This window comes from Colletotrichum scovillei, assembly GCF_011075155.1.
Source record: "Colletotrichum scovillei strain TJNH1 chromosome Unknown Contig00002, whole genome shotgun sequence".
In the NCBI taxonomy this organism is placed as follows: domain Eukaryota; kingdom Fungi; phylum Ascomycota; class Sordariomycetes; order Glomerellales; family Glomerellaceae; genus Colletotrichum; species Colletotrichum scovillei.
The window spans coordinates 224904-686892 of NW_023336260.1; the positions used below are offsets into that span (position 1 = coordinate 224904).

General features: G+C 47.4%; 111 protein-coding genes across 111 annotated transcripts; 55 read left to right on the top strand and 56 right to left on the bottom strand.

Moving 5' to 3' along the window:
• Window positions 1-14795: 14795 nt before the first annotated feature.
• Window positions 14796-17251, top strand: HER10_EVM0008330 (major facilitator superfamily transporter; the record flags this gene model as incomplete). Its single annotated transcript, XM_035477857.1, has 11 exons — window positions 14796-15181; window positions 15245-15304; window positions 15369-15382; window positions 15440-15476; window positions 15548-15567; window positions 15622-15695; window positions 15767-15856; window positions 15935-16203; window positions 16254-16446; window positions 16498-17044; window positions 17099-17251. The coding sequence occupies exons 1-11, from the start codon at window positions 15115-15117 to the stop codon at window positions 17249-17251; spliced, it is 1524 nt and encodes a 507-aa protein (XP_035337435.1). The 5' UTR covers window positions 14796-15114.
• A 2703-nt stretch (window positions 17252-19954) lies between these two features.
• HER10_EVM0004873 (uncharacterized protein) lies at window positions 19955-23130 on the top strand. Its single transcript, XM_035474502.1, has 3 exons — window positions 19955-21077; window positions 21165-21444; window positions 21507-23130. The coding sequence occupies exons 1-3, from the start codon at window positions 20204-20206 to the stop codon at window positions 21643-21645; spliced, it is 1293 nt and encodes a 430-aa protein (XP_035337164.1). The 5' UTR covers window positions 19955-20203; the 3' UTR covers window positions 21646-23130.
• Window positions 23131-24568: 1438 nt separating this feature from the next.
• HER10_EVM0002283 (uncharacterized protein) lies at window positions 24569-26599 on the top strand. The gene is made up of 6 exons (XM_035472002.1): window positions 24569-24755; window positions 24830-25004; window positions 25063-25163; window positions 25228-25431; window positions 25491-25953; window positions 26063-26599. The coding sequence occupies exons 1-6, from the start codon at window positions 24713-24715 to the stop codon at window positions 26592-26594; spliced, it is 1518 nt and encodes a 505-aa protein (XP_035336967.1). The 5' UTR covers window positions 24569-24712; the 3' UTR covers window positions 26595-26599.
• A 619-nt stretch (window positions 26600-27218) lies between these two features.
• Window positions 27219-27746, bottom strand: HER10_EVM0000444 (ricin B lectin; the record flags this gene model as incomplete). The annotated part of the gene is made up of 1 exon (XM_035470227.1): window positions 27219-27746. One exon carries the CDS (start codon window positions 27744-27746, stop codon window positions 27219-27221), a length of 528 nt encoding a protein of 175 aa, XP_035336808.1.
• A 1212-nt stretch (window positions 27747-28958) lies between these two features.
• HER10_EVM0011470 (uncharacterized protein) lies at window positions 28959-31394 on the bottom strand. The gene is made up of 2 exons (XM_035483146.1): window positions 30611-31394; window positions 28959-30495 (listed from the first exon to the last, which is right to left on the bottom strand). The coding sequence occupies exons 1-2, from the start codon at window positions 31111-31113 to the stop codon at window positions 29322-29324; spliced, it is 1677 nt and encodes a 558-aa protein (XP_035337711.1). The 5' UTR covers window positions 31114-31394; the 3' UTR covers window positions 28959-29321.
• A 9240-nt stretch (window positions 31395-40634) lies between these two features.
• Window positions 40635-41577, bottom strand: HER10_EVM0001942 (uncharacterized protein; the record flags this gene model as incomplete). The annotated part of the gene is made up of 4 exons (XM_035471674.1): window positions 41218-41577; window positions 41023-41138; window positions 40841-40972; window positions 40635-40783 (listed from the first exon to the last, which is right to left on the bottom strand). The coding sequence occupies exons 1-4, from the start codon at window positions 41373-41375 to the stop codon at window positions 40635-40637; spliced, it is 555 nt and encodes a 184-aa protein (XP_035336934.1). The 5' UTR covers window positions 41376-41577.
• A 64590-nt stretch (window positions 41578-106167) lies between these two features.
• HER10_EVM0004483 (uncharacterized protein) lies at window positions 106168-108411 on the top strand (the record flags this gene model as incomplete). Its single annotated transcript, XM_035474125.1, has 1 exon — window positions 106168-108411. One exon carries the CDS (start codon window positions 106168-106170, stop codon window positions 108409-108411), a length of 2244 nt encoding a protein of 747 aa, XP_035337131.1.
• A 397-nt stretch (window positions 108412-108808) lies between these two features.
• HER10_EVM0002716 (calcium/proton exchanger) lies at window positions 108809-110530 on the bottom strand (the record flags this gene model as incomplete). The annotated part of the gene is made up of 6 exons (XM_035472418.1): window positions 108809-108919; window positions 108969-109185; window positions 109252-109315; window positions 109511-109630; window positions 109666-109847; window positions 109905-110530. The coding sequence occupies 6 exons, from the start codon at window positions 110528-110530 to the stop codon at window positions 108809-108811; spliced, it is 1320 nt and encodes a 439-aa protein (XP_035336993.1).
• A 1292-nt stretch (window positions 110531-111822) lies between these two features.
• Window positions 111823-112922, top strand: HER10_EVM0003537 (uncharacterized protein; the record flags this gene model as incomplete). Its single annotated transcript, XM_035473211.1, has 1 exon — window positions 111823-112922. Exon 1 carries the CDS (start codon window positions 112314-112316, stop codon window positions 112920-112922), a length of 609 nt encoding a protein of 202 aa, XP_035337065.1. The 5' UTR covers window positions 111823-112313.
• A 4126-nt stretch (window positions 112923-117048) lies between these two features.
• Window positions 117049-117885, top strand: HER10_EVM0012470 (uncharacterized protein; the record flags this gene model as incomplete). The annotated part of the gene is made up of 2 exons (XM_035481864.1): window positions 117049-117137; window positions 117192-117885. The coding sequence occupies 2 exons, from the start codon at window positions 117049-117051 to the stop codon at window positions 117883-117885; spliced, it is 783 nt and encodes a 260-aa protein (XP_035337796.1).
• Window positions 117886-118775: 890 nt separating this feature from the next.
• HER10_EVM0003011 (endo-alpha-1,5-arabinanase) lies at window positions 118776-120884 on the bottom strand. Its single transcript, XM_035482915.1, has 3 exons — window positions 119863-120884; window positions 119079-119691; window positions 118776-119029 (listed from the first exon to the last, which is right to left on the bottom strand). The coding sequence occupies exons 1-3, from the start codon at window positions 120127-120129 to the stop codon at window positions 118944-118946; spliced, it is 966 nt and encodes a 321-aa protein (XP_035337016.1). The 5' UTR covers window positions 120130-120884; the 3' UTR covers window positions 118776-118943.
• A 6345-nt stretch (window positions 120885-127229) lies between these two features.
• HER10_EVM0005686 (uncharacterized protein) lies at window positions 127230-132500 on the top strand. Its single transcript, XM_035475292.1, has one exon. The coding sequence runs from the start codon at window positions 129087-129089 to the stop codon at window positions 132141-132143; it is 3057 nt and encodes a 1018-aa protein (XP_035337228.1). The 5' UTR covers window positions 127230-129086; the 3' UTR covers window positions 132144-132500.
• Window positions 132501-134688: 2188 nt separating this feature from the next.
• HER10_EVM0001414 (uncharacterized protein) lies at window positions 134689-136757 on the top strand. Its single transcript, XM_035471162.1, has 2 exons — window positions 134689-135826; window positions 135943-136757. The coding sequence occupies exons 1-2, from the start codon at window positions 135773-135775 to the stop codon at window positions 136492-136494; spliced, it is 606 nt and encodes a 201-aa protein (XP_035336895.1). The 5' UTR covers window positions 134689-135772; the 3' UTR covers window positions 136495-136757.
• A 285-nt stretch (window positions 136758-137042) lies between these two features.
• On the bottom strand, window positions 137043-138581 carry HER10_EVM0011798 (diphthamide biosynthesis protein 2; the record flags this gene model as incomplete). Its single annotated transcript, XM_035481217.1, has 1 exon — window positions 137043-138581. One exon carries the CDS (start codon window positions 138579-138581, stop codon window positions 137043-137045), a length of 1539 nt encoding a protein of 512 aa, XP_035337742.1.
• A 534-nt stretch (window positions 138582-139115) lies between these two features.
• HER10_EVM0002979 (glycerophosphoryl diester phosphodiesterase) lies at window positions 139116-140366 on the bottom strand (the record flags this gene model as incomplete). The annotated part of the gene is made up of 1 exon (XM_035472670.1): window positions 139116-140366. The coding sequence occupies one exon, from the start codon at window positions 140364-140366 to the stop codon at window positions 139116-139118; it is 1251 nt and encodes a 416-aa protein (XP_035337013.1).
• A 1612-nt stretch (window positions 140367-141978) lies between these two features.
• Window positions 141979-143663, bottom strand: HER10_EVM0009858 (uncharacterized protein). The gene is made up of 2 exons (XM_035479330.1): window positions 143298-143663; window positions 141979-143233 (listed from the first exon to the last, which is right to left on the bottom strand). The coding sequence occupies exons 1-2, from the start codon at window positions 143371-143373 to the stop codon at window positions 142833-142835; spliced, it is 477 nt and encodes a 158-aa protein (XP_035337576.1). The 5' UTR covers window positions 143374-143663; the 3' UTR covers window positions 141979-142832.
• Window positions 143664-146107: 2444 nt separating this feature from the next.
• Window positions 146108-148027, bottom strand: HER10_EVM0012098 (glycosyl hydrolase family 18). The gene is made up of 4 exons (XM_035481501.1): window positions 147640-148027; window positions 147240-147548; window positions 146372-147157; window positions 146108-146279 (listed from the first exon to the last, which is right to left on the bottom strand). The coding sequence occupies exons 1-4, from the start codon at window positions 147762-147764 to the stop codon at window positions 146261-146263; spliced, it is 1239 nt and encodes a 412-aa protein (XP_035337762.1). The 5' UTR covers window positions 147765-148027; the 3' UTR covers window positions 146108-146260.
• Window positions 148028-149022: 995 nt separating this feature from the next.
• Window positions 149023-150515, top strand: HER10_EVM0011287 (WD repeat domain-containing protein jip5). Its single transcript, XM_035480723.1, has 2 exons — window positions 149023-149412; window positions 149501-150515. The coding sequence occupies exons 1-2, from the start codon at window positions 149145-149147 to the stop codon at window positions 150493-150495; spliced, it is 1263 nt and encodes a 420-aa protein (XP_035337702.1). The 5' UTR covers window positions 149023-149144; the 3' UTR covers window positions 150496-150515.
• Window positions 150516-150913: 398 nt separating this feature from the next.
• HER10_EVM0007355 (iron-containing alcohol dehydrogenase) lies at window positions 150914-152116 on the top strand (the record flags this gene model as incomplete). The annotated part of the gene is made up of 2 exons (XM_035476914.1): window positions 150914-151499; window positions 151554-152116. The coding sequence occupies exons 1-2, from the start codon at window positions 150962-150964 to the stop codon at window positions 152114-152116; spliced, it is 1101 nt and encodes a 366-aa protein (XP_035337357.1). The 5' UTR covers window positions 150914-150961.
• Window positions 152049-153677, bottom strand: HER10_EVM0000246 (inositol monophosphatase). Its single transcript, XM_035470037.1, has 6 exons — window positions 153308-153677; window positions 153166-153217; window positions 152654-153097; window positions 152520-152591; window positions 152334-152459; window positions 152049-152284 (listed from the first exon to the last, which is right to left on the bottom strand). Exons 1-6 carry the CDS (start codon window positions 153483-153485, stop codon window positions 152176-152178), a joined length of 981 nt encoding a protein of 326 aa, XP_035336789.1. The 5' UTR covers window positions 153486-153677; the 3' UTR covers window positions 152049-152175.
• A 990-nt stretch (window positions 153678-154667) lies between these two features.
• Window positions 154668-155723, bottom strand: HER10_EVM0001007 (3-dehydroshikimate dehydratase; the record flags this gene model as incomplete). Its single annotated transcript, XM_035470771.1, has 1 exon — window positions 154668-155723. One exon carries the CDS (start codon window positions 155721-155723, stop codon window positions 154668-154670), a length of 1056 nt encoding a protein of 351 aa, XP_035336851.1.
• A 1211-nt stretch (window positions 155724-156934) lies between these two features.
• On the top strand, window positions 156935-158042 carry HER10_EVM0004117 (quinate dehydrogenase; the record flags this gene model as incomplete). The annotated part of the gene is made up of 2 exons (XM_035473770.1): window positions 156935-157888; window positions 157947-158042. The coding sequence occupies exons 1-2, from the start codon at window positions 157025-157027 to the stop codon at window positions 158040-158042; spliced, it is 960 nt and encodes a 319-aa protein (XP_035337101.1). The 5' UTR covers window positions 156935-157024.
• A 1699-nt stretch (window positions 158043-159741) lies between these two features.
• On the bottom strand, window positions 159742-162010 carry HER10_EVM0000615 (quinate permease; the record flags this gene model as incomplete). Its single annotated transcript, XM_035470389.1, has 5 exons — window positions 161060-162010; window positions 160838-160996; window positions 160379-160777; window positions 159997-160321; window positions 159742-159756 (listed from the first exon to the last, which is right to left on the bottom strand). Exons 1-5 carry the CDS (start codon window positions 161770-161772, stop codon window positions 159742-159744), a joined length of 1611 nt encoding a protein of 536 aa, XP_035336825.1. The 5' UTR covers window positions 161773-162010.
• A 1722-nt stretch (window positions 162011-163732) lies between these two features.
• Window positions 163733-166665, bottom strand: HER10_EVM0004253 (uncharacterized protein; the record flags this gene model as incomplete). Its single annotated transcript, XM_035473904.1, has 2 exons — window positions 166114-166665; window positions 163733-165848 (listed from the first exon to the last, which is right to left on the bottom strand). The coding sequence occupies exons 1-2, from the start codon at window positions 166212-166214 to the stop codon at window positions 163733-163735; spliced, it is 2217 nt and encodes a 738-aa protein (XP_035337110.1). The 5' UTR covers window positions 166215-166665.
• Window positions 166666-167191: 526 nt separating this feature from the next.
• Window positions 167192-170131, top strand: HER10_EVM0011816 (shikimate dehydrogenase substrate binding domain-containing protein; the record flags this gene model as incomplete). Its single annotated transcript, XM_035481235.1, has 1 exon — window positions 167192-170131. Exon 1 carries the CDS (start codon window positions 167468-167470, stop codon window positions 170129-170131), a length of 2664 nt encoding a protein of 887 aa, XP_035337743.1. The 5' UTR covers window positions 167192-167467.
• Window positions 170132-170500: 369 nt separating this feature from the next.
• HER10_EVM0002453 (NCS1 nucleoside transporter) lies at window positions 170501-172460 on the bottom strand (the record flags this gene model as incomplete). Its single annotated transcript, XM_035472164.1, has 5 exons — window positions 170501-170892; window positions 170955-171715; window positions 171772-171887; window positions 171949-172003; window positions 172084-172460. The coding sequence occupies 5 exons, from the start codon at window positions 172458-172460 to the stop codon at window positions 170501-170503; spliced, it is 1701 nt and encodes a 566-aa protein (XP_035336976.1).
• Window positions 172461-173458: 998 nt separating this feature from the next.
• HER10_EVM0007679 (uracil-xanthine permease) lies at window positions 173459-175658 on the bottom strand (the record flags this gene model as incomplete). Its single annotated transcript, XM_035477228.1, has 8 exons — window positions 173459-173975; window positions 174028-174092; window positions 174141-174324; window positions 174387-174504; window positions 174566-174814; window positions 174869-174976; window positions 175031-175182; window positions 175243-175658. The coding sequence occupies 8 exons, from the start codon at window positions 175656-175658 to the stop codon at window positions 173459-173461; spliced, it is 1809 nt and encodes a 602-aa protein (XP_035337383.1).
• A 2105-nt stretch (window positions 175659-177763) lies between these two features.
• Window positions 177764-182088, bottom strand: HER10_EVM0000553 (uncharacterized protein). Its single transcript, XM_035470329.1, has 7 exons — window positions 181180-182088; window positions 180625-180973; window positions 180139-180577; window positions 179928-180085; window positions 179724-179860; window positions 179478-179673; window positions 177764-179422 (listed from the first exon to the last, which is right to left on the bottom strand). Exons 1-7 carry the CDS (start codon window positions 181271-181273, stop codon window positions 178219-178221), a joined length of 2577 nt encoding a protein of 858 aa, XP_035336822.1. The 5' UTR covers window positions 181274-182088; the 3' UTR covers window positions 177764-178218.
• Window positions 182089-183273: 1185 nt separating this feature from the next.
• On the top strand, window positions 183274-185963 carry HER10_EVM0000772 (high-affinity methionine permease). The gene is made up of 5 exons (XM_035470540.1): window positions 183274-183554; window positions 183833-184599; window positions 184683-184838; window positions 184902-184943; window positions 185000-185963. The coding sequence occupies exons 1-5, from the start codon at window positions 183362-183364 to the stop codon at window positions 185894-185896; spliced, it is 2055 nt and encodes a 684-aa protein (XP_035336836.1). The 5' UTR covers window positions 183274-183361; the 3' UTR covers window positions 185897-185963.
• A 6-nt stretch (window positions 185964-185969) lies between these two features.
• HER10_EVM0004894 (transaldolase) lies at window positions 185970-187634 on the bottom strand. The gene is made up of 5 exons (XM_035474522.1): window positions 187286-187634; window positions 187038-187231; window positions 186870-186978; window positions 186579-186810; window positions 185970-186500 (listed from the first exon to the last, which is right to left on the bottom strand). Exons 1-5 carry the CDS (start codon window positions 187359-187361, stop codon window positions 186098-186100), a joined length of 1014 nt encoding a protein of 337 aa, XP_035337165.1. The 5' UTR covers window positions 187362-187634; the 3' UTR covers window positions 185970-186097.
• A 664-nt stretch (window positions 187635-188298) lies between these two features.
• Window positions 188299-192404, bottom strand: HER10_EVM0007171 (proteasome/cyclosome). The gene is made up of 3 exons (XM_035476736.1): window positions 191940-192404; window positions 188964-191865; window positions 188299-188910 (listed from the first exon to the last, which is right to left on the bottom strand). The coding sequence occupies exons 1-3, from the start codon at window positions 192077-192079 to the stop codon at window positions 188506-188508; spliced, it is 3447 nt and encodes a 1148-aa protein (XP_035337337.1). The 5' UTR covers window positions 192080-192404; the 3' UTR covers window positions 188299-188505.
• Window positions 192405-194914: 2510 nt separating this feature from the next.
• HER10_EVM0012248 (uncharacterized protein) lies at window positions 194915-195254 on the top strand (the record flags this gene model as incomplete). Its single annotated transcript, XM_035481646.1, is given in 2 exon segments — window positions 194915-195155; window positions 195169-195254. 2 exon segments carry the CDS (start codon window positions 194915-194917, stop codon window positions 195252-195254), a joined length of 327 nt encoding a protein of 108 aa, XP_035337778.1.
• Window positions 195255-195660: 406 nt separating this feature from the next.
• HER10_EVM0012223 (mRNA-capping enzyme subunit beta) lies at window positions 195661-197599 on the top strand (the record flags this gene model as incomplete). Its single annotated transcript, XM_035481621.1, has 3 exons — window positions 195661-196827; window positions 196890-197369; window positions 197426-197599. 3 exons carry the CDS (start codon window positions 195661-195663, stop codon window positions 197597-197599), a joined length of 1821 nt encoding a protein of 606 aa, XP_035337773.1.
• Window positions 197600-198894: 1295 nt separating this feature from the next.
• Window positions 198895-204518, top strand: HER10_EVM0009340 (uncharacterized protein; the record flags this gene model as incomplete). The annotated part of the gene is made up of 5 exons (XM_035478830.1): window positions 198895-199366; window positions 199417-199532; window positions 199584-201153; window positions 201215-203706; window positions 203757-204518. The coding sequence occupies 5 exons, from the start codon at window positions 198895-198897 to the stop codon at window positions 204516-204518; spliced, it is 5412 nt and encodes a 1803-aa protein (XP_035337526.1).
• A 743-nt stretch (window positions 204519-205261) lies between these two features.
• HER10_EVM0009991 (oxidoreductase molybdopterin binding domain-containing protein) lies at window positions 205262-207919 on the top strand. Its single transcript, XM_035479461.1, has one exon. The coding sequence runs from the start codon at window positions 205655-205657 to the stop codon at window positions 207599-207601; it is 1947 nt and encodes a 648-aa protein (XP_035337591.1). The 5' UTR covers window positions 205262-205654; the 3' UTR covers window positions 207602-207919.
• Window positions 207920-208223: 304 nt separating this feature from the next.
• On the bottom strand, window positions 208224-212408 carry HER10_EVM0010026 (uncharacterized protein). The gene is made up of 3 exons (XM_035479496.1): window positions 211654-212408; window positions 209276-211511; window positions 208224-209219 (listed from the first exon to the last, which is right to left on the bottom strand). Exons 1-3 carry the CDS (start codon window positions 211912-211914, stop codon window positions 208591-208593), a joined length of 3126 nt encoding a protein of 1041 aa, XP_035337593.1. The 5' UTR covers window positions 211915-212408; the 3' UTR covers window positions 208224-208590.
• A 438-nt stretch (window positions 212409-212846) lies between these two features.
• HER10_EVM0008636 (zeta-crystallin) lies at window positions 212847-214201 on the top strand (the record flags this gene model as incomplete). Its single annotated transcript, XM_035478151.1, has 4 exons — window positions 212847-213006; window positions 213071-213178; window positions 213252-213905; window positions 214028-214201. The coding sequence occupies exons 1-4, from the start codon at window positions 212950-212952 to the stop codon at window positions 214199-214201; spliced, it is 993 nt and encodes a 330-aa protein (XP_035337462.1). The 5' UTR covers window positions 212847-212949.
• A 111-nt stretch (window positions 214202-214312) lies between these two features.
• On the bottom strand, window positions 214313-218663 carry HER10_EVM0000223 (WD repeat domain-containing protein). Its single transcript, XM_035470016.1, has 3 exons — window positions 215874-218663; window positions 215213-215810; window positions 214313-215151 (listed from the first exon to the last, which is right to left on the bottom strand). Exons 1-3 carry the CDS (start codon window positions 217980-217982, stop codon window positions 214655-214657), a joined length of 3204 nt encoding a protein of 1067 aa, XP_035336783.1. The 5' UTR covers window positions 217983-218663; the 3' UTR covers window positions 214313-214654.
• Window positions 218664-219145: 482 nt separating this feature from the next.
• On the top strand, window positions 219146-221707 carry HER10_EVM0000625 (uncharacterized protein). The gene has a single exon (XM_035470398.1). It carries the CDS (start codon window positions 219474-219476, stop codon window positions 221421-221423), a length of 1950 nt encoding a protein of 649 aa, XP_035336826.1. The 5' UTR covers window positions 219146-219473; the 3' UTR covers window positions 221424-221707.
• A 71-nt stretch (window positions 221708-221778) lies between these two features.
• Window positions 221779-225145, bottom strand: HER10_EVM0005222 (uncharacterized protein). Its single transcript, XM_035474844.1, has 4 exons — window positions 222944-225145; window positions 222761-222836; window positions 222624-222666; window positions 221779-222507 (listed from the first exon to the last, which is right to left on the bottom strand). The coding sequence occupies exons 1-4, from the start codon at window positions 222944-222946 to the stop codon at window positions 222369-222371; spliced, it is 261 nt and encodes an 86-aa protein (XP_035337189.1). The 5' UTR covers window positions 222947-225145; the 3' UTR covers window positions 221779-222368.
• A 21-nt stretch (window positions 225146-225166) lies between these two features.
• Window positions 225167-228195, top strand: HER10_EVM0011120 (pyruvate kinase). Its single transcript, XM_035480558.1, has 3 exons — window positions 225167-226498; window positions 226585-226802; window positions 226867-228195. The coding sequence occupies exons 1-3, from the start codon at window positions 226301-226303 to the stop codon at window positions 228032-228034; spliced, it is 1584 nt and encodes a 527-aa protein (XP_035337683.1). The 5' UTR covers window positions 225167-226300; the 3' UTR covers window positions 228035-228195.
• A 61-nt stretch (window positions 228196-228256) lies between these two features.
• HER10_EVM0005959 (cycloheximide resistance protein) lies at window positions 228257-231146 on the bottom strand. Its single transcript, XM_035482996.1, has 3 exons — window positions 230105-231146; window positions 229444-230017; window positions 228257-229372 (listed from the first exon to the last, which is right to left on the bottom strand). The coding sequence occupies exons 1-3, from the start codon at window positions 230643-230645 to the stop codon at window positions 228727-228729; spliced, it is 1761 nt and encodes a 586-aa protein (XP_035337246.1). The 5' UTR covers window positions 230646-231146; the 3' UTR covers window positions 228257-228726.
• Window positions 231147-232681: 1535 nt separating this feature from the next.
• HER10_EVM0003343 (uncharacterized protein) lies at window positions 232682-234363 on the top strand (the record flags this gene model as incomplete). The annotated part of the gene is made up of 1 exon (XM_035473023.1): window positions 232682-234363. One exon carries the CDS (start codon window positions 232682-232684, stop codon window positions 234200-234202), a length of 1521 nt encoding a protein of 506 aa, XP_035337050.1. The 3' UTR covers window positions 234203-234363.
• A 319-nt stretch (window positions 234364-234682) lies between these two features.
• On the top strand, window positions 234683-235373 carry HER10_EVM0009773 (uncharacterized protein; the record flags this gene model as incomplete). Its single annotated transcript, XM_035479248.1, has 4 exons — window positions 234683-234739; window positions 234806-234830; window positions 234902-235186; window positions 235276-235373. The coding sequence occupies 4 exons, from the start codon at window positions 234683-234685 to the stop codon at window positions 235371-235373; spliced, it is 465 nt and encodes a 154-aa protein (XP_035337570.1).
• A 2162-nt stretch (window positions 235374-237535) lies between these two features.
• Window positions 237536-238381, top strand: HER10_EVM0012608 (uncharacterized protein; the record flags this gene model as incomplete). Its single annotated transcript, XM_035482001.1, has 2 exons — window positions 237536-237677; window positions 237753-238381. 2 exons carry the CDS (start codon window positions 237536-237538, stop codon window positions 238379-238381), a joined length of 771 nt encoding a protein of 256 aa, XP_035337803.1.
• A 1873-nt stretch (window positions 238382-240254) lies between these two features.
• Window positions 240255-242399, top strand: HER10_EVM0013296 (major facilitator superfamily transporter). Its single transcript, XM_035482659.1, has 2 exons — window positions 240255-242265; window positions 242322-242399. The coding sequence occupies exons 1-2, from the start codon at window positions 240424-240426 to the stop codon at window positions 242340-242342; spliced, it is 1863 nt and encodes a 620-aa protein (XP_035337861.1). The 5' UTR covers window positions 240255-240423; the 3' UTR covers window positions 242343-242399.
• A 181-nt stretch (window positions 242400-242580) lies between these two features.
• Window positions 242581-246833, bottom strand: HER10_EVM0012890 (MutS domain V). The gene is made up of 4 exons (XM_035482269.1): window positions 246107-246833; window positions 245874-246048; window positions 243422-245820; window positions 242581-243367 (listed from the first exon to the last, which is right to left on the bottom strand). The coding sequence occupies exons 1-4, from the start codon at window positions 246518-246520 to the stop codon at window positions 242693-242695; spliced, it is 3663 nt and encodes a 1220-aa protein (XP_035337828.1). The 5' UTR covers window positions 246521-246833; the 3' UTR covers window positions 242581-242692.
• Window positions 246834-254512: 7679 nt separating this feature from the next.
• Window positions 254513-256871, top strand: HER10_EVM0006016 (major facilitator superfamily transporter). The gene is made up of 6 exons (XM_035475614.1): window positions 254513-255518; window positions 255580-255764; window positions 255834-256009; window positions 256073-256281; window positions 256338-256507; window positions 256567-256871. The coding sequence occupies exons 1-6, from the start codon at window positions 255043-255045 to the stop codon at window positions 256824-256826; spliced, it is 1476 nt and encodes a 491-aa protein (XP_035337253.1). The 5' UTR covers window positions 254513-255042; the 3' UTR covers window positions 256827-256871.
• Window positions 256872-259809: 2938 nt separating this feature from the next.
• On the top strand, window positions 259810-260454 carry HER10_EVM0009644 (uncharacterized protein; the record flags this gene model as incomplete). The annotated part of the gene is made up of 2 exons (XM_035479126.1): window positions 259810-260148; window positions 260215-260454. The coding sequence occupies 2 exons, from the start codon at window positions 259810-259812 to the stop codon at window positions 260452-260454; spliced, it is 579 nt and encodes a 192-aa protein (XP_035337555.1).
• A 159-nt stretch (window positions 260455-260613) lies between these two features.
• HER10_EVM0003251 (uncharacterized protein) lies at window positions 260614-262734 on the bottom strand. Its single transcript, XM_035472935.1, has 2 exons — window positions 261540-262734; window positions 260614-261468 (listed from the first exon to the last, which is right to left on the bottom strand). The coding sequence occupies exons 1-2, from the start codon at window positions 262158-262160 to the stop codon at window positions 261214-261216; spliced, it is 876 nt and encodes a 291-aa protein (XP_035337038.1). The 5' UTR covers window positions 262161-262734; the 3' UTR covers window positions 260614-261213.
• Window positions 262735-263411: 677 nt separating this feature from the next.
• Window positions 263412-264705, top strand: HER10_EVM0001051 (methyltransferase domain-containing protein; the record flags this gene model as incomplete). Its single annotated transcript, XM_035470812.1, has 4 exons — window positions 263412-263557; window positions 263736-264301; window positions 264357-264474; window positions 264534-264705. 4 exons carry the CDS (start codon window positions 263412-263414, stop codon window positions 264703-264705), a joined length of 1002 nt encoding a protein of 333 aa, XP_035336853.1.
• Window positions 264706-265115: 410 nt separating this feature from the next.
• On the bottom strand, window positions 265116-266939 carry HER10_EVM0003230 (F-box domain-containing protein; the record flags this gene model as incomplete). Its single annotated transcript, XM_035472914.1, has 3 exons — window positions 265116-265237; window positions 265293-266624; window positions 266687-266939. The coding sequence occupies 3 exons, from the start codon at window positions 266937-266939 to the stop codon at window positions 265116-265118; spliced, it is 1707 nt and encodes a 568-aa protein (XP_035337034.1).
• Window positions 266940-270392: 3453 nt separating this feature from the next.
• Window positions 270393-271263, top strand: HER10_EVM0013451 (cupin domain-containing protein; the record flags this gene model as incomplete). The annotated part of the gene is made up of 3 exons (XM_035482807.1): window positions 270393-270561; window positions 270874-270927; window positions 271031-271263. 3 exons carry the CDS (start codon window positions 270393-270395, stop codon window positions 271261-271263), a joined length of 456 nt encoding a protein of 151 aa, XP_035337877.1.
• Window positions 271264-271462: 199 nt separating this feature from the next.
• Window positions 271463-273094, bottom strand: HER10_EVM0012520 (uncharacterized protein; the record flags this gene model as incomplete). The annotated part of the gene is made up of 1 exon (XM_035481914.1): window positions 271463-273094. One exon carries the CDS (start codon window positions 273092-273094, stop codon window positions 271463-271465), a length of 1632 nt encoding a protein of 543 aa, XP_035337800.1.
• Window positions 273095-274030: 936 nt separating this feature from the next.
• Window positions 274031-275703, bottom strand: HER10_EVM0011952 (Cip2). Its single transcript, XM_035481360.1, has one exon. It carries the CDS (start codon window positions 275347-275349, stop codon window positions 274162-274164), a length of 1188 nt encoding a protein of 395 aa, XP_035337752.1. The 5' UTR covers window positions 275350-275703; the 3' UTR covers window positions 274031-274161.
• A 424-nt stretch (window positions 275704-276127) lies between these two features.
• Window positions 276128-278176, top strand: HER10_EVM0003066 (protoheme IX farnesyltransferase). Its single transcript, XM_035472752.1, has one exon. It carries the CDS (start codon window positions 276423-276425, stop codon window positions 277974-277976), a length of 1554 nt encoding a protein of 517 aa, XP_035337021.1. The 5' UTR covers window positions 276128-276422; the 3' UTR covers window positions 277977-278176.
• A 3-nt stretch (window positions 278177-278179) lies between these two features.
• Window positions 278180-280860, bottom strand: HER10_EVM0010775 (myb family transcription factor). The gene is made up of 2 exons (XM_035480224.1): window positions 279247-280860; window positions 278180-279172 (listed from the first exon to the last, which is right to left on the bottom strand). Exons 1-2 carry the CDS (start codon window positions 279772-279774, stop codon window positions 278687-278689), a joined length of 1014 nt encoding a protein of 337 aa, XP_035337655.1. The 5' UTR covers window positions 279775-280860; the 3' UTR covers window positions 278180-278686.
• A 2157-nt stretch (window positions 280861-283017) lies between these two features.
• On the top strand, window positions 283018-291868 carry HER10_EVM0000756 (uncharacterized protein). Its single transcript, XM_035470524.1, has 5 exons — window positions 283018-284314; window positions 284383-284459; window positions 284538-284567; window positions 284632-285108; window positions 285193-291868. Exons 1-5 carry the CDS (start codon window positions 284003-284005, stop codon window positions 285581-285583), a joined length of 1287 nt encoding a protein of 428 aa, XP_035336835.1. The 5' UTR covers window positions 283018-284002; the 3' UTR covers window positions 285584-291868.
• On the bottom strand, window positions 286039-291868 carry HER10_EVM0010487 (kelch domain-containing protein; the record flags this gene model as incomplete). Its single annotated transcript, XM_035479944.1, has 1 exon — window positions 286039-291868. Exon 1 carries the CDS (start codon window positions 288799-288801, stop codon window positions 286039-286041), a length of 2763 nt encoding a protein of 920 aa, XP_035337631.1. The 5' UTR covers window positions 288802-291868.
• Window positions 291869-295237: 3369 nt separating this feature from the next.
• Window positions 295238-296612, bottom strand: HER10_EVM0012254 (AhpC/TSA family protein). Its single transcript, XM_035481652.1, has 2 exons — window positions 296429-296612; window positions 295238-296317 (listed from the first exon to the last, which is right to left on the bottom strand). The coding sequence occupies exons 1-2, from the start codon at window positions 296449-296451 to the stop codon at window positions 295654-295656; spliced, it is 687 nt and encodes a 228-aa protein (XP_035337781.1). The 5' UTR covers window positions 296452-296612; the 3' UTR covers window positions 295238-295653.
• A 938-nt stretch (window positions 296613-297550) lies between these two features.
• Window positions 297551-299623, top strand: HER10_EVM0005496 (uncharacterized protein; the record flags this gene model as incomplete). The annotated part of the gene is made up of 1 exon (XM_035475110.1): window positions 297551-299623. The coding sequence occupies exon 1, from the start codon at window positions 298637-298639 to the stop codon at window positions 299621-299623; it is 987 nt and encodes a 328-aa protein (XP_035337210.1). The 5' UTR covers window positions 297551-298636.
• A 964-nt stretch (window positions 299624-300587) lies between these two features.
• HER10_EVM0005672 (AMP-binding enzyme) lies at window positions 300588-303357 on the bottom strand. Its single transcript, XM_035475278.1, has 3 exons — window positions 302894-303357; window positions 301894-302648; window positions 300588-301843 (listed from the first exon to the last, which is right to left on the bottom strand). The coding sequence occupies exons 1-3, from the start codon at window positions 302898-302900 to the stop codon at window positions 300710-300712; spliced, it is 1896 nt and encodes a 631-aa protein (XP_035337226.1). The 5' UTR covers window positions 302901-303357; the 3' UTR covers window positions 300588-300709.
• Window positions 303358-305630: 2273 nt separating this feature from the next.
• Window positions 305631-307962, top strand: HER10_EVM0013048 (phosphatidylinositol-glycan biosynthesis class S protein). The gene is made up of 2 exons (XM_035482420.1): window positions 305631-306180; window positions 306247-307962. The coding sequence occupies exons 1-2, from the start codon at window positions 305911-305913 to the stop codon at window positions 307621-307623; spliced, it is 1647 nt and encodes a 548-aa protein (XP_035337838.1). The 5' UTR covers window positions 305631-305910; the 3' UTR covers window positions 307624-307962.
• Window positions 307963-308187: 225 nt separating this feature from the next.
• On the top strand, window positions 308188-310170 carry HER10_EVM0012329 (uncharacterized protein). Its single transcript, XM_035481726.1, has 2 exons — window positions 308188-308741; window positions 308811-310170. Exons 1-2 carry the CDS (start codon window positions 308494-308496, stop codon window positions 309892-309894), a joined length of 1332 nt encoding a protein of 443 aa, XP_035337788.1. The 5' UTR covers window positions 308188-308493; the 3' UTR covers window positions 309895-310170.
• Window positions 310171-314312: 4142 nt separating this feature from the next.
• Window positions 314313-316961, top strand: HER10_EVM0007304 (patatin-like phospholipase; the record flags this gene model as incomplete). The annotated part of the gene is made up of 3 exons (XM_035476863.1): window positions 314313-314597; window positions 314674-315438; window positions 315513-316961. 3 exons carry the CDS (start codon window positions 314313-314315, stop codon window positions 316959-316961), a joined length of 2499 nt encoding a protein of 832 aa, XP_035337351.1.
• Window positions 316962-317529: 568 nt separating this feature from the next.
• On the bottom strand, window positions 317530-320026 carry HER10_EVM0005095 (uncharacterized protein; the record flags this gene model as incomplete). Its single annotated transcript, XM_035474720.1, has 7 exons — window positions 317530-318095; window positions 318150-318286; window positions 318420-318673; window positions 318853-318990; window positions 319059-319188; window positions 319254-319405; window positions 319673-320026. 7 exons carry the CDS (start codon window positions 320024-320026, stop codon window positions 317530-317532), a joined length of 1731 nt encoding a protein of 576 aa, XP_035337180.1.
• Window positions 320027-321621: 1595 nt separating this feature from the next.
• HER10_EVM0009269 (uncharacterized protein) lies at window positions 321622-323592 on the bottom strand. The gene is made up of 2 exons (XM_035478760.1): window positions 322307-323592; window positions 321622-322071 (listed from the first exon to the last, which is right to left on the bottom strand). The coding sequence occupies exons 1-2, from the start codon at window positions 323059-323061 to the stop codon at window positions 321786-321788; spliced, it is 1041 nt and encodes a 346-aa protein (XP_035337521.1). The 5' UTR covers window positions 323062-323592; the 3' UTR covers window positions 321622-321785.
• A 271-nt stretch (window positions 323593-323863) lies between these two features.
• On the bottom strand, window positions 323864-325588 carry HER10_EVM0011675 (uncharacterized protein; the record flags this gene model as incomplete). The annotated part of the gene is made up of 5 exons (XM_035481099.1): window positions 323864-324450; window positions 324517-324584; window positions 324637-324922; window positions 324982-325349; window positions 325449-325588. The coding sequence occupies 5 exons, from the start codon at window positions 325586-325588 to the stop codon at window positions 323864-323866; spliced, it is 1449 nt and encodes a 482-aa protein (XP_035337730.1).
• A 1266-nt stretch (window positions 325589-326854) lies between these two features.
• Window positions 326855-327749, bottom strand: HER10_EVM0007952 (fungal cellulose binding domain-containing protein; the record flags this gene model as incomplete). The annotated part of the gene is made up of 4 exons (XM_035477490.1): window positions 326855-327138; window positions 327212-327382; window positions 327452-327637; window positions 327698-327749. The coding sequence occupies 4 exons, from the start codon at window positions 327747-327749 to the stop codon at window positions 326855-326857; spliced, it is 693 nt and encodes a 230-aa protein (XP_035337404.1).
• A 559-nt stretch (window positions 327750-328308) lies between these two features.
• On the bottom strand, window positions 328309-329698 carry HER10_EVM0006855 (uncharacterized protein). The gene has a single exon (XM_035476428.1). The coding sequence runs from the start codon at window positions 329477-329479 to the stop codon at window positions 328400-328402; it is 1080 nt and encodes a 359-aa protein (XP_035337313.1). The 5' UTR covers window positions 329480-329698; the 3' UTR covers window positions 328309-328399.
• A 1258-nt stretch (window positions 329699-330956) lies between these two features.
• HER10_EVM0005776 (uncharacterized protein) lies at window positions 330957-333547 on the top strand. The gene is made up of 2 exons (XM_035475380.1): window positions 330957-332355; window positions 332426-333547. The coding sequence occupies exons 1-2, from the start codon at window positions 332100-332102 to the stop codon at window positions 333289-333291; spliced, it is 1122 nt and encodes a 373-aa protein (XP_035337236.1). The 5' UTR covers window positions 330957-332099; the 3' UTR covers window positions 333292-333547.
• Window positions 333548-335367: 1820 nt separating this feature from the next.
• On the top strand, window positions 335368-338561 carry HER10_EVM0006088 (uncharacterized protein). Its single transcript, XM_035475683.1, has 5 exons — window positions 335368-335741; window positions 335810-336270; window positions 336322-336378; window positions 336436-337365; window positions 337424-338561. The coding sequence occupies exons 1-5, from the start codon at window positions 335695-335697 to the stop codon at window positions 338098-338100; spliced, it is 2172 nt and encodes a 723-aa protein (XP_035337259.1). The 5' UTR covers window positions 335368-335694; the 3' UTR covers window positions 338101-338561.
• Window positions 338562-339148: 587 nt separating this feature from the next.
• HER10_EVM0006237 (short-chain dehydrogenase) lies at window positions 339149-340370 on the top strand (the record flags this gene model as incomplete). The annotated part of the gene is made up of 6 exons (XM_035475828.1): window positions 339149-339197; window positions 339326-339686; window positions 339772-339884; window positions 339988-340052; window positions 340104-340179; window positions 340288-340370. 6 exons carry the CDS (start codon window positions 339149-339151, stop codon window positions 340368-340370), a joined length of 747 nt encoding a protein of 248 aa, XP_035337270.1.
• Window positions 340371-340719: 349 nt separating this feature from the next.
• HER10_EVM0007225 (fungal specific transcription factor domain-containing protein) lies at window positions 340720-343758 on the bottom strand (the record flags this gene model as incomplete). Its single annotated transcript, XM_035476787.1, has 2 exons — window positions 342650-343758; window positions 340720-342596 (listed from the first exon to the last, which is right to left on the bottom strand). The coding sequence occupies exons 1-2, from the start codon at window positions 343503-343505 to the stop codon at window positions 340720-340722; spliced, it is 2733 nt and encodes a 910-aa protein (XP_035337343.1). The 5' UTR covers window positions 343506-343758.
• Window positions 343759-345326: 1568 nt separating this feature from the next.
• On the top strand, window positions 345327-347028 carry HER10_EVM0011246 (cytidylyltransferase). The gene has a single exon (XM_035480683.1). It carries the CDS (start codon window positions 345493-345495, stop codon window positions 346747-346749), a length of 1257 nt encoding a protein of 418 aa, XP_035337697.1. The 5' UTR covers window positions 345327-345492; the 3' UTR covers window positions 346750-347028.
• An 805-nt stretch (window positions 347029-347833) lies between these two features.
• HER10_EVM0005764 (F-box domain-containing protein) lies at window positions 347834-349491 on the bottom strand. Its single transcript, XM_035475368.1, has one exon. It carries the CDS (start codon window positions 349189-349191, stop codon window positions 347986-347988), a length of 1206 nt encoding a protein of 401 aa, XP_035337235.1. The 5' UTR covers window positions 349192-349491; the 3' UTR covers window positions 347834-347985.
• Window positions 349492-349749: 258 nt separating this feature from the next.
• On the bottom strand, window positions 349750-351066 carry HER10_EVM0010642 (SirQ; the record flags this gene model as incomplete). The annotated part of the gene is made up of 3 exons (XM_035480095.1): window positions 349750-350666; window positions 350724-350978; window positions 351030-351066. The coding sequence occupies 3 exons, from the start codon at window positions 351064-351066 to the stop codon at window positions 349750-349752; spliced, it is 1209 nt and encodes a 402-aa protein (XP_035337640.1).
• Window positions 351067-352452: 1386 nt separating this feature from the next.
• Window positions 352453-353963, top strand: HER10_EVM0012674 (acyl-CoA dehydrogenase family member 10; the record flags this gene model as incomplete). Its single annotated transcript, XM_035482064.1, has 4 exons — window positions 352453-352465; window positions 352618-352667; window positions 352698-352889; window positions 352950-353963. The coding sequence occupies 4 exons, from the start codon at window positions 352453-352455 to the stop codon at window positions 353961-353963; spliced, it is 1269 nt and encodes a 422-aa protein (XP_035337807.1).
• An 822-nt stretch (window positions 353964-354785) lies between these two features.
• Window positions 354786-356526, top strand: HER10_EVM0012851 (aldehyde dehydrogenase; the record flags this gene model as incomplete). The annotated part of the gene is made up of 5 exons (XM_035482231.1): window positions 354786-354890; window positions 354943-355300; window positions 355354-355442; window positions 355503-356102; window positions 356164-356526. The coding sequence occupies 5 exons, from the start codon at window positions 354786-354788 to the stop codon at window positions 356524-356526; spliced, it is 1515 nt and encodes a 504-aa protein (XP_035337825.1).
• A 191-nt stretch (window positions 356527-356717) lies between these two features.
• Window positions 356718-357743, bottom strand: HER10_EVM0007366 (rhamnolipids biosynthesis 3-oxoacyl-(acyl-carrier-protein) reductase; the record flags this gene model as incomplete). Its single annotated transcript, XM_035476924.1, has 5 exons — window positions 356718-356784; window positions 356837-357054; window positions 357116-357257; window positions 357319-357628; window positions 357662-357743. The coding sequence occupies 5 exons, from the start codon at window positions 357741-357743 to the stop codon at window positions 356718-356720; spliced, it is 819 nt and encodes a 272-aa protein (XP_035337359.1).
• A 555-nt stretch (window positions 357744-358298) lies between these two features.
• On the top strand, window positions 358299-360141 carry HER10_EVM0001190 (4-coumarate-CoA ligase 2; the record flags this gene model as incomplete). The annotated part of the gene is made up of 4 exons (XM_035470945.1): window positions 358299-358614; window positions 358665-359662; window positions 359720-359823; window positions 359886-360141. 4 exons carry the CDS (start codon window positions 358299-358301, stop codon window positions 360139-360141), a joined length of 1674 nt encoding a protein of 557 aa, XP_035336868.1.
• Window positions 360142-361535: 1394 nt separating this feature from the next.
• On the top strand, window positions 361536-363406 carry HER10_EVM0000834 (monooxygenase; the record flags this gene model as incomplete). The annotated part of the gene is made up of 2 exons (XM_035470601.1): window positions 361536-361768; window positions 361840-363406. 2 exons carry the CDS (start codon window positions 361536-361538, stop codon window positions 363404-363406), a joined length of 1800 nt encoding a protein of 599 aa, XP_035336841.1.
• A 1274-nt stretch (window positions 363407-364680) lies between these two features.
• Window positions 364681-365949, bottom strand: HER10_EVM0000221 (uncharacterized protein; the record flags this gene model as incomplete). The annotated part of the gene is made up of 2 exons (XM_035470014.1): window positions 364871-365949; window positions 364681-364802 (listed from the first exon to the last, which is right to left on the bottom strand). The coding sequence occupies exons 1-2, from the start codon at window positions 365676-365678 to the stop codon at window positions 364681-364683; spliced, it is 930 nt and encodes a 309-aa protein (XP_035336782.1). The 5' UTR covers window positions 365679-365949.
• Window positions 365950-368218: 2269 nt separating this feature from the next.
• Window positions 368219-371708, bottom strand: HER10_EVM0005111 (LysM domain-containing protein; the record flags this gene model as incomplete). The annotated part of the gene is made up of 2 exons (XM_035474736.1): window positions 368219-368615; window positions 371140-371708. 2 exons carry the CDS (start codon window positions 371706-371708, stop codon window positions 368219-368221), a joined length of 966 nt encoding a protein of 321 aa, XP_035337181.1.
• Window positions 371709-373827: 2119 nt separating this feature from the next.
• HER10_EVM0001096 (fungal cellulose binding domain-containing protein) lies at window positions 373828-375504 on the top strand (the record flags this gene model as incomplete). The annotated part of the gene is made up of 7 exons (XM_035470856.1): window positions 373828-373990; window positions 374050-374370; window positions 374431-374560; window positions 374613-374972; window positions 375041-375075; window positions 375130-375219; window positions 375302-375504. The coding sequence occupies 7 exons, from the start codon at window positions 373828-373830 to the stop codon at window positions 375502-375504; spliced, it is 1302 nt and encodes a 433-aa protein (XP_035336859.1).
• Window positions 375505-375844: 340 nt separating this feature from the next.
• HER10_EVM0000152 (short-chain dehydrogenase) lies at window positions 375845-376747 on the bottom strand (the record flags this gene model as incomplete). Its single annotated transcript, XM_035469946.1, has 1 exon — window positions 375845-376747. The coding sequence occupies one exon, from the start codon at window positions 376745-376747 to the stop codon at window positions 375845-375847; it is 903 nt and encodes a 300-aa protein (XP_035336778.1).
• Window positions 376748-377432: 685 nt separating this feature from the next.
• Window positions 377433-379314, bottom strand: HER10_EVM0005652 (beta-xylosidase; the record flags this gene model as incomplete). Its single annotated transcript, XM_035475258.1, has 5 exons — window positions 377433-377705; window positions 377757-378070; window positions 378121-378763; window positions 378814-378918; window positions 378973-379314. 5 exons carry the CDS (start codon window positions 379312-379314, stop codon window positions 377433-377435), a joined length of 1677 nt encoding a protein of 558 aa, XP_035337223.1.
• Window positions 379315-379840: 526 nt separating this feature from the next.
• HER10_EVM0007367 (glutathione-dependent formaldehyde-activating enzyme) lies at window positions 379841-380358 on the bottom strand (the record flags this gene model as incomplete). The annotated part of the gene is made up of 2 exons (XM_035476925.1): window positions 379841-380128; window positions 380197-380358. 2 exons carry the CDS (start codon window positions 380356-380358, stop codon window positions 379841-379843), a joined length of 450 nt encoding a protein of 149 aa, XP_035337360.1.
• Window positions 380359-380998: 640 nt separating this feature from the next.
• Window positions 380999-384780, top strand: HER10_EVM0002059 (uncharacterized protein; the record flags this gene model as incomplete). Its single annotated transcript, XM_035471785.1, has 6 exons — window positions 380999-381091; window positions 381295-381751; window positions 381811-382103; window positions 382177-382295; window positions 382359-383160; window positions 384727-384780. The coding sequence occupies 6 exons, from the start codon at window positions 380999-381001 to the stop codon at window positions 384778-384780; spliced, it is 1818 nt and encodes a 605-aa protein (XP_035336945.1).
• A 544-nt stretch (window positions 384781-385324) lies between these two features.
• On the top strand, window positions 385325-386810 carry HER10_EVM0010678 (short-chain dehydrogenase; the record flags this gene model as incomplete). Its single annotated transcript, XM_035480130.1, has 4 exons — window positions 385325-385631; window positions 385698-385930; window positions 386059-386440; window positions 386513-386810. Exons 1-4 carry the CDS (start codon window positions 385588-385590, stop codon window positions 386808-386810), a joined length of 957 nt encoding a protein of 318 aa, XP_035337644.1. The 5' UTR covers window positions 385325-385587.
• Window positions 386811-386913: 103 nt separating this feature from the next.
• Window positions 386914-387800, bottom strand: HER10_EVM0000789 (uncharacterized protein). The gene is made up of 2 exons (XM_035470557.1): window positions 387541-387800; window positions 386914-387470 (listed from the first exon to the last, which is right to left on the bottom strand). The coding sequence occupies exons 1-2, from the start codon at window positions 387710-387712 to the stop codon at window positions 387019-387021; spliced, it is 624 nt and encodes a 207-aa protein (XP_035336839.1). The 5' UTR covers window positions 387713-387800; the 3' UTR covers window positions 386914-387018.
• Window positions 387801-388120: 320 nt separating this feature from the next.
• On the bottom strand, window positions 388121-390191 carry HER10_EVM0004039 (choline transporter; the record flags this gene model as incomplete). Its single annotated transcript, XM_035473698.1, has 7 exons — window positions 389944-390191; window positions 389793-389875; window positions 389128-389704; window positions 388872-389077; window positions 388704-388815; window positions 388403-388639; window positions 388121-388350 (listed from the first exon to the last, which is right to left on the bottom strand). Exons 1-7 carry the CDS (start codon window positions 390155-390157, stop codon window positions 388121-388123), a joined length of 1659 nt encoding a protein of 552 aa, XP_035337096.1. The 5' UTR covers window positions 390158-390191.
• A 2889-nt stretch (window positions 390192-393080) lies between these two features.
• On the top strand, window positions 393081-394199 carry HER10_EVM0009828 (uncharacterized protein; the record flags this gene model as incomplete). Its single annotated transcript, XM_035479301.1, has 2 exons — window positions 393081-393268; window positions 393323-394199. The coding sequence occupies 2 exons, from the start codon at window positions 393081-393083 to the stop codon at window positions 394197-394199; spliced, it is 1065 nt and encodes a 354-aa protein (XP_035337573.1).
• A 384-nt stretch (window positions 394200-394583) lies between these two features.
• On the top strand, window positions 394584-396875 carry HER10_EVM0005140 (HET domain-containing protein; the record flags this gene model as incomplete). The annotated part of the gene is made up of 1 exon (XM_035474764.1): window positions 394584-396875. The coding sequence occupies one exon, from the start codon at window positions 394584-394586 to the stop codon at window positions 396873-396875; it is 2292 nt and encodes a 763-aa protein (XP_035337183.1).
• Window positions 396876-397818: 943 nt separating this feature from the next.
• HER10_EVM0009616 (uncharacterized protein) lies at window positions 397819-399646 on the top strand (the record flags this gene model as incomplete). Its single annotated transcript, XM_035479100.1, has 6 exons — window positions 397819-398143; window positions 398348-398431; window positions 398488-398586; window positions 398661-399094; window positions 399194-399337; window positions 399380-399646. The coding sequence occupies 6 exons, from the start codon at window positions 397819-397821 to the stop codon at window positions 399644-399646; spliced, it is 1353 nt and encodes a 450-aa protein (XP_035337551.1).
• A 349-nt stretch (window positions 399647-399995) lies between these two features.
• On the bottom strand, window positions 399996-400590 carry HER10_EVM0002321 (PAP2 superfamily protein; the record flags this gene model as incomplete). Its single annotated transcript, XM_035472037.1, has 2 exons — window positions 399996-400387; window positions 400452-400590. The coding sequence occupies 2 exons, from the start codon at window positions 400588-400590 to the stop codon at window positions 399996-399998; spliced, it is 531 nt and encodes a 176-aa protein (XP_035336968.1).
• A 2222-nt stretch (window positions 400591-402812) lies between these two features.
• On the bottom strand, window positions 402813-405689 carry HER10_EVM0007861 (NGP1NT domain-containing protein). The gene is made up of 4 exons (XM_035477402.1): window positions 405454-405689; window positions 404655-405387; window positions 404041-404317; window positions 402813-403983 (listed from the first exon to the last, which is right to left on the bottom strand). Exons 1-4 carry the CDS (start codon window positions 405549-405551, stop codon window positions 403253-403255), a joined length of 1839 nt encoding a protein of 612 aa, XP_035337396.1. The 5' UTR covers window positions 405552-405689; the 3' UTR covers window positions 402813-403252.
• Window positions 405690-405988: 299 nt separating this feature from the next.
• On the top strand, window positions 405989-407292 carry HER10_EVM0005376 (uncharacterized protein). Its single transcript, XM_035474997.1, has one exon. The coding sequence runs from the start codon at window positions 406159-406161 to the stop codon at window positions 407095-407097; it is 939 nt and encodes a 312-aa protein (XP_035337202.1). The 5' UTR covers window positions 405989-406158; the 3' UTR covers window positions 407098-407292.
• Window positions 407293-407385: 93 nt separating this feature from the next.
• Window positions 407386-411301, bottom strand: HER10_EVM0002625 (ABC-2 type transporter). The gene is made up of 4 exons (XM_035472331.1): window positions 410887-411301; window positions 410678-410790; window positions 410313-410609; window positions 407386-410260 (listed from the first exon to the last, which is right to left on the bottom strand). The coding sequence occupies exons 1-4, from the start codon at window positions 411036-411038 to the stop codon at window positions 407577-407579; spliced, it is 3246 nt and encodes a 1081-aa protein (XP_035336990.1). The 5' UTR covers window positions 411039-411301; the 3' UTR covers window positions 407386-407576.
• A 1899-nt stretch (window positions 411302-413200) lies between these two features.
• On the top strand, window positions 413201-415150 carry HER10_EVM0010779 (aminotransferase class I and II; the record flags this gene model as incomplete). The annotated part of the gene is made up of 3 exons (XM_035480228.1): window positions 413201-413704; window positions 413762-414415; window positions 415094-415150. The coding sequence occupies 3 exons, from the start codon at window positions 413201-413203 to the stop codon at window positions 415148-415150; spliced, it is 1215 nt and encodes a 404-aa protein (XP_035337656.1).
• Window positions 415151-415690: 540 nt separating this feature from the next.
• HER10_EVM0002000 (uncharacterized protein) lies at window positions 415691-418828 on the bottom strand. The gene is made up of 2 exons (XM_035471731.1): window positions 417531-418828; window positions 415691-417451 (listed from the first exon to the last, which is right to left on the bottom strand). Exons 1-2 carry the CDS (start codon window positions 417639-417641, stop codon window positions 416183-416185), a joined length of 1380 nt encoding a protein of 459 aa, XP_035336938.1. The 5' UTR covers window positions 417642-418828; the 3' UTR covers window positions 415691-416182.
• A 4059-nt stretch (window positions 418829-422887) lies between these two features.
• HER10_EVM0011546 (uncharacterized protein) lies at window positions 422888-425593 on the bottom strand. The gene is made up of 3 exons (XM_035483150.1): window positions 424828-425593; window positions 424415-424581; window positions 422888-424289 (listed from the first exon to the last, which is right to left on the bottom strand). The coding sequence occupies exons 1-3, from the start codon at window positions 424863-424865 to the stop codon at window positions 423034-423036; spliced, it is 1461 nt and encodes a 486-aa protein (XP_035337720.1). The 5' UTR covers window positions 424866-425593; the 3' UTR covers window positions 422888-423033.
• Window positions 425594-426040: 447 nt separating this feature from the next.
• HER10_EVM0000406 (uncharacterized protein) lies at window positions 426041-427053 on the top strand. Its single transcript, XM_035470189.1, has one exon. The coding sequence runs from the start codon at window positions 426325-426327 to the stop codon at window positions 426814-426816; it is 492 nt and encodes a 163-aa protein (XP_035336800.1). The 5' UTR covers window positions 426041-426324; the 3' UTR covers window positions 426817-427053.
• Window positions 427054-427243: 190 nt separating this feature from the next.
• On the bottom strand, window positions 427244-430092 carry HER10_EVM0002826 (uncharacterized protein). The gene is made up of 2 exons (XM_035472520.1): window positions 429260-430092; window positions 427244-429093 (listed from the first exon to the last, which is right to left on the bottom strand). The coding sequence occupies exons 1-2, from the start codon at window positions 429348-429350 to the stop codon at window positions 427424-427426; spliced, it is 1761 nt and encodes a 586-aa protein (XP_035337000.1). The 5' UTR covers window positions 429351-430092; the 3' UTR covers window positions 427244-427423.
• Window positions 430093-433013: 2921 nt separating this feature from the next.
• HER10_EVM0001522 (homoisocitrate dehydrogenase) lies at window positions 433014-434277 on the top strand. The gene is made up of 2 exons (XM_035471267.1): window positions 433014-433103; window positions 433176-434277. The coding sequence occupies exons 1-2, from the start codon at window positions 433079-433081 to the stop codon at window positions 434222-434224; spliced, it is 1074 nt and encodes a 357-aa protein (XP_035336906.1). The 5' UTR covers window positions 433014-433078; the 3' UTR covers window positions 434225-434277.
• Window positions 434278-435032: 755 nt separating this feature from the next.
• HER10_EVM0003456 (uncharacterized protein) lies at window positions 435033-436247 on the bottom strand (the record flags this gene model as incomplete). The annotated part of the gene is made up of 4 exons (XM_035473131.1): window positions 435033-435318; window positions 435378-435728; window positions 435777-435994; window positions 436053-436247. 4 exons carry the CDS (start codon window positions 436245-436247, stop codon window positions 435033-435035), a joined length of 1050 nt encoding a protein of 349 aa, XP_035337058.1.
• Window positions 436248-441301: 5054 nt separating this feature from the next.
• On the bottom strand, window positions 441302-441928 carry HER10_EVM0010599 (uncharacterized protein; the record flags this gene model as incomplete). The annotated part of the gene is given in 2 exon segments (XM_035480053.1): window positions 441302-441732; window positions 441745-441928. The coding sequence occupies 2 exon segments, from the start codon at window positions 441926-441928 to the stop codon at window positions 441302-441304; spliced, it is 615 nt and encodes a 204-aa protein (XP_035337636.1).
• Window positions 441929-448773: 6845 nt separating this feature from the next.
• Window positions 448774-451618, top strand: HER10_EVM0002355 (major facilitator superfamily transporter; the record flags this gene model as incomplete). The annotated part of the gene is made up of 2 exons (XM_035472070.1): window positions 448774-450596; window positions 450655-451618. Exons 1-2 carry the CDS (start codon window positions 449908-449910, stop codon window positions 451616-451618), a joined length of 1653 nt encoding a protein of 550 aa, XP_035336971.1. The 5' UTR covers window positions 448774-449907.
• Window positions 451619-453469: 1851 nt separating this feature from the next.
• HER10_EVM0001090 (uncharacterized protein) lies at window positions 453470-454438 on the top strand (the record flags this gene model as incomplete). Its single annotated transcript, XM_035470850.1, has 1 exon — window positions 453470-454438. One exon carries the CDS (start codon window positions 453470-453472, stop codon window positions 454436-454438), a length of 969 nt encoding a protein of 322 aa, XP_035336858.1.
• A 1421-nt stretch (window positions 454439-455859) lies between these two features.
• HER10_EVM0009092 (uncharacterized protein) lies at window positions 455860-457956 on the top strand. Its single transcript, XM_035478591.1, has 4 exons — window positions 455860-456872; window positions 456978-457192; window positions 457270-457471; window positions 457525-457956. The coding sequence occupies exons 1-4, from the start codon at window positions 456601-456603 to the stop codon at window positions 457841-457843; spliced, it is 1008 nt and encodes a 335-aa protein (XP_035337510.1). The 5' UTR covers window positions 455860-456600; the 3' UTR covers window positions 457844-457956.
• Window positions 457957-458654: 698 nt separating this feature from the next.
• Window positions 458655-460525, bottom strand: HER10_EVM0011784 (minor allergen Alt a 7). Its single transcript, XM_035483158.1, has 3 exons — window positions 460022-460525; window positions 459544-459848; window positions 458655-459452 (listed from the first exon to the last, which is right to left on the bottom strand). Exons 1-3 carry the CDS (start codon window positions 460046-460048, stop codon window positions 458951-458953), a joined length of 834 nt encoding a protein of 277 aa, XP_035337739.1. The 5' UTR covers window positions 460049-460525; the 3' UTR covers window positions 458655-458950.
• Between the last annotated feature and the right edge of the window lie 1464 nt (window positions 460526-461989).

Genomic DNA, 461989 nt, shown 5'->3' on the forward strand with positions numbered 1-461989 from the left:
CGTAAAAGATCGATCTTAACGGGATTACGTTTTTAAAGGAAATTATATAATACGGTATACTTTTTAATTATATAATATACGTAATATACCCTAAGTACGTACTTAATATAATATAATAATTTTAATACGAAAATTATTATTTAATTTAGATAGGTAAGTTATATTTTTAGTAGTGGCGCTAGTTAAAAAGGTTAATAATAGAGGTTAGTTATAAAGGTTAGAGGTGGCCCTTAATTATAAAGGTTCTAAACTTTAATAATAATATAAAAGTTTCTAAAAGGGCTAAAAGGGCTAATATTTATTACTTAGAGCTCAAAGATTCTTTTATATCCTTATTCTAATATTACCTAAAGCTCTATTTAAACTAAATAAATCTATTAAATAAACCTACTAAATAAACCTATTAATATATATAAACTACTATTTTAAAAATGCCCTTTAATAAGTCCCCCCCTCTAGGGCTTAATAAATTTTTAAGCCCCCTCGACGCCCTAGCTATTATAACTAATATAAATATACTTAAAGAGTAATATAGTACTTTTTAATAATACGGAATTTAATTAAGTAATAATATAAATACTATAAATAGCTAGGCTAATATAAATATTAAGATTTAATATATTAATACTAGTTTAAAAATTATATTTTATAGGGCTAGAAATTTTTTAATATAGGCTATATTATAAATATAAGGGATTATATAAGGGTTTTAACCCTTAATAAAAAGAGTATATAATATAGGATCTAGTTACTTATATAGGCTAGTACTAGGAGGTCTTATATATATTAAAGTAAGTAAAGTTTGCCCTATAAATAGGTAGTAGAAGGTTAGGAGTTTTAGTTAGTAATTAAGTACGGAGCATAATATACCCAGTTTTCTTTAATACGTAATATACGCAGTACATTGCGGATTACTCTATCGGGGGTAATTTATAATATATAATAAAGCCTTATTAAGTTATTTTATTAAGGGCTAAAATAATATTATTTTATTATTAACCTCTAACTATTATAATGGTTTATTAACAATAATTATTAATTAAAGTATAATTATGTTTTAATAGCGTCCCGCCTTTATTATTATTTTATTTATAACTTTTTAAAGTTATATATTATTTATTATAAGGATTATAATAAAAAAGATATTATTATTAAATTAAATTAGTTTAAAGTCAAGTCTAAAGTATTAGCGTTATATATTAAATAAAAACGGCTTATTAGCTTAGGATTAAGGGTACTAATAGCTATGTTATTTAAAATAAATAATTATAGAAACTTAAATAGTAAAATACCTAATACTAAATAATATAATTATTATAAAAAATAAGAAATCGGCTATAATTATATAATTTTAAAAAGTATTAATAAAATAATAATTAGCGGGTAAGCTATTATAAATTAATAACTATATTTTTATTAATAATTACTCTTAATACGTTATTAAAATAACTAGTAAATATTATAATAATTTAAATTTAAAAAACTTAAAAATATAAAAACATATAAAAAATATAAAAAGTATAATAAAATATAATAAATAATAAAATATTAAAAATATAAAGAAATATAAAAGAGTATAAAAATATATAAAAAATATATAAAAATTAAAAAAATATAAAAATAAAAAAATATTAAAAACTATATAAAAATATTATAGACTATAAAACCTAATAGAAAATTATTAAAAAAAGATTTATTTATTATTTAATAAATTAATAGATTTTTAAATTTATTTTAAAAAACTTAAGGGTTTATATAATTCTTTATAAAATATATATACAATATATTAATTACATTATAACTTAATATATAATAAGTTAAAAAGTTCAAAAATTATATTAATAAAAATCTAAATAGTTTTAACGTTAATAATATTATTATTATAATTAAGTAAATAATTTTTATAAACTATTTATTTATTTAAGTATTATATTTTATAGTTTTTAAAATAAAAGTTAATAATACGAATAGATATATAACTTATAAAAGTACTTTTTAATAAAAGTTCTATATATATTATAAAGTATTATTATACTTTTAATTAATAATATATATATATATATATATATATATATATATATAGCCTCTAGCTATTATAATAATTTATTAGGAGCGATTATTAATAAAAGTATAGCTATCTTTTATAATAACCCGCTTATTTACTACTACTTTATTAATAACTTTTAAAGTTATATATTATAACTAACTTTTAACTTTTTAATTTTTAAATAATAATTATATTATTATTAACTAAGTACTAAGTACTTTATTACTCGACTTTTAATAATCGTTTTTATTAATACCCTCCGCCCTAAGTTAATAAGCCGTCGTTATTTAATATATTATACTACTATTTTATACTTTATTTCTAACTAACCTAATTTAATAATACCTTCCTCTCGTTCCCTATTTATTATTAATATAGTTTAGCCTCGATAATAATTATAATAGCTTAACTACGTATTATATATTAATTATAATTCTATTATTATAAGTAGTATTAAATACCTAGGGCCTTTATAAAATAAATAGATTAATAAAAAGGCGATATTATTATTAATAAAATAGCCCTTAATTTAAATAAAGTTCGTACTTAATAATAATATATTTAAGAATATTTTAAAAAATAATATTATAACCGTTTAATTTTAATATATTTATAGTAAATAATAAAAAGCCCGTTTTAAAAAATATAAAAATAAAAATAAAATATTATTAAATATAAAATACTTCTAAATTTATAATAAAAGCTTAGGATAATAGCTTTTTTAAAAATAATAATAAGCTAAATTTAAAATATAAAACTTAATAAGTAAAACTAAGTTTATTAAGTTAAATAAAGTAATTTATATCGTAATTAAATAATAAAATTATTTAAAAATAAATAATTTAAAAATTTAAAAACTTAAGGATATAAAAATATAGGAGAATATAAAAAGGAATTTGTTTATTATTTAATAGCTTAATAAATTTCTTATATTTATTTTAAGGGTATTAAGGTTTTATAAATAAGGATATTTATAATACGTTAATTACGCTATAAATAATTTAATATAATACGAGTTAAGAAATTTAAAAACTATAATAATGTAATTTTAAATAGCTCCGATTTTAATAATATTACTATTATAACTAAATAAACGACTTACTATTTATCTACCTAGGTATTATATTATATAATTATAATTTAGGATAAGTAGCTAGTAATACGGCTAGACGTCCTATAAAAGTACCTTTTAATAAAAGCTCTATACGTATTATAAAATATTATTATACTTTTAACTTAATAAAATACGTATATATTAATATATATTATTAAAAGGAAACTATATACAGAGATATATTTATATAGGGTGAGCTTTTTATATATATAGTATATAAAATAAATTAAAACTAAATATAACGTATATAATAAGTAAGTAAAATAGATAAGCGAGTAAAATATAGAACCGCGATTATATTACTTTTATATAATTAGGCGCTTTTCTTTATAACTTATTATAACCCTTTAATATAAAGAATTTAATATTTAGCTTATTTTCTAAGCTATTTAAATTAATTAAAAACTAAGTACTTAGATTATAACTAAGATCTATTTAATTAGCTATATTATACTAACTTAGTAATTAAAGGAATACTATTATAACGTAATATTATACCGAACTTATATAATTTAGCGCTTTTAAAAAAAAAAAAAAGGTAGTTAAATATATATTTAATTTAAATTCTTAATTATTTTTTCCCGGTTTTATAATATTAAAAAATAGTAAATCGATTATTTATTAATTATAATACGCCTTATATTAAGAAATAATAAGTTTTAAACTTTATAAAACGATAATTATAATTATAAACGTATCGTTTTTATAAATACGATTATAAAGGGCTTAATATAAAAATCTAATTATAATAAATACGTAGTTCTTATTTATAATAAATATAATTACGAAGTATAGTATTATAAACTTAGATATTTATAATTTTAATAAAACTAGTTTTATAATAAACTAGATTTTAACTAGTATAGTTATAATTAATATTAAAAAGCGTTTAAATATAAAAATAATATAGCTTAATAACTATAAATAGGTTATAATTATTTAAGCTATTAATTTATTAAGTTATAGCGTTCTATTATATATTATTATTATAAGTTAATATTACTTTTCTATTTAATATACGAATTCAATCTTTTATGTAATTAGATTATTATAACGTTAAAAATAAATAAATAATAAATAAAAAAAGTTTGAATTAGGCTTAATATTTTAAATAGTATATAAAACTATATAAAAAGGTTAATATTATTTTTTTTAATAATGAATATAAAAGTTATTATTTTATAAATTTTAAGCTTTTTATAAAAAAATAATATTATTATTTTATATATAGCTTATTTGTTTTATTTATTCTAGCCCTTAAATATTAAATATTTTAAGTTTTTAAAACGGTATATAATTAAAAGTTAAAAATAAGATATATTAAAATAATATATATATTACTAAAGAGGACTTTTTTAGTATTTTATAAGGCTTTTATATTTTTATATAAATAATTATAAAAAAATATTTAAAAGGATTTAAAAAGTAGGGCTTATAGTTTTAAATATAAAAGTATATTTTTAAAATTTAATATAAAATTACGTACTCGATACTTTTAAAATCCTTTTAATAATACCCTTAGTATAGATTTTTAAATATTAAATAACTTAATTAAAGCGTTTTTATAATCATAATTTATTAAAAATAAAATCACCCGTTATTAAAATAGCTCCTAATTTTAATTATTAAAATTATAAAATATCTATTTAAAGGGGCTCGTAAATTTATATACTAAATTACTTTATCAAAATCTAAAAATTAAATTCTTTAAAAAAGAATAATTTATTTAATTAATATTAAAAGTTAAAAAGTTTTTAATAAGAGAAGTTTTATTATAGCTAAAAAAAAAAAAAAAAGGACTTCTAATTATAAAAGAAGTTATAATTTAAATAAAAAATATACTAGAGTAATAATTACTAACTAAGGATTAAAATAAGTTAATAATAATATAGTATTTATAAAAATATTAGTTATAATATGCGAATATATTAATTTAATAAAAAATATCCGAGGATAAGGATTCTAAATAGTTTTAATAAATTAATAAAATAAGCATTAAGATTTACTACTTTATATAATATAATCGCAGTTCTATATTTTACTTACTTATTTATTTTACTTACTTATTATATACGTTATATATATATATTAATATATATTATAAAAAGAAACTATATATAAAGATATATTTATATAAAATAAACTATTTTATATAAAATAAAATAAAACTAAATAATTTTATTTTTATTTTATTTATGTTAAATACTTTAGTTTTTATTTAAGTTATAAATATACTTAATAATATATAGACTCTAAATATAAGCGTTAGTTTAAACTATTATAATACGAATTAATATATAGAAAAGCTTACAGGAATAGTATTAAGCTATTATTTATTATATAAATAGCCCTGGGGCGCGATTCCCTTCCCTTGATATGCTCGGCCTTATTTCCGTATTCATACTGATCCATGCAACTGTCGAGCAAGCTGAGACTAACTATCAATTCTTGTCAAAGAACGCTATGGTATTGTCTCGCATTCGCTGTGCGTCTCTATTCTTGTACGCGTGTTGCCCTGTCAAAGGGAAAGACGGCATCTGTGGTGGGACTATCGAAAGGGAAGCGGCGTGATCATATAATCGCACACTCAGAGCTCTCGGTGACTCTACGTGCGTAAAGCATCGCTTAGTTTTCTCCCTCCCGTTTCCAGACTGGACCGGTCCTCACAAACCATTGCGTGAGGCTATAGCAAGCGGGGGATGGGGTTGATTGTAGCTCGATTGGGACGACCTGCCAGGAATGATTCGGCACTAACTGTCGAGTCGGCGTCTACACGCGTATTGAATGGCGAAAAAAATGTGATGATGGCGTGACGATGTATTAAAAGAGCGAAACTTTCAATAAGGTGCCCATCACCTTATTCGCTCCCCATCCTACAAGCATTGCCCAGTAGCCAGTCATAAATCATATAAAGTATCGTAGTCATTGTAGAGCAATGAGATTTTGGAAACACACACTTCAATATCAGTATTTCAGAATGCGTCTGGCACTTCATTTTGCAGCGCAGGCAGCTGCCCTGGCATGCCGCGTCCATAAAGCTTCGCCATCTGTGAGCATCCCGAGTAACTATTCTCATTTTGGAGTTTTTCTTTTTTATTTTAACATGTTTCCAGCAGCAGACATACTCGCTTGCATCAACTGAACCGCCTCCGGTTCAACTTGAGGGCTCTCAAACTGACAACTCAACTGCATTCGCCGGAGCTTCTTCAACATTGCTTTCACTCCGGAACAAAATCCGCTATCAACCTGGTATTGTCTCTATGCACAACGACGGGGGGAATACTGGTAGCACCGACTTTATTGGCCCTCGGGGCCAGCGAAACCTTGCTATAGCCCTTAACCAGCCTCTTAGCATCATGCTGTGGGGCTCAGGCGGCACGCTTACATACGTATTCAGTGATTCTAACTCGGGGAAACTTGTCGTTGGATCATTCGATCCGGAAACGCTTGAGATTTTGGGGTCTTGGAAGCCCTCGGGAGCTCAAGCACTCAATGGTGCGTACATGAGTCTCATTCCCGGAGAAAAGGGGGGCCAGATCATTGTTGGGACCTCACAGGGCAATATACTGGTACTTGAAAGAAACCACTGCAAGGCTGCCCCATCCTTTGAACTTGTCCGCCATATTACTATTGCAAAAGAGCTGGGCCCTGGTGAATCGCTCTTCAACAACATGATTGACATTCATGGCAATATCTGGTTCACAATTGGGGCATTTCTCGGTACGACTAATTCAACTACGGTTGGATATGTCACGCCGAGGGGTGACATATTTAAGACGCCAATCCTCAACCAGGTTGTCGAGAATGGTATCTCGGTCAATCGCGAGACAATATTCGTCCTGACTGGTCCTCCCACAGCGAGACAAACCAAAGAAGACGGACTCTTGTCTGCATACACAGCTTCTTCGAATGGTATTAGCACCACTCCGGAGCTCTTATGGCAACTTTCATACAACGCAGGCTCTGAAGTCAAGCCTGGAGGTTTCGCCCGGGGTTCTGAGACAACCCCTTCGCTGCTTGGAGATGACTTCATTGCCATCACCGACAATGATGACGATCAGCTTCACTTGATGATTACGCGTCAGAAGCAATTCTCCACTCTTCAGGTATGCAAGGTCCCAATCTTTGCGCCAGGTGCTGGTGCCGCCGACATTCGTCCGACTGTCCATTTCGATGGTGTTTCATACAAAGTTGCCATACTTAACACTTACAACGCAACTGCTGTTACTTCCCTCCTTTCCCCAAGCTTTGAAATCAACGGTGATTGGAATAACAAGGTCGGCATGCCTGGCGGTATTGCTACAGTTGAAGTTAGCCCGGATGGAAGCGATTGCCAAATCGTGTGGATGTCCGACTTGAGAGTGACGATGGTTCCCATCCTGTCAACTTGATCTGGCTTGTTCTATTGCTACGTTCAGGAACCCCTTCTGGCGACTTCAGGGACATATGTTTGGTATTTGGTTGCTCTTGATTGGCGATCAGGCGAGGAAGTCTACAGAATAAAGGCGAGGGCGAGTGGGGTTTTTAACGACAATTTTGTTGCCTCTTCTATTGGACCTAACGGCGGGTTCTATCAACCTGTTATTCGGGGTGTCTTCATAGTGAAAGACAGACAAGAAGGTAAGCATGAGGTGCCACAGCAAATAAATCACAATGGCCCTTCTGTTAGTCCCGACTGAAACTACTCGTCTCCTTAAGAGCTCATTCATAGACGTAAGTTGCGGTTATTACTTTCGGATAGGTAGCTCTTAACAGCAGCACATACTCACAGCGAAATGGGTCTTATCTAACCACAGAACAGACTAAAAAAGCTAGCACAATGTGAAGACTGGTTCTTCGTGCGCAAGATAAGCTTTGCTAATACTAAGACGATCGTCTCATCTCATTGGCGATCCTCCACATCACGACGTAAACTTAACATCAAACATGCTAGACCAAGCAATTTTTGTGAATTAATAGGATGCCATGTAGCCTGTTTGTATATTGTTCTAGCGTAATTTAAACAAAACACATGTTAGAAATCATAGCGCCCTAAGAGAAGCGATGTGCTTTCCGTGGAACAGCCCCCCCCCCCCCCTCCCTGCCACCTCCGCGGAATGATGAGTCGTGCCAGAGACGTACTGAGGTGTCGGTTTGGAGGAGACCATGTGCAAATGGCGAGCTAGATACCTGATTCCCCGCCGATTATGAAAGTCCAGAATCAGCATCAGTGATATGCTACCAATTGAATAATTTTTGTGACAAAAATGGCGAAATACTGATGAGTTCGCACAATGTTTCCCAGTATGTAATGCACTAGTGGTATGTATTTTCAATCAGCCAGGGTTACCAGACCATTAACGCTGTTGCATTTCGGTAGAAACAAGAGGCATCGTTCTTGGATTCTCTACATTTTAGGCCACCGTATGAAGCCAAGAGATTTTTGTTGTGACTCGTTTTCCAAAAGCTAGGAGCGGTCGCCCCATTCACACATCCTGTTTCCGCCGTTCCGTCTGAAATGTTGTGGTGTTGCCAGCAGTACGGTATTTCTCTTGCTGCTTTCAGCCAAGGTTCTCGGTAGGGTTTCGCGGAATTACTGCTAGGAACTTTAGAAAAATACACCTTAGGCAGCCATGAGTACATGGCGTCGATTGTAGGATCCAAAAGAGAGAGCCGCTGGAATTGATGATACAATCTCTGATAGCCTATGGATCTTCCTACAAGTCGTGTCCATTATTACTTGTAACTAACTAAATACGATGGATTCCTCAAGACTGCATTCCATGCCAGCAACGAGGTTGTTGTAAAGGATATCCTTGGTGACATCCGGGCGAGTGCTTGTTGATCGGGAATGAGCGGACCAGCCCCAAGCACTCGTCTTCCGTACCCATGTCCGCCAAAGGTAAAGCATCAAATATGCCTTCATCCCGCCACGCGGGCCGTCACGGGTACTGATTGACGGTCTCATAGCCTTAGTGCGGATCGAGCAAGCAAGGAGCCGTCTTCTGCGTCCCACTAGAGCGATTTCGCACAACGTGAAGTCTACGTATAAATTGGCATCTTGACTGCCCTGATGGTTCTTAATGCTGGTTCTGCATTCCACCGTTCGTAGTAGCACACCATCTCTCTCAGCTTTCGATACCAAGCTCGAGCGTCGCCCACTAGTTGCCACTTCGTTCTTTCAAGCATGAAGCTCTCAGTCTATCTCACCATTGTCGCAGCGACATCTAGTCTTGCCAATGCCCAGTGCAATGCGGTAAGTTTCGATTCCTCGGTTCTATCTGAGGACGCTACTAGCCCCAAGTATAGAACAACTGCGCTCGAGCCGTCACAGGAAGTCGTCTTGGTCCCGCAACTCAAGCGGTCCGTCGAACCGACTGCTCCTCATACCAGAGGACTACCATCATCCGCTACGAACAGACCGCATCTCTTAACGTCACCTCTCCCGCCACTCTTGAAATCACCCTGAATTAGCGTTCTTGACAGTAACCATCACGAGCAACGTCTCGCCAATGTTCTTGTTGGCCCTGTCCAGCCTTCGTTCTCTATCAATGTAGGAACCTTGGCTCCCATTCAGGCATATGCTTCTGCATGCAACAGTGCGTCAGCCTACCGAAGTACCTGTTCATGTTGGGGTAGCACGCCTAGCTTCGTGACACCCAGCCTTGCGGGTACCACGACTTTGGCCTTCACTAAACTCGATATTGCTACCATCACCGCAGTTGGGACTTATGCCACCACTACGACTGTCCGCGTTACGTCTTCGCCCTCTTTTCGAGTTCCTACATCTTCTCAGCTGCTACAAGTACTCCCAACGAGACATCTTTGACCCAGTAGCCATCTATTTCCGAAATTGGTGGGATTCCGTCCGGCACAATGGTAGAGCCCTCAGTCCACCCTACCAATGAGCTACCTGCCACGACTACAGGTGAGCCATCTGTCACAGTGACAGAGGAACCTTTCACATCGTCTACAGATGAGTCTTCCGTCACCACCACCGACGAGCCCACCGCCACTGGAACCGACCAACCTTCTTTCTCTTCTAGTGATGAGACATCTGCAACCTCCAGCAATAAACTCTCTGCGACATCCGACGTATCGTCCACCGCCTCTACTATTGGGTCTTCTCCGGCCTCTATCGAAGAATCGTCAACCCAATTCCACGGTAGGCAAGACTTCAGTTGGGGTCTCGCTAAAGACCTTCGCCTCGTTATTGACGCTAACGACCCTCCTTTGATTCAGTCCTCCGTTGTCCAGCCCTCTTCCACCTCCTGTCCTAGTATTTGCACCACCTTCGGATCCAGATTTCCGTACTCTCCTTTGACTCTCTTTACCTGCTGTGCCTGCAGCTACGAAGGACCCGTCTATGCTCAGGGCTTCGTTAATACCAATCAACACTCGCTGCCTCTCATTCTCACGATCGAGTTGTGCGCCAGTTTTTGCGATCTATCTTCCAACTGCGTCGGCTTCTCCTACAACGCAGTTCATTTGAATTGTCTACTTCTCGATGCCTACAGCTTTAGAGCAACAGCTGGATCCAGCAATTGGGTCTTAGTAGGCCGCCGAAGCGGTTCTTGCGGCAGATCAGTGTGCGACCCTGTCACTTCCTCGACAGACTTCTAGTATCTCGATTCTGAATCGGCATCTTGTCTTATGTTCAAAGAATAATCAGCATTTGATTGAAAGTGATTGATCCCAATATGAAGATAGAGGTGATATAACGAAAGATCTTGGACTAAACCTTTATGATGCAATTTACACTCTACTCTACTATCCCTTGCACGTATATCTTGCACGATAAGTCAAACCCCCCACTTCCTGGCACCCCCCTGTTTCTGGCACCCACAAAAACGATGGGATCACAACCCAACCTCCTCATTACTATTAACTATTGATCCTCAACCACACCCACTACAATACAACTGCCAGCCTCACTAGGGCATTCAGAGTCGCTGGATTCAGCCGTAATAACCTCCTTTTCACCCGCTTCGATTTGAGCCCGATGGATATCCCTGATGTTCGCAAACTTCGTGTTGGGATCGATCTGAACAGTCTTCCTCTTCCTAACTGCAGCGTTGGTAACTTGAGCCCTCAGGTGAGCCAGCTGCTGCTGGGCAGCTGCCAGTTGCCAGGCCTGCTCTGTGAAGCCTTTTTTCACCTTCCTGAACAGCAGCCGTTGAGTGCTGGTATCATTGTCGAGTTGGGTGTATAAGTGCAGTTGACCGCTGAGCTCTGCCAGCTTCCTGGGTGTCGACCAGACCACTGCAGAGGAAGCAGAATCCCATGGCTCAACAGGGGTAGTTTGTTGACCATTATGGCATCGCTTTTGCCCCGACTGGTTGGTTTGGGTGTGGTGGGCTTAGCAGAAGGCTCAGGTAATACCATAGGGTTCATCAGGGGCTTAACCATCGCTACAGGGTGTAGACCAGTCCACTTCCAACCACTTCTGATGTTCGAGACTGATAGACCAGCAAGTCGAGCCTTCTGGTAACAGTCCAGGAAGTTCCTTTACCTATAATGGTAGAGTCGTTCCATTGAGACAAGTAACCGAGCTCCTTCCGATAGGCTGACTTAACAGGGCTGAAGACAGACTGGTCAAGTGGCTGGAGGACATGAGAGGAGTGTGGTGGTAAGAACAGTAAATGGATATTGTTAATATAGCAATTCCACATGAAGTCTGTCGTCGTATGACTCCCATGCCCATCCACAATCAACAGTCGAGCCTCGCCCTCAGCCTCGGGCATAGTCTGTGGGATAAACACCTTCTCTAACCATTCAATGGCAGTTAAGTCTGTAGTCCAGCCATTATCTGTTGCTGTAAACTCCCACCCATCGTATGGAACCAGATGTAATGGAAACCACTGTTGTTGGACCGTCTTCCCTTGAAAATGATAAGAGGACGAAGTGCCCTACCCAAGGCTGAGATACACTCAATGATAGAGACCCATGCCCTCGACCCAGGTTGTTTCTTGCGAACAGACGTCGTCTCAGCCATGCCCAGCACTAACCCATTAGCTCCTGACCCTCGAGGATGCCAGTCTCATCCATATTATATCTGTTGGCTGGTTTGATGTCCTTGATCTCAGGGATAGCAAGGAACTTAAACCAGTTCCTAATGACCTCAGTAGATGCCCCATTAACGCGTCTAGAATCGATGGAACGACTTCTCTGAACCTTAATGATAGGGTTCCTTCTCACGAAGGCATAGATCCAGCCTTTTCCTAATGGTTTGGTATCCCCAGCAGCAGCCAGAACTCGCTCTGCGAATTCCTTCACCTGTTGGTGCGTTGGTGCGAGGCCCAGCGAAGCCTGAATGCGAACCCATTGTGCCAGCTTACTCTCCTGGTCAGGAGACAGCCTCTGCCAGTCAGCAAAGCCACTTTCCTAGTCTGACCACCTTGGAGACGTAGTTGGAGGGTTGATCGTGGTATCCCATACTCCAATGAGGCTCTCTTTGACTCTTGCCGTTTGAGATGTCCTCGAGAGCCTGACGAAGCTGATCTTCGGTATATTGAGGCATTAGATATAGAAGAAGGTATGTGCAAAAAATGAGCCCATTTGGACTCGAATTGAAAATGTTGTGATAAAAGGAGGTTGGGGGTGGGCATTGCGTTGTGGTGGATTTTCGCGTTTTTGTGGGTGCCAGAAACAGGGGGGTGCCGGGAAGTGGGGGGTTTGACTTAACCTTCGTTGGTAAAGTAGTGGGGAAAATGCATTGAAGTGAAGTGGCTCGAATCGCCACACATGCTGAGAACCTCCAAAGGGGGTCTGGGTACAACCATGCAATATATTGAACAGTCTGTTGAATTGACCTTATAGATTGACCTTGTGAGGCGTTTGCCGAATTCTCATAGCCCGTCTCAAGCAGCTTAACGTGGAACATTTGTTGATGGGATACATTATCTCGCCGTTGCACAGCTTGGGGCCGTTTTGTCACTCTGCCTTGCGGATTATTGCTTAATCTTCTCATCGGGACTGTAGAACTAAGACGGTAATATGAACTCGGTTTGACCTTCCCTCTAAGTATATTCATGCTCAATGCGTCGCGATGATTGACGGCGGTTCGCTGTAAATACGCAACTCGCTGACGAAGGCTGAGAGTGGGGCGCCTGAGTAAGAGCATTCCCAAGGAACATGACAGCGTCGACTGTGTTTGTATGCTTCAAAGTCACGGGGCAAAGCAAGATATAGCAGGTGATCGTACTGTAAAAAAAAACCCCGTATACCCTGATTTATACTCTTTCCCAGCTAACCTAACCCAAATATGGCGAGACTCGAAGAGAGAAGAGCCATATTGATACAAGTGCATCTGACCTTGTCTATGTCTTTCTCAAACTTCGATTCAAGTTGCCAGAAAGGACAGCTGCAGGGCTAGAAAAAGATACATCAAACCAATGCAACTTGCATGCATCTTTCAACGTGGTTCCAACAGTCCGTGTTGAAATCATCATAATCTAGGTAGCGATCTGGCTTGTCTGCGCGCCAGATTAATTTAAGTTGCAGCTTGTGGACCATCACTTCCCTATACCCCCAACCACGAAAGTTTGTGGACTTGACTAAGTCTGCAGATGGTATCAGGATGCACGATGTTAAGGTACACATATTGGCATTCAGCTGATGTTCTTGCGAAAGCAGCGATGCCATTCATAGAACACTCACGTTAGGGGTGCCTGAGTATTAGTAAAATCCCTGTGGAGTCGAAGAAACGCCGACCCGCACTATGAGAAAGGAAGGCAAACGAAATTAGGGCGGACTACCGAGCCAAGGATCTATCAGTGATGGTTTGTCTCGTTGTTTAACGCCGTTTGCGGCCTTCTGTCGGTGATTGCAACAGCCCGGCGCGACTCGGCCGGTTGGGTCGTTTGGTTCATACGGTTCCACCTACTAAGCCCATGATCAAGCTTCCCCGTAACATAGCTGTGGCACCAACTCATACCTACCTAGTACATTGATCACTCAGGCTTCACTGCAGAGGAAACGAATGAGCAATAATGTAGTATGAGTGGCGAATACAACGCAGAGGATAGTCACGTACTGCAGTAGTAGCTGCATCGCCTTACCTGACGAAATATATTCCCCAAAGAATTTTTTTTCGAAGAAATACAAGCTACAGAGTATATGTGTTGGTGCATTTGAAGAGACCCCGACACAAACCAAAGACATTGCTCATGTTCGATGAGGGAGCAGCAGGGAGCAGCTATCGGTCAAGTTCGTCGACTCGCCAGTGCTCGGCTCGGAGGCTCGGAGATTCGGATGACACTCCACACAGTTAGATTTTAGGTTCGGAAGGTGTGGAGATACTCAACGAGCTTATAGTGAACACAGGGAAAAGGTGGCAGCTTTCACACCAACGATTATATTGCTCTTGGTGTCAATTCGACTGGAGGCATACACCACTGACCAAACAATTAGCAATAGCAAGACAGGGTGAGGATGTCCAATTATCATACATGGTACGTACTTTCTGTCAACCTATTCCTATAATTTACACAGGGTAGTAGTGTTTATGACTCGATGACCAACAAGTTTGGGCCGCGAAGCTCGTCTGCATGGTCTCCGCTGAGCACGAAGATGGCAACCTCGTGTTCCCGGCCATCTCTCCGATAAGTCAAAACAGCTGGTGGAAACCGTGGATCTGACTCAACTTTATCCCGACTCGACTGTGATTACAAGGATTTGATGCTCGGTAAAGGTCGCTTATACGACAAGTTCTCCAGATTAGGAAGTCAACCATCACTACCTGAACAAGATTTTCTGTTAGCTTGCGAATCGAGTTCTTGGCAAGGATATTTCGGAGGAAACCCCAGCGAGCATGCTTCCGGGGCGAATTATCAGATTTTCAAGATAATCGCCAATATAGCGGGGACGCGATTAATCATATGATTCCCACGCAAGTCGTGTTATGATGTGGTCGACTCCCTTTTCATTCTTCACTCACGTCAACGCGACAGAGGAAAAGTATTGAAGTGTAGCAATGCAGAAAATGAAGACCTCCAAGATCATGTCGACCAACAAGAGATCCGTCGGAGAGAAAGTTAGAAGTGAGTTGTGTTGCGCTGCGGTACAGAGCTTACCTTGGAATCAGTCTGACCGCAGTCTTGCAGCTTTCTTCCTTGGAGAAGGGGCCAAAACTAAGGAAGAAAGACGACTCGTACAAAAAATTGGTAAGTCAGATCTCGCGATCCATGCGTTCTCTGGCTGCTACTTTGTATCTGACTGATTTATCAGACTTTTTTATCTTGGTATTTGCTAGAAAGCTTGCCTGCTTGCCTTCGATTGCCTGCTGATCTTCCGAACAGACATACTGTTGTCTAAGTTATTTTTTCAACTTTCTAGGTACGTTCGCTTGTCGAGTCAACCATTCTTGGAGATAATCTTCCGTTTTACTTACTTGCCTACGGATCGAGCCGCCTTTGCCAATGCCTATGTAAGTCAAAGACGTCTGTTCAATCTCTCCAAGGTGTACTTAATTGTATGATAGGTTGCCGGGCTGCGCGAGGCTCTTCACATGTCAGGACATGATTACAACACTGTTCTTTCGGTCACAACTGCTGGGTGTGTGACTTCATAAATCATCACAACGTGGCATTGGCAATAGCACCTGACAGCAACTAACAATATGGAAGCATGGCGATTGGTCAAATCCCTCACGGGCTGATTATCCAAAAGGTCCCGCCAAGAATCTGGCTTCCGTCAATGGTTGTAGTTTGGGCTGCGTAAGTAACAACCTGAAGCATCCCACTCAAATTTTACATATGGAACTTCAAAGATTAGAAGCTGATGTCAATAAAAAGGTTGACCATGATCAGCGCTACAGTCAAGACCGTAACACAACTGTGTGTCGTTCGGTTTTTCCTTGGATTAGCTGAAGCTAGCACATATGCAGGGACTATTTACATCATTGGATCATGGTATACCCCTAGCGAAATTGCAAAGAGAACGGCCATTTTCACTGCTTCTGGTCAAGTCGGTACCATGTTCGCTGGAGTTATGATGGCGGCCATCTACAAGGGCATGGGTGGTCTAGGTGGCCTCGGAGGCTGGCAGTGGGTGTTTCTCATCGGTAAGATACTTCTATCAAAGTCAAAGTGAAGCTCGCTAATTAGCTCCAAGATGGCATTATCACTCTCCCAGTCGCATTCTTCGGTTTTTACTACTTCCCTGATATTCCAGAGAACACCAAGGCATTGTACTTGAGCGACTCAGAGAAGAAGCTGGCGGTCAGCCGCCTCCCGCCTATTAAAGAAGGAGGGCATAGTATCAGTCCCTTATCACTGATGAAACGATTGGTTATGTCACCCACTTTGTAAGCTTTGTAAGCGCCGTTGCAATTTGAATTCAGCTGACACTGCATAAGCTGGATTCTCTTATTTTGGTCTCCAGTGTGCGCCACCTTGGAAGCTTGGGCAGTTCAAAACAACTTTCTCATTTGGCTCAAGTATCAATCGTCCCATTTCTCACAGAGCCAGATCAACACGTATCCTCTCGGAGTTCAAGCTGTTGGAATTGTTTCGAACATGTTTGCTGCTTGGCATATGGATGTAACTGGCACCCGCATTCCCATGGCTACTCTGGCCATCGTTCTACAGCTAGTCTGTGCCATCCTACTTATTATACCCAATATTCCTTTTGCTGGCACATTCTTTGCTTTTTATCTTTCCGGTACTGCTTATATGGTCAACCCTCTCATTTTTGGGTGGGCAAGTATCATCCTTCAGAGGAGTGGCGATGACGCTGTGCGCAGCGTCACGGTTTATTGCATGAATGTTGGGAGCTTGACTCTCTATACGTTCTGGGGCATCGTGTTCTATTCTGCCGATGAAGCACCATACTGGCGGAAAGGGTGCATAGTCATGATAGTTTGCTGCTTCGTCATGCTTGGCTACATGTGGGCAGTTTGGAAAGTGAGTCAGACTACAAAAGGCCAGAAATCTCGGTACATGCTAACATATGTCTAGCTTGACAAACACACTCTGGAAAAGTTCGCCCAGCCAGTATCACAAGACGCAGAGGCTGGGACCCTTGTGTCGGAACTTGTGTCTGGGGTTCCAATGAGTGAAAGCAAGGAACTCCAGAAGAGAATTGCCCCAGAAAAGGTGCTGAGCATTTGACAAAAGCGGCGGCATACTGTACGTGACATCATAGCTAGCCTAGTGAAGGAACTGCGGCTTTGGTGAAGATCAATCCTCGCATATGCCAGAAGGGTGGCGTATAAAATGTAATCCTCTCTCCCTTTTCAGAGCTATCTTTGGCTCAGAACGCTCAATCACATGACGTTGCTTTTCTCTACGACACTTTGTTTTAGCTGCATTGAACCCAGTCTCGTCTACTATTTGTACTTATAGGTGGACTGTAGTTGTTGCGATCTCAGCATGAATTGTCGGCCATTAAGAAGGACTCTGATTCACTCAAGTATTCTTCTACTTAGACGTGGGAAACCTGACTCTGAACGCTGCTTTGCGGAGTTCTGGCTCTTGCGTGGCTGATGAGTCAAAAGTTAGTCGACATCGAGTAGATGAGAATCTCAGAAACCCATATCGTTGACGAGTCGTGTCCTGTAGGCATGAGTTCTGAGTCAAAGTTCCGTTCATTGGTAAGGACATCGAAGGAGTAATACTATTTGATGGCAGTCTCGAACAACCTTACATTTGTCACACTATCCCAGCTGTGGCACGGGAAGCAAAACCTAGCGCATATCTCGATGTAATGTAGCAGAAAGTGGTTGGAAATGGTATCTAAATGCACGTCATTGACAGCGTGAGTGTTGGTGAAAAACATGCAATCATAACCAAAAGCGAGGGCGGCAGCTGCACAACTGTAAGCCTCAAGGCCGCCACTGGCATTCGGCTTTAAGGACCAAAAATCTCTTACATTCCGCTGTCTCACTTCACTCAGGTAGGTACTACCTAAGTTTATGCTTTCAATCGCGGATTCTGGATACCGTTGCTAGCGATAGGTATGTGCCTTAACCAGCGGATCACGGCGTAGTAGACCCGCATGAGAATCAGGAGGCAAAGTGTCAAGAGGTTCTTCCATCAGGTAACCATGATGCGAACACGCGGGGCTCCCCTGTGGTTGTGTCAAAGGGGGGGGCAGGCAGGATTTAACCTTAAAAGCGACCATGCCCGTTGGTCTCAATCAAGTGAGAATAGGTACATGGTTGGATGCAAGGGGCATGCAGAGCAGTCCCTTGATTCTGGTTCAGAGACGGGGTCAAGGAGATAACGCCCATGCGAGAAGGATGAAGTTTCATCCACTATTCGTAGAGAGCGAACTAAAAACCCCATGGGCAAGAATCATCCTTTGGAAGAGAAGGCTGGGCTTTCTTTCAAAAAGATGTTCACGTGTCTTTGTGCCAAGTTACTTCACCAAACAACTGCGATCTGGCCTTTGTGGGCTGAAAGGAGGGGGCCAGTACGGGGTATCCATTCCCAGGACTGTATATAATCACGTGACTGAAAGTTCTGCGTCTTGAGGGAAACGAGGAGACAGAGGAGAGGGGGCCGAATGATACAGAGAAGGGAAAGAGCAACAAGCACAAGGTGAGATGGGTATTGCCAGGACTGCATAGGCGGGACTGGAGTGGAGAGTGAGATTTGAGAGTGAGATTTGAGAGTGAGACTTGAGAGTGAGACTGACAGGAACAAGAAGAGCAGGAACCGGTACGTCTACTGTACCTAAGGCACCCCCCAGCTACGTACCTACCGCCACAAAGCAGAACGGTATGGTACCTAGGTACCTAAGGAAGGCACGGAGCACATGCCTACTCCGTACATACTTACGGTAGGTAGGAACGGTGCCACGGTGCCTCGAGGCTTCTCATCAGGCTGCACCGTGTGACAACGGCAGGAAGCCGCAAATTAGCCGTTGAGCGGACCTGGCCGAAATGGACCGAATCAGGGGAGCCAATGAGGAGTCGTTTTCGTCAGCAGGATGGGTGGCTTGTAACCGCCCGGGCTTTGATTGGGGGAAATCCCTGACGTTAGGACCGAGAGTGGGTCTTTCTGCTGTACGTACCTCGTGTAGGGGAGCAGACAGATGGAGAAGGACGCGTCCAGACCGCCGTGAGCCGTCATGCCACGCTGCATCATCCCTCCCCATCACCCATGTCATTTCTTCTTGTCCAGCTTCAGCTACCTACGGAGTACTCACGCCATTACTAACTATGGTAGCCGCCAAACAAGGCACAAGAGTCAAAACTGCTTTATTTGTACGGAGAGCCAGTAGTGAATGGTACGTACAGATACAGACTGGAGTCTCGGGGCTCACAGGTTACGGAAACTGAAGCACATCTTGGAAAGATGCCCATAGCCCAGGGTTTTCACCGTCTCTGATCTATTCGAAAGAGCACTGGCCCATATCCAAGGTAACTGCCAACTGGCGGTGGTGGTAGTGGTGGTGTTGGTGATTGATGGTGCTCCGCCCCTCGTCACAGTCTCCGGCCCTAGCCTATCCTCGAGCCCACATTCGACAAGCCCATGTCTCCGTCTATTGCTCCAGTCCAGTCCAGCCCAGTCCAATCCAATTCAGTCCAGTCCAGTCCAGTCCAGTCCTGGCAACTGGTTACCGCTGAGGAAAGACACATGGAGAGGAGAGAGAGAGAGAGGGAGAGAGAGAGAGAGAGAGAGAGAGAAGGAACAAGAGAGAAGAGGAGAGGAGACTGGACTTGGAGAGGAGGCGAGGCGAGGCGAAGCCAAGCGAGCGCAGCCAGGCTCATGCGAAAGGAGTGAGTGGGCGCTTAGCTTACGGATGCCTTAGCTTAATTACTGTACGGAGTACGTACGGGTACGAATATAGCAAGGTAATTATGGTTGCTTTGCTCTGCTTTGCTCTGCTCTGCTTTGCTTTGCTCTGCTCTGCTTTGCTCTGCTCTGCTCTGCTCTGCCTTTGCTTCGCCTTGCTTGGAAGAGGCTGAAAGTTGGAGCCTCCTCCACGTGTCAAACGCCATCCCGTCTCGTCTCCGCCTCCTTGGGTTTTCCCCTTACTCGCCCGCTCGCGCACCCGGCGGAAGTGTGCAGTGTGTGGACGCGGACGTGGACTGTTGGAACTGGAAGTGAGACACGATGCGGATGCCCGCCAACACCAACGCCAACGCCGTCGCCGTCGCCGTCACCGTCGCAGCCGACAACCGGCCGGTCGTTGCCGCGGCTGGTGCTGCTGGTGCTGCTGTTGTTTCTTCGCCCTCAGAGACTCTTCAGCCTCCTCCTGCTCATCCGCCTCCACTTCCTCCGCCCTCAGTCCCGTCCATGTCGTTGTCGCTGGCTCGCCCGTCGCGCCATGACACCGCCCATGCTACCGGCCGCCTCGAACCTTATTCCTTCTCTGTCAACCATCCGCCGCCGCCAACCTACTACCGCCGCTTGGCTGCCGGTCCAGCTCCGGCTCCGCCGCCGGGTGTGTCTTCGGTTCCCACGCCGGGTCCTCCCGCTGCAGCCGCTGCAGCCTCCCGTCATGACGCGCTCAGATTTCCTCCATCGCCCTCGCCAACACCCTCGCATCCCGCCACCTTCGGCGTCCTCGGCGGCAGCAACCACGACAGAAATCACAGTAATTCAAGCTTCATTAGCAACGCCAGCCATGGCTATGCCACTCTTACCCCGCGTTCCGATCCCAAGCCCAGCCGCTGTTCCGTCATGGACCTTCAGAATGTGCTGTGCGACCCGGATGACGATGTGAACATGTCCTCGTCGCGCTCGAGTCACCCCCCTACGCCCCCCCATCTTGCTGATGTACTTAACCCTCCCGCCTCGAATTCCATGCCCGCCTCTCCAACGTCGGATTCCATGGAGCCCCTGACATTTGTCGCTCGCCCGAATCCTTCTCACGTCGTCATGACTACGAGGCCTCAATTGCAAACCTCTCAACCCCAGCACGCGGAGCCCGGCTGCAAGACCTGTCAAATTCGTAAGATGCCTTGTGATGAGGGGCGTCCCTCATGTAAGTTTGTACCTCGCTGAATTAGTCGCGTCTATTTGTCGATCAATGGCTTTCGTGGTCCGAGTCTCCGTCTGACAAGTTCGACAGGCCAAAACTGCTCACGCATGGGCATCCATTGCTTGGGCTATATTTCTCCGAGTCATGCCAGCACCCAACAGGCGTCGGACCGTTCCGTGCCCAGCGTTAGTGCCAACGCCAGACGCCAGGATCAGGAAGAGTATCTCTTCTTCCTCCTTGATCATTACCGACACACCAAACGCCATTGCATGTGGGAACTCATCACCCTCGATTTCAATGAGCATTTTTCGTGTAACATGCGTAAGGAGGCTCTGCAGATGATCAAACGCCGAAGATTGAAGGATAAGGAGTAAGTCGTTCGCGATACATGTTTCTGTCCGGGCGCCTACATGTAGCTAATATGATTCTTAGTACTCGGGAAGCTTCACCAAATGATGCCTTGGGGAATGCGCAACGTCCCAAGGTTAAGAGAGGCCGCCGACCGAAATCTAACGTCCCCTCTCTCCAGTCAAATGGGGATGGGCACGGCAGCGAGTCTGCCGCCGGGTGAGACAGCAAGACAACTCATTCTCGTGACGTCATCTACATTGAAAGGCCTTTCTTGCCTCTTCTCTTGGCCTCTACCTTCTCTGGGCCAGTCGGTCAACGCGCACATTTGAGTGGCGTATCTGGCGGTCGTCGGCCAGTCAGCTAGAACGCCCACTTAGCGGATCTAGATGGGGTCTATTCCGGCATGATCTATCGTAAGCCGAGCGTTTCCGAAAGACGGCTTTCAACACCTGGAGACTGGTCTTAGCTGGATCCAAGATCAAGTTAGCAGCCTAATACGGTTATCCGGTCTCTGCAAGTTCTTGTCCGGCGATCTCCGGCAACCTGACTATAAGGACTCGGTCAGGGCAGCATGAGTGACAGGTCTTGCCACCCCGTCGACTCTATTATTCGTTATCCTCCATCATCCACTTGGCTCATAAGGCGTCCCACGACGCTGGCTCTTTGAGGGTGCACTGGCAGAAACATTCAGGCGGTGGCCAATTGCAGGATCAAAGAAACTCTCGAGACTGCCATGGGTGCATCGAATCCAGTTCTGTATTCATACGCCGAACATTTGCAATGTACGAGAGGTGTCACGGAGACCCGAAGCCAATGTCTGCCCGTAGCTAGCTATAGGGTCTGGTCCCCATGGCCTCAGAGATCTACCCGGATACTCCGCATCTAGAGGATAGCAGAAGACATGATGCAGACTTGGCTTGGCATTTCTTCATCCCAAGCCAGTGTGTGTTGATATGCGCCAAGGTTCGGAGGCGACGAGTTTGATACCGAACTCGACCGGTCACCGTATTTCACTGTCAATTCTCATGCGGTGCCTGCGTAGATCACGGATGGCTACGGAGAGCACATGAGCTCGGCTGTTTGGGGTTCTGAATGTTCATATGACATACCAACACTCGGAAGACCTCTCACACGCGAATCCAGCCAGCCTTGAGTCGATTACGAGGCATACAGAGACAACTCGTATCCTACCTTCTTTCTCTGTACATCCCTGTGAGAAAACAGTTCTTCGAACATCGCAGCCGGGTTGGTGGGCCGTCGTTCCTGCTGGCTACTGACGGGAGACGGCAGCCTACGATTTTGAACACCTCTATAGTCACAGCACTCATGTATAAGGTCGACAATATGTTCTCGAGTTTCTCAAGCGGAGCTACTTTCGCCCCCAAGACCTCTTGCACAGGGCAGGGGCCAATGGCATCGACAGTAATACCTTACTTTAGTAAACGATGGTCTCCTTCCCACCTTAGCGCAAGTTTAACGCATAGGATTTCGGGCAACAGTAGAACCTCACACATAGAGCATGGATAAGTAGTAATGCGATTGTACCTGGGTACCAAAGTCATCATTATAGCAGGCTAGATTAACAATTTAAATTAGCAGCTTAGATGAGCAGATCACACATTAGTGTGCGCATTAATAAGCTTAGCTTTTGATGCGGCCATCAGGTGGTCACCCCAGAGAAATATTACTAAACCAGAGATCATGCCGCTGTCTGCCTGTGCCGCATGCACTTTGTTTTGCATTTTGTCAATTTTCTTGAGCAAATAATCCAAACACTCCTCTCTCTTGCTCTCTATCACAAGTGGATCTTAGTAGATAATACCTAGACAAGGGTGGCCGTTGAGAAGCACTTAATCACTTCACTTCGTCTCTTTTCTTCTTTTTATTTTAGACTTTACCGTTCCCCCAGTTCTATTACCAACTGAACCCATACATACTGACGAGAGATTTCGTTATTTTAGGGTCAATAAAAATGGCGTATTCACTTAGTCTCGCGTGCTGTAGGAGCACAATAAGCTGTTGTGTTCGCACTGTTGAATATGCCGTAGCGCCTCGATCAGCCTTTCGAATTACGCCAGGCAATACCATCATTGCTTCAGCCAGAAGCCATGTACGCTATGATACACCTTGCACTTGATGCGGCTGTCATGTTGGGAAATGGCTAGAATTTAGCTGAGACTTTTATGTAATGTTTCGCCAAAGGGGACATGCAGTCAGTTTCCAACAGCGACATGAATGGGGAAGCACGCCAGCTGAATCTCTGATCATTTCACCTTCCACTCGTAACGAATACGACCAATCAAATTATGGGTTCGAAAAGCGCGTGAACCATTGCACATGAGCGTCGCTTTCGATTTACTAGCGATAGTGCTATGTCTAACAGATCTCATAAGTCTTTTTTCAGTCTCATCCCCGAACGTCAGATTTGACATGATGATCTAGGATCATAATAAACGCTTGGCTACACAGGGAATCGACTTGATACGATATCACCGCGTACGGCTCTTATCAATATAGCCACTGATAGTGGGTGACATTGGCCCAGTGTACCTAGAACACGGAACCGCTCATCTCATCTCATCTCATGCAATTTTCTGGCACTCACATTTATAGGGTTCTGCTTCCGTCTATCGCCTGGTGCAGAGACATGTAGTCTCGACAAGAGGGGAAATCGGGACACCCAGCACACCGATCAACCAAGTAGGCACCCATAGTCTGACTATTGGAATAAGCACTTGATCTCCTACCGTTGATTTATAGCCCGACTAAATTGTGGCCATCGCTCAGGAGATATACCTAGCGGCATAAGGCGACATGCAAAATGCTACTTAGCCATCTACAGTCGTGGTGAAGGATCTCATACAGATCTTTAGGTCGTCTCGTGGACCTAAACTGGCATGTTTCCGGCGTCCTTCGACTAGGAAAATCTCCTAAAGTTCGGTTATGAGAAGGTGCGGGGTAATTATTACGGAATCGATTCTCATGCGGGCGGGTGGGTTCCCTTTGATTCCTAACGTTGGTCTCACTTAACCTCCTTTTTTAGGACTAGCCTGTGATCTCGGGTCTCGTTGAATCGGGCGAGTGGCGTTGAGTCCCAAGAAACATCGGACATGAAGCCGCCCAACACAGTCCCCCCCCCCAAACAACTGATTTCGAGAGAAGAAATTGCCACTTCGGCAACACTTAATGAGACTATTCATGTCTAAGATTCTACGAATGATTTATTTCTATCTCGCCTCTGCATGACTTAGCCTCAACAATGCTTTAGTTGAGCAACCTAATCCAGAATGGTGTCCCGCAAGCCCCGGCCCTATCGACCTAAGATAAGAGGTCGGTACTTCTTCCAGATTCGCCGTCTTATGATGCCCATCTAGCTTCTCGAAACTGATCGATATCGGCGGCAGGTTGCTACGAATGCTCGAAGCGTCGGATCAGCTGCGATCGCGCGGAGCCTGAATGTGAGAAGTGCTCCAGGAAAGGGTTAAAGTGCAGTGGTCTAGGGGTTCGATATCGATTCAGCGATGGGGCGGCTTCGCGAGGTTTTTGGAGAGGCAAAACCGTTCAGCAAGCCTACGAACAGTAAGTGTAAATACGAAATGCCGTTGGCTAAGAATATTGGGAAGTAACCACTCAAAAGACCAAGAGACCATGAACGGGGTTGCCATAGTGTACAAATTTGGCGCACAACAAGAAAAAGGCACTTCCCACCGACTTCAGGTCCGCTCGGCATGGCACAAGGTCTGGGAACATCTACCGTCTACTCTGGATTATTTCCACCAGCTAATGATGTGCACAAATTCAGCTGGGCCAGAGCACATAGAGTCCGACGGTGCTACTATTGTGCCCTCCGTACGGCATGAAACCACCGTTTGTAATATCATCCTCGAGAGTTTAAATAGGCCTGCTACCTTATGGTCCGAGATGGTAGTCGCTGCCACCCACTGTTTCACTTATCAACCAACCTCAAGCAACTTGACCCCTTGGGAGACTCACTTGCTTTCGTATTGTAATGACAAGATATTCTTTCTGCACACTATAACGCGCTGCTAACAATCACATCTTCAGTCTCAGCCCACATTGCGGTAGAAATGGTGGCCGCGGATGGTCACCATAACGGCTGGCGCCACCTTGTTCTGCCTATCGCTCATATGGATCCCTTAGTCTTGAAATCCGTGCTCGCCGTTTCTTTGTTTCATTTAAGTAATCAAAGACAAAGTGCCGAGTCTGGGGGTAAGACGCATCAGGTCACAAGGTCAAGGCTACACAACACGTCGGTGGTTCCGATGCAGCTATACGCAACAACGATTCATGATCTAGGAAGACGACGTGACCTCGAAGCCCACGATCGTTCAAGTAAGATTCGCACATTAGTCGTCATACTTGTCCTACTTGTTTCCGCCATGGTGACAGGATCGGATGACTTCCCAATGTTGTTCCGTCTGCTAGAATCTGCACTGGCAACTATTGGTGGAGAAGACAGTCTGGGAGACGACGAGCTTTCAGCCTTTATAATGCGCCAGGTTTACAAGTAAGTGACTTAGATTCGATTATCTCGTGGTAGGGTGAGGAGACCAGGTGCTCAGTGGCACAGCCGGAAGTTCCCCTTTTGAACGGTGAACTAATCTGTGGCCTGGCAGATTACGCGTATACTCAGCTCCTCTTCTGAGCGAGAATAGTGGCATTCTGACTTTATCTTCCCAAAAGCAAGTCACCAGAGCATTCGAATGCATGAAATACTGCTCGCAGCAGCAACCAGAGCATTCGGATACAGTGTCGCGCATTATGAATCTAGTGCAGCAGTCGCACGATATCTATCTCCACAGAGCAGGTACTAATGTGATGATATCACAATCTGCAGTTATCAGTCTTGATAATCACATGAAGAAATCTGTCGAGAGAGTACAGTTGTTCATCGAAACTTTCCAATCATTCCCCGCTAACTCACCAGGAAGAGAAGTGTTGATTTGGGCATTCTTTGTGGCAGCTTCAGGGTGCGCGACGGATGAGCACAAGGACTTTTTTAGAATCACTCTACGTGAATGTCACCAGAAGAGTCGTTTTGAGAACATCTTAAAGGCTCTTAATCATTTAGAAAGAATCTGGGATCGTCAGCTCTTTGGACTTAGCTGGGCTTCTCAGCTCCCTGAAGCTCGTTTGCTCATCATGTAAGTAGGACATTTGACTGTCTGGGGTCTGGGACGAGGCAGAAGATTGCATAACATGAGGTATTTCGGAGGAAGTGTACATGATGGTTAGAACTTACACTCTAAATGGGGTTTACGGCCTAGTAATCTGCACACCATACACGGTGATGGATCTGAATAGTGATTTGTTGGAGTATATCGATGGCTTTTTTGTACACTTTTCTCATGTCGCGATAGGCAAAGCAAATGTTGGAACTAGAAAAGCTAGAAGTATACATTAGGTTCAAGGGCTGATGCAGCTTATTCCCGTTATCCATGGGAGACTTCTCTCTTATTCTACTTTTGTTCGTGACTAGGTGATTTGAAAAATGCTAATACAGAGAATGAAGACTTCATTGATCTACTTTTCAGTGCCTTGGAACGCTTGATTGCACTTATTAAATGCTGCTAACCCATAGCCATAGCTCATTTTCAATCGAGTAAATAATTGGAATATTCGGTCATTTGATTCTAATATCACTTGGGTCTCATACCAAGCCCCAGAGAAGTCCAGTGATACAAGATGCGTCGGCGAAGAAGACGATAGCTGCAGACAAGAATGTCTTCAACAGCTTATACCAAACTCCTTCGTCAAATGCGCTAACACCAGCTACATGCCATCCCGTATCATAGCATTTATGAGTTGGACATGGCGGTTGGCGTTTGTCTCACTCCACTCAGTATCGTAGTTTAGCCCATAAGGCCAGATGTGCGAACCGCCACAATTGATAATTGCTCCTGAGCCATCCCACGACCGTAGCAGTGGCAGCGCAGTGGCCCAATCTCCAGCAGCGCACTTCCTATCGAACGCAGCAGTTTGGCCAACTCCCAGAGTATGAGAGACCTCATGGAGTGCCGTTCTCTCATTCATATATGCTCGGTTTGAGCCGAATCTGACGTCGCCGTTGTAATTTGCCTCCGCAGTTGGTACGCCAGGAGTATAGTAAACGCGCAAATTCTTTGTTGCGCTTCCGAGGCGAGAATGACGGGCAACAGCAAGACGCATTGCAGCTTCGATTTTGTTATAGGCGTCTGTCTGATCCGCCGTAGGGCTTGCGGCCTTCTCGAGGCTCCAAGTGATTGCGCTCTGCACAGCTGCAGCGTAAGTTGCAGCTGTTATGAGAAAAGACAGCTTCATGGCGGGAAGTTTATAAGAAAGGCCCCCTCCAATGATCGGCAGTATATGTTGACCTATGCTCTACAAGAAGGAGGGGTGACTCGTAAGTTCTGTGGTTATGAACGCCACTCGAAGGAATGGAAATGACATCTTCTTATACCTCTTCGGTTTCGCGGGCTCGGCTCTCATCTCGGACTTGATTGCAAGAGTCCCAGCTAGTTTTTCGTAGGGAAACGCTGGCTTGCAGATTTCGGAGCCGTGGACTGGCGACAATGCTAGCATCGCTTCGCATCCCTGGATGGTGTGATTCGACGCATATGGAAAAGGTCCCGGATCTGAAATATCCGGCAAGTATGACACCGAGCGCCTAATAAAGATACTTGGCCCGAGAAAGGCCCCTCTATTTTGACATATTCAAAACATTTCCCCGCAGGCGTCGAGCTCAACTGCCGTTCCAAGACTGTATTTCCGGGGAGCCATCTAGGATCGCCGCCAGGCTATAATATAACCTTATCTTCCACCAACCTGCTCTCTAAAGTCGACATGGCGCTAAAACAATTCTGGCCAGCCTATATAACAAATCGAGTATCTTGCGTAGCAGTTCGGGGACGGAAACGGAAGGTCATAAAGCCAATGTGATCCACAGACTAGCACTGATCAAACCGCGGAAATTAAGAAGATAGACCCCTTGACAGCTGGCGAACAGGCTTGTTTTGTGACCATGTACTTCTTGTCGATTGGTCTTTCTGATATCCCCAAGGGTCCAGCCCCCCAACTCCACTTTGTTTATCCCGCCTGGGGCCGTCTAGGTGCGTATACAGTCTAGGAGTGTGCAAGCTTTACTCAGCGCCGGCTGCGTGTTCACTTACGCAGTAGATGCCGTCATCGATGAACGATACCTTATATGTAGAGAACGATTCTCCACTAGTTTTTTCTCATCTCAATTCAGCTTTCTAATTATAATCGTTGCGGCGCAGAGTCTCGATGCTTGTTTTGCAGCAAGTCACAGCGCACGCCGTGCTACAGCAAGCCTGGAAATGTGGGTGTGACTCTCAAGATAGACATCATTTACATCGGGGTTTGGAAGGATTCAGATAGGGGAGTCTCGAATCGCAGCTACGTTGCGCATTCTTCAAATCTGCTTGGGATATCTACTGGCTTTTAACAACAGATAAAGATTGTTATACAGTTCATCACGGCCACGTAAAGTGGGACTCTCCGGCCAGCGCTCTGCTGTGTCCTTAAGAACTGCAATGATCACTCTTTGTATGCCAATTCTCTTTCTTAGATTCCAGTCATTTTTCTGTGGATCTTGCGTTCTCTGGGTTGTGCTCCATCTGAGCAATATCCCCTGCCATCCTCTTTTCCAGACTCGCGGCCGATCAGGCCTTGCAGGCCAGTAGCGCAAATTCATGCGCATAGTGAACAGGACAATCACTATGAGTTTAGAGTGCTACAAGCTTTTCCACGCCGGTGGCAGAAGCATGAATGAATGAATATATGGGATCTTAATATCTTAAGGTATCTTGTATGAGATTTGCTGTAAAAGAGAGTTATTGAACCTAACAAGGTCAGCTTCTCTTGGCCATAGAGGGATTAACGAAAGTCTACCTTGTTTCTTCGGAGTCCAACCATTTGCGCCATTTCAGTCCAAAAGCCAACTGGTGGATCAACTAGGGAGTCTTCATAGGCTTCGATCAAAGGCCGCTCCCAAACAAGATCGACCTCGTGAGGTCTTATGTATCTAGTCTTCTTAAAAAGCTTCCATCCACAAAACAGAACGACAGCTAGGATCTGCATAGTGTAGCTCTGGAAGAACAGCTCTACTGACCACGGACGGAACGCGTAGTAACCGTACACCAAGAGAATGAGTAGTTGGAATCCCAAAGCAATATATGCACCGTAAGGCTGGAAATATCCATAGTAGGGTCGGGTTTTGCGGTCAACTCCCTGAGTGACACAAGCCTTGTGATAGTTGATAAACGTGATCGACATGATGATGAAGCTGATCAGCCCGCCTCCCGTGATAAGCGCAGTTAGCCACGTAATAACAACGGCAGAACTGCTGCTAACTTGGAGGAAAGATAGCATCGGGAATAGCATGACAATGGCAAAACAGTAGATGGGAGTTCCATTCTTGTTACAGCGGCGAAGGAAACGAGGCGCTCGTCCTTCGAGGGATAGCGAGTAGAGCGCTCTAGTGGCACAGTAGGTGTAGGTATTGCCAGCCGAGAAGATAGACGTAAGGATGAGTGCATTGACGATGTGAGGAAGCACACCAATACCGAGGGTCTCCATGGCAATCACATACGGAGAAGCCGCAGCAGTGCCGCCACCACCGTCCCCAAAGTAGAGATTGACCAAGGTCGGGTGATTGTACGGAACTACGATGCCAACAGCCAGTGCGCCAATGACGAAGAAGATACAGAACCGGTAGTAGACGGTAATGAATGCCGATTTGATATAGATGCTTGGGCGTTGGGCTTCAGCAGATACCATGGAGATGTATTCAGGACCGACGACGGTGAAGGAGGCACTGAAAAGTGCGGCAAGAAACCCTTCGAAGCGACCCAGGTCGCCGCCCGATAGGTACGTTGCAAACGAGCCAGGGTTCGTAAAGTGACGGAAGCCGTATGCATCACGTTGAGGGTTGCCGCCGACCATAGTCACAAATGTGAAAGCGAAAAGCATGAAGATCAATATCAGCTTGCCTCCGGAAAGCCAAAATTCAGCTTCGCCATAACCCCGTACCGCGAGGACGTTGATCAATCTGTGCACATTTGTTAGTGTCACATTGCAATTTCACTTTCAGTAGGTGCCCCCGTCAGAAACGGGAGATAAGAGACAGAAGCAGAGGAGCCTGAGAGTCAGGATGATCTTCTTACCCATAAAGAATGATCACGGCAGCACAAATCCCCGCTGTCGGTCCTGGTTTAACTACCTCGTCACTCCAAAATGAAATGACGATGTTGAGAGCAGTAATCTCAAAAGGGATCAAGATGGCTTCGTAGAGGAAAAAGTTCCATCCGGCGAGAAACCCAAGTGCGTCATCAACCCAATACCCAGCGAGACGGACAAAGCCACCTGCGACGGGCATATAGGTGTTCATCTCAGCAACAGAGTTATTGACGAGGGCGAGAATTAGGGTATAGACGGTATAAGCAATCAGCAAACTGCCGGGGCCACCTTTGGCGAGACCACCGCCGATGCTGATGAAGAGTGCCGTTCCAATGGAGCCACCTGCTGCGATGAGCTGAATTTGGCGATTGTTGAGCCTCCGATGCAGGTGACCCATCTTATCTTCGGAGTCAACATTCCGGATGCTACCGAGCTCGGCGGTCATCGCGTCGCCGGAGCTCGGGTGCTTCTCTGTATGCGATTCCTTCATTGTGGTAGCGTCGGATGAGAAAAGGAATGGCCGCAGCCGTTAAGAGGAACCACGAGAAGGGACCAAGGACCGGTGAGATTAGAAAGATTTAATCACAGCAGCATGTAAAGGTTGCGACACGTGACGTCTGGCAGCCTTCTCGGAACGAAGGAGAAAGGAGTGAGGGAGAAGACCAGCGAAAGGATGAGGGGGGAAAGAAGTCGATTTTGTTAAACAACTAGCAACAACAGGCTTGTCGACTGTTATCGGGCTGAGTGATTGGTATCTCCAGAAACCGCGTCCAGACTTCCAGAGACAGATTAGCTCCACGCCGGCCAAGCATGCCTGTAAAGCGAAGGGAAGCACGGCAAAGTAGTTTGGCAACGGCACCAACACCGACGTTGCCTGGCACATAACACGGAATCCCCTTGCATGTCGTATCGCGACAGAGCCGACACAATGATAAGAGAACAGGGACCAAGATTCTTGGCCCCGTACTAGTTGAATTTGAGCCTGTGTAATTGGTTGCACCCCGCGTCCGGCGTTCATTTCTTGATTCATCCTAGCACTTGGCACGCCTCCAAATAGAGTGCTACGTCAGCCCAGCTGTCTAACCCTTGTCACTCTGGGTGGTTCACATTTAGTGTAGATCTTCATCCTTTAATAAGATATATTATTACTTAAACTAAATCTATATAGTTTTATTTTACTTTATATATTATATATATAAAAAAGCTTATTTTATATAAATATACCTCTATATATAGTTTTTAATAATAATATATATTAGTATATATAAATCTTATTGAATTAAAAATATAATAATACTTTATAATATATATAGAGCTTTTATAAAAAACACGTTTATATATATTATTTTACCTTCTTAATAAAGTAATTTACTAAGGCCATACTATATATTACGTATTAGAGAAAACTAAGTATATTACGCTGTACTTAATTACTAATTAAAATTATAATAATAGTTAACTAATTTAACTATTATTTCCCTTTATTAATAGCTCCTAACCTTTTATTATACGAAATCCTCATAAGTTTTAGCTATTTATAGGGCGAGCTTTACTTACTTTAATGTATATAATACTTATTAATACTAACTTATATAAATAACTAAATTTTATATTATATACTTCTTTTACTAAAAGTTAAAGGACTTTTATATAATCTTTTATATTTATAATATAGCTTATATTAAAAGATTTTTAGTTCTATAAAATATAATTTTTAAACTAACATTAATATATTAAATTTTAATATTTATATTAACCTAGTTATTTATAATATTGATATTATTATTTAGCTAAATTCTATATTATTAAATAATATTATATTATTTTTAAATATATTTATGTTAATTAAAGTAATTAAAATATTAAAAGACTTAAAAATTTATTAAGTCCTAAAGGGGACTTATTGAGGGTATTTTTAATAAAATAGTAGTTAATATATTAGTAAGTTTATTTAATAAGTTTATCTAGTAAATTTATTTAATTTAAATAGAGAGTAATTTTAAATAATAATATTAAAAACAGTAAAAATAAAATTTTTATAAGTTTTAATATAATAAAAAGTAATAAATATTAACTTTTCAAGCTCTTTTTAAAAACCTCTATATTATTATTAAAGTTTAGAACCTCTATAGTTAAAGGCCGCTTTTAATTTTTATAACTAACCTTTATTATTAATCTTTTTAGTTAATATTACTATAGGGTAGCTTACTTATTTTAAATTAAATAATAGTTTTCATATTAAAGTTATTATATTATATTAAGCGTATACTTGAAGTATATTATATATATTATATAATTAAAAATATATTATATTATATAATTTCTTTTAAGAATATAATCCCGTTAAAGTGAAATTTTTATACTTATAAAGCCGAAAAAACTATTATATATATTATTTTATTATTAGCTATTTATTTTTAAAAATTATATTTTATAATATTTAGATAGGTAAATAGTTTATAAAAGTTATTTGTTATTTACTTAATTATAATTATAAGTAATATATTAAAGTAACTAATTACGATTATAATAATAATATAATTAAAATCAAAGCTATTTAAGCTTATATTATCGTAGTTTTTAAACCTTTTAGCTTACGTTATATTAAATTATAATATAACTAACTTATTATACGTAGCTTAAATAAAATAAGCCCTTATTCTTTAATAAATTAGTATAAAATATATAATTAAGCTATTATTATAATATCAAGGTTAAGTTACATTAATAATAAACAGAACTAAAATAAAAATAAAGAATTATTATTAAATTAGATTAATTAAAAGTAAAGTTTATAAATAATAATAGCTCTTTAGATTTAATTAAAAACTATTAATAAAAGTAATTACTAAAAATTAAGTTATAAAGTACTTAATACTTAATAATAATATAATTATTATTTAAAAGTTAAAAGTTAGCTATTATTAATATATAATTTTAAAAGTTCTTTATAAAATAGTAATAAATAAGCGGGCTATTATAAAAATTAGTTATATTTTTATTAATAATAACTCTTAATAAATTATTATAATAACTAAGAGCCCTTAGTTATATTATTTTATTATTATTTTTAAATTAAATAATAGTTTTTATATTAAAACTACTATATTATATTAAACGTATACTTAGAATATCTTATTTGTTTTGTATTTCTATCTTTGCTAGCTGCTCGGGCGGTTCTTAATATCGGTTATATAGTATTAATATATAGTATTAGTAGATACTCCTACTATTTTATTAGACTATTTTTTATGATTTTCTTTTACCTTTTGAACTTTCCCTCTTATAAAGTTTATAACTACGGCTGGATATATTAACGGCAATATTAGGCGCGCGGCTACCTTGTGAGCCCTCGCATTAGAATATCTTATATATTATATAATTAAGGTCTCTAGCTATTATAATAATTTACTAAGAGTAATTATTAATAAAAGCGTAATTATTTTCTTATAATAGCTTACTTACTTATTATTATTTCATTAATAATATTTTAAAGTTATATATTAATAATAGCTAATTTTTTAATTTTTTAAATAGAGTTTTGCTATTAGAGTAGTACTATTTAGTTATTAGGGTAATAATCTACTTTTCTAATTAATTAAAACGCTTAAGCAGAGCTTTAAATTTAATAGCTCTATTATGCCTACTTATAGGCTACTAGGCGCACGTACTTATTACTAATTCCGTACTTATATAAGGCACGCACTACTTAATTACTTACGGTTATAATTACCTACGGTCGTAATTACTTAATTATTATAATTATATAATATAAAACCGGGCGCTATTAATAATTAATTATGCTTATAAGTAGGTATAGCTAGAAATAAATACGACCTTTTATAAGTAATTATAACTATAAGTAATTATAACTATAAGTAATTATAACTATAAGTAATTATAACTATAAGTAATTATAACTATTTATTTTATATTTTACTTTTACTAGCTACTTAGGTAGTTCTTAATATTAGTTATATAATATTAATATATAATATTAATAAATACTCTTATTATCTCGTTAAACTATTTTTTATAATTTTTTTATTTTTTTAGTTTTTCTTTTATAAAGTTTATAATTATAAATTAATAGTAATATTAAGCGCGCGGTTATTTTATAAGCCCTTATTTATTTTGTATTTCTACTTTTACTAGCTGCTCGGGCGGTTCTTAATATTAGTTATATAGTATTAATATATAGTAGTTTTTTTTCGGCTTTATAGGTATAAAAAATCGACTTTAACGGGATTACGTTTTTAAAGGAAATTATATAATACGGTATACTTTTTAATTATATAATATATATAATATATTCTAAATACGTACTTAACGTAATATAGTAATTTTAATACGAAAACTATTATTTAATTTAGGATAAGTAAGCTATACCTTTTAGTTACTTATTAACGATAAGCTAAGTAATATATTTACGTAGCGGTACTAGTTAAAAAGGTTAATAATAAAAGTTAGTTATAAAGATTAGAGGTAACCTTTAGCTATAGAGGTTCTAAACTTTAATAATAACGTAGAGGTTTTTAAAGAAAAGGCTAAAAAAGCTAATATTTATTACTTTTTAGAGCTCGTAAAAATTCTTTTTATTTTTATTATTTTTAATATTACTTAAAGCTCTATTTAAACTAAATAAATTTACTAAATAAACTTATTAAATAAACCTATTAATATATATAAACTACTACTCTCCTAGTATATAATTAATAGCTAGCGGGCTAGGACTAAAGATGCCCTTTAATAGGTCCCCCCTTTTAGGGCTTAATAGATTTTTAGGCCCCCTCGATACCCTAGCTATTATAGTTAACGTAAATATACTTAAAAAGTAGTATAATACTTTTTAATAATATAAAATTTAATTAAGTAATAATATAAATATTATAAATAACTAGGCTAATACGGATATTAAAATTTAGTATATTAACGCTAGTTTAAAAATTATATTTTACGGGCTAAAAATCCTTTTAATACGGGCTATATTATAAATATAAGGGACTATATAAGGGGTCCCTTAACCCTTAATAAAAAGGAGTATATAATACGGGATTTAGTTACTTATATAGGCTAGTACTAAGAGGTCCTATGCGCGTTAGAATAAGTAAAGCTTATCCTATAAATAAGTAATAAAAAGTTAGGAGTTTTAGTTAATAATTAAGTACGGAGCGCAATATACTTAGTTTTCTTTAATACATAATATATAGTACGGCCCTAGTAAATTACTCTATCGAGGGAATACGGTATTAATATATAATATTAGTAAATACTCCTACTATCTCGTTAGACTTACAAGCCTTATACTTAGTTAAGTTTATTATTTTTTAAATAATAGTAATTTATAATAGTAGTATTAGAGATACCCTTATTATTATTATTAATAATAATACTAACCTTATTAACGTATATTTTATTATATATATATATATATTATATATTCGTTACTTCGTTTTTATTAAAATTAAAAACCGCTTCCTTTATTATTTATTATTACTACTATCGCTATTACTATTATTATTATTATTATTATTAAACTATCTACTTATTTAAGCTTATTTTATTAAAATACTAAGATATTAATAACTTATTAACCCCTAGGGTTTCCTTAATAATTAAAAATTCGATCTTATAGCTATTATACTAAATAACTGAGCTATAAAAACTATTTTAATAAGTACTATTTTTATAATATTAATTTATAAATATATATATATATATATATATATATAATAAGTACTACCCTATTAATACCTTTTTAATATAGTATAATAATATAAATAAGCCTAGATTTAATAATATAATTAAGAGTTTAAAAGAGTATAAGCAGAGTATATTAAATAAGAATATTAAAAAAAGTTATTATTAAATAAAATAAGAGGAGAAAATAAGGGTAGTATTTAGTTATTTAAAAGCGATTAATATATTATATTATTAATAATAGTTTAAGCTATATAGTATAGCTAGTTATTATTAATTATAAAGTTTATTAAGTAATATATATAATAAAAACTCGATATTAACCCTTATAAATTAGCTTATTTATAGAGCGAAGTTAGTTCTTAATAAGGCGGGCCGGACCCTAAAGGGATAATTATAACTATATATACTAAAAGTAAGTAGCTAAGTACGGAGTACGATTATTATTTCTTAAAATAACGTAGCTAATAAATATATAAAGAAAGTGGCCCGCGCGTAAGCTCAAAGCCTCCTATTAACTAGAAAAGTAGATTACTACCCTAATAGCTAAATAGTACTGCCCTAATAGCGAAACTCTTTAAATAATAATTATATTATTACTAAATAATAAGTGCTTTATTACTCAATTTTTAGTAATTATTCTAAACTTTATTTTTAATTAACCCAATTTAATAATAATCCTTTCTTTTCGTTTTAGCCTATTTATTATAAATATAGTTTAGCTTTAATAATATAATAGCTTAACTATGCACTATATAGCGGTTTATTAAATACTTAGGTATTTATAAAGCGAGTAATTATTATTATAATATTAATAAAAAATTATTATTAATAGCTTAATTTCTAATTAAAATAAAACCTTTATTAATTTTAATTTATTTAAATATATTTTAAAATACTTAATATAAATATTATTTATTTTCAATATAATTAGAGTAAATAATAAAAGGGTCTATTTTTAAAAAATATAAAGAGAAGGATCGAGTTTTTAAATAAAATACGCCTTTAAAAATATAATTAAAATTAAAATTAATAATAAAGCTATTTAAATATAAATAAATTAGAATAATAATATTAAATTTAAGAATTATAAATAAGTTTATTAAACTATTTATTATATATTAAACAATAATATTATTTAAAATAAGTAATTTAAGAATTTAAAAATATAAAGAAAAGGGATTTATTTATTATTTAATAGCTTAATAAGTCTTTTATATTTATTTTAAAAGTATTAAGCTTTTATAAAGTATATTAATATATCAGGGTATTTAATATTATCTTTAAGGCTATTTATAATATATTAATTATATTATAACTTAGTATAATACGGGTAAAAGATTTAAAAACTATAATAGAGTAACTTTAAGTAGCTCTAATTCTAATTTTAATAATATCGTTACGTACTATTTATAACTATAATTAAATAAATAACTTACTATCTACTTACCTAGGTATTACGCTATATAATTAATAAATAATTAGTAATACGGCTAGATATATAGCCTATAAGTACTTTTAATAAAAGCTTTATATATATTATAAAATACTTTTATACTTTTAACTTAATAAAATACGTATATATTAATATATACTATTAAAAGAAACTATATATAAAAATATATTTATATAGAGTTAGCTTTTTACGTATATAGTATATAAAATAAAATAAAATCAAATATTATATAATTAAAAGTATCTTATATTATATAACTTTTTTAAAACTTAATTTTATTAAAGTCGATTTTTAATATTTATAAAGCCGGAAAAAACTATTATATATTATTTTATTATAAATTAAAATACTCTTAAATATTTTTAATATTAATAATTAAATTTATAAAAATATATTCTTAGTTATAAAAGTTAATTTTATTAAAAAGTAAATTTATTTACTTTATTATTTGCCTTATTCTTTATATTACGTAAGTATATAATATATTATACTAATTTATACTTATTATAAATTAATATATATATTAATTACGTAATTAATATTACTATATAAGCTATAAAAGTACTAGAAAGTATTAAAATACGCTAGAATTTACTTAAAGTAGTATTACGTATTACGATTACGTATATACTTATATATATACTTATTAATTATATTATAATCAATAAATAGTAGAATATTTTAATAGGAGGTTTTATACTTATATATAGGTATCTTTTAGTTAAACCTTTTATTAAATAAGTAACTTCTTATATAATAATTTGATTATATTACTCTTTTATTACCTAAACCTTTTTATGTATACTTATTTTCCCTATATTTATATATTCTTACCTTTATATAAATATTTACTTATTATATTCTTTTATAAAAATATTCCTTATTACTTCTTTATAGCTACTATACTAGAAATTTAACTACTTAAAACTGTTTTCTTTTAATAAATATTATTATTATTATTATTTAATTAATTATATAAAATATTATAAGATTAATACTTTTATATAAAATATATCTAAAAATAAAATTTAAATATTAAAATACTATTTTTAATAAGTAATTAATTTTAAAAATTAAACGTTAATAATAATTTTATTTTTAAATATAAGTTTAAATATTATTATTTTTAATTTGAAAAATTAAGAGAACTATTATTTATTAAAGTTAATAAAACTAAAATTGTTAATTTTTAAATTAAAATTAGCTTACTTATCCTTAATTAAATAATAGTTTTTATATAAAAATTATTATATTATATTAAATACGTGCTTAAGATATATTATATATATTATATATATTAAAGATGTATTATATTATATAATTTTTTTTAAAAGCTTAATCTTATTAAGGTCGATTTTTTATGCTTATAAAGCTGGGAAAACCTTATTATATAGTTTTTAAATTATTATTATAAGTATTTACAAGAGAGTAACTTACGTGGTTTAAAAACTATAAGGTTAATTCAACACTTTTTAAGGGCGGGGCAGTACTTACTTTTTTCTGACCCTTGTCGAGACGCATTGACAATCAGTCGCTGTCGGACTAGGTATGTACATTACCTAGGTACCTTAGTATGTATGGATGTAAAGGTCAGACTGAGCATCTGGGGCTGGTTTTGATCAGATGGCTTGCGCCCACGGCGATGGGAGTAGGACCACTCCACGAGTCAGTCTCCACATCTACCAACGGGCGGAGTTACGAACGAACGCCTGGAGTACCCGGGCGAACCGCGCGGTCGCGACAGGTCACTTTGCCCTTTGCGACGGCGGAACGGCCGCCATGGGTACACATTCGAAGCCGACCTAAGTATCCGTATCCGTACCCCGTACGGAGTACCGTAGCAGGAACTGAGTATCTTGGCATGTGCTTGGCCCGGTCCAGTCTAAGTGTCTGGGGAAAGTATTTTCCGCACGGGGGAGTAGCTCAGGTAAGCAAGGCAATGTAGTGTACCTAGGTCGACGGACTATCCAGAGTCTTGGGTTAATCACGTGAGCAGCTAAGCCCGTCTTCTTCACCCACCAATGGCCGAGAAGGAAAAGTGAATGGAAGCGTCGCAATGTTGCTAGCAGGCCTATATGAACGCGCCGTCACAAAGCCTCCGGAGTCGATTCATGCACAAAGACCAACGTGCAATGGTTGTCTTCATAAGGTGAGATGGAGGATCTTATGCAGATACTATTAGCTTTCGACTTATCCTACGCGACGAAAGTAGGTTTGCTAGCTATCACGACTACCTATTCATGTGGGCGTCCCCTTGACAGCAGTAGGTATCTTTCATGGTTGTATAAGCGTTATTCAATCGGAATGCTGCCACTGGCGACGGTGACATATATACCAACACTTTTATCTCTTATTGGGCATCTTTGTGGCCATGGTCGATGAGCATTAGGTGTTTCTTGGCTAAGACCCCTTGCACCAAGCTCCTCGAAGCTCTGGACTAGTCAAATAGGAAGAACGCGAAGTTGCTTTGAATAAACCATGCTCTCTTCTGGTGATTCTAAATGCTCCAAGAAAATCTGGAACAGGTCAACAGCCCAAATTTAGCGGATTGTGATACGAGAGGTTCTGATGTCGCAAATACATTGATGACCATCGATGCAATGTTGCTCAATTTGAAGTTTGGGTGGTGATGACCCGGTCTGCCGCCGGGAAATTTACATTGACTGGAGGATTTGTCGATGTAACATCAAGATGCTACTCATGATCCACAGTGAAAAATGAGGTTATCATCAGACGATCTCTCAGACAGCATCACCCACTTAAGTCTCCTACTACTAAGCTGACGGAGAGCAGGCACGACAACGGATCGCAATACCCTTTAATTCTAGTGAGTGACGAAAACATCAGATGGTGGGTCATGAACCTACCAGATCAGTTCCGTTGGTGTTTGAGCATTCTGCAGAGAGAGGATAGTATTGTTGAATTGCCCAGAGGGACGTGACTGGCGAATAATTGAACAAGATCCTAGCCTGGGGCACTTCATCCCGATAAAGTTGCACAGCGTCTGTAGGTATGGCAGGTTAGTGCATGGCACAATGCTCAGCCCGGGGGTGAAGCAAACCCATGAGACGGCGTGTGATCACTGGCGTCGGATTCCCCCGAACGCCGAAACCAACACCTGTTCCGGTCCAGTCTACACCCTTCAACTCTTCTGAGAGGAAGTCCAAGCCATCTTCAGGGCCAAGAAGAACAGCTATGATCATATCAGTGTACGATCACATAGTTATGGAAAAGGTAGCACACCCTTGATGTTATAGCCAGCCTTTATAATTGCTGCCATGTCTGCCCGAATGCCGGCCTCCACCTGTTTGGGAGTGAATCCACTTGCTGCGATAGCAGGATGATTCCAGGGCAGACCTCTGTAGAGCGACTGTGTCAGTGTTCGTATGAAAGGAATGGGGGCTACAGCGTCTGTTGTTCCAGAACTAAGATGCCTACGTGAAAACAAAATTTCGTTTGACGCAACCCGGTGAGCATTTACCGGTCTTAGCAGAACCGGATCTTGGGGCAAGCAAGGTCGCCGCGTCGGAACTAATTGGCGAAGCTGCAATCATAGACCAGAGTGCACAAGCAATAAGTGCCCAGGAATAAACCATGGTGTTGTTTAGTTGAGGACAGTAGCTGGACGATGGAGTGTTGAAGGGATGGCCATGAATGATGAAGACGGCGGTTGGGGTGCCAAAACCAACGGTAGAGACATGACTGCTGTGGCTTTAAAGCTTTCAAAATAAGGTTGAATCTCTCGCTCATTTTCACGGCGAAAAAGGCTTGTGAAGCCCTCCATCCCTGGTGACTTTGCACGGATGATTAAGACGAGGCGGCTGGCTTTAGTTTGGTTCGAAACCCCGCATCCAACAGCACCTGTTAACTACTTTCCGAGCCTAACCTAATTGAGTTCTTCTTGACGTGGCGATCTGGCGGGTATTGTGATATCCGCTGACTTGGCTTGCTCAGCTATCTACTTAGCCTTGTGAATTCTTCCCATCAAGTGGGCACTTCCGCGCTTACACTCGCTAGGCTGCATCTGAGTACGTCTTGGGGCGAGGTCTATACTATTAGCTCCTACCTACTACACTTAGTAGCCGCCTAGGCTTATGATAGTCTAGATTCCTTAAACAAAATATAATTAAGCTAACTACTAACTTATGCTCTAAAACTAGATTTTATAAGGCTCGTAATAGAGTTTAAAATAAAAGTACTTATTAATTTTTCTTTTTAATAATAATATTAAGCACGTAATTACTTTATAAACCCTCATATAGCCTCTAGCTATTATAATAATTTACTAAGGGCAATTATTAATAAAAGCGTAACTATTTTCTTATAACGGCCCACTTACTTACTATTACTTTATTAATAACTTTTTAAAATTATATACTACTAACTTTTTAACTTTTAACTTTTTAAACTTTTAAATAATAATTATATTATTATTAAATACTAAGTACTTTATTACTTAATTTTTAATAATCGTTTTTATTAATACTCTTTACTCTAAGCTAATAAGCTATTATTATTTATAAACTTTATTTTTAATTAACTTAATTTAATAATAATACTTTTTTATTCCTCTAGTTATTATTAATATAGTTTAATTTTACTTTTTAAGGTTTAGCCCGTTATTAAAGGCTAATTTTACCCTATAAATAAGCTAGTTTATAAGGGTTAATATCGAGTTTTTATTATATATATTACTTAATAAACTTTATAATTAATAATAATTAGTTATAATTATTAATATTAATATAGTTTAAATTATTACTAATAATATAATATATTAATTGCTTTTAAATAACTAAAAACTATTTTTATTTTAACCTATTTAATAACTTTAAAGTTTTTTTATCTTTTTAATTTATTTTTATATTATAATTTCAAAATATAAATAATACTTTAAAATCCGTTAAATATTTTAAAATTCTAATTATAATATATAAATTAAGTATTAATAAGAGTAATACTTATATTAATATATTTATTTTAAATTAATAGTATTTAGTTTATATTTTTAAAACGACCTTATTATACTTCGGGGTTTTTAAAATAATACTTATAAAATCGAACTTTTAATTATTAAAAAGCCCTAGGGGTTAATAAGTTCTAAGTACTTTAGTATTTTAATAATATATATTTAAAAATAAGTAAATAATTTAATAATAATAGTAATTAATAATAAGGAAAGCGTTTTTAATTTTAATAAAAGAAACGAGGTAACGAATATATATATATAAGAGTTAATATATATTAAATATTAGTACTTATAGAGGTTAGTATTATTAACAGTAATAAGGGTATTTTAATATTATTATTATAAGCTATTATTACTTAAAGGGGCTATAAACTTACCTAAATAGGTTTATAAAATAATAATATCCTACGCTTAATATTATTATTAATCCGTGATTATAAACTTTATTATAAGAGGAAAATTAAAAAAAAAATAAAAAATTATAAAAAATAGTTTGATAAGATAGTAAGAATATTTACTAATATTATACATTAATACTATATAACCGATATTAAGAACTACTCGAGTAGTTAATAAAAATAGAAGTATAAAATAAATAGTTTAATTTTAATAATATAATAGCTTAATTACGTATTACGTATTAGTTTATTAAATATTAAAGGCCCTTATAAAACGAATAATTATTATTATAATATTAATGAAAAATAATATTATTATTATTATTAATAAACTAGGCCTTAATCTAAATAAAGTTCGTACTTAGGAATAACGTACTTAGGAATATTTTAAAAATATAATATCGAAAGACTTTTGCTATTAGGGCAGTACTATTTGGCTATTAGGGTAGTAATTTACTTTTTTAACTAATTAAAGTGTATAGATTAGTAGAGTTTTTTTAGCCCGCATCTTATATTAGTTATAATTAATATAATTACCTATATTTTACTTAAATACTTAGATTATTTCTAATTACTTATATAAAGTAATATAATTTAAAAATTATTTTAGTTTTTATTATAATAATCAAAAGATCTCGTTAAATCTTAATTTTTTTAAAATTATTAAAACTATTTTTAATTACGGCCTCTTATTAATTAATTAATTAAATTAGAGATTCTTTAGTACTATAAATACTAGCGGCTACTTAGTATAACGTTTATTACGTTTTATTAATATTAAAATATTTTTTTAATTATAATATAGTTTTAAATAATCTCTTACAATAGCTTAGTTATTAATTCGTCCTTTATATTATATTTAAATACTAAATATTTATAATAAATACTTATTTTACTAGCTATAGGGCTAAGTTTATAATTTTATAAAGCTATTTAAACTATTTATTTAATAATAATAAGCTATTTAATAAGAGGCTATTTAATAGGAGGTTACTTAATAATAAGATATTATTTATAAATATAAATATTAAATTTAGAATTTTTGATTATATAATTACTTATATAAACTAGTTATAATACAGGGATTTTTAATTTATATTAGGTATTATTAAGATCTTAAGGAAGTTAATATATATTTTATAAATAAAATAGATTAATATATTAAGGGCTATTTAAGCTATTAATATAAATAAATATTATACTTTATTAACTAACTTCTAAACGTTTTTAAAATTTCGAGGATCTTATAGCTATAAAATAGATTATATTAGTTTATAAAACGCTTATAGTAAAATTAAAGACCGGGTAAGTTCTTATTATTAAGTAATAATATTATAATAAAAATAATTTAGTATTAATAAACTATAAAATTTAGAGCTTTATATTTTATTTATTTAATTATATTACTTAATTATAACTAGTAGAGATATTTATAATAAGTATAAAATTCTATAATAATAATATAACGTACCCTCTTTTTTATTAGTTAGTATTTCGTTAATTATTTAGAGAATAGTAGAGAGGTTTATATAATTAGTAATAATATAAAACTTTAGGTTTTTATAAGTAGTCTTAGTAAATAAGTTCGTATATATACTAAAGTTCTTATATTTATTAATAAAATATTAGGCTTATTAATAATAAAGGGATATACGTATTAGCTAAGTATAAAAACTAAAATCTAGTTAATAAAATCCGCTATAACTTTCCTTAAGTAATATTAAAATTAACTTCTAAATTTACGTAAAATACGTATACTTATAGCTAATAAAAGCCTATAAATATATACTTAAACTTAATAACTTCGAGCTATTAAGTAATAAATAATTTATTAATATATAAAATCTTATTAAGTATTATAATTTATAAGTTATAAAGGAGGGTAATAATAACTTTTTACTTTTATAAGCTAATATAAAAGCTTTAATAAATTCTTTATCCTTATTAATATTAAACTTATCTTAAACTTTTATAGTACTATTACTTAGCTATTTATATTTAATATTCAGGTTTATATTTATATTAATATAAAAATATAAAGTTAGAGTAGAGTCAGATAGTAAGTAGGATTTTAAGTAGGCTAGTATAGGGTATTTTCGAAGTTAATAATAGTTATATATAGTACTTTAGCTCTTATTTTTATATAATTATATTAAATAATTATATAAAAAGTTATATAATTCGTAGCGTTCTAATAAAATAATAATAAAAGTATAATTAAATAATAAGCTAGTATTTATAATACTAATAATTTAAAAAAGGTATTTTAAACTTATTAATTTTATATATATTATTAAAGCTAACTATTTATAAAAAGTACTTTTATATTTATTTATATTATAAATAAGTTTATAATATAGCTTTAAATAAGTTTAAGTTTTTTTATTTTATAAAACGTAATAATAAAAGCTACGGGTTTAAATATTATAAAAATTATTTAAATAGGGTCTTATTAATAAAATAGTTAAAGTACTATTTTTATTACTTATTATAAACGTTTTTTATTTAAAATATAATAATATATTAAGTATATAATTGCGGACTATTATAAAGATTTTGCGAAGTTTAATAATATTATATTTAAATAAGCTATTAATAAGGGCGGTTTAGTTAGAAAAAGTTAATAATAAATAAAATAAATTAATAAATAAAGGGATAAGTTATAATTATAATCTCTATTTTAATTCTAAACGTTTATTTTTTTCGTTTTAAATATAAATAATAATTATATTTTATTAAAGGTAGCTAACTTTTATATTTTTAATTAATAAAGGCCGATAATACGGGTCTAATAAATAATATTATAATTATATTATAAAATATAATAAGTAACTATACTATTAATATAATTAGATTTATTATAATGAATAATTATAAAGCCGTAGTTATAAATAAATAATTAGAGGTTAATTGTAAAGCGATTAATTAAATTAATAAGCGCGCAGTTTTAATAAGTTCTTAATATATAGAAAAATATTAGTAATATTATAAGAGTTTTTAAATTAATTACTAATATTAAAAGTTATAATAAATTTATTATTAATTAACTACGTAGTAGCGATAATATAGTAATTAAAGTTAAAAATAAAAGTAGTAATTACGTTATAAATAAAAGTAAGTTAAAAAGTAAGTAAGTAATTAAGTAAGAAGTAGAAGTAGGTAGGTAAAAATATAATTAGTAGTAGTACGTATTAATAATGTATTAAGTTAAAGTAGGTATTTTAAGCTTAGGCCCGTACGGTAAGTATAAGAGGTAGGCTAGGGAAGGTATATTAAAAATTAGTAGCCTCTAATTAGCTATACGGGCTAGATAAAAATAGATTACTACCCTAATAGCTAAATAGAACTACCTAATAGCAAAACTCTATTGAAATTATTTAATTTTAATATATTTATAATAAATAATAAAAGGCTTATTTTTTTAAAATATAAAAATAAAAAGGTATTTAGTTATTATAGTAATTTATCGAGACGATTATTGATGAAAGCGTAGCTATTTTTTTATAATAACCCGCCCGCCTATTATTATTTTATTAATAACTTTTTGAAATTATATACTATAACTAACTTTTAATTTTTAATTTTTAATTTTTAATTTTTAATTTTTAATTTTTAATTTTTAATTTTTAATTTTTAATTTTTAATTTTTAATTTTTAATTTTTAATTTTTAATTTTTAATTTTTAATTTTTAATTTTTAATTTTTAATTTTTAATTTTTAATTTTTAATTTTTAATTTTTAATTTTTAATTTTTAATTTTTAATTTTTAATTTTTAATTTTTAATTTTTAATTTTTAATTAATAATTATATTATTACTAAGTACTAAGTACTTTATTACTTAATTTCTAGTAGTCCTATTAGTACTCTCTACTTTAAGTTAACGAGTTATTATCGTTTATAAACTTTATTTCTAACTAACCCGATTTAATAATAATACCTTTTTCTTATTTATTACGATCCTCGTTCTAGCCCTATTTATTATTAGTATAATTTAGCCTTAATAATACTTAACTACGCACTACGTACTAATTATAATCGTTATATAGTGGTTTTTTTCTAGCTTTATAGGTACAAAAGATCGACCTTAATGGAATTACGCTTTTAAAGGAAATTATATAATACGGTATACTTTTTAACTATATAATATACATAATATACCCTAAGTACGTACTTAACATAATATAGTAATTTTAATATAAAAACTGTTATTTAATTTAGGATAGGTAAGCTACTCTCTTTAGCTACTTACTAACGATAAGCTAAATAATATACTTACGCAATAGCGCTAACTAAAAAGGTTAATAGTAGAGGTTAGTTATAATAGTTAGTTATAATAGTTAGCTATAAAGGTTAGAAGCGGCCTTTTTTAATTATAAAGGTTCTAAACTTTAATAATAACGTAGGTATTTTTAAAAAAAAGGGCTAAAAGGGCTAATATTTATTATTTTTTAGAGCTTATAAAGATCTTTTCTATTTTTATTACTTTTAATATTACCTAAAGCTACTCTCTATTCTAATTAAATAAATTTATTAAATAAATTTACTAAATAAACCTATTAAATAAACCTATTAATATATAAACTACTACTACTTTAACGAGAACCTACTCTAAGATGCTTATTAATAAGTCTACCCCTCTCGGGCTAGGTACCCTCTTTAGCTAGCTCGATACTTTAGTTATTATAGCTAATATAAGTATACTCAAGGAGTAGTATAGTGCTTTTTAATAATACGGAATCTAGCTAAGTAATAGTACGAACATTATTAATAATTAAGCTAATACGGATATTAAGATTTAGTAAATTAATACTAAGCTAGAAATTATACTCTATAAAGTTAATAACTAAGAAGTAACGATAATTAGGAACTAGAGATATTATTTAAGAGGTTTATAGATAACTAAAGAGAAAGAGCGTATTATATAGGATCTAGCCGCCTACGTAGGCTAGTACTAAGAGGTATTATATACGTTAGAGTGGGTATAGCTCGCCCTCTAAATAGCTAAATATAGCGGAAGGTCGGGAGCTATTTTAGTTAGTAATTAGGTATAGAGCGTAATATACCTAGTTTTCCTTAATACGTAATATATAGTATAGCCCCGGCGGATTGCTCTGTCGGGGGGATTATAATTATTATAAGTAGTACTAAATATTAAGAGCCTTTATAAAACGAGTAATTATTATTATAATATTAATAAAAATATTATTATTTATAAACTAGCCTTTAATTTAAATAAAGTTTATATTTAATAATTACGAATTAAAAATATTTTAAAAAATATAATAATAATTACTTAATTTTAATATATTTATAATAAATAATAAAAGGGCTTATTTTTTAAAGAGTATAAAAATAAGAAATAAGATATTATTAAATATAAACTACCGCTAAGTTTATAATAAAGCCTAAGGTAATAGCTTTTTTAAAATAATAATAAGATTTAGAATATAGAACTTAGTAAATAAAGTTAATTTTTAAATTAAATAAAGTAGTTTATATTATAATTAGAATTATATATAAAAAAATAATTTAAGGATTTAAAACTCGAGGATATAAGAGGATATAAAAGATATAAAAAAAGGGATTTACTTATTATTTAATAGCTTAATTTTATTAATAAACGGATCTCTTATATTTACCCGAGATTAATTCTTTTAATTAACGTAACGCGGGCTAGAAAGTTTAAAAGCTATAGTAATATAACCTTAAGTAGCTCCGACCTTAATAGTATTATCATTATAACTAAGTAAACGACTTACTATTTACCCGCCTAGGTATTACGCTATATAACTTTTAAAATAAGTAGTTAGTAATGCAGCTAGACGTAAGTACTTTTTTAATAAAAGCTCTATATATATTATAAAGTACTATTATATTTTTAACTTAACGAGATATATATATATTAATATATATTATTAAAAAAACTATATAAAGATATACTTATATAAAGTAAGCTTTTTATGTACGTAATATAACATAAAATAGAACTAAATAATTAATAAAATTATTATAATAAAGAACTTAAGAATTTAAAAGTTTAAAGATATAAAAGATATAAGAAGATATAAAAAAGGGATCTATTTATTATTTAATAGCTTAATAAATCTCTTATATTTATTTTAAAAGTATTAGGTTTTATAAATAAGGATATTTATAATATATTAATTATACCGTAAGTAATTTAATATAATATAGGCTAAAAGGTTTAAAAATTATAATAGTATAACTTAAAGAGCTCTGACCTTGATAGTATTACTAGCTATTTACTTACCCGGTATTATACTATATAATTTTTAAAATAAATAATTAATAATATAGCTAGATATATAGTTTATAAAAGTACCTGTTTTAATAAGAGCTCTATATATATTATAAAATACTATTATACTTTTTAATTTAATAAGATATATATATATATTAGTATATACCCCTGACGGAGTAATCTACTAGGGCCGTATTATATATTACGTATTAAAAAAAACTAAGTATATTACGCTCCGTACTTGATTACTAACTAAAATAGTAGTTAACTAACTTAACTATTATCTCCCTTTTATTAATAGCTCCCGACCTTCTATTACTTTTAACTATTTATAGGGCGAGCTTTACCCACTCTAACGCGTATAAAACCTCCTAGTACTAACCTATATAAATAGCTAAGTCTAATATAATCTCTTTTTTTATATAAGTATTATCGTTACTTAGGGGGGCCCGTAGGAACTATCTAAAGTACTAGCTTATTACCCTAACCCTATACTCCTCTAGCTTATTTATTATAATTATTATAACTAAACTAGTATTAATATACTAGATCCTAGTATCCGTACTAGGTTAGCTATTTATAGCGCTTATAATATTACTTAACCAAATTCTATACTATTAAAAAGTACTTTATTACTTCTTAAGTATACCTATATTAACTATAATAACTATAGCGTTAAGTTAATTAAAGTAGGTACTTAGCCCGAGAGGGGTAAACTTATTAACGGGCATCTTTAAAGAGTTCTAGCCCACTAATTACTAACTATATACTAGGAGGTTCTTATCGAGGTAGTAATTTATATATTAATAAGTTTATTTAATAAGTTTATTTAGTAAATTTATTTAGTTTAAATAGAGCTTTAGGTAATATTAGAAGTAATAAGGATAAAAAGAATCTTTATAAGCTCTAGTACGAAGAGTAGTAGATATTAGCCTTTTTAGCCCTTTCTTTAAAAACCTCTATATTATTATTAAAATTCAGAACTTTTATAGTTAAGGCTATCTCTAACTTTTATAGCTAACTATTATAACTAATTATTATAGCTAAGCTCTACTATTAACCTTTTAATTAGCACTACTATATAATAAAAGTAAGTAACTTACCTATCCTAAATTAAATAGCGGTTTTTATATTAAAATTACTATATTACATTAAGTACGTACTTAGGGTATATTACGTATATTATATAATTAAAAAGTATACTATATTATATAATTTTTTTAAAAGCGTAATCCCGTTAAGGTTAATCTTTTGCGCTTATAAAGCTAGAAAAACCACTATATATTAGTATATACTATTAAATAGAAACTATATATAGAGATATATTTATATAGGTGTTTTTTTATATACGTAGTATATAAAATAAAATAAAACTAAATAAACCCTCGTACTTAGCTAAATTTACTACCCTTTTAAATAATAATAGCTAATAATAATAAAAATACCTTTATTATTATTATTATTATTACTATTTAATTATTTACTTATTTAAATATACTTTATTAAAATAATAAAACGTTAATTTATTAACCCCTATAGCTTTTTAATAAGTAAAAGTTCGATTTTATAAATATTATATTAAATAACCCCGAGTTTTAAAAAAAAACCGTTTTAATATAGTAGTTTTTTTCCGGCTTTATAGGCGCAAAAGATCGACCTTAATAAGATTACGCTTTTAAAAGAAATTATATAATATAATATATTTTTAATTATATAATATATATAATATACCCTAAGTATATACTTAATATAATATAATAATTTTAATATAAAAACTATTATTTTTGATAAGTAAGCTACCCTATTACTTAATAATAAACTAAGTAATATAATTACGTAGTAACGCTAATTAAAAAATTAATAATAAAGGTCGGCTATAATAATTAGTTATAATAATTAGTTATAAAAGTTAAAAGTGCCCTTAACTATAAAGGTTCTAAACTTTAATAATAATATAAAGGTTTTTTTTAAAAAAGGGCTAAAAGGGCTAATATTTATTACTTTTTAAAGCTTATAAAGATTTTTTTATTCTTATTATTTTTAATATTACCTAAAGCTCTATTTAAACTAAATAAACCTATTAAATAAACCTATTAATATATAAACCACTACCTTAATAAGAACCTACTCTACTCTTAGTATATAGTTAATGATTAATAAGCTAGAATTAAAAATACTTATTAATAAATCTACCCCTCTCGGGCTAAGTACCTACGGCTAGCTTAACGCTATAGCTATTATAACTAATATAAATATACTTTAAAAATAATAAAGTACTTTTTAATAATATAAAACTTAATTAAATAATATTATTTGTTTTTTATTCTACCTCTATTACTCGCTCGGGCGGTTCTCGATATCGGTTATACGGTATTAATATATAGTATTAGTGGATACCCCCACTATCTCGTTAAACTTAAATAACATTATAAGTACTATAAATAGCTAAGTTAATATAAATATTAAGATTTAATATATCGATATTAACTTTATATTAATTATAATAAATAAGTTAAAAAGTATAAAATTATAATAATAAGCTAGTATTTTAAATAGCTCTTATAGGCCCTAAGTAATAATAATATTTTTATAAAAAAAGATTATACTAGACCTAATTACTTATATAAGCTAATATTAAAAGGTTTTATACGTATTAAAGTAAATAAAGCTAGCCCTATAAACGGGTAATAAAAAGTTAGAGCTATTTTAATTAATAATTAAGTACGGAATATAATATACCTAGTTTTCCTTAATATATAATATACGGTACGGCCCCGGTAAATTACTCTATTAGGGGATTTTATACTTAATAATACCTTATTTTTTATTTTATACCTTTTAAAAACGGGCTTTTTATTATTTATTATAAATATATTAAAATTAAGTAATTATAACGTTATATAGTGGTTTTTTTTTAGCTTTATAGGTATAAAAATCGACCTTAACGGGATTACGCTTTTAAAGGAAATTATATAATATAGTATATTTTTTAATTATATAATATACGTAATAATAGTCTAACGAGACAGTGGGGGTATCCACTGATATTGTTTATTAATACCGTGTAACCGATATCGAGAACCGCCCGAGCGATTCGTAGAGGTAGAATTAAAAAAACAAATAATATACGTAATATACCCTAAATACGCGCTTAATATAATATAATAATTTTAATATAAAAACCGCTATTTAATTCGGAATAAGTAGGCTACTTAGTAGTAGTACTAGCTAAAAAGTTAATAATAGAAGTTAGTTATAATAATTAGCTATAATAGTTAGCTATAAAGGTTAGAAGCGGCCTTCTTTAACTATGAAAGTTCTAAATTTTAATAATAATATAGAGGTTTTTAAAAAAGGCTAAAAGGGCTAATATTTATTATTCTTTATATTAGAGCTTATAAAAATTTTTTATCCTTATTATTTCTAATATTATTTAAAGCTATTCTCTATTTAAACTAAATAAATTTACTAAATAAACTTATTAAATAAACTTATTAAACGAACTTATTAATATATAAACTACTACTTAAATAATTAATTAAATAACTAATTAAGAGGTTTACTAATTAAAATACTACTTTAATAAGAACCTACTCTAAAGATACCCCTTAATAGGTCCCCCCCTCTAGGGCTTAATAAATTAGGCCCCCTCGATACCCTAGCTATCGTAATTAACGTAAGTATACTTAAGGAGTAGTATAATACCTTTTAATAATACGGAATTTAACTAAATAATAATATAAATATTATAAATAGCTAGGCTAGTACGGATACTAAGATCTAATATATTAATATTAGCCTAAAAATTATATTTTATAAAACTAAAAATCCTTTTAATATAGGCTATATTATAAATATAAGGGATTATATAAGGGGTCCTCTAATTTTTAATAAAAAGAGTATATAATATAGGATTTAACTACTTATATAAGCTAGTATTAAGAAGTATTATATATATTAAAATAAGTATAGTTCGCCCTATAAATAGCTAGAACTTAAGAAGACTTTACGTAATAAAAAGTTAAGAGTTATTTTAGTTAATAATTAGGTACGGAGCGCAATATACTTAGTTTTCCTTAATACGTAATATATAATACGGCCCCGGCGGATTGCTCTATTAGGGGGGGATTATAATATTATATTTTTTAAAATATTTTTAAATACGTTATTATTAAATATAAATTTTATTTAAATGAGGGCTAATTTATTAATAATAATAATATTCTTTAAATTAATATTATAATAATAGTTACTTATTTTATAAGGGCCCTTAGTATTTAATATTATTTATAATAATAGAATTATAATTAATATATAATACATAATTAAGCTATTATATTATTAGAATTAAACTATATTAATAATAAATAGGGCTAGAGAGAAAGCGTTATTATTAAATAAGATTAATTAAAAATAAAGTTTATAAATAATAACAGCTTATTAGCCTAGGGTAGAGGGTATTAATAGAGATAATTATTAAAGATTAAGTAGTAAAATACTTAGTACTTAATAATAATATAATTATCATTTAAAAAGTTAAAAGTTAATTATAATATATAATTTTAAAAGGTTATTAATAAAGTAGTAATAAGTAGGTAAGCTATTATAAAAAAGCGGCTATACTTTTATTTATAATCGCTTTTAATAAATTACTATAATAGTTAGAGGCTTTTAAATATAACATAATAATATAAATCCCTTAAGGGTCCGGCCCGCCTCATTAAGGGCCAACTTTACCTTATAGGTAAGCTAGTTTTATTAAAATTAATATCGAGTTTTTATTATATATATTACTTAATAAACTTTATAATTTATAATAACTAGTCATAATTACTATATTAACTTAGTAAATACGTCGAACTATATTAATTACCCTTTAAATAACCAAAACTACCCTTAAATTTATCTTTTTTAAATCCTCTAACTTTTTAAATAATTAATTCTTAGCTTAAATTTAATTATATAATTCCTAAACTATATTAAGAAGTTGATTTTTATTTTAATATTAGTATTATTAAAACTTATTTATAAAATTAATACTTTAATAATAATAACGGCGATCTATTCTTTTCTTAACTAATTTAGTTTTTTAAATTTAGTTATATAAAACCATACTTATAAATTCTTTCTTTAAAAAGTAATATTAATAAATATTATAACTTTAAAATTAAACCTTTTATTATAGAGGTAATACTATAAATTAATAATAACTTATTTAAATATTTTAAGTATTAATTATATATATTTAAGAAAGATCAATAATAATAGCTTATAGCAATTTTAATTTTAATAAAAGAAATAAGATAATAAATATATAATATATATATACGAGTAAGAGTTAAAAGCATATTAATATTATTTTTAATAACGGTAATAAGGGCATCTCTAATACTACCGTTATAAACTAGTATTACTTAAAAGAGTAACGAACTTAGCTAAGTGCGAGGGCTTATAAAAAGGCCGCGCGCTTAATATTATTATTAATTTATAATTATAAATTTTATAAAAAAGAAAGTTAAAAAAGTAAAAAAAAATAAAAAAGAATAATCTAACGAAATAATAAAAGTATTTACTAATATTATATATTAATATTATATAATTAATATTAAATTAAGAACTGCCTGACGATTTATAAAAATAGAATAAATAAATAAATAATAATATAATAAGCTTAGCCCTTTAAGATTAGCCCGCTTTATTAAGAGCTATCTTTACTTTATAAATAAGCTAGTCTTATAAAAGTTAAAATTAAGCTTTTATTATATATTTAATAAACTTTATAATTAATAATAACTAACTATAACTATTAATACTAAACTAACTTAAAATATTAATAGCCCATCTATAATATATTTATTACTTTTAAATAATTAAGAACTATTTCTTATGTTTTCTTTTAATAACTCTAGACTTTTCTTTTTAATCTCTCTAAACTTCTTATTTTATTATTATAATACTAAGGTATTAATTATACTATAAGTAAATAAATATTTTATTAAAACTATATTATATAAATTTAGTATTAATAATAGTAATATTTATAAAAGCATTTACGTTTTTTTAAGTTTTTTAGATTAATAATAACTAGTTTGTTTTATATTTCTACCTTTACTAGCTACTCGGGCAGTTCTCAATATCGGTTACACAGTATTAATACACAGTATCAGTAGATACTCCCACTATCTCGTTAGACTATTTTTTATAATTTTCTTCCACCTTTTAAACTTTCCCTCCTACAAAGTTCACAACCACGGATTAACGGCAATATAATAACTAGTTTATTTAGTTTTATTTTATTTAGTTTTATTTTATTTAGTTTTATTTTATTTAGTTTTATTTTATTTAGTTTTATTTTATTGAGCTTTATTTTATTCTATATACTATATATAAAGAAGCTTCTCCTGACGGAGTAATCTATTAGGGCCGTATTATATATTACGTATTAAAGAAAACTAAGTATATTATACTCCGTACAATTACTAACTAAAATAATAATTAACTAACTAATTATTATTTCCTTTTTATTAATAACTCCTAACCTTCCGCTACTTATTTATAAAATAAGCTTTACTTATATTAACGTATATAAGACCTCTTAATACTAGCTTATATACTAAATCTAATATAATTTCTTTTTATAAAAATATTATTATTATTTAGGGGGGCTTATAAGAGCTATTTAAAGCGCTAATTTATTATTCTAATTTTATACTTTTTTAATTTACTTATTTTAATTATTATAACTAAGTTAATATTAGTCTAACGAGACAGTGGGAGTATCCACTGATACTGTGTATTAATACCGTGTAACCGATATCGAGAACCGCCCGAGCGAGTAGCAGAGGTAGAATAAAAAACAAACAAATATACTAATAGATTAAGAGGACGAGGAATTACTTTTATTAATAATAAGGGAAAGGCTTTTTAATATTAACTATTTATTAAATTTAATACTTTTATATTAACTTTTTTAAAAACGACCCCGAACTAGTTATAATAAAGGTATTTAAATCCAGTACAAGTTTTATTATAGTACTTTTTATAATAAATATAAGCCTTATTACGTAGTATTTTTAATTACCTAAATAACGGCGTATAAGTCAGGTTATTATTAATAATATACGATTTAAAGTTTTTATAAGTAATTTTTATAGAATTATTAATTTTAATATTAAAGTTCTAATATTAAGAAATAAAGTAATTAGCTTATTAATATTATAATAGAATATAAGTATTTAAAATATATTTTAAAACGGTATTTTAATTAATAAAATCACCCTATAAGTGGGCCTAAGTAATATTAAAATTATTTTTATTTTTAATATAAATAATATAAACATAACTAATAGAACTTAATTAGAATATAAAGGATTTCTTTTAATTATTACCCATAATTAAGGGTTTTATTAGTATAAGCTCGGTTATTAAAGTTTTAAACAGCCTTATTTTTATAACTTCTTTATTATAAATAATATTAAGCTCGTTATTTAGCCCTCTAGGCCCTTTTTATTTTCTCTTAATATTAAAAGACGTTCTAGTTAATATAAAAATATAAAGTTAAAATTAAGTATTAGGCTAGGTTTTTATTATTACTAATTTTATTATTTCTTTAGAATTAATATAATAACCTTTAGATATTTTATATAAATCTTAGCTTAAATAAACTTAATAAGTTTAATTAAAAAGCCGTAACCCTTGCGGCGTTTTACTAAAATAAAACCGAAAATATAGTTATATAAAGAACTAATATTAGTAATTTTAATAATTTAAGAAGTATTAAAATACGTCCTAAAGAAAGAAATAGAGTTTAGGATTATTTAAAAGAAATAAGGAGGTTTCTTTAACTTTACTTATTTTTTTAAATTCTATTTTATTAATCGCTCAGGTAGTTCTTAATATTAGTTACGCAGTATTAATATATAATATTAATAAATACTTTTACTATCTTATTAAACTATTTTTATAATTCTTTTTACATTTTAACTTTTTCTTTTATAAAGTTTATAATTACGGAAAAATAGAATATTAAGTACGATATTATTACTTTATAAGCCCTCGTACCTAGCTAAGTTCGCTACCCTTTTAAGTAATAGTAGTTTATAATAATATAGTACTAAAATATACCGTTACTATTATTAAGAATAATATTAATTACTAATATTTAGTAAACGTTAACTCTTATATACTATATATTTATTACCTTATTTCTTTTATTAAAATTAAAAATATTATTTCTTTTACTATTTATTACTATTACGCTATTATTATTACTATTATTATTATATTATTACTATTACTATTAAATTATTTATTTTAAATATATATTATTAAAATACTAAAATACTTAGAGATTATTAACCCCTAGGGCTTTTTAATAAATTAGAAGTTCGATCTTATAAGTATTATACTAAAAGACCCAGAACTATAATAAAGGCGTTTTAAAAAATACGGCCTAAATATTATTAACTTAAAGATCTAAAATAAATATTTATTTTTTTTAATTCTACTTTTACAAATCGCTCGGGCAGTTCTTAATATCGGTTATACAGTATTTATACATAGTATTAGTAAATACCCCCACTATCTCGTTAGACTATTTTTTATAGTTTTCTTTTACCTTTTTAACTTTCCCTCTTGTAAAGTTCATAACTACGGAACCAAAATAAATATATTAATATAAATATTACTATTATTAATACTTAATTTATATAATACGATTAAAACCTCTAAATATTTAATTAACTCTAAAATATTATTAATACTCTAAAATCGTAATATAAAAATAAATTAAAAAAATTAAAAAAATCTAAAGTTATTAAAGAAAGTAGAATATAAAAGGTAGTTTTAGTTATTTAGAAAATAATTAATATATTATATTATTAATAATAATTTAAGCTATATTAATACGATAGTTATGCCTAGTTATTATTAGTTATAAAGTTTATTAAGTAATATACGTAATAAAAACTCGATATTAACCCTTAGAAACTAGCTTACTTATAGAGCAAAAATAGCCCCTAATAAGGCAGGCCGACCCCAAAGGGTCTTTAACTTTATAACTTACTTAAAATAGTAATATTTTAAATTAATTTATTTTATATATATTATTAAGTTTAATAACTTTTAAAAAGCGTTTTTATATAGTTTTATATTTTAAATAAATCTAAATAAATCCCGTAAGTTAATTAGGGTCTTTAAGGGCTTATTAAATATAGTATTTATATCTATACTTATAAAAATACTTATAAACTATTAAATAGTAGAGTAATTATTTAATTAAATAAAATAAAAGTATTAATAAGTATTATTAATATTCTTTTATTTAAGTAATAAACTAGAAATAGTATTATAAATAATAAAAATTATGTTACGTAATTTAATAGCTTTATATTTAGAAACGGTTTTAAAGAGGTTTTATTATGTTAAGTTAAGATAGTAATAGAGTATAAATAAAAGGATTTATTAAGGCTTATATTTAAGGTATTTAAAAATAAAAGATTATAACTAATTATTACTTATCTAAATAAGAATAATATTATACTAAAAATAATAATTTTTAAATAAACGTTTTATAAGTACCAAGTTTTTAATTAAGTAAGTAGTATTATAGTTATAAGTAATTTTAAAATATATAAGTAATTAGAGCTCTTTATAATAATTATTAATATTATATTAAATTATAATAAAGCTATTATTTGTTTTATATTTTTACCTTTATTAGCTACTTAGGTAGTTCTTAATATTAATTATTTATTTTATATTTTTACTTTTGCTAGCTACTTGGGCGGTTCTTAATATTAGTTATACGGTATTAATATATAGTATTAGTAAATATTCTTATTATTTTATTAAACTATTTTTAATAATTTTTTTTTACTTTTTGAACTTTTTCTTTTATAAAGTTTATAATTACGGATTAATAGTGATATTAGGCGCGACGCTACCACCTTATGAGCTACCTACTTGGCTAAGTTTACTGCCCTCTAGGTAACGGTAGCTTATAATGGTAGTATTAGAGATGCCTTCGTTACTATTATTAAGAATGATACTAACCTTACTAATGTTTAGTATATATTAACTCTTATATACTATATATTTGTTACCTCGTTTTTTTTATTAAAGTTAAAAACGCTTTCCTTACTATCTATTGTTATTACTATTATTATTACTATCGAACCGTTTACCTTAAGAATACTCGAAATACTAAGATACTAATAACTTATTAACCTATAAGGATACCTTAGGGAGTATACCCAGTAGTTTAATCCCACTAGTATTATACTTAACAATCCCGATCTATAGAAAGATCGCTTAGAGGAGTATAAGCTAGCTACTATTAACTTAAAAATTTAAAACGTAGATACCCTTATAGCTATTGCTATTATTAGTACCGAACTTATATAATATAGCCTTAACGAAATGCTTAATCGATTTTAAAATATAATTAATACCCTAGTATCGTAGTAGTAAAATAGGAGGTTTAGAGAGACTAAAAGGAGAAATTTAGAGTTATTAAAAAGGCTAGAAAGTAAAAGGTAGTTTTTGGTTATTCAAAAGGTAATTAATATGTTATGTTATTAGTAATAGTTTAAGCTATGTTAATAGCTACGGCTAGCTATTATTAGTTATAAAGTTTGTTAAGTAATGTATGTAATAAAAACTCGATATTAACCCTTATAGACTAGTTTACCCATAGGGCGAAGATAGCCCCTAATGAGGCGGGCCGACCCTAAAGGGTTAATATTAATTATATAATATTAATATATAGTATTAATAAATACTCCTACTATCTTATTAAACTATTTTTAATAATTTTCTTCTACTTTTTAAACTTTCCTTTTTATAAAGTTTATAATTATAAATTAATAATAATATTAAGTATAACGCTATTACTTTATAAACCGCTTACTTAGCTAAGTTTATTACTTTCTAAGTAATAATAGCTTATAATAATAGTATTAAAATACCTTATTACCATTATTAAGAATAATACTAACTTTATATTTAGTATACGTTAACTTTTATATACTATATATTTATTACCTCGTTTCTTTTATTAAAATTAAAAACGCTACTTCCTTATTATTTATTATTATTATTATTATTATTGCTATTATTATCGACCGTTTACTTTAAGAATACTTAAAATATTAAGATATTAATAACTTATTAACTTATAAAGATATTTTAGGAGTATACTTAGTAATTTAATCTTATTAATATTATACTTAATAATCCTGATTTATAAAATTACCTAGAAGAGCATAAACTAATTACTATTAATTTAAAAATCTAAAATATAAATACCTTTATAATTATTACTATTGTTAGTACTAAACTTATATAATATAGCCTTAATAAAATACTTAATTAACTTTAAAATATAATTAATACTTTAATATTGTAATAATAAAATAAAAAGTTTAAAAAAACTAAAAGAAATCTAAAATTATTAAAAAATTAAAAATAAAAAGTAGTTTTTAGCTATTTAAAAAGTAATTAATATATTATGTTATTAATAATAATTTAAGTTATATTAATAACTACGGCTAGCTATTATTAATTATAAAGTTTATTAAGTAATATACGTAATAAAAACTCAATATTAACCCTCGTAAACTAGCTTACCTATAGGGTAAAGATAGCCCTTAATAAGGCGGGCCGACCCTAAAGAGAATAAAGCCGTTATTCTAAGTATAATTTTAGAATAGCTCGTAAAGCTTATTAATTATTATAATAAATAGAAATTATAATAAGTTAAGTAAATCGAACTTAAGTATAATCAATAACTTAATAACTTTAGGCTTAATTAATACTTTTATTAAGATTTTATAATAATTTTATTTTTTATTATTTATAATAATAAGATAACGAGATAAATAGGTAAATAAATATATTACGAAAGGGAACTCGAGGTAGGTTAGAACGCTACTATATTAACTTAATAAACGTAACTTAATATAAAAAGGGAAAAAATAAATTAATAAGTAGAATTTAGGGTACTAGGTTTTTAAGTTTAGCGGTCTAATAGTTACGTAACTTATAGGGGGTCCGCTTAGTACTTAAAGCTCGAGTATATAAGGGCCTAGTACTTAATATTATAATATTACCCCCCCCTCTTAGTATAAAAAGTATTATTTATAATACTTAATTATCTACTTAAATCCTCTAAATTATCTCTTTATAAAGTATTAAAATCTTATTAAATATTTATTATTTTTTATTTTATTATTAACTAATAAGGCTTAATATTTAACTTTTTATAAGTATTAATAAAATAAAGGTTAGTACTAATATAAGTTTAATTTATTAAGTACTAAATAATAAAATTATTATAGACTAAGGCCTATTTTTAAAAATATATTATAAGCCTTATAATTTATAATCTAAGTATTATTATTAACGTTTTTATATTATTATTATAAATAAAGAAGTACTAATTTTATTAAGTATTTTTAATTATTATTGCGGCCTAGGTATACTAATCTTTTATTATACCTTTTAATTATTATCTTCTAAAAACTTTTTAACTTAGTTCTTAAATAGGGCGTTAAATAGCGCAATTTTATAGTTATTAATAATTAAAGCTGAGAGGAAAGTAATAAAAATATTATAGTTATTAACGTTAATTAGGTAATTATAATACGAATTACGGATCTTATTATTAATAAATAATACTTTTAATAATAAATATAGGGCCTCCATTATACTAAAGGGCTTTAAAGTAGTTAAATATATTTAATATTAATAATAATAAATTATAAGCTACGGTAGCTATAATTAATTACTAAAATAAAAGAATTCTTTATTAATTCTAGGACTAGTTAAATTATTAGCGGAATATATAATATTATAGAGTAAAAATTAGTTTTTAAATAGTAATTTTAAATTTATTAACAATAGCTTTTTTAATAAAGTTATGAAAAAAGTTTAGTAGGTCCCTTAATTATTTATATTTATTAATAAATTTATTATAATAAGGGCTGCTATAACATTATTAGCCTATAGTATAGCTAGGCTATTATTAGCTGTTACTTTTATTTATAATAAGAGGCTCTATAGCAGTCCCGTAGCTATAAAATATTATTTATAAAAGGCTTATAGTATTATAGGAGCGTAATAAAAGCTCTTTATATTATATTACGTTGAGTTATTATTATACCCTTTTAGTTAGTTTAATATTATAGCTTATTATACTATATTTATTTGTTTTATAGTTCTACCTCTACGAATCGCTCAGGCAGTTCTTAATATCGGTTATATAATATTAATATATATTATTAGTAAATACTCCTACTATCTTATTAAACTATTTTTATAATTTTCTTTTACCTTTTAAACTTTCCTCTTATAAAGCTCATAACTACGGATTATTAATAGTAATATTAAGTACTTAATACTACTACTTTATAAGCCTACTTTATACCTAGTTAAGTTCATGAGCCCTTCTAAATAATAATAACTTATAATAATAATATTAAAAATACCCTCGTTATTATTATTAAAAATAATACTAACCTCGCTAATATCTAATATACGTTAACTTATACCTACACTATATATTCGTTACCTCGTTTCTTTTATTATTATTATTATTATGCTATTATTATTAAACTATCTATTTTAAGAATATAATATTAAGATACTAATTCGTCGACCTATAGGGCTACTTTAAAGGTTATACTTAGTAATTTAATCCTATTAGTATTATACTTAATAATCCCGATTTTTAAAAGATTACTTAAAAGAGTATAAACTAATTATTATTAACTTAAAGATCTAAAATAAAAATATTATATAAAGATTATATTAATACTAAACTTATATATATTAATATAACCTAAAATACCTAGTTAACTCTAAAATATAATTAATACCCTAATATTATAATAGTAAAATAGGAGGTTTAAAAAACTAAAAGGAGAAATCTAGAGTTATTAAAAAAATAAAAAATAAAAAGTAAATTTTAGCTATTTAGAAAGTAATAAATATATTATATTATTAATAATAGTTTAAACTATATACTACGGCTAGCTATTATTAGTTATAAAGTTTATTAAATATATAATAAAAACTTAATATTAACTCTCGTAAACTAGCTTACTTATAGGGCGAAGTTAGCTCCTAATAAGGCGGGCCGACCCTAAAAGGATATTATATTTATAATTAAAATAATTATAAGACTTTATACTTAGGTTTATTAATATTATAATAAACTAATAGCGGGGGTTTTAATACTATTTAAGTAGGGGTCTTTTATAGCCTTTTATAATTTATTTAAATAAAAACTAAATAGGTTTTATTCTCCATAAGTAATTTTACAATTTATATATGACTTAAGTTAGTATTTATAATAAACTACGAACTAGCTTAAGGCTATTATAACTTATTAATATTATTAATCTTTTAATAAAATATATTTATAAAAACCTTATTACTAATTTTTAAGTCGTTAAGCCGTTAATAATAATTAACATATTTTTAATATTTTATTTAAGTAACTTTTATATTACCCTAGTAATTTTTAAATTTCGTAAATACCTTAGGTTATTTACTAAGTTTTAATATAATTAAGCTTTTTTAATTAAATTAAAGTATTAAGTTCTAATAGCTTAATTATAAAATAATCGAGGCTAGCGGCTAAATTCGATCTTAAAAGTAATAACTTAGTAATCTTACTAAATTAGGCTATATAAATAAAGTTTATTACAAGTAATATATTATTTTAGTTATTTTAATAATAATTAATTAAGGGTTATAGTTATTAAAGAATATATTAATTTAAAATCTTAGTTTAACTATCTATTTATAAATAATTTATTATTAATAATTATAACTTAATATTATAGAATATATAGAGCTTTTTTAAAAGTTTAATATAAATTAAAGGCCGTAATTAAAAATAATAGTTTTAAATAGCTTAAAATTAATAATACCTATTTATAAAATATTTAGTTTATATTTTGTACTATAATAGTTTTATAATAAGGTACTAAGATTACTTTTTATTTAGCTTATTAATAATTATATATATTATATTATAGCCTTTTAATTAGGGGTATTATTATAAAATTTATTAAAATATATTATTATAAATAATTAAGTATAAATAAAGCCTTAGCTCCCAGGGACTTATTATAGGGTTTCTAAGAGTAATAATATATATAATAGTTTTTAATATACTAATATATATTTATTATAAAACTAGGCTAATAGTACTATTATTTAATTATTTTAATTACTTTATTATACCTTAAGTACGTAAAGAGCTTTTATTTTTATAAATTATTATAATATATAAATTATTTTTTAAAATATAATAAACTTACTATTTATTTTAAATAATCCGTTATTTTAAATCTTTTAGTTTTCGACTTTTAATTATTAATATCCGTAATAATATTAATAATATTATTACGAGGTCGTAATTAAGCTTTAATACTTTTTAATTAATAAGTACCCTTAGAGCTCTTTTTTTAATATAAGGGACCTAATAATAAGCTCGGGCTATTATATTATATTTTTAATAATATTCGTAGTTCAGTAATAATAATTAGTAATAATAGTTTTAATAATAATAAGACCTAAGTCCGGTTAGCCTCTTAGTACTTATTAAGTTTTAATATCCTCGTTCTTTTTAATAATATATTAATAAATATATTTTTATTTTAAGTAATATTAAATTTAAAAATTAAAATTAGCTAAAGTACTAACTTAATAAGCCTATTATAAATTAAATAAGTACTTCTTTATAAAAAATAAAAGTGGTTAATAATTTATAATAATATTAAACTTTTAATAATAATTAACGAGCTTAGTACGCTATTTTCTAAATAAATAATTATTATTAATATCTTTTATTATATAGCGTAGTTAAGTTTAATACTATTTATTATTTTAAATAAAATATTATTAAATATTATAAGCTATTATTTACTTATTATTAAATTAGGGCTTAAATATATATTAAATATAATACGTTAATTTCTAAATATATAAGTAGTTTAAGCCTAAAATAATATAATATAAACGCCGTTATAAAAGATAACTTTAGTATTTTAAATATATTATTATAATTAATATTAAATTAAAAGGTGCCCTTATTAATTAGCTTTATTAGTAATTTAGCTAAGTATTTATAATCCTTTATAAACTTCTTATAAAAATTATAAAAACTAAGGAATAATTAAATACTCTTAAGTAATATAAGTAGTTTTTAGTTCTATATAATAAAGACTTTATTTTATTAAGTTATATATTATTAATATTAATTACGAAGCTTAAGTATTTTATAATAACACTAAATTCGTATTTTTAATATTAACTTATAATCTAGCTTTTTATAAATAATTTAATACTTTTATAACGTACTAGTATTATAAGAGGTTATTTGAAAAAATTAAAATATTATTTATATACGTAGTATAAAATTATTCAAATATTTTATTAATACGTCGTTTATATATTATTAATACGTAATTAGCTTATTATAAAGGCTAAAAGGTAATATTTTATATTTATATACCTATAATAAGTATAAAATATTATAAAGTCCTTTAAAATAAAGTTAAAATAGATATAATAAAAAGCTTATTTAATATTAAGTTTAGTAAATATTTTAGTTCGGCTTAGCCATATTAGTATTTTATTAATTAAAAATAAAAGTACTAGTTTTTATAATCTTATTTAGTTTTAAAATTAATATAAAACTATAAGCTATTATTATACTTCTTAATAAATAGTATAAATAATATAAAGGGGCTTTACTAAGCTTAATAAATTTTTATAAAAATATTTTAAAAAGTAGGCTTTAGTTATTTTTAGTTTAGGTACTAATTATTTATAAAGGGGTAATAAATATTTTTATCTCTTTTAACGAGCTTTATTTTATAATTATAATTATAATATAATACTAATATATTACTAACTACTTTACTAAATACGTTTATCTAGGGCCTTAATATTTCTAAAAACTTTATAATAATAAAGTTATAGGTTTTTAATTATTACTCTCTAAGGTCTTTTTATTTTTAATTATAGTTTAGCTTATATAATAATATAGAGCTTAGTTCTATATAGTTTTTTCTAGCTTTATAAGCACAAAAATCAACCTTAATAGGATCACACTTTTAAAAGAAATTATATAATATAGTATATTTTTAACTATATAATACGCATAATATACCTAAGTACGCGCTTAACATAATATAATAATTTTAATACGAAAACTATTATTTAATTTAAGATAGGTAAGCTACCCTCTTTAGCTATTTACTAATAATAGGCTAAGTAATATACTTACGCAGCGGCGCTAACCAGAAAGGTTAATAATAAAAGTTAACTATAATAGTTAGCTATAAAAGTTAGAGGTAGCCCTTAACTATAGAGGTTCTAAACTTTAATAATAATATAGAGGTTTTTAGAAAAAGGGCTAAAAGGGCTAATATTTACTACTTTTTAGAGCTTATAAAAATTTTTTTATCCTTATTACTTTTAATATTACTTAAAGCTCTATTTAAACTAAATAAATCTATTAAATAAACTTATTAAATAAACTTATTAATATATAAACTACTATTTTACTAAAATATTCGTTAATAAGTTTACCTTTCGGGCAAGTACTTATAACTAGCTTAATATTATAACTATCGTAGTTAATATAAGTATACTTAAAAAATAATAAAATATTTTTAATAATATAAATTTAGCTAGGTAATATTATAAGCGCTATAAATAGCTAGGCTAATATAAATACTAAAATTTAATATATTAATATTAACTTAGTTATAATAATTATAATAAGCGGGTTAAAAAGTATAGGGTTAAGATAATAAACTAGTACTTTAAATAGCTCTTACGGGCCCCCCTAAGTAATAATAATACCTATATAAAAAAAGAGATCGTATTAGACCTAGCTGCTTATATAAGTTAGTATTAGGAGGTCCTATACGCGTTAGAGTAAGTAAAGCTCGCCCTATAGATAAGTAGTAGAAGGTCAGGAGTTTTAGTTAGTAATTAAGTATAGAGCGTAATATATTTAGTTTTTTTTAATATATAATATATAGTACGGCCCCGGCAAATTACTTCGTCAGGGGGGAGCTTAGTTTTATATCCTTATATTTTAAGTTAATTTTAAATATAAATATATTAATAAAAATAATATTTAAAATACTATTATTTTTTTATTAAATAAAGGTTTATATAAGTCTTATTTTTTTATAAATATCAATATAATACTAGAGCGCATCGTTTATTTTTAATTATTTTTAGTATCATTAAACTACTATATATATTAATTTTATAAGTTTTCTAATTAATAAAATATTTTAATAAGTTTAAGTATTACCTACTTTTTATAGCTATTTATTATATTATATTATATTTATTTTAAATATTTCTTAATATTATTCGGTCTTAATTCAATATTATATATTAATAATTTTAGGGGTATATAGTAGTTTTATAAGTATAAAAATCAACCTTAACGGGATTACGCTTTTAAAAGAAATTATATAATATAATATACTTTTAATTATATAATATGCGCAATATACCCTAAGTACGCACTTAACGTAATATAATAATTTTAATATAAAACCGCTATTTAATTTAGGATAAGTAAGCTACTTTTTATACAATAGCGCTAGCTAAAAGGTTAATAATAAAGGTTAGCTATAATAATTAGCTATAATAATTAACTATAAAGGTTAGAAATAGCCCTTAACTATAAAGGTTTTAAACTTTAATAATATAAAAGTTTCTAAAAAAGGGCTAAAAGGGCTAATATTTACTACTCTTTAGAGTTTATAAAAATTCTTTTATTCTTATTATTTCTAATATTACCTAAAGCTACTCTCTATTTAAATTAAATAAATTTATTAAATAAACTTACTAAATAAACCTATTAATATATAAACTACTACTTAAAAATACCCGTTAATAAGTCTACTCTTAGGCTAAGTACCTACTTTAGCTAGCTTAATATTATAACTATTATAGTTAACGTAAATATACTTAAAAGTAATAAAATACTTTTTAATAATATAGAATTTAGCTAAGTAATATTATAAGCACTATAAATAATTAGGTTAATATAAATACTAAGATCTAATATATTAACGCTAATTTAATTATAATAATTATAATAAATAAACTAGAAAAGTATAGGGTTAAAATAATAAGCCGGTACTTTAAATAGCTTTTATGGGCCCCCCCGGGTAATAATAATACCTATATAAAAAAAGAGATTATACTAAACTTAGCTATTTACGTAAACTAGTACTAAGAGGTCCTATGCGTATTAGAATAGGTAAAGCTTGCCCTATAAACGGGCAATAAAAAGTTAGGAACTATTAATAAAAAAGAGATAATAGTTAAATTAATTAACTATTATTTTAGTTAATAATTAGGTACGGAGCGTAATATACCTAGTTTTCTTTAATACGTAATATACGGTACGGCCCCGGCGGATTGCTCCGTCAGGGGGTAATTTTAGGAGTATATAAGTCTTTTATATTTTTAATAATAATAAAGAGTATATTTTATAATAATAAATCCTCGGGCTATATTAAGTGCTTATAATATACGTTTAGGTTAACTTTATAATATTTAAACTACTTCTATTTAAGGATTAAATTATAGCGCCTTATATTAAGTTAGAATAGGGATATTTTTAAAAATTTAGTAATTAATATATAAATTAGTAATCTATATATACTAATATTTTTAATTACTCACTATTAAATCTAATAATAAAAATAAAGTATAATAATTTATTAAATAAGACTATATAAAAATCTCGTAATAATAGGGTTATGTAGTTATTTATAAATCCGTACTTATTAGCTCTTATATTAAATAAGGTTTTTAAGTAAATTTTATATTTATTAAATATTATTATAAGCTCGATTTTAAAATTTACCCTCTTATAAAGTTTTATAAGTTTATTAAATAAATCGCTAATTTTTATTTTTATATTTCTCTCTAGTTAAGAGGTTATTTATATTAAGGGCTTAGTTTTTAAGTTTAAAATATATTACTTATTAATAATATTTATAATAGCTATAATAATAACTAGCTTTTAAAAATAATCTTAGAAAATATAACTAAACTTATTATAAATAAAATAAGTATTACTATCCTTAAGCTTTTAGTATAGGGCTTTAGGAATAATCTCATAATTAATAATTCGGCTACGAATATATTATTTAATAATATTAACTTTTTATTTTTATTTTTAATAAAATAATACGATAAATATAATATTTTTTAAACTTTATTACTAATTATTAAAGGCTATATAGTATTAATAAGCTAAATAATATACTTAATATATTTTTAAAAAGTAGCGTCCTTATTTAAGTATTTAGAAATAGCTTAGTTTTAAAAATATATAAGGAGCTTATTATAAAAGTAGTGTTTTTATTAGGATTTAAAAAGCTTATTAATATAAATAAACTTAATAAATATAAAGCGCTTTTAGTAAATATTTTTAAAAATAATAATAAGGGTATTTAGTTTTTAATTAGTATTATTTATAATAATCAGGCTAATATAAACCAACTTTAACTTATATAATAACTAATTAGTAATCCAAATCTTATTAATAATTAGTATAAAATAAATAAATTCAATACACTATTATTAATTTTATTAATAATATACTTTAAATAATAATTATTAATATTATAATTCGTATTTTTAAAACCTTTATAATATACTAAAGCTAGTAAAAAACTGGGCCTTATTATTATTATTATTAAGAAAAGTAAAAACGTTAAGTATTTTATTTAATTTAATAAAAGTTAGTAAACTAAGGCTAAAATAACTTCGTAATTACCTTATATTTTGAAATAAATAAAGTATTACTTAAGTACGTAATAAGCCTTATTATTATTATTAAGCTTATTATTAATATTAAATACGGAGCTATTTTCTAGTTATTAAATACGCTTATTAAATATAGCGTTAATATAAAGGGCCTTTTAATTATTTTTAAATATTTTAAAGCTCTATACTAGTTTTATTAAAGACTTTAATATTTTCTTTAGTTATTTTATAAAACCGCTTAGTATTATTACTTAGTTAGCTAATTATAAAACTAATACTTATTTAAATTAATATTAAGTAATACGTATTTTTAGTTAGTTCTTAATCTAAGTATAAAGGGCGACGCCGTTATTTTTTATATAAGTCCTAAATAAACTTAAAATTAATAAAATATTATTTAGTATTATTAAAAGTCCTTTATTATAAATTTAAATAGGTTTACGTACTTATTAATAATATAATAAAAGAAATTAAGGTAATTATTTTATATAATAAAAGTAAGAACTACTTAATAAGCTAGTTAATAAGGTTAATTTTAAAATTAAATATAAAAAGCTTAGTAATTTTATTAGTACTTATTATATTTTAAGACTACTTATATAAGTAATAACCTTATTAAAAATTATTAATACGAAGGGATATTTATTTTCCTAGTTTTATTTTAAATTATAATATTTAATAAAAGGGTATATATATATTTAGGGGTATTAATTATTTATATAGTTAATTAGTTAGTTATTATTTAGTATTACGTTTCTTTTTAATAAGGGTAACTATTTATTATAGTGGGTTTAATAAATTAAGATATTATTATTTCGTTTTTAAAGAATAAGAGTTATAAATAACGTTAAGTAGTATTATAAAGGAACTTAAAGTAAATTAGAACGCTATTATATTAACTTAATAAATATAATTTAATATAAAGAAAGAAAAAGTAAATTAATAAGCAGAATTTAGGGTACTAGGTTTTTAAGCTTAGCGGTTTAGTAGTTACGTAATTTATAAGGGGTCCGCTTAGTACTTAAGGCTCGAGCGTATAGGGGCCTAGCGCTTAGTACCGTAATAAATAGGTAAATAAGTAAAACTTAAAAGTTAAAAATAGAAATAAAAGTAGTAATCATAGTTCTAAAATAAAAAAAAATAGGGTAATTAAAAATAACTAAAAATCGATTCTAGTTAACGAATTAATTTTTATAATCTTATTAGCCGAGTTATTTTTAGATAAGTAGGGTATAGCCCCGATCGCTATTTAGCATAGCCCCCCTAATAGAACTTTATTATAAATACTAACTCGTTATTTAACTATACTTTTATTATTATCTAGTTAAAATACTACGAATTATATAACTTCTTTATATAATTATTTAATATAATTTAATAAAAGTAAGAGCCGAAGTACTATATATTACTATTATTAATTTTAAAAATATTTATACTCAGCCTACTTAGGTCCTACTTATAATTTAACTCTAACTTTATATTTTTATATTAATATAAATATAAACCTTAATATTAAATATAAATAACTAAGTAGTAGTACTATAGAAATCTAAAATAAGTTTAATATTAATAAAAATAAAAATCTATTGAAACTTTATATCAATTTATTTATTTTTAATTCTACTTTACTAATCGCTCGGGCAGTTCTTAATATTAGCTATATAATATTAATATATAGTATTAATAAATAGTCTTATTATTTTAGTAAATTATTTTTATAAGTTTTCTTTTATTTTTTAAACTTTCTTTTTATAAAGTTTATAATTTACGGATTATTAATAATAATATTAAGCGCTCGATATTATTACTTTATAAGTTTATTTTATACTTAGTTAAGTTCGGTTACCCTCTAAGTTAATAATATTTATAATAATATAGTATTAGAAATACCCTCGTTACTATTATTAAAAATAATACTAACCTTTATAAATATTAATATTTAGTATATATTAATTTATATATTATATATTCGTTACTTCGTTTCCTTTATTAAAGTTAAAACGCTTCTCTTACTATCTATTATATTATTATTATTATTATTATTATTATTATTATTATTATTATTATTATTATTATTATTATTATTATTATTATTATTATTATTATTATTATTATTATTATTATTATTATTATTATTATTATTATTATTAAACTGTTTATTTAAGTACTTAAAAGTACTTAAAATATTAAAATACTAAGACGCTTAGAGATTATTAACCCTTAGGCTTCTTTAATAATTAGAAGTTCGATTTTATAAGTATTATACTAAAAGACCCCGAACTATAATAAAGTTATTTTAAAGAATATAAACTAAATACTATTAATTTAAAGATCTAAAATATATATATTAATATAAGTATTACCTTTATTAGTACTTAATTTATATAATATAGCTTGAAATACTTAACTAATTTTAAAGTATTATTTATATTTTAAAATTATAATATAAGAATAAATTAAGAAAAATAAAAAGGATATTCTAGAGTTATTATATAGAATAAAAATAAGAGGTAGTTTTTAGTTATTTAAAAATAATTAATATTTGTTTTATATTCTACCTTTACTAGCTACTCGGGCAGTTCTTGATATCGTTTACACGGTATTAATATATAGTATTAGTAAATACTCTTACTATCTCGTTAGACTATTTTTATAATTTTCTCCTACCTTTTTAACTTTCCTCCTATAAAGTTCATAATTATAGAAAAGTAATTAATATATTACGTTATTAGTAATAGTTTAAGCTATATACTATAGCTAGGTATTATTAGTTATAAAGTTTATTAAGTAATATAAGTAATAAAAACTCTATATTAACTCTTATAAACTAGCTTATTTATAACCCCTAATAAGGTAAGCCGGACCTAAAGGGTAAAGCTAAATTATATTAATAATAAATAGAGCTATTACGAGGATTATAATAAATAAGGGAAGGTATTATTACTAGATCGGGTTAATTAAGAAGGAAGTTTAATAAAATAATAATATAATATATTAAATAATAATAGCTTATTAGCTTAAAGTAGAGGTATTAATAAAAATAATTATTAAAAGTTAAGTAATAAAGTACTTAATACTTAGTTTTAATAATAATATAATTATTATTTAAAAATTCAAAAGTTAAAAAGTCGGCTATTATTTATATATAACCTAAAAGTTATTAATAAAATAGTAATAAGCGAGCGTACTATTGAAAAAACCGCTACGCTTTTATTAATAATCGCTCTTAATAAATTATTATACTAACTAGAGGTTATTATTTTAATTATATATGTTTTTAATTTACTTATTATAATGATTATAATTAAGTTAATCCCTTAATAAAGTAATCCGCCGGGGCTATATTATATATTACGTATTAGGAAAACTAAATATATTACGCTCCGTACTTAATTATTAACTAAAACTCCTAACTTTTTATTACTTATTTATAAAGCGAGTTATACTTATTTTAATATATATAATACCTCTTAATACTAACTTATATAAATAACTAAATCTTATATTATATACTCTTTTTATTAAAAGTTAAAAGACTCTTATATAACACTTTTTATTTATAATATAGTTTATATTAAAAAATTTCTAGCTCTATAAAATATAATTTCTAAATTAATATTAATATATTAAATTTTAATATTTATATTAACTTAGCTATTTATAATATTTATATTATTATTTAGTTAAATCTTATATTATTAAAAAGTATTATATTATTCTTTAAATATATTTATATTAGTTATAATAATTAGGGCGTTAAAGGGGCTTAATATATCGAGCCCTAAAGGGAGGGACTGACACAGTCTCCCTGGCAGAGGGCACTCTGACAGAGGGGGTAAGACTGTGGCCTGGTCGGGTAGTTACACGACCAGGACGTGTTGCATGAAATGAGACTACGATTGAAGAGCAATACGGAAAGTAATGCGGAAGTAAAAGATAGGTAACGTAAAACGTGTATTCTCATAGTTGTCCCTCCCTATGGGGAGGGACACGGTCAAGCCGTTTAAATACACGAGGGTCACGTGTCATACGTGACTACTATGGAACAACTAAGGGAAATGTCACAGGGACGTATTAAAGAATATTTTTAAAGTCCTAGCCCGCTAGTTATTAACTATATATTAAAAAGTTCTTATTAAAGTAATAGTTTAAATATTAGTAAATTCATTTTATAAATTTATTTAATAAATTCATTTAGTTTAAATAGAGCTTTAAGTAATATTGATAATAATAGACATAAAAAGATTTTTTGAGCTCTAATACATAAATATTAGCCCTTTTAGCCCTTTTTTTTTAAGAACTTTTATATTATTATTAAAGTTTAAAACCTTTATAGTTAAGGGCCTTTTAACTTTTATAACTTACTTTTATTATTAACCTTTTTAATTAATATTACTATAAAATAGCTTATAAATCTTAGTTTAAATAATAGTTTTCGTATTAAAATTATTATATTATATTAACTATATACTTAGTATATATTATATATATTATATAATTAAAAATATATTATATTATATAACTTCTTTAATATCGTTATTAATCCGTAGTTATGAACTTTATAAGAGGAAAGTTAAAAAGGTAAAAGAAAATTAAAAAATAATCTAACGAGATAGTGGGGTATCTACTAATACTATGTATTAATATTGTATAACTAATATCGAGAACTACCGAGCGATTAGTAGAGGTAGAATTAAAAATAAATAATTATATTTTTATATATAGTTTCCCTTTAATAGTATATATTAATATATACGTATTTTATTAAGTTAAAAAGTATAATAGTACCCTATAATATACATAGAGCTTTTACTAAAAAAGGTACCTTTATAGGACGTTTAGTTATACTACTAGTTACTTATTTTATAGTTATATAGTATAATACCCGGGCGGGTAGACGGCCGGTGATATTATTAAAGTCGGAGCTATTTAAGGTTATACTACCGTAGTTTTTAAACCTTCTGGTTTATATTATACTAAATTATTTACGGCGTGATTAACGTACTATAAATATTTTTATAATAAATTTATAGAACTTTAATACCCTCGAAGTAGATATAAAGATCCGTTAAGCTATTAAATAATAAGTAGATCTTTTTTATATCCTTAACTCCTTAAATTATTTAAATAACTCTAATATAATAAATAACTTAATAAACTTATTCGTAGCTCCTAGGTTTAATATTATCACCCTAGCCTACCCGTATTTAAATAGCTTTATTATTAACCTCGATTTTTATTATATTTTTAAAAACGCGTTTTATTTAATAATACCTTATTTCCCTTTTTATACTTTTTTAAAAAAAGCTTTTTATTATTCATTTTAATTATATTAAAAATAAGTAATATTTATATTAGATATTTTAAAATATATTTAAATAAATTAAAATTAGCTAAGGTTTTATTTTAATTAGAGGTTAAGTTATTAATAATAATATTACTTTTTTATTAATATTATAATAATAGCTACTCGTTTTATAAGGGCCTAAGTATTTAATAAATTAGTACGTAGTATATAGTTAAGCTATTATAATTATTATCAAAGCTGAACTATACTAATAGTAAATAGGGCTAGAACGAGAGGAAGGCGTTATTACTAGATTAGGTTAGTTAGAAATAAACTTAGATAACGACGGCTCATTAGCTTAGGGCGGAGGGTACGAACAGGACTACTAGAAATCGAGTAGTAAAGTACCTAATACTTAGTTTAGTAATATAATTATTATTTAAAAAGTTAAAAAGTTAGTTAATATTTTATAAAAGAGTTATTAATAGAGAAAGTCTTATATATACCTATATTTTTATTATAGAGAGTAAGGATAATAATAAAAAAGACGTTAATAAAGAGGATATTAATTAAAAATAGTATATTAGTAATAGCCCTTAATAGTATATAACCCTGAAAGGTTATTAATAAAGTAGTAGTGGGCGGGCGGGCCGCTATAAGAAGATAGCTATGCTTTTACTAATAATTGCTCTTGATAAATTACTATAATAACTAGAGGCTAAGGTAAAAGTATAAAATAAAATATTTAGCTTCAATAATAATTATTTAACTTTATATTACGTACTAATTATAATACTAAATACTAAGGGCCTTTATAAAATAAGTAGTTATGATTATAATATTAATAAAAAAGTGATATTATTATTAATAGCTTAATTTTTAGTTAAAGTAAAGACTTTTATTAATTTTAACTTATTTAGATATGTTTTAAAGTATTTAATATAAATATTATTTTCCCTTTAGGGTTGGCCCGCCCTATTAAGGGCCATCTTCGCCCTATAAGTAAGCTAGTCTTATTAAAGTTAATACTAAGTTTTTATTATATATATAATGAATTTTATAACTAATAATAGCTAGTTATAATTATTAATATTAACTAAACTTAAAACGCTAATTACTCTATTATAACATATTAATCGCTTTTAATTAACTAAAAACTATTTTTATTTTCTAACTTTTTAATAACTCTAGATTCCTTTTTAATCTCCCCAAACTTCTTATTTTATTATTATAATATTAAAATATTAATTATATTTTAAAATTAACTAAGTATTTTATTAAAGTTATATTATATAAGTTCGGTATTAATAATAACATTTATAAACGTATTTATATTTTAGATTTTTAATTAATAATAATTAGCTCATACTCCTTTAAGTAATTTTTTATAAATTGGGATTATTAAGTATAATATTAATAAAATCGAATTATTAAGTATACTCCTAAGGTATTTTTATAGGTTAACGAATTATTAGCGTTTTAATATTTTAAGTATTTTTAAAATAAATAGTTCGTAATAAAAGAATAAGGTAATAAATATATAGTATAAGTATAAGTTAACGTAGATTAAATATTAATAATTAGTATTATTTTTAATAATAATAACGAGGGTATTTTTAATACTACTATTATAAATTATTATTATTTAAAAAGGCCATGAACTTAACTAAGTATAAGGTAAGTTTATAAAGTAGCCGCGCACTTAATATTACTATTAATTTATAATTATAAACTTTATAAGAGGAAATTTAAAAAAATAAAAACGAATTATAAGAGATAATTTAATAAGATAGTAAGAATATTTATTAATATTATATATTAATACTATATAGTCGATATTAAGAACTACCAGTAATTAGTAAAGGTCGAATTAAAAACAAATAAATATTATTTTATTTAATATAGTTAAAATAAAGAATAAAGGGCTTATTTTTAAAAATATAAAGAGGAAATAGAATCTTATTAAATAAAATATACACTTAAAAATATAATTAAAATCGAAATTAATGATAGGGTTATCTAAATATAAACAAGCTAAAATGATAATATTAAACTTAAGAACTATAAATAGGTTTATTAAATTATTTATAATAATTAAATAATAGAGTTATCATAATAAAAATAAATAATTTAAAAACTCGAGAATAAAAAAAGGGATCTAGTTATTATTTAATAGCTTAATAAATCTTTTATATTTATTTGAAAGTATTAAGGTTTCATATAATATATTACAAAGATATTTATAATACGTTAATTATATGATAAGTAATTTAATATAACGCGGGCTAAAAAGTTTAAAAGCTATAGTAGTATAACTCTAAGTAGCTCTAACTTTAATAGTATTATTACGTATTATTTATAATTATAACTAAGTAAACGACTTTTATAAGCTGTTTTTCTACTTAGGTATTACGTTATATAATTTTTAAAATAGGTGATTAATAATATAGCTAAACGTTTTATACAAGTACCTTTTCAATAAAAGCTCTATATATATTATAAAATATTGTTATATTTTTAAATTTAATAAAATACGTATATACTAATATATATTATTAAAAGGAACTACATTTAGAGATGTTCTAGAGATGTTCTTATATATAGTAGTTTTTTCTAGCTTTAAAGTATAAAAATCGACTTTAACGGGATTATATTTTTAAAAGAAATTATATAGTACGGTATATTCTTAACTATATAATACGTATAATATACCCTAAGTATATGCTTAACGTAGTATAGAATTTTAATATAAAAACTACTATTTAATTTAAAATAAATAAGCTACTCTCTTTAGTTATAGTACTAGTAAAAGGTTAATAATAAAATGGGTCATAATAATTAGTTATAATAATTAGTTACCCTTTAGGTCGGCTACCTCAATAGGGCCTATCTTTACCCTATAAGTAAGCTAGTTTATAGGGTTAATATTGAGTTTCTATTATATATATTACTTAATAAACTTTATGATTAATAATAGCTAGTTATAGCTTAATTATCATTATAATATAATATATTAATTACTTTTAAATAGCTTAAACCTACTTCTTATATTCCCTTTTTTTAATGACTCTAAGTTTTTTTTTTTTTAATTTCTTTAAGTTTTTATATTACTATTACGAACTTAGAGTATGAATTATATTTTAAAATTAACTAACTATCTTAGGGCTATATTAATATTATATAAGTTAAATATTCATAATAGTAATACTTATATTAATATACTTATTTTAGGCCTCTAGCTATTATAATAATATATTAAGAGCAATTATTAATAAAAACATAACTATCTTTTTATAATAGCCTGCCCGCTTATGATTATTTTATTAATAACTTTTAAGATTATATATTAATAGAGGCCTCTGGCTATTATAGTGATTTATTGGGAGTAATTATTAGTAAAAACGTAGCCGTCTTTTTATAATAGCCCACCCGCTTATTACTACTTTACTAATAACCTTTTAGAATTATATATTAATAATAACTAACATTTTAACTTTTAATTTTTAAATAATAATTATATTATTACTAAGCACTAAGTACTTTACTACTCAACTTCTAGTAATTTTCTTTTATTTCTAACTAACCTAATTTAATAAGGTTTCTTCTTACTACGATTTTTATAATAGCCTATTTAATATTAATATAATTTAGCTTTAATAATATAATAACTTAATTACGTACTGTACCGGTTCGTTAAATACCTAGGCCCTTATAGAGCGGATAATTATTATTTTAATATTAATAAAAAAGTAATATTATTATTAATAACCTAGTTTTTAATTAAAATAAAAACCTTTACTAATTTTAATTTATTTAAATATATTTTAAAATACTTAATATAAACGCTATTTATTTTTAATATAATTAAAATAAATAATAAAAAATATTTTAGGAAATATAAAAAAAGAAATAAAGTATTATTAAATAAAACGCGCCCTAAGAATATAATGAAGGTTAAGGTTAATAATAAGGCTATTTAAGTATAAGTGAGCTAAGGTAATAATATTAAACTTAAAGTTATAAATAAGTTAATTAAGTTATTTATTATATATTAAATAATAAAGTTATTTAAATAATTCGAGAACTTAGGGATATAAAAAGGATTTACTTACTATTTAATAACTTAATTATAAATAGATTTCTTATATTTATTTTAAGAGTATTAGAGTTTTATAAATAAGAGTACTTATAATACGTTAATTATATTATAATTTAGTATAATACGGGTTAAAAAGTTTAAAAACTATAGTAATATAATTTTAAATAGCTTTAATTTTAATAATTTTATTATAATAATTATAGCTAATTACTAATATACTATTTATAGCCCCTTTAGGGTCGGCCCGCCTTATTAAGGGTTATTTTTACCCTATAAGTAAGCTAGTTTACGAGGGTTAATATTAAGTTTTTATTACGTATATAGTGGTTTTTTTCTAGCTTTATAAGTATAAAAAATTAACTTTAACGGGATTATGCTTTTAAAAATTATACGATATAATACACTTTTAACTATATAATATATATAATATACCCTAAGTACACGCTTAACGTAATATAATAATTTAATACGAAAACTGCTATTTAATTCGGGATAAATAAGCTATACCTTTTGTTATATAGTAGTACTAGCTAAAAAGTTAATAATAAAGGTTAGTTATAAAGGTTAGAAGTAGCTTTCCTTAACTGTAGAAGTTCTAAATTTTAATAATAATATAAAGGTTTCTAAAGAAAAGGCTAAAGGGGCTAATATTTACTACTCTTTTATTATACTAGAGCTCATAAAAATTCTTTTATCCTTATTACTTTTAATATTACTTAAAGCTCTATTTAAACTAGATAAATTTATTAAATAAACCTACTAAATAAACTTACTAAATAAACTTATTAATATATATAAACTATTACCTTAACGAGAACCTTATTACGGCTAGCTAGTTATAATAAGTATATTAGCAAAAGTTAAGGCTCGAATACTAAATAAATAATATCGTAATTATAAATAGCTTCCTAAAACTATATTTATAAGTTATAAAATAAGTAAGGCTTTAATAATTAATTATAATCTTATTAAAAGGAGTCCTTAGTAAAAATAGCTAAAAACGATTATAAAATCTAATACTAAATTAATTATTAAAAAGCTATAAAAGTCTATCTTCGAGCTTAATTCGAGTCTATATTATATATAAGTCCCGTTTTTAACTAAATAAAGTTAAATAGTCTTTTATTTAGATATATTAAATATTTAGTATATTTTATATATCCTTAGCTCAGTTAGATATATTATATATTTAAAATATTTTTATTTCTTATTATTACGTAACTTATATTATAGTTTTTATTTTTAAAGTTTTTAATATTCTATCCTATTTTATATATATAATATGCTATAATTACTAAATACTAATAGGGCACGCCCTAGTCTTATATTAAGTTATAATATTAACTTTTCCCTTAAAAATCTTATCCTTAAAACTAATATAAATAATAAGTTATTCCTAAGTTAGAATTTATAAGTTTACTTTTTAATTTATATTAACTTAAAATATTAAGTCGTATTTAAAAATAAAAAGCTAACTTATTACCTAAAGCTCGTTTATTAAAAAAACTAAATAATAAAATTCTTTCTTAAGTCTTATTCTAAATAATTAAGTTATTATACTTATTTATTTTATTTATAAAATGTATAGCTTTTCTTTATATAAGGCCTACTATTTAATTTTTTAGTATATTAAATACGTTTATAGCGGAAAATTTTATTACGATTTTTAAAGTTATTTACTTAATAATTTTATTAAATTAATAATTAATACTAGAAGCTAGAGGACGCTTTAAAATAAGCTAAGGAAAAGCGTTATATACTAAATATTAAAATAAAATATTTTTAAAAATAAAAAAGATATAGTTTAAAAATAATACGTATAATACGTTATAATATTAATAATATAAAAAGCTAGAGCATATTAAAAAGAAGAGGTAAAAATAAAATAGTATTAATAAAAAGGGGCTCGCCCTTTTTTATTAATTTTAATTATTTTTATAGATTTTATTAAGGAATAGGATACGGTTTATCTTAATATCGTTTTATTTCTATTCTTATTAATTAACTTTAGTTTATTAAATTCGATATTAATTAAAAGTTATAGTATAGCTAGAGTAACTCCTAAGAATACTAGAAGTTTATAATTAGTTCTTATATATTTTTTATATCTATAATCCTTTTATTTTGAAATACTTATAACTACTGTTCTAACTTTATAATTAATAATCCGTTCGACTTCATATTCTAGTTTATTAGGTTTTATAATAATATAATTTTTATATATAAACCTTTAGGTACTAGTTTAAGAAGTAAAATATAAACTAAATAATACTTTATTATATCTAGAGTCTTAACTTATAATTAACGTTTAAGACTTTTTAAATAATTTTAAAAAGTCTAAGTTTTTATAATCTAATTTATTATTTAGTTATTTTATTTTAATATTATAGTAAAAAAATAAGTACTATCTCTTTTTTTAAGTTAGTCCTTTAATCCTTAATCTATCCATGTTTTTATATACTAGTATATAAACTTAAAATTTAAAAATACTTTTTTAAATTTTTTAAGTTTTATTATACTAGCTACTATTTTAATAGCTTATAATTTTATTATACTTCTTTATATATTATTAACTAATATTTATAGTTTAAATAGAACAGGGATTCTCTTATACTTTTATTAACTATACTATTATATATAAATTAGGCTATTAATAATAATATAACTTAGTTATTCTAATTATAGTTTATATAATAATAGAGGTATATTTCTAAAATCTAATTAATTTTTTTATTTAGTTATTAGTTTATAGGTAAAAAAGTTAATAGTTTATAGTTTATACTAAGTTATAAGATTAGGATTTTTAAACTTTAAAATAAATAAAGAGCTTCTATTAAAAATAATTTCTTTTAGTTTATTATAATTAGTAATAATAATTTTAAAGAAGATATATACTAACTCTTTTATACTATTAATTTTTTATAAAATATAAAATAAGCGAACTTAGTAAGTTAATTAATTATAACTAAGATATTATTATATTATATGTTTATAAATAGTTCTTTAGATTTTAGTAATTTAATAATAAAGTTTTATAAAATTAATTATTATATTTTTATAAGTAGTTATAATAATTATAGCTTATTATAAGGCTTATATGGGTTATTTTATTTTTTATAAGTTGCGTAGTCTTTAATTACTTTTATAATTTTTATACGTATAATAAATTTATTATAATACTAATAAATCCGTTTTTACGTTTTAATAACTCTTTAGTAACTATATACGGGTATATTATGAATTTTTATAATAAGTTTAAGTTATTTTTCTAATCGAGCTAGTATTAATCCTTTTAGTTATTATAAAAGCTTTATAATTAGTATAAAGTTATTATCCTTTTTTAAAAATAACTTATGTTTTTTAAGGACTATAACGTAATTAAGTCTTTTACTAAGAGCGTTTATTTTACTATTTTTAAACCTTTTTAATAAATAATTCGGAAATTATATTTAGATAGGAATTCGCTTTATTTAACTTATTATTTATTTAGATTTTTATTTATTATAAAGTTTATAAAATTCTTATAGTTTATATAAATTATAACTTCGTACTTAGTTCTAGATAGTTATAGTCTATATTCTTAAAATACTTTAATAATAGCTATTAGCTCTTTATTATAGATTTATTAATTTAATTCTATTTTATAAAATGCTTTAGAATAAAAATAATATAAATAAAACTTTCTTTACTTATTTTGTTATCCTAAAACCGCTCTTATAGTAAAATCGAGGTATTAATTTTAATTTTAAAAAGTTTTTAGGGGTTTAGAATTATAATAACTAGTTTAAAAATAACTATATTTTTAATTTTAGTAAATATTTCTTTATACTTTAGATCTTAAATAAATAAAATATCTTTTTATATTAAGTTATTAAGAGGTCTAATAATATTAGTATAGTCCTTAAAGAATTATTAATAAATTAACGAATCTTAAGAATCCTTATACGTCCTTAATATTTTATAATATAAGCTAGTTCTAACTACTTTTACTTTTAATATTTATATATAAATTTATCTTAGTATAATAGTATATTTAAAAGTCTACTTTTTATATATAGAACTCGTATTTAGAGGGTTTAGTATATAGTTTAGTATCCTAGAATTTTTAGAATATTATATAAATATACTTTTATAAGTTTTAAAGTCGGAAGAGAAAATAAGAATATTATTAATATAAATAATAATAAAGATATTAATAAACTCTCGGAGTATATAGTTAACTATTATTTAAAAAGTTACTAGAGTATTAATAAGTCCGAAGGGTATAATAAAATACTTAAAGAGTCCTTTATAAATCTAGAATACTATTTTCTATTTATCTCCTTCTTTAATTCAAATCTAATTAAATACTTTTAAAATTTATTATAATAAACTAGTTAGCTCTATATAATAAATCTCTAAACTTAATAATAAGTAGTAGGGTAGTAATTCTTCTTTATAATTTTATTAAGTTTTTATAATTAATAATAAGTCTCGATTTTCTTCTTTTTTTAGTATAAAAATAAGGGAATTTATAAAAAAATTTAATAATTAAATATATCCTTTTCGAGCTTCTTATTAATATATTCGTTAAGGTATTCTTATTCCTCTTAGTTTATTAGGTATATTAAATAGAACCAGGTTATATCCCTTTTTAAGTTCGATTTTTATATTCTAATTACTATATTTTAATAATTTTATTTCTTTAGGTTTTATAAATAATTTTAAGTATATATAGTACTCCTTAGGTATAATTTAAAGTTATTACGATCCTAATTATTATTACTACGTATAAACGTCCTATAGCTTTCTATTATTTTAATAAAAACTATATATCGTATTTATTTTCGTTTTTAGGGTTACTAAAAATCTATTTAAACCCTTTTTTTTTAAATTGTTTAGTAATTAGATTTTCTTATAGGACCTAATTAGTAATCTAATCTATTTATAAGTTATGTTTTTATAACTACGAAATTCTTAGGATAATGTCGAGGTCTCTAATCTCTATAATATTATATTATAGTTATTTTTACTAATTATTAATATATATTAAAAAATATAGTCTCTTGATTAATATATTTATTATTATAGTTAACTCTTTCTCCTTTTATTATTTATAGTTTATATAAGTTACTTTATACTTATAATAGATCGAGTTTATTTATTATTCTTAGTAATATAAAACTTTTTTATATACTATTATTAATTATAATACGTAGTTTATATCCGTATATTTTAAGTTTAATCTATAGGTATACGTTATTATATTACCTAGTTATGTATAAGAACTTATTCTTAGTTTTTGCTTTTATCGTTCTTTTATAATTAGTTTAATTAGTTTTTAAAAGTCTATTTTTAATTATACTTTTTATTTAATTTATTCCTTTCATTCCTCTAAGCTCGTAATTTAGGAATATAATAAATTTAATAATAGTTATATTTATATTCGTCCTATTTTATATAGTCACTATTCTAGTATTATATAAGAAAATATAAGTCTAGTTTAAATATTATTTTATTAAGTCCGTTAAAGTATATAAGTATTTAGTTTAGTAACTAATCGTTAATATAAATATCTTTAATAAGTTAGTTATTACGTTTTAGGGGTAAAACTAACTATCCTTTTTAAATAAGAAATACTAAAAGTACTTATTATTAAGGTATTCTATTTAAAACAATTCTTTATAAAATACGTCCTTAGTATTAAATAAGGAGCTATCTCTTTTAATTAGTAATATTATAAGTACTTTTTAAGTTAATTAGTTTTATAAAATTATATTATTTAGTTATTTTTATATAAATTAACGTTCTTATACCGTAGTTTTTAAGTTCTTTATTAGAACTAATATTATTTATATTAAAATAAAATCTATAATTAATCTCTACCTAAGTACGTTATTAAATAATATTACGAGGTTTATCCGAGTTATAGGGTAATTCTTTATTAAAAATATAATTACTAAAGCTAATTTTAAGTTTATCTTTTTTAAATTAGAAATTTATTTTTCTATTTTTAATTTTAAAATTAAAATTAAGCCTCTTAATTATTTTAATTTTATTTTTGCGTTCTAAGTCCTTAAATTATTCTTTAACTTTATAAATAAATTTCTTATTTCTATTATCTTATTATATTATATAAATAGACTTAGTTAGGATATTATTTAATTAAGGTCCTTTTTTTAAAAGATTATTTTTATTATCTCGTCGTACTATATAAACGAGGTTATTTATAATTTTTCTGTATTAGGTCCTCTTTTTTAAATTTAAAAGTTATTCTTTTATACTTACTTAAAACCTCTATATAATTCTTTTTAAGAAAATAAAAAGTATTTTTTATAATAGGGTCTATTTTAGTCTTTTTTTATATTTTTATAAATCTATGAAAATAATAATATATTTAATATTATTATTTTAAAAATAATAGGTTAGTACGTAAGTATTTTTTTCTCTTAGTTACTATTATTAAAGTTCTAATATATAAAATAGTATCTAATTATTTATAGTTCTTAAGTTTTTTTAGATAGTATCTTATTTATTTTTATTATTTTAGTAAATAAGGTAGTTATTATTATAATAAGCTATTTATAAAAGTTATGTATAGGGGACTTTTTATTTATAACGTTAACTCGTTTTTTAAAATAGGTTAGTATTAGATATACTTAGGTTATTAATAATTTTTAATTATATATCTTAGCTTATTATAGTTATAGTATTTAAAGTCCTTTTTAAGCTATTTTCTTTTAATAATACTAAGGTTTATAGGGCTATTATATTATTTATAAGTAATATTTTATTAATTATTATTTTAGTTATTACGGGGTCGTTAGTTTACTTAAAAATTTTATTAAAATTATTATTAATATTTATATTTAGTATTAAGTCGTTTTTTTTTACGTTTATAAAGTTAGTTATTAATTTTAATAATAAGTTCGCTATACTAAAAGAAGTTTTTAATTTATTAAGCAACTAGTTTGTTTTTAATTTTATCTTTTAATTTTTAATAAAATATAAATATCTTAGTATTATTAATAAGGTCTAGTTAAGTACTAAGATGTTTAAATTTAGTAAAATATTTTTTACTAATTTAGTTTATTATAACTATATTAAGTTGCGTTTAGTTTATCGTTTTTATTAAAATCTTAAAATAAGGACTTAAGAACTTCTTCGAATTTATTAAAATTATAATAAATATTACGTACTTTAATAAAATACTTATTAAAAGTCTTTTTACTAAGGTATTTTTCTTAAATAAGTTTAAACTATTTAAGGGCTCGTTCCTAAAAAGTTAATAGTATATATAATTTTCTTAGTTTTATTAATAAAGTCTCCGTAATAAAAATTTTAATAATTCTTAACTTAAATTAAAAATCTTTTAAGAATACTTAGGGTATTATTATAAGTAATAAGTATATTAAGTTTAAGTTTTATTATCCTCCCTAAATAGGAGTACTAATAATATTAGTAGTAGCTTAAAAGTATTAATTTCTCCTTAAAAGCCTAAATATTAATACTTATTTTTATTCCTTAAGTTAAATAACTTTATTTTTAAATCCTAGATACGCTAAGGGTTATTCCCGAACTATTAAATTATAATTTTAAAGTTTTAAAACTTATTTATGGTTTTATTATATATAGTTTATATTTTAGTAATATTTACGTCCTCTTTTTAACTTTTTATAAAGTTATTTATAAACGTCCTTTTTAAGGGTAACTTTATTATTAAAGTTAATGTTTATTAAAGCTATTTCTATTTTTAACTAAGCTTTAAATAAGTTACTTAAAAAAATAAAAAGCCCGAATAAGTAATTTAGCTAAAGTATAAGAAGATATTATTTATATTATTTAGTTAGTTTTTATAAAATAAACTTATTAAATAAGAGTAATTAAAATATTATGGCTAGCTAATTATAATAAATATATTAGTAAAAATTAAGGCTACGAATATTAAATAAATAATATTATAATTATAAATAGCTTCCTAAAGCTATATTTATAAATTGTAAAATAAATAAAGCTTTAGTAATTAATTATAATCTTATTAAAAAGGTCCTTAATAAAAATAGCTAAAAATAATCGTAAAATCTAATACTAAGTTAATTATTAAAAAGTTATAAAGTCTATCCTCGAACCTAGTTCGAGTTTATATTATATATAAATCCTATTCTTTAACTAAATAAAGTTAAATAATCTTTTATTTAAATATATTAGATATTTAATATATTTTATATATCCTTAGTTTAGTTAAATATATTATATATCTAAGATATCCTTATTTTTTATTATTACGTAACTTATATTATAGTTCTTTTATTCCTAGGGTTTTTTTAATATTCTATCCCGTCTTATATATATAATGCGCTATAGCCGCTAGGTGCTAGTAGGGCACGCCCTAGTCTTATATTAGGTCGTAACAAACCTACTCTAAAAATACTCCTTAATAAGTCCCCTTTTTTAAGGCTCAATAGATTTTTAGGCCCTCTTAATACCCTAGCTATTATAGCTAACGTAAGCACGCTTAAAAAGTAGTATAGTACTTTTTAATAATATAGAATCTAGCTAAGTAATAATATAAATATTATAAATAGCTAAGCTAGTACGGATATTAAAATCTAATATATTAATACTAGCCTAAAAATTATATTTTACGGGGTTAGAAATTCCTCTAATATGGGTTATATTATAAATATAAAGGATTATATAAGGGGTCCCCTAATTTTTAATAAAAAAGAGTACGTAATATAGGATCTAGCTACTTATACAAGCTAGTATTAGGAGGTCCTATGCGTATTAAAGTAAGTAAAACTCGCCCTATAAACGGGTAGCGGAAAGTCGGGAGTTATTTTAATTAGTAATTAAGTACGGAGCGCAATATACCTAATTTTCCTTAATACGTAATATATAGTACGGCCCCGGCGGATTACTCCGTTAGGGGGGTTTTTATTACGTATATTACTTAATAAACTTTATAACTAATAATAACCGGCTATAATTATTAATATAACTTAAACTATTACTAATAATATAATATATTAATCACTTTTTAAATTATTAAAAATTACTTTTTATTTTTTAACTTATTTAATAACTTTAAAATATCTCTTTTTATTTTTCTTAATTTATTCTTATATTATAATTTTAAAATATTAATAATATTTTAAAGTCAATTAAATATTTCGAGGCTATATTATATAAGTTAATTATTAATAAGAATAATACTTATATTAATATATTTATTTTAAATTTTTAAATTAATAATATTTAGGCCGTATTTTTAAAATAACCTTATTATAATTCGGGTCTTTTAATATAATACTTATAAAATCGAACTTTTAATTATTAAAAAGCCCTAAGAGTCGATAAGTTTTAGTATATTAATAGTATATATTTAAAAATAAGTAGACGATTTAATAATATAATAATAATAATAAAAATCTTAATATAAAAAAACGAGGTAACGAATATATAGTATATAAGTTAACGTTAAATATAAATATTTATAAAAGTCGGTATTATTCTTAATAATAATAATAAGGTATTCTTAGTATTATATTATTATAAACTATTATTAACTTAAAAAATAATAAACTTAACTAAGTACGAAATAAGCTTATAAAATAATAGTATTAAATACTTAATATTATTATTAATAATTTAAAATTATAAACTTTATAAAAGAGAAAGTTTAAAAATATAAAAATAATAAAAATAATTTACTAAAATAGTAAGAGTATTTACTAATACTATGTATTAATATTATATAACTAATATTAAAAACTACCTGAGCGATTAGTAGAGGTAGAATTAAAAATAAATATTATTTATAGTTATAACTAAGTAGACGATTTTTATAAGCCGTTTACTTACCGGTATTATATTATATAACTTTTAAAATAAGTAGCTAGTAGTACGGCTAGACGTAAGTACCTTTTAATAAAATATATATTATAAATAATTATTATACTTTTAACTTAACGAGATATATATATATACTAATATATATTATTAAAGGAAACTATATATAGAGATATATTTATATAAAATAAGTTTTTTTATAAAATAAAATAAAACTAAATATTTAGTTATATTTATTTTTAATTTATTTTTAATTCTACCTTTACTAATCGCTCGAATAGTTCTTAATATCGGTTATATAATAATAATATATAGTATTAGTAAATACTCTTACTATCTTAGTAGATTATTTTTATAATTTTATTTTTAAACTTTCTTTCTATAAAGTTTATAATTACGGATTATTAATAATAATATTAGCACTTAATACTATTACTTTATAAGCCCTTATACCTAGCTAAGTTCGCTCCTCTAAATTAATAATAGTTTATAATAATATAATACTAAAAATATTACTATTATAAAGAATAATACTAACTTTTATAAGTATTAATATTCAATATATATTAACTTATATATTATATATTTATTACTTCGTTTCTTTTATTAAAATTCAAAATACTATTTCCTTATTATATTATTATTATACTATTATTATTATTATTATTATAATTAAATCGTCTACTTATTTTTAAATATATATTATTAAAATACTAAAATATTTAGAAATAATTAACCCCTAGGGCTTCTTTAATAACTAGAAGTTCGATCTTATAAATATTATATTAAAAACCCGAACTATAATAAGGTTATTTTAAAAATATAAATTAAATATTATTAATTTAAAAATCTAAAATACATATATTAATATAAATATTACTTTTATTAGTACTTAATTTATATAATACGGCCTCGAAATACTTAACTAACTTTAGAGTATTATTTGTATTTTAAAATCGTAGTATAAAAGTTAACTAAGAAAAATAAAAAGGATATTTTAAAATTATTATATAAAATAGAAAATAAGAAGTAGTTTTTAACTATTTAAAAGCGATTAATATATTATATTATTAATAATAATTTAAATTATATACTACGGCTAGCTATTATTAATTATATAATTTATTAAGTAATATATATAATAAAAACTTAATATTACCCTTATAAACTAGCTTACCTATAAAGCGAAGTTAGCCTTAATAAAATAGACCAGACCTTAAAAGATCTAGCCATATTATTAACTATTTATTAGTTATATAATATAATACTTAAGCAAATAAATAGCTTATAATAATAATATTATTAAAATTAGAGCTACTAAAAATTATATTATTATAGCTTTTAACTTTTAACCTGCCTTATATTAAATTATAGTATAATTAATATATTATAACTATTTTTATAGCCTCTAGCTATTAAAATAATTTATTAAGAGTAATTATTCATAAAAGTATAGCCGTCTTTTATAGCGGCCCGCCTATTTACTACTACTTTATTAATAACTTTTTAGGGTTATATATTACTAACTTTTTAACTTTTTAACTTTTTAAATAATAATTATATTATTATTAACTAAGCACTAGGTACTTTACTACTCGACTTCTAGTAGTCCTACTTTATTTCTAACTAACCCGATCTAATAATAATACTTTCTTCTCGTTCCCCTACTTATTATTAGCATAGTTCAGCTTTAATAATATTTAATTACGCGCTACGTACTAGTTATAATTCTATTATTATAAGTAGTATTAAATACTAAGGGCCCTTATAAAGTAAGTAGCTATTACTATAATATTAATAAAAAAGTAATATTATTATTAATAAATTAGCCCCTAATCTAAATAAAGTTTATACTTAATAATAATATATTTAAGAATATTTTAAAAATATAATATTATAATTACTTAATTTTAATATATTTATAATAAATAAAAAAGACCTATTTTTAAGGAGTATAAAAATAAAAATAGGGTATTATAGTACGAGTTACCCCTAAGCTTATAAAAAACTTAGAATAATAGTTTTTCTTAAATAGTAATAAGCTAGATTTAGGTATAAAACTTAATAAGTAGAACTAAGCTTATTAAGTTTAGTAAAGTAGTTTATATTATAATAAATATTACTTATAGTTAGAGTTATTTAAATAATCTAAGTATTTAAGGACTTAAGGATATAGGAGGATATAAGAGGATATAAAAAAAGGGATTTACCCGCTATTTAATAGCTTAATCTCGTTAATAAATAGATCTTTTATATCTACTTCGAGGGCATTAGGGTTCTATAAGGTATATTATAAGGATATTTATAGTATATTAGTTATGCTATAAGTAATCCGGTATAACGCAGGCTAGAAAGTTTAAAAGCTATAGCGGCGCAACCTTAAGTAGCTCTAACCTTAATAACATTACCGCTATAACTAAGTAGACGACTTGCCGTCTGCCCGCCCGGGTATTACGCTACATAACTACAAGATAGGTAGCTAGTAGTGCGGCTAGACGTAGGTACCTTTTTTAGTAAAAGCTCTGCGCGTATTATAGGGTATTATTATACTTTTTAACTTAACGAGATATATATATACTAATATATACTATTAAAAGAAACTATATATAGAAATATACTTATATAGGGTAAGCTTATGTACGTAGTATATAAAATAAAATAAAACTAAATAAATATTTTTATAGTTAGTAAGTTTATTTAGTAAATTTATTTAATTTAAATAGAGCTTTAGGTAATATTAAAAATAATAAAGATAAAAAAATCTTTATAAGCTTTAATATAAGTAATAAATACTAACCCTTTTAGCCCTTTAAAAACTTTTATATTGCTATTAAAGTTTAGAACCTCTATAGTTAAGGGCTATTTCTAACCTTTATAACTAATTATTATAATTAACCTCTATTATTAACCTTTCTAGTTAGCGCTATTATAAAATAGCTTACTTATTTTAAATTAGATAGTAGTTTTTATATTAAAATTATTATATTATACTAAATACATACTTAGAGTATATTATATATTTTATATAATTAAAAGTATATTATATTATATAATTTCTTTTAAAAGCGTAATCCCGTGAAAGTTGATCTTTTGTACTTATAAAGCGGAAAAAACTATTTTATAAACATTTTTATTTATAAAACCCTAATACTCTTAAAATAAATATAAGTAGTTTATAAAGCTATTAAATAGTAAGTAAATCCCTTTTTTATATTTTCAAACTTTTGAATTATTTATTTTTAAATAACCTTATTATTTAATATTATAAATAATATATATATAATAAATCACTTAATAAACTTACTTATAGCTTTTAAGTTTAATATTATTACTCTAGTTTATTTATATTTAAATAGTTTTATTATTAAGGTTTATTCTTATTATATTTTAAGGCATATTTTATTTAATAATACTTTACTTATTTTATATATATTTTTTTGAAACAATAAGCTTTTTATTATTTATTCTAATTATATTAAAATATATAGCGTTTATATTAAGTATTTTAAAGCGTATTTTAACGAGTTAGAATTAAAAGTTTTTATTTTAATTTAAAATTAGGTTATTAATAATAATATTACTTTTTTATTAATATTATAATAATAGTTACCTACTTTATAAGGCCCTAGGTATTTAATACTAAACTAGTACGTAATACGTAATTAAGTAATTATTATACTATACTAATGATAAATAAGGAACGATAAGAAAGTATTATTATTAAATTAAGTTAGTTAGAAATAAAGTAGAGATAATTATTAAAAGTTAGTAGTAAAGTACTTAGTACTTAATTTAATAATATAATCATTATATAAAAGTTAGAAAAATTAGTTATAGTATATAACTTTAAAAGGATATTAATAAAATAGTAATAAGTAGGCGGGCGTTATAAAAGAATAGCTACGCTTTTATTAATAATGACTCTTAATAAATTATTATAATAGCTAGAGGCTATTAAATAAAATATAGCCCTAAAAATATAATAAAGATTAAGGTTAATAATAAGGCTATTTAAATATAAATAAGCTAGGTAATAATATTAAACTTAAGACCTATAAGTAAGTTTATTAAGTTATTTATTATATTAAAATTATTATAATAAACGATTTAAGGATTTAAAAATATAGAAAAAGGGATTTATTTATTATTTAATAGCTTAGTTATAAATAGATCTCTTATATTTACCTCGAGGGTATTAGGGTTTTATAAATAAAAATATTTATAATATATTAATTATACTATAATCTAGCGTAATAATACGGGCTAAAAGTTTAAAAACTATAGTATTATAACTTTAAATAGCTCTAATTTTAATGATATTACTATTATAATTAAGTAAATAATTTGCTATTTGTTTACCTAAGTATTATATTATATAACTTTTAGGATAAGTAGCTAGTAGTATAGCTAGATATATAACTTATAGGGTGCTTTTTTAATAAAAGCTCTATACGTATTATAAAGTATTATTATTTTTTGACTTAGCTAGATATATATATTAATATATATTATTAAAAAGGAACTATTTATAGAGATATACTTATATAGAGTGAGCCTTTTATATATACGTAGTATAAAAAAATAAAACTAAATAACTAATTAAACTACTAGTTAAAAAGTTAGTGATCTGAAATACTACTTTAATAAAAACCTATTTTTTAAAAATACCCTTAATAAGTCTACCCCTTTCGGACTAGGCGCCCTCTTTAACTAGCTTAATATTATAGTTATTATAATTAACATAAATATGCTTAAAAATAATAAAATACTTTTAATAATATAGAATTTAGTTAAATAATATTATAAATATTATAAATAGCCGGGCTAATGTAAATATTAAGATTTAATATATTAATATTAACTCAGTTATTTATTCTATATTTTACCTTTATTAGTTACTCAGTCGGTCCTTAATATTAGTTATATAGTATTAATATATAATATTAATAAATACTCCTACTATTTTATTAAACTATTTTTTCAATTTTCTTTTACTTTTTAACCTTCTATCTTATAAAGTTTATAATTATAAATTAACTTAGTTATAATAATTATAATAAATAGGTTGAAAAAGTATAGAGTTAGGTAATAAGTTAGTATTTTAAATAGTTTTTATAAACCCCTTAAATAATAATAATACTTATATAAAAAAATATTATATTAAACCTAGTTATTTATATAAGCTATTAAAAAGTTTTATATATATTAAATTAAGTAAAGCTCGTTTTATATAGTGGTTTTTTCTAGCTTTATAAGTATAAAAATTTACTTTAATAGAATTACGCTTTAAAAGAAATTATATAATATAGTATATTTTTTAATTATAAAATACGCATAATATACCCTAAATACATACTTGATATAATATAATAATTTCGATATAAAAACCACTATTTAATTTAGGATAGGTCAGCTACTCTTTATATAGTAATATTAATTAGAAAGGTTAATAATAGAGGTCGGTTATAAAGGTCAGAGGTAGCCTAGTAAAAAAGTTACTTACCCTTAACTACAGAGGTTCTAAATAGCTAAACTAATACGGATATTAAAATTTAATATATTAATATTAATTTAAAAATTATATTTTATAAAATTAAAAATTAAGTACGGAGTATAATATACTTAGTTTTCCTAATATGTAATATATAATACGGCCCTGGCAAATTACTATTAAGTAAATAATTAGAACTTAAAAGACTTTATATAATAAAAATTAAGAGTTAATAAAGAGAAATAATAATCGAATTAATTAACTATTTTTCGATTAATAATTAAGTATAGAGCATAATATACTTAGTTTCTTTTAACATATAATATATAGTACGGCCCTAATAAATTGCTTTATTAAGGGGAAATATACTTATATAAAGTAAACTTTTTATATACGTAATATATAAAATAAAATAAAACTAAATAATTAATTATTATAATTGATTTTTGATCAACTTTTCTAATTAATACTATTATATAATAAAATAAATAGTTTATTTACTTTTAATTAAATAATAAGCTTTATATTAAAATTATTATTTGTTTTAATTTGTTTTTATATTCTACCTCTGCTAATCGCTCAGGCGGTTCTCGATATTAAGTATATATATTAATATATAATATTAATAAATACTCTACTATCTCGTTAGACTATTTTTATAATTCTTTTTTTTTTTTTAAAACTTTCCTCCTATAAAGTTTATAACTATGAATTATTATATTATATTAAATATATACTTAGAGTATTAATATATATTATATAATTTAAAATCAAAATATATTATATAATCTTTTTAAAAATATATTATATTATATAATTTATTTAAAAATTTAAATTTTTAATATTGATTTTATATATTTACAAACTTAAAAAGGCCTTTAGTTATTATAATAACTTACTAAAAGTAATTATTAATAAAGGTATAGCCGTCTTCTTATAATAACCTACTTATTTATTACTACTTTATTAATAACTTTTGGGTTATATATTAATAATAATTAACTCTTTAACTTTTTAATTTTTAAATAATAATTATATTACTAAACTAAGTACTAAGTACTTTATTATTTGAGTTTTAATAATCGTTTTATTAATATCCTCTACCCTAAGTTAACGAGCCGTTATTATTTAGTATATTATATTACTATTTTATTAAATTTTATTTCTAACTAACCTAATTTAATAATAATACCTTCCTAATTTAATAATAATACCTTTCTCTTTAGCTCTATTTATTATTAATATAATTTAACTTTAATAATATAATAGCTCGACTATATATAGTGATTTCTTTTAGTTTTATAAGTATAAAAATCGACTTTAATAGGATTATGCTTTTAAAGAAAATTATATAATATAATATACTTTTAATTATATAATACGTATAATATGCCCTAAGTATACGCTTAACGTAATATAGTAATTTTAATACGAAAACTATTATTTAATTTAGGATAAATAGGCTACTTAGTTACTAATTAATAATAAGCTAAGTAATATATTTATATAGGCGCTAATTAAAAAAATTAATAATAGAGGTTAGTTATAATAATTAGTTATAATAATTAGTTATAAAGATTAGAGGCGGCCCTTAACTATAAAAGTTCTAAACTTTAATAATAATATAAAGGTTTTTAAAAAAGGCTAAAAAGGCTAATATTTATTATTCTTTATATTAGAGCTTATAAATTTTTTTTATTTTTATTATTTTTAATATTATTTAAAGCTCTATTTAAATTAAATAAATTTATTAAATAAACTTATTAAATAAACTTATTAAACGAACTTATTAATATATAAACTACTATTTTAATAAGAACTTATTCTAAGTTAGTAGCTAGTAGGCTAGGACTTTAAAGATACCCCTTAATAGGTCCCTCTCTCTAAGGCTCGATAAATTCTTAGGCCCTTTTAATACTTTAGTTATTATAGTTAATATAAGTATACTTAAGGAATAATATAATACTTTTTAATAATATAGAATTTAGCTAAGTAATAATATAAATACTATAAATAGCTAGACTAGTACGGATATTAAAATTTAATATATTAATATTAGCTTAGAAATTATATTTTATAGAGCTAAAAATCTTTTAATATAAGTTATATTATAAATATAAAGGATTATATAAAGGGTTCTTTAATTTTTAATAAAAAAGTATATAATATAGGATTTAATTACTTATATAGGCTAGTACTAGGAGGTATTATATATTATATTAGAGTAGGTATAGTTCGTTTTATAAATAATTATTTATTTTTAATTCTACCTCTGCAAATCGCTCCAGCGGTTCTCGATATCAGTTACATAGTATTAATACATAGTATCAATAGATACTCCCACTATCTCGTTAGACTATTTTTTATAATTTTCTTCTACCTTTTTAACTTTCCCTCCTATAAAGTTCACAACCACGGATTAACAGCGATTATAAATAGTTATATAATAGAAAATTAAGAGCTATTAATAAAAGGAGATAATAATTAAATTAGTTAATTACTATTTTAATTAGTAATTAAGTACGGATCGTAATATACTTAGTTTTCTTTAATACGTAATATATAATACGGCTCTAGCGGATTATTCTATTAGGGATAGCTTAACTATATATTACGTACTAATTTAATATTAAATACTAAGGGCTATATATAAATAGTTATTATTATAATATTAATAAAAATATATTATTATTAATAAACTAGTTTTAAATCTAAATAAATCGTATAATAATATACTTAAGAATATTTTAAAAATATAATATTATAACTACTTAATTTTAATATATTTATAATAAAGAATAAAAGGTCCATTTTTTAGGGGTATAAAAATAAAAATAGGTATTATTAAGTATAAAGCGCCCTAAGTTTATAATAAAAATCTAAAATAATAGCTTTTTTTAAATAATAATAAATTAAATTTAGGGTATAAAACTTAGTAAATAAAGCTAAGTTTATTAAGTTAAGTAAGGTAATTTATATTATAATATATATTATTTATAATTAGAATTATTATAATAAAAGTAAATAATTTAAGGATTTAAAAATTTAAAAATATAAGAAGATATAAGAGGATATAAAAGAAGGCATTTATTTACTACTTAATAATTTATAAATAGATTTTTATATCTATTTTAAGGGTATTAAGGTTTTATAAGTAAGGATATTTATAATATATTAATTATATTATAATCTAGTATAATATGGTTAAAAGGTTTAAAAGTTATAATAGTACTATTTCAAGTAGTTCCGACTTTAATAGTATTATTAGCTATTTACCCGCCCGGGCATTACGCTATATAACTTTAAAATAAGTAGTTAATAATATAATTAGACGTAAGTACCTTTTTAACAAAAGCTCTATACGTATATATAAGGTACTATTATACTTTTTAACTTAATAAAAATATATATATTAATAATTAAAGGAAACTATATATAGAGATATACTTATATATAGTGAGCTTTTTTACATAATATATAAATTAAACTAAAAATAAATAAAACTAAAAAAACTAATATATGAGTTATATTATAAATCTTTTTAAAAATAAATTAAAACGCTAATATATTATTTTAATAAATATAATTTAATATAAAGAAAATACTAAATAAAAGCCTCTAGCTATTATAATAATTTACTAAGAGTAATTACTAGTAAAAGCGTAGTTATTTTCTTATAATGGCCTGCCTACCTACTATTACTTTATTAATAACAGGTTATATACTATAGCCGACTTTTAACTTTTTAACTTTTAAATAATACTTATATTACTAAACTAGGTACTAAGTACTTTATTATTTAACTTTTAGTAATTATTTTATTTTTAACTAACCTAATTTAATAATAATACTTTTTTCGTTCTAACCCTATTTATTATTAATTTAGTTTAGCTTTAATAAAACTTAATTATATATTATATATTATATTACTATGCCCTTATAAAAGTAGTTATTATTATAATATTAACAAAAAAAGTATTATTATTAATAAACTAGTTTTTAATTCAAATAAAATCTATATTTAATAATAACGTATTTAAAGATATTTTAAAAATATAATATTATAATTATTTAAATTTAATATATTTATAATAAATAATAAAGAGCCGTTTTTTTAAAAAAATAAAAACAAAATAGGTATTATTAAGTAAAAGCGTCCTTAAATTTATAATATAAGCTTAGGTAATTTTTTATTTAAATAATAGAAAGCTTAATAAATAAAAAAATTAAATTTATTAAATTAAATATAATCGTTCGTATTATATATATATTATTTATAATATTAAATAATAAAGTTATTATGATAAAAATAAATAATTTAAAAATTTAAAACCTAAAAATATAAGAGAATATAAGAGGATATAAAAAAATCTATTTATTATTTAATAATTTAATAGATCTTTTATATTTTTCGAGGGTATTAGGGTTTTATAAAATATATTAATACGTTAGGTATTTAATATTATATTTAAAAATATTTATAATATATTAGTTATACTTCTAGCGTAATATTAATCAAAAGTTTAAAAGCTATAATAATATAACTTTAAATAGCTTTAACCTTAATAATATTACTATTATAAGCTATTTACTTATTTAAATATTATATTACGTAATTATAATTTAGAATAAATAGTTAATAATATAGCTAAATATCCTATTTATTTTATATTTTTACTTTTACTAGTTACTCAGGTAGTTCTTAATATTAAGCATATAGTATTAATATATAGTATTAGTAAATACTATTATTTTCTTAGATTATTTTTAATTTTTTTATTTTTTTAATTTTCCTTCTTATAAAGTTTATAATTACGGATTAATAATAATATTAAGTACGATATTATTATTTTATAAGCCCTCGTACTTAGCTAAGTTCGCTATTTTTTAAGTAATAATAGTTTATAATAATATAGTACTAGAGATACTTTTATTATTATTATTAAGAATAATACTAATTACTAATATATACTTTTAATTTTTATTTATATATATATATATATATATATATTTATTACTTCGTTTTTATTAAAATTAAAAATTATTATTATAACCTATTATTATTAATTCCTTTTAAAAATATATAATCAATATTTAAAATACTAAAATAAGCTATTATCGATTTATAGTGCCGCCTCTATAATAAGTTCGACCCTAAAGTTATAATACTAATTAATTCTATTTTTTAAAAGAAAAATCTATAAGTATAGCTTTAAATAACTAAACTTAAAAAAACCTAATTAATTAAAGAGTAGATTAGTATTATTATTCTTAAAGTATTAGTTTTATAAAAGAACTTTAATATTAATACTAAAATAAAAATTAACTTTTAATATAGTTAAAGAACTATATAATAAGGCTAAGGAGTAAGTATTTATATAAGTTAAAAATTTAGAAAAATAAATTTAAAGTATAGTTTCTAGTTATATAAAAAGTATTTAGTATATAAAAGTATTTAGTATAATTTAATATATTTATTAAAATTAGTTAGTATAGTAATATATGTTTTTTCCGGCTTTATAGGCATAAAAATCGACCTTAACGGGATTACGCTTTTAAAAGAAATTATGTAATACGGTATATTTTTAATTATATAATATACGTAATATACCCTAAGTATATACTTAACGTAATATAATAATTTTAATATAAAAACTGCTATTTAATTAGGGATAGGTAAGCTACCCTTTTTATATAGTAGCGCTAATTAGAAAAATTAATAGTAGAGGTCGGCTATAATAATTAGTTATAATAGTTAGCTATAAAAGTTAAAAATAGCTTTTTTAACTATAAAGGTTTTAAACTTTAATAATAACGTAGAGGTTTTTAAAAAAGGGCTAAAAGGGCTAATATTTACTACTTTTTAAAACTTATAAAGATCTTTTCTATCCTTATTATTTCTAATATTACCTAAAGCTCTATTCTAACTAAATAAATTTACTAAATAAATCCACTAAATAAACCTACTAAATAAACTTATTAATATATAAACTATTACTTTACTAAGATACTCGTTAATAAATTTACCCCTCTCGGGCTAAGTACCCTCGGCTAGCTCGATACCCTAGTTATTATAGCTAATATAGGTACGCTTAAAGAGTAATATAATACCTTTTAATAATACAAAATCTAACTAAGTAATAATACGAATACTATTATTAACCAGGCTAATATAAATATTAAGATTTAATAAATTAACACTAAACTAGAAATTATATTTTATAAAGCTAATAATTAAAAAATAATAATAATTAAGAACTAAAAGTATTACTTAAGAAGTCTATAGATAATTAAAAAAAAAGAACGTATTATATAAGATCTAGTTACTTACGCGGGCTAGTACTAAGAAGTATTATATATATTAAAATAGGTATAACTCGCCCTCTAAATAGCTAGATTTTAAAAGATTTTATATAGCAGAAGGTTAGGAGTTTTAGTTAGTAATTAAGTACGGAGCGCAATAAACCTAGTTTTCTTTAATACGTAATACATAGTACGGCCCTAGCGGATTACTCCGTTAGGGGGGTATAGTAGCTATAGTTAATTATTATTAATTATAAAGTTTATTAAATAATATACGTAATAAAAACTTAATATTAATCCTCGTAAATTAGCTTCTTTATAGGGCGAAAATAGCCCCTAATAAGGCAGGCCGACCCTAAAGGGTTAAATATTCTATAAAAGTACCTTTTTAAATAAAAACTCTATACGTATTATAAAGTATTATTATACTTTTTAATTTAATAAAATACGTATATACTAATATATATTATAAAAAATATATATATATATAAAAATATTTAGTTTTATTTTATTTTATATACTACGTATATAAAAAGCACCCTATATAAATATATCTTTATATATAATTTCTTTTAATGATATATACTAATATATACATATCTTATTAAGTTAAAAAGTATAATAGTACCTTATAATATGCGCAGAGCTTTATTAAAAAAGTAACCCTATAAGCTATATATCTAATTATATTACTAACTACTTATTTTATAATTATATAACGTAATACTGTAAGTAAATAGTTTATAAAAATCATTTATTTAGTTATAATAATAATATTATTAAAATTAGAGTTATTTAAAGTTATATTATTATAATTTTTAAACTTTTTAACTTATATTATATTAGATTACTTATAATATAATTAATATATTATAAATAGTTTTATCTAGGTAGTAGTTTATATATTAATAGGTTCGTTTAATAAGTTTATTTTTTATTTAATAGATTTATTTAATTTAAATAGAGTTTAAATAATATTAAAATAATAAAAATAAAAAGAATTTTACGAGTTTTAATATAAAGAATAGTAAATATTAACCCTTTTAGCTTTTTAAAAAAATTTATATTATTAAAGTCTAAATCCTCTATAGTTAAAGAAGGCTACTTCTAATTTTACGCAACTATTATAGTTAACTATTATAATTAACTTTTATTATTAACTTTTTAACTAGTACTATTATATAATAAAATAAATAGCCTACTTATCCTAAATTAAATAATAGTTTTATATTAAAATTATTATATTATATTAAGTACGTACTTAGAGTATATTATGTATATTATATAATTAAAAAATATACTATATTATATAATTTCTTTTCAAAACGTAATCTTATTAAAATTAACTTTTTTATATAAAGCTAAAAAAACTACTATATAAATAGTTTTATTTATAAAACCTAATACTTTTAAAATAAATATAAGAAATTTATTAAGTTATTAAATAATAAATAGATCCCTTTTATATTTCCTTATATCCTCTTATATCTTTTAATCCTTAAAATTTTAAATTATTTATTTTTATTATAATTAATTTATTATTTAATTATAATATAAATTACCTTATTTAACTTAATAAACCTAGTATTATTTACTAAGTTTTATACTTTAAATTTAATTTATTATTATTTTAAAAAAAGCCGTTACCCTAAGCTTTTATTATAAACTTAGGGGTATTTCGTATTTAATAATACCCTATTTTTATTTTTATATTTTTTTAAAAAAGCCCTTTTATTATTTATTATAAATATATTAAAACTAAGTAATTATAATATTATATATTTTAAAATATTTTTAAATACGTTATTATTAAGTACGAATTTTATTTAAATGAAGGGCTAGTTTATTAATAGTAATATTATTTTCTTTATTAATTTTATAATAATAATTACTTACTTTATAAAAGCTCTTAATATTTAATATTATTTATAATAATAACGGAATTATAATTAATACGTAGTACGTAATTAAGTATTATTAAAGCTAAACTATATTAATAATAAATAGGGTTAAAATAAGAAAAAGCGTTACTATTAAATTAGATTAATTAAAAATAAAGTTAAATAACGACAGCTTATTAGCTTAAAATAAAGAGTATTAATAAAAATAATTATTAAAAATTAAGTAATAAAGTACTTAGTACTTAATAATAATATAATTATTACTTAAAAATTAAAAGTTAAAAATTAGTTATAATATATAACTTTAAAAACTTATTAATAAAGTAATAATAAGTAAGCGGGCTATTATAAAAAAATAGCTACGCTTTTATTAATAATCGCTCTTAGTAAATTACTATAATAATTAGAGGCTATATATAAAAATATATTGATACAAAGTAAGCTTTTATATACGTAGTATATAAAATAAAATAAAACTAAATAGAATTTAAAATACTTAGATTATAAGCTTAGTAATTTAATAATTACGTAACTTATAAAGGGTTTACTTAATACTTAAAGTATAAGTATATTTATTTTATATTTCTATTTCTACGAATCGCTCAGGTAGTTCTTAATATTAGTTATACGGTATTAATATATAATATTAGTAAATACTCTTATTATCTTGTTAAACTATTTTTATAGTTTTTTTACCTTTTTTAAATTTTCCTTTTATAAAATTTATAATTACGGATTAATAGTAATATTAAACGCGTAACTACTTTATAAGCCCTTATACTTAGCTAAGTTCGTAGCCCTTCTAAGTAACGGCCTTATAATAATAGTATCTAAAATACCCTCGTCGCTATTATTAAGAATAATACTAACTATTAATATATACTTTAATTTATATATATATATTATATATTCGTTTTTATTTCTTTTATTAAAATTAAAAAATACTACTTTTTACTATTTATTACTACTACTATTACTATTATTATTACTATTATTATTTAATTATTTATTTTAAATATATTTTATTGATATTAATAACTCGTTAACCCCTAGGGCTTCTTTAATAACTAATAGAAGTTCGATTTTATAGCTATTATATTAAATAACCCTGAGCTATAGAAATACCGTCTTAATAAGTATTATATTTATAATATTAACTTATAAAAATAGATAAATATATTATAATAGGTATTACCCTTATTGGTACCTTTTTAATATAATATAGTAGTATAGATAAGTTTAAATTTAATAATATAATTAGGAGCTTAGAACGAGTATAAGCGAGTATATTAAATAGGAATCCCTTTGGGGTCTAGCCCGCCTCATTAGGGGCTAACTTCGCCCTCACGAGTAAGCTAGTTTTATTAGGGCTAATATCGAGTTTTTATTACGTATATTACTTAACAAATTTTATAATTAATAATAATTAGCTATAGCTTAACTATTATTAATAATATAATATATTAATCGCTTTTTAAATAACTAAATACTACCCCTTACTTTCTCCCCTTATCTTATCTAATAATAACCTCTCCCTAATATTCCTATTTAATACGCTCGCTTATACTCTTTTTAAGCTCCTAATTATACTATTAAGTCTAGGCTTATCTATACCTCTATATTATATTAAAAAGTATTAATAAGGGTAACGCTTATTATAATATATTTATTTATTTTTATAAGTTAATATTATAAAAATAATATTTATTAAAACGGTCTCTTTATAACTCGGGTTATTTAATATAATAATTATAAAATCGAACTTTTATTAATTATTAAAAAGCCTAGGTTAATAAGTTATTAATATCTTAGTATTTTAATAAAATATATTTAAATAAATAAATAATTAAATAATAATAATAATAATAATAATAAATAATAAAAAAATAACGTTTTTAATTTTAATAAAAGAAATAAAGTAATAAATATATAATATATATATATATATAAATTAAAATATATATTAACGGTTAGTATTATTCTTAATAATAATAACGAGTATCTTAAATACTACTATTATAAAACTATTATCTAAAAAGTAGCGAACTATTATCTAAAAAAGTAGCGAACTTAGCTAAGTACGAAACAAGCTTATAAAATAACCGTACGCCTAACATCGCTATTAATCTATAATTATAAACTTTATAAAAAAATTAAAAATAAAAAAATTATAAAAATAATTTAATAAGATAATAAGGGTATTTACTAATACTATATATAAATACTATATAACTAATATTAAAAACTACCCGAGCGATTCGTAAAAATAGAATTAAAAAATAAATTAAATAAGAATATTAGGGAGAGGCTATTATTAAATAAGATAAGGGGAAAAGTAAGGGGTAGTATTCGGCTATTTAAAAAGCGATTAATATATTACGTCGTTAGTAATAATTTAAGCTACGGTTAGTTATTATTAGTTATAAAGTTTATTAAGTAATGTACGTAATAAAAACTCGATATTAACCCTTATAAACTAGCTTGCCCGTAGGGCAAAGATAGCCCCTAATGGGGCGGGCCGACCCCAAAGGGAAGTATAAGTATATAAAGGCCTAATATTTAGTATTATAATATATATATAAAATTATATATATATAAAATTATATATATATATAATTATATAAAATAAAATTAAAACTGAATATATTTAAATTTTTAATATACTTTTAATTTAACATAGCTCTGGGCGCTAAGTAGGTCTATAATTAAAAGTTTAACTTTTAAATTTTTAACGGAGTGGGCGTTGTAGGCTGCCGTAATTACTAACGAGGGTAAAAAATGTGGCTGCGCTAATTTACAAGGGTCAAGCTTGCTACTCAGGTTGAACTTCTCACCGGCTTCTCAATCGCTTCTTCTGCCCACTGAGTCAACCAGCAAGCTTGACTCCGCTGTGCCCACCTATGAACTTCTTGCATAAACGGGCTGCGTTTGATTCGGACCTTATCCTGTGCCTGACATCTGATTGAAAACCACTCAGCAGCCTGACGAAATTGGGACTCTAGGCCCGTGCGACGACCATGGTGGCGACAATGCGAATACGATCAAGCATTGCTTGCGTGAGATGCAGACGATCTAAGATAAAATGCGACAACACTGGCCAGCTGGATTCTCCCTGCGAGAACTGCAAGAAGAGCGGTAGCAATTGTTCCTGGCCCGCCCCAGTTCCGTTGCCATCTAAAAGGCCCATGTCCCCGCTTGACAATAAGCAAGATGCCAGCGTCACGGGCTTTGGGCGGAAACGACCGCGAATGGCTGGCAAGGCCAAGGTGCCAAGAAATAATTGCCACGAGGTCTTGCAGGCTATTCGGTGCGTCGATAGAGGGCGGTGGGATAAGATACTGGCTACTTTTCAACAGCATTTTGCGGTTGAACTCCCATTCATTCACGCGCCGACAATCAAAAGGACGATTTATGGCTTAACCACTGGGCAAGACCAGATGTCTTTTGATACAAGTCTGGTCCTTCTCGGGATCTTGGCATTGGCAGGAAGATACCATCCAGACCTATTACCGCTCGCAGAGCGCATGCTAGACGTCGAACCCGACTCCCGCTACGACGAGAACACACCTCACGACCAACTGGAAGGTCACGCTACTTCTGACTCATTTGCGAGGCTGTTGGATAATTCGCTTGGCTCTTTCCTGAAGGCAACATCTATTGGATCGGTTGAACGCGTCCAGGCCCTCCTCATGCTTGCGCTCTATGAATGGATCTCGCCAGACCACGAAGGCCTTTCAGCCTGGATGCTTATTGGAGCAGCGGGGCGCATGGCGCAAGCACTCGGGCTCGGACACGAGAGCAAGCCAAATCCTACAAGCGAAGAGGCAGCTGGCGAACGAGAGATCAGACGCAGAACGATGTTCAGTTGTTTTATCTTCGATCGTCTCATTTCGTGCGGCAAAGAGAGACCCTTCTTCATACGCTCTGAAGACATGCACATTCATTTGCCATGTGCCAAAGAAGACTTTGATTTGAGCCGTCAAAATCAACAACCATTTCTCTCTAGAAATCTGTCCGAACCCGAGACGCTCCGCGAATGCAGTCTTCTCGGGTGTTTTATTCAACTGACGGACATATGGGGTCGAATTTCCCAGTACACGAACGCAGGAGGTCGTTTTTTCGAGAAGAGTGTCCCGCCTTGGAGTCATGCTTCTTCGTTTTACAAATTGCGGCGAGAATTGGAGACTTTCGGTCAAGGGCTCGATAGCCCGGGCATGTTCTTAACGATGAACACTGCCAACTACTTCCGCCACGAGAACAGTTCAAGCACTTTTGTCCTCTTACACCTCCTGTATTCCCTCTGTACGATAATGATCCATCGCCAGTATCTTCCATTCGTCCCCATCAATTGCCAGAAGCCGAGCGGTCCACTAGACGAGCCAACATTTCCGCAAAACGCGGTCCCTTTTGGATTCTGGGAGGAGAGTGCCAGCGAAGTATTCGGAGCAGCAGAGACTGTTGTTTCTTTGATCCGCTTGTCAGGTGGAAATCTTCCGCACTCGCCTCTCGTCGCATTTGTTATCTATACGGCGTCATTTGTGGCTATCTATGCTAAATACTTTCCGCACATGGATGCCCGGGGCTCCTTGTCCGGTAACCTAGAGCTGTTCAGCCAGGATTCCGGGATTGCATCGAATAGTGCGTGTCGCAGTAAAACTGCCATCATGCTTGACGCCCTGAAAAACATGGCAAAGAAATCCGGAGTGGCAGCAGCGTTCGTCGCAAGATCTGCTGAAGTGGATCAGTACTTTTCCGCTATGGTCCAAGATCACCATCATAATCTCAGGTATCGTACTTCACCTCAGCTGCCAATAGACGGGCAGCTTGGTGTCCGCATGGGAGGTAATACTGGAGGGCTAGAAGAATGGGTGGAAAATTCCGACAGAATGGTTAGCAATAGCTCGATCATCAGGGACGGCTATTCTAATCGAGATCTCAACCAGATGCGCCTCGAAAATCCGACTCGAGAAAAAAACACACAACAAGATGTCTCCGCTCCTCCCGGCGTAATTACGACGCTACTCGAAGTTCCTCCTCCAACGGCCTCAGAGTCACAAAATCAACAATCTACACCGGCCAACGAGAAAGTGTTGGGCGTCGAGGACCATATGCAACCTCCCCCATTGACTTTGGTACCCACGCATGTTACGAGCGAGGACCAGTCCGCATTATTAGGAAGCACATATGCCGACGACTGGAGCTGGGCGTTCCTTCACGACATGTACCTGGGAAGTGTTTCGTTCGATCCGGAGGATGTTTAGCTTAGATCAAGTTTATTACATGGAGCATCCAGAGCACGCACGTTCGGTGATCCATACGAACCTCCAAACATCCATATGTGCTGGAACCATTGCTGGGTACTTAACTAGCTTTTGATCACAAATTCACAATCAATTTGTAGAGAATGGAAGGCCAAAAGCGTGAGCTCGCCTTCAAGATTGTGCCTGACTGTCACATTACCCGATACCACCACTTGCTGGCAAAGACATACATTTGTGGCAAGACTTCCGTAAGCTAGTTTAACATGATTTCAAGGTCAATGCCAAAACTTCTATAGTGTTTCTACTATTACTAACCAATGCAGGTGGAATCATTCGTCAATCCTCAAGAAACATCAATTCGAAGTACATGGCTTTGCCGCAGTAGCTGTTTCAGTTCTTAAAGCACCTCGATGCTAATTGTGGTGTTGATAGCATCCATACCATTGGATGTTGCTACGTCAAGGCTGGGATAACACCAGCATGCGATGGCAATGATTGTATACACAACCTAAAACGTTTTAAGCGATCGCTCACTTTCACCTAAGAAGTAAACTTACTACAAGCAAAGTACCTTCGAGCAAGTTTGATTCTCCATCCCGCAGAAAATTTCCCACGACGAGAATCGATAGGACGAGAAGAGCTATCATGAAGATCTCAAAGTTGAGATCCGTTGGTTTCCCCAGTGCCCATCCAACCAAAATGACCAATAGCCCATCGAAGAGAGCCGGATGGATGGAAGAAGCTAGGCAATGATAGAGTGCAAAGTTGATGACCCTACCTATAAGTAGCTGACAGTCTTAGGTAGTATGATTCCTGGTTGTCCTGCGTGAACTTTGTTACCAAGCTTCATCAATAGCTGCCAAATGCTCCGCTGCTTTCTCCACCAAAGGAGGTAATAGAAGTCCTAAGAATCAGTCCGGGACAGCGCTCTGAATGACATGTTCAATGCCTCGGACTAGGAAGATCAGAAGAAGCGTCACTAGTACTAGTGATATGAGCAGACTTTGTTACCAAGCTTCATCAATAGCTGCCAAATGCTCCGCTGCTTTCTCCACCAAAGGAGGTAATAGAAGTCCTAAGAATCAGTCCGGGACAGCGCTCTGAATGACATGTTCAATGCCTCGGACTAGGAAGATCAGAAGAAGCGTCACTAGTACTAGTGATATGAGCAGAGCGATTATAGATTCGGTCAAGGTGAACTTGGACTTCTCCACATCCGCTTTACGATCAGCGTCGCGTTGCTGTTCAATATACTGTGTTGACTATTGGCCTGATACCAGACGTAAAGTAGAAAGGCAACAACGAGAGCACTCGAGATTGCCTGACTAATGCGAAGGACGTCGGCCTGAAGAGTGCCCACAGTGAAATCCTCGTGCCTCACCCATATTCTAGGGAGATTGGAAATTGTCTCGGACTTTAGGGCAGAGTACAAGGCACTGGGGATTAAAAGTCCGAAGGCAGCAACTTAAAGTAGTCCGATGCCAATCTCAGACACAATAGCATGGAACTTTTGGCTCCCATGGCGGATTCCCCCGAAAACAAAGCACAAACCAAGACAAAGTAATAAGTTGGTCAAGATGCTCCCAAGGATTGCGGCTTGGATGAGGGGGACGCGATCATTTTCAACACCGCTCTGTTGAGACGCGGATGTCTCGTGCTTCAGAATAAGCACAATGAAGAGAAGAATCTCGGTAATGGATACAAATGTCGTCTCGATTAATATACCAGCGACCTTGAGCATCTTCCGGGCGAATTCCTGTCCGGAAACCCCCAGGACATTCGCTGACGGCACGACAGCCACATAGGCAGTCGTAAACTTGGAAAGATGCAACCCAGGCAAGAGCTGAAACACGACGGCAATATCTACAATGGGCCAGAGTACGTTAACCAACATTGAGGCAGTACATGAGCTTCGCCAAAGCACACAGAGGAACTGGCGGATGTGGAATTCGCTGCGTGCACTTTTGCCCTCATGTGCAACGCGTCTTGAGATTGAGCGGTGTGCGACACGAAACGCATTCATTAGAAGAAGCGGGGTTGATTCATGGCTGTGCTCCACGACACCTTGGATACCTTGAGCAGGCAATGCCGAGGAGTTGATTCTGTGATTGCCCGCCATCTATGGGAGGGGTTTCCAAGGGAACCAATTATGTCTTGTGAAAATCAACAGCGAGGTGGAGCGAACTATGTGTTGATTGGCGATAGAAGATACCCAAAGCCGTAGTTGCAGAAGCAGCCTCAGAGGTGAAGAACAAGAAAGAGATGTCACGAAGAGGAGCCCTAGCTCAAGGAGCAGATAGGAACCAATATATAAAAATCTTGGCATGGCAAATGCTTGGCACCACTTGTAGAATCCAAAATGTTGCTCACGACCCTTGCTTGTCATGCACTGCCACGGGACGCCAGTGCGTGACTAATTTCCAATGCCTCCTTGCACATCACAATCCTCATGAACCATCCGTTAAATTACAGAGGGACGAATTCACCGCGTTTAGCAGAAAGGACTCTTTTGAAACAGACCTGTACTTATAATAGATGGCCACATTGTTGGGTAGCTAATCGTACCATAACTCGGTTTGTTCTACGACCACAAAAAGCGCAGGGTGTCTGTTCCAACAGGCTACTTATCCGCATGTAGCGCTGTACTGTTCTTGTTTCTTCGGCATGGTCTACTTACTGATTGATATCCGGGTAAGCAAGTGGTATAGTGGTTTCGATACATGTGGCACTTAACAGCTCACTCGATCTATGCCCTCTGTCGCTCTTGGGAGACATAAAACGAGGAAAGAAAATGCAAAAACGCATAGCTTCTGGCCTTGCTCGCTCAGACAGTGGTGTAGTTAACTATATCATAAGTTCAAATACAATGTCGTGATAGTCGCGATATGCATCGTTCACTTAGAGATGACGGGCTCTCACGGGGAACGCTCTTGTCTGCAGTGACTATAAATTCATCATGACTGGACTTAAACCATAAGTAAAGACCAGGCATGGCACACCACATACCCGAGCGTTCACCTCGTTAGCTTTGGTCCTCTTTACGGTAGAATCGGCTGAAAGGCCGGATATTTACGCATGGCCAAATAGGTTACAGGAGGCTTGTTAATTCCCATGGTCTTTGCACTGACTCGAGAGCTGAGCGCCGCTCTCTGACCCCACCTGATGCCGGCAGTTGTGGACGCCCGCAAGCCGGGGTTCTGGCGTTTCCCCGCAGTCCAACCGCCGTGGAGCAGAAAGTCTCCTTCCCCCGCGAGTATTGCGCAGCCCAATTCTCCAAGAGATTGTGCCTCGCTGTGCCATGCAAAGACAGGGTAGGCTTCTCTTGACCCTGACAATGTGACCAAATGTTGCTAGATGGACCAAGAAGTAGTCACCGGTCAGCCGCCATGAGTCAACACCTACCTGCGAATCATGCTCTGCATCGAACGTTTAGGCTACTCCTCCATGTTTCTAATAACGGAGATAAATGCTCTCGTTTTACGCTCGGAACCTTAAAGGGAACCAGGGAAGCGTCAATGTGGCGGCTACACGCGGAATCAACTTCTGTCAACATCAGACGATGTTTGATGAGGAGACAGACGCGAAACTCTGAATGAAGCCTGGTCTTGTGACCAACTGTCCCTTCACCAGCTGTCCTATTTCTTCCATCTCCATCCCAAGTGGTGTGGCGAAATTACCCTCATCGCTTTCCAAACCTCCCTTCGGCCCCAACACAGCTGCGCCTTCAGTACTCGGCCCAGGCAGGTACCTCATCGAACCATCACAGGCAAGTAATCATCCTAGTCGGTAGCTTTGACTGCTTTCTGGGCGTCGCATCGATAGCTGACTCACCTCTCAGAAGCCATTTAGAAGCAACACAATCACGAGACGATTACCACGTTCGTTTGAGTCAACACTGCAAGATGTCAGAAAGTCCCACCACTGCTTCGCGCAACCAAAGAGACCCTGGTAGTCCAACTATCACGGGCATTCCGTCCATTTTAACAGTTCTTCGCGAGCCTGAGTCCTTCTCAACGATCGACGACAGACGAGGGCAACAGTACCGTCAACAGTCTCCAGAGACTGCCTCCAAGTTAGCGCGTGAGACCCTCATCAGCATGTGTAAGACAATTGGCCTGGTCGGGGCACAGCTTAACAATGGGACGAATGACTCCGACTTCCAGCTCAGGCAGCTCATTCATTTAGCACGCAATATAACCAAGCGGCTTGACAGTCCTGATCCAACCTCATCGCTTTCCAAGCCTCCCTTCAGCTGTTTTTATGTGCTTGGTCTGAGTGTCGGAAAACAGCAGAGTATTCATCACCATCATGTCAGAAAGCCAGCAGCTGGAAGGATCGCTGACGTTTCAGGAAGGCCTGCGACATGTTCCGGCACAGTCATCCATGGAGAATTGGCTTGCAAACTGGACAGGGAATCGTATAGCGGCAGCCAAGACTCCAAAAGAAACGACATTATATCTACATTTCGAAACCTTGAGAAATCTTTGTCTCGACAGATGAGTTATCAGTAAATCGTACAGTCGTGAACATGTCTCGCTGACGTCCCGTTGATATGTCGAGTGCTCACGCATATAAACACTGACTCGTATACTGGGTTAGCCAACTTCGTGAATGTAGACTCGGGCTCGTTGCCCAAATATTCCTCTTTTTGCTCAGCTGCTTGTTGCTCAAAGACCCTGCTCCGTTTAGCCTTAATTACTTGGTAATCGAAGACTTCGACCGTCCAGGAATGCAACATGTTATGTTGCTATAACGGAGTCAAGAATTCAGCGTCGTCGTTGATGTATCGCCAGCTAACTTGAGTCTAAGAGGAGCGTAATGTCTTTAGTGTCTTGCGAAGATGAACGGCACTAGATTTACGAAACGACGCCATCAAGCGAGCTGAATTGTCGATGCGCTTTGCGTGACTATCAGCAAGCGCATAGATTTATTGTGCTTCGTGATCTCCTTCTACTCGAGTTCTAACATCTGCTACATAACTCATTTTGCTCTGACCTCCATTTGAAGAATCAGTGTATCCAACCAAGAGCTTGAATGCTTAAACTTATTAACGTACGCGAGGTCGCCGGATCTTAAACGGGCCTACAGTGTATAGTCTTGGAAGTATTGCATAATGCATTGAATCTATATCTGACGGACTCTTCAATGCCATCTACTTCAGGATGTTTACATTCGGAATGGCTCAGCCATAGACGCTGTGTATCACATCTGGTTCTTTGATGCTGTAACATATGTGTGTTGGCTATTTCAGACTGTTTCTCTCTCAAGCTTCCAATAGATATTATAGACAGGTCACGAGGAACGTTCAGTGATGTGTAGGAAGCGTATTCCGAGGAGGTGAAGCTTGGAAGGCCCCAGCACGTCTGATGAATGCCTCGAACGTCTTTCACCATGATTGAACATCATAGTCCAGGCCTCTAAATCAGCAATGGGGCTCAAAGTGCACGGTACTCCATCCCTTCAGTTGTGTTCCGAATGTTTCTTGCAAATATATCCTGAGAACTGACAGACTTGAGTTGATTGGTTGTACCTGGTCGTTGATTTTTTTTTGAATACCAAAATGACCCATTGTCTGAGACTTCGGTCCTTGTATGGCAGTTGTCCGGGTAAAGGAGCTGTATGTCTAATATGACAGGTATGTTGGCTATCCTACTTGCATTCTACTTAAGCCCAGGGAATCTGGTTTAGCAGGTGATTATAAACGAGAGCTGTAATAATTTCACAGTATTTGTTGCGACCCTACTGTTCTATGGTTTACATGATGCCTCTTTGCTCCACGATTCTCACGGCGACTGTCTGTCTGACAATGTTTTAGAGCCGTTGTATACTTCCATCATAGTCCTGACTCTTTCTGGGCCAGAGATTCGCGACTACTAGCTGAGGACAGCTAGGAAGTTGCATTTCATATCATGGTGAGTAGAATTTTGTACCCAAATCTCAGCCATTTCGCGAGTGCAGCAGAATGCTTTTCTTAACATGCGTAGACTGTCAATGCAACTCGCAAAGCACCGCCAGCGTGCAGGCTGTCAATATTACTCGCCTAGGAGCCTAAGCCGCGAGAGTAAGGCTGCCCAGAATATGGAGATAGAAGCCATGTACATGCCAATAATCACACGTGTCTAGTCCATCCATGGGTGCTGGTAGGAGCGTGGGACATCTACGCGGCTACAAGATGCAAGTTTGACGGTGTTGCAAAATAAAGCTGTCAAAGCGGGCTTCATCTCAGAAAAACAGAATATCGAAAGAAGAGGAGATTTATGCATTATGCCGGAACTGACAAAGTGAGGCGAAGAGTCAAAGCATTTGGGAAAGACAAGAGCGACGCCGCGCCATCGAAGCTGAAAGCTTTGACGTTCGCTCAGCCATTCGCCCTTCGTTCCAGTAGGACCTTCCAGCACTGAAGTTTAATTAAGGACGAAACAAATACAGAAACAAACGCTCTTCTATCACGTTGATGTAACTAAATATGGTCGAATAATGGCCCGTGTATCCATAACCATCTGGGGCCGCTGTCATAGCTTGAGCTACGTCTCGGAGAGAAGCCAGGGGCAGCAGGGAGTTCCTAACTTCATCCTCTGTCGATGAAGACATTATAAGACTTCCTAACGGTAACGTCGGGCAAGCAAGCATAAAGATATGCGAGCCAGTTTTTAAATTCCAACTTACTTATGACACGCTACTTATCCGAAGCCCGCACATAGCATTTCAGTCACCTGAACATTGATTTATGCAAACTCATGCTAGCAACGTTCCTCAATTTCCCTGCCTCGATGATGTGCAGTTCCCGTGTCTGCATGGCTTTTGAGGCTACAGAGCAAGTAAGAAGCCAAAAGTGCGCACTGGTCGTCTAGTGCCCTTTCAGACTGATGAAGACGGGGCGTGTCTGGCAGTGACTCCGGGTACCTGGCATTAAAACAAGAGCAATGATTCTACCAAACAACGATTGCCGGCGTGAAAGAAATACTTGCCGTAGCTGGTTGTTTGTTGTCCACCATTCACACCGAGATTAGGCTGCATTGCATGTCGATCTCATGCTTAACCGCCGCGTTTTAGATGCCTCTTTAACGCTCGACTTGGTTAGTGGAAGACACATCACTCAACCACATCTTGCCCATCAAGGACATACTTCAGCTTGGATGAATAAGAAAGCTCAGATAGCTTTGGAATAACGAGTTCAGAGTTCAGTCAGCATCACTCAGAACAAGAATGGAAGAGACTGGCCCCGGACGCCTGAAAGATGGCTGACGCTGAGAAGAATGGATAAAACTGGGACGAGCTGCATGAACTTGACGTAGAAGTCTTGTTGGCGCACGACAAGCCCCAAGAACGGTCAGAAAGTCATAACTCATCCTCGAAATCTCGTACGTGAGCACATCCGATTTCTCCGCAGCAGGCCTATCTTTGCGCAGTTGTGGCTGTCGTGGGACCGGTAAGTTCTGTCGGACTCTATCAAGCGCGGTCTCGAGTTAAGTTTTCTTCCACCGTCCATAAGCCAGTAAGTCTGTACATGAAATGGTGTGCGACATGACCAAGCTGCGGCATGCACCTTAAGATGATGGTGGTGATCGTAATATTTGGAGGAAACTGGTGGGGAAATCTGCGAAGTTTGGACTGACAGCTGACGTTTACCCCTATGCCGCCAGAGGCTTAAGATACGGCATCAATCAGCCAGCGCTGATGCGACGAAGTCAGCCTCCTTGAATTGCAAAGTTCACTCAACGTGAGATACTTTCAATCTAGAGTCTGGAATTCCAGTGCAGTGAGAGTGTAAGTCAAGATCTAAGCTGAGTAACGAAATAGAGATTCACTCGAGCGGCCGCCAAGTCTTGAGAGCTAGCGTTCCCTCAATTGGCCATAAGGCAGCGTACGACGGGCATTAACAAGCATGAAATCACTTGATTCAACCAAAGAAAAAAGGATCTGATATCATTTAGAAAGTTTTCTACTGAAGCAGCGAGTATCCCAGTCGCACCAACAGCTGATAGAGTGGACCGGTGATGTAGGTAAGGAGTTACCGGGCTAGCTGCTCTGCTTCGGGGAACGACTTTGAAACTCGTACACATGAAGAAGTTCAGACGGTCCCCGTTGGAGAATTTGATCAAGGTTGCCTTGATTTCTTTGCCAGCCGCTTTCAGGCCCTGTCGAGCCGCGCACATCAGGATGGGCGGCGGTGCCAACAACCGGTCTCCGCCACCGGACTGTGCATCCAGACACTCACCTCATTGGTTGAAGTCTCTACATAAATTGCCTTTTGAGGAGGCAGATAGCATAATATACTTTGGGTAGCACGAACTGCTCATGCTAAACATCCTCGATGAACGAACTATTGGAGACGGAGCACCGGAATGATGCGATCCATTGGGGAAGGACAAAAGTAGTAGGTAGAGTGTGAAGAAATTGGTCAAGCAACGGACCATCGCTGTCGAAGGTATGCAGAGACGACTACTTAAAGGATGTTCTCTTCGACCTTTATCAATGAATTTTCTTTTTCATTCATCACCATCACTCATATTTCGCCCTTGGTCTTTTCTCGATCTAATACCTCTCACTTGCAAAAACGGCTCACAACAACATATTATACACCACAAGTAAAACATCACTGAGAAACCTCGCTCTAGTAATATTGTTAGCTACACAATGCGCTTCTCCAAGTCTCTTATCATCATGGTCGCCGCGACCATGGGGGCGAATGGCGCGCCGTCTAGCATGGACTCACGCGAGCAAAGGTGCGTGGCGATAATGAACCCGTCGGCCTAGGATATGAAGCTAAAATGACATAGCGCTTTAAGCCAGCCAGCCCTTGTGTCTCGACAGGCTCCCCCAGCTATTCCAGCTGCCGCTCCTCCTGCTTCTGCTCCCGCCCTACAGGCAGAAGGCGGCAAAAACGGAGAAGACAAGAAGAAGGGCGATGGCGACGGAGATCGCAATGGGGGGGACCGTGACGGAGATCGTAACGGTGGTGACCGTGGTGGACGTGACGGAGATCGCGATGGCAATCGAGACTGCCGTGAAGAAGATCGTGGACGTGACAGAGACGGAAGATCGTGCTGTGTGCGAGGAGGACGTGGAGGAGGGCGTGATGGTGACCGCGACGGCGATCGCAAGATTGCTCGCGAGGACCGCGATGGAGACCGCGATGGAGACCGCGATGGAGACCGCGATGGTGATCGCAACGGCGGTGGTCGGGGCGGACGGGATGGCGACCGCGACGGTGACCGTGAGTGCTTCCGGGATGGTGATCGCGGTGGTCGCGGTGGCGATGGCGAAAGACGCCCTCCCCCTCCCCCGGCCGGACCTCCGGGCTTCCCCGCCCCGTTCCCCGCCCCGGTCCAGCCCCGCCCCGGTTTCCCCGGCGCTTACCCCCCTGGCTTCCCTGGCGCATTCCCTCCCGGCCCTCCTCCTCGTGGCCCTGATGGAGATCGAGATGAGGACAAGAAGAAGCCTGCCGAGGACAAGAAGCCCACCCCAGCATAAATTATTATCCCTTGTGGTTGTCCACTGGCTGGGCACACCCACTTCCCGGCTTAAGGATACTTGGGATCTTGAAGGAAGACGTTGGCAGCACACAGAAGGCCTCGTCCATTGAATGCAAACTCAATGCACAACAGTGTGCAACTGGAATGGAGGAATACAGAGACAGTAATTAATCATTGCTAAGTTGTTTGGTTCGATATGAAATACGATGCGTACAAGCTGTTTGAAGAGACACTGCTTTAGTCATTTTTACTTATTGAACTTTTGCGTAGACACACTATTAAGTTCAAGCGCGATAAATTCAAGTCCCGTAGTATTTCGGCCCGTTCGTATGAGGGAACATGTCCCTATCCGAAGGCTCTGAAATGGGGAGGAGGACCTAGGTGTGAGGTAATACTCAATAAGATGTCATGCTCCCAGGTTATCGTTTGGCAGATAGTAAACATCACCAGATTGTTGGCGAATTGTTCCAGGCGACAAATGATCTAACGAGGTACCTCCTCGGCTCCATCAACGAATGGTGGCCGATAGCATTCGGTGCAACCCTAGCCACCCTCGGAGAAAGGGCCAAGCAATCGCTCCCTGAGACAAGGGCTAATCATTCATCTTGACTCTAGGTCAGTGAGGTTCAGGCTCGGCAAGCGCGACATTTGGTAATTGTTGGTATACACGTCAGCAGGGCAGCCTTTCGGCCGGTACGAGGCCAATAATCGTATATTGACTTCGTATGGGGTGGTATGTATAGGAGGAAGTCGGTGGGCAGAGCCCACGAATCCTCCGTGGGTGTAAGTAGGTGGAAGGGTCGTTGGTACGGGCCCAGACAGCCTACCTACCTAATCCTCCTTTTCTGCCTGACATTTCAACAGTAATGAATAGAGATACACAGGAGGGGGTTTGATAAGTATCCAGCATCACACACTCCCATCGGTATAAAGGTGACATTCTGGGGCGCAAAGTATATACATGCCCCTAAACACATGCGGAGCTACAATATGAACAAGAATGTAACATCACTCATCTACCTCGACCGGTAGTTCCTTCCGTGTCTTGGAATCTACCTAGACAGAAGGCCAGCCGCCGGACCACGAAATGACATTCCAGCCAAATAGAGTCTGAGAATCGGCATAGCCAACGTCGGTATTCACTAAGATAGTTAGCCTTGATAGGTGTTGAGGCCAAGATTGACCACTCACAATAATGATAATAGAGGACCGCACCACGCTTGGGATCAACCAAGACGCCTTGGCCACCAGGAGCATAGATTTTGTTATGAGAAGGAAGAAGAAGAGTGCCGCCGCCGGCCAGGCAGCTCTTGCCGCTTTTGTCGGTATAGGGACCATTGACAGAAGAGGCACGACACACGAAAATCTTGTACTCGTTTCCGGGGGTCGGGCGGTTGGCGTCGAGGCCGCAGCAGGAGCCTGAGCTGAAGAAGGCCCAGAAGGTGCCGCTGCGCTCGTAGACGAAGGCACCCTCGACGGGCTGAGGAGCAGTGGTGTTCAGAACGATGTTGTATGGGTTGCCGTTGGCCTTGGTTGCAGCCGCATTCAGAGGCACTTGGAAAATGTCCTGCCAAAAGGAGCCGAAATTCAGGAAGTAGTTGCTACCAGACTTGACGAGCTGAGCATCGATGGCATTGTAACGGCTGCCGGCTGAAGAAGCAACCCCGGTGGCGCCATGGTCAGTCCAGGAGCCAAACTCCATGGTGGTGGAGGTAGCATAACCGATGGCTGAGTTTTGGACGCCAAAAGAGGAGACGGTGTAGTACAGAATGTACTGATCGCCAACTTTGTTCACATCGGGAGCCTATCAAAGACAAGAACAAAGTAAGTATGTACTCTGAAAGGCAGCCATTTTGTCCAGTCTCATTCTGACACCATCCATTGATGGCTATGAGGGAGGTTCAGACCCTTCAATTGGAAGGCTGAGAAAAGTGAAGATACGTAAGAGGGACAAGGAAGGCTGAACCGGACATACCCAGAGATCATCATTGCCCTTTAGGTTGATCTTACTACCCGATGGCAAAGCAGCTCCTTGGTAGGTCCAGGGGCCTACCAAATCGGGAGCCTTCCAAATGCCGATCTTGCTGCCAGTTTCAAAACGAAAATAGGTGCCATCATCGCGACGGACAACGGAAGGGTCGTGACTCCAGCACTGGCCAGAACAGGCTCCCGGATTACCGTAGGCTTGAACGGTGGCACTCAGCAGCCCAGCTGCGAGTGAAAAGATGGAACCGAAGCGCATGATGAAGAGTAACTTGATCGACAGAGGTAAAGAAATAGGCAATGCTATGTAGTGTTAGAAGAGAGTGACTAGCAAAGAGATAGCTTGGAAACTCTTGGAGAAAAGAGGTTCGCGAAGAATTTAACAAAAGAAACTTTAAGGTCAGACGGGGACCGGGAAACGGCTACCACCTCTGGAAGGAACCGAGATCTCGTCATCCGAACTCCATCAGGGAAAGTAGTACACAAAAGTGTACTCCGTTCCAGGCCTGAGGAGCTCAATTGGACCTGGGTTACGATATACACTTCGGCTTGATTGGCGGAATTCAAGCTCGCTGGCTGGGACAGGCCCTTGTGGATGATGGGAGGACGAAGATGGGCAATATACATGGAGCAGAGCCTAGGGTTGACTCGGCCAACGAGATGAAGGACTGGTTCAAGTGGTGCGGTGGACCGATCTTGCATGCCCGGATGATGCCTTGGGCGGGCTGACCGCTGACCTAAGTCACCAAGCAAGCTGCTTACGAACATACGAAGTGTCCGTATCTGACGGGACCTTGGCAAATGAAAGGATAATTGGGCTATGGCGGCTCTAAGCGAGTAAGAAACTGCCGTGCATGCCGTCGTCTGTGGGCAAGAGATAACAAAGTTCAGATTCACAAAACTTTCGAAGTGGGAAGAGATTGTGAAGAGCCGGCCGGACAATGTAAAGTATTGTCTGAACGGAAAGGAGTCGAAAGCCTGGCTGTCCGAATGGTGCGCATGGGAGGATGAGACTGCTCGACAGGGGAATTTGGAGTCATGAAGGGGAAAATTGGGGCTGGTGAGTGCCGGCCGTATGTAGCCTGCAACTCTCTGCATGAGAAGGGGCATCTCAAGAGCAGACGTACCCCGCGACTCAAGTCCCGCCACGACTAACTTCGCACGGAGTATTCGCTCTATTGTGTTCAAGTATCCGTACGGATAGGCTCTATGTGTTGAAGAGTCTAGTACTACAGAGTACCCGAACATCCACATACTGCGTTCGTGAACAGGTATCTGTAGACGACCGCAACAAGCGCGCTCAAACTAAACGGAAGTATTCGCCTCAGGGAGGGGGATTGATAGTGATGAAGTCAATGGAAATTGGAAGGGTTGAATTTTGTGCATTGAAACTTCTCCCAGAACATTCATTACCCTTGAGAGGGTTTGTTGTCCGAAGCTCTCTGGCCAAGACCTTGTCTTTATGCAGGGATGAGACGGAATTCGCCATCCTTGAGCAAATGGGCGAAGGAAATAGGGTAGTCCTGCCCGCCACGGTGGCATCACATTTGGAGCCGAAGGGGGTCCGAAGCGAGCGGCCCAGAGAAAAGGGGGCTGGATTGTGGCCAAGTACACCAGGTTCAGTTCGCCTACCTCTCTTGTGTTGTTTCCTTTGTGATTTGCACTCCCCTTTCATCCTAAGTCTGGTCGTATGGGCCTGTCTGTAAAGATTAAGCTTCATTCTGGTGCTTGATACTCATGTGCAACGATCCATCCATATCCATAGGTTTAAGCTGTAGCCTGTACTCCGTACACGCATTCACCGCCAGCTCCATGTCTCGGTTGTTCGTCCGGATCAACGTGATCAACGCGATCAGCGGTGTCTGTGTGGGCGAGGGAAACAACAAGCCGTGCAAGCTTGACCTGACTACATACCTGTGTACGGAGTAAGTACGCTATTCAGTGGAGTTTGGTAACGTGATGGGCAGAACCCCAGTTCACACGGGCCATGGCAGGGAGCGAGAAAATCCCCGTGGGCCGTCGTCACCTTGGCCTTTGTCAGCGGCTCGGAGGCTTCTGTCTCAAGGTGATGAGGGCCTACTCGACCACGCATGAGGGCGACTTGTGGCGGCAGTCCTGACCTTTGGGAACGGTGCTAATGTGTTGATCAGTTACTGATACCGCCAGTCTCATCATCTGGCTTTCGCATCTAACTCAGACTCGGGAGGATCGGGAGATAGTTTTGGGTTGTGAACTTTGGGTCGTGGGTAGGCGAAACTGTGGGCGACAAGTGGGAATAACGTGGACAGGGCGTGGGTTCAAGGGAGGGAATATTCCGAGCGTCTCTCATAAGATGACAACTCCACTCCACTCGTTGTCGATAGTGTACGGATACGGATACGCTTACGGATAATTCCATATCTATTCCTAGTAAAGGCAGTATCACGCCGAAGCCATTTTGAGCGCCGTGCATAGGCCTGCCCGCTTCCCCTTTCTGCTAAATCTTCGCCGGGTTGTACGGGAATAAGCTAAGGAGGAGAGGAACAGGATGTGGAGGGGACAGTCGGGTGCCAGAACCGGAGACCTCAAGCGGACTGCGCTGGAGGGTTCCGCTCAATCGGCGGACAACCCATGGCTGTCCATTATGGATGTCACCAGCCATTCCCGAATTTACCGGAACTTGCGGCGTGCCAGCCGGGGCTTGACGGAAAAGGGGTCGGCGTCTAGCCACCATTGTCCATTTCGGCCCCCCTCATGTTAGCTCAAGAAAACACATACAGTTCGAAGCTGCGATGCCTCGGCCGCAAGGGGATCATCATTGCATGGCGGCGTTTACCTTATTATGCATTTGTATCTTCCATCTCTACGGACATAAGGTCGTCCTTTTTGCGAGCCCAGTGAACCTACAACGGACATGTCTTTTGAGGCATGATTGTGCTGTCAAAGAAGCCCCCAATCCCAGGGTTCACTCTCGACTCCTCCAGTTCGGACCCTCGATAAGTAGGTGGATGGATTTGAGCGTGAGGGCGAGGCTTGAGGGATTGAACGAGCTGATGGCAACGAGCTTCCTGTTGCGGGCATACCGGGGCCTTGGTGCCTCGTTGGTCTGACGAATCCCTGGCTGCAGTAGGGTTCAAGCGCCCGTACGAAGCTCTCTGAACAGCCGCAAAGAAAGGGCCTCCATGGCGTCGTAGGAATGTGATTCGGAGTGCAGCCTGGTAGAGGTAAAGATATGAGACCCGCCCGGTGGCCGGATTCGCATGTTGGTACGAATACAGCGTCGCAATCACAGGCTTGCAGTGGTGTTGATTCCGTATCTGTGCCAAGTTCTATCCCAGCTTGACTGCGCGGACAATTTACAAAATGCACATGCACCAGTGCCACCAGTGACCGAGCCGTGTATCGAAAGACATGTCTGTCAGGAACGCGTGAGTCGTGGCACAAACTCTACTCCGTACACAGAATACTCCGCACCCGTCCGGTGAGAAGTGTTCACGGCTCACCGGGAGCAGGGCCCATACCTACGCCGGGCCCACTGGTTCGAGGTGGCAGGGCTGTTACTGTCGATGAATGCCATGTGGCCATGGCTGATCGGCATGGACGACGAGAGTCACGGACGTTCTGTGTAGTCAAGGGTCCAAGACTCCAAGGGCCCAGGGCCCGGGGGTGCGGGGAGGTTTTGGGAACCTGGGACACGAGGAGCCCGGCGCACTGGATCTGTTACGTTACCAAAGCTGTCAAAGCTAACATCTGCAAACTAATCGTATAATACAGAGTATCTGTACACATATCTCTCGACTCAGAGTGCATTCAGTCGTCAGTGAGAGTCTCGCCTGTCCCTCTCACACCAGCTATATCAACTTCAGTAGACCATCTGTATCCGTACAACAAGATCGCAATCTGAACCATGCTTACGCAGCTGGTATCGCCGACATGCACTCCTTCCTCCTCCATTATGGAGTCGCTGGTTCCTGAGGCTGCTGCACCATACCGACAGCCCATCCATGATCCTTGGGGTTTCAACTTTCGGTAATCCTTCGAAACTATTTCTGCTTGGACTCGTTCCTGGCGCTGTCCAACCCAGGAGCCATGGGCCGTACGTTAGGGTGAATGTTCTGACGAAATACGCCCGTCTCTTTCGCGCGACGGCGTTCGGAGGGTGTTTTGGGCTTGCTTCATTAGTGCTGACCATGACGTGCCATCTAATGATGGCTGGGACGAAAGCATGGCACAAAGAAACCTTCGTCGACACGTGAGCGGAGGAGCAGACTTTCAAGACCATGAGTCTACATAGGAGCAACTTGGTCAACCATAAGGTATTGCGTTTACCATGGGGTTTCTAGCTTTGCAGCCTCTCCAGTTCATCTTGGAAGAACAACCAGGGTGACAGCCTGGCAGTCTCCTGCGAACTGACAACCACAGGTTTCCCGTCGAGAGTTGGAGTTGGAGTGCAGCTCGCGAACCACCTTATGGGCATGGTGAAATGGTGTAGTGCAGCTAATACGGAGACTACAAATCTGAACGATGCTGCTTTAGGAGCGTCGTTCCGCCGACCTTTGCCTATGTTTTTTGATGCGACCTTTGAGGTCTGTAGGCTTGTCGACACGACGTCTGCGCCTTGAGCACAGTCAATAAACAATGGGGGCGCCAGTCTCCTCTGGATGAGGTGATGGTAGCTAAGGTCATCTGATGTTGCGTTGTACGGATAGAACAGGAAGACTGACACCCCATGTGCAACCCCAACCGACGCGACCAACGCATCGATCAACCAACGCAGCCATCTGGGCCGAGTACATACCGGAAGTGGGATCGACAGCCTCGAGGTGCGGACAAAGAAGCGATGCGGTGGAAAGTCCTAGAATGAGAAACGCCATTACCTAGCGGTCTATACCTACGACCTACCCCGTACACTTATAGCCTACCGGTCTTTGGATCCGGAAGGACTGAGCACCAACTTATCAAGACAATTCAGCCGTGGAAAGTTGACCCGTCACGGTTTTCCACGGTTCACATCAGGAAGCCGAGCAGCGACTCTGTATCCGTACTCCGTACTCCATCCACGCAAGATGAAATCCTAGCAGGATGGCCAAATTGGCCTGCATTAGTGCGACTGCATCTGCAAGGGGCATGACCTTTGTGATCGCTGATAAGGGGCCAAGGGCGTTGGGCTTGCAACGGGTTACTGTTAATGAAGACCTTCAGACTTCTCTGCAGCGTTGGTAGTTTTAACTTTTTTGGTTGTTTTTATTTCTTTTATTTCCACGGGAGATGGGGGAAAAGGGGTCCAAGAATGAGGCATAGCGCATGTGGGCAATACAACCTAGAAACATCACGCCAAGCTTAGGTATGTGGGACCGTAAGTACTGGCTCGCTAGGTAGGGCATCTAGATTATGATGCCCGTTGCAATTCTCACCAGCCCTCTTGTGTTCGCTGTTTGCCTGCACCGGCATCGTGATTGCTCTTCGGCTGATCATCTGGATGGGCAACAATCTTTATTGGGTCTCAGTGTCTTGTGCCCTGCGTATCCGTGGTGCGCCGTACATTTCTCGGTACAACCACGACGACGAATGCCTACACTGTGAAGCAAAGTGGACAAAATAGCTCGCCGCGGGTCGACGACAAGGGTGTGACCCGCCATGTTGCATCTTCGGCGACGGCAACACAGTCCTTGGAGGAATCAGGATACGACCCAAAAGTCTGGGTTTGATGGACTTTAGGCGAATTCCTGGAGTGCTGCCCTCGAGGAACTATTCCTATTGAAACATTGCAGTATCAACTCGGGGTTAGGTAGGCATGAAGGTGGATGGCCCATCCGACGGGAACCTCGGATGGACGGATGCATCGCAGTTGGGGGCCAATCTCGGACCAAAAGAAGGAGTCGACGAGCAATTGTCTCTGTCCAAATGTACTTCGGATTCCGTACGGAGTACATTGTCCTTTATACAGAGTATTCGTCCATGCATTGGATGCCTCGATAACTTCTTTCCTGAGGGCGAGACTCCAGCGAGTCCAGTCAGCAGAGTTCACGGTGATATTGACATGTAATCTCCAGTGCGCGATAGTTGTCACCTACATGGCAAAGTTAAAAAACGAGACGCGACGATCCATGCCATGCCATGCCCATAGGTCCATGCCATGCCATGCGAAGAGCCCATGTCATGATGATCTGGACTCTGGAGTGACAATCTAGCGTTGTTCATGCCTACGGATACTGATAGGCACGACAAGCTGCGCCTCTGTCAGAACTTTTCAGAGTTTCTCCTTCCCAATCTCAAATGTCATATCGTTCAGTCAATCGAATCAATCAGCGAGGCACAATCAATCGGACTGGGAGACCAGGGTCTGGATCCTTCTGGTCGCCAAGCGTGGTGCACTCTCTGCATGTTGCGCGGTCTTACTGCAGCGCCGGGCTCTTGGCCGCCACTACCCTTGTTCCTGAGCTTTACCAGGGCCCCTTGTAGGGCAAAATCACCAATGGTTCCAATCCATATCCAAGAAGACTGACTGTCAGTATCAGTGTGTCATCTCGGGCTCATGAAGGGTTGACGGTAGTTTTGGACAGTCTGCCGAACCTCCATGGCATCATTGAAGGCACTCGTTTCTTGTTGTGAGGTGATGCAAGGATGTAGGTACAATTACACCCTATGATCCCTACTCTGTAGACCGCCCGAATGAGCTCTTCCCTATTCTGACTACCTTCTGGAGCACGGGGTATATACTACAGAGTCACAGAGTGTAAGGAGTGAAGCTGGCAAAGACTCCTGGAGTTGGCTGCTGGCGTTGACGCTTTGTCCTAGCTGGGGTATCCCCCATGAATCTACCTTGCAGCTGCCAATCCCTCTTCCCTGGGGACGCGACATTGGGACAAAGAAACCTTTGGTAAGATGGGGGCACGAAAGCTGCTCATTTGGACTGGGTACGATTAAGCGCAGACGAAGACGAGCTGAGCCAACGTTGAGCAGCAGATCCCTCCCGAGTCCCAAGTCACGGATAAGCATGACATTCTGTGAATATATACTGTGCATGGCGGCACCCGGACACGCAAGGTGATCGGTTAGGCCAAATGGGCTGCAGCTCTCGAGTTTGCAGCACTGCAGACGCGGACGGACGTGACGGAGGACGAGGGTAAGGACGGCGTAGGATACTTGGTTCAGTAAGGGCTGTGTCCGTATGGCCGGCTCCTAGCCAAGGCGAGCAAGGCCATGTAAGGTCAGGCAGGGCAAGGTACATGCCAACGGGCGTTTCTCAGGTTGGTCCAGCCGCAGAGGAGACAAGCCGCGAAGGAAAGACGCGGAGTCTGGAGTCTGGAGCAGGTGTGATTTGAATATCTGGGGGAAATGCCCCCTTCATTGTGGTCTTGCGAGTTCATCTCAATGATAGTGCCAGTGTCAGCTTACCTTGGTCCGCGTGTGACCCGGTGTCTGGCTTTGGTTTCTGCTGCTTTGTCTCTGGTTCGTTATTGTGTTTCCCTCTTTGCAGGTTCTCCATCTTACCTCACGACTGGATCAGCCACGCGCGGACTTGACGAAGCTGTCCGAGAACCGAGTGATTCCCATACTTCACCGGCCGACCGAACGACAGCTAGCTGCGTACAAACGGGCGCTCTCCACGCAATCGCCACGACACTACGGATGTTAAGGGATCCTTCGAGCAGAATCCGAAACTTGAGCGGCGGCGCGACTCCCATCCGGGAACGACGATAATCTGTTGGCTCTCGATCTTTTCTGTCGGCTATCACTTATAAATCGAGTACGCACCACATCGTCTTGGCATCGTTCGGTCGTCGAAAAATGAATTGAACGGGTGCTGCTGCAAAGAGGTCTTATTTGTGATCTTGGCATGTTATCCTTCTTTTCACCTACGGATTACATCGCTCTCATCCCACAATTCTCATCTCACCAGAACGCATTTGAGTACCTATCTGGCTGGGGTGTTTAAGGATCAACAATTTGTTTTTTCGTTGGTTTTTCTATTTGTTTTTTTCGTTAACGTGAGGAATCTCTTCTCTTTGCTGCCCGAAGCCACTCTCCTCTTACCACCCTGCCTTCTGCATCATGCTGATGAGTGACTGCGTTTTAGTCCCGTCATCCGAGATCCCATTCATTCATCTGAAGGGCAATACATTGAGAGAAGGAAGACGACCCATTCCTGGATACACAAGCTGCGGCAGAAAGAAGACATTCAACGGGCAGATCAAAACAAAACGCAACAGACGCAAAAGAGGAGAGGGGATACCGGTAGACGAGGAGGGAAAAAGAACAAAAGGAGGGAAAACTCGGCCGCATCCGCCCACCTCAGCGGGCGCAACAGACGCACCACAACCGCTCAAGACACCCTAAAAGGAACCGTCATTTAGGGAACGACACGCCACAGGAGCAGCGCCATTGGCCCTCCCCGGAACCTTCTACCCCAAATCGGCTGGGTTCCCCCGCTGCCCGCACCTCCTCACCTCAGTGCTCACCAACTCACTCTCACTCTCACTCTCACACTCACACTCACTCTCACCCTCACATTCGCCCACCCCAACGCTTACACTCACCCCTTCACCTTCCTTACCGGGCTGCAACGAATCCTTACCTTGCCTTCCCTTCACTTTCCTGCGCGGTACCGTACGGAGTATTCACGTTGGTTACCTTACCTTAGCTTATCGGAGTGAGCCCCCCTTACTGCTCATTTCGACTACGTACCGGGGCCCCCAAAGGTACCTTACCTTACCTTACCTTATCTGCCCAGCACCTTGCCCAATTAGGGCAATCTGTATTTGAGGTACACTGTACCAAGTACATCCCGTACCTTCCCTACCTTTAAGGTACCTTACTCTGCAGCAGTGCACCCTAGGGCCTAAGGAACGGTAAGGCAAGCACCTGCCAGGTTCTTTTAGGGGACTTTTGAGTCGCCTTATCTTATCTCGACTCTGGGAGGTGGGCTGCCATTCAGTCACGTCTGTTTGTCTGTCTGTCTGTCTGTCTCCGTCTCCGCCTACGCCTCCTTCTCCTTCTCTCTCTCTTCCTCTCCCAATTTCAATACTTCCTCTCACCCTACGAACGTCCTTTGTGCAGCCATTCTCACGTCTTGGACATCGACATCTGCGGCAGCTGCAGTCGCTACGGCGTTCTTCCCACCCCAAGCACATCCCGGGATACCTGTAATTCGTCCAGACCGGGACTGGCCCATCCACAGCGCGTGAGCGGCTCCTCGTGAGCAAGGCCTCTTTCCCGGCAGATTCACCCGCCGACATGTCCGGCCGAAGCGCCTATGTGCGCAAGAAGATCACTCAGGCCGAGAAGGAAAAGGCGAGGGCAAGATCAAATACCGGCGGCATAATAGGAGAGTATGAAGACCTCACCATTCCCGAGTTTCCGCTTCCCCAGACCGGCGCTTCTTTACCCGTTGGCACCGGCATCGGGACCACAAATGCACGCTTCCTCAAGTTCTCAGAGCCTCCCCGCGACATCAAGCCAGGAACACCAAGCATAGGCAGTGGCAGTGGAAGCAGTGAGGGCGGCCGTCGTGACGGGAGCTCCGGCCCCCTCGATGACTTCGCCTATGCCCGCGCCCGGAGACCCACCATCAAGACGGAAGACGTCTCGGGCATCGAAAAGTCGGGTTTGCGAAGCAGGCTGGACAAGAAGAGCGAAGATGTACGGAGAGGTCTGGCCAAGACTTTCACCTTTAAGCGCAAAGACAAGGAGCCCGACTTCCGTCCCGAATCCGTTGCCACTGTACGCCCGGGTCAACATCAGAACCCAACCCCAATGTCGCCCACCGAGCTCGACTACACCTACGAACAGTTCAACATGGATACGATGCAGCAGATGCACATGCAGCGGCAGATGCACATGCAACATCAACAGCAGCAGCAGCATCAACAACACCACATGCAGCACATGAACCAACAAATGCGACATCAGGATATGGATCTGCCTACATCGCCACCCCCAGCATCGAAGTTGCCTCCTGTCCCGACCACGCCGCCCATCAAGCGATGGATCGGCGCCGGAAGACCTGTTCAGAGATGGAATAAGCTGCGCAAAGACCCCGAATTGTGGGATCCGAATGGAGATGTTCTCGTCTTCTTCGGGCACAAGGGCCAAGCCCCGCGGCCGAACCCATCCTTTAGGCTCTCCTCACATATAATCGAAGCGACCGAATCGAGGTATCTCATCACGTTGCTTCGGGAGGGTACAACCGAGGAGGACATCTACATGCCGCCATCTCCACAGGGCGCACCACCCATGCTTCGGCCACACATGCGCGGTGGGCAACCGACACCGCCCATCTCGGAGGATCTCGGCGAAGCTGATGGACAAATTTCGTACGAAATGTACTTCCCAACTCCCGCAAACATGACCAAGACGGAACAGCTCAGGAGCCAAATTACAACAAGAAACGTCTTTGCCTTGCTTTACCACGCATCTCTGGTCGGGTTGATGCTTCACCAGGCTCTCTCCGACCTCCACATGCGATTGGATGCCTATATGCCACCGGACGCGGACAACGTCGGTATGATCCTGAATTATCTGTCAGCACGGGGAATCGACGATGTTCGTAACGACCCGGAAACGGCTGTCAGCTTGCTGGCATGGTCCGAAGGGTCAGCTGTGCGGTGGGAGGAGGGCTGGCGGGAGAGTTTCCTACACTGCGCCGGCATGTACAGCCAGCTGGAGACATGCGCCGACTTCAAAGACCTCACGCCCATCACCCGCGCGCTCCTGGAGCGAGCATGCCTGGAGACGCAGCTCCGCGTACAGGCGGCCGAAGAGAGACTCGCAGAGTTCCAGTATGGCGACATGTGGCCAGCAGGTGTTGGTGGTCAGGCAAAGGCTGCTGCAGACCGTTTACAAAAGTTCTTCTTGAATCACTATCTGCACTCACAGGGAGCGTGGCCGCCGGCGCAGACAACCGGTCTTCCAGACTCCGACGGCGAGGACATGTGGCTAACAAGGAACGTGGCACAATCATTGCAAAAGGACTTTGGGGCGCTGTACGACTACCTTGTCAACCGCGATATTGTCTGGGACATGTCTGAGGCGCGATCAGGGCGCAAATGGATGATGCAGAGTGAAAAGGACAAGGGATTTGACGCCGACATCGACATTCCCATCACAGACATTCTCGTCGAGTTCGATAACAAGTTGCGGTTTCCACACATCCCTCACCCATACCCCATGGTACCCGAATCCATCCCGCCCGCGCCGTCAAAGGAGAGCTCTATGTTCAAGAAGAAGACTGGCGCAGGTGCCAACAACGGTGGCCGAGCGGGTGCCATGGAACGACGAGTTCAGTTGGCGTACACCGAGGCCACAAACATTTATATCCTCGGTTCCGATTTTACACAATCGGATCTAATCGACGCCTTTGTGAAATTCGAAAAGAGCGACAGCGTCACTGAGGTTGACCCGGCCGTAGCCCGACGGGGACGTTGGGTTCTGATCTACGGTATTCTTCAGACGCTGGCGAGCGTGTCAGTGGACGCCCCCAACGTGCGATACCGCGAGGGGGTGCCGTATCATCTGTCTCCGCGCCTCAGAGGCACAAGGGTCCCTCCGTGGAAGGGCTCCAGCACGACAGACGAGGCATCGCACGAGCTGTCTCACTGTTGGATGGTACAGCACAGCTGGAACACGCCGAACAACAGCGGCGCCGAGAGTTCGGGCGGATCAGGCAACACCAGCCCCGTGCATAATCTCGCTCGCCCTTTTGCGTATCCACGCGCCCCGGCTTCGACAACATCGCGGGGGTCTGGGTATCAGACGACCGGGACCCGTTCTATTCACTCGACGGGTTCAGCACCTCACTTCAGCTCAGCGTACAGCGTCGTTAGCGAAAGCGACACCGCCAGCAGCATCCGTACACCTGCATCCAGTCGGCCAGGTACAAATATGAAGAGAGCGCAGTCGCGAGATAATGTCAAGGGACTGGGCGGCGGGCCGGGAAGCATGCGCAGTGCCACCACCTTTGGCGGCACCGGCGCCGGCGGCGTGGATCGAGGAGAGGCAATGGAATTACCTATTCGAAGACGTGATTTTAGCGCCTTTTTGGATGCCAACGGCTCGCACGGCAGTTATGCGCGCTCCAGCGGCGCCTCGCAGCACGAGCAGCAATCGCTTCCCTTGTCGAGCAACATCACGGGGTCAGGAGGCTTCCTCGCACTCGACGACACGTTGGATAGGAAGAGCGCGCGGGGTGGGTATAATCAGGGTCGAGTGAAGCGCGAGGGGTCTGAGACGGACAGCATGGCGCCGCGAATTCGGGACTTTGATTTGGATGTGATTGATGATCATGAGCCGTGAGGTGGACGAGACCTGGCCAGCCAAGCCATTTTGGTGATGGAGCTGGCGTGATGGGACGGATAAAATTTTGTATATATTCCTGGGCTAGACCACGTCATGGCTTGGAGAGGGGAAGCGTTGAAGAGAACTAGAGCGGGACGAGGGCATGATGCAGCAAGCGAGATATGTCATCAGGTAGCCAGCTGTAGATTTTTTGGGTTGGCTTTGAGTTTTCTCTTTTGGGGGGCGGGGGGATGGACATAAAAGTTGAAGATAGGATAGTTTAGTTCGTACCTTTTGTGTTGATTGAGTGATACCCGCTAATTTTACTTGTATTATTTTTGGTCGACTGAGACACGAATCACTCTCTAATCAATACACCAGTGGGATCTACCTATGTTGAACAGATACATAGTGAGAGCATTAGAAAGTTAGGTGTGGCTGAGGTGTGATGTTGAATAGACTGTAGGCTGTCTGGACGCTCCTCAAGATGGTCTGTCCCAAATTGGTTAATGGGTTGGAGGTCAGAAGAGGGATGATTGGGATCACGGGGACTGTGGCACAAGGGAAAGGCGCAATTCAGAAGTATTTGTTGGTCATCAGAATCGGCGGCGGCAGCGGTGACGTGGTTTTACCTAGGTAGGTGCTTTACTTAAGGTAGATAGGTATCTACACTGCGAGGTGACCAAGGTTGCAATTCCCATGGGAAAGTAAGGTTAGTACGTAAGTAAACAAAGTGAGACGGGATGAAGAGGACGGCTCGGGTCAGATAGGCCGGACTCGGTAGCTTCTCGTACCAATTCTCTTGTTATCGTAGTCTTGAGACTACTCCACGTCGGGCCTGGGGCCGTGTTGCTGCCGTGATGGTGAGGCCGTGGCCGGCGATACTCCGTACACTACGAGTCTACTGTGCACGCAGGAAGGCGCGAGGGTGCCGGTAGCTGAGAGACAATGCCACGATGGGGCTTTTTGAGTGGGATGAGTCGAGGCCAGCGCAAGCCCAGCCCCATGCCTCATGCCGCATGCCCCATAGGTAAGGCACCCCAGCCACCTCATCATCTCCACTCTTGATGTTTTTCTTTTCCTTGATGTTCTCTCTTCAATAAATCGCTAGGGAGTACGGATACCTGTCGGTATGCTTCACTGGCGGTCAAGGGGCACATTGGTCACTCACGAGAGCAAGGCAACGAACGTATCAGGGTGGATGAAATGGTTTCGTTATTGGGCTATGTCTATGAGTGCTCGGTACGGAGTATGTGTTCTGTATCTTGTGAGATGGCAAAAGGGAAAGAGAGGAACAAGGCTGGAAACAAGCTAAGAGTGGATGTTGATGACCAGCCCCGCCGATTTTAGGTTGGAGTGGTTCCTTATGCAAAAGTGCCGGGGGTTTTGAAAAGACACAGGATTGGCTGAAAACATGGCAAAACTCCACGTTGGATGAGTTGTTTACCGTTGGACGGTTGGGGGCTCCCATGGAGTCGGGAGTCTGGACCATGAGTCTGTCTACAAGGACCTTACCTACGTACTACTAAGGTACACCGTACGGGGTGTGTCGCTGCTGGCCGGGAAACCAAGGCCTTGCATCGGTAGGTATTCCCTCGACAGAGATATCGGCTTCAATCTTACGGATATTCCCGAATCGAATGAGCGAATACCGTGATGATGGTTTTGACAGGGCAAGAACTCAGTCATCAATGAGCGCATCGCATGGCCGGCCGTTGGTTCAACTCCATTCTGCAGCAGCCATGATTGAATTTGAAGGGACAAGGGAAGGCAGCCTCATCTGTAAGATGACGACCATGTACGACTACAGACGCCGCGAGAGACGAGAGTCGCGCGTGACGGAAGATGGTGTTTTTGAGTTCTCCTATCCGTGCCTTTCCTCCATTACCTAAGGTAGGTAGGTATGGATGCTGCGTAAAGTTGGTAGGCAGGCACGGCAGACAAAGGAAAGTACAGATCTATGGAACGGTGTAAGGCAGGTACTGTAGGTATCGTGGTATCCCAACTTTTCAAGCAAGTGCAAGTGTAGGTGGACAGCGCAAGGGAAGGAACTGGGCAGGTGGCAGACGTCTGCCAAAAGGGGATACTGAGGATGCCGATCGCCGACGTCATTGCTGGTGCCCTGACGCACCTCCCATCACCTACCTTACCCTACTACGTAGGTAGGTACCTACCTCCCCAGGCTCACATCATCTCAGGCTTCAGCAAACACCTCTCACCTCACAGTTATCGAGTGTACGGATAGAGTAGGTACGGAGTAAGGAACCTTACCTTTCGTGAGGACTGAGGAGGGAATCAAGGCGCTCGGGCTCCCGCTCTGCGACATGCTTGGCTGCAGTCCGTGTCATTGTTTGACGGCCGTTTGCTCGTCCCTGGCCCTTGGAGACAGCCATCAGGCAAGGCCGTGCCATCGACATCCATACCCATCTACGTCTGCGTACAACTAAGGTACCTACCTTAGGTACCTACCTGAGGTAGAGAGAGCGCGCCCGCGAACCGTTGCACCGAGCTGCGCAGCCGGAAGTTGGAACCCTCCTTTTTCCTCTACCTACCTTACTCCGTACCACTGTGGTCCTCGCATCAATGTGAAGCTTGCGTGAGCTTACTTACTTTAAGGTACCGTGGGTACTTACCGTTGGTGAGGCCTTCATCCCCGTTCATGGCTATTCCATCCCATCTCACATCCGCTTGTCCATCCTATGGATTTACCTTGTCCAACCCACACCAATCCACACGAGTCCAATGCAAGACTGGAAATCGACGGGCGAGAGCGAGACTGAGAGAGAAAGAGAGAGAGAGCGTGAAATTGAAATCAAGCAGGAAATGGCAAAACGGCAGGAAACGGGCTGGGCACCCGGCATCTTGGATGCTACCTTGCCTTTTGCTGCTTCACCCATTCACCTCTCATCATCCTTGGCCCATGCATCCTTGACTGGTAACCCGCGATCCAGCCCAACCTCCCCCATTTGAGTACCGTACGGTGTACGGAGTACCACACACACCACACACCAACGAATTGCGCCAGTTCACCACCACGACGAAATGAACCTGGCCTTGCCTTGCTTTTTTCCCTTTTTTCCCTCTCTCACTCTCTCTTGCGCGCACGCACACACACATCCTCGCCCGCCCACCCCCCGGTCCCATCTGCTCTTGCTGCCCACTCCGGATGGGCTTGTCCCAACTTGCAACTTGCAAGACTCGCTGACCCAAACCCAAACCCGACCTGCATTGGCTCTGTTTCTGGCTCACACCTCTCTCTTACACACAAGTCGCACCTTTGTTTATTTAACCGCCCTTCCCACCCCATCCCAACCTCCCACCCGTTCATCTGAAGGAGCTCTAGAAACAAAACACGAGCGACAGAAGAGACAGAGAAAAAACTGAGTCTGCGAGGCTTTGCTCGTCTGCTTTTCTCACTGCTTACTCTACCTACCTTGGTAGCTCCCCTTCTTCGGCCGCCGTTGTCTTTGTCCATCTCAAGACTCGATCGATCCGTCGTCGCCTGTCGCCTGTCGCAAGCGCAGTAATAACAACGAAAACAACACCACCGCTACCGCAGGCGCATCTTGTCGCATCTTGTCGCATCATTTAACCACGCAGCAATCAATAGCTCATTGCCCGGCCGTTCAGCCTTCCGACCGCCCACCATGTTGTTCGCCGTCATGTTTGCGGCGACGCGATTCCTCCAAATCGTCACCTTGGTACGTTTTCACACCCCCACAGAGATACATTACCCCGACTACCCAACGTTGTTCTCCTTTATTCTACAAAAACAACATACATAATTAAAATATAAGAACTAACAAAAATGCCACAGATACCCACCATGGGCATGCTTGCCTGGTTCGTCGATGGCTTCGTAAAGCGCAACGTAATCGTTCCCGACTCCATCCTTGTCCTCTTCATCGTCTCCGTCCTCGCCCTCGCCTGGGCTATCTTCACCCTCTTCAGCTACCACCGCAGCAGCACAAATGCACTCTTCGTCGCAGTCATCGACCTCGGCTTCGTTGGTGCCTTCATTGCCGCCGTCTGGTACCTTCGCGGCATCAACTACGTCGACTGCACGAATCTCGCTCGCGACGGACGCTGGTCTGCGAACTTCCCCGGCCTCGTCACCATCTCTGGGCCCCGATTCAACCTCTTCACCGACAAGCCCTGTGCCATGCTCAAGGCATCCTGGGTCTTTGGCATCATCAACACCATTCTCTTCTTCTTCACCGCTGTTCTCGCCTGGATGCACGGTGACCGCCTGTCCTCCAGCTACGAGCGCAAGTCCTACCACCACGGCCGTCACCGCCGCCACCGCTCCCACAGCCACCGCTCCCACAGCCGTCGCAGCTCCCACTCTCACCGTCGCGTCTACGTTTGAGACCTATCCAGTCGAGATTTATGACAATCGCACTGACTTTATTACTTTTTGGAGAGGGAGGGAAATTTGACGACTTGTACAAGAACGAGAGTAACAAGAAGACGAGATGAGATACCATGATGTGATACGATAGCATGTGTAGAGCTTGAGACCGATGCTCAGGAATGGTTCATGTAATTCCAGCGACCTGGCGCGTAGTGGACGGCATATCCGTTCATGATGACGAATCTAATGACTTTGATTCACGACATCTTCTTTCTGCCGTGCTCTGCCTTTACACAGGCCATTATTATGTGCCTGTTTCTGAATTGGTGACCGTACTGTACTTTCTCTTCCTCCTTTCAACACCCAGCACGACTGACTGTCAGGTGCTCTGCAGTGAGCCCAGGCCGAATCGCGCTTCAGACCACAGTAGCAATGAAATGTCAAATCATGGTAGAAAAAATTGGTATCTTGAGGTCCTTACCAGTACCTATAAATGTATATGTTCTTTTTTTGGTACCATACCTTGCGCCGATTCAAAATAACCCGTCAGTCGTCACTTTTGTTCAGGCCCTGCCAGCATCTTCGCCTACCGTATAACCCCGCGCGACACCGCTTCGGCCCTCCTCGACGACGGTGCTACTCTCCTCGTCGTAGTCCGTTCCGAGGCCCTGCCACGTCCGTTGCGATCGCAAGTACTCGGCACCGGGGCTCAGCACGCCGTTGATGGTGGCCATCTCACCCATCTCTCGTGTCACCAATGCCGACTGGCCAGGCTTCTCGCTGCTATCCTCCCCATTGTCGTTGCCGGTCTTGGATCGGCCATTGGCCGACCGTACCGGCATTCTCATCGGCCGACTGGCCACAAGCTTGCCAGTGCGCAAGTCGTATTCCGGCGGTGCCGACTCGTCCTCGTCCAGCTCCTCCTCCTGCCTTACCGCGTCGTGGTCCATCTTCTCGATACCACCCCACCACTCGAGACCCCATACGCGCTCGCTCTCGGGCTTCAGCGCCACCTCCATCTCAAAGGGCGTGATGACGGGCTTGAAGAACCCGGCGTCCTCCTCCACCAGGCCGCTCTCCCAGCATCCTACAACGACCCAGCCGTCAACTTCGGCAAAGTTGGCCAGCTTCGCGGCGTTCAGCTTGCCCACCACGACCGTGTAGCTCTTTTTTCCGGCTTCGGCGATACGCCGGCGCAAGAGGTCAATGCTTCCGAGATAGTTGGACACGGAGAGCGTGTTGACGAGGATGCCCACTACACCGGCCGTCGCCAGGGTCAGCACGCGGGCGAAGCGCCGACGGAGGAGGGCATTCGTTGTCCGTGTTGGATCGTCGGTCGACAGGCTCGGCGTCGAGAGAACATGGAGAGAGGCCATGCGGGTCTGGAGCGCGAGGAGGAGCGCCGGGGGCGGTGTCGAGATGTGGAAGAGGGCGTGCTCGGACAGGTCGGCAGTCGGTGGGGCGTCTGATGAGGAAGAGTCGATAATCTTGCGATTCGGGATCGTGCCGGTCGGGTCGTGTGTCACTTCGGTATGCAGCAACGCTGTGTATCCCGCGGAGCGCAGTTTCGTCGTGAGGGGGGCGACGTGGTCCTGATATGTGACGTCGGCCACCACAACCACCTTGTGCTGCTTGTCGGGGAATTCTTTGGAAAAAGCCTCGACTGCCTGGTCAATGTCGAGGACATGCCGCGTAAATACATAGATAACGGGCAGCCTCGACGTCGGCGAGAGGCATGAACGGCCATAGTGTACGACAATCTGGGCATCAGCGTGCTCGGCCGCGATCTCATCGACGCAACAGGCGCTGTAGGACGTGTCGGCGAGGATGTACACGCGATGGGTTTCGTTACCGCCCAGAGCTTCCGTCAGCGCCTCGGCGACCCACGAAGCGTCACGCAGCATGGCATCGGGGAACTGGAGGGCCACGCGGTTCCAGCCGCCCTCTTTGATCTCGCGCGCCGTGCGCTCGATCTCGTAGACGGAAGCGAGCTCATCTTGGGTGCGGTCGGCGGTCGGCGGAGGTGGAGGTGTCGGCGTCGGGTCTTCAAAGGTGTGTTCGGCGGGCGTCGAGAGGACGGGCGCCGCTGAGAGTTCTGTCATGGCCGCCGGCTTTTTGCAAAGACCAAGGAGAAAAAACTTTTTTTTTTTCTCCTCTGGTACACGGATTAAGGAAGAGGAATCAGTCAATGGCGGGGTTGCGCTAATGGCGGGGTACAAAAAATCGAGGTCAGGCCCTGACTCACCTTGTCGGTGAGCTCGGTGTAGTTGTATTGGTTGAGTGATACCCACTTTGAATTGGAAACTCTTGTAAGTCGATTGGTTAACTATCTTTCTCTACTGGTTACACAGTCCACTGCGGGAAGCAGTGGATGGCTCTCGTCGTTCACCGGTGAACCGCACAACTCTACTGTTCCAATATTCATTAGACTTGTTTTTTTTTATAAAAGGAAATAACATGATTGCTTATGTGGAAGTCATAGTGGATCTCATAAGAGACTTTGCTGCTTCTAAGCTGGTGTTGATGCTTCAACACATGTTCTTCCTCCGTGTTGATCATTATCGTCAGAAATGGCATTAGTTTTGATTCCATTCGCTCATCCTATGATATCTCCCCATTTCAGAGCTTACAGCCACCTAGAACAGGCCAAAACAGTTGGCGTAATAGGTTACAGTGGCACTCCAGTCTGAAAAGATGCTCAAGACACCAACGTCTTGAGCAAGCACGTGGAGAAGGTTATAGACATCGCCGTCATTGTTCGTGACGTTGGCGATGGAGGTATAGTAATAACCGCCCTTGGTGTCGTCTCCGAGGAAGCCAGAACGCTCCAAAGACCATGAAATGATCTTGAGACCCAGCTCCTTGGCCCTGGTCGCATACGAACTGGGCACAATCTTGCCATCTTCGACGGTGACGAGGTAGTACAAAGGAGGGGCCATGATCTTGACACCAGCAGCAGCAAACTGGGTCAGGTTGGCAACGGCTCCCGGGTAGGTCTCGGGGGTATCTCCACTCTCGTCCAAGAGAACGCCCTGCTTGCCGAACTCGGGCTCGGCCTCGAGCCAGTAGAGGATATCAGGGTAGTAGAACGACTGAGGCCAGACCCTCTCAGGGGCAATGCCAGCTTCCTTGTACTCGTCAATTAGCTGTTGCGCGTACTGTTCCTGCGTGTAGTCTCCCTCGAACGGCATCTTAACCTCGGGGACCTTGAGCTCGGGAGTGAACTGCAGACCAAGGTCATTGGTCATGGCAATGTGCTCCTTATGGGTCATAACGGTACCGCAGGTGGAGTAGAGGTCGGTGCGGTATCTCGGGGTACCGAGCAAGAAGTCTTTGGGGTTGACGGCCGAGGCATTGAAGCCATCCATCTTGCTGCAGAGAGTCTTGAACTCGGCGACGGTGATGTCCGAGGTGCAACATTTGGCGGTCGCGGCCGTACCGTTGCCGGCGGGAGTGAAGGGCGTGGTGCACTTGGCGTTGAGCTCGGGTATGGTCACGATGTTGGTTGTCGTGTGAAGATCACACTGGGAGTGACGGCAGACTAGTTGACGGTCCTTGGTGAAGGCAACATCGCACTCGAGAACGCCAGCACCCATACGCGCACCGGCGAGGTTTGACTCGACTGACTCCTCGGGGATCATCATGGTACCGCCGCCACGATGACCAATGCTCCAGCTGGAGGGCTTGATGGGCTGTTCTGAGCACGATTGCAGTTTTTCCTTCAGAGGGCCCTCGTCCATGTCGTTGACCAACCAGTAGGGTCTTGGGCCCAATTGAATGCTGGTGATGGGCTTGTAGACAGGGGCAGGCTTGGGACAAGGAACAGCATTGACCTGGCGTGAAGCGACAGCCACCAGGCCCGAGACGACGATGGAGTTGAAATGCATCTTGACCGGCGGTCGATAGTGACTGGTCGATGTCTTGCGCTACGAAGGGACACGACGATCAAGAGAGGACTCGCCGGGAGGGAGGCCGAGGGAAGAAGGACCGCGGGAGCTGGAGCTGGAGCGGGAGCTGGAGGTGGGAGAGCCGAGGGTAGGAAACCGGTCGACTAGTTGAAGTTGGCGAGTCGAGGTGTCCCCGTCTTATGTAGGTCTCTCTTCTGGAGCCCGGAGGGCGTGGTGGTTGTTCTGCCAAGGCGACCAGCAGCTGCAATGACGGGTGGTTCTGAGGAGGGTTCCCGGTGTGGAATACGTGGTTTACGATAGCCAATGCATTACTAGTCTCGCAATATGATGCTGAGCAGTTCGTGGAGGGCTGCAGATTGGACAGGCCCTGGGACTATGTCGGGCCACATGCTTGCATTCGGTATAGCCGTCTGATGTCTTCCCTGCGATGATTTAGCAGCGTATGTGTATGTTTCCGTCCCGTGTATGGAGTTGGTCGGCACTAGAGGAACAGGGACAAGGTTAGCACCACCCACAGCATCCGCAGCTCGGAATAAGATGGATGGAGAATTGGAGGGCCAGCCGGCCGTTGATTGCGCTGGTTATCAGCACGTGTCAATGAAAGGATCATGTCCCTGTGAACAAGACATGGCGCAGTAGAAGAGTAAGGGTACGTAGGTATCCGTAGTTTATTTAGGGAGTAGATACGATGGATGAAGCAATACCTAGGTAGGTACTACTCCGTACCGAACAAGCAGGAGCAGGCAAGCCGGGCAAGGTAGGATGGACAGCTTCAGGTTGTTTCCCAGCGCAACTTACGCAGTAGGTACAGAGTAAGCTACCTACTGTGAATGTGAAAGTCGTACTGCCAGTGTACGCAGTACTCCGTAAGTAGGTAAGGTACCTTAAGGTCGGGTAGGTAAGAGTGAGGGGTCAACGGCGGCACGGCTCCACCAAAGGTTCTTGGCGGCCCCGCAGCTGCTGTGGAGTAGAGCTGCGTGCCGAAAGGACGTCCCCTGATTCGCCAATTGGGTCATCTCAAGCTCCGGTCCCACCCACCTCACCTCCAGGGCTGGGCTGATAAGGAAGGTTGGCATCCCACGCCTTCCATCCTACTGAGGACTGACTGCCTTACACTACCCGAGGTACCTTACTCCGTACTGCATACCTACCATACAAGTAAGGTAGGTGCCGAAGTTCCCTCCATTGATTGCATCGTGAACCTCACTGGTTACTCCCGATGCACGTGCCCGACCTGCAGATGGGCACACCGAGATGATTTCTTGACCGAAGATACCAGACTCTTGGCCGACCGGACAGTCCCCCGGCGGAGGGCTTACCAGCAGATTGTAGCTGGTCCTCACCTCACCGTCCCAACCCGACAGCTCTCCGTTTCCGCCGAGCCCGTAACCGGCGGCCGGCGTCTCCGGTGCCAAAAAAACGCGTCGCCGCCTGTCGCAATCTAACTAAGTACCTTACCTGGTTGTCTCCCGGACCACGGTATCGCAACCAGAGCGGATCACTGCCAAGACGCCATTGTCAACCCCACGAGTCATTGGCAACGAGCGACCCTATCCCCGGGACCAAGATAAGGTTTGAAAGCTTCGAATGTCTTGCTCATCTGCACAAATTCTTAATTTGGATGCCGGTAGGCCGGAATATTGTGACTATTGCAAAATACATAAGGATACGCATCTCCTTACTACTCCGTAGACGTGGCACTTCCAGACTACGACATGGAATCTTCTTATTTGAGTCTTGTTCTCCCATCATCGGTGGTATATGCAGAATGCCAAAGTCATGAGGACCTGCCCTTCGACCCTAGGAATGGGAACGAAAATAATCCGCAGCTTCAATTTTGTAGTTCTGATGGTTGATGGCATGAATCAAGTGGCACCTGGCGCTCCGTGAAAGCTTCTGGGCCATCATCTTATTCTCGATGGCCTTGACCTGGCCAGACACATCCTATCCATGAGAGTTGATGTATTTCAAGATGGCAAGCATCGTTCGACGCATGGGACATTAGTCTCAGGATCGTACTTTGGCGAACTTCAAGGTCAAAAAGTATGGTGCTCGAAGGCTTCACATTTCGTCGTATTCCTGAATTTCTTAATCAGAGATTATTCTGAGACCCAATGATACTGTGCATTCAATTCATTTCCTGAACGTGATATTGTGCGTCAAGGGATCTTAATCAATCTTCACGGTTTGTACATACGTGTCTTTAAACTTTGCGCATGGCACAAATGGTATCATTAAGGTATAGATCAAGTCTCATGTTCCCTTGGAACCTCGTACATCCATATTACAAACACAAACCAGAACACCAGCTAGGTATGGTGGCTAGACATACCAAAAACAATAAGCCCATAACTCCGTTTCATACTTTGGGGTATTTCCACGTCATTCCAAAGGCCGTTGAAAATCAAGCCAAACTGTATCGCATCCGTTGCGGATCTTGGTCGTTTAAGCGCCAGGGTAGGCGTGGTTGTGCTTGGTGGCATGGCCACGAGAGCGCATAGCGTCGAGGGTATCGAGAACAGTAAGGAACATGAAGATGGCCCAGATGAAGAAGGCAAAGGCAACGGCAGCCTGGGCGGAGCCGCAGTACGTGTTGGCGCCGCAGTGAGGGGCTCCGACGAAGACGGCAAGGGCGATGGCGCCGGCGAACCAGAAGATGGTAGTGATGACAAGTAGTGCGAGGGAAACGAGCTTGTGGAAGAGGCGGGTCATGTACAGAGGGGTCAGGCCGACGTAGGCAAGGACGAGCAGCGACCAGACGGAGTTGAAAATGAGGAAGTTGACGATATCGGGAGAGCGAGACCACCAACCGCTCCAGCCGTTGTAGCCATTGTAGCCGCTGGCAACTGTGATAGTGTGAGTCATGTGTGTTGATGCAACGGCGGGGCGGGTAGAGAAGAGAGAACATACCATATGAAGTGAGGCCGAGCTCAATGATGGAAAAGACGGCGGCCACGATGTGGGCAATGGGTACGAGAGAGACCATGTTGAGCGTGTAGATGCTACCTCTGGTATTGTATCTTTGACAGGAGTGGTGTAGACTGCTGGAGTTATCGCAGGTCTGCGAGATAGGGCTGAGTTGATGGGGTTGGATGAATGGATGGAGAGGTAGACGATTCACAGATAGCAGGCTGGTAGAGGCAATGGCGTTGAATAAGTAGTGGGCGAGAGGTGACGGAAGCTGGGCAAGTTTTCCCTTTCTGAGTATGAATTACTAGTATGTAGAATGGCGTCAGATGGGGGGGGGGGGGGGCGTGGAGGAATAGCAACAAAAGGAAAGAGGCATCACATAGGAAATCCGATGGCTGCCGCGGCTTTCACTTGCCGTGCAAATGCAGACAGACCGCCCATTGGGCTGGGCTTGGTTAAAGTCACCACTACGTAAGTAGTCATCAGGCGAGAAATGTGTAAATACCTACCGGTAAGGCAGTAAAAGTTGACGATGCGTAATGGGAGGGGTGTGAGCCTGTGAGGTGATGAGGTGGAAGGAGGGGCGTGTGGTGATGTGGAGGGCCGAGAATGACGTGGTTCCAGCCGTTGGCATGACCTCATTGTCGACCTTGGGATGCCTCCACCAGGGCTGACAGGCCATTCTCGCCAATGGAACACAGGCGCTAGCAGTCAAGTTGTCGCTAATCCTCAGCCACTTCAGGCCACTCATCGTGGGGGATGACACTCGCTTAGCTGGTGGTCTCCGCTATGGCATCCGGACTTTAGGTAAGCGTCACCATAAGGTAGGTCCCTACTCTGTACACAAGGTAAGGCACCTAAGATACCTCAGGGTAAGTACTGCGTACTGTACCTTAGGCATCTTGCTGAATTTGTGTTCCTTACCTAAGGTACCTTAAGTACTTACAGTACGTTGGACGAGCTTCCTCGCGCACCCTCCATCATCTGCAATCCCAGTGAAAATCTTGTCTACCTGCCTGGAACCAAACAAACATCGAGTGGAGAAGGAGAACATGAAAGAGTCTCAGACTCGAGCGTGCCATGTCATATTCTAGTCACGTCAGGTCTCTCTGCAATCTCCAGGGTCTTTCCAAACTCCCATCTAGCTACCTTGGGCACCTACATTTAGCATGCAGATTTATCTCGCCTAGACAGCATAACGCATTCCCCAGCTTGACTCGCCTGGAGAGACAAACGGTGAAACCATTAATCAAGTCCCCAATCAAAAACATCCTGACGCTGCCCAAGCCCGAGAGCAGCCACTGAAAACCTCACGGTTCACCGCACCTCTACTTGTATGCGACCCTGCATTCCCGTCTGGAGTCTTTGGCCCGTGATGCAGAGGTATGGATGACGGACCCGTACGCCCTTTCCGCACTCCCACGTCCCAACCAACTACCGGTGCTAGCCTACCTAAGGTAGCCAAGCCCAAAAGTAACACCAGCGCATCCATCTTCCCAAGGTAAGCTGCACGAGCACACAAGCGTGACAAGCTCGAAGCTCGACGACCGCTCGAAACTAGAGGTCAACTGCCGCCAGCCTCAATCGAGGCAGGCGCATATGGAGCCAACGTCGGCAAAGAGCGGGCCCCCCCACCCGGTCTCGGCTCCGGCACGACGATATCCGTCACCCGCCGTACGGACTACCTTACAAGTAGGTACTATATGTAATAGGTACTGGATCGTCCAAGGATTACGTTCCAAGGACCCAGAGTCGAGGTTGGGAAGACTTTGATCCCTGATGACGTGAGTCCACCGTCTTCCTACCTAGCTAGGTAGTACCCCAGCACCCCAGGTAGGTATCCAACTGCCAACCTCCCACCCAGTGTCAGTGCCACCCTGCAGTGCCAACAGCCTCTCAGACCGCCAGGTGCCCTTCATCGTCCTCCGCTCTCGCTTACCTCGCCTCGCCGTCTACTTCAAGCTTCATTCAGCTCCTCGCCTCAGCCAGCCCGTTACGGATACTTACGCGTCCTTTGACCCTCGCCCTCTCGCCTCTCGCTCGACCCCCTTTTGCAACGACGAGTCAATGACAGACAGCTTTAACCCTCGTCTTCCAAGCCTCTGATGGTGGACCCTATTAGATCCCGTGAACCCTGTGAGCCCTGAGACTCACTCTGTCGTTTCTTTCGACCCGCTGCCTCTTTTCTATCCGCGCTCGAATCCCATACTTGGTCTCAATAATGTACTTCACAGACCATACCATTTTTCACGGCTGAGCACCAAACGACGATGCCTCTTCTCCGGATTCGCGGCGCCAACCACTCCCCATGGCACAGCTGATAGCCATTACGTCGAGACAGTCTTTTCCAAGACATGTGGATGAGACATGCTTTTCGTAAGATCGTAGAGCAACTCTGAGTGTTGCCCGCTACACCCACCTTGCCACCTTGCCAGCCCTCTGCGCGAATGCTGGTAGATGGAACTAGCGTCTGATTAGAGACAATACAAAAAGTATGTCGAACGTCAGCTCCAGAGATGTCAGTCCGTGTTCAGATCACCCACCAACCACGCCTACCTACCGTAGGTACCTAGTAGACAGGTACTTACTATTGTACGTATCTACCCAAACCACCTCAAAACCTTAGTACCGAATCTGGGCACCTAGCTTTAGACGCCATTGTCAGCCTCGGCAACCACAGACTGGCGCCTGTCAACCTAACACGAGGTAATTGTCCGAGCCATCCCACATTCATTCTATGCATACGGTACCGCACGCAGGGCACATCACAAAACAGCCAAGCTTGCCAGTCGCAGATTCTTGAACCAGCTGTGCTTTCATTGCGTCTCGCTGCAGTGGGCAAGAGAAGGCCACTAGTCGACTTCGTCATTTTAACATTCTTATCGTCAACCACACTGCAATAACCTCATCCAAGCCCAGAGTCACAGACTCAGATCCATCAGTCGGCGTCCTCAGTTCACGTGCTACGGTGCACGATTGGCACTATGCGCAACCCGGCAATGAGTCTGATTGTTCACAGAATGAAACGAAAAGTAACGGCAAAGCTTTACGGGCTCTGTCTAGGGGTCACCTACAGCTCATCAGCCTCGTGAGGGCCAGGGCCCCAAGGCAAGCTTCCTCTGCCCCTGCGCTCCGCCAGGCCTTTGTTGACCGCCTTGAGATTGTTGTACTCGGGGCCGTCCTCGCCCAGGCCCCAAGCGAATACGCCACCGAGTCTCTTGTCGTCGACAAGGGCGGGGAATTTGCGCAGGATCGCATCGGGGGTATCGTATGTCCAGAACCGCCTCTCGGCCCTGTCAAGGTAGTAGTAGCCTCCGCCCTCCTTATCATACTTGCCCTCTTTTTGAGCTCTCTCGAACGAAGCTTTTACGTCCTCTTGGACCCCGTCGTTCCAGCTGAAGCCTCCCGTCTGACCCAGATCTCCACCCGTAACGGGATCCTCCATGAGGGGCGTTGGGCATCCAACCTCTTTACCCTCTGGACAATCCGTCGTCTTGAACCACTTGGTATAAAAGGCAAAACCGAGATTAATCTTGTGAGCCGGGACTCCTCGGGCCATGTAATTGTCGACGGCAATTCTGGACAGTTCCATGCCTGTGTGATGTTTGGTCACATTATCGCGGCGGTTCATCATGTCGTAGGTCATGACATTGACAAAGTCGAGGCTGCGGATGATACGAGGGACCGTTTCCTTGGTGAAGGCGATCATGTCGCGCTCGAGACCCGGAGTCGCAGCGGAGATGAGTTTGCCCTTGGGGAGCTGTCTGCGGACCTCCTCAAGCAGTAAGGGGTATGCCTCAATCTCCCACTTCTTATCCTCGTTGGTGCTGTTCTTGACCTTGTAGTCCTCGCCATTGCCACTGGTCTGGGGGTTAGTAACTGTCTCTGCTGTGGCTCTTTGAAGTGGCCGCAGTCCCAGGTAGTCGGGTGATTGAAGCTCACCCAGGATATTCCCAATCCATATCAATGCCGTCAGCACCTGTTGCCTTGACCATGTCGGCAACATTCTGGGCCCACTTCCTCCGCGACTCGGGGGTACGGGCGGCGGTGTCGAAGCCCTTGGTGTCGCTCCAGCCGCCAATGGCGACCATGACTTTTGTGCCAGGCATGAACTGTGTGCGGACCTTATCCACGGTGGTGAAGAGGGGCCACTCGGCCACGTCCTTGTTGAAGGTGTCCGAGTTCATGAAAGCCAGCTCCACGTGGGTGATGTGAGACACAAGCTCTCTGGAGGGGACATTGGGGTGTTGGCTGTGGCTTGCGTTAGCGGTTCATGTCCGTTTACCTTGGCCACCTACCGGAGCCGCCTTGTGACGAGCTTTAGCGGAAGCAACTCACTCACCCGGTGAGATACATGACGCATTTGAGATCGGACGCAGCCTTTTCGGTGGTCTCCTGGGCGAAGGCCATTGCGGCAGACTGCAGAGGTATGAGCAGGCCGCCCAGGGCGGTGAACAGTAGCCTCATGTCGGTGTCAATGTGGTAAGGGAGGATGGCTTCGAGGTGTGGAAGCTCTCGCAGAGCGCGGGCATGAGCTTGGAGATGAAGGATGGGAGCGAAATGTACAACAGGGCGTCAAAGCCAGAAAGGGACAGTCAAATGACGGGCATCAGACTTAATTAAACCCAAAGAAACAGGCCAAAGGTAAAGACGGGCGAAACCGAAGAGATCGGGAAGGAGAAACGACAGGTGAAGCAGCTGCCGAGTGTCCGATGTTTCCTCGACTTCCTCTTTTCGCCGGGATCTTCTCGGTGCAGGAACCCCGCTGTGGCGGATGCATTGTATAAGGTATCACCTTACTACAATAGTTAGGGTGAGGTACCTTAGGGTCCTGCCTTACATAGCAGTAGCGGGGAGGTACCTTACCCCAAGGCGGTGCTCCCGTGGTGTTTGGCGGCATTGATGCGCCTGCTTGCTTGCTGGGGGGGGAAGGACCCCGCAGCAATTAACCTTAAGGCAACGGGACGTTGTTTCCAGGGCAAGCAGATAAGGTAGGTACGAATATTCGCAAACACCTCAACCTAGGTACCTAGATACCTTCGGTGTTTGTTCATCCAAGGCCGGAAACGTCGAGTACCTTAAGGTGAGAGACGGGATTCTCAAATTTGGAAAGAGGTGCTGCAATTGAGAAACAAAATCTGCCAACAATCCTCATTGTACCCTGCGCCCGAGGTGTCTGCTCCGGATCAATTGGCAACTCTGCCGGTGGGACAGTCTTCAAGTCGGCGGCTAGCGGAGTATCCGTACATACCTTACGATGCTCCGTTCACAAGGCATTGGCCGACTGCCGGGCTGGTGTGTAGCAGCAAAGGGAACCCTACCATGAAGTTTGAATGTAACCTTGGTGCAGAGGGACGAACCTATTCGTGAGTCTGTGAGATAGTGCAATTACTTGCTGGTACGGAATACCTCATGCCAGGAAAGGTAAGGAAGGCATCTCAACGGTTCAGTCCCTTGTTCTCTTTGGGACCGGCAAACAAAGAGAGACGAAACCGAGCGCTCGGGTCTTCTGTTCTGCGTTTTGTGGCTTCCAAACCAAACATTGCGCACTGGGTGCATGTCGACCATGTCCTGCCCCCCCCCCCCCGGGGCTCATTCTTCACCTTGTCCAAAAATTGCCTAGTCGGAGGAGTGCGCTTCGGTGGAAGCTCTGGTGGGGTCCCCCCCAACTCTCGGTGAGTCCTTCACCTCGAAAATTTCATCCCGCCTGCGTGTGTCTAAGTCAATCAGCTTTCTTCCTGTTTCGACCTGCAACCCGCCTCGACTCAGTTCCCCTCAAACTCCTTCTCACACTGTCTAGACTGATTGGTTCTCTAGAGTCGTTTCTTCTCAATTGATGCAACGATCATGTTCGAGAACCTCTGCACCCTCCCCCTCTCCGCTGAGGTCTTCACCCAGGTCCTCCACCCTACCGAGCCGTTACTGACCGTTGGCTTGTCTACCGGCCATGTCGAGACCTTCCGCCTCCCTTCCTCGGGCGACAACGAATCTGAAGCTTCCGATGATCCGGATACGAGTATAACATCAACAGGGCGGGGGGCTATCGACAGCGTCTGGCGCACAAGGCGTCACAAGGGAAGCTGTAGAGCCCTGGCCTACAGCCACGATGGTTCTGGTAAGTAGCCAAGCCCCAAATACGCTGCACACATCAATGGAGTTTCCTCCCCGAAGCCGTGGCTGACTTGAGTCTTTGCAATCGCTAGCCCTCTACTCTGCCGGTACCGATGGCTTGATCAAGCATTTCTCCCCGACGACTGGCAAGGTCATCTCCAAGGTCATCATTCCCTCCTCGAACAAGCAGATCGACGCTCCGACTCTCATGCACGTTCTGAGCCCCCAAAGCCTCCTTCTCGGCTGCGACTCTGGAGCCATGCACATCTTTGACTTGCGAGACGGCGTCCCCTCGGCCAAGCCTGCCCAGACACACTTTCCTCACTCCGACTATGTCTCTGCCATCGTCCCGCTGCCTCCGTCCGCCGAGAGCACCTCTGGCTTCTCCAAGCAATGGGTCTCTATTGGCGGCACGACACTCGCTGTGACAGATGTGCGCAGAGGCGTTCTTGTCCGCTCCGATGACCAAGAAGACGAGCTACTATCTGCTGCCTACGTCCCCGGTCTCGGCCCCAAGAACAACAGAAACAACGGTATCGTCGCCGTCGGCTCCGGTTCTGGAGTGGTCACGGTCTGGGACAAGGGTGCATGGGATGACCAGCAAGAGCGCATCATCGTTGACGGTGGAAAGAGTGGCGGCGAGAGTCTCGACGCCTTGGCATTGGTCCCTGAAGAGCTTGGGCTGGGGAAGAAGCTCGTCGTTGGCCTCGGTGACGGAAGCCTCCGGGTGGTCGACTTGGTCATCAGGGAGGTCGACAAGTCCTTGAATCTTCGACATGATGACGTTGAAGGTGTTATTTCTGTTGCCTTCGACTCCCAGAACCGCCTGATAACAGCCGGTGGCAAGACGGTGAAGGTGTGGGAGGAGCTGTCAGAGCTTCAGGGCGAGGCCGAAGGCAGTGACGAGGGTAACGACAGCGGCAGCGATGACGAAACTTCTGGCAAGCGTCGAGCAGACAGTGACAGCGACGATGATAGCGACAGCGACGACGACTCAAAGCCGCGAAACAAGCGTCAGAACACGGGAGCCGACAAACTTGGTCCCATGGGTGCACATGGCATTCTAGGCTTTGACGGTTTGGACTAGTTTGACATCTTCCATCTATTTAATGATACCCTCCAGTGCCATCTGTAGTGAAGGATGAGCCACTCACTAATGGAACCAATTTGACTCTGTTGCATCTTGATGAAGCCGTGACTTCTATTCTCGGCGTTTGGGTGTCCCAGGAGATACATGCCTCTCGGGGGAAAAGAAAATAACCGAGCATATCCTGGCGGCAGTGACGGCTTAACCGCAACAACCGGAGGGCTTGGAGACGTTTGACGAAATAGTTTTCCGTCCTCCCTCCGGCACATCTGTCGATTGCCGATCTTCAACGCCGGGCCCGGGACTTGAGTAACCTCCGCAGCGATCAGACCCCGCTCCCCGCCGATGACAAACAACTGACAGAACAAACGGCAAGCTTCCTACATAAACGCACTTGTATCTTCCATCACGACCTTCACCAGTCATCATTTCTTTAAAGACAGGCACTAATTAGCTACCGTATGCCATGGACGCCGTGAATTCCTTCATATTTGGCATCACCACCCCCAAAGTCTTGTTCGGACCGGGTACCGTCAATGAGCTGCCCGGCGAACTCCAGTCCCGCAAGCTTTCAAAACCACTCATCATCTGCTCCCCGTCTCGGACTTCTCTGGCCAAGACGATTCAAAATAAATTGAGAGAAGCAGGGTTCTCAGACATTGGTGTTCTCGATACTGCCATTGTTCATAACCCGAGCGACATCATCGGACCCGCGGTTGACCGAGCACAGGGCCGCGATGTTCTCGTATCAGTCGGAGGCGGCAGTGCCATCGGTCTAGGAAAGGCAATCGCGCTTCGCACCAACATGCCTCAAGTAGCCATTCCGACGACGTACTCAGGCTCCGAGATGACCCCCATCATTGGAGAGACAAAAGATGGCAAGAAGACGTCGACCATGGACCCCAAGATCTTGCCCAAGGTAGTCATCTACGACGTTGACCTAACCATGGATCTGCCGGTCAAGGTCAGCGGCCCGAGTGGTCTCAACGCCATGGCACACTCATGTAGTCCACCCGTTCCAAGTGTCAACCTCAAGCTGGAACTAACATATGACCCAGTTGAAGCATTGTATTCCCGCCAGGCTAGCCCGCTGACGGACCATTTTGCTTTAGAGTCCATCAAGGCACTGTCGAGAGCCCTACCAGTAATCGCGTCAGACCCTTCCTCGGTCGAGGCACGCACCTCGGCTCTGTACGGCGCATTCCTGGCCGGCTTGCTGGCAGCAGCAACCGGCATTGCCCTGCAGCATAAGCTGGCTCACGCGGCCGGCGGCACTCTGAACCTCCCTCACGCCGAGACACATTCGATCTTCCTGCCCCATAGTATGGCGTTCAACGCGCAGGCCTTTCCCGAGGCCACTAGAACCAGGCTCTCCTTCGCTCTTGCGCAGAGTACTGAAGATTCCCCTGCGGGCATTGTAGCCGGTCTAAATCAGTTACTTCGAGTCTTGAATATACCCATGGGCCTCCAGGACATTGGTATGCAGGAGAAAGACATTGATCGCGTTGCTGACGTAGCATGTGACAAGCCATATTGGAACCCCCGTCCTTTGGAGAAGGCTACGATCCGTGAAATTATTCGCAGAGCATGGGCTGGGGAGGAGGCAAAGACAGATCTCTAGATCAGATTGGATCGGATACCTTGTATTTGTCTTTCTTCTGCTTCTGCCATTTATATGATCTACGCGCCGGGTCTCGAGTAGTCCAATGTTCTCACTCGCTTCCACGTCTCCCGCACCACTCTCTCCTGTGCCTGTCGTGCCGTCTCGGACTCGGTCGATCCTGCAGGTCTGTGTAGTGTCAGCAATGTCCAGGATCTCGTCCGAGGGCTGGACGAACCGGATGGCGAGGTACAGCCTTCCGCCCAGCTTGGCTTCCGGCACTACGCTCGTGTCTTCGGGAGGGTTTGCTATAGTCACGAGACCACCGGCCTCCTCGAGGATCGCGAAGCCTGCAGCAACGTCCCTAAAGCAGCGATGTCAGTCTTGGTACCTTACTGAGTCCGTGATAGTCGCAATAGCTCACCATTCCCAGCATCCGCCCTCCCACCAAATGTCGAACGACCCCATTGCTGTATATGCCAAATCCAGAGTAGCACTGTATCGTCAGTACGCTTGCCCACCTAAGCAATGCTACGCGGCAGACATGATCGGACTCACCTTCCCAAGCTCCTCATGCCATGTACCATGCCACCCTTGCCGCCTCGTCCCTTGCGCTCAGCAGCCATGTTCATGAAACTCTCGACCTTGCGGTGCATGTTGCCGTCGGGCGTGTCTCGACGGTCCTTGCCCCACTCGCAGGAGAAGACGCAGCCGCTGGGCGCATTGGCGGGCAGTGGGTTCAGAACCAGCGGCAGCCTCTGTGTCTCGTTCATCCATGCACCATGTCCCTTGAGCGACGAGAAAGTTTGGTTCAAGAAGGGGGCATTGATGACGCCAATGACGGGTTTTCCCTTGACAGCGAAACCGATTGAGACGCAGAACATTGGGAAAAGGTGGGTGAAGTTCACGGTGCCATCGAGGGGGTCAACGATCCATGTCGGCCGTTCGTCGACGAGGTAATCACGCGATGCGCCGGCCGAATATGTCTCTTCGCCGAGAAAACTGCAAGTCTGTCAATACAGACTGTCCGAGATGTTGCAAAGTCGAAGCTAGCGGGTGAGTCAACTCACTTGTGGCTGGGATACTTCTTTGCGACGGATGTGTGGATGAAAGCTTCGACTTCTAGCAGTGGGCAAACGTGCTGTCAGCAAGAGGCAAGTTGCCTCGACGAACATTGGGACATGGGCAAATTCAGAGTCAACGGAAACGAACCTGTGTCTGTCTTGGTCACCAAATCGACCGAGTTATCCTTTTCCGTGAATGCCTGCGTCTCTCCTCCGGATCCCCATCTTGACTTGGCTGCCGTCATGAGCATTTCTCCCGCCTCTTTGCCCAATTGGACGGCAAAGTCGTAGATTTCGCGGAGCTCGGCGTCGCTGATGTCGGCCATTTTGAAGGTTTCTAGGACTCGTAGGATCTATGACTGGAAGATTTGATTGAACAAGCTGTACGGGAAAGCTTGCTTATGGAGGAAGCACGCCAAACACCGGAAGAGTCAGAAAGAAAAGAGTTGTGTGAAACTGCGAGAAAAGAGCACGAGGCAACGAGACAAGCTGTCCGCAGTCGGCACCGGGTTCATCACCTTGAGGTAAGGTACCTTGAGGTAAGGTAAGGCAAGGTAAGGTAAGGTAGACGGCGTTATCAGAGCACCTGCTAAGCTGCAAATCGGTGGTGACTCGACGGCTGGGCCGCCGCCAACCGAAGAATGAGCCACTGCGGAAGCACTGCGGATGACGTCCGGTGCTCTATCAGCGGGGCATCCCCGCACAGGACCCCGCCTGTAGAGCCCAAAAATGGTCCCCTAGGCCGCTATCCGGACGGATAAGGTACCTCAGGATATCCTCAGCGGCGAAGGAATACTGCCAAAAGGCCCATTACTAAGGCTGGTGCGTGGTGGACTTCCGAGAAAGGAGGGGCACTGGGCTCACTCACCATCTCCCGTCTGCACCATTGTTGCCTCAAGGGTTCCAGGATGAGTGAAGACGGAGTGAAACACAAGAGAGGGTTGATCGGGTTCTTGTGTGAAATGACTCGGTGGTTCCCTTGCAATCTGGTAAGCATCGGTGAAGCTCTCACGTAAGAGCATCCTGCGAAGGTAACGAGTTGTTAAGTCAGAGACTCACTCAGTGTACCTCAGATCTAAGTGTGGAATTTCATCCAAGTGAACTGGCTTCAATTTTGTCAAAAGAAACCTTCCCACCAATTTACCAGGCTCACTCCAAGACTCAGACTAATGCATGACAGGGGCGATTTGTCTAGTAACCTATATCGATACTGACTGGAGTGACAACTCTTTTACAATTCGAGAATTTGAGAAAAGACACCTTTCTATGATCAAAGGTCGATAAGTAGTTATACACATCATATCTCTGTAAGCCTGAGATCTCGACCGCTTTCGAGGTGGATAAGTTTCATGAGGTCACGCACACGGAGTGCAAAAACCGGGAGTCAAGACTGATCTGAAGACTTCAATAAGATTATTGGTTTCATCAAAAGGAAAGAAAGAAACAGTAACGTAAATACTATACAATCGCTATGCAAAATGTTCATTCTTCATGCCGCCTTATTCCCCTCATAGTGACGCTGTAACCTGTGCTGATGGCTCTTCTACTCTCAGCTTCATGTCTCTCACCAGTTTAGACCAAGCGACAGCTCCTCTCTTTGCCAACTCCTCAGGCACACCGTGGTCCTCCTCTGACATCCTCCTGTTAAACAGCTCAAAGCTGACCCAGCCCTCGAAACCGAGGCCCTGAAAGATGGCGGCGCAAAGTTCCCGGACGGGAAGATACGCGCCTCTTGAATACTCGCCATAGAATAGACGACAGTTTCTTGACCAAGACATGCGGTGCGGCTGTTCGGCGTTGTAGTAGGGATGCGTTTCGCAGATGGGCTCAGCAAGACGCTCAGCGTCGACGACCTGCACGTAGATGATCTTGGAGACATCGACAGTCGTAAGCAACCGCTGAATAGAGTCCTTGACAGCTTGCTCGGCATCGACAACCTTTCCGGAAGCTGCTGTGGGGTCCGCAAAGATGCGGCCAGCAATGTTGAACGTATCGAGGCACATGCCAAAGTTGGGCCTGTCGACCCGTTGGATTACCTCCCAGCAGGTCTCCCAAACATCCACCCGAGTTCCCCAGGAGAGAGACTCGTACGAGAACTGGATAGGGGGGTTGGACGCAGCACCAATGTCTGCCACTTCGGCAAGGTCGGCAATGTGGAGTTCAAGATCCTCAGAGACTTGCTCTGCGGGCAAGACGTTGCTGGGAATCTGGATCAAGTCTGTGCCGAGAACGTGGGCAAGCTGGATCCAAACGCGCAACTCCTCGATGCGGCGGGCGTGCTGCTCCCGGTCGATGAGCCCCTCGAAATGTTGGAAAGGCTGAAGGCAAATAATCTCGATGTTGCGGACGTCGCACATTCTCTTGACAATGCCAGCAGCGGCGAGCTGGTTGTCGATCAAGGCAGCACCACCGGGCAACTGCTCGGCAACGTCCATGAGATCCTCGTGCCAGAGCTCAATGCCCTGGTACCCATACTTGGCGGCCATGTCCATCTTGTGCTCAAAGCTGTGGCCAGCCCAGCATCGGCCGAGCGACATTGTGCTGATTCCTAACCGGGAAGGCATTGTGATTGTGTGTGAGGCGTAAGGTTATTGACGATAGAACAGCAAGGGTATCTAGTGCGGATGGAGTGCGAAGACAATACAGAGACAATCCAGAGTAAGATGTTATGTGTCTTTCTGGTATAGAGGAGTAGCAAGATAGACTTAGAAGAAGGATGGAGGGAGTACCTGGGCCTAAAGAGGTGGACGTCTACTGGTATACATTTGCCCTCGGCAACAGGGGATCGGGAAGATTATTTGCAGCTCTCGATTCCCGTATCTAAGCAGCATGGCAATGGGAGACCCATACGGCAACTCTCTCGCAGAGAACGGTAGGTAGCTTTACCCAATGATCTCGTCTCCTGCCATGCTGTATCCGGGTCACACCGGACGCCCGAGGGGCGATGGAGGGAGGAGGAGGAGGAGGAGGAAAGTCATTCACCCGCCAGCTACCCCATCTTATCGGCGTCAGATGTTTGCAAGCATATCGATCTGGGGATTTCTGGGGCGCCCGAGGGTAGCCGGGCCAGTCTGAATGACGCGCTGCCGCACGTCTTCACACCCCGAACCTGTGGTAGCGGCATGTACGATGCCCATCACTGAGTGTGGCAGTTGATGGGAGGCATAGCAAGCTAGACTGACGGCTGGTGACGTTGAACTTGTCAGGCGCTGCCGGTTGTCAGGAAGAACGCTTCTCCATTGCAGGGGATAAACGTTCTCCAGAATGACACTCGGATGAGTGGGAGCACCAAGCGAACAGGGGGGGCGGGTATCTTTTGTGTCGTATGCCATGCCCACCATTCCGAGGCCCAGACTGTCCGGCACTTCTCACTGGCTGCTGGCTGGAGAGTTCTTTGCCGGAAGTCCCCCTCTGAAATCGCAGCGAGATGCCGATGGGAAAAGCCCTGATGCGGATTCCACGCGATCTCGAGAAGCCCGTCCCAGTGCCCCGGACTTTTCCCCGTATTCCGCAAGAATGATTAATTCGATACAGCTACCATTGGACCGATGAAGCTCCGTTTGGAGACAAGAAGAAGGGAACAAGAGCGAGGCACAAAAAGTGGCTTCCATCAGACCCCATTTCCCCCCCATTTTCTGCGGTTGACAATTCCCACCGTATTTTAGACTAAAAAGAGCCCTGGTTTTCTCCATTTGTTGCATCTTGCCATAACGCCATTCCTACCATTCTTCAGTCAGTTGCACAGAAGAGCCTTGCAGATATCATTCGAAACTATCAACCAAGAGAGAAAGAGAGACAGACAATCCTTGATCTCATCCCAGTATCACTCACTTTCTTAAACCCAACCAACTCACATCAAGCAACAATGGCCAGTGCTGCTCCCATCGACCAGGTGGAAGACACTATTGCGGTCAAGATTGAGCAGCTTGATCGCCACGGTTACCTGTTTGGCCAAAAAATCACACATTCCCTGTCACCACTCCTGCACACCACCATCTACGAGGGTATTGGCCTGAAATGGGAGCAAATGAGACTGGACTCGGCAGACTTGTCGCTGTTTCTGGAACTCATCAAGCACCCCAAATTCTACGGCAGCTCAGTAACCATGCCCAATAAGGTTGCCATCATTCCTCACCTCGATGAGCTGACGGATGAGTGCCGCGATGTTGGCGCCTGCAACACACTCTTCATCAGAGAACGCGACGGCAAGCGGATATACTGTGGCACCAACACGGACGTAATCGGCGTCCGTGAGTCTTTTGTCCAGAACGTCACCGACCCTGATACCGTCTACCACAACAAGCCGGCTCTTGTTATCGGAGGCGGCGGTGCGGCCAGAAGTGCCGTCTACGCTCTGCGCAAGTGGATGAAGGCCACCGATATCTACCTCGTCAACCGTGACAAGAGCGAAGTCGATGCAGTCATCGAAGAGTGCTCCGCGCGGGGATATGGAGACAATCTGTATCACGTCTCCACCGTCGAGGAGGCGAGAGACCTCGACGCCCCCGGCGCTATTGTGGCGTGCGTGCCCAACTTCACTCCCAAGACAGCAGAGGAGATTGTGGCGCGTGAGATTATCGTCGAGTTCCTAAACAAGGATCGCAAGGGTGCTATCCTCGAGATGTGCTACAACCCCACGCCCTACACAGAAATCGGTGCCCTCGCAGAGGATGCCGGCTGGCAAGTGATCCTGGGCACTGAGGCCATGATCTACCAAGGTCTTGAACAGGTCAGTCAGCACATAATCTGAACTCCATCTACCATACACATTTCTAACATCTTGATAGGACCGATACTGGACTGGCAAGGAGGTTGACGAACTTACCGTTCAAAAAGTAAAGGATGTGATTGCCGCAAAGCTGTCACAACACTCAAAATTGTAAAATGATAATGACCACCATAGACGCCTTGCATAGCTAGATCCTCAGCGACTGTTTCAACAGAAGACGATGACTTTGATGAAGATTCATAAAGTCTGGATAAATGCATGATGCTATTCCTATCTTAACTGAGTGAATGGTGCCTTGCATCCGAATCACGTACCGCATCGACCTCCCGCACGAGTTCGACGGTATTTCCAGGCCATTTTTTTGCACAATGTTTTCACAATTTCTTGGTCAATTTGAGCTGGACATGTGCACCATTTTTAGGTAGACAAGTAGGCCAGGTGTTTGGATGGTCTTTGTCCTTTCCATGCAAATTGGTAAACCATACACCAAACAGGGACTGGTGACCTGCCGGATAAAGACTCTCCCATAAGCTGGCACATACTAAGAAGATCCTTACAATTCTCCACATTACCTCTGTCCGCGTGATCTATCTAACCTAAGTGGCGGATTAGCATAGCTACGAGCCTAGAGCCCCAGATAGTATTGCCCACGAGCAACGATTTCGACGCTGGAGAATGACAGCCACCAAACTCATCTAGGTCTAGTGATTTTCCCATTCGAAGATCTGTTATCTTGTGTCCACGTTCAAGGTGCAGCGAGCACTGAGGCGGGTGAAATGAATTCGACCTAAAATGAAAGAGAGGTAGGGATATACACGTCCAAATAATCCCATTTGCTGCACCTACATTGATTCTATTCCTTTTCATGCTTGGTCCAATGAAGTGATCGTAGGGTTAGACAACGAGATAGAGTATTTGCTTCTCGTTTGATTGGATTAAAATCGATTCTTTGTGTGAGGTGGATCGAAACAACGTACTGAGTAAGGTAGGTAAGGTAGTTATTCTTTAGACAACCGACACCTGTTCTCAGTGTAAAGTGCTTCCATATCATTTCTTAGAATGAACAGCAGTCTTCACCCAACGCAATCGTTCATATTCCTCGCAATGATTTTCCGATCTAAGCAAAAATTCTGCCAGATTTCGAGTCCAGGAAGATTGATTGTGCATGGCCCTAGACGAAGACAGTGAGACATATCGTAGGTAGGCACCAGGAAGAAAACATTACGGGTGGCCCTGGGTTGCTCTAGGAAATACGTTTCCACCTCTGCCCGAGATCACGGTGGCCAGACAGTTTTTGTCCCCAGAGAATGGACCAAGGGCGAATCGTAACCCTTTGGTCTGTAACTGTACCGTGCATATACATTGCGAGTTTCAGTAACATTTACCCGGCGTGCGTTTTTATTTTCGTGAGCCGCAAAATACCCCTGCACTGACCGTCTTCTCGTACCACAATTGAGCCTTAGAGGGCCCAGATGGGATCATTCCCTCCACGCTGTGCTTACGAAACACGATCAGGTCTTGCGAAGTACATGTACAAAACGCCTCGCGTATTGCAAGGCCCATTATTGATCTGTAACTGTAGAAGTATTTGAAGTCGTCTTTTCCAGCTGTGGTTTGCCTTGTTTCTTCGACCTTAAGTAACTCTTCTCTCGCGCCAAAGAGAACAAGCAGATACAGACACACAACCACCAAGACGGGTGGCCAAACGACTAGCCGCCACCATCGAAACTATCCGTCCTACCACGACAGCCAAGAGCGGGACATTGTTAGCTTGGCTTAATATTACACCTCGTGCAGGACCTCGGCTTGGCATCGGTATCACCCCTGGTTCGCCTACATTCCTCCCGTCCTTATTAACCCTCGACACCCTCGCTCGCTCGCTTTACCCCCGCTCGTGCGTAGACTTGGGACTTGTACTTGTGTCTCGGGTGTGACTCGCTGATTCGCTTTATGGGTCACTGGGGGAATCGGCTCGGGATGGAAGCTTGTGAATTCCTAGAGACTGGAATCTTGGAATATCCACCTAGCTGCTCTAACCATTCAAACGTCCTTCATATCATATTAGTAAACCGTGAACCCATTCATTAAACGCTGTCCTTCCTCTCTACCTGGTTGATTTCCGCATCATCAGACTTCTCTCCGGATCCATCGTCGGAGTATTGTCTGAAGCCCTGCTCCTCCGCCAATTCGGCCATAATGGTCTTGTTTGCCCTCCAAACAGGCTTAATGGTGAAGAGACGATCCATGGTCTCCAAAGGAATGGACTTAGTCTCAGGCATCAGGAAGAAGATAAAGATTGCGGAGCAAATCATGAGCGAGGCGAAGAAGAAGTAGACTCCATAGCCCCACGCATTGAACATTTGCGGGGTGAAGCGAGAGATGATGAAGTTCCAGAACCAGTTGTTGGCGGCTGCGCTAGCTTGACCAAGGGACCTGAGAGCACATGTTAATGATATGGCCACTAATGACATGACGCAGATTTCGGCGTACCTAGTGTTCTGGTCGAACATCTCAGAGTTGATGACCCAAGGGGTACCGTTCCACGAGGGCGTGTAGAACACTGTCCAGAGGTAGAAGAAAACCATGGCGGAGATACCGCCGCTGGAAAGGCCGCCACCGGTTCCGGATGCCGGGTTGAGAGCGAGGTAACCACCAATGTACCACATGCACAAAGAGCCGCCAATGGCACCAATCATCAGCAGGTTGCGGCGACCGAGGTGGTCAATGAGCCACAGAAGCCACACGAAGGTCACAATCGTCTTGACGACACCGAAAATGCCAGTTGTGAGGAAGCTGGTGTTGGTACCGGTGATGCCAATGCTCTTGAAGACCGTGGGGCTGTAGTAGTTGATGGCGTTGATGCTGTTGAAGATTGTGTTAGAGACTCGGCTACTTGTTGGCGTACATGGAGGATTGCTCGCTTACCCAGAGCCGTTTTGCCACAAGAACAGCATGCCGCCAAGGAAGAAGCGCCACTGGACCTTGCTCTGCTTGAGAGAAGCGAACGGCTTCCAGAAACCGGCGCCAACTTCCTGGCGGTAGCGCTCGAGGTCGGCATCAATGTATTGAACCTCTTCAATAATGTACTTGTCTTCAGGGGACAGGTTTCTGTGAAAAAGCGGTGGTTAGCCTGAGGGTCATGGGCGAAATAATGGGTTGTTGGGCACATACCGCATCCAGCAAAGAGCCTTCATCGCCTCCTCTCTCTTGTATTTGGAGAATAGCCAACGGGGGGACTCGGGGATGAAGAGAGCTCCAATGAGTAAGAGGCCAGCAGGAATCAGCTGGACGGCGAAAGGAATGAGCCACTGGCTGTGGCTGGGAGCCATGGTAGAGTCGACACCGTAGTTGATCCAGAAGCCGACGAGGCCACCGATTTGCCATCCGAGTTCGTAGATACCGACGAGACGTCCACGCACAGCGGGAGGAGAGAGCTCCGAAATGTAAATGGGAGTCATGTTGGAGCAGCCTCCCACACCGATACCCGCAAGTACTCTGCCGGCAAGGATGAGACCGAGGCCGCGCGCGCGGTTGGCGCCGAGCATCATACCGGCACCGAGAAGGAAGACCGTAGTGAACAGCATCAGACTCTTCTTGCGGCCAAGGAAGTAACTGCTGACGTAGGCGAACAGACTTCCGAAGAAGGCACCAGCCTGGTAAACAGAAACGATGTTGGACTTGAGCAGAGCCAGACCGTCCTTGCTGTAGGAGGCAAACTGGAACTCCTCCATGAAGGAGGGCAGGGCGAGAGTGGTTCCGATGAAGGCAGAGTCATAACCGATGGTGCAACTGGCGAAGGACGCGATGATTGCACAAAAGTAGACGCGCCAGTTGTAAACCGCCTTGGGCGTCGGGCGGTCCTCTACGAGAGTGAGGAGAGCCATGGTGATGATTTGATTGGAGGTGTCTGGCGGTTGCTGGTGTTCGAGGCGAAGTTGAGACCGTCTGAACTCCAAGTCTTAGAGGTTGGGGTTGAAGAGTCAAGAGTCTTAAGGAGAGACGGGGAAAAAAATCAGATTACGACGGTCCAGGGTTGCCTTTGTTATATGGATGCGTCAGGGCTCTCTGGCTCTCCAACAACTTGGTAAAGACTGACTGACAGGTGGCGCGCGTATCGGTTCGTCTGGGGTAAAGTCTGGGGGTCTGGAGCAGCGGAGTTTGGGTCATCCCACGGGGAGGGAATCGAGCGGCTGGACCGTGGACGAATGGGATCTGGGGTACGCTACACGAACAAACTCGCTCATGCGTATGGAGATTCCGGAATGTTGACTCTGGGGTGAACGCTTCTCCCTCCAACTAGATGGTTGTTGGACTGGCGCGCCGTCTCCGAACCGGAGCAAAATCTGCAACCTATGACTGACTCGTTCTCCATAACGCGTGGAGCCCGGCAGACATGTTCTTCTCCGCACCAACTATCTGCTTCCGAACTAGATCCAATCTCATAGACCCCCAAATGCTGGAGAACCCCTGTCCAGACCGGGGCTGTGGGTTGAATGTTTATCCTGTCAGCGCTTCTCTATTGCCATTCGACTGTCTCGCATTGCACGTGGACGTCGTCCCAACGTGTGCCAATCCCAACCGAACGGAATGACAGCAATGCGGGTGAAGAAGCTGTTCCCCAGCTTTCTCTGCCTGTAACCCTTACGCAGATATGGGGAAGATGCCTGGCCTACGGGGTGCATGCTGTGTCTGTCAAGTCGGCAGGGGCTCAAATCAGGTTATTGGCGTGTGAGAGAGAGATACGCCAAGGTGGAGTTGAGAATATCCGGTCGAAATACGCCAACCAAGCCACCGGGACACTCTCCAAGGTCTGGCCACATGATCATCGGCCACGAGTCCACGACAACTCACCTCACTCGGACTGTACGATTGAGTTGTTCTGGAAGTTGCTAGCGGAGACAACTTCTCGACTCTACCATCACCGCCCGGATGATCATTCTTTGCCGCCAAGGACTGTGATTGCTTGGTGTTGAGTTTGTCCCACCTGTGATGAAGCAAAAAGAGAAAGAAAAAGGGAAAAAAAGGGAAGGGGGGGGGGGGGGTTGTTACCCAAGATACACGACTTGATTATGATGGCAACAGGGGCAAATAAATCTCTCTGCATGACTCTGATGTGTTCACAGGCCGCGAATCCAGACCAAACCTCACATGCATCATCTTAACCTTAAGTCTCCGCATTGAATAACCCCACGTGAATAGTTTCGTCGCCACAAAAATGGTTCGCGTTGGTATCCATAGACTTGGTACGTGCCATCAAACAAACAATGAAAGTGGAGGCAAGCCGGGGCACATTCTTAGGTTGTGCTTCATAATCACCTCCTGGCCACGGCCTCGACAGCCAAATCAGGGTACGGACAGCCTGGTGATTCCAAATTGCTCTGGTAAAACGTTGTGCTTCTGTTGGATGGTTGGATGCGGCACTTGGCGTCCAGTTCTGTTCCTGATGATTGTAATTCCGTTGTGGGCTGCTCTTTACTCTGCCGGGGCTAAGTTCTTAAAGTCGTCGTAACTTCGTAAGTACATGTAAGAAGAAGCGAGACCCCTTAGTCTTGTCGGCGGTGCAGGAGGGTCAACAAATAAGAGAGATGAGCCAGCTGGCATTCTTCAAGGAAAGGGACGAAAAAGGCTAGACAGTCCGAATGCACAAATCACTGCCCTTGGCGAAGCCCGCCCTGGATGAACACTTCTTCGTCACACCGCAAGACTTGTTTGCTAGCACTGCAGCATTGATCCGTTAGAACAGAGAGAACAAGGAAGGAAATAATAGTGACGTGCAGATAGTATTTCCAGAGACTGGAATCAATGTTCATTTTCTACTAAAGGTCATAATACATTATACTCAACTCACATTCCTCCATACTCTCCCCGAAGCATGTCAGTCAAGTCTGACCCTGGGGCAAAGCCGAGATTGGCCATAAACTGCGGGTCGGCTTCCATACTATCTGTGCAGTCGATAGAAGCAAGCTCGTCCATAATGGCGTCGTAATCCACGCCGTGAGCGCCTTGCCCCATAAGATAGGGTGCCTGAGCTGACGACAAATGTCCCATGAAGCCGGAAGGAAATGCATCCAGTTGGCTCCCTGGCGTAAATGGCATGGTTCTTGCCGTTGATGGGCTGACGGATGATGCTGTTGGTAAAAACCCGTTGCCGTTAGGATGATGATAGGAGTCCGCAGGCATCGAGAAGTGCGGAAATTGCGAGTTTCTGCGAGCGGATGATGGGTGATGCGAGAACTGATTAACAGCTGGCTCGGCCTGAGCTGGTGTTTGCTCGCTCGGATCCGCTTCCATAGGAGAAGAATCCACGTTCGTCGTCCGATCTTGCCAGACAGACATGAGATTACCCATCAGTGAGTTCCATCGCGTCTTATCATCGTCTCGGAGAGCTTTGACGCAGCTTTTGGTATTTGCGATGCTCATATATGTGACCAGGAGGGGCGAGACGCCGGCTGCGCCACAGTGGGAAATCGAACTCTCCAAAACTTCCATCAGACTCCAGATCAGAGACACTCGAGGGTCGGCCATCAAAGTCAAGGTCGCGCCGAGGAAGGTGGCCTGGATGAGGAAAGCCGATGGGAGAATGGGTATCGTCGACGCTCCAAACACTACTGAGTTGCAAAATGAGAAACGAGGATCAAGCACTTGAACAAGGTTCGCGGCACCAATCTTTGGCCCCGCGCCCCCAGACTCAACACTCTGGTTCAGTGTGCGGAAGAATTGGTAGAGCTGATTGAAGGAGCTCAAAGACTGTGCGGGCTGTACAGCAGCTTCAACGTCCTCCAATCCGAATCCAGCTCTGGGTGTCCATGGCGCCCATTCCTCTGATCCGTTCTCCTCTGTCGGCCTATCCTTCATGTCGTTCGTCCTCATGTGCGGCGTCTGACCAAGCCTTAGGGAAACGATGGTGTCGAGCATGAGACAGGTCATCAAGACCCGGTCCAAAGCTGTCGAGTATGCTTCTTGAGTCGAAGAAGCCGACAGGCCCGAGATTGATTCTCTTCCACCGTTTCGTGACCGTCCATCTGTCAGAGCCATGGCGCCCCGGACGGCTAGACCGATCAATAGAGAAGCTGCTCCGGCGTTGTCCTGCCCCAGCTTCACCAAGGACAGTACTAGAAGTGCTTTCACATGGCCCAGTGCCATGTCAGTCTCTACTGGTATGAGACTACGGGCTGCTGCTGTTATCATACTGGGCCGGTCAGGTGGTTCTGAACCTCCTGGAGGCTGTGATGATGCCGCATCCTGGAATGCCCCGACAGCAAGAGCGCACCAGAGCTCAGCATGAGCAGCACTATTATTTGAGTCTTCCGGGTCGATATCGAGACCGTCTGGAGGATACGAGGCCGCAGCGCTATCGAGAGTCTCTTTAGAGTTTAATAATGGAAGCCAACTGTGGGTGTACGAATAGTACACCTCTAATAATCGAGGAAAATTTCTTGGTAACTTGAACCTTCGCCGAGACCTGGAGCCATGCCGTTGCCTCGACACTGGTTCCTTTTGGGCGTCTGGTTTGCGGTCAACGGCGTTAGGTTGCGGAGAGATGCCAGGACCATCCAACGGAGTCTCCCCGTTCCGTTTGTTGCGGCCATCCCCTTCAGCATCCGATTCGTCTCCGGAAGTATCCTGGCGTGGGCTTATGCCGTCCTTACCAGATAGAAGCCGGTCAATATCCTTATGGACGCGGCATCTCCTCCATCTTTTGTGAAGGCGATTGCCTGCCTCGCTGTCTTTGTCGAGGAGGAGAGATTGGCCGCCACCCCCCTCCTGCGTGAGTAGACCCGCCAGCTTCTCTTCTGTTCCAGGAACCTGGTCGAAGAGCCATACGAGGGCAAGCTCGAGAGTTCGGATCAAGCCGGTCTGAACGCCGCGCTTCTTCGGTGCGACATTGTATGTACATGGCCGCGACAAGGTAACACAGGAGAAGCATTGAGGTTGGACACCATCACACTTCTCTCGGGCACTGTCCGCATAATTAGCACAAGTTCGGTTTGCACATGTAGTAAGCTGGCGATAGTGGCACTGAGACCAGCACCAGAGCCGATATCGCAACCAATGCGCGGAATATAATCGACATAGCATTGGCTACGCCGAAACGCTTGCCACGGAGAAGCATCCGGGCTTGTGGTTCCCTGGATATCTAGTCGCTTGGAGGAAAGGCTCGGCAAGAAGGCAATGAGGATAAGAGAAGGGGAGAATGGGAAATAATGGTGCTGGATTCTGCTTGCCTTCTGCATTGGTCGCATGCACGAGATACCCTCTGGCGCTTTGGGACAGAGGTCGAGGTGACACTGTTCTCGGCATCTTGAGCCTTTCTCTTGGATGGCATCCTTCAGTCGTAGCCGCAAGCGGCAGGGCAGCTCCAATGGCTCACGCCGCGGAGGACGGCATAGAGGGCGCGGCACGAGAAGCGGTGATGTCGACGAGGAAGCTGCGAGGGCAAAAGAGCGCGCGCTGCGAGCGATGATTGAAGCGAAGTGAGCAGCGACTGGGGTTGTGATTTGCGAGTGGATGTTGCGTTGCGTTGCGTTGCGGCGAGCGGGACGAGCAAGGTATGATAGCACACGGTTGAGCAGCAGAAGCAGCAACTCCAGCCAGCAGTACGGATAGTAGCAGCAGTAGTATCAGACTCAGCAACGACCGTAGCAAACAGCAAGCAATGATGAGATTGACGTCGTCTTTGCTTCTTCTCCAAGATTTCCCGCGCGCTGTGCTGGACAGAGAGTGGGGAAATCCTGGGGTAACCTCACAGGCCGACGCTCGCGGTGCCGCCCTCAAAGGTTGTTGCTAGATCTCGGACCTCATGGGACAAAGGTCAGGCTCGAGAGGCTGGTCAGCTGGCATTTCTGTGGCATTAATTGGTTGCGAGATGGTGAGTACGGACGACTCGGCATGCGGGGTGTTAAGGAGATACTTTGAGTCTCCATATGGTATCCAGATCGAAGAGACAAGACCAGGGGGTTGGCGATGGCAACTCTTCGACTCTACGGAGTAGCTGGTAGGTACTTGCCAACGCACCATAGACTCAAGGGGCATTGACGAGGATCTCGTAGGCTACAACCCATTCAGTTCCACGCTCATCTCAAGTTATCCCGCCGCAAACCTCAAACAGCCGAGTTTCCTCTCCTCAACTCACATGAGAACATCCCCCCACGCCCAGAAGTCACTCGCTAACTCCAAGCCCATGGCTAAACATTTATCAGAGTATCCCACCTTAGCGCCGAGCAAGGGAGAGGGGCACCAATTTAGCACCGAGGGTCGGAACTGGGGAACGGCTTTGAAGTTGCTCCCACATAGTGACCTAACAATTCTGCCGCGGTGTGTTCGTACTACGGAGGACTTGGGGCGCGACTCAACGTGGACTGACTGACTGACTTGACTCTTCTCCAGAGAGAGCTTGACCTTGTTGGATTGCAGCTGAACGGCTTTGCACGAAACATAGCAAACGACAAAGATATTCGCGCGCCTCGCTTTCAGAGTCCCAACTCGACACCGGCGCGTGCGCATGCATCCTGGGCTTTTCCCTCCTCCTCATCAACCTACCTGCGTCTGCACTGCTACAGCTAGGTAGGCTGAGGAGCCATGGCGACAGCCGGAGTGAAGCGGTCCTACGTGGCCACCGCCATGAGCGATGAGGAGGACCATCACCACCACCAACTCGAGAATCCCGCAAAGTTCATCCGCGTCGACGGTCGCAATGGCCACTCTGCGTCGCCTAGCCAGCCCCAGAGCCCGAGGACCAACAGCAGCAGCAGATATTCCATGGCTGCTTGTTCACGACCGGGGACGCCAATCACGAGACCAGCAACACCCGTGGCCCATCTTCCTGGCGAGGTTCCGCCATTCCCTGCCGATGCCTCCATTGTCCTTGCCGGCATTCGCGGCGCAGGCAAATCAACGCTCGCCATCATTGCCTCGACCGCCATGGAACGGAGAGCTGTCGACTGCGAAAAGGCCTTCCAACAAGTCACTGGCCTGACCAGCTTCGCATACAAGAGGGCCCATGGCCCCGCTGAATGTCACCGCCGGCAGACAGATGTCCTTCGAGACCTCCTCGACCAGAATTCCAAGAGCACTTTGATTGTGTGCAGTTGGATGGAACGCGGGGTTCAGACACTCTTGAGGGAGTTTTGTCGTACACATCCCGTCGTCCATATCGTGCGGGACGTCAAGGCTATTCAAGAGCACCTAAAGATCGAGGATGAAGATAAGGCGAGAAACTTGCTGGCGGCCAGCAGCACCATTTTCCGGACATGCAGCAATCTTGAGTTCTTTAACGTCTCCGAGACGGCCGACCCATGGATCGAAACCGATGCCGCAAGAATTGAGGCCCAAGCTGGTGGTCAAAAGCCACCCGCTCCTTACCTGACTTTGAAGCGGGCAGAGAGGCATTTCTTAAAGTTCCTCAGTCTTATCATGCCCAAGGGCTCCATTCCCTTCATCGAGTCGGCTTTCCCGTTGGCTTCCATACCTACCGAGGACAGACGGTTCACTTACGCCATCTCGGTATCTCTTTCAAGTCTGCTGAACAATGAACTCGCCATTCAAGAGCTCGAGACCGGAGCAGATGCTATTGAGATCGTCCTCGACGGAATCGCTGGTGCACAGTCACTAGACTCGGAACGAGCCGCCGACATTGCCAGAATCATAGGGTCCATAAGGAGGAGCACCGTGATACCTTTGATGTACCACGTTGTTCTTCCAGATTCTTCAGAGTCGGTGTACACCGATTACATACTACACGGCCTGCGACTCTGCCCTGAATACCTCACTGTCGACCTTCGCCTAAACGACTTTCAACTGTTGCACATCATCTCTATGAAGAGGCGCTCGAAGATAATTGGACATTTGACACCTGCGGCCGACTCCCCACCGTGGTCAGACCCTTTCTGGATGTCACAATATCATAGAGCACGGCGTCTAGGATGTGATCTGGTCCGGCTTGTCAAGCCAGTGACCTCGATTAAGGATAACTTTGATATCAGCCACCTCAAGGCTCTTGTTGAGGCTTCTACCGGCCACAAGATACCCCTCATCGCTTACAACTCTGGACCTCGTGGCAGACACTCGGCGGCTATGAACCACGTCCTGACCAGTGTTGTGCCAGAGAAGCCCGTATCATCGACTTACAACCCTAATCAGCCATGCTTGACAGCAGCTCAGGCGACGCAGGCACTCTACAACTCGTTCCTGTTCGACCCTATGAAGATCTACGTCTTTGGTGCCCACGTCTCTTACAGTTTGTCACCAGCCATGCACAATGCCGCTCTGAAGGCTTGCGGCATTCCGCACCTCTACCGACCGTTCTCGACGCCTTCCCTGAATGGGCTACGAGAGCTCATTGAGGATCCTTACTTCGCGGGTGCCAGTGTTGGCTTGCCCTTCAAAGTCGAAATCATCACTCTCACACACTCTCTAAGCCGACACGCGCAGGCGATAGGCGCAGTCAACACACTTGTTCCTGTTCGTCGACTAAATCCCGACGGCACTATTCCAGAGGACGAGAAGCTCTTCAACTGCCGTAATCGCGCCGGTCCGGTCAGGGCGCTCTACGGAGAAAACACGGACTGGATCGGCATTCGGGCTTGCATTCGCAGAGGGCTCTCTCCCGCCAATGCTGTACGAACGTCGAGCTGCGGTCTCATCATCGGAGCTGGTGGTATGGCTCGCGCGGCTACCTACAGCATGCTGCAGCTAGGAGTCAAGAATATTGTGGTCTACAACCGGACAATTACGAATGCGGAAAAGATGGTTAATCATTTCGCGCGCCTGTTAAAACGGCACGACCTACCGCTCCTCAGCGCAACCTCGGACGTGGAAACGAAATTTCACATTATCCGAAACCTGGATGAGCCATGGCCCGAAGACTTCCGTCTGCCGACAATGATTGTTTCTTGCATCCCGACGCATAGCATTGGTGATGTCCCCGCACCCAACTTCGAGGCGCCACAGGCATGGCTGGGAAGTCCAACTGGCGGTTGTCTGGTTGAGCTGGGCTACAAGACATTGGATACACCGATCTTGAACCAAGCGAGGAAAGTATCGCACCGAGGTTGGGTTACTATGGACGGTCTTGATCTGTTGCCCGAGCAGGGTTTCGCTCAGTTTGAGTTGTTCACAGGCAGACGAGCACCACGTAGGTTGATGCGAGGAGAGGTCTTCCGTGCCTATCCCGACGGGCACGATCGCTCGGCACTTGCACAGCTGCAGCCGCGCTTGAATAATATTGTCGAGCAGGAGCCATGAGATTTCTTTCCTATGGGCATGGAGTAATGATAACAGGAGACTATGATGAGAGAGCAGTGCATTCTATACTGCTAGCCAAGATACCACAGCAACGTACACGACTAATAAATGAGTAAAAATAATTGACCCCAGGTCTCACATTCTCCTCTGACACCCGCATCCTTCCTAATTGCGAAATTCTCTACTCGCTCTACAGGCGTAGGCTTCATGTGCTTTACTGATTTCTTTCTGCCCTCAGTAAAGCAAGTGGATATGTTGGATGTTGTTACCGTCGTAGTGGCCGAGATGAGGGGAATCAGTCAATCAAGTACGTTGCTCCGGATCGGCACTACCTCTAGTTTCCATTCTTGAATTCGCCCAGTTCCTCCGTTAAAGGCCTTTCGATTCAGGAATGTGACGACCATCTCCCGCTGTGGTCAACACCTTCTCGGGCACCTTTGGGTTCTCGATGTCACTACCGTCTCGCGTTCCCTCAATCTCGATTCCGTCTTCCCTGGTCAAGATTATTTGCTCAACCAAGGTCTCCTTTGCAGGTACAACCCAGCTCAGTGTGGTATACAGGGATATCGAGACGACGAATCCAAAAAGCCAATCAAAGCTGTAGAGATTCTGAGCACCCTCGGAGATCTGGACGGCAGGGTAGCCACTGATTGCCAAGGCCATCCCGGGCAAGTTGGGGGCAACAGGCACAATGAAAGCAACAAATGCCCTCCAGTTACAGCCTGCGATGTATCTATAGCGACCATGGGGGTCGTATAAGTCTAGAAAGAAAACAGGGTGTTAGTATGAGGTGGTTCAGATAGGGAATCGTCACTGGACATACCGGGCAGATCGTATCGTTGTTTTTTAACGAGCCAAAAGTCAGCAGCCATGATACCACTCAGAGGAGCGAGGAAGACAGCGTATGCCCCCATAAAGTTCAAGAACGTAGCGGCGCTGGCAAGAATCTTCCACGGAACAATAACCCAGGCACCTATCACAGCAGCGACTATACTGCCCCTCCTAATGTTGATGTAGCGCGGGAACATGACAGTCAGATCGTTGGCTGCGCTGATGCTGTTTGCCGTAACGTTGGTGCCGATCGTTGCAATAAGCCATGCCAGAGCCCCGAAGAAGGCAGCACAGCGTCCTCCTGAGCCATTTCCCAGCCAAAGACTGACTATATCGAGCGGGTTCCAAAGATAATCGCCGTCTCCTTGGAAGACTTTCGTGGCCGAAGTGGTGATAATACCCATGGTTCCACACAAGGTGAATACGATGGGGACAAATATGAGCTGAACGTTTTGAGCGTTCCGGGACTTGCTGTAGCGCAAGAAGTCCGGGATATTGATTGCCATCGTGCTCCACTGTCCCGAGACCGACGACATGCAGCTCAGCCAAAGCCAGGCATACTTGGAAGTCCCTGGAGAGAACTCAGGTTGCAACCTGAAGATATCACCCCCGCCACCGGCTTGTTTGACAGCCCATCCCAAGGTGCCTAAAACCACAGCTGGAGTAGCAAGTAACTTGACGTAGAAGAGCGGTCGAAGTTTAGTTGGGTGAATGAGTAACAACGGCAGTTGAATGATCCAGAAGAGAAAGAATCTGGGTCACTTATCAGTACTCTGATATACAACCATTGCCTCCATGAACAGACTCACGAGCACATTCCCATGGAGGTGATACCCGCCGATTCTGGTAGGGCATTCGGAATCCGTCCGTAAGAGGGAGCCCACGCACTCAGCATGATCGTCACACATACACTCCCGTTGACGCACTGTCATTGAAGACTGATATTAGCATTGGAGTCAGTTGAAGTGATGCGTACGAGTCAATACCTGTACACCCAGCCAGAACATAGCAAGGATAGCTCTGCTGACAATGGCAAAGTATCTGAGATGAAAGTCAGCTTCGTTCCAAGCCCTGAGTATACTACGCGATCACTCAAGTATACTTCAACCAAGAGTACATACCTCAAGTAGAACCCAAAGCTACCCGTAGCAATGACACTGAAGGGGACATGTAGACGACTTCCTATGGCTCCATTGAGGACCATTGCTATTGCGATACACGTTGTTCCGACGAACATGATGGGAATCGCCTCTCGCCAGCTGAGTCCGACAGCAAGTATAGATCCGGCGGTCTGTAGAGTTGAGAGGTTCATAAGGTCGGTACTCCAGTACGCCAGGATAGTCCACAGCGACCAAGTCCGCATCGGCACCGGTACAGGGTCCATGTCCGGGTTGGTTCGTACGCCTTCTGGCGCAATGGCGCTGGGGTGCTTGGGAAGCTCCCATGCCTCCATCGACGTAAATCGCCGCCTCGCTTCCTGCATATTCATGCCCTTCATCCTGTCGTTGAAGCTGTCCGAGTCCTCACGCAGACCAGAAATACCGTCGCCCTCACAATCCTCGATTGAAGTTGTGGTCAAAAACGGCCTTCCGAGAAAATTGATGTGTGCCAACAACCTTGTGGGTGCACAATTACAGAAGACCAAGCCACGCCGAGGAGGAGTGAGACATGGCCACACCTATGTAGTCCGAAAGCATCCAACTTTATGCAAAGCAACTCGTCTATGGATGTGACCTTTCGACCTGTATACGACCTGCATTTGCGGGATTCGCTCCGGCCAGCTCCGCATCCTGCAGCCCAAAGAAAACAAGGCCATGTCGCCAACGATTACTAGGTCGGGGTTGGCTATTCAGTCATGCTCTCGAACGATTATCTTGGGCAAGCAAGTCGACCGAGTAAGCCTGATGGCCTGGTCTTTGGGGAAAGGCAGATAACAAGGCGACATGGAGGGATGCCAGGCACTCGATCAACAGCGCAGGGGGTAGACGCACCAGAGTGGGATTCGTGTGACCAATTGCCGTCGGCCTTCTTATCAACCCTCGATGTTACTATTCCGCCTGTGCAAAAGAAGACCAATTGTTAACCGAAACCACCCAGTGTGGCGTTGTTGAGGCGACGATGCAGCATTCGCGTGAGACGTCAGTCATCCGAAGCGTAGCTTTCTGTGGCGTCAAATCGGTTGTCACTAATCTACCTTGATGATCTGCTTTATGACACTGAAGTCTTCAAAACGCGATCTTCCCGTCCATACTCGGTGTCAAGTGCTAGTAGTCAGACATAATGCCACCAGATGCTCCAAGCAAGGGCTCAGTAAAGTCTCGTTGCGGTAAGATAAGTAGCTTGCACAACAATGGCTCAGAGTGAATTCGAGACAGTGAGGACGGGTATTCATACTTCGTACATGATCAAAAACACATTCAAACACACGAAACCCCCAGCTTTTCATGCAAAATAGCACAACCATCCACGCCATTGGAATCAACACAGCTTTCGGCCTCAAGACAGCTTCTCATCACGCTTGCCGGTGGTGTTATGCCCAACAGGCTGGATATCCTCTGAATCAGCTCCCCGCGCACTCTCCCCACCATTGACGTCCTTTGGAGTAACGATTCCAGTGGTGGGGATGACATCATGGCCCTCTGTGTCCTCAATCTCCTCGTCGAGCACAAAGTTGAGGAACATGCAGACGAAGGCTGTGATAGCGAAGCCCGTCTCCATGATGAGTACGATGGCGTCGAGGAACCCCCTCAGACCGCGGTTGTCACCAGCATACGTAAAGACGTTGTCAAAATACGTAGGAACGAGAGTGGCGCCATAGCCGAGCGTGAGACCAGCGGTCAGGATGAAGCGGTTTCGTCGGTTGAAAGGCACACCCTTCGTGATGATGGCCATACCGGAGACGGCGACAGCCGTAAAGAGGAACGAGGTCATGCCTCCAAGCACGGAGGAAGGGATGGCGACGAGCGATGCGGCGAATTTGGCAAAGATGCCCATAATGATGAGGAAGAAGCAACTAGACAACTGTTAGCCGGGAGGTTCTTGAGAACTGGAATCAGAAAATATACCAGCAGTAGCCGGCGCTGCGGTTAGCGCAGCGGGTGAGAGCGATGACTCCGTTGTTTTGAGCAAACTTTCTTCAGTCAGTTTCAAGTTGTTCAGAGCTGGGCAGACTCCTTACGGTTGTCATAGGTGTGATGGTCATTAGGGCCGCAAGAACGCCGTTGATACCATCCGCGAGGACGCCACCCTGGATACGGGACTCGAAAAGACGGCCCTCAACCTCAAGGCGAGAGACATCACAAGTAGCAGTAATGTCACCAATGGCCTCGGTGGCACAGATGATATAGACAGCTAACAAAGGCCTGTCGATATGTTTAGCTTCGGTTTTCACATGCTCGCTTATGACTCGGAGTTGGAGGCTTACAAGATGAGCGGCCCGTAAAGGGTGAGTTTAAAGGTGTGCACCCAGATGAAAGAGGCAGCAGGGGCACTATCGATTCCGGAGCGGTCAAAGTAACCAGTCGCAGCGGCGATGATGCATCCTAGGAGCAGGTCAGCAACAGAGCATGTGGGCATGGCGAAAGACGCAGGATTGCTACTCACCAACGAGGAGACCAATAACAACGGATGTTGACTTCATGATGGGCGCGCCAAATCGCTCGCAGAGAATGATGGTCACGAAGACGGAGAAACCCAAGCCCAAGTACTCGGCGGAGCCCCAAGGGAGGGCATGAGGCGCGGAGATGTTGGGGCACCGGGCGAAGAAGTCAGAAGTCGGGTTGGCACAAGGACCGGAGCCACCCATCCAGTTCTGGAAACCGGTCTCGATCAAGTGGATGCCGATGAGCATGACTGAGCACACGTCAGACGCCGACTCTCACGGGTTTTCACGTTTCGGGGGCTTACCTGTCGGGCCAGTCACGATGGGCGGGAAGATGCGAAGCATCACCTTTGGGGGCATAAAGGAGATGGCAATTTCAATCAGAGCGCAAAGGGCACTGGAGCCGATGATGGCTTCACTCTGTCAGTTGAACAAGTAATGCTTAAAGGTTCAAGGGTAAGACTCACCGCCGTATCCGTCAGGGCACGGGAGCTTGTTTCCCTCCCCATCCATCGGACAGAATCCGTTGGCATACATTTGAGAGAGGGCTCCCTGAGCGACCGGGATAATGGCAAAGGAGATACCGACCACAGAGATCAAGCCAGTTCCGATATAATAGCTACATGGAGATGTAAGTTGGAATGTCTCACAGCAGGTGTGCATTTCTTCTTCTTCTTACGGAGTCTTCAGAATGTGGAATCTGGTGATTTGGATCATGGACAACAAGCCGGAGACAATCAAAGCTGTGGAAACAAGATATTGTTGCATCTCCCCAGTGAGATTAGCACCTGCAGCGCCGCTCAGCAGGATAGGCGGCGTGATGATGCCAGCCAACATGGCAAGGGCGTGCTGGAATCCTAGCAACAGGGCCAAGAGCGTAGGCATCCGGTCGTTCAAGCCAAAGAAGGGAGCGGCTTTGCGACTCTTCCTCATAAACGGCAAGTTCGGGGTGAAGAGGAAAGCATAGTCGTAGTCGCCAATCAGGCCGTCCTTGGTGAAGAATCTGTTCTTGGTGCTGCGAAGGCGGTCTCCCATTGTCCGCTTGGGAGCTGTCCCAGGGACGATTTGGCTTGGGCCCTGATCTTCATCCATCATGTCGCCGACGTTTTGCGTCGTGCAATCGGCACTTGGTGCTAGCGGTGACTGCAATTGACCAAGACCACGTCGGTTTTGCGATTAGAAGAGGAGTCAGACTTGTCGACGATGCAGACAAGACAAGACAAGACAAGGTAAGGCGAAAGAATTTGACCCGACGGTATCCACGGAATCACCATCCAGAGGCAGGGTTGTGGATCTCTCTTTATATATCAATCTGACTCGATCATTGTTTGCATGGGTGAGATCTTCTTAGTTGATGGTATCGAGCAATTAGCTTCAGCCGCTATCAGTGGGATAAGCGGCTCGGAACGATGTGAATGGCTAGCGATAGTAGGAAAAAAAATGTGTATCCCCAGAGGAGCGGGCCCGGTTCTGGAGTAGGGTGCCACGGGTGTGTAGCTGCGTAGCTGAGAGACTTGAGAGGGTGCCGTGTCCGGCCGGGGTACCGGGCGAGCAGAAGATTGATGGTCGAGTCCAGGAATCCAGAGTAGCACCGGCTGTTTCCAGACACGGGCCTGGAATACCTGAGATGGATGGGGGTTTGGAGGGAGAGAACGTGGGTTGCCGGTAACAAGGGGTGACGAGAGAGAAAGAGAGTCTGAAGATACATGTTTCCGCTACTGAACTCACAGCTCGTCATCATGTAGATGACCTGTCAAGTCTTGAGAAGCAGAGAGAGCAAACAACTAGGTAGAACGCAACTTGGTATCTTGCAAGTGACATGTTCCATCATGCCTGATACAGCGACCCAACAGCAGCAATTGCGCTACTGCAAAGTATCCGGAACCAACGTCGACAACTTCTTTGGGGGGTGTGTGGGAGGGCCTGAGTGTGGGGGAACTCCCCGGCATCGCTCCCGCGTGGCACACCAGGAGAATCCCGCCTTCATCCTCTGAGTGCTCGTTCGGGCACGTCCTACATGGGCCCGGGGAGATCAAGCTACAGAGTAATAGAGAGATGCGGCGAGCTGCGAAGTTCGAAGTGCGACATGCGGCACCAGGGAGCGGGATGATGGATCAACTGCCAGCGGCTCGCCTTGTGTGATCTCCGCGGGGGTCCCGACTCTCAGGGCTCTCAGCATAGTTTGTCTTGTCAGTGTCTCATTCATTATCCAATTTTCTCGGCGGCCGATGAACTCTGTAGGTTCCATCCTGCCGCGAACTTCCCCGACGTAATGCCATGACCGCTGCTTGCCGCCGGCCAGATCGAGTTCACGTTTCTAGATTCATCCTTCTTGGCTCCAAACGGTGGCGGAACAAACACGATCGTGTGGTGCTGTAGAGAAATGCATCATGCCATTGAGAAATTGGCAACTTGGGTGTACCTTGATAACAGTCGTTCGTGGGTAAAGTTGGAGATGGTTCGTGCGCGAATAATGGCCTCCCCCCTGGTTTATGGATAGTATCAACTCAACACCTTTGACTCTGACTCTTCAACACGTCAAGAAGCACACGATGATGCTTTGCCTCAGCTTCAGATACATCGTCTGATGCCTCTTACCCGGGCTTGACCACTGCCCACCGAAAGGTTGTGGGCAGACTTTCTTTTACGCGACACACCTTCTAACGGATGCCAATCCAGAGCCCCCCAAAGAGCCCCAAAGAAGCAAACCAACTGCTTAGATCCGGACTGGCGTGAAGATAAGAGCTGACCAGGCCACCCAGGCACCCCAGAGAAGCGCACACCAAGTCTCCGTAGAGATAAGAAAGCACCCCAATCGAGTCAAGGAGGGAATCCCGGGAGATAGAGGCGTCGACACCCACGACACAGCGCCTATCTCATTGGCTTAGTCTGCTGCCGAGACTCGGAGATGCAGCTCTTCGGCACGGCTGGGCGGGATGAAGCATTGCAATAAACGCGTCGCTCTCTGCTAGAAACAGCAAAGACACCAGAGAGCTTTTGTCTGCCATCGGCGGGCTCCGACAGCAAGGGAGAGCCCCCATAAAGGGTCTCGCCGAAGAGACCTCAGGAAGCTCACCAGTCAGTCTGAGGTTATCTCCGGTTCGGAAAGCTGAAGCAGCAGTAATTCCCGGCTCTCCTGATCCATGATCTACCCGACTTTACCTAACTGTCGCCTTCGATAACAAAAAGCCTAATTTAGTTTGGTTTATTCAAGCAAGTTGAAGGGATAATTAGCTATCAAAGTGGTTCAGACATCTGACTAGAAAGAGGCCATTCTTGCAAACGCGCGTGGAGTCATTCAATACTAGTTGTTGACGAAAAGTAGTGATGGTCTCCTGGCTCACGAAAGCCTGAGCACGTCCTCCTCCTGATCATCTCCTCAAGATACAGCGCCATGAGGTGCCCTCTGTCTTGTTTTCTCTCTATGACTTGGCGAACATTCTCTTCCAGATCCCCCTAGTCTTATCTTTCGACTAGAAACACGCGGGCACATCGTTCGCTTCATCATCGCCGCCGACGCCGTAACACCAAAGAACGAGATCGCGATCCAAAGATGCCGCGATAAAAACTGCTCAACTTAGGCACCTCCTCAACCCAGTCGCACATGCACAGCTCAACCGCATTATCCTTTGATCGAAATTTCTTCCAGCAGCTGTCATCGATAGTCGTCTCTCATCCCACGAACCACGTCCTGCTGCGATTCGAATCGCACCCGGTGATATTCGTTCAACTGCTGCCGGCCAGATTCCCGGACAAACCCCAGCAGCCCCTTGTGTTTATCCTTGAGACACTTGCTCAGTTCGGCTTCTGTTTTCGCGCTGCACTGGCATATACTCGGTGTGCCTCCAAACTTTGCCCTATCTTGGGAAGTCGGGAACATGATGCTGATGCGTCGGACGTCCTTCCAGACAGCAGCAGCATAGTCCTTCTCCCCTCGCCGCCCCAGTGCCAACTTAGCCAGATTCCAGTCCATGTCGTCGTCTCGGCTTTCATATCTTCGCACTGATAGCTCGGTGTTGCCTCGGTTCTGCTCAATGGCAGCAATCTGGCACGACGATCCGTCTCTTCCTGACCGGCGGCAGTTGCACCGGTCTGGGTTGACATCGGTGTCTTCGTCAATATCTATGGTTACCAATGCTCGTTTTCCTGTCTGCATGTTCTGCGTGAACAGTACCAGCATTGGCTTGGGAGGGCGCCTGTGGACAGTTCCAGTCGTGTGCCCCCCTATCGTTACAGTCACGGTGTGCGCGTCGCTTCCACTAGAACTATTGTTCGACGGTGATGTCGCCGCTGAGTAGTTGCTTGAAACGCTGAAGGTCCGGTCCGGTCGGCTGTAGGCTGTTGATACGGATGGTGTTCTTGACTGCCATGAACCCGGAAGCAGGGATGAAGACCGAGGGCTCGCAGGTGATGTCGATAACGTCGCCTGCCGATTAGCATTGGGTGGCGATGCTGTTGTTGTTTGTGTGCTACCCGATCCTACTGGCCGTCTCGGTATCATCATGGGAGACCGAACTCCCAACGGGCCGGTGATTGATGGCGGTGATGGCATCGAACGACTCCGTGATGCGCCTACGGCCGGTGGACCGCTATTACCCCACATAGACACAGTCTCGGTAGGACTGGTGGTGAATGGGTTTGCGGTGTTCCATACGCTGCGGAGGGTACTCTGTCTTGATGCTGTGCTAGATGGCGAAAACACCCCTGACTGGGATGGTGACGTGCTCTGCTCGAGCGTCGCCTCGTTATTCGTAACAAGCTGTCCATCGAGTTGCTTTGGAACCCACAACTGTACACATGCTCCCTCGACAATCGGATCTCCTCTCCCAGACACAACAAAGCTAACCATAGCCTTGTATCTATCGGTGTTGTTAGCTGTTGGCGTCCTTTGGTGTGTGGGTCTGTGATGCTTACTGGCTATAACTATCAAACGCCTTGAAACCAGTCACAGCTTGTTGGAACTTGGCAGCATCTTTCAACTGCGTAAAAGCCAGCTTGGCAATCCGTTCATCCTTGCGCAAGATCATGTCCCATGCGCCGAAAGAGTTAGATGGCACTGCATAAAGAGGATTTAGTATGACAGTCGTGATGTCGAAATCGATGGTCTCGGCTATTCATTGTTAACAACTCGACGATGCCATCTGGCTGCAGTATCCATACCTTGACGACGTGCAGTCCTGCTCGACACCCCTAGTTCAACGCCAGATATGTTTATCCTGAAGCGTTTGCCATCGGCGCCAATTCGGCGAAGCAGCTGAAGCTTCCTCTCAACGTTGGAAGTGGCGCCCTGTAATGGTCTGACGTAAAACTAATATTAGTTACCGCCCGCATTGTGTCAAGGCCTGGTCTTAGGACAGAACTTACGCATCCATGACCTCCTCCATGAGAGCATCCCTCGTCACCACGTCCACGAGCTGAGGAAGCTCTTTTTCAGGCCATATGTCAAACATCTCAGGTATTAAACCTGCTAGACTTGGTGGCATGAGCTCTTGCTTAAATCGATCGCATTGCGACGCAAGACCCTAGCACATGTCAGTACTATTCAAGCTAGCATGAGATTAAAGGCTCGACTTACGTCTTCCAGCTCCTGGATGTAGGAGGGCCAATGGGATAAGGTCCGGCCCTGCTGAGTGAGTTCGTTCGAACGACGAATCCGTCTCATCAGCCAGACACACTTCAAAAGGCTGATATATTGCCCCAACTCGGGAACCTTATTCTCCACCAGGATACCGGCAGTAAACCCGATGGTGGACTTGTGGTAATGAATAACGAACGCATCTGCAATCTCCTGCAGACTTGGTTCGAAAGCGTCATCCGGTCTGTCAGCCGCCCACGATCGCAGAAATCCATCCTCGATATCTGGAGGTACATCAAAGTGAAAAGATTCCCGGTGAACCTGTTGAGCGAGGGCCTGTTCCATATCAGGCACGAGAACTCCCATGAAGCGACGTAAGTCAAGGTGCATAGCATTCATACGACCGGCGAGGTCTTCATGGATCCGACAAAGAAGGTCACTGGCTCTGTTAGTGCTCTGAGACGGATGGGATCAGGTAGAACTGACATTTCAAAAGGCTTCAGCACATGAAGAACCTTGGAATTGTGTAAGGCTATGCGCGCTCGCAGACGATCTGCCGCCGGCGCCACGAGAACATTCCATTCGATATTTCTCAGTGGGCCGCTGCTGAGGCGGTAGCGATGGTTGTTCTCTATCAGAGTGCAGCATTCTGTCAAGGTCTCGTGATAGTCGCCTATGATCTCGTTGAGTGACGGTCGATCCCAGCGCAATGGCTCAAGCTTGGATGCCGTTTCCTGATGAAATGACTGGCCGGCTTTGTCTACTACGCGGCCGAGAATGTCGAGGTTCTCGGCCAATCCCCTAACATCGCGACCAAACTCTGCGTATTGTCGGGCTGCGATCACCGTAAGTCAGTGCTGACTTCTGGATTTATAGGTTTTTTTGAGTTGAGCTATGGCTTGTGTTTCAAGGGCGCCAGCAGTCTCCAGAGAAATGTCAGAAACATAAGGTATTTTCAAACAGAGCTCTACATGTTGTGGATTGCATGGCGATGAGAGTGGCAGGCCTAGAAAGTGATTTTCATTGCGCCGAGGAACTCACTGGCGTTGAAGTCATTATCCCAACCGAATTTGTACACGTCCCACGCGAGCTTGCTGAAGTTGATGACATCTCCCAGCTGGATTGGCCCTGCCATTGGGTGTAACGAGGCAAGGGGCAGGTAGTTCTTCTGTGAAATGCGCCTTATAAGATGATTGGCATTGAAAGGGCGATGGTGTCAATACGTCCGAGGAAGACGACTAATGGAAATTCCCCAAACCAGGCTTCACCAAGAGGGCTGAGATGCGAAGCAGATGAGGGGAACGAAGGCAGATTTGAAGTAAAGCCTAATCGCAGGGTGGGAGCACACGACAGAGTAACCTAAGACGCCACCGAGCTGCAGACATGTCACAGAGATGAAAGCGAGCCGCCCCAAGGAACGCAGGGGTGGGCAGTAGGACAAGGAACGAGCATATGGAATAAGCACAAGTGGAAGCAGCGACAACCCCCAGCTGGACAGCGAAGGAGGCACGGGAGGCGGGCGTGGAAGAAGATAGTGAGGCTAGTAGCGACGACATGCCGAGTCTGTGTTCGCCGGCCCAGACAGCTCTACCTAAATTGACACCGAGAGAAAGAAAGGATGGTGTGGGCATCCATGCAGGCAGCAGGGGAGAATGACCTCCTCTGCCCTGCTCGTGTGGCTCTCTCAACTGGTCTTGCTTGGCCTCCAAGTTGGCTGTCTCTCGTCCTTGAAGTGTGACTGCGCGCGTCGACCGTGGCAGTATCGAGCACAAACTTGGGTTGTCGCCTCCTAGCAGCCCTATCTACCTAATCAAGCGATAGCAGCTCGAGTCAAATCCACCCCCTAGTGAGCGAAAGAGACTCTCGGATGGCCTGGAAGCGATGTACGTCTCACCTCCTACGCATCCATTACGAGCAAGCCCAACCTATTCTCGTGCGCGGATTTTCTCCGCACATGGAAACCGGGGTCTTATTCAGAAAGGGAGGGGAAGAAAAGGCTGTCACGCGGTCTCAGTTACCCGAGACACCCCTACGATGATATCCAATCCCGTCAATCTGGGCTGGACCCTCAGCTGCTGGGAGATATGCATGTCTGCGGCGGAAGAGGAAGATTGCGAGATAAGCTATTGAACTGTGCGGCTGTGCCACTCACATCTCGAAGTAATTGGGATGAACTAATCGGACAGAACCTTATCCTTGATAAAGTCATCAACCCCGCAAACTTGGGGGTCTTCACAGTCGTCTGCTCCCCTCTTGGTGATGAACCAGTTATTCGGTTCCGGACACTCTTGATTACTCTGGGCATGACAGCAAGTAGAGTGCAATGAGACATTCCTGTATCCGGGCTTGGTCACTGGTCATGCCCAGAGTAAAACGGAAGCAACCTGAACTTGCTGAGTGAGCATCAGTCAGGCCAGTATTTGGCTATGCTCAAGGGAATTTCGGGCGGGGCTTTTGAGTGAATACGCTTATATACCCTTGACTGAGAACGATGATCGACACTCAGCCCATACGTGCAATGCATGTGGCGGTGGCAGTGAGCTAGGCATACAGATTGATGGCTTCGAGGTAGGCTTGGTAGGATAACTTCCCGACGTGCCAACCTCGGTGTAAGACTCAGAAGGGGGTGTCACCTTGAGTTTTCCCGGGACACTTCCCATTCGTGCTCGCTTCCCTAGACCTATCAACGCTCGAATACTGAGACTAAATCAACCACTAGATCGGACATAACTTGGCAGCTGTGTAGTCGCCAGAGTCTTGGTAATAAGGTAACACGTTGTTGAGACCCCATGTGTCTAAGTTGCCAAGATGGGCGCAAAGGAAGACCCCAGGCATGCCTTGCGAGGCATATTTCTGGACGAGGCTGTCGTGGCACGAGTGACTCGACCAGCCGTCGTCCCAGGTAGTGGCTGCCTCGGCATGCATGCGAGCCGCCATCAACCCATGGCCAAGTCTGCCTGTTTGTCTTTCTGTGGTGCGCGCCCCAGCTGCGTGCTGTTTCTAGATTACGCCCGACATGCATGCCAGCAGCTCGTCACACACACGCACCTACGAGCCGAGAGAAGTGTGCCATACATAATGTGAAGACACCCATGGCGGGCCTACCTGTCATGTATCTTGTGAAAGCGAGAGATACGGACATTGCGTTGATCTCCTACTGCGGAGCGACCGCAAGGCTCGGACTCGAAACTTGCATTCTTTTCAAATCAACACGTTTTCGAAGATGAACGACTTTCCCAGCTCCATTGGTTTCTACCAAGAGCCACGGGGTGCTGAAGAGGCTTCAGTTCACAGTGATATTGACGACGTGATTGACCCTATCAGTGACGGCAATGGCATCGTCACGCATGCTCCAAAGGAGGGCTTCCGACTAGGATACTTCGACGTAGCCTGTCTAGTCATCAACCGTATGATTGGTAAGTAGTTTGAATCTTTACCTGTGGATGTAAGGGTTTCTCAATACCGATATGATTGATTCGCTCCGGCCCTTGGCCCTCTCAAGCGGCGCATGTGTTGATATTTTTGTACGTGTGGGAAATTCTGGTCGCTGTGCTTCCCCCTTTTCCCTCATTACTTTTACGGTTTCATGTCTTCATTACCAGAAACACCATGAAGAGGTAATCATTGTAAACAACAACTCATCTTCAACTTCCCTTCCAGAGCAATGGATCGCTAAATTAGATGGTTAATCTAGGAACTGGTATCTTCATGTCCCCGCAAAGAGTAATGCGAGGCACACGAAGTGTTGGTGCAACGCTACTCTTCTGGTTGGCCGGGATAATCTATTGTCTTTGCGGAACCCATGTGTACATTGAGTATGGCTTGAACGTGCCCAGATATTTGATCAATGGGCATGATCACAGCGTTCCGCGAAGCGGTGGTGACCTCGTTTACCTACAATACGTTTTCCGCAAGCCAGCCTACCGGAAGAACACTTTGCTCTTGTCGACTTGTATATTTGGCATCAGCTTTATCATTCTGGGTAACATGGCGGGCAACAGCATTCACTTTGCCATGCGACTTCTCGAAGCCGCCGGCATATCGGAACCAGGAAACGGCTCTGTTCGCGGCATCGCCCTTGCCGTAGCTACATTCTCTTGTGGAATTCATGCTTTCTCTAGACGCGGGGGAATCTTGCTCAACAACATCCTTGCAGTCGTCAAAATCATGATCATGCTTCTCATCATTGTAGCAACGATTGTCGTTGGCGCAGGAGGATTTCCAGGTGCCAAGAACGTCTTTGGTGAAAACACTTCACCCAAGAATTCTTTCAAAAACGCGTCAAACGACGCCAACAGCTACGCTCAAGCGTTTCTCGCCATTATATTCAGCTTCTCCGGCTTCGAGCAACCCAACTATGTCCTTGGGGAGATTAGTAGGCCGAAGAAAAAGTTTCCTATCGCCATGGGTGCCGGTGTTGGCACCGTTGTGACGCTTTACCTTGCGGTGAATATTTGCTATGTGAGTTCCTTTGCTTGGCTCTTGGCTCCGTCCTACAGTCGGGACCGTATGCGGGGAAGAAGGTTTTGCTGACTTCGAGATAGATGGTCGTTGTCCCAAAAGAGGACCAAATCAACGAAAATGTTGCACAAAAGTTCTTCGAACTAACATTTGGGACACTTGGCTCAGCTAGCGATACCGGGGCCCGGATCTTCAACGCCTTCCTTGCCATCTCATCTTTGGGTAACATCATCGTCATGGTCAGTCAATTGTCTCCCTGGGCCTCCACGCCATGTACGTCCGCTAATATGACGTTTTCACAGACATACACAGCCGCCAGAGTTAAACAGGAGATTGCGAAAGAAGTGAGTGAAGCCTTGATATTGGATGTACGAGAGGGGCCAAAACTTACACCGACCAGGGAATGCTTCCGTGGCCCAAGTTCTTTGCACAAAACACGGATATGAGTATCGGCCGTGTGCTGCGCTGGTTCCAGAGGAAGGGATGGTTCTCATCGATTCTTCGACTGAAGTGGCTTTCGCCAGAGCATCACAGCGAGAAGACCCCCGTCGGAGCCTTGCTCCTCCATTTCGTCAGCTGCACTATCCTCATATTCGCGACCTACAATATGAGACCGAAAGATGCCTACACACTGCTTACATCCCTGAGCGCCTATGTCATCAATGCCTTCATCGGGACATTCCTGGGGCTGGGCATTCTCATCTTGCGGTTCCGCGGACCTCCGACTACCCTCAGCGACGACGACGCTTCGACATTTGGGAAAGACCCGCCGCCGTTGCCGCGTACTTGGGCCGAGATGACTGGAAAGCGTTTCCGTCCCTTTCTGTCCGTCTTTTGCGCATTCGTATACATGTGCGGTGGGCTTTACCCGGTGATCACCAACTGGGTTCCTCCTTCAAAGTACCTATCCACGCAGCTAAATCCCTGGTGGGTGATTCCCACGGTCTCATGGATCATCATCGGTCTAGGTGTTGCTTGGTTCATCGGCTTCGTTCTTGTCGCTCGTTATATCGAGAGGAAGGACCATAGAGTATTTGTGGTGGAGAAGAAGCCAGAATTCGAGCAGGCAGATAGAAGCGGCCGGGGCTCTACGGAACTTGGGCCCGATCTCATACAGGTCCACGAGACTGTCTATCTTAGCTGGGTTGGGAGGGAAGCGCTTCGTGCCCGGCGTCCGGTGTTTGACGACTCCAGACAAACTAATGCCGACATGAGGGAAACACCAGGGTCCCCTTTCGCCGGTACTGACTTTGCTGCATTCATGCAGCAATCACCAGGAAGAGAAGGGCATTGGTGATGGCGTAGAAAGGGTGGTGTTTGGTATCCTGGCCTTGGAGCAAGACTGAGGGAGAAAAGAGAACGGAGGTTTATTGGGTTCATACTAATGATAGACGGGATGTCTATGTAGCATCAATTTACCCAGGTCCTTTGATTAATGATCGTTGTGTCTACGCTTTGAAATTGCAAGCAGTGACTCTATATTGTAGCAGGCCTTCATCTACAAATAGCTTCGCGCCAGCTCCTCTAGACTCTGTTGCTTCTCGGAGAAGATATTGATGGCCTGGATAAGCTTCTCCTCATACCTGCCGTTGCCGCTACGAGTAAAAGCGAAACGCCACTCGCTCTCGTCTATCAAGGCAGCCTGAAAGCCCTTGATCCAGCGCTCGTCTGGCCCGTCCGCGAAATAGCCACCGACCTTCTCCGTCCAAGTTGAGGACGGCGCTGCCGCAAGAGCTCGGAGGAGCGGCGGCGAGACGGTGACGTGCTGGATGCCGGCCAGCTGCATCACCTCAGGAACGGTGGTCAGACTAGCTGCCAGGACCTGGGTCTTGGCCTTTGTCTCAATATAGTAAGCCTGCGCCTGTCTGCAGAAGTTGAAAGCCTTGTTCTCGTCTACATAACTAAGGGCGCCCAAAGGGTCAGTCATTCGACCCTGCTCAGGTCGCCGTGTCTAAGGCCGTATTTGAGATGGTTCTTACCCAGGGACAAAGTGAACTTTCAGTTCGTTCACATACGGCGCAATGTAGGTGCAGCCGGCATGAGCAGCCAGGGCCGCTTGCTCCATGCAAAACATGGTCGTCGCCAATGTTGAAATTCCCTTATTCTCGAGGATTCTGCAAGCAGCAATGCCCTCGTAGGTGGACGGAATCTTAATACAGACGCGGTTCACGTCGAAGGTGGGCTCCAACTTCTTGAAGGTCTCGACGATTCCTATGAAGCAGGGCAGCGCGATTAGCTTTGATCGTTGCAGGCCCTATATGGCAACATACTCTCGGCATTCTTGACCGTTTTCTCGACCGAATAGGACCAGTCTGTGTTGGTCTGGATGTGGAAATATCCTGTCAAATACGGGATGAACTTGAGTGATAGTCTGACCATCTACAAATGTGTCAGTGATGGTGGATGCTGTTGTCAAGAGCTTCGCCGAGTCAAGGTACCATGATCTCAACTGCGAGAAGAATCGGGTCAATGTCTGGCCAGGCCGCGTGGGCCCAGCCCTGAGCATCCTGTACGGAGTCCCGGATGAGTTGCTCGTGGTACAGCTTGCCATCTGCGGTGGTTTTGGTGAGCTCGCCGTAGGCGATTGCCTGGTTGGAGGTGTGATCGACAAAGGGACCCAACTCTTTGGCAACTAAAGCAGGGTCAGAACCGAGCACGTTGGGGTGTCATGATGGAAGGTTCTTGCCTTCAACGTCAAGAGTATCACAGTCGACTCGGCTCACGGACCTCAGCGTGTCTAACAGGGAGTTAGATTGTGCCATGACGGGTGGTAATAGCTGTGTGTGGGCAATATCAATGCAAGGCAATGTTCGGCGGTAATGCAGAGGCAGCAAATCGGAAGAAGCTATCAAAGCTAGAAGAGAATTTAGGATGCCGACTTGATTTAACACGAGGCAGCCAGCTGGCTTGAAAGGATGTGTTCCCAAAGAGACGAAGTGTTGAGAAGGAATCGTAGGGGAAGCAGAAGGTGTGTTGAGGATTTATTCAGTCACGGCGAGATCTCTCTTCTCCCGCCGGCTTCAGCTACGGACGGGGACCACTTGCGTTGCCGGCTAGAACACGCGGAAGAGTGCCTCGAGGTGGGAGGGTCTAGGTATTGGTCTCTCTTAGCTAACGTAAGGGGAGTTCGGAGGAAGACCGGACACCCCGCATTGCTCTCCCCACGGTGTTGCGGGAGTGAGGAGCTTTAGTATGGTCCACGAAGCTCGAACCCCGAACAAGGGGCCGGGGCCAGTGTACATGCCACTAGAAGAGATCGTGAGGAAGCGTTCCGTATACCGCTCCTGATCTCATGATACGGGGAAGCGCAAGCGGGCCTAAAACACGTCTCCCTGCGTAAACCGGAAGGGAAACGTACCAAGCAGAGGAGTGTGTCACTGTCAAGTACCTAGGGTAACTAACTAACTACCTTAATTATTCCCAGCTTGACGATGTAAGAGGGGAAACGTGGGGTTCCCCACAAGGTTTCCGCGAGTCGTCTGCGTTGCTGCTGTCTGCATCTAGGTACTGTGCAGACAAAATAGCTTGCAGGTGTTGCTTTAGGAAACCCGAAGCGCCATGTGGGAAGACATTAGCTACACCTCGACAGCTTACTGTCACCATAGGAGACTGGCTACAATCATTTGTTGATCCTCATATTCTATACGTCAAGTCATTCCAATATTCGCTGCGATCCTTTACACTGTCGCATGGAGCGTTCACGGATCTACACGCATATAAGAAGCAACCTTTACGAATGACTCGATTGTTACACTATTGTACAGCCTGGCAAAGTCTCTTTGCCCCCGACTGTCCTTGGCAGAATGGCAGTCGACTAGCTCTACGCCGCCCCCATTCTATTCTCTAAACACCGTTATGGTCTCAAACCCAGAGTCACAAATACTGGTGGTTCGCTTGCGAGAATGGCTACTCCTCGTCATCTTCCTCCTCATTGTCCGTGAAGTATTCAAACTCTCGTGGGACGTCCGCCTCTTCGTCTCCCTCGCCATCCTCGTCCACTGCCGTGAGCACTCCTGCTGCTGCAGCCGCCCCTCCCTCATCAGTCGCGCCTACGAGGTCACCTCTTCTTTGCCGACCCAGGAGCTCGCTAAGCTCATTCAGCGAGCGAAGATCGCCACCAGCACCTGCTCTGAGGGCCTGCGAGATTATGTTCTGCTGTTGGCGCGGCGTCAAGCCCGCAGATGATCCGCCTGCGTTGCTTTGGCCGGCCACTGGGGCCTTTTCTGTCGTCACCTTCTTCAACTTCTCTTCGATGAGCGTCTTCTCCTCGTCAGGCTGCGTGTCCTGTAGAAGCAGAGGTCCTCCGGTAGGCTAACGAGAGTTAGTAAAATACTTTGCAGTCGAGGGGTTTAGAACTGCTCTACCTTCTTGACCGGCTTGTAACGTCCGGCGGGGAAGCTGATGAACTTGAGCTGACCCGGAAGCACGCGCGACAGGTTCTCCATGTCGTAACCGACCTTCTCCTTCTCTGCCTTCTTCTTGGTATCGACGGGAGCAACAGATGCCTCCTTCTCTCCACCGTCACCATCCTTCTTTTCCTTGGTCTCTTCCTTCTTTTCGTCCACGTCCATCTTGTCGGACACCGTTGGCTTGGCAGAGTCAATGTCCATGCTCTCACGACGCTGAGCACGCTCCTTCTTCTGAGCTCTGCGCTTGGCCTGGGCAGTTGTCGACAGAACGGCTGTGGCGACCATGGTAGGGCCCTCCTCAGCCTTGACCTCTTGCTCCGGCGGGTAATCGAAGAGGCTGGGACGGGTGGCGCAATGGAACTTGAAGTTGGGAATCTCGAGTTCGTGGTCGAGACCGATGATGGAGGTGGGTGAGAAAGCGAGCGAAAGGAAGTGGGTGAACGGGAACCAGTACCAGTACTGGGTGAAGACGGCCATACCAACGATGCCGGCCATGTTGAGGTTCCCAGTCTGGGTCTGGAGGCCAATCGTACAGTTGCGACCACCCGCATCAATAATACCCAGCGCAAGCGACGCGCCGAACTTGGTCATGGCGTCCTCATGGCGATCGCCGACAACCTTCTTCAGAGTCTTGCGAATGGAAGCGACCTTGGGATTCATGACCTCGTTCTGCTGAATCATGATCATGGCCAGAGAGATGAGCGCACCCTGACGGACAAAGTCGGTGGGATCCTTCATCATAGGCTCGAGCAAGTCGATGGCCTCGTCCAGGCCGGTGCCAGCACAAGAAATGCCCAGCGCCATGGCAGATCCGTAACGCACGTGAGGGTTGTACGACTCGGAGAGCAACTCGACCATGCGAGGGACGCTGCCGGGCTTACGGAAGAGAATGAAGCCCAAGCTCATGACGGCGACACGGCGTACATCATCGTTGACGTCACTAACGGCAGTATGAAGCAGCTTGCGAATAGCCTTGTTGCTGCCAGTACCGCAGTAGGCGAGAGCAACAGTCATAATACCGCCATATCTTAAGGTAGGATCAGGATCGTTGAGTAGGCCCTCTATCATGGCGTCGGCACCTTCTTGGCGGCCAAACATGATCAACGCCATGCCAATAGCGAGACCACGAACAATCTTCTCGTGTGTCGTCTCGTGGGCGTAGGTAATCATGTCTTCCAAGGCTCGCACGTTGCCAGTGCCGAGCATAATGAGACCCATGGCAAGGCCAACGGCCTCGCCGTTGAGAGCAGAGTCGGTGAAAAGAACCGTGCGCAAGTTGTCGAAAATCTCCTCAGAGCCAGTTGCCATGCCTGCAATACCCAGACCCAAGGCACCACCGTGCTGAATAACTTCCTCCTCGGCGGATGTGAACTGGGTCTTGAGGTAGTCAAGAGCGTCGGCGCCGTGGTTGGCGTGAATCAGACCGTAGGCGTAGAGAGCACCACCTTGGCTAAAAATGGAGCCGCTGCTCAAGCCGCTCTGGCGAGGGAGGTAGGGCTCGAGAAGCTTGCGGGATTGCGTAAGGTTGCCGCGGTGGATGACACCCAAAGCCGCAGTCGCGGTGAACTTGGACCAGTTGACAGCCTTGCCAAGCCATTCGAGGTTGTCGCGGAAGAACTTGTCGTTGGTGGTGCCCTGGTTCATGAAAGCGTTGCAGAAGGTGACGGCTGTGTGGAAGATGGAGTTGCGACCCTCCAAGCTATCACGGACCTTGTTCAGAATGCTCAGGTCGGTGCGGTTGTTGCGGTAAAGGAATTCGAGGTTCAGCTGAATGGTCTTGCTGCCGTCCAAAATTGACCGAATGTTTTTGTAAACCTTGGAAAGCTCCTCCGACAGCTCCTCCTCTGAGGACTCTTGGTTCTCGATCAATGGCTCTTGCTCAGTGGCGTCGCTCTCTGCAGCCTTCACAGGCTCTCCTGACGGCAGCGAGCTGATGATCTTGCCCAAAAACTCCTGAGTGCCATTGTCGTACAAGTCAAAAGCGATCTGGTAGGCACTGGCGATCGAATTCCGGTCGCCGCTCGTGATGAGCTGCTTCAGCATGCGCGAGGCCTCCTCGTTGGAGCTCAGGTAAACAACACACTTGGCGATGGCGAAGTAGTCTGGGTTCGGAATGTCGTTAAGAAGATCGAGGATCAAACGCAGAATCTCAGTGCGGAAGCTTCGCTCCTGAACAACATCCATGCAGATGCCCAATGCATACTCCATGAGCTCCTCGGCGGGGCCTTGGCCATCCGACGACTTGGACTTTGAATGCTTCTCGTCATCGGCGGCGCGCTTGATGACTCGGCGCAGAACCTCCAAGTTCTTGGCTTCGACGGCAATACCAATGACCTGGCGATATCTGCCATCCTTAAGGCAAGCCTCGAACAGACGCTCGATAATACGTTGCAGAGCAGTCTGAGTCGCCTGATCATTGATTGGGGCGATGGATGCGGAGCGGCCTTCCTTGACGGGTTGAAATGTGGGATCGAGGATGGTGTTGTCGGTCGAAACTCGGGAGAGGAGAGACTTGGAGGGGAGGGTCGTCTGGGAGAAGGGAGTCGTAGGGGAGATCAAGGCAGACCCATCAGCAGCACCGCTAGCGAACGTAGTAGCCAGAGCGGGAAGTGAGGTATCGTTTTGGGGTGACTCGGGAGCAGTGTGCTTTGCGGAAGAGGCAGCAATGTACTGGTCGATGCACTTTGAAATGATGGTATCCTCGAATTCGCCGGGAGCGTCAAGCTTAAAGAGGTCGCCAGCGGCGAGAGCAAATGTCATACTCTCATTATAGGCCTGGAGGTGGTAGTAGACCTTTGCGAGAACGAGGGCGGCGAGCTGTCGTTGAGGGAAGGAGTCGTCTTCGTAGAGAGCCTCACTGTATCGAGGTGATTAGCTGGATCGAAACAAGGCGAGTAGACGGAGCGTGGCGAGGAAAGGAATCGAGCTCACATTTGACTCAGGGCACCAGCGACCTCGGTCCAGACAGTGTCGATGTCATCATTGAGAGTCTGGAGGGCGAAGACCTTGAGATCATGCTCCTCGTCGGCTAGGAAGCCCAGGACTCCGGTAGCTGAGACCAGGCCAGGCATTGCGAGAGGTGGCCTGGAAGACGGAGCTGAAGAGAGCTGCGGGGTACGATGATGGACGACAGAGATGGGTTCGAATAAAGTGCGGCCGGAATGGATAGGATGGTATCGCACGGAGCGGTTTGGTGGGATGGAATTGGATTTGGGGTTGGTGGTGATGGGAGCTTCGAAGGAAGCGTTGATGATGGAGAGAAGGACGTCGAAAGCAAAGGCGCGAATGCAGCCAGAGTCTCAGGGCACGACACTACGCACTGCTAAGGTAAGGCAAGGGAACGCATCCACGTCAGGCAAGTCTGCCTACCAGTACCTTACGGATACCTCCTCGCCTTGCCGACTCAGGTTCCAGGTACGTACCTTCCTTTGGAGAGCAGGGCAGGCGTGCCAGGTAAAGATGGGTCAGCAAGCTTTATGGTGCCTTAGCTAAGCGAGCATAAGGTCAAAGCCGCACCCGGATTTCTCTGTCTGTTTGCGTGCGCCGTGCACCGAGTTCCTCTGCAGACCGGAGCTATGATGCTGAGGTAAGCTGGCCGGGTACCTTGTGTGCTAACTAACCCTTTTCTAGGTGCTTAGGTAAGGTGAGGTGAGATAGCCCCCAGCTTAATTCGGATCATCACTTTTTCCCGTGGCGGTCACCTCATACCGTACCTAAGGTACCTTAAGGTAGGTAGGTCTCCTCTGGGCATCGTTCCAACTTTCAGCAAGACAGAAAGGTGGAGCCGGGGCACGGGAGTGCGACACCGTACCAGCCGGCCAAAAGACCTGAACAGGGGGGGAAGGACAAGTGTGTCATTTCCAGATTGGAGGAAGGACAGAAAATAAAATAAAAATCCCCGACAGGTCGACACGTCGATGGCCCAGGGCCGCCGGGCCAGGTTGTGAGGCCGGGCTCAAGCAGCGCACCGTGGCCGTGGCTTTGCCTTGTAAGTAAGTACCTTACTGCGTATGTACGATTACCTACTCCGTACACCATCTACTAAGGTAGCTGCCCTGTCCTTCTAACGACATTGCTCCGTACTCGTGCCGATGTGAGGTCCGGGCCGGGTTTCTGACGAGGCAGACATGTCTGTCCACTTGCTCGCCCAGCTTTTGCTAGGTTTGCTCAAGGTTTGCTCCAATAGCTCACCTGTCAGCTTGAGCTTGAAGCTCTCTGTTGGGAAGCTCACAGCTATGCCAGGTTGCTTACACTGCTTGTTTGCAGTACATCTGTACTGGTTGTAGCTCACCACCAACCTACCTAAGGTAGATAGATACCTTACTACGTAGTATTCAATTACATTGATACCTTGTACCTACCAGTAGCAGCATCTCGCGGATAGTTGCAATATGCTACAGCTTCAGATGCTACCTTGAACCAGGCTGCATCCACCACTACCACTCACTCATCCATCAATGCTTGTCTACCTACCTTGTCCAAGGTGCCTTGAGCAAGCTACGGGAAGTGAGCCCGTTCTCAGTGAGTGCTAAGGTAGGTAGAGCAGAGCAGAGCAGTGCAGTGCAGAGCAGAGAGCCAGACCACCTCACTGGGGCCCAGCCTGACCTGCGATCGGCGCGCGACCAATCCATTTTCATCCTTTCTTTCTCGTCTCCAAATTTCCCACACGCCTGTCGCCTTCTGTCTCACGCACACGCTTCGTCTCTCTGACCCCTTCTCTCTTTCTCTCTCTCCCTCTCTCTCTCTTGCTTGCTCTTGCCTGCCAGAGCACACTACACCGGTACCTCACCTTTACCTCACTTTACACCTTACCACGGGGTACATTGCCGACCTGCCTTACTGCATTCCTTGGGTAGGTACCTCAAGGCTCAAAGTCCTGTTACAATCGGGCCCTTAGGTACCTACTTCTCTGAGCCAGTGCCGCAACGCCAAGTTCCAACCCAACAGCAGAGGACAAGATGTTTTCTTGCTGCTGAGATATCTTTCCCCATCTTCAATCCGCCCGCTTCGTCTCTGCACACCACCACCTCCACCAACACCAACCCAGAGCGCATCGAAGCAACGAGGCTGCACCTGCACACGCACCCGTACCCGGCCACACAAAACACCAGAGCTTCCATTCGTACTTTGCGACGCTCTCTTCAACCCACTACCAAGCGCGCATCTTCAATCGCATCCACCCATATAGCTCGTCTCAGCTCCCTCCAACCACGTGCCGTCCACGTCGTCCAAATCCTCCGCCCGATTCCTTGCGATTACGACGACAGACTCGCGACGACGTTTTCTACCGCACCACCAGCCCGCCGTCCTCGATAATTGCCACATATCACATACCCACGCCCATTCAAGCAAACGACAAACGACCCCTCTTCCTCCAACCTCGCCCCAGCCTTCAAACTCGATCTCGAACGAGCCGCCTTTGCGCTCCTATGTCCCTCCTTGGACATTGAACAGCGCCGCTCTATACGTTCAGCGCATGTCTTGCTGCCCTTGGTGGAAGCTATCTCTGACCTCCAGTCCTTCCCGTCTCTCCGAATCCCGAAATACACGACGAACCCGAAACCGATCTCTGCCATCTTCTCAACCTGACTCACCACTGTACTACGACGGCGTGATGAATGCCTCTTGCGCATCCATCCCGTCTCGTTAGAATCGCGCTGAACTCGCAAATATCATCCGATTAACATCACATCTCTCCTTTTTTTCCAACTGTTTTCCTCGTCGCACACATGAACCGCCGTGTTTGAGAGGCCGAAGCCGAATCTTGTGCATCTGAGCTGAAGCTGGGCGGAGTGCTGGTCCAGACAAAGGAACGCGAGCAAGGGATTATAGCTCACAAGACGCGCGGCACGCCTTGCCTTCGCTGCACACAATGGATTTGAGGAGTTTGATGAACACGTCCGATGATGGAGGAGAGAGGCCGCGTGCTGCTGCTGCTGCTGCTGCTGCTGCTGCTGCCGCTGCCGCCGCCGCTGGTGGCCCTCCTCCGGGCCATCCTGCTCATGCTCACGCCCATGGTCATCAGCATCCACCTCCTCAGCATCTCGCGCCGAAGCATCAGCATCATCTGCAACAGCAGCAGCAGCACCACCACCACCAACAACAGCAGCAGCAGCAGCAACAGCAACAACCGCCGCCACAGCCACCGTACCAGCAACAGGCCCCCACGACGCCTTCTCAGGCTACGACGGCCTATGCCTTCAGAGAATCGGCGTACAGTCACGCATTGCATTCATCACCCGGTAAACCGCCAGCACCTCAGGAATATGCCGTACATCCTCAGGCCTCGACCCCGTCGTATCCTCCGCAGTCGCCTTATCAGACTCCAGGCCCATATCCCGGCCGGCCAGCGCCGCCGCCTCTCCAAGCTGGTGCTCCTGCCCCTTATGCCGATGCGCGATCACCCCAGAGTGCATCCATGCCAGGCCCGTCTCCGTATCGTCATACGCCGACATCTTCCGTCAGCGGTCCCAGTGGAGGTTACCCCTTCCCGCCGACCGGTCCGCCTCAGGAAGCTGCCAGCCCTGTGCAACGACACCAACAATATCCGCCATCCAACGCGTTCCCCCCGAGAGACGGCTATCCTCACCCATCTGGTGCAACCGCGCCTCAGTACGCTCAACAGCAGCAACCGCCGCCACCGCAGCAGCATATGCCTCAAACACCGCCCATTGGGACCCCTGTTAGCGGACACCCATATCTCCATCAACGCTCACAATCAAACCATTCAACTCCCACACCTACATCTGCTCATAGTCAGCATCCGCAGCATCCTGGACAGCCATATCCTCTTCACGGCAGTCCTGTGGCGACGACGCATCCGCCGCCCGATTTCAACCGGCAGCTCTCGCAGCCTCCGACCCCACTGGGCCCGCCCCAGACCGGGCCTCGACAATCTTCCACTGCACCAAGCTTTACACAACCACAAAGCCCGTATCAACAGAGACTATCCGCCTCACACCTCGCTCAAGCCACACCTCCACCACCACCTCCACCAGTTCGCATGCCCAGTTCCTCCCACAGCACCCACGAACGAAGATCATTATCACATAGTGAACGCGACCGAAGCATTAGCGTCAGTCCCAAGACCAGAATACCGAGTTTGCCGAGCAGTATTGGCGGGCAGACAGAACCGGAAGTGCGACCACACCCAAGCGTCACCAACATGGTGGAACCCGAACGCGAACGCGCTGCGACACCCGCCAAGAGAAAACTTGCCGACAGAGACTTGAGTCCCAGGGAATTGGAACGGAAGGAGCCACGGCCCCCGCCTGCCGAGCTCAATGGCGGACCCGCCGTCTCTAGGTCACCCGTGATGCAACGAAAGAGAAAGATCCACGCGACACCCCCAATTTGGGCTCAGACTTGGAATGCTCGAGAAAACAAGAGGCTCAAGCTGGCCAATTTCGAGCTCCAGAAACGAGGGCCGCCGCACATTAATGGCAAGTCCGAGTCTGTCAAGCAGGATAGCACCAGCCGCCATACCTCACCAGAGGCAGCGCGATCCACCGCTCCTCCAGTTCAAGAACCGCCGCCGCCGCCCAAGGCCGAAAGCCTACTTGGTCCTTGGGAGGAGAGCATCCTCGGTACTCGACCTTACGAAGAGCTGTCTAAGACGATCGCCGATTTCTTATTCAAGAATGTCACGCTCCATCCTGATAGTGGGGAGATAATAGGACGTGGCGTGCAGTTCGAAATCGAGGCCAAGATGGGACAGCTCATCGACAGAGACACCAATGATCGTGTCGAGAGAGCGATAGGTTCGGAATGTGTTCTGCACGATACTGGGCGTCTGGCTTTCAGAAGCAGCATGACCGAGGTTTGTTTACCGATCTTTATGAGGAAAGAATCACAAGAGCTAATCCCATCGTTTCTCTGCAGGCTCAGCACAAAGGTCTCAACGAATTCCTCAACACCATGGTTGTGCAGACCGATCCCCGAAACCCCAACGCACGCGGCCGAGTACAAGTACAATACAAACACCGACGAGAGATCGATAAGTTCTACGAGCTGCCAAATGCTCTGCAGGCACGTCTGCCTGGTTGCGTCCGTTCCCTACTAGGTAACAGGCGTTCAATCAAGGTTCGAGTCACATATGACCAAAAAACGCAGCAGGTCCTGGCCAAGATTGTCAAGGCCCGCGTGGCAGATATCCACCTACATCTTCCCACATGCCCACTCGACTGCCGCCTTAGCATCAATCTCGAAATGGCATGGGATGGTTCCGTTGAGGAATTGGAAAGCGTGTCTGTCGGTCATGCAGACAAGTTCCCTGACCGGAACAAGGACCGTCTCAGCTACAAGCAAAATCACTACCAAATCGACTTGACCCAAGTGACGCAAATGATGCCTGGTCCTGGAGTAAGTGAACGCTTGCTTTGATTTGTAGCCCATGGACTTTGCTAACAAGACAAAAGAACACCTCGCAGATGAGCAAGGAACACGAATTGGAAATAGAGCTCTCACCCGAAATCGTTATCGATCAACAACGCCGCGCCATGAGGAACGAGCCGCATCAATACCAGCAACTTGTTGAGGCATTCGTCGACAACGTCCGCGTCCTCGCGCGCAAAAGCCGCGAGTTTGTGTAATATTTATTTGTACGGACGTATCATAAAAACTTGCTTTTTTCGTTTTTCCTTTCCTACAAGTAGCTAGGGTGGTTTGATACCAAAAAACAGAGTGGCTGCGTTTGGGAGTCAAGGACTGAGGCGATGCGTGTTTTGGAGAGTCGTTTCTTCATAGCTGGCTTGGGGTGCTTCGATTTGAACTTCTGGACTTGTTACCCGATTGACATCTCGTTCACTCGTGGGGTTGGTCAACACTGAAATATTGGTTGCCGCGGCCGTTTGCTGTCTGGCACTCTCTACAACGCATCACTGCTTCTACTTGTGACAGAATGCCTGTGAGAGATCTATTCCTACTCACGTTGTCTTCTTACTTTACTTGAGCAGTCATTAGTGAGAAGAATACAGGGTTCCGTGTGACCAATGCGGTCTTTTCCTGCTTCCCGCTGCTGTAGACGTTCCCATATCGCCTCAGAGGTACAAGAAGGCAAGGGAGACTATAGAAGACGGAGGAAGGCAAGTCCAGAGACCTCAAACTTAGCCATATCAATATCGAAATCAGACCTGAGGCAGAAGAGGTTCTTACAGCCCAACGTCCGTAATCCGATGCGGGTAGTTTCCCCGACATTCGATGTCTCTATTTTTTTTTTTTTGGGAGAGCCAGCTCTTCAAAGTTTCGTTGCCCGTGTTGAAATCGATGGGAAGAACAATAGCATCATTGAATTTCAGGCCTCAGTGTCGTTTTCGAAGCTTCTAGAAGTGGTCCAGGGTGATCCCATTCACTTTGATATCTTTGTCCAGGTGCCTACATACATACATCGGGAATAATTGACGTACATCATGCCTCGCCTGCCGGGTCAAGGCATAAGAAACCTGAAAAAGTTTGCTTCCTACCTCTCCTGGCCCATGTACGTTCACAAGGGATGTCCAGTGCAAACAAAGATGTCTCGCTTCGATCTCTCATCAGTGACCTTGACCCTGACGAAGCTTTGATAGACAATGAACAATGGGTATCAGTTTGCCAAATTTACCAATGCAGACGTTTTGATCTTGTCAAAGGGTTGAACTATTTCGGAATGCCATTCACACCTTGAGTCCAGCAATGGTGGAACATGCTTCATCTCCTTGAATAAACTCGCTCGTTGATATTTGAGACGTCTTTTTGCAAAGCTTTTTGGTCGACACAAGACACTTCTCTTCTCAACCTTTGCAAAACCCACCACTCTTTTTCTTCCTTCTCTGCTCTGCCTTTGACTCGTACACTATCTATTATCTCGTACTTTAGGCTTGTAAACCTCCATCTTCCCGTCCATCTCGGCATGTCTGAACCGACCAAAAAGATATCCGAGCCGCAGCAAAGGTACAATCCTCTCATTAGACCAACTGATGAGCACTGGAAGACCATCTATGGCCACTTCAAGGATCTTCTCAGCTTGCCCACCACGCGCATGGGACAAGTCTTGGAGGATTACTTTACATCGCATGAGCGGAAGCTTTTCATGCCAGCTACGGAGCCTCGCAGTTTAAGGAATTGTCAAGAAGACAACGCCCGACGATACCAAAGCTTGATTGGCAACAGATTCAAAGAATGTCGCCCCTCCCTGGCAACAAAATTCACAATGCTCTACTTCGGACTGCCTGTCGAGCCAGTTTTGTCTGAGCTGACGCGCTTTTCGAAGCCGGATTTTGATGTGGACGACTGGGATGAACTCTGCACTGCCGAGGTCCGCCCTCCGCTGCACTTTCTGACAGCCTACGACCAGAGGAATTTCGGATACGACTACATGAGAGGTTAGTAACTGCTATCCAAGCACAATTAGTCAAGCTAAGACGAAGGAAAGGAAAAGAGGACCAATACAGCACGATCCCTGTGGCAGCTTCTCAAATGCCAGACGCCACTGGTGAGGAACTAAGCCTTCGAGGAGGGGGCGACGATGACGATGCCTTTATGGCAGATGTGGACTATCCACCAGATCATGGTGAAGAAGAAAGCCTTGGCCCATCACAGACTGCCATGATTTTGGAAAACGAAGATGACGATTCATTGGATGACGGCTCCAGCAGTGGGATCGTGATGATGCCTGCGTCGGGCATATCAAATAAAGTCATCTCAGGAAGAGGGACCGCCACGCCTGACCCGAGGCGACATCAAAAGCAGTCGGCGATAACCTCTAAAATCGGGCACCCATCACCAGAATCGGACAAAGTACACGGCTGGGTTCCTCTGTTTGGATTCCAAGGCAGAATCATGTTCGATACGGACGACATGTCCACGTTTCAGGAGGCTGCGAGAAAGCTCTTGTCCCTGCGCCAACGGGAGCAAGGCGACATCGTGCTCGTTGAATTTGATTTCAAGACGGCGAAAGTCCTCCGGCAATTCGATGACAATATTCCGCTCAACCCTGTTAGTGATCTTGCGGAACACCTGGGTCAGGCAACCAAGTCCGCATCCAGCTCGGCCTGGTTCGTGCTCCGCATAGGCGAAGACATTCCCTCAGAATGGGAGCCTCCAGAATCCTTCTTCTTGACCACGCTGATCAAGTTGACTCATTTTGACGACGACGGGCGAGAAAACCTCTCGTATCTCAAAGTGCCAGATGACAAAAGCTTCTTTGGCCCCAAGCAAGTGGGCTACATCTACCCTGCCAATAAACCCTGGGGTTCTAATCAATACATGCCCTTTATCACGACGGCACAAGAAGTGCTGGTGGGAAGACCGGATCACCCAGGGGGAAGTCACTGTGATCTTGTCATTTCACGTGATGATGAAGATCCAGAGGGATCATCAGCACCGTGGTATGGTGGTCTGGAAATCCACCGCGAACTCTGGGATAGCATGCATCCTCTGATCAGCAAGGGTCAAGCGTTCCGAGTTCAAACTCGCCCCGTGGCCAACGATACCGTTGTGTTCTACCTGCCGGGATACTCGAACAACGCCAGAACTCTCAAGAACCGAGAGTGCCTTCGGCGAACAGGCTCTGGAGACCCCTATCCAGACGCCCTGCACAAGGTTGGCCTAATGACGAAAAGCGTCGGAATTCCCATGGAAGCCTCTCACTACCTGATTTGGCGCGGGGTCGACTATTTCAACCCATTAATCAGTCGCCCCGTTGGAGCCTACAGTCCAGTTCGGTGGAATTATCGGGACAAAGATTCTTCGAAACAAGCCCAGAAGGCGCTATCAAAGCTCATTATCCGTTCTGTCGACGACAAGAATGAGCCCTGTCACTTCTTCGTGATCCAGCCAATGGATGGGGCTGAAGATCCATGCACAATTGAGGCGGTCGAAGGACTGACAGGTCAGGCAGACTTCAGCATGGAGCCTCTTACTATGAAAGCGTTGAAATCCACGCTGGAAATGCTCTATGCTGGAGACGAAGAGATCACTTACGACGCTGAAAAGGACAGCATTGTCATGGAGCCTCTTTTCAACGAAGAAACAATTGGAAGGAGTTGGAGCCCGGCCAGCTTCGTTCTTCGGCCGGACGCCACCGACTCCGAGGCAGCCATGGCCCGGCGCTTCATCCTAGCTCAAATGGTGCGAGCAGACGTCTTGCAAGATGACGAGTTGGACTTTGGTGAGAAAAGAATGCTCCCTGCATATTCCCTGAGATCGCAGCTAATTTGAGACACGTGTAGTCAAAACACTGGCTAAAGCAACGGAGGCAAATAATTATTGGGGTCCTCGGTATGGCGAAGTGGCACCCTTTCGAAAGGAGTTCTCCCTGCCAGCAATCGTTCCCCCTGGCAAGCTCCATCCCGTGGTCTTCCATGAACCGAAGACGCCGCCTCCTGCTCCTCGGAAATCAGCTCACCCTATGCCGAGAGAGCCTGACCAGACACCCCGTGAAGGAAGCTATGTGCGGCAGCCAAGCATCTTTGACAGGGGCGTCTGGAACCCATCCTTTCCGATCAACGCGCCGCCCGTGGAGGCCATTCTGAGGACCGGGGCAGGCCGAGTCCCTATGGTCACCAAGAACGTTCTAACGCCTAGTGAGCAGCGGGAACTACAGGATAAAGTCTGGAGCCTCTCCAAAGTGAACCTGGCTCGGCTGGCCGCCTGTCCGTACCAGAAATGCCGGTTCACATATCGCCAAGATGAGGACGAGACGCTTCTGGTGCATCTAGAGAAGACTCATGCCGAAGAGAAATGCCCGTGGTGTGATACCCAGCTCCTCAAGCACTGGTCCTATAAGCAGAAGGAGGAGCACTATAGAAACTCCCATGCAGACCAGCTGCGAAAGGTGCTTCGGCTTCCTGAGAAACCCAAATCGCATCCGCCTCACAACCAAACGACCACCCCCGAAAAGCCACGCAATAGCCCTTCAGAGGCCACTACATCTCTTTCAACCTTTATAATTACCGACCAAGCCAGACCTCCAGTTGGCCCGTTGCCCCAGCCAATACAGCCAGCGAAGGCCAGCGACAGGGAGAAAGGCTATCGATACTGTGATCGTTGCGGTCGTGACCACAAAGAACTCAAGAGCTATGAGGACCGAAACCATCATGATCGTGTTTGCGTGCCCTTGGCTGAGGGAGCCGGGCGATGTACATTCTGTAAACTTTGCGGAGATCGTGAGTGGAAGACTGAAAAAGATGCCACAGATTTTGGACCTTTCGACACTTATCCTCACAAGTGCCACGGCACTCTCCACGAAAACAAGCCGCATTGCACCAAGTGCGGATTCTCGATGAAGAAACTCTCCGACGAGAAAGTCGACAGGCATCGCAAGTTCTGCGGGGGCTTCTATGGTACCCTGGGTTGTTTCTGTCCGTACTGCCAGAAATCCTTTGTAAGCGACGGAACCCAGAAGCCTATTGATGAAATCAAAAATCACATCACGGCTTGCCCCCAAGAAGAGGGCCCCAAGCCAACGCCGTGGGACATCTATTCAGAGGTCTTCTGGAAAGATACTGACAAGTCAATCGACCCTCTCTTCGTGGGGGCCGCGGAGACCTCCGCGGCCTTGTTCAAACAACAACGTCGTCCTCGCGCTTCTAGTCGCTATCTCAGTCTCCCTCTCATGTGGCATGATAAGCCAGGACCAATTCCTACGTCAGACCCGCCTTCTGAGTGTCCTGCTGCCGGGTGTCGAGAACCTCTTTTCGGCCTGATGCCATCCGAGGTTCTAGGACACTTTGAGAAGAAACATTTTGAGGAGCCCCTGAAACAGTGTCCGCTCTGCCATCTGTCGTTCAAGAGGCCTAAGGAAGATCGCGAGAAGCAACCGGAGCTCGGGGAGTGGGAGGACAGAAAAGACCAGGTCTCCCACATGGAGTGTCACGTCTACCAGCTTTGGGACATTTTGGCTGGCAGTGCTCGGCCTCCTGCCATGGTCAATCAGGAACCCTTCAACCCGGGTCACAGTCTTTGGGATCCCGAGAATGAGAGCGCATTGGATCGGCGTGACAAGCGCTGTCCGCACTTTGACCAGTGTGGCGCCATGGTGGGCTTCATGAACCAACTCCAGTGGAACGAGCATTTGAAGAAGGCGCACGCTATCGAGCCCCTCGAGACACAGATTGTCCGAGACATGGACGCTGAAATCGCGGCTGCTCGCGAAGAAAGGAGGCAGCAGAGAATTCGCGAGGGAAAGAATCCAATTCCAGGTCTGCCAGCGCCCAAAGATATACAAGACAGCGGATCGGGGCCAGTTGTGACAGGAGGGACGCAGACGGGAACAGGTCCCAGTGTTCAGCTCGGTGGAAATCACGAGAATGGCCCAAAGATCCAAGACGTTCGGCAAGACGTACCCGGCCCCAAGGATAGAGGACCAAAACCCGGGGATGAAGTTCGCGACGGCCATCGAGGTAGCCGGCCTCATGAGCCTGGGCCGATTCTGTCACCCCCGCCTACAGGTTCCAAACCGCACACAGCCACCGCTTTGGGGAATGAACCTCGCCAAGGAGAAAAGCAGCCAAAGAGTCCGAAGGGCCCGATAAAGAAACCTCCTAAAGATTCTGGAAAGGTGACTACGGACCCCAACAGTGTCAAGGGAACGCCAAAGACAGGTGGCAATCCGCCCACGGATAAGTTTGTGCCGACTGACGACATGTACTGTTCACGGTGCTTGCGTCCGACTCCCAAGAGTCACACGAATGGCGAACCTTCGAAACAAGAGCAGATAGACGTGAGTATCACATAATTCTGAGGTACACAGAGCTAACTCATCACCTTTAGGCACACTCGGATCCGAGACGTAGCTGCCGAATTCCAGCGAGACAAGGCAAAGTACAACTTGACCGTGAAGACAAGGCCATATTGCCAAGCAAAGTCGGTTGGATCACGCAAAAAGAAATTGTTAAAGCGGGCGGTGTGACCAAACTCAGAAAAGCCTTTGTCAAAAACAACCCGGGGTTGAAGATGACCATATACCCCACCGATAACAGATTTACGGATATGAGGAACCTGTGGACGCGGGATCCGAATCATCCCAAGAACAAAGAGAACTGGGGATTGCCTTTTCGGCCCCGAAATGATGATGACACTGATGAGAGCGAGGACGACGGCTTGCGGAATTACCACCCAGAAAATGATGAGTCCGGGGACGACGATGAGAACGAGGAAGAGGATGAAGGGGGCGAGAAGATAGCCGATGCAGATGGCGAAGACAACGACGATGATGTGGAGGAGGACGACGATGACGACGGCGGTCCCGGGAACCGGGCTAAGCAGAAGCGGAAGCCGTATCGTGGATTTTCCACCCACGACCCGACATACCGAGATCGTGGGGAAGAGGATGATCTGAGCCAGACGAGCGACAGGGAACTGGTATCGGAGAGCGGAGATGATGGAGCTGGTACCATTGGTGGATCATCCGGTGCGAAGCGGAAGCGCGGGAATGGGGAGTCATCAGGACACGGCAGCAAGGAGGGCAAGGATAAGACCCAGGAGAGGCATCCTAAGAAGGCCAAGGTGGACGCGAGTTCTCAGGGGCGATGACAGGGTGGTGAGTGGTAGAGCGAGTGTCAGTGAGAGATAGGATGGGAGCTTGAAGTGAATGTCGTTAGCTATGACAGAGCTTAAGGCATCTTGTTGAGCTCTTTTGCCGAGTATGTAATGGGAGAATAGCTTCATCTATTGAACAGTTCCGGTGGCTTCGTTGAGTAACATGCTTGGAATGAGTGATTGTCCACTTAGCTGCCTTACCAACAGTTGACTTATCCGCGATTCGTCTGTATCTCAACAAGCCCGGACCGTCGGTTCGTCGCCAATGATCTGGGATACATAGGTAACAAGCGAGGTTCATTTAAAGTTGCGGGGGTGTAAGTGCTGTACACCGCACGCGTGCAGCAGGCATTCAAGAGGCAGATAGAGGCAATGAGAGGGCTGTAAGTTGTGAGTTGCGGCGACTGCCGTCTCCATCACGTCGGCGACTAACAGGGCTCAGGATGGAGGTTGAGACGTGTCCAGGCCGGCCCGCGACGGTGTTCGGGGTCCACGTGGGCGGCTTCGCGGCTTTCATCGGTCTCGTTCGGCCACTTGAAGCACCATGACACACGGATTTGGACGGTTTCGAGTTTATTGTCGGCTGAAAGTCTGATAACGTGCTCTTGATGTGGTTCGGGACATGTGGGAGGTCAATGCCAGTGATTCTCATTGAAGACCAATGGATTGAGTGAGACACGTAAAAGCAAAGGAACCCCCATGTCGCGCTCAGCTTGTGCAGGTCTGAGGTCTCCTTTCTGGAACTGGTCCCATTCACACATCCGTCCGGCCAAAGGGGGCCCGCTTACCTAAGGAACAAGAAACCGAAAGTGGACCTCTCGGTCGGCGACGTCGGTGGTCCCCGGTGAGAGGCACGTACCATCTGCATAACTACATATGCTAGGCACAAGGGCACCACTCACCTCATATTTATGCAGACATACACGTGCCACACGTAACTGTGCAGACCCACTGTCGAGTTTTTCCCTCCTCTCAAAACAGCCAAAAGGCCATCGAGGCGCAATCACGCCATCGCCCCGGTCAGTCACCTCATCGTCCAAGCTCCACACCAGAGCCGCGCTCTCGACGTCGTCCACCACCAAACGAAGCCCATCCCGCCCAATCTAGCCATTCACCTCGATCCAAATCCAATGCAAGCGCCGCGGCGTCTATTTAGCGAGCTCTTACAGCTCTCGACCAGGCGGCCCGTCCCTCCTCGTCCGACTCTTGGAGCATGGCGGCCGAGCTACATCCCTGACGCTCCTCCTCCTCCTCCTCTAGGATGTCGTCCTCTACACGCCTCTGCCTGCTCGAGACACCCCCGACCGACATCCGCCTCCTCCTCCTCGACGCCTGTGACCGGTGGACAGGAATATACCCAGAAACACCAGACTACTGGTACCCGACCAGGAGAGCGCGGGGATGGGCGTGAGCCCCAGCACCCACGCCGTCGCAAAGGTCCGGCTACCGTGAGTACATTGCTTGCTAGCGGCGGGCTCTTGTCTCTCTTCGTCGGCCTCTCGGAGCCCTTCCATGTGCCCACTCAGGACGAAGTCGATGCCTCCGACCCGGACCCGTCCACCGACGACCGCGACCCGTCTATCCCTCGCTTCAGGCTCTCCGAAATCCGAAAACATGATGCCAAATCCGGCAGCCCATGGGTCACCCAAGGCGACAAGGTCTACGACATTACCGACTGGGTTGCTGCACACCCCGGAGGTGATGTCATCCTCCGCGCCGCTGGAGGTAGCATTGATCCCTACTGGAACATCTTCACCATCCACAAGTCGCCCCACGTTTATGAGATCCTCCAACAGTACTTGATTGGCTTTATCGACTCGGACGACCTTGTTGACGGCAAGCCCGCTGCTCAGGAAATAGAAGACCCCTTCAAGCACGATCCTACCCGCGACGAGAGACTCATCACCCTCACTCCCAAGCCTCGCAATGCAGAGACCCCTGTCGAAGGCCTGGCAGACAGCTACCTCACTCCCAATGAACTCTTTTACGTGCGCAACCACATGTGGGTTCCACAGGTTGATGATACTTCGGACTACACCCTCAAGATTGAGCTTCTCGATGGCACCATCAAGGAGTACAGCCTTGATGACCTAAAGACCAAGTTCAAGCCTACTACTGTTGTGGCTGTTTTGCAGTGTTCTGGAAACCGCCGAAGCGACATGACCCGTAACGCCAAGAAGACCAATGGACTCCAGTGGAATGTCGGCGCTATATCTTGTGCGGAATGGCAGGGCGTGAAGCTCACCGACGTACTTGCTGATGCCGGTATTCCTATCCTCGAGGCCATGACTGGAGACACGGAGGCCAAGCACGTTCAATTCATGGCCCTTGAAGCCTACGGCGCCTCGATTCCCATTGAGTCTGCTTTGGACCCGCGTGGTGATGTTCTGTTGGCTTACTCGATGAATGGCAAGCCGCTGCCGCGAGACCACGGCTACCCTCTCCGTGCTCTTGTACCAGGCCATGTCGCCGCTCGTTCCGTCAAGTGGTTGAGCCAGATCACCATTTCCGATGAAGAAAGTCATAGCCAATGGCAACGCAAGGATTATAAGTGCTTTGGCCCCAACGAGACGAGCCCCGACTGGGACCGCGCCGCACCGATTCAGGAGATGCCCATCACAAGCGCCATTACCACCGTCAGATTAGGTGACTGGAAAGCAACAACAAACGAGTCATCGGCAAACGAGGATACCGGCAGCGTCCGCGAAGCGTCTCTCATGGGCTATGCGTATTCTGGTGGCGGTCGTCGAATCGTTCGTGTCGATGTGAGCGTCGACAATGGCAAGACTTGGGATCAAGCCGAGTTACTTGACGAGCCTGGAGCCCCTCCAAAAACCGGGCACAAGTCCTGGGCTTGGAAACGCTGGAGGTACGACGGCGCAATCCCACTTGGCGAGCCAGGTGAAGGGACCAAGAAGTGCACCACCCTGCTCGTCAAGGCCACGGACGAGGCGTACAACTCGCAACCCGAGAGCTACGCGGCAATTTATAATCAGCGAGGAAACTTGGCCAACGCGTGGCACCGTCTGAAGATTTGCTCTGATTGTGCCAACAAGGCCGTGGTCGTGGCTAAGTAGCAATTCGGTGTACGATGTGGAGAAGAAGGCCGAGTGAGCAAGTGGCGGCAAAAACAGGTGAAGAGAGATAAGAGACGAGAGTTTATCGATGGCTGCGGGAGTTTCCACACGCGTCGAGTACATTTGAAGCAGCGGAGGCGTATTGCGGATTCATGAAGCGAAGCCTTTTGTTCATAATTATCGCTTTGTTCTTGGTCCATTCTTTTACTCGGCGTCCAGTCCACGTCAACGATGAAGGTTTTTCAACAACCCAAGGGGATTTGGCGGTTTTTTCTTCTGTTCAACTTTTTTTTCTTTCTTCAAGAGCTTGAATGCGGTCGTAGAGTGTCAGTTTCGGCGCGTAGTCTACAACCCAAATTGAGGTGATATTGTAAAGATCTCCACGTCCCTTCGTATACCTCAAACAACTGTGAATCGCAAAGTAATGAACTAATAGTGAGCTGTGACTTGATACTGCAACTACCTAGTCATATGAGCTGTCTAGAGCAGATCTGTGATGGCCAGTCGAGGACACATCTTACGAGTAAATAGGTACCTGACCTAGTACCCGACCCACGGTGGTGGAATTTGTGAAGCAGCAAAGTTCTGTGCACCAGTAATGCAAAGTCTAGTGAACTGGGTGGTGAGGATAGAAGAGCAAGCTGCAAATGTTCGGAGAGGGAACAACATCATCGGCATTCAATATGATCAATGGGCAACACAGCATCCCCAGTTGGTCACGACTGAAAGTATACTGCTCATTGATTTGGAAAACAAAGATGAAGAAGCAATGAATTACGCCGTTTCTAGGATATGATTTCCCCTAGATTCAAACTCGGGTAAGTGAAAGATGGTATGTTTTCTGTTATGAACGCGCACGACTTTGGGCGCATCTTCCTTTTCTACACAAACGCCGGGTAATGTACAACCTTGCCTTGCCTCCCATCGCCAAATACACAAGCCAGCTAGAAGACTCCGACGGTCTCCTCTTAGATCAACACCCTTGGCATCTAGTCATCGTCGGTGTATCTGGGTCCGCTGGCTGCTGGAGTCTCGGGTGCGCCATAAGCCGCAGGAGTCGGCGCGCCGTAGTAGGCTGATGAGGAGTTGAAGCCGCTGGCGGCCGGAGTAGGGGCACCAGCAGCCGGTGTGGGCGCCGAGTCTGCTCCCCAACCACCTTGCCATCCACCGCCTGGAGTTGGGGCACTTGCGGCGCCTGGCGTAGGCGCCGAATAGGCACCAGGAGTAGGGGCATTGAGAGCTCCGGGTGTCGGTGCACTCAGAAGAGCGCCACCAGGCGTCGGTGCGTCGTAAGAGTTGCCGGGTGTGTAGCCCCATGAGTCGCCTCCGCTGGCGCCGGGTGTAGGCGCAGAGCCATAAGCAGGCGTCTTGGATCCCGAGCCCCAGGCATCTCCGCCTCCGTACGCCGGCGTCTTCGAACCAAGGCCAAAGGCGTCATGTGCTGGTGTCTTTGCGCCTGATTGCCACGCAGGGGTTCTTGAACCTCCGCCGTACGCGGTGCGGTTGCCATCTCCGTAGGCAGTTCGAGAGCCATCGGCCCAGGCTGGGGTACGCGATCCGCCGTAATCTGGGCCACTTGACTTCCAAGCAGGTGTACGGCCACCAGTAGGTGCAGGAGCTTGTGTTTGTTAGCATCCGTTTTCAAAAGAGTAGCGAAGTTGAGGGCTGACTTACTCCTTGAGCCCCACGCCGGGGTTCTCTCTGGGCCGCCAGAGGCAACAGGGGTTCGGCCTCCTTGCCAGTCTCCTCCATGTCCTCCACGGCCACCACTCGGAGGACCACTGTGTCCGCCACGACCTCCACGACCGTTGATTTCAATCTTGGCTCCTGTGATTCTATCCTTGAAGCTCAAGTGATCTTTAGGTACAGTGATTGTCTTGCTCTTAGTGTGCAGCTCGACACGAGCGTGTGTGTCAGTCGCATCCTTGACAATTCCGAGAAGACCCTTGTAACCGCCCTTTCGAATAATGACTGTCTTGTCGATAGCACGATCACGTCCTCCAAAGCTCTTGGGCGGTGCCATCTTGCTCTCAGATCCGTTGGGGTTGCGCTTCATGGCGGGATTCATCTGATCCAGGTTGGGGCCGGCTGAAAGCACACGCCCACCCTTGGCAGCGATTGTATTGACATTTCCAGCCTTGGTCACGAAGACACCGGCGTTCTCATTACTGTCGGTGTTGTGAAGGAAGAGATAGGCTCGATGAATGTGGATAATCTTGCCCTGGCGTTGCTGACCGCCATACTCCCTGACCACGTCGTCGAGTCTGATTTCGGAGCCATTTCTATCGGCGGCCACGGCGATCTTCCTCTTCGGCAGTTTGTTGGCGATCTGCGAAGGCATGACTTGCCGGGTGTCTCCGTTCTGGTCGAGAACCATCACCGACTCACGGTCGACCTTGACAATACAGCCAACTGTCGTGGGGTCCAGCTGGACGAGGTCAAACAGCTCGTACTGACCCAGCGAGCCCTGTCCTCCGATGTCGCTAGCTTCCCGCAAATCCTTGCTGAAGACGGTGACTTCGGTGTTGGTTTGATCGGTCAAGAAAGTGACTCGATCTTCTGAGATTTTGACGACCATACCAACTTCATCACGGAATCTACTGCCGCTAGTAACCTTGACGTGATCTCCAATCCTGAAACGCTTTCTCAGGCCTTTGGTCGGCACCTCAATAATTTGTCCGGCTAGTACTCCTTCTGTGACTTGCATGGTGACAATGTCACCTTGGACGTTGGTGGCCTTGCCGACCACGCCCTTCTGCTCGCCCTCGTAGACTTCAATAATGTCACCAGGCAGGTAGGTTACATTGATGTTGCTGTCCTTTAAGCTCGATGCCAAAGCCTTCAGGTCGAGATTCTCGGTGCCATCCTCGGCACCGGAGGCAAACCTAGTCACCTCCTCCAGGGTTGGGTTGACATCCGTAACCACCAGTTGCTGGATCTTGATATCCTTGACTTGGAAGCCGTTCTCGAACTCGTCGCCCATGTAATTCCACACCTTGGTGGTGGGATTACCCTGGATATGTCTCGGATGCCGCTTGCGAGCTTCGGTCTCGTTGAAAAGGCGCTGAGGTGGGCGCGGGCCCGCTACGCCGACAGGTCGCTTTCTCTTGCCATCGGCAGTCACCGCCGACAGGGCATCGTCTCTCATTCCGTAGTCGAGACGAGGGATGAACCGAACTCTGGCCTCGAGGCCGTTCTCAGTGACGTCGATGACCTGAGCAAGATCGCCAGCGTGTTTGGCAGGCTTGCGGAGTCTCACCCATGCGCCGGGTTCCAGGGTCGGGGTCTTGGTGACACGAAGCAGGTCAGGCATATCCTTGATATCGACGAGAATCATCTTGGATCGCGGGTAGACGTTGAACATGCCGTCGAGAGCAACCATGATGTCGGTGGAGCGATTGGCTTCAACATAGATGTAGCCTTTCATGACGGAGGTCGGGCCACCGCGCTCAAAGGCCGAAATAATGGCCAGCTCGTCCTTAGTCCCAAGTCTCTCTTCGATACGCTTCATAATGGAGAAGACCACCTCCCGCTCCTTGCCTTCCTTACATCTGACAGCCCAGATAGTAGGATCGTCGACACTAGGCATCAGCAGACGCTTAGGAACGACGGCCGAGTCTCCAAAGCCCTTGTTCGGGCGGCGGTTTCCGTAACGCTGTCGAAGGATTTCGGCTTGCTTTTCGGCGTCCATGCTCGCCTCCATCTCGCGCCGACGGTCCAACTCTCTGTGACGTCTGTCATCATCGAGGCCTCCGCTCTCAGCAATGTCGTCGGGATGGGCATTGTCGATAAAGTCTTCAATTTCCTCGCCATCTTTCTCCTCATCCTCGCCGTCCTCCTCGTCGTCGACTTCGGCCTCGATATCGAAGAAGGCGGCTCGGCGATCCTTTCTACGCTTGCGACGATGTCCCTATTGATCAATTATTAGAAAATTTCACGCCGAGAAAGAGGAGGCTATGTCGGGGGATGCGGTGAAGGCAAAGATTTGCCTGGCGCCTTCCCGGTGTAGCTTTGTGTAATCAGGCAGACGGCGCGAGCAGCGACAGGCTTACCTGTTGAACATCGTCTTCGTCCTCGTCGTCCTCATCCTCTTCTTCATCGTCATCGTCGTGTTGGCCCGCATCATCTTCGTCTTCTTCGTCGTCATCGTCGATCACTCTCGACTTAGAGGGAGCAGGTGCATCGTCAGCAGGACTACTTTCTCGAGCATGATTGTCGCTGGCTGGTTGGTCTGGTTCCTCGTCGGACAAGTCGGCGGGCGCAGGGTTGAAGTCATCCTCCTCCTCAGAGTCGTCGTAGCGGTTGGAAGACATGGTGGGAAATAACGAAACGTCGAGTCAAGAGTCTCGAGTTTGTAGATTTCCCGTGATGTTGCTGATGCGAGGTCCTTTCCGAGGTGATTCTGCAAAAGAAGCAGAGTATCCGTACCAAGGGAAGGAAACAATGGCCCTTCCAACTGGTTCGCCTGATGGCAGGCAGCGACCTTTTTTCCGGCGAATCAATCAAGCGGATAGATGGAGGAAAGGGCCGAAGGGTTTTGGCTGTCGGGTCGAAGGGTGGGATTGAGGTGAAGGCAAAGGTAGAGGAAAAGGCAACGGGAGGATAGAAAGCCTAGAACATGCAAAGGCAACGACTAAAGACGGGCGAATAACGCGAAGGACATCTCTATCTGAAAAGGGACTAGCGCGCGGTCGTCCCAGACTGACACCTGAGGCAAATCGATAGGTGGTAGCCTCCAGGTAGGGTAGGTGCTCTGCAGTGGATCCACCCTACCTTCCTCGCAGCTCCTGTCATCCCTCCACTGCATCCCATCCCCGATTGACTTCACTGCATCCCGCCCTCGCTCCACTGAGTTGAAGGACAACAAGCTGTGTTGGCATTTATATATGGATTTTTGTTAGGATGCATCTCCTGCATTAATGAGACCACTCACAAGTTGGTTCTGATTTCAATCCTCCTCAATCATCAATCTAGATCTAGCAAGTAATCGTGGATGGTTGCTGAAGTGCAGAAGTGATAAAAAGAGCAGCAACTATAAGGTCACGATGAGTTCTGATTAAGATATGACAGTGTGATTGAAACATCGCATCTATCAAGAATTTGAAATTCATGAGGCCAGTCGCACCTAAGTAGTTTTTTACCTTGAAGTTTCGCGTACATACGGCACACTCCGAATGCCCGTCTTGATCCATAGGAGCCGATGGAAGCCTCGGCATCTTCTCCAATTCATCAGAAACAACAGCCCTGAATGAACACTTTCCGTCCATAAAGACTGGGGACTGACCCCTGCATCTGAGTACTTTCGATCTTCTTTAAGCAAATAGTATCAAGTCAAGTTTGAGCTGAAAATGGTCGGCAGTTCGAAACGAAAAATGAAGGCTATTGTTATCAACGAATTCGTCAATGTGAGTCTCAGTCTCCTGAAACCTTGCTTCAGCTTCACAAACATAACTCTGATTCATCCCCAAGGACTTTGATGAAATAAAGGTCTCCGATATTGACCGGCCAATCTCTACAGCAGACCGCTACCTCATCCAAGTCAAGGCTGCTGGGGTGAACTTTGTCGATACCCTCTATGTAAGTCCAAGACAAGTTCTAAAAAGTGCCCCAAAAGATGAGTTGGCTGGCTTATATGGTACTTCGCACCTAGGCCAGGGGAAGACACCAAAACAACCGGTTCCTGGTACGGCCGCCCTTCACACTAGGCCTCGAATTCGCCGGCATCATCCTCTCATCACCACCTACCTCCGAATTCCGTCCCGGCGATAGAGTCTTCGGAGGCAGCACAGGTTCCTACAGCGAGATCATCTCCCTCGACGTTTTGACGCCCCTCCATCGCATCCCTCCCCAATGGACATTCGCCCAAGCCGCCGGGCTAGCCGCCACGCTCCCCGTCTCCTACGCAGCGCTCGTCCAAGCTGGCATCAAGGCCGGCCAGACTGTCTTGGTCCATGCCGCTGCCGGTGGGCTCGGTCTGATGGCCCTTCAGGTTGCCGCGGCCTTGGGATGCCGTGTGATAGGGACGGCGGGCTCATCCGAGAAGTGCAACGTGGCTCGACGTTCGGGGGCTGATGTTTGCATCAACTACTCCGAGGATGCGGCGTGGTGGGATCGTGTGCTGGAGCTGACTGATGGGAAGGGTGTCGACGTGGTTTTTGATCCCGTCGGCCTCGTGGACCGAAGCTTGAAGTGCATTGCTCACAGAGGCAAGATACTGATTGTAGGGTTTGCTGGTATCCAGAACGATATGGAGAAAATCGCCATGAATAGAGTCCTACTCAAGCAGGTGTGTTTGATAGGTTATGTAAGTATTGAAGATCCCACAACCACCACCCACTCGAAGTAAGGTAGCTAACTAATGCCCCAAAGCGATACGGCGAAAGCTTGCGACGGTATCCTGAAGAAGAAAATGCCATCTGGAACCAGCTGAAACCCTTGATGGAAACGGATAAAATCCGGCCTGTCATCTATCATGCTGAGTATCCTGGTCTTGAACATGTTCCCAGGGCTCTCAAGGACATGTTAAGCCGCAAAATTTGGGGCAAAGCAGTCATCACTTTGGATAATGACAGTGGTAGTCTGCCTTTGACAAAGCTCTAATTCACAGCAATGGACTCTTTGTGCGAAAACCTGTGTTTTCAAGTTACCTAAAATAGGTACATGTATTGAGGACACTGGGAACGGCCACATTGGTGCGGGACAAACACCGCACGCTATCATAACACTTCCCTCCGTCTTCCCCGTTCGACTGTGCCCGCCGGTATATAGCCATCCACTGTCCCAAACTTTTGTTCCTGACCATCGACCAGAGGGGGGTCATACTGACTGCGTCCTGTGGTGCATTGAAACCAACTCACCCCCAATGACTGCCTATTCCAAGTGAATTCATTTGAAACATACTTCACAGACAGTATCCCCTTCCCTACAGCCGGCTCAAGAGCCGATCCCCAAACGCCAGGCTTTGCGATGCATATATCATGAGTGACCAGCCAGATCTATGAACAGCGCAGCAAGGCGGTCGGATTAGTTGCTGCTCGTCGCCCTTGATTTCTTTCAGGCGCCGGTTCGTCCACATGTCTTGACACCCCATAGGCCCCTGCCGGCGCTGACTCCCAGCCACTCTCCCTGGTCGCTAGAAAGATGAGGCACCCAAGCAAGGTTGCCGACTTCGTAGTCGCATTGCCAGCTAGCGTACGGGCTTCTCGTGTTGTCTGGCTGGGCAGCACCGTTGGCGGGAGGACCACCACCAAGAGCAGGGTTGTTGTTGTACACATCCCATAGCAGCACCTGGCAATCGTCGGCTCCCGAGGCCAGAACGCCACGCCTTGTAGGCGACCACTCTATGGAGTTCAGGGAGCCTCCATGGCCCCTAAGTTCGAGAAGTGCCTGTCCAGGATGTCTTACATCAAGGATACGAATGACGTTCGAGTCTTGCGCAAATGTGGCTAGCAAATGGGTATCGTGGGGAGAAGTTGCTAGTCTCAACAGGGGCGGAGGGTTCGACATGGTCTGCTGCGCCAGCGTAGGGCTGATACGTCCTCCATTGGCATCTATCATGTTTGATCAGCGTCACTCAACTTGCAAAGAAATGGTTCTGGGGGTGGAGGTTACCTCGTTCATCTTTCCCAGTGGGCTCGTAGATGATGGTGCTGTGCTCCAGACTGCGCAAATCGAACATGCGGACGCTACCGTCCTGTCCGCAGCTCACGAATACGTCAACACTGTTGGCGCAGAAGCGGACATCGTAAACCTCCTTGTCGTGGGCAATCAATTGTGTCTTGGCCGTCAGCGACGGAATATCCCAAATCGTGCAGGTGGTATCGATACTGGACGTGATAATCAAGCTAGGTGAAACAGTATTCCAGTCTAGCGAAGTAAGCGGTGCAGTATGATCTGGGGTCTTGGAGTTGGACAGAAGCGCGAGAGGCGTGAGTTTCGTTACGGCGGGGTCTCTGGCTCGGTTGGTAATGGAGTTGTTCTGGGAGACAGGGCTTTCGGAGGGAAGAGACCACAGACGAAGGTGGTCTCCCGACGTCGCGAGCAGGTCAGTAGACTGCTTCTGCGAGGAGGGCGGTTCCCAGAGCAAGCGCGTCACAGGGTAGGAATGTGTAGCCTCGGCGACTTTTTGAAATTCGAGGTTGATTTTGGGGGTGCCCGGCTGGTAGACATCGTTGGGCGTCGGGACCATTTGGGTATCGAGGATTTGGATCTAGAGGGAAGCGATGGTGTTAGCTACACCCAGCTATCAACGTCATTGCGAGGGAATTCTTACGTAGTTATGTCCATCTTCTAGATAGCTGCCAACGGCAAGCTTCCCAGCGCCGTTGCCCTGGGGAGGCCACTTGCACCAGTCGAAAGCATACAGGGCCCAAGGAGCGAGATAGTTGCTGGTTCCAGGCTGCGCGTTGGCAAGCTCATATGCAGCGCTACCGGGCACGCCATCGGACATGCTCGAGTCGGCGCGGGGTCGAATATCGGCCAAGCCCAAGGGCGTGTTCGAGATGTTTCGCTGAGAGCCGGGCGCATTGTACTTTTGGTCTGGCGGAGACATGAATTGGGATCCAGAGCCGCTGGGGGTGGTGGGTGTGTAGGGCGCAAAGGACGAGCCACCTTCGTACCCGGCAGCAGGCGAGGAGCGCGAGTAGCTGTGGGACAGGCTCAAGCTGGGAGGCTTGGAAGGCGTATGATAGTCTTGCTGCTGCTGCTGAGACTGCATTGCAGACATACTGGGAGCGGTGTTGGCAGAGATGGCGGGAGGTCGACCACCTGCACCACCTGGTTGCAAGACGTTGGGCACCGACGATGTGCTCTGGTAAGGAGGCGCCTGGGGGTGGGAGTTTGGGGAGGACTGCTCCAGCTTGATATGGGGTGCGGCGGGGGCAGCAGAGGATGATGAGTATTCGCGGGGTGAAGGCTGGCCGTGCTGGATCATGCCCGCTGGCATGTGCAATTCGTCTTGCTGGGAGCTGTAGGTGCCAGTGCGTCGCGGGGTGCCAGTTTGGAACTGGGGTTGCGACTGCTGCGGCGACTGCTGCTGCTGCTGTTGCTGATTCATGGCTGCGAGAGCAGAGGAAGAAGATGGCGAGGAGGAGGAGGAGGAGGATGGCGTTGGCGCGGGCAGCAGTGTGACGGAGGGGGAAAGGCCCGGCGGCCCTGATGTCTCAGTCGCAGTGGAGTGGGTAGGCAGCGAGTTGGGAGAGTCTCGGTGCAGCTGCTGGCCATGGGCCGGAAGCAGAGCGGCGGGGATGGAGGCACGCTGCTGGTTGTGCTGGGAGTAGGACTGGGAGCGGGAATGGGAGAAAGGAGGGATGTTGGAGGAAGAGGAAGGCGGGTGAGAAGAAGAAGAATAGGGAGAGTAGGGGCTGGACTGGGAGTAGGAGTGGGAATACGAATGGGAGTGAGAATGAGGTTGAGAATGAGAGTGAGAGTGAGACTGAGAATGAGACTGAGAGCGTGAATGGGAGGATTGATGAGGCTGGAGGGCGCGGGCGGAAGCGGAGTCGGTCGCTGCTGTGGGCATACGAGTGGCCGCGGCGCTGTTGGTGGTGGTGTCGCTAATGGTGTTGTTCCTATTGTTCGGCGTGTTCTGGTAATAGTCGCTGTCCCAGTGGAAGTTGGGGACGGCGGTGGGATCTTTGGGCACTAATGGCCCAGGCGCACCAGCGGCGGCTGCTGTTGTTGTGGATGCGGACGTCGACGCCGGTGGTGTCGAGGTTGAGGATGACTTCAAGGCTTCCGGAGTGTACTGAAGGGAGGAAGTAGTGGAGGGAGAAGCGAGCCCGATGCCGAGCCCGGCATGAGGAGGACCGCCTGAGGGATGTGAGTGGTGGTTGGGCTGGAAGTAGCCAGACTGTCGTTGTTGCTGTTGCTGTTGCAGTTGTTGCTGAGAATACGGCGAATATTGCGATTGTTGCGATTGCTGGGAGTACACCGACGACGAGTAGGAAGGTACCGGGTTGGGCAGCGGTGGGCGGGTGTGGCCAGCCGTGGTACCACTGCTACTACTACCACTACCTGTACCTGCGGTTGTACCTGCAGTTGGAGGGTCATTCAAATTGACATTGACATTGGCAGTCGCATTGGAGGCTGAAGCTGCCGCTACCGCTGACGCTGACGAAGCATTTCCTCCAGAGAGTCCAGACTCAAAGGTAGAAGAAGAAGAAGGAGGACCGCCGGAACCTGGAGGGGAAGTGGTGGCGGCGGCAGCGGCAGCGGCCGGGGCTCCAATGGACCCCAAGGCCTGGGCCGCTTGCCAAAGAGCCGAAGACGCGCTTAGGCGATGCTGGTGGTGCGGACGCCATTGTTGCTGTGGCTGCTGTTGTGTCTCGGGGTCGATGCTCTGCTGCGAGGCTGTTCGACGATGGCCCAGAAAGTGCATCATGTTTTCTTGGGTAGGATTTCCCTCGTTGTACGACTCCAATAATGTGCGCGCGTGGGGTGGATGGGACGCGGGACGAACGGGAAATCAAAGAAAAAACAAACAACACAAAAAAGATGAACAAGAATGGCCACAATGACAACGACGATCAGGGAACTAGACACACAAGGGACGAGGGGGAAGAGAAGGCGACGCACACGGCAGCAGGACAGGGGCAGACGGTGGCAGTGCGGCGTGTCCACGTCCTCGGCATCCGCAGTCTTGGTCTTCCAGGTTGTCTGATCTGATGACTTGGTGAGAGTGAGAGGTGAACTTGTCCAACGGCTGTATGCTCAGCTTCTCATCCGTCTAGCAATCCATCTTTTGCTTTCGTCGACCCGGCAGAAAACTCACGCGAGTTTACGGCGGCATCCCTCTGACTAATGAATGTCCGACTCGTTCATCGTTGATGGGCCCTACCGACTGGACTGGACATGGACATGGACCTGGGCGTTGGGCATAGACGGACAACGGGGACACGGAGACGCGGTTCCAGACGCCGCCGGGGATGAGGGCAGTAGGAAAAAATAGAGCCAGGGCAGGCGGCTCATCTCATCAATTGATTGAAACTATGAAGAGAAAGCAACGATCAGGCGAAATTGTCCCTCGCCGCGGCCATCGCTTGCACAATGTACATGAAAAGGCACTCAGCAATGGCAAGACGATGAGACCCGTAAAGCACCGTATTCTGGGAAGCCAGATGGTGCTCAATTCCATGATGAAGCACATGGACAACAGCTCCAGAGAGAAGCTCTACGCATCACAGTGTGTCTCACTCTCGGTAGGAAGAAGACGCTGATAGATTAGATGAGCAAGAACATTTTCTCGACCGCACTGACTGGGCCTCATACTTCCTGTTCTCCGTTTGTTCGGTGAGCTATATGCATAACAGGCAATGTTGAAAGGATCGTGTTCCAACATCCAACAGCAATGGCATCGTCCAATGGCGCATTCCCACATACATGCTGATCGATAATCAAGATGTCGAAGCCATGCTTACATAAGGCAGGCAAGTAGCTTTTACCTTACCTAGCTACGGAGTACCTGGTGCTACCTATGTACAGATGATAAAAAGACCCGCCGTGTGACGTCTGTCTCGCACCAGCGTCTGTGGCACATGCTCAGAGCTCGTGAGCTCTTGCTTCCCGAGCCAAAGATACTTTCTATCTTGTACCTTTACAGCTGGCCTCGCGCTCCCATCATCGACATTGCTGTGCTCTATCCCATAGATCTCATACATTACCAATAGCATCTTGCCGTATCCCGGGCCCAACACTCATCACCAATGTCTACTTGTTGTTATTAATATCCTATTCCTTTAGCTAGAGCGCATACATACTTGATCGTGCCTCTGAAAAGCACGCTCGGGAACCTTGTCAACCACGACATTCCTATTGACCGCGCCATCGCCAGCCAATTCTCCCACTCCTGCCCAGCAGCGTCAGATGCGACCTGATGGCATCCGGTTCGCAAAGTTTTCTCGACCGACTCTCACCGAGCCGACAAATATCTCCCATTCTACCACTCTACACGTCCCGACCGAAGCCTTCAGATGACTACGACCTCGATGATCTGTCCCCCAGGCCCGATGTATCGCTGCTATCAGAGTCGCCGCCGCCGCCCATCAAAATGTCAAAAGGGCGCTCCCCTTCTCCCGTAGATCCATGGGACGACGACCCTTTTGGTCCGGCGGGCTCCGTCTCCAAGTTGAAGCCGAAGGCCATGTTCGTCGGCCCGCCACCGCCCATAGCTGCCTCGGTGGTGTTGCAGCCCTCCGCATCGTCGGGGAGGCGGGGATCCCGAGGAAACACACACAAGAACGAGCCCAAGGGCATGTCGTCCAGCCGGCTTGCGTTTGGGAGCATTCTGTTCGATCATAGCTCGCGCGACTCAAGCAAGTCCCGCGTTGACTCTGTCTGGCGGAATCTACAACACCGAGAACGAGCTCTCCACCGAGAGGTACAGCGATTACTAGACATACAAGCCACAAGACTTGGATCCGGCGCCGAGTCTCTCGATGCTAGCACTGTAGGAGCTGAGACGTGGAGTGACTCTGGGAGCAGTACGCCAACGGGAACGTTCTATTCCACAGCGACGTCCAAGTCACGCATGATGGCCTCGCTAGACCCCCCCGTACGCGCGACTCCTCGCGGTGATATTATACCTGTTCGACAGCCCAAGGCACAGGGGCAGCAGGGCCTTCGTGCGGCGCGAAGCGGACTGCGACAGGCATTGGCAGCCCTGACTGGCCTCAAGACGGAAGAAAATGCGTACATCGAGTCAGCCCTCTCTCAACGAAGAAAAGCCTTGTCGTACCTAGACAAGTTGGACAAGCGCAGGGTCAGCATCTCTGCCGAGTTGCATAGCTTGGCTGATGACGATGAGGAGCCTCTCGCAAAGGAGCTGCGAGGCCTGGGAGAGCAGCATGATTCTTTGGGCCAGGAGATACGCGAGCTCGAGGAGAAGCTCGTTGGTATGAGGAACCGGCACCGATGGCTGGAGCGAAAGATGGAAGACGTCCACAACCGCCGAGAGGCGGGCTTGAGTGGCTACAGGGGTGCGTTGAGGGAGGTCGAAGGTGAAGTCACAGCCCTGCTGCGCCGGCCTCCAATCGAGCCCCTGGATCTAGACGTTGTCGAAGCTGTATCACGGAACGACTCTGGAACCGGAACCGACATCCAAGAGCTGCCCGGCGGTGCTGAGTTCTTCCGCATGATACCTGCGCGACGGACACTGAGCATGGCCAAGGACTGGTGGGAAAGTGAAATGGACTTTCTCCAGAAGCGAAAGGCGCAGGTCGATAAGGATCGCGATGCGCTAGATCAAGGCACGGAGTTGTGGCAGGAAACAGTGAAACTCGTCACGACATTCGAGGCAGACCTGCGCCAGTCTCTAAGCGGCGGTCCTTCCTCGGCCAAGGGCAAACAGACTCCTCGTGCACAGCAAGAAGGCGTCGAAGCTCTCTTGCCGCGGATGGCCAAGGTAATCTTGGAGCTTGAAGCAAACATGAGGACGGCCCAGCAGAACAATTGGAATCTTCTCATCTGCGCCGTCGGCGCTGAACTCGAAGCGTTCAGAGATGCCGAGGCTCTCCTTCGAGGAAGTCTACCAAAGCCTCAGGCAGCGGCGACGAAAGTTGACGACATTGAAGAACCCTGGCACAACGGCGATGACCAAGAGGAGCAAACCTCGCAAACGAATTTGGCCACAGCTACGACAGAAAGTCATCAAGGAGAGAGTGACAATGAGGTCCCACCCGACCTGCTAGTGTCACATCTGGAAGAGCACGACGACGACCGTTCCCATGTCGGATCCATACGAACTTCGTCTTCGAGGCGTGACAGCGATAATGAGGTTCCTCCAGAGTTTCTTGCCGAACACAGTAACGATGAGGGCATAGACTGATGTGAAGGTGCCATGACTTTGTATGCGTAGCATTTGTAAAGGGTATAACCCCGATGTAAGCTGTTGCTCAGTAGCTTCATGTGTTATCAAAGCAGATGCTACTGAAGCACGCATCTTTTGACGCGTAGTTTTTTGCACTTTTGGGATATGATATATGTTTCTGATTGGGCTGGCAAAGCTGGGTACAGCAGGCAGGACAGGATACCCCGCAGACCATGTTTTAAGCCGGTGTTGGTTGGGGTGTTTATTAGTTGGAACTTCTTATGGAGCAGTTTGTGTACAGCCATCCACGAATTGACTTTTTGTCTCTCTCCAAAATGCCACCTGCATTCACAGTCTCACATCATAGGGCTAGGATTCGTCAAGCAAGGGAGCTATGGCGCACGGAAGGAGCTGCAGTGGCAGACTGTGGCGCATTGGATTTGGACGGTAACCTCGGCTATGGCCGCTGTCCCGCGACGAGGACGATCCCGAAAGTGGGGTCCACAGGTCCGGTGGTAAGGATTTACACGGGGTAGCCCGGTGCCCAAAGGGGGACTTTTCGCAATAATAAAACCAAGAGTTCGCCGGTGAAGGCTCGGTTTCCTGTTCCCAAGGTACAGCTAAAGAAAGTACGCCCCGATCTCGCCCATAACGCCTGCACGCAGAGACACGAGTCTGCTTTTTCGAGATTCCGATAATCAGCGATTTCAGCCCACGAGAACACCCGGTTCAAGATCCGCCGATACCGTTGGATTTACACCGCCCGGGAACCGAACCTCCCGATACCGATTTCTTCCGAGCAGTCGCAGAGCGTTTCCAGCATCGTACTGCGGCAACAAATGGCGTAGTGAATAAGGTTGTAGATGAATGAACAGCGGGAGATTCGACTTCAAATCGTCATGGAGAATGGCGGCCGGGTTTCGTTGGAAAACGGATATACTGGTGTTGTCTCGATGTCTCGATTTATCGCCTGCGTTCGAACCAACCGCTGGAGCCGGCGATAGCGACCGACTGATCCATCACCCACTCGCCGACACCGAGATACTTCTCGATCCATTTCGTCATGTCCTTGTTTTCGCCGGCAGCTCTATCCGTCTTGAAACTGGGTCTGACGATTCCCAGATTGGGCACATGTTAGCCGCCGCAGAGTCTTGTCTTTGTCGTCGTCGAGGGCAGAGATCTAGTATTCGCATCGGAATATTGAGAAGGTTCACTCACGTCAGGCCGGTCGAGCGCTGCATACCCGCGAGGAAGGCGGAGACTAGGAACAACCCAGAATTAGCGAACCGATCGACTCGAAATTATACATCCGAGAATAGGACGACCGAAGAAGAGTGGCTGGGGAGGGGACTTACAGAGCACCGCATCGAATGCGTAATGAGTCAAACGTCCAATCTTTGACCAGAGGCCCAGAGTCAGCAAGTTGAGGAGCTAGGGAGGTGTTAAGACTGCGCGAGCAAATCTCCAAGCTAATGTAGGCAGCGAGGCGAGCCAGAAGCACTCGCCAGCAGCCCGATGGGGGAAAAGGCTAGACCAACCATTTTGGTGCAAGTTGTTGAAAAGGTCTGTTTGGTTCGATTTCCTTCGTCGCTTTTTCTACGCTCGATGACGTTGCTCTATTCGAGTGTTTCTTGTTATCGTTGCCGTCGTCGTCTCGTGGTTGTTGCAGCGTTCTGTCAAAAATCAAAGGCTGGAGTTCGAAGGTTGTTGGTCATGAGACAAGGCTCGCCTGGCGGTGGCAGGCACACTGGAGCAATTGGAGTATGATCCCTCCGCCAGCTGACTGGCTGTGCTGTCGAAGTGGACTGTGCACACCTGAACAGCAGCCTTAGTGCCTGAGGCTTCCGGTCTCTAGTCTTGATAAGATAAGGTGCCTAGGTGCATTTCTTATCTTATCTAAGGCACCTTAAGGTACCTTCGGTTGATGGACTTTCCCCCTCAGGTGCATCGTCGAGTGTCGTATCTTCAGTGGGAATCAAAGTCTTGCAGGTGCAAGGTCGATTAAGCTCATATTCGCGTGGCTCTCAGTGGAGCAGCATCGATTTTATGGTTTGCTGCCCATCATCTGTCTTGCCGTCTTCGATGTACCCCAAGTCTCATGCCCAAGGTGCTCTATTTGGGGGTTTTGAGTGCTTCATATCATCTCTCGGTTGGAGCTCTTCATGGCAACATTAGTTTGCGGGTGTCACTTTTGTTGCACAACCCCTGCAATGTAATGAGGGAAATAGAAGCAAGAAGCGCGACTCGGACCCGAACCATCGAGACGGTTTGAATCGCGTCACCAACAATGCGGATTAGCCGGAGCTCGGATGGGGGCCTGGACTTGTTCTCCTCCGCGGCACAAGTGGAATTGTCCGACGGTGCACCGGCGGTGGCCCACCTATCCTCGAGATGGTGAGATGGTCATTGGCCGGACCCGGGTGTTGAGAGGTTGGAGCTGCCCGGAGCTGACAGAGTCATGGACAAATGCATTGTCGCCATTTGCCATTTCCACGAGAGGTGCGAGGCATTGCCAAGGTGCAAGTGGGCCAGGGGACCTCTCCACTCCGATACTCTGGCCTGGAGACTGGAGACTGGAGAGAGACCCAGCGGCCTTTCCATTCATTGCAGTCTCTCAGGAAGGAGGGGCATATTTCCACGGAGGGGCTCTTTGCGTTTTTTCGAGTTGACATGGATGCGTTCCATTTTCCATTTTCTGGAGGGGGTCGGGCGTCCGGGCTGGTTTGCCGTTTGGCAAAGGAAGTTAGAACCAGAGGTGGGAAGCTCAGACCCGGAGCCAAACTAAAAGAGCCAAAGGAAGTGTGTGGTCTGCTACCGCCGCCGCCGCCGCCCGCCGCGGCATGGGCTTCTAGTTTGTTGAGTGTTTGAGGCTTTAAAATCCGGGCAGCTCAACTCACCTCAGACTCGACTCAGCCCAAGGGAGCTTGGTCGGAGCTCCGTCGCAGAATGGAAGCTGCACCAGTGTGCAACAGACCGTCAGATAGATGCAAGTGCATGATGGACACGAAGTAGCGGGAGATGATGAAGCAGAATAAAACGAGAAAAGACCCGAAGTTGGAGCTAGACAGTTGGATGTTGCTGGATCCAATGAAAGCGACCGAAATCCCTCATTGTCACCCATTTTATCCGGCCATCACTCCAGGCAGGACCTTCCATCATTCGATCCTCTTGCGCTCTCACTTTCTCTTCCTGCTATCAACGGCGTCATTGCAGTTGCGGCTTGCCATTACTCTCATTGCGTCTACGGAGTACTGCCCAGCTCGATAGGCTCGAGCGTTGGAGAATAAATAGCACGACGTACGGATACACGGTACGGATACTCGGTGAGTGGATCGCCGTCGTATCATTGCATTGCGTTGCGTTGATGGCCCCTTGGATGTTTCTGTTGTGGTTTCCAGTTGGCATCTATTTATTTTCTTGTTTACCGTCTGGTGAAACCACGCTGTTTTTCTGGGCTGGCCTGACGTCCGGACCTCACCTCACCAGGCTCACCTCACCTCGCATCACCCAATCTTGGGGCGCCTCACCATATCCCGGGCCGTTTTGGTATGTGCTATTTGCGTAAACCTTGTTCGGCCCGTGGGCTTGTTGCTTCATTGGCCAAGCGTTTCCAGTTGGTGGATGAGCATGTCAGAGTGAGGTGAAAAAAAAAAGGTGAGGTGAGCAAGAGAGGAAGCAGGAACACATTCAATGCTTCAACTAGGAGGTCGTAGCCATGCCCCTCTGTATTTCCTTCCGTCGTTTCTTTTTTTCTTGGTTGCCGTGCCTCAACATTGGACGGCATGAGATGGCAAAAAAAGATGGATGAAAGTGGGAGGTGCCAGGCTGGTGCGAAGCGCGGGACCCTGAAGCCTGAGCTTAGGTAAGGCAGGGTAGCTGTCACCGCAAGCTCCTCATACTGGTGGGGGGCCCAGTCGCTAAGGTACTGCCAAAGCTGCACTTGCCCACCTCAGTTCCATTGCTTGCATTTCCAATTCTGGCAGGGATTGGGGGGAAGGTGCGTGGGTGCTTGGGTGCTCCCCTCCTGCCATCCGGCCACGGACCAAAGTGCACAGGCCACTCCGTTGGATTGAGGGGCAGCTACGCTCCTCAGCACCTTCTCAGCACCTTTCTCCCCTCCCCTCACCTCACCAAACATGGGGGGGGGGGGTGCCGGCCGGTGCAGGGAACAAGTTCAACGAGGGGCAAAGCGGCGGCCACCCGGGCAGACTGAGGGAAAAAAAAAAAAAAAAAAAAGAGGGAGAAAAAAAAGGCGCCGACACCACCGCCGACGCAGGCCACAGCAAATGGAAGCAGCAAGCAGAGGACGGGGAGTGCGCCGCCGGGCAGCTTCACGCTTCACTTGGGTCGTTTGGGCCAGGAGCAAATTGTTTCTCGTCCCTGCCCCTCGTGTGTCTGCCTCTGCATCTGCCTCTGCCTCTGCTTCTCTTGTCTGAGTCTCTCCTCCCGTCCCGTCTTGCCTTAAGGTGGTCTTCAACAAATACCTGGCTGAGGCTGATGCTCAAATACATCATCTTGTGCATAAATCCTGCATTGGCCTAGCCGCCCCCCAAAATCAAAGAGTCTCACTCGTCAACCTCGTCGATTTGTATGACCTTTTTTTATCGTACTTTTTTTTTATTAGTTATCTCTCCCCTTGGCCTTACGTACCTTGCCTGACCTTGCCTTGACCTCTCCCTCTCTGTGTCTTCTCTCTGCCCACCCCCACTCCCAGCAGGATTTAACAACCGCATTAGACCCCTCCTCCTCTTCTTCCACTCCTCCCTTTCGCCTCGACCATCCTTAAGTAGCACACTTCTCCTCTGCTACATCTATCCTCCATCCTACGGTGATCGACTTTTCCTATCAACTCTCCTCACCACCCGTCCAAACACATACCTATACATCTAGACACAATGGCTGCTACCGCCAAGGACCATCTCGATGTCGGCGGCAAGATCGCATGGCTCTCCAGCCTCGACACCGCCTACCAGCCCGAGAAGAACTACCGCCGTTCTTCCATCATCTGCACCATTGGCCCCAAGACCAACTCCGTCGAGGCCATCAACGCTCTGCGCAAGGCCGGTCTGAACGTTGTTCGCATGAACTTCTCCGTAAGCTCCCCCAACCCCAACATAGACGCTAAAAGTCAACCCCCACCAAAGTCTGCCTATCTTGCTAACCCCTCGCTTCTGAACAGCACGGCAGCTACGAGTACCACCAGTCCGTCATTGACAATGCCCGCGCCGCCGAGAAGGCTCAGCCCGGCCGTCAGATCGCTATTGCCCTCGACACCAAGGGCCCCGAGATCCGCACCGGAAACACAAAGAACGATGAGGATCTCCCCATCTCCGCCGGCAAGATCCTGAACTTCACCACCGATGAGCAATACGCCACTGCTTGCGACACCGACAACATGTAAGCTCTTCTCTCTCTCTCTCAGAAGCTCCTCCCATGGCATTACTAACCGCTGTTTTGATAGGTACGTCGACTACAAGAACATCACCAAGGTCATTGAGCCCGGCCGTATCATCTACGTCGACGACGGTGTCCTCGCCTTCGATGTCCTCAGCGTCAAGGATGACAAGACCGTCGAGGTCCGCGCCCGCAACAACGGCTTCATTTCCTCCAAGAAGGGTGTTAACCTGCCCAACACCGATGTCGATCTTCCCGCCCTTTCCGAGAAGGACAAGAACGATCTCAGATTCGGCGTCAAGAACAATGTCGACATGGTCTTTGCCTCCTTCATTCGCCGCGGCCAAGACATCAAGGACATCCGCGATGTTCTCGGCCCCGAGGGCAAGCACATTCAGATCATCGCCAAGATTGAGAACCGTCAAGGTCTCAACAACTTCGAGGAGATCCTCACCGAGACTGACGGTGTCATGGTCGCCCGTGGTGATCTCGGTATCGAGATTCCCGCCGCCGAGGTCTTCGCTGCCCAGAAGAAGATGATTGCCCTCTGCAACAGAGCCGGCAAGCCCGTCATCTGCGCTACCCAGATGCTCGAGTCCATGATCAAGAACCCCCGCCCTACCCGTGCCGAGATCAGCGACGTTGGTAACGCTATCACCGACGGTGCCGACTGTGTCATGTTGTCCGGCGAGACCGCCAAGGGCAGCTACCCCAACGAGGCCGTTTCCGAGATGCACGAGGCCTGCCTCAAGGCCGAGAACACAATCCCCTACGTTTCCCACTTCGAGGAGATGTGCACCCTGGTCAAGCGCCCCGTCAGCGTTGTCGAGTCATGCGCCATGGCCGCTGTCAGAGCTTCCCTCGACCTGAACGCTGGCGGCATCATCGTTCTCTCCACATCCGGAGAGTCTGCCCGCCTTCTGTCCAAGTACCGCCCCGTCTGCCCCATCTTCATGGTCACAAGAAACGCCTCCGCATCCCGCTACGCTCACTTGTACCGTGGTGTCTACCCCTTCCTGTTCCCCGAGGCCAAGCCCGACTTCAGCAAGGTTAATTGGCAAGAGGATGTCGATCGCCGCATCAAGTGGGGTGTTGAGCACGCTTTGGAGCTCAACGTTGTTAGCAAGGGTGACACTCTGGTCGTTGTCCAGGGCTGGAAGGGCGGCATGGGTAACACCAACACCCTGCGTATCGTCAAGGCCGACCCCGAGCACCTTGGCATTGGAACTTTGTAATGGATTGGATTGCGGACGAGGAATGAAAAAGAGAAGAGAGGCCCGTCGGCGAGCGGGAGATACCAAAGTACCTAGTAAACCGTGATAGACGATGGTGGACTATACTGTCCAGCACACACGAGTATGATTTGCACACATGAATAAAGTTGATATCACCTTCCAAGAATCTTCTTCAAAGCGTTTATCTGTGCCGAAGTTCATCCGAAGTTGAATGATGAATCAGTCGATCAGACGACATCTAAGCTCTCGCGGAGAGCCCAGAATAATGGTCCCAATGAGATGACATCTCCAAGACGGAACGAAATGGCGGCGATTACGTTGCAGCGTAAGGTACTTCATTAAGACACAATCACTATCGCCCTGTTCCAGTCCAACCCGTTCCAGTCACTAACAGTTCTGCCTGCGGAATTGAGCAGACGGGAAGATATCCAGCGGATTGGGTTTGAGACACAAATACGATGGACTGTTAGTCACCACATGAAGTCTCTCATGAGTCTTGCGATCATCAGAATGGAAGCCGAGAATGGAAGAACCCAATTCAAGGATCCATCCATGGTCCATCATCGACATACATCAAGACAATGTCATCTTCACTTGGATTGTTCAATAATATACATTGGGTATGTCTATAAGTTCTCCATTTCCTATAACTTAGGGAAGGCTTTCCCTGGCGTGGTCAATCAAAGCGGCATCTACAGGTCTTTGAGCTCGAAACGCTTGCGCAAGTACTCGCCATACTTCATGATCAGCAACGGCACAGGTAACATGGCGGCAGCGATGAAACCGAGAATACTACTCGCCCAGCCGACGCCCAAGTTCTGGTTCATCTTTAGGCCCGCAAGAGGTAGTGTCGCTCCCGCCACGGATCTCACGACAGCGTTGGCGGCGAGGGCCGAGGCGGCGTAAATGGTGAAGGCGTCGACGAGGTACATCTGCAGCGCCATGAAGATGATGAGGTTACCGATGCCGACGATGGCCGTGCCCAGGATGGGCACGAACCAGTGGATATGGTACTCGGCCGTCCAGCCGTAGATGAAGAGACCCGCGGGGAGGAAGACTGCGCCGGCGGGGAGGGCGACGAGGCGGTATTCGGGCTTCATTCCTTCGCGGACGGTGCCTGCTTCGTCGGCTGCGGCGTCTGCTTCGGCGGCTTTTCTCTTGACGTACTTGTCCGAGGAGAGGCTGAAGAAGACGACGCCGATCATGGAGCCGACGCCGAGGCCCATGAAGGCTAGGCCTGATGTGCCGGCGCTGAAGCCATAGGTTCCCATAAAGACTGAGGTGATGGAGGTGAACATAAGATAGAGGTAGCCGTAAACTACGGCAATGTAGAGGCCGCTATTGCATGTGTTAGTTTAAAGGAGGGGCCACAAGACTTGGTTCAACATGATGAGGATTGGGTTACGTACAAGATCTGGGTGATTGGGGAGAAGGCAATCATCTTGATAGGGCGGATGATGCCTCGCTTGAAGTAGTCGGCCGAAGAGAGTCCAATATCGAGTTTCGACCGCAGCAGAGGGTTCCCCGTCTCTTTCTGAAGTCGCTTCACCTTCCTGTCAAGGATGATGGGCGCGTACGTCTCCCTCGAAAAGATGAGCATGACGATACTCAGAACCCCGCTCACGATTACAATAAGCCAAAAGACCCATCGCCAGCCCGCCGCATCAGCGAGGAACCCTCCCGCCACGGGGCCGATGATGGGACCCAGCAGGGGCCCGATACTAAACGCCGCCATGGCCGCGCCGCGCTTCTCCTGGCGGATCATGTCGGAGATGGAACCCGCGCCGTTCGTGATGGGCGCGGAGCCGAAGACGCCGGCGAAAAGGCGGAAGACGATGAGGGCGTTGAGGGTGGGCGCTAGGGCGGCGCCGACGTTGAAGCAGATGAAGAAGAGGTTGCAGACGTGGTAGACGATTGTGCGGCCGTAGATTTCGCTCAGGGGCGCGCAGAGCAGGGGTCCGGCTGCGAAGCCTAGAACGTAGACTGCGCTTTGGTGTCAGCACGTTTTGTTTCTTTCCAGTTGATCTGTAAGATTGTATAGTAAATAGGGGCTTAAAGGAGCGTTCTTACCGGAGACGACAAAGGCAGCTAGATAGGGGCTGTTGTTGTGAAACTCCCGCATGAGGTCCGGCACGCCCGGGGCAAAGATGGAAGACGCCAGCGGTGTGACGAACGTCATGGCACTGATCAGGCTACAGTTGAGGACCTTGAGCCAACTCGGCCAGTTGTACGGATTCGCAGGGTCGTCCGGGCCATCCCACCAGACAATGTTCTCGTCTTCGGAGCTCTCGCCGCCGTCGCCGTCCTTCTCTGCCGTACCACCAACACCCTTTTCCACATCCTCCCGCGCCATGGACTTGCGAGATCTCGTCCGAGCCAGCGCGAGTGACTGCTTCCTCTTTTCCTCGCCGCGTTCGTCGAGGACGTAACCCATGCTGGAGGGTATGTCGGCATCGTGGCCCTCTGCTAGGGCCTCTGCCGTTTTCTCTTCCCTTGTAGGCTCGCGTTCCAGCCGGTAGAGGCCTCTTGTCTCCTTGTCATCATGGGATATGCTGCTTGCCGTGGCTCCTTCTTCCGCGGAGTGGCGCGGTTCTTTTGTTGGTGAGGTCATTGGAGCTTTAAGAGTACGCTGCCTTGATGTTAGTTCCGATAACCGCTTATACTGCGTCCCTGTGCAGCTACGTAACTGCCAGGAGCTACGAAAGTTGAGAAAGCAAAGGCTTGGCCATTCCGGAATACTATCCGGCGACTTGGCGTGCAAAGACGTGGTGTCTGTGTTTACATGCTCCCCGAATCCCGTAGAATGATCTTGGATCTTTGTGTAAGAAAAAGGACAGGCTTGCCTAAACTACCTCTTATGTCTAGGAAGGCCTAGATTCGCAATCTCTCGCGAGAACCGACACGTGGAGATTTACTCGAGAAAGCTAGTTTTCTAACTTTCAACAGGAGCTTCAGGTGAGTTGTTCTCTGGGAATAGTTGGCTATTGTATGTAGTTGGAGTCGATTATAGTCAAGAGGATATCGCGATTTCAAGTGTAAGGTAAGAATTGGTACAGCTCTCAAGAGACTGCATATCCGCCAAAGAGTCGCTCAACAGGAAAAGAAGCAGAATAACAAGCAGCAACCCAGACACAAAAGCCATGGACCCCTGCGCCTCTTAAACAAACAGATATGGTCTGCCGCTGTCGACCGACCATCGCAACGGGGATTTGACTCGACCGGGTCAGACCACACTCCACACCACCCTCAACATGGGTAAACGCAGCCGAATACCTCAATTGGGGTGCGTTTCCCCCCCTCTCTGGGGAAAATCAACAAGGGGACGGGGAAGAAGAGGGCTAGAAGTTGTCAACTCCGACCCGAACCCCGTTCAAAGGGACTAGGGTTAGATTTGAAGCATTGGTTTGGCCGCTGGCGGCTCGTTTGGAAGGGGGGAAATGGGGTAACGAACTAACAACTTGCTGTGCGTTACATGGGTGCTGCAGCTCCCGTTGGAGCAAGCCCATTTCGCGCTAGACCAATGGCTTCATGTTACGACGCCCAACTGTCGGAGGGGATCACCCGAGCCGTCACGGCGGCGTTCGTCCCCTTAAGCTTAGATGCGAGTGCCAATACGCTTGGCGAGATCTTTGTGACCTCCCTCTCGATTGCCTGCTTCCGACCATCCTCTTTTCTATGCGTGAGACGTAAGGCGAGGGAGAAAATTCTTCGCCAGCTCCGGGTTGCCTCGCTACCCTTTCACCGAGCAGCGGCGTATGGTCAGCTCAGAATGGACATGCACCCCTGCATCAACCAACGAATAACTACACTCGAATGAGAACGGCGCAGCAGACTCGTAAATGTTATCTGCTTCTAATATTGTATGCAAGCAGTGAGCCTGCATACACAATAGGTGCAGTATATTGGCTGCGACTCCTCTTCGGCATGGTACTACCATGGCCAGATACATCTCCGGAGCATGACCGGTTAAGCTCCCGGAGAATGCACGGAGCCGCGATCCACCCGGCGCCGAAGAAGCGGGTCAACCAACGATGTGCAACCGGGCACGAACAGCTGTAGAACTGTGTAGAGGATGTGATCTTGAACTGGAAACTGAACTCCGTGGAGTTTGTTTCAATGTGAGTACATAATAGTTCTTTGGTAACAACTGCATCTTGCTCGTTCCGTTTCCTGCGGGCTTGTTTTGCTTCAAGAAGAACAAGGCGACAAAACCTCAAATGAGAGGCAGGCGCGTAAGGAAAGAAATGAGATGAAAACCAATGTACGCGTGAAGCGCGGCAATAGAGTTAAAGGTGAATACACAGAGGGGTGAATACGCACTCGAGGCCACAGTGAACCTTACCCTCACCTGAAGGGAAGAAAAATATCCACTCGTCTTCACCACCCACTGTCACTGAGGTGCACATCAACAACCACGCAACAGGAAATATTCCGTGCACCTTATCTTTGAGCCCTTCGGTTTACTTCACTTGAAGGGGAGAAAAAAGGCCGAGAAGAACGACAAAAACAGAACAGATACTCCGGACTGTCAACCTGGCCGGCAGCATCGCAGCCATACCAGCACAGAGAGTGAGTTTGACAAGCAAGATTCTCGAAGCAAGCACCTCAGCCACCTTGATTGCTCGATCCGCTCCGACGTAGAGGAAAATGAATGCTGATTATGCCACAGTGACGAAGCCGAAGTCAGCATTGACGAGAAATATCTCGACGCCATTGCCGTATCCTCCCGCGGCCATACCTCCAAAGGCAGCCCGGACGCTGATGGAAAAGCCCAAGTCGGGATGGCCAGCCGGATCAACACGCAAGAACCTACCGCCCTGGGATCGCTCGATCGATGTCGTGTATCACAAATACCGACGTGGCCAGGCGGTGCCCGATAAGGCCATTGAATTTGAGAGATCGGTCGCAATGTTCTTCGCCGATCATCAGCGAACGCAACAGCAGGAGCCGACTTCTCCGTATCTCAGACTTCCCGCAGTCGCACGCTTCCAGATATGCCAATATCTCATTGACGACCACAAATCCGACATGCCCATCTGCCTCAACGACGGCCGGTTCGTGAGAGAGGTCTGGACTGACGATGGTTACACTTCGCTCGCTGCTGCCATGAGACCTCTGCAGCCGTACCTCGAAGTGTCTTTCGCTCTGCGCGCGGATATGCTGATTGCATTTCTCATGGAAGAGCGCTTCCACATCACCCTGTCGCCTTTCGTGGGTCCTTACCTGAACCCTTTGGCAACACTGTGGTGTAATAAATACGGTCACTTCATGCAGCAGGTCATCGTCGAGCTTGACCTGACGCGATTGGGTTTCGGGCCAGGCAAGGAGGCCTGCAAGTTACGCGCAGGAACCGTTAATATGGACGATCTTATCGGGGCTTTCGTTAGAGGCCAATTGAAACGGAAGAACCACTCGACGCTCAAGAGCCTTGTGCTACTCTGCCGGAGATTCTGGGGTGAACGCCCTTCCGACCATCTGCCCCCAGGTTCCAGGCCTGCCAGCGAGCAGAACAACCAAGGAACGTCGACGGAGCCGGAACAAGTGTTCGCGCCCAAGCGGTCGAGCTACGGAGCTGACTTCTCATACTGCCCTGATGAGTTCCTCAGAATCTGCGAGCCATTCGTACGCCTAAATGGCTTGGTCGACTCGATGCGCCTCTGCGGTTTCAGCAACGGCTATACACATTCTCTGCTGCGCCGTATCTTTCCTATCCCTGAGAGAAGCGAGGATATCAAGCATCATACGTACCGAGTGGCGCCTTCTTCAGTCTGGCCGCGCATTCCCGGCCAAAAGTCGTGGGTCGACAAAGGACACGGTAAATTTCAGCTGGATGATCATTCTCGGCAGTACCTGCGCGGCCTCTGTCTTCCAGAGGGAGCAGTAATGCTTACACGACCATACGAGAACCTATCGACTGGACGTATGTCGGTTGAATATGCGTCTAGAAGCATCGAAGAAACCTCAGAGAACGGCGAGGCACGTGAACGTCCGGACAGCAGAACGCAATTGATCGGAAGGGTGTCTCAAGAATCGGTAGCAACGGATGAGGCGAATCTTGAACACAGAATGCAGGTCCTTGTTCACAGAATGCGACGAAGCTTGTCAAAGAGAGAGGTTGATGCTGGTTCGCCGGCGTCCGCGACATCTGCATGGGCAATGTCGGGCTGATCGTCTCGGGAATCAGAAGGGAGCTGGCTGGAGGATGGAACTATATCCAGAGCGACTATTTGAGAGGACACGTCTATATGACTGTCGCAACATGGTGGCATTTCGGCGGACAAGACCTCCAGTCGAAGACACAAAGAAGAGTAGAAGTGGATGCAGACGACGTTTGTCTTAATGTCGTCGCTGAAGTTGGGTGGGAGAAGTTCGATGGAGTTGTTACTTTGTGGTTTGACGTCAGTGCAAGGTACCGTTGTACATAGGCGCAGGTACGTATCCGTCCTCTGCTGCGGAAATGTGGAGAGACAGAAAAAAAAAAAAAAGATCGAAAAAAAGAACCCCGCGATGCCTGGCTGCCCAGCGGTGCTCTGTTCGTCACTGCTGCCCCACCAACATCTTGAAAGCTTCCTCGTTCAGCCCCTCCACGGTCGTACACTTGTCTCTCTCACCAACACTGAGCACAGTCAATCCAAGAAACCTATCACAATGTCTGCGCAAGTTCCCACCAACTTCAACGCCCAAGAGGCTGACAATCTCGAGGATGTGAGCTCGAACCCTTACTTTCTCCGTTTCGCGGACGAAATGCGCTAACTTCTTTTTTGCGTCCAGATCGAGAAGCAATTCGCCGTCAAGGGTACACATGCTACCACTGCCATCTCCGAACCTATCCACGATCGCGAGCTAACCGCTAGAACGTTTCTGTAGTCGTTCAGCACATGGAAACCTACTGGAAAATCCTTGAGAAGGTCAAGGGCTCCACGCTGCGCTTGACCAAGATCGATGACGAGATCTACGAGCACCTGAAGACCGATTTCCCCGAGTTCGACCCTGCCGCGACCATCAACGAGGACGAGATGAAGAGCAAGTCCGGCAAGGAACGGTGGCGCAAGTTCATGATGGCCTACGAGAAGAAGATCGACGATTACAACTTTGGCACCATGGTCCGCGCCAGCCCCAAGTTCGAGTACGGCCAGAACGAGGTCATTTTCGGTCAGTGGCCCCCCGCCGACCCTGCTCTGAACCTCGCCAAAATCACGTTTGGCGATTCTGGCTCTCTCATCTGCTAACTTGTAACACAGCGCCCCGCATGCAGTTCTACGCCATCGAGATTGCGAGAAACCGCAACGGTCTGAACGACTGGATCTACGAGAAGGCCCAGGCCGCCAAGTCTAGCTAAAGGAAAGACTTTTTCGACGATGAACGTCGTCTTGAGAAATGACGCTAAACAGAGATTGACTTGCGATACCACCTGTGCTTCGTCACCTCGGCCAGAAAGCGCTTCGCCCGAGTTAAGAGGCTATGGGCATGAACATCGAGCTGCGAAAAGCCTCATGATTTCGGACGTAGGATTTCATTGAATGGTGATTCCACGGTCTCGACCTCATTTATGATGCGTATAGCACTTGAGGTCTGGATGCTGCTCTCACTCCACCATCCTTGGACGTGGCTTATGAGAATGCGACATCATGGAATTAAATCATGTTGGTAACTTGAGTGTGGTACATACTTCAAATTGAGCAATATACCAGGTAACTGAAATCGAAATGATCCTACGAGCCCCCCTCATGAAAAGAATGTACACACGCTGCAGATACTGCTGCTAAAGTCCGTGATAATCTGGAAGACCTGTTCGAGGAGTTCCGCAGAGAACATGCTCAACGCTGCACAAAAAGCGGAATTTCCGCCAGTGGTGGGAGGGAGATGCTACCATGTGAGGAGCTAACAAAGGCATAGCTATAGTAGCAGCCAAACTTTTCATTGTTGTATCTCGAGGTTGTTTCACGGCGATTAACTTGGATTCGCCCAAGGTGAGGTCGGCTGACCGCCTTGGAGAGATGGTTCAAGCGCCAACATGATGGTAAGCGGATCTCGATAGGCTGGCCATACCCGCAAGGTGACATGGAGAAATTCATAGACGATGGATGGACCCATGTTCGAGAGCTTGCTATCCAGAATGCTGTAAGCTGCAAGGACCGATAGATCTTGTAACTAGCGGATGTCCAGCGAGCTGGGCCTGGCTCAGCAAGGGTGATGTGTCTCGATATTCCTCTACTCAATGTTCTTCGACATATTCAAGTCTAACGGCTCTTCCGTGAGATTCGCTGAAGATATAATGTAAAGTGGCACTTGAAGTATATGGTAAGCGAGGCCAGATAGATACTGGATCGAACAGAGAAACATCGTTTTGCTTGGCTGTGGTCAAGATTTGTCATTTCGAGAGTTGATGATTGCAAGTCTGTTTGACTTGGCGATGATGTTCCAGGAAGGCACCTAGGTAGGCAGAAGTGGCCCAGGAAGGACCTTGTGGTCTATCATTTCCTCGGCAGATGGGTGTAAATGCACATGTTCCATCTAGAGCTACTAAGATACACATCTTATTGGCACGTGACGAGGGAAGAGGAAAGTGGTATTTCTAGATGATATACAGACGGATGAGACATAGGCAAATCCCAATCACCTTGCAGGTGGTTATTAGTTCCAATGAGTTATGGTGCTGGTCACGTACATTGTGGTTGTGTCCATTTACTCTCATGAAGGAAGTACGTTGAAAATAACCCAGACGATTGACGAGGTCATGATTGAGCTGCCTCGAGCAGATAGAATAGATGGAATCAAGGCAACTATAGTAGGGCGCAAGGCTTGAACGTGACTAGCAAATGCTGCCTAGGTATGCTATGAGTGACAAAATTGACCATCCACCGCCTGTCTGTCTAGGTACCTTAGGTAAGGCATCGCAAGTTTATGTTCAGCTTGATAGCGGCGTATTCCCGCCTTCGCTAAGGTAGTTCGAGTCTATGGTTTATTCACTTCGTATCTCTTCTCAGATGAGTTGTCAGAGAGGGAAGGCGCCTTCGAGTTCTGGGTCTGCTTGCTCCTTCCACCTGAATCATTACGAGCTTTTTACCTTCCGCTTCCTGCCTTCCACTTAAACTATACCGCCTTTGCGATGTTGTTTTCGAGGAAGGAGTAGGACTTGAGTCTTTTCTTTACCTCTTCGCCTCCTTCGCACGCTTTCGCCTGTCGAAGAATCGGAACCCCATCATCCGCCTCACATCTTTATCTTTGCCTGTGGCTGGAGTTTCTTCTCGTCTTCTAGCAACGGAGTCATGCTACAGAAGATCGGCCGACTGCTTTGAGGGAGAAATATCCTTAGCTCTGTGGCCACACTTTTGAGCTGCCTCAAAAGCTGAACCCAGACGCCTTGAACGTTGCATCCACAGCGCCATCAGCTTCACTTTCGCATTGCCTCTGCGCTGCCAATCGTCTTCCCTACAAAGAAGGTATACGACGAATGACCCATCTCAAGCAAGCAGCACTCGCACCTCAACAGCAACAACCATGGGCCAATTCACTTCCCAGCCCCGTGACGACACCTCGCCGCCGCCCGATCCAGTGCTCAGCCCTTCGAAGGGCACAGGCGGCGAGCAAGGAATCCCCGTGATCACTCGTATCCCCACCGAAGATGGTAAGACAGCTACTGGTAAGTCTGAGTTGTGCCTTACCCCCAATCTCCAAAGCCCTTCATTTTGGAATTCTTTTTAACGACGCATTCTAGTGACCATCACCCTGCAAGAGACAGCATTGACGTCGGCCTTGGCCTCGACCTTCACCACCTCCACGCTGTTGCCAGTGATGACAACTCTGATGACTACACTGAGATCTTCGCTGACTACCTCCACGCTCTCGTCTACCGAACAGAACACGTCACTGCCCAAGTCGACTGGCTCACCTGACCAGGAACCCCACGTCACTCTTTCAAGGACCACATTGATTATCATCAGTTGTTCTGCTGTCGGGGGCTCTTTGCTCTTCCTGTTCCTCATCGGCATGATTCATGCTTACGTGCGCCGAAGAGACGCGATCAAGGAAGATGCTAAGAAGGAGGCTGCTGTTGCTGCTGCTGCTGACATTCAGGAGCGCGAGCTGGATCAGTTCTCTCACCAGCCTCATCAGCATGCCAACGAGAATGGCTACAGCACGGCCACGTCTCAACCAGCCCCACGTGCGTGCTCGGAGCCGGATCTGTACCAGCACTTTCACCCGTCACACGAGGTAGCCAACGCCAGTTTCCGTACCCTCCCCGCCGCATACCCCGCGTATGAGCCGCATCCAGCACAGGTTGTCGCTGAGCTTCCTGCCGAGCCATATGGCAGCGGTCTTCCGCATTACGGTTATCGAGGATAATCTAGATGGAGGGCCTTGGTTGAGATAGGTTCGGTAGCTTATGGTGGTAAGCATTGGGTCTAGGTTGGAGAACAGAGGTTCTGGATTCACTTGCATCGTCAAGTTGGGAACATATCATTGGCTGGATGGAGGGTCATGTAAGTAAGTCTCTTCTCCAAACGTTAATAATGTTGGCGGTCGTGGTGGTTTCGGAGAAGAGCTAGGTACCCGCACATTGCTGTCTTACGGCTTTTTTTCGGAATGCGATTTTGTCTTTCACATCTTTCACCGTTTGGATTATCGTGTGTAGGAATACCATATTTGGAAGGCGTGTAAGGTACGTACAAGGAGAAGAAGGACGGTCACATTAGCAGACGTCGACGGGTCCGAGGCTACGACACCACGACTCAGGGCCTGACGGGAATTGCACGGTTTTGAGCATCAAGCCGCTGCGGCCCATTGCCCGCCCCCTCTCCAAGTCTCGCTCATAGTAACGTTCCGGCATGGCCCGTACGGGACGACATTGGCATCCATGGCCGTTACCAACACCGTGGTAATGCAGAGTCGGGGTCGTCGAGCCGGGCACGGGCAGATTTTCGTTGGCTTGTATCTGCTCTTTTTGTGGCCGCCTTCCTACGTACGTTTCATATGGCAGACTCCGTAAGCAACTGACAGCCAGGCCTGTACATCAACTCTGACCAAATTGACCGAACCTGGAAGCAGTCTTCATCATCGTGAGGATGGAAAAAGTAGCCGATAACCGATCCATCTTCCTGCATGACGCTGCTGGAGACTACGTACCGTCTGGGGTATTTCCCCGGGAATAGAGCGGAAAAGAAGATGTATATACTTCGTTAGTCTGTATGCCACGCCGCTTCAACCCCAGATGGACAGGGAAGCCTGAACGGGGTAAGTCCAAGATCAGACGGGGTGTGCCAGAAAACCGGACAACTTGGCAACACCAAGACGATGTGAGACTCGAAGGCAAGATGGACAATCTCCATTTCCAAAGGGTCGTCCGGAAACTGACCAGCTGAATCTGTCGACGATATGTCTACAACACTCTAGAGACTGACTCCGTTTTCTTCAACTCAAGGTGGAGTATGCGTCTTGGTTTCCACTGCTGTGGCTTCGGCTTGGCCGTATTTGAAAGCTGGGGTTTCTCCAGCTTGGCTTGAACGTCGATGAAGCACTCTTGACAAGCATGGAGGCGCTAATCGAGCTAGGCCCGTACAACGCAGCAGTCATGCCCCACGCCCCCATGAGCCCTCACGAATCATGATTCTCTTGATGATCTGCAGCCGTTTTTGCGCTCGTGCGGCTGTGCTTCCGATTGCAATATGATACTTTGTCGGGCAGCTCGCTCAACTTGAGGCATTCAGGTCTTGTCCAGGTCGCGTTTTTCGATTGACTCTGAGCTCTGCCCCTTAATCAACCTTCTCTGCGAGGCGGGCTGTTGTGAGGAAACTCGGATAGACAGCGGAGGTCGGTTCGAGCCTACAACGACCAATAGCGAGGGCATCGCGGCCTTTGTCCCGTTTCTCAGCCACCCGCTGGCCGAGCAATCGCGCCGTATGGCGTTGCATCACATCGCATCCAGACTTCCGTCCTCGTCCCGACTCTGACCGCTACCTGCCTTAGCTCCCACCTTTCATCAGGTACCTTAGGGTGAGTAGACCCTCGGCTGACCGGGGACATAGCCGCTACCGACGTGACTGGGTGGAATCCATCCGCCGTTATTCCCGTTCACATTCCCGACCCTGGGACGGTCTCTCTTAGTCTCATATTGCCGTTTCTCGTGTGGGTGGAGGTTCACTAACACAAATTGTTATATCCTGCAGTTCCCTCGTTCGCTCGACGCCAGGTTCTTCAGGATTCACTCATTCACTCACCTCCACTGCTTCACGTATCTCCATATGGATCGTGCTCCAACCTCGTTAAACATCAAGTTGGAAACGGTCATGGAGCTTGTACCGATTCACACTCTCTATCTTCAGCCTGCAAATTCGTCTTGAGGCTCCAGACATCATCGGTGTTGCCGTCTAACAAAGTAGTTCCCGACTATGACGAACAAGATGCTAGATATCGAAAAGGCGCCTCAGGGGTCTAGGGGAACCGACTTTTCGCCAAGTGCCAATGAGGCTTCTCAACCGCCAAGACCTGACGCCCGTGTCGACGCCAACAGCACAATCATTTTCAGATACTTGGCTTTCGATACAGTCCTACCCGCGCCGGCCGACATACCTTTCCCAGTATCGGCCGAGTCGCCGCCAGAACCAGCACCCCCGAACCTTTCACACTACACCTCACCTCTGCAATGGCCTCAACCCCGGAAATACCTCATGCTAGCGCTGTCGTGCGTCGCCACCTTTCTCACCGCATACACGGCCGGGTCGTATTCACCACCGTCTTACATCATGGCCGATGACCTTGGCACCTCTCAGCTACTCGTCTTGACCGGTATCACGACCTTTTGCATCGGTTTCGCCCTCTCACCGATGGTGTTAGCGCCCCTATCGGAGATATATGGCCGGTATCCAGTGTTTGTCATCTCTGGCGTTGTATATGTCATCTTCCAAGCCGTCTGCTCTGTTGCACCGAACCTGACGGCCATGCTCATCGCCCGGTTCCTAGTCGGTGTCGGCGGCTCCGTCTTCAGCTCGGTCATTGGCGGCGTCATTGCGGATCTTTGGGCAAAGGAGCAGAGAAACACCCCAATGGCCCTCTTCAGCGGCGCCGTGCTGGCCGGAACGGGAGCCGGTCCTTTGGTGGCTTCACTCATGGTCAAGAGAATGGGATCGCCGGACGGAACGCTGGCATGGAAGTGGATCTTCTGGCACCAGGTCATCGTCGACACTGTTCTTGTCATTGCACTCGCTGTTCTATTTAAAGAAAGCCGAGGCTCCGTCATTCTATCAAGGAAAGCCGAAGCTCTGAATGCGTGGTATGAGGAAAGGGAAAAGGCAGGACTCTACGGCGTTTGGCTGGAGGATACAACGAATAGCAGCGATGGTACCGACACGGCTTCGGATTCAGGAGGTGATACGCAGGTGTGCTCCTGCTGCGGCCTCGAAAAGACATCCGCAACTTGTCAGTCGAGTCGTCGATGTTCTACCCAGCTTAAACCCCAACGGCTGCGTTGGCTGGTCAAGGAGGACGAAGAACGGGCGTCCATCACCACGCTGATTTCAATGTCGGTATCCCGACCGTTCCACCTTCTCTTTACAGAGCCCGTGGTCTTCTTCTTCTCGATCTGGTGCGCCTTTGCCTGGGCCGTCCTCTACTGCACGTTCGGAAGCATCCCTCTGGCCATGTCACGTAGGCGCAACTGGGACATTGAGCAGTCGGGCTACTTCTTCTCCGCCATGATCGTCGGCTCCGTGGTCGCGACCATCGTCGGTGTCCTCCAGGACAGGCTCCTCCAGCTACCCAACTGGCGAGCCGATACCGCCCTCGATGAATCCTCCCGCTTCTGGCTCTTTATGCGGCGTCGTTTCCCTGCCGAGGCGCCAGAGTCGCGCCTGTACTTCACCTGCATCACAGCCACCTTCCTCCCCGCGGGCCTCTTCATCTTCGGTTTCACAGCCAAGCAAGAGTTCCACTGGATCGCGCCCGCCTTTGGCATCGGGCTCGCCACGTGGGGCATCTACTCGGTGTACCTGGCCACGTTCAACTACTTTGCCGATATTTACCACAAGTATGCCTCCTCGGCGCTGGCTGCGCAGTCGTGTTGTCGAAATATCCTCGGGGGCGTCTTCCCGCTCGTCACGGGGGCCTTGTTTCGAAATCTCGGGGAGGAACGCGCGGGCTCGCTGTTGGGTGGGATTGCCACGGGCTTGACGTTGATTCCGTGGGCGCTCGTCTTCTTTGGTGAACGGATCCGGGCCAAGAGCCGGTTCGCTATCGTGAGTCTTGGATGCCCTCGTGCTTGTTTGCAGTGTTCGCCAGCTAACCCATACAGACTTTGGAAGCCTCACGATAGTCAGTCCAAAGAGACAGTCGTATTTTGGATATCTTGACCAAAGGGTTCTCAGCAGCACCCCGTCTTGCTGTATAAAAAGGATATATAGTGAAGACAATATGAAGTCATTACATAAGTGCTCAACTCGCACGATGCTAGTATATCTAACGCGTTGGTAAAGCCGAGGCAAATCAACTCTGAGAAAAGATGTATGAGCAAATACTTTTGTGATTGAGCAACTGTCTTTCCCTTTGAACTAGCCCGATATAACTTCTTGAAACGCTCATATCATACCATAACACAATGGGAATACCTTCTATCCGTACTATACACTTCAGTCATCAACGCCTTCAAAGCTGGCGCAAAAGCCTCTACAGCGCCTCAATAGTTTTCAGCAACACCTCAACACCCCTCTTCTCCAGCTCATCGCCGCCCTTGAGCAAAGACGACACGTCACTCAGTACACCAAGCGGAATGTAACAACCTGACTTGGCCTTTTCCAAGCTTTCTTTGAGCCTGCTGGTATGCTCCCATTCCTTGGCTGCAACCTCTGCACGCTCAATGACACGGCTGGATATGCCGCACATGGCAGCACAGTGCATTCCGAAACTGCCCTCGGCAATCCCGTCTTCGAGCTTGTATAGGAACGTGACGCGCCTCTCCTCTTCGTCCACGTGAATCTGCATGCGACGTGGGCGAATCTCGGTATGATTCTCGAACTCGGTCGCCAGGGAATGGTAGTGCGTCGCAAAGAAGCCGACACAACCCACGTGTGTAGCAATGTGGTGCAAGACAGCCTGTGCAACTGCAACTCCGTCATAGGAACTGGTTCCACGTCCGAGTTCATCCAGAATCACCAGAGAGCGTGGCGTAGCCTCTGCCAGGATCTTCTTCGTCTCAGACAGCTCCACGAAGAATGTTGACTGAGAGGCAAAAATGTTGTCATTAGCACCAAGTCTTGACATGATTCGGTCAACAGGAGTAAGTCGAGCGGATGTAGCCGGAACATGGCATCCGATTTGGGCCATAATAACGGCAATACAGGACTGCTCAAGTTAGCTGGGGTTCTGAGTAGAAGGTTTTGGTATAATGTGACTTACCATTCTCAGAACGGTTGATTTGCCCGCGGCATTGGCACCAGTTAATAGGTTGATGTTTGGCGAATCACCGCCAAGTTCAATATCGTTGGGGATGAAGTCGGCCACTGCATTCAACATGCACGGATGACGCAGCTCGGAAAATTCGACAACACTGCGTTCCTGGTCGACGAATTCGGGGCGACAGCTAGGTTCGCCCAGTGAAGACGAGGCCTTGGCGAGACTGATGAGGCAGTCAAGTTGTGAGATGATCCTGATTGACTGCGACCAGGTTTCGTAGTCGGCGTCGAAACGGCGGAAGAACCGCGCGGCCACCTCCTTGACGATCTGTGAATGAGTCTCTTCCGCTTCTTGCAGCTCCCGAACCAAGTTTGTGAGCTCGTCAAAGTAGTATCGCTTGACACTTGCAGTGGCCGACATCTGGCGCCAGTCTCTCGGCACCTTGACGGCCTTGGGTGCCTCGATTTGGTAGACCTCCTTGCCAATATCGGTGAACTTCAGCGTCTTGCACTTCAGCTCGGACTTCTTGCCCGTGAGGAGAGTCTGCAGCTCTTCCTTGATGGCTTCGATCCGATCTTGGCTATTGTCAAAATCTTCTTCGATACCACGTTCAGGAATGAGAAGCCTGTCTTCCTTCGCCTTCTTTCGATCAAATGCAGTTTTCCAGTACGTCAAAGGCTCGCTGAGATTCGGCATGGAAGCCACCAGGCGTTCAACCAAGCCATTGCCGCCACCAACTTCTCCCAATAGCTCCATGGTGTATTCGATCTGTTCGAAGCCTTCGAGCACGCGCACGAAGTCCTCCGGCTTGCAGGAAGCAGCGTGGATTCTGGAGATGAGGCGTTCTAGGTCTGGCATTCTCGTCATTTGAGATGTAAACTTCTCTCGCATGCCCTTGTCGGAATTGAGCATGTCTACGGCATCCAGGCGTTCGTTAATACGCTTGATGTCGCAAAGAGGGTGGCACACCCATTGGCGGAACAGCCGCTTGCCAAATGGTGTGACGCAGCGGTTCAGGAGAGTGAACAAGGTGCCATCCTGCCCACCGTTCACTGTGTTGGAGAAGATCTCCAGGTTGATCAAAGTCTGACCGTCGAGGATGAGGGTTCCGTTGCGGCGGATAGGGGTATACCAGTCGAAGCTGCCCTGCGACAGGAGGTCGCCCTCCAGTTTCAGAACCCTCAGGTACTGGACCAGGGCACCAAGGGCAGACATTAGCAAGTCCTTGCCCTTAGCTTTGGCCAGAGTATCAGGCCAGGCTCCCTCACCATCATCTTCCTTGGCGAAGTAGTTGCTGTTTTCGAGCTCACGACGAGTGGTCTCTGCGTCCCAGAATTCGCTGCCGGACTTCAGGTAGTTCCAGATAGTCATTGGGGATGTGTTGTTCTTCAAGATGCGGAGAGCTTTAGTTGAGATTCGAGACTTCTCCAGAATCAGTTCTCTCGGGCTTGTCTGGGCAACAAATGTCTCGAACTTGGTGAGGTCGGTATCATCTTCGAATTCAGTGACGGAGAATTGACCCGTTGCGCAGTCAACGAATGTGATGCCAAAGGCAGGGTTGCCGTCCACTGTGGACTCCTTGATGGAGGCGCAGTATGTAGCCAGGTCGTCCTGCAACATGCTTCCATCGACGAGAGTGCCACCAGTCAAGATGCAGGCTAGCTCTCGACGGATGATCTTGTCGGCCTTCTTGCTCTTGGCCGAAGTGTCGCCTCTCTCGCGCATTTCTTTTCCGAGCGCAGACTCCATCTGATCAACTCTGGCAACCTTGTAGCCCTTGGCGACGAATTGGTTCACCCACATGTCGAGCGAGCTCTCTGGAACACCGACCATGCGCATGTTGACACGATCGGTCAACTTGAGATCAAAGAGCTGGTGACCAATGGTGGCATCGTTTTCGTAAAGCTCGTAGAACTTGCCCTTCTTGAAGAAAACGACGGTGTCCCACAGCTTCTGCTTGATCTCCCAGTATTGCTTCTCGAAAGGGGAGAAGTTGTTCCAAGCACCCGGCGGGACGTACACCGACGACGGATCGTAGTCAGGGTCACCTCGAGGCTTTTTGTTGATATCCACAATGTTGGCAAGCCAGGGGTAACGGTCCTCCGGCTCTCTGGTATGCGCCTTCTCTTTGGTCTTGAGGGTACGACGAGCTAGTTGCGTGGGAGCAGTGCGGGTGGTGGCAGACGCAACGTTGTTAGGGTCGTAACGCCACTGCTGAGCTGTTGAAGGAACTGGGACATCCAACATAGCCTCGTCATCTACTTCTTCGTACTCTTCTTCCTTGATGGGAGACGAAACGTGAGACTTCTTTCGCGACACCGCCTTGCTTGTTGCGGGGCGTTTCCGCTTCTTAGATTGCGAGCCTTCGTCCGACTCGTCACTAACGACGAAATCAATCATATCTGGTTTTGTCTGTCAGGCCATGACCTGGTTGCGCAGAGACGAGACTACTCACCATCATCGTCCTCGGGCAGATCATTGCTTGCAGCGTCCTCCTCATAGTCATCGCCATCATCCACAATGGCTGCCGTGGTCCGTGTGCGGCGGCGTGTGCTTGCGGTTCGGAGTCGGACGAATGGATCGTCATCCTCATCGTCGGAGGCTTCGGCGTAATTGACAGGCTTTCTGGACTAAATGGGGCATGTCAGCACAATGCCTATCACGCTCAATGGGGGATTTGTGAAGTACCTTGCGGGTTGGGCTTGAAGACGGCACAGGTAGCTTGGTAGTAGTCTGTGGAGTCATATGCTCAGCTGAAGTACATGGCGATGGCAAGGAGTCATCGGCTACCTTGACTGTCGAGACACTCAAGTTCTCCTGCGAGCTAGCGGGCTCGATGGCATCGCTGCTGGGCACGGGAGTCAAGCTGGACGATTTTGGAGCCTGGGGAAGGGTGTTCGTTCGTTTCGATTCTCTTAAGCAAGGAGACGAGTCGGGAGCTTTGGTCGTTGGGTTCGGTGTCGGTGTTGGGCGAGAAACACTGGTGGATTTAGAGAAGAACTGAACAATGGTCTTTTGGGTTCCAGCCGATGACGACGCCTGGCGCTTGAGGGTTGGAGTCTTGGCCGGCGTACGAGCGGCTGAGGAGGACCTCTCTCCCATGATGCCGACTGTTAGTTGGTTCTGTGTGCGGCAGAACAGCGGAAAGAAGAGAAAGGGATGGGCGAAACAGAACGAGAGTCGTGAAGCTCGTGGGCTTTCAAAAGACAGGTCAATAAGATACGGTTGGTGATTGGAAAGAGCTATTGGCAGATGTGCCGATGTGCTGGGAGAGAGAGTCAAGGAATGTCGGTACGGCTCAACGCGAAAGGTGACCCGCGTTGCCCGATAGTATTGAGCTTTGTGTGTGTTGAAACTGATCCCAATCAGGACGGAAGCTGGGGACCAGTGCCGGGATGACGCGCCAGAAATTAAATTGAAACTCGAGAAAGTCGCGCTCTGAACGCGTCTGAAGTGGCGGGGCCGCGTTCTACGTTTAATTGAACGATCGGGGGAGGCGGCTGCAGGGATCACTGGTGGGGGTCATCCTGTGCCTGTGCCCACAGCCCTACCTTACGTAATACTCTCAGACTGCCTCCTTCCTATAATGAGGTAACGAATATCAAAACCTCATCTCTCAATGATGAGACTAGAAGAAGTTTGTAGCTTGTGCAATGGTCTCATTCATATGGCCTCGTCCAATAGAATTTTCAATCGCGCGTATACTATTCTTCCTGCAAGAATACACCTTCATATAGATACCTGTCTCGGAAGCGAGCAATGCGTGAGTACCAACGGATTCCCGAGCGAAAGTCCCAAGTGCCTTAGCTATACGCATAGGACTTCAATCAGCCCGCACTTTGAGGCTCTAGAAACACTGGAAGACTTTTTAAAGAGTATAGATGATGAATAAAGCAAGAACAAGATGGTGATGCCAGGTCTCTCACACCGCGGAACCAGGACGGTCACCGACAACGCTCGCACCATATGTCGACCCTACCTCTTCCATGTGAATGCCATTTTCTCACAACAGCTATGTACTCATATCAAGCACGCGAAGTCGAATATAGCTCGGCTACGCGACCAACGAATGTCCCGCGATCTCATGATGTGAGGCTTGTACGGATGCTCTAGGCCAACTTACTCGTTCCGCATATTCTGAGTGAGGTCGCATTCCCGAAAGGCTCGGAAATGTATCTCGCTCTTAGATCTGAAAATCCTGGTGCTATACCTCTGGTATGGCGTAGCCCGCTTGCCCCAGAGGCTTCCTTTCACTGCTGTTGCTTGCCCGGGGTCTTGTCAGATCAAAATTTCAAGGGAACAGATGAGGCAATCGGCTTCTCTGACTGCCAGGATGAACATAGAATCGATCAAATCTCTACTTGCATGGACTGACCAAACCAGGCTTGTCAGCCTGCTTCTATAAGAGTTGTCTCGAACCACGCAAACTCGAAGAGACTTGGTGAGTCTTGTGAAAGAACCACAGTGTCCTGCGAGTCGCCACATCAAGTGTCATTATAAGAAGTTTTCCCGAGCTCCTTTGCAAAGCAGAATTCTGAGGTTCTCAAACTACAATTGGCTCTCGTTGATCGCACCCTGGCAATGGAAAGGGCAGCGGACATCGTACCCGAACTCATTACTCAACCCTTGTCGTAGCATTTCTCAGCTGCTCCAAATGCACGTTTACGAGATGCGACCTTGCGTACATGTTGCAGCCGCAGTCTTTTGGCCCGAGGCTGTCCTTGAGTCCTTCAGATTGGGAAATCTTCATCCGAGGCTTTAGCCGCCGGTGGTGGCGGGTATTCATCCGGTCCCAACAGCTTCAGATAGATATCAGGGAATCATATCCATGAAGCAGGACCAGAGGTCATCAGATACTCACAGTCCGCGGCAGCGGGGGGCCAGGATTTATCAAAGAAAGCCTCGGTCTTACTAGAAGTCATGAAAACTCCCACTTTGCTCGGACGGTAAGCTGGGCCGAGGTCAATTGGGACAACATGAGAGAAATTTTATAGAAATCCCCTTGGAAAACTCAGGGGGTTGTTCGCAATGTTCTGGGAAAATTGAACGGGTTTCGGGCAGGTTGGAAAGAAGTCACAGTCTCAGCGAGCCAGATGGCAAGGGTCCTGCAATGGGAGTTCTGGACCGGGGGTTCAATCTCGTCTCCCTCATAGATCCGAGTCTAGACCAACAAGGCCGCCGTTGTGTAATTCATCACTACAGAATTCTTCGTCTACTTTACGGCCGATGCTCGATACTGCTTCTTCCAGTCCTCCGTAGTGCTGCATTGACTGTCAGTCCACCAGCTACAGGAGCCTGTCTCAAGGTGGCTGGGGGTAGTAGAAAAGGATCATGGCCATGTTGGGAGCTAAAAGTCGAGTGCTACAACTATTGCCAATGCCGAGCCTGCTCATACCCAAGATGTTGTTTGAGAGTGCCTTCAAAAAGGTGTCTCTGGATCGAGAAGAAGGATTCATATCCGTTCCGGTATACTGGTCCGGAAGCCACGGACAGCGCCGAGAAGATCTGCAGCAACCTTGAAGCAGGACATTTTGCTCTTTGGTCGCTGATGATATGCGGGGGACAGAAAGCCCTTCCTCGACTGGTGTCACTGCAAGTAGCCGTACTCGCTTGAACCAAGGCCGAAGAACTTGCCAATGTTTATCTCCCCAGCCTGAACGCAAGCCACGGGGCGCTCGGCATCCTCGATAAGCCGACGTCTAGTCACCAAACCAATCTTGGTGGCGCACAGCATCCATTGATGAATCAAGAATCGTCAAGTGATGGCGATCAATCCTTAGTCCTCACCTCCACACCGATCTTGGCTGTTTGCTGCCGGTACTAGAAACGGTTCTGGGGGACTATCTTGGCGCCCAGACAGCCTTCCGTCCGACCGATGAACTATACTAGAGCGCAAATGTCAAAGTCTCTGAAGAGAGGGCATTCCCCTGGCACGGCCGCAGAGGAGCGAAAAGTCCGAGGTTGACGAGCTGTTGGGACAGAGTAGGTAGCACTCGGTCTGCGGGTATGGGCCAAGACTTAGGGTCCCTTGGCCGACATTCCCGACTCCCATGCCGGTCAGGCTAATGACAGGTTGTCTCATAAGATTGAATGGTTTATGCTCTCCTCGTTGCGTGCGCGGGCGGTAATTTCTACACTGGCCTAGCCGACTGCTGGTAGTCAGTAGTAGGCATCGCAATAAGACTCTCAAACACGAAGGCGAAGCGTAGCATGCTGAATTAAGACCAGGATATTGGTACGGAAACCTTCCCTTCGAAGGTTTGGAGCTGTCCCAGAGACTGCCATGACACGGGTCGCGCAGAATGATTCAATTTTCTCATTCAGAAACTCACGAAGAGATCAGAAATGGTTCGTAGGCGACGCGGGAATTCAAACCCAGGGATGGGCCGAGAGGAAAGGGGGGTATGGCGAAGTCCAGGGCAGGGAGAACGTTTGTTGGCGCCAAGAGGCGCCAAGAAGGATTCCATGTGTTGAGTCTGGGCCATGGTAGTTGCGGCGGCGAGGTTTCTCGCTTGGGTGAGAGAATTCCGTCGTCCTCTTTGGTAATACCACGGCTGTCGACTCGACGACGCGCGCCCTAGCCCTGGAAGTGACCAGGGTACAGATATGCATGTGAGCGTCGTTGACTCTGCTTGGCTGCATCGGATGCAGGAGGAGACGAGAAGAGTCCTTGTCATCCGTCAGCGTTGCATTCATGGAACTCGATCTCAGCTTCGTCAGCAACCAGGCGGCCGGCAAGATCCTGAGCCTGTCAATATTCTACCACGGGGTCTATGAGACGAATTTAGGTACACACAGCATCCAAAATTTGGTGCATGAATGAACGCATGGAAAGGTGTCACCCGCCAATCAAGTGCAGTGGTTTCTCTGAGTAGTCAGGCAATGCAGGAATGGTTTTAGGATCTGGAAAGAATCTAGCTTCGTGATGTGGTTGAAGTTTTGAACCATTAATGTGGGTTCAAATGGTGATTAGGCCAGCCGGAAGGTAAGAAAGGTGTGGTGTGTAGTATCTCAGATGGAAATGGATGAGAAGGATGCGGGATTGGATGCGGTGTGCAACGCGGTTGGAAACTAGAGCTTGGGGGCCGTGTGTAGCTGAAAGCTGATGGCTGAAAGGATTCAGACAAAATAGCATCCAAAGAAAAAAGCAAAGGGAGTGTATCATTGTCGTGGAAGAAGAGTATGCCAGCGAAGCGAAGGCTGATGTTGTGGTTCTAGGTAATTACTTCGTATAGGTAGGTAGACATACCTAGGTAGTGCTCAAGTTCCTGCTGATGCCTGCCACCCGTTGGTCGAAGGTTCCTGCCTCGACCGCCTCCATGGAGAGTACGTACACTTCATCTGTTGGTCGAGGAAGGGACTGGAGAGTCGAGATGGCAGGACCCTACTACGTACCGTACCTACTCCGTACCAATCTTGGGGTAAAGGGTAATCTCAGGGAAGGTGACTGGACGAACCCGGCCCCGCCTGTCACGCTGGTTCCACCAGTCCCAGTCCATTGGGCGCCAGCTCCCTGAGGTACACTAAATGTGAGCTTTGCCCGTTTTTGCAGGCGGCCAGATTCAACAAACTTGAGAGATAAGTGGAGCCCAGAGACCCAACGTGCCTAAACTTAAACCTAATCTGGCGGGGCGGGACACGCTGTCAAATCATGGGGTAACCTCCACTCTCCTCAGCAACTACCAAGTACGCAGTACCTTGAGGTAGGTGACAGCTGCACTGACATTGGCCAAAGGCCGTGCCCACTTCTCACCCACCCACCTACCGCCAACCTCACCTCCCTCTCTCTCTGTTCTGGGCTAAGGTATTGTTCCCTCGCTCGTAGAAGGTCCCTTTCTCGAGGTAACCTTTGCCTATCTTGCAGCAAGGTGAGTCATGTGAGCCTTCTCCTCTCTCACTGCTTGCTTGGAGCCTAGCGCGAACCACTGGGTGAGCAGGTTTGGTAAGGTAAGGTATCGCAACCAATTTAGGTTGGCCACTAGGACCGAGGGAGTCCTTCCAGCCTTTTCTCCAACTTTAGGCTTCTTCTAAGGTATCGTATTGACGGGACGGAATGCTAGTGCTGTTGGCTAAGGTAGTCTGTGTGAGCTTACTGTGCATTGAGGCGGCAATCTAGATTCCTATCAGCCACCCGACCTTCTTTGGCTGCTTCAATCCGAGCCAGCCGCAACCTCCCCCCTTCGCCTTATCTCATTGTTCTTGTCTCGTCTCTTGCTTCGCCGAATGCCCTGCTCCGTTGACGCCACCTGTATCCCTTGCTAAGGTGTTTGGCTAAAAGAGACTGTACACTAAAAGAGAAAGTAGGCCTCATACCTAGTGGCATAGGGAGGGTCCCTCACGGAGTACCGTGGCTTCCCCAAAGTCCCCGTTCTTTACCCCGTGTTCTCGTCAAAACAAGTGCCTGCTCGTCGGAGTCAGCGGGGAAGATACGCGTGTCAGTTGATTGGATGCCCGGTCATGATCCAATTGCGTGGCGGAGCAGCTAGCGCGTGCCAAGCTGTCGGAAGCTCAATCAACCTCCGGCCTTGCTTCCCATACCAGCTAGAACGTCCGGGGGTCCTTGTCAGCCCGAACCTTGACCTCCAACATCCATTTCTTCCAGCTGCCAGCTTCCATCTTGGACAGGTAGCTAACCTTACTCCGTACCTTATCCTTCAACCTCCCGCAAACAAGCCAGAGCCATCATTGGGTCAGTGAGTACCTACACTCCTCTATTCTACCTTACCCTACTCTGTACGCGGTAAGGCACGAATGCGCCTCCAATTCACTCACTCACTCACCACCGCTTTTGACCATCGAGAATACTAAACCTTGGCGGTGGCTTGCCTCACTTCCTTTCTCCCTAGGCCACACTCTTGTATTTGCTTCCAAGCTTCTGTTTCCCCTCCATCTCTTCTCCCCCAATCTTCCCCTTCTGAAGCCACCGATGAAGGGAATATTCCATTCGACCGGCGCTAATGTTTCTCTTAGCCCTCCCGTACACGTGGCTGCGAGTAAATCCGAGAATTTGTCACTATGTAACCCTCCATCGAGCTACGAACATCGTCCATTGTCTCCCACCTGACGGCTTGTGTCACTCAATCGTGGTCTTTGTGGCTTGAAGGATTAGAGGGGGCTCTATCCGTCTTTGCGGAAAGGCACATGGCAGCATGGCAATTGTCTTCTTGGCTGTCGTATGCCACGTCCTTACTACGGCAAAGGGAGTATTGGCAGTTCCTGCTTCGGGAAGAAGCCTGAAAGATCCTCTGATCGTACCCTGACATGTAAGCGGAACGGACAGCGAATGCATATGGCGAGCAACAAGAGAGCGAGAGAAACGTAAAGAGAGGAGAGCACTGCCAGGAACACGTCAGCAGCTTACTGTGTCACTCTGGCGTTGGCTGGCGAGAATTATATTCGGAAGCCCGCATCTTTATTGCGTTGTGACCGCAATTTGGCCTATGGAATCTCTTGTATTGATGGTTCGGAAGCGTCTTCCTATTTCCCACTCGGAGGCCAAGCTCAATGGGAGACTATCTATAACGACATCGCACGGGGACGACGGCCCGGCTGGCAGTGATGCACCCCGACTAGGAGTCTGAATGACCCAGGACAGTGGACACAATTTGAGCATTGCTTGATACGTCCGCGACATGGCTAGAACGGTACAGATGTCGACCATGGGCCCTGACATGCATGCACAAGCCGTGCTACATACGCACTCGCGGGCGAATGTAGGCGGGGGTTCGTTGATGGGCGTCCACCAACACAGAGTAGTAATTTGTCAACGGCGGTACGGGTACGGACTACGGAGTAATATGCATTGGCTTTGGTTCCACTACTGTCTGCAAAGCACTTTGGTACAGACACGGCAGCGTTGGCGGTTATCTGGTATGGACGGTTCATTCGCAGAGAAAGACTCACGAGCAAGAGGAGAGACACGCCTAAGGCTGATATCCACTCACCCGGAGTCGCTACTTTAGCTACGTTTGGTGGCTGAGGTTGGGGTCCCCAGCTTAGTCTTCTTGGCAAAGACGCAACCGCAGGGGGAAGAAAAGTCACGAAGTTGAGGACAGGCGGGGAGACTGAAATTGGCATGCGGGGGAGAGATTGGATGCGGAGGAGGCAAGTGCCCCGGGTTGGTCCCTCCCCCGGGAGTGGGAGGATGGGGATGTGGAATGTGGGATGAAAGAAGGCAGACTGACAAGGATGAGTAAAAGGAGAAAGTTGATACAGTGAGTGTCTTCATCCGTAAATTGTGTGTGTGTGTGTGAGTATCTGAAATTTGAATAGGTAGATTGCTTCGGTTCCGAGCAAGAGTAGAGAGGTAGGGGTGCCTCGGCCTGATTTCGCATCTGTCTCATTTGCATCGTCTGCACCAACGCGAGAAAGATGTCGGATGGAAGTGCAGATGGAATGCAGTGGCGGACAGATCCAAAACGGGACAAGCTGGCAGGATCCGGATCCTTAGAGGCGGCAGAGTTGCAACTGCAACGGCAGCGATGCTTTCTTTACATACTTCTGCATCCAAGGAGATGGGTGCGCGAGACTCGAGATACGTTCGGAGGTAAGGTACTTACCTATACTTTCATCTCGACTCGAGCGGCCTCCCGTTGAACTGGGCGTTCAAGGGCGCAGGCCAGGTACCTTGATGTACCCCAGCACCAGGATTTGACAGACCGAGACCACCCCTGCCGCGAAGAGTAAGGTATCTAGGTATCTTCCTCTATCTGAGGTACTCGTGTACTTTGGGCTGCTCGCTCTCTCTTTTTCCACAACACAGAAACGCCATGGATATCACACCCGCTCTTTGCCAAGACCCTAAATCTCTGGGGGTTGGATTCGACTGCCCAGTTGCAGTACCTCCCTAGCTAAGCCAAGGTAAGCACATTGGGGTAAAGTCTTGACTTTTCTCAATGGAAGGGGAAGGGGATGGGCAAGGTCCCGTCTTGGTGAGATTGATTTAAAGAGATGAGTCGCTCCCGAGATTCTCACCACTTACTTCTTGTTTTCTTACTTTTGGCTTATGCTCGGCTCCTGCCTCTCTTGCTCTTGCTCTTGCACCTGCTGCCCCTCGTACTGAGAGAGAAGCACCTGCACCTGCACCTGCGGCTGGTTGCTCCTGCCCTGACTTCAGCTCCCGTCTCCGAAACTGATCCTTCTCACCATCTCACTCCGTTTGGTGCGAGGAATAAAGTTGCCGTGGCGAACCTATAGTCCCACAGCACAAACACCGTGGAACCATCTTGAGCTTCAGCCTCAGATAGTTTCTCCCTCCCGCCAACGCCACGTGCGATTTGCATATTTGGCTGCTTACTTTAAGTTACACGGCTTCAGCTCTATTATCGTTTCCTCCGAGGTTGCATTTCCACCGGGATCAGCTTCCAACAAAGGTCTTACTGAGAGTCTCACCCAGAGATCTCACTCTCATCCGAGACATTCATCAACTTTTCGGCCGTGAGCTGCCCAGGACCTCGCTCAATAACACCAACCCGAGCCATCTCGCCTCATTCCTCTGAATACCGTAAGGTAGCTTCCAGGGAATTTGCTTTATAAGTCACTCTTCGACCGGAGTCTCATCTGTCCCATTGACTTTCGATCTTCCGACTCCTCCCCCTTCTCCGACTTGATCGCCAATCGCCAACATGTCGACCTCCGAGAAGGATATCAAGAACGGTGCGGCTGTGGACCCCTCAATCGAGGTTGAGTACGCCAGCGACCCCGATAGGGCTGGCTTCGACCAGGCTGCTACCAAGAGACTGTTGCGCAAGATCGACTGGACCTTGATTCCTTTCCTTGCCTTGCTGTACCTGCTGTCCTTCCTGGACCGCACCAACATTGGCAATGCTCGTCTCGCTGGCATCGAGAAGGACCTGGGCATGCAGGGCCTCGACTATAACGTCGCCCTCTCAGTCTTCTTCCCTTGGTATGTCGCTGCCGAGATTCCCTCCAACTTGGCCATGAAGCGCTTCCGCCCTTCCATTTGGATCCCCTGCATTATGATCGCCTGGGGTATTTGCTGTACCCTCATGGGTCTCGTCCACAACTATGCCGGGCTCTTGGCTGCTCGCATGGCTCTTGGTCTTGCTGAAGGTGGTCTTTTCCCCGGTATTACCTACTAGTGAGTATCACCCGTCTCCGGCGAACTGGTTTATCCAGCCATCTAACCTCTCTACTTCCAGCATTACCATGTGGTACCGACGTCACGAGTGCGGTCTTCGCATGGCCATCTTTTTCTCTGCCGCTACAGCGGCTGGTGCCTTTGGAGGTCTCCTCGCCAGAGGCATTGTTGAGATGAAGGGCGTAGGAGGCAGACCCGGCTGGGCCTGGATCTTCATCCTTGAGGGCATTCTCACTCTCGCAGTTGGTAAGTTGCGATTCCCAGGGCTTCATGTAAAAGCAGTAGCTCGATACTAATGCAGTTCTCCCCGAACAGCCATCGCCGCCTTCTTCATCATGAACGACTATCCTGCTACTGCCAAGTTCCTCACTGTCGCCGAGAAGGAGGAGGTCACTCGTCGTCTTGAGCAGGACCGCTCCGCTCTTGCTGATGAATTCAGCATGGTTTACTTCAAGGATGCCATGAAGGACTGGAAGATCTGGGTCCACATGGTTAGTTGCAGTACCCAGACAATTCTGCTTTGCATGCGCAGGCGTACTGACAAGCATCTCCAGCTCATCACCATCGGAATTTACACCCCCCTCTACTCCTACTCTCTCTTCCTCCCCACCATCGTCAGTGGCCTCGGCTACACCAACGAGACGGCCCAGCTGATGACAGTCCCCCCGTATATCGTGGCCTGCGTGTGCTGTATCAGTGGTGGTTGGTTGGCCGATCGCCACAAGCAGCGTGGCATTTACATGATCTTCTTCTGCCTCATCGCGTATGTGTATCGTCTCACGTCCCAACAAAGACTGCAAGCTAATACTGTCGTCACAGAATGACCGGCTTCATTATGCTGCTTTCTTCCCAGAGCAACGGAGTGAAGTATGCTGGCTGCTTCTTCGCTGCCTCCGGTATCTACCCCAACGTTCCCCAGGGTGTTGCTTGGAACGGCAACAACATCGGAGGCTCCGTCAAGAGAGGTGTTGGTATTGCCATGCACGTCGGTAAGTCTCGATCGCTACTCACCTTTGTCAAGAAAGTGAAGATTACTAACAGAACATAGGCTTCGGTAACCTTGGTGGTGCTATTGCTGGCTTCCTGTACCAGGCCAAGGACAAGCCTCACTACTACCCCGGCCACGGCACACTCCTGTCGACATTGACCATGTCGATGCTTCTCTCCACCTTCATGACGATCTACCTCCGTCGCGAGAACGCCCGCCGAGACCGCGAGTACAAGGATCCTTCCCAATACACTGCTGAGGAGAAGGCTGCCGAGCGTCACAAGGGTGACAACGCCACCTTCTTCCGCTACACGGTTTGAGGGGGCCATGAGTCTGTTGATTTCAATGCAATTTTTTTTTTTGGCACAGTAAATTGTTGTTCTTGTCTGTATAATGCAGTACATACGCGGATGATGCATATGCTATAGAGAAAGAATGGGAGCTTTCAAGGGGATAGATACGGCTTATTCGAGGTCCCCTTAGAGCTGGGTAACAAAAATAGAGGCACATCTACGTCGAGATCATTCACTGTGATTCCTATCTTTGCAAATGTGACATGCGAATACAGTTTTGATTAAGTTGTCAGAAACATGAAGCTGACCGAACAATGGTGCTATCAATGCTTAATGGGGATTTTGTCACGAATCTGATGAGGCTGCGTCTTCGTGAGTAATCACTTACAAGTAGTCTCTCTAAAAAGCCGGATGACACTCAAGACCCCAGAACTGCTTTCAAATCTGCCTCTGTGCAAAGGACAATTTCCCCTCTTCCCGCTTCTGGTACCGCCTTGGCTCTGGTCCCCAAGAAGGGGGCGGAGTCTGCCAATACCCTTGGCCTTTACATCCTTTCCCCCGAGACTTGGGGAGGTCGGGGGAAAACTTGGGGAAAACCTGGAGTAAGGAAGTCAAAATGAGGGGAGTTTGACGCCAAGATTTAGTCGAAAGGGAACAGGGTAGCAAGGGGTATATTTGCGTTTGGGGCACCGGATCTGTGATTGTCTGCGAGATCGGGCCAACTTGATGTTTGACAGCTCGTCGGGCCCGTGTGATGGGTCCAAGGTACGTAGTACTAGTTCCAGTGCTAGTGCTATACTACAGGAACCTGGAACTTGCCGATTGAAGCACGTCATGCAAATGTGAGTTTGACAAGCTGGATCGTGGGACGAACCGCTGCCTTTCCGTTTCTCCGACCGTGGGGGTAGGAGACTCGTGAAGGGGGTGAGGCCTCCAGGTCTCAAATGGACTTACTTGAGAGTCAAGAAGCTGTCCTCGAGGCGTTCTAAGACCGAAGATATTGAGGCACTCGAGATACTTAGTTCCAGTCTCCCTGGCGTGTTCCACGTTCCCCAGGTTCCCCAGGTTCCCCAGGTTCCCCGGCAGCCCTGCACGAGCGTTCCGCTAGACTTGGCATACTGACAGGTTTTCCACCACGTTGTTACGGCCTATTTTCCATGGGAGTGACACACGCCCGTTTCAAGAATACTTTACCTAGAGAATAGAGCGAACCTGGAATGTAGCTCAGACATGATGAGTAAATACAGCGATGGGGCTACGTGAAGGAACATTGTTCGACTCAGTATTGTAGGGCTGTTTCCGTAAGGTACTCATCGTCGTAGCCGGTGCTGAATCAGCCAAACTGGTCTTTTCTTGGTCTTTCTGTCCATAGAGCTATGAGATACCAGGTTTCTAGAGTTTGTTGACATCGCCGACAGAAACAATGTCCACTTTAGCTTCGGTCTGGATCATGGTGTTCCAGTGGAACCCCTTTCTGTCCAGCCAGTTGCTGACATGCTGAATAGTTTGGGGTCTCTGACACTGTAAAATTTAGTGTCGTAGCTTCATTATAGGTCGTGTGGACGACGAATATTGGCATATCACAGGATTTCTTTGGTACGGGGTTTCATGATCCAAAGAACGCGGCGCTTGTATCAAGTATGTTGAGGACCTAGAGCGTCGAACGGCCACGTGGAGGAAACTCACGTCAGTCGGAAAGAGGCGCAACAAATAAGTTTGGACTGCTCCAGGAAAGGGAGAGGTCGGAGGACGGAGACGGTAGGTGGGGCCGTCACGGCCGTCGGACGGATATCCCGGAGGTCTGTCCTATGACAGCGCCGAAAGGCTAACAGCGCCCGCCGATGTTAAGTATGTAGAAAGTTAGGGCAGTTCCTCAATATATATATATATTTGTTGTTCATTTTATTCTATACACGTAGATGCGTAGAAAAGCTCGCCTTTTGCGAATATCTTTACATGTATTTACCCTTGAGTAGTGTGCACCAGCTCCCTCTACGTATGATGATTCGAAAGACAAGTCAGACGACAACTAACTTGATTCAAAGACCACTTCCTAACTCCATACTGGCACTAATTCTTCCAGAGCAGCAATAATCAATAGCACAACATAAAAAGTTCAAATCACAAGCAAAAGAGTTCACCACCGGTGTGGCTAATCTCCTGGCGATTGATAATTATGGTGCTCATGCTGGGATCGTATGCGAACTCGAACTCGGAGCCTGTCGAGATAGGCTATATGGCGACAATTGATTGTTGACCTTTTACCCATTCCACCATCCAGCCAAGTTTGTCCTGACCCGCCGACCTAGACGGGCGCCTGCTTGCTGGTGACGGGGATGGGGTTGAGAGGGGGTATAAACCCTTCTCACGTAGTCGGATGAAAGGTGCAGCGTCACGTGTGGAAGGTGCGCCTATCACCGCCAGGGAAAAGGGAGAAGGAGCTGAGTGCGTTGAATCCACGGCAAGCTGCTTCCATCGAAGCTGAGGAGTGTCGTCTCGGCGACGGAACGTCTTCATGGAGGTTGCCTCCGAGAGATGTACGGTATAATAATGTATGGTGACAGGAATGGGCGCTCCAGACCTCAATCGGTTCGGATGTCTATATTGATACGACACTGTGGCTTCTGCTTAAGCCTGTTTTTTTTTTTTGCACTTAGTGGCTACGGTCCCAGACTTTTGCAAACAGCCTGAAGTGTCACGTATATGCTCATTTGCTAAGTATGTACCTAATTACCCGGCGCCGCCGGACACATCGCCACAATATAAAGCGACCTGGGATCTCTCTGGGCTTCTGGCCGCTACCTTGATTGAGAGATCAACTAGCTATGTTGTATGTGGCAAGTCTCTTCTGGGTAGCCGATGCATGAGATGGTTTCTGAGCAGTCTATAAAAAGGGGCTTTCGCAAGATGTATGCCGCCTGACGAAGTTGGTCGCAGCGAAACAAATATCCCCACAGGTGTTCCTCAATAGAATCAAATTCCGTAAGCTTGACAATTATTGAAAGCCAACATGCTTCCATCCCCCGCGCTGCTGATAGCCTTGATCGGCTCCGCGGCTGCTCTCCGCATCAAAAGCGTCACCCACAGCGGACCAGCTTGTCCCCAGACCGACAGACTGACTTGGTCCGGCGGCCTGGACGACCTGACCATTACCCTCCCCGACTTCAGCGAGACCCTAGCTGCCGGCCAGATGACGAGCTGCCAGGTGCACCTGCTCATAGACGAAGGCGAGTCCGGCAAGTCTCTGCTCCTGCAGGACGTTACGCTCAGCGGGGGTCTTTACCTAAGCTCCAACACCAAAGTCGATTTCTACACGACGGCATATTGGTCTGAGACGGCCTCCGATACTGTGAGTTTATTGTACACGCTTATTGGGTGTTGGACAGAGGATAGGATGCTGACTTGTGGGGAAAAGGTCACCAAGTCTACGAGCACGGCGTCTGGCTCCGCGGCTGTTTTCCGGAACGTAGACGTGGCTCAGCGCGTGAACTCGGCGTCTCCTTGTACTGGTGCCGATGGCTACGTCGGGATACTGAATGTGACTTTCCGCATCATCTCCCAAGGCGGGGGGTTGGTTATCTTTGGCAAAGAACGCAAGGATGGTGCGACTTCTCCGGTCACGGAATCACTGGCTCTCAAGTGGCAGAGCTGCTAGACACGGTTGTGTATAGAGGGCAAAGAGGCAAATGGTGGTGAGATTGGGGGGTTGGTGTTGATGGAAAACTGCCATGGGCGTTACTTGCAATGAAGATAGCACTGAATGCAAGTTCAATGTTACATGGGACAAGAAGGCACACATTAGTTACGAACGTGCTTCATCGACTGTCAAGGTCTTGTTGTACAACACATTACATTGCTACATGGAAGACGTGCGTCAGCATTGATAGACATGTTTCCAGTCTGTGCTGCCGCTGCTGGCGCCATCCTAAGAATCGACCTGCCGTGGAACAGCACAATGTGAAGTTCCGTATCATCACCATCTCCCACCGGTCAAAACGCCAGTACGCCTTGAACCGTCGTCGTGAAAAGGCATTACCACATATGACTGATAGCCCTGTTCCAAGAGTTGTCGTTGCCAATGCTATGTAAGCCGCCAAGAACGGTCGGTTCTCAATAGCAATCGTCGACACGTATCCACCTAAAAACCGGGATGTGGGCGAATGCCATTACGTCTGCCCACGACGCATCCCGCGGGGCGCAATCGGAGTCGCCGACAGATCGTCGAAGGGAAGAAAAAAAAAAAATAGTCAGCTTCGTCGGTATAACGCGTCGCGCGTCTAGTGGATATCGTTCGTTACAGTCGTAATTCGTAGCAGAGGGACGCCTCAACATGAGCCTTCGGAAACCATGCGATCCTGGCCTCCAAACAATGAGAAAGTCCAAAAAAGTATTACCATACTCCCGATCTAGTTTCTCATCTTGTGGGCAAAAAGTTCTTGGAGTCACTCTCTTGCTCGGAGAATGATTGAGGGAAGGCGGCGAGACCTGCGACGATGGCGACAGCCATGAAGGCGACGCTGATGAAGGACCAAATGAGACCCCAGCAGCGAGAAGATCCGCCGTAGCGTTGAGCAAAGACGCTTGCATCGGAGCTGTTGACCTTGCGCATGATGAGGTCGTCGCAGATATCCCAAACGGAGTAGAGTGAACTCATGACTCCAATGAAGAGCTACTGGTGTGTTAGAATCTCACTCATCTCTAATTACGCATTAAAAAGATGGAATGGCAGGCTTGACTTACAACGACGAATCTGAGAGCCTGAGCGTGAGAGATGAACCAGGCCGCGACGAGCAGACCGACAGCGAGGAGAACCGTGAGGATCGTGAGCCAGTCCCGCTTTCCCCACCAAAGAGTCAACAAGAAGCATACGCCCAGAACCATGGAGGCAACCTTGGACGCGTTGATGTTGAAGCCGCAAAAGATGAGCAGCCCGCCGATGAGCGATGAACCGAGATAGCCCGCGGGGAGGGTGATGGCCTGCTTGCCGCCCTTCATGAGCGTGGCGCCGCCCTCGTTGGGGTCGAGGGTGATGGAGAGGACCTTGCCGCCGGTACAGCAAGCGGTGATGGCGTGACCGAATTCGTGAAAGGCGATGACGAGCATCTTGAAAGGCCAGAGGACCTGGCGCAAGAAGGGGACGTTCCAGAGGATGGCGATGATGACGGCGTAGGCGCCGATGACGCCCAGGGTGACGGCCTGGGTGTGGTTGACGGTGAGATCACGGCGGGCGAGGGCGTGCTTGGTTGTTGCGCGGGCGACTTCGGGGAGGACGACGACGGCGGCTCTCTTCCAGACTTGGTTTGCGATGGCACCGGCGCGAGCGAGGCTCTGCCTGGCCGTTGTTGGAGGGACGGGGGCCATGGTGAAGTTGTTGTTTGGGTTTTGTATCAATAGCGACAGACTGGGTGTGGTGGTTTTGGTGAGAGCGAGTGAGTAAACACAAGAAAGAGAGGGCCAAAAGTGTATCCTGTCAGAAGCGAGAGTTTTCTTTATGTATAATCACAGAGACTTGGTACTTGGCAATCCGATCATAGGAAATGCCTGTGTATTACGACAGATACGTAAACAAGCTGGTGAGTTGCAGGGCTTACGTGGAGGTGGTGGGCTGGGCTGAGGCTGGGCCGCATTCCCCCTGTTTCTCCTTTTTTTCTTGTCTCTTTCCCAGGCTTGCCAGGTTCTTCAGGTCACAGGTGGGTTGTCTTTCTTGTGGTCGGCCTCTCGTCTGAACTCCAGTATTTCCCCAAGCACAGACAGACGGGCTTGGCTGGGGGACGCGCCTTGGACGGCCTGGGATCTGAACCAACTTTGAAAGGCCTTGCTGTGCCTGGCTGTTGCTGCTGCTGCTGCTGGCAGATGAAAAGGGGTCCACACGGCCCCACTCCGGGACCCGGCACTGACGCTGAGCATTGGCACTGCCACACTGCGACATGTGCCGCTGTTGTCGTGGCAGTGGTCGCGGTCGTGATGGCTGGGCAGAGCCGGTCTCGCTATTTTTGGAATGTGTGGCTCTCATTCACGTGATTCCCTTAGGATGATATGTGTGGCTGATGTCTGTGGCTTGCGTCAATTCAACCAACAAACCAACAACCATTACATAAGGCAACAGGAACCGCAAGGTTCGATAATTATTCATGCAGGTGGACGTTTTGGCTCTCACGTTTCACCCAACGAAAACATGACGTCTCTCACAGAGTCACAGTAACGGTGCTGGCGCGGTGCAACTCCTGCGCCGGCGGCTCAACAGTGTCTGCCGCAAGGTAACTTAGGTCGTTAGAGGTGCTTACTGTTTCCTTCCTCGGCCTCCGAATACGAGCACCCTACGCAGTACTTCCCATACCTTAGTAGCTGCACGCGGGGTTTCCCAACCATCTTGTCTCGGAGAAGAATGTGTGGCCTGTTCCTATCACCTCAATGCTCCTACTGGCTTAGAAGCTCTCCCCATCTGATACCAAGCTCCCGAAGCCACCAAAACAGCTGTCCATTTCTGGTCAATTCGGAGTGCCAATCCATCTCATTTGAGAACCAACCAAAGTTACACCAGTCATCAATTATATCGTGATTGACTTGATTTCTACTTGCTTTACATCTCAGTAGTCCTGCATCGACGACAATATGGCTGCTGCAGTGGACACCTCCAACACGGAGCTCAGCAAGCAATATGACACCCCTATGGGTCTGGCTCACTCAACTATGCAGGCTCTCAAGGACAGAATCAAGCTTCATTATGACCTCGCGAGTGACTACTATCTGAGCCTTTGGTAAGCTATCACTGGTTCCTCTCTCTCATCCACCGTGCGCGCGCTCTATGACGTGCAATTGAGGCACAGCGCCCTTTCACACTCTTGATAGACTGCGTCCAGTCTGTGCCCTCATCCCCTCCACCAAGTTCCGTACAGCGTGACCATCTTCGTCTAAGCTGACGTGCACTGTCTTCAGGGGTGAACACATCCACCACGGCTACTGGGAAGACGGTTCCGAAACAAAGGAACAGGCCCAGGTAAAGCTCATCCAGCTCCTCCTCCAGCTCTCCGGTGTCGGTGAGAACAGCAACGTCCTCGACGTCGGCTGCGGCATCGGCGGCACCTCGCGCTACCTCGCCTCCACCCTCGGCTGCTCCGTCACGGGCATCACCATCTCCACCAAGCAGGTCGAGATCGCCAACAGGCTCACAAAGGCCGAGGCGGAGAAGCAGGCATCAGAGACATCTGACAAGGCAAAAGAGATCGAAGCCGACGCCGATGGCTTCGTCCCGCTCGGCCGCGGCAGGATCCGCTTCATCGAGCTCGACGCCGAAAAGATGGGCGACTTCTTCGCTGGACAGAGCGCTTCCTTCGACGCCGTGTGGATCAGCGAGGCGCTGAGCCATTTCCCCAACAAGGCGCTCTTCTTTGAGAATGCGTTCAAGGTCCTCAAGCCCGGTGGGAAGCTGGCCCTGGCGGATTGGTTCAAGGCGGAGAATGTCACGGAGACGGAGTTTGCGAATGATCTCAAGCCGATTGAAGGTATGTTAGCCTCTCGCATGGCAAGAAGCTGAATGTTGACTGGCTCTGCCATCAGACGGCATGCTTCTCCCGCCGCTTTGCACCCAGCAGGGCTACGTCGATTTTGCAAAGGGCGCTGGGCTTTCCTTGCTCGCGGGCCCAAAGGATATTAGCAAGGAAGTGAGCAGAACTTGGTAAGTTTTCGTGCAATATCAAACCATCAGAAGTGACCGGGAGTAACAACTTGTTCTAGGGACATCACATGGACTCTGGTCCAAAACCCTTCTCTGTGGGCCTTTGCCTTTAGTCAGGGCCGGGACGGCATTGCATTCTTGCAGTCCTTTCGCGCCATGAGACGTGGGTATGCTAATGGGACCTTCCGATATGCTGTTATTTCTTTCGAGAAACCGAGCGGGAAAGCGTAGGAAGGACACCAAAGTTACAAGATGACATGGGTGTAGCGTAGCTGTCAGCTTGATAAAGATCGCTGCAATCAGACCAATAAGCCTTTCACATGATGCGGTAAAGCTAGTTGGTACACGCTCACTTCGTCAGGTCTGAAGAGGAACATAGCAGCATGTTTCATCAACGTCGTCAACATGTAGTTCTCAGGGAATTATGTTCATGACAACGGTATTGCTAGCTGCATGGGTAACCCAATCGATCCTCAGCCGTAAACTCATCAAAAGTACATATCTACATTACAATGTGTTTGATAAAATCCTGGTCCTCAAGAAGATGAATTCGAGCTGGTCGGATAACTGCCCTAGATGGCACCAAGGAAGCCTGTCCTCTTACCAACAATCGAAGCCTAGCATGATCTCAACCTGCCAGATCAGGGAGTCACAAACTCGTCAATGTTAACTCGCTCAAAGAAGCTGATATGTCCAAATCCAACCCAGTACTGAGCAAGTCGGTCGTGGGAGACGAGCATAAGCTGAGACTCGATATACTTGTCTGGAGAAAAATGGTTAGCGCACGTCCAATCTCGTCTTTGGAAAAGGGAAAATACCATCTAAAAAGCCCGTTCCAGCGACGTGCCCCTTACTCCTGACGACTCGTGTGCCCTGAAACGGTGCCTCTTGAGCATTTCCAACGAAGCCAGCCTCGCCCAAATCGTCCGCAACGAAAGTATACTCCCCTCGCGGAACATTCGGGTCGCCAGTGAGTTTGATTGCTTCAAGACGGCCCCGGTATACTCTTGCGTCGGTACGACGCTTCGTCCATTCTGACTCTGATTCGTCAGAGCCACGGACAAGACCAAGTTCCACATCCGACACTTCTTCGTCATCGGGCTGGTTGATCAACAGGAACTCGCACCCATGCCCGCTGTAATCTCCAACCCAGACACCTCGCCATGGCTTGAGCTCCGTTGGTGTGTAGACAACAGGATCGAGGGTCGAATATGTAATCACTTCTTCGCCAATGCGCACGCCGGTGACACCAGGAGTACCCATACCCATGTTGGCTTGAATAGCTTGAATGATACCCACAGGCCCAGGCCCGAGGAAAAGACCCGGTGTTGGGGACCCGGCCATTTCCATCCACTGCCGAATCCGGAAAGCCTGGTCCGAGGCTTCAGCTCTTCTCGTCGGATGGTCGCCAGGAGCAAGGTCATCACCGTCCAAACCAGAAATCACACCCGACACCCTGTGACGGGCAGGAATGGCCGGTGGAGGCCAGACATTCCCATAAGGAAACACGCCATCCATTCTCGACGTAGCCGTTGAAGCGTCAAGAGGGCGAGCCATCATAAAGTTGCAAAACATGGCGTCCATTGGGTCGTGAATTGACATCGGTACCTCTGGCAGAAATCGTTGACCCAAACTGCCCAACAATCCCTCATCTTCGGCTGGACGGCGAGCATGGAATTGGAGTACCGGCTTGTCCAAATGAAGTTTGACCTGAGGTTCGAAGGCGTGTATAATCACACTGTGGTCGGCGGGCCAGTGCTGATATGTAGTACGATTGCTGACAGCCAATAACTGATATCCCTCAATGCAACCCCTCCGCTGGTCATATCTGATGATCATCATCTTGCCCATGAGGTCACGGTCGCAGAACCAGATCTTGTACTTTGGCAGAAACCATCTTGGGTCGTGTGCGGCGTAGAGTTCGCGGTATGTGCGGCATGGATAGGGAGTTGTAACCTTCTCTCCAGGCACATTGGCTTGCACCCTTTGGTACCAGTGAATATCGGACGCAGCGTGGGCGTGGAGGGTGCGGCAGGTCTCCGCTACGATCGCCAGGTCGCAGGGAGGCAAGTAGGCGAGGATCGCATCGATGAGTTCGGAAGGAAGCGCGAGTAGACGGCAACTGTTGTCTGAAGGCAGGGAAGGCAAAGCTAGCATAGCAAAGACGGGTCAGTCGGAGATATCAGAGATCAAATAAGGATCGTTGACATACTACCTGAGGCGGCAATGTTGAAGTCAGAAGGAAGGGGATAGTAGTCTTCTCTGGAGCTTCCAATTGTTTTCCGGTGATCTGTGGCATCGCTGCGTAGTCCCTCTTCAGATACGTAGGGTAAAATGTAGAGGTTTTCTTCAACTTCGGGGTCAATGCCACCGTAGTTGCTACCGCTGGCGGTTGACATGGTGTCGTGAGTTGGCGCATCCGAATCTGCGGCGGAGGTGGTGGGCGAGGGAGGACTCGTAGCCATTTCGCAAGTCGCATCCATGCCTCTTCAGAGAAAAGAATTGTAACGTTGAACACCGTTCCGAGGGCTCCAGAGTGTGAAAGGGGGGCGAACTGTTCTTGTGGCTTGTTGGGCGACCCAATACTCCGTCACGAAGGTTTGGCGAGTGGCTGCAATGCGGGCATGCAGCGGCGTGGGTTATTGTTCGGGCTAGAAAGCAATGTTGCGGACGAGAACGCTTCGGGGTGATGTAATATTGGCGCTGCTTGCAGCATGTGTCAAAATGTGTCGATGTCTCAACGATTCCAGCGGTAAGTCTGAGGTATCACGGAGGTTCGGGTTGCCCAAGGGTGGTGCATATAGGAGTCGTCAGTGCTCGCAATGTTGGGGTCATGACTCCAGGTTTGGTCTCCACGTCTCCGACCAGCCGGGGTGAGGGTGTGTCGGGTGCGTGCGTGTATGCAACAATAGCATGAACTTTTTGGTTGCGGTCGCGCGGACGGGCCAGAAGTTCCTCTTTGCGAACCCCCGGTTACGGCGCATAGCTAATCCACCCCAGGCTCAAGCCGGGGATGATGGAAAGCAGCGATGACAGCACGGTCGACAGCAGTAGCGGTAGTATGTAGTAGCGGCAACGACAGCCGAGGCGGGGCAGAGAGTTTGGCATGGTGGGTGTAACTGTAGGGATGGTTACTTGGTAGTGCCAATAGAGCTGGCTAGCGGTTTAGATGCTTGGAACGGCCAACCATGAGCAGTCGCGTGCTGGAGAGGATGGATAGATGGATCTAGATTCCGCAGGCGTATGTGACAACATGCGGCTGGATGTGCCGAGACAGATGATGGATGTCGAGGACTCGAGAGGACGTTGCGGTAAGGTTGGTCGGGACCAGGTTCAGGTTCCAGGTCAGGGTCGGTGGTGCAGGCGGATATAGGACCGAAACAGACAAAAGGGCCTTGGTTCAAAGCAAGGTATGCCGCCATCGCCGTCCCCGGGCTACAGGACTAATGCAGCGCCAATCGGTGACTGGAACCTGGACGGGGGGAAACTTGAAGGATGAGTGGAATGTTGTGCCCGGAAGAGGAAGGGGGTTCGTCCGTAGCCAACGACGTTGATGTGTGTAAGGTCCTGGTAAGGTGATTGTCTCCAGGTAGGATGGCTATTCATTAGTGCCATTGTGGTTGACCGTGGAGGTGGAAGTCCAAGAATAGATGCGGATATTACTGTGCCTGCCACGCCGGTGGTGCATGTGGAAGCAATGCGTGTTGCTGCAGCATCTCAACCAGCTAGGTAGCTAGCGCAGGCAAGCTTGGTCTGCTCTTGCATCTCGTCTCATGAGGTGCTCGCAGCTCGAGTGAGGTAAGGTAGGGATATGTCGGTGACCGTGTGAGGATTACTGCAGCAGTGCAGCTGTAGGTAGCCCAGCATGCTGTGCCGCAAAGGGGAGCCAAGACGCAGGCATGACCATCGAGTCGCGTCTTGATCCTTGTGCGTTGGAAAGGTGAAGTGCAGTGAGTGGGCTGTGGACTGTGGTGCACCGTCAAGGGTCAGGCACTTCAGGTACCGAGAAACGGAACCGGAATGGAAGCGGATTGCGGGGACGAAGGAGCTTTTTGCTGACTAAGATCAGGTACGCAGGTACTTGGGATGAGGTCAGTGACCTTAGGGTCTGTCGCTTATCGGGCGACGAGAGAGACAAGATAAGAGACCTCCCGTCATGTCCACCTCAGTTCAGGCTTCTACCTTATCCATAAGGTAAGGTAAGGTACCGTAAGAGCCCGAATCAATAACGCCATCGCCTTTCTACCCAACCAGCCACCTGACTGACAATTCCAGCTTACCTACGATCGCAAAGTACCTGCCTGCCTTGATGTCGGGCCAAGATAAGCACCTTGACATTGGGCCCGAAGCGAGGCTGGTCATGACATGAATCAGGGCCACCTAAGTCAGGAGTATCTGTCATGTTTGGGCGTAGGTATCTGTGTACGTCTGCGTTTAACTCACTCAACTACTTTACCTTTGATGCCTGCGCCAATGAACTAAGGTACTACCTACAAGCTACGGCTACACTCATCCCTTCGGCTGTCCGGCGCATTGCAGGAGATCGTCGCTGTTTGTTCCGACCATTCACGAGCCTAGACCTCAGACTGGCTTCAATCCACCTCTGCCTAAGGTAGGTAGGGGAAATTGATATGCCCAAAGGCTGCACCAGATGATTACTAGGCATGGAGCAGAGAACCCCCCCAGTTCTTGCGCGCACCTTTCGCGGCTTGTTCAACGGCCAATGCATCACATTGGTCAAGCCAAGAACGTGCCATGCCCTCTCCAACTTGCTCTCACATTATCCGTACATCTCGCCGCAAAAGGGCCTGAGGATTCTGACCTATAGCAAATGGCTTATCTCGTCTCGATTGAATCCACATTGCTTCAAAAAGTCCCAGCCAAGGCTTGTCGGACAGGAACCTTTGCGGCAAGCCAGCAATGTGCTTTCATTGGCTGTGTCGTAACTCTGGTTGATGGCAGTGTCTATGGGAATAGAACTCGAGTACGGAGCATTCCAGGCTTCATTCAATTGCACGTCTTCCAAATGATCTTTTTCCCTCTTTCTTTGTGTTTCCACCCAAGGGTGGTGCCTAGGTATCTTATAGATATATGTAATTAGATGACATAGTCTCCAAAACAGGTCTACTAGCCCTCCTACCCAATTAGGTAGGTAAGTGGTTCCTCGTCCCCTCCTTCCTCATCCTCCATTTCTCGCTCATTGCAGGGACCACCGAAACTCCATCAACCTGAGGACTCGGGAGGCATTAACCCTTGATTTACCACCAACAACAACCACAGCTGCCTGTTACCGCGAATTCGACAGACTTTCGGTTCCATCGCTGGATCTCGCTTCGACTTACCGCGCTTTTTAACCAATACGGAGGTTACAATTTTCGCAAAACAAGATTCAACTTAATTTCAACGAACCACAACATACGACCACGGCAGAATAGGTAGATAGGTATCCACATCAACCTATACGCCTATACCATATCCCCAGAACGTTGTTGATACTACCTTTTCACGAATCACCGTGCTATACGGAAATATCCAGACCTTGCGCCGTCCATACTTGCTCAATCCACTGCCGGAGCTCCCCCTAGTTCCCACCTCACCTAGTGATCCGTCCGACGTCTCCTTCCTACTTGGTAATAGCTTCCGCCCGCCAGTGGGAAGGTTGTCTTCACCATCACCCAATATCCTACAATTCTACGAATACTCGACTCAGATCTCGCTGCTCACCAAGCGGAACACCCAACTACGGCCATTCAACCTTGATCCCCCCTCTCCGCAGGCGGACCAGCCGACACCGGCCAGATCACAACGGAGCACGCCAGCAGACCAAGGAACCGCCGGGATATTGGAAACCCGCTCCCTCGCTCGCGCGCGCGCCCCTTGCTCAGGCTTGCTGCCTTGCAGGACAGCCGACAGACACCATGGCCTCCCTGATCCCACTCATCAACGACCTGATACCCATGATCGTTTCCTCCTCGGTATCCGTCACCAAAGCGACCACCCTCCGCCCTTCCGATGCAACTCTGAATCCCGCTTCTGCCAACGAGGCCGATGCCGTTGTCAGCAAAAGCGATAAGCTCTGCGCCTCCGGTAAGTCCAACTTGGTCTAGGATGCCGTCTCCCCTGCCGCTACGAGTACCTTTATTCCTCTCTCTTTCTCTTTATTCGTACGGGATCTGCTCTGGCATCACGCAGCGCCTTTACCGCCGCTTTACCTAGCTGCCGCGACCTGCCCGGACCGCCAACATACCCGCCCTAAGGTAGCGTCGCAACCGAGAACTGTGTTGCCGGTCATAGAGTAACAAGGCTCAAGTCGTGGTTGTCATGATTCCATAGACCCTGTCACATCGCATGGTCTTGTGTCTTGTTCACTGCCACGTCTTCTTCAACTAACTCGAGTAGTCATTACTTTGAACCCACATGCGACATCGGCTATCCGCCATCACGGAGAGCAAGGTTAGGATTAATCTTTTCCCCCCTTCCCAACCCACCATCTCTTTCTTACGCGTTTGCGACTTATCGTCGGTCTCTTGGCGGTGTATCTCTAATGCTTGCCAAGATACCATTCTCTACATGGCTTCCGGGACCGGCATCTTGCTAGTTAGTCCTGGTGCAGGACAAGATGTAAAGCGGCACGAGCTGTCCTCGGGTGATTTTGCCTTCATTCCGTCCTGGACAGAACACCAACTACTCAACGAGTCGGATCAAGATACCGTGTGGGTCATTACTCGCAGCGGTTCCCAGCCGGTCACGGTAGGCTTGACGGATTGGGGAGGTGACCGGGCGAAGTAACCCATATGCCATCGCTCGGTCGTGGAGACGGACTCCAACTCTAGGCGACTGGCCGCATGCTCGATGTGTGGCAGCAGCAGTAGCAGCAGCAGAAGCATCACATCGGGCACTACTCAAAAAGATTAACTTCGCAGGGCACGTGTGAAGTGTGGCTTTCCCGGTGGGATTCCGCCAATGTCATGATATCTATCGAGTATCTCTATCTTGCTTCGTCATCGCCCCATATGGCACCCACGATTCGCGCTATAGCCCTGGGAGAATCAAAGACCTGGGCGTGGTCCTTGTCCGGAAACCAAAGGATGTCGATGCCTGACCCAGCGGAACGGTGACTCTCGTAACCCATGCCCGATATGGGTCCAGCCTTTGGTCCGGCAACGTTGCGCCGGCCATGCTCGCCTTGCAACCATGCGGGGTGTCCCGTCTGCTGGCCCTGGCTCCCCTCGGCCAAATACCTGGCGACGGCGTGGCTGTCGACAATCAGGTCCAGCCCGGACAGGCATACGGTGACCTGCCTCGCTTCCTGCCGCTCGACGCCTACCGATTCCGATCCTGCTGTGCGACCAACCAGTTCGTCAGCCCAGATGGCGTTCTCCCTCCAAAAGAAGTATCTGCCGAGGCAGTGGGCGACTCCGGGGTCCATGCTCGCAAAATACCACAGCTGCCACTCGTTTGCGGTCGACGGCGCACGTCGTGTGAAGTTGTAAGCGACGTCGGGCAGGTGCAGGAGGATGCTCACGGGGTCAATGAGCACGGCCCGCGGGATCCTAGCCTGCAGGTCTGGGCATCGCATGGCATGGGTTGACAGGATGGAACCGTACGAATGGGAGACGAGGGTAAATCTGTCCCAGGCGTGATGGTTTACTATCTGCTTGAACTGTTGAAGGAAGAACTCCTTGCCCAGCGGTGGGTCAGTTAGTCGGAAGGAAACGGGCAGGATTTCGATGGCGATGACACCTGTCTGGCCGCGGTCTCTAATCCTCATGGTGGTGATCTCGGCGAGAAAGCGGACGTAGGGCCACAACCCGATGCCGATGCCGTGGAGGAAGACAACCGGTAGACCTTCTGCGCGATGGGGGCGGTGCCAGTAGCTCAGATTACCGGCCGAGGACCGCCTGCTGGCAAAGACCTGTTGGAGACGTGGCGGGAAAATGGCCTTGTCCTTTGGCTGCGCGTAGTACTGGAACCCGTAGAACCACAAGGAGAGGTGTGTGACGTGGTCCAAAAAGGCCATGATGGCGTACCACCAGACGGTGCGGTACTTAGTATCTACGGAATCGATGGTCAGGCGCAGGCACTTGGCCGGCCCGCGACCGGGCTTAAAGGGCCTGCCGAGCAGACGTTCACTGCGGGTTATATACTGGTCCACCTCCACGTCGTAGTTCTCTCCGTCTCTTGCGCTGGCCCGCCCGACGTCCTTTTCGCCCATGTCAAAAAAGGCCCAGAGGAGAAAGTCGCGGACGTTGTCGCGGTGGATGTCGGCCATGTCGGCGCCCAAGAACCACATGCGGACGTAGCGCTCAAAGTCTGGGATGGTGGCCATGCACCGCTCAAAGAGGGCCAGGCGGTCGGCGGGCGAGGAGGGGCTCGGGTGCGAGGCGGGTTCCCTGAGGCGCTTCGTGTAGGGGAGCCAGATGAAGAGGGCGTAGATGAGTTCCGTGGCTGCCATGCATGTTGTGATGGCGGCGGTTGTGAGCCATTTTGAGGGGGCGTTTGTGTAGTTTGCGCCGAGGAGGCATGCGAAGAGGAGGGCTGCGTAAGGGAGGATTGGGTAGCGGAGGGGTACTATGCAGGCGCGTATGAAGATGTACTCGTGAAGCGTGCGGCCGAGCATCTTGGAGTGGTGTTGGTGTTGTGAGTTTTATTGCCGGCTGGTGGTGATGGTGATGATTGGCATGAATGAGAGTCTGACGATTGCTCGTCGCCGTTAGTGTAAAGATGATGCCGTACCGTTTTCTTATCTATCAAAAGACAAACGAATAGAGAACAAGAACGTGACGGCCATGTGTAGATGCAAAAAGAGCATTTCCTTCCTCGGTCCCTCTGGGTTTGGAGCGATAACTACAAGTACTGGAAACCCTTCTTCGCGTGATGTTCAGATTTCGTTGGGGATCGTCCGAATCACGCGGTACAAAAAAGGTGTACTAAGGTAATGTAGACGACCTGGCGAGCTAAGGCAGGGGATGGAGGGATGGAGCGGCGGTGGATTGGATGACGAAACGAATCGCAAACTTGTCGTGCCCCTGTTCTTTTCTCCAAGTTTGCCTCCAAAGACGCATCTCTTTTCATCCGAGTCATCTGTACTCCCTAGGTTAGGCAATATTTACATCTGAAAGTCGCCCCCCGTACCCGTACGGTATAAGTTAAACTACTGTGTCCAAGTATCTCAAAAACACCAGACAGGACTTTGAATTGGGGGAAATGATGGTAACCCCTGGGCAAATCATAGCGCTGATTGGTCCATTGGATATCAAGCTTCAATCAAAGAAGGCCCCAATGCCGTTGAATCGACCCATCTTCTCAACGTGACTGTGACATTCATAAGGGATGTATTGACAGGCATAGACAAGACTTGCGCGGATTGTCGCGCGTCAAATCGCCTTGCCGAGGTTTCTTCTGCCCATCCATCACCGTTGATTGACATGCATGGCAAAGAGCCTCATCTTCACATGCTTCAAGGTAGTGTGGTAATGTCATACCAATCATTTCTTTTTGCAAGTTGTGTTACTGCGCATATGCAAACTATTCATTTCTGCTATGCAGGACACGAAAATCATGACCCAGTCAAAATAGAATCTGTCCGATGTTCCGCCCCTCAACAACAATTTCTCTCCGAATGCCCTTTGCGCGCTTCACTCCAGTGGAACCCACGACTGGCTCCGACACCGGTCTTCTTCTTCTTCAAGTCAGCGTCGGCGCTGACCATGTAGCATAGTCCTTCACGTTGACATTCACAGTGCTGCGCTCGAGAATGGACGGCTTGGTCGCGGAGTTGAGCAGGAAGTAGTTGATATACTGCGTCAACTCGGCATTCTGCCCGCTCGGGAACGAGCAGTGGTTATGCCCGCCGACCAAAGAGAACCCCATATTCTCCGGCACCCCGAGGGCTTGGTAAATGAGCCTCCCGGCCTTCATGCAGCCCGTCGTCGACACGGGGCCCAGCCAGTCGATATCGTTCTCCGCGACGTACAAGCCGCGTGGCGCGACGAGTCCGGCCAGCAGGTGATGGTCCTCGGGCACCTGCGACGACCTCGTCGCCCACGTGTTGAAGAGGGGCGAGAACCAGACGTTCTCCCCGACGATCTGGCTCGACGTCTGGATGTTCTTCCCCTTGGACTTTTCGCTGTCCGAGATGCGCCAGCACGCCGCGCCGCCCGAGCCCGACTCCTGCGGGATCGTGAGGGCGATGCGCTTCTCCAGCGCGCCGACGACGAAGGCGCCTTTACCGTTGCGCGAGCAGCCCGTCACGCCTAGTCTCTTTGTGTCGATGCCGGTTTGCGAGGAACCGAGCTGCTCGAGGCCGTCGATGAGGCGGCCTACGCCCCACGCCCACGCCGTCAAGGCGCCCGCGCTGTGCTGCTGCCCGAAGAGGGTGTAGAAGAGGCCTTGGCCTCTGCTGCTCTGGCCGTTTTGCGCGGCGAAGGCGTCGTTGCCAAAGGTGATTTGCGCGACGGTGCCGGGGATGGGGATGCTTGCGCCGCCGACGCCGATGATGGCGGGGAAGGGACCCGTGCCGGAGGGCTTCGTGACGGAGGCGGTCATGCTGATGCTCTTTGCGCCGACGGTGACTTTGACGGTCAAGGTGTTGCCCGAGAGGGAGGCCTCGACCTTGTCCGGGGGCGGGGGGAAGTCTCCGAGCTCGTACTGCTCGAAGGCGTTTTGGATCTCAGTGGCGCGGCAGGCCCAGTCGGCTTTTGTTGTGACTTTGGAGCCGTCGGCGAAGGTGAAGGGGTCTGGGAGCTTTGCGTCGTTGACGGCTGGGATGTTTGTCTTTGCTTTGCCGCAGTCGGCTTGCCGGGCGGAGAGTGTGTCGGCGGGCATGGCGAGGGCCGTGCCGGCGAGGAGGAAAAGCGAGGCGCGCAGAGCCATGATGGATTATGGAGAAAGAGATGATCTTGGGTTCAGGGGAGGCTCGTGGTGCTGCGGATGAGACGAGCTTCAATGGGAATGATATGGCTTGTGTCTTGAGATGATGTCTTCTTATGCTCATCATGTTTCGGATCAACGGATGTCAGTTAGTAGAGAACCAGGACCCGGAATGGCTTTCGTTTTGTGTACATCATTTGGATAATGACGGGTGTTTCCAAAGAGCCTCAAATTAGCCGGCAATGCGAGCTCACGAGACTGCTGGAATCTACCCTAAGCGAGCTATGCGGCGCTTCATTAAGCTTACTCAACTGCCGTCAACTTCCCCGCCAGCTACTATCCAGCAGCTCCTTTTGATATGCCCAAGACAGCCGAAGAGGAGGCCCATTTCGTTCAGTGCGACCCAAAAGAGGCCAGTGAGAACTAGGCCAAGCAATGATCTGCACCGGCTGAATAGGAATAGTACGGGCAACAAGCGGAACGAGTCCAGCTTTGCAAATTGATGCTACCCTTCTCGATGAGAGAGTTTGTGGGGTGTTGCAATGGCGGGCTGGATTCCGAAGTAGGATACAGCCCAAGAAGAGAAGTCATCGCGAAGTTGGAAAAAGGAGCGGCGGCCCTGGCCGAGACGGATTGCACCGGGCCACCGGGGGATGCGGAGTCGCGGACCCGACAGGCGGCCGGCCCTGGTGGGGCACCCTTTTTCTTCCCACCAACAGCTGCCGCCTGATTGGCTAAACATTTTCCAGAGCCCATCTGCCTCCATCGCCCGGCTGATTCTCGATCTCTTACGTCTTTCAGCACCTCTCTCAATTCTCAGCCCACCACCCTCTTTGGCTCTCCGCGCAAACCGACGCTCCCAATCTCGGTCCACAAGCCCGGCCCAATCCCTACCGATACCACGTAGCGGAGCAATTCCTCCTCCCGCCTGCGAACCGCACATCCCTTCGAACACGCCTCGTCCCTCCTCCGAATGGTCCGCGTTTGAGAGAGAGCAGTCCCGCGAAACATCCCGCTGCCGCCGACCGGCTTCATCCTCGTCCAGGCCGACATGAGCGCAGAGCAGAGCAAGAACCATGCGGCCAGCTCCCACCTCGTTCTTGCGCCCTCATCGACTCGATAATGTCTGTCGCCAATGCGTTCGGAAAGCCTTTGGCGCTACCGTCCCGCGGGGCAACAGCAGGAGTAGTATCAGCTCTCTGCCATTGATCACGAGCCGGTCCGCCTCGACGACGGCCGCAAAGGCAGCACCCGCAGTGCGTCTCAGCGCGAGCTACTTCATCTCCAACAGCGTCCTCGACCGCTCCAATGCCCGGCCCAGACCCCTCGGCAGCCGGAGCTCCTCAGCTTCCGTAGCGCCCTCATCTTCGTCTTCCTCGTCCTCCTCCACCGCGCGCTCCGAGTCGACGACACCAATCGACGTGAACCAAGACCTGCCGCACCGTCGCCGCCAAGCTGCAAGACGCAAAGCTGCCGCCGAGGCCGCTGCCGCAGCAGCCTCCTCCTCGCCCGACGTCCTCCCTTCTCAGGATGCCTCCTCCGCCCTCACCAGCGTCGCCGCCCAACAACCCGCGCACTCGGCCCGCCGCATCTTCTCCACCCTCCTCTCCCTCTCGAAGCCTCGGCTCTCCGCCCTCGTCGTCCTGACCGCGATGGCGCCCTACGCCCTATACCCCGTCACCGACTTCCTCTCCCCGGCCATCACCGAGTCGCCCTCCCTGAGCCCGCTGACGCTCCTCTTCCTCACCACCGGTACCGCCCTGTGCTCCGCCTCGGCAAACTCTCTCAACATGCTCTACGAGCCCAAGACGGACGCAAAGATGTCGCGCACGCGGAACCGCCCCCTCGTCAGGAACCTCATTTCCACGCGCGCCGCCGTCCTCTTCGCCGTTACCACCGCCGTCACGGGCGTGGGCGCCCTATACTTTGGCGTCAACCCGACCGTCGCTTTCCTCGGCGGGGCCAACATTGTCATCTACGCGGGCATGTACACGCCCATGAAGGCCTTCAGCGTCGCAAACACCTGGCTCGGCGCCGTCGTCGGCGGCATCCCCCCGCTCATGGGCTGGGCCGCCGCCGCTGGCGAGACGGCCTCGGGCGACGGGTCCTGGCGGGAACTTCTTTTCGCCAGCGACGGCAGCTCCATCGGCGGCTGGCTCATGGGGAGCTTGCTCTTCGCGTGGCAGTTCCCGCACTTTATGGCGCTGTCGTGGGGTATCCGGGAGGAATACAAAGCCGCCGGGTTGCGGATGCTGGCTTGGACGAACCCGGCGCGCAACGCGCGCGTCGCGCTGCGGTACAGCATCGCCTTCATCCCCATCTGCGTCGGGCTCTGCGCGGCGGGCGTGACGGAGTGGAGTTTTGCCGTGACGAGCTTGCCCGTCAACGCGTGGCTTACGCGCGAGGCGGTGCGGTTCTGGAAGTTTGAGGGACACAAGGGGTCTGCGAGGGGTCTGTTCTGGGCGAGCGTGTGGCATTTGCCCGTCGTCATGGTGCTGGCGCTGCTGCAGAAGAAGGGCATGTGGGGCCGGGTGTGGAACAGCGTCGTTGGCGTGGACGATGATGATGAGTGGGAGGATGACGATGAGCTGGATGAGATGCCGGTCACGTTGCCTCCGCCGCGGGGATAGAGTGATGCCGGCGGTGTGTTGTTGTAGTAGAAAACTCGGGATATTGTATGATAGTGTTGCTCGTTTGCCTCGTGGGTGGGAGGGGAACCATCAATACCCATAGTGGTGCTCCGGTCTTAGATTTCTGGGTTCAAAGATATAAAGACCTCGCTCTGTAAACTCAAAATTTTGCTCACGTACGGAAAGACCAAACAGCGCAGGTGTACTTCAGAAAATGATGATTCCCTTTTTTTTTCAAGTTCAAAAAAGCATTCCATTGGCGGTTTCCCTAGTTTCGTTCCTCTTCCTCCTTTTTGTCTCAACCTGGTCTCTCTCTCTCCTCTGGTATCTCTATAGATGCTAGTATACAGAAGAAAAATAAAGTATCACGATACCTCCCTCCTTCCCCGGTACTGTTCTGATCATTTGTTCATCATTATACGGAAGCAATAAGAATAGCTCCCCATTGTGCTGTTCATCCATCCCCGCAAAAAAGTAAGGTGAACTCGTAAAAGAGTGCCCGAGTTTCTTACCAATGTCGACAACCGAGAGCCCATCTTTAGGTGACTTTGAATAATACCCATGCAACACCGGAAACGCCTCCTGAAAACCCTGCAAGATAACGCCATGACTTTTAAGGAAAGTAGAAGAAGGAAAGGTGAAGAAGCCTCGGGTCCTCAGCATCCAAGGGATTAGGACCATTGGAGAGACTCGTTATTGGAGCCATGTAGTCACATCTGCTGTTGCTGCTGGCCGCCGGGCCGGTTGATGATGGCGTCGATACCCATATCCACGCTGGGCAACCGCTGGCCGTGGGGGTGGAGATAGGGGCTGGGAGACTGAGACTGGCCGTGGCCGCCGTATCCGCCGTTGACGGAGCCGTTCGAGGAGACGGAGCTGGTGTACCCGTGGTGGGCGCCGGTGGCGGCGTGGTGGCCGTAGCCGCCGTACTGGGCGGCATGCATGGGCTGGAGGTGGTGCAGGGAGGCCATGTAGCCCGCGGCCGAGGCGCTGCTGCCGCTGGCGGAGTGTCCGGAGGAGACGGTCTCCGGGCTACTGTAGGAGGCGTCTAGCTCGTCAACTGGGGTTAACCCGAGGCCGCTGATGCCGCTGTCATCGTCATACCCTGGTGGTAGTGGCTGCCCTGACTCCAGGCGCTCCCGTCTGGCCCCGGCGCGGGCTGCGCTTTGTAGGTTCTTGAGACCGTTCGACATGCACTAGAACACGGATGTGAGGTTAGCTGGGCTTGTCTCTCGTCATGTTGCTACTGTTAAGGTCGATTGTATCGTACCTTGGCCTCGACGACGTTCCACTTCTCTCCCGTGCGAGCAGCGAGACCGGACCAGATCTCCTTTCTCATGCTCATGTACTCCTTGGCCAGGCGTTCAAGCTTGCGGTTGTCCCAGTCGTCGGCACCCTTGCGCTCCATCAGGCGCTCGTGGCGCTTTCTGCAGGCGTTGGGAGTCTTGTTGGGGAAGTAGGTGGTCTGGATCTGGCCCCAGTTGAGGCCCTGGGAGCGGGCCGCGAGCAGCTGCTGATCATCCTGCGGGGTCCAGGCTCCCGAGGAGGCGCGGTGTTGCATCGGGGGTACGGAAACCGGGGGCGCAGAGACCGGGGCGTAGCTTTCGTACGTGGGCTGCGGCTGCTGCTGCATGGGGGCCGAGGAGGATGGCAAGGTGTAGTAGGCCGACTGCGGCATGGCCATGCGTTGGTTGTACATTGCGATTGGGTTTGCTGCGGGAGCGAGAGAGATTGGCATCGGGTTTGCGTAACGGTTGTGGTTGTGGCTGGAACTGGATGCCCGCGTGTGTTTGGGCATGATAACTCGGGAAAGTAGATATCGAAGACAGAGTGGATAACCTGGAGAGAGACGAGACTGTCCGGTATAAAGTGAACGAGTGCAGATTACTGATTACCCTGTAAGAAGAGAAGCGAGTGTCCCGTTATGTTGTTGTTGATGATGATGATGATGATGATGATTCTGCGCCTCGCCTGGAGGTGGTTTATGGAAAAGGTCGGTATTGGTTATATGGCGGCAGAATTGGAGCGAAAGGAGATTGACGGACTGAAGAGGAATCTAGAAAATCCGACTTAGGAAATATGATGACTATGACGAGAGGAAAAAAAGGAAATAGGAGATAGAGGAAAAAAAAGAAACTGTTGTGAGATGGAGAGAACTGTCTTGACAAGCGAATACAAGGTCAAGAGGAGGTCGAGAAGCCGGACATTGGGCCTGGCTTTAAACAATATCACGGTCAGCCAGGGAGACAAAGAGACACAGAAGCGCGGTTACGATGAGGCCAGGGTTATGGAAGTCTGAAACAGGGCAACTTGACAGAACAAGACTAAACGAGCTGCCAGAGCTGCCCATGAAACCCGTCTCGTGTGTCTAGAGGGACGGACAACGAGTCCTAGAGCTACAGACATTGGCCAGACGTCTCATCGGGATGGGCGTCTGTCTGAAGTCGGGCGCGTAGAACTGGCCGGGTCTGGAGGGCGGCTACACAATAGACCCTGGGGCAATGATCGGACGGGTCGCCGGGGTCCCGAAGAAGGGAGCAGTAGGGCTCAAACGGGAAGAGAGACTGGGGCTGGAAAGGGGATTTGAGACGGGTAGAGGTAGTGGGTAAGAGTAGGCGCCAGCCTTGCCGCGCTCGCGAGTGCCTATTTGGAGGAGGTTATCGGCCGTGTTAGGGCTGGATCATGCCACGACATGGCGTGGGGTCGGACAACGTCCCCGATTCCCCTGAGAGAAGGTAGCGAAGTAAGGTAGACGGCGGCAGCATTGAAGCTCCTGGACTGTATAGAGTCGTTGGAGCGGTCCGCAGCCCCCACGACGGCGGCGGAGGAGCCAATGAGGCGGGAGGCGGGAGATGAGGAAGGATAGGCGCATTGCATTGTGAGCGCGCGGTAGGTGGGCAAAGGTGGGCAATGTCGTAGACGAACTAAGTTAAGACGGTCAAGACAAGGACACCTGTGGCCTGCCGTTGAATGCGGGTACTTTGAAGTAACGGTAGCAAGGGACCACTGGGTCTGGGGTCCGATCTACAACCCGATCGACGAAGACATGGGGCCAGCAGACGCGTCGTGAAGCGAAGAGAGAGCCCGGCTTCGTTCGAGTAGGTAGTCAGGTTCCTCGCATGAGCAGCAGGAGATTAGATGGAGATCTCGCAGGGCGCGTAGGCGAATGACGAGAGACTTGAGCATGAACCACTGGGTTTTCTTTAAGTCTGAAGCATGAACTCTTAGCATCTTGGGCTGGACAGCGAGGATTCCGTCCCAGTGTACGTGAGCAAGTGTTGACAGCATGGAGTGGAAAGGTATCCATTCATGGACCATGAGGTGAGTGGACATGGAAAAGCAGAAAGCAGCGACATTGAAATTGAAGGTTAATTAGACGCGCGCCTGGAGTCCAGAATGGGGCGGTTCATTACCAGTGGACCTCGATGGATGGGTGCCGGGCCTTTTACTGGCCAGGAGTGGAAATAGCATCACGCTAACCTCTTCTGCTTTCGGGTCCACAGCGGGCCGGTGTTTCTCCACAGAAATACAATCCCGCCCGGCATGCCTCCCGCTGGGTCTCTCCTCTTCTCTTCCGTGAACCTTTCTGCAGTGTCACGCAAAGCATTTCTTACTACCTACTACACATTACTCTGTACTCTCTTCTCTGTTCTGGAAATAAGCGAAGTGAGCACGGCTCCATAGCCTGCAGAACCAACACATTGCTGGGGCTGCATGCACTTCATTAACATCAAACAGCCCTCGAGGGAAGGCCGCATCTGCAAAGCAACCTCCGCAGCCGAGCGCTTGTTTCTCTCGTGACCTAAGGGCGACCTGGATGACGCCGGAAACGACGACTTTTTGTTTGTTTGCTACCGATCCTCACGTCATGCAGTATCATGTATTATTCGACTCGAGACTCAGAGGGCAGGGAAACCCTAATCATCGCTGGGCCGTGCTATAGATAGTAGGCTGCTGCAATGTCGTTTTCCATATGTTTCTGTTATGAACGAAAACAAGTCGAGAATGACTATTTACTTTGCTTTGCGACAACTCATCTCCTCACAACTTAGGGAGAAATGTCGGACCTCGATTTTTATTTTACCTACCTTACGAAGAAGCTTGGGGTGATCTGAAGTAGGACTCGCAGCACTCTCCTTTTTCGAAGAGCGGATCACCTGCAAAGTCTTGGACATCATCATACTTTGAGGCACAACAGGATGTTCCCATGCTATTATTTTAGGCGAAAAACACGGATGACTATGGTGTTATGGGACTGGATTGTGGTTCTTTACCATCGAAACATACCGGTATCCCACACTAACACCATATGGAAGGCTTAGTTCGTTCCTAGCAATAGGGAGGCATTCGACTTTGGCCGACTTATGCCCACGCAGTCGTTGGTGGGAGCATAAAAGTGCCGGTGGCAAACTGACAGAGGAAGCCGGCCGGGCCACCAATAAATAGCTTGAGCACGGTCCATTTAGCAGGCTTCTTCAAATGCGCGGGGCAGACCAGCGGATGAATAGTGCCTCTACTAAGGATGATCCTACAAGCCGCCAAATGGATTTCCTAGGTTCTTCTTCTGTCAGCTGTATCCAATGATGATTTGTGGCTGGACTTCTCCAACTCCCTATCTGTAACCTGGATGCATGTGCCTGTGTGCCTGGTAAGGAAGCCAGTACTTTGGCACTGTGGCTTACACCAGAGTGGAGGTACCATAGGAAGGGGGCTTCCTTTGCTTCCAGGTTCCAGCAGTTGGCTTTCAAAGAGAACGCAATGCTCCACGTTGCCTCCCTGTAGTTCCGTGTGGGCGGCTCCTAAGGCGGTTTTAGCCATGTTGGTGGTAGCTGATTATGCCGATGTGGTGGATTCTAGACCTCGTTCTTTGTTGTCGGATGAGGAAAAGCCCTTTGATAAGGTACCTACCTACCTACGTTAGCCTGTAGGTAGGTACCACCCAGGTAGGGGCAAAAGACTCGTGGCTGCAGCTGCCAGCTTGGCTGGAAGGAGAAATAAAAGATGAAAATTACCCCTCCAGATCTGCAACGGAAAGCCAAGCCGACAAAGTACCCAAGGTAAGTAAGTCAAGGTCAAAGAGAAGGGTAAGGTTAGGTTAGGGGGAAACAAAACAAGCATTCAAAATCCCCGTTCAGTTCCCTTCCTCTCCATTCGTTCCTTCCATTCCACAGACGGCAATTCTGCAAGGCGAAACCTGGGCAGAGAAAACTGACAAGGCGAGACCCCTGCTCACCTCACCCATAGGTACTGAGGTGCTCACACCTCTCGTCCTGCACTCCAACATCGGGCTTACTTCACTACGTTACTCCAATTATTAACCTACCTACCTACCTTCCGTGCTTTCTTTACCTCCACGTTCGTTCCTACCTCACCACCATTGAACCCTGACTTCCCTTGCAAGGTCAGCATCTTCACCTCAGATCGCTGGGGGAAAGAAAGAAAGGGACTTTGGTGACCACTCGTTGTCTGCTGACGACCGGTTTCTCCTCGCCTTTTGACAGGTCAACGTCGCAGGCATCTTACAATCTCACTTCGCTTTTACCTTTTTCACATCACTTTTTCTCCAACAGTCATTCTCTCTCTCTCTCTTTGATTATCCAGACAAGCACTCAGACTGCGAGCCACTCATAGGGGTAAGAGCGACCTTCCTCACCTGTCATACGTGTGACCCGTCTTGAACACAAGCAACAGCCCCTCTTCCATTTCCCATTTCCCTACCTTACTACACTCAAATTTACCTAGCTTCACTTCTCATACCTCACAAATTTCATACTTGCCAGTCAGTGGACTCACATGGAGTAACAATCATTTTGCAGCTTAGTCCCGAACGGCCAAACAGGAATCAATCACTTTCACCTACTACACATTTCCTAGCACCTTCCCAACTCAGGATCGCAAGACCGACCGAAGGATCGAAAGATCGCAGGACTAAAGATCGCAAGACTGAAAGATTCCAGAAGTACAGGATCGCAAGACCACAAGGTTGCAAGAGATCAGACCGAGTTACCACAACCATTATCAACACAATGGATCCTGACACATCCAACTTCACCCACTCAGTCTCAACTGGACACGGCACATCCATCGGAATAAGCGATAACATCCTCATGACATGGCCAACCACCTCAGTGATGGGAGCTTTCGTTGTGGCTTGGCTCATCTTGTGTGCCTCTGTGCGCTTCAGACGCATCAACGCCCTGCAGAAACGCATGGGTTACACTGACCGCGCTTCTCTTGCTGGCATGAGCAACACCGATGCTCAGCTCATCCTTAAGCACCTCATCGAATATGAGTTCCCCAAGTTCTACCTGCTTTCGCTCCAGTTTGCCATCTTCAAGGTATGTCCAACCTAGTGGTTCCTTGCGCCTATGATGTAGTGTATATGGCTATTGACTTCAAAGTACAGACCTATGGCTTCGAGACCGTATCCAAGCTCATTGTCGCAACCAAGAATTTGGCCGATCCTGAGAACGCGCAGAAGAGGTAAGATAATTAGGACTAGAACTTATTGTGCATGCTCAACTGCAAAACCAGCTCAAGGAGCTAACACAATTCTTCTAGATATGAGGACACCACCATCATCTTTGGCGAGTACGTTGAACACCTTCTTTTCTTTCCCCTGATACCCTTCTGACTGCTGACAATTTCCTGCCAGATTTTCCATGAACCCCCCCACTTCGGACCGCGCCCTCAAGGCCATCTCTCGCATGAACTTCCTCCACAGCAGCTACAAAGCCCGCAACCAAATCTCCAATGCCGACTTCCTGTACACCCTCGCCGTCTGCGTCACGGAGCCCATCCACTTCATGCGCTTCTACGAATGGCACGATCTCACCGATATGGAGGTCTGCGCCATCGGCACCCACTGGAAGGCCATTGGCGACGCCATGGACATTCAGTACAAGGGATATCTCACTCAGGACTCGTGGGCCGACGGTATCGAATTCGTCAACGACATCACCGCCTGGGCCAAGCGCTACGAGATCGAGGCTATGAAACCCGCTGGCACCAACATCCGCGCGGGCGCCCAGCTGACACGCATGCTCCTCTGGCATGTTCCGGGCTTTGCTAAGCCTTTTGCGAAAGAGGTATTGACCGTTCTCATGGGAGAACGCGTCCGTGACACTTTCTGGTGAGTGTTCTTCCCGGCCTCTTCCCCTCCTCCTACGGCTAGAAAAGAAAAAGGGGAAAAAGCTAATACATGTGTCCATCACAGCTTCCCGGAACCAGGCATCGTCGCGTCTCTCACAGCCTACGCTGCCCTCGTCGTCCGCCGCTTCTTCGTCCGCTACTTCATGCTTCCCCGCTTCTCCCCCGTCGTCTTCTTCTCCGATCCGGACCCCAAGACCGGCCGCATCCTGCACCACGACTACCTCGTCCACCCGTACTACATCCCTGCCACCTTCTGGAACCGCTGGGGCCCCGTCGCGCTGATCACCCGTCTCCTGGGAGGTACCGTCCCCGGCGCGGAGAAGATGATGCCGCACGGCTTCCTCGTCGAGGATATTGGTCCCAAGGAGAAGATGGGCAAGGGTTCGGCCGAGTTGGCTGAGGGGGTTGAGATGCTTCGCTGCCGTGGTCGCGGTGCCTGTCCCTTCTCGGGATGAGTTGGTGGTATATGCCTATGACAGACGGGAATGATGGAACACAATAGGGTCTTCAAGGAGGAGTCATACAAGCATGAGATATTGCGGAATCGATGCCTCCGAGGAGGCTCATGAACAGGCGTTTTGGTTTCTTCCGTGCATCTGTGTGGACTGAGCTCAGGGACCTCGAGATTCGAACCAGTTGGCGACCTAGAAGATTCGCCGACACATAGCCTCGTATACCCAGGGTATAATACATCCTCTTTTCATTGAGCACTTAGACGGAATCATCTTTTCACCTTGTATGATTTTTTCTTTCATCTCATTGCCGTCACACAACCTCGACTACTATTTTTCTTCGCCTGGGGGAATCTGCTGCATTTGGCCATGCTATCATAAATTCATTACCTCCGCGCCCCATGCTCCTCCTCCCTTTCGTCTCTCCGAAAGTTCTCTCCTTTTTTGAGTTATTCTCTTCACGACCCGGCGATCCCAAGGCCAACGCGGCCTTGCCCACCGCCGCCGCCGCCATACGGTCCTACGCCGGCACTCATACTCCCGCCCGAATTCGTCCCGGTGCGCTCACGCATCCTCCTACCCTCCATGAGACCTCGCAAGCCTCGCTTCTGCAAGCCAATGACGGAGCTGAGCTCGCCTCCCCAAACCTCGCGCATACCACCGCGCTCCGAGTCGCCAATCTCGGAGCTCCATTCGGACCCGCTGACGCTTGTCGTGGCGCTGAGTTCGTCGCTGGACGGTCGACCGGAGGACATTGCGGTGTTGATACGGAGAGCCGCAGTGCGCGAGGAAAGTCCGTCTGCGCCGGCGCTGCCGTTCTGGGACTCTTCTGAGGGGAAGAGCGGAGAGCCCATGGCGTCCAAGGGTACGAAGAAGTTGGGGTTCAGGGAGCCGTCGATGCCACGGCCACCGCCGGCGGCCATGGCGGTCGCGTTGAAGACGGCGGCTGCGTTTCTCGAGTCCAAGAGGGCGTGTAGGCGCTCGACTACTGCCTCGAGAAGCCCGTCGATCCGGTATGGGCGGGCGATTTGCAAAAGTGAACATAGGATGGGAGGTGTGCACAATGGCGATGACGGAGGCGGCAGTGAGGACGTGTAGAGGAAGTGTAGGAGGGCCTGTACCGTGAGGTAGGTGTGAGGAAGGTACAAGCATCGAGGCCGCGAGTTCGGTGGTAGAGACCTCGGGGTCGGGGCTGAGTTGACCGTGGCTGGATCGACGCCGCCGGCCGAGCCCGGGAGGGAGAACGAGGCTGCTGAGGCGCTGGTCGGAGCTGTACTCGGGGCCTTTGCCGATGAACCGGACGAGAGCACAGTACTGGCCATGGACGTCGAGCTTTCGGCTGTGTTACGGGATGGGGTGATTGTGAGAGCGGAATTTCTGATGGGGTTGTTGACTCCAGATCGAAGAGTCATGGCATCGCTACCATCCTGAGTCGCCGTCCCTTCTCGCAACAGCTGCACAAAGTACGGGCCCCATCGCCGTGCCACCATCCTAGAATTGATGGGTATCCGCTCTCCGTGTAGGCAGAGGATGTCCATGTCGGAAAGCTCTCGCATCGCCAGTGCCTTTTCGCCAAGCTCCTCGGCCGCCCTAGAGTGGAACCGTCCTCCGGCTGTAGTTCCTGCTTTTCTAGCCAAACTTAATCCCGGGCTAGTGTAAGGACTACTGGCTGATACGAAGCCAGACATGGGCGTCGTCTTTCTCGGGTTGTCGTAGAATCCAAATGCTTCCAGCTCGACCATGCAAACATTGGAAAAGTTGATACGACGATGGTTATAATCATCGACGAGACTTCGTTTCCGGTTGCCAAGAATCACAAAAGTGTTCCTGCGGTTCCAAAGTACACCGCGGTTCCAGCTGCCTTGGCTGAAGACAGCACCACCCGCATCGATCCGCGACCAGGTCAATGTCTTGAGGTCAAGAGCCCATAACGCATACTCCTGCTTCGAAGACGTGAGGTATGTGCCGCTTACGACAAAGTAGGTATCGATGACGCCGCCGTTCGGAAACCGCAGCCCGGGGGGCGAATAAGAGCCCGACATGGGTTTCTCCGTCAAGGTGCCGTCTGAAGATCGGATTTGTAGTTCGAGCTTGACGTCTAGGAAGTTGTAGTTTGAATAGATGAGCATTGAGGATCCAGGCTCCCGAGCTTCTTGGCTGATGCCGCCCTCCCGTTGATATCCATTCACGCTTGACTTTCCAATTCGTGCCGTAACAGAGGGGGGCAAAGGAGCGACGACGCTTCTGTAAGCGCCGCAGCTCTTGTCGAGAGGTTCGACAGCGGTCCACTTGAGGCTGCGAAGGTTGAAAACACTAATTTGCTCAATGTAGTGGTTTGCGCCATCCTGGCCACCAACCACCACCATTTCAGCACCGCCGGTCCCATCAATGTTGATCCCTATCCTCCCTTCGTTGGGGTTGCCGGATGATGGATTGTGCTGCAATGCCGACAGTGGCGCCTTGTGCGAGGCGAACGATGCTGACGAAGGCAATATGCAGGCGCAGTGGGCGTAACGTCCTTGCGGGGGATCTTGGGTTGGAATGTAGGTCCACTTTCGGGTGGGAACATCGTAGATGTAAATGTCCGACATGACGGTCACCTCTGGCTGCTGATCCGGGCCGGCGTTCGCTTGATTTGGTGTGGGAGACATGCCTCCATAACATACCAGCTTAGTGTCTCCTAATGGGCACATGGAGTGGAAGTATCGAGGCGGTGGTATATCGCCTGTGGTTTCCAGCTTCGACCAATGCCTGCGGATCAAGTCCAACTCGTACAGATCGGATGTCAGAGGAGCCGGGCGACTCCGCGACAGAATTCTTCCTCCAAAAACATAAAGTTTATCCCCCAGTATAGTTGTTGTAGCTCCGACGAGCGGATGCGGTTCCCTGCCTGTTGTCCTATGCACATTGCACATAAGTCCGGATAGATGCGCCGAGGATGAGGACGCAGTGGGTGTACCAACCGCCGAAGCGGGTGTTCTTTGTTGGTTGGACGACTGGTTGGAAGATGGAGACGGGCCTGCTGACAAGGGACCGTTGCTCCGCGGAGTCAAGTTCGGTGGTTCCCTATTATTATTCTCGTCGGCTCCATCTTGTCTCGAAGAGCTTGCTAAGCTACTCTGGCTGCTGGCCATGTCGGCGTTGTATCCTGATCCGCCGCTGTACATCTGAGCTCGTTCCGCTGAGGCGCTGGAGTCCATCGTACTGGTACGACTGTACATATCATCGGCCGGAGCTTCCTCGATGGCACCGAGACCCCCCAAATTGTAATGTGCAGGAGGTGCTTCAGGCCCTGTAGGAGAAGGAAACGACGCTGGCGGTTCGGGTAGTGGTTTGGCGAGGCTGCTCTGTAGGCTCAGACTCCTCCCATGCTGGAGCTGCTGGGTCGGGCGATTTTTGGACGAGTTTGGAACGGGTGTCGGCGTCGAAGAGGTGGGGGGAGAGGGCGACGAGGTCAAGCTTGGCGAGACGCTGTGCAGACCCAAGCGAGAAAGTGACGGCTGTCTTGTCAGCCTCGATTCGCCGTCTCGACTCGGGGCGAACTTTTTGAAGCCGCGATATACGCCCGAGAGGATATCTGAAGTCGTTTTGGTCGTAGGAGGAGATCTGTCCTGCTCTGTCTCCGAATCGGAAAAGCGCGAGAGATCGCCTTGCGCGGAAGACTGGTTCGAGGTTAGTCCCGGGCCAGACATTGCGACACAATCAGCCCCCAGGCTGTGGATACAGCCTGGAGAGCGATGCGCAACAGAAACAGTCTCGGCGGGTTGAGAAAAAGAAAAGCGCTCAGAGGCTCAAAATAGGAGGTTGAGTGGTTTTCATGTAGGGCGGGATTTGGGAACCGAGTCGGTCAAGCAGGGTGGGCTCGGGAGTAGAGAGGTATTCGGCAGAAACTGCTGCTTCTGCGCCAGATTGCCAAGGTCTGATTCGGCGTCGATACCACGGGATTTGCAATAGGCCAGAGCAATCGCAAGGAAGTAGACAAGAAGAGTAGTCGCGGTAAAGAAGCGGTGGGGTGAGGAAGTGTAGAGGGTGGCCGGCTCGTTCTTGAGGTCCGAGGTGGTGAAGAAGTGAGGGCACACCGACACACGACAAAGCTAGAGCCAGAAGAAAGCCCAAGAAGCGGAAACCAAAGGTAAGAAAGGGAAAATGCAGAAAAATGAAAATTGAGTAGATGATGAAGCGAACAGAGAGACCCCAGCTCAAGCAATCCCAACCCAGGTTCGCTTGTTCATCCGGCTCTGCTAGGCCCCTGGTAACTTATGACGGGTAGGCTCCGGATGAGTATCTGTCTGGCTTTCACTCTGTGCGTGTTGTGCGTCTGTGTCTCCGGGGTGGATTCCTGGACTAGAGCGGGCTCGGCTGGGATTGGGACTGGGCTGGGCTGAGGGAGCGAGGCCTTGTCTGCTCCGTTCTTTTGTGCGTGTTTCCCTCTCACTTTCCCTCTCTCTTTCTCTCTTGTCCGTTATTCCTCCCCACAGTTGACAGGAAGCGGCGCACAAGAGATAGAGTGGGATGTGGGCTAGGGTGTGGAGGACAAATGGGCACAGGATGTGGATGGGGATCTGGGATGGGATAGGAGGGGAAGGGGAGTGGACGAGAAGGGCAACGAATTTGAAGTTTATGGAGTACGAAGTACGAACGGTACGCACCTAGGACTAGGGGACGCGCAGGGACTCCAAGAAGTCGATCGGGTCAAAAGTCAATGAGTTGAGTTAAGTCGAGTTGAGTCGAGTCGGAAGCGAGGCGAAGTCTTGGGGGTTTAGATTCAAGCGAGGGTGCTCGGCAGGCAGAGAAAAAGGACCAACGTCGAAGAACGATAACGACGACGGAGACAGCGACCGGCGACAGCGACCGGCGACAGCGACCGGCGACAGCGACCGGCGACAGCGACCGGCGACAGCGAGGGCGACGGGGATAGCGGTCTCGAGACGATTCAGGTGCGGTGAGCAGCAAGAATTGAGGGCCGTTCTCTGGTACGGTAGGGTATCCGTACGCGGTACAGACGACAGAGAGCACTGTATCTGTAGAGTCGCAACCAGGTATCCGTAAGGGGGATGTGTGTTGTAGGGTCACGACGGTTGTACCCAGCAGGCTTCAGCAAGTCAGTGCCGTGTGGAAGAGACCTGGCGCGCGTGAGGCAAAAGTGGAAAAGGCGACGGGACCGAAAAAAAGGGATCCGCGTAAGTATGGAGTCGAAGTCCGACGATGAGGAGTATTTCCAAGAGGGACTAGGAGCAGTAGTAGGGGCGGCGGCAACGGCCGGAGGACCACCAGCAAGGTTGCAATCGTTAATTTCCAGATGCCTGCTCTTTTGGGCGAAGAAAGTGTCGATGTAGGGACAAGCGTGTGCTGTAGGCGTCTTGGTTTTGACTTGTGCTTTTGGCACTGGGAAGAGTCGACGAGGTTGTGGAGGGGGGGCGTTCGTTTGGTTTTGGACGCACAGACTGACTTTGGGTAGACGGACCGGGCAGAGGGTTGAAAAGCAGCTTGAGCTCCGAGGCAGACGCGAGGGAAGAAGTGGGCTGAACGGCGGGTCGAACCTGTGAGGGCGAAGTATCTTGAAGGTACTGCAAGTTCCGCAGACCGATTCGAGCTTTGGGAAGATGGAGGTGTGAAAGAACGCAGCAGGGGAATGCGACTGTGACTGCGACTACTGCTGCTGCTGCTGGTGATGCCGATGCGTAAGGTAGGTAGGCTGGCGGGGACTATGCGAGATGTATTCGTACAGACTGAGAGTACCTTAGGTATGTAGTGTGTGTGTGTGTGAGGTGCAGCTTGCAGAAAGAGTTGATGTGCCCCGGGCAGAGGTGGGAGCAACGAGATATGGGATATGATGGACTGGACGGTTCCTCTGGAGCCTGTCTGGCCCAACTTGTATTCGCAAGCTAGTCAAGAATAGTGGAAGAGAGAGTGAGAGAGAGCGCGCGCCAGGCGATGCGAGATGCGAAACGAAACGAAGCAGAGACAAGGCGACGAGTGGAAGCAGGTATTCGTGGTTGTACCGCAGTACCCGTACTCCGTAGTGTCGTGAGGTAGTGGACGGCGATGTTTCAACGTGGGTGTCGTGGGTGTGCAGCGCAGTGCAGCGAGGTGCCCTCCCAGTTCTCAGGTGCCCGGTACCCGTACCTGCTGTGTAAGGTATTCGTACGTGAGCAGACACCTAGCTTCACTGACAGTGGACGGCGTAGCGCGCTGACTTCACGGCTGGGCGGTCTGAGAGCTTCCAGGAGAGAGCATGGGAAATGGGGCTCGTGATGGGGATTTGGCGTGATTGGGATTGGTTTGTTAGAGTGGGAAGGGGGGGCGGAGGGGAAAGGGGAGGGAAGAAAGAAACTCGAAGGTGTAAAAGTGACTCGGGGAACGTCTGGGCAAGCCGCAAAGTGGGTAAAGGGGGGGTGGGAAAGGGAAAAAGAAGAGAACAAATGGTTGAGAGGAGAACTCGAAAAGGGAGGGGAGGGAGCCGATTATTGCCGGGTGTGGAATAGTCTCATCTGGGTGAGTCTGAAGTCGAACCTTTTCTAATGTTCCATTGGCTACCTTAAAGCCTTAATGACAATGTTCATTAATATACGGTACTCCGTAGCAATCGTGTATTTAAATGTCGCAGTATTTCTGTTTCGTTTGCCTGGCTTTCACTCATTGAGTCTGAGGAAATACAAGTAAACGAGAAAAGGGGTGAAAAGTGTCGAGTGAAAGCATGCAAGTATCTTCTACACCTTGCCAAATTCCACGCCGCCGGTCAGCCCAGGCAGGTGCTGGGATTTGAGAATGTCTACGGAGTACGCAGTAATAAAACACACCTTGCCTTACTTGGCAAATCTATCCTTGATAAACATCATCGTGTTTTCATACTTTGCCCTTGTTCTTTAGACCGCATGCTATCTCTCGCCCGTGACCACATAGACGCAGCATCCTACTGCCCTGTGCTCAGATTTAGCTCACAATGAAAGTGAACTTGTCTCATAACGTCTAATCGTTTACCAGTGAGTGAGTGAGTGGATGAGTGTGTGAGGTCATGTCGAATTCAGTCCCAACTTTCACTCTCACTCTCACTCACTTTACTCCCAGGTGTCAGCAAGAGCCCTGGTAAATTGACAAACACTTACGCACTGACCCCTCCCCCCCCTTTCCCGGGACCTTCTGAATGTACCTTAGGTAAGCCCCAGATGTACCGACCAGAGTCCTCACACATCCGTATCCGTACATTCCAACTCCATCTTCAGGACCTCGACCCCCCAGCAACCATCCCCTCCCAACTTCCAAAAGACCCAAACTCCCGTCGGCCCCTCTTACGGGAGCAAACGAGGGAAATTCAAGAAACGAAAAGAAGCCACCCAAATTTCCTAAGGATACCCCAACATCTACCAAACATAGCTGGACCGCAGTCGTGTACTTCGTCTCTCCTGGTCACGATATTCAAACTTCGGTGCCCTCTCTCGCGCTGGCGTACTGCCCTTATATTGTACGACGTTAGGGGCCCGCCTCAACTGCGCGCCGGTCTTCTTGTCCCGCAGGCCGGACCTCGCACCATCAATCGGAATCCTGCGGCAGCGGTAGGAGAATCAGGAGGGGAAGCAACATCAGACGATCGAGCTGCAAGAGGACCCTTTTTTCCGGTCCTTGTGTGTCTATAGTACATACTTACGCAGTAGCTGTTAGGCGCAGGCCTACTATATCTTGCAGATACGCTGCACATGCAGCCACAGAACGTGTGCCAGCTTCCAACATCCCACATTCCCACACGCTACGCATACACTACACCTACCCACCCTTGCGAAACGGAGGGGGGAATCGTCACCAAGGGAATTGCCATTTGTCCTCCGATTCGAATGCGTACGAGTACCACGGATACACATTCTGCTCCGGTAGTGTGAAAATATCGACGACGTTGATTGTACGTTTGGGCTTGGAATACTCCATGATACACAGAGACTCGAGGAGATACCAGAGGATACGGATACCAGGCGAGCAGTAATCACCATGGGAGGCTGGTCCTTGTCCTGGTCCTTGTCGTCACCGCTCCTCTGGGCCTGTCATCCACGCTGTCTGTCTGCTGTGCCGCGCTCGGTTTTTTCTCCCCCCGTCTCTGACCGTCTTACGGAAACAAGTTACGCTATCTGCTCTCGGTGCTATAACCCTTGAACAATTTTCCGGGTCGCCTCCATCCCAGCCAGCTGACGACTGAGGACGAAATTGACCAACGTTGACGATCAAGGGCAGGAGGCTGGAGACTGGAGCCTAGAGCTTAGCTTCCGCTACATGGTATAGAGACACAAATGGCAGAATACCTATGCACCACGTCGGTGACACTGACAGATCCAGCAGCAAGTCCCCTTGCGTCTTGGGTCTTACCCCTCGTCGGAAACAAACATTGCCTGGCCTGTCATGTCTCAGGCGAGCAATCCCGGGATAGGCACCCTGCCGACCCGACGATGGCCCTGGGAAGTTTGGGAACACTGCTGACTGGACACGCACCGTGGATCGCGGACAGCGGCGCGCCCTCACGGCTCTCACACCTGGACCACGGTACACTATAGAACAACCCGCACACGCTACGAATTGCAAAGACGTGGGAAAACGTGGGAACCCGGCCACTTGTCATTTTGTGTGGATGCGGATGTTTCAACATTCCCCGGCCGTCCCCTGGTTCTCGAATTGTTCCAGCCTCGTTTTTGTGCAAAGATTGGGCCTCTGCCTCGTGTCGCGCCAGGATTGTGCCTGTCTGGGTCCCTCGAACCAAGAAAGCCACCTGCTCCGTTGCATCTCGACCAACGCCCCGAATGTGTCCTAGCCAGGCAGCCGGTTCACTCTAGCTGAGAAGTGCTACTGCTGCTCCAAGATGGTCGGGTCAATATAAGGCGGGCGTCTCCTTTTCGTGTAATGACCGAGTTAGCGCCCCTTCACGGAGTAGTTTTCCGAGACGTGTACCGACCCGTTTCCTCCGGCCTGGCCCGCGTCTGTTCGGCCGAGTCATGGGATGGCGGGCGAGAGTGGCCGCTTTGCCCGTGGCTAGCTGACCATAGGGTCAAAGAGCTGAAGCCTGGAAGGGGCCCCGCGAGGCAGGCCGGTCGTCAACGTGGAACGAGCCCCTGGAAGCTCATCAGCGGTGCCTCCGTGCCGGACCGCCGATCAGTCATTCACGGGTCCATGACTCCATGTGCTATATACCGGTGTCATCTCCAGACAGACACACGGTGGTACGGAAACGCGCCTCCACCTTCGTGTGCATGTCGGGCTCGGCTTCGCTTACTACGTCCTTACATCTTGGGGCTTGATATGACGGACAAGTGCGACGATGGGCGTGTCTAAACCTCATTTCGTCTACCCTTCGCGTCTCGGCCCAACGCCTTGTTTGAGCTACATATCTACGGGGCTTCTCCTCTCTGATGCAAGGCAGCCCACGAAGAAGATACCACGAGAGCAGCTTGCAACAATACTGTAATCAAACAGATTCAATGCTGCCTTCTCTGCATCTTCTCTTGGCATGATGGAGAACGGAGCCATGGATCATGGATGCGACGGTTGAACATGCGGTTCCTGTTTCCCAAGTGCACGGCGGTTTGCCTAATGATTAAGGCCCCTTGTGGGCTTGAAGTCGCAATTCTTCTCACAATGGATGCTCGAACTTCTAGAAGTCTAGCTATCCGAGGATAACTGTGGCCTGCCAAGGAGGTAGCCTGCGATAGCTGTCTGGATATCACGTTGCGAGGAAAGGCAGAGTTTGGACATTTCTCATTATTTCATTCGTTCTATGTAAAAGGTAGTCAGAGCGAAGACGCTGCTGCTTGTCCAGATCACGCCCCTTGAAGGCTGACCGAAGGACTATGTTGCCATTCGCAGCGCCACGCCGGGTATTCAGATAGAGGGTGCGTATATGCATGTCGGCAGGTTGGAAGAGGTTGATGTTCCTAACCAGTCTGACAGCATCATCCCCTTTTTTGCTTTTTCAACATTCTGGGATCTCGTCCGCTCAACGTTCTTAGATACTGAAGAACCGAGGACCGTAAGCGAGACCCGTCATCCAACATAGCGTCCCCAAACCAAGTTCCACTCGTGGCCACTGGCGCCTGTACTTAGGCGACGGTGGCCTTCTCCTTGGGTAAAGGGGTGAAGCGCAGGTAGGGCTTGACGATGCGGACCTCGGGGAAGAGCTCCTTGGCCTGCTCGGTCTTGATGGAGGGGTGGACGATGACGTCGTCGCCGGGGACCCAGTTGATGGGGGTGGTGATCTTGTGCTTGTCGCCGGTCTGGAGGGAGTCGACGATGCGGAGGACCTCGGCGGAGTTGCGGCCGGTGGAGGCCGGGTAGGAGAGGATGGTGCGGATGGTCTTCTTGGGGTCGATGATGAAGACGGAGCGGATGGTGAAGGCGATGCCCTTCTCGTCGACGTTTGTGGTGTCCTGGTAGTCGAGCATGTCGTAGAGGAGGGCGACCTTGCGCTCCTTGTCGGCGATGATGGGGAAGGCGACCTTTGAGCCGGTGACCTCGTCAATGTCCTTGATCCAGCCCTCGTGGGAGCCGAGGGTGTTTGCGGAGAGGCCGATTAGCTTGACGCCGCGCTTGGAGAAGTCGGGCTCGAGCTTGGCGAAGGCGCCGAGCTCGGTGGTGCAGACGGGGGTGTAGTCCTCCGGGTGGGAGAAGAGGACGACCCAGCTGTCGCCGATGAAGTCGTGGAAGTCGATGGGGCCGTTGGTGGTGTCGGCCTTGAAGTTGGGGGCGACGGTGCCGAGGCGGAGGCTGTTGTGTGCGATGTTAGCATTGATTTGGTGGATGTGGTTTATGTGGTGACGGCGGGGGGGTATCACGACGCGGGGTCGAGTTCAAGGAGGAGGCAGGCTGATAACTTACGGAGCGGGGCGCTGGTCAGCCATTGTGTCTGTCTTCTTTGTAAAGTGTGAGAAGATGTATGAGTGAAAGGGTATATGATACGGAAAGAACAAGGAGCAAAAGAAACAGGAACGGGGAAGGCTATGGTGGATGGTGTGGGAGTCGAGGTGTAATATATAGCTCGAAGCCGCGCGCCCCAGGCACAGTCCAGAGCAACGTACAAAGCCCGGTCGTTTTCGTACCTCTGTACCTTTTCCTTTTCCTCAGCTTCCCGCAGCTTTCCCGTTCTCCAAGGTACCTCTCCAGTTTATCCCCTCCTTGGTGCCTTTACCTACCTTACCTTTTTCCCGGCACTGACTAGATTATCTGGAGGCATGTTTACCTATTTCTCGGCCTTTGACTTACACCTTGAAGTTGCCTATCTCTCTGTTGTTTGTCTGGTCTTGTAGTATTACCATGTCTCCAGTTGACGATATGGTCGCCGACGTGCCAAGCTCATGCAACTTACGCGGTCCAGCTTGATTACAACTCTCAGCATATGCCCCAACGAAGCGTCACATCACCCAGCATTGGCATTGGCAACCCGTAGAAAGCCACGGAATCGCCTGGGTAACCTCAGCTCAAGGTCCAATGCTTACTCCTGTGTGTCTCTGAAAACTGGCACGTTGTTCCCGCAACGACGAGCGGCAAGCTCCTCCAACTTTTTGCCCCGCGTTGGAGGGGCTGTGATTTTCACTTTTGCAGAGGTCACTTTTACCCCTCCAAGTCCGAAATCGGCTAGACCGGATGGCGTGCTCGATTACATCATCCTTGGCTCAGGGCACATCATGAGAAATCACATCCCAACCGCAGTGAAGAAGACGCCCACTGGGCCCCTTTGGGAGAACCCTTACGGCGCTATCTACAGAGGCTAACCCGCTAGGAAGTGCTCCAGCCTCCAGGGAATAAAGCAGTGTGTCACTGTGTGTACTGCGTTCTACGTATCTACGCAGTATTGTTTCTTATCTGGGACCTCAAGGGTGCGGTCCACTTTGGTCGTCACCTCCCGTCTTGTTATGTGATGCCGTAAATATTCTTTAGCAGTGTGTGAAGCCCGATATATATACAAATATAACCCAAGCATAACTACTCTTCATTGAGCCTCGAGATACGTATAGGATGGCATACAGAACAACATCCAACGGCGATCAATGGTGCAATCCAGTCGACAGCCTCCAGCTCGCTGACCCCCACTGCTTGGTCACCACATCATCCACGCCGCACATCGAACCATTACAAAAGAAGAGTCCTAGAAGGTGCCACGGCATCAAGGGTATCCAAATAGTGGTGCTCCGTACCCCAAAGCTTACCCATCCAACCCCGGTAGCTCCTCGCACGCCATCGCCGACAACCGATGCCCCTCCCGTCCCACGGTCCCACTCACATCGCCGACCTCCTCCGTTCCCGCGCCGACTGCCGGCTGCCGATCCCCGGGCTCAAAAAGGCAATCCATCCTGGAGATTCATGGTGATAATCAACCTGTTGTTTGCTCTCTCGGTGCGTCATGTTAATTTGGTCGAGTATCCCTTCGGCACGCCCTGGGTTACAAATGTGACGTTTTCCTTCATATGCTTGGCTTTGATGCTGACCATTTCATTTTCAAACCCGTCGTTGCTGAGACAAGCGCCACAACGACGAGGACGGAATTCTTATTTCCTACGGCCAACGCCCGTCGACAATGCTCCGTTGGAATCCTATCTAGTCTCACCTTGCCACTGCTTTCTAGTGAAAGTAGAAACGCAATTGACGGGCATCCATCATCTCGGTAAAATGCTGCGCCACTCGGAAGGATCATCAGCGTTCTCACGCGCCTCGACATGTGGTTTGCTCTGGACGAGACTACGGCAGAGACACAGAAGCCTGACGGCTGAGTCGTGAGCTGAATGTTTCAAGGTCGAATTGACGGGGGTCCATGGGAAAATGCTGCTGCCTTGTGCAGACGGAGTTGACCTCCGTAAGAATGCCACTCGTGGAATCTTTGCCTCATATCGGACGCCCTTCTATGTTCTTTGACCGGACAAAGACGACAATTTACTATATCAGAAGAAGTAAGGTAGGAGGAGAAAAGGACTCAGCTTGAGGAGAAGGTCGCCATTGGCGTCAATTACAACGAGAACACTCTTCACTGATGGTTGGAAAACGTCAGCCTCTAGAACCCCATATCATACTAGCCATACTCAAACAAAAACCATGGATCCAAACTACACAAAAGCCGAAACCAAACCCTTCAGCCTCCCAGACGGCCGCACCCTAACCTTTGCAGTCTTTGGCGCCGGCGCAGAGTCATTCACCACCACCCCATCCCCCACGCATCAAAACCAACCTCGTCCGGCCGCTGCCGTGCTATTCTACTTCCACGGCTTCCCCAGCAGCCACGAAGAAGCATCAATCTTCCACCACGCCGCACGTCGCCACGCCGTGCAAATTATCGCCCTCGATCGACCAGGCCACGCGGGCTCCACGTTCCAACCGAACAGGCGCATCCTAGACTGGCCTACCGACGTCCTCGCCGCCGCAGACCATTTTCAGATTCCCTGCTTCGGGGTCCTGGGTCTGTCGGGGGGCGCACCGTATGTTTTTGCATGTTGGAAAGCCATCCCGCGCGAGAGGCTCGTTACGGCGGGAGTTTGTTCGGGCTTATACCCCCCTGAGCTTGGGTACGCCGGCATGCTCCTCCAGGGACGGGTGATGTTGACGTTAGCACCGTGGATTACGCCAGTCGTGGCGTGGGGTATGGAGATGTCGCTAAGCAGGGCGGCGAGAGGCGAGGCAAGACCCGGGAGGTTTGAGGGGATCGTGCTGGAAGATTTGAACACGAGGCCGGAGGTTGATCGGGAGGTGTTGGATGGGGATGTTGGCGGGGTCCGGTCTGCTATGCTTGCTAGTGTGCGGGATGCTGTTTTGCCTGGGGGATGGGGCCCGGCTTGGGATGTCAAGTTGGCGGGGAGTTATTGGGGGTTCGAGATTGGGGAGCTTGAGGTTGAGGATGGGGAGATGGTTTGGTGGCATGGGAGGGAGGATGTGAATGTGCCGGTTGGTCTTGCGGAACGGGCGGCGGAGTGTGTGCCTGGGGCGGAGGTGAGGTTTGTGGAGGGGGAGGGACATGTTAGTCTTGTGGTGCGTAAAGCAGACGAGATTATGTCTACTCTTTCAGGCATGCTGAGGAAGACAGATTGAAGGCTGGGTATGCATCACGGATGTCAAGGGGATCAGTTTAGTATGTGGTATTTATTGTATTACTGGTGACTATGGACTATTTCTGCTATAGCCGTGCTTCTATCCTACTGGCCCCGGGAAGCCTTGAATACTGTGTGAGCATCGACGCTCTGGTATCTCCGGTGATGTGCCGATTCCCTAAACTACATTCATCGGGGAGGGCTAGCCGGAGGAGTAGGGGGGTCGGTGTTGGGCGAAGGAGGATCATTGTTCTTGCTGTCCGTCACTTTGACGTCCGTATTGATCGTGATGTTCATTTTGGGTCTGGTGGATGACGAAGACTGAGGCATCTTGTACTGTATTGGTGTGTGTGGTGAGTGAGGTGAGCGTAAAATATGGAAGAAGGTCGAGGTAAGCTGTTCTGATATGTTTGTTCTGTGGTGAGGTGGATGTTTGATGTTGAGAAAGATTGAGATATGCTAGTATGTTGAAGCTGTCTGTGATGATGGAGAAAGAAATAGCTTTGATGGGTCGAAACTTCTCGGGTCTATATACTCTCCAATGTCTGGTTCGTGAATCATCTACGAGGGATCACGCCAAGTAGTGAAGATGGCTGAAGTGGGATCAAAAACATCGTGAATAACGATTCTAATGTCCTCAGAGGTACATAATCCGGTTGACCGGATGACCGAGCAGATACAAAGGCGTACTTTGTACGTGCCTTTGTCAATTCGAAGTTAAAATCATGGAAAACTAGGTAGCTTGGACACTCTTCGAGTTGGCTTCGCATTGCTTTTCTTTATCTTAAGTAATTAAGATGTTAAGGGACGGCGCAGCTAGCCGTACGAACTCGCCATCTCATTATCTCTAGAAGATTTCATACCCTGGCCGAGGGATAGACTGCGCTTAATCTTCAGCGATGGCAGCCTAAGGTTAGTTAGGAAAACTTCATTCTTGAAAGGCATCGAGACATCAGCTTTCATGGGGAATGGTCAAGGTTGTATGAGGTGTTGAGTATAATGTGCCAACTAGCTATGTTCTAAGCGAATGAAGTAAGGAAGAATGTGGTATCTCGCTTGCAGTAAAAATAATCCCAAGAATAGAAATCTACAGCTTCACCCGTCCACCGTTGAGTTCATCCCAATCTCGCCCAGAGAAAGGCTCGTAGGTGTTGTTCTTCAACCAGTACACTTCGCCAGCGGCGTCCGTGCCGCCCGGCCTGACACCCTGGGATCGGAGACCGTGCTTCTGCTGCTTGTTCGTACCCGTCGTCTGCATAGCCTCGGGAGGCATGACTCGCAGGAAGATGGGCAAGGCATACTTCGGTAGTGACTGCTTCACGTGCTGCGCAATGCTCCTCAGCACCTCCTCGGATGGTTGGCCCTGAAGAACAACGGCAGCACACCCTGCGCGTCCGTCATGGTTGGGCAGCTCGACACCGTAGACATTTGCCTCTTGTACCAATGGGTGTGAGCCAACGGCCTCGCCAACCTCTTGTGTCGACACGTTTTCACTCTTCCAGCGGAACGTATCGCCAATGCGATCGGTGAAGTAGAGCCTTCCCTCGCTGTCCCAGCGGACCACGTCGCCCGTCCTGAACCAGGCATCTCCCTTTTTGAAGACGTTCCGCAAGACCTTGGCCTTTGTTGCGTCTGGGTTGCCGTAGTAACCCTGAAAGCGGCGGTTGAGGTCGTCGGGCGAGAGTCTGAACATGAGCTCTCCAGGCTCGCCAGCCTTGGCAGGCCGGCACAGACCCGTCTTCCTGTCCCTCCAAGGCTCCTCGTTGTTCTCATCCATCTCGGCGAGGGCAACGTCGAGGCCCATGACGAGGCTGTACAGGGTGCCGTTTCGTCCAACAGCGCCCTTGGCAAAGTCGTTTCGGCTCAAGTTCCAGGTTCCAAATGAGCCTTCGGTCGCAGCGTAGAACTCGGCAATGGTGTCAATGCCGAACCTCTCCTTGAATCTGTTCCACACGTCCGGCCGTAGGCCATTGCCAAAAGCTACCCGAACATTGTGCTTCTTGTCGAGACTTTCACCGGTGACGGGGTCGACTTGTGGGGCAGCTGCAAGCAAATATCTGCAGGTCTCACCAACGTACTGGATGATGGTGGCCTTGGAGGAGCGAACCTCCTCCCAGAAAACCTTGGTCGAGAACTTCCTTCCTATGCAAATCGTACCACCCGCCTCGAGGGTATTACCAAATCCTAGCAAGGCCGCGGAGCTGTGATACAACGGCATAGACTAGATTCCTGTTAGTTTGGGGTGCATGATGGGCTGATGGTTTGACTTACAGTGTAGAAGACGTCATTGGGAGAGTTGCTTGTGAAGTTTGACGTGAAAACACCACCGACGATGCATTTCGCCCAGGACACAATGGCGGGTTTGGGCATGCCCGTTGTTCCTGATGTGTAAATCAGGATCGCCAGATTCTGATACTGGCTCTCTGACCGATCAGAGTCGGGAGCACGCCTGGGCTTAATGGTGTCGATTTCTCTGTGCAAGCTCTCATCAAGCACCACGAACTCCACGGTGCTCAGCTCACTCCTTACATCTTCAGTGACATTGGCGGCGACGTTGGGGTCAATCAGCATCAGCTTCGTCTTCGCGGCCTTGGCGCAGTGAGCTAGCGGCTTGCCAGTCAAATTGTAGTTGATGAAGGCTGGCTTTGCGCCAATGGACCACAGGCCGAGCCATAGGAAAACGAAGACGTCAGAGTTCTGGAAGTTGATGGCGACAACGTCCTTGGGCTTGACGCCGTGACGCTCCCTCAACCAGGTGCCATATTTCAGGACCTGCTCGTAAGTCTCGCGGTAGGTGTATGTTTTGCCCTCGAAGATGATGAACGTGCGATTGGCAGACGATTTGTTCTGTGCCGCTTGTTCGAGGACGTAAAACTGGTTCAACCGGTCCGTTCGCTCACGCCACAGAGCTGAAAGGGTTGCGGGTAGCGCACAGGAAAGCAGCTTTCTATCGTACCACAAAGAAAGGCGAGCATTGATGTACGAATAAGCTGCGGCTGCAGCCGGCAGAGCGAGTGCGAGCGGGACTAAATGGTGAGGAAACGAAACAAGTCAGCGCGATCGGCCCCCAACGATGTTTTGTGCAGATGGCTGTGCCGAGGCAGGCTGATGTAATGCGCGATTGCGGCGCATTGGATGCGTGCCAGAGGTCGGTCTCTTTTACGGTGGTTTTTATTTTTCTTGGCGGGGGGTCTCAACCAGGGCCAAATAGTCATGACGACAGAGTGGGAGCCGTGGAGGAAAAATTGGCGCTTGGGGAAAGCTCACTCACCAGGCATTTTCACTTTGGCCGAGTGGCCAGTATTTGGATCCGGCTAGAGATGATTCGTCCCAAAGGTTGAGAGTTATGTCGGTGTTCGTAGAGAGATGAGAAGGCCGACTGGCAGGGAGGCGGAGAGTGGCCAAATGTCTTGATTATGCGCCTGGTTCTTGGTTCGGTGTGTGAGACTCGGAATCAGTAGTGTTGTCTGAAGCTGTAGCTGGTGGAGAGAGCTTCAAGGCCGTGCTCGTATAGACTGGAAGTCCTCGTCGAGTAAGGGTAGCTTGAAGGAAAGGCAACGTAGTCGAGACTTCACTGACAAAAAAATGTAGTGAGCCAATTGCGCGAGGGTGTGGGTGAGGATAGGTATTTGTAACGGCCTGTCGAGGCTGTCACAAGATAAGAAAGGGTTTAAAAAGTAGAAAGCCTGTGTTGCAGTCGGCATTGGGATGTGTCGTCCCTGGTTTGAGGGACCCGTACGGGGGGGGAAAGATGGGATAAAACCACCTGTCGGTCCTACCATGCACAACACGACACGACACAACACAACACGACGCAGCAGCACCTTTTGCACCCCCCTCCGATTCTCGCCAAACAGTATCCGTACTCGGTGCGGTACTTCCTGGGAAGCAGTGACCTCAACAGTCGGCTGTTGGGATGTGGGAGCCCATGTATGGAGTACTTCTTTGACTGGGTACAACTTGGCGACCAGATGGGCGGGACAATGGAGAATATTCTTCTATGGGGCTGTAGACCAGGGTTGGGGTGGCGGAGAAAGCTCTTGATCAACGATGAATCGACGGTGGACAAGGTCCTGGCATGACATTCCTTCTCGACAGCCGAGGAATATGACCAGCTACGACTGTCACGTTGGCGCTTGTGTTGGCACTGGTGCTTGCTCGTGGTGCAGCTGCACGCGCTTGTGGAACTGGCAGGTTGACTTTTGGCCTCGGTGTAAGTCGATGGTGGCAGCTCTACTGCGTAATGCTAGCTATGCTTTTGCTTTTCGTGTGCTTGGCCCGTCGCAGGCAATGGCTGGGTTGTGGAGATAGATCCAAGGACGGCATTGCTGGCCTCTCTGGGCGCGCCGTGCTGTGCGAGTGCGGTATCAAGTTCTCCTTAGCCTCGCCCATCACGGTACGGATACTTTCGCCTGCATGCTGAGGTCGCAATAGTCCTGTGGAAGTGTGGAGAGAGAGGCCAGCCAGCAGCCGCAGATCGAGTGCAGGCTTGCAGCTCGTTGGTTTGCGTTGCGTTTGTGGTGCTGCTGCATCGCCAGGCTTGGCCTGGCCTGCCAAACTGGGCTAAACGAAGAACAAATCGAAGCTTGAGCCTCGGCATCTGTTGAAGCTCGTGCGCCCTCGCGTCTGTACCTACTCTGCGCCAGAAGTCGTTTTGAGTAACCGATTCGGGAGGGGTGGGCAGCAAACGCAGGCTAAACAGCAAGTCTCTGGACTCTTTGATGGATGCTTCTTCAACGGCGAGTTGCGATTCGTCGGCAAGAGAGCGGGGTTGTTCCTTGCATTCCATGTTCCTGCTTTCCATTGCCAGACCTCCCCCCCAGTCGACCAGATGCATGTCCTGGTCCCCTGCCGCTGTCCGCATCCCTCGTCCAGACGACCCGGTTTGACGGGAGCGAACCTACCGCTCGCTTTCTCTCTCTCTCTCTCTTTCTTTCGACAGCTACGGACCGCTCGCAACAGATCGAATAGCACGTTTGCGTTTCCGATGAACTTTGCATTGGCAATGGTTGCCGAGGTGTTGGACTTTGGCTCTGCGGCTCTTGACACATTGTCTTCAGCAGGCACTCGAAAGGAGCGCCATATATGTGCAACTCGTGGCGGACGTTTGCTTATATCAGCTCACATGAACGACGGCTCGATGCAACAGGGGTCTATCGCGAGTTTCTCTTCCAATGTCCATCGAGATGTATTCCGGTGTGGAAAGCTCTGATAGATCACTTCAAGCTGGTTATCTTTGGGTCCGTGTCGCCGTACTGACTTGACTCGGCTCGACGACGGATCCATCGAGAAACCGGGTATGCATGCCGAGCTGGGAGACTTTGTTGGCTCCCGCACTATGAAGGGATCGCCAGGTTCGCTTCAAAACTCCGAGTACGTTCGCCTTCCTAAAGGGGTAACATTGTTCTTTCTTTTGGTACGATCACGAGTGATTCGTGGTAATAGACGAAAGCCGTTGCGGCAGATTGGAGGGGCAGCTGTAGGTCGCTTCCTCGGCTGATGGTCAGCTCACTCAACATTTTGGGTCGGAGGAATCGGCGACAATATTCGATGCTGGTTCCGCTTCTGCATGTTGGTGGAGCGGACTCGAGGAGGAAAAATTGGGCCTCGGACTCCTGAATTGTCCCTGAATTGGATCGTTGCCGCTCATCCCACCGTCTCACGTCAGCGTTGTCACAGCGGAAAAGATAACGTCTATTCGCCTCCGCGGCGCAGGCGTCAATCGCACTCGCATCCGACGGACGTGCATTGTGACAGGCACCCCCAAAGTGCGGGTAGAGAGAGTGGTGAAGAACCTCTGGGAATGCCTTCATCTCGTGGCCGAACAAGAGTCAGGTGCATAGCGTATAAGTAGGACCACAGGCGTCTTCCCAATCCGTGATTGTCTTGAGGGGCTGGCAAGGTATCCGTAGTTGTGGCTTGATGCCATAACGGTGCCAGGCATCAAGGCGGAATGATGCTGGCTGACCTTGTTAGACAGAAGAAAGTCTGGTTATTACGATCCGCCTCTCCGGTTGCATAATCCACGTGACCGCGCGCAGCAATTAAGGTTAAGGTTAACGTGGCTGCGTGGCTACTTGGTCCTTATCTTATCGGGAGCTCCCCTCAAGCGCGACGTTGCTGAGTCAAGCATCTCTGGCCTGTCTGAGGTAGGTATACGAATACCCCTTGCTGGAATTCCACCTCTCATGATCGTTGTGGCTTGCTTGCTGCAGCTTACATCGCTCAACTTCACGACCGCTGCGTAGCTTCTACCGAACATTGCCGCGCACGGCAAAGGCTCATCAAATGCCTGTCGACGACGAAGCGGGCAGCCCGGCAGCCAGCGGTGCAAGCTTCACCCCCGATCAATCCACCACCTCTGCCCCTCCGCCGCAGACCGAGTCCCGCAAGGCTCCGCCCCCCGAGAAGCCATCCGATGCGCGCCGGCGATCGTTCGTCATATCCGCCTTCTGGGCCATTGTGCTTCTCTTCGGTCTCCCAATATGGTGGATGACAACGAGCATCTACCGCGCCAACCTGCCTCTGAGCAGCATGGTCCAGTGGGCTGATGGAAAGGTAGGCTCAGACCAGCTGGCGTCCTTTACAAGTTGAGGGAGGGCACCCCGCTGACTACATGCGTAGGCTTGCCGTCCCGTGTTTCCTCTTCGTATATCAGTACAAGCGAACAAGTTGCAGGAACAGGAAGCGCAGAACCTCCTTCGTCTCACTCAACATGCCCTCGACGATCTCAACGACTTCTCGGGTCATCATCTCCGTCTGCAGCTTGCGCCTCGTGGTGGCGACGACGTCGTTCCTGAGGATGACTCCCAGGTCGCCCTGACAATTCGCCTTAGCCCTGGGGACTCCACGACAGTCTCGTTGAACCCTCACTCTCCGATTCTCGACATCACATATCCCCCGAATTCGATTCCGTCAGCGACTTCGTCCTCTTCTGCTCTAGCTTCGTACATTGCGAAAGAATTGCGAACTACGTACGCCGAAGAACAAGCTATTATATCATACCTTCTTTCAGCAGCCTCGGGAGCTTCTGATGCGAGACCTCAGGGGATGTCGCCAGAGGCAGCCGAGTCACTGGCGAAGCGGACCACCCGTTCTTTGCGATATTCACCGACGTACCACTTGAGCTTCTCGCTCTTTACCAGCGGCTCTGCCCCCAATACCTGGGACATCGAAGCAGCTATCCAAACATACATGAAGCCTATGCTTGATGTGCTGAGCCCCATTCACAACTTCACGATAGATACCCAGGTGCAGCTGTATGCAACACCAGGGGCGCAGTCCCAGGTTTTGAACAAAGACGACCTTGCCTCCTTCATCAACGCGGCCGAATGGCCCCTTTCGCCGTCCATCGGTGGTGCGCCGACGGTAAACTTCCTTCTCTTCGTCGGAAATCAAACGATTGGATTGGATTCGGGGTCCGAAACATCGCAGTCCTGGCTCATCCCGCAATGGGGAACTGTTTATCTTCTGTCGCTGCCTCCGACGACGTCACATGTGCCGGCTGCTACACTCAAGCAGCCCATGCTTACCTTTGCTGGGCACTTGTTGTCACTCCTTGGCACTCCTCAGTCAGGCTCTCTTCCTTTGCGGCTCTCGACTCTCACGCGCATCCGATCCGCAGACCTGTTGCTGCGTGCATCGTCTACCCTGGGGTCCCTGGCGAGACTGTCACTTGCACTGCCGTCTATATCCATTCCTCGCAACGTTGCGGACGGTGTTACCAAAACCATGCATCATTTGGAGCTCGCGTGCGCTAGCCTAGGCGGGCCCGAAGGGTTGGAGCATGCTCGGATCGCTGAGGCCGAGGCTGAGCGAGCGTTTTTCGAGAAGAGTATGGTCGGACAACTATATTTCCCCGACGAACATAAAATTGCCGTCTATCTGCCGCTTTTGGGGCCGGTGGGAGTGCCCCTCGTGATGGGCCTGTTGAATGAAATCAAGGCATGGAGAAAGCGGAGACGAGAGAGAGCCGAGGCAGAAGCTAGAAAGAAGCTTTAGAACGTGATGAGTTGACATGACACAGCGAGTGCATATTGGCCTACACAAACAAAGTTACCAAAGTTTTCGCATCCCATCAAATCGTGCCTGGCTCTCAAATCTAAATGTCTCGGGCGGTGGCAGTAATATCACGTCGGCTGATAAGGTGTGAAGTTTGGAGCAATATATCCAATCCCCATATCAGGTTGGCGATGACCTTGAGTTTTGTAACCAGACGTGCTTGATTGTGGCGGAGGAAAGTCAATTGGCAAATAAGCAGCCTATCTCCATTCATATCGAATGCATTAAAGACCTGGACGATGTGAACCTCGGTGGATAGGTAGTCTCCGTGTTGTCTTGGGCCGCAAAGGTGAGCGTCGGTGAGAAGCGGTAAGCATCGGTGAGACCATCTAAGGCCCGTGCTTGCATAAGATAGATTACCTCATGGTGGGCACTGTCACACCCCGTCGGTTCCGATCTTAGCGCTGAGTGCAATCCCTGCGCTCCAACGCCACCTCGAAGCTTGCTCGCTGTCTCCGACGAGGGGGCTTGTCCACATCCAATGCCCAGCACTGCGCTGACGTCGGCCACAATCCTTTTCTCCATTGCCATTTAACCCCCCCGTCGGCGTTAACCCTTCCGATATCATTGCGCATACAAGGCTCGAGGGCTCAGCTGTCACCGCGCATCAACGGGCGCTGGGACGCAATCACAAGCTCTGCTCGTCTCGACTCGACTTGACTGGTCTGAACCAACCCATTGACCTTTTCTCGGCACAGCCTTCGCAAGCCTACCACCTCCACTCCACAAAGCCAATAACAACGCATCGTCTCGCGCTCTCTCTATTATCATCGACGGCCCGAGCAATGTCTCCACTATGAAGAGCAGAAAATGCTTCCCGAACCGACTTTGAGCTTCACGCTCCCTAGCCTTCACGATGACACTGTCTTGGACTGCCGTTTGTATCATTGCCAGGCATTGAACCCCTCCGCATCGAACCCGCCGCCATGGAGACGACACGCTGCCGTTGTCGCACATCCCTATGCGCCCTTGGGCGGTTCCTATGACGACCCTGTTGTCGATATCGTTGCAGCCACGCTACTGCGACAAGGCTTCCTAGTCGGGACTTTCAACTTCAGGTAAGAATTGATCGGCTTGTGAACGTTCTCACGGCGAGGTTATTCGGTCACTTACACGATGATCAACAGGGGCGCTTCTGGATCAGCAGGTCGTACGTCATGGACGGCAAAGCCAGAACGCAGCGACTACATGTCATTCATTGGCTTCATGGTCTACTATATGCACTTCCTCGATCCCTACGGATCGGCCAGCGCCCGCTCGCCGACAACGACTCTGTCTCCAGGCATCCCCGACGCCCAATCGAGGCCTCCTTCATACCATCCCCTCCTCCTCATCGGCGGTTACTCATACGGAGCCATGGTGACGACGCAGATTCCACCGATGGCGCACATCCTCGCACAGTTTAAGGTGCCTGCAGCTGGCTCCGCGGCTGCTGACATCCGTCTTCGAGCGCAGCATCTGGCAGAGCAGCAGAACGTCATCTTGGCGAGCGCTAGAGCTGCGAGTTCCGTATCACCGCGAAAGAAATACCTTGGCATGCGAGTCGGAGGCGATGAAGATACTCAGCGCAAGAGTCACGAAGCTCGGAGATCCATGTCGGAAACGAGGAGATCCTTTTCTATTGACGCCGAGGATAAGATCCGACGGGGCGTTAATGATTTACTGGCGAAAACGAAAAGACATCATCACAAGGGCGTGGCGGTGCCCCAGGAAAAATTGGCTACTATACCTTCGAACCATGAAGTTTCTGTTGTGTTGGAAGAGGTTCCGAATCTGACCCAAGTCCGGCCGGCATATCTACTCATATCTCCGCTGCAGGGAGTCATTACCCATCTAGCAGCTATGTCATTCCTTCACACAACACCTGGTCGAGGACTGTTCTCGCGGGGTGGAGGAAGACCTAGAGAGCAGGGGGCACCGACCTTTACGGCGGATCAAAAACATCAAAGTGAGAGCAAGCTGGTTGAAAATGATACCTTGGCATTGTACGGCGACAGAGATATCTTCGTTCCCGTGGCCAAATTGCGAGGGTGGGTAGAACGTCTGGAAGGGACCGACGGATCCCATTTCCATGGCAAGGAGGTTTCGTCGGCTGGGCACTTTTGGACAGAAGGGGACGTGGCTTCCATCCTCCGAGATAAGGTCTCGGACTTTGCGGCGAAGCTATTGCAGGGAGACGACGAAGGTAGGCCCGTCAGTGAACCGGCGTAGCCACATTCGTGTGAACGTACCTCGAGACTTTAATGGCGGCAGTGCACGAAGGACGCAACCGCCGCCTTAGTCAACGAATGAATACAATATGGGTGTGTAAGAATACTTCGCTTAGGACGACATGAGCAACGAGTTGGATGTCAGCGAGTGTAAGCCGCACAGCGACACATAAAAGAGTAAGGCGTAGAAAGAGCTTGGACAACGTTGGAGTTTGACTCGGGGCGTCCCTGTTGGTGTCTGCAGGTAGTTTAGTGATTATGTTTGACGAACACGGGCAAATACAGGTCAGCAAGACTGTATCAAACGGAAGAGACGACGTGATGACAGCCCTAATCGTAGCTTGGAAGTCCGTATCTTCACCGTGCCACGCGGTATTGCCGTATGCCATGTTGCAGTGCCAACAATGCCGAAGCTATCGCGGTACAACTCGAGACCCCTTCACGGCTAGCTAGAAGCAGAGGATCGTCGATCATGTAGTACCTACCGTATAATCACTCATGGATGTTCACCGTCCTGTCAGCCCAAGGTGATGGCCTCTTTTTAGTCTCATAAAAACCAAATACCAAAAAAGGTCTACAACGGCAAAAGAGTTCACCCCCCCGGTGCTGAACTGGGGGCTACATCTCTTGGTGCTCAGGCTGGGATTCGAACTCGGGTACTCTCGTTTGCGCTGAGCCTGTCGTCGAGTAGGCTGGTTGGCGATTTTAATTGTCGACCGTAAACCACTCCACCACCCAGCCAGTTTGACCTGACCCGTCGACCTAGACGGGCGCCTGCTGGCTGGTGAGAGGAATGGGATTGAGGGGGGGTATATACCCTTCTCGTGTATTCAGATGGAAGGTGCGAGTGTTCCGTGGGTCGGTGGCTTCTTTCTCATCAAGGTGCCCTGCCATGCTGGCCCCTACCTATCGCGGACGTACGCTCGAGATGATGGTATCGTCGTAAGGCCTTATCTCTAGACATCTCTGTATCTTTGAATCAGTATTTAGTCTTGTTGATTTCATAACAGCGACGTAGATACGTAATAACACTTGCCATGTCAATATTTCTGTACATAACGACACTGTAGTGGTGTAAATCAGCATTCACGTTTGAAATTACTTATCGGTACATCCTCGTTGGCAAACTAACAGTGTCATCATCCATAAGGAGATACGGCATGTATACGAAACATGGGTGAATCCGAGTCTATTGTCTGCTATTCTTTCGATGATAGCCGAAAAAGTTATCATGGGGTAAGAGTAAGGAGATAGGGATGAGTTGCCCTTTCTTCGAGGCTACAAAAAGCCGTTTTAGGACCCAAAACAGTCTCCCGCGATGTCCGAATCTTGGCGGTGAAAAGTGTCATCATGAGGCCATTATTTTTCATCCTGCAGTACTCAGCAGAATTGTCACTAGCATGGTCATTTGTGCCGTCGACTTGCATGACAACTATGTCGGTCTGCCTTGGACGCAAACAGTGAAGGGGAAGTCAAGCAAAACGAGTCAGGATTTTGGTAGGCACAAAGCGGCCAAGACTGGACTGCGCTCTAGGGCATTGGATCTGCTTAGAGTAGTAGGATCGATCGGGTTTTGGGAGAGTGATTACGTTTATGAACATGAAGAAGATCAACCATGAGACGCAAGTGTGGAGACGGAAGCAGCAGAGTTCTGAATCATGAGGTCGGGTGAGCGTCTCAGTAAAATGCTCCGGAACAAGATCGGGGTTATAATTTGGGGAGAATAATGACGTATAGGTTTTGCAATCATGCTATTCGGTATTTGACTCTGGATACTCTAGACAGTTTACATAGTGCGCAAATCAAACGATTTCTGAGAGGAATATCCATCTCCGTAGCAAGGACGCCGTTGAAAGCGTTGCGGGCGGCAGTTGGATACTTCCCCTTTTTCTCTTAGTGTTGTGGGGATGAGAAACACATAGATTCCGGAGTGCATGGGGTGAGCGGTCTTTGAGTATTTCTGGGCACTTTGATATTGATGAAGTAGGGCGCTGAGATAGGTGATGATGCGGGGTGACCATCTGGATGGGCGTTTTACGCTCAAGACCCAGGAACACTTTTTATGCCTTGTGCTCACCTGACGGAGGCCAGAGTTGAAGGCCGGAGAGTTTATCTCAAGTTCCCACGGAACAAGACGGCCTGGGGCCATCTTTTGTGACAGGCGAGGCAAGCGGCGTGGGCGGGAGCTGAGTATGGGAGATGAGACGGAATGGAAAGTTCGCCGGGCGGCCTGTCCCGGAGGTTGTTGGTGTTGTGGTCGTGGTGGTTGTAGGTACGTGTGCGGATAACGTGACCAGTGTTCAGACATTCTATTTTCAAGATGAAGTGTGGATGATCCGGCTTTTGCTGGAGATACGGGCAAAGAGTGTCACATAATGTTACGGGTCAGAGCAAGGCAAGGCAAGGCTTGAAGGTTGCTCAGAGCGAAATATCAGCTGAGCCTTGGGTACGGAAAGCAACGGGTGAGATGTGACGCTGAAGAATAGAATGAAATTATGTGATACGAGTCTTTTGTGACTGAGAAAGGGATATTGACAAACAGATGAGAATACTGGGAATGAGAGTGAGAGGCACATGTGAGGAAGTGAGTGAGTGAGCGAAAGTCTGCATGTGGAGACGAGGGTCAGGCAAGGGTGTATCGCGGCAGGGCGTGATTGGGTGAGGGTTGACGATGCAGTTGCTTGGTGTTCTGCCCCTCCGTGCCCCTCTGATGTGCTCCGTTACCCCCAGGATCCCCAAATCCGGGGTGGGCCACTAAGCTGGAAGAGTCTGGAGAAGGGGGCACTGGGGGCGGTCATGATGGTGGGGTGGGGCCGCCTAGCAGAGGTCATCTGCCCAGCGCCTGAGCCGAGCATCCCAGCGAGCCACAGACTTTGTGTATTAAGGTATTCCACAGGATGTAAGGTATGCTGCCTCTGGTGTCGTGCGTCTGCTGCTGCATCTGTGATTGCGTCTGTGAGAGCATCTGTGGTTTTTGCAAGATACCTGAGGTAGGTACCTGGGTATTCAGAAACGGATAGTTGCTGAGGTAAGGTAGATCCAGATCGACCAATCGGTTAACGCTGAATGGCCTATTACGTCTGGCTGTGACGCAGAGACGCTGGCACGTGGACCCCTGAGGGCGGTATGCAGAATGCTCCCCTTCGCCCCGCCTGCTCTTCTGCTTCAGGGCGGCACGGCGGGAGTCAGGACGGTCGGGTCAGCAATAATTGCACTGGTTATTAACATGAGGTGAGGTGCTGTGTGGGGTCTGCAGCGACTGTCATCACCCACCTCAGACTTGCCAGGTTCTCCACGTTCCATTCCCGGCCACTGACGGCCGAACGTTGTCACTGGGCCACTTCTTTCCCTCGTCTCCAAACCAAACTCGACGTTGCCAAGTTTCCAATTCCACCTCACTTCGGGCACTTAATACATCCGCTCTTCTTCCTTCACACGACACTTCCTCCCTTCCACTCCCGGTCCTCTCTACCAACACATCCTCTCTTCCTTTTGCCTTCAGTCTCGTTCTGTTGTTGTCTTTGCTCTTTCTCTCTTTCTTCTGCCTCGCTCAGTCACCGAGACGACATCAAGTAACGCCCAGTCCGTCGCTTCATCTTGGTGCCCTCGCCTCCAAGTTTCAACCACCCTACTCGGCATCTGACCAACCATCTTGTCTCGCTTGCGCCCGCCTGTTCCTCTTTACCCTTCTTGTCATCACCTACTACCAAGGAGGGTTACTCTCTCTCTATACCTACCGGTACTCCCGAGTCCTTTAACGCCTCTTCCACCCCCACCGAGCAGAAACGACTCTTTCGACTCCTCCGACAAGTCCAATACCCCCCTTCCAAACAGGTTGTCCGGTCATCTGCGCGCCATTTCGGCGATCTGCACACTGTTCCCTGTCTGCCTGAGCTTGTGTCACCCAAAGATTACCATAATCACCAAAACAGTGTCATGGGAATCATCTGACAGCCGCAACGACTACTTTCACACTCTTTGTCTCATTACGCACTGAGACCGAAGCACTGTCACTGGCTTCCTATACGAACTTCTCCCCGACGACGCTTGTCTGACTGTACAGCCTTAAGAAACGACATCTTGACCAAACCTCTTCGACAGACGCTTGACCTATCGCTGCCTACACTTCCACCTCGTCTTTTCTCCGCACCGCCCTACGCTACTTTGCTCTACCCCTCCGAACTCGCCGCCGTCGCGACGACACACCGACGCGCGCATGCTCTGACCGCCCTCAACGACCCAACAACCAAGAAAAAAAAAGCACATGTCAGGAGTCTGTTGCACAACCACGCTCCAAGGCTGTGATGCGACACGGACGGCACCAGGGCTGCCTCTCGTCCACCAGCTTCGTTTCCCGACTTTCCACCTAGCCCTCCAAACTGGCATCGTTACCTTCGACCCAAATCCGCCCTCGCCATCATGAACGACGTTTTCCTGAATCCTGTGCACCCTCTACCCGCAATCCGGGTCAAGTCCGCCTCCCCCTCTGGTCCCTCGGCCTCGACCAAACCTGGCCGTCCTTCTTCCATTAAGAAACACCCACCATCAACGCCTCTAAATGCTGCTTTTGATTCAATCTCCCGGGCCATCAAAGGCGCAAATAACCTTGTCTTGTCTCTTCGTGATGGACTGTCTGAGCTGGAACGGGAAAACAGGAGGAAAAAGGAAGAGCGCAGGCTTGTGCTCTCTATTCATATGAAGAATGTACGTCTGCTCTTCTTTTAGTCTTGCATATTGCACCGGCCTCAACCAGGTCCGCTAACAAATCATCCTCACGTAGGCGGAAAGCAGAAAACAATGGCAGGAAGCTGCAGAAGAGCTCGACATCCTCGAGGAAAACGACCTTTGGAAACTCGACCCATATTCAGGAGATTACAACCCAGCCCTGATTGAGGCGCGCCTAAAAGAACTCGACGATGCACGAACGAATTGCGACACTCGTGCCATGATGCACCTTGTTCGAACCGCCCTATGCAGAGACCTTGGCGGCATGGGGAACGTCGATCTATACAGACACTCCTACGTAGGCACGAAGAGCCTCATCGAACGTTATGTCGACTCGGCCATGCAGACGATCGACGCCCTAGTAGAGAAGAGTCAGTTCGCGTTGCCCGAAGGCATGGGTCAGAGGGATATTCTCGAGAGCGTACTATACGCCCGTCAAAGCTTTGGTCGAAGTGCATTGCTCTTGAGTGGAGGCGGGACTTTGGGTATGTCCCATATTGGTGTTCTCAAGGCCCTCTTCGAAGTCAAGCTGCTTCCGCGCATCATATCAGGTGCCTCGGCAGGTTCCATTGTGTCGGCCGTAATCTGTACGAGGACCGATGAAGAGATTCCTCGGCTCGTAAAGGAATTCCCCTATGGCGACCTAGCTGTCTTTGACGCCGACGAGAACCCCGACGGCGTCTTCGACCACATGCGGAGACTCCTCACCGAAGGAAGCTGGTCCGATATAAAACACCTGACCCGCGTGATGCGTGGTTTGGTTGGAGATCTTACCTTTCAGGAGGCCTATAACCGAACTCGGCGAGTCCTCAATATTTGCGTTTCGACAGAATCCATGTACGAGCTGCCGCGTCTGCTAAACTACATCACGGCACCCAATGATCCATGTACGAGCTGCCGCGTCTGCTAAACTACATCACGGCACCCAATGTCATGATCTGGTCCGCTGTAGCTGCATCATGCTCCGTACCCCTCGTCTTCAGCGCTGCCCCGCTGCTCGTAAAGGACCCCGATACCGGCGAACACATGCCCTGGAATCCGACACCGCAGCGATGGATCGACGGGTCTGTGGACAACGATTTGCCCATGACGAGGCTTGCAGAGATGTTCAACGTAAATCACTTCATTGTCTCTCAAGTGAATCCTCACGTTACCCCGTTTCTGGCTCGTGATGACCAGCTGGATCCCGATGATTTCGCGGCACGCCGGGGGTCCAGCCTGTCACCCAGCAAGCAAGAGCTTGACTGGGTCTACGCCCTCACTGCCCTCGCCAAAGACGAGGCATTGCATCGTTTGCATTTCCTTGCCGAGATTGGTGTCTTTCCGAATCTCGTCACTAAGCTTAGGAGCATTCTCAGCCAAAAGTATTCGGGCGACATCAACATTCTCCCAGAAGTAAATGTTCACGACATTCCGAAAATCCTCAGCAATCCGAGCCCGGAGTTCATGCTGCGAGCCTGTTTGATGGGTGAGCGTGCTGCGTGGCCAAAACTGAGCCGGATCCGCGATCGTTGTGCCATTGAGCTCGCGTTGGACAGGGCGGTCCATCGTTTGCGAGCCCGCGTCGTATTCTCGGATAGTCAAGTTGACTTGAGGAGGCTCACCACCGGCATCGCTTTGCCACCTCCTTGGCCCAAATCGATTGCCCTTCCAAAGCAGACATCTTCGGTAGCCCCCGCTCTGACGCTAGACACCGAAGTCGTGAAGAACAGGCAGCGTAGATGTTCCGGTAGCAGCGTGCAACTCATGGCCCATCATAGGCGTCTGATGGAGAACGTACTTACAGACGAAGAGACGGAAGAGGAAGAACGACTAGAGATGCGGGCAAGGCATGGCCATGGTAGCTCCTCACCTGTCATTGTTCGCAAACCACGCCTCAAGAGGGCGGCAAAGAGCCATTACAATGTCTCGCTGGTTAGAGGACCGATGACGAGCCCGATTAACCAGGCGCAACTTGAGGCCACAGAGTTCGACTTTGGGAAGCCTGTTACACCGCCACTGCACCGCTCACGAAAATCGGAATCCTCTCTGTTCCACGCCCGAAAACCGAGCAGCCTTGAGATGACACCGGCGAAAGAATTTGAGTTGGTAGCGCCACCATCGAGGGGCGAGGCAACCTCGCACACGGATGAAATGGAGACATCAGACCTTCACTCTTCTGACGGCGATGTAGAGTCACATACAGAAGACACAATGTCCGACCCGGACCCGTATGAGGGCAACTGGCTGCATGGGCCTGCGAATGAGTTGGAGACGACGCCCAAGAGCGACAAAGAGGTGCTTGAGGTTAGCAGTCGTGAACTGGTTCCAGTGGGCGACTCGTTGGAAGGACTTTGGGATTGACTCGTAGACGGGAGGGTGAGCTCCTCGGACGAGGGAAGGAAAACAGAGAAGGGGAAAGAAACAGCCGAAGAGTCGACTGAGGAGGACGATGTGCTTAGATCCAATTGGATGAGCTGGGATTAGTTGGGTATTCCGGTGAGCATCTGACGCATATCTGGGTATTGGATCGGTCTTGCCTAGCATTGTTTGGTCTTGTGGACGGACGGGGGTGCTCAGACGCATAACACGGAGTTTCACGCATCATGGGAATAGCATCAGAACATGGTAGAGGTTATGGAAGCCATACAGAGTGGGAGCATTGTACAAGACGCACTTGGCAACAGCTTGTTACTTGTTCCATATCATTTAAACTTCATTGATGTCCTTGCGAAGACTTGCCTTGCGTGGCATGGTTGCTGAGTGTCGACCCAGTTTTGTGGAAATCCCACGAGGACGCAACTAACCCAAGTGAAATCCTCTTTCATCCAGCCATTCGAGCCCAACGCTCATGGCAGGGCAGGCTATGAGATCCAGTAAGGCTCTTACCCCTGGCCTTAATCACTGCCAAAAACTCCGTTTCTTACGACACCTACTTCTCAGCATATTGTCCCGTAATAAGTCCCGTCTCGTCATGACGGACACTAGCCTTGTGCTCTCCTCCTCCTCCCTCACGATACCCGGGCTCATCCTGACCGTCCAACGCATACAGCGCAGGAAATGGCTCAACATCCCCGCGCAAGACATACTTCTTGGCATACCACGGCATCTTGGAAGCATAGTACCCAGCGTGGTCGCGACTCTTGACGTCAAACACGCTATCGAGCTCCTCGAGCGTCAGGCCCTTTGTCTCTGGCAAAAAGAAGTACGCCACCACGAACCCGACGAGGTTCCAGCACGCGTACCACACGAACGCGCCCGTGACCCCAAACGAAGAAATCATCTGCGGCCAGGTGAAGCTGATGATGAAATTGAAGCCCCACGTCACGGCCGTGGCGGAGGACATGCCGATGTCGCGGATGTGTAGGGGGAAGGCTTCGGCGCTGTAGGTGAAGGGAACGGGGCCCGCGCCGGGGGAGTAGACTGCCGCGAAGAGGTAGATTCCTGTTGCTACGCAGGCGAGGCGGCCTGTTCCTTCGGGGATGAAGAAGGAGAAGCCTGTGAAGAAGAGGCAGAGGGACATTAGGGGGAAGGTTACGAGCAAAAGGTTGCGGCGGCCAAAGGTGTCGATTGTGTAGAAGGCTGGGAGGGCGAAGAGCCAGTTGATGAGGCCCATTCCCATTGAGGTGAGGAGGGCTGTTGAGCGGTCGAAGCCGGATGTTTCGAAGATGTTTGTGGAGTAGTACATCCTTGGGGAGTGTTAGCTGTGTTTACTCGAGGGATGGAGGGTGGGGGGTGGATACTTACATGGCGTTGATGCCTTCAGGGTAGAGATGGTCATTAGATATTCATGGTGGCTGTAGGCGACGGGGGAAGAGGGACCTACCACAGAACTGTTGCATAAACATGACAAAATACGAAGATAGCGCAGCCCGCCTGTTTCTACGAACGGTGAAGAAGTCTTTCCAGTTGCGGCCGCTGCGGGCCTTTGTCTCGATTTCCAGGAGCTTATGGGCGTAGTACATGTCCCGGGCCGCCTGGACAGGGTGGTGTCGCAGCCGGAGTGTCGATCGGAAGGCGTGTTGGTATTTGCCCTTTTCCATGTACCACCGTGGACTCTCTGGGCAAAAGTAGACCTGGGATTCGGTGAGTGAGTATTCCTCACTTATAAAGATTGTTTCTCCGCTGTCGTAGTTGAAGTGGGAAAGGTAGAAAGGGGGGAGAGAAGGGCGGGTGTGGTAAATCTTGTTAATATTGAGGGAAAGGAACGGAATTATATGGAAAGACGTCAAAGAAGACAGACGAAGGTCCTTACCTGTAGCATGACGACGAGGGGCGGCACAGAGGTGCTGGCCAACATCCAACGCCATTGGGTATTTGGTCCCAGGAAGTCCGTGTTGGCGAAGGCGACGGATACGATGAAGCCCAAAGCGATGCCAAAGGCTGTCCACATCTGGATGAAAACACATGAGTTAGTTCCACAGCATATAGGATTTCTACATTTACCAAGGTTTTTCTCACCTGCCACATCATTGTCAAAGCACCGCGGATGGTCTTGGGCGTACTCTCAGCAGAGTACACGGGGGTCGTGCTGCTCTTCGCGCCGACTGCGAAACCGAGGAAGAAGCGTGCAATGAGGAGGTTGTACCAACTACACTGGGTGTCAGAGACTTCGTGCTACATATTGGCTGGCCGGATATGTGTGTCTCCACCTACGTGTCTGCGGCAGCCATCCAGAAGCCGGTGACGACGGACATGAAGCACGAGATGAAGATTGTGCCGCGGCGCCCGGTGTACTTGTTCAAGATGGGGGAGCTCCAGCACCCGACGAGGGCGGAACAGAGGTAAGGCGCGCCGTTGACGAGTCCCTGCATTGTTGGGTCATTTTGGAGACCGAACGTCTCGTAGTAGAACTCCTGGCATAATCGTTAGATCATCATCAAATGTTTATGGAGAAAGGGATGAATACCTGCGCGCCGTTGACGGCTGTCTGGTCCATGCCTTGAACTGCAACGATTACAACATTAGCAGCTTTTCAACTTCCCATCTCAGAGTCTCCCCATACCAATAGCCGAACCCGCACAAAGCGCACACAAAAAGTAGAGCGACATGGGCTGATGCCAACGATGCGAGACCTCCTTCCGCAGAATAGCCTTCTCTTCTTCGTCGAGAGCGGCGACGGACTCGAATCCGTCGGGGCGGTTGATCACCTGCGCGACCAGGGCGCCCTTTCGAAAGACCTCGCGGTGTTCCTGCAGGCCCTTTGCCTCGGTGAAGGTGTCTGCGTCTTTGAGGATCTCATCGTGCGTGAGGCCGACGAGCGGGTTGCGGAGGAGGGCGGCGGTTGAGGCGCGGCCTCCTCCTCCGGTGGGAGTGAAAGTGGTTTTAGTGTTGGTGGGACCGGGGCCGACGTCGCTGCCGGAGGTTCGGGAGGAGGGTGTGGTTTCGGGAACGGGAGGGGCCTCTGTGTCGACCTTTGGGGGAGGCATTCTCTCTGTACCAACTGAGGGCGTCTGTTAATGTGCTTATGTTCGGAATTGTGCCTATCTACCGAGTGTATACAAAGATGGCCTTGAGACTACGACTTTGAGGGATGGCATAAACGGAAGAAGACGAAATCTAGGGGAGAAAGATGGGCCTCGAGGGGCAGAAGCGGGCCTCTTGATAATTGAGAAGGTTAAATAGTCTGGAGACGTCAGAGTATCTGCAAGCAAGACGTCCCTGTGGGCCTCTGAACGCCGGATTCAATAAAGAGGGCGGAAACTTTGCCGTTGAACTTCATGGTGGCATATCTCTGGCCAACGAGCCAATGTTCTGACAAACTGGTCATGGAGGAGTGGGTGCGTCCCAAGACTAAAATATGGAGAATAGAGGCTCGGCCTCGAGGCGAGCTGCGTATGTCCAAGAGGTTTTCGGTGGGGAACGATGCGCCGCTTGGTGTGACTGGGCGAGATATTGGTGCTACATGTCGGGCTGGAGAGGTTACGAGTAGGCCGTGGGTTGAATTCCGTCTATGAACCCAGGTTGGGCGTGGGCCGGTTACCTGTTTACCCGGCGTGTCTCCTTCATTTGGATGCCAGTTGGATCTCATTAACTTTGAATCGAGTGCCTCGCCCCTGAGATGGGATGTTGACATTACTGTCAGTTCTTTGAGCCTATCGCAAGAGTTCAAGTTGTGTTGAAAGCGAAGGTTGGCGAGAAGAAGATTGTTTATAATTAGGTTTAAGTGGCGCATGATATCTACGGCGAACAGAGCTTCCATCGACCATGGTTCGCAAAAGGTAGAGGAGGAAAATGTCAGCCGTGCCACAGGTAGCACGTCGGCCTGCGCTCATTGTCGACAAAAGCCTCCACGGCTACACAGTACAAACGTTCGCCGAATAGAGAGAGACAAGGACGTGGGAGAATTGTCGGATGACGATCGGCGATGCAGCCAAGCGGCCCGTAATCCTCGGCGGCGGGGCAGTCTGGCGGCAGAACCGTCCACGGAGACGGACAGGGACTAGATTTTCGGCCGGGGCTACCATGGGGGGTTTCTCAGTCTCGGCGTGCGGCGCGGCACTCGTCACAACCACGGCATGGCGGACAGGGGTTCAGGAACATTTTCCCACGTTTGCTTCACATGCTGGCCCTGTCGAAACCCGAATTTTGGAGAGAGGCAGATGAGAACACAGTTCTTGGCCGTGTATGACTTCATACCAAGGCTTGACTAGAACACGTCTGAATCCTCTACGCGCTGCCGAGGGGACAATGAGAAAAAGCCTAGTTTACCGTTGGTTTGATAGTCGACCAGGCAGCATCTCATTGCGAAGCGAGGAGGTGTCGTAAGATGAGCAACCAGCCATTCTCTGATGTGGTGTAGAGAACTCTTCTCTCGACATCTCCGTGTAGTTTCCTGAACGTTTGATGGGATGCACTTGGTCGCAGCTCTCGCGTATTGTTCATGTTCTCTCTCAAGTTCTGTTGACAAGTGGTTGTCTAGTCCAAATGAGTAGAACTGACAATGACTGTTGAGCTTTTGTCAAATTTCCTGCCAACATGAACAGCAGCATATCGAGGTAAGATGTTGCAGAGCAAGACCTGTTTATTAAGTTATATGTAGTCCCGGCCCTGCTCCCTCCCAATCATCCATTCGTGTCTATCAGCCATGCTGTCTCGCCTTCCGACATAATCTAGGGTGAAAAGGATCAACCAAATCTAATCACAAAAGCTTCATACTTCTCGTGTGAATGTACTCGGCTCATCACTCTAGTCCACATCGTCGGCATTGGTCTCCTCCGTCTCATGCGCAGCGGGACCCATCTTCTTCCTAGCTTCCTCGAGCGCCTTGGCCTCGTCGTGAGGCTCGTGGTCGTCCTTGGCCGGCGGCGGTAGTGCACCAGTCTTGACGCCCCTGGCACTGGTCTTCAGCGTGCCGTCTTCGTTCACGTCGTCCTTGAGGTGGATCTCGAAGAGGACGACGAGGTAGACGTCGCCGGTGGTCTTGTTCCGGAGAACGTATCTAAGCGTATGTGAGCGCTTAGGCTCCCCCTCCCTGCTGCTGGTAAGAATGACATGAAAAGGAAAAAAGACAATATTTTCAACCGTGCTTTGAAAAGCCACTTCCGGGTGTGTTCATGTTGCTGTACATCGTTTTCCTCCCAAGTTCAATAGCACAAGTCAAAGATGACGGCCATGGCACGAGATATGAACAAAATTACGGACGCAATTTGACTCGCAGAGAAGCAGAACAGGTTTATGAGTAGGAAAAGGGAAGGGCATAAACTCACCGAAGACCTTGCCCGTCCCAGTACTTCATGATGGCGAGTTGGTAACCGGGTAAGCGCAACGCCAGGTTGGCAAAGTCGAGGTAGGCATTGAAAAAGTCCAAGCCGTACGTCTTGCCGTACTCAAACAGCCAATTCTCCTTGCTGTCCTTGCGGAGCGCCCACTTCATGCGCTCCTTGGACGTGGCTGGCGCGCCAATCTTCTCTCGTGCTTCGAGGCCGGCCTCGTCGCCTCCCTCCTCGAACCACAGCCCGCCTTTTTCTTCGTCATGGACGCCGGAACCCACATGGATCGTGTTGAAGGAGCTTAGCGCGGGGCCGTAGAGATGAGGGACGTCGGCGTAGGCGTCGCCGTCCAGACCGGGGTCGATCCACCACTTTACAATGTTGAGTGCCGTGTTGAAGCCAGGCGGAAGACGGTCGCGGATGGGGTGGTCAAAGTCGTTGCCGAATTGCAGGTCCTCTGCCGATATGCCGTCTGTCGATGAGGAGGCGTTTGCGGGCTTTTTGGGCGTGAAGCGGAAGGAGATACTGTACTGGTCTTTATTGGTGGCGTGCGGTTCCTCGGAGAAGTAGGGTGAGGTAGAGGGTGAGTTGCGAGGGAGACCGGCGTAGTTTTGTATCCTGACGTTGAGCTCAATGTCGGCGAGGGCACTGGTGATCTTCGTGGGCTTGGCCTGGTTGACGGGGACTTCTGTTTGACAGTCCAGATCGTAGCCTGGTCCTGCAGTCACACGGAGGATGTATTTATCGGCCATTGTGAGGTCTACTGTGTGACGTATGTGTATGTTTCTTCACGGTATATGAGCTGTACTCTAGAGTCAGTCGATGCAGAGCGATGCAAGTTTATTGAGCTCAGCCGACAAGAGGCTGACGAGAAAAGAAGTGAAAGAAGATGATGCCGTGATGAGATTGAGGTAATAGTTATGAAACTGCTTGAAGGTGCAGCGAGTGAGGTTGTTGTTTGAGAGCGACGAGGGACTAAGTGCAGTGAAGGAGGCTTAACAGACTGACATGGAACAAGCTACCTTGACAGTGCCAAGACGGGTTGGGGTGGACTCGACTGCGATGTACTTCCGTTAAGGCTGAAGAAAATTGGAGAGAGGAAAAGAGAGAGAGAGAGCAATGACGTTGAGATGAGAGACTAAAGCATGGCGCTTGGCTTTGCTGCATCACTTACCTCAGCTCCTTCAGTCGCGATTGGCAAACTAGGTGATTTAGCATGTGAACCACTTGGAGAAGCGTCGTTTCTAAATTATTCTCCTTCCACTTGTTCGATGTCAATCTACTTGTAGATGGGTCTGGAACCAAGTTGAAAAGTTTCACCATCACTCATGCTTGCATAAAAGAAAACTTGGACGGCCAATTCAATTAACGGGGTATGTATCGGGAAGTCCGAGTTAGTGAGTTATCCCTACTCCCTTCTTCCTCCCTTTCCACTTACAAGAAAAGCTACGAGCACTCGACGCCATACAATACTTTAGTTCAAACGAGACCTCATGTCATCTCTTATCTTTGTGACTTTTGGATATTCTTGACACCCTGAAGCCCATATCAAACTCATTGCAGGTAGACGAGAAGGGCCTCGCTGGCTTTCACGCTGAACGTAGCCTGCCCACCCGAGACCGTCGTCGTCTCAAACGTCTCCGTCCCACCAATCGTGCAAGTGCCATTGTTGAAGAACTGCTGTCCAAAGGACGCATTCCCGCCGCGATCCTGCCTCGCCTCCGCGCTGGCAGCAGTCACACGCTTACTCCGGACCCGGCCCGCCGTCGTCGTCAGCCCGCTGAGTACAAACGACTCGGTTCCCCGAGTTCCCGTGCCGCTGTAGTAGTTGGAGTTGTACAGCAGAGCGCGTAGCGGCGCGCCGGCTGCGTCGTAGGTGACGTAGGCGGCCAGGGCAGATTTACCGTCGTCGAGGGCGGCTAGGTGTTTGCCGCCGGCCATGAAGGCCGTTGCGGCGTAGGCGCCGACGTACGGGTTGCCGTTGGAATAGCGGCCGAAGAAGGCGTAGGGGTTGTTGCCGATCGTGCCGTGGTGGAAGTAGACTCTGCTGACTTTGGACATTGCCAGGCGGACGGTGTAGTCCATGACCCAGAGGGCTGCGCCAAAGGTTGGGGATACGTTGGCTGCGCCGCCTCCCGCGACTTTATTCGGTCGTAAGCTTCAGTTCCGTAGGAGATCACAAGTGTGGGAGTGTCTATGCAACGTACCAGAGTTTGTCTCTCCAAAGACGTAAGGCTTGTTGACTGCGAGCGCACTGGCAATGTCTTTGTCGAACCTGGTCACGTCAGTCGAGGAGCCTGCTAAGTAGGAATACGCGACCAACTTACAAGTGAACGTTGCTTGAAATACTCGAGTGGGACATCAGACCAGTCACAGACCCTCCGGGGTAGTTGTGATGTGCGTATGTCTTCACATACTCTCTGACCGTGGCATTCCCGCTGGCGATGAGCTCCTCAGCTCCCCAAGTGGGAGGAAGAGAGTTGGAGTTGCCGGCCTGAATAATGTTCTTCTTACCAATGGCATTGCCGACAGTGATATCCCAGTGGTTCTGCGACGCAGCATCCAGCGCGGGACTCCATCCTCCCGCAGCAATGGGCTGTACTCCCGACCAATCTACAAATCAAAGTTCAGTTTGGCTTCGCAATTAAAGAGACTTGGCAATTTTCACTTACACTCAGGCTCGTTGCCGACCTCAATAGCATAGAGGTTCTTCATTTCCTGCACAGCGACCTTGGCAGCCGCAATGGTGTTGTCAATGTTGTTCTTGCCCCTGTTCAGACCGAGCGTGACGTCGCCGGCGTACGTCGCCGCCAGCTTCATGAAGTTGGGCCCGAACGTCAGCGAAGCGGGCGCGTCGGCGGCATTGGCGACCGAGTAGACGACGTACGCCGACGTCGCCGCATCGTAGGACGCCCTGTCCTGCGTCGTGCCGCCGATGCGGATCGGGGGCCAGGTGCCCGTTAGGTCTTTGAGGTTGGCGAGGCATTGGTTCGTTGCCGTTACATTTTTGAAGTACGCCGGGAAGGCGAAGAACTCGAAGCTGTTGGCAATAAGAGTCAGAAACCCACGCAATACTGGGGGATGGGGAGTGAACCTGAGGGGGTGAAGGGATGAGGGAGAAATCCCCGGTAAAACTCACGATAGACCGAGGGGGGCTGCCTCGAGAGGAGCGTATGAAAGACCCCCAGTGTTCACCTTGGCGGGCACGCTGTAAGTGACTGCGGCAGCTCCGTGAGCTGCCGCCAAGAGGCAAGCCAATTTGGAAACTGAGAAGGACATGGTCACTGTTCACAAAGTTGGATCCATCAGACAACTGACGAGATCTGATCAACTCTCGTTCGCGCAAAGTTCTCTGCCCGTGGTATTTAAGAAAGCTCAAAGTCTATCTGACTCTGCCAAATCTGGCTTTCCCATCATTAAACCATCATATCGAACTCGGCACTCTAGATGCCGAAACTGACACGAACACCACCTTTTTCCTTCCCTCTCTTTGCGAAATCGCCAATCTGCGAGCGATAATTTTTCCGTCCTTTAATGAGCTACTCTGAAGTTTGAGTGTGAGTCGTCAACACTAGACCAGATCGTGCGGTGCGAGCATGTCAGCTGCTGGCCCCGGCCCTTGCATAAGCTTTTTTGCGCCTCAGCTTCTTGCCGGGGCCTGCCTTGTAAGTTGCAACTTGTAGGAGATTCAAAAAGGCTTATATCTCCTGAGAGACCCAAAACCCACATATATGATGGAGAGTTGTCTCGTTATCTCCGCATCAAATGTGCTGCTTGAGTCAGTGGGCAGGTGGCTCTTTGAAAATCGTCAACCGCCAGGTTCCAACTTCTGAACGACAGAGTAAGTAAGCGATACCGACTTACAATTGATCTATGGATTTCGTGGTTGCCAACATGTAAGCCTTCCCCGCATCTGAACCTGTCTGCATCGTCAACGATGCTCATCACCCCTCCGTGTGATCCCTTGTGGGGGTTACATCGCCACCTTGGGGGACGGGCATCTTCCGAAAAGGGAAGGCTGTAACGGGTTTGCAGCTAGGGAACTTCAATTTTAGCCGCCAGAGTGGCAATCGGAGGCATTCGTGACAGCTCTGTTTCGACTGCTACCCTCTGGGCGAGCTTCTACTGCGGGCCGCGGTCGATCTTAGTGGTCGTCGGCTGTCAACCCTGTTGTGGGTGTGATTGTGACTGTGACTGCTATTATCGCTCTTCAATTTGGGGGTGCTCGTGCTGTATGGGAGAGAGGAACGAGCGCGAGGGGAAGCGGGCTATATGGCAGTCTCTTTATATGTTTCGATAAGTGAAGCTCGGAGCCTTTTCTCATCACATGTAACAAAGGACGGGTGACGAGATGGAGCGGAGGGAAGTGCGCTGTGCAAGGGTGCGCTCAAGCTATGTGCAGCGCGACCGAGAATGTGATTTGAATTGCAATGGGCTAGAGAGCTACCGTAATGGGATATGCTTTCCAGCACTCGTCAATTCCAGCGCAAAAGGGATCTCAGGTTGCCATCATCTGCACCCCCATTTCCAATTTTCAGACAACCCTCAGCAAGTCAGAGCATCACCCCCAGGAGCTTTGTAGTTGGTAGGCACAGGGTAGTAGATATTCACAACCAAACCGGGATCGTTAGGGCTGTACGCGCCGGGGAACGACATGAGGTTCGGCTTATACGTGCCCGTGCCGCCCGTGACGCGGACCTGGGCGCACGAGATGTACAGCTGGGCGCCGCCGACGCTGCTGGCGCTGTGGAGGGCGATGTGCTCGACGCGAAGGAAATAGTCGCCGTTCTCGATGCACTTTGGGATCTGGACGTTGACTGTTGCCTTGCCTTGAATGGGTAGCATCAGTATAATATCCCTCCTGGATAAGAGTCATTGTAAGAGAGAGTATTCTTGTCATACCGTTTGTCGGCCACGTTAGGCCACTGGAGGTGACTGTGGGACCGTCGCTGTAGATCTTGAACCAGTTCTTGCCGGAGCCGTCCCAGTTTGTGATGCTTGTGCCGGAGGGCGCCTTGGCCATGTAGAAGTTGATGGGTCCGGGGTGGGAGATGGACGCTTTGGCGTTGTATCCTGGTTCATCTGGTGTTAGTATTTGCAGAGAATGTGTGTTTTGTACAGAGTAAGGAAGATTAGACGAACCAATGGTCGAGCCAGCTGTGACGTCGAGAACCGTGGCTCCCTCGTTGCCGGGCGCGAGCTGATAGCATGTCATTTGCGAGCTGGTCACATCTGTGACGGGCCCGTTGGACTGGAAGTTTGTTGTTTTGCGAACGACTTCCCAGTCGTTTGTTATCTTGCCATTGTAGGTGACGGAAGGGAAGACGTCTGATACTTGTTAGTTCTATCCAAAGGTTTTAACATGTGGTTAGGCTCTACTCTACGCACAATGAGCCGAGGCAAGAGACGCCAGTATCAGGACAGCTGCAGAGATCTTCATCGTGAAAGTTGTAGTTGATTGTTGACTCTGAAATATGGCTTCGAATATCGCAGACCCTCGTTGTAGGTGAGAGAAATATTGGAAGTTTTATTGATAACCATTTCCTAGAAATAAGATGGATGACTCCTAGGAAATGAAGTTTTATACGCGAGGGACTGAGCAAGACAATGAAGCGGCTCGGCATCCAGACAGAGGTCATCCGCTGCAGTTATCGTGGTTATTAACCAGAGTCTTTTAACGCAACGCTTTAAGGAAGCTGACCTACCGTCAAGAAAACAGCCGGCGGATAAAGTCAATCAACCAGTGAAGAGCAACTTCTATATGACCATGCATCTCGGCATATATAATAGTAATCGTTTTCCATGGTTCGCATCAACTTAACGTCACCTGTGATATGTGTTTGAGGTGTTGATAAGTTTAAGGAGGAGGGGTTGTGATGCTTTTCATGGAGGGATATCCATGCCATCGCCAGAACTGCCGACGCACGAACGGAAGATGACCTGGGGAAAGCGTATGTGCTCTCTCTTAGACCAATAGCTTCAACGTCATATCAATATGATTGGTGTTAATGTTTGGTTTCAATAAGAAGCGGCCAATGTGAAACCTTTACGTCGTTGGACACACTAATGCCCGCTTGGCCGCGATAGACTCTACGCAAGAAGCCCTGCATTGCTGAGAGTATCTCTCAGCTTCTTCAGTCGGTCTACAATGGAATTTGCTCTCTCTGCAAGTAGCTCGCATTGAAGCAAAAGTATGCGGCCTTCCTTGCCACAGTCCCCTTCCCTCTCGTTCAGCGCAGAGCTGAGTCGCGGGACACAACTGGCCAGGGAGGACTGGAGATCGATCAGAATCGCCATGATGATGGAAGGCGATGATCGCCGTGACGGGGTGAATGAGCCAATTTTGAGCTCTGGAACGTCAAACTCGTGAGGCTGGACATCCTGCTGCATGGCCGCGGCGAGGAATCTGAGACACAGCTGGACGTGACAGAGGACGAGTTCCATGACATCGGCACATCGGTAATGGCAGCAGAGAAGGAGGTTTAGTAGCGGAAAGTCGATCTTTGATATCAGCTGCGCCGAGTTTGCAAAGGGCTCGTCTTGGAGACCGGTAATGGAGTTGTAGGTGTGTATGCAGTTTGGCACACTGCAGTCCGGGCTTGGGCGCTGTTCCAGAGCGAATTGTATAGCTTTAGGGTATACATCGACGAGCTTCTGAGTCTCGGCGAGTAGGAGTTCGAGAGCCTCTTTGTGACTGTACTGTTGGGATATCTCAAGGCAGTGCTTCTTGGAATCGGGGCCAGAGACGTGGAATTTGTCAATGGGGGGAAGGCCCCTTGTGGCTCTATCTAGAGTGGCCGTGATGGCAGTGAGCTCTTCAAAGCATTGAGATCGAGGGTCAGCCGGGACTTGGATCAGTGGTGCTTGACCAAGCCGAGATGATGCTACATCGCAAGGCTGAACAGACGAGAAGCCCAGGATGTCATCGAAAGAAAAGTTGCCCCAGTCCAAGTCCGTCGCACCGTTTGAAAGGGGCAGGGCATCATCACCCAGTCCTGCAGCCAGGTCCTGGTAGGCGGGTAGCGTGCCCACGGGGCTGTACACGCATGCGGCTCCGGCTTTGGAGCAACGGCTGCAAATGGCGTTGCCAGGCTGTTTTGGACAACGCAGTTTGTGGGCGTGGCACCGGTCGCAGCTCTGGCGGGTTTGACGAGTACGAGGAGGCGGCATTGTGCGATGATTTGCTATTCCGGACCTCCAGGCATGTTAGTCAGGTCACGTTGTTTGCTTTTAGGCTTGGCCATGTGAACGCGTGGAGCTGAGCTGAGCTGATAAGACTGTGTAGACCGGATGTAGGTAGGCTAGAAGTGGCTTGCCCAGGCACGTAGGAGGTACACTTGGGTGAATGAGCGGCGGCAGTGGTCGTGGCAGCGGAATCCTCAAGCCGGACGCTAGCTGTCTTTAAGCAGCTTTAGGGGAGGAGTGCCACGATGCTTGGCGGTCCGATGCGGACGGGACGACAGTGATGTTGAAGGGCTAGCATGTGACGTGGAGCGTGTGCCTGTCTCGGGTTGTCTTTGCGGCTTGAAAGATAATTAGTTGACGGCTGAGAGGATGAAGGATCGCGGCGGAGGATTCAATGGAAGCCTCGAGAGGCTAAGGTAAGGTAGAGACCCTTTGGCTAAGATACCTGTCCAAAAGTACCTTTTTAGCGATGGCTTGCGGTGGGGGGCCAATCGCCATGTCGGGAGACCGAGGACGGGGGCCCACAGTTCGGGGCCGGCTCGCCGGATGGACCGACGGTGGACGGCGTTAGTAAGTACCTAAGTACTCAGGTAGGGAATGGAAGCGTAGCGCCCGCCCAGTCAGCACGCTAATTTCCTCCTCAGCCTTTTTTTCAATGGACTCATTTCCCACCCGATCACTCTCTTTTGTGTCTCTATATTGCCTCGGAACAGTCAACAGTCAACAGTCAACAGTGACAGGGACATCACCAGACAGCAGACAGAACTGAATCGGACTGAGCCGGACTGGCCGTGGATTTCCCGTCGAGTTTCTGCGAACGGGACAAGGTGCAAGGTTGCTGACCGTTTGATAGATTGATGGGTGTCAGGATCCATGCCATCATTCATGGTGCTAGGTTACTTGCAAAGTGCGGCGTGTCCACCCTGAGCTTGAGCACAGACGGCGCGGTCGCATTGGATCCCCAATGTGCCATCGGTGCCATCTGAGCCCATCTTTCTTTGACGCGAATAACACGTCTGAACTCTTGACTTCTTTGCGGGATGGGCGGGACCCCGGTCACGTCGTCGTCATTCGGACGAAACTCCCAACTCTCAGTCTCTCTTTGTCTTGTCACCTCACCTTTACCTTAACCTTGTCATCACAGAATCAAGGATTGGGTGGTTTGTTTGAAGACACCGGCAGGCACAGCAACAGCAGCAGCACCACCAACAGCAACGGATTGCCAATTGGAACCGCACGCGTGGGATCCTCCGACTCGCCTCGACTCGCCTCGCCTTCAATACGGTGGCATATTGTTAACCCAACGAATAGAAGCGACTCTGGTTTGGCGACTTTGGCCTGGTCCCATGCTCCCATAGCCCCAGCCTGCCTTGCCCTGCATTCATCCTGGCCATCTCTGTTCCTGGCACAGCAAGTCGTCCCGGGGGTATTTCATCTTGTTTTACCTATTCTTACTAACAGTACTCACTTGACCGTATGTTTTAGTCATTAGCGAGCTGCCAACATGGAAAACTCTACCGGTCCCTTCCGAGCAAAAAGCAAACACTCTCACCCTACTCGACTCTTTCTCCGTTCATTCGCGACCCCAAGAAGGACCCCAAGAAAACCAAACCAAACCAAACCTCAGCTGCAGCAGCATCGTCAGCATGCACACCATCCGCCGGCTGACGGCGGGATGAGACGAGAATCACATCCAAAAGATCGTCGCACATGACTCTCTGGCCAAACTCGACTTGACAGGCATTGCATGTCCCTTGCCTATGGACCATGCCCATTGACACCCCCGTCTACTCCGTCTTCTACGCAGTACTCCGTACGCCTAGGTCGCCAACGCCGTCCCATGCCTCATGTCATGTCGGCTACCCGCCCCCCTCGACTTCCCGTGCGCCCGTTCGGACGACTTGCACCTCGAGTCGTGAGATTGGCGTCCTGGCGTCCACCAACTCAACGCCCGCCAACGCCACATTGGCTCAAAAAGTTTGCCCGCCCATCTGCTCTGCTCTAGTGTCCGTAGCTCCACGCCCGATCTATCTCCCCCCCATTTCCTCCCTGGCTTTCCTGTCGATCCAAGAAGCCCGAGCACACCCTCTAGACTCTTGTTCCCTACCAACTCCGTACGCTGTTACCTGTATGATGTATCCGGTCTCCATAATGAATACTTCGAGAGTCAAAGCATCAAAGAAACCAGAATAACCCACTTCATCAAGAGACACGCACGCCCGTTTGGCCCCAACCTGTTGGTAACCCACCCCTCGATCTGTTGTCTCGCTTTGAAGCTTGTTCTGAGTCGCGTTCCCCCCATCTGCCGATAAGCACTCTGTTTGCCATTTCCCACTGGTCTCAAAACTCTCCCGTCCTCCCTTCCTTTAGGCTTCAGGCTTCAGCTCGCCCTGGTCATCCATTCAGCTGATTGCCGGCCGCCCGCCAACATTGCTTTTCCCGATCCGGTTTCCGTTGGCTGCCGTTCTTAATCCCTTCCCTCCCAGACGATCCTCTCTCTCCCTCTCGTCACTTCCACTCCCTTTAACACTAAGTTAGTTCCTTCACGTAAATCCTACCTACTCTCGGCACCACTCCATCATGCCATCAAAGTGACAGGTCAACAATGGAGGCAACCACAGTCGATGAGGCTGTGTCGTCTCTCAAGGAGTTATACGCCGAGGGCACCGAGCATTACACCCAATGGAAGAGGAAGCGCACACTTGGAAACCACTACTGTCGGAAATCATCAGAATCCGGTATTCGAAGGGATGTCATTACATGTGCTTTGAGCATCTCGTTGGAGCTTGCGAGGAATCAGATCGAGGAGACTTATGACATTGCGACTGTTCTTATTGGAACCGACTTCTCCACCGGCGACAGTGAGTTTCCACCCCATCGACGTCGCAACCCGTTTCCATCTGTCTGCAGCCACGCTAATAGCTTCAACAGCACCATGCCGGGATATGCTTTCCAACCAGCTGTTCAACCTCAGTAGTCGAGTTTCTCACCTACGCAGGGTCTCTTCTGACTCGAGCTTCACTGGCCTTCTCAACATCTCAGATATCATACAGACATCCGAGTCTGTCAGGATCGCCTCAGTCCAGGCCCTCGGTGCCTTATATCACCGTCTCGCCGCCGGACGCCCAGACATCCCCGAGCACCTTCCCATTCCAAAGCCCCGCTCGCGGCATACGAGGCCCATCTCGCAATACTCGAGTAGCTCGTCAACCAACAACCACAGCATCATCTCTAAAGACGAAGACAACGACGAATATGAAGAGGAGGAGGAGGAGGAGGAGGAAGACGACGACATGTCGACGACCATGACCATCAGCACCGACCAAGCACCCTTCCAATCAGAACCGCCCTCGCCTCCACCAACACCACCAACACCGAAGGCCATCGCCAGCGACGCGGTCTCCATCTTCGCGCCCTCGGAAGCAGACACGATCAGCACCACCGCCTCCGCCTTCCTCCGCCCAAAAGTGAGCGTCTTCAGCATGTTCTGCCCAGAGGCCATGACGCTCCAGGTCGACCTCTCCAAGCCGATCCCCGACGCGCCGAAGCGGTGCAAGTGCGGGTACCGATGGAACCCGCTGCTGCCCGGCAACAAGGACTATATCGTCCTCAAGGACGGCTTTCGCATGTCGAGCCGGTTCCTGGCCAAGTCGCACTCGAACAGGAACATGTTTGCGTGCTGTTTATGCGTGCCGACGGGGACGACGGATAATTACGAGTCCGCGGACGCGTTGAGGGCGCATATTAATTTGTATCATCGCAAATGGCAGATTTTGCATGATCGCGATATTCACTAGGACTCTTTCGCTCGCGAACGATGTGTCTCTCATCGGCGAGGTGGCCTTTTTTCACTTGGCGTGCGGGCACGTTGGTCGTCCTTCTCACTTGATTGGTGGCGTTTCTGGTACCTTTTGATTTTACGATTGGTTATTCAGTCTGTACAGTGTTTTTGTATCGTGGGGGGCGCAAAGGAGTGTTCAGGTGATTGAAAAGCCGGGAAGGGGTTGAATACCTACCACAGGAGCTAGGCAGAACCGGACATATATGATACCCATCGGGAAGAGAGCGCTCTCTCTTTTCGGAATTTAATTGGTTAAACTATCAACATTGCTCAAAATCGTGAAGGCAACGGATGCCTCTCATTCACTTCTAAACGGTCGGTTGAAGCGACGAGGCAGGATTTCTAATGTCTAACCGATGTTGAGCTGCCGTATTTGACCTAGGCCATCAGACAAACTTGCGCGATGGATTGCTTTAGTGTTGAAAAGACGCTACTAGAGATGCACGTCGCTAATGCAAGGCACGGATGGGACTCGGATTGGACGTTGAGGTAGGGGGTTGACATTTAGTAGCTGGAATTAAGTAGAAGTATAATGTTGGGCTGATGAGGCTTTGTGATGCTGTTCTATCTAATTGTACGAGCTGGATGCGAAAGTTGGCACTAGTCGACGTGATTGTGAGAAACCTCTCGTTTTCCGGCTCATTTCCCAGGATATAGTGAAGTAGTCCACTTACACAAGAGATACTCCCCAACTCGCCGGTATTTTCTCATCCTGTCTCACTCACTCTCTGTCACACCACAGTTCAATTCAGAACTGGCCGTACCACATACAAGTGCGCACAATGCAGGTATAGCGGTTGCTGATGACGGGTTTGTGCGTAATGCCGGGACACTCGAACGTCTCGCACTGCTCGATGAGCTCTGTGATCTTGTGGCCACAACGGTGGTGGATGAAGACCTTGCGTTGACACATCCACGCTTTCCTTTTTCGTTGTCGGGAGTTGAGCGCGGCGGTGAAGGGACACTGCAGTTGTGCAGAGCCTAGAAGTGGACGACGGGCAGGGTTGAGCCGGGGGTTGAGGGGGTTGCCAGGTTGCCAGGTTGCCAGGTTGGGGATGTTTTGAGTCGCGGTGAAGGGTTCGTTGGTGCGATTTAATACGAATTCCCGTGCCGCCCCGTTGCGAATATGCCGCGGTGGTTCCATAGCTGTATCCGTAGCCGTAGGTAGGCTCTATTTGTTTCAACCCCCTGGTGACGGGCCCGAGCTGGCCCAGCAAGTGTAACTGCGACGGAGACTGCCCTGGTCAAATCACCACGGTGCCGGGGGTTGGTGGTCATGGAGTTGGAGAGGATCGTCGTTGTCTGGCCAGGGGGAGATGCTCACTACACTAGTCGGCGGGATCCTGAGGCCCTTGATAAGTCGATACAACGACGGGCTGTGACACAAGTTTCGAGGTTTAAGAAAGAGAATTAGTAGTACAAGTTGGAAACGATCCCTAGGGACTAAGGTATATGGGAAGACATGCTGAGCTAGGTATAACTCCGGCAGAGGGTCGCATCGTCTTCGGGAGAGATACAGATACATTCCATGACAGCTTGGCATGTTTCAAGTAGAAGCTGCAGATAAAGATCGTATCTTGCATTGCGAGATCTTAGATACGTAGAGAGGGCTCATCTACCTCATCGTTGCAGATATCGTGTGTTTGTCTGATAACTTGAAGAAGCTGAATAAGCTCAGCGCACTTTCATCGAGACATTGCCGTCTTACAAAAGTAAATTGCATGACACCTCACTGAAACTGTAAATCATCAAATGTTTGACCACTCCCATGATTCCGTGAAACAAACAGAAATATGATCATGTTTTAGCAAATTGCCAACATGAAGATGAGTTGGCTACTGAACGGTTTGGTGAATGGTGATTGCTTAGGTTCTTGGATGCTCTGTGGCTGTGGCTGTGGTACAGTGTGGGTTCCTCTGGCCCGGCAGTCATGGGCGCCCCGCAGAGCGGTTCGAACGCTCCGGGGCGGGGCACGTGGGGTATTTGGGTGGCTCCACGGACAGTGTGAGGTCATTCAATGTCAACAAAACAACCTTTCTCACCTTACCTCACCTGCAACTCCTCACCTGTACACCTGGACACCTGGACACCAGCTCAAGCTACACCTTGTCTTGACTCACCCAGGAGCTTCGCCTTACCTTTGTAGCTCCTTGAAGCTTCACCCAACATCGCGATTCTCTCCGACACGCCTACGACGACCTTCGCGGCCCATGCCGCTTACCTGTCTCAAGACACCCGGCTGAAGTAACTTATCCGCCAGGCGAACGAACAAACATCACAGCTGCCCTCTTTTGGGCCATGATCTAGACCTTTCTGTCGGTCCGACGACCCCAGCGTAGCATACCAAGATCGACCGGCCATGTCGCTGATCCCATATCACCCGCGCGAAGGTCGCGAAATCGTCCTGTTGGTTTACTTTCATTTCGCTTCCTCTGGGTTAGATAATGCATCTTGCTGACAGTGCTTTCTTCTAGGCGGCACCGCAACGCTATAGTAGTCCGTGACCCGTCCTCCCAGAGACTCGAGATCCGTGGCCTGTCCGAATGCCCGACATGCCGCCAGCCCTTGCGATCATCCTCCCCCGAACGTCAATTCGACAGCGCTCGCCACCATGATTCCTTTGTCGACCCGAATTACTTTCGCATGCTCCGTGCCGGCGGCCACGACTCTCGCGCCGACCACCATCCCCCGCCCAGCCCCATTCGTCGCATTGTGCAACCAAGCTTACCCCACCCGCAAGCTGCCGTAATCGAGGAAGCCGAAGACGCCGAGTTCATTTCGAGTACACCCTCGGTCCAGGAGGGCAGCCGCATTCGCCGCGAGGCTTTTAGTCCGAACTATTTCAAAACCTTCTTCGTCGAGGAGAAGGAGCTTGGGCGCGGCGGCAAGGGTGTGGTGCTGCTCGTCCGCCACGAAATTGATGGTTGTCAGCTTGGTATGGAGCCCGAGCAATCGATTGTTTGGCAGAGATACTGATGATGGATAGGTCACTTTGCGTGTAAGCGCGTGCCTGTAGGCGACGATCACGCATGGTTGGAAAAAGGTACAAAGTGCATGTGCTACTCTGTTCAGACCTACCCGCTGACCCTGGACCTGTTAGTTCTCATCGAAGTCGAGCTGCTCGCAAAGCTCTCTCACCCAAACTTGGTCTCTTACCGCCATGTCTGGCTCGAGGACGTCAAGCTGACACGCTTCGGTCCCAGCGTGGCATGCGCTTTCATTCTTCAGCAATACTGTAATGGTGGCGACCTGCTCAACTATATCATTGGGGACCAACCTAAGGAAACGACCAAGGAACAGCTCAAAGCTCAGATGCGACGGAAATCAAAAGGACAGCTTGAACTGCCCCGCGACCAGTTTGCTTCGCAAAGATTGCTGTCCTTTGAGGAGATTTACTCGCTCTTCAAAGACATCACCTCGGGATTGGCATACCTTCATGCTGCCAATTACATTCATCGGGACCTGAAGCCAAGTAACTGTCTCCTGCATCGAGAGGGTAGCGGCATAATCTGCTTGATCAGCGACTTTGGCGAGGTTCAATCTGAGAACATGGTCCGTAAGTCGACTGGATCCACCGGAACCATCTCCTACTGTGCGCCAGAGGTGTTGAGGAGAGACTTGACGACCGGACGTTACGGCAATTTCACCACAAAGTCTGATATCTTTTCTCTCGGCATGATTCTCTACTTTATGTGTTTCGGTCGTCTGCCATACCGGAGTGCCAACACCATCAACGAAGAGCTCGAAGATATTGATGAATTACGAGCGGAGATTACAGACTGGCAGGGCTTCCAAGACGAACGCAGAGAACGCCCAGATCTTCCGACAAAGTTGTACCAACTTCTCAAAAAGCTTCTTGCTCTGGATCCGTTGCAGCGACCTAGCGCGAGCGAAGTTCTATCAGCTATGAAAACGGAGTCGACCATGGATGGCGTCCCTCGAGGTAGGAGTTCGAGTCCGTCCATGGGAATCAACGGACGCCGGATACAGAGTCTAGACTCCCCAATGCCGCCAAGCACTCCCGTGCCAGGTTCGTGGTTCATAACCCTTTAGAGATGACGCTATCTATCAAACTGACTTGGTCGCAGATCCACAGAAGCAGTCGAGGTTCTCCTCGTCCCAGGAAGGGTACAACATCCCTAGCAGGGCAGCAGACGGCGGCTCTCCCACTTCGGACATGCCGGCAGGTCTACGAAGACAGTCCGACTCCAGCTCCCCGAGACTCCGTCCGCAAGCGCAGGTAATGGTGGCTCAACGCAGCCAGGATAGCTTTATCCGCACGACACCCGAGCGAGATGAAAGTGTGGATTCCCTGAAGGACGAACCTCTGAGCTCGCCCCCGCTCCTGATGCCACCCCCTGCTACACCTTTGGAAGCCTTGCGGCACAGACTCATGATTAGCCGATTGCGAGCAGGTCAGGTTGTGCGCTACAATGCTGGACCTCTACTGGCGGTTGTGCGTCTCGGCTTCTTTTTGAGCAAAATGCTCAGCCTGACGCGCCCATGCTGGCCGTACGTAGTTAGCCCAAATGTCGGGGCGCCATTGGTGATTTTGGCTGCTCTTGATCTTGGACTTGCCGGCGCCGGCACGCGCCCGATAACGCCATATGAGCGAGAAACCGGGAGACGCCTGTCTAACGGACTGCCCTGGGCTTGGGGCTTACGAGGAAGCGTTATTCTCGCGATACTCCACCTCATTGTTCTCTGGGTTGGAGGGCGGTATAACTCTTTATGCACAACGGGGCATGGAACCTGGCATATTTGATTGCGTTGATTTCAGATTCGCTAGTGGAGGGTTTCCATATCTCTTCTCTGGCTGGTTTCAACTTGGAGTTGCTGCCTGCTGAACAAACCGCATGCTGAGACTTGGAGTCGAACATCTTTCATTAATGTCTAAACAAAGTCGACGAGTGTTGACTTCCAAAAGCTGGTAAATGTGCGCTGTAAGGGGTATTTTCATGATACAAGCATTGTTTTTCCATAGTTGGAACAGCGGGCGCGTAAGGGCTGGTAAATCCGTTCTATCAGGTAGTATGGGTTAAGAAGAGTTCATCGGTGGCGAATGACTCCTTCTTTCAGTCGAATTGATAGTTCAGCGATGGCATTTCAGAATATCATCAGGGGAGCAAACTACCATTTCCAAAAATAAATAACTAAAGACGTACTTGGAATGCGAGTGATCGCCAGATGGGCACTGCAATGGTGTCCTTGACCGAAGCAATTTCCATCCCACTCAACCCTTCGCTATCTTGATCTCTCATTGCCACCTCCTCATTAGGGAGCGGGACTTGAGAATGGCGTGCCAGGAAGTGGTTCGACAGATACTTCCAACAGTAGAAGCTCAAAGTTGTGCCAACACTCCGGGTATTGCTTTATCCTGCGACCCGCGGGGAGCGGTCCATCCCGTGGTGTGGGTAGACCCGCGCGGGAAGCTACGCTGGGTACGCTTCTCCGCGATCTTCCCGCCTCACTTTCTTGGACGATGTCACCGCCGAGGAAAGTTGGCTGCGCGTGTGTTTCCTCGATGAGATGATGAGATGGAGATGCGTATGCGGAGTGAAGCGGCTTGTCTCACCGGTCCATCCATCTCATCTTTCGGTCTTGGGCTTGGTTTAGATGTACTGTATGAGTGTGTGAACTTATTTACGTTGGGACTTTTTATATAAGTTAAGACTGCTACCACACTCCGGATTGCTCAGTAATCCGCGCATCCAGTGTCGACGCCCAGAATTAGCATTTATAAACCTGCATATAGGTATTCAACGCCGTCGTCAGATCTGTGTTGGGTAAAAGTGAAACGAGCAGGCTTCATCATGGCGTCTCTTCTCCGTGGTGCGGCTTTCATCACCGGCGCGGCTTCTGGTACGTTTTGACGAAACCCCCTTTACTCACAAACTTACACACAGCAAATATCACACACATTTACATCTCGCATCCTTTCAGTAACGTATAAGACACTTCATTTATTAACATAAACCACAAAACAACAGGCATCGGCCAAAAAACGGCCCTCGCCTTCGCCCGCAACGGCATCACCCGCCTCGCCATAACCGACATCAACTCCCAAGCCCTCGAGGCCACGAAATCGCTCCTTAGCGAGAAGTACCCCTCCGCCGAGGTCCTGACGCTTCCTTTGAACGTCCGCGACGCGGCTGAAGTAAAAGCCGGCATCGCGGAGACGGTATCGCGCTTCGGGCGCCTCGATGTGGCTGTGAATAACGCGGGGATCGCGGGTAAGGGGGAATTGACGCACGAGGTTGACGAGGAGGAGTTTGGCGGGATTGTGGATGTTGATTTGTATGGGGTGTGGAGGTGCCAGAAGGAGGAGATTAGGGTTATGTTGGAGCAGGAGTATGTTTCTTTCTTTCTGTTATTTGAATATTATTCGCTCGGGCGATCCCTGGTGAGTTTGGTATTGATGTGATTATGTGACTAGGGCCCTTGGAGTGAGATGCGGTCGAGGGGCCATCATCAATGTGGCCTCCATCTTTGGCGTCGTCTCGCCTTCGCTTTTCATGGCGCAGACGGCGTATTCGGCTGCGAAGCACGGTACGTCGTCAACTCACCCCTTCCCTTTTCCATTCCTCTCTTCCAGAGAGAAACATGGCAAAGCACGTCAGACAGTAAAGGTACTGAAGCGGAACCACAATAGGAGTCATGGGCCTGACAAAGAGCGACGCAAACAACTACGGCCGTCGAGGCATCCGCATCAATGCCGTTTGTCCCGGCTGGATCGAGACGCCCATCGTAACCCCCTTTTCGCGCGAGGCGGGGAGCCCGCTGAGTCGGTATGTTGAGATGACGCCGTTGCAGCGGCTGGGGCAGCCTGAGGAGATTGCTGATTGTGAGTCTTTATTGTCATTGCTTTCTTGATGTCTTTTTCAAACTACGTATCTTGATTAAAGTACGGTATCTTCGATTTGGTACTTTGACTGACGGGCTCTTGATCCAGGTATCACGTTCCTTGCTTCTGATATGAGTAGTTTTATGCAGGGGTCTGGGTTGGTTGCTGATGGTGGGTTTACGGCTCATTAGGTGGTCTTCCTGGTGAGTTGGGAGATGTAGGATGAGGGCGGTGGTTTCCACGGTGGTGACCTTGAAACCGTCGAAGAATCTGAGTAGCTTGTGTCACTTGTCAATGGCTCTGGGACACGTAGTTGACAAAAGAAGATATCTATTCAATTATGCTTCAAAGCCGGCACATCCCTACCTACAACGCCATGTAACGAGTACTCAGGTACAAATGTCAAGAAACGAACCAAGCCCGCAAACTCCCATGGACTACCAACGCCCAAGATGAAGTAACGAAGAGTGAGAGAGAGAAAAAGAGGAGAGATGCTAAAGAAGAAGAACCGGGTCTGACTTCCCACGTGATAAGGTCGACTCAGAAGCTCAAAAAGTCCAGTTCATGGTTTCTAGGCGCCTCGTCCGCCGGACGCCTTTCTGCCTTACCAGCAATTGAACTCTGCACCAGCTCAATCAGGCTCACAGAGGTCATGGTATCCAGGCCACCATCGGTACCCATCCAGTCCATGGTGTCATGGCCAAAGGGCCCGAAACCTCCTTGGTCCATTACCGTGCCCTTGGTCTCGCTCTTGAGAGTGCTCTGGCTGGCTTCCTCTTTGTGGACCTTTTGCTGGCTTTCCCGGCTACTCTCCCCTCCACCACTGAGCTGGAAGCTGGACAAGGACTCAAGACCGATCCCGGATGCTCCAGACTCCCAATCGTTTAGGTCTAAATCGCCATACCGCAGATCCGCCTTTTGAGACGGCGATGCGTTACCGTTAGTCGTATTTTCCTGTGTCCAGCTGTTGGACAGTGGCGAAACAAAGATACAATCCTCCACAGGTTTGCTCTTGGCATCCGAGGCATCGTCTTCTCTATCATTATCTATCGCCGAACCATTGAGAAAGTCTAGATTGAATAGCTGATGATCGTTTCCGTTTGTAGCGTACGTCGCGGGCTCTAGGGGAGAACTGATGTTTGCGTACACGTTGCTCTGCGACGACCTGCGTGTAGACGACTGTGTCTTGGAGCCGAAGAAAGGTAAGGGCGGGCGAGCGAACTCGGACGCTCTCCGACTGCTCGTCGATGGGCGACGTCTTTTATTCGGTGGACTGTCCCTGACTTCCGCCTCACGTCTAGCTGGGAGAACGGAGTACACACTGTCTGTGTTGCCCCTCCAGCCAGGGCTTGAAAGGAGACTCTTTTCGCTGCCCGTCAATATGATAGGCGGCTGGCTGGCACCGTCGAGACTGTCGTTGTCGGTCCGGAGTTTCCCAAGCACCGCCTTCAGTAGGTTGTCCATGCGTGCTGCTGGCTGGTAGGCTTGACTCATGTCGCTGATAGCGCTGGCCAGAATCTCTAGGTATCCGAGGTACGTCCGCCTATCAGACTCGCAACGGTGATATGCCAGTGCCGCAATCAGAGCAATTGCTGCAGTACCGGCGTGCTGAATGCCAGTGATGAATATCTTGGTACCATCAAAACGTTGTCGGTGTTGCCAGAAGATTCTAGCCACTCTAATCGCATGGAAACTACAGATACTACGCGATGATGCAACTCGGCCTGTGTCTGTGGTTGATTGTGACAAGTTCGTCCCTAGGGAGTGGTTGAATTGATGGTGGTCGGATGTGTCTTTGGAGTCAGGGTTCGAGTTCGGCGTAAGGTTTGCGTCAGTGTTAATGGTATCGCTAGAAACTTCTTCGTAATTCGCCCACGAACGGTGCAGCAATATCATCGACACGTGATATTGCTGGTGAAGAAGGAAGTAGCTGAATGGTGCATGCTTGATGTTGGCAGGCTTCCACTGCAAATGTTCCGGCAACCGCCTATACCAATTCTGTAATTGGCGATCGAGGTTGGTGCTTTGAACATACGCATCTTCTTCGCTATCCGCTCCGTCTCTCTTATGAACACTCGCTGGTGCTTGCCGGCTGTCTCTAGCTTCCACGATTCGACCCGCAAGCTCCATCAACTCGACAAGCTGATCGTAGATTTCCACAGTCTGATTCTCCTTGTTAGTGGGCCCAGGCGTTCCCATGAGCGACGTGAGCTGTGAGAAGCGCCGTGATAGCAGATCCATGCCGACATCTTGGCGTTTGATGCTCGTGGGCCGACCCAGAAATAGGGACCAATATTTGTCGTATATCACGCAGGCTCTCATCACCATATGGCGGATGTCGACCTCCTGTTCGTCAAAACCACTGTTGCGGCAGTCCAAATGGAGCCCGATGTCAAAAGCTAATCTATTCGCCATCCCTGATGAAGCATCATTATTATGTGTTCTTTGAAGAGGCACGCGATCAGCTTACCAGCATACATCCACCCAGTATTATCTCTGCCAACGCCGCATTCCAGGTCGCCGAGAAGAAGGAGGGCCTGTACGCTGGGTATCCCACCAGGTCTCTCGAGTTCGACATCGAGCATGTACTTGGCTTCCCTGTGCAGAGTGCTCTCCCGGTTCCCTAAAGCCATTCGTTTCATGTCATCACGATTGCAATCAGCAAATCGGAAACCCATGGCCAAGATTGCAATGTGCAGGAACGACGAGTAGAATTTTGGGCTTTGCGACTCTCGATCGGATTCAAACGATTCTCTGTGGATGATTTTCAGTACGCTGTTGTAGTGCGTCCAGAAATTGTTCATAAGGTAGTCATGGGTCGTTGCTGTCAGTGTCCGAATAATGCGCTCAGCACGCCGAATTTGCTCTGACGGCTCACGAGACCGTAAGCTATCGCTGGTGTCAGCGTAGTAAACGTGAGAATTGGCCGTCGGGCCGAAGAACCGGAGTCGTCCAGATAGCTGGTCAAATGAAAGATTCCCTCTCGTCGATAGGAGCCTGTGGACAACGTTCTCTTGTGTTGAATCCAGTATACGGAATGCAGATTGTTCTTCTGCAGGAACATGGAAGCAGGGGCTCGTGGTGGACGCGTTCTCGGCGTGGTCGCTACCTTGTATCGAGTAGTCATCGTTTCCAGAATCCGGAGGCGAGGGGACCTCGGGGGCAGTTGGTCTCTTGACTGGAAACCTTCTTTGCTCTCTTGGCTCTTCCGATAATTGCTGGGTCTCGTGTCTCGTCTTCGGGGGATGCACGGCTGGTGGAGGTTGGACACCCTTCTCCTGTAGCATGCCCTCAAGCATCGCAATGCGATCGGACAAAGACGACATGTACGCCTTTGATATTGGTCTGGTCATTTCGTCAGCATTTCAGACAAGACTGAATCCAATTGGGAAAATTCGGCTCTCAAGTATACATACCGCCGCCGCTCATCGTCATTCTTGATAACGCACTCATTACCGGCCTTTTTGCACTGGACGCATTCCACCTCACCCTTTGGAACTACACAGCGGATTCTTCTGTCCCGACAAGAGGCGCAGGCGACAGATGCTCTATGCCTTACCTGTTGGTTCTTGGCTTGGCGGGTTGAAGGTATGCGAGGAGTAGTGTTTTCTTGTGCGGTGATTCCGGCATCATCGTTTGAGCCTTGCCCGGCTTCATCCTTGATGATGGTCATGGTCTCGTGTCCTACGTTTTTGTGAAGAGCCACGGCTTTCCGGGTACTATTGGAATTATACGTGGGAACGTGCAGTAGATCACGATAATAGAATTGCGCAAGTGAGGACCCAGACGAGTTCGAGGAAGAATACTGGAAAACGAGTGTAAAATCAGAGGGAAATGGCTGTCCAACGGCGAGAATGCCGAAGATGGAGGACGAGCAAGTCCAAGAGTGTCAAGACTCAATGCTGGACCCCACCGTGACGACAAACAACGGGGCCCTGGGAGTGTCACGCAGGCAGGCCACCCCTCTTTCAGGTTTCGTTCAGGTTGTTGGCCAGGAGAGGAATGCCGGCTTGGTAGAGACAGCGGAAGGGCAGTGGATCCCGGGCAAGCAAGCTCAGATGTGGTGGGATGGAATGGTGCAGGTGCAGGCGGAGGTGCATGGCGAGGAGACGGTTCAAGACAGCTTGTTTCCCCAATCTTACACTTGCAGCGAGCCATTGCGGATCCGAACTCAGAGCTTGGCTGCGTTGGGGGATTCGTGAAAGCTCCGAGCTCGGGACTGGAGTCCGGGATGGTCCAGCGAATGCGACACTTGTCGCGACGGCGAATCTCACTCTTGCCCGATAGACTAGGAGAAATAATTGAACTAAAGCAGCCCAATGGAACCAGGGCACTCCGTTACCCCAGACGGAGGGAGCTTGATGCTGGATATCCGGCGAACCGACAGTCAATGGTCTGGGGATAGTGGGCCACGGGAGGCTGGAGGAGCCAGGACTGGGTCGGCCATATGGATACCACAAAGAGAGGGGGTATACTCCGTATGGGACGACGACAACGATGACAAGAATCCATGTCGGCAGGATGTTGTCCGAGGGGAGAATGGAAAAGGTCTGGACGCCCCATTGACAAAGATGGTTGCACGTCGGATGCGGGGAAGGTTGTGAGGTCCACCGGATGCCGCAGATGGACGGCGCAGTGACATTGAACGTCGAGATCCGATGTCGAATTAGACGACGCGGATTTGCCGACAGTTTTCCGCGGCGGACGAAGCGGACAGCAACTGGGTTGGCTCTCCTTCTCTAGAAGCTGACGACATGTTGACGGTCCAGGAAGGATGGGCCATTACGTCATTGTAGGTAGAGTACAGCAGAGAGCATCATCGTACTGAGAGGGAAAGCCTGAATGTCTCTGGATCTCGTCAATGACAAAACGTAAAGGAGAATTGACCAACATGTTGTTGTAAGTTGAACATGATGAAAAGAGGTTGGCTGAGGACGGGAGGTCGAGAGACAAGACACGGCAGGGTACGTACTTGGCGAGTGGAGATGGGGTTGGCCAATCACATGACAGTAACGCAGCCCCGCGTTATCTCCGCAGCGGCAAGGATGAATCAGCATCGCTAGCGCCAGCCCCACACTCTGACTCGTCCCCCCTCACCTCGGCCTGGCAGCAAGAGCTACCCTGCGGAATCACCCCACCTGCCCGAGGGAAGCAACAGCTCACAGCACCGGATTCAACTCAACTGAACTGTTGTATCCGTGATTGAGGCACACATCGCCGTTGCTTGCTAATTCTGTCTATAGTATACCATTTGTGTCTACTATTCGTATCTCTCTACAGCTTGTCACGTGCAACCACGAACGGACTCCCAGAATGGGTTCTCAAGACTACCCGAGCCTACTGCTCCTCCCGCTCCCCACCCAGCCACCATCACGGGCCTCGCTCAGCGCCGCATACCGTCCCTCGCTACAGGCAGTCTTATCCAAACTCAAGAACCCAATTCGGTCTTCCGTACTTATTGTAGCTGTCGTTGGCCCTCTTCTCCGCGGGGCATCACCAAAAACCAAATCGCTGTCATGGCCGGCTACCCAGTCTCTCATCGCCGGTCTCTACAGCCTCATCGCCTTGATGTGCGCCGAGCAGGCCATTGCCAGTGATGTCGACGGCGGACCTGGCGCGGTTGACGCACGCGTCGTCTTGGTGGACCACGATGCCAACCGAAGGTTCGCGCCGGATTTTCAGGCCGCCATCGATCCTAATAACACAACGGTCGTGGACCTGCCGACCTTTGCCTCGGCATATCACCCCTGGAACTTCATCTTCCATATCAATAGTGAACAAGGCTATCGTACATTGTCGACATATCTCAAGTTCGCTGAGAGTAGGCAAACGATTCTGCAGTCGCAACTGGTGGTTGTCGAGGCAGGTCTGAGTATGAATGTCGAGGGATCGAGCGAGGATCCAGTGGAAGATACCCCGGGATACAGCATCGTCTGTCTAGGGGGCACGTTCGACCATTTACACCCAGGCCACAAGTTACTCCTCACGGCAGCCGTACTTCTACTCCGGGTGCCGGTGAAGGACTCGACATCGCATTGCCGCTTGATCGTCGGCATCACCGGAGATCAGATGCTGGTCAACAAGAAACACGCAGAGCTCGTTCAATCCTGGGATGACAGAACCAATTACACCCTCGAATTCCTATCATCCCTTCTCGAACTAAATAAGAGCGGGTGGAAGAAGAAGACAAGCCCGGCAGAGACGGTAACGAGACAGCCGGGCCGCGTCGAGGCTACCTTCCGCGACGGCGCCATCGTCGTCGAGTGTGTCGAGTTCCAGGACGTCTATGGCCCGACGGTGACGCTGGAGGAGATGGATGTGCTCGTATACTCGGGAGAGACGCGGTCGGGAGGAAAGGCCGTCAACGACAAGCGGACGGCGCAAGGGTGGAAGCCGCTGGAGACATTTGAAGTGGAGGTATTGGATGCCAGCGAGCAAGGGGAGGGGGCGAGCGAGACGGAGAACTTCGCGTCCAAGATTAGCAGCACGGCGATTCGGAAGCAAAAGGCTGAGGCAGCGGCCAAGGCAACGGCGACAGCCAGGCCAGAGAGTAAAAGCCGGCTGGCTTAGTCAGTCAATGGTGAATACGGTGGTGGGAATATCACGCTCATGGCTAAACAATACAGAGGCGTGACGTTTTGCAGTGCCTTTAATTTCTGTAGGAAAGTGGCACCTTTGCCCACGCTTAGTTTGGCTCGAAGCGCCCAGATGAGAACATGAATAAGCTCCTAGGCAGGCCATTGCCCAGTTTCCCACCACTCAAGGCAAAGTCCAACGAATTCAGTGGCATTGTGCCAGGTTTCGACTGACTATCTGCTTCGATCTAACAATTTCAATATACAACATGGCTTATTCCCTTGTTCAGTCCTTTCGTGCTACGAGTGTCAGCCCGCCATGAAGGAGTGGATCGTAGCGGCTGAATGGTCGACGCACTTTGTAGAGACTCAAGGAGATGGAGTATCCAAGACCATGTGCCGCATCACATGTAAGCCTAGCTCAACATTCATTTGAAAGAACGTTGCATCCGACACGTCTGAATTCCACCCGCAAAGCTACGTCAGCTGTCTGTGACGTAGAAGCCTACAGACTATCATGCATAGCCGTCTGGCCTCTGACTGGTTTGCTTCTTCCTAGATATCGCTTGAGCGGTACTCACTATTCTCCGCTTGTCCCCGCATCCGGTATGCCGGTGGGAGCTCTGCCATTGTGCGTTTTTATAACCCTCCATACAGTGGTCGGATGGCCCCCGATGGCGTGATGCTCTTAGACGCTCTCTGACGTACTAGGTAGAGGGAATGTTTCGGAGGACGCTCCGGTTCGAAGCATCGTGTTAATTAGGTTCGCAAGTTGCGGCTCCATACGCTACCTTTCTGGATATGTTGTAGATGATTTGAAGCGTCGTCGTTGTCTACTGTACCATCGCCCAGCTGATGTAAATCTGGGGTGAGTAGCCTGGTCCATACTAGGTTCCGCAAGCCCGGAGACGGCGGCGGGTGGACCCGAACTCTGACCGCGACTAGTGGAGCTGTGATCATGTCCGGTCCGGCTCACCTGGCGAGGACAGCACTAAACCACTTATGCAAAAGGCCTCACGTTCACGGTTCAACTTTTGGAAGAGACTGGCTGGATCAGAGCACTGGATATGATGGATATGGTCTTGGTCTTCGTCTATTGTCATCTAATCTTCGTCTACTCTTCGTTTATACTTTTCTACGTATAGTTTGCTGTTCCTGTCTTTACTTTGACTTCTCACTCCAAGTCTTCTAGCCTCCTCTGTTTGGCCTTTCGTTTCTAAGTCTTTTTCTTCTAGTCAGCTTCTCCGTCTGTGTCGAATGCGCCAATAATATCCAGCTGCAAGCCGTGCTCTCTGCACGCTTCCTTGATCTCACGTGAAACTCCAGCGTCGCCCTCGGGCACCACAAAGGTCTTCCAGGCCTTGGCGACGACGTCCTTGGTCTGGATCGTGTAGAGAAGGAGATCCGTCACCTCCTCGTCGGAACCCATCTCGTTGAAGAACTCCAAAACCTCCATCTCTGGTGGGAGACCGACCGAGTGCATGCGCGGCTTCTTAGACGTCTTGCCGAAGAGCTGGTAATCCCAATTCATCTTCATACTCTTGAGCGCCTCGAATTCTCTCATCCTCAGCGGTTTGCGACAGCCGAGCGTTGGCGAGTCAATGGTGAACGTCTTGAGTGAGTGGGCCTGGGAGTTGAGGGCGAGAACGTAGTCGGCAAAGTTGTCGGAGCTCTCCTCCAGCTCGGGCTTCGGCTCTGCCGTCTGTGTCATGACAAACTCTTCCAGGCCCTCTGGGAATTCGAGGAGGTCTGAGAGTCCGTCATCGTTAATGTCGCATTCGAGAAGGTGTAACTTCTTCAGGCCCGTCTCGTGGGGGCGCTCCATGAAGTCGAATCCTTTCTCGTCGAGTTTGGCTCGTTTGATGACCAGGGTCTCCAGCGTGGGGTGAGCGAAGATGTGAATGTTTTCTCGCAGGTCCCAGTAGGCGTCACCGGCGCACTGATAGAATAGTGTACACTCCTTGAGGTACGCCAAATCGAACGGCCCGTTGAAAAGGGTGCCGATGCCGTGTAAGAGGACGTGAGGAACAGCAATGTCGAGTTTCTCCAAATTTGACATGACGGAAAGTGTGCGCGAAAGAGTGTCGGACCGCGTGGGGTCATAATGAGAGTTGTGAACGGGTGCGTCGAGAGCCAGGCGCGAAAGCTCCTCGTTAGGATAAATCAATTTTACCTCATTAATGGCCGAACCACGCCGCGGTCGCCGGCCCAGCGATTCGCTGAAAGTGAGATGAAGCTCCGGGCTCTGAAAGTGAACGCTCTTGTACAAGACGGCATCGGCCAACCTATGGTAGCGCTTGTTCAAGCGCGACACATTGCAGAGGTCCTTGTGGCAGAGGCGATTCAGCGTCTCGATGAGGAGCTCCTCGGGCAAGGCGGCGAGCTTGTCGCGTTTGACGTCGTCGCCGTTGACGTCGCCATCGGGGAAGAGCAGCATACTCGTCGACCTCACGAGTATGCCTTCAGGCCCGGCCTTGATGGGGTGATGGCCTTATCTTCCGTATCGTGGAGACCCTCAGCTGACGGGGGACCTTGCGGGAACAGCGGGGCGGGTTTAAATCGTATGAGCTGTTGAGCAGGGACGGTAGAAAGAAAGGAAGTAAAGTGAACGATTCACTTCAAGAAGAAAACTCTCCCCAAGAAACCAAAAATCGAAGAAGAATTGCTGCAAGCAACAAGGTGCTCTAAACGGTTCACCTCAAGCAGCGTCGGATTGAAAGAATGCGTGGAATGTTTGAAATGCGGAAGTTGCATTTCAGCTGCGTCCATCGTAAGGTGGCCACTGTAACGCACGGCCACTGTGGCTGGGATGCATGTGTCATCCTGTTTTCGGCTATAGTACGTACCCACGTACCTGGCCGGAAGGGTGGGTCTGGTTTCGGGGCCACCTCCGGCAAGGCCTCCACAATTAGGGCCGGCGTTAAGTCCCGACCGAATCCGTTCACCACCCCAGTATTGAAGTCAATGTGACCATTGCTGGATGAAATGAAAACCACTACGGAATAATTCGAGCCTTTCTGAACCTGTCGAACACAGTATACCATGAACTTTTCGTATCGATTTCTTCCTTGCTGGAACCCCACATCTCATGGCACTGGGTCATGTCAAGCTGCCTGTCGAAACCAAGCATGTTCATTAGACCGTATATCATTCCCACGCCATGGGTTGGCTCAATGAAGGTGCGGTCGTTGATAATATGACCGCCAACAAGGCCATGCTTCTTCTCCATCTCTTTCCACTTTTCAACATGTTTCACCAGATAGTGCTCAGGCTGAGGAGCCTGGCGACCTGGCAGAGGAGGAGTGCCCTTCAAACCAAAGTACTCGCAGATGACCGGCCATCTGTATCTCCAAGAAGAAGATTCAAAGTTGTCACCAGCATTGTACTTCTGTTTGTGTGTGACATGGGGCTGCAACGATGCGTAGATGCAAATCTTGGCGAGAATATCTTGGTTGCTTTCGTGGCTGAGATTGTTCCAACACTTTTCGTTGCCCGGAAATGGGCAATCGGCTCCTTTCCCTTCGATTTCCGCAAAGAGAGAAAGGTAAATTCCCAGCGTCTGTGCCGCGCAATAAATGTTGTTGTTTGGCACGAAGCCAACAATTGTGTCAGCTCTGACTTCGCACCAAGACCAACTCCTCCCCTCGGAAAGCCGAGACAGCGCATCAATCTGGTGGTAGTAGAAGAGTTGCGAGCCAAACGGTTCAGGGATTCGCAGTAGGGATTCGCGCAGAGGGAGATTCTTTGCGAATGGAAAGTGATCGATGAGATGGATGCCATATGCCTTGGTGCCTGTTGGCAGGACGACAAATTGCAGGCTTGGGGATAGGCGATCAATGGCAGTAACAGCCTTTTTGACGAGCTCAGTGTTGATCTCGCATTCCTTTGCCGGGTCGAGGTTCATAATGTAAGCTGGTAGGTAGTATTAGCACACGGGCTGGTGTAAATGCCGTCACTAACGCTCCATACCGCAGAAGTAGACGTGGGTAATCTTCCGGAGATTCTCTACTTTGTTCCGGATATCTGTTTCGAGAGCTTCTTGTCCCCCAGGTTTCAGGATGTTAACACCGCTGACAACGTGAAGCTTCTTAGATACAGGCCACTGAGTGATTTCGCTGCTGATTGGGCGATTGGTGAGGGCCGTCACAGAATCAAAGGTATCTTGGCTGGGATAACCTTGGAGTATAGCATTAATAATGGCCCACCCAGTGATTCCACTCGAGCCTGTATCGCCTTGTTAGAACCAGTAAGTTATTTGAGGACGGCTATACAAACCAAATACCAGGGCATGCTTCTCAGCTGTCTTCGACATAGTGGCTCCTCGAGCACGCAAATAATGAGCAGAGCGCTTGCTATAGTTAGGTTGTACGTCGGTTATCACCCCTTTAGTTGGTCAAGCATCTGTAGTTGTCTGATTCAGAATTCAACGGCGATACAGGATAGTGCGAAAGGAGAAGGACTGGTTAAAGACCAGAGATACAGTAAGCTGATAACGTTGGTTGCTCAGAAGGATTGGGTCTGACCGGCTTTTTGTTGACCGCTTACCTGCATGCCAAGGTTGCCATTTAACAAGTGCCTCTTAAAAGCTGGACCTTCAGCTTAATAGTAAGAATAGAATGGGAATCAATGCTAACTGAGGCGTTGCTTGCCCTTGCGCCGTGCCTTTAAGCATAATCTAGTCATCACCACCCAAGTGTCCGAGCAGATTTAAACACCAAAGTCAATGCAGTCGACATTGGACGGACTTAGAGTATGAAGGATAAAGTCCATCCTAGCAGAAGACTACCTGAGAATGATCCTATCATCCTCATGCAATAAAGAATTAATTGACGAAAAGATCTATGGAGGCAGTGTTGCCAGATGTGTTGCACTATTCACTATCCGCATGTCTATGCCTTCATACAAATACGAGGTGCAACAACCTGATTTTACACGGCATTGATTTATCTCAATCCGGCGAAAGATAACACATAGAAAAATCAAAATGATATTCCATATTGTTCTGCCAAGTGTGGCTATGGTAGGACGGGACCACACAGACTAGGGTCGTGACCTACGGGGGGAGGCGGCAGCGGGAACAAGCATAGTAGAGCAGCACACAGTGAAGCACGCAAAGATACTTCTACTCTTTACATTTCTACAGGGGAACCCCATTCAACCCTCCAAAGGTAAATTGACCAGTGGATAGAACGTGTAAGATAATAGATGAGGTAGTTGTACAACAACGCCAGGTAGGCGTAGCTTGAGTAACTTGGAGGCTGGCAAAAGGTCGGTCTCATGGAGCCGATAGTAAGAAAAATCCTGCGAGATCTCATTGGCTTCTGGACACCCTTCCAAGGCGCATCACCAAGGATCTGAAGGGGTAAATGGTTGCCGTCTTGTTTCGTGTTCCAATCTTCTCCTCCTTCTTCTCATCCTGACGCACAGCCGATGATCCCCGGATGAGCTACCCCGCGTGGACTCCGCACAAGCTTACAGAACCGTGAGGGGCCGAGGTCAACGCCCCACCCCAAGTTCCCCGGCCGTCTGGTGCTTAAAGGATGTATCGAGGACACTGAATCATTAGCGTCTGGAGCCGCATTGAGCTCTGGATGATACTGGAGTCTGCCATGGAGGGGATCTCATGAGGTACTTGGACTTGCCTGTTGGTACGGTGCAGGGGATGGTCTCGGCAAGATCGCGGTACCACTAGGCTTGGATGACTTCTCTCGGCTTTATAATGCCTTTCGCTAGAATTTGAAAGTTCATTTTGAGGATACCATTCGAAAGTTCAAGGGGAATAACGACCGCAAAGCCCAAGGATAATCAAGTCAACAAGCGATGGAGAGTCCCGCTTTTGCTCACCTGCCACCATGGGTAAAAGCCAAGCTCTCACCTTTGGCCATTGAGAAGATCAATGCTGTGTACGAATGGGTCGAAAATGAGTGTATCCCGAGAGAGCAGGTCTTCAAAGCCCAACTTGAGGCTCGACGCTGGACAACACCGCCATTAATACACGAACTGCGCAAAAAGGCCAAAGAACGCGGTCTTTTCAATCTCTTCCTACCCAACCACTTCAAGGAAAGTCCAGGTCTCACAAATTTGGAGTATTCATGCTGTGCCGAGATAATGGGCCGGTGCTACTGGGCAGCCCAGGTACGAAACATGTCTTTGTATTATGGCTATTGAAAAGACTGATGTGTTAACTTGCTTTAGACGATGAATTGCCACGCTCCAGAGACAGGCAATATCGAGCTTTTGGCCAAGTACTGTAACAAAGAACAGAAGAAGAAATGGCTCCAGCCACTCCTCGATGGCACTGCATCCTCCGCCTACTCCATGACCGAGCCGGACGTAGCGAGTTCAGACGCGACACAGATAGGAATCAGGATCAAGCGCGAAGGAAACTTCTACGTAATCAACGGAAGGAAGCTCTACGGAAACTGCCTCTGGAACAAGGACTTGTCGTTCTACATCCTCATGGGCTGCACCAACCCAGACAACCCAAAATGGTCCCGCCACTCCATGATCATCGTCCCTTGCGACACGCCAGGAATCAGCCAAGTTCGCAACCTGACAATCATGGGCTATGACCACGCGCCAGAGGGCCACGGAGAATACCTCTACGAGAACGTCCACGTCCCAGTAGAAAACATCATCCTCGGAGAAGGACGCGCCTTCGAGATCGCCCAAGGCCGTCTGGGTCCTGGCCGGATCCACCACTGCATGCGCTTAATCGGGCAATGCGAGAGAGCCTATGAGCTAGCCCTGATCCGCTGCAACGACGCCCGTAAGAAGCCACGTGGAAAGCTCATCGGCGAGTTCGATTCCAACATTGAGCGCGTTGCGCAGATGCGTCTCGAGCTGGATGCCGCCCGTCTTGTCGTCCTGAACGCTGCGGATACGATGGATCTTTTGGGGAACAAGGCTGGCAAGAGGGCGATTGCGCAGAGCAAGATCTTGGTGCCGATGATGGCTACGAAGATTATCGACGAGTGCATGCAAATGTATGGAGGCCAGGGACTGACGCAGCACACGCCGCTCCCTGAGATGTGGACGTATGCGCGCTTTGTGAGGATTGCGGACGGACCTGATGCGGCGCATCGGCATCAGGTTGGCAGAGAGGAGATGAAGACGGCGGATGAGGTTATCAAGAAGCATAAGGTGTACCAGGAACGTTGTAAGAAGTTTGCCGAGCAGTATGGGGAGCGGTATGTATCATTTGATTAGGGCTTTGCCACAGTGTGTTTGAATCCAGCTCTTGAGAAAATGAGAATGATAGATTTCTGAGTCTTCTCCTAATGTTCAGGCTGATAATTTACTGGTAGTAATCTCATGATGGGTTTGAAGAGCTATCGCCAACTGGATTAGCTTTCCTTTGGTCGATGACTATTGCCTCATCAACTTCATCAAACCCTCCTGCATCATATCCATGTCAAATGCTGTGCCACTCATAAATCCGACGCCTCAGCAGCCATGAACGGTTGCGATCCAATCACAAGAACCAAAGTGGGGAGAATGTGAATGCTGTAGGAAGTCAGCCGTTCTCCCGAATCAGTTATGCTTAATTTAGACAACCAACTCGACTCAGGATGTCACTACTTACTCAGCATTCAATCTGTACAAAAGACCCAGTATTATCGTCAGCTTTGGTTCTTCTGTCCAACAAAAGATCCCCGCAGCTTGGTGGCGTTTCTCGTGTGGTGTCGTGGAACCCAAGAGCTTTTCGTTGGCACAGAAGGCTGCGTAAGCTGCGCCAAGTTGGACGTGCATGCGTCTCCAGGCAGGCGAGAACAACGATCCCCTCATCGAGGGTGCATTCATGCGCTGTGATTATGTGATGCCGGAATGAAGGAGGACGCCGAACTTATCTCCGTGGTCCTTCAATAGCCTGTGTGTAATGGGTCATGACCGAAGTTATAGCTGTTCAGAAGATCATCAAGATGGATTTGCTTATTTAAGCCCGTCCTGTTCTGTGCTGTCAACTGAAGTTTCGCCTGATATCCGTCGTCTTATCTCATACAGTGCCCCTTATTAGAGCATCTAATCAGTATGGATACATTCGGGTCGTCGTTGAAGGAAGCTGTGAACGGCAGCAAGTCGGAGTTCCCTTGGAGCAAGACCAACCTCCCCAAGCAGCTGTACATCAACAACCAAGTGAGCAGAAACCTCTTCTCTAGACGAAGCCATATAATTGACAGAACTTCAGTATGTCGACTCCACAAACAGCAAGAAGCTAGAGCTCTTCAACCCCAATGACGAGTCTCCTGTAGCCAACGACATCCCTCTCGGTGGCCAAGAGGACGTCGACGCCGCCGTGGCAGCAGCAGAAGCCGCCTTTCCCAAGTGGAAAAAGACGCTTCCGACCGTGCGGCGAGACATGCTGAACAAGTTGGCCGACTTGGTCGACCAGCACGGCCAGGTCCTGGCGGACCTCAACCGCCTCACTCTAGGAGCACCCTGGGCGACCTTTGGGAGCTTGGAGATGAAGATGGCTAGTGAGAGTCTGAGGTACTTTGCGGGCTGGACGGATAAGTTTCCTGGCGAGACGTATCCTCAGGAAGATGGTGAGATTTGGCGTGTCTCCAACGTCGTTCTAACTGACGTCGATGTGATGCAGGCTTCTTGAAAATCGTCCGCAACGAGCCACTTGGCGTTTGCTGTGGAATCATTCCTTGGAACGGCCCTGTTGGAAGTATTGGCATGAAGGTATGAAATCAAACCGTATTACTCATCTCAATTAGTTTGTGCTACTAAAGACTCGTAAAGGCCGGCCCTGCGCTTGCAATGGGCAACTGCTTCATTCTGAAGCCATCAGAGAAGACGCCGCTTGCAGCGCTGGCCTTCGGCACCCTCATCGAACAGGCCGGGTTCCCACCAGGCGTATTCCAGATCATCTCTGGCGACGGAAGCACGGGTGCGCTGTTGGCCAGCCACATGAAGGTGCGCAAGGTCAGCTTCACAGGCTCGACGAACACGGGCCGCAAGATCCAGGAGATGGCGGCCAAGAGCAACATGAAGCGGGTGACGCTCGAGCTCGGCGGAAAATCGCCCGCCGTCGTGTTCAAGGATTGTAATCTCGAGAACGCAATCACCTGGTGTGCGAATGCCATCACGGCGAATACGGGGCAGGTTTGCGTCGCTGCCAGCAGGGTGTATGTCGAAGCGCCTATCTATGACGAGTTCGTCGCCGGATATAAGAAGGCGATGGAGGAGAAGCTCAAGGGTGTTGGTGACCCGGACGCTGAGGGGACTACCATCGGCCCGCTGGTTGATAAAGCTCAGTTTGAGAGGGTTCAAGGCTTCATTGAGCGTGGTCAGCGAGGGCAAGGGACGCTGTTGGTTGGTGGCGGCCGAGTTGGCGAAAAGGTAAGGACTTCTGTCCGGGATCGCTGTCCAGATGAGAAAAATCTGTTAACATCTAGCCTAGGGTTACTATGTCGAGCCTACGGTGTTCGAAGGCGTGGCGCAAGACGCCGAGATTGCTCGACAGGAAATCTTTGGGCCAGTGTCCATCATTAACAAGTTCGAAACTGAGGAGGAGATCATTGAGAAGGCCAATGATACTAACTTTGGGCTCATGGCTGGAATCTTCAGTCAAGATATCAACCGTTGCTTGAGAGTTGCCTCGGAGATTGATAGTGGCATGGTGGGTATCAACTGTATCAGCCTGATGTTCTTGACGGCGCCATTTGGTGGTACCAAGGAGAGTGGACTGGGTCGGGAGGGCGCGATCAATGCGCTAAGAACCTTCACTGAGCCCAAGACTGTCATGGTGAACTTGACTTACTGAGGGGGCCATAGTCGTACATAATAGTATATCCCGAATAGTGAGTTGATAGGTTATGCCATTACTGCTACCATGTGATCGCAGCCACACGGTGCCTAGCCCATCTTCATGTCTCATCAGCGCGTTTATGTCCCTACATGTTATGCCGGGATACGATATCCTGTGATCTAGCCATATTCCAGCGACCCATCGTCTCAGAGCTTGGATTGTCTTCCAGCAACTAACCGTGCCCCTCCATCGATCTCAATGACCACGCCGTTTCTGTCCGAAAGCATCAGCAGGAAGACCTTGAACCAGTCGGAACCGTACTTACACGTATTTCGCTGCTCGAGAACACAGAAACACGGCGACACCGGCGATGTCTTCTGGCTCACCAAGCCGGCCAAGCGGGTTGCCTCTGCTCAGCTCTTCGATTCCACCAAGGTTATTGATCAAACCTTGTGCCAGCTTCGACGGGAAAAAGCCAGGCGCAATGATGTTGGACGTGATGTTCTTCGGGCCTAGTTCGACCGCGAAATTACGTCCCAGATGCTGAGAATGATATCAGCGACACCGCAACTTACGACCATTTCATCGAGAGGTAAGAACTCACATTGGCAGCTGCTTTTGATGCCGCGTACATGATGGTACCGTGTTCACCAACGTGCGGTACATTGCCACCCGCTGTCGAGCTCACAGTGAGCACCCGGGCTGGATCGCCTTCTGACGCTGCTTTCTCGAGTAGAGGTAGGAACCTTGAGGGGCGTCAACATATCAATATCAATCACCCACATTGGCTTATGGCAAAGCGCTCACTTTTGGACCAACTCAAACACACCCCTGACATTGAGATCCAAAATCTTGACTGAGCTGCTGGGCGGGGCATCCTCAAACTTGGAACCCCAGGCTGCTCCAGCATTGCAGACCAAGATGTTCAGCCCCTTCTCGCCCACGATGTTCTTGACTTCTTCGACCAGGCGGACGATATCTTTAGAGTCGGCGACGTTTGCAGCAATCCCGATTGCCTTTCCTCGAATATTGGGGAGACGGTTGAGCTTGTCAATGGCCTGGCTGATGCCTTGCTCGCCCTCCCATTTTCTGGCGGTGATGATGACGTGAGAGCAACCTGAGAGGAGGAACGCCGTGGCCATGTGCAGACCTAACCCACGAGATCCCCCAGTGACGAGGGCAGTCTTTCCCTCGAGGGAGAACGTGGAGCTAAAGTCTTTGAGTTCCGACATGGTGGGGGATAACTCAGTAAACGAAGTGGCCCACAAGCAACAGTATTAGCAAACCGCCGTCAGAACACACGGAAAAGTGTCAGATCAAGATAGTCAGTGACCAAACGCATAGCGAAGAGCTTCCCGGGGCTATTGCCGGTCGCTTCGGTTTAATCTCCTCCCGGGGAACTCGGGCAAGTCGGGGTAGCAACATGGCGCCCGGCTCGACCCCAGGTTTCCCCAACGCTACCCCGCATAAACCCCCCTACCGAGGCGATCCCGAGGGAAGACACGGCCGTTGGTAGCCCCATCCCATAGAGCTAGGACCTGGACAGGATGACGACGGTACAACACACGCGGACCCTTGTCGGGGTTCGTAGTCAGATTTCATGATAATGCCTGACTCTCTAGACTCGTTAGGTTGAGATGCACCTTCAAGCTTCGTGAACTTCGATCTGGAGACGTACAACATCTCATTCAAGTTCTGAATTTGCCCTTCAACCCTTGGGTCTTCTGTATTCAATCTCTCTGAATTCCCATCTTCCGAGCGCATCAGAGCCGGTCAACAACAACAAAATGGTCTTCAACTCACCTTATCCGCCCCTGGATATTCCAAAGACGAATCTCCTCTCATATCTCTTCCCCAAAGGATCAACGCCATCTGATGTACCCATTTGGATCGACTGTAAAGATGACAAAATCAACCTCTCACCAAAGCAGATGCTGCAATGGGTGAAGAGACTGGGATTCGGCCTCCAAAACCTCGGTCTCAAACGCGGAGATGTGGTCATGATTTGCACACCCAATCAGATCTTCGTGCCGGTAGCATACCTTGGTATCGTATCCGTAGGCTGCGTCTTCAGCGGTGCCAACCCAGCTTACACAGTTCCTGGTACGTTTTCTCAACTGAATTGCAACCAATGTTTGACTAAAACTGTGCAGAGCTCGTGCATCAAATGACCAATACTGCGGCCAAGGTTGTACTCGTCCACCCAAATCATCTAGAGCAGGTCTTGGAAGCCGCAGAAAAGTCCAGAATACCTCGTTCTCGGGTCTTTCAGTTCTCCGAGGTTGAGAATCCGGTCAAGCACGGTGTGCCGGACTGGAGGCAGATGATTGGCACGCCAGCCCAGGCAACCTCATATCAATGGCCAGAGCTGAGCGCGGAAGAGTCAACCAGCACAGTCGCAACCATCAACTACTCATCGGGCACGACTGGTCTGCCAAAAGGCGTCTGTGTATCACACCACAATCTCATCGCCAACGTCGAGCAGACGATCTACATGAGATACGCGGAGAAGCCATACTCCTTCGAGAACCGGCCGCGGGAGAGATGGATCGGCTTCTTACCCCTCTACCACGCCTACGGCCAGCTCTACGCCGTCCTCATGGCGATGAAACTGGACGTCCCGATCTACATTATGAAAGAGTTCCGGTACGAGGACTTCCTCTTCGCCATTGGCAAGTACAAGATTACCAACCTGCAAGTCGCGCCCCCCATCCTCGTCATGCTGTCGAAGCGGCCAGAGACAGCCCGCTACGACTTGTCGAGCGTCAAGGACATGCTCTGCGGAGCGGCGCCTTTGTCGCGGGAGCTGCAGAATGATTGCCAGAGGAGGTTCTCGGTGCAGATCAACCAGGGGTGGGGCATGACGGAGGTGACTTGCGGGGGGATCATGGTGCCTGGGGGCATCAAAGACGACACTGGCAGTGTAGGAAAGCTGGTGCCAAACTGTGAGTGTAAACTGGTGGATGAGGAGGGCAAGGAGGTCGGCTTTGGTGAGCCGGGAGAGTTGTGCATGAGGGGTCCCAACATTTGCCTCGGGTACTGGCGCAACGAGGTTGCCACCAAGGAGGCGTTGGTGGATGGATGGCTCAAGACGGGTGATATCGCCGTCTGCAATGAAGATGGCTACTTCTGGATCGTGGACCGCAAGAAGGTTAGTGTCTTGTCTTCGCGTCCCTGAAGTCAGGCAACTTTCTAACAGCATTTGCAGGAGCTTATCAAGGTCAACGCCCTTCAAGTTGCGCCCGCAGAATTGGAAGCCGTCTTGCTCGAGAATGAGCACGTTGCAGACGCTGCCGTTGTGGGAATCACAATGTAAGCAACATACATAACATTGAAACGCCTGCAGCTATCAGGACACTGACATCACAACGTAGTGAGGGAAACGAGTGGCCAAGAGCCTACGTGGCTCTCCAAGACGTCTCATTAGGGAAGGTCAAGCCAGAAGATATCCAAAAATGGATCAAACCGAGGGTCGCCAAGCACAAGGCGCTCGTCGGTGGTGTCGTGTTTGTCAATGAAGTTCCCAAGCTTGCGAGCGGGAAGATCCAGAGAAAGGTGATGCGCGAGTGGTCTAAGAGAGATGCAGCGGCCCTGGAGAAGGCCGCAAAGAGTCCGAGATCGAGGTTGTGAATTGATAGTGGGGCTACACAATAACGGGTTTGATACTTGGCGCCGGAGGAGGTGATGGTTATGAATTGCAACTCTTGTATATAATTGGTCGGTCATGCAGGAAGCATCTGCAACTCATCATCAACTGTCGAATAGCATATCAAGGACAGCTCCCATGCAGGCACATATTGTTGTGAACAAAACCGTGATGAAGATCTTGACGAACTCCATGCTCAAACAAGTGTAGTCCTCCGCGCGTTGATACGAACTTGAGCAGCGTCCCTTTCGATGAGACCGGCCATTCTCGATCTGACCTACAAGAACGTCATAAAGACATGTACCTGTATGTGTAACCCCAGTTCACGCTCCGTTTTCCGGTTGAGGTCTTCCGACATACCCGCGATCGTTTCCACCTACTATTTGTTTCCCCGCAAGGCCGCATATGCCCCTCTGGCCAAGGTCGTCACTGCTACCCTCATGTAGTCTGTTATGTCAGGCTTTCGCCGGGGTCCGCTGTCATATGTGATATCCCGGAGATCACTTGTACTGTGCAACATCGTGGAGTGCGGACACTAGATCCTTCCCGGGGCGGCAATACCCTTCTATTTCATGACAAACTGCCGAAGGGTGTCCAACCAATCCCCCTTGAGCACGCATATTTGCCTCGGAGCTCATGTACAGACGACATCAGCCAAGTTGCGCTCGCGCCTACCCTTCAGCATGGTGTACAACAAGAACGGCGTATCAGGTTCGGCCAATGTTGGTCTCGATCAACACCCACTTCATCTTCAACCTTTCTATACTCCGATGAGCCCGAGTGGGTGCCATATCTTAGAGATGACCCTCATTTCTTATATGCCGGACAAACTTTTGAGTCAGTAAAGCCACTGTGCGGCTCACAAGTCTGACTCGAAGTGACTCCTGGATGCCCCGTCGATGGCACTGTAGATTCAGTCGTCTGATGTTGACGCTGCCCGCACTTGCAGTATGAAATGCACGCGGCCGTCATCCGGGATGGTTTGGACGCCACCGCCGAGGTTGTCTGGTATCTGCCATGCCTAGGAGGAGCTGTGGGTGTGAGAGGCGAACCTCGCCTCAATATACAAATGTACAAGGTTACGGCTTGCCTTTGGCGTAGAAACTGTCTGTTAGTATAACGCTAAAAGTATGTCTACGGTTAACGGTAACGACGATTCGATACCTACGTGACGTTGATTTACGGGGACAATGAACTTCCCAGCTTACTTGTACCCCTTCTCCATATATAATGCGCTATTGTGGCTAACTTGATTGAATATACATATCTGGCCCTTGGTTTTCCCTTGCCAACAGGCTTCTCGTGCTTGACTTTCATGTAACCTCGAATTCCTATAATCCACTTCATCCAAACAATCCTGATTTGATACGACTTGACCATGGGGGACATCCTGCTGCCAGAACCCACAAGTGCGGGAGATAGAGACGCAGCAAGACGCTCATCAGCTCCGATCCATACAGAAAGGCACGTTCGGATTATCTGCGTCGGCGCAGGTGCTTCTGGCTTATTGCTAGCCTACAAGCTCCAACGACACTTCTCCAACTACTCGCTTCAGTGTTATGAAAAGAACCCCTCGGTAGCTGGGACATGGTTCGAGAACAGATATCCCGGGTAAGTACACCTCCAGTCAACGTCAATGAAGGCGTTCCCGGACCAAGACCTTCAAGTCCTGACCTTCATAGGTGTGCCTGCGACTTTCCGTCGCACAACTACACTTGGACTTTTGAACCAAAGCTGGACTGGTCCGCCGTATACCCCCCAGCCCCCGAGATCCTAGAATACTTTGAAAACTTCGCCAAGAAGTATTCCCTATACCAATACATCAAGCTTCAACACAAAGTCATCGGCGCCTATTGGAACTCGGAAGCCGGCGGCTACGACGTCCACGTCAAAGACACGTCCACCGGCGAAACAATCATCGACCACTGTGACTTCCTCATCAACGCAGGCGGCGTCCTCAACAGCTGGAAGTGGCCAGAGATCCCTGGCCTCTCAAAATACCAGGGCAAACTGCTCCACACCGCAAACTGGGATAACTCCGTCTCTCTAGAAGGCAAGCGCGTCGGTCTGATCGGCAACGGCAGCTCAGGCATCCAAGTCCTGCCCGCGATCCGCGAACAGTGTGAGCGCGTGACGACCTTCATCCGCAGACCGACGTGGGTGTCGCCCGCCCAGGGTCTCGAACAGCACTTATTCAGCCCCGCGGAGAAGGCGGAATTCGCTACGAAGCCGGGAGCCCTCCTCGAGTATCGCAAGAATAATGAATCCGGTCTCAACGGGCAGTTTGGGATTTTTCTGAAGAATAATAAGATCAACGAGGATACGCACGCGTACTTTGTCCAGCAGATGAAGGAGAAGCTCAATGACCCTGCGCTCGAGTCGAAGCTCATTCCTGACTGGAGTGTGGGCTGTCGTCGGTTAACGCCGGGTGTTAATTACCTCGAGTCGCTCACCAAGCCCAACGTGGAGGTCGTGTACGGCGGGATCAAGGAGATCACGGAGCGGGGGTGCGTCGCTGATGACGGGCGGGAGTATCCCGTAGACGTACTCATCTGCGCCACGGGCTTTGATACATCCTTCAAGCCGCGCTTCCCCATCGTCGGTCCTTCGGGCGAGAATCTCCAGGACAAATGGGCCTCGGATCCTGAGTCGTACTTGGGTATGGGGGCGTCCGGCTTTCCAAATTACTTCATCATTCTGGGGCCTAACTGCCCCATTGGTAACGGTCCCGTCCTCCCTGCCATCGAGGCGCAGGCGGACTGGATGCTCAAGGTCATTGACCGCTACCAGACTACCAATGTCGTCTCCTTCACGCCCAAAGAGGAGGCAGTCCGCGACTTTGTGGATTACAAAGAGTCCTTTATGCCGCAGACCGTGTGGTCGGATCCCTGTCGGTCGTGGTATAAGCCTCGTGACGACGGCCCTGTTGTGGCGCTGTGGCCGGGCTCGACGCTGCATTACATTGAGGCCATCAAGGAGGTCCGATGGGATGATCTCGAGGTCAAGTACGCCGGGAACAGGTTCGCGTGGTTGGGGAACGGGTACTCGCAGACGGAGCTGGACGAGACCGCAGACTGGGCGTATTATATCCGAGATGAGGATGATGATCCGCCCCTGTCGACGGCTGGGAAGAGAAAGTTGCTTACCAAGAGCGGTACTATCATGGGTCCGAGGAAGACTGTGACGTTTTGCGGGAATCCTGAGGAGGAGCAGCAGCATCAGGAGGTGAAGGAAGTATCTAGACTGTGATGAAGAGCGAATTTAGTGTTACGTTATGCAAGCTAATTAATTACTTCTCATGATCTCCGTGGATATCCTACCTGATTACCTTCAGCATGGTACATCTAGTGAGTCAGTAGACTCACAAAGTTATCATGAGATATCCCCCTGTGATTCATACACACAACAGGAAAGACGAAATCAAGAAATGGTCAAAAAAGCAAAAACAACAGGAGCCGACCGGACCAAGGTTCGAACGCAGGAGTCCTGAAGAGTACGGAGCATCACGCACTAGTCAGCACTTCACGGCTTTCACCCCTCGGTCACCAGGCCCGATATTTGTTGTTACGATGGGAAGGCACTAGACTTCTGATAAGGTATGCTGGTATGATCTCGCTGTGTGTATACTGACTGGTAGTTCCAGTGTATTCCATATACATTCACTTCCTAACCCAGACCACTCACCTAGTATGCCGTACGCATCAGTCACGTTACGCGTGAATGATGTTATCAATTCATCCACCCCATCTGGATCTCAGCAGCGCCTAAAGCTGCGAATCAGTATATGGCGTGGTCGTGAAAGATTGATGTACAGCATCCCCGAACATGAGCACCCTAAAATTACAAAAGGACAGCTCGTGACTACGGCTGAGTAGTCAGGATAACTACCACAATTAGGACCACATAAGCTTTTATCCTTCCTTCTCCAAAGGCATGCCCTCAGGACTGAGATCACATTATTCTGTCCCTCGAAACGCTCAAATGTCCTACTGCGTCTCCCACGTTCTCGTTGCGTGGGTTCTGCTCGCCGTCGCAGCGACCGACGAGCCCGTACCTGATACTGGATCAGTCGGAGCAGGGGCTATCGCAGGCATCGTCATCGGCGGTGTCTTTGTCGTGGGACTGCTTGCCGCGGCTGCAGGCATCGTCATCGGCGGTGTCTTTGTCGTGGGACTGCTTGCCGCGGCTGTTGGATTAGCGCGCAATCGAATGTGGTAGCTTGATGCCAGAACAAAGACTCAACATGAAAAGGCTCCAATATGCATATAATAGCGTGGAAGGCTGGAAGGAATCATTTTCTTCTGGTTCAAGGGGAAATACAAGCCAGCTCATCGATTGCTCGAGATACGGAGGTACACACGCTTGCTGGAAAGAAACCAACCGCCTATGCCGTTAAGGCTCATCATCATTGAGAAGCACGGGCGCCAGGTCAAAACACCGAGAAGGCGGATACAAGCCGGCCAAGCAAGAATAGGAGTGGGTATTCATCAAGATCATTACAATATAGTTATAGTTAAGGGGCTCTATGCCGCCTTGGCTTGCGCCTGTGCTTCTTCGACAAACTTCTCCACCTCTTTCTGCGCCTCTGCGGCCTTCTTAGCACCTTCAAAATCCGGCATTACTTTTGCTTCATGACCCAGAGCCACTGTATGAAACATGTCAGTGAAATAGTCCTCTTACTTAACGGGTAGGGGCCGCCGAGGGGTAACTCACATCTGTCGAAGAGGAAGTAGGAGGTGACGAGGAGGATGGGCATGGCCACCATGGTCGCGGTCCACTTCCTCGCCGCCGTGCCGTACGCTTTCCGATATTCCTTGCTGTTCGGGTTCAGCTTGGGACGGGCGTCCGCCTCTGGCGCCCGGGGCGGAGGGGGGGTGGGTGCGTAGGGCCGGATGGGGGCTGTTGTCGGCGCCGCTGATGCTGTAACAGGGGCCGGTCTCGGGGTGCTTGCCGTCGGGGTTGTCGTGGGAGAGCCTGCTGCGGGCGCGGGACTCGGGACTGAGGTGGGCGTCTTCGGGGCGGGAGCGGCAGCAGCAACGGGAGCGGCAGCGGGAGCGGGGGCGGGAGGAGGAGGGGCAGCCTTTGCCGCAGCCGCCTTCTTGGTGGCAGCAGCAGATGTCGCAGAAGCAGCCTTGTTGGTGCTCGTAGCGGCCTTCTTGACAGTCCTTGTAGCTTTCGGGGTCGTACTCGAAGTAGCAGCCGCCTTGGTGGCGGTAGAGCTAGCCTTGGTCGAGGCCGACGAGGTCTTGGATGCAGCAGCAGCCGTGGTAGTGTTGACAGCAGCCTTCTTGCTAGCAGCAGAGGTGCTCACGCTCTTCTTCGTCGTGGTCGTGGTCTTCTTCGCCGCAGTGGTGGACTTTGTAGCGGTAGCCGGCGCAGCGGCGGCCGTCGTCTTCGCGGCGCGGGTGGCATAGCATCGCTGAGCGAAGAACCCCGCGCGAGAGGCCGGGGCCGAGGGGTTGGCGGCGACTGCGCGCCAGGTGGTGCTCGCTAGAGCTCGGGGAAGGGCCATTGAGTTCATTGTCGAGGGTTTCTCCGTTATATCAGCGGGAAAATGGTATTAGAAGATGGTTGATTTAGAGGTTGTAGAGCGCTTCAGTTCAGGTACGGTCGAAAAAATTGTGTGCGTGACAAGCTCGTGACTGGAGGAATTTTGCGCCTCGACGAGCGTAGAGTCATATCGAGGCTTCTTGCGGTAGCGTCGACAGGGATTGGGTGACGATGTGCGAATGCGCCGTCAACAGATCGACATTTGGATGGTGGGATGCGACTTTGGCTTGGCTCGTCCAGCGCGTTCGCGTCGTGATGGTTCATGCGCTGGAAATTGGCAGGTGGGTTGAAAACCGTGGACAGCCGCTGACAGCCGAGAGATGGTTTCTCCAGGTGCTGCCAGATGGCCATAGATAAGGTGAAGGTGGATAGATACCCTCACGATGGCCCCACATGTCAAATGTTCAGAGCTTCTTTTCTGGTGCTCTTTTTGATAGTCGTCATAGCTCCGAGCTCTTTTCTGTGAAGCTACCGTCACCTCTATCAGCCCTCACTCAGACCGTTACAAGACCTATTTGCATGGCCCCGGTTGTAGTATTATGCCGACAATCGTCTGTCATGGAAGACCAGCTCATTCTTTAGTCCAGGCTTACACACTGCTTCCGAGAAGACCAAACAGGGTTTGGAATCGCATTGCAGCTCGTGATAAGGACACTACAATATGTCTTGACGAGGGGATTGCCCAATGGAAAACGCGCCGAAGAGCTGCATCCTTATTAAAGACAGACAGGCACGGAGCAGCTCGCATACCCGTTGCAGAGCTGGGGAATCCGGCAACACCAACGGCTGAAGCTGCTCGCCGCATCACAGATGGCTATGAGAACTACAAGCACCTTGAAGTAGTTGACCGCTACCATTGCATCTTCAACAGGGCAAGCATCACGATGAGAAGTACAATTCAAGTCGGGGAAAATTGTTCGACATGAAGCAGACGAAGACCGACTTTCAGGGCAAGGCTTCACAAATGAGAGCCACCATTTATTTTGCAGCTGCTAGCCTTGAGTCCAGTGAGATGGGCAGTACTGTTTTACATGCAGCCATGTCCTGACTAGACTGTATAGCAGCATGTAATCATGGCCGCTTTGCACTAACAAGGCAGTTGTCTTGACGGGCACCAATGCAGGGAAAGAGGAGAGTTTGCCGGCTGGTATGAAACAACTTACGACATGATGGATATGTGGGCTGACGGAAACAAATTATAGGACAACTCTAGCAGTTTGCATAGAGTCTTTGGCTGACAGTGGGCCAGCTCGACCTGCATGAATGCCTGCTCGGCGGAGAAACCAAGTGGCTCTCTCAGAACTTCAACATGTTGATGCCCGTAGCATTTGCATTGTCGGGCAGATCATTGGGCACCAGGAACTGATCTCAGATGGGCAGATGGGGGGCCAAGAGCATCTCAAGCGCCTAGTATTCGCTCCCTTGAAGTTATCCATCTTCGCAAAACGTTGTGTATTTGACTAGACGGTCGAGTCTTTCGGTTTTCGTTTCGTTCGCAACGCCAAGAAATGCACGATGGACGGTCGGCTTTCTTCGATTATGGCATGCCCAACGGTCAACCAGTGTTGGCAATCCTCGGGAGTTCGCCGTTAATCGTTTACGAGAGCATGCACGCGGGAATGCGAGTGCATTGCAGAGTTGCCTGGAGGCTCGGGAAGAGGGCGGTGGACAAGGAACGAAAATGGAACGAGATCGCGTCGAAATCGATCAATCTGTGGTCTCCCTTGACGAGAAAGCAACATATCCCCGGACAAGTGTGCGGGCGGTGCCGTGCCGATAAATGGAGATGCAGATGCGGTCGCGTATTGGCATGGCGAGTGCCAGCGAAACGCAGAGAGAGAGATGAGGCCACAAACAGGTCGATTGCAATTCGCTTCGGCGGCTAATTCAATCACATCGGGCCGCTCCCTGCAACCCTTCTTTTTTTGTTCTCCGAAACAACATCAAAGTTGTATTGTTGTATCGCCTAACGGGCAATGACGAAAAGAATTGGGGAATTCCAATGCAGCATGGGAAAGGGGGAAACGAAAGGGTACTGTCAAGTGTAAAACCCCGCTCGTGGGAGGTGAGACAGTGCTCTCTCGCGTTCGCGGTCGTTCATCATGGCCTGATTATCTGCAGATTGGGGTGGCAGCGAGATGCAAGCATCCATGCCCACCACCAAATGTGCGACACTACGGCTTTTCTGTGGCGGCACGCTTCGAGGAAATTGTACAGCGAGTGCTGTTGAGTCATTACTGTTGCGAAGTTGGATCATTAGCGGCACATAAGCATTGCATCGACAGGCGGGACAGTAATAAGTTTAACTGCTTTGTTTGTTATTGTTGGTTGCTGTGTCTTCTATGAGATATCTAATGCATCCTCTATATCTCTAGAGCCAGATGTGGTATCATCTTTCCGTTGTATCCTCCACTCTTCTCCTCAGCTTATCCAGCTGGCACAAGTGTATACACGGTGTTTACATAACTCTCAACCCCCTCACCCCCTCCCAACACCATAGACATCATTCATCTACTTGGTGTTGTTGAAGCGGTCAATGCCGTTCTTGATCCTCTTGTCCAGGCCCTTTGCCATCCTCTCGAGGGGCAGCCTGTTGTCGATGCGGCGGACCATGTTGGAGACGGGAGGCTCGACGCGCTTGATGCCCCTCTCGGCGGCGGGCGTGAAGTAGGAGAGGTTGCGCTCCCAGCGGGGCGCCCACTTTGTCGTCTGGGAGGCGAGGCGCTGCTCGGCGCCGGGAAGCATGAGGTAGATGGGGAGGAAGGCGCCGACGGTGGCGACGCCGTAGCAGAGGGTCTCTGTGGACTTTGCGGCAGAGATACGGGGGGCCATTTTGTGTGTGTGTATGTGTTTGTGTGGGATGGGTTTGTGTTGATGATGAGAGAGGGTGGTGATGTATAGAACACCGCTGTGGTTGTAGTTTGGCTTGTGATATGTATATATGTCCTCCAAGCTGATGATGGGTTGGATGGAACGAGATGAGATGATTCGATGAGATAGAAAGACAAGTCACACAAGATCAAAAGCCACGAAAGAGGAGGCAGATGTCCTCTTCTTAAAGGGATCTCTCTCTCTATGGCCCTTCAGGGGCACTGCCTCGAGGGTTTCTGTTGTTCCCGTCCTGAGCGTGCGGGGTAAGACAGATCATCCACGCGTGACTTGGTCTATCCATACGTCGCCGTCACAGCCCAAGGTTGCCAGATGAAAGGAAGGGGGTGTGAGTGTGTGTGTGTGTGTGTGTGTGTGTGTGTGTTTGGGGGGCGGATGAGGATGTTTGACTGGTGGAAGGGGGGTAACCCCAAGCAGCCAAAGTACATCAAGGCGAGGGAGATCATACCAAGGGGAGAGAAGCGCACAAACACTGGCGCCGAATTGTGATGGTGCCCCGTGTGTGTGGGAGGAGGAGGAGGAGTGAGAGCAACACAAGCAGCATGAGCCAGAGGCAAGGCAGAGGCGGGAGGCGAGAAGTGAGAGAGAGAGCGAGAGAGACAGAGCAAAGTAAATGGTAGGCCCAGCCGCCTGGTGCAACGCTGCGACGTGGAGGGTGGGCAGATGAGTGACGCAAGCATGGGCTGGTATCGCATTGAACAGAGACAATTCAGAGACCATTCTCTGGCTGAGAGATGCCAACTCCAAGGAGTTGCTCTCTGAAGAACATGCCACATGAGAAGTGAACGAGCAGTTGAATCTGGCCACAGCGAGACGAGTTACGGCAACTCTGGCGCGACGGAGAGAAACGCACAGAGATGAAGCCTGAAGAGAAGTGAAGCAGGAAGATACAGACGGGATGACCCTGACCGACCGTGCCGCGTTTTCCCCAGACTTTCTCAGTGCACACACATTCACAAATCACAATAGACCTTGGACTCTGTTGAAGACGGAAAAGGAGGGCATGAGGCCACCCCACACGAACCATCCAGGTCCAGCCATGTTTATCTTTCAGCCTGTGTCCTTTCGGCTTGTTCACTTCTTTGCTTTTTCATTTCCTCACTCTATGAACTCTCTCACTTCCATCGCATGAACAGTCTCTAGCAAGAGCTGTGTCGGACTATGTTGCCCTGCTCACTCACCTGTCTACACACCGACGGATAGCGGGGACAGAACAGGGGGTACCAGGCAAACACTCCACTGAAAGTAAGAAGATGAGCAGCGCTGGAGACGGGAAGGGAGGGGGCCTCGAGCCTGGAGGGCAGACGGGCACGACGGGGAAGCAACGCAAGAGGAGGGGGGACGAATGGGGGAAAAGGGAATTGCAGCGACGGGGAGCCGTGTTGTGGGGCAAAGTGGAGACACGCTCAGTGGGTGCTCCACAGCGTCCCACTTCCCCAGACGCTGTAATTCTGGGGAAAGGGCAGCGCTAAACCCTTCCAACGTACGAGCACCAGAGAAAGCCCCTCTCCTTCTTACGAATTGCACCTTCCGAGTAGGTTAGCAGCCTCCCAGTCCCCTTTTCGCCCCCCAGTGGGCACGATACCCGTCGGCAACCAGCACATCACCGTTGGCCCACCCTGCAGTTTTGCTTCCTTGACAATGTCTTTCCAATTGATCTCAATTGACGCGAGAAACACTGAGGGATTGAGATTTTATCGCCGTCGTATCTATCCTTTTGCGATTCTCATTTTCCTGGTTCCCTTTCGACTAGAATTGGCCATCACAGACGGAAACGCCAGGCACACGACCAACGCCAAATACCTACTACAGTCTACAAGCGGAGCTGAGACGGGAATGTCTGGGGGAGAAGCCGGTACTTGGTGCAAGGTACCCGACAGTGGACCCGGGTATGCGCCGGTACATCCGAAAGATGTAGCTTCTCCAGCCCGTCCTAACAAATACGGCTCAGCCCCCAGCCCTCGCACCGAATCGGGTCAAGCGGCAAACTCCCTTCCTGCCCTTGGCAAAAGTAAGTACATACATACAAAGTGCCTGCCAACCTGGGGAAGCTCCGCTCACGATGTCCAAAACGGCTTGGGCTCTGCGGATGCGATAAGCCATCCTTATCCAAACTGCCCTGTCCCAGGACACTTGCATGTGATGGTGAGTGCCTGGCGACTTGCTTCTCGATGCCTAACCAACATGTCTAGCAATCCAACGTCGTGTCTTGTTTCTTATCCAAGTATCACAGGCTGCATCACTTTTCTTAATCTCAAAGCATCGTGTTGATTCTACGATAGCTGGCATTCAGTGGCAGCGCAGGCCACAATCTAGCCCTCTACGGTCCACACCTCTCAGAGACCAGTCTGAGAAGTCAGCGTCGAGCTCGACCAAATCTAACCATGAAACCCCAGAAACAAACTAACGTACCAATGATAAGAGGTACAAGAACAAAACGGCAGAAAAAGAGTATTCCTCCTTGACGGGGTATCCAGCAGCAAGCGCATTTCCGCAATCCTCATTCTAAAGAGACCGCCATCCTGCTAACCCAACGACCTTACCCCAGGGTAGGCATGCAGATAAAGCTCCCCGGCATCAGCTTATCGCAGTCCAAACCCTCATTCGCCTTGAGCAAATCCTCAATCGTCATCTTCTGGCCCTCAGCAATAGCCCAACACGTATTCCCGATCTCAATCTTATACGGCACCGCCAGCCCACCGCACTGCGGTACCGCAACCTCTTCCTCCTCCGCCCCGCCCGAAGACGACGATGGCGTACGGTAAAGCCACCACGTCAAGACGAGCAGGAAAAGCCCAATCAGCACGAAGAAATTGAGAAGCGGCCTCATCTCGTGCCTCCATCCTTTTCTGTCGTCCCACGGGTTCCGTCGTCGGTTGAGCTCGCTGCCGCCCGGCATAAAGGGCTCGGCTTCTTCGGCGCCCACGGCGGCGGTGGACGAGGCGCCCGAGACTTGGGTGAGTTGGCCGTATTGAGCGCCGGGCGCGCCTTCCCAGTAGCTTCCGTCTGCGTCTTGGTAGGTGTAGATTTGGGTGTCGGCGTCGTAGCCTACGCGGCGCATGCCGTGCGGCAGACGTTCTTCGTCTGTGTCCAGATGGGAGAATCGTGACATTTTGGTGGTGAGTTACTGGTGAGGCCTTATGATTGTGATGGGAGTGAGACAGGTCGGTGTATCGTGACGACAGGGGGTCAATAAGTAAGTATGTATTGGGCAGGTAGTATTTAGAGTTGTCAAACGTCGTTTCGGTCAGAGGATAAAATAAGAAAGAATTGGATTGTAATATGGAAATGGGCAGCGGCACAGGACCATAGAGTAGGACGGAGGATGGAGGCAGCTCAGGGGCTGATGATCCAGTTGAGGCTGTGCACACCGCGTCATCGTCCCGCTTCTCGTCTTATGTCATCAGGGTCCGAGTGTGGCGCCAAGCTGTCCCCGCAAACTGGGCCGTGCACCTTCCCGTCTTCCCGCGTCAGCAAGGAAACACCACGACAGCTTCCTTCCTTCCTTGAGCTTTACACGTCGTCTTGAATAAAATCCTTCGTGTAAGAGTGCGGTAGGCGGTGATGTTTCTTTGGGGTTTTTTTTTTTTTCTTTCTTTTTTACTCAAGCAAAAAGGATGAGTTTACCTCATTGATTGAGATACATTTAGGCAGAGAAAGAAGCCATGTCCTAGATTACACATAAACGTAAGCCCGATCAAATCAAAAAAGAGCTCACCACCGGTGTGGCTACAACTCTTGGTGCTCATGGATTCGAACTCGTAATCTCTGGCGAAGACTCAGCCTGATGTTTTTCTAACTTGTGTATGCAAGGCTCGCCTCTAACTATCACGCCAAACGGCAGTTTGGCCTGGCCTCACAAGCCTGTGGGGCGCCTGCTGCCGTTCTTGGCAGGAATCGAGTTGAGGGGAGGTATAGACCTTTCTCATATTCTTTGGTCGAGTGTGTATTTGGTATATTCAGGCAATGGGAAAAGCGATCAGATAAGGGTTGGCAGGTGTTGTCACACAAGCCGTGTCTTACGACCACCTTGCCATTGATCCCTAGTCACTTAGTGAGAGGCTAAGGTAAAAGAATATAAGAGCGGGGATATACGTAGGTAGTTAAGTTGAATATATGTAATAGATACACAACGTCCGTTCTTGTCAGAAGCGTTCAATTGTGGCCTTTCTAGAACTTCTGCCGGCCTTGTGCTTTCTTCAGTCATTTGAGCAGCGGCGTATACTTCCTGACTGGTCAAACTTTGGCTTAGGAGTCAAGTACAAAACAAATACAATTAATGACCTTTTGGGTTTGTGAGTCGGATTGTCGGCTTATATCTCCTCTCCAACTTGAAAGAATGGCACTTTGTGCTCTCAGTTGAATCTGTTGGAGCAACAATCAGAGACTATTATCTGCGTGGCCAATGTCCGTTAGCGGGGTCAACGCCGGCGAGTTTGTTCGAATGCGGGTTGCGGCGGACGACGCTCCGCCGTTGCAGCCCCATACGTCGAGGCGGAACTTACACCAAGAAAGGCAACCTACCTCATTCTTGTTTTTTTCCTTTAATTTTCTTTGCTTTGCGGAACAGCTAGATCAAGAATGTTTCGCCACTGACCTCGCTATCGCTTCTCATTACATACAGCGATTGACCAATTACTATGGTGGCTGTCAATTAACGACTTCACCACTTACACAACGAGATAACCGCGTGGTGGATCGACGGGATTCGCAACCGTAGATCGTGGGTGTCTGGCTCCCGGTATTCCCGTCTGGAGCACCCACGATACCCGTCCAAAGCATGCAATACGACGCAGAAACCAAGATGTACCGGCCCCGTCGGCCCACCCGTCGCCAGAGCTGAGCTGAATCCTACATCTGTCTGCTCGTTCCTGCGGCCCTGCCCCTCCACATTGTCCCCTTCCTGGATGTCCATCCCCTCGATTTGCGGAGCAGACTAGTCCATAGTCGATCCAGGGACCCAGGCTCCATGAGACATGGCCACATCTGCCCGTGTTCCCGCGACGCCATTGATGGGATTTTAAAGGTCGCTTCATGACAAGCCTTTTCAAAGAGGGGCGCCATGGAAGACGTCGATCCGGCGAGGCGGTTCCGGATATTGACAGCTCTGTCGAAGCGGAGTTGAGCTCTGGAACCCTCGTGAATACAAATATGAGTGGCCATCCCACCGGTTTAACACAAAAGGAACACCAGTCAACCTTCTCATAACTCATCATCGACAGACCTTCAAGATGAAGTCTGCAGTCGCCGGTGTGCTTGCCCTCGCGGCCGCCGTCTCAGCACAGGCGCCTTTGTACGGACAATGCGGCGGCCAGGGATGGACTGGGGCAACGACCTGCGTTTCCGGCTCAGTCTGCACGTACAGCAACCAGTGGTACTCGCAGTGTCTTCCCGGTATGTCTCTCTCCCATAACCTTGCTACAAACTTTTAAAAGACTGACCAACATCACCAGGCTCCGCCGCGACAACGACCTCCCGCTCTAGCACCCTCGCGACATCGACCCGTGCGGCAACCACCTCGTCCGTCGGCGCGACCTCCCGGACGTCCTCGGCCACGACCCCGCCCAGCACCGGCTTCCCCAAGGCCGTCGGCACAAAGTTCAGCATCGACGGCGTGGCGAAGTACTACCCCGGCACCAACTGCTACTGGTGCAGTTTCCTCACCAACGCGGCCGATGTGGACCTTGTCCTGGGTCATCTCAAGACTTCTGGTCTCCGGATCCTTCGTATTTGGGGATTCAACGACGTCAACACGATTCCCCAGTATGACAACTGTATGAAGCATTCCCAAGCTTTCTTAGAGTTTGTATTGTAGGAAGCTAATGATCGAACAGGGTTCCAGTACCTGAGTGCGTCGGGTTCGCAAATCAACACTGGCGAGAACGGTCTCGGACGCCTGGATACCGTCGTCGCTTCCGCTGAGAAGAACGGCATCAAGCTCATCATCAACTTTGTCAACAACTGGTTGGTTTCTCCCCCAAACACCCCTTTGGACCCCTATCTGATATAGTCCCAGGAACGACTATGGCGGAATCAACGCCTACGTCAACGCCTTCGGAGGCGACCACAACGGCTGGTACACCAACACGGCGGCCCAGACGCAGTACCTCAAGTACGTCCAGACCGTGGTCAACCGGTACAAGGCCTCGCCCGCCATCTTCGCGTGGGAGCTGGCCAACGAGCCCCGCTGCCAGGGCTGCGCGACCTCCGTCATCTACAACTGGGCAAAGTCCACGTCGGCCTACGTCAAGTCGCTGGATCCTAACCACATGGTGACGCTCGGCGACGAGGGTATGGGTTTGCCTGGTGATACATCTTACCCTTATCAGTATGGCGAGGGAACGGATTGGGTTGGTTTGCTGAACATTACTACCCTGTACGTTGGCCCCCTGAACACGGTCTCCGGTGTTGTGTCTGTGATGCTGATGATTGATTGTTGTTTAGGGACTTTGGAACGTTCCACTTCTATCCTAACTCATGTAAGTCCACCTACAATAATGAGGTATCATGGAAAGGTTACTGACGGGTTATAGGGAGCGTTGGATACGACACTGGCGCCAAGTGGGTAGCCGACCACGCAAAGGCCTGCGTTGCCGCGAACAAGCCCTGCTTCTTTGAAGAATGTAAGTAACAAGCCAGACACAAAAGAGCTCCACGAAGAAGCCAAGAAGGAGGAAGAAGCTAACCCAAATCTCCAAATAATAGACGGCGCGCCATCCGACCACTGCACGATCGAGAGACCATGGCAGATCGCCTCGGTCGCCACCGCGGGTATGGCCGGCGACGCTTTCTGGCAGCTTGGAGACACCATTAGCACCGGCCAGTCGCACAACGACGGAAATACCATTTACTACGGTACCGATGAGTGGACTTGCTTGGTCACGAACCACGTTGCCGAGACCAACTAGGCGTGACAAGTGTGGTTCTCGTGCGAAGATGTGGTGGTCTGTCTTGACGTGAAAGTTGCTGTTTTCTAGTTGAACCCGTAAATAGCCTTCAGTTCATTGTATATATTGAGAGAAGAATCTGAGAAGTTTTGAAGTTTTTGCGAAGAGCGAAGCTGCCTTCTCGATAAGAGAAATCCCTGCTTGTATTTCAAGAAAGACATTGGTTGTGGTCGGAGCGGTCTTTCTTGTTACAAACCATGGTAGAGGTGCCTCTATAGAAGTATAAGTTTGAATGGCAGCAGAATCGCTGTCGAATCCTCCCGAAAGCTAAGAACCCTCTCAAAACTAAGCCTCCTTAATACTACTCCTTAGCAGATCCTTCTCGACAATAACATCCTTCCACAAAACTAGCTCGGGAACATCCCAATTCACCCACACCATCCGCCACATCCTTCCACAAAACTAGCTCGGGAACATCCCAATTCACCCACACCATCCGCCCATTCAGAAACGCCGCCTCCTCCGAAGCACTCCGCACCACAAAGTCTCCCGCTAATTTCCCGTCCGTCATCTTTCGCTTCAGTCCAGACTTGGCCAGCAAGGCCGTCTGCACCGCGCCAGGGTGAACAGAGATAACGCGCGCCTCGGACGCCGGGACATCGTCTGTAATAACCTCCGCCAGGCGTAGCATGGCGGCTTTGCTCGCGCCGTAGCTGCTCATACCGGGGATGTGAAAGTCGTATGCGGCCTTCGTGTTGATGTTGATTACAACCCCAGGCTTCTCGTCCTCAGCCCCGGTCCGTAAGCCCCTGCGGTGACGCAGGTACGTTTGCGTCATAAGCGCCGTGCCAAATACATTCGTCGTGAACCCTTGCCACCAATCTTTCAAATCCGCGTCGACGAAGCTCACAGGCTCGGAGAGGTACCCGGCGTTATTGATGAGGACGTCGGGGGAGCGGTCCAGGCTTGCAAAGAGGGATGCCACGTGCTCTGGGGAGGAGACGCTACCCTCGTGGAGTGAGATTTCTAGGTCGGGGAACTCTGCGCGGAGGGCAGCTGCTGTCTGGTGGAGGGTGGGCTCGGTGCGGCCGGTGAGGATGAGTTTTGCGGCGTTGGCTTGGGCGAAGCTGCGGGCTGTGGATGCGCCTATGCCGGAGCCGCCGCCGGTGATGAGGATTGTTTTGTCGGTGAATTGGCTGCGGAGGAGAATGGGGGAGACTTCGGGGTAGGGTTCGTAGTGTTCTGTCTTGATGAAGGATGCCATGGTGATGAAGAGACTGTCTAATGTGGCTTTCTTTTCTAGAAAGAAAAGAATGGAACGGTGATGTGGTTATGGCGATCTATCTTCGGGGAGCGTTTCTTGAAGAAAGAGCATTACTTGGCCTGCCGAGTAGAAGACATCGACTTCATACTTGATCAAAATACTCTGAGGAATGAACCGCAGGTGCACTCATCTCACTTGACGTTCATTCAAAGTTGTGGCTTACCAAGCACAGTAGCTACATTCTTCAGCCTTTAGAGCAGCATACACTGGGATGTATCACTACAATGGGAAAGCTGAGACGGCGCTTTCAGGAGCTTGAGACTGTAGCTCTCGGATTGTCGGAAAGTAAACTGCAACGTGATTTACTTATGAGTCGCCCTCACGATTCTGCATAGTAAGCGACGTTGAGGTTATGGAGGTCCGAAGGGAGGTCCGTGTCTGTGCAACTCTTGCATATGTTGAGATGAGTTTACTTCAAACTCACAAGAACTCGGGATGAAATCCAGGCCTCTAAGTTTGAGAGGGAAGTTCAACATGTCTCAGGCTAGGCTTTATCAAGTTCGCAAAGCCTTTCATTGGCTGTTCATTCCTTGAGCCTCTAGGCCAGCTGATATCCGACGGAAGTAAGCCATTGAAGAAGGGCTGGAAAGATTTGCCAACCTTGGCATCTTATTGAAATTGACCCTCAAATTTCTAGAATCTCAATTTCCGTGAAATCTGAAGGATCCAGCACCGGTTCACTCTGCCCGAATGAGTAAATCCCGTACATGACGCCACAGAAAGCACCTCCTACGGGAGGAAAGACGGTCAATGCTTCTGACTTGAATATCTTGGTCGTCGTAATCCCGTCGACTGAGAGACTCATCTCATAGTCGGAGGAACTCGCGGTGATGAACAGCTTTACCGGCTGATTCAAATCAAGAGCTGGTATGGCGGAATCCAACAGGGGGTGGGCCACCTTGAAACATTAGAAAGAACGCCGAACGCTATCAAGCGGCCTATAACGTACCTTGAGCTTGTTGACCTTGCCCGTAGGCTCCCTCGTGATAATTGTCGGGACGGCGGGTCCTCCATCTTGTGGTTGAATAGCACCAATGCCGATGGTGGCGTAGGAGTACTGACTCCACCATACAGTAACACCAGATTCATATCCCACCCGACTGGGTTTAAAGAGCATTGTAGCCTTGAAGGTCTCGTTGTACGATGTCTGCTTCCTCAAGATCATCGCCGGAGATTCGGGACTGTTGAGATCGAAACAGTTGCCGTAGAGCCTCAGGAAGCCGGGACGTTCTGTCAAGCTATGGCAAGGCTTGATAGGTGTATCTAGAAAGATCAAATCAGCTTCAGCTCTAGGATTCAGACTGTACACTCACCCTTGTGATACCAGCCAACCTCCAGGGATGATCTGGACAGGTCTGCCTTCCACTTAACTCCGTCAGCACCAGCAACGGCGGCCTTCTCAATCGCTTCCCTGCCGGCGGTCTGGAGTGTGATATTGCGACCATTGTTGAAGACGGGCCAATCATCCACCCAGTCAACCTGCACCAGAAACGTCTCTCGGCCCATCTGCGGCTCAAGGTATTTATCCCCAACCTTCACGGGCCGTACACCAAGAAGCACAGCCCACCATTTGCCATGACCATCATCAAAAACATCGCAGTGGCCGGTCCTCTGCACCTCCTCCTCGGGCCCGTTGTACCACAGAGCATTACCCTGCCCCTCCCACGGCCCGTACGGCCCCTTCTGGCTTCTAAATACCCACTCTTGGTGGCCGGCTTCTGTGCCGCCTTCGGCGGTGAAGAGGTAGTAGTACTCTCCCCTGCGGATGATGTGTGATCCTTCTGCGATTCCGTGTGGGGATTCACGGATCACTTGCGGCGGGGTGAGTGTTCTACCTGTAGAAATGTCGATTTCTGAAATGTGAATGGCAAAGTCTTTTAGTTTGAGGCCTGGCGTTCGCTTTCCCATGCGGACTGTTGTTGAGAGGTAGACCTTTCCGTCGTCGTCCCAGAAGAGCTAGAATTGTGATCAGCTGTGCCCGTGTCCTGATCAAAGCGGCCACTCACATCTTGATCGAATCCAGGATTGTCAAAGTACACGGGATCTGACCAAGAGCTTTCATCCCAGATGTTATCTGTCCAAACATAGAATCCCCGAGGAAAGATGCGCTCCTGTAAATTCTGATGAGCATCGTCTTGAAATTAAAGGCATAAGTCTTCACTCACATCACTCGTCGGTCGATATCTCTGAAAGAGCCCATTAGCGAGATACCAGCGCTTCTCCTGGGGCCGGTAGCGCAGCGTGCTTGCCCAGCTCCCGGCGCCCGGCTCGACGGTCCTCAGCTCAATCTGGCTTCTGCGCGTGAGTGCGTGCCCGATGAGCTTCCAGTTGATGAGGTCCGTCGAGGTGTATATGGTGCAGCCTGGGAAGTATTCAAAGGTGGAAGTAGATAGGAAATATGTCGTCGGGGTTGAATCTGTTGCTGGAACTACGCAGATTGTTGGGTCTGGGTTGAAGCCCGGGATTATGGGGTTGAGGAAGATTGGCCCATCTTCATGAGAGGTCATTTTGAGGATCTCTGATGAGAATGATGGTATGTCTAAAGTAGATTGGCGGTGCCAACATTAGAATTGAAGAGTCCTTGAGTGTGACTTGAAAGCTTTCCAACCAACAGCTCGTTGGTCCTTGTTGGTTCTCGTTGGTTGTCACTGGCGGTTGAGCTCGGCTTGAGTTTCTCCAGCAATCACAGATCGCCCACGGCCGGAGGATACGATCTCCACTTGACAGGTGGAGTCCTTCGCCGCCGCTCGACACGGCCGAAGCCGATGGTTTTAGTCCGCCGGAGCTGGGAGCCGAAGGCCGTAGCCGTGATGTTGCATTCACCAAATGGATATCAACAGCCAATCAAGCCAGCCTTTCGAGCGAGGGCAGATATATTTTCTTCTTCGTCTCTGAATTGCCCTTGAGTCAGGAGATGGAGCGGGACGGCCCAGACAAGGCTATCTAAACCTCGTGGTTCTCACCTTGCTTTGCGCCTTGCATACGACACATAGGAACGCCAATACCAAATCCATCTGGTGTGGCATAAGCAATTCACATCGTATCTTTTTGCGCAGTTCCAATAGTCGTCAACCACTTCGCCTTGCGAATACAGAAAAACTCCAACTTTGGCTTCCACAGCTCGACGCCATCCCCCTCCACACCCTGCACGTCATCCATCGTCCCGGACGTGACGGCGATCCGGCCGGGATCCTTTTCGCTGACGACGAACAGCGAAGAGCCGCAGGCGCCGCAGAACGAGCGCTCTAGCGAGTTGCCCGAGTTGGACGTCCCGGCCTTGTAGACTTTGATCTTCTTCTCCGGGTCTTCGACGGTGAGGTTCTAGATTTTTTGGATAATTGATAAGTAACTGATAGCTGGAAACTCGGAATGCGGGAATCTTATCGTACCTTTGTCTCGACTAAGCTGTTCGCGCCGAAGGACGAACCCGTAAATTTGCGGCAGCTGTTGCAGTGGCAGACAACTCCGAATCCGAATCCGCCGGCAACGGTGTACTTGACCGAGCCGCAGAGGCAGCCACCGGTGATATTCGTTGGCGTCTGACCGGTCATAATTGTCATTGAGGTTCGAAATGAATGTAATTGACTACGGGCGCTCGATGGCGAAAGAAAGAACGCAAATGTCGTGATGCGGAATTCATTTTCTATTATAGAAACTCATTTCTCTTCTTCTAGGGTGGAAAAAACTGTCGCAAATGCTGGATTCATCTCGCACCTTCCGTTCCGTCTCACCGCCGGGTATAATCTCACCCACAGATCGTGTCCCGTCCCGCAGGCAGCCTTTTCATGCAAGTAAGCGCCGCCAGCTGGTGTCGATCTCTCTAAAGTGCGACGCCTCACAGTAACGGAAACAAATCGTCAAATCGTACGTGACCTTCGTGAGACACAAAATGAGGGGGGAAAGTCGGCGCTGAATGCATCAAAATGCATCAATCCGAAAAGGGACAAAAGAGACAGAGCAAACAATGTGCTGAGAAAATGTCAAAAGCGGCCTGTTGGTTCAGGTGCTCGTCCACTCATCTTATCCCGTACTATCTCTCAATCGAGACATGGACCTATATCTCATTCAGCCCTCAGCCGTGGCTGAATTGAGAGCGTGTCAGTGGTTCAAAGGCCGGATCTAGTGCTTCGTTCCCCTCTCACTTTTGCTTCATCTTCAACATGCTGAGCTGAGTATCATGAATCGAATATCATGGCCTCTGAATCGTCAAAGCCGCCAACCGCCGCGAAGAGACGGGCGAGGCTCCAGAAATCGTGCACCGAGTGTCAAAGGCGGAAGCAGAAGGTGAGTTGACCAAAAGTCCAACACAAATCAACACCAAGTCACCCGCCATGTAACGGCATCACATACCCAGGAACGACCCGAACCTGATCACTTGAATCCCATCGAGTTCATGCAAGACTGACAGGATGGACATGTCATAGTGCATAATTCGACAGCCTGAGACGCAGTGCGTCAACTGCTCGAGGCGGTTCCCTCCCGTGGAGTGTACCATTGTCCAACTTGGACCATGTCTCCCAAAGCCGGTGTACGAAACACAGGTCCTCACCTTTGACTTGTCCTCGCTTTCCACGAAATCGGAGAAGCAGACAGAGGTGATCTCACACGGTCCCTGTGTCACTTCGCTACCCGGTATCGCGTCCCTGGACTTACCCGGTCGACTACCTGTTCGAAATCGCTGCAGGGAGCAGCTAAGGTCGAGATGCCTTGCGGCCCATGATCACGCACGCCATGGAGGAGACTGCTGTAAGGACCATCGAGAAGATGAGAGGGCCATGTTGAAGGGCAAGACTCGCGCCAACCTCTTTCTCGATGGAGATGGTGATCCCCATGCCTTCTTCCATAACGGTATCGCATCGATCGGTGGTATCCTCACTGAAGTTACGACCCTTCACGGCATGCCACTCCCGGAAGGGCCCAGAACGACGGAGCTTTTACACTTCTGTAAGATGGCCAGTATCATCATCACTTGGAGCATTGGTAGCTGACGAGACCGCCCACAGATGTTCACTTTGTCGCACCCAACATGGTGTCGATTGATGGCCAGAGTCAGCCACCCGTGTTCCTCAAGGAGGTCCTGCCTTGGATGCTGCAATCCCCTCTGTTTCCCAATATCGGCATCCTCATGTCCTCGATGACCCAGTCGCTTGAGCGAGGGACAGAAGTGGCAAAGAGCCCCGAGTCGCTCGCCCTAAAGTCCTGGGTGCTGTCGATGATAGCGGACTACATGCGGCGACCGTTCGACGCTATCGCGGTTGAGATGGTCCGGTGCATTGTGAATCTGGTCGTCATGGAGGTGAGTGCAGCGTCTTGTCCTGGTCACAGCTTCGTGAACCATTCCCAACGAGAAACTGATTTTCCTCTCAAAGTGGTTTTGGGGAGCCGACGAGAGCATGTTTGCTCACATGAGAGGCATCAAGCGCATGATCAAACTCCGTAAAGGCATGCGAGGGCTGAGAGATATAGTAGGCGAATCAATCATAATTCTGTAAGTCCAATGAGTTCGTGTCCAAGCTTGAAGCAATTTGTAAGTACTGATAACCTCTGAAAGGACTGATTATGAGATTGCTTGTGCCTTTGAGACGGATCTCTACTGGTTAGAGAACGACCCAGCGCGTGACGAAGAGATACCTGTCCCGACGACCTGGCCAGACTGCTATGACAGCCCCTTACTGGCGCCCGCACCGCGGTTCGAGAGCATCGCAGAGAAGCTCGGCATCTGCGGCGCGACGGCCAAGATCCTGGACGACGTGCGGTTTCTCACGGAGTCCGCCACATCGGCATCGGCGATGACTTCGGCGGCGAGCAAATCAAAGATTCGATCAACCGCATCATGGCTGTACGACAAGCTGCGGGAACAAGGCACAGCAGCGGCAGCAGGAGCAACATCAGCAGCCAGACCCACAGAAGTCGCCTCTTACTTCTCCGAAAAGGAACGGATCCACGAAACCGTCAGGATCGCCGCCGTAATTTACAGCTGGTCCATCAAGTCTCTGCGCCAGATTTCGCGCTTCGACGACGCTGATATGCTCCAGGCGGCGTATGCCAGCCTGACGAGCGTGAGCATGACGACGTGGAAGGGGATCCCGGGGATCTTCCTCTGGGTGATGCTGGTGGCGGTCCCGAACGCGGCGGCGGATGCCAAGGGCAGATTCGTGAGGAGGAAGATGGCCGTAACTGGGCTATCGATTGGGTTCGAGGACTTCGCGCTGGGAATATCGTACCTCAAGGCGTTTTGGAGCGTGCAGCGGTGGATCGCCAGGGAAGGGGCCGGCGAGGGCGATGGCGAGGGCGGCGCCGGGGTGCAGAGGCTGGAGGATAAGTGGTCTTTTGGGTCTTGGCCGGAGGTGTCGGTATAGTTCACGATGGTCCTGAGAGTCACGAGAGCATCAGACCCTCGCAGGCTTGCGCGTTGTGTTGTTCTGGCCCCGGGGTGCTGGGTTGCGGATTTGCGGTACGGGATAGCCTACGGGATATCCGTACGGAGCCGAGCACGGGATAGGGGGAGGATGGTGGGGAGGGGGGGCAAGCTCATCCTGCGGCGTCACGAAGACATCAGATGCTTGAATTGTCTGACATTTGAACGATGGGTTTGCTGACCGATCTTTGGGTTTTGCTTCTTCATTTTGTTGGGTTCCAGTCTGTTGGTGGCGCAGGCAATGAGATACAACACACATGATCACAAAAGGCAAATAGTTTGATGCTCATTCTGAGCTTCTGCCACTCTGGTATCAGTGAGTAAAGGCATGGAGTAGGGGTGAGTAGGGATGAGGAGGGATCAAGGAGGGACGAGAAAGGGATGAGCAGCTCGGATTTCCTAAAGGAGCAATCCGGTGGACCGGGACCGCATGCGCAAAGCAACACTGCACTCCGCATTTCTCCCCCGGACGCAGCTGTCTCCCCACCGCTCGAAAGTCTCTACCTTGCCGTATTAGTCTCTGTTTGGTTGACATGCGCAGTCCAGTGTCTAGCGTGCGTAGTAGTGGCTATCTGGATGTGTACCGACGTGTTAGGTTTCCGCCGCCCAGGTAAGGTTACTCAGGTATCTGTGAATGTTGGTCTGGACTCTAGAACTGAGAGGCAGGGATGATAATGGGGGTGGATATGAGTTCTGGACCCTACGTTGCAGTTCAGACCCAGTTTAGGTCCCTTGATTTTTTCTGCTCCATTCTCACGAAGCTTCACAATACAAATCTGAGTCTCTGACAGTCTGAGTGCTCAAGAAACAAACATCCGCAGTTCCGTCCCAATAGTGTGGCGGCTGTGGCCAGAGATGAGTATGGGAATGAGAAATGGAGCCAAGCCCCACGAGAGCCTTACCAGAACCCTTCTCAAAGACTCAGAGAATCAGAGCTCAGACATGTCGGGGCGTCTCGCAGCCCAACGGGTGGTAGTTGAACCTGCCATTTTCCGTTTCATGCCAGTGAAAACTTGAAAAAGTGGTGAATCGTGATGTGGTTCTTTCGGTAAACCAACCGATTTTCCGCACCGCGGGCAGCCGGTTGAGTTTCCGCCGCGCGCGGAGGGGTCCAAAGGTGGAGTATTCCCGATTGCCCGCCCCCATGTTCCCATGTCTCCATGTCCCCATGTCTCTCACCCAAGCAAAGACTAGACTCTCACGCGGGAGCGCGTCCAACTGCTTTCCCGGAGCTTTTGGAACCAGTTTTGGCACCAGGGAACCGGGGGGAGTCCATGCAGAGACACAGAGACACAGAGACACGGGAACACGGGGGCAAGGCGGGGGCGTTCCAATCTCTATTCTGAAATCTGACATCCCGCATGACCTGTCTCGGACATCGCAGACCCATCTTTGAAGGTTCTAGCCCTCGATGAGAGAGAAGTCTGGAGCTCCATTGCTGCACATGCTGCCCATGGCATGCAACGAAACGTACCCGCCGGCGTGGATGGACAAACCTTAGATTTGCAGGTCCCGCAGAGACTCCAACGAGCAGCAAAAAAAACAGTGGTGTTAGGGGTTCCGTTTCTAAGAAAAGATGAGGCGAAGGGAGCTTCGAGCTTGATACCGCACACTAGACACACTGCAGTACGTGTTACCGGTAACTTGACGGCACACGAGCGAGCCCGACGTCTCGTCACCAGTCCATTTCCGGAACCGGCAGAGACGATACATACGACCTAGTATAGACAATCCTAGACAGCTCACCATAACGCAAGCTCCCCCGTCAGTCCAATCCCATCCCCTTGTTCCTTCGCCCGCCGCGGCCGGCGCTAGCCCGTTGGTTGCTAAAACGGATGCTCATTGTTGCTCGGGATTGCTGATCTTGATCTTGCCATGGCCCATGGGGGTATGGGCCAAGGGTCATGGCATGACGGGAAGAACTTAGACGGTGAGGGGGTGTGAGAGGCGTGGGAAGCAATGGGACGAGACGTGGGTGCGGGGAAGCTCATCCCATTGGGAAAAGGGTGAAAGGCAGAGCTCGACGATGTATAAGAGGACGGCTTCACGATGGTGTCCTAACCTCTTAGTCTCTCTTCACTATCACACACACTTTTCATCATCATCACTCCTCTCGTCTTATAGACAATAAGCAAGCTATACCAGAGTTCCATCGACTTTCAACCATCATTCTATTTGGTCCAACACACCCTCCCATCTCGGCCCGTCTTAGTTTTAACTAGCATCAACCACCTCCGTCATCAAACTACCTCTCACGGAACCAACCGCATCATCTAGATACCTGAAGAAGCCAACAAGAAGGCCTCTTCCCTCCCATCCTCCTACCCAGGAACTTCCACCAAAAACACACAGCAGAAGAAAAATGTCTCCCGCAGCTCTCGTTGAAGCCGGCAGCAACATGTCACGGTACCTAACCCGCGTCCGGCCACTCCGTCTCATTGGACCTCATCTGACCCCAAGGAAACTTCCCAGACTCGCAGTACAGCCCGTCGAAGCCCCCGTCGTGGCACCCGCAAACCCCCTCGTCGCGCAGGAGAGGAGCTTCAACTCGACCCCCAAGTCCCTCGGCCTCGGGGCCACGACCCCCCAGGTCGCCCGCGGCCTCCCCGAGTTCAGCCTACAGGGCAAGGTCATTGTCGTCTCTGGTGGCGCGCGCGGACTCGGCCTCACGCAGGCTGAGGCTCTCCTCGAAGCTGGCGCAATAGGTAAAGAATCAACTCTTCTAACAATCTTCAACTCTCTCTCCCTCCCTGTCTTTTCTTTAAGAGAGACATATACTCTATAGATGTGTCATTACACAAATGCAAAGCGCAAGACTAACATCGACCCCTAGTCCACGCCATCGACCGCCTCCCTACCCCCGACCCCGACTTTGAAAAGGTCGCCCTCCGCGCCACCGCCGAGCTCGGCACCTCCCTCTCCTACCACCAAGTCGACGTCCGCGACGTCGCACAGCTCAACGACATCGTCGAGGGCATCGCCAACCAGCACGGCCGCATGGACGGCCTCATCGCCGCCGCGGGCATCCAACAGGAGACCCCCGCGCTCGAGTACAAGGCCGAGGACGTCGACCGCATGATGGGCGTCAACGTCACCGGCTCCTTCATGACCGCCCAGGCCGTCGCGCGCCAGATGGTTCGGCTCGGCACCGGCGGCAGCATCGTCTTGATTGCCAGCATGAGCGGCACCGTTGCCAACAGAGGATTGATCTGCCCGTAAGTTTTCTTATACCTACAAACTTGATTTCCATCAAAACAGTATCAAGATGGCTGATACTGGTACTATAGCGCATACAACGCTTCCAAGGCTGCTGTCCTGCAGCTCGGCCGTAACCTGGCCGCCGAATGGGGCGCCCACGGCATCCGCGTCAACACCATCTCGCCCGGCTACATCGTCACCGCCATGGTCGAGGCGCTCTTCGTGGAGTACCCGGAGCGCAAGGTCGAGTGGCCCAAGCACAACATGCTCAACAGGCTCAGCCAGCCCAGCGAATACCGCGGCGCCGCCGTGTTCCTGCTCAGCGACGCCAGCAGCTTCATGACGGGCAGCGACCTGCGCATCGATGGTGGACACTGCGCCTGGTAAAAACCTCGGGACAGACTGGAAAAGGAAAAGCGGGCTTAATGATTGTTTTTGGGGTCTTTTGATGATTAGTCGTTAATTATTTCCAAAGACTATGGAGGAGTTTGGGAGCTTTTGTGGTTTTCGTAGAGCAGTATACCTATAATTACAATTTTTATACACCTTCAACAACTTTTCCCAACAAACACACTCTCTCTGCGCGAATGCCAACTCAAGCAGGCGACGTGATCCCAATACGTCCCAACCTCGCCACAACTCCAGCCTTCAAATCCAGCCTCGCCTCAATCTCAGCGGGCGAGTGTCCCCTCTCGCGCATCAGGTGCATCTGAATAATCGTCTTGAGATCCAAGAACTCCCTCCCGCCACTGCTGCTGCGTCCGAGCCCGTCAAACTCGGCATCGGCCTCTTGTTGAAGCCGGCGGCGGGCTTCGAGAGTGCCGAGCGTCGCGTTGCGGGATGTTGACGGGAACAAGGGGCCCGGGTTCTGGATTAGGTCGGCGTGAGGACTCGGACCGGGGCGGCTGCCTGCGACGGGAGCGGGGCCGGCGCTGGCTGTTGATGTGGAGGAGAAGGTTGGGTTCGGCTGGACGATGCCCATTTGGCGGAGGCGCGAGGAGAATTCGGCGGTGACCTCGGGGTTTGTGGTTGTGGCGGATGTGAGATCTGGGTCCTGGCGGTCAGCTTTGAGGTCATGATTGATCGAGAAGTCCAGTGTGTGAGAGTTCAAACTGACCTTCTGGTTTGAGTGTCGCCGTCTTCGCCTGTGACTGGGCCTGCGCAGGCTGCGTTGGAGGGGCAGCGGGAGCTGCTCTCGCGGCGGTTGACGGTGGTGGTACGGCGCCCGGAGCGCGGGTCGGGAATTTGCGAGCTACGCCTTGCGCGGCCTTTGAGGAAGAGGATCCCATTACTTCGAAACTGATTGGTGTAATGTGGTGGGCGAGAATCGGAGGGGGGAAGTCGAAGGGAGAATCAGGATCGAATGGGAGAATTGGCGGGAAAGAGAGAAATGCGACCGAGGAAGCTCGAGATTCCTTGCGGCAAACGATGGAATTCTTATCGATAAGGACGACAGGGACCATGACGCATCCATTTCTGGGGTACGTATCGTAAGATGAGTTTGATCCTGTCTGGTTGGTCAATTCACCGAGTTTCCGCGGAGCTCTCGGTGTGGCTCTCGGTCTGCTTTTGAGGGACGCGTCAAGATATGATCTTTGGTCCCTTCCATTTCAAAGAGCTTAGATATCCAATATAAGCTGATCACATCATATCTTAGTTCCATCAACTGCCGTCTACTCTAATAAGTACCTTAATCTTCATTGCAATGCGTGAGGTTCCTTCAGCTCTGACGAAGCGACAGTCGTCGTGTTCTTCTCCGTAGCGATGGGGCTTACACCTTCGGTAGCAATGTAAAGATCCATCACCTTGGGTCCAGGATAATGATGGACCGCGTGGACCGCCCACCACAGTCCCGTAATCGCCACCGTTCCCACCAAAATGACTGCACTCCAGTTCATCGTCGCTACTGTCGTGGGCAACACGAATGCTGATGTACTCGTTAGGGCTTGGCCAGACTTATGGATCGGACAAGGACTTACGGAAACAGAACATGATATCAAATAAGACAATGAATAGCACAGCCAGTCCGTTGATAATGTATCCCGCCTTTCCTAGATGGAAGGGTCCACGAGGGAAGTACTTTCGCCTCGAGAGCATGTTTGCTGCGAATGGGATGGCGTATGAGACGGATGTCAGAATGATGAACGAGCTTGCCAGTGCTAGGAAGGCTGCTGAGCTTCCGAGGGGTATGGCACCCAGACCGGTTGCGACGACACCTGAACATCGATGTTAATCTCTGAATCATTGAGGTTGGGGGGAGACGAGAACGCGGTGACGTACAGACAAACAAGGTTGACCAAATAGGACAGCTCAGGCGCTCATTAACCTGAGCGAAGACATTGGAGAGTGGCACAGCATTATCGCGTGCGAGCGCCCAGTAGGTTCGCGAAACCTGAGAACGATATCAGCAACTGGAACCTCACAAGCTCAAGTGGATGGTAATCTCACCGTCAAAGTCAGGCCCACGCAACACGTCAGCGTACAGCCCAGCATGATGAATAGCAGACCAAACGCTGCGCCCGGATTCCGAATTCCATCGCTGTTCGTAGTGGCTTGCACATAAATGTTGGTCAGCGGGAAGGAGTTGAAACCGCCTTGGAGAGCCGTTATGTCCGTGATGGCATACGACAACGCGACGGCGAAGCAAAAGGCATCTATTGATGGTCAGTCGTGGGCTCAACATACTGGCAGACTATTGACTAACAGACGAAGCCCAGGGATATCTGCAAAAGGATAGCCTTTGGGAGGTCCTTTTTGGGATGTGGCATCTCTTCAGCCATGTGGGTTACCGAGTCAGGAGTCCCGATCGTGAAGGCACCATTGAGAACGCCCAGCAAGAAAGCAACGCCCCCTGACCACCCTGTGGCATTGTTCTCATCGAAAGAGCCCCATACAAAGTGATTGCTCGCATGTTGCTTCGGCATCGCCGCCAAAACGATAATGGTGACGACGCCTCCGACCAAAACAAAAATTGTTCCGGCTTGCTGAGTGTACGGAGCATACTTGTTGGCAAAGACAATGAAGGCCGCGCACCCCCAGAGGATGATGAGGTACCCGATGAAGACGTGGAAGGGCTGGCTGACGTAGGAATCCCAGTTCCAGACGGCGTACATGCTCACGGCCACATTGCTCGAGATCTGCAGCAGGGCTGCGAGCGAGAAGAGCCAGCCGTAAAAGTTGATCCACCCGGTGAAGAAGCCGAGTACCCGGCCCCAGCGAGGGCCGCCGGCGATGGTGGCCCAGTGGTAGACGCCGCCCGCGGTGGGGACTGACGAAGCGAGCTTGGAGAAAGGCGTCAGGCTCAGTGATTCACATTGTTTTGGAAAACGAGAGAGGTAGTTGCAAGAACTGAGATAAGAGAAGACAAACCTCTGATAAACTCAAGCCGATGAGGGAGTAGTAAAAGACGGCGACGAGAAGGCCGTAAATGATGCCGGGTGGGCCACCGTTGACTAGATTGATCCCGGCTCGTTACAACGTCCGGCTTGCAAACAATAGGCGTCTAGTTAGTAAAACTTACGGATTGACACAGAGATGGACGATCCCAAGGCGACCCAGGCGTTGTCCACCGTCAGAGCCATGCTTGCCAGTCCAAAGAAACCATATTGGCGATTCAATTGATCCTTGTAGCCTGCGGCATTCAAGCGTACTCCATCTTGTACGGCGACTACAGTCTCGTCATCGGACGTAGACGCAGACTCGGCAACTCTATCCCGTGCAAGAAATGCCTTCATTGCAGATCTTGACAACCAGAGAAATTGATTGACTGTAACCAGCCGGTACGAAAAGGCGTGGAGTGGGTGATATCGAAGCGCGAATACCACTAAAACAGCAGCAGCGCTAGAAAAGCTGGAAACGAAAGGGTGAAAGAGGAGGAAGATCAAATTCGAAACGGAAAGCAAGACAGTAACAGTCCGACGCACGACGCCTGTGAAATGCGACACAACGGACGAAATATGTAGGAAATCGAAAGGGCAGACGATAAGACGGTCTTGGTGGGTGACATTGTGCTTCTAATACGCCATGTCTTGGGACGGAAGAGCATCTCTCGCCCAAGTGGCTAGGAATATCAGATAACACTTGTGCGACGGCCATAGGTACAGATTTGGCGTCGCATTCAACAACCGACTTGTCAGCCTGCACAAGCGCCGGTTCTGCATATCAGAAAAGGGATGCCTCGGAGGGCTAGACATGTTCCATTGAGCTAGGCGTGCTGCGAAACGCCCTGCCCAGGGTCTTGGCTACCAGAAGAAACGCGCTGGTACCCTGTTTCTGAGGATTCCGGTCGCCTCCAAAGCAGAGCCATTGTACGCTACGCGATACGTGGGACGGGCCGTTCGATCTCTAACTCACGACATTGTAAGGTCTTCTTTGGTCCACTTGGAGAGTGAGCGGATCATAAGGCATATCGTGCAGTCTGGGGAGATAGAGAGGAAGCTGAGTCGAAAAGGGAGGCCGAATATTGACAAATCGCGGCACACAACGTTCGGTGGCTAGGTAAAACGGATACATGCGGGAACGCTTGAGCAGAAGTAAGCTTTCTCAGGGGCGATGCCGAGTGGCTTGAGCCCCTATGGCTCGGCCCAGATCATAGATGGGGCCCCCCTTGGATACCTGCGATCTCAGTGGGAACGACGACCAACCCCATGGCCCGTCCACGTGTGGCTGACCAGGGAAACCAGCCGAGGCGCATTCTTTAGGGAGTACGGATACCTACTGATTGATGAGATGCTCATCGAAAACGCCTCTCTGCTTCATGTCAGACTTGCTGTGGTAAAGTTCGCGATGAAACCCGTGCTCTGGGTGTGGGTCATGGATGACCATTAAAGAATTGATCGAATTGATCGAATTGATCTTCCACCGGCAGATGGGCAAGCGGCCGATGTGACGATGACTGCTTGTACCAAGTGTAGCCGAGACGGCCTATTCCGCTATTGGACTTCGTATATGAATGAGGCCCTTGTCTGAAGCAAGGAGGCTGGAGCTGGCGAAAGTCGAGATGCGTGTCTCACTGCTGCCGCCTAGATGGAAGAGGCACTGAGATAGAGAGAGAGATGGGACCCAGGCCTGGGGGCCTGCTAGTTTTCGCCCGATGGCCAACCTCGAGCTTTCGGGCCATTTCATTGGCAAGTCTTGGCAAGGTGATGGGTGGTAGTAGAGTTCCAAGTGCTGACCACTTGTTGAATAATTGCTTGGATCCGCGCAACGGCGATTAGAAAGACCTGAGAAATCTTACCAAAAGGCGAGAACCAGTAAGTAATCAAGCATGAACCGAATTAGAACCAGTGGGAGGGTATTTGCATCTTCTTATCGAATCAGAGCGGTCTCGTCGACGATAATAAAAAAGCTTGATGAAAAGGAATATGGGAATGGAAGGATTCAAGCATTCAAGAACCATACAATGAGATACTTAGGTACACCCCGCTAGAAGCATCCCCGCAGTGCGGCAGCTTAGCGCCGAAGACCCGTTATTTGTTTGCATACCTGCCGATTATCGCCTAGCGCTGTCCCCTTTTGGATAAACTAGCGAGAAAGGGCCAGAAGCTTAACAGCGCGCCAAGTGGGTCGAAACGTTGCACCCAGGAAGGAGCTCAGGAAAGTTGGACGAAGGAACATTCACTTGCACATCTTCTCAGTCATGGGCTTTTCCATCAATCCAGTGTTTTGCATTCAATTGCCATCCTCACATGCTTCATGAGCCGTCATATCATAGATGGTCTTTTCGTGACCTCAAAGCCTCTCAATCTTGACTTCACCATGTCTGCTACTCAGCCAGCGACTCATCCTTGCTTCCACGTTGCGCCGCCTCGCCAACGTCGGACTGATTGGCGGGCATTTCTCCCCAAAGCTTCGTCAAACTTTGTGAAATTCGACAGGTGGACCCTGCTGCAAACTTAACGGCCATCAAAGGGCAAGCTACAGGGCTCGCCGAACATCTCAATTCCATTTCCAAGTGGGCCAGCGCAAACCACGAACTCCTCATACGGGGAAATGCCACCTTGCTTACTTTTGCCGTTGAGCTTCTTATATGACTTTGACTGACAAATCGCCCAAGCGAGTTGAATAAATGCTTACCAACCTTGATGTAATATACAGTCACTTTATTCAAGAACTCAGTGACGAAGTTCCGCAATCTCAGCAGTCCAAGACTCCAAATGCAACACTGAAGAACGAGTCGATATCCATCCAATTTCCGATCAAAGCTTGTCTGTCTGGCCATTGCCGATGTCGACATCCGGAACCTGCCTGTCACCTCAAACGCCCAGACAATGCTCTCATAACTGCCGGTTCTATCATCCCGGGACGGTGCCGGATGGGTTCGGGCCATCCAAGGTCATCCCTTCTAATCAGGGGTCCTGTCCCAGACACCATGTGGCGTTCAACATCTCTCCTTACGACGGGAATGCAAGCATTTATATGAGTAAATGACCACCAGCAGCTCTTTCGAGTAGTATCCACCTGGATTTCAAGGAGAGCGGAGTCTAGTCGTCTACTTGACCCATGTTCATCGTCATCTGAAGATGATACTTAGGAGGTGGTCATCCATCTTGGTAGCTGAAAATGCCCAGAGTCTTGTTTCCGTCATCGTTCTCACTACTTTCGTTTCTAACTTTCTTCAACTTGCCGTAACGCCCGTGGCGTTCAACGCAGCTTACAATGAGTAGCTTCAAGCACGTAGCAGTAGCTCTCGCCTTCCTTCTGTGCATGATTTCTCAAGCAGAAAGCTCTCCGAAGCCAGCGAGACAATGTCCGCCTCTGAAGAAGGGCAGCTTTGTTGTTCAACAGTACCAACTCTATCCCGAAAATGCGGACTGGGACGTCAACAACTGCATCGTCTATTTTGGGTAAGCTTACATGTATCACTCACACATAATTCATGGTGCTAAGGCAGAGGCAAGATCACTCTTCAATGCTAGCGTTGTAGTTTACGATCCTTACAAGGACACCGTCCTCGATATCTTGACGTTCGACGGCATCACACACAACCCTGCCTTACATATCGGTGGTGTGCAGGTAGACACTCGCACCAAACTAGTCTCGATTGTAGTCGACGCCGCTGCCCCCTTTAATACTGGCGGCAAAGATGTGTCGGGTGACAACTTCATCATCAAGTACGACCCGGCAAAAAAGCAGGTCCTGTGGAACAAGAACATCACGGCCGTGACCAAAGGGGAATACGGAGGCTTCCAGGACATTGAGCACGACACACACGGCAACACCTACGTCGTTGGCTCGTTCCCGGGTACAATCATGAAAGTCGACCGCCAAGGCTCTGCCGTCGTCCCGTGGTACCTCCCTGCGAAAATTGACCACACGAAGATGGGCTTCTCCGGCCTCGCAGCCACTGGCAATATCCTGCTGTCCAACAATAACGAGGACGCCCAGATCTACCGGTTCGATATGAAAGCGGACAAGGGCGCTCCCGTGCTCGTGCCGAGGTCGCCGAATGTGACGCTGGCGGGCACCGATGCCATCTATCTTCCACCAAGGTACGGTGGAAAGGTGCTGCTCATCGCTGAGAATACCAAAGGCGTGACTGTTTTGCGGTCAAAAGATGGGTCCTGGAAGTCTGCCGAGCACCTTGGCACGGTACCGAATAATTCCACTGATGCTCAAGGAGGGATTGTCACTGCTCCGGTACAAGTTGGCGACAGTCTGTTCATGGTTGAGGAGTTCTTTGCGGATGCTCCTGTCGCAGGCTCTACTTCTGGGAATAGGACTAGTTTCCCGATGGTGGACATCACCTCGCAGGTTGAGGATCTTCTCAAGAAGTGAGGGAATCACGACCCAACATAGTAATCATTGTGAATACACTCTTCGTCAACGCAGGAATTCCTAGATCCTCATCGCCACCTCAAGAAGGCGAATTATATCTACTCACTCAACTAGGTCTTAGTCGAGACCGCTTTCCGGCGCCCCTTGAATTGACAAGCCCCTGGTCAATTGTCTGACATGCATAAGTCTGCAGGCATCCACAATCGCGCATCAACAGTCAAGTGCCTATTGGATATGCGGATTCAATCTAGTCCACACCACTCGCCGATAGTAGGGCTACGACGTCAACCCAATAGCTCGTTATCACGGCCAATATTTGCCGAGTTCGCTCTCAGTGCCCTTCCAGTACTATGATGCCTTGATAACGAGAAGTCTTCGCCTATCATGCCCTCACCATCACCAGAGCCTCACTCATGCGAGTGGTGTCGCAGGCTCCTCGTCATACACGCCGAAGCCGATATTCCGCGTCGGGATCGGAGCGATAGACACGACGCAAGGTGGAACAAGATCGTCTTCGACGCCAGTCTCACGGATCTCCTGCATGTTCAGCAGAAAACATGTGCCTTCATAGACTGGATCCTCGACGGGGAGTGCATCGCAAGACCAGACATTGGTGAATGCGTCGACAACATATCTGGCGAGGTCTATCAGATGGACCTAGAAGAGCTCGAGCAGTTCCACGGCCAGATTGACAAGGACCCGGACTGCAGGCTTCCCTCCATGCGCCATGCCGTCCAGAGCCGCAGCGATGGGTACGTCGACTACGTCCTCGTAGCCGAGACGAATCCCCCGTTCCGTATGGGTGGTGACCACACGCCAGACGTCCTGACTATAGAATACTTTGGGCTTTGGGACCCGCGCACAAAGCTCGTCTCGTATAGGACGGTCAAGGGTCTGCAGATATGTACGCCTCATGATAACGCGGCAGCCAGCGACTTCTGGACCCGGCCAATACAGAATGATCCTGCGAATTGTCTGCCCGCAGTGAAGTCATGGCTGGCAGACTGCGAGGCTAAGCACGAGAAGTGTAGAGAGCTGAAGACGCAGTCTGGGCCGTCGGCACTCAGGCCTGTTAGGCTGATTTATATTGGTGCAAACTCTACAGCTGGAAGCTTTTCGCTGCGTTTGCAAGATACGGCGAACCTGAACCCTTTACCGAGATTCGCAGCTTTGAGCTATTGCTGGGGCGGCAACCAGACGGTGAAATGCGAAATGTCTACGCTAGAGGCATTCAAAAAGGATATTCCCTTTGAGAAGCTGCCTCGGACTATACAGGACGCCGTCAAAGTCTGCTCGCAGCTCGGAGTCGAGTATATCTGGGTCGATGCTCTATGCATCATTCAAAATGAAGGAAACGACGAGAAGATTCTGGAAATCGCTAAGATGCCGTACATCTATGGTCAAGCGTCTTTCACCGTTATGGCATCCAGAGCCAAGACTGCGTGGGAAGGGTTCCTCCAGGACAGAGAGTCGTTCAAAGAGTCTGATCAAGCGTTTATTCTCTCATGGCAGTCTGAAAAGGGTGAGATGGGATCGATTATCTTGATCGAGATGGAGACAGGGCACGAACCTATTGATGAGCGGGGGTGGACTTTCCAAGAACGTCTTTTATCTCTCAGGATCGTCGAGTTCGGAACACGGCAAACTAGATGGAGCTGTCAAGAATCAATTCCATCAATCACCGGGAACGACACGTTATACGGTCTCGACGTCGGTGAGGGTGCAACCGACGGCTGGAGAAAGATTGCAGAGCCCAATGACCTCAGGCAGGATTCGTTCAACTGGGGCTACTGCTCAAAGACTCCATCCCCGTGGGGCGCTCTGGTAGATATCTACACCAGCCGTACTCTATCCTTCAACACTGATCGTGCTCTGGCCATGTCGGGAGTCGCGGAGCGCTTCGCCGTGTTGACTGGCGATGAGTACGCCGCTGGTCTCTGGAAAAGGAGCATTCGCGACGAGTTGCTCTGGAGAGTGGAGCAGGATGAGCGGCTAAATCGGGCTGCGGTCTATCAGGGGCCTTCGTGGTCATGGTTTGCCGTCAATAGCAGTGTGAGAGCTTACGTGGCTTTGGGTGACGGTTGGGAAATCCCTACATTCGATGGCGATGTGACGGATGCGACAGAAGTCTACCACGCCGAAGTCATGTCTGTTTCGGCCGAGCCAGTGAACAAGAAAGCTCCCTACGGCGACGTCCGTGGCGACTCAGGTCGGCTTAGACTCCGTGGGAGACTTGCGGCGGCCACCCTCATCAATAATTTGACAGGGAACTCGGAGAATGATCCGGAAGATGCCTTTGATATAACTAGTCCTCAGAGCTCACAAGGCATTCTCGATTCAGGGGCCAAGCTCATGGGTACCAGAAACATCAGCTGTCACCTTGATTGCCTAGATGAAGTAGACGTCAAGTCTGCAGGCTCTGAGGGGTACGTGGCACTGGAGATCAAGAGAGTGCGCGGGTACTCTGCCGACTGGACTATACTCGGATTGATTCTACAGCCGGTCAAGATGAATGGGGGAAGTTCGTTGAATGGTGTGCCAGCTTACAAAAGAATTGGCACGTTTGAGTTGGAGTTGGAGACTACATTTGACGACTTGGATGACGATGAGAGCCTTCAGAGCGAGGAACGTTGCTTCTTCGACTTCATCCAACCACAAGTGATAGAGATATTTTGATAGACACGGCGAAGATTGAATATTCTCCATTCTAGTTAGCAGAACCAGAGTACATGCAAAGTTCGAGGACTGTTGGCTCACAACAGGGCCCAAGTCGTATCTCCTTACTTTTATCACATACCCATCCTTTCTCTTGATGACTTTCTACATGTTGGGATACATGTAGAGTCTTGCTACGTGCGCAGGATTAGTCGAAACAACGAGAACAAAGGCAAATGTACGATACGCTACCGTCTAAATTGTTCTGTCACTTCTCTCATAAACTACTTGCTACGTCTTTATCCGCCTTTCTAGTTGGGAGCTACTCGTCATCCTCTGCATCGAGTCTCAACTAGAATCCTGTAGTCTTCTCTAGTCTCATCTTGACTTGACTTGTAGCATAGACGTGTCTCGGCAGGACTCGATCAACGCGAGCACAACGCCTTGCTCTTAGTACAAGTTGTCAAAGAAATCGAGGTCTTGTAGCTTCATGGCCTCATGCTCCCTTGTTAAGCAGACTGAGGTCATACACCATAGCCACGACAACCCATTAATTTGAATGCACCAGCCGGGCGATGTGCGTCCTTTCTCGGAGCAAGACTCTTCCACAGTGTCCAGGACTCCTCTCGAAGTCAGGCCAGGTGCCTCGATATTTTATGGGCCTCGAAGACAGGCTGTGAACGATGGCTAAGCAGTCATACCCTCAAGCTATATCCTTCCCACATTGAATCCCGCTTTTACTTTCCACATCTCTTCTGCCTTATCATCTCTCTCATCTCCCTCATTCCCATCATATTCCACCTTGAGTAAGTAAGTCATCGATATATTATCACACGTTAACCGAATTGAGAGATAACAGAGCCTTCAAGAAATGGAAGCTAACGAGTAGTAGAATTACAGAAATCAAAACATTCGCGTTACTCGTAGTAACTGGAGCCATCTTCTGCCCGCCATAGACATACCGATGGACCGAAACGAAAAGCTGAAGGTCCAGACCCGGGCTAAGATTTTGAGAAGGCTCAACCGAGAGAATACAGCACACCTAGGTGAAGATGAATTCCAGAATCAAGGGGACCGGATGCGTGGAAATCCTACAACAGTAAGACATCGGATCGATACATCGGTAAGAAATAGCATGAATGGCAGTGCTCCTGTCGCATTCATTGGCCCATTTGGCGGTGGCGGCGCTGCTCCTGCGAGTATTCCTGCTGGGAGAGCTCCGAGCACCCAGGCGCCGACACCTCCCCGTCCCGGCCTTGGATCTTCTTCACCTTCACAACTCCGCCCCGGTACGTTTCCTATACTCCTTGGCCAGATCGAGTCCTTACTGATCAAACTTAGCGAGCCCAGCGAACTCATGCCCCAACGTCCAGTCTACAACTCCATCTCATCAGACGATACCGCCATCCATTCTGCAACATTATTTTCGTGAGTCTCATCCCATTAGCAAAACCCATTTATTTGATGAACTTCTCATTGATTTGACCTAGCAGAATCCACTACTTCAAGTCCTGTCGGCCCGGTCGGGGTACCCCAGCACTCGGTGATGAATATCTCACCTCCGCAGCACTCGTTGCGTACGTCTCAACTCCAAGCTCATGACCTTGCCCGCTTCTCCGCTAATCAATCTCAGCGAATGTGACGACATTCAGCCCCAGTGGCCGTCCGGTGCAGAACCCGATGGTGGCGGCGCTTTTGTCCGGGCAGCAGCCCCCTTTGAAGGCGCGACTTCGTGAGATCCATCCCATCCCGGCTAACCATTTCTTACTTCTTTTTTCATCTCACTAATTCCTACCTCGGAAACAGAGATGGACAAGAATCGAAGAGCCTCAGTCGTTAAGATTGCCAGCCGGCAGAAGCCTCTGAATTCGAGCAGCCCCCCGATCCCCTCTGCCCTCCGAAGTGTCAATTCCCCTCCTTTGTCTCTCGAGAGCACCACCGACGAGTCGAGCAGCGATGAGCTCATCGTTACGAACCGCGGCCATCCGGCCAGCCAAGTTCATCAGACTCAGAGCAGCATGAGAATGAATATCGATCCCTCGTTCAGCCACCTGGCTCCTCCCATGTCTCCGAACGAACTCTTCAGCGCATTCTCATCCATGAATACGTTCGCAGCCAACAACCCGCCTCCTTCCTTGCCCCCGAACGACCTGCTCGCGAACCCGGGCCCTGCTTGGAACTTGGACCTGCTCCAGAGCCCTCAACTCGGGCCCATTCTCTCACCGCCAGCGGAGATCGCAGTCAGGGTCGGCAACGCGCGCGCCCTCGCTCACAACGGCTACTTTGGCCCCTTTGATATCGGCCGCCTCACCTGCCTCATTGATCCGTATACTGGCGAGCCCAACCCCATCGCCGAGACACGCCCCGATTGCAACGGCAACATGGTCACGTACGACATCCACACCAACGAGGCCATCCTCGACGTCGAGCCCTGCGAGACTGGCACCGCCCAGTGGGGCAGGAAGGGCGAGTTCACTGGCTTTGTAGAGTCGAGCGCCGCTTCGTGGGTGCTTGGTCCCGGATAGAACCCGGCCATGCCCCCGCCTCAAGTCGAGGAAATGAAGGATCCGCGCTTCAAGCCGAACGCAAAGGATGCCTGGATGGGCGCCAGGCTGGGCGAAGGCACTCAATCTGTCATAGCTCATGACTATGATGTCCCGGCTGCGATACCTAATACGGGTCCGACGCCGTCTTGGATCAAGGAGACCAATGACATTCTGGGTATTCCGAACGAGGATGACGAGGATGAGCCGGATCTCTTCGAATATTACGATTTGGATTTTGACGATTGATTATCAATCGTCAGTACTTGGGTCATAAGCATTTGGATGGAACTCTTTCTCACTTGGAGAACAAGGTCTGCTTTAGGAACTAGGCCGAAGATTCAGATCTGAATAGCCATCAGAATCGAAACGAAGCGTTTATGAGTACATGTATTGATTAGGAAAAGTATCCTCCCTTTGTATTCCTTATTACGGGACATCTTGCATGCAAAGCGTGAACAAAGTCGTGGTCCCGCGTTGAAGCGATCCATCCCCAGGACTGATGTCTTCTACATCAATCTTCAGTCAGTCCGAGTGTGCTCAACACACATCTTAAGCCTCAACCGGAGCTCGAGATTGCTATCCTTCACCTCAACAATCACCTTCCAGGAGGCGGCATAGGCTTGGTTCCGTTCTGAGGGGTAGCCGTCCCATTAGCAGGAGGAGACATCCCTCCGCCTCCGTGGCCACCACCACCTCCACCTCCTCCGGGAGGCTTGTCACCTCCACCTCCTCCGGGGGGCTTGTCACCGCCGCCGCCAGGAGGCTTGTCACCCATACCCTCGCCACGTCCACAACCACTCATGTAGAGCGTAATCTCACCACAGTTGACACCCTGGTCGTTCTTCTTGTATAGGTTGTACGTCTGGTTCTCGGCCTCGCACTGGAAGTACCGCGTCTGCTCCTGGAACGTCATCTTGCCGTCGCAGCCTACGCTCCAACCCTTGTCGGGCTTCTGTCCCGGATCACACTGGAGTGTCTCGGTAGGAGCTGTTCAAGCATGTTAGTCCATCTGTTTTGTTGGAAGTGAAGGGGAGAATGGTTCAAAACTTACGAGTCCACCACATGCCGCGTCGGCGGGTATCGACAATCTCGCCCTTTTCCATGCGGAGGATGACAGGCTCGAGACCGATTCTCAGCTGGCCGCTTTCCAGTTGACCGACCCAGCCCGAGACGGAGCCCTTGGCTCGCATGCGGAACGAGTTGCATTCCGTCATGCCGCCGCCTCCTTTTCCGCCTCCTCCACCTCCACCGCCGCCAGGCTTGTCACCGCCCGGCTTGTCGCCCCCGCCTCCACCGCCTCCATGACCGCCTCCGTTGCCTCCTTTGCAGTCATCTCCTCCCTTTCCACCACCGCCACCGCCTCCGCCGCCGCCTCCACCGGGCATTCCAGGCATACCGGGAGGCTTATCACCACCTCCACCGGGCATACCGGGAGGCATACCAGGCGGCTGCTTGCCTCCATGACCGCCCTTGCAGTCGTCTCCGCCCTTACCACCACCTCCACCGCCGTTTCCGCCGCCTTCACCAGGCTTGCCTCCGCCCTCGCCGCCGCCTCCGTGACCTCCACCTCCACCGCCGCCGCCACCACCGGGCATACCGGGCGGCTTATCACCGCCCTTACACTCTCCACCGCCGTGACCGCCGCCTCCTCCTCCGCCTCCGGGGTAATGTTCCGAGTCCATGGTGTTGTTAGTCTCCCTGGGCACGAGGGCTAGAGCGAGAGAGCTCGTGGCCAGGGATACAACTGTAACTAAAGAAAGACGCATCTTCTTCTTGTTTTTCCTATGCTGTGCTGTTTTTGCGTGTTGCTCCGTCTACGTCTACGAGAGACTAGAAGTGGAGTTGGTTGTACTAGTGATGACGACAAACGGTCACTCACCAACCGTAAACTAGGGCTCCGAGGTAAGAAAGTAATAACCTCGTGACGATGGCCCGTGTTCCAGGGGAGAAAAAGGATGATGTGCTGGGTAAGGTTTACAAAAAGAGAAGAAGCCTTTTGATCCTTCTTCCAGCACAAACTAGAAGCGAATGCTGGGTGGTGGTGTTCGTGTAAGAAAAAGGGGTGAAGAGGTAAGGAGACTAACACTCTAACGGGAGGAAGACTTTGATCTTTTTATGCTTTCTGGAAATCACCCTGAAGTTTGAGTATTTGCCGAAGTTCCCTCGTTCTTGTCTCAATCTACGAAAGGGAAAGGCGAGGCGGGGTTCAAACATCTGTACACACACCCACCCTCGCATACAATACTGGCGAACACGAAATAGTCTTTTTTGACTTGACTAGTAGTTACCCGAGAGCAGAAAATCCGAGTAAGGAAGGGACACACACACAACGTCGAGCGAGAAGTGAGGGGACGAGAGGAGGCGGAGGAGGGGTGTGACGGACAGACCGGCGTGTTTGGTTTCCACGATGTTCGACTCTTCATGAGGAGAGTGAAAAGAAGCGTACCCAGCAAGGTAAGGTAAGGTAAGGTGAGGTACCTACATGTGGGCAAGGGCAAGGGTTGCTCTGTCATCCAGCAAGAGACAAAAACCAAGGCAGAGGGGGAACAAGAAAGAGGGTGAGAGAAACCAGACAAGCAAAACATCGGATTACACGGTCCACGTGGGGTCGACGGAGACTTGCCCTCTCGTCGGAATTATTCCTCCAAAGAGACGCCTGACTGTGTATGTGTGTGTGTTGGTTGTTGTTGAGTTGAGTCTCCCAAGTCTCGAATCGGAGAGGGACGTTGTAAGAACTCTAAATAAACCTTCTCTCACGACTCATATTCATCAGACGATCGTCGACACACTTCTCTTCTTGCAATCGAGATGGAGGGGGTAGGAGAGGGGAAGGGGGGTCGGTAGTGCCAGAAAGAGTAGGAGAGCCAAGAAGAAAAGGGACCGTTTCCACGCTAGATGAAAAGAAGGAAACCCTTTCTTTGCAGACACAAGCGAAAGAAAGAACAAACTTTGCTTTTCAATGAGGAAAGAGTCGAGTCGGGTCAGGTTCGCTAGTTGAGACGGGGTGAAGTTGAGGGAAACTCTCCTGCTTAGTCGTGACGAGGAACCTTACGTCGGAACTTTAAACAACATCATCGAATCCCCGTTTCTCCGTTGGCCGATGTCTTGTTTTTTTTTCTGCTCAAGTTGCAAGGGTCGACGTCGCGGCGAGACAACCGACAAAGCGAACGACAGAAGCCGAAAGAGGGAACATGAGGGGAAAGAGGGCACAGGAACAAAGTTTTCATCGGTGAATCATGTTTTTGTATTCTTGTCTGACTGACGGCGACCAGTCTGTTGACTGTCTATCTCTAGATTCTTTTGTTTCTAGTTCGGTTCTTTCTGAACTGAAGAGACCTCGTTTAAAAGAGGCTTTAGGTATGGACAATATCTATCCACAGATGGCAACTTGCCAATCGAGATAGATCATCTGGGGGTATCATACGGTAACAACGCTGAGCGTAACATCCCTCGATAGAGATGGCGGGGGAATAAACTTTGGGAAACATCCCGCGGCTGGCGCCCGTGCTGAGCTGGAGAAACAGGGAAGGGCGGAAACCCGGGGTCTGCGTCCTACGGCAGAGCCGCAATCAGGTGCCGACGCTGGACAGCCTCAATGTCTGGAAACATTCAGGTGTCGTGAAACGGCTGCCCTGGCTGGCCCGTGATTTTCGCAGGACAAAGGCCTGACGATTCCTGGACGTCCCCGATTGCGGACGGTGCGGCCAAACTCGCTTTTCGTTTCGTTTTGATTTTTTCCGAGTCAGCCTCAGCCCAAGTGGACTCGCCGCTTCCCACCTGTGCTGGTGAGGCTGCCGAAACTTCGGCGTTGCAGCGGAAGAGATTCATCTAGCAGGTTCTCGCCTGAGGATTTCACGTCTTTGTCTTTCTTCTCTTCTTGGAGGCGTTGCTAGCACTACGATCCGATACAGCACGGACCGAGGTGTTGTAGCTTGTCTCCGAGGCAGCGCCGTCACCACCATCTTCACTCGCAGAGTCATCGTCTGATATATCATCCAGCGGGATCATGTCGTCCGAGGCCTCACCTGCGTCTTCAGATGCCTCGGCCAAGGACTTGTCACCCTCAGCCTTGTCATCGTCAGACCCGAAACCTTCAAACTCCTCATCGTCCCCTTCTTCTTCGTCACTGGAGGGTCCCATTGACGTATCGGCCACGCTCTCGGCCACATCAGTTGCGTCACGCTTCCGCTTCTGGGGCATCTCGCCAAGCCTGCCACCACGGCCCTCAATGCCCTCGGGAGTCTCCGTGCCTTCTTCCTCGACAGGCGCGGGAGTGAACCAAGGGATCTTGCCACGCATGAAGTCGTTGAGGACCATCTTGGCAACACCGTCCAAGTCGGCCTCTCCGTGCTTCAACAGACGACCACCCTTTCGGGCAAGCATCTCGAGGAACTCAACGTGATTGGTCCAACCCTTGAGTCCATATGTTCTCTCCATGTGATGTGTCTTCACCTTCTCGAGCACAGCAGGGATGTACTGCTCAGGGTTGTGGACGTTCTCAACACGAACAACACCTCTCAGGAGAAGATCCTGAGGGGTGTCGGTCTGCGACGGCGGCACAATACCGGGGCAATCAATCATGTCTATGAGAGATTAGTTCCATGTTCAAATACGTCGAAAAGAATGAATCAATGACTTACAGATCTTGCGGGTGAGTGTAATGTACTGCCAGACCTTGGTTTCACCGGGAATCGGTGCAACGTTGGCGACCTTCTTCTGTCTCAGGGTGTTGACGATGGAACTCTTGCCGACGTTGGGGTAACCGATAAGACCAACAGAGATCTGCTTGCGGTCGCTGTGGAGCTTGGCATACTGTCTGAGCAGCTCAATCAGACTACCCTTTCCGAAGGGATTCGTCAGACTGGAGTGCATCGCCAGCGTAGGCTTGTCCTTTGAGAAGTGCTTCACCCAACGGGCCTGTATCGAATTAGCTTCTGCATGAAGCAAATAATTGAAGAATCAAAGTGATCTGGAAAGTATGTATGCTTCACTACTAAGAAATACCACCATCGAAAGGCTCGAAAGAGCACTGGCAGACTTCAACTCATCGGAAGCAATTCTGTCTCATGACAGGAAATCCAAAACGGATCCCATCAGCCCTGATCCAAGGATCAGGACAGCGAGACAGCCCTCGATTTTCCCAGTGTTTAACGGAGAACTTCCATTGTAAGCACTCAAAGAGTGCGGAACGCTTCCTGACAAAGACACTGGGGTATGGGATGGGAGTACAGAAAAAGGAGCTTGAAAAACTTACAGCAACACTGGTGGGCACCAAGTCCGTCTTGTTCAAGACGAAGATGAGATGCTTGTGAGGCGCCTCCTCGCGGAGATACTTCTCGACACTGCGACATCTCGTTCCCAGAGGGTCGCGAGCGTCCAAGACGTGGATGACAACGTCGGAGGAATCCAGCACACGGTACAGCTCGTTCCAGATACGCTTGCTCTGACCCTTGTTGAAGATGGGCTCGATCGACAAGGTGACGTGACTCTCGTCCTCGTCCGCACCACCAGATTGGCCGCTGAGCAGCTTGTTCCGCTCCTGGAGCTCATTGAACTTGTCAAGGTCCTTGTCGACCTCGCCAGCCAAATCCGCAATGGAACCGGCGCCAATCTTGACGCGCTTCCGCTGAGACTTGGGACCGAACGTGTCTCCAAAGGAGGACGTCTCGATCGTCATCTTGGCCTGGTGCTGCTTGATACCGTTGACGTTGTCGGCACCATCCTTGATCAAGGACATGGGCAGCTTGTTGCTCTTGAGCAGGACCGAGTAAGGGTCCGCGGCCTTCTCTGCCATGGCGCTCCGGAACGCCGTCAAGCTCTCCTGGGAGATGACACGGGTGTTACCGAACCACTTGCGGTTGGGCTCGATCCGGGCGTTGGGGATTTCTCGGCTCTGGAAGGAAGCGGCCTTGGTGATCTCGCCGTCGGCGTTGCGCTGCGGCTTGCCATCCTTGTACATGTTCAACTGCCTCACCCGCTTGGCAGAGCTGTAGACATTGCAGCGTCAGCAATCTGTTCGCAGATATCGAGCCAAGGGAGACTTGGAAACCTACCGGTAGAAATTTTCGCCCTTGACCTTGACATTGCCCATGCCATCGCCGGTCTTGCCCTGGCGAACCTTTCGGCTCGCCTCTTTCTTGCCGGTTCCCATCTTTTGTGACCGCGAACTCGCCCAGTCGTCGACCTTATTGAAATGAAAGGGAAGACTGAGGGAGAAGGGAGGGTTAGACTGGGCGGAAGTTGGAGTCGGTGAAGTTTTTAGAGAGGATTGAGAGAAGGAGGTTGGAGCTTCGCGCGCAGTAAAAAGGAAGTTCTTTCTCTTGCGGGTGGTGGGGTCCCTTGGGAATTTTTTAGTGGAGTTGCTGAAAATTTCTGGAGCACTTCGGGACGAACAACCGCCGTTGCACCGAGGAGCCAATGAACGATGCTACAGGTGAGAAGGGGGTGTCTCCCCAGCTGCAGCTCCAATTACACGCCCCCAATGGCTGGCCCTCTTTTTTCCATCTTCCTCAGAGACCGGGAATCTCAACTGAGCAAAGGAGAACTTTGGAGCGCAGAGCTGCTACCCATTGCACACCTGAGCGTGCACCTATCCAATCCAGGGCCGCCCTCGAGAAATTCTCAGGTTCAACCATCCCAACAGCAGAGCAGCTTGCCCATCTCAAGCCACGAATTGACTCCATTCCCAATCCCGCCTGCCGACAGCCCTTTCACAACCAGGCGACTACGGCCCCGAATACCCCATTAAGCCGGCCGCAATGTCGTCACGATGCTCCTGCGCGCGGCTGACGCGCCTCCCGACCACAATCGTCCCCAGACAAGCCAACCTCAACCTCACACGACCCTTCTCCTCTACGACGGCCCAGCTCAAGGTGCCCCCCCAACACCCAGACTGGATCAAGGTCCCGACGCCGCCCCAATCCCAGGCCTCTGAGGAGAAGCCCCCCATCATCAAGGGCACCCTCCCCACGCCCCGCGACGTCTTCCCAGCAAAGGAGAACGATCGCAAAGTCCAGCCCGAGTACCTCCTCGAGACCGCACCCGCGCCCACCAGCGCCTCCTCCACGAAGCCCGCCCCTCCCGGCTCCCGCCTCGAGCACCGCCGCCGCATGGCCGAGTCCCGCCGCGAGAACCTCGGCATCGCCCTCCAGGGGCTCTACCAGCGCAAGCAGGAGGGCGTCGAGACCGTCACCGCCGAGAGGCAGCGCCGCCTCCGCGACCACCAGCGCGCCGCCCTCGCCCCCGAGCGCGCAGACGACCGCCTCACCCGCGGCTCCGTCCTCTCCTCCCTTGTCGAGTCCGCCTCTGTCGCGCCCAACAAGGACCGCTACGACCAGGCCAACGCCAGCAAGGCGCGGACGGCCAGGCTCGCCGCCAAGAAGAGCGAGGCGAGACAGGACGCCCTCATGGAGCTGTACATCAACGCCTCCAAGTTCATCGTCACCGAGGAGGAGCTCGGCAAGCATCTCGACCAACTCTTCTCCGAGGACTTCTGGAAGCGCCAGGGCAAGTCCATGGCCCACGACGCCGACAACGCCTGGGACGTTTGGGGACAGCCACCGACAGTGCAGTCCATGCTGGACGACATGCTGAGAACGCAGCAGCGGGCCATCGACTTCCAGACGAGCGACCAGGACAGGACCGTCAAGAGGCAGAAGTCGATTGCCGAGGAGCTGACGGGCGGCAAGATGGAGTAAAGGGGTTCACACGTCAGAAATGGCCCGCCGCTCAGCTTTGGAGAGTCGGCACATTCGGTGGGTTGTATCAAAAATATCAAAATGGTGTTTTGACCGTTGTAACATCTCACATTTGTACGTTGTGGTGGCTTTGGGTCATAGTCTCTGCATATCACCATACCAAAATTTCGGTTGCAGGGCCGCCGTAGAGCGCACAAGTCAACTTGTACTACTATCAATTCTCTGTAGCATTATAAAGCCATCAATGTCAAACTATAAACGACATGACAATCCTCCAACGCCGTGAAGCTGCCCATATGCACATTGACAGATTATTGCCATTCGAAAGGAAACTTGCTGTATGTATCTCTGTGTGTGGTCTCTATGAAATGACCCGAAGCTATTGCGGCTCTTGCTACAGTGGCCGTCACGCTTGTATTCTTACAATTGTATACCAAACAGCGCCTGGAACGTCGCCTCGAGTTGGCCACGCACGATGATCATCTCTTCTCGACAAGAAGGAAGTGCATGGCGCCATAGGCAAGAATAAGGAAGACGACTCCAAAGGTACCGAGGCTGACGACATCGGTCCAAAGAGCGTCATTGTTGAAACCGAAAGAGCTCAAGATGGCGGCTCCAGGAACAGTGATGTCCAGGCCATACTTCTTGTCCACCAGTGTGAGTTGCAGCACCTCGTTGACAATGAGCGACTCAAAACCGTAGTGGAAGATAGACAGCATCTGGAGCCAGAGAGCAGCCTTGGGAATGGCGTTGTGGTTGAGCAGCAGACCAGCGAAGAGCAAGCTGAACAACATAACCAAACTACCAATCAGGTTGGCTACTCCACCGTCCTTGCAGATAATGCCAATGAAGAGGCAGATCGCAGCGGCAGCGAAGTTGAATAAGACCAGAACGAGAATAAACTTGAAGAAGTGGCTGGCATCCGGAACCAAGCCAGTCATCGGGTAGATGATGGCACCCATGAGAAGCGGCGGAATGATTCGCAATGGGATAATGTCGAACAAAATCTTGGCAGCGAAATAGGTGATGGGAGAGTAGTAGCCGTTAGCGCGCTCTCGCACGAACAAGAGTCTCTCAGTGGCGAAGACGTTCAAGCTGGTCAGAGTGCTGAATCCGAACAAGGCCAAGAGGAAGAAGAAAAGACCCAAGCGATTCTGGAAACCCGGAATATCATCAGTCAATCCATAGAACAAGTACCCAGACAGAACCGCGAGGAGGATGGCAATGGCGTAGTGGGTCAGCATGAGAATCGGGTTCCTGTACAGGTTCTTCCACGTGCGTTGAGACAGAATGATGAACTGGCGGGTATAGCCAACGCGTACATAGCCCTTGCCGATGGCGCTGATGTGAATGTTGGGTCCCTCGGGATTGTAACCGTTGGCATTCTGTCCATTGGCGCCCTGAGCAGCAGTGATGGATTGCTGGATTTCATCGTGCGTAGAGCCGGCGATATCAGACTCGGCGAAAGATCGAATCAAGACGTCGAGATCAGTTCCGTCATATGCGGCAGGGGGAAGGTCGTGAGGATCTTCAGCATTGGCTGGCGGGACAAAGCCGGATTGATTCTGAAGCTTATACGATCCGACATCCTCGCCTCCGGCATCCGATGAAGCAGCCGTGTCAACGGTGTTCTTGCGGCGAGTGAAGAGCTCTCTTTCTTGGCGAATCTTGACGGAATCACGGCGGTGGTTCTTGGGACGCGAAGACGAAGACTCAACAAGGCTGTCGTCACCGATTGAACCGCCAGAAATGCTAGCGATAGACTTGACTGCAGTCGTGCTGCTGGGACCCAGGCTGGCAACGTCGGCGTTCAGAGCTCCATCATCTTCCAAAGTAGAGGCACCGGCGTGCATGGTGAGATCGACCAGGTAATCAGCAATGTTGAAGCCTGGAGGGCACGAGTAGCCAATGTGGTCGAAGTAAGCCTGGCACTGAGAGAAAGGTCCCGAGTAAACCGCGCCACCACGAGCCAGCAGAACAAGTCTGTCGAAAAGTGCAACAATGTTGGACCGCGGCTGGTGAATAGTGAAGACGACAGTACGCTTGTAGTTCTTGGCGAGCGTGACGAGGCATTCAATGACATTGAAAGCGTTGTAAGCATCCAAGCCGCTGGTGGGTTCGTCCAAGAACAGAATAGACGGGCTCGTAACGAGTTCGCAGGCAATGCCGACTCTGCGCTTCTCTCCACCAGAGATACCTCGGCCTTTGCCTTCCTCAGAGCCGATGAGAGAGTCCCGAATGTGGTAAATGCCCAGCTGCTTCTCAACTTCGAAAACGCGTTGCTCCTTAGCAGCACGACCCATGTTCCGGGGCAGGCGAAGAAGGGCACTCGTCAAAATGGTCTCGTGCACGGTCAGGGTAGGCAGCATGGTATCCTCTTGGTCGACAAAACCGATGACGTTCTTGTATTCGATGTCGGTAACCTTTTCACCGTTGACGAAGAAGTCGCCAGAGACTTGACCTCTCTTGTTCTTTCGTGCGAGGATATCGAGGAAAGTGGTCTTGCCAGCTCCTGAGGCACCCATAATGGCGGTCACCTCTCCGGGATGGGCCATACCCTGGATGTTGTTCAAGATTCTCTTTCCATTGAGCTCGTAGGCGACATTCTCAAAGTAGAGAGAGGCAGGCTTGTGATCAGCCATGAGCTTCAAGCTTTCGTCGTCGGAGTCGTCCAGAGCGATGGCGCCATACTTGAACTGTCGGCGAGAGAGGTACCACGTGAGGAGGATGACGGCGACAACGAAAAGGGAGCATGCGGCGATGATACTGGCGATGAGTGGGGTGTTGATCTTCTTGACCGGCCTTTCGTAACCTGGGACTTCGGTGTGATACAGACACTCTCCAGAGCGACAGCTCAGTTGGATGCTACTGTCGCCGATCAAGGACAGAATCAGGTCGTCCATGGCGGGCTCTTTGAAGGCGCAATTGTTGACGCCTCCATTCTTCTGCAAGCACTCGAACTCTGCAGGGCCCTTGATCTCCTCTACCAAGAATTCGCCAATGTCGACGGAGCCGTTCTCGCCACAGAGCATGCGGTCTGGAATGCAGTCGCATTGGATCTTGTTACACTTGTAGTCAGTGCTGTTCTGGCTGTCGTTGATATCGGCGTTTGAGCTGCACTCGTTCAAATGGCAGTAGAAAGATTCACGTTCATCGACCCAGACTAGAGCAGGTTAGCTTGGTCCCTGTTCCAAGGGTACGGACGACAGGCCTACATTGGAAATCGCAGCTGCCCTCTTCTTTCTTGCAGGTAAAGGTGACTTGGGGGCGCTTCTCTCCGAGAAGGTCGGTAATCTTCTTGTTGGTAACATCGCAGATTTGGTAATTGTGGTTGATGACCTCGCCGTTCTGGTAGCAGACACCGCCCTCCTTAGTTTCCATGAGGGCGTCGCAGGCCTTATTTTCTGTGCAGACGTTGCAGTTGATGCCGGTCCAGCCGTCGTCGCATTCGCAATTGTCACCGGTCCGTCGGGGTCTATCGGTGTTGTCGCCACGGGAGAGAGATCCGCACACTATGGAGTACGTGTCAGTGATGCGCCAAACTTGTGCGACTGCAGGGCGGGGGAACGTGTGGACGTACGTGGATCGAGACAGTCATCGCCGCCGAAGCCCTCGGGACAGCTACATTTGCCAGTGAAGTCATTGCAGCCGGCAAACTGGGTACACTTGTGGGCAGGGAGAAGACAGTTGAAGCTGCGCCAAGGATGTATATTAGCATTGGGGGCTTGAAGGCACAGGCGATGGCAGCTTGATCGCGAGATTGCGACCTCTCGACGGAAAAGCACTCACCATGGAGGACAATCAGAGGGCCGGTCGTCGAGTAAGGTGAGCTGGGCACGCAGCATGTCGGCCGTGGTGGAATAGTTGCGCTGAGCGGAAGCCAGGACAGGAAGACATGCCAGAGCCCCGATGAGGAGGCTCCTCAAGGCGGGAGGAGCCATGATGGGCGTGTTGAAGTGGCGGACTAGACACCGAGTCGGATGCCAGTAGATCAAGAGTGGTGGTGGCGGGAGGGATGTCGATGTCAAAGGAAGGTGAGGTGTATGTTGGGAGCAGATCAGAGAGGGGAGAAAGAAGGTCAGATCATAGACAGGACTGAACTGGACCCAACGGAGATGGACACGGCTGCGAACAGAGCGGCGGAGGATGGAGGAGGAGTGGAAGCTCTTGGCCTGCGGGAGGAGGCGTGTGAAGCAGACGTGGATGACCTGCGCTGGACCAAGGCACCGAGCCGATAACAGAGGTACTACCGGCCGATAATAACCCGTAGCAGCAACAGCAGCACCCAGCAATCCAGCGCCCAGCAACCAGCGACGCGGCTTGCTGGTACCTTACTGCGGTACGTACCCGCACCCGAGGTGTCTCCAGCTGGACGGGACGGTCCAATCGTGAGGTGGCGGTGGCGTCACAGTGGATAACTCTGTAGGAGACGTACCTCGACAGGCTGGGGACCCCACTGTGCCAGTCGGAAACATGCATCAGCGTCCCGTGGGGTGGCTGAACCTACCGAGTTCGTACCGCAAAGAGCCTGAGGCTTCAGGTTCGTTGACCATGTGCCTGGGTACGTATTCGTAGATACCTACGTCCGGTGCCTTTCCATTGCCCTTAGCACATCCTGTAGCTCAATCTGTCAGACTTCTTCTCTTGTTCCCCAGCGGCCAAACCCCCGCCGTTTCCCTCGGTCAACCAGTTCCATGGGACGGGACGAGACAAGCCGCTAAGAATAGTCTGACTCTTTGTTCCCCCCTCCCTCGAGTTCTCGGTGCCTATCTACTGAGTAGTGTAGATGAGTAGTTACCTCAACAGCTTAGCTCATGCCGTCTACTGCCCAATGCAGACAAACATACAGGGAAGACGCCTGCCAACTGCGAGATCCATGAGCATTACACTCTGCGACCTTGCACTTACCACCAGCGACGTCGCCGTTGAAACACATCGATACAATGCGATTGCACATCTAAGCGTAAAGTCAGGCACCAGGCATGTCCATCTGCCACCCATCTGACTTTCAGGTGGATCTGCCACTCGTGGTGTACTCCATTCTCACATACTTCGACTGGCCGAATCTGAAGGGATTATGGTACTTGATCTCGAACAAAAGATAGTCCATGGGCACAGTTCAGCAGAGTACAGACGATGGGATTCAGCAGGGATTTCAGCCAGTAGCCTCACGAGCAAAGTCGAGCCTGACGAAGTATAGCTGCAGATGATTCCTTCAACACAACAGATTATCATCTTCAGCTGTGCCAATCAAGCAGAATTACTCAAAGGCTTCTCATACACGTTTTGGCTACCTTGGAACTAGAAAATGTCACCGGAACTGGCACTGACCCGATACGATACGATACGATACAAACAACATATCATGGGCACACCAAGAGCTAACATCTAGTCTATCTTCGTTTAACCTCGGTCCTAGTCATGATTCCTTACGTTTGTCACTGAAGCTAGAAGCTCCAGCCACAGCTGATCTCAGCTCGAGCCGATTTGATCTTGTTGCTCTACCTTTGCCTTTGCTCCCCGCATTGAATGGAACCTCACTCAGGTACCCAACATCCGCGGCATTATGCTTTTCTCCAACAACCACAATCCCATGCATCTGTGCCCGCGGAGAGTCTTCCTAGTGGCAGACAGTCTTCAATGCGTACCCTGTTGACGGGCCATTGGCATGCGTTAGGCCCGGGACGCCGCCGTCTGCTCAGAGAGTCCAATGTTTCTCTGAGCAGGCCGAAGACGCATCCCGTCCGTGCTGATACGCGGGATTGCCATTAGTCGCCTTATGGACGGGGTCGGAGCAACTGTGCGAGTGTGTTTGTGTGTATTTGTCCATGTATGTATAAGCAAAAGTGACCATGACTCTTGTTTGAGATCTCAGTTTCCCATAATCCCGCCAGCCTTGGCATTGTGTCAATCCAACCCGGCGCAAATCGCAAACGTCTCGCTCCTCCACGATTCCCCTACGCTATCATCCCCCAAGCTTATTGCTGACCACTAGACTTCTTCTACTCGGCTCAGTTGTCATCATCCTGAGCCACTCATTCATCGCATCCCGCATCCCGCATCCCGCACAGCTTGGCCCCTCTTCCCCTCCCCCACCTTCACAATGGTCCGGATATCGGCCTTCGACGTGGAGCAATGGATGGACGAGTACGAGACCACCCCAGGCTGCCTCAACATTGCCGAGACCTGCGCCGCCTCCGTCTCCGTAAACGACCTAGTCACCCTCTCCGAGGATAAGCACGCGCCCGGCCCCGTCGACCTCTCCACAAAGCTAGTCTACGGCCCCATCCGCGGATCCGCCCGGCTCCGTCAGAGAGTCGCGGCGCTCTGTAGCGGCGCCGGGGCCGGCTCGGATGACTCAACTCCCGACGTACTCTGCGAAGACGACGTGCTCATCACGCAGGGCGCCATTGGTGCCAACTTCCTCCTACTGTACACCCTGGTGAACCCCGGCGACCATGTCATATGCGTGTATCCCACGTACCAGCAGCTCTACAGCGTCCCCGAGAGTCTCGGCGCAGATGTCTCTCTGTGGAGGCTCAAGGAGGAGAACGGGTTCGTGCCGGATGTGAGCGAACTCGAGGCCCTCGTCAAGCCCAACACAAAGGTAAGCCTATCTCCTCATCCATGACGACGGCCCTTTGGGACTAACTCCGTTCATCAGATGATAATCATCAACAACCCAAACAACCCAACCGGCATCCCCATCCCAACGCAAGTTCTCGCCTCCCTCGTCGCCTTCGCCAAAGCCAGGGACATCATCCTCTTCTCAGACGAGGTCTACCGCCCCCTCTTCCACAACCTCTTCTCCTCCTCAAGCGGGGACGCGGATGTGCCCCCGCCCCTCACAACCTTCAACTACCCCAAAGTCGTCGTCACAGGCTCAATGTCCAAATCCTACGCCCTAGCCGGCATCCGCATCGGCTGGATTGCCTCCGCAGACAAGTCCATAATCCAAGCCGTCGCCTCAGCACGCGACTACACCACCATCAGCGTCTCCCAAATCGACGACCAAATCGCCTCCTACGCTTTGTCACCACCCGTCTATGCGCCGCTTCTACGTCGGAACGTCGGGCTCGCCGTTACCAACAAGGCTCTGCTTGAAGCGTTCATCGAGAAGCACAAGGGCGTGTGTTCCTGGGTGAGGCCGTTGGCGGGGACGACTGCGTTTATACGCTTCACGCACAGGAGCGGCGAGCCGGTGGACGATGTGCGGTTCTGCTTGGATGTGTTGGAGAAGACGAATGTGTTTTTTGTGCCGGGCTCAAAGTGTTTTGGTCATGGGAGGGACTTTAAGGGGTATGTGAGGATTGGGTATGTATGTCATACCGAGGTGCTTGTGGAGGCTCTTGAGAAACTCGAGGCGTATATGCGTGTAGCGTTCCCGGAGCAGTAGGTATCTGCTTGAAGACGTTATGCCATGCTCGGCTATCCGAATGGTCACGCCAATTTGACAATGTAATCAAGTTTTGCTTAATGTGATTCTCAGTTCTCATACCTCATACGTTCTGTGCTGTTCAGGCAGTCCATGAACCTGTTCTGCTATCGACCTTTGTGCCTCGGAAGCTTTATCTTTATGTTGTTTCAGGAAATGGCAGATCTGCTGACCCAAAGCTCTCGCTACCTCATCCAATGAGTCCTGACTCTTCGCCTCTGCTTGTCGATGGGCGTTGCTAAAGACGAAAGCCACATACCGCCGAGATGTCTTCTCACCTCCCATGCAGAACGCTCGAATTGACACACATCTCTTCCCACCGCCATTTCGATACCTTACACCCACCTAGTCTAATTCTATTCATCTCTGTGAAGTAAATATAATTCTCGGTGAAGGTGTAGAGAGACCCTAAGGCTCTCCATGTCATAACCGGAGGGATCTCAGAGGACCCAGCTTTTGTCTGGTATGCCAGATACCAGGCAGATATCCTCCATGAGGAAGTCTGGAGATCTCCAACGATTTACTTATGTAGGAGATATTTCTCTGTAACTGATGCAAAAGCCACTCATTTTGATTGAGCTTGGAATCGTGCAAAGAAGAAAACATGATTCACATTGAGATCATTGGTTGTAGAAGCTCTCACTACAAGACGTTGCGCGCGGTCTTCCTGACACTCGCAAAACTTATTCTACAAGTCCTGTTGAAGGATATTTCACCTGAAGCCGACATACCATTCCTCTGCCAATATTCCCATCAGATAGATGCCAAACGGACATTCCTATCCGTACGTCTGCCTTTTTTCTCCTCGTATCTCCGTATGAAGCATCACAGAGGGTACGTTATCAACTTCCTAAGCCATGCTTTGGAAAACAGGCTTTGGTTCTATACTTGGATTCCTGAAAGCACCCAGCCACTGACAGCAGAAACTGCCAGCCGCAGAAGGGTAAGCATAATTACATTCATTCTCTCTGTGCTCAGAATTCGCTGAAAACTCATTAATAGTCTCAAGGCTAGCGCAATCCTTGAGAGCGATCGTGTTTTTTTGCTGTGACTCTTGTGTCAATACTGCTGAAGACAGAGGCGCCTGATCGGTTGGCTGGTGCTAGTCTCATCCAAATATATATATATATATATATATATATATATATCTCAGGCATACTCGCCCTTTCATCTGCCGTAGTGAGCCTATCTACCTACACTCAACATCTAAGGCATTCGGGCACACTCTGTCACTGCTCCAGCCGTGACAGAAGACACAACCAATTACCGCAAGATCATCAATCAAGATTGTGTTCTCTTATGGACGAAAAAATGACAAGCCATTCCTACGTTGAGCGCGTAGGCTACAACTGTACATGGCACAGCAACTTCTCTAAAAATCGCTTTGGTATCCTTTGCACTCGTTCAATCCGGAACGAGGTTCGCCAAACGCCGGTATCCGGTATGCCGGAAGACTATTATACAAACAAGATTCAAGACCTTGCCTCAGGAGGGCAAGCGCCCCGTCCAACCTGGATGTGTTTTCACCCTTCAAGACCTCGTATATACCAACAAGATAGTCTCCAGGCGTTCATTCGTTTGCAACAAGCTCATTGCCTTCAGCCGTAATCATCAGATTGAATATCGTTCGCGCGATCCCCGCTCAGGCCGTCACCTATCGTCGTGAGGCCTGGCACTGGAAGGTTCTATCACAATTTGCGGCACTTGCTGCAATCGTAAACTAGGTAGTCGTGGTACCCTTGAGCTCCGGCGCGAGTCTGCGGAGTTGTTTGTAGTCTGCTCATCTGCAGCCAAGTCGGCCATGCTCGAGGCAATGCTCTCCGCTCGTTGCTGGGCAGGGCCGGGGTACGTCGGTGGAGGCTCAGTGCCAGGTTGAGGGGTATTGCTCCTGGACCGCTCGTCATCCAGCGAGACTTCGTCGTATCCAGGTGGAGAGTAGATGGGCATGCCAGCGTCTCCTACGTCAGCTTCAACGTCCGGGCTAGACCCTGCTCGGGTATCTAGGCGGGGGGTATCTGGTCGAGAATTCGCCCGAGATCTGGAAGCGAATCCTGGCGAAGGTAGGTCGCTTTCGATGCTCATTACAGAGCTGCCTCTCCTGTGGTTCATGGCTGATCCGGCGCCAGATCGGATTGAGGTGGCCGCAATACTGGCGGAGTCTGACAGCAGCCCCATCCTCTCACTCTCATTGCTGTTGGCGCGAAGTCGTGTACCATCGTGACGAGCAACACCGAGGTCGGCGTAGGAAACACTGGAAACAGCTCTCTGACGTTCATTCTTCAGGCGTTCATGTTCTTCTCGGAGCACAGCGACGACGCTGTTATTGCTGGCAGCCCGAGCTCTGGATCGGATGTTGTCCAGAGCTACAAAGTCGCCACGTTCCCGAGCTTCCCGGCGCTCCACCCTCCGCTCCTCCCGCTCAGCAAGCTCTTGACGGCGGGCCAGGCGAATCTGGTAAAGAGCCTCCATCTCCTGATCACGCAGATCCTCCTCTGTCTCTTCCGTGGGATATTCGATAACCACATCAACACCACCGCGTTCACCTTCGCGACCCAGAACTTGCTCAGTTTCGTTCGGATCAGGTCGGTAAGCAGGCAGCGTCATAATCGAACGAATCGAAGTATTGCGGTTGACAGCGCTATTGGGAGACCGGGCATCGGCCTGCGACTGATCGGCCGAGGCATCGAATGCGACAGAAGAGGGGCGGGATCGACGGCGGTCGGTCAGTCGCTCGGTAGAGGTGGAGTCTTCATCCTGAGCCTGGCGGTATCTATTTCTGCCACCATTTTTCAATATTGATTTGAAAAAGCCGCCGCCGCTAGGTTTCTTGTTGTTGCCGCGGGTAGAGCGCCGAGATGCGCGGAGGGAAAAGACGACAAAGGCGATAAAGATGAGGAGAACCAGTACAGCGAGGATGACCTTTGGCGGTATGGCGTCAGCGGCTTAGTCTAGGGTAATGGAGGACGGGAAAGAGCCCTTCATGTGTCTTGTCACTTACAATTGTGGTAATTTTCCTGCCGTCGATTTCTTCACGACGTTGCAATGTCGCAGGGTAGCCGGTCTGGAAACCGGCGGAGAAGTCGAGTGGTATTCGCATTTTGAGGTACATTGCGTGTAACGAGCGACTGGATTTCGACAGAGTACCGAAACGGAAGGGTCGGCGGTTTAAGGTCGAGAGGCGCTGGAGTTAACGGCGAGGCGGATTAAGGCGGGGCGTCCCAGCTGCGCAAAGCGAATAATAAGCGTCAGGACTGGGACATTGAGACTCGGTAATTGCAGGGACGCTTATGGGGACGCGTTAAATCGGAGACGAGAGGATGGCGATGCAGATGATGGTCGAAGTGTTGTGGACGTGGGAGAAGTCGAGAGGTGATGTGGGAGAGAAAGAAGGAGGCAAGCAACAGCAGTCGGTTGATTTGGCGGTTGGAGGTGAGATGAGGTGAGGTGAGGCGAGAAGACTGACGGGACCAGGTCCAGGCAAGGTGCAGATTGGTACTTGGTAGGTGGTAGCGGCGTCGTGGTGGTAGTAGGTAGCACAGGGTCAACCTCGAAAGGTCCGGGGGTCCAGAAGCTGGCGGCGAGGTACGTATCCGTGCCCGCAGACTGGGTGTAAACTTGTGCCTCGTCTCTGTGCGCAGTGCTGTGCAGCGCAGTGGGACTCGGTGGTGAACGATGAAGGGTCCTTTCGGGTGGGTGAGTGGGTTTGATGGATCCGGGAACCTAGGGTGTGAGCTTTGTGAGGCTGGGAGGCACGGAGCAGCAGGTCGGTGCCTTGCCCTTGAAGTGCTCTGTATCCGTATGCGTGCTTGGTCTTGGTCTTGGTCGCGATGCAGGAGGGAGGCGGAGGCGGAGGCGGATGGGCGAGAGGCAGCAGCGTTGCTGGATCGGATCACCGCTGTCGATTGTCTCTTGGGTTGCCTGAGTAAGGTAATCAAGGCGGGTATCCGTAAGCGTATTGCGTGTTGGATGTTGGACGTGGGACGTCAGGATGACCAGGCCGGCGTATAGTGGACAGTTGAACAAGTCATGTGTATTGAATGATGGATTGTTTGGCGTTGTTTGGAAAAAGCTGGAGTGATGTTGGTTGCAGAACGTAGTAGGTAAGGAGAAGAAGACCAGAAGGAGGAAAGGTGAACGGACAAGGTCTCGGTTGATGTCACGGTCGAGGTTGCGGGTGAAGATGAGGACGAGGATGAGGACGAGGATTGCGGGTGCCTCAGCGCAGCGCAGCAGGACCTGGGTACGTACTGTGTGAGGTGTGAGGTGAGGTACCTTAGAGCTTCGACGGAAGGCAGGAGGCAGGCATGCAGGCACGAGAAGGAGGCAGGAGCAGAGCAGGAAGCAAAAGTGGATTGTTGCAGCTGCCCACGGCCGCGCCTGCAGCTGCTGTTGCAATTGCACCTCACTCAGTCTGCGGTTGCCCTTCCCAGCTGGACTCCGAGGCTCCTTCTCTTCCCAATCTCTCTTCCTGACATCTTTGTTTGACAGACTCACTGGCTCTCACTCTCTGGCCATGTTTCAAAGGTACTTCTTCAACAACCCACTACAACGTGAGAAACGAGGTACCTCGCACAACAAACATCCTCCACTCCCCCCTCGAGGTGGGCCGCCTCGTAGCTCACCTTAGCGTCGCTCGTGTATGTTCCTTAGTGGGTGCCGGCGGCGGGAAGAATCTATGCGCTAACCTTGTCCAGGTTCCACGTTGCTCTGCGCGCCGCCCATCCCGTTGCAACTCTGCTCGAGGACGATGCAAGTCGTCGCGTCCTCCCTCTCCAATTCTCTGATTCTCTCTCTGAGGAGTAATTTCTGGTGTCTCACGTACGCAGCTGCACTGGACCCCGCGGAACGGATTCGAGCCAACAGCAACGGCCTTTGCTGTCAATGATATCAGACAAGACAATCCCGACTGTTCTCAATGCCGCTCCGGGTAGACATAAGATGGCAGGCCGACCGAACCGCCCATGAACCAATGAACCAAGCTATCAAATGTTTTGAGTTTACCCCAAATCAGCGAACGCCGTTCGTCGAATCATTCTCGGCGTTTTCCAAAGTACCTATCCGTGTACATGACACCGCCATACCTACCTACTACGCAATCCGTACTCCTAACAGGAAGACTATCTGCAAACACGGCCTGGGCGAAACGTGAAGGAGAAGAGGCCTGTCCTCTGCGTCTGTCAAACTTCACTTGCAGAGCAAACAACGAGTCTTGTTTCTCCAATCAACCCCTTTCCGCACACGGCGTTCGGCCAGACCAACTTGTCTTTCTCCGGGGTTCACTGAGCATCAGGAGCTTCCATCCAAATCACCATCTGACATCAATCACCCAAGTACGAATGCCAAATCAGGACCATCCATACATCTGCAGTCAACATTCGAGCCCATGGCCGCTGCGTTAGACACCTCTCAGGGGCCCCAACTTTCAGTCAGCCCAACCCAGACCATCGGGGCGTGAGGCAGTGCCCAGGGCAGGGCGGTGTTGGTGTTGGCGCCTGTCTTGTCAGTGGTCACCCGCTCTGCGCAGGCACACAGGCTACGGAGACATCATCCAGATTGGCGCTATCATCATCAATGGCGATCCCATCGCGCCGGCAGCCATTCCTTGAGGCTTGACGTGTGGCTTGCGGCTTGCTGCAACGGTGTCATTCGGCCCTAAAGCTTCTGGCCCACGAAATGTCAAAACCCCCCATCAGCTTTGCTCCATCGACTTCCCCGTTTCCTGTCTTGATTTGGGTCCACGGGTGACATCAGACAAAACCATCTCTCACGCCTGACGAGTCGACGATAGGGTTAATCTGTCCTTGACAAGAAGTTACTGCTCCCGCCCCTTCTTTTGATTTCATGCCCTAGGGCAGTGATTTCGCTTCCGTCGCCTGCCGTGTCACGAATTTAAGCATTAGCAGGGGCCTCCTCAGGAACGCCGTCGCTATGCCATGCCGCCATCCGGCTTGGGCTTTTCGATTGACTGGAACCCACTTGGCCAAGAAGTCTGAAGAACTCGAGCGCTGTGTCTCCAGTTTTGCCCGGTAACGGTATACTATTTCCAGCAACAAGCATCATGGCCCAGCAACAGTGCAACGAAAATAAAGCAACGTCGACGCACCAGCCTCCAGAGGATAGTGTAGAGCAGCTCTCACCAGCCACCGACTGCTTCCCTCTCAGTACAATATGCGAAATAATCTGCTGCTCTGCCACAGCCCACAGACATGGCAAGCTGGCAGGGTTCCCCGGGACAGGTGAGATAGCGTGGGTAGGATGTGACTTGTGAGAAGATTAACCGCCAACATTGGGGCTGCCTGGCAGCTCGCGAGCCAGTCGAGGAATGGCAGGGATGCCCCGCGGTCTCCAGCACCGCCTCATCTGCATCATGATGACCATGTGGCTGGGGACGGAGGGGCTACCGCCTGCGTGGGCTTACTCCAGCGCTGCAAGCAAGTCAAGTCAGCCCAAATGCCTCGCCATCGTCATTCTTCGAAGGCTGCCGCAGCCCTTCTCGAAGACATATCTTATATTCTGTTCTTCAGATTCAGTCAAATGGTTGCGAAATCAACACCCAGAGACTGATACACGGTCATCAAGACTTCCTTGAGGGCGCAACGCTATTCAGGAACGAAAGCCCAGCTGCTATGCAAGTCTAAGACAGATGCACTTTTTGTCTAAGACATTTCTGCACGCCGTCTTAAACCACCCAATCGCCTAGCCGCATCCTCTAATTCGTCCACCTTCGCGAGTAGCGCTGACAGGACTCAAGGAGAGAGAGACGACTGGCCATTCTGCATTGCCTGTAGGGCAGCCGGCCGTGCCTCGGGTCGGACGACCTAATAGTTAGGTCCGTTGTGTCAGCTCATTGGAAGACGCCGTCCAGCGCAACCCCCGCGCGAAATCTGGAATTATTCCGCATTAAGGATAAGGCGAAGCAACGTTGAATCGGTTCTCTCAAGGTGCCACAATCTTGACTTATACGAGCTGAAGCTTGGTCCCAATTCCTCTGTCAATATTTTCAAGGAGAACGAATTGTCGTGTACGGAGTATCCGAACATATTTGGTATTCTACTTGACGAAAGACCCTGCAAATGAGAAGTACCAGAGAGCCTGGGAAAAGAGAGGCATTCTTCTCCATCATATGAAAAAGGCAAGACGCTATCACACCTGGCAACCCCATCCCGCTGTTTCACGGAGACCCATCCACTGTCAGCTGCAGCTATCGCTCGCAGGATTCATCACCACGCATTGCGTTCTGTATCATGAATCCTACCATTCCTCCACCACATGCCGAGACCAACAAAGCCTCATCACTTTGCCACTTGGAAGAAACTGGACCTGGGCCGTTCTGACGGAGCGACATTCCGGCCCCCAAAAAGTCGCGAATCCTTCCCCGGGCGTGCCAGGCCACCACGTTGTCAATCGCCATCCGTGCATGACGTACGGGATACAAGTGCCGATCGACAAAATACTGTGAGATTGGTGTACTTTGCTTGCTGCCTGCGCTGCCCATTCATATCAACCCAGAGACGGATGCTATTCCCGATGAAAATCGCTATCTGCATCAATAAGGTAGTAAACGCGCTTGCGTAGTGGATAGAAAGCAATATCATTCCCGCCTTTGGTTTTGGAGCTATCAGAAAGAATGCTACATCGGTAAAGTATTTGAACCGAGATGGTATGGAAATTGTCAATAGCGCATGTAACGCTCCGCTGTTAAAGTAAGACTGTTAGCTCCGAGGGCAAGATCATAGGTTTCAGTCTCGTCTTGCTCGTGAAGTATGCTTACAGGAAACACATTTATGAAAACCCGTAACCTACAAACTCTCCAATACCTCCTCCTATCCGGAGAGCAAGCATTAGGGCTCTTCTTCTCGGGTTATTCGCATGTTTCTCCCAACATTCAGCCTCAGCGAGCAAATTGCGACGGCCGAACCGCGTTCGGATATATGCTGTGTAGAAGCTAATTACTCAAGGCTTATCACACGCGGCCAGGATCTTCGCCAACGGCATGAGAAGCCTCATTCTGAAGGACGAAATGCTACTACCAGGGTGAGGACAGAGTGATTGATGACGGCTCATTGGCTCCTCATCATCGTTGGGAGCCTAGCACTTTGAAGTAGTCACCTTCTTTCAGCTTCACCCGTTTGAACAGAAAGGGTGGAAGTGGAGAGAGAGGCAAAAGTGCATACCGGTCTAAAGACTCTGTAATAAATGTCCAGTCTCCCTAGTGAGAATTGGGTGAAGATGCCTCATTTACTGGAACTCCGCTCAGTATTGATGATGTTTGTAAGTATACATCCAGGCAAGAGTCAACTACTCGGCAAGGCACGCGGCATGCGGGATATTTGCGAACATGAGAATTATCTATTGAGGTTGCGTACTCAATGATCAAACTACCTAAATCACCCAGGATTGCTCCCCCCTTATGAAACCAGAAAAAAAAAGAAGAGAAATCATCCAAAACATTAGCCCCCGCCCCCTCCCCCTTTCCCTCACATCGCCATCACGTATCCTACTCACCCAAACTTCTTCTCAAACTTCCTAAACATCCCCGTAACACCCTTCTCCAACCTCCCAACATTCGCCTCCAAACGCCCCGACGGGTCCTGCTTGCCCGTGTACCCCTTATACTTGCCCGCCTCCACCTCCGTAGGCCGATACGCCTGCTGGTGAATAGAGTAGTCGAACGCCCCCGGCTGCTGCTGCTGGCCGCCCCCGTTACTACTGCTATACGAGTACTGCGAGAACCCACCGGGCGGAGGCGACATCGGCGCCCCTGCAGCCGGGGGCGCGGAGGCCGCAGTCGTTGCTGAGGGTGGTGTCGGGGGAGTGTGGGCGGCTCCGGCTTGCGGTTGGGGTGTTCCATGCTGCACCTGCGGTTGAGGTTGTTGAAGTTGAGGCGGCTGAGTGGGCGGCGGCGGCGGCGGCGCGAAGCCAGGGGACGAGGGGAACGGGCTGCCGTTCGCGTAGGGGTTGACTAGACCAGGAGAAGCGAGGCCGCCGTGTACGGCTTGCGCCGGCATCGTTGCCGCGCGCTGGAGGACGGGCTGGCCTGGGGGACCACCGAATTGCGGCGGTGGGGGAGGAGGAGGGAGGCCGATTCCCCCGTGTCCCTGTGCGCTCTGGAATCCGGGAGGGGGCACGAAGCCCGGTGAGAACGGAGCCTGCGCGTCGTAGGCGACCGCCGCGGCCAGGGGGTCCGCGACGCCGTCTTCGGGGGGCGGGGTCTTTTCTCTGTGGCGGATTGTTTCTGGGGCGGCCGGGGCGGCGGGATTGTATGCCATTGGTGCGAAGCTCGCCGGCTGTTCTTGTTGTTGATGGGCTGGTGGTGCGGTGGCTACGGCTGAGGTAGGTGGCCCTGCGAACGCTGAGCCGTTTTGCTGCTGCTGTTGTGCGGAGGCACCTCCTCTTGGAGAACCGTAGTTCGGGTCCGATATCGCGACGTGTTCTAGCTGTTGGACGACGGAGCTCACGGGTTGATGTTGTGTGTGCTGCTGGACATGGTGCTGGTGTTGCTGCTGCTGCTGAGGCTCGTCGAGGATCTCGACCTGGGCGGGCGGGAGGACGAAGCGGATGCCGTTGACGAACTGGAGGGCGTCGTCGGCCTTCCAGAAGTAGATGTCGAGCGAGTGGAGTTTGTAGTGGTACTTGTTCTGGTTCTGGGGGTCGTAGGTGGGCAGGTGCCATTCCATCTGGTCCGTCGTCTCGCCGACGATGAGGGTTACCATGCACTGGTGGTTGTACGAGTATCGAACGTGCGTCTTGTCGAGGACTGTGAATGTTGGTTAGCGGACGTGATACCATGTTAGCTCCAGCTGTAGCTGAAGCTAGATGTGGAAGCTACAGCTTCAGCCTCAGAGAGAGCTCTCGGAGCAGGATACATGGGTTTCTACACACATCCGTCAAAGGCATCTTGATCTTCGGTGCCGGGCTGGTTGGCAATCTCAATGCGCGCGCGGCGGTCGTTTGCGTTTTCGAAAAGGTAGACGTAAGATCCCTTGTCGAAGCGGTGGTGCGGCGGATTACTCGTCGGTGGGCCGTAAAAGTAGTGAACGTCTCCGAAGCTGTTGAGTGTTTGAGGCCAGTCAGCAGCCGCCATCTTTTTCTATATGTATGCGCCGCCTTTCTATGTGCAAATGGGTCGCAAATCGCAAAATCACACGTATGGTTTCGAGTGTGGGTGTCGAGAGCCAGAGAGAGTGAGAGGGAAAACAGGCGAACAGGACCAGGTAAGAAGACAAATGCGAGCTATTACGCTTCTTTGCAACCTTTTCGGAAAGACAGAAACCAAGAAGAACACGAGAACTCACAGAGTAGCAACGTTTTCCTCTCCCGGCCGGGTCGCCATTCTCTAATTGTGGGATTACTGCGAGCAGCCCCTCCAAACCTTACCTTACCTTGCCGAGCTTCCAACAACGCCAAACAAAGGAAGCTCCAAGAATAGCTTCCTTGCCTTCTCTCTGTCCAAGGGTTCGGGACCACTCCCTTGGGCCGATGATCCGATTGACAAGCACCAGAGAGGCGCGCAACTCTCTCGGGGGTGTGTTGAGCGTTGGCAAATTGTTACCCCGCCTCGGTCAAGGTAAAAGGTAATGTAGCCAAGGGCGGCAGCAGGTACGAGTAGAGAACCAACAGAGCTCTGTATTGCAGGCGAAATTGGAAGGGAGACGAGTTTGTGTGTGTGTGTGTGGCACCTGGTTATTTCAGGAACAAGATGAGTGAGAGGTGGAAAAGGGGAAAAGAGTTTCGTTTGAGGAGGAGGTGGGAAAGATGGACTGTCTTGCGCCGAGGGTGTCGACGTTTTGTGTAGCTTGCTTACTACCAGAACAGACCAGTCTTGACGATCCAAAGCTGTGTCTCTCTCTCTCTGCTTTCCTCTCGTGTGATCAATCACCCAATACCCCTCTAGCCCTCTTCTCTCTCTTTATCTTGGTACCACTCAGTAGCCAGACCGCCTCAAATACCCCCTCCTCCAGTGGCATGAGCAAAAAAAAACGAATTCGCAAATGACAAAAAGGAAGAACCAGGCACGCTACCTTACCTTGGGGGTCTTGCTTCGCAAAACGCCAATCAACCCAATTATCCCCGCCATTCTCCTCCAAGTCCCAGAAGCTCCCGAGCTAAGGTAGAGACCATGCGCGTGCCAGGCCCTGCTTGCGTTGCGTCTGCTGTGAAATACATGGGTGGTGAGCTGCAGCTGGTCGCATCGACTGGTCAACTCGGCGCTTAGAAGACGTCGGGGACAGCCAATCAGGAGCTCCGGCCGGGGTTGTCTACTGCGAGGAACGGACAGCGACGGGAAAGTGCCGTCGTCGGGGAGTGGGGTCCGATGTGCGCCGTGGAGCATGGACCTTTTTCTCAGATAAGATAAGGGACGGTGAGAAAGGTGAGGATGGTGACTCGGTGAGTGGAGGTGAGGTGACCGAAGTACCTACCGATGTACTTCTGCCTTAGTCATCATTCGACAACGGCTGCGCTGGGCGTGTCCAAAATTTTGGCGATAGCTTCCCTGCGGCTTTGATTGCGTGAGTGACGGATTATTCTTCGCGGTACCACTGGAGCCAGCCAACGCGCAACGCACACTCCTTTCGAATCTCACGAACTGTACACCATCGAACTGATCGTCAATTGACATCAATACAGTAAGCTCCCGCTCGTCAATTGAGCTTCAACGCAAATCACCAACAACCGTCACCTAGCATCGCGACGACTTCGACGACACTCCCCTTACGACCCCGAACCCTCCCTCATACCACATCCTCACCCACATACCCGGCGAGCCCAAGGCTCCCCAAACCGAATCCAAAATGGGCGGCCTAACAAACGTAATCAACATGTGCTCCCACCTCCAAAACGCCTCCCGCGCACGCCTGGGCATGACCTCCGTCACAAACACAAAGCAGAACCTCAACCTCGCCCTCGCCCTCCACCGCTCCGGCTTCGTCTCCTCCCTCTACCGTGGCGGCCCGACCCCGCCCGCGCCCGAAGACCTCCTCCGCGACCCGGAACCCGTCACCTCGGCCAACGTCGCCACGCGCCGCCTCTGGCTCGGCCTCAAATACTGGAACAACGAGCCCGTCCTCCGCGGCCTGACCATGGTCACGAAGCCCACGCGGCCCATCAACGTCCACATTGAGGACCTCGAGCTCGTCGTCCGCGGGTTCCCGACCAAGAACGGCCTCGTCAAGGGGTTGGCGCTGGGAGAGTGCCTGTTTATTTCTACGGATAGGGGTATCTTGGAGGCGAGGGAGGCGCTGGCGAGGAAAGTTGGCGGTATGGTGTTGTGCCGGGCGAGATAAGAAGGGGAAACAGACCTTGTTGTAGGTCAGAGGGAAAGAAAGATGGCCTTTAGAGAAGGGAGACCTTGAATAGCCGCTCCCTACGAGGAGAGAGCATCTGGGCCTCGGGGAAAAGGAGTCTTGGGAAAAAGAAGACACCACAGGGCAGGTGTCAAAGTCAACATGTTGCTGCTCTGTAGGAGAAATGTCCTCCATATACTGTACAAAAGTTGTATTCTAGAGAAGACACGAACACACCATATTTGAAGCATTTCTGTCTCGTGTCCGGATTGCAGCGATATCTATTCTTGGGGAGCACTACGCTCGAGCCTGACATTCAACAAGCTATCACCCACCCCCATAGAGGACAGCACAGCGCATTACTCACTTTCCATATAACACCACCAAACCATTTAAATGTCCAAAATTTCAAAATAATGCTATGCGAGTCGTATTCATTCTCTATAACTGATTTCGGGCTCCAGACACCAACTTCTCCATGCTCCGGAACCTTGAAATCTCTCACGAAGTAATTTACGCCTTTTTGTCGGTCAGGTATCATGGTACACCCCAATGGTTTCTAAAACTATACAATCACCTCCGCCACTCTTCGACACAATTCTTTTTTTCATGCAGTCTCAGTCTTGACTTCTGTAGTTGCCTCAACAGGGGCCGGAGCTGCCTCCGTCTTGTCCTCCGCCGCCTCCTTCTCATCAGCCAGCAGCTCCTCAAACTCATCCGGGCTCTTAAGCTCTTGGTCTTCGGCGTCCTCCTCCTTGAGGTCGAGCGTGGCAGTCTGCTGGATGATGTCGTCGAGCTCGGGCTCCTCAACACGCTCTTCGGTCACGGCCTCCAGCTCAGGCGCCGCGGTCTCCTTCTCCTCGACAGGAGCCTCAGCCTCAGCCTCCTTGGCCGGGCTAGGTTCAGCCGCAGTCTCCTCGACAATAGGCTCTGGTGTGGCCGGTGCCTTTGCCTCTGGGGTTCTCGGTGCCTCAGCGATGGCCTCAGCCTCTGCGGTCTCAACGACCTTCTTGACTGGGGCATCCTTCTTGCTAGCGAAAGGGCTACCTGTGCGGCTTCCCGCCCGCACCGCTGCCGGTCGAGAGAGTGCTCTCTTGGGGCTCCTTGATGCGGAAGCCTTCTTGGCGCTGCTTGGCTTTGCGCTCCTGCTTCTAGGAGGGGTAACGGGAGCCTTCTCTGATACCTTTGAGGTCGAGCTCGCCGTGGGTCGCATCATGCGAGCCAAGAAACCCTCATCGACCTCCTTATCCTTCTTCGTAATGGGGTGGTCCTGAAGGGGCTTCTTTGGCGGCGGGCCAATGCTGGGCCGGGGCCGGTTGATGACTGAGTTCTGGCGCTTCAGAGTCTTGGGCGGCGCCGCAGCACCTGGCGCGCTCGCTCTGCTAGCCGGGCGGCCCTGGTTGCCAGAGGCGCGCGTAAGGGTTTCGCGAGGAGCCTCCTTGACTCTCTGGACGGAGGCGGCAGTCGGGGCCATCAGCGAAGCAGGCAGCTTCACGGGCTTGGTGGGCGACTTGACCTTGGGCTTGACGAAGCCAATGCCGCTGGAGGGAGAAACCTGCACGGGTGCTGGCTTCTTGCCGGCGCCTGCCGTTTTCGCAGCGGACTTGGGGGTCGAAGTCGCCGTCTTTTCGGCCGGCTTCTTTGCGGCGTCGTGCTGAGCCTTGGGGGCGCTCGGCTTGGAGCCTGCCGTTGCTGTGGTAGGGGTCTTGGCAGTGACTGGGGATCTCAACGGTGTCTTTGCTCTCGTAATTGTAGCGGGAGGTGCCAGTTTCGCCAGGGGTTTGGCGGTGGTCTTTGTGGAGGTTTTGGAAGCCGTGGACCCGGCGGTCTTCGCTGCAGCTGTTCCATTGGCAACGTTTTGGTCGGGTGACACTTGCGTCGGGTCGCCTGGGAGTAGCTCTGGCGTAGGCGTTTCGATGTCTACGTGTTTGTCGGGGTTGTGGCTCGGGTGGTTGTTCAGAGCCCCCAAGCTACGAGGGGAGGCTCCGTTTGTCGGCTTGTCCGCGTCAAGGCGGCGAGGTGACTCGGGAATGGGGCTGCCGACGATGTTTGTCTTGTAGCCCCCAGAGGTGTCCTCGGTGGCCATTGTCTTATCAGAGAGGCCAGATACAGACGCCTCTCCCTCGGTATGGCTGCTGAGCCTTCGCTGGGACACACTCGACTCGTTGCTGGGATCTCGGCGGAGTCCTACTCTTCCGTCCTTTTCAACAGCAACAAAGCTCGTTCGAATCTTGGAGAGTGGGCGGGTGGATGATGGAGGAGGAGTTTCGGTGCCGTCTGTAGAAGTATGAGGTCAGTTGAAATGCGTATACGATGGATATATGGTGTTTGGAGAGCCAAGCTGAGCAGTTCTATGAACTGGGAAGAGGTCGACAAAGCAAGCTCGCCGAGAGAAGCTGCGTCTAGGTATTGCCATGGAGCTAAGAACGGCGGGGAAACTTACTGGAGGAGAGGCCAGGGGACCTTCCCCGATCCGGGGGGCTCGAGTCGGCTTTTTGCTCGAACATAGCCCGGAGGTTCTTAACGGCTGACATGGCGGCGGTGTTGGGTCGCTACCGAGCGACTTCTTTTCAATCAAGGTGTTGGAGGAAGCTATGTGGGATACGTGGAAGTTGCGACGGGTGGATCGTTTCGAGACAGAAGTTTAGAGGCAAGAATCGCGTGCGCCAGGCGTGGTGGGTTACAATGGCGGACTCGAACGTTGAATGTTGCCGGAAAGAAGGCGCATGCCCGGTCTGTCCTCGTGTTTGCGGAGGAGTCGGTATACAAATCGAGGTCGAAGGGAAGGAAAGCTGCACTTGAAGTCGCGACACAGCTCTCGAGGGTCGTCGAGGCGGAACGGCGCAAAGGGGGGGTGGACGGGGCTCGTCGCGGCGGTGTCAGTGCAGTGAGGCAGACACTGCCCAACCGCTGGAGGATTTTGGGTGTCAGGCAAGAATTGGTGGAGGAAGAGCGAGTTGCTATGACAGCTGGAGATGCATGATCAACAGTAGGTCGGGGGAATTTTGGTAGTTGAAGCAGTCAAACAGCGGACGGTAGGCGATTGATTGTTGCGGTGGGTTGGTGTTGTATGCAGTTTGTATTGGGTGATGTGTTGTTTGGATGTCTCAGCCAAAGTCTCGTTCGTCTCCAGGCCTCGGTAGGTTGTAACTCAGAGGTGTAAGATGTAAGGTGGTCAGTCCCGTCGCGCGTTTGCCTGTCCGTGCCGCCCAGATCAGAGAGATAATGCCGGTGTTGTATGGGGGAGAAAAGACGAGAGTCGAAAGGTGGGTGGTTCGAGAAGGGGAAGACTCAGGGAAGTGAGGTTGCTGGCCTTCAGGGCTGGCATTTAAATTACGGACACCCCATAATCATAATCAGAGGCGGAAAAGGGACGGCCGACGTGGATATTTGGGCAATGGGCGTGTGACTGGATCGATCCAAACGAGCCAAAAGAGCCCACCACTACTATTAATCGCTCTCGACCGAGTAAATGTGTCTGTCTGTCCGTCTATGCTGAACTATCCAGGACCAGTTATCCATTCATCCATACCTAATTCCATACTTGGTACAGCTACAGAGTACAGACAGACACTTCACCATACTACGTAGGGGGTAAGGGACTTGGACTGGAATTCAGGGGTTCCCATAAACGCACATGCTCGCTCTGCTACCACGCTACCAAACCGTCCCGACGCGCTTGCCAGCCTGCCAGATACAAAGTTGCACTCCTGACACCTTCACAAGGCGGTGGGATGTTATGTAAGATACATGCGTTTACACACTTGGGTACAAGCTAAGGTACGGGTGCTGTACAAGGTACTTGAAGCTTGAGTGGAGCAAAGATATCCAGTTTTAAGATACATCAAGTGCCTTATCCCAAAAGTAATGTGTAAGAATAGGTACTTATGCATCTACACAGCACCAGTGCGGGTATATGCCTTTTCTATGCAGGATGTCTGCAGCAGTGCAGCAACCCACCCAGTGTCACTGGCCCTGGATCATCCTCTTTCGCTTCTCGAATTCGACTGCAGGGACCCCAAGTGGGAGATCCATTGGCTCAGCCGGGGTCAATTTACCAAAGAACATGGTTCTGGAAGGAAGCTCATTTCCTCCGAGCCACTGCTCTGCTATCGAAATGCAGCTTCTCCAGACACGTCAGAACTGAGTACACTACGATTTGGGTGAATGGCAGTGACTCTTTGGTTTCACCATATAGAGTGGTGGGTAGTTACTGGCGATGGGCCCTGGGATCTCATCGCTGGCCCCCTTTTCTTAGGTAGGTAGCTTGGGTTCTCGTGATTACCCATACTTTGGGCCTCAAGAGTCTAAGAGTTGGGAAACGAAAGAGGCCAACTGGCCCCCAATGACGCCCCTCCCACCTGAAATTGATGTTCTAAGCTGGTCGGAAGATTGTGTCAACGATGGCCGTGCTAAAAGCCTCAGTGAGCAAATCTGCTAAACGGTTCGTTCGGGAATCGGGGCACGGGCAAAATTGGACGACACGAACACGCCGGCGCCAGTGTCTGTCTGGCAGACATCGGAATCGGCTAGCCGGAGAGCAATGACTCTGTTCCGGTTCGTACCTGACCAGACGGGTTGGCGTGACGGGTATTGGCCGTTGATTTCCAATTATCAAGCGTTCCCTCCTGTGTCTTTCCTCTCTTTCTTTGTCCGCAACTTTGTGTTTCTGAACAGCTCCGTTCCTTCTCACTTTCTTTCCCCTCCAAAATGCAAAGCTACGTATCGAGATACTTATGCACGGTCTCCTGTTTCAGATGGCCTCTTCAATCTCCTATCCGTTTTGTGCATTAGTGCGTAATCTGCAGAGCCCATCGTGTATCTTGTAACTGCATGCGGTTTGGCTTACCGCCTTTTGTCGTCTAACGTACCTTAGCTCTGGCCCATTATACAGGAACATAATGCATTATTCGTTGAAAAGAAAGGGGGTCCTCCTCGAGCCCCTCAGACGCGCGGGGACAAAGGAAGAGAAAAAAAGACGCGCAGGTATCCGTACAGCAGCGGAAGGAGAAAAAAAAGTTAGCATTGTTGACATTCAGTCCCGTTTCATTATTGCTACCATGTCCGGCTGCTCCAGCAACTACGAGAAAGTGCCCCATCTACATTATCAATCAACAACCTCAAAACTACCGTCATGTTCTTTGCCTCGCGTGCCTGTTCAATGTCCGTAGTGAGGAGAAGGTGTGTATCTGGAACACTAGAACCTGGGAACCCCTCTTCATTCTACCCAGTTGTTAATCACTCCCGTCTCGATCCCGCCTCCGATACGTGTCCTAGCCGTGTCCACCAGCAGTGGCAAGTGAACATCATCTCCCATCTCGGGACGGAGACACGGAGGGGAAGGAGCAAGGACTGGACTCAAGGACTCCAGCTTCTGGGGGTGGTCATACCGCTCCCCGGCGCGAGGCGAACCTCCCGCCTTCTGGAAGCTCGCAGCAGCAGGGAAGAACCGGGTTTGGGGGCCCTTTTCCCGCCCTTCGACCGTCCCTTTCCAACACGCTAAGAAGTGCAGAATGTGGGGAGGAAATTTCTCACCAGCTCGGCCCTTGCTCCAGCCTCTAGGTCTGTCTTTGGGCTAATTCTTACTCTTTCGTGGAATCGTGAGCGCTCTCCCATGCCGACTGACCGGCTTCCTCCGCACAGTCCGTCACTTGGCCGAAAGTCGGCGACGAGCGTATTTATAGTCCTTTCTCAGAAGACGGTTCTCGCGTTCACTTATGGCCCACAGAGGGCGGCAAGTCTGCGGCATCAAGCCTGACAAATGCTGGAGGCAAGGTGGTTGGATGCTGACAACATCGTGGCTGACAGCGCATCAACCCCCAAGCCTACCAAAGCCGCGTTCCAACTTCTAAGCAAGGAACGACCAGCTCAATTGACGCGAAAGCGAATCAAAAAGAGTCCTAAGACGCGCTTCTGGTGCTACCGTGCATCCCAGATTTGCCAATGTAACCGTGACTTGACGCAATAGTACGGAATCAACCGTGTTTTAGAGAGCTCCGATGCACACCCGCAAAGTACGTACCGCGGCTAAGGTAAGCCAGTAAAGGCACTGAGGACCCTGGGGGATCTTGTCAGTGTCGACCACCAATTGGTCGCTCGCCGGATCGGCCCTCGGTGTGCATGGCCCGTACCTCCGATATCGACCGTGCAGGTGAGGTGGGCTTTTTTTTACTTTTGCGACTCATTCTCCCAGAGCTTCTGCTTCAAACATTCCCTCATCCATCCGCCAAACCAGCACTTTGGACGCCAATTGACGCCCATCATGTCTGTCAGAACCCTTAGAATCGGTGAGACTGCCTCTGAACAAGTCAATTGACCTGTCTTCGTCCTGTAACCCACACTAACATACCTACCCACAGGCCTCATCCCCGGTGACGGCATCGGCAAGGAGGTCATCCCCGCCGGCCGCCGCGTCCTCGAGGCCCTCCCCTCCTACCTCGGCCTCAAGTTCGAGTTCACCGACCTCAAGGCCGGCTTCGAGACCTTCGAGCAGACTGGTGCCGCCCTCCCCGACAAGACGGTCGAGATCCTCAAGAAGGAGTGCGATGGCGCCCTCTTCGGCGCCGTCTCCTCCCCGACCACCCCCGTCAAGGGCTACTCCTCCCCCATCGTCGCCCTCCGCAAGAAGCTCGATCTCTACGCCAACGTCCGCCCCGTCAAGACCGTCCTGACCGCCGCTAAGCCCATCGACATGGTCATTGTCCGCGAGAACACCGAGGACCTCTACGTCAAGGAGGAGAAGACGTACGATGGCCCCAACGGCAAGGTCGCCGAGGCGATCAAGCGCATCTCCGAGAACGCCTCCCACCGCATCGCCGCCATGGCCGGCGAGATCGCCCTCCGCCGCCAAAAGATCCGCGACGCCGGCGCCGCCAGCATCCACTCCCGCCCCCTCGTCACAATCACCCACAAGTCCAACGTCCTCTCCCAGACCGACGGCCTCTTCCGCGCAACCTCCAAGGCCGCCCTCGCCGATTCCCGCTTCGCCGGCAAGGTCTCCGTCGAGGAGCAGATCGTCGACTCCATGGTCTACAAGCTCTTCCGCCAGCCCGAGGACTACGACGTCATCGTCGCGCCCAACCTGTACGGCGACATCCTCTCCGACGGCGCCGCCGCCCTCGTCGGCTCCCTCGGTCTCGTGCCCAGCGCCAACGTCGGCGAGGGCTTCGCTATTGGTGAGCCCTGCCACGGCAGCGCCCCAGATATCCAGTTCCAGAACATCGCCAACCCCATTGCCACCATCCGCTCCGCCGCCCTCATGCTCGAGTTCCTCAACGAGGAGACCGCTGCCGCCAAGATCTACGCCGCTGTCGATGCCAACCTCGAGGAGGGCAAGCTTCTCAGCCCCGACTTGGGCGGTACCGCCAAGACCACTGAGGTTATCGAGGATATCCTCCGCAGATTGTAAGGTGGTGGTGTGATGGTATTGGATGGAATCTTTTTTTTTTTATCTTGAGAGGCTAAACTCATGAGGACTGGATATGGCAGTCGACGTGACGGTAGTTGCGCCTTTGATACCTACCATATTACCCAAAAGCATATGTTTCTTGACTTGACTTGAGCCAGTCTTCTCTGAATGTGCATAACGCCGATGTGAAAAGACGTCAAAGGGCTGAAAGGAAAACAAACCGTTCTGTTGCTCCTCCACTTATCAAAATTTGATCAGGGCCGACTCGCCAGGCAACGATTTCGTCTTAGTCCAGAAGGGTTGGGCCTCGAAGGACATGGAATACGCTCATGATTAAACCACAGCCACTCCACCCCTGACTTTATAGGCCAAAATTCTCTGCATAGCAAGCAATGAGCGTCGTCTGAATGTGTCTATGACCTAGTGGTGGAAGTATTTACGCATAATTGGGTCCCGTAAGGGTTGCGAGTTCGAATTTGGTGGTCCTACATAATGCCACAGACAGCTCATTTTTTTGTATGTTTTGATGAAGAACCCCAACATCAAAGGAAGCACTACATGGACATGATTTGTTTGCAGAAAATCAAGAAAGTCTTGTATTAGGGGGCGTCTATGCCTTGTACGCAGCACGCGGTTCGTCTCTCTATGGACGAAGATGGGTATCATTTCTCACCAAAACCACATCGCACCAACTATCGGTCTTCCAAAAGCCCCTGTTTCTGTATCAAAGCTCCTCCGCTGTGTACCATTATGTCCAATTGCCACGTCGATGCAAAAAGCCGTAAAGCCAAAGAAGATCTGACGTCACTTAAGACCACTCAGACTTGCGCGGGTCGAATCGACGGCAGTGCCCACACTCGCAGATGAAGCCGTACTTGTAGTAGAGCACCGAGGGATCTTGACCGTACGAGATTGTCAGCTCCTCGCCCTCTTCAATGACCCAGGCCCTAACAGTGAACACGAGTGACTCGTGACTGGCACGGTACTTGTAGTCAATCTTGGGCAAGCAGGAGTGGTTGAATCGACCCGCGACAGCGAAAAGACCTGGCATGTTCCTCTTATTACCCGACTTGGATGGGACATATGCCGCGAAGCTATCATTCAGTCAGGGTCAGCAAGTTGAAGAGAGAACGGGAAGGACCAGGTAACCTACGCGTTTGTGTTCCAGACCGCTTCCTCGTGAGTCTCGCCATCCCGGCCTTTGTGACCGAACATGTCGTTCGCGACCAGGCGCTCCTTCTCCGGCAGAGATCTTACGGACGTGGTCACATCTGCGTAAATGGCATGGTAGAGGGCCTTTTCGACGAGGATCTGGTCGCCCTGGTACAGCTTCTTGGTCGCGAAAGCGCCCCAGCCAGCCGTAGGAGACTTGCGAACCTCGAAGAACTCATTCGAGAAGATGATCAAGCGCTCCTTGGTGCCGTGAGAGTTCTTGTAGGTTGTAAGGAGCGGCAGTTCAGCGGACTGAAGAAGGATTGGAGGTTCAAGCTTGGCGAAGGCGTTGCTTCAAGTTATTAGGATAGGCAGGTGGTATTTGAAGGAGAAGACTCACCCTTGGTAGGGCCCTTCGGAAGTGACGCTGCTGGCGCTTGAGCCTTGCGACCAATCTACGTAATAGCCCTCCTCAACTTCGTAGTCCTCGTCGTCATCACCATCGACAATAATGCCTTCGGCGATGTAGACCGTCTTCCAAGTGATCTGGGAGTATGGAAGAGGGGGCAGAATTGAGTCGATGAATGCCTGGAACTCCAGGAATTCTGCCTTGATTTCCTGTGTGTGATAGCTGTTGGCCCGATCCTTCTATTTTCGGAATCCAGGTCGCACTTACCTCGAGCGGCTTGCTCAGGCTCAAGATCTTATTGGCCATTTTGGCTTCGACGGCAAGGTCAAGGACAGCATGAAAGCTGTGTGTGTCGGTGTGAAATTTTGCCCGGACTTGGAAGTCGACAAAGAAGTCGTCGAGGGCCATGCCTTGTTTCTGAGGATGAATCGCTTCAAGAGGGAAAGAATTAATGGCCTCCATGGTAGAAATGAGGTAGGTTGATGATGTAGGTAGGAAGTTCACACTCGAAGTGATTCTGGGTGCCGAATCTCTTAAATATGCTCTCCTGCAGCTGCTTTTGTTTGAATTCTTCTTGAAGCAATCAAGGAAAACAAAAGATTGGTGATGTTGTTGTGGAGGGAGGAAAGTGAAGCTTCACAGTGTAGTGTCAAGACTTCTTCTTTGTCTGTGGTTGGTGTTGGGAAGTGTTCCAGGGCAAACGAGTAAAAACAGAATGATAACAAAAAGCGTTGGCTGCACAAAAAAATATTTTCGTCAGCAAAATTTCAGTCGCAAAAATATTGCTGCTCTTGTTGTCAAGCAATTATATCATGGTGTGTCCACATACCGAAAGAAGTGTGTGCCAGAATTCACGTGAGGCGAATACACCGACGGATATTCAGAAGCAGAAGCCTCGTGCGAACAAAAGCAAAACAAAGAGCAAAAGATAACTAACAACCTCACTGTTGTAGAAGTCAAAGAAATCTTCTCGATAGTTGTCCCTGTTTTGAAGCAAGAATCTCAAAATTTGAGCAGACGAGGTAAAGACCTAATGAAGAGTGAAAAGGAGAAGAATCAGAGGTTAAGGTAGGGCTGAGGCGAAGTGAGGCCGTTAAGTAGCTTGGATGGCTTTATATTCAGCCGATTGTATTCGTTCCTTCCTTTCCTGATCTGATGGCCAAAGTTGGGAGGCACGACCCACCCGATGTTATGAGATTGATTACATGGCAGGAGCGAGCAATCGCAGGTGGTAGTTTCCCACTTCCTGTTTTATCAAGCTGAAATAAATACGATCATAGACACAGCTTGAGAGCCTCATAACTTCGCTTCAAGAAGTCGTCTATATAAACCACAACTTCTTCCATAAGGTATAGTTGTGGTGAAGGAACAGCAGGGACGGATCGTCTCTCAACAGGGAGGGAACCGGGGGCTCAAAGTCAATCTGATAGTTGAGGACTTTGAAGTCAGTCACCTTTCACCAAATCAATCATCTTGAGTACTGATGAGACTTGAGACTTTCCAGGATTACTCAAGGCACATATCTCCAACGAAGAGGTTTCCCGAACAAGGATAGAGGGGCGTTCTCGTGGCCAGAGACTCAATAGGTCAACCAATCCGTCAAGGCAGTATCTTTGAGAACGAAGCCTCAGAAGAAAGCCACCTCTCAGCACTTCAGATTTTTGAAACCTCATCTCTACTTCCTGCAAGTCTCGCTTGAAAAGGGCCTTAAGGTAGGCAAGTAGGCACATTGTATTGTTGCCAACGTCCACATGCTCTTTATAGATGTCTTTCTCTTTGTGTAAACATTGAATAGTCTTGGGCTGACGACGAAGACGTATGCAATAGCAACATGAACCAAGGAAAGCAACGCTGGCAAAACAAGAGGCACAGTAATAGTAGGATCGCCCAGTTGAGTCATCAGCCTAAGAGCCAACTTGGGTGGAATTGCTTCAGCCTTTGTGGTTGAACTCAACCGGGCAGCTTAAGCCGTGCCGCCATACCGATCCAGCCACTCGACTGCCACTCATCGGCCGGCCTAAACCCGCGTCAACGTCTCCTGGTGTAGAGAAAGGGCGTCCGAAGACTGTGACAGGCAAACAAGACGAAAAGCCAGGCACCGGCCGGCGCTACGCTCTGCATGTGTGTTACAACACAAGCCCGGAACCGGAAGACGAGCCGATTGCGACAATGCTGCTGCTAAATGCAAGTGTTCATCCGTCAACCATGGCCCAGGCGCAACGTCGCAGATTTCAGCCAGCGCCCTCAACAAACCGGGCGTTGCTCCCCCGTTTCAAACAAACCGCAGGCAGGGAGCGCGCTCGGTCCAGGAGGTATTTGGCCTGAGCAGAAAGCCAAGCCTCGTGGGAAATCGAGAAACATTCTGACAGACACTGCAGATCAAACTTGCTTCTTCGGAAGAATATCAGCAAAGTGGTAAAGTTGCGCAAAAGTGAAGGATAATGTGAAGCAATCGTTCGCACGGTAGTGTGTGCCTATGACTGCTTTGGCTGCGCTTGTCAAACCCATTTGCCTATCTGAGAAGACACCTGTCCATGTTGACTTACAATTCCAAAAAGAGAGGCTGTGGATCTGACGCTGCGACAATAAGCAAGGTTTCGACTTCTGAGGTCTAAAGCAATGAGTCACTTGTGTTCCGATATCCACAACGTCTAGATGCGCGTTCTTCGGGGAACCAGCCGGAAGAAACTTGACATGTGCGTAAAGTACGACCCAATCGAGACCGCCACGAGTTCTTTCGGGCCATTTGTTTCGCGCTTTGACAGAAATAGTCCGGAGCTTATGCAAGGTCCTCCCGCCGGGAATAGAAAAGAGAAAGGCTCTTTGAAGTATGCAGGGACGAAGAGTAAGAAAGGAAGGGCGCAAGAGAGACGCTTGGTGTCGCGTAGAGACGGAGGTATTGCCTCATGCCGGCGCATGGCGAAGTCGAGCGAAGCATCGACAGGCAGACACATTTCTTGAGTCGAGCATCATGCCTGATGACGTACCTCAAGGGTCGAAGGTTCGTGACGGGGTGAAGCATGCGTGGAAAGCAGAGCAACGTGGAGACAATCTGATGAGAAACGTTGCGTGTCCTGTCGAGCTTAGCCTTGCTCTGTTGTGATAGGGATAGGGCTGATGACTGTCCAGCAAGAGTTGACAATGTCTAGGAGCATCCATGAAGACCCCGTCAAGTTCACGGGAGGGAACATGAGGTGCAAGCGGAAGCGATGGAATTAGCCACACCAAGAAGACGAGAGGGATGGGAGTTAAGGCAGTCCTGCAGTGGCTGGCAAGTATGCGCACCGCCTCGTTGGGATCGATGATCGCACCGAAGGAGTGGAACATTCCACGTGAGGTCCGGAGCCGGTAGACCGGCGGGTGGTTCCTCGACTCGGACCCTTCCATGCCGCCCACTTTTCAAACTCTTGGTCAGGAGTCGCATCTTATTCCTTCGCACTGCAATTCCCAAACTCGATGAGACGCCCTGTCGGCCGTTTAGCCCTTGAGTTTGAGGAGAGAGAGTAAAAAGTTCTTTCTCTCGGCACTGACTCTTCTGATCAACCCACAGACGAGCGAATTTTCTTGTACCCGGGGCAGGGTTTAGAGTCTTGGAGAGCAGAAACGACAAGAAACTGTGCTGGTCTCCATTCCGTGGACTCTGGAGTCTATCCGAGCTTCAGAGTTGCAAAGAAAGCTTCTCCTCCGTCCGGCCCCGCGTGCCGGGAGACCCGTTGGCATGGTCAGCCATGCCCGAAGCTCACGCCTCATTCCGTGACTGGGCGAAGACATGGCCAGGTAGCAAAGCTCAATGTTTCTGCTGCCCTCTAGGAAGGGTTCCGGGTCCGATGTTCAGGCTCAACCCATCGTTGATCGTTGCAACTTGTTAAACTCACTGCCCAATTTTCCATGTGTTACCCTGGTCAACTCGCAAATGGTTCCTTTAGCCCGTCTTGTGCCCGGAAGGGGTGTATCGTAACCCATCAGTTTCTCTTCCTCTCCCACCCCCTTGGGTAGTCTTGATCCGCCAGGCTTCCACGTCCGATCATCGAACGCAGCTAGAAGGACCGGGTCTCGCCAGGAACCCATGCCGCGGTGACCCTACTTCAGACGGAGAACTACGCCCTCGGCCGAGTCTCAACAAGAGTGAAGCCCACATGCGCAGCAGGCACATGTCAAGTAGCTTGTCCCAATGCAATGCGCGAGCCTCTTTTTTCCTGTCTACACTTTTGCTCTTGTTGCGTTTCTATTCTGCAGCCAAAATTCGTCCTTGCTTCGGCATTTCGTCATACGGTCCGATGGGATGCTATGCCATGCCATGCCCGCAGAACTTTCCTTCAGGGTGCAGCCCGCCGGGGAGATATACAAGCCATGGACGTCCCCGTCTCTTTGCAATGGACGAGCTTCCGTTATCAACCATCCCATGATTGAATCAGTCCACTGTTATCAGAAGCATTACTCGCCTTCACTTGCAGTCTACACATAAGAATGAGCCTTTTTTCTCACCTGTCTGCAGCTGCTCCATCACATCTTTCCAGCTTCAACCATCAGACACATTGATCGCTCATCACCAGCCAATATCTCATTTCAACTCCTTGGAATCATCATTTGTAAACCAAGCAAGGTCTCTTTCAGGTACATAAATGAAACAAGTTGCCACAGTAGAGCAAAATACTCATATTAGTCAACAGATCTCATCACAATGGACTACAGAAGCTCAAGTAGATCGAGCCGCTCAGCTTCTAGCCAGCAGTCAAGGCACCGAGACACCAGCGGAAGACTCAATGAGGGCTCACATTACGTCAAAACCTCAAGTAGTGATCGATCACGCGAAGTTCCCCAGGGCCGCAGCGGCTACAACCGAACCCGCGAACATGGCCACGGCGTTTCACCGAAAGGCAGATCTGGATATAACTGAGTCCGATATCGATCAACGCTGCCGTTTTCTCCAGCAAGCAGACAAAATCAGCAAGGATAAATGCAAATAGACTATTTAAGAAAGGATTCGTGGGATAGATATTAGAGAGGAGGACACATTTAAAAACCAGAAGGGGGCAACCCATACGCAGAATCAAAACGCTGATTTCAACAATGCAGGCAGGAAAAATCAGTATCAATAGAAGCTCCGATTGAATCAAGACTATTCCAAGTATCAAGCACCGCTTCCCAGTCTAACAATACAGTATTTCCTCCCCCTCCTATCCCACTGGAGTCCTGTTTTCCTTCAACAGTTTGAGAGCGCTTTGTTGAATCAAAGTCCATGAAGAGACATTAACGAACCGCCAATGCTGTAACCAACCCTACATGCTGAACAAGAATGGAAACAAAAGACCAACCGGCCAGGTGCATGAAATGCGCTTCCAATAAAGCCGAGTAACGACAAATAAGTTATCCCGTCAGGCTAGCACAGAATACCAACGAAGAAGAAACCACCCTAACAAGTTATCCCAAATAGCCACCGACGACCAATTCCAGGCTAGACAGACAAGCATCTCAACTCTCACAAACATTTGTGGAAGCATGTCTATGTCTAGGCATCACACCGGAGGTCTGAAAGCACTCTTCACCAGACAGTGCTCACACTCAATGTACGACTCGTTCGACGGCACCCAGTGCAGACGCCGACAGTCACAAACCGACCACCTCTCTTCCGTCAACGACGTGATGAGCCTCCTCTTCTCATACAGACCGTCCCTAACACCGCACTCGATACAGAAGCGACGTAAGAGACCTTCCCCATTCCGCAGTGTCGGAAGCCTCGACTGCTCCTTGTCACCATCGGCTTTGCCGGCGTACCGCCCGACGATACAACCTTCAGACGACACGACAAAGTAGTCAGGCAGCTTCTCGAAGGCGGCCTCAGGCTTGATTGTGTGGCAGCGATAGCACCCGTACCCCTTCGGTGAAGCTGCAGTACCACCAGCCTCCTGAGACTTATCCCTTGTTGTAGAGCTCTTATTGCCGTCGCCTTTACCCTTACTTTCTTCCTTCTCCGGCCACCCGCAGATCTTGGGGAACTTTCCTTCAGCGTGGATGATGAAGGCCGTCTTGCAGGAGTCGGATGCGTACCACGGCTGGTAGCCCTGGGTGCGCCAGTCTGGCCCTCCGTGCAAGGAGTCCCAGTCGACTTGGTCGAGAATCCGGTTTCGGAGGGCAGGGCACATGTCCTGGAAGAAGTGGGAAAAGTCATTGTACGGCCTGGGGAGAGTTGATCTCGAAAGGGCGGAGAAGGCGACGATTGGCGTGGGCGGGCTTGATCCGGTTACAGATGCCTGGATTGGGCTGGATGTCTGGCTTCGTTTTGGGGGTGTAGACGTTCGTCGATGACTTGGGAGGTTGCTGAGGAGCCTCGGGCGTCTTGGAATAGGTGTAATGGATGGGTCTGAGGCTATGCGACGTCTTGGGGCAGCAGTCGAGCGGCGTCTTCTAGCTTGGTGTTCGGCGGCTGAGAGTGCCATGTTGAAGGGCGTTAAATTTCGGGAGGATGTTGTCTCTCTTGGCTGATTCGATTCTTCCTTTCGAGAAGATGTTCTTATAAGTGTTAGGTTCAAGATAGCTTCCATAGACTGAACCAGGCAAACCCACGAGTAGGAGTTTACGAGAAGGTCGAGACTGAGAAAAAGTTCAACCAAATATCATGTCAGCTGGGATGAAGATTCATATGGCAGATCGGAAGGATTTCGAGGTGTAGTTCCGGTCGTCCAGTTCTTATACACTGTCTGGGAGATCCAGGTGCTTGGATAGTGAATTTGCATGAAGGACGGGAGGCCAGGCCATCTGAACAAGCGTCACGACGAAGCAAGGAGGAAAAGAGGATGAGGAGGAGCCAAGCAAGGGCTAACAAGCGTACCCTGCACCTCCAACAAGAGAAGGAGACGAACAAGCACGCGCAGCAGCGGCTACACACCTGACAAGGGGAAGGGGGTATAAGTCTTGCAACTTGCAGATAATGCATTTCAAAGTGAGAAGTGGGCGATTCACTTACCTCTTTGGTCCGTCAAGACTTACCGTAGCAACCTATTGCCAACGACAAGACTCGACAGTCTTGAACCTCATCCCATTCATGCCATTCCTTCTCATGTCCTTCTGCTTATTTAGGTGTCCCGGCCATCGGTCATCAGAGGAACCTCAACCACCTCATCTTCGTCTGCCATCGCTCTTGACATCACTACCAGCCCGTTCCCGTCGGGACAAGAATCTGCACACAAACACGGCCGCCGGAAAAGCACGATGACATCCGCGGCTCCTCGGAGTCTCGATTCTAGTTGGTCAACTAGACGAGGGGACATTGCCTCAAGGCCTATCGCAGGCTCTGATACCCTCACCGGCCGGGCCAGGGTTTCCCTGCAGTTGCAGATCGAAAGAGGCACCTAGACTAGCTAGACGCCATAACCAGACAGAGAGATTTTGACGGTACCATGGCACCAAACCACACGCAGGGGACGGGTGGAGGATGAAGAGGAGAAGGGGAGCCAGACCTGGGTGAATACTTATTTGCCCTGCAGTGGCGTCATGCCAGAGAGGGAAGAAGTGGAGAGATGGGAGGGGGCTTTCACTTGTCAATTGGCATGAGGAAAAGGCAAAGATGGACGGACGTTCGAGTTTCTCGTAGGCCGTGGGAGACTGTGGTAAGGTCTTGCACCAACAAGCGTGTTGCACCTTGCAAGGGGGGGTGTTCGACCAGGTTCTGGGGCTCCTAGCAGCCCGGGTTTTGGGACCGCATCTCTGTTGGCGGTTCCCAACTTCCTGGAAGTCTGATTTGAACACGGCATGGCGAGACGATGGGGGTGGTGGGCTTGTCCAGGACTGGACAAGTTGCACAATAGGGCTGGTCATGTCATACCATCAACCTTCCGCTCACCATTAACGGATGCCCACTTCAAAGCGGACACTCTCCGTCGCATCGGTCTAGACAGCGTCTATTATTCGAGACCTATAGCAGGTATAACTTGCTCAGAGCAAGCTGTGGTCAAGTTGGATTGCAGCTGTTCTCTTCCAAAGGGGATCAAGGGCGCGATCTGTCCAAGACATTATCGTCCAGCATGCCTACTGAGGTTTCGGAAGCGGATCTGGAACACCGCCTGCCCTCCTCTGCATCAAAGACATGTCTTCCCAAATAGGTAAACAATGTCGTTGATGGTGACAGGGGGAGGCGAGTGATGCCTGACGGGTCTCACGAGTCACACATCGACAAGCCAGCCCAACGCCACGAATCGTAAGGGCGGAATTGCGGATGGTGATATGCAACCTGCACAACCGTTTGTAAGTCGCGCATCATATCCTTCAACCACGTTCCCCCGTCGCATCGTAAACTGGTATTACACGACAAAGAGGCAGAGACAGAGGCAGAGGTAGAGGACGAAAGCTCCCCGCTCCACTGTGGTCGATAATTATGACCAGCCGCTCGAATCGCTGACGGTGCGCCCAGAGCAAACTGCATACGAGAGTGGAAGAAGGGAGATTACACGACGTAGCATCTGGTGTGATAAGTGTGACGACCCAGCGTGTCGGTTCCGGCGTGCTGGAATTTATTCAAATTCCTGAACGTGCCGCCTCCAACAACCTGGTGAAAAGTAGAAATGAGGTGAGTTGGGACGGGGGATCGGAACCCGCCCTTCCCCCCCCCTGCACGTTCGGCCGCGGGTCGAGGTCCTTCTGTCTCGACTCTCTTTTTCGGAGTCTCTCTTCTCACAGCCCTGCCCCCCTTGTTAGCGCTGGTCGCAAAGCCGCAAACAAACAAGCGGGAACGACGTTGGCGATGCTGGTCTTTTTTTGCCAATGCCCTGAGTAGGCATCGATCCAACACCCCTACCCCGGTCTCTCCTCGTTGGCAGGACAGGGGTGTGGTTGGAGCCGTTGCAACTGTGCAACCAACATCGAAAACAAGGGTTGGTCAAGGTGCTTCGCCTTTGAATACATGTATCCACATCCTCCGGGGGCCCTCGAGGCGTACATCTGGAGCTGGAGATTTTGTGTTCCTGGATCTTGGGCAACAAACGAGGTTTTGACTCTTGAAGTCTTGATCTACTTACCTTCAAATCCATCCTCGACACCCATTAGAAGAAGCCAAAGGAGTACGGAGGATCACGGACTTGGAGGCTCTCCTCCTCGGTTCTAGAGCCCGCCTCCCCGATGACAATACGCTGCTACTGGGGGGAGGTGTCCATAGGAGGAACGAGTGAGCGGGAAGCCTGTCGACAACCTTTCCTGAAGACCACCTTCCCTTCTCTCTCATTGTATTTGTGTTTCCCTCTTACTCGGAGAGATTGAGTAGTCTCGGAGACGTTGTGCAACCTTCCCCCATCCCATCCGCCTCCCAACGCCATGTACATCCGATAGCCCGGAAGATGCCTGCAAGCTTCGATCTAGGGATGTTGGTGGCCGTCTAGCTCGCTCGCTCGCTCCTCCTCTTGCTCTCTTTACCTTCCTTGCTCCGTGGTCCCCCAAATCACCTACTATACCCTCTTCCAACCGATAGCATGATAGCATGATTTCTGCTCGAATGTATTTGTTTGCTTCCCCTTCTCAAATCCCGACCCATGCCCAGAGGCCGTACGGGCGCTGTGGTCTCGGCCGTTGACGAATCTGGCCACCTGAGCCGAATCATCGCGCGCGGACTGCGCTCCGTGATCCTTGGAGTTGACTGCTCTGTGAGGCGGTATTACTCGCTTTGCCGCTGGCGAACATCCCCTCGGTGGCATTTGTGAACCGATTACGCAATACGTCGACTGTGATCAATGTACAGATATATGTGTGAGAGCGTGTGGGCAGTATGCACGTGTGCAAGACTTTTGGTCAAAGATACGAATACTGCATGTTGGTTCGTCTAAGTGGACCGGGGAACTTGAGTATAAAAAGAATAAAGATTTAGTGCAATCGCCCCTCTCCCTTAGTCTTCGCAGATGAGGTGTGATGATTTAGATGGCCCCGTCCTGCGGGCCGATGAGCGGGCGCGGGCTGGGTTTCCCCTTCAGGCCGGGAACCCCGTCCCCGGCCCCTCCCCCCTCCTCTCTCCTCTCTTCCGATCTCGAGTTCGTCCGCTATTCCGCACAACGTAAGCTCGCTAGGAGCTTCCCGTTGCATTAATTCAGATGCGTTGAGATTGTTTTATTGACAGGGGTGTGAGGGAGAGAGGAGAGGAGAGGTAGGATCCAGGCGGCGTAAAGGCTTAAGAGAAAGAGCGGGTGGACTGGAAGAAGAGACCAGGAGGGAACCGGGACAGGTAAGTGAAGTGAATGTGTCAGCCATTGTTTGCTTCTTTTGTGGACATGTATATCCATGGATTTATTGTTATACGAGATGGTAAGCACCTTGTTACTCCTGCTGCGTTTCCTTACGGCAAGCCGCAGCTCATTTTAGTCACAAGACCTCTCTCCGCGGCGCGACTCGGCGCGAGGCCGCGAGTGTGAAACCGCGGCCGGGCCTGATCTAGATCATGGACAGCGGAGGCCTTGATGTCGATCCGTCGCGATGTTACATTTTGATTTAATATTGCCAGTCGAGGTCAGAGCGAGAGACGATCGACGGGCCAATTTCTTTACCTACCAGTTTATGCCATTCTTTGGGGGTCATATTCCAGACTGGGCATTGTTCAAGTGTCATATGAGCATGGTCGATCCATCATCTCCCGCCGGGACGATACATTGCCGAGAGAGAGAGGGAGTCAGATGTCAGTCAGCTCGCCTGGCGAAAGGTCAAGTTCTGCCGGAACCCAAGATCCAGCTCACCGGTCGTGTTCCGGTAGAGGATGCGGACAATGGGATTACGAGAGTCCATTGAAAACGGCCCGATACAATAACACCTCACACCTCACATTTGGCGCCTGTTGGTCTTGTTGGAATTTGAACATTGTGTTGGTTGGGCCACGGTTGCGCTGTTGGACTAGGCCACTGTGACTTTGTCACACGTCTCTCTCCCCTATCATTTGTTCATTTACCGCTTTCCAGCCCAAAACAACAGGAACGGGGGGACAAGGTCGGATTCGGTATTCCGGTTTAAGCGCTCAGCAGCCCGATAGTGTATGCGGCGGTGGTTATGATCAACACGAGTGCGTCACGTTGCCCGCACGTGTCGTTCTCAAACTAGCAGGACTCGGCTATGAAGCGATCAGCCTGGAGATGGTCGAGGGTCAGTGATGAGTCGTCGGGATAATCATGTCCTCAGACTTTTGCGGCGATCCCAAGTGTATGCTTACCAACAGAGTGAAGAAGCGGCAGATGTGCTATGTGGGAGATGGTGTGTTGGACACTAAAGGAGACCGAATCCGGCACAGGCAGGTGAAAGAAATTGGAGAGTCGGTGACAAAGGCGTCTGGTTGGATTGTTCCCAATCTTGATCAGTTCCCCCTAGGGAGACAAGTGATGAGTTCCAACGGCATCTGCTTCAGATTATGTGGATTTGAACCAAATCAACTCAGAAGTGGCGAATGCCATATGTGCTTCGGTGAACAGTTGAGAAATTTTCAAATGTGCGTCGGGGTAACATACCATCCAGGGGGTTCAATAATTTAGGCAATAAAGATGACATGAAATCGCAGTCCAAGAGAGAGAAAGTAGCCTTTGGAAGGGGAAAAGCCCTCTGACAGTCCCACGGACTGGTGCAATAAGACTGTATACTACAAGGAAGACTGGCCAAACAGCAGGGAGATCAATAACAGTGTAACGGTGTTCCGTGCCACTCGGAGGTAAGTAGTACACGGCCGGGCTATCCCAGGCTACCCGCGGCGCGGCGCGGCGGCAGCTAGCCGGATCGATCCGGGTTTCCACCACGAGTCTCGGAGGCGGCGCACACCGGCCGGGGACCCACGGCATCTTCCGCCACTTCCGGCCGGTAAGGGCATGTCCTAGTCTCCTTCCATACATCCAACCGACACTCTTCGCCTCTCTTCTAAGCGTGAATGGAAATATTTGAAAAGAAACACATTTGGGACAGTTCGCCGAACAGATCAAGCGTTGGGGTGTGCGTACGTCTTTGAAGATACTTGCCGTGACAGACGGTTGGGTCCCGGTTCCTGGTCGTTATGTGCTGAATACGACAAATAAGAATGATACGCGCCATCGGCTTTGTCGGATTCACGTCGTTGGGGGATGGAGAAGTGAAAAAGAGTTTCTGCCGACTTTGAACGCGCGTCCGTGTTGCAAAAGCCAGGGATCAATCAGGAACCGGAGAGGAGAGTTGGGGTTTTGAGTTGAGGGAAAGGCTTGTTACCAAGCAGCGATTGTCAGATGCTTTTCACTAGGCGAGGGGGAAAAGACGAGCACCTCGGAAACCCTCACACAAGAGGAGATGATCATTCGATAACTGGGAAGATGGGAAAGGCAAAATGTTTGATGATTCGTAGAACTGTGGTAGATCTTTTTGCGAAATTGTCAACTTCATCACCCGCTCACTCATCAGTAATGCGCTCTATCCAAGCTGGCTGTTTGCGCCAGGTACCATCGCCGGACACCATTGCCGACGAGAGCAGAGAGAGAGAGAGCAAGATGATTGAGGGTCAAACCACATCAGTTACAGAGGTCTGCGCTCTCGAACATGAGAGCGCTCCCCAATCGGAAGCCTTCCAGCGTCCGAACAATGTTGAGAAGGGGTGGTTTCGCGAGCTTCGGTGTCCCAAGCTCCTCGTTCGTTCCTGAGCCGCGGCGTCCGTCCCAGTATTTAAACTTTCGTGTCTTGCGAGTCAAGCTCAACTTAGCTGAGTTCCCGGCGGGAGGGTGCAACCAGCTCAAGCTCCAATTTCGTACGTGCAAATGAGGTAGATTTGGAGGTGAGCTTTACCGTGCCGGCCCATCCGTTCCTCTTCAATAGTTTCATTCTTCGTACTAGTTATCTAAAGTGTCGTTTGAATCTTCTTAATTGGGCGGTAAACTGACAGCGCACCCGTTGTCCTGTTTAGGAAATTCAAGTGCCCACAACCAAAAGGAAGCGCCGATCCCAAAAGAAGAAGCTGGGTAATGGAAAACCGGCCTGATGGAAGCCCCGTGCTTATTTTCTGGAACACCCATCCTCAACTGTCAACTTCCCCGTCTTACGGATAACAAGTCCGAGAGGACTTTTGTATCCGTAGAAAAGAGACAAAACGCGTAATTGATCCTCCCAGACAAAATCTGGGAAGTGACGTGGTTTTCCTTTTGTTGTCGCCAGCCCCAACTGTCCAATGTCCGGGGCACGCAAGTTATCGAACCTATGAGATCGTAGTATGCGACATTGCTGACCTTGCAGCGAGCCGCAATTCGCACTCTTTTGCAACTTTTTTGCGTTTGATGACGGCACAGCTGCGTGGTGCGGTGTCTCTTCTCCCTCTCTTCCTCTCTATCTTTCTCTCTTCCCTTTCCTTCCGGAGCTCAATGTCCGCGCCATCACGAGAGATAACGACAGCACACACACGCAACCCTTGAAGAGTCGATCCGTCGCGTTTCCTTCTCACTCATTCTTTACCAGTTGTTCCGTTTCTCTCCTTTCTTTCTGTTTTCCCTACCCATGTCGTAAGCACGTCATCCCGCCTATTATCAACAGCAACCTGTACCCAAAGTCCCAGCCCCTACCGCCCTACGAATCCCAATACCTATCCTAAACAGGCAAAAAAGGGGGAATAGCTGCGCTCTTCCTCCCCTCTTCCAGCAAACGCACGTCGTCACGTCAGACGCAACAACCCAGACAACGCAAGCCCGCATCCGGCAGCAGCAACACGCAACTCGCATAACCAAGAATCGCATTATATTCTGTCCGTCTTACAGTCAGAACCCATTCGTTACTATCGCAGGGAGGGTCCCCGTTTCAGAACTCTGCGCGTGTCTGAGAGCCCAGTCCAGGCCCCGTCAAACCCCCAATTCGCATCGGCAATAAACTGGCATCGCATCCTAGGGATAAGATTGTACTCTGCAGCTACATATACATCTTAGACTCTCTTCTTTATCTTCCCTTTCCACTCATCTCTTGACTACCCACACCTCGGCATTTCACACCACAACTTTCTGTGTCTTATATGTTGAGGAGACCGGCTGTAGCATCCCGGATATCTTGCGCGCCTTCACCTCGCATATAAGAACAGCCAGACCTCATCGTCGCACAACCTTCGCAACTCGATTTGAACACAACATACCCGCGGATACTAACTCACAAGGACGACAACCGTATACACTTCAAGATGCGGTCCCGCGCTGAAAACTCAGACGAAGACACCGTCGTCGACGACGCCGGCTCTCCAAGATCCTCCACAGACTCATCAACAGAATCAACCCCCCTCTTCGCAACCTCATCCTCAACAGCAACACCCAGAAAGAGACCAGCAACAGGCCGCAGCAGAACAGACTCCCTCCTCACAGCAGCAACCCAGCTCCACGTCCCCAAACTCCACAACGCAGACGCCATCGTCGCGACCTTTGTCACAATCATCCTCCTCGGCGCCGGCTTCGGCGGCCTCTGGACCATCCCCACCACCCGCAAAGTAGAAGACATCGTCTGCCGGCAGTACTACGGCGTCCTCTACACCCAGGACGCCATCGACGAGTCCAAGTGCAAGGAGGACGAGATCCAGAGCGAGGTGGCCATGATCTTCGCCGTCTACAGCGCGCTGCAGGCGTCCATCGGTGCCGTCTCTGCGTTCCCCTGGGGTATCGTGGCGGACCGTCTGGGGAGGAAGCAGGTTTTTTCGTTGGCGGTGTTGGGACAGATGCTGGATCAGGCGTGGTTTCTTGTTGTTTGTGCGTTTCCCAAGGTGATTCCGCTCAAGGCTTTGTGGGTTGGGCCGTCGATGTTGCTCGTTGGCGGGGGCAACGCCGTTTTATCTGCCGTCGTCTTTTCGATGCTCTCTGATGTTACAACCTCGGAGAACAGGTCCGTCCCCCATCATTTCCGTCGTACCGCATGTACAACTCACTAACACACCGAACAGAGCCAAGAAATTCATGGCCGTCCACCTGGCCTCCATGATAGGGAACCTCTGCGCCCCCGCCATCGCAGGCTGGATGATGGAACGAACCGGCCCTTGGCCCGTAATGTGGCTCGCCTACGCCGGCTTCGCAACCCTCCTCTTCACAATCCACCTCGTCCCGGAAACCAAACCGCCCGCCGCCAAAGTCTCCTCAGACCCCATCGCCGACTCCCCCGAAGCAGACTCCCCCGTCATCGGCACAATCCAACACACCTTCGCCCGCCTCAAAGAATCCATCGCCCTCCTCAAGAACCCCTCCCTCGTGATCCTCATGGTCGCCACCCTGAGCTCCTACCCAGTCGTTATGTCCACCTACCAGTTCATGACAATCTTCGCCTCGAAGCGGTACCACGTCTCCCTCTCCCAAACGGGGTACCTCTCCTCCCTCTACGGCTTCGGCGTCTTCCTCACCATCGTCGCCATCCTCCCCGCCCTCTCCAAGCTCCTCGCCTCCGCCAAAGCCCCGAAACCGCTACGCTACACAGACGACCACGAGCGTGACCTCTTCCTGGGCCGCCTCTCCTCCGTCGCCCTCCTCCTCGGCGCGCTAACCATGTCCGCGTCCCCGACCATCGGCGCCTTCATCGGCGGGCTGGCGATCCTGGCGCTGGGTTCCGGGTGGGGTAGCTACGTGCGGAGTCTCTGCGCCGTGTACGTTGACGCGGCGCACCGGACGCGGTTGTATTCTATTATCTCGCTCGTCGAGACGGCGGGGCAGACGTATACGCAGCCCATGCTCGCTGGGCTGTTTAGTCTGGGGATGAAGCTTGGCGGGGCGTGGATCGGGCTGCCGTATCTCGGCGTCGCTGGGTTCTGCGTCGCTGCGTTGGGGTTGCTGCTCATGGTTAGGCTTCCGCCTGCGGAGGGGAAGGGGACGCACGCTATGGGGGATGATGGTGAAGATGTTGGTGCGAGTGCTCAGTAATGAGGGCGTTCTTTTTTCTCTTTTGTTAGCTTTTTGTGATTTTGTAAGAGTTTGCGAGAATTAAGATACCAAGACGTAGATTGTCTAGACCCCAGCACCTGAGCCTGGGAAAGAAATTCGAGAATAGAGAAGATTCACAATACTACCCTTTGGACTGCCTTGAAGAAGTGTATCAAGCCGTTTGCGGTAGATCCCGAAAGATTCCATAGGAGACTATCGTCTGCAAGAACAAGATCGGCGCAAGCTCTATATGTGTCGTCCACATGAAAGCCGGCATTCGACGGCATCAGGTGGTGTAACATGCTTCCAGTGGAACAATTGACGAAATGAACTTCAGATGTGCTTTGGCGGTAGCAAGTCTGTGATTGACATTACTTTGAATGGCGATCTGCTCGACACGAATCCTATTTTCCCAACGGCACTCTTAACTCACGGCGACCCTCATATATAGAGAACAACAATATCCAATGAGTCGCAGGCATGCTTTTGATAACGTACTACTGACGAATCGTCGGCTGAGAACCCATCGTTTTGTCGGAGCCGATATGGAGCTCCTTGATACTGACCCGCGTAGCAAAGGCATTATAGGGTGCCAATGGGGTCGGAAGAGATGTTTCTATACCAGGTCCAAGTTAATCTGTCCCGTTTCTACTGAATCAACTGTTCAAGTCTAAAGATACCAAAGAAGGGAACTACATATCAGCCAATGACAAATCAACGTTCATCATCCTCAACACTACCTTTCCATCCATCTCTATCCTCGCCTCAACCTCCAGCATCCGACGTATCTCCAAAAGCTCACACCTTGCTGGGAAACCCTCAGGCAGTGATGGTACATACTACCCAACCGTCCATCTTCAACGCCGTAAGAGGGTTACTGAGCGCTGTTGACAGCATCCTTCTACCTCAATGACCCTCATCGAAAAGCGGTCCACTCATTCGCGATGGGTAGTGATGAGCGGCAACGGAGTCAGTGCCTGAAGTTCCTTACTTTAGGTACACAGTAGTCTGAGCCTTAGCGAACGGGGTTTACTACCCAGGGTATATATCCACTTATCGGTGACTCTGGACCAATCAGCACATAGCCTTCACCACGGGCCTTTGGCTTAGTGGAAGCGTCTGATCATCAACTTCGGATATAATATGCTCTACAAAGCAGGTCCACTTGCTTGCCTGCTTCTCCATATTCAATTTTGAGCATACGAAATAAATGAGTGGGTAAAAATACTGCCACGACTGTGTAGATGAATTAGTGCGATACGGAGCAAAACATACGTACGAGCTCACCTCCAAGGGACATGCAGCGGGTGGCAGCCGAGGATCGCGGGGCGATCTGCAGGGCGTTGGCGCCCTCTCTCCCGGGGCCGGGGGTCGAATGGTGGGGCACAGCCACAGCGACCAACGCTGCCCACAAGATGACGGCGGACGCTGAGAGCCACTTGTCCATCGGCTTCAAGGGTCTTCCCCAGCGGAGGGCCGTTTCAGACGACAGGGGCAGCGCTTAGTGGTACGTCATTTCCATTGGGAGAAGAGAAGGGAAAAAAAGGAGAAGGGCGAAGTTCCTGGCTCATCCTGCGCATATATGCAGTCAGACGTTCCCATCAGGATCTGATCTGCAAATTTGAACTTGGTTCGAGTCGAACTGTCGAAGCAGATCAAATCGCGAACTTGACTGACCGGGCCAGTCAATACTGCCCACAGCCGATATTCGCGTGGCGGCTTCACTCACTGAGCCTTATCAATCGAGACTCCCCTTCAGTCTCACCCCCTTAAACCCAGTATTGCTCGACTCCGCATATCTTCTCGGAAAAGACGACAGCTCCGACGAAATTCTTCGATTCCACCACCGAAATGTCCGTCTTTGACAGTCCGAATTGCACCGTCGCAGACAATGCCCCAGTTGCCAGCGATGCCGGCGTGGCCGGCCGAGGCGTGCTCCTCTCCTTCATCATCACCGCCGGCCTCGCTCTCATCATCAGTTCCTCCATCATCTTCCAAGAGATGAAGGGAAACCCGTCAAACATTCGCCGGAAACTTCTCAACAGTTATTCAGATCAGCAGATCCTCCAGGGCATCGGAATCGCGTGTGTCGGGCTCGCCAGGATCAACGTCATGGTCCCTTATCACTTCTTCATCATTTGGATGCTCTCGAATCTCTCCATGGCCGTCCACAATGCGACACTTCTCGCTCTGGTCCACGATTTCCGCCGAGATTGGGTATTGCGATGGCTCCGCCAATTCCTCATGTTTGTCAATCTAACGCTGAACGTCGTGTATGGCGTCTTCATCCTGCAAGGCGTATCAAAGGGTATGCAGGAATCCAAGCTGCCCGTCGCCTGCGTGTGGGTGGTCGGCGACGAGGGAAAAGGAAACCAACAAGGGATCAGCTACGTCGGCACCATTGTTGTCATCATCGCGAACGCTCTCGTCTTTGCTCTGGCAAGCTGGTACCTCCACCTGCGGACGCAAAAGTTCATCAACATAATCAAAATGATCGGCATCCTTCTTATGGCAGCGTCGGCCGTTGGCGCCGCGGTTCGATGCATCATTGCTTCTGATGCCTTTGGCAATGGCCCTTCGTACGAGCTGAGCGATCAGGGCGAGAGAGGTTGGGGTTTCGGCCAGCTGCTATCGCTTCTCGTGCTGCTGTTCCCCCTTGTGTCCATGGTGGAAATCATGCGCGGCGATATCAAAGTAGCGCCCTGCGACTTTTCAGACGGGAAGATAGGCGACAGCACAGAGATGGGCAACTACCGGTCGTCGTATCAGCCCAACCCGTTTTTCGGCTCGCAGACAAACCTTTTCAAGAGGGGGGTTTGAAGTCGGTGTGATTGTGCAAAGGGAAAAGGGAAATGAAGACACAATCCAGAAGTGGGCCTCATCTGGTGATATCGTTCCCCGTCAATTGAGAAAGCAGAGCCGAGCCAAGGGTCTGTCTATCTAGTCAGTGAAGACGGCAGAGGGGACGCGCGTGGCTGCAAGGATCTCGAATACGGAGTAGGGGCATCCGCCATTGCTGCTGTCGATACTCGGAACTTGGAAGGGCTGCTGGAAGCTAGGGCTGCGAACTGCTGGTGGTGTTGTGGATTGAGGAGGAGGCAAAGGTGGAGAAGGACTTCGAAAAAGCAATGATACCCAGGATAAGAGCGCCACATGGTGAGGAGTTGGTGGGAGCAAGCAGTGGAACAGACGGCGCGGGAGGACGGGAATGAAGGTTATCAAGTTAGCGCGTCTCGACATTTTTCAGCTGTTGGTCGTTAGCCAAAGTTAGCTTCCCTTTGAATTAGGGGTAAAAGGTGTCTTGCGGAGGACTGACAGGACTGGACAATCTGACATGATTGTATCACGAGCAATAGCGAGGCTTTATTGGACGCCACCGTCGGACCTGAATGCCATTCTAATGCAGGAGAATAAAAATGCATTTTCTCGTCGGCTCAGCTTTGCGACTACGGAAGAGGACACTTTAGAGGTTGAGGCAGACTGGTAGAGATCCGTAACTTCGTACCGAGGGGAAAGAAAGAGAGAAAGAAAGCGCCTGATACTTCGGTACGGAGTATTGGATGACAATTGATCGCCCACCTTCTCCTGTTCCCCGGTATCCCGCACATCAACCTCCACTGCTCGATGCTGCCTTCGTGCTTCCCCGTCCCAGCTTTTGAACTCTAAATGCAGTCGGCGTCCCTCAATTGACCGAACTGCGTCACGTGCACCCGACAGAACGGCACTTTCCCATCCATGCAGCTGCCAGTCGGCACCTGCCCTTGGCCATTCGAATGGTAGCAGCCAAGAATAAGATGCCTCCTTCCCAAGTGCATCGGCCATTTGGAGGCTAGTCAATCAGTTGGATACTCTGGGCTTGGCTGGGTATCCCCACTCTCGACGCCAAACACGACATGTTTCGGTGCAGTACTAAATCTATCTCGGACACAACAAGAAGTATGCCCTCGAGTGCCTCCACAGCTACAAGGCGAGAAAAGGTACTTCGTACCTACCTACTGTACAAGCCAACAAGATGCACTTTGGCTTCTGGGGAGGCGCACATCTGTGGCACTTGCCATCTTTTCTAGCCTGTTCCTGAGGTACCTTCTCAAGTGCCATCCATCTCTTCCACATTTCAAAGTTCTTTCCAATGGCACCCAAGGAATGAACGAACAATGTAGCTCCTTCCCTCTCCCAGGTATGAACCCAAACCCCTCGTAAGTCGCAAGGAAGGGAGGCAGAGACACACGCCTTGGCTCCCTGCCCGTTCCTGCCCGTTCCTGCCTCGAGAATGCCACACTCAACGTGCTGGATCATCATGGGAAGTCACTCAGGGCAAGCGTGGCAGTCACGCAGTGCAGGCAAGTGCAAGTGCAAGTGCAAGTGCAGTCTCGTACCTTGGTGACTTCCTGGTCTCGCCTTCCTTCCGCCTTTGAATCTCGAGATCCGCAAGGGTCTGGAAGTCTCGAGGGAGGAACCTGGCCACCACCCCCCTCCCCTTCCATTCACACAATGCTCCGGTCCCTCTGTCCCCATCAAACGACGACCGACGACTGCCCAGTCCAAGGAACCTTAAGTAGTCGTCTACAAGCTTCCTCTTTTTCCTTCTCTCGCCTCGTCCTCGTCCTGACGTTTTCATCCATCCTTGGCGTGACTCGTCTCCTTTCCCTTTATCTCCTTGGCCTCCTCACTCTTCTTCTTCCAGTCGCTCTCTTGGCACCATTCGAGAGATCTGCGCAAGTCCACTTCGTCCGCCCGTGGCTTGCCCTTCTCCCCGCGCCGGCTGCTGACCAGCGCTGATTGCGGTTCTTGTTCTTCTCATTCACCTTTCTCCGTGACGCCCATCGTCGTTCCTTCATCGATACTGTACCCCTCGATTACGTGTCGATTCTGTCCACTTCCGCCAGAGTGACAGCTGTGCCTCCGCGAATCGACTTATACACTCGGATTTCCGACAAATCTCCAAAACCCCAGTCACGAAACCAAACCTCCTGATAGCAAACATGGCCCTCGCTGCAGGCTCCAAGCGCATGGTGCAGATGCTATGGCTCGCCGCCGGTCTGCTCTTCACCCTCGCTCTGCTGCACTCCCTTGGTAGCCCTGATAAGGCCAAGGAATGGGCCAGCAACAAGGTTGGCGCCCTCGTGAACAACGATGGCGGTCGCAACACCATGAAGGAGTTCATGGCCACTGCCGAGTCCATTTGGGCCAAGACTGTTAAGCAGCGTCACGACATGATTGCTGAGGACTACGGTGATGCCTCGTTGATGCCCTTGTAAGCCATCTCCATTTCCTTGCCGCCTCACTCTCCATATCCACTAGATGGGGGTTCGATGCCGACACCGTCGTAGATCACATGGCTAACCCATATTCCCATCAGGTTCCCTGCCACCGACCCCGCGGCCTACGGAAAGCACCCTTACTCCGTCTGGGACTTTGCCCCGGCCTCGTACAGCTGCCCTCACGAAATGGAGCGCGTCGGACGTATGGGAGACGGCGGCAAGTGGGTGTGTGGCATGTCGAGATATGTCAACTTCCCCAGAGACCGCGAGTGTGTCATCTACTCCTTCGGTGTCCGTGATGAGTCCAGCTTTGGTAAGGTCCCTTGCATGCAATATGGCAAACACCTGTTGAGCTCTTTGTTTGAACAATCACTGATGACGTACCTCCAGAGAACGAGATGCTGAGCCGCACCAACTGTGTTGTCTGGGCCTACGATTTCTCCGTCGTCGACTTTGGTGAGCAACTCGAGCCCGGCAACCGTGCCAGAGCCCACTTCCTCCAGGCCGGTATCTCTGGCAAGACGGATAAGACCAAGACGCCCCCCTTCTACAGCATTGCCGACCTGATGAAGATGAACGGCCACGAGTACATGTACGTTCCATTCACGCTGAAGTAACAACGATCATCCACTAATACCACAGCAGTGACATCTTGAAGATGGACATCGAGTTTGCCGAGTTCGAGGCCATGGACGGTTTCGGCGAGGACTTCCCCATCCGCGCCGGCGAGGAGCTCCCCGTTGGTCAGCTCATGATTGAGATTCACTTCTTCAACGGCATGACTGCTTCTAACTTCCTCGACTGGTGGGAGCGTCTTGAGTCCCGTGGTCTCCGCCCTACCTGGACCGAGCCCAACCTGCTCGCCGTCACCCTGAACTTGGGCAACAAGGACCCGCTCCTTGCCGAGTACACCATGATCAACGTCCACGACAGCAAGAATGTTGTCTTTGGTGGCAGACACTAAGTGGGATATGTAAACATTACTTTGTTATTGCTGGCTTGATAGGGAGCGTACTGCACGGGGCGAAAATGTGCATGGTCACTGGCGTTATTTACAGTAGATCGGTCAACACGGGAAAGTCGTTTCAATAAGTGGTTGTCTTGCATGTCTGTGTTGTTAGTGAAAATGTCTGATGCCATACAAGCGCTCTGCCAATCATAGTGAAGCTAGATGGATTGAAGATTCGTGGTATTCCAGCCGATCTGCGAGTGTCCCATAGCCCATCCTCTTCTGACAGGGATACCAAGACGCACTGGATCGCTGAGATTGTGAACTCAATCCCTCTGCAGCTGAAGAAATGGTTCGGTAGAATTGATATTACAGATGTAGCCGACGAAACGCAGAGCAGTCATCATTGTGGAGGCTTTTTCAGGGGTCTGACCAAATCTTATCACGAACGCCTGGTCTCACGAGAGTGTACTGCTGCAGCTTGTCAGTTGGGCGTTTTCACACCCTCAAATTACCTGAGGGATTAAAAAGTGTGAGAATGGATGGGTGGTCTGCAAGATGGTTTGTCAGTAGTTCTTTTTGAGCCCAGACCTTCAAGTATTCCATCCCGTATCGCGCTCTACGGCAGACTGCAGTAAGCTTTGATCTGAACTCAGTTTTGTTAGTCTGGGGAGCTCCCCGGTTCTCCATTGAATCAATCCACCTGAGTAGGCATGATTGGAAGGGATTTTCGGCCATTACAATACCAGTAGAGATTGGTCAAGATTTGTCGATTAAGGAGGGCAGCCAAGGTAGTGGGTCAACTTCATCGGAACGGATTGAGATATATCAGTAGTAAGTGAGGTATCATTATTATCTTTTTTTTCAGTAAATTTTCAACGGCATCATGTCAAAAACAACCCCCCCATCCTTTCATTGCACGACACATTTGCTAGGCAGACCGCACGGACCGGCCTTGACGTCCTTGTCGTCCAATTCCTGAGGGGCCTTTCGGGTCTCCGTCGCCGGGGCCGGCTCCTTTGCTACCGGAACCGCGGGGTCCGCTTTCGCCGCAGCCGGCTTCTCGGACCCGTTCACCCCGTCCGCAACGGCGGTAGCACCACCGCTCTCGCTGCCATGCAGTCAACCGACGTGCTTGGCGACAGTCTGGTAGAATGCCTCGCCCTGGATCTTGGCAATCTCCAACTCCTTCGCCGAAGGCTGACGGGATCCATCAGCGCCCGCGAAAGTACCCGCGCCCCAGGGGCCACCGCCGTGGACTTCAGACAAGTCCGCCATGAGCGGGAAGGCCTTGGCATAGCCGAAGGGGACATAGATGATGCCGTGGTGGGCGAAGGTCGACATGGCGGCGATGGCGGTGGACTCCTGGCCGCCGCCGAGGGAGGCGGTGGAGATGAAGAGGCCGGCGAGCTTGCCCCAGTAGCCGCCCGTGGACCACTGCTTTCCGGACTTGTCCCAGAAGGCCTTCCACTGGGCGGGGAAGTTGCCGTAGCGGGTTGGGATGCCGAGGAGGAAGGCGTCGTAGGATTCGAGGGTGGCGGGGTCGTCGAGGACGGGGACGTCTGTTGCTTTTGGGGGCGCGCCCATCTTGGTGAGGACTTCTTCGGGGAGGGTCTCTGCGACTCTGTTGTGTGTTAATTAGGGCATGCTGGTGGTTTGTATGTGTGTACGGGCAAGGTGTGTCGTTCGGTGAGGTGTGGGTGGGAAAGACGTACTGGAAGAGGTCGGCGGTGCCGCCGGCCTTCTCGATGCCCTTCTTCTCGGCCTCGGCCAATTGGCGGATGTGGCCGTACATGGAGTACTGGAAGATCGTGGTGTTAGCAGGACGGTCATAATGGCAGGGGGCTATTCTTCGGGATTTTGGGGTTGGGGAAGCGATGTGAGGTGTAAGGTGGGGTTGGTTCAGGGCGCTCTCGTGCGGGCGAACCGGCCGTATAATGGTGTCATTAACGGCGTCGGCAGAAGAAGCCGCGCAACCGAATGTAGTGGGAACGTGTGTATCATCATCTTCGTTGTGTCTCTGAGATGATGAACCCAGATTCCCAGAGGCATTGGGGCACTCAATGGTTGAGATTGCGGTGTGTGTTGGGAGAGTGAGGTAAAGTGAAGTAAGGTGATGTGGGGTAGGGGGAAGTGACAAGAAATTACCCGATTAGGAAAGAAGTGCTAGGTTGTAGTAAATAGTGGACTTACGTAGACGATGGCAATCTTGGGAGCCATTGTGACGGATTGATGTCTTGTATGGAGATGAGGGAAAGGAAGAGTGAATTGGTGCTCAATAAAGAGATGATGGGTGTAGATAGCGAAACAACAAGAGGGGGAGGTCGTGGTCTTATATCAACATGAACAGGCGCGCGCAACCCCCGCCGAGCATACGAGACAGAGACAAGGTGACAGGCAAAGATGGGAAAGATGGGAAAGAGAGGGGACTGAGACGGGCGTCTTGCATCATCAATGGCACGCTAGGCTGGGCAAAGCCACTGGAAAGACTCGATGGGACTCGGAAGAGGGAAGAGAGAGAGGAATGCGGAATGGGGCTGGGCTGGGCCAGTCGGGTATCCTTGGGATGCGGTTTCATCAGGCTCATCGGTCTAGTGGGCATTAGCTACAGTAGAGCCATTGAGACTATCCGTACACGAGAGATATGCTGCCATGGCTGCTCATGTAAGGTGAAGTCAGCAAGACGACGGACGCAGTTGGAAGAGGTGGAGGAGATGTGGTGGTGAGGACGAGGTACCTGGAGCTGCATGAGGTGGGGAGCTAAGGTAGAGTTGTACGTACCGCTGGTGTCTGCCCCTCTCTGCGGGTCTGTGCTCCACCGAGGGGCAGGGGAGGGGGTTCATGTCGTTTCCGTTGCCCGTACCTCAGGTATCATCGTGACAAGTACCTTACTTAAGGTACTTCCTTCATCTTTCAGGCTGCTTGCTAGTAGGCACCCTAAGATGAGTTCAGTTGGCGAGTTTGACGACGGCATCGTAGGTTCGGTCAACGGACGGAAGGACCGATTAAGCATCAAACGGGTGCGGGCGAGATGGAATGCGACGGGCTCTTCAAGATCATGGTTTGTTTTGGCGTTGGGGTGTGATGGTCCCGAAGAACACCCCAACGACCGTCCGTAGACTGTTTGCAGTAAGGTAGTGACAGTAACCTACGTACGTTACCCCATCCGAGCCCTGTCAAGCTACCTTACTTACCTTACCACCTTACCTTGCTTCATCTGCACAGCATCCAATACTACCTACGTAAGGTAGTGACAGCCGGGGAGACCACGGCCAGGAGTTCGCAAACGGTCAGGGCGGGCCGGAGAGAGAAAGTGACGAAAAGTGTTGGTGTGTGGGTGCTGAATAAGTGCTTAACAACCCCAGCTCAAGCTATCATAAGCCTTACCAAATACACGGGCAATCCCTTCCCACAAGCTCGATAAGCTATGGATACCAAAAGTCGTTACGCCATGACAGAACGGCACTTGTTTGCTAGCCTACGGAGCAAGCTCCTAAGCCCTGGTCATCGGGGAGAGCTGTAAGGTAAGCTTGGTAACGGGGAGTACAGATGGAATTAGAGGTTCTCGGATCACGGATTAAGAGCGGAGGAGCCTCGGATCCAAGGCCTGCCGCCATCAGAAATAGCATCATGCTCTGGTGATGACCAACTCGCGCGCGCGCTGAATGCCTCGATCAAGTGGAAACCACCCGAGCGGCTCGTCGAGTTTGTAATCCCGTAGAATTGTTCTATCAAGCAACACGGGCGACAACAAGGTGCAATGTGCTCATCTAGGTGGTAGATCGAGAGACGGTGAAGGGAGACTAGACTCATCTCGACCTCATCAGCCGATGCGTAGTATAGATGTGTACGTACTGGCTTAGCCAAGGTACGGATACCTCACTGGACGAGATTAGTAGTACCTGACAAATGAGCCACCGCCGTCCCCCACGAAGCTGACAGGTACGGCCACGGCTATGCCCACGGGTGACGGAGCCGACAGATTGAGGATCGAAATTCGAGAGATCGGTCGGAGCTGGCTGCAGAAAGCACGGGCCAAAGGTACAACAATACCTGTACGGAGTACGGAGTACATTCCACCTTTAGTCACGGCCAGCAGCTGGCACCTGTCACTATTCACACTGCGAATCTGTTCGCGCGCGGGAATAAGAAGCCACAGAA

Excerpts from the sequence above, each read along its gene's own strand:
- HER10_EVM0010775 (XM_035480224.1), bottom strand. The coding sequence starts at position 279,774 with ATGCCCAAACACACGCGGGCATCCAGTTCCAGCCACAACCACAACCGT. Across the intron at positions 279,173-279,246 it reads GGAACGTCGTCGAGGCCAAG|TGCATGTCGAACGGTCTCAA; the intron begins GTACGATACAAT and ends TCCGTGTTCTAG.
- HER10_EVM0004894 (XM_035474522.1), bottom strand. The coding sequence starts at position 187,361 with ATGGCACAATCTAACTCCCTGTTAGACACGCTGAGGTCCGTGAGCCGA. Across the intron at positions 186,811-186,869 it reads AACGGTCAAGAATGCCGAGA|GAATCGTCGAGACCTTCAAG; the intron begins GTATGTTGCCAT and ends CCTGCTTCATAG. Across the intron at positions 186,501-186,578 it reads AAAGTTCACTTTGTCCCTGG|TTATGTAGACGAGAACAAGG; the intron begins GTAAGAACCATC and ends GGGCGCCCTTAG.
- HER10_EVM0000553 (XM_035470329.1), bottom strand. The coding sequence starts at position 181,273 with ATGGCAGGGCCAATCCAGCTGGGAGATGTCATCAACTTCAGCAAGCTC. Across the intron at positions 180,974-181,179 it reads GGATAATGACTTCAACGCCA|CCCGACAATACGCAGAGTTT; the intron begins GTGAGTTCCTCG and ends CGGTGATCGCAG. Across the intron at positions 179,861-179,927 it reads ATGGAGGAGGTCATGGATGC|ACCATTACAGGGCGCCACTT; the intron begins GTAAGTTCTGTC and ends GTTTTACGTCAG.
- HER10_EVM0011470 (XM_035483146.1), bottom strand. The coding sequence starts at position 31,113 with ATGAAGGAATCGCATACAGAGAAGCACCCGAGCTCCGGCGACGCGATG. Across the intron at positions 30,496-30,610 it reads GCCGTGATCATTCTTTATGG|ATTGATCAACGTCCTCGCGG; the intron begins GTAAGAAGATCA and ends AAATGTGCACAG.
- HER10_EVM0000223 (XM_035470016.1), bottom strand. The coding sequence starts at position 217,982 with ATGATGCACTTTCTGGGCCATCGTCGAACAGCCTCGCAGCAGAGCATC. Across the intron at positions 215,811-215,873 it reads TAGAAGATGGACATAACTAC|ATCCAAATCCTCGATACCCA; the intron begins GTAAGAATTCCC and ends GCTTCCCTCTAG. Across the intron at positions 215,152-215,212 it reads CACTGGGAAAGATGAACGAG|ATGCCAATGGAGGACGTATC; the intron begins GTAACCTCCACC and ends CAAACATGATAG.
- HER10_EVM0006088 (XM_035475683.1), top strand. The coding sequence starts at position 335,695 with ATGTCGCTGATCCCATATCACCCGCGCGAAGGTCGCGAAATCGTCCT. Across the intron at positions 336,271-336,321 it reads AATTGATGGTTGTCAGCTTG|GTCACTTTGCGTGTAAGCGC; the intron begins GTATGGAGCCCG and ends GATGATGGATAG. Across the intron at positions 337,366-337,423 it reads GCCAAGCACTCCCGTGCCAG|ATCCACAGAAGCAGTCGAGG; the intron begins GTTCGTGGTTCA and ends ACTTGGTCGCAG.
- HER10_EVM0009092 (XM_035478591.1), top strand. The coding sequence starts at position 456,601 with ATGGCCCTCGCTGCAGGCTCCAAGCGCATGGTGCAGATGCTATGGCTC. Across the intron at positions 457,193-457,269 it reads CCGTGATGAGTCCAGCTTTG|AGAACGAGATGCTGAGCCGC; the intron begins GTAAGGTCCCTT and ends ACGTACCTCCAG. Across the intron at positions 457,472-457,524 it reads ATGAACGGCCACGAGTACAT|TGACATCTTGAAGATGGACA; the intron begins GTACGTTCCATT and ends ATACCACAGCAG.
- HER10_EVM0012254 (XM_035481652.1), bottom strand. The coding sequence starts at position 296,451 with ATGGCTGACCAGCGCCCCGCTCC. Across the intron at positions 296,318-296,428 it reads GCTGACCAGCGCCCCGCTCC|CCTCCGCCTCGGCACCGTCG; the intron begins GTAAGTTATCAG and ends CGCACACAACAG.
- HER10_EVM0007171 (XM_035476736.1), bottom strand. The coding sequence starts at position 192,079 with ATGCCTGGCCTGGTCTCAGCTACCGGAGTCCTGGGCTTCCTAGCCGAC. Across the intron at positions 191,866-191,939 it reads GCTGGTGCCCTGAGTCAAAT|TGAGGCTCTCTACGAAGACG; the intron begins GTGAGCTCGATT and ends ACCTCGATACAG. Across the intron at positions 188,911-188,963 it reads GTTACAAGCCGGTCAAGAAG|CCTACCGGAGGACCTCTGCT; the intron begins GTAGAGCAGTTC and ends AACTCTCGTTAG.
- HER10_EVM0005222 (XM_035474844.1), bottom strand. Across the intron at positions 222,667-222,760 it reads CGCATTCGATGCGGTGCTCT|TCTCCGCCTTCCTCGCGGGT; the intron begins GTAAGTCCCCTC and ends GGTTGTTCCTAG. Across the intron at positions 222,508-222,623 it reads CAGCGCTCGACCGGCCTGAC|TTTCAAGACGGATAGAGCTG; the intron begins GTGAGTGAACCT and ends CGTCAGACCCAG.
- HER10_EVM0002826 (XM_035472520.1), bottom strand. The coding sequence starts at position 429,350 with ATGTCAGCCGTTAAGAACCTCCGGGCTATGTTCGAGCAAAAAGCCGAC. Across the intron at positions 429,094-429,259 it reads GTCCCCTGGCCTCTCCTCCA|ACGGCACCGAAACTCCTCCT; the intron begins GTAAGTTTCCCC and ends ATACTTCTACAG.
- HER10_EVM0000772 (XM_035470540.1), top strand. The coding sequence starts at position 183,362 with ATGAACGACTTTCCCAGCTCCATTGGTTTCTACCAAGAGCCACGGGGT. Across the intron at positions 184,839-184,901 it reads TGGGTAACATCATCGTCATG|ACATACACAGCCGCCAGAGT; the intron begins GTCAGTCAATTG and ends ACGTTTTCACAG. Across the intron at positions 184,944-184,999 it reads AACAGGAGATTGCGAAAGAA|GGAATGCTTCCGTGGCCCAA; the intron begins GTGAGTGAAGCC and ends TACACCGACCAG.
- HER10_EVM0003066 (XM_035472752.1), top strand. The coding sequence starts at position 276,423 with ATGCGGCCAGCTCCCACCTCGTTCTTGCGCCCTCATCGACTCGATAAT.
- HER10_EVM0005672 (XM_035475278.1), bottom strand. Across the intron at positions 301,844-301,893 it reads CCAATGACGTCTTCTACACT|TCTATGCCGTTGTATCACAG; the intron begins GTAAGTCAAACC and ends ACAGGAATCTAG.
- HER10_EVM0011546 (XM_035483150.1), bottom strand. The coding sequence starts at position 424,865 with ATGGCGACCCGGCCGGGAGAGGAAAACGTTGCTACTCT. Across the intron at positions 424,582-424,827 it reads GAGGAAAACGTTGCTACTCT|CTTCGGAGACGTTCACTACT; the intron begins GTGAGTTCTCGT and ends AACACTCAACAG. Across the intron at positions 424,290-424,414 it reads TCAAGATGCCTTTGACGGAT|TCCTCGACAAGACGCACGTT; the intron begins GTGTGTAGAAAC and ends CAACATTCACAG.
- HER10_EVM0003011 (XM_035482915.1), bottom strand. The coding sequence starts at position 120,129 with ATGCGCTTCGGTTCCATCTTTTCACTCGCAGCTGGGCTGCTGAGTGCC. Across the intron at positions 119,692-119,862 it reads AGGGCAATGATGATCTCTGG|GCTCCCGATGTGAACAAAGT; the intron begins GTATGTCCGGTT and ends TGTCTTTGATAG. Across the intron at positions 119,030-119,078 it reads GGTCCTCTATTATCATTATT|TGAATACCGACGTTGGCTAT; the intron begins GTGAGTGGTCAA and ends TAACTATCTTAG.
- HER10_EVM0011246 (XM_035480683.1), top strand. The coding sequence starts at position 345,493 with ATGGGTTCTCAAGACTACCCGAGCCTACTGCTCCTCCCGCTCCCCACC.
- HER10_EVM0001414 (XM_035471162.1), top strand. The coding sequence starts at position 135,773 with ATGTTGTTCGCCGTCATGTTTGCGGCGACGCGATTCCTCCAAATCGTC. Across the intron at positions 135,827-135,942 it reads TCCTCCAAATCGTCACCTTG|ATACCCACCATGGGCATGCT; the intron begins GTACGTTTTCAC and ends AAAATGCCACAG.
- HER10_EVM0006016 (XM_035475614.1), top strand. The coding sequence starts at position 255,043 with ATGTCGACCTCCGAGAAGGATATCAAGAACGGTGCGGCTGTGGACCCC. Across the intron at positions 255,519-255,579 it reads TTCCCCGGTATTACCTACTA|CATTACCATGTGGTACCGAC; the intron begins GTGAGTATCACC and ends CTCTACTTCCAG. Across the intron at positions 255,765-255,833 it reads CATTCTCACTCTCGCAGTTG|CCATCGCCGCCTTCTTCATC; the intron begins GTAAGTTGCGAT and ends CTCCCCGAACAG.
- HER10_EVM0005776 (XM_035475380.1), top strand. The coding sequence starts at position 332,100 with ATGGAGGCAACCACAGTCGATGAGGCTGTGTCGTCTCTCAAGGAGTTA. Across the intron at positions 332,356-332,425 it reads CGACTTCTCCACCGGCGACA|CACCATGCCGGGATATGCTT; the intron begins GTGAGTTTCCAC and ends TAGCTTCAACAG.
- HER10_EVM0011287 (XM_035480723.1), top strand. The coding sequence starts at position 149,145 with ATGTTCGAGAACCTCTGCACCCTCCCCCTCTCCGCTGAGGTCTTCACC. Across the intron at positions 149,413-149,500 it reads CTACAGCCACGATGGTTCTG|CCCTCTACTCTGCCGGTACC; the intron begins GTAAGTAGCCAA and ends TGCAATCGCTAG.
- HER10_EVM0012890 (XM_035482269.1), bottom strand. The coding sequence starts at position 246,520 with ATGGGAGAGAGGTCCTCCTCAGCCGCTCGTACGCCGGCCAAGACTCCA. Across the intron at positions 245,821-245,873 it reads TCTGCCCGAGGACGATGATG|ATATGATTGATTTCGTCGTT; the intron begins GTGAGTAGTCTC and ends AGACAAAACCAG. Across the intron at positions 243,368-243,421 it reads AATCAACCGTTCTGAGAATG|TCCTGTATTGCCGTTATTAT; the intron begins GTAAGTCACATT and ends TAACTTGAGCAG.
- HER10_EVM0004873 (XM_035474502.1), top strand. The coding sequence starts at position 20,204 with ATGCGGATGCCCGCCAACACCAACGCCAACGCCGTCGCCGTCGCCGTC. Across the intron at positions 21,078-21,164 it reads TGATGAGGGGCGTCCCTCAT|GCCAAAACTGCTCACGCATG; the intron begins GTAAGTTTGTAC and ends CAAGTTCGACAG. Across the intron at positions 21,445-21,506 it reads CGAAGATTGAAGGATAAGGA|TACTCGGGAAGCTTCACCAA; the intron begins GTAAGTCGTTCG and ends TATGATTCTTAG.
- HER10_EVM0011120 (XM_035480558.1), top strand. The coding sequence starts at position 226,301 with ATGGCTGCTACCGCCAAGGACCATCTCGATGTCGGCGGCAAGATCGCA. Across the intron at positions 226,499-226,584 it reads TTGTTCGCATGAACTTCTCC|CACGGCAGCTACGAGTACCA; the intron begins GTAAGCTCCCCC and ends GCTTCTGAACAG. Across the intron at positions 226,803-226,866 it reads GCTTGCGACACCGACAACAT|GTACGTCGACTACAAGAACA; the intron begins GTAAGCTCTTCT and ends CTGTTTTGATAG.
- HER10_EVM0013048 (XM_035482420.1), top strand. The coding sequence starts at position 305,911 with ATGCCTGTCGACGACGAAGCGGGCAGCCCGGCAGCCAGCGGTGCAAGC. Across the intron at positions 306,181-306,246 it reads TCCAGTGGGCTGATGGAAAG|GCTTGCCGTCCCGTGTTTCC; the intron begins GTAGGCTCAGAC and ends CTACATGCGTAG.
- HER10_EVM0005376 (XM_035474997.1), top strand. The coding sequence starts at position 406,159 with ATGTCGTCACGATGCTCCTGCGCGCGGCTGACGCGCCTCCCGACCACA.
- HER10_EVM0009858 (XM_035479330.1), bottom strand. The coding sequence starts at position 143,373 with ATGGTCTCTCTCGTACCCATTGCCCACATCGTGGCCGCCGTCTTTTCC. Across the intron at positions 143,234-143,297 it reads GCTCGGCCTCACTTCATATG|TTGCCAGCGGCTACAATGGC; the intron begins GTATGTTCTCTC and ends ACACTATCACAG.
- HER10_EVM0011784 (XM_035483158.1), bottom strand. The coding sequence starts at position 460,048 with ATGGCTCCCAAGATTGCCATCGTCTAC. Across the intron at positions 459,849-460,021 it reads CCAAGATTGCCATCGTCTAC|AGACACAACGAAGATGATGA; the intron begins GTAAGTCCACTA and ends TCATCATCTCAG. Across the intron at positions 459,453-459,543 it reads GGCACCGCCGACCTCTTCCA|AGTCGCAGAGACCCTCCCCG; the intron begins GTACGTCTTTCC and ends AACACACAACAG.
- HER10_EVM0005764 (XM_035475368.1), bottom strand. The coding sequence starts at position 349,191 with ATGCTGCTCTTCCCCGATGGCGACGTCAACGGCGACGACGTCAAACGC.
- HER10_EVM0000789 (XM_035470557.1), bottom strand. The coding sequence starts at position 387,712 with ATGGGATCCTCTTCCTCAAAGGCCGCGCAAGGCGTAGCTCGCAAATTC. Across the intron at positions 387,471-387,540 it reads GGCGACACTCAAACCAGAAG|ATCTCACATCCGCCACAACC; the intron begins GTCAGTTTGAAC and ends GCCAGGACCCAG.
- HER10_EVM0010026 (XM_035479496.1), bottom strand. The coding sequence starts at position 211,914 with ATGTCTTCCAACCGCTACGACGACTCTGAGGAGGAGGATGACTTCAAC. Across the intron at positions 211,512-211,653 it reads ACGAAGACGATGTTCAACAG|GGACATCGTCGCAAGCGTAG; the intron begins GTAAGCCTGTCG and ends ATTGATCAATAG. Across the intron at positions 209,220-209,275 it reads CCCGGCGTGGGGCTCAAGGA|CTCCTGCACCTACTGGTGGC; the intron begins GTAAGTCAGCCC and ends AACAAACACAAG.
- HER10_EVM0000625 (XM_035470398.1), top strand. The coding sequence starts at position 219,474 with ATGGCATCCGGTTCGCAAAGTTTTCTCGACCGACTCTCACCGAGCCGA.
- HER10_EVM0006855 (XM_035476428.1), bottom strand. The coding sequence starts at position 329,479 with ATGCCGCCTCCTCGTACTCGTCAAACCCGCCAGAGCTGCGACCGGTGC.
- HER10_EVM0012329 (XM_035481726.1), top strand. The coding sequence starts at position 308,494 with ATGCTTCCCGAACCGACTTTGAGCTTCACGCTCCCTAGCCTTCACGAT. Across the intron at positions 308,742-308,810 it reads GTCGGGACTTTCAACTTCAG|GGGCGCTTCTGGATCAGCAG; the intron begins GTAAGAATTGAT and ends GATGATCAACAG.
- HER10_EVM0001522 (XM_035471267.1), top strand. The coding sequence starts at position 433,079 with ATGTCTGTCAGAACCCTTAGAATCG. Across the intron at positions 433,104-433,175 it reads TGTCAGAACCCTTAGAATCG|GCCTCATCCCCGGTGACGGC; the intron begins GTGAGACTGCCT and ends ACCTACCCACAG.
- HER10_EVM0009269 (XM_035478760.1), bottom strand. The coding sequence starts at position 323,061 with ATGGCCGATAAATACATCCTCCGTGTGACTGCAGGACCAGGCTACGAT. Across the intron at positions 322,072-322,306 it reads TGGGACGGGCAAGGTCTTCG|GGAGGGGGAGCCTAAGCGCT; the intron begins GTGAGTTTATGC and ends TACCAGCAGCAG.
- HER10_EVM0000246 (XM_035470037.1), bottom strand. The coding sequence starts at position 153,485 with ATGGCCGACATCAGCGACGCCGAGCTCCGCGAAATCTACGACTTTGCC. Across the intron at positions 153,218-153,307 it reads GGTGACCAAGACAGACACAG|AAGTCGAAGCTTTCATCCAC; the intron begins GTTCGTTTCCGT and ends GCCCACTGCTAG. Across the intron at positions 153,098-153,165 it reads AAGAAGTATCCCAGCCACAA|TTTTCTCGGCGAAGAGACAT; the intron begins GTGAGTTGACTC and ends ACAGACTTGCAG.
- HER10_EVM0002283 (XM_035472002.1), top strand. The coding sequence starts at position 24,713 with ATGGTGTCCCGCAAGCCCCGGCCCTATCGACCTAAGATAAGAG. Across the intron at positions 25,164-25,227 it reads TCCGCTCGGCATGGCACAAG|CTGGGCCAGAGCACATAGAG; the intron begins GTCTGGGAACAT and ends GCACAAATTCAG. Across the intron at positions 25,954-26,062 it reads ATAATGCGCCAGGTTTACAA|ATTACGCGTATACTCAGCTC; the intron begins GTAAGTGACTTA and ends GTGGCCTGGCAG.
- HER10_EVM0009991 (XM_035479461.1), top strand. The coding sequence starts at position 205,655 with ATGCAAGCGCCGCGGCGTCTATTTAGCGAGCTCTTACAGCTCTCGACC.
- HER10_EVM0005686 (XM_035475292.1), top strand. The coding sequence starts at position 129,087 with ATGTCCGGCCGAAGCGCCTATGTGCGCAAGAAGATCACTCAGGCCGAG.
- HER10_EVM0011952 (XM_035481360.1), bottom strand. The coding sequence starts at position 275,349 with ATGGCTCTGCGCGCCTCGCTTTTCCTCCTCGCCGGCACGGCCCTCGCC.
- HER10_EVM0000406 (XM_035470189.1), top strand. The coding sequence starts at position 426,325 with ATGGGCGGCCTAACAAACGTAATCAACATGTGCTCCCACCTCCAAAAC.
- HER10_EVM0013296 (XM_035482659.1), top strand. The coding sequence starts at position 240,424 with ATGACGAACAAGATGCTAGATATCGAAAAGGCGCCTCAGGGGTCTAGG. Across the intron at positions 242,266-242,321 it reads CCAAGAGCCGGTTCGCTATC|ACTTTGGAAGCCTCACGATA; the intron begins GTGAGTCTTGGA and ends TAACCCATACAG.
- HER10_EVM0003251 (XM_035472935.1), bottom strand. The coding sequence starts at position 262,160 with ATGGCCCCCGTCCCTCCAACAACGGCCAGGCAGAGCCTCGCTCGCGCC. Across the intron at positions 261,469-261,539 it reads AGGCTCTCAGATTCGTCGTT|CTCTTCATTGGAGTCATGAG; the intron begins GTAAGTCAAGCC and ends ACACACCAGTAG.
- HER10_EVM0005959 (XM_035482996.1), bottom strand. The coding sequence starts at position 230,645 with ATGACCTCACCAACAAAAGAACCGCGCCACTCCGCGGAAGAAGGAGCC. Across the intron at positions 230,018-230,104 it reads AGCTGCCTTTGTCGTCTCCG|TCTACGTTCTAGGCTTCGCA; the intron begins GTAAGAACGCTC and ends ACCAAAGCGCAG. Across the intron at positions 229,373-229,443 it reads TCCCCAATCACCCAGATCTT|CGGCCTCTACATTGCCGTAG; the intron begins GTACGTAACCCA and ends CACATGCAATAG.
- HER10_EVM0002625 (XM_035472331.1), bottom strand. The coding sequence starts at position 411,038 with ATGGCTCCTCCCGCCTTGAGGAGCCTCCTCATCGGGGCTCTGGCATGT. Across the intron at positions 410,610-410,677 it reads CGATGACTGTCTCGATCCAC|TGTGCGGATCTCTCTCCCGT; the intron begins GTACGTCCACAC and ends CGTACTCCATAG. Across the intron at positions 410,261-410,312 it reads GGGCAGCTGCGATTTCCAAT|TCTGGGTCGATGAACGTGAA; the intron begins GTAGGCCTGTCG and ends AACCTGCTCTAG.
- HER10_EVM0007861 (XM_035477402.1), bottom strand. The coding sequence starts at position 405,551 with ATGGGAACCGGCAAGAAAGAGGCGAGCCGAAAGGTTCGCCAGGGCAAG. Across the intron at positions 405,388-405,453 it reads AAGGGCGAAAATTTCTACCG|CTCTGCCAAGCGGGTGAGGC; the intron begins GTAGGTTTCCAA and ends CAATGTCTACAG. Across the intron at positions 404,318-404,654 it reads TGGTGCCCACCAGTGTTGCT|GCCCGTTGGGTGAAGCACTT; the intron begins GTAAGTTTTTCA and ends AATTCGATACAG.
- HER10_EVM0012098 (XM_035481501.1), bottom strand. The coding sequence starts at position 147,764 with ATGAGGCTACTGTTCACCGCCCTGGGCGGCCTGCTCATACCTCTGCAG. Across the intron at positions 147,549-147,639 it reads TGCGTCATGTATCTCACCGG|CCAACACCCCAATGTCCCCT; the intron begins GTGAGTGAGTTG and ends CGCAAGCCACAG. Across the intron at positions 147,158-147,239 it reads ATGGATTGGGAATATCCTGG|TGGCAATGGCGAGGACTACA; the intron begins GTGAGCTTCAAT and ends CCCCCAGACCAG.
- HER10_EVM0000756 (XM_035470524.1), top strand. The coding sequence starts at position 284,003 with ATGGATCCTGACACATCCAACTTCACCCACTCAGTCTCAACTGGACAC. Across the intron at positions 284,315-284,382 it reads TCCAGTTTGCCATCTTCAAG|ACCTATGGCTTCGAGACCGT; the intron begins GTATGTCCAACC and ends TTCAAAGTACAG. Across the intron at positions 284,568-284,631 it reads ACCACCATCATCTTTGGCGA|ATTTTCCATGAACCCCCCCA; the intron begins GTACGTTGAACA and ends ATTTCCTGCCAG.
- HER10_EVM0002000 (XM_035471731.1), bottom strand. The coding sequence starts at position 417,641 with ATGTACCTCAAAATGCGAATACCACTCGACTTCTCCGCCGGTTTCCAG. Across the intron at positions 417,452-417,530 it reads GCAGGAAAATTACCACAATT|GTCATCCTCGCTGTACTGGT; the intron begins GTAAGTGACAAG and ends ATACCGCCAAAG.